This window comes from Oryctolagus cuniculus, chromosome 4 (genome assembly GCF_051225735.1).
Source record: "Oryctolagus cuniculus isolate XC-2025 breed Fujian yellow rabbit chromosome 4, ASM5122573v1, whole genome shotgun sequence".
Lineage (NCBI taxonomy): Eukaryota > Metazoa > Chordata > Mammalia > Lagomorpha > Leporidae > Oryctolagus > Oryctolagus cuniculus.
Window position 1 is genome coordinate 5,468,915 of NC_142870.1, and position 571,297 is coordinate 6,040,211.

The window sequence follows — 571,297 nt, forward strand, 5'->3', positions numbered from 1 at the left end:
GAGGCTGGTCCCAAGTGGAGGATCTCGACCTGGAGCCAAGTAATCGATTGAGGGGTGTGCGCCTCCCAGGTAGCATGGGTGGGACAGCAGAGATGGTGGGATAGGTTCTTGTCTTCACACAAGGAAGAATTCACACACGAGAGCGAGCAGTGGAAAGCAAGGTTGAATGGGCCGGGCGTCATCAGAACAGATGGGACAGCTATGGGGGAAGGCAAGGCTGCATGATTTAATAGACAGAATACAGCTGGCAAGCCAGGCAGGTGGCTCAGGAGAGAGCTGAGAGCTGGGTCTGTATCTAGACTGGGGCTTACTAGGGAAAGGGGTCCAGTCTAACCACCACTTCTCCTTCCCCTCCTCCTCCTCCTCCTCCAGGACGAAGGGTTTGCTGCCTGTGAAGCAGGTGGAATTCCTCCCCAGGGGTCACACTCAGTGCTGGCAGACGGGGGAGCCCACCTGGAGCCCCGGGCAGAGGCACCCACCCTAGGGCCCTGCCTTGGGGGAAGGCTGTGAGGGTTGTATTGCTGTGTTACCAGGGCAGGTGACCCCTGTGGTGCTGGGGAGAGAGGACTGTCCTGGGAGCTTCCCTGGGGGGAGGCTGGGACCACCTGGAAGGTGATGAGGTAGGAGCAGGACTTTGGCTGCGCCCAGGGTGAGCTCCTGCAGATGCTGTATTTTCCTCAGGCCCCTCCCACACACGCGGGCTAACTTCTAACTCCCCAGCTAACCCCGTGATTGTATCAAAGTGTCGGTATCCATGTTCATCTTGATGGACATTCAGGTTGCTTCTAATTTGAGCTACGATCAAGAAAATCCCCTCCAACAATGACGTCCACGTCTGTGTGTGCAGATTGTGCTATTTATAAATTTGAGAACAGAATGAACTGATTAGGAGTTACTCACATCTAAGTGGGAATCCCACACAGAGCGTGCGTCTTGCCTAAGACTGAAACCCAAACCCCAAGGAGATGTTGCGTGTTTCTCTGAACATTCCCTGAAGTGCACTCAGAGCTCCCGTTCACACCACGCAGGGTGAGGCCACATCCACCCTGGGTGTAGATTACAGCAAGAGGAAATCCAGCATCAATGATTTCTAGGTGCGTGAAATAACAGGTTATTTGCCCAACAAGATGTTTCCTAGAAAGGCCCTGTGGTATTTATTTGAATAGCTGATTACACGCTTTTGTAATTGGCCTGGGGCTCTTAATCACTTAAGCATTGTCCCTGGGAGCTTGAACCACTGCTAATGAGCTGTGCACACACTTCCTGGAGTACAGCAGGAAACAGGCTAAACACAGGGAGGCATGACAAATCCCTGGTTAATGAGGCCCAATGAATCAACTGTTACGGAGGTGAGCAGACCCAGGGTTTCCGCTCTCAGCCCAAGCAAGCCACTGGCGCTGAGGAGGGTGGGGGTCCCGAGAGAGTCTGCCTTTAGCGACGGTGAGTGTGGGGCCCCTCTTAGATCAGGTGCTTCCCGCTCTGAGAATCCTTTATGAACCTCTGCAAATGGAAATGCTACGATAAATGATGACAGGCAGGGATAATTCATCTTCTTAAAATATTTATTTATTATTATTTATTTGAAAGGCAAAGAGAGAGAGAGAGGGTCTTCCATCCGCTGTTCACTCCCCAGATGACCACAATGGCTGGAGCTGCGCCACTCCGAAGCCAGGAGCCAGGAGCTTCTTCCGGGTCTCCTGTGTGGGTGCAGGGGCCCAAGGACTTGGGCCATCCTCCACTGCCTTCCCAGGCCACAGCAGAGAGCTGTATGGGAAGTGGAGCAGCCAGGACTGGCACCCATACAGGATGCTGGCTTTACCTGCTGCAACAGAGCGCTGGCCCCAGGAATAATCCCTCTTAGTGGTGACCCTATCAGCTCATCCTGGGATAGATGATCCAATGGACCTGATAGAAAAATGGGTTTATTCAATCCCCTTCTCCACCACCAAATAAACTGGAGGAGCATGTGTGGTGTGCACTCCTCGTTCCACAAGAGGAGGAAAAGGGAAAGCAGTGCAGCCTTGTGGAGACTTCCGGTCTCAAAGCAAAGGGGAGCCACTCGCACGGGGCCAGCGCGCTCAGCCTCCAGCTCTTCTCCTGGGGAGAGTCCACTCATCAAAGCCTCTCTCTGCAGTCTCGAGACGGACGCCTGCCCTTGGGGACACGGAGTCCAGAGGGTCGCTCCAGTCAAAACCAGTTATGCACATCACTCCCTGAGTCCTGTGACGTCTCTGTCAGAGTTGGAAACTGCCTTTGGAGGGAGAGTGCTCACACGGGAGGAACCAGCCCACGCACCCACCATGATGCCTGTGGCTGGCCCACCGTGGCACGCGCAGAGCTCAGCTGGTGCCAAGTGCTCGGAAATCACTTAATGAGTGCTGGGGGCTTCCAAGGGGGGCAAGGAAAATGGGCTACAAAATATTAAGTGAGTGCTAATGATCTATGGCTGTTAAGTGTGCATATTTGTTGCTAATGCACTTGAAAGGAGCCAAGAGCCACCATAAAAAAATGGGGCTCCTGAGACAAACCGTTCCAGAGACGGCCTTGGGAAATGGGGAGTAAACCGGTTCACAGAGAAAGCAGTCAGCTACTAACCAGAGATACACAGAACACCTGCCTTGTAGATAAGCCCCTTCCCTACGCTTGCTCAAGGTTAACAAAGAAAGCTGCAAGGCATGTAGCAACCTATTCCTCTCTCCTAGAGACCCCCTCCCCTAATGTATCCCTTTGACCTAGTACTTTTCCACCGACATTACCACTTTTAGACTGCCATACAAGGCCCGCTACTGAAAATTATCCAATGAACTTACGCCAGCCTATAATATGTTAATTTTGTGGTTTTGCCCTTTAAAAGCTGTGTGAGATAGCTGCTCGGGGCTCCTCTCACTTGCTTGCTGCTTGCAGCAGTAGGGGGCCCATTTGCGCAAATGAAATAAAATTACCTCCTGCTCTATTGCATCGTCTGGTCTGGAGTCTGTGTTTCTGGGGTCGTCACAAGAGGACACCGCTTTTGGGGTCCTACACGCTGACTTAACAAGGGCCAGGTTTACAAGTGTTTTCCCAGCTCTGCGGGAGAGGATGGTGATAAGAGGCAACTATTTTAGGCAAAAGCAAGTAAGGAAGTGTTTTTCCCTCACAGAACATGGATTTTGGAGGTGAGCAAGCCAAGGTCAGTGCAGTGGCTCACGACTATCTCCTGGCTTCCAGCTTTACCCCCATGGGCCTCTGAAGCTGCAGAGGATGCTGCTCCTCCAGCTGTCACGCCTGCATTCCAGGCAGATGGGAGAATTGAAGAGCAAGAGCCCTCCTGCCAAGGACTTACGACTATCTCATCAGCCGGAATTCGGCAGTCTTCCAGCTTCAAAAAGAACCTATAAAAAGCAAATACTTTTATCTTGTAGCCTCCAGAGTAAGGGGAAAAAAACCTTGGGGGGAAATGTGTGGGGTGAGTGGTCAGCACTGGTTCAAATCTCACTGCCGCCGAGACAGCTTCAGAACTGATTCTCCCATTTATGTAGTAGTCCCAGAACATCCTCACTGAACGTCTTTCTCCACTGGGTTCTTCATCTGAACCTCAGAATACTGGGGTCCCCTTTATCTGGAGTTGCATTTCCCACGATTTCAGTTCCCTGCAGTCAACTCCAGTCTGAAAATACTCCATAGAAAATTCTAGAAAGAAAAAATTTGTGTTACGCTGCAAACTTCTGAGTAGCAAGATGAAGTGTCCTGCGGTGCAGCTCTGTCCCACCCAGGACATGAGTCATGCCTTTGTTCAGTGTGCCCGTGCTAGCCACCTACCCACCATTAGTTATCAGCTGGCAATACTGCAGGGTTCCGCTAGCCCACGTGAGGCACTACTTCTCAATTCTCTCATGGAAGACATTTCACTAAGGCTTTCTAGAGTCATGGGATGGCAGTGGAGGGGCCCTGTGCACAGATCTCTCAATCCCATTGCAGTGTGAAACCATAGATGGATGCAGCCCAGGGCAGACTGTGTGTTTCACGGTATAAACAATGTGCTGTGTGTGTAGTTGGATAATCCAGGAACCCTTCCCAGAGATACGGGTATCTAGCTGGGTGTTGAAGATGAGGATTTCAAGCCGGCGCCGTGGCTCAATAGGCTAATCCTCCACCTTGCGGCGCCGGCACACCGGGTTCTAGTCCCGGTTGGGGCGCCGGATTCTGTCCCGGTTGCCCCTCTTCCAGGCCAGCTCTCTGCTATGGCCAGGGAGTGCAGTGGAGGATGGCCCAGGTGCTTGGGCCCTGCACCCCATGGGAGACCAGGAAAAGCACCTGGATCCTGGCTCCTGCCATCGGATCAGCGCGGTGCGCCGGTTGCAGCGGCGGCCATTGGAGGGTGAACCAACGGCAAAGGAAGACCTTTCTCTCTCTGTCTCTCTCTCTCTCACTGTCCACTCTGCCTGTCAAAAAATAAAAAAAAAAATAAAATAAAAATAAAATAAAAATAAAAAAGAAGATGAGGATTTCACAGACCCAGGAAAGCACAGGGCAAGTTGAAGGGTGGGGAGCAGCCCTGTGCTGTTACAGGTATGGGCACGTGGATGTGGCCAGGATCCATCTTTGGCCAGTTTTAAATGCCACAGTAAGTATTAGAGATTAAGAGAGTAACGGGACAGGACGGCGGACAAAGCAGGGAGAGGATGCAGTAGATGGGTCAATGGACGATTGCAACAAGGCCAGAGAGAGACGATGAGGGCAGGGGCCAGGGAGGATACGGCAGCCGTGGAGAGGAAACGGCTGCATCTGGAACTGAAGCTCTCAGAGCGGGCTGCAGGTGAGAGCCACCGGGAGCTTTCTATACCACGGACCCTCACACTCCACCATAGACCAGCGAACCAGAATCTCTCGGGTGGGATCTGGGTATCTGTGTTCTACATGGAAACCTGGAGGTGACTGCGCTCACGCTGAGATGAGAGGAGTAACCACAGACGATGGTGGCTGGTGGGAGGGGGAGAGGGAGATCGGAGCTACAAGTGCATCCCAGCGGTCAACACCATGGATCTCTTAGGATGCTCTGATTTGGGGGACCTGAGGACGGAGAGAAGCCACTGCTGGAGAAGAGGCCATGCAGCGTTTTGTGCAAATTAATATACCCAAGTGGAGATGGATGCTGGGAAGGAGCCTAGGAGGGTCAACTCCTCTTGGTCTTGTCTCCTGCCACGGTCTGAATGTTTGTGTCCCCATAAGATTCTTTCATCTGCTGATTCACTCCCCAAATAACCACAATGGCTGGGTCTGGGCCAAGCTGAAGCCAGGAGCCAGGAACTCCATCCGGGTCTCTCACTTGAGTGGCAGGGGCTCATGTACATAGGGCATTTTCTGCTGATTTCCCAGGTGCACTAGGCAGGAGCTGGATCAGAAGCAGAGCAGCTGGGACACAAACTGGCACTCCGATATGGATGCCAGGGTCACAGGCAGTGGCATAACCTTGTGGCACCACAGCCCTCGCTCCCCGCAGATAAGTTTAAGAGCAACAAACAGCACGCAATCACAGAAAGTCAACGATGAAGAATGATGAAGAATGACAGTTGGCTAAAACAGACCTGTGAGGCTTCAGATAACCTGATAGAGACCACAGAAGCTCTGTGCCTCCTAGGCTTAAATAATAAAAGGCAACCTGAAAATGTTGTCAGCAAAGCAAGAAGTCTGATGAGTCCCAGAAGGGGTGCATACAAACAAATTCACACCTATAGTGTAGTGGAATAAGAAGGCCATGCCAAGATGGCTGCTGGCAACAAAAACTGCCTGGCAATAGGCTGTGATTGGATGGCTTCAGAAACTGCCTGGCAACAGGCTGTGATTGGGTAGGGCATAGATCGCCCCTTGACCGGATTGGCTGCCTTGGCTATATAAGCTGCTGTACCAACTGAAATAAAGGAGTCTGCAGGCTGCTTGCCTCAGGCCTGCTTTCACCCGGCTCCTGGGGTCTATGTGGTGACTCTGCGCCTCTTGCCCCCACCACGTTTTTCCTCCCAGAAACGAATCCACAGCAATACTATAGTGACTCCGCAAGCCACAGGCAAGGAGGAGAATGGCAAGCCAGGAGAGAAGGATTCCGCTGGCCTCTGATTTCCCACAGCAGCGATGGAAGCCAGAGGGTTGTTGGGGGGAAATCCTCCACACACGCAAAGACACCTGCTAAGCTCAGAGTCTGTATTAGCTGCTCTGTTTACTTTGGGCAGCTGGAAACTACTCCCAGGTGGGAGGTCTGAGACAGGTTAAGGTAAGTAAATAGTGATGATACATAAATAACAACTAGTGGAGCTGAAGTGAGGGAATTGAAATCTACAACATTGACACATGTCAAGAGGACGGTAACTGTGATTAAGAGGTTTAAGTGCTGCCAAATATTTAAGAGTAAAGCTATTAACTCTAGATTTTAATTAAAGAAGTGTCTGTGTGTGGTTGTTAAGGTTACCTCTGAAGTGTGATATAATAAGAGTTCATAACTTTCAAACTATTAGATGAAAATTAACTAGTTCTTAAAAAAAGAAGACAAAAAGAAGCAAATAGGTGGTACAAAGAGAAGACTAAAAATAAACGGGAAAACCAAGATTTTCAGTAATTGTATCAACTGTACACAAATTTTTTTAACTTTTATTTAATAAATATAAATTTCCAAAGTACAACTTTTGGATTATAGTGGCTCTCCCCCCCCACAACCACCCTCCCACCCACAACCATCTCATCTCCCACTCCCTCTCCCATCCCATTCTTCATCAAGATTCATTTTCAATTTTCTTTATATTCAGAAAATCAATTTAGTATATATTAAGTAAAGATTTCAACAGTTTGCACCCACACAGACACACAAAGTATAAAGTACTGTTTGAGTACTAGTTATAGCATTAGTTCACATTGTACAACACATTAAGGACAGAGATCCTACATGAGGAGTAAGTGCACAGTGACTCCCGTTGTTGATTTAACAATTGACCCTCTTCTTTATGACATCAGTAATTACCCGAGGCTCTTGTCATGAGTTGCCAAGGCTATGGAAGCCTTTTGAGTTCACCAACTCTGACCATATTCAGACAGGGTCATAGTCAAAGTGGAAGTTCTCTCCTCTCTTCAGAGAAAGAAAGGTACCTCCTTCTCTGATGGCCTGTTCTTTCTGCTGGGATCTCACTCACAGAGATCTTTCATTCAGTTTTTTTTTTTCCCCAGAGTGTCTTGGCTTTCCATGCCTGAGAAACTCCCATGGGCTTTTCAGCCAGATTCAAATGCCTTAAGGGCTGATTCTGAGGCCAGAGTGCTGTTTAGGACATCTGTCATTCTATGAGTCTGCTGTGTATCCCGCTTCCCATGTTGGATCGTTCTCTCCTTTTTAACTCTATCAGTTAGTATTAGCAGACACTACTCTTGTTTATGTGATTCCTTTGACACTTAATCTTATCATTATGATCAATTATGAACTGAAACTGATCACTTTGACTAGTGAGGTGGCACTGGTACATGCCACCTTGATGGGATTGAATTGGAATCCCCTGACATGTTTCTAACTCTACCATTAGGGGTAAGTCCCATTGAACATGTGCTGAACTGTACATCTCCTCACTCTCTTATTCCCACTCTTATATTTAGCAGGGGTCACTTTTCAGTTAAATTTAAACACCTAAGAATAATTGGTACACAAATTTTATGCTTCAGTTAAAAGGCATGGAAACTACCTCATTAAAAAATCTAACTGTATTCTCTTTTCAAAAGATACATGTGAAATACAAGACACACTAGGACTGAATATTGAAAGATAGGAAACACACACATTGTGTAAAAAATAAGCCAAATAAATAAGTTTAACTACATTAAAAGCAACAAAACAAGAGTCAGCCTTGGTAAGGCAGCAGGTTAAGCCACTGCCTGTGATGCCGGCATCCCATAGGAACTCCCGTTCTCATCCTGACTGCTCCATTTCCGGTCCATCTCCACACTGGTGTGCCTGGGGAGGCAGTCAAAGACGTCCCAAGTGCTTGTGTCCCTGCCACCGTGCGGGAGACCAAGATGGACTTCCAGGCCCTGGCTTCAGCCTGGCCCAGCCTTGGCTGTTGTGGCCAAATGGGGAGCAAACCAGCAGATGGAACAGCTTCCCTTCTCTGTCTCTCCCTCTCTCTGCAGCTCTGCCTTTCAAATAAATAAATCTTAAAAAAAATAAATAAATATAATCAGCAAAAGAATATAAGGCAAATCAACAAAAGAATGTCAAGCAAAAAGCATTAGTGGAGTTAAAATGAGTCTCTCACAATGCAACAAAACTCAGCAGACCAGGGTGATGCAGCAGCTTTTAAATAATTCATGTCTAATAACTTAGCCTCAAATATACGAAGCAAAATCCACAGTGATGGTGGGGGAATTTAAACATTCATCTGTCAGTAACCAATAGAATAGAAAGACAAAACATGGTAGGAAAGATTATTGTGAATAATGAATGTGATCTAATGAACATATCTGGAAAATCCTCACAAACTGCTGAATTCATGAATTCAGTAATATCCTGAACTGGAAGTTCATGAAAATACTACAGATCAACACTTAGAGCAGGCACCTGGTGCAGAGATTAAGACACTGCCTGGGAGACCTGCAGCCCATACCGGAGTCCCCGGATTTGAGTCTCAGCTCTGCTTCCAACCCAGCCTCCTGCTAATGCGTACCCTGGGAGGCCGCAGCTGCACCTCGAGTACATGAGTCCCTGCCACCTGCCTGGGAGACCTGGCCTGAGCTACCAGCTCCTGGCTTCTGCCTGGCCCAAACCTGGATGTGGCCGGGATTTGGGGAGAAAATCAGCAGACAGAAGACTGATACCTCTCTCTCACGCTCTCTCCCTTTCAAATAAATAAATTTTGTTTTATTTATTTTAAAACTCTAGTGGGCTACAGCACCTAAACCTGTGTAGGGGATGAAACATATAGCCTTGTGTACACATCTGCAAAGGAAGAAAGGTGAAAATTAATAAGAGAATAATCCATCCAGGGAATACGAAAAGGAACACCAAATAAAACCCAAAGAAATAACGGTGATCAAGGGGATGTAACCCAGGTCAACAGAAGCACCTGCTACACATTCTCAGCCTTTTTATTAATTGAGGAAACTCAAGGAAACACTATTACCCTCCCTCAACCCAGGGCAGCACTACAGATCTGGGCACAACCAAGTGCTGTGGGGGCTAGGAGGCTTCACACACAGCCTGAGGACCACGTTAGTACAAACATCTGAAAGTCAATTTGATACTTTCTGTGAATGTTGAAAGTATGCATAAGCCAGCAATCCCACACTCGGAACAGATGCCCTAAAGTGTTTAAGAGCACTGGAGGACACAACCCAGAGAACACGTGCACGTTGTCCGTACCGTCAAAGGATCAAACAATTGACACGCTCATCATCTGTAGAGAGCTCCCACTGTGGTGATCCACAAGAGGGACACACACCACACGGCAATGACCATGATCAGGCTGCAGCTAAGCGCTAACAAAGAGCTTTAAAAAGGCAAACTCAACTGCCCTGTTTAGGAATACACACATAGGTGCAACTACAGAGAAGGGCAAGAAGCTGATCATCAAAAGAATTGAGTTAGTTTTCAGGTGGGGTATGAAACAAATGTCTAGGCTGATGGTCAGTAGGGTTGTAACTGTTGGTGATACTTAATTATGGGTTATAATTATTCCTTCAACTGCATGTAAGTCTCAAGTTCATGTATATGTCCATTTTTTGGTTAATGTGGAAAGTAGAAGAAAGACGAAGAACATACACCAAAAACTCAACAATAATTAAGTCTGGAAGAATTTAGAACGCATTACTTGTGTGAGTAGAAATAAAACCCAACAAGCATTGGCTAATCAACAGTGAACACTTCTGTCTCCCCCATTGGAGTGGCCTAAATCCAGAATACTGACCGACCCAGTACTGAGGGCTTGGGGGTGCCAGTGTAGAGCAGGGAGTCTCTCACCCATTGCTGATGGGGATGCAAAACGCAACAGCCACTTTGGAAGAGAGTTTGACAGTTTCTTACAGAGCTAAATCTACTCTTCATGTGATCCAGCAATTGCGCTCCTTGCTAATTAATCATCCAAAGGAGCTGAAAACCTATGGTCACACAAAATCCTACAGCTTTCTTCGTTAACTGTCAAAACTTGGAAGCAACCAACATGATTTTCAGTAGGTGAAGGAGAAATGAACTGGTACAGCCAGACAACAGGATATTAACCAGCATTAACAAGAATAAATGAGCTAACAAGCTACACACACACACACACACACACACACACGCACGCACGCAGAGGGAACTTAGATGCATGTTACTGAGAGAGAGAACCAGGCTGCAAAGCCTACACGCTAAATGATTCTATGACATTCTGGAAAAGGCAAAGCTACCGAGCCAGTGAAAAGGCCCGGGAGAAGGGAAGGATGAACAACTGGAGCACAGAGTACTTGCAGGGCTGTGAAACGCCTTTGTATGGATTGTAGCAGGGACACGTGTCACGAGATGTTTGGCAAGAACTCGTAGAACAGACACAAGCAAGCATGAACTGCCGTGTAAATCGTGGCCCCGGGGGATAATGATGGGTCCATGTAGGTTCATTCATTGCGGCAAAGGGACCACTGGGTGGGCGCGGGGGTGGGGGTTGTTGACAGTGGGGAGGGCCGTGTGGAGGCAGGACATGCGATGGAGAGGCTGTCACAGGGTACGGAAGTCTCGGTGCTTTCTGCTCTGTTTTGCTGTGAACCTAAAACTACTCTAAAATAAGTCTATCAAGTGCAAACCATGAAAGATCTGTGTTTCTGGATAAATACAGCATAGGAAGACAATCTTGTCTGAAGTGGTAAACCAATGGTCCATGGGAGACCAACAGTGACCTTTCACTTTTCGCCTCTAGAGGGCAGTGTGCTCCCTGGAGCCATGGTTCTCTGCTGGGCTGTATATTAAAATCACCTGGGAGCTCTTCAAACCACAATGATATGGTGTAGCCAGACCAACTTCATCACAGTTTCTTGGGAGGTCAGACCACTGCTATTTGTAAAGGCCCCTAGATGATGACACCAGGACCACGATGAGGACATGAGGACCACAGAGATGACACAGAGCCACGATGATGACATGAAAACCACTCTAGATTAAGTGCAATCCTGTGAACTTACTTTCGGTCAACACTTTAAACCACGTTGTGTCTATATGTGTGTGTGCACCAGAGGTTCCTCACTGGCCAACTTTTTCACAGTTATTGAGAAGAGTAGGAAAGATTAACAAAGAACATCCACATAATTAAAAACGCTTTCATGCCTAAGCACAGGTTGAGAACTTTTTATAAGCAAAAGCACCACAGGGGTGGGAGTTTGGAGACACCAGGACTGGGCCAGGCAGCAGCTACGAGCCCAGAATTCCGTCTGGCTCTCCCACAGTACTTAAGCCATCGTTTGCGGCTCCCAAGTTGTGCATTAGCAGGAAACCGGCGTCAGAAGCAGAGCAAACACTTGAACAGGCACTCTGACGTGGGATGCCGGTGTCCGAGCAACGTCCAGCCACACACCAAACACTCGGGGCCTTGTGAAGCCCCACACAGTGAGCCCTTCACTGAGGCCCTCTTTCACGTTTAGCTCTGGCCTTCGAAGGGCTTGGTCTTTGCACAACTCCTGTTCTGTTGAACTGTGAAAGTCAAGCAAAGCACACTAAAAGTAAACCAGATCATGTGAAAATGGCTTAGGGTGTGTTAGGGATGGTTCTCATAGAGAGTAGGTATTTAGTCTATGGTGTGTGTTTAAAATCAATTTACCAAAATTTGGTTTCAATGTCTCCTTTTCCTTAAAATGTCCAGTTCTTCAGTTTTTTATGAATTCTGAGGTAAGAGTATAGATTTCCATTAGATCATGCAATATGACCAATCCATTTAGTATTATGTCAGACCACAATTTATAGAAAACATTTGTCTTTTTTTTTAAGAATTATTTTATTTATTTGAAAGAGAGAGTTACAGAGAGAGGTAGAGCCAGAGAGAGAGAGAGAGAGGTCTTCCATTCTGCTGGTTCACTCCCCAAATAACCGCAATAGCCAGAGCTGAGCTGATCCAAAGCCAGGAGCAGGGAGCTTCTTCCAGGTCTCCTAAAGGGATGCAGGGGACCAAGGAGTTGGGGCATCTCCCACTGCTTTTCCGGGCTGTAGCAGAAAGCTGGATTGGAAGAGGACCAGCCAGGACTGGAACCGGCACCTATATGGGATGTCAGTGCCGCAGGCTGGGGCTTTAACCCGATATGCCTTAGCACCGGCCCATAGAAAACCTTTTTCATGTTAAAAATATTATATGGTCTTTCTCTCTGTCTCTCTCTCACTCACTGTCCACTCTGCCTGTCAAAAAAATATTATACTGTTTAGATGTCTGAGACAATGTTAAATATTATGTAGTATGTGATAAATTTGGGAGTAATTTAAGCTCTTCATATTTGCCATATTTTTTATTTTCAATGTTTTTTATAAAGCCTTATAAAGTACTATTTACAAATTATTTTTAAAAATCAAAAATTCAAAAAGTGTGCCAGGTGTCATGGTTTGAGTGTCCCCCAGAGGACCCACTCTGAGCGGCTGCCCTCTATCCTTAAACCGAGTTCCGCCCGTCTCCTCTCTCTGCTTCCTGGCTTCCTGTGTGTCTGACGTTCCCCATATCCACCACTCACGGCTCTCGTAAGACCCTGGACTGATGGGGCACCGGATATTGGACTGTGAGTCTCCAAAACTGTGAGCCAAAATCAGGCCCCCGCCTGCGTAAGCAGCTCCTCTTGTGTATGTGAGTCAAGTAACAAAGAGCCGAGGCGTTCACCAGGCGCTTCCAAACCTTCAAGGGAAATGGAATTGAAAGATACACTTATGTGGTTGGTTGCAAAAAAGTGTAGTGCATACTGTTTGCACAGCACGTCTTTTCCTTAGACTATTTAAAGTAAGCTCACCTCGTGAGCAGTGGCTCTCTGCCCCTCACTAAGCCCAGTTTTTCTCCTCAAGGAATAGTTCCCAGAGATTACTTCTGGTGATGGCCTGGAAAGAAAATGACATTCAGCTCCATCTCCAAGTCCAATCAAATTCTCAGCAGCGATATGCCAAACTAGGGATTTTCCCATGAGCAGGAGATCAAAAACTTCTCACGCACCTTTCCTCTGGCGGCAAAGGAGGGTGTGCTCCATCCAGACGGAAACGCAAACCGAGGAGAAAGACGACAGAAGCCAGGAAATGGGATTTCGGATGGTGGAGGTGGGGGAGCGGGGAGTCCTGCCAAGAAAATGAAGAGCCCCATGAAAGCGCTCCAGCGAAAGTTAATTTAGAAAACTTACAACCATTGACCACATGAAAGCCAGATAAAAAAAATAAATAAATACTAGCTCCAGTGGGACTAGAAGAAGGTTTCACACACACAAAAACCTGACGTGGTGTCCATCAATATCAATGGGTAAAGAACACATGTGTTAAGTATACACAATTGACTATTAGTCAGTCATGAAAAAGAATCAGATCCTGTCATGTGTGACAGCGTGGATGAAACTGAAAGATGTTATGTTCAGCAAAATAAGCCAGGCACAGAAAGACAAGCACCACAAGTTCTCACTTCAGAGAACTTCAGGTTCACATTTGTGATCTCAGAGGTGGGGCTGCCAGAGGCAGACGGGTGGGGGAGGATGAACAGAGGACAGAGAACAGGTGCAGCAGGGCAGTGGGACAGCAGGAGTGACACAGAGGGGTGACTGTGCCGAACAACAGCTGATTCCTTATTTCAAAAGAACCAGTAGAGGGGCCAGCACTGTGGCTGAGCAGGTGAGGCTGCCCCCTGCAGCACCGGCGTCCCATATGGCCACCAGGTCCAGGGAGTCCCAGCTGCTCCACTTCCAATCCAGCTCCCTGCTGTGGCCTGGGAAAGCAGTAGAAGATGCCCAAGTGCTTGGGCCCCTGCACCCATGTGGGAGACCCGGAAGAAACTCCTGGCTCCTGGCTTCAGATGGGTCCAGCTCCAGCCGTTGCAGTCATCTGAGGGGTGAACCAACGGATGGAAGACCTCTGTCTCCCTCTCTCTTTCTCTCTCTGCCTCTCCTCTCTGTGTGTAACTCTACCTTTCAAATACATAAATAAAGCTTTAAAAAAAAAGAACTAGTATGGAGGATTCTGAATTTAGCCAATATTAAAAAAGACCAAGTTCGAGGTGGTGGATATGGCAATCAGATTACTTGCTCATTACACACTGCATACTTGTGTTGAAATGTCAGACTCTACCACCTAAAAATATGTGCAAACACAATGTCAACAAATTGTTTAAAATAAAAGAAAATTAGAAATGTTTTTAAATGTCTATGCATACAAGTAATTCTAGGGGTCAGCATTGTGCTGTAGCAGGTAAGGCCACTGCCTGGGATGCCAGCATTCCATATGTTTCCTGGTTCTCTGTGTCTGGGCCTCCACACGCACCACCACTCACGGCCCTCATATGACACTGGACTGGTAGCCCAATTATGTGGGAGACCCAGATGAAACCCCTGGCTCCTGGCTTTGGCCTGGCCCAGCCCTGGCCATTTTAGTCTTTTGGGGAGTAAACCAGCAGATGGAAGATATATCTCTCTCTCTCTTTCTCTCTCTCTCTCTCTCTCTCTTTCTCTGTCTCTCCCTCTCTTTCTATAACTCTGACTTTCAAATAAATAAATAAATAAAATCTTTTAAAAATAAATAAACTATAGATTGTGATTTAATATACTCATACAGACCTTTTTTAAATATTTGATTTATTTGAGAAGTAGAATTACAGACAGAGAGAGGGAAAGAGAGAGAGGTCTTCCATCTACTGATTCACTTCCCAATTGGCCACAACGGCTGGAGCTGGGCTGATCCAAAGTGGGGAACTTCTCTGAGTCTCACACGCAGGTGCAGGGGCCCAAGCACTCAGGCCATCTTCTGCTGCTTTCCCAGGCCACAGCAGAGCTGGATCAGAAGTGGAGCAGCCGGGACATGAACAGCCACCCATATGGGATGCCGGCACTGCAGGCAGAGGCTTGGCCCACTATGCCACAGCGCTGGCCACAGACATTTTTTAATAAGTCACCATAGGGCACCACTTGTCCTAGCAATATTTACATTGCCATGAGTAATAGACAGTGAGTTCAGCTTTAACCAGAACTATGATAGGGTGAGAAGATGGGGAGGTGACGACGGGGACTGAGCCTCAGCCGTGGTCGTGGAAATCAGCAGAGAGGTCTGAAGCAGTGAGGGAAGACCCAGTGGTGTGAGCAGAAACATTTTGATTTTAAAAATGATCTGTTTAATTCAAAAACAACTCTGCCCGTAGGAAAATTCGTGTGAATGCAAAAGCACAAATGACCCCAATATCCTGCAGCACGGTGGTCCCAGCTTCGGAGCCGGCGACCGGCAGGGATTCTCCGGCTAACGTCTCTGCGTGCTGCCCTCGGGAAGGCTGCAGCACACGGGACGTGTCTTCCTCAGGGTGGCGTACACTGGGAGTAAACAGTAAGCCCAGGACGTCTCCCTCCGTGGCGCCTCGTGGTCAAGGTTCTGTCCCACTCACGATGCAGCCAGTGGAGATTGTGGGCCACCACGGGAATGTGTGGCCAACAAGGTCACCTTGGCCAAGGGAGGGACAAGGCTCACTCGTTCCTGTCTTCCGTGTCCGGTCCCTGGCCAGAGGATCTGGATGCTAACAGCACAGTCACGGGTTACTAGGTGAGCGCTAGCACGCTCGGCTGCTGCACATCAACTCACGGCTGCACCATCCGTCAGCCATCAAACAAGGAGAGAGGGAGGCTCTGAGGAGAGCAGGGAGGGGACGTGTGGCCAGCCTCACCCACCCCCCGGAAGCACAAAGGAGAAAACGACTGGAAATCATTAACAGTTCCCAAACACCAGGCTTAGAGCAGCCAGAGGAAGAGGGGTGTGCGCTTTGCCAAGTCCAAGTTCCATAAACACGCTTATTGCCGGTATATCGCATTATTCCTGGAAGAAAACGTCCCTGCCGTCTCTTTTGTGTGCAAAGGTCTTACCCCAAGGGTTGTAAAATAAATGGCAGATTCAATCGGACATCCCTTAAGTGACACCGTTGGAGAGCTGGAGGCCACCTGCCTCTCCTGTGCCCTGCGGCCCCGAGCTGGCGGCAAGGCACAGCGCCAACACTGTCAGCACGGCTCTGCCCGCCGTCTCCACGACGCCGCCTGCCTCCCCTCGGCACCACTGCCAAGGGCGCCGCTGACGAGCCCCATCTCCACCAAACCTTCTCGTCGTGCCACTCCAGTTATATCATTACTTTGTCCCATCTGCACAGTTCTCAAAAGCTGCGAATGTGACTTAGCCTCCATTCATTTTAATCTGTGCCAAGCCACATTCTCTAATGGAGATTACAGGCTCCATGAAGAAAGAGACGCTGGTGCCAGACAGTTGCGAAGAAATGGGACACCCATGCCAGCTGCCGTGGAAGAACACACACTGTCTCACAGTCGGCTCTCATCACCGAGTCAACGTCTCTGATGCCAGCGTTACATTGTACTTCTGGGGTTCATGTCCAGCCTGGTGCTCCACCATGTGAACAGGTGGTCCCCGACTGTCCCCACCACGGTGAAGGAGAAGCACACAGCACTCACCCTTCAGCCCAGAGGCTCCGCCTGCCTCTTCTATTTCCAGGGAATTGATCAGAACCGGTCACATGGCCTCAGCCCGAGAGCAGAAGCAGCTGGGAGAGACCGTCTCCTGTTGTGCCAGATGAGGAAACCTAACTAGGGTTTGGAGACGCTGTTCCTATCTTTTCTTTTTGATATTTATATAATTCTTCATTTGAAAGGCAAAGTTACAGAGTCAGAGATCTTCCATCTGTTGGTTCACTCCCCAAGTGCCAGGAGCCTGGAACTCTTTCTAGGTCTCCCAAGCAGGTGCAGGGGCCCAAGTGCTTGGGCCGTCTTCTGCTGCTTTCTCAGAAGCGTTAACAGGGAGCTGGATCGGAAGTGGAACAGCTGGGGCTCGAACTGGCACTCATTCGGGATGCCAACTTTGCAGGCAGCGGCCACAGCACTGGCCTGAATTGTCTCTGCCTTAATTGTGAAATCCAGGGACCTCGCAGCCAGAGTTTATAGGCGGAAAAGAGGACTTTGGGTAAGAAATTCCAAAGCATGTGGCCCATCAACAGCCACCGTGGATCGTAGCCCTGAGGTCTCTAATGTCTACAGAGAGACTCGGTGTGGATTTGACATCTGTCTTTGTCATGCAGAGTCTGCCCCTGTAATGTAGCCTAGTTATGGTGGTCGCAAAGGCAGCCTGGTGCAATGCAATCAGAACTGTGCCTCACTCCCCATCTGCCAGTGAACTAGGAAAAGTGACGGCAGCCACAGCCTTCCTGAGTCTCCACTGACCTCAACAACCACAGAAGGGGAAAACGCAGTTGTTCTGCCTGACAAAGGCCACTGTGAAGCCAGCTAAGAACAGGCATTGAAGTGCTCGCCACGGTCAAGTGCTGTTTCATTGATTCTTTAAAAAATATTTATTTATTTATTTATTTGAAAGTCAGAGTTACACAGAGAGGAGAGGCACAGAGAGGAGAGGCAGAGAGAGAGAGAAAGAATCGTCCATCTGATGGTTCACTCCCCAGATGGCTGCAATGGCTGGAGTTGTGCCAATCCGAAGCCAGGAGCCAGGAGCTTCTTCCAGGTCTCCCATGCGGGTGCAGGTACCCAAGCACTTGGGCCATCTTCCACTGCTTTCCCAGGCCATAGCAGAGAGCTGGATTGGAAGTAGAGCAGCTGGGTGTCGAACCAGCGCCCATATGGGATGCCAGCACGGCAGGCGGCGGCTTTATTCACTATGCCACAGCACCGGCCCCTTTCATTAATTTTTTTTATGCTAGTTAGCTACTTCTCCAATCACACATCATCATGCTACACTTTTCCTTTGGAAAGAAAATAAATCAGGCTAACTACACGTTCCCTGCGGCACCTGCCTGTAGTGGCTCCTTGCTCTGTTCAGTGCTGTGGCTGCTGTCTACCAAGTGATGAGACAATATCTGTGTGTTCTCCGTGGTGCTGCTATACAGGAGGCAGAATTACCACCCTCACGTCCATGGGCCACGGGCAGCCCAAGGCTTTATTTCAGCTCTGAGCCTCGTGAGCTGTGCTGCCGACATACGAACAGGAAGAGGTATTTTTCCCTCGGATGTCTTTTTGGTGGCTGTTTTTTAAAAATTTTTCATTATGGAAAATGTCTTGTAGCTAATGTGGTAGGCAGAATAATGTTTCTCTCCCCTCTTCCGCCAATGAAGTCTACACCCTGATCTTGGGCCCTGTGAGCATGGTAGGCTGGGTGGCCAAGGAGAGCTAAGGGTGCCAATCAGCTGACCTCGGGATGAGGCAGTTATGCCGTGCTAAGCGCGGGTCCAGAGTAACCCCGGGAGTGTTTAACAGCAGAGAACGCCCGTGGCCTGGCTGGGGAGCACCAGAGATGGAAACACGGGAAGAGTCCACAGGCCCTGGAGGCTCCAGAGATGAGGGAAGGGGCTCTCTGCTGGAGTGCAGCCCTGCCGACTGCTCTGAACTGAATGTGTCCCCAGAAGCGACGTGTTGGCTGTGAGTCCCCAGCGCAGCCGCGTTGGAGGTGGGGCCGGATGGGAGACGTCAGGACATCAGGGCTGCACCCCCATGAACGAATGCAGCGATGATGAGCGGGCTGTGGGCTGTGCGCCTGATGCCCTGCTCTCTCTCTTCTTTCTTGCCCTCTGCCTTCTGCCCTGGGGTGATACAGCAAGGAGGCCCTCGATGTGGCACATCCCAGGCCCACAACTGTAAGGAATAAGTATGTGTCCAGTTTAAGTGATCCAACCTTGGGGATGCTGTTATAGCCACACAAACAGACTAGGACACTCAGTGCACCAAGACTGTAGCCCAGTGAGACTCCTGCCAGATTTCTGACCCACGGAGCTGTGAGATGAATTTATGTTGCTTTAAGTCACGAAGTGTGTGGCTATCTCTTGCAACACCCATGGAAAATGGATGTGTAGATGACAGCAGAGAAAACAGCCAAACATCCTGCAAGTAGTCGTTGGCCACCTCAGTACCCATTCACTCACTTGCCTCATGAACACAGCCACCCCCAATTATGTCAAATTACTGAGACGCGAATCTCGGACATCTTATCCTTTAATCCACCAATACTTCCGTTTGTAAAGATTCTCCTTTTAAGCAAAACCATAATACAACCATGGCAGCTGAAACCCAACAATAATTCCATGGAATTGTCAAATATTTACTACGAATTTAAATTTACTCAAGTATCTCATGTTCTATTCAGGTTCAAAAAAAGCCACAAACTGCAGTTGTTCAAAATGTGACTCTGTTTTCTCCTGATCTGTAGGATCCCCCACCACCACCACAGTTCACCTCCCTCCACGCTGGTTTCTCCTTTAAGGTAACTGTTGAAGACGCGCTTGTTTCTTTTCCAGTTCCCACCCTCTGAGCCTTGCTGATGGCCTGCCTGGGCAGCTAGCCAACAGGGTCTTCTGCACCCTGTATGTGATGGATCCTGAGGCTTGATTTTTCTTTTGTGAGAATATGTCAGAGGTGCTTATGGTGCAGCTCTGTAAGAGTCCCAGGGCAGAAGGCAGAGGGCAAGAAAGAAGAGAGAGAGCAGGGCATCAGGCGCACAGCCCACAGCCCGCTCATCATCGCTGCATTTGTTCATGGGGGTGCAGCCCTGATGCCCTGACGTCTCCCATCCGGCCCCACCTCCAACACGGCTGCGCTGGGGACTCGTAGCCAACACGTCGCTTCTGGGGGACACATTCAGTCTGCAACAGTCGGCAGGGCTGCACTTGACATCTCATTGTCTCACTGCTGTGATAGTAGTAGTCATTCATAGCTATTTCTTTGCTCCCTTGTTTGTACCAAGGTTTGAAAAATGGTGACGGTTGGCATCGGTCACTCTTTCCTTATTAGTTCAATACGGTGGATGAAAGACACCACCAGGGTGGGTGGTGGGCACAGAGGCTAAGATGCCACACGTGCTGCCTGCATTGGAGGGCCTAGGTCCGAGCTCCAGCTCTGCCTTTGATTCCAGCTTCCTGGTGCTGTGCACCCTGGGAGGCAGCCAGTGATACCTCAAGTTCTTGGGTCCCTGTCACCCACAAGAGAGACCTGGCTGGGGGCTGACGTTGTGTCATAGCAGGTAAAACCACTGCCTGCAATGCCAGCGTCCTCCAAGGGCACTGGTTCATGTCCTGGCTGCCCCACTTCTGATCCAGGGCCCTGAAAATGGCCTGGGAAAGCAGTGGAAGATGAGCCAAATACTGGGGCCCCTGCACCCACCCAGATGAAGCTCCTGGCTCTTGGCTTCAGCCTGGCCTTGCCGTGGCCATTATGGACATTTGGGGAGTGAACTAGTAGATGAAAGATCTCTCTCTCTCTCTGTCTCTGTGCCTCTCCCCCACCATAAATACGACTTTCAAATAGATTTTTAAAAGTCTTTAAAAAGAAAAAAAGAGAGAGAGAGACCTACATGGAATTCCTAGCTCTGGGCTTTAGTCTCACCCAGCCCAGGCCAGTGAACTAGCAAATGGAAGATCTCTCTCTCTCTCTCTCTCTCTCTCTCTCTCTCTCTTTGTGTATGCGTGTCTATCTGTCTTTTAAATAAAATGAAAATAAACATTTTTGGAAAGACACTCATCAAACATGTGGCTACCTAAGCAAAGCATCACGGGCCTTACGGCTGCGTGGTAAGCATCTTCGGCTTTGTGCATCGTGCGGTCTCTGTTGTGGCTACACTCACCTCTGCCACTCCAGAAGGGGAGCACCACAGCCAACCCCACGGGCAAGCGCACGCGGCTGTGCTCCTGCAAAACCTTATTTACAGAGACACCAGGGTGTGCCTGATGTCACCCGAGTCTGGTGCTCTAGCCCTTGCTGTAAGGAACGTCTTGTGTAGACAAAGAAGGATCAATATTATATCCTACTCTTTCCCTTTGTTGACTACTTCCAAAGGCAGAGACTTGGTCCCCCAACTTTTGCTGCATGTGACTAACGTGTGTGTGTGTGTGTGTGTTTCTGTCACTGTACAACACATGGATTTTCTTGGAGTTTCTATCCATTACAGCTTATTGCTGTTGGCACCTGACTCTTCCCCGTGTGATCCTGGTTTTATTTGTAGTTTGCATTTGTTTTTGTTGTTGTTGTTGTTGTTGTTGTTGTTGATAGGCAGAGTTAGACAGTGAGAGAGAGAGACAGAGAGAAAGGTCTTCCTTTTTCTGTTGGTTCACCCCCCAAATGGCCACTGCAGCCGACATTGCACCGATCCGAAGCCAGGAGCCAGGTGCTTCTCCTGGGCTCCCATGGGGTGCAGGGCCCAAGCACTTGGGCCATCCTCCACTGCACTCCCAGGCCACAGCAGAGAGCTGGACTGGAAGAGGAGCAATCGGGACAGAATCCAGTGCCCCAACCAGGACTAGAACCCGGGGTGCCGGCGCCGCAGGCGGAGCATTAGCCTAGTGAGCCGTGGTGCCAGCCTTCCATACGCTTTTTACATTCTCAGCAGACACAAGGGTCCATCCACTTGGATGTCACCAAATCATCACCCTCAAGGACAGACACTAAGAGAAAGGCTCCTTTTCGTCTTGTGACAAGTGGAGGAAGGTGTGGAGAAGGTGGAGTTTCCTATGGAGCCAACTCCCTGGGAAGCAGGTAGCCAAGGCATTTACAGCAAGAATTAGGGGGGTGCCCGGGGGGTACGAAAGGGGAAGGGGCCCTCCGTGCTCAAACAATGCACGTCGTACACACAGTCAGAACTCTGACTCAGACTGATCCTTGTTGTGGTGGCCCGGCCCTCTGAGTGCAACGGTGCAGATGAGTTTCCCGGAACAGCCCTGAAGATCAAGCCCTGGAGAGTGAACCATTTGCAGATTCCCCGCCTCTGCACCTGTGCCTGTTTTGCCTCAATCCTGCACTCGCGGCTCCACGACCAGCTGAAGAAAGCCTTGTTGCGATACCTGATGGAAATACGTTGAACGTGGACTTGAGCTTTACAGGAAGTGACGTTTTCCTGCCAGACTTTTCCAGTCATGACTATGACAGGCAGCTCCAAGTGTGTCTTATTTTCTTCTTCAGTTAAGATCCAAATTTCTCTTCAGAAAGATCTTGCGTGTTTTTGTTAAATTGCCCTTGAACAGCTGATGGGTTTTGTTGCCCTTGCTAAAGGAAGTTTTGAACTGTTATCTTTTTAAAGAACTTCCTATTTTGAAACAATTAATAGACTCACAGAGACGGCAAAAAAGCAGAGAAGTATTATTGCTTTTGAATTGGCACATAATTATACTTATGCATTGATAGAGTAAAATGTGATATTGCAAGAGCAATTGGCAAAGCCATCCCTTAAGCACTGATCACTTATTTGTAATGAGAACATTAGAAGTCTTCCTTCCAGCTCTTTTGAAATACGCGATCCTGTGAATTACAGTCAACCTCCTGTGCCACAGAGCGCTAGAACTTGCTTCTCCTGCTGTGGCAGGGACCCCTTGGAGCCCCTCCCCTCCAGGGAGGGATATACACTGGCTAAAGGCAAAAGTGCAGGTGCCATGCAGGAACAGGGGGTGGAGGGGGATTTCTGAGAAATACGGAACCACAGCGAGGTCATCTGCGCAATTCAGGTGCACAGGGGGTGACTGACCGCTGTGCGGGCCATGCTGTGGCACTAAAATATCCAGCCCAGGGCTGTATAACTGAACACGTCTTAGGAAACTCACAGTTGTCTGCGCTGGGAGCTGTCAGACAACACCCTGCTTTCTCCAGGGCCCAGAATCTGGAGCCCAAACTCAGCCCTGGGCCAGCTGGCAGGAGAGTAAAGCTGCTTGTTCCATTAAGAGCCTTGGCGTGGCCGCCTCCCTGTCCGAGGTGCACCACCCAGCCGCAGGGTCGCACCCACTGACCAGCCCAAGCTCACATACCCCGCCCTCTAGGAACAATCACCCCGTCCTCAGCTTCTCCAGGGTCACGCTATAGAGACCAGAAAGGAGTGCGATCACAAAGTGTTTGTCTTTCTGTGCCTGGTTTCTTTTTCCTCACATAATGATCTCGAGTTTCATCAGGTTGTCACAAGATCTCAACGGTTTTATGGCTGAATAGGACGCTATTATACACAGTCCACGTGCATTGTCTCAGGATTTCAACATTTTTATGACTGAATAATTTGCTACTCTATATACCAACATCATAACCATCCACCCTTGATGGGCACTTAGGCTGGGTCCCCAGATTGCCTACTGTGTATTGCACCACAGTAAACACGGGCGTGCCGATGTCTCTCACGAACAGCGTCTCGATGGCTTCGTTTCCTCTGAATGTAAATCCTGCAGTGGGTTGCTGCCTCATTGGGTGGCTCCGCTTTTTACTTTTCGAGAGTGTATAGACTTCATGCCGAGAGTTGGGGTAACATGAGACATGTACATGTGTCTTTAATAACACTAATTCACAAAATGAGCATGAAAAGGAAAAAAAAACTATAAGTAGTCCTTTATGTATTTTTAAAACTAACTTTATTTTCAAGTCTTCCCCCCAGTGTTAACTAAAGGCCTAAATAGTTTTGTTGTGGAGGTTGAGAGTAAGAAGGCACGGACCAGTTTCTTTTGAACCCCGTACAATGGACTGGACGAGGCTCTGACACACAGCAAGTGTTAGCAGTAAATGCTTATTGTAAGAAAGAAAGTACAACCCTTCAGAGCCAAGTAGCAGGCCGGGATAGGAGATCTGAATCCCTAATGCACTGGGAGCTGCGTCTTTTACAGGGGTGGTCAGGTACTGGGTGAGGGGCTGTAGGGTGCTTCTGAGATCATCTATTAGAGGTGCAGGTCATCTTGCAATTTTTTAATCTTTGTATTTTTCCCTCTACCTCCCATAGCTCTTCTCTGTCTCCTGCCTCAAGGTTGGAGAGGAGGACAAGGAAGCAGAGACAGAAAAAATGAGAAACAGACTGAGACCAAGAAAGTTTTGGATTTACCCATCTCAACTTCCCCAGTTAACCCTAAGCTGTCTCCCGCCTCAGTTTCAATGGTAAATTCTGTTAACATTTACAGAAAAATAATAGAACAATATTATGTTCTTTTAGAAGTTACGGGAGACTCAAAAGCTTCCCAACTTAAATAAGAGATCAACGTAACCCTGACATCAAAATCTAATGAGTACATTAAAAAATTACAGAACTATAGCTCTTCTTTTTAAGATTATTTTATTTGAAAATCAGAGTTACAGAGAGAGAGAGAGAAAGGGAGAGACAAAGACCTTCCATCCAGTAGTTCACTCCCCAAATGACCACCATGGCCAGAGCTGGGTCCATCCAAAGCCAGGAACCAAGAGCTTCTTCCATGTCTCCCATGTGGGTGCAGGGGCCCAGGTACTTGGACCATCTTCTGCTGCTTTCCCAGGCCATAGCAGAGATTGGATCAGAAGTGGAGCAGCCGGGACTAGAAGCAGCGCTCACATGGGAGGTCGGCACTGCAGGTGGTGGCTTAACCCACTCCACCCAAGTGACGGCCCCAGAACTGTAGTTCCAACTGACACAGGTGAAAAAACTCTTAATATACAGAAAACCAAATCCAGAAAAAAACGTGAAACTGAAATGTGAGTCCTTAAATCTTTCTTCTCGCTCTGTCTGGTGGATCTGGGTACCTTTCCATCGTTTCTGGTGTCAGAACCCCAGGCGTTTCCTGTAGGGCCCGTCTGGCAGTAATGAATTCCTGCAGCTTTCGTGTGTCGAGGCAGGTCTTTAGTTTGCCTCCATTTCTGAAGCATAGCTTTGCTGGGTTTGGTGTTTGGGGCTGGCAATTTTTTTTCAGGACTTTGAATATCTCATCCCATTCCCTCCTGGCCTGTAAGGTTGCAGCTGAGATTGCTGTTGACCTGGTGGGACTCTCCTTCAAAGTGACTTGACACTGTTCTCTTGGTGATTCTAGAATCTTCTGTCCTGTATTTTTGACAGTTCAGCACTAATATGCCTCAGAGATCTTTCATGGTCCAATCAGTTCAGAGTCCTGGGGCCAGCATTGTGGTGTGGAGGGTAAAGTTGCTACCTGAGACACAGGCATCCCATGTGGGTGCTGGTTCAAGTCCCGGCTGCTCCACTTCCCATCCAGTTCCCTGCTAATGGTCTCGGGAAAGCATGGAAAAGGCCCCTGCCTCCTGTGGGAGACCTGGATGAAGTTCACTTGGGGAGTGAACCAGTGGATGAATCTCTCTCTCTCTCTCTCTCTCTCTCTCTGTAACTCCTTCAAATAAATAAACATATCTTTAAAAAAAAAAAAAAGTCTATTAGGAGTCTTTGGGCGTCCTGAACCTGGATGTCCTTATCTTTCCCAAGACGAGGAGACTTTCTGGCAGTTATTCCGCCGAGCAGGTACTCCACACATTCTCACTTCTCTTGTCTGGAACTCCCAGGATGCTGACGTTGGCTTGCCTAACAGTGTCCCGTAAGTCTCAAAGGCGTTCTTCATTATTTTTAACTTTTTTAATCTAATGGAGTTATTTCAAAAGACCTACCTTCAAGTTCAGAAGTTCTTTCTTTGGCCTGCTCAGTTTTGCTGGTGAGGTTCTCAACTGTATTGTTCATTTCAGTCATGGAGTTCCTTAGTTCCAAACCATCTTGCTGGTTTTTCTGGGATCTCTGTCTTTTTGCTGAATTTCTCACTCCTATCACCAGCTGTCTGCCTAGTGTTAGTGCACTGTCTGTCCATATGCTCTTGTATCTCAGTATGTTTCCCTGAAATTATTCTTTCGAATTCTTTGTCAGACAATTTGTCAATTTCCATTTCTTTCTAGTCTGTTGCTGGAAGTTATTGCATTACTTGGAGGCTTGACGATACCTTGTTTTTCTTGCTTTTTGTGCCCCTCTGTTGGTTTTTATGCAGTCAGTGCCTCATTTGCTTCTACCAATTCATAGGATAGCTTCCATAGTAAAAGGCATTCTGTGGGCAACATTGCTAGGGTGTTTAGTGGACATGCTATGGGGACTTTGGTTCCAGCTGGGCACTTCAGTGTAGAGCCCAGGCGGCTTCCTCTGCTATAACCAACGTTGGCAATGTCTCGGCGGCCTGGTTGCGGGGTTGCACTTCAGCTCTGTGGGATGCACCTGGCTGCAGGTATGGAGCTGCCATCAGCTTCTGCAGACTGTGTGGGGACAGCGCCAGCCTCCCTCTGTGGGCTCGGCTAAGTATAGCACAACAAGCCTGTCACTGGATGAGGTGCTGCACAGAGGCTGGGCTGCATCAGCGTTTGGCTGCTTGTCAGTATTCCAGGGCTGCACAGCCAATTTCCTGAGGTTTTGGGGCAAACTCAAGAAGTTCTCCCAGTTTGCTTCCCAAGGCCTAGGGTGTGTGGACAAAGCCACATGTCTGCTTCTAAGCAGGGCAGCTCCACTGCTTCTTGGAGCCACTGGGGGACGGGCAGAGCTACCCAGTTGCTTCCCAGGGGCCCCAGCAGGCCAACCCCTCAGGAAAGGCTGCTCTGGGTTCTTAGATGGTGGACAGTGCTGCTCACCTGTGTCCCTGAGCCTCTGTTGGTCATGCATTTATGGCTGGTTGTCTAGTTGCTACCCAGGGATAAGGGTGCCGGAGAGAGTTTAACCTGCTGCTTCTGGGTCAGCAGGAGGATGTGCAGGCCACCAAGTTGGAGGGGCTGTAGAGGTTGAACCACTCAGGATGTGCTGCCCAAGGGTCCCTGTGGGTGATCCCCCTGTACTCTGTGCAGCCTGCAGTTGGGGGAGGTGCAGGAGGCAGTCCCTTGGATATCTGGCTGGTGCAGTTCCAGGGGCTCGGTCCCCAGTCACTGGCTGGGCGTGGGTGGGGCACTGCCCGGCACTGGCTTCACGTGATGGCCTGTACTGGAGCTAGGACTAAGGCCTGGGCGTAATTCTCTTTCCCACCGCCAAGCAGGAAGCATTTATCTCCACGCTGCGCCACTCGGATTGGGAGGTGGGGGTGACACAGGCGGCTCTTTCCTTCTGCCTTCTGCAGTGTGCCATTTCTTACTGTTACGCTAAATTCAGCACTGTAATCTCTCACTTGGCTGCTTTAAAGCTGCATAAGCAGTTTTTCAAATGGATGTCCCTGTGGGTTCATGGTGGATGGAGGATCTTACTCAGCCAGCACATTGCAGAATCTCCTCTAAGAATTGGTATTATTACTTTCTAAGTGGTCGTTGTTTGTATGTTATTGACTTATGTACATTGATCTTATATCCAAAAACCTTGATGAGCTATTTACAGTTTTAATGGTTTTTCTAAATATTATCTTAGGATGATCAACTACGTTATCTGTAAATAATAATAAACATCTTATTTTTTCCATCCTAGTCCTTACTTGTTCACTTCTTTCATTATGTTTCTAGGGCCTCCAACTGTGAGGCTGAACACACACGGTGACAGCAGGGCCCCCTGACTTTTTCTTACTTAGGGCAGGTTTCTTAATCTCAGCACCATTGACATTTTGGGCTGAACACTCGTGGCTGAGTGCAGGGACACTTCCCCGTGCACTGTGTTAGAAGGCGAGCGGTGGCCCCAGCCTCTGCTCTGTAGCACAATCCACTCCTCTGCTTGTGAAAACCAAAGCGATCTCCTGCAGAGCAAAGTCAGCCTTGGCTCACAGCGCAATGCTTCTAACATTTCACCGTTAGGTTTGATTTGTGTTGCAAGCTTTCTGCAGATACACACGAGGGTTTATGGTTACAACCAACAGACAGTGACTGAGGCTAAACCTACAACACATGCAACAAAAACAGAGCGAGGTCATATGGCTCCCAGAATCGATGAGAAGCCTCAGAGAGCAGACACGAAGCAAAGGAGGCCGCGACGGAACCCAGAGCACAGGGACCGGTGTGCGAACAGCCCCGTGAGGGTCCAGCCAGACGCGTCCGTCCTTGTCGTCCACTCATCAGCAGGATCAGGCTGGACCCTCTGGCTGGCTTCGCTCGGGTCTCACGGTGGCTGGGGGGAGTAGAGGAGGAGTTTCTCCGCTCCTGGAGGAGAGGTGGGACTAGGCTTCCACTGAGATGTCTGCAAGGTGGACTCTCCCAAAGAAGGAAGGGACTCAGAGGCCAGGCAGCCTAAAAACGTGTACAAACATTGAGATAAAGGGCATGGCCAGTATGCACAATATTGGCCTTTTATCAGGGTAAAGAAATACTTTGTTAAAAATTTATTTATTTCCATTTTACTTGAAAGGCAGAGAGACAGAGAGATCGTCCATCCACTGGTTCACTCCCCAGATGCCCACAACAGCCACGGCTGGATCCGGCTGAAGCTGGGAGCCCAGAGTTCAACCCGAGTCTCCCACACGGGTGGCAGGGACATGAGCACTTGAACTATCATCTGCCGCCTCCCAGAGGGCACATTAGCAGGGAGCCAGAGTCAGGCGCTGGAGCCAGGACTCAAACCAGGCGCTGGCATATGGAATGCGGGCATCCCCAGGAGTGACTTCTCCTCGGCACCAAGCACCCACCCCACTGTTCAGATCTCAGTTCATTTTATCAGCATGAAGGGTATGGAGCTCAATTTGTGTCACCTTAGCTGGAGTCCCTGGTTACCCAATCAACCACTGGCTGTTAGTGCTGCCTTGAAGTTGTTTTGAAGATGTGGTTCACATCCACGGTGTATTTTGGGTAAAGGATGTTACCTGTGCTCAATGTGAGTGGGCCTTATCCAATCAGCTAAGAGAAAAGCTGAGGTTTCCTGAGAAAGAAGGAATCCTGCCTGGACGATATCAGCTCTGGCCTTGGAGGTTGCACCCCACCCCCGCCCCCCAGCCTGCCCTGCAGTTTTCGGATTTGCTGGTCCCACGATTGCATAAGCAAAGTGCTCCTGGCAAATCCTGTGCATGCATGTGTATATAAACACACACACACACACACAGAGAAAAATGTCTACACTGCTCTCGTGCACACAGAGCAGGAATTCGGCTCCTCTGCACAACGCTGGGTGCTCAGCTTTCCTAAGCGTTTGGTTCACATTGCATGAGTCATGCATGTCTTCTCCACGAGGGCAGCATCAGTCAGTTGCCCCCTGCTGTTTTCCTTTTGTCAGGAGACACCTGCTGCAAGCGTCTGGACAGCGCTTTCTCACACATCCTCGCATGGTGGAAGGCGGAAGGGAAAGAAGATCCTCGCCAAACGCCTGTACCTGGATCTTGCAAGTCCCAGGCTCCAGAAGCTGAGACACAAATTCCCCTTCTTTATAAATGACCCAGTCTGGGGCTGGTGCTGTGGCGTAGTGGGTAAAGCCGCCGCCTGCAGTGCCAGCCTCCCATATGGGCGCTGGTTCGAGTCCCGGCTGCTCCACTTCCGATCCGGCTCTCTGCTATGACCTGGGAAAGCAGTACAACAAACATCTGAAGATGTGGTGACTGCCTTGGAACCAGGTGAGGGGTGGAGGCTGGACCAGCCTGAAGTGAATGCTGGGAAAACCTGGCAGTGAGCAGAGTGGAGGTGATTCCGTGGGCTCAGGAGAGAGGGCGGCGGGAAAGCCTCGTTCTTCCTGGACATGACGGGGAAGACCGCTCTGGTGAGGGCTCAGAAAGGCGTGGGGAGCACAGGACTGGACGCTGGAGGAAAGGCCACCCTTACTGAAACTGTTACCGGAGAAATGGCAGGGTTCCTGTCTTCGCGCAAGAAGGAATTCAGGCGCGAGACAGAGAGCAGTGGGAGGTAAAATAGCAAGGTTTATTAGGGAAGGGACATCCGTAAGGATGGATGGGCACCTCTCCAGACAGAGCCTGAGAGACTGGGGAGGGGGTGGGGGGGGAGCGAGGTTACATGGTTGAGTGCAGAGAGTACACCTGGCCAGACCAGGCGGGCGGCTCAGCAGGGAGGCAGAGGGCTGAGCTCGCAGTCCCCTTGAGGCCGGGGTTTTTAAGGAGATGGGTCTTGCTTCCCCACCTGTTCCTCTTGGAACAAAGGGCTTTTTGGATGCAAATGTTAAGAAACTTCTCCCTGAGTTTTGCAAATGTTAAGAAGCTTCCCCTGAGTTTTCTCCTGAATGTCTGAAACAAAGGACTTTATGGATGCAAATGTTGTCAGACAGGAGGAAGGGAGCAGGGTGTTTGAGATGCAGATACTGGGCTTCACCTGGGAGACTGTGGGAGATTTGTCAGGCAGAAGGGGTGGGGCCCCCCCACCTGGCAGGTTATCAGGTAGAAGGGGCAGGGCAGGGCAGGATGTGAATACCGGGCTGCCCCTGAAACACCATCGGGAGGACCTTGAGATGCAGCATATGCTGGACATAGATGTCTTCTCTTTAGGCCTTTATGTCGCACACACATAAGCTCATAACTGACTTCCTACCTAACAGAACGAGGCCCGGTGGCGGGCAGGGAACGTAGGGGCGATGAGCTAGGAGACTGGCGAGGAGTCCTCTAGGCGCATTGAGGACGCTGTCTGGCTTCTCTGATGTGTTTAGAGGACAACGTGAGAACAGAGAAACCACGTAAAGGCCGACTCTAAAAGGAGGCAAAATGTGAAAGACTTGGGAAATGCTCAAGTGAAGAAACACAGGCACACGTGAGAAAGGAAACCAAGAACATGGCCAGGCGGGCGTTTGATAACGAGATTAATGTGGACAGAAGAGAACCAGATGCTACTCATCAAGACAGTGGGAGGGGGCCTTGAAGGCCATCCGGAGCCGTTCAGGAGCCACCACGCCCACCACAGGCCCAGAGTGCCAGGGCTTGGAGGGCAGAAGAGCTCTGGGGAAAAGGGACCCAGCTATCCCACAATACCCCCCAGCAGTCCCAGCTGTGGTTCAAGTGGGCCCGGTGTGGCTTGGGCCCTGGTTCCAGAGGACACAACAGGGAGTCTTGGCAGTGTCCCCCTTGCTCTAACTCGGCAGGTGTGCAGAGAGCAGGAAGCGTGGGTGCGTGGCTTTCTGCACCTGCATCTCAGTGAGTGTGTCAGGCAGCCCAGGGTCCAGGGGAAAGCAGTCACGGGGTGATGCCACTACGGAGAGCCCACCAGTGAGTAGTGGAGCTGTTGGAGACAGAGCCACCTCTAAAACTGTAATCGCAGAAGCACCAGCTGACAACACCGGCCTGGGAGAGCTGCAGGTCCCCACTCCAACCCACAAGCCCCGTGGGGGCAGGGGTCTCTACCCCTAGGCCCGCCCCAGTGTATCTCAAGCCTTATGATCTAACGTTGGTGTCATCTGCTGGGCTTGGGGCTTCCTTGGAGCCTTCTTTCCTTTAGATCCCTTTTGGATGGGGACTGTCCATGTGCACCTGCCCTACCACGTGTCTTGGAAGCACACAGCTTGTCTGATGTCACAGACTCACAGCTGGGGAATAGGCACGGATCCGGGACAAACCACACCTGAGTCTCACTCATGAGATGCCTCAGTGAGACTTTGAACTTGGCCTTCTACATTGAAGAGGTACAACACGGGCTACGGGCTATGGGCAGAGGTGACTCTGTGCAGGACGAGAGTCTTGGTGGGTCAGGGATAAAATGCTGTTGTTTGAACATGTCTTTTCTCCCAAAATTCAGGCGTTTCCAACGGGATGGTGTCAGGGGATGGGATTTTGAGGAAGTGATTACGGCAAGAGGGCTCCTCCCTCATTCATTCAAAGAGGATCCACGCAGTGTGTGGCTTCCTACTCCTGCCTGCTGCTGCTCTTCAGCCCCAAGAGGACGCAACAAGGGGCCCTCGCCAGGGACGGGCACCTGCTCCTGCCTTTCTACGTCCCCAGGACTCTGAGAAACAAACTCCAGGTCCTCGCAGGTTGCCCAGCCTCGGGTATTCCGTCACAGCAGCATCGACGCCCAGTGCCTTCCTTGAAGCCCCGGCAGCTGCCCGCCACCCACAGCAGAGCCCGGGGTAATAGCTGTGACTTGAAAAAAGTGGAGGTGCAATTTCTGCATCCAGTCCCCCCCGAACCCCGGGGAGGGGCGTGCTCTCTGTTCAGCCACCCCAGCTTCCCCTGCTGGCGCATCCCAAGAGCAGGGACGGGGACCCTCCCACAACTTCCCCTCCCCCTCTCCACTGGAGTGCTCCCTCGTCTGTTCGTATTTCTAATTTCTAAGAAACCTGTTTTGTTCTCTAGTGGCTCTCTTTATTTTGTTTCTGCTCATATCTCTGGGAATATTAGTTACAGTTTAAAAAAAGGACTGATGTGTTGATTTGAAAGGTAGAGTGACAGAAAGAAATGGAGACACACAGAAAGAGAAATCTTCCATCTGCTGGTTCACTACCCAAATGGGTACAACGACCGACATTTGGCCAGGAGCCAGGAACTCCATCTGGGTCTCCCACGTGGGTGGCATAGGCCCAGGCGCTTGGGCCACCCTCTGCTGCTTTCCCAGGTGCAATAGTAGGGAGCTGGATAGGAAGTGGAGCAGCCGGGACTCGAACCAGCACCGATGTAGGATGCCAGCATTGCGGTTGGTGGTTTAGTCCACTGCATCTCAATGTCAGCCCCTAATTATTGTTATAACATTCCTTCTGCCCATTCTAAGTTCTTCTAAAGTAACTGTTAATAACAGACATATTTGAACTTTTAATAGTGTCTTCATCTATCTCAGATAAAGTCAAATTGTTTAAGTTTTCTTTTTATTTATTATTTGAAAGGCAGAGTGACAGAGAGAGGGAGAGACAGAGAGAGATCTTCTGTTCACTGGGTCACTCCCGAAATGCCCACAGCAGCCCTGGGCAGGGCCAGGCCGAAGCCAGGAGCCAGGAGCTGCATCCCAGCCTCCCACGTGGCTGACAGGGGCCCGAACACTAGGGCCATCATCCTCTGCCTTCCCAGGCGCATTAGCAGGGAGCTGACTCAGAATCGGAGCAGCCAGAACTTGAACGAGCGCTCAAACGGGGTGTCGGCATCACAGGCAGCGCCTTAACCCAGTGCACGCCAGTGCCGACTCCGTGTCTCTCCACCGAAGCACCGATTCCACCCGTGAGAGCCCCATCCTCATGACCAACAGCCTCCCGCAGCCCCGGATGCTCTCGTGTCGGGGTTTAGGGTCTCCACACATGGACTCCAGGACACCGACATCTGGCCCATCCCGGTCCCATCTCTCAGTCCTGCACTTGGACTCTGTGACCCTGCTGTGCCGAGCAACACTCCCTTACAGCCCACCGGACCCAGTCCACACCCAGCACTCCCCGCCTCCTGGGAGCCCTTCTGCTCCCACCGTGTGGCCAGGTCTTACGCAGGTGTGCAGCCAGATTGTACTTTCTCTGGGTTTTCCTTGTATCCCAAGAATACCATAGGCATCTTCTCTGTGTGCGCCAGGCACTGCAAAATCTCTCTGCCGATCATTTTCATGAGCAGAAAGTAAGTTGCATGAGGGCAGGAACCGCAGCACATGATAGCGTCCAACCCACAAAGATCCGTGCAGCAGTTTCCAGTCAGTCCACACGTGGAAATCTGGGCGAACAATCCCGCAAGGCGCGTCCCTTTGACTCCAACTTGAACTCCGGATTTGAATGCAGTAGAGCAGGGGCGGGAACTCCAGGCCTAATTTCCAGGTGTGTAACTTGGGCGAGATTTTTATATTTCCTGAGTCCCTGATAGGCTGGTTGCATGCTCCAGGTATTCTCCCACATATTGCCAGCATCGGCAACCAGCGCAGATGGGAGTCTGTTTTCAGCCCAATACCTTGAAGGCTATGACACAGCAAAGCACTCAGAGTCCCAAACCAGCTGCCATGAGACGAACGAGAGAAAAGACAGCCTCGTTTCTGGTGTTGTCCGTGAGACACAGCAGAGGCTCCGTTTCGCCCTGTGTGCAATGGGGACACTGGACCAGTGAATCCCAGGATCGCTCCCCACCTGGGGCTCCTGGCTGCTTACCTGAGATGAGCATGACGGAAGGCACTGCTAATCAAAACATGATCTAATTCCACACAGCCTGGAAGAAATCGAATTGCCGAGTTGCTGCCTGCGTCTGTGCTGACACAGGCCAGTGCCCAGGAAGCCCGCAGGGCCCAGCTTCTCCCCGACCAACCACGGCCTCCATAGCATCATCGTCACCCGGGGGCTGGCGGTGGCCAGCCTGACCCAACCTTCCGGGTCACAGACCAAGATGAAAAGGAAGCTTCTTCACAGCTCTGAGACCTGGGCCGTGAAGTCTGAACAGACCGGCTGGAACTCCCTAGGACTCTGTACTGCCAGGGATGGGTGTGTGGCCACCGTGGTCTTCTGCCTGAGCCGTTCTGTTCCATGCCCACCCCTGCTGCACCGAATAGCACCGCCGGGTGAGGATGAGCTGTCAACAGCAGGGCCTTCTGAGCCCAGACAGTACTGTGTCTGCAGAGCAAGTCGTCAGGCCGGGGCGGAGAGAAGTGCTGACATCACATTTATTCTCCCTTGAGGTTCTTAATAATCCGACACCAGCCACTGTTGTGAACGGGGGATGATTCTAGCAGTTGTCCAAATGGGCACTAGATGAAATAGTGACTGGAATCAGTGTCTGACACAGGCGAAATGCTAATGACCGGCCGGCCCTCTGGACAGCTCCCTGGGAGGTGTTCTCCGAGGGACGCCCAAGAGCCTCTGCTCTGTGCGGCTTCACGCCTGTAACTTCAGTCCCGTAGGTTTTGGGTCTTTGCCCAACACGCGATCCGTGTGAATGGCATCTGTCCCCTAGGATGAGAGACTCTCTCCCTCATTAATCCCAGTAGCTCTGATGAACTGTGTGGACCACAGCCCACACACTTCAAGACCACAGGGCTACAGCGTGGGCCACGACTCAGTGAGGGCAATCACAGGTGCCCCATGCCTCCGCAGAACCGATCCATCCCAGGCGTGGACCTGTGACATGGCTGGCCCAAGAGCTTCCTGGGGTCTGAGCCAGACACTGCAAGAAAGCCCACCCCCTCGGCAGGCACCCTGGGCCCATGATCTCTGGCCCCTGGAAGATTGCCACATTCGGGTAGAATGCAGGATGTGACACAAACTGGTGAGAACAAAGATGACTTCTTTTTTTAATGATTTATTTATTTCTTTGGAAGTGAGAGTTACAGGGAGAGAGAAGAGAAACAGACATCTTCCATCTGCTGGTTCCCTTCCCAGATGGCTTTATCCAGGTCTCCCACGGAAGTGGCAGGGGCTGAAACTTGGGCCATCTTCTGCTGCATTTCCCAGGCCATCAGCAGGGAGCTGGATTGGAAGTGGAGCAGCCGGGACACAAACCGTTACCCATATGGGATGCCAGAGTTGCAGGCAGTGGCTTTACCTGCTACAACATAACACTGGCTCCCAAAGATGAATTTCTGATGGGCTTATTAGAGAAACTAACACTGTAGCTGTCCTCTGCTGGTCCTCCAACATAGGGGAGCTTGGAGAGAGACCCTGTGGCCACCTGGTGTGTGAGGGCCTCTTCCTGCCCATCCAGGCTGCGGAGAGAGGAACAGAGGGTCTTGTTGCCTCTGAGGCAGCCACTCCCCCGGGGCTAAGGCAGAGACACGAAGGCAAGTTGCCCCGGGCCGGTCACACCACCCGTGGGTGCACATTCTGAGACAGGAGATAGGGGCCACTGCTCTCCCTCCTTGCACCCTCTCCTGATGGGAGGCCCTGGCTTGTGGAGTCACGGGCCCACCCTCCTGCTCATAAAATCAAGCGCTCCCTGGCTGAGTCCCCTCAAATACAGGCTCATTCCTTTGTGCGGAACAGTGGCTTCGGTGTTAGAAACACTGCCTGATCTAGGGAAGCAAAGAGGAAGACGACGTGATTGCTCGTGTACAGCTGTCAGTCCAAGGGCAGACACAACGGACAGATCGCTGTGCGCTGTGGCCTAAGGAAGAATGGGGCCGAGAGAAGAAACGCAGAGGGGGTGGGAGAGGGAGGCTTACAGAGCGGGGCACTGTTAAGGACTGAATTGGATCCCACCCAGAATTAGAACGCCAAGACCCCCTACCATCTCCAAGTGTGGCCACTTGTGGAGAGGGGGTGCTCAGAGGGGATTTAGGTAAAATGTGGTCACACGGAAGAAGACTGGTGTCCTCATAAGAGGAGACGAGGCAGACACACACAGAGGCACGGCCACATGAGAACACAGCCAGGGAGAGGGGGCTCAGCAGAACCGACCCTGCCCACACCTAAGCTTGGACTTCCGGCTCCAGGACGGACACAAACATGTGCTGTGTGGGCCACGTCTGCGTGTGGCCCTTTGTTACAGCAGCCCCGGAGAAACAAGAGGGACATTCAGGGAGACCTAAATGACACGGGAGGGAGCCATGGCAAGACCCCGAGGAGCGTTTGAGCTGATGGGGCAGGAAGAAGGGGTGTGGCTGGCTGGGCGAACACGGCCTGCATGGCTGTAGCCGGGTGGGTGTGGTGGGGAGCCAGAGGGGTCTTCGGGGGCCAGAAGGGTCACTGAAGGACCTTGTAGTCCACACAGAAGCTAACAGAAGTTTCTGGAACGAGGAGCGGCAGAGTCGCATGGGTGACCACTCTGTGCTACAGCCACGAGCCAGGGAGCCCCACACAAGCGCAGGTGACAGCGATGGTGGCACAGACACAGCCTGAGTCAGGCTATTCCACAGTCAGCCCGGGACTCCGGCGTTGGGGCAGGAAGGGCGTGGAGGATGCCCAGTCACAGCACCCCAGGCTGCACTTCCAAAACCTGCACGCCAGCCGGTGGTCCGAATACCCACCCAGGTCACCTGCCCACTCAGGACGCTCCAGGCTGCGAGAGCCACTGCTTTGTCCCGAAACCAAGGGAAATGAAAAGCCCCCGCCTCCCGCAAAGATGAGCAGGTCAAGGTTGTTCGCCATGTTTTCCTAAACATATAAAATCACAAATTTTTAAAATATTTTTCCAAACACAAAATAAGTATAGAAAAACATCAAAGTGAAAAAAAAAAAAAGATTGTCCACTGTGGACCACACGTGGCCAGCTTCTCAGGACTCCAGTCCCTCACATCCATCCACGACTCAGAAATAACCAAGGGAAGTGCATTACGCTATTTCAACAATTTAATCTTTATTAAATACCGTGATTAGCAAAATCATAAATAAATACATGGCTCCACTCCCAGAATATGATAGCGTTAGAGTCTAGTGCATCCCCAAGACACACAAGGAAACAACAGTTTCAAACACCATTCAGCGACTTAAAATTTAATCTCCAGTTTTTTAGGAAGAGCAAGAACTTTAACCCCACAGTGGCCTCGGTCGGTCAGCGCGAAGCGGCTCCCAGTCACGGTGCAGTTGTGGCCGTGGTCTTATCTGACCAGGTTCAAGGCCACCTTCAGACACCTCCCAGAGCACAAGGTAGCCGACTGCAGGACTGGAGCCCTGGGCCCGCGGGCCTCGTGTTGGCTCCCAGGAGCACCACGGCGGCAGCAGAGGCTCTGAGCCAGGCCGAGTGGGTGCCCACCAGCCACACCGCGCACACACCACACACTTGTTCCCATCGGACGAACAAGGGGGCAGAACGCGGGACCCAAACACCCCGTTCCGTGGAAACCACCCATTACTCATATTCAAGTATTCACCTGAGAAGTAGCAGGAAATCCTTCCTAACATTTTAATTACACACTCATTCTTGGCTTGGCCATCTTGCGGTGGGTGGGCGCTCGGCCATCTCGTGGGCTGGCCCAGGCCTTCCTGACCCCAGCTTCACCCTTCGGCTTCTCGGCCACCTCGGAGCACAGGGTCCCTTCCTGCTCGCCAGCCTTGCCAGGTCTCCCCGTGCCCACGAATCCTCCCCTCTGTTCCCGAAGGAACACGTGGGCGCCTCTCCCACCACAGAGATGCAGCTGACCCTTTGTTTCAGACCCCTCGGCCGCTGGTGGTTTCCCAACGTCACACACAGACACTGGAGTCCCGGCGGCCCCAACGGTGACAGCAGCGGCCTCGGAGGCCGGTGCTGGAAGGGACTCTGGGGTTCACTTCCCGTCTGCATCCGTTAACCCACTCCACGAGGCAGTGCTGGGAACCCCTCGCCCAATAGATAGAGAGGGGCTCCTCCCCCAGGCCCCGGGACAGCCACCGGGAAGGCCTCCCCGTCAGACCCCACACAACGGTGGAAAATCGGTTCTTCCCCAAGAGTTAGGAGAAAGCAAATATTTCCAAATGGGGGAGACATGGAGGAAATGGAAACACCGTCTCGTCGACTCTTTTTTTTTTTTTTTTTAAGATTTATTTGCTTGAAAGGCAGAGTTACAGAGAGAGAGAGATCATGATCTTCCATTTGTTGGTTCACTCCCCAAACGGCCAAAAAGCCAGGAGCCAGGAGCTTCCTCCCAGTCTCCCACATGCATGCAGGGCCCAAGGACGTGGGCCATCTTCCGATGCTTTCTCAGGTGCGTTAGCAGGGAGCTGGACTGGAAGTGGAGCAGCTGGGACTTGAACTAGTGCCTCTATGGGATGCTGGCACCTAAGGCACAGGTTTAATCCACTCACCTACTTTTAAATTGATACACATGGGCCATGCATGTCAGAAAGCAGCCGCCCCTGACGGTGGAGCCAGCGTGAGGCTTGGACACACTACTCACACACACACACACGCACATGCACACACACACACACCACACACACACTCACAGGCTGGCAGAGCCTGGTAGCAGAGTGCTGGGCCCACAGGCCGGCTGTGTAGGGGCTCTGGATAGAACAAGAAGGAACAGGGGCTGGACTGGGGGGCCTGTGTTCTCATTCAACACAACCTGAGTAAACTCAAGACTCAGGCAGCCAGGACAGAGCAGGGGGCCAGCGGAAGAGGAGGCCTGGGAGGCCACAGATGGCAAAGGACCAACCAGACCAGGAAGGAGCAGCAGAGGCACCTCCTGGGGCCACGCGGCCCTGAGCCTGGGGGAGAAGGGTGAGGCTGCTCACAGGACGCGGCATTTGAAGGGTGAGTGGCTGTGTCTCCACCCTCAGTGGGAACTCTGGTTCGAGTCCCAGCTGCTCCACTTCCAATCCAGCTCCCTGCTGATGCACCTGGGAAAGCAATGGAAGATGGCCCAAGTCCTTGGGTCCCTGCACCCACATGAGCGACCCAGATGGAGTCCCTGGCTCCCAGCTTCGACCTGGCCCAGCCCTGACTGTCCTGACCATTTGGGGAGTGGATGGAAGATTTCTTTCTTTCTGTTTCTCCCCCATCCCCATAACTGTCTTTCAAATAAATAAAACTTTAAAAAATAAATAAGTAAATAAACCTGGTTCTTGCTTTCTGTTCCAGTTGTCGCCTGCAGCAATGAGGGTGTGAACCCCCCAGGACCCAGAGGGTAGGGACAGGGGAGCTGGAAATCGGGGGTCCTGCTGCCCAGAGCCAATGCACTCGGGGTGCACACACACCCCTGAGAAATACACTGTGTTGTAGACAGGACAGGACAAGCGAAGCTTCCTACGCATTCAACGAGTGAGCTGGGGCCAGGACTGCAGAGGGCAAGGGAGTGACTTAGCTCTGGGGACAAAGTGGAGTCTCTAGGAAACAGCTATGACCCGAGGATCCCCTCCCAAGTCACCGAGAGCCCCTGGGGACCAGAGCAATTTTCAGCGATCGCGTACGCGACTCGGACTGCAGTGTGCAAAAGCAAAGCGCTTCTCTTGAGGGGTTTCTCCGACCGCGGTCCACAGGAGGGCACTGCCAAGTTCACGGGAAGTGCAAGCGAAGGGGCTCTCGTAGGAGCAATTTTCCTAGATCCGTGCGAAGTCTCCTCCGGCCCGGCACGGAGCGCCCCCTCTGCCAGGGCCGTCCTTTCCTGGGGCACTGTCAAGGCTCACTCCCCTACCTCCCGCAACTCTAGGGTCAGTGAGGCCTTCGGAAGACCTCACACGCACGGGTTCTGCCAGACGAACTCCAGTAAGCTTTCATTTTCATTGTTCGCACAGACCCCGAAGTCTACGCAACGGGCAGGTGTCCAAGGGAAGCTACGTCCTGCATCACGGCCCTTCACCGGATTTCAGATGGACGTGGCACTCCGGCTCCCAAGCCCAGGGATGCCCCTCCCGGTGAAGCTGCGCCCGTCCACCTTTCTCACACTTGGCCTGTGCGATGCAATTCTCCCAGCAACGTTCTGGAAAGGGACGGGCTCGAAGCCGCCAAGCCCTGTTTATAGCGCTTCTGGGTTTTCAGGTCACTCCGTCAATAAAAGCGCACCTGGGTCCCCACCGCTGACTCACGGGGCGTCACATCCTGGGCCGTGTTTCAGATCCTGCATGTTCGCGGTCCTGAGTCGCCTACTCCCTTCTAAAAGCCGCAGTGCACAACAGCCAATTCTGTTCCACCCAGCACATGTGCCGGGCACCACCCTAACAGCTCCAAGTGCGGCAACAAAGAAATTAGGAAGGGCTCCCCCACCCAAAGCTTACACTCGGGTTGGCTGAAACATTAACAATAAACAAAATAGACACAATAAGCAGGCCTTATACACGCTCCATGAACAACTGCTAAGTGCAATGGGAAAATCCTGAGGCAAGAAGACAGGGAGGTGGGCTGAGCTGTGATTTCACACGAGGAGGGCAGGGTCGGCCTCCCTGATCCAAGACTTGCAGGGCGCAAAGCAGTGAGCCTTGAGAATAAGGGGGAAAGGGCCCTCCTGGCAGAGGGAAGAGCCAGTGCAAAGGCCCTGGGGTGGACGTCCGAGAAACAGCACGGAGGCAGGAGTGAGCAAAAGGAGAGTGAGGGGCTGAGGACAGACAGATCTCAGGACAAAGGACGTGGCTGGCCACTCAAACAAGAGGCCCCTGGAGGGTTTGGGGCAGCGAGGGGAGATGCGATCTTAGTCCTCTCCGTGCTGCTCAACAGAATACCTGAGCCTGGTATAAACATGAAGACACAACATGTATTTGGTTCACAGCCCTGGGGCTGGGGCGTGCCCGAGTGTGGCGCCAGCATGCCACCACCCACGGCAGGCCACAGAAGGCAAGAGCGGGTGAGGGCCAGCAGCGAGAGGGGACAAGCGTGTTTTTAACAACTCACTCGTGAGCTGGCTAACGCGACAAGAATCCACTCAGGAAGGCAGGGCCCTCGCCAGCCATCAGTGCCCGCTGGGCCCCACCTCCCACGACAGTGGGCCTGGGCAGTAAGCCCCCCACAGGTGGGGCTGGGGCAATGCTTCAACCCACAGCAGGAGCTCTGGTGCGCACTTTCAAAGGACACTGTTGGAAACAGGTCACAGGGACACAGAGAGGGGCCGACAGAGTAGGTCGGATGCCGGTGCAGGCAGGCGAATGAGAGGCGATCAGCTTGGGCAAGGGTGGGGCGGTGGCGGTGGAGCCGGGCGGCTAGCTGCTGGGTAGACTCTGAAGGTAGAACCTGACAGAGGTCCCCGACCCAGCAGCTGAGAGAGGGAAGTCAACGCGGACAGCAGGGTCTCTGCCTGAGCCCAGAAGGATGAGAGCCAATAGCAGACAGCGCGAGGCCGGGAAGGAGCGATCGCAAGCGGAGTCCTAGGTCTGCTTGTTGTGCAAAATCAAGGACACAGTGTGCAGGCTACCGCAGAGAGAGAGTCCTGGGCTGGGGACGATGGGGCCATGGGCCTCGTAACAAAGGAGCCGTGAAGCCGGGGGTGCTCCCTGCACAACCTGGATCCCTGGAGAAGGCAGGGCCAAGGCAGAGCCCGGGCCCCCCAGTCCCCGACAGGAAAAGCACAGGAAAGCAAGAGGCAAAGGAGATGGAGAAGCAGCCACCAGCTGGGAGGGGGAACCCCAGCACGTGGGGGTACAGGAAGCTGGGGGGGGGACTTTGTCCAGGAAGCAGCTGCAGTACTTAGGGCTGTCCCAGGGCACCACCCCACCCGCGACCTCCAAAAGACCCCTGGGTCCGGCCAGACCAAGTGGAAGGAAGGGAGAAGACAGCAAGGAAGCAGAGCCCGCGTGTGAGGCGGACCACCACGGAGACAGAGCCCCCGCGCGAGGCACACCACCAGAGACAGAGCCCCCGCACGAGGCGCACCACCACGGAGACAGAGCCCCCACGCGAGGCACACCACCAGAGACAGAGCCCCCGCGCGAGGCACACCACCACAGAGACAGAGCCCCCGCGCGCGAGGCGCACCACCACGGAGACAGAGCCCCCCGCGCGAGGCACACCACCACGGAGACAGAAGTGGGGGCAGCTGGAGGGGCAGGGTCACTGGGAGGTGGGGGCTCACTGTGTTGCCGGGATATCAAAACGTGAGTGTGTGTGTGTGTGCGCGCGTGCGCACGTGTCTGTGGGCTGGGGGAGCAGCGTGTGCGTGAATGTGCGTGTATGTGTATACTGGGGCAGCAGCATGTATGTGTGTGTGTCTGTGTGTGTGTGCACGCACTAGGGCAGCAGCATGTATGTGTGTGTGTGTCTGTGTGTGTGTGCACGCACTACGGCAGCATCGTGTATGTGTGTGCGTGTGTGTGTGTGCTGGGGAAGCAGCGTGTGTGTGTGTGTTCCGGGGGAGGGACCAGTAGGGGCAGTGGACAGGGATGCGGGCAGCAAGGGTGAGGCCAGGGCCCAGAGCCGGGCTCTGGAGGAGGTAGGCGGAGCTGGCGACCCAGTCTCAGGGAGCAGGCGCTGGCGCAGCAGGAGTGGTTCCTCCCCACGGTCACCCAGGAAGGGGAGCAGCGGGGTTTACAGGCTGGGGGTGTGTGGTGTCGGGGTCAGCTGACGGCTTGGGAGACCCAGCGGCTTGCGAGCCGTGCAGCCTCTCGGGCTCCGTCTGCTCAGGTACACACCAAGGACTTCGGCGGTCACTCCCCGGAGAGCTGCTGGGAGCGTTCACAGAACGCTGTGCGGTCCGAGCTATAAAGTCTTTCGTTTGTACCTGGCAGACAGCAATGGCTTTCCAAACCAACCCTCTGGACGCCTGGTGGGGCCCGGGGACGCTGGGCTGGGCCCCCTGGGCCCCACACGGGGAAGCGCCGCCTAGCCTGCTGACTCACACTCCCACACCGTGACGAACAGAAGTGAGCAGAAGTGAGCTGGCCGGGACCTACACCACGTGCGGGTCCCTCCGAGCTGTGCTTACATCCCACAGAGGAAAGAAGACAGGACCAAACGACCTCTACGCTCCCTCAAATCCCAGAATCCCTCCTCCCTGGAGAAGGTAAAGAGAGGAAGTGCTAGAAACAGGGTCTCGTAGCAAATCCTTGAAGAACACACAGAGGCTGCAGGGGGGACCCACGCCTCCACTCACGTGTGCCCAAGGCCAAGGGCTGTGGGCTGATCTGTAGGAGGCGGCTGGCTCCCCTGGCCTCAGCCCACACTGGAGAAGGCGGTCAGCTCCACGCAGGCCCAGGCCTCTCGCCAGATGAGCCGCTTCGTCTCAAAGCCCACCACCGGCTTCAGCATCGGGGCACCCGGGCTACGGCGCCGAGGGCTACGGCTCTTGCAAAACCTGGGCTTCCACAAGGGAGCTCAGTCCCAGAATTTTCCACCTGAGAAAGGGGCTTTTCTGACCCGACCCTGCGCATTCAGGTTCCGAGCAGCCTGGATGGGGAAATGCATCGCGAGCGGCAGCTCAACCCGCACGCAAGAGAAACCCCGTGCGGAAGAGGGCTCTGGACCACCCCGTGCCCCTCCGCGCTGCCCCACGCACCCTGCGGCAGAGAGCTCCTCCCGCGCTCAGGCCGAGCCAGGCCTGCACCCCCCGCTGCGCAGCCTGGCCAGGAGGCCTCTCTCCACGTCCCCAGCAAAGTGCAATCATCCCCAGGCTTTGCAGCGAGATCACCTTGCACATCACACTTGGCAAAAGCCTTAGCCACGAACGGCCTCGTCTGCACACCAGCCTGCCGAACAGGCTCAGAGGAACCTCTGCAGCGGGGAGAGAAGGAAGGGCAAACTCCGTTTGCAAAACCTCCATTTTCACTTGGCCAGATGAGGTCAGTGAAGATGAGCTCGGGCCAGGCTGGAGCCCCCTGGACCAGGGTTCCCCTGGGTGTGTGGTGTCCGAGCTGGGGGACTTTGCAAACCCCCCTGACTTGGAGCCAGCTGCTTCCCAGGAAGGCTCGCAGCATTCTGGTCCCCATCAATAGAAGACAAATGGCACCCGGGGCGAAGAGACCAGAGGCCACAGACAGCTCAGGGGTGACATCACGCCTCCTCCAGGGAGGCCAGCGCCTGGTCAGTCGGCACGGCCAGCCCGATCCACAAATCCAGGAAAGCCGCTTTCTGTCTGAAGCTGGGCGTGAGCTGCAGCCAAGGCACGTTCAGTGCCGAGCCTGGGGGGCGGGCTCCACCCACGCCAGCAAGTGAGGGGAGCCTGAGTTAGGTCACCCCCGGTCTCAGCCCTGCAAAGCACAAGCATTGGGAGCTGACAGCAGGGGACTCTGGAAAGAGACTGGGGGACGCTGGGCTCCCCCCGAGCCACGGTCATCACCCCCTCTCCCGCGGGAGGCAGCACAGAGAGGGGGTTCTGAAGGCTGGATTTTCCTCCCCACCCACCATTAGTTGGCTGGGAGGCCTGGGACCCGTGCCTGCCCCTCCCTTAGCTGCTGTGTCCCTGTCTATGAAATGGGGACACAATGCCCCCCAACCCAACCCCTGCAAGCAGAAAACGCAGGTGTGTCTCAAACTCAGGCACGATGGCTCGGGGACCACGACTCGGCCGCAGCTGTCGCCGGGGGCACTGTCGGGGGCGAGCGGACCCCCCGCGCCCACATCCTCCTCTCCCTGCCCCCCTGTCTCTCCGCAGCCCGTCTGGGTGTGCCGCAGGGCTCCTCCGACACCCCTTAGCACTGTTCCTCCCGGGAGCTCTCCACGGCTTCCCAGAAGGTCAGCAGGTCGGCAGGCTTGACAAAGTGGCAGGCCACGATCTTCCGGAAGCGGCACACGGAGAAGCGCAGCCCCTCGGGGAAGAAGGTCCGCTTGGAGTGCAGCTCCTCCGGCCGGATCCCCAGCTTCGCCAGGCAGAGCCCCACGAACACGTCCTCCAGCTTGAGGAAGGGCACGCTGTCCGAGACGTTGTACACCTGACTGGCCACGTCGCCCGAGAACACGTAGGCGGTGCCCGAGCAGAAGGGCGGGTACTTGTCCCACGGGTACTCATACTTGCTCACAAACCACTTGTTGAACTTGTTCCTGATGGGGACATCATTCATCTTCAGGTGGCCCGTGAAGAGCCGCGTCGTCTTGTTCTTCCTGAGCAGGAGCTCGGTCAGGTAGTCCACATTGATGAACATGTCCGAGTCGGCCTTCATCACAAAGCCCGCCTGGGGGCAGTGGTGGTACACCCACTCCAGCCCCATCAGCGTCTTCAGGGTCAGGTTGAAGTAGACGTCCTCGAAGTCCTTCTGGATGATGTCGCGGTACTGCTGGCTCTCCCGGGCCACAGCTGCCATCTCGGCCTTGCTGGCCGACATCCCCAGGAGGAAGTACGCCTGCACCTGTCGCCCTCTCACCGTCCTCTCCCGGCCCCACGTCTCCCGGATGGCCATGCGCGCCTCCGCCTGATGGAGGGACGAGGTCACCAGCAGGACGAGGAAGGGGGGCTTCTGCCTGCAGTCGGCATCCGGGAGCTGCAGGAACTTCCCGAATTCCTTCTTGTAAACCAACGGCCCTTCCTTGAAGGCCACCAGAGTGTCCATGCTGAAGTACACGCAGAGCGCGCCCACAACCAGGAGGCAGGCGTACAGCACCCGCGTCTTCAGGAAAGCCATCTGAAAAGAGCGAAAGCCAGAGTCAGACCCAACAGCGCGCGGGCGGAACGGGCTCCCAAGCACGGTCACGGGGCCACTGAGGACCTGTGCTCCCAACACAAGGAAATCAGCAGTGGTCACGAAGGGGCAAATGCTAGCTCCCCTGGTTTGGTCATCACTCACGGTGTGCGTGGAGCAAATTATCACACCATGGGGCGGGCACCAGTGCATCCCATGTGGGTGCTGGTTCTAGTCCCAGCTGCTCCTCTTCTGATCCAGCTCTGCTATGGCTGGGAAGAGCAGAGGAAGATGACCCAAGTGCTTGGGCCCCTGCACCTGCACCATGGCTCAGCTCCGTCCGTTGCAGCCATTTGGAGAGTGAACCAGCAGATGGAAGACCTTTCTCTCTGCTCTCCCTCTCTCTGTAACTCTCTCAAATAAATACATAAATTTTCTTTAAAAAAATTATCATACTGCACCCCATAAATATATAAAAATATTTAAATAGTTTTTTTTAAAGCATGAGGAGGCCTGGGCTGAAGCTTGTGTGTACAGGAGTGGAGTGCTGTGCTTACGTACGGAGGCTGCCAGTGTCTCTCCACGCACCACAGTGTCAGACAAAGAGCACGAGGATTCTGGCACTGGTCCAGGCAGCCCCTTGGCCTCTGCGCCTTCTGGAATCCTTGTCCAAAAGGACATGGGGCCAGACCTGCACAAGGAGCTGCAGCTCCACGGCCTGGAGGACTCAAGCCACGCACTCTGGATCTCACGAGGGATTCCACACTATCAGGATCTCACAGGGGAGCCACACACTCTGGATCCCAGGGGGGAGCCACGCACTCTGGATCCCACGGGGGGCCCACACACTCTGGATCCCATGAAGGGGGGCCACACACTCTGGATCCCATGAAGGGGGAGCCACGCACTCTGGATCCCATGAAGGGGGAGCCACGCACTCTGGATCCCACGGGGGAGCCATGCACTCTGGATCCCACGGGGGGAGCCACACACTCTGGATCCCATGAAGGGGGGCCACACACTCTGGATCCCATGAAGGGGGGCCACACACTCTGGATCTCATGAAGGGGGGCCATGCACTCTGGATCCCATGAAGGGGGGCCATGCACTCTGGATCCCATGAAGGGGGGCCATGCACTCTGGATCCCATGAAGGGGGGCCATGCACTCTGGATCCCATGAAGGGGGGCCACACACTCTGGATCTCACAGGGGAGCCACACACTCTGGATCCCACGGGGGAGCCACGCACTCTGGATCTACACGGAAGGGAGCCTCCTGTTCTAGCTCTACATGGAGGGACCGTGTGCATTTCTCTGATCTAACGAAGTACATGCCAGAGAAGCAAGTCCAGTTCTGACCCGCAAGAACACCTTGGAACGCCATCCCCGCTGGCCGTCGTCATTTATTCTTCAGGCTCCATTTTGCAGTTTCCTCTCTGGTTCTTCCGTCTTTCCCCACCCATGCCTGCTGTTCCCAACAAGGCCCAGGTTACCCAGGTTGACAGTACAACATCCAGAAACCAAATATCTCAAAATACCTCGCTTCCTGCTAGAGGGAGTAAACTCCTTGAAAGCCAGGCCTCGGGTAAAGCCGAAAGACAATGAGCTCCCGAGAGCCGCCAGAGTGGACGTCCACACAGGCTGCAGGTCGGGTTTGTTTACCAAAAACGGTCGCTTCTCTCAGGAAGGACCAGGGAGGAAAAACATCAAATCACTCAAGTCCCGCACGTCTTCACAAGCCACTGTGCCTGACAGCCACTCTGCCAGCCCGATGTGACCCAGAGCCAGCATCTGGGCCCCACTGCCAGCCTCAGGGGCTGTGAAATAGGGCCCATCAAGACAAGGGAAGGCCTCAGGATTCACCTGTCCACCCACCAAGACAAGAGAAGGTCTCAGGATTCATCTGTCCACCCATCAAGACAAGGGAAGGCCTCAGGATTCACCTGTCCACCCACCAAGACAAGAGAAGGCCTCAGGATTCACCTGTCCACCCAGCAAGACAAGAGAAGGCCTCAGGATTCACCTGTCCATCCATCAAGACAAGGGAAGGCCTCAGGATTCACCTGTCCATCCATCAAGACAAGAGAAGGCCTCAGGATTCACCTGTCCGCCCATCAAGACAAGGGAAGGCCTCAGGATTCATCTGTCCGCCCATCAAGACAAGAGAAGGCCTCAGGATTCACCTGTCCGCCCATCAAGACAAGGGAAGGCCTCAGGACTCATCTGTCCACCCATCAAGACAAGAGAAGGCCTCAGGATTCACCTGTCCGCCCATCAAGACAACACGCAAACACCTGGGAATCCTCTGGGCCGAGGGGGTTGGGACAGCACCTCAGAGCTTTTTAAGGAAACTGGACCCATAAAATAGTGACGGTCCAAGTTCTCATCCAGATAATGACCACCTGCACAGCAGTCTGGGGCTGGTGCTTAAAGAATTCATAAGATTTACTTTATTTATTTAAAAATGGAGAGGCGCACAGAGAGAGAGAGAGAATCTTTCAGTTTCTGGTTCACTCCCCAAATGGCCACCATAGACAGAGCTGGTCAGGCTGAAGCCAGGAACCAAGAACTCCCTCCAAGTCTCCCGCGTGGGTGCAGGGACCCAAGCGCTTGGGCCGTCTTCTGCTGCTTTCCCAGGTGCACTAGCAGAGAGCTGGATCAGAAGTGGAGCAGCCAGGACTCAAACTGGTATTCCAATATGAGATGCCAGTATTGTGACAACCCACTGCACCACAACACCGGGCCTTGATGCTCATGGAATTTAGCACGAGGGAGACACCCATCAGTTTTTAACACCATAGCTGTGTCTTATAAACGTTAACCCTGGATGAGAGGACAGAGGGGCCAGCAAGAAGAGAAAACTGACACAGTGGCATTAAGGGGTGGTGACGCTGACGGCAAGAGTACCTCACTATTTCATGAAGTCAAAATTCTGGTCTAAACAGGTTCATCATTAAAAAAAAAAGAAGAAGAAGGAAAGAATCGTGGATCTTTCCAGAACCAGCTCCCTCTCATGGGCCCCTCTTCCTAGAGGCAGACTCAGCCACGCTTCTGTTCAGCTCAGAGCCCCTGTGGAGCTCCTGTCCTATAGCGGTCCCCAGGACTTCACAGAATACTTGCACACACGTAAGAAGACACTCCTGGGGGCTGGACCGGAGTGGAAACGCACAATTCATTCATGTGCCGAGAACATCACCAACACACGGCCTAAGACAGGTTTAGTGCAGTGATCTTGGTGGAGATAGGATCATCACCAAATTCCAGTGAAGGCATCAGGATGGCCCCAAACTCCGCATGTTTAAAAGGACACACACACACACACACACACACAGAATACAGCGTGAGGAACAAGGCAGAATGGCGCACAGTGTGTCTACAAGCCAGACTGCCAGCATCGGAAACAAGCAGAGAGGCCTGGAATGGCTTTGCCCTCGCAGCCCCACCGACACCTCGGCCTCACTTGGTTACAATGACGTCCTGAGTTTTCTGAGCTCCTCACTCAGATTGAGCACTTCCTGCCACCAGCAATGTGGGCACTTGTCCCAGGGCCGGCGGTGCAGCTCCAGCAGAATTCCACGGGCTGGGGAATCCACGGGGACAGAGGCTGGCACAGTGTGCAGAGTGCCGGAGGCTGGCACGTCCTCCATCAAGGGGCCCACACCGGGTGAGGAGCTCCCGTGGCGGCAGCCAGCAGGGAAGGTGGAAGGCTGAGGGCTGGCGGACAGGCCGAGGTGGGGCTGGCGTTTGTAGCAAACCCACTGGGGTGTGAGAGCACCCGTGCCTGGGTGTGGAGGGCAAACCTCCCAGCACACAGCAAGTGCTACACTGCCGGTGGCAGGAAGTGCCCCAATTCAGTGAGCAGCTCGGAAAACTCAGGGTGCCACTTTCTTCCCCCCACCCCCGGAGTCCTGGACCCCAAGGTCATCAGTCCTGCCCCAGGGCTCAGCACCTTCTAGCAGTGGTGGTGAGCCGGGGTGGACAGGGGCTCAGGCACCAGGCACCCCCACCCCTGCCCCCGCCCCCACCCAAGCCAGTTCAGGACAAGGCTGGGAGGGGTCACTGTAGCCACACAAGGCCCGGGACAGGATCGCCCGCCCATTTCTGGACACTCCCAGCAGGTTCTTCTGTTTGCGCTGCTCTGATTGGCCAGTGAGGGTCTGGGGGCCGAGGGGGGCAGGGAGCAGTTGACTGGGACATTGGTGGCCTGCACATTTTTGCCACATGTGTTGGCAAATGCCATCTTTCAACCGTGTGAAAAAGAAGGATGACGTGGTCAGACGCTTCTTCAATCTTTTCCTACTTAGCAAAGTTAGCCGCCAACTCCCCCACTTAAGAGATGCTTCCCATCTCGTCGGGGTCCCCACGGCAGCTCCGCAGCCCCTGGACACGAGACGTCCTGGGCCCACAGAGGTCTCAGGGGGCGCCTGTGGCCTCCTATTCAGGGAGAGGGGAATTCCGAGCGACCCAGCCCAGGCGCGGACGGTTTCCTTCTCTGCCTCTCCCAGGCCCTCGTGGCAGCCCAGCCAAGGACTGTGGACAGAGATCTCATTCACCCTTTGCTTCCCGCCCCCGGGAGGCCTCACCACAAAGCCAAGCCACGCCTTGATGAAAGGGCTGTCGGAGGAGCCCACAGCCCTGCAGAGGATGAGAGCCCAAGGAGGCCCTGTGGCTGTGAGACCCCGAAGGCCGCGGGCCACTGCTGCAGCTCCTCTGCCCCCTCTTCCCAGCTGGGCCTCGACCTCCATCCTCCCTCCTCCTCTCTGTCTTCGCAATCGGCCCAATTCTGGCAAGAATCCTGCTGGAAGGAGCAGCCATTAAACAGCCTCACCATGATATTAACAAGAATCACGCAAGAGCTACACTGATTGCATGAGATCTGCCCGGACTGGGTAAGAGCCACCCATGGCCCGCACACACCCTCCTCATCAGCCCTACGCCGGCCCCCAACAGTGTACATAAACCGCAGCCTGACCAGGCCCAGGGAGACTCTGAACAGACTCTCCTGGGAGCGGCAGGGTGAAAGCCCTGGGTCAGCCCACCACACTCAGACCTCCCCGAGAGTCCCCCGGCCAGCCCTGGGCCTGCCCGATGCCGAGGCTCTGAGCTCGCCCGACGATGAAAGCCTGCTCACCCTTCATTCTTCGGCTCAGAGGCACCACCCGTGCGGACGCTGTGAGAATCCCTCTCAGTGGCTAAGACACGTCCTGTGCAGCACTGGAGGTACTTGGGAACCTTGGGTGGTCGGTTTGCCTGGTGCACTGTGTGAATTGGAATGTGTGACTTCCCCACTGCACAATAAAATCCTTACTGGAACCACACAGCCTCGGTGCCATTACTACGCCCGTGACACCTGCTCACCGGGTTCAGCTGGGATCCCCAACCTCCACTGTTTGGGATTTCACCCCCTGGCCTGTCTTCAGCAAGAATCCCTGCCTCCCACCAGCCCCTCCTTGGTCACTCTGCACCCACGCCTCAGCTAAAACCACAAGCCCGCGCTGGCCACAGAAGGAGCCCACTTGTAACCAGGGAGCAGCTCCAATGAGATCCGCTCTCTCCACCCTCACAATCGCCCGCTCTGGCAACAGGGCAGGGAGAAAATGGAGGTCCCACTTGGGGATGCTCAGAGGGCCAATGCGCACTGGGGGGGGGGACCAGAAGGTCCTGGAAGGTTCCAGAAGCAGTGCAATGTGCGAGGACATGGCAGGGTCTGAGTTCCAACCAGGCTCCTGCAGGCTGGGAACATGGCGGGGTCTGAGTCCCAACCAGGCCCCTGCAGGCTGGGAACACGGCGGGGTCCGCGGACTTGAGCAGGCTCCTGCAGGCTGACGAGTCTGGGAACGGCTGGGGCCTCTCTCCCCACCACAGTGCAGCAGAGGAGTTGCCTCAGTGCTTGAACAGCTCCAGTGACAACTGAGGGGAAGGCCAGAGACTGACGCAAACGCGCGCTGGGCTCAGGACGGACGAATGCAGAGCTGGAAAATGCTGCAGGGCTCGTCTCAGCCTGGGCTGCCATCACCAGACGCTGGCACAAAATGCTTCCCCACCCCCCTCCCTCGCTGGGGACAAGGCATGACGGAAGCGTATTTTCTTGCAGCTCTGAGGCCAGAGTCTGACACTGGTGCCCGGGCTTGCAGAGGGCTGTCTTCTTGGATCGCCACATGCCAGAGACAGCGAGTTCTGGTCTCTTCCTTTTCTTATAAAGGCACAAATGCCACCATGAGGGCCCCACCCTCTCGGCCTCATTGACCCCTAACTCCCTCCAAAATTTCCTCTCGGGCACTGTGGCATAGCAGCTGAAGCCACCACTTGCAGCATCGGCATCCGATATGGCTGCCAGTAGAGTCCCGGCTGCTGCACTTGGACCCAGCTCCCTGCTGATGCACTTGGGAAGGCAGTGGGAGACGGCCCACGTCCTTGGGCCCTGCACCCACGTGGGAGACCCAGATGAAGCTCCTGGCTCCCGTCTGGGCCTGACCCAGCCCCAGCCACTGCAGCCATGTGGGGAGTGAACCAGCAGATGGAAGACCTCTCTCACTCTCCCTCCCCTCACCACCACTCTGCCTTTCAAATAAATAAGTAAATCTCTCCAAATAAGGCTTCAGCATGTGAATTAGAGGAGGCCAGATTCAGGGCACAGCAGGGACCAGCAGTCACTGGGCACCTACTGAACCAAAAACTCATGGAAAATGCACATTAAAAAAAAAGAACTACTCATGGATTTCCTTTTGGTTTTATTTTTGGTACCGCAATAAGCTTGCCTTTCTTTTTTTTTTTTTTTTTTTAAACAGGCAGAGTGGACAGTGAGCGAGAGAGACAGAGAGAAAGGTCTTCCTTTGCCATTGGTTCACCCTCCAATGGCCGCTGCGGCCAGCACACTGCGCTGATCCGATGGCAGGAGCCAGGTACTTCTCCTGGTCTCCCATGGGGTGCAGGGCCCAAGGACTTGGGCCATCCTCCACTGCACTCCCAGGCCACAGCAGAGCGCTGGCCTGGAAGAGGGGCAACCGGGACAGAATCCGGCGCCCCGACCGGGACTAGAACCCAGTGTGCCGGCGCCACAGGCGGAGGATTAGCCTAGTGAGCCGCGGCGCCGGCCAAGCTTGTCTTTCAATTCTGTTTTTCCTGGCATTTTCTGAAGCGCCCACAAAGGGGATGCTGCCGGTCGTGGAGGTCTTCTTGGAGCTCCCCCAGCTGCACACAGCCGGTCTGCCTCCCGCACTTGCTATAGGGGAGAGAACGGCTGCTTCCCAGGCCATCAGCCTGCCTCCTGCTGGGAAGCCACCTTTGGACCTTCAGGCTCCCTCTCTCTCCTGAACACGGAGGAGCTGGCTGGACACAGCCGCTGGACTCGGCGTGGGAGAGCCGTGAACACGCCAGGCGCAGTCGGTCCCTCTGCGGGGCTCGGCTCTCTCCCTGCATCTACGCCCTGCTTAAGCTTTCTCTCTTGCATTGTTTTTAAATTTTTTTAAAGATTTATTTTATTTATTTGAAAGAGTTACGGAGAGAGGTAGAGACAGAGAGAGAGGTTTTCCATTCACTGGTTCACTCCCCAGATGGCCCAGAATGGCCGGAGCTCGGCGGATCCGAAGCCAGGAGCCAGGAGCCTCTTCCGGGTCTGCCACGTGGGTGCAGGGGCCCAAGCACTTGGGCCATCTTCTGCTGCTTTCCCAGGCCATAGCAGAGAGCTGGATCGGAAGAGGAGCAGCCAGGGCTAGAACCGGCGCCCATATGGCATGCCGGTGCTTCAGGACAGGGCTTTAACCCGCTGCGCCACAGCGCCGCCCCCCTCTTTTGTGTTGTTTTTAAATTCCATATGGTGCCTTGAGGTACAGCGGCCAAGACCTAAGCAGCCAAGACACAACCACAACTCAACAGATTTTGCAACTTGATTCTTTGCTAAACAACAGCTCAAATAGCACTGAGCAATTTTACCCAACTTTATCCACTGCATCTAAAGGAACTAAAATACGGTGCCCGTAGGCAGAACAAAGTTTATCGAAAAATAAGCTTTTGATTATTCGATATGAGAAGCAAAGTGCTGGGGTCTGTCCTCTGCCCAGAAAATCAAACAAATTAATAACATGGCACAATGTTACTGGCAGAATGTCTCGGAGACAGCCTTTGTTCATCTGGCACAACCAACCGGCTCAGAGACTCCTGAAATTCTGTGGACACTCCCGGATCTCCTGGGGCTGGTGAAATGAAGCGGTCCTGCGGAACACACTGAAAATAAAGACAAGAAGCCCCGGAGCCGGCGCTGTGGCTCAGCGGGTTAACGTCCTGGCCTGAAGCGCCAGCATCCCATATGGGCACCGGTTCTAGTCCTGGCTGCTCCTCTTCCAATCCAGCTCTCTGCAATGACCTGGGATAGCACTGGAAGATGGCCCAAGTCCTTGGGCCCCTGCACCCATGTGGGAGACCTGGAGGAAGCTCCTGGCTCCTGGCTTCAGATCAGTACAGCTCCAGCCGTTGTGGCCATCTGGGGAGTGAAACAGCAGATGGAAGACCTCTCTCTCTCCCTCTCTCTCTCCCTCTCTCTCTGTTAACTCTGCCTGTCAAATAAATAAAATAAATCTTGAAAAAAAAAAAAAAAAAGAAGAAGAAGAAGAAGCCCCGTAAGGAGCGTCTTCTCCCAGATGACTCAGGATGTCTGTGGCCCTCTCGGGTGGGCCACAGCACCCAGGCTGCTTTGGGGGACATCCCTACAAAGAGCTGAACAGTGACAGGAATTCAGCGTGCAGGCCACAGGGGACTTAAAGCAAGGGACTAAGATCATTCTAGAAGCATCAGCGAAGAGGCAGCGGGAGTGACACCGCACGTGCTGTGAGGCCACCTGAAGCCGCCAGGCTCTGACACACGCCTGAGGCTCACGGGTCCTGCTCACCCCTCCAGGTGACCCCCGCCTTCCGCCCTCGGGCCACACCTGTCCCCTTTCTGCTCCCTGGCCAGGGCCATCTTCTCCCCACACCACACACAGGCTCAGTCCTGACCACCAACCCCTCAGCAAGGCCCTTCGGGGCTGAGCTGCAGTGCCTAAACTTGATTCCCAGGTGGTCTCTGATTAACGCTTTGTGCAAACCCTGGGACTAGTGGATTACATTTTTGTTCATTCTTGGTATCACCCGCCTTTCCACTAACCAGTAATTCCCTAAGGATGGCACGGATTGCTTTTGTATTTTTCTTTTTTGGCCAGTGTACAGGATTGGCACACGGGTGCCCAGTGGACAGTTGGGAAGGGAAGATGCCCATATCTCCAAAAGCCAAATTATGCTCCTGTAGGGCACGGATACATTTCCCTACGTGAAGACAAACGCCGGTGTACACGGCCTGGCCTCAGGCTGAAATGCTTCACAGAGCTTTTCAGACACTTGAAGCATTTTCCACCAAGTTTCCACTTCTGGGAAGGAAGGCAACCTGCCTTACCTCCGTGGACGAGGAAGCAAGAGCAGGGGTTTCGCCCCCTACTGTTCGCAGGGAGGAAATGCAGGCAACAGGAGGCAGCGTGTTGAGACAGAAGCAGGCTGGTTGCTGGGGCACCTGTGCAGGGCCTCCCCCCATAGCAGCTCGGCCTCCCACCCCCCACCCCCCACCCCCCACCCCCGGCAGCTCGGCCTCCCACCCCCACAGCAGCTCGGCCTCCCCCTCCCCCCACGGCAGCTCGGCCTCCCACCCCCCACGGCAGCTCGGCCTCCCCCCCCCACGGCAGCTCGGCCTCCCCCTCCCCCCACGGCAGCTCTCCACGGCAGCACCGGCCTCCCCCCATGGCAGCACCGGCCTCCCCCCACGGCAGCTCGGCCTCCCCCCCACACACAGCAGCTCGGCCTCCCCCCACAGGGCAGCTCGGCCTCCCCACAGGGCAGCTCGGCCTCCCCCCCCACACACAGCAGCTCGGCCTCCCCCCACGGCAGCTGGGCCTCCCCCCACGGCAGCTCGGCCTCCCCACACATGGCAGCTCGGCCTCCCCCCACGGCAGCTGGGCCTCCCCCCACGGCAGCTCGGCCTCCCCACACATGGCAGCTCGGCCTCCCCACAGGGCAGCTCGGCCTCCCCCCACACACACAGCAGCTCGGCCTCCCCCCACGGCAGCTTGGCCTCCCCCCACGGCAGCTGGGCCTCCCCCCACGGCAGCTCGGCCTCCCCCCACAGCAGCTCAGCCTCCCCCCTCCCACACAGCAGCTCGGCCTCCCCCCATGGCAGCTCGGCCTCCCCCCAGGGCAGCTCGGCCTCCCCCCACGGCAGCTCGGCCTCCCCCCCATGGCAGCTCGGCCTCCCCCCACGGCAGCTCAGCCTCCCCCCCCACAGCTCGGCCTCCCCCCACGGCAGCTCGGCCTCCCCCCCCCACAGCTCGGCCTCCCCCCCCCACAGCTCGGCCTCCCCCCAGGGCAGCACCGGCCTCCCCCCACGGCAGCTCAGCCTCCCCCCCCCCACAGCTCGGCCTCCCCCCCACACACAGCAGCTCGGCTTCCCCACAGGGCAGCTCGGCCTCCCCCCCCACAGCTCGGCCTCCCCCACGGCAGCTCGGCCTCCCCCCACATGTTTCAAAGGCAGCACATGGTTCTGTAAGCTATGGGAGAGCCACACCTTGGGTTTTGTTTTGGTTTCTGGCTTTTTTTTTCATATCCTGAACTGACTGCTCGATCAGCTACTCCTGTAGTGAGCCTGTGCCGTCTTGTCTCTCCCTCACAAGTAGATCGCTCCCCAGTCTTTAGGCTAAAAACAATTAAATGGCATAATTTCATCTTGCTTGATGTAATCAATTTTGTCATCAAAAAAATCGATTCAGGTCAGCCCTCACGGCTCTCACGTCCAGAATGCAAGCATATTTGAACAAGTTCATGGAAGGTGCAATTAAAAGACGCTGCTTTTGGTGCAAATTCCGAAATCCATGCACAGTGTTTAAAACACACACACACACACGTGTTCCATGAACTCTCTGAAGATCTGCCCCCCAACATGCATAGATTTCAAGGTTTTTTGCACCAAAACAAACTTACCTCTCAATTCCACCTTCCATGAACTCTTTCCCATGGCCTTATAGGCTTGGCAAATAATCGTTTAATTACTTCAGAATATATCTGAGAGTTTTTAAGGATGCAGCCAAATTCTGAAAACCTTGCAAACAGACTCCGACTGAGGTTTCCAGCATCGAGCCGGGCAGCTGTGGGAAAAGGGAGGGTGGTGACGGCTGGCTCAGCCGGGTGGAGGCAGAAGAAAGGGATCTGGGGGCAGGGCTGGGGGAACCGGGTGCCTCCGTCCCCACCTCGGAGGATGAGCCAACCCCGACAGGAGGGGTCGGCCAGGGACACTCGGCGTGGCATTGGCCACAACAGCCCTAGAGGGACCCTCCATGGTTTGGGGCACGTGGTACCCCCAGAGGGGTGGGGAGCCAGCTGACTAACGGTGGGATACCAGGCAGGTTATATAACATCTCAGGACTTCAGTTGCTGCCTCTGGCAAATGGGAACACGGTCAGTAACTCCGGCCCCCGGAGGCAGCGACCCAGGGGGCGTCAGCCGTCCCAAGCCACACCCCAGGCATGGAGCCCGATGGAAAGGAGCACCAGGCGTGCACCGGCACTTCGCTCTCTGCTCCTCGGAGACTCTGTCCCCACCTGCAGGAATGGCCTACGTCCTGCGTCCTGGAGGGAGCCTTGGCAGCAGGTACGGGGCACAGGGGCTTGGTCCTGGTTCGAGCCACTGCACTGGAAAATGCCAGTTGCCTGAAGCTGCTTTGGAGGGGAACAGAATCGCACCTCCGGAACATTCTTACAGTTTACTTTTTCCACTAAGGCCAAGCTGGGCAGCGGCTGGCACTTCACCTGGCCTGCTTTGCTTGTCTACAGGGAAGGTAACCGGGTTCCTTTTCATGAGGCTGTGGGAAAGAAGCCCTCGCCCCCTCACCTGCCTCTCTCTAGCTTGCTACCAAAAAGAGCAGAGGGCTGCCGCTGGCAGAGCCAGCATCGCCAGCATCCGATGCGGCCATCACCGCCACCACCCCCATGTCCACGGACGCACGAGCCAGAACCATGGCTCATCACCTGCAGGCAACAAGTGTAGTGGAAACACAAGGCTCTGAGCACCAGCTGCTCCGGGAACCGGCCGGCCACCCCTAACAGTGAACACACCCTCCTCTTCCACTACACCCCAAAGAGCACACTCACCCCGCGGCAGCACGAACGTGGGCCCACCATCCGCCCCTCTCACTCCGCGGGAGTCACTCTCCCTCCACCCAGCACCCTCGACCCAGCGCTCAAGGGAGGGCCAGGGCGGACGGATTCCCCGGCGGCCAGCTCGTGAGTCAATGGCCTTTAGTCACTGAGTTTTGTCTTGGACGAGAGCCTGAGCGGATGGCGCAGGGGACTGCGCGGTGTGTGGAGGAGGCAGGAGCAGGAAGGGTGTTGCCAGGAGAGCCCAGGGCAGCGAGGGGAGATGCACCCAGGCCTCGGCCCAGGGATCCTCACAGCATCAGGAACAAGGGAGCAAGAGAGGGCGAGGCCAGGGGTCTCCCCGCCTGGTGGCTCCCGCAGAGCGCAGGGAAGCAGGGGAGGTTTGTGAGCTGGAAGTCGACAGACTCCAGACGGCTGCTGACACAAGAACACGTTACACAACTATTTATGCCAGCAGGGCTTCACCAGGAAGTCACCCTGCTGTGCTCGTGCCCCTGCTGGGTCTGGGGGTGGGTGGGCTGGGGGTGGGAAGGCACTCCCAACAAGTTATAGAAAAAGGAATTAACAGATAAGCTGATTTTGGTACAAAAAATTTGAAAGTCCAAGCCTTCAAAAAGTTATGGAAAAACATGCACATGTTATAAAAACAAATATTTTTTGCAACAAAATAAATTGATCTTCTAATTCCATTTTCCCAGGAACCTTTGGAGCCGCCCGCATCCAGTCTCACCCTTTGGAGAGGCACTGAGCACACAACTCCTTCCCTTAGATTTCCCGTAACCCTCGTCAGACCGGCAGTGGCATTGCACAGGTCGCCTCCCCAGGGACACAGAAAGGCAATGTGGCATCGCGTAGCAGAAGGTGCATCCGCTACAAAGGCCACGAGTGACTCATGGCACTGCAGTTTTCGAAGCCGGGGCTCTGTCTCTGCCAGACCTTGAGACACCACAGACGACGTCCCAGCACTCCCTGGAAGCCCAGAGAGAGAGAGAGAGAGAGAGATCTTCCATCCATAGGTCCACTCCTCATATGCCCGAAACAGCCAGGGCTGGGCCAGGCCAAAGCCAGGAGACTGGAACTCCATGCAGGTCTCCTACGTGGGTGGCAGGGACTCAAGTACTCTAGCCATCGTCTACACTAACACTAACAGGAAGCTAGACTGGAAGCAGAGTAGCCAGAACTGAAACCAGGCACTCTGATACAGGACGCGGCACCCCAACTGGCAGCCCAGCCATGGCGCCCCATTGCCCACCCCAGCTGAGGAACCGAGCCGGGCAGGTGTGGAGCACCCTGCCCCCACCATCAACCCTGCACTGTTGGACTCCTGTGGCTCATGAGGGTCACGCCCACAGACAGGAATTTCCCAAGATGCCCTGTCAGCTTCACAGCAGAAAATGTCCCATTAGACTTGCCCAGAAGCCAAGAGGAAGCAGAAGACACAGTCCCAGCCCCAGAAAAACTCTACTCTTGGGTCAAAGGGAATAAAAGTCTACCCTGAGAACACAGCCATGGCATTCAAAACCAGAGGAGAACGAACGCAGCGAGCACCTGGCACGGAGTCGGCTGTCCCAGGACGTGGGCCTATGGCGATGCAAAGCAGGTTTCAAAACACTGTGCACACAATAACACGTCACAGCTGCCTGGACGGGGAACCCCAAGGTCACAGCTGCCTGGACGGGGAACCCCAAGGTCACAGCTGCTCGGATGGGGAACCCCAGAAGTGACGTTTCTGGAAGCAGCTGCGCCTGCACAGGATCATGTGAGCCAAAGACCTCCGCCTTCCATGGCACACGTCGACTGCCCTCAGCCTGCTACTTCTCCTAGCTACAGGAAAACTCTCTCTGCGGATCTCACTGCAACCCTACCAAATTCCAATACCAGCCCTCTCGCCCACGCAGCAGGCACTCTCTTGAGATGTGTTTGTTGACTGCAGTTAAGTCTTCTGCCCCAGGCTAGGCCGCCTTTGGGGCCCTCAGCTTTGGGAGCTGGTTCTGATTTCCCAGTGGCTTCTAGCCCCTGTAAAAGGTGGGCGAGTTCAATGTCAAGGCAACAGCACTTTCCCACGCCTGCATTTTCTCCTCCGAGAGCCTCCCCAGCCTCCAGCACTTGCTACTAATTGGTCTGTGGAAAAGTGAGAAGATTCTGTTGACCAGACTTGACCGGAGAATGAACCTGTGGTTGTTTTCCAAATGCAGACACAACTGCTATTCCTCAGGCTGAAAGTTATGCAGCCTGGCCCGAGGCAGAGCCCCAGGCCCACACCCTGGACAACACCTGGAGGCCAAGACACAGAGCCGAGAACCAGAGATCCCCGGACAGGGAAGGGGTGAGTTCCCCGGAGGAACTCAAACACAGCGCAGCACACTTGCCATGTGGTTTCACCAAACTTTCTGGACTACACACCTTGGTTCTCCATTTACAGTCATGAGCAATCAACAGGAAAACAGTGGACAGGTGTAAGGAACTGGCAGCTAACAGCGCCTGGGCAGACTGAGCCGGCTATCAATGCCAGGAACGGGAGGCCGGGCAGAGCGCCGTGCCCCCTCCATCCCAGCCTCCCAGCTCTCTCCCACCCTGCGACAGTGCGGCAGGGAGGTGCAGCGAAACCCGAGAAGCACACCATGAAAGAGCACGTCCCTCCCGGCCCATCCCAGATACACACACACAGCAGCGCGTTCCCACCACCCTCCACTTCCTCCACTTCTCAGGGAAGCGAGTGAGTATAACTTTTTCAAGTGTTGCATCACAGTCCACCAATGCACCATAAAGTTCATTTAATTAGAGCAAGCGCCGATAAGAAAGCAGAATGGAATAGGATGACATACTAGAAAGTGTGTGAACGGTAAAGGCAAACATTGGTGGGTCCTGGGTGTGCGCTGAGTCACCACGTAAAAGGAATTTACTGTGGCGCTAAAGAGACGAAAGACACGATGCAGATGCAGAGCCCTGAGCCGCATCATGCGCAGATAGAAAGCCCTACACGCACTGCCTCGGGCACCAGCACTCAGCCCATCCTAGACTTCTGACTCTGCCCAAGCTTCCTGAACTCCGGAGCCCCTCCCTGTGTATCCAAACAGAAAACAAGGGTGACAGCGAGCGACAGGGCGGACAGGAGGGCAGCACTAGACACACAGACCTGAAACCAATCTGTAAAACAGGGAGACCCTGGCAAGTGCCAGCAGCTCCCCGAAACCAACGCCTTTGCACGTGCGGAGCCTCCATTCTGGACTAAAGCTCTCCTCTCGGCGGGAGGACTCTCGGCGTCCAAAGGAGAAACCCCGGCCACCGCAGAGCCCCCGCTTCATCCACCAAAGACAAAGACCGCCGATAAGTTCAGAAGTAAAGATTCGAGGGGACATCTTTGTAGTCCATTTATGAAAGCAAATGAGGGGCCGGCGCTGTGGCGTAGCGGGTAAAGCCGCCGCCTGCAGTGCTGGCATCCCATATGGGTGCCAGTTCAAGTCCCGGCTGCTCCACTTCCGATCCAGCTCTCTGCTAGGGCCTGGGAAAGCAGTAGAAGATGCCCCAAGTGCTTGGGCCCTGCACCTGCGTGGAAGACCCAGAAGAAGCTCCTGGCTCCTTGCTTCAGATCGGCGTAGCTCTGGCTATTGTGGCCAGTTGGGGAGTGAACCAATGGATAGAAGACCTCTCTCTCCCTTTCTCTCTCTCTCTCTCTTTCTCTCTCTGCCTCTCCTTCTCTCTCTGTGTAACTCTTTCAAATAAATAAGAAAGCAAATGATAACGTAACCCCCTAGAGGTGAATTTCACCACTGCCGTCTGAGTACACATATTGTGCTGGCTACAGATCTTGTCAAGGTGCCTTGGGGGTAGCATGCTGCTATCCATCATGCCCTGCCAGGTCTCATGGGGAACGCCATTTGCTCCACTAGACTCGGGAAGGCCTTGTCCCAGGAGACAAGGATCTCCACGCACCCTACTCTTGTGATTCCCCCCCTACAAAGGGATCGTGGTCAAGATGAAAGCAGGCCCCGGGGGACCCCATGCAACGATGCAGCTTCCCTGCCGATCGCCGCCCCCCTCCAGGTGAACCAGGACAACCATCCCCTGCCCAGGTATTTGGAGATGCACAAATATTTGTGGAATAAATCACCTGAAATGCATAATCTGGGTAAAGTCTAGAACCATAAAAGAAAGGGTGCTGTGTCCCTGCATGACTGAGCTCTGCGGCTCTGCCCATCACTTCCTCCCGGGAGTGCCACGGTCAGACCTCCGTCCCGGCCAGCACTGCGTTCCAGAAAAAGCATCCACACTCCAGGCTCTGGGCGTCTGGCCGGGTGGGACTGCGAGTTATTTCCTCATCCGTCTATTAAAGTCATAAAGCTTGGCCCTAAGCAGCCTGAACTGCAAACAAATCTAAGAGCACACCTTGTGACCAAGCAATGAGTCTCCATCACTCCAACCAAGCAAACCAATCAGACCCCACCTATGGAAGGCAAAGGCCTTATCACACCCTGGCCCCATAGGGCAAACACAGACAGCTGTCAATCAGGCTGTTTCTGACAGCACCTCCACTCCTCTGGCTACAGAGAAGGAGCTTCGGGGGCAAACATGGCGGGCCAGCAGTTAGGCTGCTGTTTGCGATGCCTGCATCCTGGGTTTGAGTCCTGGCTCCGCTTCTAATCCCGTTTCCTGCTAATCTGCACGTGGGGAGGCAGCAGGGGATGGCTCAGCTGCTTGGATCCGGAGCCATATACGCCGGGATGCAGTTCTGAGCTCCCGGCTTCAGCCTGGCCCAGCCTGGGTGGTTGCAGCCATTTGGGGAGTGAATCAGCAGCTGGAAGATCTCTCTCTCTCTCTCTCTCTCTCTCTGTCATTTCACTTTTCACATAAACTGGAAGGGAGGGAGGGAGAGAGGGAGGGGCTTCAAAACATGGAAATAGTCACATGATCTTTCACTTTCATTTTCCATGATTTTTCTGAAGCCCCTCATCTTGCCTGCACATGTGGTGGGATGGGGCATTCCGAACCCAATTAGGTCTGGAATGCTGTCCGGTTCTAGAACTTTCTTCCTGCTCACATAAACTTGGTTACCTTTAACGGCTCTCAGACTTTTTAGAATAGTAACACGTATGAATAATAAGCTATGTAAATGGTACTGATGTGTCTACTACGGTGGGAGCCAGTTCCTATGTGAAGTTCTACTGTAAGTGTGACCCCAGAGCTGAAATTCACCGCGACACCTCTGGTCAGTCTCCAGTCTTCCTTGCCTCCCAAATCCAGCTTCTGGAATGGACAGGCTCTTCTCTCCGTCAGGGCTGCCTCACGCACCGAGTAACGTGCCCAACCCACCAAAACCTGGCCCCGACTCCCAGCTCTCAGCTGGAAGGTCACCAACAGGCTGCTTTGGCCAGGAAACAATTAACACAGGACTTCACGGAGCCAAGTCCTCGCCCTCCAACTACCTGAAATACTGCCTTCACGGCTCATCCCTCGCACGGAAACATGCCATGGATGACAGGTGAACTGCGATGTGCCAAAAAGCTGCCCACAGAACAGGTAGAACCTGGGCGATGGGGGAGCCTGGGGGACCAGGGGTCAGAGAGCTGGATCAGAGGGACTTCCCACAGACGGGGGCCGGGAACCAGGAGGTGCTGGAACAGAGACCCAGCCTGCCTGGAACACAGCCTTGGAACACTGTTGGGTGTGACGAACAGACTTATCTTTGGGTTCCTCTGAAAGGCTACCGTGAAGATCCTAATGACAGCTCCGAGAAGTATCAGATGAGGCGTGGCCAGGCGGGAGGGCAAGCCTGGGCCACGAGGCCCCTTGGCTCTGCGAGGATTTCACCTTCCACGCCTGTCTGTGATGTGGGTGGTCCCGCCCAGGGTTTCTTCCTGTAACTACCAAGGCCCTGGACTTCTGTAGTGCCCTCACTTCCGGGATGCCCCCACTGCCTCTGATGCTTCACCCCGAGGCTCCTCCATCAGCTCTTCTTCCTCCCGGGGTTCCCTCCGTCTCCCGTGGTGATACCCAGACGCTCCCCACATCCTCGCTTCCCCTCCCCACCTTCTGCCTAGGCGCCGCCTCCCCAGACCCAAATGCCAACCGGGCATCCCACGGGCGTCTCAAACTCCACTCCTGCCTGCAGGCCCCCAGGCCAGGGGATCTCGTAGCCCCTTGCCCATCTCCCTCCTCACCCCACAGCCCGCAGCCTCTGAAGAACTCTGTCAAATACCAAACCGGACCAAGTGGCTCCAGCACTCAGCCCCCACAGTGCACCCCACCCCCGATGCCCCTCCCCTACCTGGAGAACTCCTGCCGACCCCTCCCTCCACATCCGGCTCAAACTTTGCCCCTTCCTTGACTTTCCTAGGTGAGCACACTTGGCCGACTTCCCTCCTGGGTCCCCGCAGGGTCCCTGGCCCATACCTGCGCCTCACTCTGCCGTACTAAAGTTGCTGTTTGCTTCTGAGTCTTTCTACTTCTCACTGTAAGTGGCTCGAGCCCAGGAACCACTTTATCATATTAACTCAAATCTCAACACCCCACACAGTACAGTGCACATAAACAGATACTCAGCAAACATTCACCCGGTCAGTTAAGAAATATTTGGTGTCGCCGCCACCGCGGCTCACTAGGCTAATCCTCCACCTTGCGGCGCCGGCACACCAGATTCTAGTCCCGGTCGGGGTGCCGGATTCTGTCCCGGTTGCCCTTCTTCCAGGCCAGCTCTCTGCTGTGGCCCGGGAGTGCAGTGGAGGATGGCCCAAGTGCTTGGGCCCTGCACCCCATGGGAGACCAGGAGAAGCACCTGGCTCCTGCCATCGGGTGAACCAACGGCAAAGGAAAACCTTTCTCTCTGTCTCTCTCTCTCTCACTGTCCACTCTGCCTGTCAAAAAAAAAAAAAAAATTTAAAACTTAAGGAAATATTTGGTGTCATGAGTTGAGCTGCAAACTTATTGGAAACAAGATCCTTGCAGATGACTGGATTCATTAAGAGGAGGTCAGAGTGGACTAAGATGGGTCCCTGCTGCTGATTGATAATTACGGGAAATTTCAGGACACACACACAGACAACATCGTGTCATGATGACAGCGGGGACGGGGCATCCAGCACTGCCGGCAAACCACCAGACGCCAGGAGAGAAGCGCCAAACAGTCTCCCTCCTCGCAGCCCCCAGGCACCCGCGTGGCTCCCCTCTCACGTGCGGAGGCGCTGCACGCTGTACCCAGGCCCCTCACCCTGAGCAGCACCCGCAGGGGAGTGCAAGGACTCAGGGATGAACTTACGCGCAGCACTGGATACCTGAACATCCGCAAGCCGCCGACCACGCTAAGTAGCAGACACAACAGCACGTCCCCTTCAGCTCCGTCCTCGCACCGCCTCCTCTCTCTGGAATATTCCGAAAGGGGACACATGGTGCTGTCCATGTGATTTCTCCCCGGGCTGATCTGTTCGTTTCCGTCTAGAGAACGCTCCACAGGTAGAGACAGTTCTCAAAGAGTTGACAGGTGGGTTAAAGGCCGGGAAAGCTGTGTGCTCCGTGGAGCTGTGCAGCCCCTGCCCTTGGGACTTCCGCCTGGGCTCACGTCCCAGCGACCCTGCTCTCTCCTGGGTCACCTGCAGGCAGCCGCTGTAGCGAAGCTTTGGAAACCCCCTTCCCTGAAGTCAGATGAGTTCAGCCTAACTCGCCCAGGAAGCTTGAAGGGAAAGAAAAGCTACATCTACAACGTCATCTCCTCCCAGGATGGGGACAGTCCAGCCCATGGGCCACCGCAGGCCTGCGAAATCATGTGGCCCTGTCAAGACAGCCACCGGCGGGACTCGAAATTCCATACGTCTGCAGCAGGCTCATTTTTAAGTTGATGCCTGCGTGGCCTGCAGATGACGCTGCAAACATCCAACTGGCCCTTGGCAGAAAAAGTCCCCCTCTCCCGCAAATGCAAGACACCTCCCCCATTTCTCTCTAGAAAGCATCAACCCAGTACAGAAGCCAAGAACTGAGGGAGGAGGCTCGGAGAAGGGGGACGGGGCGACGGGGGGCAGGGGAGAGGGGAGAGGGAGGAAGGAGTGGCAGAGGGGACACAGGAGAGAGGAACAGGAAGGGGCTGGGGCGTGGGGAGGGGGAGTCCAGGCCCCCGAGTCACCGACTGGCAGGGGTTCTGAGTGCTTCCCTGCAATGGGAGAGCAGCTGAGATGGTCGAAGGGGGCAGCCCCAAGGGCTCCACACACACCCCGCTCCCTCCCGCTCCACTCACACTCCAAATCCAGCTGCAAGTTCAAGGCTGCTATTGAACACAGCTCCGGCAGGAAGAACACGGGCCTTAATGTGATATGATTCACAGGGCAAACATGAGACTTTTTAAAGGCTTGTGAACGTTGTTAAATATTGATAGACTTGCTAGAGATTTGTCCCATGAAACTTAAAGACGCCTCTTAATCTTCTCACAGGTATGGAGCTCTTAGTGCTGGGACTGTTTGCCCATAAACACCAAAACTATTTGCCCTGGGAGTCTCATTGGGAATCTATACTCCATCTGAACTCTACAAGTCAGTTGGAAAAATAAAAACTGCGGTTTATGTGAAAAATGAGGGATGCATAAGAACCATGTCCAGGGTACACCAGCACTGCTGTCATTACAACTATAGGGGAGTACTTCAAGAAGTTCTTGGAAAACGAAATAAAAGATGAGCTCATTTTGGGTGCAAAAAGCTTAAATCCTTGCATCTTAAGGATCTCCGGAAGGCGTTGGAGGCACAGACATCGGCCCAGCAGGTAAGGCAGTGGTCGCCCAGCAGGTAAGGCAGTGGTCGGCACACCTGCATCCCACAGAGGGGTGCCAGGGTTTGATTTCAGCTCCCTGCTGAGAGGCAGCAGTAATGGCCTAAGCAACTGGGTCTCTACCACCCACTCGGGGAAATCCAGATTGAGTTCCTGGCTCTGGCTCTGGCCTGGTCCAGCCCCAGTCATGACAGACATTTAGGGACAGAGTCAACAGGCAGAAGTCCCCTTTGTCTGCTTTCCTCTCTCTCTCTCTCTCTCTCTCCCCCTTCCCCCCTTCCCACCCTCCCTCCCTCCCAAATAAACAAATAACTTTTAAGTTCATGAAAATGCATGTTATGAAAAATTATGCATGTATTTCAAATTCTTCTTCATTAAAATAAATGTATTTTTAAGTTTGCCATAGATTTTTTTAAAATATCCACATATATACCTCTTTTATTAAGATTTATTCATTTATTTGAAAGGTAGAGCTACAGAGAGGCAGATGCAGAGAGAGAGGTCTTCCATCCACTGGTTCACTTCCCAGATGGCCACAACAGCCAGAGCTGCGCCAATCCGAAGCCAGGAGCCAGGAGCTTCTTCTGAGTCTCCCACGTGGGTGCAGGGGCTCAAGGACTTGGGCCATCTTCCACTGCCTCCCCAGGCCACAGCAGAGAGCTGGATCAGAAGTGGAGCAGCCGAGACTCCAACTGGCACCCATATGGGATGCCGGCACTGCAGGCATCGGCTTTACCCACTAAGCCACAGCACCAGTCAAATTCCTCCCCCTCTGCAGTGGCACGGACACGGCCGGGCAGGGGCCCGTGCAGGGATGCTGACGGGAGCGATGGACAAGAGCCCAGTGTCCGCACGGCGCAGTTCTGTGCTGCGAGAAGCTCCCAGGCTGGTTAGAATCTGCCTACATGGAAAGAGTTGCCAAACCAGTGAGGAGGAGGCCGAGAGCCAAGGCCAGAGTTCAGAAAATGGGAGTTAAGAGGGGGAAACGGAGGTGACGAGGGGTCAGCCAGGTACGAAAGAGAAAACAAGAGAAAACAGGAGCAGCAACGGCAACGCTGACAGCGCTTCTTGTCACCGGCCACCGGCCCATCCGGTCCTCACCGCACATCTGCAAGGCGGGTGCCAACGTCCTCCCTGAGAAACCCACAGGCTGAAGTTACCAGCCTGGACCCCAGAGTGCGCGCACGGGCAAAGACAGCACCCGCAGCCAGGTGGAGGCACCCCCGAGTCTGCGATCCTGACCCTACTGCACAGAGAGGAGTCCCAGGGACCACAGGAGCCTCCAGAGGGGATGGGAAAGTCAGGTCTACAGAAAACCCCAGAGCGGGAAGCCCTCAGACTTCCAAATGCGGCTTCAGAGAGTTTATGAGAAACACTCCCACACACCAAGGTGGGAATCAAACAGGTGGATAAAAGACTGACTGAGTAGGTCACCGCTGGGTCAAGACCGAAGGCAGGTGAATCAGGAGCTGCAGATCCACCAGGCCCCAACAGTCCAGGTGACGAGAGCCTGGGAAAATCACCTTTGTAACGACACAACTCTTCTCCAACATTGGGAGTCATCCATTGTTTACGGCCATAATAAAATATCGGAGGGCAGGCAGCTTTATAATGACAAGTTTTCTCTGACCCACAGCTTGGCAGGTACAAGATCCCAGGCCACCTGTGGTGACAGCCTTCTTGCTGACAGAGCCCAGAGGTGGTGAGGCACTGTGTGGTGAGAGAGGGAGTGTGTGTGTGTGCGTGTGCATGTCTGTGTGCATATGTGTGCATGCATGTGTGTGCATGTGCATGTGTGTGCATGTGCATGTATGTGCATACACGTGCATGGGTATTGCATGCATGTGTGTGTATACATGTGCATGTGTGTGCGTGTGTGTCTTTTGGTCTCTCTCCTTCTTCCTATGAAGCCGCCAGGACTGGACCATGGGGCTCCACTCTCACAACCTCATCCAATTCCGATTTCTCAAGGACCCCACCTCTGTAGGAGTCACATGAAGATTCTACCTTCTTAACACTTTATCCTGGATACCGTCAGTCACAATTCTCAAGCTACCTACAGACCACAGCACCACAGGATGTCGGGTATTCTTGGTTCTTATTAACCTTAAAAAGTTCTTTCTGTTGCCTGATGGGACAAGACATGCAAACCACTTTGCTGTTTCCTGCTCCAGGTTGCTACAGATGACCTAAGGCTCTCATTAAACACATGTAAATAGCGTGGAGAAAGAGGTGTCAGAGAGGAAACTGGAAAGGCCTTTGTAAGCTCAGCCGTGAGTGCTGTACTCTAGTCTACAACCAGAAGGGGAGATGGGTCCAGGCACAGCCCAGGGGAAGGGCCTGATTCTGCGTGGACTTAGCTGTGCTCCCTCATGGGAGGCAGTCTTAGAACAAAAGCAAACATCAGATTGTGAACAGAGCAAGAGTAGGGAGAGGAAAAACTCCAGCCCTGGCACAATGCATTTTATTTGCACAGTTTTGTGTTTTTACATAAACGGATTAGCTGACAACTAGCAAAGATGCTTTTTGGCCTTGAGAAGGTCACGTCAGAATGTTCCACAACAATCGAACTCCAGTCCTTTATGCGTCCTCCAGAAAACCCTGAGAGCTTGGGAACCCTCTTGAAGGCTGCGTCCAGAGAACGCCTACCACCTCCCATCCTGCCAAGGGAGGGCAGCCAGCTCTCTTGGCCTCATCCAAATTCCCCAGCTCCTGAATTCATGTCCAGTATGCATCTGTTTCTCCCCAAAGCTGCCCAACACCTGAACGCTATGCCAGACTTCACACTGCCCCCTACTGCTGATGGGCTGAGTACCACCCAACTCGTGTGGCTCAGCTGTGCAGTGGGGCATTGAAGCAACTGTTTACCTACTTTGTGCACGGTGAAACGAAAGAGTAAGGGCCAAAACCACACTCAAATGGAGGTACTCGACTCCCAGTGTAGTTCTTGAATGCAGTGACCAGGGGAGAAAAACACCGACACACCCGATTTTTACATTTAACTTTTTGGGGGAAGGAGAAAGCAGGGAAAAGGTGAGGAACTGAAATTCTGAGAAATCTAGAAATTGACTCCCTTCTCAGGTTGCAGAAACGTGAACAGAGGAGATAAATAGGAGAAAAAATATGAGGAGGGAGGCTGTGACTGCAGGGAGTCAGCATCTCTCCCCCAAGACAACCACCTCCAACAGCAACCAGGACTGAGGGGGGACAGCAGATGCAGCGGACAGTGACGAGGGCCAACTACCTCCTGAAGAAAGGAATCGAGGAAAAGCAGGAAAACGTGTGTGAAGAAAGACCAGCTGAGACGTTTCCAGAGTTGCAAGTATTAACCCCCAAGCCAGAACTTTCCCCTAACTACCCAGCGTGATAAAGACAAATATAAACCATGAAACTGTGCAACACCAAACATTAGGAGAAAATCTTTTCTTTTTAAAGATTTATTTATTTATTTGAAAAAGTTACAGAGAGAGAGAGAGAGAGAGAGAGAGAGAGAGGTCTTCCATCTGCTGGCTCACTCCCCAGTTGGCCACAATGACCAGAGCTGAGTGGATCTGAAGCTAGGAGCCAGGAGCTTCTTCCGGGTCTCCCACACTGGTGCAGGGGCCCAAGGACTTGGGCCATCTTCTACTGCTTTCCCAGGCCATAGCAGAGAGCTGATTGGAAAAGGAGAAGCTGGGACTTGAACAGGTGCCCATATGGGATGCCGGCACTGCAGGCAGCGGCTTTACCTGCTATCCCACAGAGCCGACTCCAGGAGAAAATCTTAAAGTTACTAGAGAGAATGGAAAATTATCTACAAAAGACTAACAACTAGAGTCACAGCAATACCCTATGATCTATAAGCCAGACAATGTCTACTAAACATTAGAGGGGAATAATTGCCAATCTAAAATTTTATGCCTAGCTAAACTAGCATATAGAAATAACTCCATAATTAATTAAGACATGTTAGAGCACACAAATAGTAAGGTACCACCTCTGTAGCCATGGTTGGACGTGGCATAGTGGGTTAAGCCTTCTTTGATACTGGCATCCTATATGGGCTCCAGTTGGGAGTCCCGGCTGCTCCACTGTGGGGAGCAACCCGGACTAGACTAAGTTACTGGAATTAAGACTTATTCTATGCATCTGCTCTCCCACAATATGGCGCTGGGAGAGGAGAAAACAGCTTCTACGCAGCTGCCTCCAGTTCAACCAATAAACTGTAGGACCTGCTCCTGATTGGAGGAGAGCAGCGTACTCGGCGTGTGGGTAGCAGAGTTGGGATTGGTGGAAGAGGACTATAAAGGAGGAGAGAGACAACATGCACCAGGAACATCTATCTGAAGGAACACCTGTGCAGCCCCCGAGAGAGCCGGCCGGCGGTGTGCCGCTCCCCCGCGGAAGTGGGGAATGTGGCAGGGGGAACCGCCCTTCCACGGAGGTGGAAGGGTCGGTAGCCAACCCGGGAAGAACCAGCAGCAAACCCGGGGAGGGCCGAGCAGACGAAAGAACAGCGCAGGGTCCTGTGTCGTTCCTCCACGAAGACGGGGAGCGACATAATGGTGCCGTGACTCGGATATGAAGCCTAGGCAGGGTTTAGTGTCGTTCCTCCACGAAGACGGGGAGCGACACTCCACTTCTGATCCAGCTCCCTGTTAATTTGCCTGAGAAAGCAGCGAAAGACGGCCCAAATGCTTGGCCCTTGCACCCACATGGGAAACCCAGATGGAGTTCCAGGGTCCTGGCTTCAGCCTAGCCTAGCTATGGCCATTGGAGCCACTGGGGAATGAAACAACATATGTGAGACTTCTGTGTGTGTGTGTGTGTGTGTGTGTGTGTGTCTCCCTCTCTCTGTGTAACTCTGCCTTTCAAATAAATAAAATAATTAAAAAAAGAATTACTGGTAGATACAAGCTTGTACAGGACACAAAAAGGAGCACAGAAATTGACCAAATATGTATTTAATTAATTTATGCCCATAAAATGAATTTTCAAACCTGACATTAGGCAACAGTTACAGGAAAGGGGAACAGGTTGTTTGATGATTACAGGCCCTAGTCATAATAAAGAAAATGACAGAAATAGTGAAAAATTGCATATGGTTAAAATATATGACTCAAGGGGCCAGCGATGTGACACAGTGGGTTAATCCTCTGCCTGCAGTGCTGGCATCTCGTATGGGTGCCGGTTCTAGTCCCGGCTGCTCCTCTTCCAATCCAGCTCTCTGCTGTGGCCTGGGAAGGCAGTGGAGGATGGCCTAGGTCCTTGGGCCCCTGCACCTGCATGGGAGACCAGGAGGAAGCACCTGGCTCCTGCCTTCGGATCGGTGCAGCTCCAGCCGTTGCAGCCATTTGGGGAGTGAACCAACGGAAGGAAGACCTTTCTCTCTGTCTCTCTCTCACTGTAACTCTACCTCTCAAATAAGTATATGATCTTTAAAAAATATGACTCAAAATTAAAAATAATTACTAAAGTTAAAAATAATCAGTAAAATAATTTATAGCCTATAGCATGAAAACCAGCAAAGGGAGAAAAGTGAAAAATAGAAAACTTGATTAACCTAATAGGAGACCAGAAAAAATAAAATAAAGAAAAGAAAGTTGGTAAAGACAATACACATAATTGATAATAAAATTAAGCCCAAGTGCCTTGGAAATCATAAGTACTGTAAATGAACTAAACTCACTTACTTAAAAACTGAATTACTGGATTGGAAAAAATCCAGCTATAGCTGAGTTAAATGTCGCAAAGCTAGAAATATAGGAGGAACATAGGAAAGTTACCTGCAAACAGCAGGAACAGGGCAAAGAAAAATAAATGAGTGTGTAGTACAAAAATTATTGAAGTCAAAGGTGTAAAAGCTGTTAGGTAGGAAGTCAGAAATGAGCTTCTGTGTGTGACAGAGGCCTAAGGAGCTGACATCCAGGTCCAGCATCACATCTCAAAGTCATCCTGATAACCTTCCAGGTGCAGCCCAGCATCTGCACTTCAAATGCCCTGCCCCTTCTACCCCACAACCATCCTTCCCCTAAGGCGGGGTGACACCAGCCAGGCTTCCCCCTGTCTGATAACTTCAGGGGAAAACTCAGAAAGGAATTTTTGGTATTTACATCCAAAAAGTCTTTTGTTCCAGGAGGAGCAGAGGTGGAGAAGCAAGACCCATCCCCTTAAAAACTCCTGGCCTCCACCAGACTGCACGCTCAGCTCTCTGCTCTCTGTTGAGCCACCCGCCTGCCTGCCCAGGAGTGTTCTCTCCACTCAGCCATGTAACCTCGCTCTCCCTCAGTCTGAGCGACTGGGCTCTCTCAGGTCCTGTCCGGAGAGGTGCCCATCCGTTCTTACGGATGTCCCTGCCCTAATAAACCTTGCTATTTGCTTTCCACTTAATCTCTTTCTCACGCCTGAATTCTTCCTTGCGTGAAGACAAGAACCCTTGCTTTCTCCAATAACAAAGCCACAGAGGAATTCACCACATAATATGATTATATAAATCCTTAGAAATTTGTAAGAATCTAGCAACAGAGTCTCAAAACATATAGCAAAATCTTGGCAGCCTCATAAGATAATGGACTTTTATATATTTCCAAGCAGACCAAAAATTATATTATATATTGGTCCAAGCAGACCAAAAATTAATAATAATCACTTGACAAAAATAATAAACTTCATTTAATCAGCATGTAGAGAATAGTAAGAATCCTCAGTTGCACACATACCATTTGTGGGGATTAAAACTCAACCACAGGGTGCATGTTGTGGGAGAGCAGGTTACGTCACACTCAGGACACCTGCACCCTGTAACAAAGTGCCTGGATTAAGTCCCACTCCTCTCAGCCTCAGCTTCCTGCTGCTGGGCCTGGGAGGCAGCAGATAATGGCCCGAGAACTTGGCTTCCTGTCACCACACGGGAGGTACAGATTGGTTTCTGGCTCCCGGCTTCAGCCTGGCCCAGCCATGGCTGTGGCAGGAATTTGGGGAGTGAACCAGAGGATGAAAGATCTCTCTCTCTCCTTCTCTCTGTCATTCTGCCTATGAGATACATTTTTTAAAAATCAACAATAAAAACATAATGGGGCCGGCGCCGCGACTCACTAGGCTAATCCTCCACCTAGCGGCGCCAGCACACCGGGTTCTAGTCCCGGTCGGGGCGCCGGATTCTGTCCCAGTTGCCCCTCTTCCAGGCCAGCTCTCTGCTGTGGCCAGGGAGTGCAGTGGAGGATGGCCCAGGTGCTTGGGCCCTGCACCCCATGGGAGACCAGGAGAAGCACCTGGCTCCTGCCATTGGATCAGCGCGGTGCGCCGGCCGCAGCGCGCCAGCCGCGGCGGCCATTGGAGGGTGAACCAACGGCAAAGGAAGACCTTTCTCTCTGTCTCTCTCTCTCACTGTCCACTCTGCCTGTCAAAAAATAAAAAAAATAAAATAAAATAAAAAAAACATAATGGGAGGGCAGACACCAGGCTAGCAGTTAAAACAGTGCTTGATATGTGCTCACGCCATATAGGTGTGCCTGGTTTCTAGCCCCGGCTCTGCTCTGGTTCCAGCTTCCTGCTGATGCACACCCTGGGAGGCAGCAGGTGTGGGCTCAAGTCCCCGTCACCCACATGAAAGACGCAGAATGGGTTCCAGATTCCCAGCTTCGGCCTGGCCCAGTCCCAGCTGCTCTAAGTGTTTGGGGCATGAACCAACAGGTATAAAGTCAATCTCTCTTTCTCTCTCTCTCTTTCCCTCTCTGTCTCTCTTTCTCGCTTTCTCTTAGCCTGAATCTCTCTGCCTTTCAAAAATAAGTAAAACAAAACAAAAAGTAATACAAATTTTTAAAAAACCATGATGGGGGAGAATATTTTGAAATTTTTTAAATATTTATTTATTTGAAAGGTGGAGAGACAGAGAGAAATCTTTCATCCACTGGTTCACTTCTCAAATGGCCAAAGGGCTGAGCCAGGCCAAAGCCAAGAGCTTGGAACTCCGTCTAGGTCTCCCATGTGGGTGCAGGGGCCCAAATACTTGAACCATCTTCCACAGCTTTCCCAGGCATATTGGCAGGAAGCTGGATCAGAACAGCCAGGACTCGACCAGTGCTCACAAGGGAAGCTGGGGCTGCGGGCGATGGCTTAGCCCACTGCAGCACAACGCCAGTCCCTAACCTTTCAAGTGTGTACCTACAATAACTTGACGACTTAGTGAGTAAATTGCAACACGAATTTTCAAACAAATAGCAGTGAAAGAACAATAAAGCAAAACCTATGGAATGCAACCAAAAAGTGCTTCGGAATAAGATTATAGGTCAAAAGAGAAAGATTTAAAATAAATTAATTTAGCATACAATTCTAGAAGCTACAAAAAAAGAAACAAGTAAGCATTAAAATAATAAGCAAAGGGAAACTATTGTATGAGTACCAAGTACTGAAACAGAGAATTAAGCAACCAAATAAAACATGAACATGTTCAGAAAGTGCTCTTTTAGAAAAGCTAATGGAATCAAGCTGTAGCTAGATTTGAGGAAAGGAGCACAAATAGCCCTTATTTTAAAATGAAAAGGTCCACAACCACAGGAAAATAAAAAGATTCCAAATCACCAGAGAACACCAGTTTTATGCTAATAAAATTTCAAAAATTAGTTGAAATAATTTTGCAGGAAATCATGAAGTAGCAAAGTTCACTGATGAACAGGAGAACCTAAACAAAGATCAGCTGAAGACAATGAATTTGTATTCAAAAGCTCCCCTGTCGGCCTGCGCTGCAGCTCACTAGGCTAATCCTCCGCCTGCGGCGCCGGCACCCTGGGTTCTAGTCCTGGTTGGGGCACCAGTTCTGTCCTGGTTGCCCCTCTTCCAGGCCAGCTCTCTGCTGTGGCCCAGGAGGGCAGTGGAGGATGGCCCACGTGCTTGGGCCCTGCACCCCATGGGAGACCAGGAGAAGCACCTGGCTCCTGGCTTCGGATCAGCGCAGTGCGCCTGTAGCGGCCATTTGGGGGGTGAACCATCAGAAGGAAGACCTTTCTCTCTGTCTCTCTCACTGTCTCATTCTGCTTGTTAAAAAAAAAAAAAAAACTCCCCTGTCTCCACAGACACATACAACTCAGGAAAATTTAGAAATGAGCTTCGCCAAACTTCAGAGAGAAGAAGTCTCTTTTCTCTCAAGCTATTTCAAGAAAACAGAGAAGAAATTCTCAGACAAGGACAGCAAAAGAAAAGAAAATTATAAATGATGTCTCTTTTGGCATAAATTGGAAATTCCTAATAATAAATCAGGAAGCAACAGACATATTAGTAAATTAAAGGAGGAAACTGCATGATCATATCAAAATTCAGAATTGAAAAGGAAACTTTCTTAATTAGCCAAAAGGTATACATGAAACATCTGAAATAAACATTGTACTTAACAATGAAACTTAAAAATACTCCCTTTAAGGTCAAAATCAAGACAAGAATACATATTATCACCGCTTTTTATTAAACACTGTACTCATGGTGCTAGCCAATGCAATAAGATCAGAAACAGAAATGAGAAACATAAGAATTAAAAGAGAATCAAGCTAGTCTCATTTACAGACAATATGATTATTGCTTCATACCAAATAGGTAACTTACGCCATAAACACTCCAAAAATCTCAGCGTCTTAACACTGCAAGGTTATTTTCACATAAGCCAAAGTCCACGCTGCTGCCGAAGGCACCTGTCCTTTACGTTGGTTTATCATTTCACGGCACTTGGATCCTATGGCGTGTTCACAACAACACACCTCACATATGCAGAGCAAAGGGTGCTGGGAGATGAAGCACCTGCTATTCAATGTCTCTGCACACGTCACTTCAGACCTCGTTCCATTGGCCTGAGAAGTCACCTGACCATGCCTACCTTCAAGAGGTTGGATAAGGACCTAGGTGTTAGAAAGACAAAGATAACCAAAATAGCTACTACAATGACCTACTAAAACATTCAGGACAATCTACACACAAACCATCAGAACCTGTATCAAAGCTATTAAATATCTGCATTATTACTAAAAATATGCATAACTTCACTCTAAGAAAGTGCCGGGGTGGCACTGTGGCGTAGGGGGTAAAGCTGCCACCCACAGTGCTGGCATCCCATATGGGCACTGGTTCGAGACCCAGCTGCTCCACTTCCAATCCAGCTCTCTGCTGTGGCCTGGGAAAGCAGTAGAAGATGGCCCAAATGCTTGGGCCCCTGCACCCGCGTGGGAGACTTGGAAGAAGCTCCTGGCTCCTGGCTTTGGATCAGTGCAGCTCCAGCCATTGCAGCCAATTGGGCAGTGAATCAGTGGATGAAAGACCCCTCTCTCTCTCTCTCTCTCTCTCTCTCTCTCTCTCTTTTTGCCTCTCCTTCTCTCTCTCTGTAACTCTAACTTTCAAATAAATAAATAAATATTTTAAAAAAAACAGCATTTATTTTAAAAAAGAATATTGTATCAATGCCAATTTCCCAGTCTCTATTGAACTATGTTATCATCTAAGATGTTATCATTAAGGAAGATGCATGAGAAGCAGGTATACAGGAACTGCACAATTTTTGCAACTTTTCTTTAAGTCTAGAATTATCTCCAAACAAAAAAAATTATTTCCAGACAAAAGCCACAAAACAATACACACGAGCATCCAAACCACGAGGAGAGGTAACGGGGCTGGATCTAACCCGCAGGCGAGCCTGCTTCACTTGAAAATGCTACCGGAAGCCGGCGCCGCGGCTCACTAGGCTAATCCTCCGCCTAGCAGCGCCGGCACACCGGGTTCTAGTCCCGGTCGGGGCACCGGATTCTGTCCCGGTTGCCCCTCTTCCAGGCCAGCTCTCTGCTGTGGCCAGGGAGTGCAGTGGAGGATGGCCCAAGTGCTTGGGCCCTGCACCCCATGGGAGACCAGGAGAAGCACCTGGCTCCTGGCTTCGGATCAGCGCGATGCGCCGGCCGTAGTGCACTGGCCGCGGCGGCCATTGGAGGGTGAACCAACGGCAAAGGAAGACCTTTCTCTCTGTCTCTCTCTCACTGTCCACTCTGCCTGTCAAAAATTAATTAATTAATTAATTAATTTAAAAAAAAAGAAAATGTTACCGGAAGACACTCAGCAATATGACAAATAGTACCGTAAACAGCAAGCACAACAAATGGAAGACAGAAACCACACAGACTCCTGCACTCACAGGAAGACAGCAGCATGAAGACGTCATGCTGGGGCCGGCGCTGTGGCGTAGCAGGCTAAGCTGCCACCCGCAGTGCCGGCATCCCATGTGGGCGCCGGTTTGAGTCCCCGCTGCCCTGCTTCTGATCCAGCTCCCTGCTAACGGCCTGGGACAGCAGCAAAGGATGACTTAAGTCCTTGGGCCCCCTGTACCCATGTGGGAGACCTGGAAGAAGCTCTTGGCTCCTGGCTTGGACTGGCCCAGCCCCGGCGGTTGCCACCATTTGGGGAATGAACCAGTGGATGGAAGATATCTCTCTCTCTCTCTGTCTCTCCTCTTTCTCTCTCTGTTTCTTTGCAACTCTGACTTTCCAATACATAAGTAAATCTTTAAAAAAAAAAAAGGTGTCATTTTTCTTCATACCTAAAAGACTTGGACAATAGCTAGAAAGGTGGTATCTTACCTCACCAGAGCAAGACACATTATAAAGACAGAATAATTTTTTTTAACGTGGTGTCTGGACAGAAGTAGGAAAAAAAATCATGACAAAACAGAATAGAGATCTCAGAAGTAGATCTACAACTTTTTGGACTGAACTTGGTAACTGAACCTAAAATTCATACGTAGACTGAAAGGCCCAAATAGCTAACTACGTTATATAAAGCAAAATTCAGGTAGAGAAATTGATCTACACATTAGTGACTCAAGTCTTGATACAATCATCAGTCAATGAGGTATTTGTGAAGTACAAACTTGGCAATTCCTGATATTTAGACTTACAAGTCTTAAAATACACTGTTCGAGTCAATGAGCTCTTTGTGAGGCACAGACAAATAAATGAACCGTGTCCCTCCCTCACCAGAACAATTCATGTGTTGAGTGAGATTACATTTGGACACACAGCTTTTAGGAAGCAATCAAGGTCAAAGTAAGGTCAGAGGCCGGGTCCTCAAAACTTCAGTCAGACCTGTGCCTTCGAAGAAGTAGAGAAATCTTGCTCTCCCATAAGGACCCAGAGAGGTGCGGCCTCACCCAAAGACGGCCCTCACCGAAACCCAACCACAACCTCAGGTTTCTAGAATGTTCGAAAATAAGCATCTGTTCGTTAAGTCATTTACTGTATGGTATTTTGTCCCCACAGCCCAGGTAGACCAAGAAAACCAATAAAACAGAATAAGCAGCCCAAAAACAGATCTACATATAGTTGACAGAATTGGGATCACAAGCCATCGGGGAGAACTACTCATGTATTAAATTAATGATATGAAACTTCTGACTGTGCACATGGAAAAATTAAATTTGAACGCCTAACTCACAACAGACAAAAAATAAATCCAAAGAAGCTTAAAGAAAATCTACCTGGGAACGGCAGAACGTGAGGACATTTAGAGAAAACACACAAGATCTTTAAAACCTGGCAGGGAAAAGAATCGTTTACAACAAAAAGCTGCTCCTTAAGAAAAAGTACAAGTCATAAATGAAAACTCGGTAAATTTAACCAGATTAAAAATGAAAAAATAGGAGCCAGCGCTGCGGGTCCTACCTTTTAGATTGGAAGCAAGATGCAGGCAGTTGGCACTCAACAAAGCTGGCGTGTGGACTCTCGCGAGGCTTGTCTGATTCCCAAATACTGCGGAATTTGAGATTATCTTTACTGATCAACCTGAAACCTGAGTACACTGTGAAAACAAATTTTAATAAAAAAAAAAAAAAAAAAAAAACGACTACATCCACCCAACGTGATCACTCACAATTCCCCTGTGGTGCCACCGAACCCAGCACAGCGCCCAGCTCCGGGGAGGGAATACAGCCCACGAGAGGCGGAAGCAGTCAAGGACAGTGCATCAGCCTGCAAGTGAGGGTGTGCTGAACCCTGCATGCGGCCTTGTTAACTGTGATTGACACGGGCGGAACCGCAGAGCAAACACAGGAGGAAGACAGGACGATGAAGAAGCCGCCCTGGAGGAAAACAGGGCACGGGAGAGTTTTCACAAAGGAATCGCTGTCCGCGGCAAGAAATGACCAACAGGGAGAGTGGGCACTGAGCCGAGGGGGTAAGACACCTACGCCCCCGGCGCCGCAGTCCCTGAGTTCAATTCTGGCCCCACTCCTGACTCCGGCTTCCTCCTAATGCAGACCCTGGGAGGCAGCAGGCGATGGCCCAGGGGACTGGATTGCTGCTACCTACATGGATCGCGTGCCATCGGGGTCTGGCCCTGGCCCTGCCGTCGTGTGCATCTGGAGAGGGAATTAGCAGATGGGAGCTAGCACACATTCTCTCTCTCTCTCCCTCCCTCTCTCTCTCTCTCTCAATTAATGGGGAAAGAAATCAAGAACATATTGGAAAAACATGAAAACTTACATAAAATGGGATTTAAAAGGGAACTTGCAAAATTCAGGAAACACATAGCCCAAACACTTCCACAGCACAAATACATAAATTAGAAATATAAATTAGAACAGACTTGTAAGCTTAAACAGTAATACTGAGAAATAGCATTAGATAACAGCTAATTAAGAATCAAAGAATAAATAAAAAAGACAAAGACCGAAATCTAGACAACAAACTCAATGCTGTTCTCCGGGTATCAGTTACCGTACTGCAATCCTTCTGCTGTTCGGAATATTTGCGCCACAAAAGTGGCCATCATCACTTTGGTCTATGCAGCACTTGTATGCTAGGCACTGCGGAAGGGTTCATGTCTAGGGAACCAGTCAGCTGCCACTACCACCCCTGTGAAATCAGTGCGACTGTTACCTCCGACTTCTAACAAGTAACCAGGCAGATCTGGGACTGGAACCCCCGCATCGCTCCAGAGCCAGGGTTCCCAAGTAAGCGAATGAACCCTCAGCCACTTGTCTGCCTAGCCCGTCTCCAAAGGGCTCCTGGCTCTTTGTCTTCGACTAAGGATGCTCTAAATGAGATAGCAAAGTTCTGGCTCAAGTGCAATTCAACAGAATCTCACTCTTTACTCTCTCACCTCCTGATCTACCCGTCAATGTCCTAACTCACAGGGCCCTGGCCTTTATGCTGCCTCTCTGGGCACAGACCCAAACAACTCCTCGCACAGGCCAAGATAAGGAAAAGAGTTTTGCAAACACAACAGGGGCCGAATTCCTAGCTTAACAGCACCCCCTCCTTAAGCCAAACTCAGAAGGGCCCACAGTCAGGGGGGTTTCCCGGGAGCAGGGAGGGGCAGCAGCCTGCAGCTCTGGGAAGCAAAGAAAGGCCAAGAGAACCACGTCCCACGGGAGGCTGCACACCCAGGCTCAGCCACCCGCCGGCTCTGGGGCAGGGCCAGGAGCAAGGCCGTGAGCTCCCAGCCAGCTCCCACAGCGGGCGGCCCAGCAGTTCCAGGAAAAGCCCCCTCCTGGTCAGCATCCCAGGTGCCTGGGGAGAGAGATGGCAAGAGCCAGGCCGCGTTTCAGAGCCAGTGGAGCCAGGACTCAGAACTACGACGTAGTCCTGGCAGAAAACCAAGGCGCAACTTGATCGAAGACCCTGTCAAATGGACAAGCGTGCACAGAGGCGAGGAGGGCTCCCCTGGGACACAGGGGTCTGGGCTCTGAGCCTAAGCAAGGCCAGGCCCCTGGAAGGAGTGGATGGAGCCCTGGACACGGCTCAGCATGAGCAGCGGCCCTGGGGAGGGAAGGCTGCCCCCTGGCGTCCGTTGCAGAAGGGATGGAGAGCAGCAGCCACACGGGGACACTTGGCCAGAGCAGGGATACAGAATCTCATAGCATCAAATATTAAAGGTGGACCTTGTTGCTTCGCAGTGAAAGGACACTCTGCACGGAAGGACCTTCGCAGAGACAGGACGAGCAGTCCCTGTCCACTGTCGGAGGCGGCAGCCCAGGGAAGTCCCCGCTTTCTGAGATGCACTTCCGGGACCAGTGGACCTCACAGGGCGCTCCTCCCTAAACACCACCGCGGGCTGAGTATCTGGAAACTGACCTTGATGAAAATCCTAGAGAAAATGAGCCCATGCGGAACGAGATGGGAAAAATGAAAGGTAGGAAACTGGCATTAACACAGATGCAGCCAGGTTCACAGATTACACGCACAAAAGGCGGGGCATCACCAAAACTGTGGAATTTAACTGAGATAATTCACTATGCATAAGGGACAGGGCAGAGTCAGCGAGGCTTACCCGCACATCTGACAAAGAATCGCCCACATCCACAAAACACCGGCCAGCAGCGCCCCCAGCCCAGCAGTCAGGGAACGGGACGTCTCCCGGGAGCCCCCCCTTTCTGATTTCCACTCCTCTGCCTCCTCCTTCAGCAAGAACGGGAACAGGGAATGACAGAGACGCAGACAGGAGAAAATGCTAATATTTGCGGGAGGTCGCCGTGTGCGTGAGGATACACATATGTTTGCCGTGGCAATATGCAAAGCCAGAGTGGAAAACGATCCTACAGCATCTGATTACCGCAGGCTTTCTGTTATCTGGGAGTTGGACTAAAAGCACCCAAAGTCAGAAACCTAAACAGACAAACAGGAACAGGAGGGGCTTGGGGCAGTCCTGCAAGTGGAAACACTTGCGTGCGGCTGCCCACGCACAGGTACAGCCGGAACAGGAGAAAAAAGGCTGAGTTTCTGAACCTTTGGGTACCTGGCCGCATCCAGCGCGGCCCCCGAGACGCCACCGCCGCGCAAAGCCCAGCTGTCACTCAGGGCCCTGCCCGCGGCCACCCCCGCTCTGCGGAGCGGCCCCGCGGCGGGCTGCGGCGGGGCTGCGGGAGGTTCCCGAGTGGGTTCGTTTCCTAACCGTGCGCTGTCCCCGCAGGATGTGAATGTCCTCCGAGGTCCGCCCTGCGCCCACCCAGGACCACAACTTCCTCGGGTTAAGGCTGTGCACGTGAGCGCACGATCCACCAAGTCGGATGAAATGTGGTCTTTTCCATAATTAAGAAGAAGAAGAAACCAGGAGTGCGCGCCCGCGCCCGCGCCCCCCGCGCGCCGGCCCACCCCGAGCCGCCCGCCGGCCCTTACCGTGCGCGCGGCATCCCCGCGGGCTCGGCGCCGCAGCCGGGGGCAGGGGCGCGCTGGCTCCAGGCCGCGGGCCGCAGGGCTCGCTCCGCATTTCGCGGGTGGGCGGAGCGGCGCGCGATGCGCACGGGGACTCTGATAGGTGAGGCGCCGGCGGAGGGCGGGGGCCGGGGCGCTGCGGCGCGCGGTGCGGGCGGCGCCCGCCTCCCCAAGGGGCGAGACCCCGGCGCTGGAGCCTGGGGAAGGCTCGGCCCGAGGCGCCTCGGTCCACGGGCTCCGGGGCCGATCCCCGAAGGCCTCTTCCCGGGGGACAGCCCCCGAGGGCGCCTCAGAGCGGAGCGGAGCAGGCCCCGGGGTCCTGCGGCCCCCGGAACTGACACCGCCCGCCCCGCGCCGCGGTGGGAAGAGGCGCTATTTCCCTAGCAGAGGCGTGAGCGAGCCGAGGTCGGGTAACGGCGCGGGGAGCTGCGGGGGCGGCTTGGACCCCGCCTGGGACAACTTCCATTCTGCAGACGCGAAAAGCGAGGCGCGCGGGGGCCAGGGGCCCGGAGCGGGGCTGGGCCGCGGGGCTGGGCACGACGCAGTGGAGCCCACTCTTCCCTGCCGAGCAAAACACTCCCATAATCGTACACCCCCACGCGCAAAAATATGCACCTGCGTTCTAAGGGCATCACGGCCGTGCCGTCCCATTCCGCGCCCCCCTCCCCCCGCCCTGAGTGCGGCTGGAACCCCTGCTCCCCGCCTTTGAATAAACCTGGCTTATTTTCGGCAGTCTCGGGTCTTGAATCGCTCAGAACAAATGCCACTGCCTGTTTCCCCAGGTTGACCTTTGTGGCCCCCCAAAGATGCAGGAGTGGGGCGAGGGCGTCCCCACCAATGAGGGGACTGTGGAGCCGACTTGGAGAAGAGGAGCGGCGGGGGGAGGCAGGGCGCAGGGGGGGGGGGGCTGCGGAGCGCCTCCCGCGCGCCGGAGCTCGGTACCGGTGGGGCACGGCCGCCAGCCCAGCACTAAACTCCCACGCGTTTCCGTGCCGTGCGGCGCTGCGCTCTGGGCCCGTTTCCTGGAGCAACCAAAGGGGCGTGGCCCCCGGCCAGGGAGGGCTGGAAGAGGCGGGGAGGGTGGTGGGGCCCAGCCCCCTGCCCTCTGTCTCCCAGACCTTCCCCGAGGCCCTACAAAGCAGCGCGTGGGTTCTGTGCAGGTCGTGGTCACCTTAGCTGGGGCAGTTCCCTGGACCCCATTTGGCCACCTGTGAGATTTTTGTAATAGGGGTACAGGGAAGGTGCAGGAACTCAAGAGGCCGGGGGCCGGTGCGGGGTGGAGCTTAGCCCGGCTGACGCCCCTGAGATGAGCTAGCCCTGCCCGGCCGTGGGCCTTGCACACACCTGTGAGCAAAGTGGAATGACCCTCGTGGTCCAGCGCTCTGACACTGGCCTCTGCTCAACTGAGAGAGGCCCAGGCTGCCATCTGCTGCCTCGCTGTCGGTGGGCGTGGGTGTTGGGCCATGCAAAACAGAGCCTCCCTTCCGGGACCACTTCTGCAGAAGCAGCAGCTGTGGCACTTCCTCCTGCGTCCCCGCGCTGCAGTGAGAGTCGGGTGGGCTCCTAGGCAGGGTGGTCCCCCTGGAAATCTGGGGTGCAGGCTTGTCTTCAGCAAGATCAGAAGTGCCTGCCTGCCCGCTCCGTGGAAGCTTCCGATCTTAGGAGACTAGCAAGGGAGTGGCGATGGGCATTGAACTTGGGGTTCATTGTAAAGTAAACTAGGTATCCCACCCTCCTGATGGCTCTTTGTTTTATGGTGAGAAAAGATGGCAAATCAGGCCTTTTGATGGGTTTTGTCCCTGCCTTGTAACTGAATGTCAATCTGAGTGTCAATTTTTTTTTTTTTTTTCAAAATTGTGCTTAAAAACTCCGCTGTGCCACCAGCCACTTCTGGTGTTTTCCTCCGTTGGAGCCCCTCCATGCCACTCTGCCTGGAGGCTCTGACTGATAAAGCTTCCTTTTAACTCCCCGCTTGTCCGCGTGGGAATTCTTCCATGTGAGACGAAGAAGCGAGGTCATAATATCTTCTCACCGGAACACCACCTCCTGGGGCCAGTGACTGCGGTCACAACTGCCTGCCAGTCAAAAGATCGAGGCTTCCCGTGGCCAGGGGACTCCAAACCGGGCTGGACAAGGCGGGGGCAGGGTTCCTTGTGGTGGAGCCTGCGCCCAGTAGGATGCTTCTTGGGGTTCCTGGCCTCTGCTGTAAGCCAGGCGCACGCACACACACACACACACACACACACACGTTGTGACAACCAAAAGCTTCCCCAGGCTTGCCGAGTGTCTGGTGGGGAGTGCCCCAGGGGAGAATGGCAGCTCCAGTGCCCCCCATAAAGGAGCACTTACTGAGAAGTAGACGGCCACGCCATCTGATAGGGCACCGGCCCTGCCTCCTGCCCCCTGGAACAGGCCTGGCTCATTCCTGTCTCAGGATCCCTGGGCTGCCTCTTCCCTCCAGCCTGGGAACCTGCTCTTCTGCCTGGTACTCCAGGAGCCTGGTGTCACCCAGACCTCGCTTTAGATCCCAACCCCTCCTCCCTGGCCTCATGCCTAATGCACCTGGTCACTCCCGGTCCCTTTATCCCCCAGCTGAGTGCTTCTCCCTGACATTGCCATGGACACCTGTGTGCGCCGTCTCCCCAGCACCGCACGTCCCAGCCGAGTCCTCAGGCTGGTGTTAGTGGAGATCCAGTGGGGTTCTTGTCTTGTGCAAGAAGAATGCAGGCATGAGACAGAGAGCAGTGGGCAGCAAGGTAGCAAGGTTTATTGGGGGTAGGGCATCCGTCAGAACAGAAAGAGTGCCCAGTCATTCAGAACGGGAAAGCAAGGTTACAGAGTTAAATGGAGAGAACACAGCTGGCCGGCCAGGAGAGCGGCGCAGGAGCGCTGAGAGCTGAGCGCACGCAGTCTGTGTGCAGACTGGGGCTTACTAGGGAAAGGGGTCCAGTCTAACCACCACTTCTCCTTCCCCTCCTCCTCCTCCTCCAGGATGAAGGGTTTGTCGCGAGTGAAGCAGGTGGAATTCCTCCCCAGGGGTCACCACTCAGTGCTGGCAGACGGGGGAGCCCACCTGGAGCCCCAGGCAGAGGCGCCCACCCTAGGGCCCTGCCTTGGGGGGAGGCTGTGATGGTTTTGTTGCTGTGTTACCAGGCCAGGTGACCCCTGTGGTGCTGGGGAGAGAGGACTGTCCTGGGAGCTTCCCTGGGGGGAGGCTGGGACCACCTGGAAGGTGACGGGGTCTGGGCAGGACTTTGCAGTGTGAAACCCTGGGCAGGAGGGGAGCTCCTGCAAATGGTATTTTCCTGGGCTAATTTCCTTAAGCTAATTTCTAGCTTCCTACCTTGCACAAGGTGGATGCTGGAGCCGCTGGCCGAGGGCATCAGGGCTGCAGCAGCGGGCACGGGGAGGAAGCGGGGCCTCTCTGCAGGCAACCAAGGCACAAGCTGCTCCTTCCCTCCGCCCTGGGCCTGGTCGGGTGCTCGCACTGTTGAGGGAGCCACCTGCTCTTCACTCATCTCAGAGAAGCGCCGCAGAAAACCCCTGTCTTGCCTATTCCAGAGCCCGAGTGGGTGGCAGGCGTTGGCCTAGCAGTGAAGTCACCTGGTAGGACATCGGCGTACATGGGGGTGACTCTCGGTTCCAGCTCCAGACTGCAGCGTCTTGCTACTGCAGAGCTGGGAGACAGCAGGTTCAAGTGACTGGGTCCCTGCCACCCATGTGGGAGACCTGGCTGAGTTCCTGGCCGGCTCCCTGGTTGGGCTGGTCCCAGTCCCCGCTACTGGGAGGTGAACCAGAGGATAAGAGCTTGCTCACACACTCCCCCCCCACCCCAATAAATTAATTGAAAGAAATTTAATGGAACCAACCAAATCCCATGGACCCTGGTACAAATTTAGGGAACTGAGCACTCTACTAATTAGCGTGACTGCCTGGAGCCCTTCCCAGGCCCACAGCAGTTTTCGAAATGTTCAACAAAGCTCCCCGGTAGAGCAGGTGCAAGGCCTGGGGACTGAGAAGCAGGGGAGGAAGTGGCTGCTCTATAGTCTTGGTGTGCGTGCAGGGAGTGGGGCCACCATCCTGGGGCCCCTGGAGACGCATCACTGCTCCACTGGGGACACTCTGCCCCCATGGGCTGGCCCCGCCTCCCAGGCAGGGTGGTGGGTCCTGCATCTGGTGTGTGCTGTCACAGGGCTGCCCGCACAGTCAGACCACAGCAGCTGTGAGTTACACTGAGACACAAGGTCATGGCCAGTCTGCCCCTCTGGGTTGCGATGAGGGGGCTCCTCTTGCCTGCGAGTGGATGGGACATGGGACAATAATGGGCCCAAGTATCTCCGTCTTCATTCCAGGTTCTCACCCCTCCCCCAGATGAGAATTCAAAGCAGAAGCACAAACACAGTGCACAAGTGAGAACAGGGTTTATTTAAGAGAGAGAAAGTGAGAGAGGTGTGTGTGTGTGGATATGCATTCTCGCGTGAGTGGGGGCCACCCCACAGGAGAGACCCCTGCCATGTGCGATCCAGAGGAGGGGGACAGAGGAGGCCAGAGGAGGAGCCATAAGCAAGGTCTAGAGAGACAGCAGGGCCCCTCCCACGTCATCAGTCTCTTTTATGCGATGGGGGTGGAGCCCTCGTTGAGTATACAAACAGGGTGGGGTCTAGCGTGGGTGAGGCTTTCTGGGGGCTTCATGGCGCCTCCACGGGGAATTTAACTTCCTCATGGCCATGATGGCATCTCCTCCTTCCTCGTCCGGGGTGAGACGCAGGTGAGTCACCGCGTACTGGACTGACAGGGAGTGGAGCAGAAATCCAGCTCATGGCTTCCTCCCTGATCTTCCTGCCCAGTTGCCCCGTATCAGGACTACACCTGCCCAGATAACAAAGATCCGTGTTCAGAGTGGAACCACAAAGGGAAGCCTGCGCTGGTTAACAGCCGGTCGGACTAATGGAGGGGCTGCCTCTGGGTGGCCCCCGGGCATCTCTAAAAACCAGCTCTGAGGTCCAAAGAAAAGCACAGCACTCAGTGTATAAACTTGCATCAGTACGGTGTTTTCAAAAGACTTATTGATTTATTTGAAAGGCAAAGAGAGAGGAAGGAAGGTGGGGGTGGAGAGAGGGAGGGAGGGAGAGACCTTCCCTCTGCTGGTTCATTCCCCAAATGGCTACAATGGCCAGGGCTGGGCCAGGCCGAAGCCAGGAGCCAGGCCTCCCACATGGGTGCAGGGCCCAAGCACTTGGGCCGTCTTCTGCTGCTTTCCCAGGGCATAGCAGGGAGCTGGATGGGAAGTGGAGCAGCCAGGACTTGAACTGGTGCTCACAGGGGATGCTGGCGCCGCAGGCAGCAGCTTAGTCCTCTGCAACACAAGGCTTGCCCCTTATTTTTAATTTAATTTTCACATATTTTTAAATTTGTGGATTATTCCAGAAAAAGGCCATTTCACAGAGTGTGAAAAACCCAAGTCCACTTGAAAGTACGCACTGGCTTTCAGCCGCAGGCAAGCTTTTCATTGTGTCTCCAGCCCCGGTGGAGTCCCCGTCACCTGGGGCTGACGTCTCCAGGAGCTCTGAGGGTCTCACCGGAAGCTGATTCTAAGGTCTGTGAAAACAAAGACCCTCCTGGAATTGTCAGGATGGAGGCTGCAAGCCAAGGTGGGAGTGGGGGTGCTGGGTAAGGAGCACTCCCACCCCCGCCTCAACCTGGTTCTGTCACCTCCTCACGCTAGGCTGGTACCACCCCTCGGTTTTCTCATCCACACAATGAGTGTGAACACAGGGGTGCTGTCCCGTGGTGGAGAAATGGGCTGTCCAAAGGCGGGGGAATTCCTGTGGCACCCTGAGCTTGCTGAATACTGAACAACTCGGGTTTTTCGTCCTTCGACGTCTGCCTTTCCCACTAATGGGTCCACAGGCAGGGACCGAGACTGTCTTACTGTAACCAAGCCCCTTCCCTGGGAGGGACACAGAGCTGGATCAGAAACAGAGCAGCCGGGACTCCACCCCTCAATCTTACGGGACGCTGGTGTTGCAGGTGTTGGTTTAAGACAATACACCACGATGCCAGCCCCCAAAAGTACCTTTAGAAATAAATAATAAAAAAAAAAAGTCCAGGGTCTACATAATTTTTAATGCGGACATTTTCAGAGCCTTCATCACGAATTGTGCGTGATCAGGAGAGGCATGTTGACCACGGCCTTTTCCAAACTTGCTTGAAATGGCGCCCATTTTTCTTTTCTTTTTCTTTTTCTTTTTCTTTTTCTTTTTTCTTTTTTTTTTTTTTTTTTTTTTGACAGGCAGAGTTAGACAGCTAGTTAGGCTATTCTGTTGGTTCACCCCCCAAATGGCCACTACAGCACGCTGTGCCGATCCAAAGCCAGAAGCCAGGAGCCTTCTCCTGGTCTCCCATGCGGGTGCTTGGGCCCAAGCACCTGGGCCATCCTCCACTGCCTTCCCGGGCCACAGCAGAGAGCTGGACTGGAAGAGGAGCAACCAGGACAGAATCTGGCACCCCAACCGGGACTAGAACCCGCGGTGCCAGCGCCGCAGGCGGAGGATTAGCAAAGTGAGCCGCGTCGCCGGCCTGGCGCCCATTTTTTCAAAGAAAGTGTCGTGGTACCTAAGTTTCAAGCCCCTTGCTTGGGTGAGCGTGTTTAAAGGAAGCGGAGTCCAGGAGACATAAAAAGATAACTCTGCTGCACCTGTCATTTCTGCCATTACCTGAGCCCCACTGGCAACCTGACCATCAAGTTCACAAACAGGGACAAGAGGAAGCTTGTGGGAGGCCCTTGGGACCCGCCAGGGGAGCCGTGTGCTCCTGATCTTAGTGGAGCTGCCATGCCACCCCCAGGCCCCCGAGGCTGGAAACAGCTGCTGTGCTTGGAAACAGAGGTGAGTGGCAGGAAGGAGACGCCAGCACCGGGAACTGAATCGCTCTCCCCTGAGCCAGAACCCTGCCGCACCCCCTGGGAGAGCCAGGGAAGAAAGCATCTTCCAAGCCCCGCCCGAGACAAAGCTAGAGGGACAGCTGTGCTGTGGGCCGCGCAGCCCCCTCTACGTTTAATCCCCACTGGGAGGTGCCGAGAAGTGGGGCCTTGAAGCGTTGAGTGACTCATGAGGTTCGACCACAGGTTGACGGGCTGATGGCTTAGTGGGTTAATGAGTGGTCTTCAGGGTGGGCACTTAGGAAAGCCAGTTTGCCTGTCTCCTGGATGCACCCCCTTCACCATGGGATGTGCTGTGACCCCCAGGGACTCTGCAGGGTCCCCACCAGCAGAAAGGCCCTCATCAGATACGGACCCCTAACCCTGGGCCTCCCAGGTGCCACAGCCAGGAGCTCAGTAAACCTTGATTCTTTGTCAATCACCCCGTTTGTGATGCTCAGTTATAGCAATGGAAAACGGACAAAGCAGGAAACTCAATCCATGCGTCTGCACGAGACCCCATCCCTTGGCCCTGGACCAGCCCCGTGTACAGGAGGCACAGATGTGGACACGCCGGCACCAACACTTCCCTGCCAGAAGGAACACATGGGCGGGCCATGCCAGGCCACACACCTCCTGCTGGCAGCTTGGACACACGGGGGGCCAAGTTCCTGTCCCTGAGAGACTGTCCAACGATGACCATGGCTCACAATACCCAGTCGAAGGCAGGACAAGGGATGAAACGCAGCAGATAGGTGTGTCTGGGGTCCTTCCCACCAGCTTCCCCCTGGCCAGCAGGACCTCCCACGATGGCCTGTCTGGTGCACGGAGTCACTGTCCATCCTGACAGCGGGAGCAGAAGCCCCCTGTCTGTCCTCTCCCCGATTCCGTCCCCAAACCGGCCAGTCCTCCCTAAGCAGGTGTCGTGAGTCCAGCTCCTGCTTCCACCCGGGTACAGTTCTCCCCATCAATGAAAAACACTCTGCTACCCTCTTCCTCCTCGGCCTTCCCACCGAGCTCTGCGGTCACTGGAATCTGACCCAGTCCCAGCAGGCCCGTGCATGCGTCTCTACTGCTCCTGTCCAAAGGGGTGCACGCGTGAAGGAGCGTGCAAGGTGCCCACTCCGCTTCACCCCGGCGCCAGGCACTGCCCAGCCGCTGTCACAAGCCGCACTGCCCAGCCTCGCTCAGCTCTGTGCTGCCCACTCTTCCCTTCCCCCGTCCCTAGAAAGCTCCTGTTGAGCCATCAAAGCCTGTGGCACACGCCCCCTCCTCTCCCTGGCTCAGTGAGTGACTTTGTCCCTCGCCACGTGACTCCCGGGGGCTGCCCCATCCGCTCACTGCCACCTCACTGCAGGAAAGAAAACTTCACGTCATGACTTGGGTCCCTGAGCCTCGCGGGGCGTCACGGCGTTTAAGGGCCAGGCAGTGCACGAGTGGCTGCTGAAGACATCCCGGCCTGCCCGCTGCTGTCCCCGCCAGACTGACCTCCCGCGTCTGCACACGTTTTGTGTTTTGGTTTCTTACGCCCATCGCTAGCTGGGCACAGCCGGCGCCACTGCCTCAGGCTCACCCGTGCAAAAGTTGTGCTGAACCAGAGTGCGGTTTGCGGAAGGCAGCATGGGAGACTGCGGACTAGGACACAGTAGATGCCTTTCAGTGGGGGGCAGCGGCTATGGCAGCCATAACCCTGCTGGAGACAGCCACGTCCAGCCCCATAAAGTAGGGTGAGGGGCAGCTGTCCTGGGAACCCCCAGGAAAGGATGCCAGGGACAGGGACGGGAGCCCCGGACAGGCAGCGAGCCCCTCGCCATGCCTCTGCACGTACACCCAGGATCTGATTCGTATTTGAGGGGTGCGCTTTTTCTTGATCGCGTCGCTGACTTCCGGCCCTGGTCACATGGGAGGACTTTTGGATATCATTTCGTCCCCAGAGCAGTTTCTTGCTCATCTGCTGCAAAGCAGCAGCGCTGGGCAGTGCGGCTCTGAGCACTGCGTCCTGTCGGGAGCCTCACTCGGTCAGGTCAGGAGCCCTGAGCTGGTGCAGGACGCCCGCTGGCATTCCGCTGGTTCGGACCATCACCAGCCGGTGAGGGGCTCCCTTGGTAAGGAAGCAGGGTTCCGAGAGCCGTCCCCAGCCGGCGAGGGGCTCCCTCGGTAAGGAAGCAGGGTTCCGAGAGCGGGACTGTCCAAGCACTGGAGCTCAAGCAATGGTTTTAGGGAACCGAGCCAACGAGAGGGCGGGGCGAACTTTGCCGTGGACAGAGAGACCAAAGCAATTCACTGAGATCCCCCAGCCAGGCCAGTAGCCAGCCTTGTCCACACCCACGGTGTTCATGTCAGAAAGGGGACCCTAACGTGACAGGGCATTTACCTTGCAGCAGGAGAAAATGGGTTAAGCGTTTAATGCCTACACTCTCCGACCTCTCAACGGAGCGCTCTGCGTCTCATAGCACCTGTCTCCTGTGCTAGAGGTGGCATCCTGAAGAGGCCCTGGCAGAAGCAGCAGCCGCCCAGTCGTGTGCTCAGCCCGGTCCTTTCTGGAGGGCTCTGCGGGCCCAGCGAGCGCACAGCCCCCATCTTGACAGCCCTTACACTTGACCTGCCTCAGGAGCTCAGGAATCCAGAAGGGCCAGAGGCCCCTCCTACCCTCAGGGAAGACAGCCCAAGACCCCCAGCGGATGCCTAAGACCACAGAGTACCAGACCCGAGTAGATCGTGTGTTTTCCCATACAGACACACCCGTGAGAAATCTTAACCCAGAAATTAGGCAAAGGAGGCTGGCGTCGTGGCACAGCAAGGTAAGCAACCACTTACGGGAATGTCAGTTCCAAGTCTTGGCTATTCCACTTCTGATCCAACTTCCTGCTAATGCACCTGGGAAGGCAACAGAGGACGGCCCAAGTGCTCGGGTCCTTGTCATCCATGTGGGAGACCCGGATGGAGCTTCTGGCTCCTGGCTTCAGCCTCACCCACATCTGGCTGTTGCTGATATTTGGGGAGTGAACCAGAGGATGGAAGACCTCTGTGTGTGTGTCCTTCTGTGTGTCTCTCCTTCCTGCCTCCTCCCAGCATGGGGACCCTGACTCCACTGTCTCGCTCTTAGGCATCTCCTCGTCTCTGGTCAACACTGGGCCTTGGCCTTGGGGCTCTGTGCACCAGCTCAGAGCCCAGCTGTGGTGCAGTGGAATAAACTGCCACGTGAGACGCCAACATCCTATTCCAGGGTGTGGGTTCGAGTCTCAGCTCTTCTGAGTCAGCTCCCTGCTTACCTGCCTGGGAAGGCAGCATACAATGACCCAAGCACCTGGGCTCCTGCACCCACGAGGGAGATTTGGATGGAGTTCAGAGCTCCTGGCTGCTGGTTTTGGTCTGGCTGTTAAGGTTATCTGGGGAGTGAACCAGCAGGTGCAACATCTCTTCCTCTCTCTCTTTCTCTCTCTCTCTCTCTCTCTCCCTGTTGCTCAGCCTCTGAAATAACTAATTAAATAACCATTTTTAAAGTTTGTAAAGGTGGAAATAAAAAAGTTTTTTTAAGGTTTTTTATCTATTTATTTAAAATCAGAGTTACACAGAGAGGAGAGGCAGAGAGAGAGAGAGAGAGAGAGAGAGAGAGAGGTCTTCCATCCGCTGGTTCACTCCCCAGATGGCCGCAACAGCCAGAGCTATGCTGATCCAAAGTCAGGAACCAGGAGCTTCTTCCGGGTCTCCCACATGGGTGCAGGGGCCCAAGGACTTGGGCCAAGAAGATAAGTTTAAAAGAAAAAAATAAACTAAAGCACAACAAAGCTTTAAAGTTTCTTCAAGCAAATCACACATCATGACTCAGACCAGACGGCATCAAAGCAGAAGGCACAAAGACAGAGACGGCACAAATGCGATTTTAATCTGCACTCGCCAATGTAAGTAAATATCCATGTTCAAGAAAGATGAAAGTTAAGGCTCACCAGTCATGGCCGCAAGCTAACTTAGAAAGCAAGGGACCGTCCCCAGGGATCTTTCAAATAAGTCGACCACACATCCCCTTTGCTCTGCTCCGGGGACTGCCCCTGGTGGGTCACGGGGATCGAATATCAGAATGAATGAGACATCAGCCATGATCGTGTGAATGCAGGTGCCGTGCAGAGGGGAGCTGGGAGAGGAGAGACGCAGCCCGGTTCTCAGGCCGCAGGACCGACTGCCCCACGGCCCTACCTGGAGCTTTCCTGGGCCCCTCGCCATCCCCGGGATGGGCCGCGGAGCAGGAAGAAGACGCAGGGTGTGTAGAGCAGACTGGTCCCGCTTCCTGGTTCCCGAGGGATGTTAGCTCACTGACTCAGCCTGGGTTTACGAGGCTTGGCCCGCAGCTGCGAGAGGAAGGCCCTCGCCTCCAGGGTGGCTCCGGTTGTTGGCAGAGCTCAGATGTGTGGGAAGGAGGTCCCTGTTCCTTGCTGGCTGGTGGCCGAGTTGTTCTCGGCCTCTAGGGCGCCAGCCCTCCCTGGCTGATGGCCTATCTCGTCTTCCAGCTGGGACGGCAGGCCACGTCCCTCTCGCCCTGCAACTCCCCTGCCTCTCCCACCTCTCAGGGCCCCTGTGATTAGACTGCACCTGCTCGCATAAGCCAGCATCACCTCCCACGTTCAGGTCCACAGCCCGACTTCTACCGGCAAAACGGTCTCCTGCACCAACAGTCACGTGGCTTCTGTTGACCCATAGCACACAGCCCGTGGTGTCCTTTCATCCCCCCGGGAGACAAAAATACAGGCTTCCTCAGCATGACCACCGCGAACTCCCCCCTTCCTGGTGGTCAAAGCCCCCGCATTTCCCACTCAGTGAAGCATTTGTACTATCCCGCGCCCTTGGGAGAAACAGAAGCGACAGGATGTGGAGAGAGTGAGAGAGCGAGATTCCAGGGAATTGGCTCCCCAGGTCTGGGGAGGTGGCAAGTCCATCACCTGCAGGGCGAGGTTGCCACTGAAGACAGCGGGAGGCAGAGCCGCTCTGTGCTCCAGGAGGCTCCCGGCCGCGTGGAGGGCACCGAACTCAGGACCCGGGCATTTCTGTGTTAATCACAGCCAAGGCTACCCCCGCAGCAACCCCCGGACCCGAGCTGCATCAGGCGGCTGCCAAGTCCCCGCCACGCTGCACCACCGGCTCCGCTCTCTCGTGCTCGCCCTTCTTTGTCAACACAGGACAGGCAACTCCATGTCACTTAGCACCGGTGGTCTTTGCTTCGTGGTTTTTTTTTTTTGTTTTTTGTTTTTTTTGTTTTTTTGACAGGCAGAGTGGACAGTGAGAGAGAGAGAGACAGAGAGAAAGGTCTTCCTTTGCTGTTGGTTCATCCTCCAATGGCCGCCGCGGCCGGCGCGCTGTGGCCGGCACACCGCACTGATCCAATGGCAGGAGCCAGGTACTTATCCTAGTCTCCCATGAGGTGCAGGGCCCAAGCACTTGGGCCATCCTCCACTGCACTCCCGGGCCACAGCAGAGAGCTGGCCTGGAAGAGGGGCAACCGGGACAGAATCCGGCGCCCCGACCGGGACTAGAACCTGGGGTGCCGGCGCCACAAGGCGGAGGATTAGCCTAGTGAGCCACGGCGCCGGCCTGCTTCGTTCTTTTACAGCTGGGAGAGTCCCCGGGGGGAGGGGCCCTGGATGAGTGAGGCAGAGGAGACTTCTCCAGGCCCTCCTGCCCTGACACCTGCTGCCTTGGAGAGCCCTGGGCGCTCTCTGCCCTTTTTTTAAAAAAAGATTTATTTATTTATTTGAAAGAGTTACACAGAGAGAGGAGAAGCAGAGAGAGAGAGAGAGAGAGAGAGAGAGAGAGGTCTTCCATCTGCTGGTTCACTCCCCAGTTGCCCGCAAAGGCCGGAGCTGTGCTGATCCGAAGCCAGGAGCTTCTTCCAGGTCTCCCATGTGGGTGCAGGGGCCCAAGGACTTGGACCATCTTCTACTGCTTTCCCAGGCCATAGCAGAGAGCTGGATTGGAAGTGGAGCAGCTGGGTCTCGAACCGGCGCCCATATGGGATGCCGGCGTTTCCAGTCAGGGCGTTAACCCATTGCGCCACAGTGCCAGCCCCTTCTCTGCCCTTTTTGTGTTGAAGCAAAGCTGCCCAAGTGACCGCAGCCCAGGAGTCGCCCGTGAGTCCCGTTGGCCGTCCTCTCACTCTGGCACTGTGCCCGCTGACATTCCAGTCTTGGTTGGCCGTGCTGGTCTGTGATGCATCAGCAGAAGTGCGGCACCTGCCCCCGTCCTGAACTTGGTCCGTCTTTCAGCCGTCAAGGCGATGCCCTCTGTGTCTTGTGGGTTCAGCATGGGGTGGGGAAGCTTGCGAGGTCCGTGCCCCCCGTGACCCCTTAATGAAGCGATTCCCTTTCTACAGTGAAGTATCTGCAGGCTCTAGGGACCTCTAGTCCCAGGAGGCAGAGGTCGCACTCAATAGGAGAAAACCGAGAAGTCAGATAGTAAAGTCTCTTGTGCTAATTGCCTTCTAGAGGTTTTTCAGCACTTATGAATTCAAAATAGCTTCCAACGGGGAAAACAGTTAACTCCTGGGGCTGGCGTCGTGGCGCAGAGTTAAGCTGCTACCTGCAGTGCTGCCATTCCATATCGCAGTGCCAATCTGAGGCCCGGCTGCTCCACTCCTGATGCAGCTTCCTGCCAATGCACCTGGAAAAGCAGCAGAGGATGGCCCAAGTGCTTGGGTCCCTGTCACTCACGTGGGACATTGGGATGGAGTTCCTGGCTCCTGGCTTCAGCCGCTTGGGAAGTGAAAGATTTCTCTATATCTCTTAGTCTTTCCCTCTCTTCCTCCACTTTGCCTTTAAAATAAATAAATAAATAAATAAATAAATATATCTTTTGATAATAATAATAATATGGGACCGGCAGGTTAAGCCCTGACCTGCAGCACACGCATCTCACATGAGCACCAGTTCAAGTCCCGGCTGTTCCACTTCTTTTTATTTATTTATTTTTTTTTATTTTTTATTTTTGACAGGCAGAGTGGACAGTGAGAGAGAGAGACAGAGAGAAAGGTCTTCCTTTGCCATTGGTTCACCCTCCAATGGCCGCCGTGGCCGGTGCACCGCGCTGATCCGATGGCAGGAGCCAGGAGGCAGGTGCTTTTCCTGGTCTCCCATGGTGTGCAGGGCCCAAGCACCTGGGCCATCCTCCACTGCACTCCCGGGCCACAGCAGAGAGCTGGCCTGGAAGAGGGGCAACCGGGACAGAATCCGGCGCCCCAACCGGGACTAGAACCCGGTGTGCCGGCGCCGCAAGGCGGAGGATTAGCCTAGTGAGCCACGGCGCCGGCCCCCGGCTGTTCCACTTCTGATCCAGCTCCCTGTTAATGCCCCTGTGATAGCAGTGGAAGATGGCCCAAGTGCCCATGTGGGAGACCCGGATGAAGCTCTTGGCTCCTGGCTCAGCTTGGCCCAGCCCCAGCTGTTGCAGCTATTTGGGGAGTGAATCAGCAGATGGAAAACCTCTCTCTCTCTCTCTCTCTCTCTCTCCTCCCCTCCGCCTCTCTAACTCTGCCTTTCAAATAAATAAAATAAATCTTTTTTTAAAAAATCATCATAATTTTAAAAGTTAACTGCTAAGCTCCACATGTTTTGGTTCGTCTGAGTAAAAGTTCTTCCTGAGATTGCCTTTCTGGAAGCAAGCGGAAAGCCTCAGCTGGAGCTGACTGAGCAGCGCGGCTAGTTGTGTTTGTGCTATGAGATAAGAAGGAATGCAGCTGACTCATTACGTTAGCAATTCAGAGGTACATACAGGGTGAGACCGAGAGATTTTTCAAGTAATATTTTTAATCAAGATGAAACATTAGAAATTAGATCATTCTGGCCGGCGCCGCGGCTCACTAGGCTAATCCTCCGCCTTGCGGCGCCGGCACACCGGGTTCTAGTCCCGGTTGGGGTGCCAGATTCTGTCCCGGTTGCCCCTCTTCCAGGCCAGCTCTCTGCTGTGGCCCGGGAGTGCAGTGGAGGATGGCCCAGGTGCTTGGGCCCTGCACCCCATGGGAGACCAGGAAAAGCACCTGGCTCCTGGCTCCTGCCATCGGATCAGCGCGGTGCACCGGCGACGGCGGCCATTGGAGGGTGAACCAGCGGCAAAGGAAGCCCTTTCTCTCTGTCTCTCTCACTGTCCACTCTGCCTGTCAAAAAAAAAAAAAAAATTAGATCATTCTGGTAATCTGCCTCTTGGTGAACGGTAGTGTGTTCCGATGTACAGACATCTCAGTAAACATTCGGCTGACCTGGGTTTGCCTACTCAGGAAGCTCCGTTAATTCGTCTGAGCCCCTTGCGTTTCCTGTGCTGGCTTCGCTGGTCTTGTGCCAGCATTGGCTCCATGCTTGTTAAGATCCTGAAGATGCATTCAGCTAACGTGAACCTGAACCCCCTGCACCTCTCGGGAAGGATGTCACCTCACACCTCACTTCCAGCTTGCATTCCCGCCAGCGGCATGGAAGTGATGCGGTGTCTTGCCATCACCGGCGTGTTGGCGCCGTTGTGCTTCGGCCCTTGTGATGGGCGGGAAGCAATCTCTTGCCGTTGTGTCCCAGCTACCTGTGCTCAGTACAGGAATGCGACACACAGGGGTGTAGCTTAGTGGTAGCAGGCTAGACCTTCCAGCCTAGGTGTGCAGTAGGCTATACCAGCCAGGTTTGTGCAAACGCACCCTCCGATGTTCCAATAGGGTGGAATCACCTAGTGATGCATTTCTCAGTCTCTCCCATCACTAAGTGGCGAAGGACTGTGCCCCAAACTTTGTATTTCTCTGCTGAGCATGTCTAAGTCTCCACTCATTTCAGGAACACTTCCTTTACTGCATGAAGTATCATTATAATAGCTGCGTTAGTGTCTCTGGTAACTCCAACATCTGGGGGCTCTCACAGTTGGCATCAGTTGACTGTGTTTTGCCTTGAGAATAGGTCACATTTCCCTGGCTCTCTGTGTGTGGAGCGAATCGCATCCCGTGTATTGTGTCTCGGATGCTGTGATGTGAGACTCTGGGTCGGATGAAACCCACCTGGAGCGTGTGGGTGGTTGTATTCCTGTAGCAGCCTGCGCACCTGCTCACACCCATGCAAACCCCAAGTTCTGTCTTGCTGGCCCTGGAGATTCAGTGTCAGCTCAGCTTTCAGGCAGAATCATCTCCGCATTCTCCACTTCTCTATGTCTTCCCCCGTTCCGATTCTTCTGTCCAGAAAAGCAAACTTCTGCCCCAGTTTGAGCTGCTCGTGCTGCTGCTGTGTGGTTCTGCGCAGATGGGGCTCTACACAGGGCAAGGTGGCGAGGGAAAGGAGAAGGAAAAAGCAGTCTTTGGGACACAGGGAAGCTTTTCCCACCTCCTGTTGGCCACAAAGACGTGGTTCCTCTCACCTGTGTAGCTGCCGTGCTGTGTCCGGGTGGTTTCCCACTGCAGCCACAGCTTGAGACACAGCCAGGACGGAAACTGCGGGGGGAAAGTGAATGGCTGATCCCCCAGGCCCAGGCTCGCGGCGCCCCCGTTCCTAGGCACTCTGTCCAGAAAACCGGGACTTCTCTTCCAGTGCGCACTACCTACATCTTCCCCCACCAGCCACGACGAGGACCACCCAGGCCACGGATCAGAAAAAAGGGCTCGTGTGGGCCACCTCCTCAGGCTCTGCGCCCTCTCCTGAATGTCCCTGCCACTTTTTTTCAGAGCCGTCAGATAATTGTTTCTTGTGTTCTGGCCAGATTTTCTAGATATAATCTGTGCTAGAAATAAGCTGCAGGGGGCAGCGTTGAGGATTAAGAGGCCACCTGTGGGGCCAGCGCCATGGCGCAAGCGCCGTGGCTCAGTAGGTTAACCCTCCGCTTGTGGCACCGGCATCCCATATGGGTGCCGGTTCTAGTCCCAGCTGCTCCTCTTCCAGTCCAGCTCTCTGCTGTGGCCTGGGAAAGCAGTAGAAGATGGCCTGAGTTCTTGGGCCCCTGCACCCACATGGGAGACCCAGAGGAAGCTCCTGGCTTCAGCCTGGTCCAGCCTCAGCTGTTGCAGCCATTTGGGGAGTGAACCAGCAAAGAGAAGATCTGTAATGTGTATGCCTATAACTCTGCCTATCAAATAAAAATAAATCTTTCTTGTGTATGTGTGTGACTTTTTTTAAAATTTATTTACTTATTTGAAAGGCAGAATTATGGGAGGGGGAGGGGTAGACAGAGTGAGAGAGAGGTTTTCCATCCACTGGCTCACTCCCCAAATGGCCACAATTGCTGGAGCTGGGCCAATCCAAAGCTAGGAGCCAGGAGTTTCTTCTGGGTCTCCCACATGGGTACAAGAGCCCAAGGACTTGAGCCATCTTCCGCTGCTGTCTGAGGCATGTTAGCAGGGAGGTAGATTGGAAGTGGAGCAGCCAGGACTTGAACAGGTGCCCATATGGGATGTTGGCATCACAGGTGGAGGTTTTACCCACTATGCCACAGTGCAGGCCCCCAGAGACTAGATATTTAAAAGGTAAGAAACTACCAGGCTGAACCCTTATTGGCCAGCACTGGAAGTATGTGTCTTAGGTATTTTAGATGAAACATGAGTATTCTTCCTTAGCAAGCACTAGCAATCTGAATTTTTATTGTGCTATTAATATGAATTATTATTGTGTTACTAATCTGAATTTTATTTTAGTGTTAATCTGAATTTTTATTGCTAATAATTTGAGTTTTGTTGCTACTAATCTGAATTTTATTGTATTACTAATCTGAATTATTACTGTGTTCCTAATCTGAATTTTTATTGTTATTCATCTGAATTTTTATTGTGCTACTAATCTGAATTATCCTGCTACTAATCCGAATTTTCATTGTGCTACTCATCTGCATTTTCATCGTGCTACTCATCTGAATTTTTATTGTTACTCCTCTGAATTTTTATTGTTACTCATCTGAATTCTTGCTGTTACTAATTTGAGTTATTTTTGTGCCCACCGTGTTCATTTTAAATGCTGAACGTTCACCCTGTGAGTGAGGACATCCAGCTAACACCTATTCCTTGTTCCCTGGCCAATCTGTCCTGAGAAATCACCTGAGTGCTGTTTTGCAAAATCAGGCTGCGAGTTTACAGTCACACATGGGAAGCTGCCCCCATGCCTAGAGTGTCTCTGGGGCTCCCTGGACGGTCATTAGGTAACGGGATACCGGCTCCTCCACGTCCTAGAGGAGGAGTGACGACAACTGAGCTGTTTCACACGCCCCAGGTTTTACTGCAGCAACAGCGGCACGTGTGCATGCTCTTCTGCTTATCAGAAACGGGGGTGGGGGCGAAAGTCCGACAAGTCGGAAGAGAACCCTGGCCCCGCTGGGCTGGCCCCACAGAAGCAAGCCCTGGGCACTATATAATGATTAAGGGATCAAATCAACAGGAAGATATAACGATTATCAATGTATATGCACCTAATTACAGGGCACCTGTTTATTTAAAAGATTTGTTAAGGGACTTAAAGGGAGACTTAGACCCCAATACAATAGTACTGGGGGACTTCAATACTCCACTCTCAGAAATAGACAGATCAACAGGACAGAAGATCAACAAGGAGACATTAGATTTAAATGACACTATAGTCCAAATGGGTCTAACAGATATATACAGAACTTTTCATCCTACACAGAAAGCATTTACATTCTTCTCAGCAGTACATGGAACCTTCTCTAGGATTGACCACATACTAGGCCATAAAGCAAGTCTCAGCAAATTCAAAAGAATTAGAATCATACCATGCAGCTTCTCAGACCATAAAGGAATGAAGTTGGAAATTAGCAACTCAGGAATCCCTAGAGCATACACAAACACATGGAGATTGAACAACATGCTCCTGAATGAACACTGGGTCATAGAAGAAATCAAAAGAGAAATCAAAAACTTTCTGGAAGTAAATGAGGATAACAGCACAACATACCAAAACTTATGGGATACAGCAAAAGCAGTGTTAAGAGGAAAGTTTATATCAATAGGTGCCTACATCAAGAAATTGGAAATGCACCAAATAAATGAGCTATCAGTGTATCTCAAGGATCTAGAAAATCTGCAGCAAATCAGACCCAAATCTAGTAGGAGAAGAGAAATAATTAAAATCGGAGAAGAAATTAACAGGATTGAATCCAAAAAAAAAAATTACAAAAAATCAGCCAAACAAGGAGCTGGTTTTTTGAAAAAATAAACAAAATTGACACCCCACTGGCCCAACTAACTAAAAAAAGAAGAGAAAAGACCCACATCAATAAAATCAGAGATGAAAAAGGAAACATAACAACAGACACTACAGAAATAAAAAGAATCATCAGAAATTACTACAAGGACTTGTATGCCAGCAAACAGGGAAATCTATCAGAAATGGATAGATTCCTGGACACATAACCTACCTAAATTGAACCAGGAAGACATAGAAAACCTAAACAGACCCATAACTGACACAGAAATTGAAACAATAATAAAGGACTTCCCAACAAAGAAAAGCCCAGGACCAGATGGATTCACTGCTGAATCCTACCAGACATTTAAAGAAGAACTAACTCCAATTCTTCTCAAACTATTCAGAACAATCAAAAAAGAGGGAATCCTCCCAAATTCTTTTTATGAAGCCAGCATCACCTTAATTTCTAAGCCGGAAAAAGTTGCAGCATTGAAAGAGAATTACAGACCAATATCCCTGATGAACATAGATGCAAAAATCCTCAATAAAATTCTGGCCAATAGAATGCAACAACACATCAGAAAGATCATCCAGAGCCGGCGCCGTGGCTCAATAGGCTAATCCTCCACCTTGCGGCGCCGGCACACCGGGTTCTAGTCCCGGTCGGGGCGCCGGATTCTGTCCCGGTTGCCCCTCTTCCAGGCCAGCTCTCTGCTATGGCCAGGGAGTGCAGTGGAGGATGGCCCAGGTGCTTGGGCCCTGCACCCCATGGGAGACCAGGAAAAGCACCTGACTCCTGGCTCCTGCCATCGGATCAGCGCGGTGCGCCGGCTGCAGCGGCGGCCATTGGAGGGTGAACCAACGGCAAAGGAAGACCTTTCTCTCTGTCTCTCTCTCACTGTCCACTCTGCCTGTCAAAAAAAAAAAAAAAAAAAAAAAAAAGAAAGATCATCCACCCAGACCAAGTGGGATTTATCCCTGGCATGCAGGGATGGTTCAATGTTCGCAAAACAATCAACGTGATACACCACATTAACAGACTGCAGAGGAAAAACCATATGATTATCTCAATAGATGCAGGGAAAGCATTTGATGAAATACAACACCCTTTCATGATGAAAACTCTAAGCAAACTGGGTATGGAAGGAACATTCCTCAATACAATCAAAGCAATTTATGAAAAACCCACGGCCAGCATCCTATTGAATGGGGAAAAGTTGGAAACATTTTCACTGAGATCTGGCACCAGACAGGGATGTCCACTCTATGTACCACTGCTATTTAACATAGTTCTGGAAGTTTTAGCCAGAGCCATCAGACAAGAAAAAGAAATTAAAGGAATACAAATTGAGAAGGAAGAAGTCAAACTATCCCTCTTTGCAAACGATATGATCCTTTACTTAGAGGATCCAAAGAACTCTACTAAGAGACTATTGGAACTCATAGAAGAGTTTGGCAAAGTAGCAGGACATACACAAAAATCAACAGCCTTTGTATACACAGGCAATGCCACGTCTGAGGAAGAACTTCTAAGATCAATCCCATTCACAATAGCTACAAAAACAATCAAATACCTTGGAATAAACTTAACTAAGGATGTTAAAGATCTCTACGATGAAAATTACAAAACCTTAAAGAAAGAAATAGAAGAGGATACCAAAAAATGGAAAAATCTTCCATGCTCATGGATTGGAAGAATCAATGCCATCAAAATGTTCATTCTCCCAAAAGCAATTTACAGATTCAATGCAATACCAATCAAAATACTGAAGACATTCTTCTCAGATCTGGAAAAAATGATGCTGAAATTCATATGGAGACACAGGAGACCTCAAATAGCTAAAGCAATCTTGTACAACAAAAACAAAGCCGGAGGCATCACAATACCAGATTTCAGGACATACTACAGGGCAGTTGTAATCAAAACAGCATGGTACTGGTACAGAAACAGATGGATAGACCAATGGAACAGAATAAAACACCACAAATCAATCCAAACATCTACAGCCAACTTATATTTGATCAAGGATCTAAAACCAAACCCTGGAGTAAGAACAGTCTATTCAATAAATGGTGCTGGGAAAATTGGATTTCCATGTGCAGAATCATGAAGCGGCCGGCGCCATGGCTCAATAGGCTAATCCTCCGCCTTGCGGCGCCGGCAGACCGGGTTCTAGTCCTGATCGGGGCACTGGATTCTGTCCCGGTTGCCCCTCTTCCAGGCCAGCTCTCTGCTGTGGCCAGGGAGGGCAGTGGAGGATGGCCCAAGTGCTTGGGCCCTGCACCCCATGGGAGACCAGGAGAAGCACCTGGCTCCTGCCATCAGATCAGCGCAGTGCGCCGGCCACGGCGGCCATTGGAGGGTGAACCAACGGCAAAGGAAGCCCTTTCTCTCTGTCTCTCTCTCACTGTCCACTCTGTCTGTCAAAAAAAAAAAAAAAAGAATCCTGAAACAAGACCCCTACCTTTCACCTTACACATTCACTCAACATGGATTAAAGACTTAAATCTATGACCTGACACCATCAAATTATTTGAGATCATTGGAGAAACCCTGCAAGATATAGGTACCAGCAAAGACTTCCTAGAAAAGACCCTGGAGGCACAGGCAGTCAAAACCAAAATTAACATTTGGGATTGCATCAAATTGAGAAGTTTCTGTACCTCAAAAGAAACAGTCAGGAGAGTGAAGAGGCAACTGATAGAATGGGAAAAAATATTTGCAAACTACGCAACAGATAAAGGGTTGATAACCAGAATCTACAAAGAGATCAAGAAACTCCACAACATCAAAACAAACAACCCACTTAAGAGATGGGCCAAGGACCTCAATAGACATTTTTCAAAAGAGGAAATCCAAAGGGCCAACAGACACATGAAAAAATGTTCAAGATCACTAGCAATCAGGGAAATGCAAATCAAAACCACAATGAGGTTTCACCTCACCCCAGTTAGAATGGCTCACAGTCAGAAATCTACCAACAATAGATGCTGGAGAGGATGTGGGGAAAAAGGGACACTAACCCACTGTTGGTGGGAATGCAAACTGGTCAAGCCACTATGGAAGTCAGTCTGGAGAATAAGATCAATGTCTTCGAACCCAACAGGCTTCCATAGCCTTGGCAACTCATATGACTAGAGCCTAGGGAGATTACTGACACCATAAACAAGAGTGTCAAATTGTTAAGTCAACAACAGGAGTCACTGTGTACTTACTTCTCATGTGGGATCTGTCCTTAATGTGTTGTCCAATGTGAAGTAATGCTATAACTAGTACTGAAACAGTATTTTACACTTTGTGTTTCTGTGTGGGTGCAAAGTGATGAAATCTTTACTTAATATATACTAAATCGATCTTCTGTATATAAAGATAATTGAAAATGAATCTTGATGTGAATGAAATGGGAGAGGGAGCGGGAGATGGGAGGGGTGCGAGTGGGAGGGAAAATATGGGGGAGGAAAGCCATTGTAATCCATAAACTGTACTTTGGAAATTTATATTTACTAAATAAAAGTTAAAAAAAAAAAAAGAAGCAAGCCCCAGGAACCCATTCTGCGTCAGTGGTTGTCTGTTTCAGGCTGAGAAGGAGGGTGTGCATGCGCCTGTACCAACCCGACAGTCGACAGTCGACTGTCTGCCAATCAGTTTGTTTTAGGAAAGACTGCTTCCATTTGAGGATGATCGCAGTACACTTCCTGATTTACAGCCGAGCACGGACGATCCGCAAGGCAGTTTGTGATGTTCCCACTCCAACAGCGACGCACACCTACACTCGTTCCGACGCTGTTGGCACCAGCGTTAGGGCGCGGCAGCTTAGGCATGCTTGCAATGCCATCATCCTCTGTTAGAGCGCCTGTTTGAGGCTCAGCTGCTCTGCTTCCGATCTGGCTCCCTGCTACAGCTCCGGGGGAGGCACTGGAAGATGGTCCAAGTGCCTGGGGTCCAGCCACCCACACGGGAGATGGAGTTCCTGGCTCCTGGCTTTGCTAGGACCAGTCCAGGTTATTTCTACCAACTGAGGGGTGAACCAGTGGATGGAAGAACTTTCTGTCTTTTCATTTTCTCTCTCTGTCTCCCTCTCTCTCTCTTTCAAATAATGAATAAATCTTTTTTGAACATAATAAATCTATATATGCATTTTGTTCACATCTCAATTTTTCTCCTTCATGACATTCTTTTTTTTTTAAGATTTATTTATTTGCAAGGTAGAGTTACAGAGAAAGAGGGAGAGGGAGAGAGAGAGAGAGAGGTCTTCCTTCCACAAATTCAGTGGCCAAATGGCTGCAACAGCCAGGGCTGGGCCAGGTCCCCCAGGGATGCAGGGCCCAAGCACGTGGGCATCTTACACTGCCTTCCCAGGCTCATTAGCGGGAACCTGGATCAGAAGTGGAGCAGCCAGGACTCAGGGGATGCCAGCGTCGCAGGCGGCAGCTTAACCTGTTATATCATAATGCCGTCCCAACAGCTCTACTTCTTACTTTTCTGGCCATCCTAATTCTGGAACAAACTGAGCCAAGAGGACAGTTGGAAGGACGGAATGTGCCTTCCTTTCCCAGGGTCACCCCGTGGCAGGGCGTGGAGGGACAGGAGGAAGGCTCGTAAAACACTGTAGCAGCACTAGCACATCGCTTGTCTGACACTTGGCTCTTGTTAGAAAGTTTTAAAGATTTATTTATTTATTTGAAAGGTAGAGTTAGAGAGAGAAAGAGGGGGGGGGAGAGAGAAGAGAGCTTCCATCTGCTGGTTCACTCCCCAAATGGCCACAACAGCTGGAGCTACGCTGATCCAAAGCCAGGAGCCAGGAGCTTCTTCCAGGTCTCCCATGTAATACAGGGGCCCGAGGACTTGGGTCATCTTCCACTGCCTTCCCAGGCCACAGCAGAGAGCTGGATGGGAAGTGGAGCAGCCAGGTCTTGAACCAGTGCCCATAAGGGATGCCGGCACTGCAGGCGATGGCTTTACCCACTACGCCACACCGCCAATTCCTGTCTGGAGTTTGGAAAGTGATGATTTCTTGCCCAGTGGCCAGCCAGTTGTCTTCTTTTGAGGAACCGTGCACACGATTGGTCTCATCCCTGCCTGCCGAGAGCACAGCTTTTTGTATTTGATTATCACTAACTTCTTACTGGCAGCTAAATAACGCTAACTTTCCCACTTGCAAGAAAATGTCACGCTCATTGGGACCTAGGAAAGGTTCTGGTTTTTTGTTTTTACCCAAGAATGGGCAGCTGGCTAAGACAAAAGCAAGGTGCACACCCAGATCTGCCTGAGTCTAAGCCCCATGCTCTCCCCCCATAGAAAAGTGTCATCCTTCCCCACGGCCACAGCGACAAATGACCACAAACCTAGTCCTGAAAACAACACAGGGACCGGCACTGCGGCTTAGGAGGTTAAGCCTCCACGTGCAGCGCCTGCATCCCAGATGGGTGCCACTTCAAGTTTCTGCTGCTCCACTTCCCACCCAGCTCCCTGCTAAAGCACCCGGGAAAGCCGTGGAGGATGGCTCAAGTGCTTGGGTCCCCCGCACCCATGTGGAGACCCGGATGGAGCTCCAGGCTCCTGGCTTCAGCCTGACTCAGCCCCAGCCATTGTGGCCATCTGAGGAGTGAACCAGCAGAGGGACACTCTCTCGCTCTCTCCCTCTGTAACTCTGCCTTGCAAATAAATAATAAGTAAATTGTTAAAAAACACAACACAAATGTGTTTTTTTGGGTTTTTTTTTTTTTTTTTTTTTTTTTTTTTGACAGGCAGAGTGGACAGTGAGAGAGAGACAGAGAGAAAGGTCTTCCTTTGCCGTTGGTTCACCCTCCAATGGCTGCCGCGGCCGGCACGCTGCGGCCGGTGCACCGCGCTGATCCGATGGCAGGAGCCAGGAGCCAGGTGCTTTTCCTGGTCTCCCATGGGGTGCAGGGCCCAAGCACCTGGGCCATCCTCCACTGCATTCCCTGGCCACAGCAGAGAGCTGGCCTGGAAGAGGGGCAACCGGGACAGAATCTGGCGCCCGGACCAGGACTAGAACCCGGTGTGCAGGCGCCGCTAGGCGGAGGATTAGCCTAGTGAGCCACGGCACCGGATAACACAAATGAGTTATAATACTTCCTGGGGTCAGACATCTCACAGGGTCTCACAGGGCTAACGTCGAGGTGCCAGCTGGGTGAGGGACCTTGGACTCCCGGAGGCTGAGCCACTTCCCTGCCTTTTCTAGCCTCCAGAGGTTGCCTGCATTCCTTGGCTCATGGCTCCTCCTGCATCCTCAAAGCCAGCACCGGCCGCTGTGTCCTCTCGTGCTGTCACCTCCCTTCAGCTCCCTGCTGCGCTTTTTAGATCCCTCGCGGCTCCACTGGCCCCACCAGGCTAACCCCGGCTCATCTCCCTAAGTCCCTACGAGCTGACCAGCTTGGGCAACTCCACCTGCAGCCCCAAGTTCCCTGTCGCCACGTCACTCGCTGTACTCACAGCCGTGGGGAGCACCGCAGGGCCATCTGTGAGGGCCACTGGTCCGCCAGCACTCTGAGGTGTGTGTGTGCTGTCTCACATCGAAGCACACAGGAGCTATACCGTGCTCCCGCACCAGGCTCCCCACTGGCGGAGCCTGCCGCGTCTTTAATGTCTGACTGCAAAGTGATCGGCTCAGTGCTGGCCTGAGGGGCAGCCTGGCAGGGGCACTGAGCACCTGCTGCTACAGGTGCACCTTGACCTAACCCCCCCTGCTCCGCTTCCCAGGGACCGCACCTGCTGGTACCATTGGGACTTCATTCCTTGTCATCAAGCTGGCCAGGACGCTGATCCACTGGCGGATACCTCAAGCAGTCAGCAGGGCCCAGCGTCTCCATTTTTGTCATCATTGAAGAGTGCCCAGGGGGGCTGGCATTGTGGTGCTACAAGATAAGCCTCTACTTGCAATACCAGCATCCAATATGGGCACTGGTTCAAGTCCTGACTGCCCCACTTCCGATCCAGCTCCCTGCTAATATGCCCGGGAAAGCAGCAGAAGATGGACCAAGTCCTTGGCCCCTGAACACAAGTTGGAGACCTGGATGAAGCTCCTGGCTCCTGGCTTCAGCCTGGCCCTGTCCATTTGGGGAGTGAACCAGCAAATGGAAGATTTCTCTGTATCTTCCTCTCTCTCTCTCTAATTCTGCCTTTCAAATAATAAAAATCTTTAGAAGGAAAGAGTGCCAGGAAAAAGAGGGCCAGCTTACTGCCAGTCGTCTCTCTGGTTCGACTCCGTGGTAAAGAGAACACAAATGCTCGGCAAGGCAGAACCAGGATACAACAGGCATCGGTGAAAGCTGAGCTGACCCCTGGCCAAGGGAGGGTCCGCGTGCTCGGAAGTCATTGCCCAGGGGCAGAGTCCAGATCTGAAGGTCAAATGCTCTGACTCCAATCTGTCTCCCAGCCTGCTTCCCTTGGACGGATGTGGACTTGGCTGAGCCTGCCACACTCCACACACCAGACCACGCCGTGAGCCGTGCCACAGCCTCCACCTTCGCTGCTGGCCCCCCACAGCTGCGGCCTTGTGAGGACAGAAGTCAGCCCGAACCGTCTGCTCAGTCAGCCACCTGCTCCGCGACCCACAACCCACGGCAGCGCTCAGCCAGAAGCCCAGCAGGTCAGACCGCCTGCGGGGCCAGAAGTCCCAGCAAAGCAAACACCGCACAGTGCACTTTGCAAAGCGCAGGCGGTTCTGCAACTTGTCAAGGAGAAAGAGGACACTGAGTAAAAACACGTGCCAGCAAAACAGGAGGACCGGTGAGACAAATCCACGGGCAAAGACCTGCCCAGGGCAGACGCATCACCTTGACTGAGCCATTTGCACAGCTGGGGTGGGGGGCTGGATTCAGGGTCGGTGAGGAATGGGTGAATGAATGAATGAGGCTGGGCTGAGACACAGAGCTGACCGTGTTAAAATGCAGATGGAGACTTCTTTAGATCCTTTGTTGCTAACTACAAATATTAAGATTAGCCACAGTGGCTGGGGAGGAGGGAGGGCGCTGTGGCCTCGCAGGCTAAGCCTCCGCCTGTGCTGCCTGCATCCCACACGGGTGCCAGTTCGGGTCCCGGCTGCTCTGCTTCTGATCTAGTTCTCACTTTTTAAAAATTTCTAGAAATTGAATGAAAAAGATGTTCACTTTATTGCCAAAATATTAAAAACTGTGCATGGTCTTTTTTCATAATGTGCATTTGTCTGAATGTTTTGAGACCCCTCATTTGCTCAGATTTCAATGTGGGGAGTGCCAAGATGAACTTGTCTTTCATTCCGTTTCTCACGAACTTTTGAAGTACATTCGGCTTTCTCTCGGGAAAGTGCTGAAGGTGAGGCTTGCCCTTCTGACAGTGCATCAGCCCCCTGCACAAAGCACCCATCACAGTGCAAATGCCCTGTGGTCACTGAGGGTCCTCGGCGAAAACTTCAGGGACTCCCACAGATTCCATGTAAGAAGAATTTGCTCCTTTTTTTAAAGATTTTTATTTATTTATTTGAGAGGTAGAGTTACAGACAGAGAGAGAGAGAGGCAGAGAGAAAGGTCTTCCTTCCGTTGGTTCACTCCCAAAATGGCCGCAACAGCCGGAGCTGCACCGATCCGAAGCCAGGAGCCAGGTGCTTCTCCTGCTCTCCCATGCGGGTGCATGGGCCCAAGCACTCGGGCCATCCTCCACTGCCCTCCCACGCCACAGCAGAGAGCTGGCCTGGAAGAGGAGCAACCGGGACTAGAACCGGTGCCCATATGGGATGCCGGCAGTGCATCTTTTTTTTTTTTAAGATTTATTTGTTTCTTTTGAAAGGCAGAGTTACAGAGAGGGAGAGAGAGAGGTCTTCCATCTGCTGGTTCACTCCCTGGAGGTTGCAACAACCAACACTGGGCCAGGCCAAAGCCAGAAGCCAAGAGCTTCTTCCAGGTCTCCCACGTGGGTGCAGGGGCCCAAGCACTTGGCATCTTCTGCTGCTTTCCCAGGTGCATTAGCAGGGAGCTGGATTGGAAGTGGAGCAGCCGGGACTTGAACCAGCACCTATATGGGATGCCAGCATCACAGGCAACAGCTTTACTTGCTATGCCCCAAAGCTGGCCCCATTGCTTTCCTTCCTTCCTTCCTTCCTTCCTTCCTTCCTTCCTTCCTTCCTTCCTTCCTTCCTTCCTTCCTTTTTAACATTTATTTATTTACTTGAAATGCAGTTCCAGAGAGAGAGGGAAAGGCAGAGAAAAAGATCTTCCATCCGTTGGTTCACTCCCCAAATGGCTGCAATGGCCAGGCCGAAGCCAGGAGCCAGGAACTCCATCCAAGTCTCCCACATGGGTTCAGGGGCCCAAGCACTTGGGCCATCGTCCACTGCTTTCCCAGGCGTGTGAGCAGGAAGCTGGGTCAGAAGTGGCACAGTCAGGACACGAACCGGCGCCCACGTGGGATGGGAACGTCTTGGGCAGTGGCTTAGCCGCCGCGCCACAACGCTAGCCCCTTGTCTGCTTCTTTACATGGAATAAGGGAGGGGCGGCGGAGGTCCCGGATCCCTCACACGGTAGCACCGGTTGCCTGAGAAGCTGAGGATGAACCCTGGGGAGAAGCCCCGGATTTTAAACAAATGTGTGCCCTGTGTTTCATAAGGGTCTCCCCAAAGAGCAAGACACACAGGCAAGGTTGTTGATCCGGCCACACTCGGGGCTGGCAGCTCTGCTCCTCGGGCGTTTGGCAACCTCCGTAAAGCAGAGATCCTCCGGGGTGCAGTCACAACAGTGGGCTTTGACGCTATTTCCTGCCCCGTAGAAGCTGGACGGTTGTGAGAGCTTACGCAACTCCCTGAGCCTGGCTTCTGGTCCCCTGGTGGGTGTGCTGAGCAGGCTAACTCCGCTAACATAAGCCAGACACATGGCACCCTCCCCCTGCACCTGAGACCCACACCCAATAATAAAAACCCAGGAGAAGAGATCATGGCAGCTTTGTTTTGTCAGAATGGGAATCAGGTAAACCAGGTTCCATCTGCGTCCTTTCGCCCCCTGGTCCGGTGTGAAAGTGATCCTTTTTCTTTCCGTTTCTTGGCTGGTTATCAATGAAATTCGATGAGGCCTCCGTGACTTTCACAGTCAATCAGGCTCTCTGGTCCCCCTGGGGGGTGCAGGTGTCACTGGCAGCTAGGGCCAGTGTCCCCAGGGTCCCGGGCCCTGTGATCCTGCACCGCATCGCACCTGTACCGCTATCACCCACAATCAGCCCTGGCTTTGTTGGTTATTTTACGTGATCCGTGCTTTTTATCAGTCGTCTTTCTCATTTCTGCAAATGTCTTGATTTGTGCTCACTCCTGCGGGGGTCCTAGCGGTCTGCTTTGACAGTCACTCTCTCCCCAAGATTTAGGGGTGCCCTGGGAGGACAACCCACAGGATCCCGTCCTGGCTTGGGCCATCATTAGCTGTGTGGCTGTGCCAAGTGCCTCCAAGTGCCTGGGCCTCAGCTCACGGAAACACTGGGAAAATGCCAGCCCGCGTCTTACAGAGTCACGGGAACAAAGGGCACGGGAACGCCGGGGTGAGCCCGGCTCTTCTCTCTACTGCAGCTTTTTTTTTTCCCCAAAGAAACCTTTTATTTAAGGAACACAGACTTCATGCATTCCATAAGTACAACTTTAGGAATATAGGGATTCTTCCCACTATACCCACCTTCCACCCACTCTCCTAACCCTCCTCCTCCCTCCTCTCCCAATCCCAGTCCCATTCTCCACTAAGATCCATTTTCTATTAACTTTATATACAGAAGACCAACTCTATACTAAGTAAAGAGTTCAACAATTTGCACAGTAAAAAAAAAACTGTTCTTCAACAGTCAAAAAAGGGCTGTTCAAAGTCATCGTATTTTAAAGTTAATTTCACTTCTATTTTTTTTTTTTAGAAACTAATTAACTTTTACAAAGCACCTAAGAATGATACATCTTTTGGGCGCACTTAGACATAATTATAATACAACTCTTTGAGGACAGAGGTCCCACATGGGAAGTTAGTGCACAGTGACTCTTGTTGATTTAACAATTAACACTCTTATGTATGATGTCAGTGATCACCCGAGGCTCTTGACATGAACTGCCAAGGCTATGGAAGCCTTTTGAATCCACAAACTCCATCAGTATTTAGACGGGGCTGTAAGCAAAGTGGAAGTTCTCTCCTCCCTTCAGAGAAAGGTACCTCCTTCTTTGATGAGCACTTCTTTCCACTGGTGTCTCAGAGATCCTTCACGTAGGACATTTTTTAGCTTCGGTGTCTTGTCTTTCCATCCCTGAAATGCTCTCATGGGCTTTGATTTCTTGTGCCTCTGGGGTCTTTTCTAAGAACTCTTCGCCTATGCCAATGTCTTGCAGGGTTTCTCCAAAGCTCTCTAATGATTTGATGGTGTCAGGTCATAGATTTAGATCTTGGTCCATGTTGAGTGGATTTTTGTGTAAGCTGTAAGGTAGGGGTCTTGCTTCATGCTTCTGCCTGTGGAAATCCAGTTTGTTGACGAGACTGTCCTTGATCCAGGGATTGATTTTAGCTCCTTTGTCAAATATAAGTTGGTTGTAGATGCCTGGATTGAATTCTGGTGTTTCTATTCTGTTCCATTGGTCTACCCATCTGTTTCTGTACCAGTACCAGGCTGTTTTAATTATAATTGCCCTGTAGTGGCTGGCACCGCAGCTCAATAGGCTAATCCTCCACCTAGCGGTGCCAGCACACCGGGTTCTAGTCCTGGTCAGGGCGCCGGATTCTGTCCCGGTTGCCCCTCTTCCAGGCCAGCTCTCTGCTGTGGCCCGGGAGTGCAGTGGAGGATGGCCCAAGTGCCTGGGCCCTGCACCCCATGGGAGACCAGGAGAAGCACCTGGCTCCTGCCTTCGGATTAGCACAGTGCACTGGCCACAGCATGCTGGCCACGGCGGCCATTGGAAGGTGAACCAACGACAAAGGAAGACCTTTCTCTCTGTCCCTCTCACTGTCCACTCTGCCTGTAAAAAAAAAAAAAAAAGAAAAAAATTATTGCCCTGTAGTATGTCTTGAAATCTGGTTATGATGCCTCCAGCTTTATTTTTGTTGTACAAGATTGCTTTAGCTATTCGGGGTCCCCTGTGTTTCCATATGAATTTCATCATCATTTTTTCTACATCTGAGAAGAATGTCCTTGGTATTTTGATTGATATTGCATTGAATCTGTAAATTGCTTTTGCAAGTGTGCACATTTTGATGATATTAATTCTTCCAATCCATGAACATGGAAGATTTTTCCATTTTTTTGGTATCTTCTTCTGTTTCTTTCTTTAAAGTTTTGTTATTCTCATCATAGAGATCTTTGACATCCTTGGTTAAATTTATTCCAAAGTATTTTATTTTTTTGTAGCTATTGTGAATGCAATTGATCTTAGAAGTTCTTTCTTAGCCATGGCATGGTCTGTGTATGCAAAGGCTGTTGATTTTTGTGTATTGATTTTATATCCTGTGACCTTACCAAACACTTCCATGAGTTCCAATAGTCTCTTAGTGGAGTCCTATATATAGAGTCATGTCATCTGCAAATAGGGATAATTTGACTTCCTCCTTCCCAATTTGCATCCCTTTGATTTCTTTTACTTGCCTAATAGCTCTGGCTAAAATGTCCAGGACTATATTGAATAGCAATGGTGACAGTAGGCAGCCTTGTCTGGTTCCGGATCTCAGCAAGAATGCTTCCAACTTTTCCCCATTCGATAGGACACTGGCCATAGGTTTGTCATAAATTGCCTTTATTATATTGAGGAATGTTCCTTCTATATCCAATTTGCTTAGAGTTTTCATCATGAAAGGGTGTTGTATTTTATCAAATGATTTTTTTCTGCATCTATTGAGATAATCATATGATTTCTGTTCTGCAGTTGTTAGTGTGATGTACCACATCGATTGATTAGTGAATGTTGAACCATCCCTGCATTCCAGGGATAAACCCCACTTGGTCTGGGTAGGTGAACTTTATGATGTGTTGTTGGATTCTTTTGGCTAGAATTTTGTTGAGGATTTTTGCATCATCAGGAAAATTGGTCTGCAGATCTCTTTCTCAGTTGCATATTATGTGGGTTTAGGAATTAAGGTGATGCTGACTTCATAGGAAGAATTGGGAGGATTCCCTCCCTTTCAATTGTTTTGAATAGCTAGAGAAAAAAATGGAGTTAGTTCTTCTTTAAACGTTTGGTAGAATTCAGCAGTGAAGCCATCCAGTCCTGGGCTTTTCTTTGTTGGGAAGGTCTTTATACAGATTCAATTTTGATGTTGGTTATGGTTTTTTGTATCTTCATGGCTCAATTTAGATGGGTTGTATGTGTCCAGGAATCTATCCATTTTTTCTAGGTTTCCCAGTTTGTTGGCATACATACAGCTCTTTGTAGTAATTTTTGATGATTCTTTATGTCTGTAGCGTCTGCTGTTGTATTTCCTTTTTCATCACTAATTTTATTGATTTGAATCTTCTCTCTCCTTTTTTTATTTAGCTGGGCTAATGCTGTGTCAATTTTGTTTATTTTTTTCAAAAAAACCAGATATGTGTTTTGCTGATCTTTTGTATTTTTTGTTTCAATTTTGTTTATTTCTTCTCTAATTTTAATTATTTCTGTTCTCCTACTAGTTTTGGGTTTGGTTTGCTGTTGTTTTACTAGATCCTTGAGATGCATTGATAGCTCATTTATTTGGTGCCTTTCCAATTTCTTGATGTGGGCACCTATTGCTATAAGCTTTCCTCTTAACACTGCTTTTGCTGTATCCCATAAGTTTTTGATATGTTGTGTTGTCATCTTCATTTGTTTCCAGAAATTGTTTAATTTCTCTTTTGATTTCTCCTATGACCCACTGTTCATTCAGGAGCATGTTGTTCAGCCTCCACGTGTCTGCGTATGTTCTGGAGATTCCTGAGTTGCTGATTTCCAGCTTCATTCCATTGTGTTCCAAGAAGAGGTATTGTGTGATTTTGGTTTTTTGAATTTTCTGAGACTTGCTTTATTGCCTAACATGTGGTCAACCCTAGAGAAAGCTCCATGCACTGCTGAGAATAATGTGTATTCTGCAACTGTAGGGTGGAAAGTTCTGTAGATATCTGTTAGGTCCATTTAGTCTACAGTGTCAATTAACTCTTGTCTCCTTGCTGATTTTCTGTCTGGTTGATCTATCCATTGCTGAAAGTGGGGTATCGAAGTCCCCCTTTGCTATTGTATTTGATTTTATGTCTCCCTTTAGATCCCTTAACAGTTCTTTTCAATAGCCAGATACCCTGTAGTTAGATGCATATACCTTTACAATAGTTACATCTTGCTGTTGAATTGATCCCTTAATCATTACATAGTGCCCCTCTTTGTCTCTTTTAAGAGTTTTTCTGCTAAAGTCTATTTTGTCTGATATCAGGATGGCCACACCAGCTCTTTTTTGGTTTCTGTTAGCATGGAATACCTTCCCATCCTTTCACTTTCAGAATGTGTGTGTCGTTGGTGGTGAGATGTGTTTCTTGTAGGCAGCAGATAGATGGGTTTCTTTTTTAATCCATTCGGCCAGTCTGTGTCTTTTAACTGGGGAGTTGAGACCATTTACATTCAAGGTGACTATTGCTAAGTAATGGACTTGCCATGCCATTTTTCTATAAATATTCCTATTTTTTACTTAGGATTTCCTTTGTACTTTTACTGGTGATTTATTCCTCTACCTTCTTTCATAGTGATGACCATGTGTCTGTGTTTAGCACATCTTTAACCATCTTTTGTAGGGCTGGACAGGTGGTGACAAATTCTTTCATTCTCTGTTTGTGATGGAAGGTCTTTATTTCACCTTCCTTCACAAATGAGATGTGTATGGGGTATAGTATTCTAGGCTGACAGTAGTTTTCTCTTCAGACTTGGAGTGTATCTCATCATTCTCTCAGCCTGTAGGGTTTCTGATGGGAAACGTGCCCCTCCTTTTTATTTCTCCTCTAGTTGGGAGGTACACTACCCCCACAGGGGTCCAAGCTGGATTCCCTCCAGGCTCTTCCTGCAGCTTCATCACCAGTGGCTTGGGCTGCTTCAGCCTGGTCTCACCTCACTCCAAAGCTGGTGGGCTTCCCAAGAAGAGTTATTTTTTAAAGCATTTCTATTTGTTTATTTTCATCTTATTTGAGAGGCAGAGATGCAGAGATATACAGAGAGGTCTTCCATCTTCAGGTTCACTCCCCAAATGTCTACAACAGCCAGGGCTGGACCAGGCCAACGCCAGGAGCCTGTAGATGGGGCCAGCTGAGCATTAATCTAGCACACTGTTCCGGCTCCAAGTTCATCCTAAATTTCTCTTTTCCATGGTTTAATGTTCCTCCTCCTTCTAACTGCTTCCACAATATGATGGTTTTCGACTTTAGGACTTGGTCCAGTCTTGGCAGCCCTTCTGAGAATGTCACACATACCAACGGACCGCACACGCTAGGTGTGGTCTGCGCATCACAGACCATGATGGAAATAAGCAGATACCATTTTCCACCAGTGCAAACTGAACTTCATCGCTTTGCCTCTTATCCCATCTTTAACCTACGTTTCAGTAAAGTCTCCAGTTCCTCCTCATGTGCATAGCACATGCAATTGGGGGGAAAAAAGAAATCAATTACAGAAATTTATACTCACTCTTTTTTAATCTGATCCTTGCTTCTGGCAAAGGTTCCAATATTAAGAGAAATGTGTTACTCTTGAGTATCAATGGGGATTTCCATTTGTCTTTGCCAAATTTGCAAATTTAATTCATGGGCACCCTGATTTGTCATTTATTCACTTAAATATTTGCTGATAAGCCACTAAGCACAAGCTATTAGCAAAGACCTCATGTAGCACATGAATTTCTACAAATTACAATGCCTGCTTGCAGGGATATCTGGCTTCTCATAAGCAAACCTACTAAGTCTCCCTCCGTATAAGTGACAGCAAACCAAGCCTGGGACAGAGACGTGTGGGTCAAGAGCTCAACCCCCTTAATCTTGACACCTTGTCCTTAACTAAGTGGGAACTTCCCAAAGTTCATGGAAAGTTCCGTTTATTTGGGTGCCAAAAAAAAAAATGAAGTCCATGTGTAATTTTTTCACAATATGCAATTTCCATGAACTTTTTGAAAACCTCTCATATTTAAAGAGAGTCTTTCCACAGTTGAGAATCCATCTTCTAGCATGTAGACTTACTTCCCCACTCCTCCACCTTATCCAAGAACACTCCGAAGAGAAACTTCAATTGTTTTATGAGCTGAAGACATGCATAAAGTATTCCTAAACTCACCACTTATGAACAAGAAGGAAGATAAAGCTGGTTGGTAGTGACTGTGTACACCAGGAACCTATGCCAGCACTCAGTGGTAAATGGTAGAAGCCATCTGTTTCCCACACCACTGCAGAAGCCACCAGGGACTGCCCTACCTAGACCACTGCTGACCCTCTCAAGGGCAAAACTCCCACAGGCTACTTCCTGGTCTGTGGAGCCCTTGGCTGTGTCCATGAACATCACAAGCACTTGTAGAAGCTCTGGGACACACTCAGGGATGTAACTTCCCTGCGACTGAAGGCTCAGCTTGCGAGGTAAATGCCCATTGCACGTTCTGACCTCCCGAGACCCCGTGTCCACCGTCCTTTATTGTCCTACTTTTTCCATCCAGAAGACCCTCTTTGAAAAAACAGAGATTGAGGGGCTGGTGCTGTGGCGCAGTGAGTTAACACCCTAACCTGAAGCACCGGCATCCCATATGGGTACCGGTTCTAGTCCTGGCTGCTCCACTTCCAATCCAGCTCTGGTATGGCCTCAGAAAGCAGTAGAAGATGGCCCAAGTCCTTGGGCCCCTGCACCCGCATGGGAGACCTGGAAGAAGCTCCTGGCTCCTGGCTCCTGGCTTCGGATTGGCACAGCTCCTGCCATTGCGGCCATCTAGGGAGCGAACCATCTGATGAAAGACCTCTCTCTCTCTCTCTCTCTCTCTCTCTCTCTGCCTCTCCTCTCTCTGTGTAACTCTGCCTTTCAAATAAATTAATCTGAGAAAAAGAAAAAATAGAGATTGAGTGGTTCTGTTTGCTCTGTTCGTCCTGTTGGGCCAGAGCATCTTCCTCCAAGACCTTGCACCTCCTGGTCGCTTGCCCCCTCAGCCTCTTGTGGCAGGAATGTGCTCCCCAGTTTGTATTACAGAATCTTCAAAGCAGAGACGTATGGAAAGTGTAGAATTTATTTAAAGTGAGAGTGGACATATACTCAGGCAGGAGTTGGGGCAACCCCAACAGGAGAGATACTTGGGGGGTGCTCCCACATCCAGTGGTCCCTTCTGTGGGGGTAGGGATGGTGCCCTAATTGAACATACAAGGGAAGGAGTTTGGGTGGGGCCTAGTGTGTGTGAGTTCCTCTAGGAAAATTTTATGGCATCTCTGGGTGGAGCTCTATGTACATGTAATCAACGAGGTGCCTTCTCCAATGTGGGAGACAGGTGCACCATGGGAAAGCAGGCGTACTGCACTGGCATCTAGGTGAGTGGAGTTAAGGGGCAGGGCTAGCAGAAATTCTGGAAAACTCTTCCAGCTCATTTTCCCCCATTCTGGGCCCCATGTCACCCCGACCCACTTCTCATCGGCCCCCTGCCTTATTTCACCTGGGTCAAACACCAGCTCCTTCCACTTTTTGCCTGTTATTCCTCAAATCTTGTCTTAAAAATATTCCTGTGGACTTCTAAACGTATCTAAACATTTTTCCCCTCAGTATAAACACAAGTTTTAAATAATTTTGTTTGTTCAAGTCTTCAATTCCTTGTGAGAAAATATCTCTTTCAAGAGTCTGCAGTCAGAGCAACTGAATTCTAGAATCTTTTAAGAATAAAGAGAATTTGCTGGTGCCACGGCTCACTTGGCTAATCCTCTGCCTGTGGCACCAGCACCCTGGGTTCTAGTCCTGGTCGAGGCACTGGATTCTGTCCCGGTTGCTCCTCTTCCAGTCCAGCTCTCTGCTGTGGCCCGGGAGTGCAGTGGAGGATGCCCAAGTGCTTGGGCCCTGCACCCACATGGGAGACCAGGAGAAGCACCTGGCTCCTGGCTTCGGATCAGCACAGCACGCCGGCCACAGCGGCCATTTGAGGGGGTGAATCAATGGAAGAAAGACCTTTCTGTCTGTCTCTTTCTCTCTGTCTAACTCTGCCTGTCAAAAATAAATAAATAAGAATAAAGAGAATAGAAAAATCAAGTAAGCAGGGAAAATTATGTCCAGACAGGAGACAATAATTTGGACAAAAAAATAATTTGGAGAGCCATGGCTGATGATAACAGACTACATTCAAAATGTCTAGGACAAGAGCTTCACAAGTAGGAAGCCACTCTGTCATCATCAGGAGGTAAAAGGGATTCTTGGGAGGAAAGCAGAGAAGTGCGTGGTTGTTCCCACACTTGCACCAAAGCACCCACTCCTGCTGTGAAGTCATCCAGACCTTCCACACCTGCCCCAAGTACTGCGAATGCCTCCTACCGCCACACAGAGACGAACCACAGCGAGGTGTGTGTGTGTGTGTGTGTGTCCCCTGAGATGGGAAGCTTTCTCCACTGCAGTCGTTAGTGTATCTAAAAAACTCCAATGTGGTTTTGGGACAGAGAGATCAGAAGCATCAGAGATGGCAAACAGAATGTTCTAGACCAACGCTGACAAAACTGTTGATAAGTAAGCTGTTCGGCCCACAGGACACCTACCCCGGGGGAGAGACTGAAGAAGCTCCTCATCGTATTGCTGCAGAAGCCACCTCCACGGAGCACAGGGGACGGCCGCTGAGCTCCCATCTGGTCATTTGCGGAGGGGCAGGTGCGTTCCCCCTGTTGAAAGGGCGAACAGAATCAGACTGTGTAAACGTGCATTTGTGCTGATGCAGCCACACACAGAGACTCCCTCTTCCTCGCCATCACTCGCATCGTGGACCATGAGTCTTTGTAAACAGCTCTGACGTTGTCAGTCATCCTGTGGAGTGGCCTAGAGCTGTCATAACAAAGTTCCCCCCATGGGGGCCTTAAGCAACAGGCTCTCGTTCACAGCCTTGTGTAGAGTGGTTCTGTTTGCTCTGTCCCAGATCCTCGCAGGTCCCGGATCCCCTCCAGGGTGGAGAGGGAGGACCTGTCCCAGGCCTCTCCCCTGGGGTGGGATGGATGGCTGCCTTCAGGTGTGCATGGTATGTCAGTCTGTCTCCAGATTCCCCTTTTTTTTGTAAGACCTCCAGGCACGTTGGATCCGAGGACACCCTGCATGCTGCATTTTAGCGTGGTAAAGCCCCTGACCCCAGAAGTGCTGAGACCAGGGCTTCTACATCCGAGCCTGGGGAGACCCACAGCACATCCCCACTTCCAAACCTCACCACAGGATCCCTGGCATCCAGAAGGAGGCTTCAAAGCCCCCTCGGTCGGACTCACGGTGGCTTCCCCTCGGGGAGATGGGCTTGTGCTTCGGACACCTCCAGCCCTGCTGAGTAGGCATGGATGGTGGATTTGGATAACGGCATTTTTCTCTGAAAGGTATTCGTGACTAAAAGCTTTGATACTCAATTCTGATAAAATCAGTGAACTCCTTTTGAAAACAACTTTGGCAATGGCAAAATCTGCAAGTAAGCACAGCACTTCCCAGCACAGGAAGGAGCAGACGACAGTGCCTTCCGCCCAAGGAGCACAGAGCAGACGACAGTGCCTTCCACCCAAGGAGCACAGAGCTGACCACAGTGCCTTCGGCCCAAGGAGCACAGAGCAGACCACAGTGCCTTCCACCCAAGGAGCACCGAGCAGACCACAGTGCCTTCCGCCCAAGGAGCACCGAGCAGACCACAGTGCCTTCCGCCCAAGGAGCACCGAGCAGACCACAGTGCCTTCTGCCCAAGCAGCACTGAACAGACCACAGTGCCTTTGGCCCAAGGAGCACAGAGCTGACCACAGTGCCTTCCGCCCAAGGAGCACTGAACAGGCCACAGTGCCTTCGGCCCAAGGAGCACTGAACAGGCCACAGTGCCTTCCGCCCAAGGAGCACCGAGCAGACAACAGTGCCTTCCGCCCAAGGAGCACCGAGCAGACCACAGTGCCTTCCGCCCAAGGAGCACCGAGCAGACAACAGTGCCTTCGGCCCAAGGAGCACAGAGCTGACCACAGTGCCTTCCGCCCAAGGAGCACCGAGCAGACAACAGTGCCTTCCGCCCAAGGAGCACCGAGCAGACCACAGTGCCTTCCGCCCAAGGAGCACCGAGCAGACCACAGTGCCTTCCGCCCAAGGAGCACAGAGCTGACCACAGTGCCTTCGGCCCAAGGAGCACCGAGCAGACCACAGTGCCTTCCGCCCAAGGAGCACCGAGCAGACGACAGTGCCTTTGGCCCAAGGAGCACCGAGCTGACCACAGTGCCTTCCGCCCAAGGAGCACCAAGCTGACCACAGTGCCTTCCGCCCAAGGAGCGCACAAGGAAGAGGTGGAAGGAGACGTGGAGGAGCATCTGTGGGAATCCTAAGAGACGTGAACTTGGTCTGGAATTCTCCAATTTCAAACCACAGTGGACGAGCAGCACAGAGAACGGGCGCCGCTGAGGTCCACCTTGCAGCGCAAGGAAACCAGAGAGGGAAACGCACCCACTGGGAAATCCCACACAGAGGAAGGGAAGCCAGGAGCGGACGGCAGGAGTCTGGCGTCGGACGTGGGAGGTCTCACGTGCCTCACGTGTGGGTGAGAGGGGCTCCAGAAAGAACAGAAGACCACACGGGAAGGGCAGGTGGGAGGAGGGGTGCCGGGGTCTCCCAGCTGAACTTGGGGCAGCTCCGCCTGCAGCCCTCATCTCGCGCCTGCGCAGGGAAACCTCCTCCTCCTTCCCCCCAGGCGCTGTGCTGCAGCTGCAGGAGGGGCCTGGCAGGCAGAGCCCTCTCGCCCCACCCCACGCTGCCCAGTGTCCTGGCAGGCTCAGCAGAGGTGGCCTGCCTGGGCAGAGCAGTGGACGTGGGCTGGCTGGGAGCAGAGCAGGCCCCAGGGAGCTGCCCTTACCCGAGAGGACGGGAGAGAAGGTCAGGCCTGGCGTCGCCTCCACCCTGTGCACATGGCACCCCTGGGAGCTGTGAGACCTGCGCATGCCCAGGCACAGCCGGGTCTCGGGGGTGGGGCGCAGGTGGACCCGTCGGCTGCCACTGCTGAGGAGCGGGTCTGGAAGGAAACGTGAGCGACAGTGAAGTCGGGTTGTCAACAGGCTCAGGAAGCTCAGAGGCTGTGAGAAGGGAAGTAAGCACGTGAAAACACTCCGAAGAGGGCGGGGGTTGTGGTAGCTGGTGAAACCGCCTGCAGCGCCGGCATCCCACATGGGCACTGGTTCGAGTCCCAGCTGCTCCACTTCCGTGATCCAGCTCCCTCCTAACGGCCTGGGAAAGCAGTGGAAGATGACCCAAGTGCTTGGGCCCCGGCACTCACAGGGAGACTGGGATGGCGCTCCTGGCTCCTGGCTCCTGGCTCCTGGCTTCAGCCCGGGCCAACGCTGGTCCTTGCGGCCATCTGGGAAGTGAACCAGCAGGTGAAAGATCTCTCTGTCTCTCCCTCCCCTCTGTAACTCTCTGCCTTTCAAATAAATAAATATATATATATATATATATAGTAAAAGATATATTTAATTCTTTATTTGAAAGGCAGAGCGTTACAGAGAGGCTGAGAGAGATAGAGAGAGAGAGAGGGAGGGAGAGAGAGAAACCTTCCATCCACTGGTTCACTCCCCAAATGGCTGCAATGGCTGGAGCTGTGCTGATCCAAAGCCAGGAACCAGAAGCTTCTTCCAGGTCTCCCATGTGAGTGCAAGAGCCCAAGGACTTAGGCTGTCCTCTGCTGCTTTCCCAGGCCACAGCAGAGAGCTGGATTGGAAGTGGAACAGCTGGGACTCGAACCGGCACCCATATGGGATGCTGGCACTGCAGGCAGTGACTTTACCCACAGTGCCGGACCCAATAAATCTTTTTTTTTTTTTTAAAGAAAGTGTTCCAAAGAACTGTGGCTTGTATTCTGGCCATGGTGAGCCGTGTTCTGGGGCCTGAGTGCTTTATGCAAATGTGCTTCAAAAAATGAGGAAAAATGGAAAAGATAAGCTTGTTTGGATGCAAAAACTGTTTTGAAATCTATGGAGTTTTTTTTCCATAATGTTCACTTTCCATTAGCTTTGTGAAGACCCCTTCATATTCCTCTCAACAAAGCTGGTTTTTCGTTTGTTTCTTTGTTTTTGTTTTTGCTTTTGTTTTTGTTTTTAACAAGTCATCAATTCTCTGGACTCGGAGTGTAGCTCATCTCTCAGGTCATTCTTTTCTGCTCAGCTGGGATGTGTCCCACAGATGTGTGGTTCAGGGGTCAGCCGGGAATTTGAAGTTCATGGCCAGACTGGGCTTATCCCTCCTTAGCTCTGTCTTCTCCAGGGCTTGCCATGTGGCCCCTCGTGGCTGTGATTTCCACCAAAATCTATCCTCTGATTCTTCAGGTGGGAAAGAATAAGGAACTTTCATTGGAGTTTTTGTCCTGCTCACACAGCTAGGCCAATTCTCATGCTAAGGGCCCTGGAAATGCAAAACTGATCCCGTGCCGTTCTCGTCGCCCATGTCAGATCTGACCGCAGCAGCTTGCGTCTGCCCCTCCTCGTTGTCCTTCAGATGTAGGTTACTGATTTGTTTTTGCTTTGTTTGTTTGCCTTGGGGTCCAGAGTTGATTGTTGCTATCTTTTGGAGGACTGGGTCCAGCAGGGGCTTACTTAGCCATATAGCAATGTGTGTATTATTTATAAGAGCACAATAAAACGAAAGAAAAATTGAAATAAAGCGATGGAAATGTATAAGACAAAGATGAACAAAAAGAAAGCTAGAGTGGCATGGTTAATAGTAGATAAACTGGGATTCAAGGTCAAAAGCATTAACAAGGCAAGAGAGAGGTCACGTTGCAATGTGGTAGAATCCATAGAGAAAATATAACCTTTATGCGTCCTACAGCATAGCACACAAATGCCTATTAAAAGCACACATTTTAGTACACCTGCACTGTGCTTACGACGCGCCAGGTGGTATTCTCAGTACACAACAAGTGTAACCGCCACACTCAACTTAAGAGATAGGTGTAGAAAGTACATATACACTAACCAACATGGACACAATGTAGATCCTTCTCTTGTTAAATAATTTTAAAGCACCCATGTTCATGCCATAAATAAAAGCTTTATAAAAAACTTTAAGGGGCGATTTTTATAAACAGCATCTTATATCACAAATATGGAATTAAAAATGTATGTGAAAAGTGTCATTTAAAATAGAAGAAATTAATAAACACCTTCCCAAATAACCCTATATCCAAGGTAAAAATGAAACTGAAAGCATAAAACATCTAGAAATAAACAAAAACAAGAATATTTCATAACAAAATTGTAATACGCAGGCAAAGAGTTCTTGAGAGTGCATGAAAAGCAAGACACATAAAAGAGAGGTAAATAGGACTGGCATTGCCAAAAGCAAGACAGCTGGGCAGCGAGCATTGCTCAGTGTACACAACCAAAACAAGTCAAGACAGATAAACAGAAGGCCAGAGGCAGCCACTACAGTAACAAGTCACAATCCTGCCCAGTTTCTCTACCTGGGCCACGTCACAATCCCTGCCCAGTTTCTCTACCTGGGCCACCTCACAATCCTGCCCAGTTTCTCTACCTGGGCCACCTCACAATCCTGCCCAGTTTCTCTACCTGGGCCATTCCCTGTGCCAGGACCCACTGACTAAAGGAGGGTAGAAGACCCACAAGGAAAGACCCTCCAACACCAAGGCGTATGTGCAACATGACTTCCCGGGTCCTTCTCCAAGTGGATCTGTGGTCATTTTCTCAAGTGAGCACACACTGGAGAAAGAAATTCCTGAGCATTTCAAGGCTAATGGATGCTGTCCGAGATGACATTGGCCCCCAGGGAACTGCCATGACCTCCCCAACTTAGAGTAGAAGCTTCTAGACATCAGGTTAAAAAAAAAAAAAAAAAAACACACACAGAGCCTTTGATTAGGACCAGGTCCCAGTGGATCCTCTGGATCCAAAGACCACCCAGGAATGTTCCCTCGCCCCCAAATACATCACTGCACCAGACACACTTGACAGCCAGCAGAACCCCCACGTTGGTTCACTCCTGTGGGCGAGCGCTCCGTGAGCTCGCGTTGTGGAGAAGGTCAGATGGAAGCTGCTATCGGCAAATGTCCCTGCATCTCTCCGTGACAGAGAATTAAAATAATATTGCCTCCCAAGCAAATGACAAAGAGCAAAGCAGGGAATTCAGAGTGGTTTAGCCAGTTGCTTAAGGGCCTGGGCGATGGGAGATGAGGAAGCTGGAGGAAGACACATGTGGTTGACAGAAGGGTACTCAAAGGACGGTGCCCTCTTAACCACGTCAGTGCCCCTGAGAGAGCATCCATCGGGGAAGAGGCGCTAAACCACCAGGTAGCAGCTAATGTCAGCCAGACTCTAACGCCATGGGCTCGTGAAGAAGTAGCCACATGGCAAAGACGGAGGTGATGCCTCTGTCAGCAATCTGTGCTGACAGCTACTTGATGTCCCGCCTTCCAGCAGCAGAGACCAGTCCTGCACCCCAAACACCATCATCCCTGGAGAAGATAGCCATCACTCTGACCTAAGGTCGTTACGTCGGACTCCTTTCTCCCTGGAGGAAACAGTAACACGGCTTAACAAGAAGGAACAGATGTCCTGGGTATGGTTTTGCATTTCTTGCCTAGAAGCTTAATGTCTGAGGGCTTATAGAATCTCTGACCCACCGACTAGGCATCCTACACAACGGCAAGTTGGGTTGAGTCCCGCTTTCCAGTTAAACAAGCGGCAATAGATACGTGAGCACACATCCTTTTACTACATCATGATACAGCACAGAGAAGTCGCTAACCGAATGGGGGTGGGGATCACCTTTGGAAAATAAATGAGGCATCAGTATGGCGGTGACGATCTTCAAGCTCGGGACGCCCATCCTTCCCGATGCGGCCGTAACCTTGGCCAAGGGCCAGCATAGGGTGCTTTGTCCCCAGTAGTCACGAGAACAAAGGCAGAAGGAGGAGTGACCCCACTGATCCACCTAGAACACCTGTGTTTCTCGGGCTCACTCTCTGGATTCTGCTGGGCCCAAGGTTCCAGATGACAGAAGAAGAGTACTGCTACCAGGGGACACCAGGAAGGTACAGCTACGACTTTTTCCCAGTTGCTTTAAGCTCCTTGTCAAGAGACCAGCAAACAGGAAAGCACTTCTCTGCTATCAAGGACCACCGACCTCAACCCTAGGAGTGGGTAAGGTTGCTGTTATGCCGTGGAGACAGGGAAGAAAGCACTGGGCACGCAGGTAATCTACTGATGCTGACAGCAAACATCAAGTCCAAGAGCCACGACCTGAGATCCTCCATCTCACAAGGGGTGGGAGATAAACCTGTCACTTCCTCTATCTCACAAGGGGCAGGAGATAAACCTGTCACTTCCTCTATCTCACAAGGGGCGGGAGATAAACCTGTCACTTCCTCCATCTCACAAGGGGCGGGAGATAAACCTGTCACTTCCTCCATCTCACAAGGGGCGGAACATAAACCTGTCACTTCCTCTATCTCACAAGGGGCAGGAGAGGGGGCAAAAGGAAGGGGCAAACCCTTGGATTAGGTTCAGGAAGACTGGAGTGCAAAAATGCAATGAACAGCTAGAAAATCAAGGTGACAGCGATGTGTGATCCAGGGTTCCAGCAGCTGGCAGGCTTCACACATGGAGGAAGGTGGGGATGCTGACTCCGTGATCAGATCAGTTCACACCATGCTCATGGCTGAAATATTTTTCTGTTCCTGACAAAGATTACACACGAGTCAAAAGTTTACTAAGGAGAGGGAGGGATGCCAACGAGAAGTTAGAACTCTTAGCTGATGATTCAACCGGGAATGCATGGATCCCTGTGAAGACAACTTTAAAAGTCGGGTCCAGGGCACATCAAGTCCTGTGCAGCCACTTGCTACACACCTACTCCGCGTCACGCCCCATTCTAGATTCTGAAGAGAGACCTGTTGCACACCTACTCCGCGTCATGCCCCATTCTAGATTCTGAAGAGAGACCTGTTGCACACCTACTCCGCGTCATGCCCCATTCTAGATTCTGAAGAGAGACCTGTTGCACACCTACTCCGTGTCACGCCCCATTCTAGATTCTGAAGAGAGACCTGTTGCACACAAGTAACAACAACCTCTGCTCTCAGGAAGCTGAAGTGCAGGTGGCAGAGAGAAACAAACTTATCGAAAATAAATCTTATAATTAAGTTCTATAGGATAGAATGAGAACATACATTCTATGGGACAAAACAGAGCAGGTTGAGGGAGGTGGGGGTGCATGGGAAGGGGTTTTCCGCTGAAAGGTTTGCCAGAGTGGACCTCAGGAAGGGAGTAATACCTGAGCAAAAGGTGAAAGCGGATAGGGAGCGGGGCCTGTGACTGTGCGGGGGAGAGTCCCAGGCAGTGGAAACAGCCGGGCAAAGGGCCTGAGGCGGAGACGTCCCCAGCGCACTGGGGCAGTGAGGAGGCCACAGGAGCAGGAGATGCAGGAGATGCGGGTGCAGGTCCTGGTCGTATGAAGGGGCCAGGGTGAGGCAGCCGGGGAGGGGGCTGGCCGGGTAGGGGGAGTTTCCAGGAGAAATGAGGGCACAGAGTCACCGACAAAGAATGGCACGTTCCGACGGGCAATTGCAAGGATCCACTGCTCCCTCTGGTGAGGCCAGAGCCCCGAGGAGGCAGGAAATCCTTGGGAGGCAACGAAATCGCCCAGGAGGAGCGAGGAGGCACGGGTGACCGAGGGTGCCCGAGAGACGGTACAACATGGTCAGCTGCTGGGCTCCTGACCGCTGAGCTGTGCACTGGGAGGGAAACAGAAGCAGGCAAGAGGCCGGAGCAACCCGGAGAATGAGGCTGGCGGGGGGCGGGGGGCAGGCCCGGGGCAAGGCTGCCAGCGGTCCTGTGGACCGGTCCCTTTGTGCACGAGCCATCCCCACGGGGAGCACAGGGAGCAGGTGGGACTCCGGGGTCTGGAGTTCTGGTGTGGAGGGAGTGGAGAAGAAGAAGGTGTGAGTTGTGTGCGTGTCACTCCCACGGAAAGCCAGGTGCGTGCAGGAGAGGGAGCGGGTGTAGACCAAGAGGAGAAGACCCTGGACCGAGACCCCCGGAGGGGAGGAGCAATCCATGAAGGGGCAGCTGGCGAGACAGACAGGAGAAACCCTGCAGGTGAGGGCCTGAAAGCCAAGGAGAGGCGCAGGAAGCCATGCTCAGCTGGGTCAGGTTCAACATAGACTGAGATGACCACTGCGACGTCTGTGTGACTCTAAGATTATCCCAAAACAAAATGTTGACCCACAAAATGGGATGAGAGGAAAGGAATTAGGCACTGGCAGTCGGGACAAGTGTTGGGGGTGGGGAGGCTCTGTTCTAAGAGGAAGGAAGGAAGCTGACGGCAGCCAGGGAGGAGCATGGGAGCCACTGGCATTGCTTTAAGAGACGGGAGAAGACATGGCACCGACCGAGACAGGACGGCAGAAGTGAGGGTGCAGAGGGAGGGAGGCAGACGCAGCCACGTGCCGGAGTCAGCAGCAAGGACGGCCCCAGACCCGGGCAGGTGCATTTGTCCACTCCAGGAGCACAGACAATGCGTCTCGGCAATGTTCCCTTTTGTGCTTTCTGGCGAGAAACAAGGGCATCGGCTAGGAACAGGCAACAAGGACCCCGAGAAGAGAGGAGACTCCCAGAAAGCGAACGGACCAGGCAGGCACAGCGTCACGGCCTGGCCGCAGGGCTGGACGGGCCGCCCGTGTCCATGGTCCTGAATTTAAGGGGCGCTGTGTGTTTTTCCCCAGCCCCATCTGTCCCAAGGGCGCAGGCAAGGAGTGTGTGACAGCCCACCTGTGCAGGGCACAGAGACAAAGTCGCACCCCGATTAAGCGCAGCCGGCTCTCCATCGCGGTGGCATCTTCAGCTCCATGTGGTTAAGACAATGGGGACCTGAACACAGTGTCGATGCCTGTGTCCCGTGTGCACCTCCCTAGAGTCCCACGTGTGTCCCATGTGCACCTCCTGGGTCGGGAGAGGGCAGTTCTGGTCCAGGGGTGGGCCAAAGCTGAGTCAGGCCAGCTCCAGCCGTCGCAGCCATTTGGGGAGTGAACTAATGGAAGGAAGACTTCTCTCTATTTCTCCCTCTGTCTGTAACTCTACCTCTCAAATAAATAAATAAAATCTTTTTTAAAAAAAGTGAATCTTAATGAAGAATGGGATGGGAGAGGGAGCAGGAGGAGGGACAGTTTGGGGGTGGGAGGGCGGGTGTGGGGGGAAGAACTGCTGTGTTCTGAAAGTTGTACCTATGAAATTTGTGTTTATTAAATAAAAGCTTTCTAAAAAACAATTTCCCTCTTTCCTGAGCTTTTTGAGGTATCTCATATGAATACATCAAAGAGAACAGGAGGCAGAGGAAGCCCTGACTCCCAGGGGGTTTGACGCGGAGAAAAGCAGTCAGAAGCCTCATCAGGGACAAGCAGTGGTTGGTAGACAGTGGGGGGGACCGTCAGCGGGTGAAGGCAATCGCAACTGCGTCCCACCTGTGCACCACTACGGTGGGTCCTGCTCGAACGCAGCGCCCGCTCGAGGAAGGGACGCTACGGAGTCAGCACAAGGAGACGGTAAAGAATTTCTCGGCCGGCGCCGCGGCTCACTAGGCTGATCCTCCACCTAGCGGTGCCGGCACACCGGGTTCTAGTCCCGGTGGGGGCGCTGGATTCTGTCCCGGTTGCCCCTCTTCCAGGCCAGCTCTCTGCTGTGGCCCGGGAGTGCAGTGGAGGATGGCCCAGGTGCTTGGGCCCTGCACCCCATGGGAGACCAGGAGAAGTAAGTACCTGGCTCCTGCCTTGGGATCAGTGTGGTGCACCGGCCGCAGCAGCCATTTGGGGGGTGAACCAACGGAAGGAAGACCTTTCCCCCTCTCTCTCTCTCTTACTGTCCACTCTGCCTGTCAAAAAAAAAATTCCTTTATGATTTACAAGGGCAGCAGGCTTCTTAAAACTTCAAGTGTACAAAAACATTAATAAATGTGACTTCCTTGAGATGCTCAGCAGACTCATAGAATGGCGGATGTCCTAAATAGCACTCTGGCCTCAGAATCAGCCCTGAAGGCACTCGGATCTGGCTGAAAAGCCCATGAGAGTATTTCAGGCATGGAAAGCCAAGACACTCTGGCAAAAGATCTCTGTGAGTGAGATCCCAGTGGAAAGAACAGGTCTTCAAAGAGGGAGGTGCCTTTCTCTGAAGGGAGGAGAGAACCTCCACTTTGACTATGACCGTGTCCAAACAAGATAAGAGTCGGAGAACTCAGGGGGCTTCCATAGCCTTGGAAACTCATAACTGGTGCATAGGGAGATTACTGATGCCATAAACAGGAGTGTCAATTTGTGAAGTCAACGGCAGGAGTCACTGTGCACTTACTCCTCATGTAGGATCTCTGTCCTTAACGTGCTGTACACTGAGGCTTAATGCTATAACGAGTACTCAAACAGTATATTTCACTTTGTGTTTCTATGGGGGTGCAAACGATTGAAATCTTTACTTAATGTACACTAAACTGATCTTCTGTAAAAAAAAAAAAAAAAAATTATCAATTCCCAACTTGACTCTCACTGGGATTAAACGTGACAATAGGTCTGATCTGATTTCATCATCATTTAAAAAAAATCATCTATTATTTTTCACTTAATGTTTCTGTGTGGGAGCAAACTGTTGAAATACTTACTTAAGGTATGCTAGGCTGATCTTCTGTATATTAAGATAATCGAAAATGAATCTTGACGTGAATGGAGGGGGAGAGGGAGTGGGAAGGGGGGGGGTTGTGGGTGGGAGGGACGGTATGGGGGGGAAGCCATTGTAACACATGAGTCGTACTTTGGAAATTTATATTCATTAAATAAAAGATAAAAAAAAAATAAATGTGACTTCCTGGAAATGAAGGACAAAGATACTACACAACAGACAAGGAGATTTTTCAATAAATAAAATCAACAGGGCATAAGAATGGAGAGCCAGGGACGGGACGTGTGGCCTAGTGGTGCAGACACGCACATCCCACATCAGAGTCCCTGGGTCCCACCACTGGCTGCAGCTCCTGACTCCAGCTTCCCCAGGGGCAGCAGTGATGCCTTAAGTCCCTGGGTTCCTTCCACCCACGTGGGAGACCCGGATTCAGCTCTCAGCTTCAGCCGAGTCCCAGCCATGATGGGCACTTGTGGGGCGAACCAGTGGATGGGAGATCCACTTCTCACATGCAGGAACAACAATCCTTTTTAAAAACTTAGAAGGGGACAACCCCTGCAGCCAACAGGAGAATCCCAGCAGTCCTACTGGTAAAACGAGAGAAAGAAGCAATTTATCGTGGAACAAGCTGGGAAAGGCGGCAGCACTGGGAGAAGCACTCAGAATCGTTAGCGGTCAGAGACACACAAATTAATACTGCAGAAAATCACTTCACACCTATATGACTGGCACGAATTCAAATGCCGGCTGACGCCAAGCGCTGGCAGGGATGTGGGGACCCTGGAACTGTGCCCACCGGTGGGAGGGAAGTGGGAGTCATTCTTGAACACAGGCTGGCCCGGCATGGACAAACCAGTCCCTGCAGCCCCAGGGCCCAGAGATGCGAGGCAGCTACAGAGACGCTGGCATGCCCCTTGTGGGGACACATCACAGAAGCGGCAGGCAGCTCCCTTGCAGGACAGGGAGCCGGGCCAGAGGATGGGGGACACGTCCCTCCTGGAATAGGGGAGTAGCGGGCTGAAGGGACGTGCACATTCGTGGAGATGAATCTTTGACAGGTCACTTGCTGGAGAAAATGAGAAACAGATTTACGGTGTGATAACCTGTGCTTGTTTTTAAATGACTACAAAAGAGTGAGACCCATTTTACAAGAACATATAACAATGTCACACACTCAATCACAGGCTTGGGGAGGGGAGGGGAGGGGAGGGGAGAGGGGATGGGGGAGGGGGGAGGGGAGGGGAGGGAAGCTTTGGTGATGGTTGCTGCTACTGCAAAAGGAAGTTAAAGGGGGTCCAGCCTTATGACACAACAGGTTAGGCCGCCACCTGCAGCACCGCATCCCACTCGAAGTGGGAGTACCACTTCGAGTCATGGCTGCTCCAGTTCAGATCACCCCTCTGCTGATGAGCCTGGCCCAGCCCCAGTTACTGCCACCATTCAGGGAGTGACCCAGTGGATGGAAGATCTCTTTCTCTGTCTCTCTCAAGTCTCTCTCAAGTCTCTCTCTCTCTCTCTCTCTCTGTCAAATAAATAAATCTAAAACAAGTAAAACAAAAGTGAATTGAGCCGGCGCCGCGGCTCACTAGGCTAATCCTCCACCTTGCGGTGCCGGCACACTGGGTTCTAGTCCCGGTCGGGGCGCCGGATTCTGTCCCGGTTGCCCCTCTTCCAGGCCAGCTCTCTGCTGTGGCCAGGAGTGCAGTGGAGGATGGCCCAAGTGCTTGGGCCCTGCACCCCATGGGAGACCAGGAGAAGCACCTGACTCCTGGCTCCTGCCATCGGATCAGCGCGGTGCACCGGCCGCAGCGGCCATTGGAGGGTGAACCAACGGCAAAGGAAGCCCTTTCTCTCTGTCTCTCTCTCTCACTGTCCACTCTGCCTGTCAAAAATAAAAATAAAAAAGTGAATTGAAACAGGGAAGACCCTTGCACACAGTGTGCTGAAAATGTGCCAAGAACCAAAGGTGTGACTGACTCAGCCCTCTGACCCTGGGGTTGAAGTAAGAATGAAAGTCACAGACGGGTGGGGGGAGGGGAGGAGAGGGGGCAGGCGGGGGCAGGGAGGAGGGAAAGGACAGAGAGGGGAGTCTGGATGGAGGGGAGAGCTGGGGGCGGGGGTCCTACAGAGGAGGGCGGGGCTGCAGGGAGCTGGATGGGCAGCTGTGCGGTGCGGAGCTGTGAGAACAGACTCCACTCCGTCCCAGGGTCCTCAGAGCCAGGAGCTCACACAGGAGCAGACGGCTGCTCCCCGGGAGGAGTCATCGGGGTCACATCCCCTTGGCAAGCGGCGACAGAAGCCCAGGGTTCCCAGGACAGGGAGAGCCCCGGCGAGCTGGCAGGGATGAGGACATGAGCAGCCATCCCACACCGCCACAGGGAGCCACCGTGGCCGCCACGTCCTCTCGCCCTCTGCCAATGCTGGCGAAGTTGGTAACACCCAGCGGGAGTCATGAGAATAAGATCCAGCCGACTCCTCTCTGTGTGGGGCCCTCGTCCATGTGTCGCCGACGCCTCCCACACCCTCGGGACCCCTGGACCTGCTGGAGCTGGACTCCGGCACGTGCCCACTCCTCACTGCTGCACTGTGCTGCACTCCCTCCTCCACGCGAAAACAGTCTCAGCCCGGCCTCCGCTGAGCGCTGACAACAGGCCAAACGCCGCACCAAACGCACAGCCCCAGTAAAGAGATCCCGACGCCATCACCACGTTTCAGATAAGGACTCCGGGACTCTCAGCCAAGGTCACACAAGCAATGAAGGATCCACTTGTCTATGGGGTGTGACCAAGGATCTGGGACCAAGAGCTCTAGTGAGCATGCGTTGCGTTTTAGGGGAGGTTCTGTTGGTGGTGAATTTCCTTTCGAGACAGCTCTGGGAGCGCGTGGCGCTGTTTCACATTCTCGTCTCAGCAGAGTAAGCTGTCTGCCCGCGACTCACGGCTGATGCTGTCAGAAGCATGGACAATTCGTCTACAGTTGACTGAGTATTTGAGATCATTTGCCACAGCTGGGGCAGTGGATTGAATGATGTCACCCCAAAATTCATGTCCCCCTTGGAACCTCAGAATGTGATGTAATGTAGAGACGAGGTCTTTGTGGGTGTGACTGGGTTAAGGATCGCGAGATGAGGCGTCCTTGTCTCAAGGAGGCCTGCAAAGCCCATGGCTGGTGCCCTTGCAGGAGGGGAGGATCTGTGGGGACAGGGAGAGACTGCACGGGGGCCCGCACGCCAGGGCCGCCTGAGCTGAGAAGCCGGAAGAGACAGGGCCCCTCCTGCCCGGAGATTCGGAGGGTGCGGCCGACCCTGCTCTCCAACACGGTGAGAAAACAAAACACAGTTTTGCTGTTGGAAGTCACCTGCTACCTAGGAACCAAACACAGTTGGATTAAATGACCTGGAGACATTAAGCTGATTTGAGCCGTCGTGGAAACCTGCTATAACCTGAAGCAAGCAATCAATCGGAAAGAATAACTCAAGGCCAGGCCAAGCTTGTCCAGCGCCCAGTGCACACCAGTGCAGTTCATTAACCCCATTCTGTGTCCCTCGAGAGCAAGTCCTGCGGAACCACCGAGGGGCCGAGCATCTCCTAAACACTTGTCCAGGTGCCCAAGGAGAGCGGAGGCATCCGAGAGGCTGCCCCGCTATACCTGCCCTTTGGGGTTTTCACCAGGCAGCCGGGTCACCTAGAATTTGCCCTGTAACCGGGACAAGGCCAGGCACAGCACTCAACACGTGGAGCGGACCGGCATTGCCAACGCCTGCAGCGACCTCGCCCACGCCTGGCGGAACTGACCGGAAGGGCGGAGAGATGCCTGCAAGACCTCCTGCCCTAAAGTAGATTGGCAGCCATAGTGGTCTAACACCCCAGCTCAGGCACCAAGGTCACGAAAGGTCAGCCTTGGGAAAGGGCTCTGCTCCCTTACAAGTTAAAGATTGTACTGTTCCCACAAAGTGTAAAAGGGGCTGATGGGCGGGCATTGGCTGGTGGTCGGGAAGCCCGTATCAGAGTGCCTGGGCTCCCTCCCCGATGAGTTTCCCACCGGTGTGCACCCTGAGAGGCCCTGGATGATGGCTCAAGTCCTCTGGTTGCTGCCACCCATGAGTTCCAGGCTCCAGGCTTTGGCCTGGCCCAGCCACAGCTGTGGTGGGCATTTGGAGGGAGAACCAGTGGATGGGAGATGCACTGTCTGTCTCTCTATCTGTCTGTATGTCTCTGCCTCTCAAATGAAGGGGAGAAAAAACAACCTTTAGAACTTCTGCATGAGAAGCAATAAACACAGCTGAACCAAGGCGTAAGACACACGCCAAGCAATTAAGCTATTTTCAGTACACATGGCCGGAAATAACCAAGGCTTATATCTTCACTGTAAAAGGAGCTCTTATGAATCAGCAAGGAGCTGCCCAAGGGGGGAAAACAGAAATTAAAAGAGGTAGTTCACAGAGAAGAAATTAAAATGGCCAACCAGCATAAGAAAGGATTTTCAAAGTGACACAGAAAGAAATTAAGACAAAAATAATAATAACAAATACTATTTACTTTCAACATTGAAAAAGATTTTAATTTAGTCATGGTCGATAGACCCTTGTACACTGTGGGTTGGGATCCAGCTACAGTGTTATCTAAGGAATGTACTAAAAATGTACAAACTGGGGCTGGAGAGTGACGTAGAGGGTAAGGCCTCTCTGCCTGCAGTGCCAGCATGCTGTACGAGCGCTGGTTCGAGTCCCAGCTGCTCCACTTCCTATCCAGCTCCCTGTAAATTTGCCTAGAAAAGCAGCAGGAGACAGCCCAAGTACTTGGGCCCCTGTACCCACGTGGGTGACTTGGAAGAAACTCCTGGCTCCTGGCTTCAGATTGGCACAGCCCCAGTTGTTGTGGCCATTTGGGGAGTAAACCAGTAAATGGAAGATCTCTCTCTCTCTCTCTCTCTCTGACCTCTGTCTTTCAAATAAATAAATATTTTAAAAATATTTACAGGGCCAGCGCTGTGGCTCACTTGGTTAATCCTCCACCTGCAGCACAGGCATCCCATATGGATGCTGGTTCTAGTCCCGGTCGCTCCTCTTCCAGTCCAGCTCTGCTGCGGCCCAGGAGGGTAGTGGAGGATGGCCCAAGTGCTTGGGCTCCTGCACCCGCAGGGGAGACCAGGAAGAAGCACCTGGCTCCTGGCTTCGGATCGGCACAGTGCCGGCCGTAGAGACCATTTGGGGAGTGAACCAACGGAAGGAAGACCTTTCTCTCTGTCTCTCTCTCTCATTGTCTATATCTCTACCTGTCAAGTAAAAAAAAAAAAATTTACAAACAGGGGCCGGCACTGTGGCACAATGGGTTAATGCGCTGGCCTGCAGTGCCAGCATCCCATGTGGGTACCAGTTCGAGACCTGACTGCTCCACTTCTGATCCAGCTCTCTGCTATGGCCTGGGAAAGCAGTAGAAGATGGCCCAAGTCCTTGGGCCCCTGCACCCACATGGGAGACCCAGAAGAAGCTCCTGGTTCCTGGCTTTGGATCAGCGCAGCTCCAGCTGTTGTGGTCAACCGGGGAGTTTGGCTTCTGGCTCCTGGCTCCGGATTGGCACAGCTTTGGCTGTTGAGGCCAATTGGGAAGTGAACCAGCGGATGGAAGACCTCTCTCTCTCTCTGTCTGTGCCTCTCTGTAACTCTGCCTTTCAAATAAATAAATAAATCTTTTAAAAAAAGAAACTATGTATAATCCCACATGTACACTATCATGCTATACTATATTCTTATATAGTCTATAACTCGCTTTTTCACTTATAGTAAGTACATATACTTGAATTCTAAAATAATATGCAAGAACTATATTAATAGCTGAATAATTTATTAAAAGTGAAATCTATTTGCATTACTGGTGTTAATTATCCTAATAATTTCTTAATAATTAAATATTTCTTCCCACGGTACCCGCCCTCCCACCCACTCTCCCACCCCTCTTCCTCTTCCCTCCCCTGTTTAGTCCAAGAAAGAAAAATAAAGAGAAAGAAAAAAAGTAAAATGGAAATTGGCTCTGGTTTCTAAAGTCACAAGAGCAGGGCCTGCCAGGGGCTTGTGGTTTCGTGTTTAGGGCTCCAGCGTCCGGGAGAAGGGGCGGGGCCTGCCTCCTGGCTCCTCTACCTTGCAGCTGCCTGATCTTGGGCACTAACCACTAGAGGAAAGACCAGAGAGAAGGGAATTTTGACATTTTGTTCTGTGTAGTTTTGTTATCCCAAGCATGTACCAAGTTTATATATAATTTCTGTTTCACTTGAGAAACAGAGAGACAGCTCCCGTCCACCGGGTCCCTCCCCAGACCTGGAGACAGCCTGGGCGGGGCCAGGCAACGTCGGGAACTGAGAACTCCGTCTGGGTCTGCCATGAGTGCAGGGACCCATGACCTGAGCCATCGCCCGCTGCCTCCCGGCATGCTTGTCAGCAGGGAGCTGGACCTGGAAGCAGAGCCGGGAACCCAATCAGGGACCCAGACAGGGATTGGCGTCCCCACTGGCGCCGCAGCCACCACGGCCCACGCCTGCTCGTGTGTGATGGTTTCAAAGGTGCCACTGCCACTGAAGCCTCACCTGGGAAGTCACGGTGGATGGGAAGTCACGGCGGATCTGGTCAGACTTACAGATTCTGCCCTTGGGAGCCTGGTTATGGACAACCCCACACGTCCGGGCCTTTACTTCTAGAACGTGCTTGACCTTCTCTGGATGGTCGTTACACTGGGATATGGTTAATTGATTGTTTTTGGAGTTTGGTTTCATGTGCCTGTGTCCTATGGCTTTGTTGCTACACCCCTGAGGGGCAGAAAGTGATAGACACAGAGTCACAGAGAGAGGAAATGAGAGAGAGAGAGAGAGAGAGACAGAATCTCACAACCCCCAGCCGCCTGCCCAGCCCACAGGGAGCTCACCTGAGTCAGGGCTACAGGCAGGAGCGGGGGCAGTCGGAGGCCCCCACCCACCACGAGGGACCACACGCCTACTTGCGGCCGTGCTAGGCACGTGCAGCGTGTTTTCAGAGAATTCGCACACCACACTGAGATGCGCCCTGGCTCCTTGGTGACACTGAGGTCACCCAGTGCCATCGCCCAAGGTCAGGCAGCTGCAAGGTAGAGGAGCCAGGAGGCAGGCCCCGCCCCTTCTCCCGGACGCTGGAGCCCTGAACACGAAACCACAAGCCCCTGGCAGGCCCTGCTCTTGTGACTTTAGAAACCAGAGCCAATTTCCATTTTATTTATTTATTTATTTTTCTCTTTATTTTTCTTTCTTGGACTAAACAGGGGAGGGAAGGGAAGAGGGGTGGGAGAGTGGGTGGGAGGGCGGGTACCGTGGGAAGAAATCCTAGGTTCCAAATGGTATTTATGAGCTACATATGAATAAATAAAAAAGAAAGAAAAAGAAACCAAAGCCCAAGCCGTCCACGGGAGACAAAGTCAGACGCTCGAATGCTTTCTGCCTTGAGTGACGAGCCCCGGGCCACCCTGCTGTCAGACATCGGCACCACGGTTCTAAGTCCCGGGGCCAGGCAGGGTGCGCCCGGGCCCCGTCTGCAACCCCTCGCCCTTGGCTCACTCTCCTGGGCAGGCCCCAGGCGGGCAGCTGCTCAGCCTGCTCACCTCAGGCAAGCACACGGAGGCGCGTGCGCTACCTGCCCCGCCTGGGAAAGGTGCACCTGTCTCCCCCACATCCCCCCCACTGCCCCAGAGGAGCAGGCTGCGTAGGAAGCAGAGTGGCCCACCAACCCCACAGCAAATCCCATCACGATCTTTAACATCCAGAAGTTTAGGGTGGGTGGGCTGCGGGCGCAGCGGTGGCGAAGCCGCTCGGGACACCTGCATCCTATTTGAAGTGTCTGGGTCAGGTCCTGGCTCCACTTGGCGAAGCCGCTCGGGACGCCTGCATCCTATTTGAAGTGTCTGGGTCAGGTCCTGACTCCACTTGGCGAAGCCGCTCGGGACGCCTGCATCCTATTTGAAGTGTCTGGGTCAGGTCCTGACTCCACTTGGCGAAGCCGCTCGGGACGCCTGCATCCTATTTGAAGTGTCTGGGTCAGGTCCTGGCTCCACTTGGCGAAGCCGCTCGGGACGCCTGCATCCTATTTGAAGTGTCTGGGTCAGGTCCTGACTCCACTTGGCGAAGCCGCTCGGGACGCCTGCATCCTATTTGAAGTGTCTGGGTCAGGTCCTGGCTCCACTTGGCGAAGCCGCTCGGGACGCCTGCATCCTATTTGAAGTGTCTGGGTCGGGTCCTGACTCCACTTGGCGAAGCTGCTCGGGACACCTGCATCCTATTTGAAGTGTCTGGGTCAGGTCCTGGCTCCACTTCTGATTCCAGCTCCCAGCAAACGCGAACCCTAGGAGGCAGCAGTGATGGCTCAACCAGCTGGGAAACGGCCACCTACATACGAGACCTGGATGGGGCTCCCAGTTCCTGACCTCAGCCCCAGCTGTTGTGGGCATAGATCTCTCTCTCTCTCTCTCTCTCTCTCTCTCTCTCTCTCTCTGCCTTTCAAATACATTTGTAAAAATTTTAAATTGGGAGGTTTCAGCTAATATCTTTAATATCTCCAGACCCACGCCAACACGGGCTAACTGTACCCCTCCAGCATCACATCCGTGTAGAACGATGCCTTCCAAAGACGGACACACACAGCGGAGCCCTACCTGAGCCGCTGAGTGGAGCACTCCGTCCAGAAAACCGTGCTGAGCGCGGAGCGGTCCCGGAGCTGAGTGTGTGACGTGAATCATCTCCTCTCACGGCGTTCCGAGCTCTGGAATGAGGGTTTTAGCTTCATCTTAGAACTAAGGAATCACCCACAAAAGAGGTTGGATTCTTCACCCAGAAAATAAGAACTGAGATCGAAGCGCCAGGCTTAGGACTTTGCCTTCGAAACCTCCAAGCAGCTGCTGTCACCGACCCAAAGGAAGCGGGATCCAGACCCCTTTCTCCCGGCACTAAGTTCTCCAAATGAACACTGGCTTTCTCTAGATCGCAGAGTGAAACCGGACTCAAGGCTGCCAGCCCCGGCCCTTCACTAAGGGGCTGTATTCTGTCCTGAGTGTGTCCACGCGGCTGGCCGACTCTAACCACCCTCAGGGAGCCCGGGAGCCAGAGACGTCTCAGGACTCGCCGTGGAGGGACAGACGACAGAGTCAACTCAGCCACTGCCTCCTGGAAGGGCAGCGTTCCCAGTCACTGCGGCGACTTCAAAGCAAACTCCTTTGAAACGATGGCTTCAACCCTCCCTCCCGGAGTCCCAGGCGTGCGTGCGACTGTTGCGGGAACATGCTCCACGCACCTGGTAGGCAGGTCCAGGAAGCCAGGTCAGAGTGCAGGCCAGGCGGCCTGGGCGGTGCGGGGACCCGCGTCAGCTTTGCCCTGGGCTTCCATCGCCCGCACTTAAGCAATGAAGCATGTGAAGGGGGAAGTGGCACGCTGGTGCCCCGTGGGTCCCCGGGCCGAAGGCTGGTCCCCCACCACATCACGGGCAGCAGCGTTCCCGTGCCCACTGGTGCACAGAAAAGCCCTTGTTGCCGGAATGAGCCTCTGGACCCCAGTGCCTTGGGTCGGTGGCAGTGTCGTTGCCATGGTTACCAGGCAGCGCCTCCAGAGCTGCAGGGACAAAGGGAGCGCGAGGCTGAGCCACCTCCTGCGTTACCCGTTGTCAGGGTCACGTGTTTGCAACGCGCACGGACGAGCACAGGATATGGGGAGTCCCTGTGACTGCCACACCGTGAGGGGCTTTGCCGTGAGCACCAGATCGCCAGGTCTCAGGCCCCATTCAGCACCCCGGCTTCCTGCGTTTCTGGTGGTTTTATTCTTGGGTTAGAAACCTTCGGGCCCCCTGGCCTCAGAGCAGCCGAGCCTCAGACCACACTCGAGTGCGCCAGGAACACCAGCGTGGATCTTCCCGGCCTGGGCTCCGGGTGTGGCCTGAGGACGTGGCATTTGCGCCTTTCCATAAACGTCCCTGTGTTGTGTCGATCCTGTGTCCTGGGGGAGCTTCCCACCAGGGAGTCCTGAAACAAGTTACTTCCATAGGGAAACATGCATCACTGATATACGTAACAGTAAAAAAATTACAGAATCTTTTCCTAAAGATCTATTTATTTATTTGAAAGGCAAAGCAACAGAGAGAAAGGGAGAGAGACAGAGGTCTTCCACCCACTGGTTCAGTCCCCAACTGGCTACAGTGGCTTGAAGCCAGCAGCCTGGAACTCCATCCGGGTCTCCCACTTGGGTCCTCTTCCTTTGCTTTCCCAGGCACGTTACAAGGAGCTGGATCAGAAGTGGGGCAGAACCAGAGGTCCCATGTTGGATGCCAGTGTCATAGGCGGCAGCTTAACCTGCTGTGCCACAGGGCAGCCCCCATTTTTAAAAATACTTTTGTTTTTGTAGACATCAATTCCTTGTCAGGCATTGCTGGAGTAGCCCCACCAGCAGTTAGGCTCAGAACCTGGGCCTCTGCGCAGCCACGCGGAGCACAGAGCGTGTGAGGGCCCACGCCTTGCTGGAGCTCGGGGGCTCAGCTGGCCCCATCCACGGGCATACAAATCCACCCACAGCAGGTGCGTTCCTGGGGTTTTGCAAACCTACAAAGCGGGGAATGGAGAGCTTTTTCTCTGCATAATGAACCCACTGGAAAAGTAAATAATGAGTTAGAAGCATGAGCTTCTGATTTTTAAATTTTCATTTTAGAATAGTTTGAAATTTACAAAACAAAAATTGTGAAACAGCACCATGTTCCCGCACCCGACTTCCCCTGTTATTAGCATCTCCAGTTAGTGTATTGGTCACAATCACACCCAGCTTCCCCCATTATTATTTTGTATGTCTGTGTGACAGGCAGAGTGGGCAGTGAGAGAGACAGAGAGAAAGGTCTTCCTTTGCCGTTGGTTCACCCTCCAATGGCCGCCGCAGCCAGCGCGCTACGGTGTACCGCGCTGATCCGAAGCCAGGAGCCAGGTGCTTTTCCTGGTCTCCCATGGGGTGCAGGGCCCAAGCACTTGGGCCATCCTCCACTGCACTCCCAGGCCATAGCAGAGAGCTGGCCTGGAAGAGGGGCAACCAGGACAGAATCCGGCACCCCGACTGGGACTAGAACCCAGTGTGCCGGCAGCGCAAGGTGGAAGATTAGCCTAGTGAGCCACGGCGCCGGCCGCTTCCCCCATTTTTAAAAAAAGGATTATTTATTTGAAAGGCAGAATGAGAGAGAGAGGGGGAGAGAGAAAGACAGAGAGAGAGAGAGAGAGAGGTCTTCCACCTGCTGTCTCACTGCCCCAAATGGCTGCACTCACCAGGGCTCAGCCAGGCCAAAGCCAAGCCCTTGGAGCCCCACCTGGGTCTCTCAGTCTTCCCCAGGTGCACTAGCGGGGAGCTGAATCAGAAGTGGAGCAGCCCTTGGCGATGCCAGCTTCGCATGCAGCGGCTCTTCCCTGCTGGGAGAGCTTCAGCCTATGTTTGCGTGTCAGTCTCCTGGTGGTGAAACAGGGCCAGCAATGCCGGTCGTGTGACTGAATGGGAGCCTGTGGAGAAAGCGCTGCACACAGCAGACACTCAGTAGGTGGTAGCTGGAAGGGAGGAGGGAGGGAAGGGGAAATGCAGGGGGAGGCGAGAGGGAGTAAGGCAGAGGAGGCAGCGGGAGGAAGAAGCAGCGACCAGGCAGGGGGAGCGCGCCCGCAGCAGCTGCGGCTCCCTGCTCTGCTCGCACACGGCTGGGGAAGGCGACTCGGGCGCTTCAGGCGTGGGCTGACCTGGGCGCAACCCTGACGGCCACACGGAGACGCTCACGACCCCCACAGAGCCCACCCCCACTCACCCCGGAATTCATCACCATCCTGCGGTTGGACTGAAAGAGGGAGTCCACCTGACCCCCTCCCGCTGCAGCCCAAATATCACCTGGGAAGCCAAACCAGGCTCTGGCTGGGGTGTCTTAGGCACTGCCCGTCACACCCTCCTGCTCTATCTCTACCGTACCGTCTCTGCACAGCAGATTGCTCCACGCCCACTCTCCAGCGCGCCGCCAACAGGAGGGCTGCCGAGACTGCTCCGTGGCTCACCGTCCTAGTGAAACCAGTGCAAGAGCCCTGAGCCTGAAGGCGGGGAGCAAAGGTTACCAAACAGTGCCTGCGGAAGCAACGCCGCCCTGATTTTTTAAATCTCTCACTGAGTCATTTCTCTAAAATATTTTATTTGTTATTCTTTGTCAGAGAGCCTGAACAGACAGGAGAACTCCCATCTGCTGGCTCATTTCCCCAAATGCCTGCAACAGCCAACGCGGGGTCAGGCTGGCACCCAGAGCCTGAAAACCAGTCCAGGTCTCCCAAGCGGGTGGTGTGGACCCAGGTACTGGAGCCATCGCCGACTGCCTCCCAGCTGGAGCCAGGAGTGAAATCAGGGTACTGGGATGTGGTGTGGGCGTCTCCACCAGTATCTTAACCACGAGGCCAAAGACACCAACTAAGAACCAAAGTTCCTTTCTTGACTGCAAGAGCAAGCTGGCTGTGCCGTTTCAGGATCTGGAATGGCAGACCCACCTGCGTGTGTCTGCACCCGTGTGTGTGTGTGTGTGACAGATCCAACCATGTGTGCCACACCTGCGTGTGTGGGTGTGTGTGTGGGTGTGTGACAGATCCAACCACGGGTGCCCGCACCTGCGTGTGTGTGTGACAGATCCAACCACGGGTGCCTGCACCTGTGTGTGTGTGTGTGACAGATCCAACCACGGGTGCCCGCACCTGCGTGTGTGTGTGACAGATCCAACCATGTGTGCCACACCTGCGTGTGTGGGTGTGTGTGTGTGTGTGTGACAGATCCAACCACGGGTGCCCGCACCTGCGTGTGTGTGTGACAGATCCAACCACGGGTGCCTGCACCTGTGTGTGTGTGTGTGACAGATCCAACCACGGGTGCCTGCACCTGTGTGTGTGTGTGACAGATCCAACCATGTGTGCCACACCTGCGTGTGTGTGTGACAGATCCAACCACGGGTGCCCGCACCTGCGTGTGTGTGTGTGACAGATCCAACCATGTGTGCCACACCTGTGTGTGTGTGTGTGACAGATCCAACCACGGGTACCTGCACCTGTGTGTGTGTGTGTGTGTGTGTGTGTGTGTGACAGAGAGAGAGACAGAGAGAAAGAGCGGGCACTTGAAGTACAACATAGAGACTGCTGCAAGTGGACCCTCACATCCGCACATATCAAACGCTTTCCCTAGTCAAGATTCCTGCTGGCCAGAATACCAAAGCCCAAGCACAGGCACTCACGGCCTCCGTCATTTCCGTCATGCCAGCCTGAGCAGGCCTGTGGAGACGAGCGCTTGGACGCCGGGGCCTGGACCCAAGCATCAAGGAAGAGTCCATAAGTGTGTTGACTGATTTCGCAGCACACCTGAAAGGAATAACACGGAGTCTCCGTGTACATTACAACCACATACGCTCAAGTCACCTTAGGACAAGGGTGCTTCAAAAAGTTTGTGGAAAATAGAACAAAAAACAAGTTTATTAGGGGGCAAACACATGTAGACAGCCATATGAATGAGGATTCTTCCAGAAGTTCTGAGAAAACGCACTCTGAAAAATCTATGCTTCGATTTCAAGACTTTTTGCACCCAAATAAATTTTCATTCCATTTGCCACAAACTTCTCAAAGTCCTCCCATTTTTTCAGTGTCTTCCTGGACACAAAGATCTTACAGAAGAATAAGTTCAAATTTTCCTTATAACTATTTTATTGAAATAGAATTCATAAAAATTCACCCTTTTTAAATAATGGAAATCAATTTTTTTTAGTATTTTTGAAAGAGAATTATTGGAACCATCCTCACTGTCTACCTCCAGGGCATTTTTTAAAGATTGATTTTATTGAGAGAGAGAGAGAGAGAGGTCTTCCATCCACTGATTCTCTCTCCAAATAGCCAAAACGGCCAGGGCTGGGCCAGGCCGAAGCCAGGAGCCAGGAACTTCCTCCAGGTCTCCCACGAGGGTGCAGGGTCCTCTTCCACTGCCTGCCCAGGCGCAGCGGCAGGGAGCTGCATCAGAAGTGGAGCAGCCAGGACAGGAACAGCACCCACACAGGATGCCGGCGCCACAGGTGGAAGCGCCAGCCCCAGGACACCCCCCCACCCCAACAAGAAAGCACCCGGCAGGCAGTCATTCTCGCTGCCTCCTCGCCCCCAGGCCCAGGCTGGCGTTCACTTGCTTGTCGTCTCTCTGCACTTGCTCACTGGGGACACTCCACGTCCCTGGGACCCCATGAGGGCCTCTCTCCATGAGCACCATATCACAGCACGCGTCAGCACTTCGTTCCCGCCCTGGCGGAATAGCAGCCCATTGTAAGCACAGCGCGTGTTCATTCGCGAACGGCGTTTGAGTTGTGTCCCGGCAGTGATGTCGGGGATTCCCGTGTGCATGGGGGCTCCTGCCTCTCTTGGGTGTAGACACGTAGGGGTGGTGCTAGCAGTAACCACACGGTACTCTAGCCTTGTAAGAGAATCCCATGGTAAACTGCGTGGCCCCGGGGTGGGGGGCTCTGTGACAAGAGGACACTGAGCAGACCCCTAAAGGAGGTGACCCAACAAGCCCCACGTGTCGGGGGCGGGGAGTGTGAGGCAGAGAGGGCACGGTCCGGAGGCAAGGGTGAGCCTGGGCGTCTGGAGCAGCGCGCCCGCTGCGCCACCTGCACAGGAAACCGCGGGCCCTGCACCCGCTTTTCCTGGTTGGCCTCCTGCCTGGCCCCTTCGTCTTTGTTCCAGCTGAGGCTGGTACCCTGGATTCTCACCCAGCTCTCGGAGACCGAGTCCCGTCTCATGCACACTAACACACCTCTGTTTCCCTCGTATTGTCTGCTTTGTGTCCCGGGAGTCCCTCTCAGAGGAGAATCGCAAGGTCTGGAAAACTCACCGTGTTCCTCCCCTACTCCAGGCAGTCTGCAGACTGTAACCAAATTGTCTCTGCTGGAAGCATGCGTTTGAGTTGGGAAGAGACAAAAACGACTTTGTTCATACTGACAGTGAGATAATACAAGAGTACTTCAAAAGCTGCGTGAAAAAGTCATTAAAATATGTTTATTTGGGTGCAAGACATGTTGAAGTTCACGCACATAAAGGGCCTTCGAAACGCTCAGGAAAACGTGCGTTATGAGAAAAGCATGCACGGATTTCAAATATTTTTGCACCAAAATAAACATCTTCCTGTTCCATTCTCCACAGAATTCTGGATTCTGGAATGGTCGAGCTGCCTGTACATTCCTGGTTTGCAGGTCACACTGAGACAGGAGCTTCATTCAGACCGAGCCACCAGTCTGGCCAACCGGTGGCCAAGGCCCTGGGCAGGTCCAGGAGGCCCCTGAGGAGATGCCTGCGTAACCCTTTGCCTGCTGGGTTCTGGGATGCTGGAGAGAACAGCGACCCTGCAGGGAAGCCAGGGCCACGTACTGTTTACCTACAAGACAGGTAGTTCAATATTGGGTTAATTCGCATGGACAAGCCAGCGTGTCCCAGCTGCGGCCAGCAGCTGTTCCCTGTGCACTCGGAGGGCGTGGATGGATGGAGTCTCCGAGAACACTGGCTCCCTTCAAAGCTCTTCTCGGGGGCCGGCGCCGTGGCTCACTTGGTTAATCCTCCACCTGCGGCACCGGTTCTAGTCCTGGTTGCTCCTCTTCCAGGCCAGCTCTCTGCTGTGGCCCGGGAGGGCAGTGAAGGATGGCCCAAGTGCTTGGGCCCTGCACCTGCATGGGAGACCAGGAGAGGCACCTGGCTCCTGGCTTCAGATCCAGCTGTAGCAGCCATTTGGGGGGTGAACCAACAGAAGGAAGACCTTTCTCTCTGTCGCTCTCTCTCACTGTTTAACCTGTCTAACTCTGTCAAATAAATAAATAAATAAGCTCTTCTCCTTGGAAAGATTCCAGGCTGCACACAGGCCCGGGCCCCACGGGAAGGCTCTTCTGCTTCAAGTCCGTGCGTGATGAGCCAGAGAATTCGCCAAAACTTCCACAAGAACCGCAGGCCAGTGTGTTTGGATTCCGATGATGCTATTTTGCATAGGAAGTGATCCAGCAAAGTGCCCCGGCCCGGCCCTGGAGCGAAAGACTGGCTTTCCGACCTCACCGCGGCAGAGTCTGGCCCTGCTTTGGGCGCAGCGGCTCAGCGGGCCCCAGCGAGGCGCCCGCGGAGCGGAAGGACTCAGCTGCCTGGCCAGGCAGCCACGAACGGTAGAAACAGGTGGACGTGGCCTGTGCAAGCCCGCTCTCTCTTTGACTCCCGGTTCTACCATCTCCTGGCTGCGCCCGCCAAGGCAGCCTACTTCCAGGAGTAAAATGTTGTCGAGATAACACTCAGGTCTTGCGGTTATTGGAAGGACTCAGCACACATGGCCCTTCCTTCGCATCTGTGGAGTCAAACCACCGTGGACCAAAAATATTCAAAACCAAAAAACTCCACCCATACTGAAGCTGGGCAGGCTTTTCCGCCTTGTCATCATTTCCCAGCAGAGTATGACAGCGGGTTACACAGCGCTCACGTTGCAGTGGGTACCAGAGGTAAAGCAGAGATGATTGAAAGCACGCAGGAGGCAGCCGGCACTGCGGCGTAGTGGGCTAAGCCTCCGCCCTCCCGCAGCGCCGGCATCCCATATGGGCGCCAGTTCAAGTCCCAGCTGCTCCTCTTCCGATCCCGCTCTCTGCTATGGCCTGGGAAAGCAGCAGAAGATGGCCCAAGTCCTTGGTCTCCTGCACCCACGTGGGAGACCCGGAAGAAGCTCCTGGCTCCTGGCTTCAGATAGGCCCAGCTCTAGCTGTTAAGGCCATTTGGGGGGTGAACTAGCAGATGGAAAATCTCTCTCGGTGTCTCTCTCTCTTTCTCTCGCTCTCTCCCTCTCTCTCTCTCTCTCTCTCTAACCCTGCCTCTCAAATAAATAAATAATCTTTTTTAAAAAAGTACACAGGAGGTCTCCAAGGTAGGGCTTAGAACCCTGCCACCTGCCAGCCACTCAACAACCTGTAAGTGACTCCTTCCAGAGCACCTGGCGCAGGGGAGATTCCGTGTGGATTCCTTCCCTTTGCTGACACTTGAGCCCAAGGCGCTGAGCTCTGGGTCACAAAAATGAGTGGGCTGGAGATTTCGCCCTCAGCAACCTACAACCTGGACTCCCCACTTGGTAACTGCTCAGGGGAAGTAAAAACATCCGCACACAGAAAGACTCTGTGCGGATGTCCCTGGAAGATTCCTTCAAACGCCTCCCAGACCGGACACTGTGAATGCACCCCTGAGCAGCGGGGTGAAGAGCGAGCCCACCCCAGCCGGGTGGCCACAGCCACAGGAAGGAGCAAGCTGCCAAAACCGCAATGGTGCCGCCACGGCTCAAAGATCCTGCGTTGGGGGAGGAAGCAGACACCACAGGAGCCCTTACTCGTTTATGCGACCCTCGAGAACAGGATAAGGCTAGGCGGGATGGTGCAGGGGCAGAGCACCGGGCGCCCGCCGGGGTGCAGGGCGAGGAAGGCCGCACAGCACCGCAAGAGGACCCCACCGGATGCGGGAGACGCCCCCGGCCCTAATACTGGTGAACACACACGCTTGTCAGAACCCAGCTAACTGCACGCTCAAAGTGGCTGCCTGCTGCCCCGGAAAGTGAATCTCAGTAGAACTGGTTTTTTGATCGCATAATTTAGCCCAAGGTTTTCAAAAGTGGGTCTTCTTGGGGTTCAAGGTCTCTGTAAACTGCACTTGGGGCAGCTCTGCCTCTGATCTTTATACTGCACTTCTATCTGGACAAGTTCTGTGGCTTAAAAAACAAATGAGGAAGGGCCCAGCACTGTGGCACAGCGGGTTAAGCCGCCTGCACTGCAGGCATCCCGTATGGCCACTGGCTTGAGTCCTGGCTGCTCCACTTCCGATCCAGCTCCCTGCTATGGCCTGGGAAAGCAGCAGAAGATGACCCAAGTGCTTGGGCCCCTGCACCCACGTGGGAGACCCAGAAGAAGCTTCTGGCCCTTGACTCCTGGTTTCCACCTGGCCCAGCCTTAGTCGTCGCAGCCATCTGGGGAGTGAACCAGTGGATGGAAGACCTCTCTCTCTTGCTCTCTCACTCTCGCTCTCACTCTCTAACTCTTTCAAATAAATACAACTTTAAAAATAAATATGCCATCAAATTATTTGTCAACAAAACTGTCTCTCCTCGTCTCTCTGTAACTCTGCCTTTTAAAGGAAGGAAGGAAGGAAATGTTTTTTAAAAAGAAAATCCATTTTTCCATGAACGCTGACACACTGTGTGTTGGGGGAAGGTGTGAGGTGTGGATTGTGTAGGATCTGTGTGTGTGTGGTGTGGGGTGTGTTTGTATCTTACTGGTCTGTTTCTCTGAAGAGCCCTAGCTAACACACAGGACATGCTGTGTAGATCTGGAAGAGGGGCTAAGGACAGTGGAAGAAAGTGTTAGAGAAAGAACAACAGGCAAAGAACATGGAAAGTCAGTTGCCACAGAAGGAAAACACCAAAAATATGCAATCAATACAGCTAAGACACGCAACCACTTTACTAATAAAGACATGCAAATTGAAAAAATAATGAAGTATCTTTTTCTCTCAAATTAACAAAGGAATTAAAAGAATAGTGAAGGGAAATTAAAATGAGTACCCGAGAAATTTACATGCCTTTTAATCTTGCAAATCATTTTACTTCTGCGAGTTCCTCCTAAGGAATTAATTATGAATACAAAGAAGGACCACACTGCAGAGACCTTCTCCACAGCGCTGTATTCGATCTCAAAAATTCAACCCAGCATTAGGAGATTTTTAGATCCTATGGTGCATTCACACAATAGACTGTTACATAGCAGTAAATAGGATATTGCTGAAGACGGTTTAATTACAGGAGTGTGGGGAGCAACCCGGACTGGACTGAGTTACTGGAATTAAGACTTATTCTATGCATCTGCTCTCCCACAATATGGCGCTGGGAGAGGAGAAAACAGCTTCTACGCAGCTGCCTCTTGCCAACTTGAGTGATGACCTCCAGGAGCTGATCCTGCTCCTGATTGGAGGAGAGCAGCGTACTCGGCGTGTGGGCAGCCGAGTTGGGATTGGCGGAGGAGGACTATAAAGGAGGAGAGAGACGGCATGTACCAGGAACATCTAAGAGGAACATCTAAGGGGAACACCTGTGCAGCCCCCGAGAGAGCCGGCCAGCGGTGTGCCGCTCCCCTGCGGAAGTGGGGAAAGTGGCCAGGGGGAACCGCCCTTCCACGGAGGTGGAAGGGACAGTAGCCAACCCGGGAAGAACCAGCAGCAAACCCGGGGAGGGCCGAGCAGACGAAAGAACAGCGCAGGGTCCTGTGTCGTTCCTCCGTGAAGAGGGGGAGCGACACAGGAGAAAACAGTCAGAGTCAGATAAAAATAAATTTGCAAAAGACAATTTCTAAACAGATGAACAAGTGTGCAGAAAAATAATGGCAAAATGCAATAAAAAGATATTAACGGTTGTTTCCAGGCAGAGAGATTTTAGATGATTTTATGCTTATCTTTTTACTTGTCTGTATTTTCTTTAAAAGTTTTATGAGCACATATTACTTTTTTAATAAGAAGAACATGTTTTTCAGACAGTGCCAAGGCTGAAAGTGCGATGGCTGGAAGATTGAGTTTAATCTCAACAGAAATAGCGCATCAAGGTTTGGCAACGGAGATGAGCTGGGTGTTTGGCTTCACTGAGCTCGCGGGACCCGAGGGACATCCAGGGGGAGGCGTGCAGTGGACACTCTGAATCATGGCTGCAGTAGACGCATTTGAGGGCCTCCTGAGTTCTGCGCTCTGAAGTCTGCCCTAGCCCCCCTCACCCCCCGCACACACACGCACACACACACACACACACACAGTAGGTCTTTGTAGCCTTGTTTGGTCTTTATGGTCATTATCACTGGAAGTCTTTTCATCCTGCAGAAACCCCACACTCCCTGCACAACAACGGCCCCTGCTGTCTGCTTTTGAGCGTGGCCGCTCTGGGGACCTGGGCTAAGCGGACCCACACGGGCGTCATCTTTGCGCTGGTTCACTGCACGCGGCACAGGGTCCTCCCGGCTCACCCAGGGGGTCTCCCTCCTCTGAAAGCTGCACAACCCGCCACCACGCCGTGACCTCCCTTGTCTAACGTGGGACCCTGGGGTTGCTGCCACTGTTTAGCGATTGCGACTTGTGCCGTTAAGAACCTAGACGCTCGAAGGCTTGTTCCACACCCTGCTGGCAGCACTGTTGGGTTAAAGCCCTGGACTGCAATCGCTGAGTCATGGTCATTCTCGTTTCAATTTTTTTCCGGAGCTCCACGCTGGGTTCCATAGCGAGGGTGCCACCAACAGCACACAGGGTTCACCGACACGGGTCACCTTCTGCTGTTGCAAGTGCCATCCGACCGTGTGTGACGGGGTAAGCGTCCTGCGGTAAAGGTGATCTGAGGGTGTCCCCTCCCTTGCCACTCGGAGTCTAACACACACGAGGACAAGAGAATCTTCAGCATTTATGGCAAAGCCACCAAAAGGAGGAAGTCGCCAAGTGGAGACGCACAGGTACAGAACAGAAAGTCCCAGACTGGCCCTTCGGAAACACGCTTATCTAAAGGCCGAGAAGAGAAAGACAAGGCCACGACGCCGCAGAGGGCCAGGCAGGAAAGGAGAAGTCCCACAGAGCCAGGTGTGCAGGTGTCCTGGGGCTGCTGTAACCACGTACCACAGGCTGGAGGGCTGAGGACCGCAGGAATGGACCCTGGGAGTCAAGTCAGCCAGCAGGGCGGCGCTCACTCCGAGACCCCATGAGACCCCGATGAGACCCCGGCCTGGCCTCTCCAGGAGCCAGGGCAGCGGCAACCCCTGGTCTTCTGGGCTTGCGGCTGCTGCCTCCCTGTGCGTCCTGCTTCCCTAAGTGACATTTTCCCCTCTGGATAAGGACATGGGGCCCACCCTAATGACCTCATCTTAACTTGATCACACCCACTGAGACCCTGCTGGGGCTCAGGAAACCCCAGGGGAAGGCCTCGGACACAGTTTCCCTCCGGCCTCCTGTCTCCACCCCCCCGATACCATGGGAACCCTGTGTTAACCCCTCTGACTGAGCCTGCAAGCTGCGTTTTGGTGGATTTGGCCTAATCCTATCTCAAGCTTTAGATGTCCTTTTTAATCAAGCAGAAGGCTGGAGAAGCTGCCTCTGCTCCTTGCAGAGAAAGAAAACCGGGATGCGTTTCTCGCCGCTTACTGGGGTTTTTGTTGCTTTTCAAAACGTTTGCATTTATTTGATTTCTGGAAGGCAGAGAGATGGAGGCACACAGAGTTCTCACATTCGCTGGTTCACTCCCCAAAGGCCCACCCGGCTGGGGCTGGACCAGGCTGAATCCAGGCGCCCAGACCTCAGTGAGGCTCAACCTGCACCATCACCTGCTGCCTCCAGGTCTGCATCAGCAGGGAGCTTCAGTCAAAGCAGGGCCAGGACTCAAACCCAAACACTCCACGGCGGGAGGCAGGACCCCCGAGCAGCACCACAACAACGGTGCCAAAGTCCTCCCCCCAGTTACTGATTCTAACAGCTTTTAAGACTTCGTGGGGCCAGTGCTGTGGCACAGCGGGTAAGGCTGCCACCTGCAGTGCCAGCATCCCATATGGGTGCCGGTTTGAGTCCCGGCTGCTCCACTTCCAATTGAGCTCTCTCCTACGGCCTGGGAAAGCAGTAGAAGATGGCCCAGATGTTTGGGCCCCTGCACCCGCGTGGGAGACCCAGAAGAGGCTCCTGGCTCCAGATCAGTGCAACTCAGGCTGTTGTGGCCAACTGGGGAGTGAACCAGCAGATGGAAGACTCTCTCTGTCTCTGCTTCTCTGTAACTGCATTTCAAATAAATAAATAAATCTTAAAAAAAAAAAAGACTTCGTATGTCGCCCAAAATAAATTACCTTATATGAGAGAATTATAAACCATACACTAATTAATTTGCCCACTGGAGCTCCTTCTCTGTCTCACTGACAAGTAACACGTGCTGCCTTCCAGTTTTAACTTACAGTGGCCGGGCTCTAGGACGTGGCCAGAGGGCCGCTGGAGGCAGCGACGCCACACGGAGAGGCTTGTCCTTTATCACCACCTGCTGGCCATTCTCTATTATTACCACACGCTAGAGACAGGACACCCGCACACCTGCACAGGTTGCAGGGTCAAACCGGTTTTCAAAGGAAAAGTTTGGAAATATTCCCCAAGAACCTCTGCTGTCAGTCTACTCCGGGGTCTTCCTGTGCCTCTGACCTGTAATCGAGGAGACAGCGCGAGCTCAAGGGGGAGCGCAAGCCATCCCCAACACGGAGGGGATGCAGGATTCCTGAACAGAGGAAGATGTGAGCCCACAGAGGAGGGAGAAGGGCTGTTAGGGCTCTGCGGCTGGAACACACAAAGGAATGTGTCGCTCTCTGAAATCAAAACAGCAGAAGAGACACCGCCCTCCACCCAAGCCCTTGAACCTCAACTTCCGATCAGCATCAGCTTCTTCCATGTCTCTTTTCTTCCTTTCTTTTCTGCAAAATTATGTTGCCTATTCGTGGGGCTTTCTCCTGAACGGTTGCTTCTCCCTGATTCCAATGCGGTTCACTTCTGGAAGTATCCCAGGTGGGTTTTCTAACCACACTGCATAACTACGTTCTAGCATCTCCGTCCCCACATTTCCACCGAGCACTGAGGCCGGGAGACTCTCAAAACCGAAACCAGACGAGGACGGAGACTATTTGCTCGGCATTATTGATCTAAGTGATTTTGCATTTCAATGATGCCCTAAAGAAAATGAAATGCAAATAAATATACTCTCCTAGGATGCTAATTTTCAACTACAGGAAAGCAGACAGTATGAGAAAAGATTCATTTGATTTAAATAAGTGGTCTGGTTTGTTATTTTTGCTTATTGTTAGCACAAATACTTGTTTTCACTTAAAAAAAATGAGCAATGGGAGGGAAATTGGCATCTAGCCAAATCCATCTCCATTCTCCTTCCCCACAAAAAGGCTCAAAATCAGCCCTAAGCCACAGCAAAAAGCTTAAGGCCTCTTTGTGTGTGGGATTTTTGTGATTTAAAAAAAAAATGCAGGCTTTTTAGATAAGACATAACTTGAAATAATGAAACAAAAATAGAAATTAATGTTTAATTATATGAACTTCTGCAGCCCTCTGCCTTATTTTCAGCAGGGGGAGGAATGTTTTTAAAGTAGACGACTTCAACATTGGGGAAAAGAGCACCTGAGATGTATTTTCCTGTTACTATGGTAACAAGACAAGGGCTGCCCGCAGAGTTCCCGAGGTCACTGGACTTGTGCGACCCTAGCCTGCATTCCCAGAAGACACAAACAGCTCAGCTGCCACACCAACAGGCGGACTCAGGAGGGGAAGAGTTCATGGCACCCCCTGTGGATTTCCATAACGGCCGGGAAAGAGGGAAAGGCACAGCCAAGAGACCGGGTTCCCCAGTGACGCAGAGCAGCCTTTGCTGCAAGGAGATCTGCAAGGCGAGGAGGGCCAGCCACAAACACTTCCCAGACAGAGACAACAGCTCCTGACCGGCAAGGCGGGGCAGGTGAGCACAGCGGCGCCGCCAAACCTACCTGGGGTGCCGTCGCGGGAGCTGGACGTGCGGATGCGGAGCACACAGTCCTGGCCATCGGAGGCAAAACTACAATCCCGGGCTCTGCATGCAGCAGCCATGACTGCAAGTCCGCAGTGGCGCCAGACACAGGCGGCGGCGGCTCCCTGCAGCTCAGAAGTATGCAAAGGCCCCAGGCTGCAAATGCCTCCCTCCCACCCCCACACACACCCAGCACCCCCTCCACGCGGACAAGGGGGCAGGGAGGCTACGAGGACAAAGTGGACGGCGGTGCGTCTGCGGCACAGCCTGATGGGACGAGCGATCGGAGCTGCCTGAAAGTGTGGACGGGTGAATCATCACGGCAGGCACAAACAGCCCTCCAGGGTGGGCAGGCAGGCGCCGCCGCAGGTGGATGGACGGAGAGCAAAGAAAGGACGCCCCCTGGGACGAGAGAGGTGCCATTCGTCTTTATTTAGCTGGCTGTGCTCTGGAAGGCGCATCCTTCTCACAAGCTAACTCTGAGACACGGAGCTTAAGGCAGGCATGAAGAAGTGCTTTGCCGGGGTCCCCCAGAGGTCTGCAGCCTCTGGGCAGGGTTTCAGAGCATGAACAAGAAAACCTAATCATGCAGAGGAAAAAAAATATTAAGCAATGAAGCCAAGAGTGACAGGCACATGAGGCCACGCGTCTGTCGCCGTCACACTGAGTTTCAGATTGACAGGAGTGCGTAGGTGGATTCAAGTGCATCTAGCACATGATGGGGGGGGGGGGGCACACGTCCTCAGCAAACCCCAAGTGCTGGCTTCCGGCCCAAGGATTTCACTGCGTGTGCTTTGAGGGGAGGCGTGTGAGGTGCTGCTTCGTGGCTTGGGGTTTCTGAAAGACAGGGGAAGGGTGAGGGAGAGGGTGTTAGAGACAGAAGACATGACCTCCAGGATTTAACACACGTCAAAGGCAAGGGCAGGCTGAGGAGCCCTGAGCTGAAGCGCCCAAATGCAAAATGCTGCGAATGAACCCAAGGCGTCCTTTTCCGATCTGGGGGCATTTGGGGTTTTCAGAAGAGGGATGCTCAACCGGTGAGGTCCGCGCAAATCACCCAGAATCGGAAACACTTCTGTTCTCAAGCATCCTGGACCCCCCCTCCCCATACCTTTAAACCAGTACTCATCCTCTGCTCCCCAGTGCAAGGCAGGAAAAACACATTTTTCCCCTGGAAAACTGAGCCAGGCTGGCATCCTTTCTCGGAGCTAACAGGCATCAAGCCAGCACCTGCAGCTGCAGCTTCCCTGCCGCATTTTCCTGGGAAAATCCAGACTGGCTTTATAGCTCCAGGCCGGAGAGGAAATTTCACAGGCTCGTAGCTGGAGGGGACAGGGGGATGCTGAACCTGTAACCGGCAGCCTCTGCAGAGACGGAATCCCAAGCCTTGTTCTCCAGGGACCCAAGCAGCAATTTCATTTCTGCCTCCAGTTCCTAACGAGGATTCTGCCCGCGTTTTTGGCTGCTGAGTTCTGCCGGAACCCATCTTTCCAAGTGAGACGCCAGCGCTGTCTATGGGCTGGGGCCGGGACACGGTTTTGCCTTCGGCAGTGGGCGGTTTGCAGAATGCCTGGCTGTGCAGGCAGCATTTTTAAAGGCTACTGAGTGTCTCCGGGCTCAGGGCCACCCAGCTCACTCGGGCGCTGTCCGGCATTCGGGCCTCACCACAGACGACCAGGGGCCCTGCGAGGAGCGGGTGCCTTGCCGACCTGCGCTGCCTCTGAAGCCAGCTGTCCACGAGGACGATGCTCTCAGCTGTGTCACACCCATTATTATTATTATTTTTTTCTACAATGTGACTCACAATGGCAGGACTTTTAAAGAGCCTCACAGCCAGGGGACAGCGGCCGATGTAAACATCACTTGGGGGTCTCCTCCCGTGAGTTTCGCTGGGTTCCGTTCCTGTTCCCAGCACGTTTCCACTTCCCCTCCTCTTCAGGAAGAATTTCTTAAAATAAGCTGCTAGTTTTTCTTTCCTTTTTTTATTTTTTTCAAAAATGGATCCCTTAGTAATGGGATCGAGACCCCACAGGACCATCAGCTGGCCCTAAAGGAGACAGCTGAGAGAATTCGGGGACACAGCCAGTCATAGGCTGATTTGCTCTGGGATTTTAACGAGTCATCAAAGCTTTATGGCCCAGTCCTAAAGGGGGACAGCCACCCTCACCAGCTCTGAGGCGCCCTAATAATACAGCGGGGCGTTTTGGGGGTATCCGCGTTTCACAGAAGGGCAGCCCCACCCCCAAGTCCGAGCGTCTCTGCAACACAAAGCGCTGCTGCCGGTAAGTCCACGCAGGGCCGAGCTCCACCACCGAGCCAGTGCTGGATGCCGGGGTGCCCCCACCCCCGCTGGCCCCTGCAGGCCAGCTGGCCCCTGCCCCGCTCTCACGTTCCTCACCAGAGGTCTGGGGCCCTCATGAAAGAGTCTAAAGCACCCTTTTAATGTCCCTGACCTCACTGTCCTCGAGTTCGCTCTAATGACAAGGCAACATTCCCATGGCTACCACGCACTCTGCCCGCGCGCCGCCCCCACTGTGCAAGCGCCCTGGGTCCCCAAGACCTGTCATGCTCGTCATTCGATACTATCACCCTCCTCCTCCTCCTCTCACTGACAGCAGCGCCCTCTGTGCCTGGTCAGAGAGGCCACGAGGAGGAGGAGGGAGCGAGCAGGAACAAGCCCGCCCTGGCCTCACAGCCTCTCCCCCAAAATCCCAGCCACCACAGCTCGATGGCTTTGGGAGGGAGTGCAGATGGGGTCTCGGAGGGACACGTGGCCTGAGACAAGCAGCCCCCCTACCCAGGAAGCTAACCCAGGGGCCGGGCCAAGCTGTTCACCCTGCAGTTACCTGGGAACGGTGAGTGAGTGCAGGCCTAGGAGTCTTCCTCTCCTTCGTCTCCCGGCTCCTCCTCTGCTTCCGCCTCTGCACCCTCCTCCTCCGCTACCTCCTCCGACTCCTTCCAAGAGAAAAGCACTGTCACCCACACACGCAGCGCCCGAGGCACAAGGACCAGAGAACACGCACCTCAGAGCAGAGAAGAGGGAGCCCCACCTGGCACCCAACACACACAACACATCTTATACACACACGTGCCATACACACAGCACATCCCATACACACACGTACCATCCACACCACAACCTATACACACATCCTATACACACACCACATCCCATACACACACCACAACCTATACACACACCACAACATATACACACACCACAACATATACACACACAACATATACACACACCACAACCTATACACACACCACAACCTATACACACACCACAACATATACACATATGTACCATACACACACACCACATCATCCTATACACACACCACATCCCATACACACACCACATCCCATACACACACCACATCCCATACACACACCACAACCTATACACACACCACAACATATACACACATGTACCATACACACACCACATCCCATACACACACCACATCCCATACACACACCACAACATATACACACACCACAACATATACACACATGTACCATACACACACCACATCCCATACACACACCACAACCTATACACACACCACAACATATACACACATGTACCATACACACACCACATCCTACACACATACCATATCCTATACACACACGTACCATACACGCAGCACATCCCATACACACACGTACCATCCACACCACAACCTATACACACATCCTATACACACACCACATCCCATACACACACCACATCCCATACACACACCACAACCTATACACACACCACAACATATACACATATGTACCATACACACACACCACATCCCATACACACACGTACCATATCCTATACACACACGTACCATACACACACCACATCCTACACACACATCCTATCCACACACCACATCCCATACACACACCACAACCTATACACACATCCTATACACACACCACATCCCATACACACACCACAACCTATACACACACCACAACATATACACATATGTACCATACACACCCACAACATATACACATATGTACCATACACACAGCACATCCCATACACACACATACTGTATGCACACCACAACCTATACGCACATGTACCATACACACACATCCTATCCACATACCATATCCTATATACACACCACATCCCATACACATATGTACCATACACACCCCACACACTATGCAGGGACCACATACCACACATATATGCACCACACACCCTACATGACATACATATACCATACACACACCACATCCTATACACATATGTACCATACACACCCCACACACTATGCAGGGACCACATACCACACATACACACACCACAACCTACATGCCACATGTATGTGCCATACACACACATCCTATACACACATGTACCAGATACACACCACACACTATGTACAGACCACATACCACACATACACACACCACACCCCACATGCCTCACACTTGTACCACACACACACCACATACTGTACACACATGTGCAGCACACACCATATACTATATATCCACACATATACTGTACATATATACCACACAACACACACTACAAACACATCACACACCCATATGTCATATATACTACACTCATACCACACACCACACACCATATATACCATACACCCTACACACCACACATGCACCATGCACACCATACACAGGACACACCATACACTCCACATACCCTACACACTACACACAGCTCACACCATACACATCACACAGTATACACACCATACAACATATCATACACACCATACAGACCACACACCACACATCATATATACACATACCATACACACATCCATGTACTGTACACATAATACCATACAACACAGACTACACTCATACCATACACCATACACCCACACAGCATATACACAACATGCATACCACATACCACACACCCTACACACCATACATGCCACACAACATACACATGCAACACACACCACATACTATACACACATCACACACATACGCACCACATATCACACATACATATCACACACACACCATACACATACCATATACATACCACACATGCCCTACATGCCATGCATGGCACACAACATAAACATGTAATATACACCACATACTATATAACATCATACCATATACACCATATACATGCCATATCACACATACATACCACACACACACCACACACACCAAACATGCACCACAAGCCACCTATACATACCACATACCATACACTCACACACCAGACACACTCACATACCACACACCACACATGCCATACACACTACATATCCTACATACCACACATATACCATACACACCACACTTGTTCACACCATACAGACCACACACCACACATGCCATACATACTACATACATACACACCACACATGTTCACACCATACAGACCACACACCACACATGCCATACACACTACATACATACACACCACACATGTTCACACCATACAGACCACACACCACACATGCCATACATACTACATACATACATACCACACTTGTTCACACCATACAGACCACACACCATATACACCACAAACCACCTACATACACCATACATGCACATACCACACACCACATAGCATACATACACACATCACACAACACACCCACTCACCATACAACACATGCCAAAAATCACACACTGTACATACCACACACACAGTGAGGGAAAAGAACACACAGAGTAGGGAAAGAACATTTTTTTCTATGTGGACTTAGTGGAATGCTTTAGGAAAACTCAACACATCTAAATCAACTTAAAAATCTGTCATCAGGGAGCCATTGTTGTGGCATTGTGGGATAAGCCACTGCCTGGGGCACCAGCATCCATCATATGGGCACGGATTCAAGTCCGGGCTGCTCCGCTGCTCCACTCCCCATCCAGCTCTCTGCTGTGGCCTGGGAAATCAGAGGAAGATGGCCCAGGTCCTTGGGCCCCTGCACCCATGTGGGAGACCTGGAGGAAGCTCCTGGCTCCTGGCTTCAGCCTGGCCCAGCCCTGGCTACTGTGGCCATTTGGGAGTGAACCAGTGGATGGAAGATCTCCCTCCCTCTCTCTCTCTCTCTTGCTCTCACTCTCGCTCTTACTCTCTCTATAACTCTTTCAGATAAATCTTTAACAATAAATTTGTCATCAAATTATGTGTCAACAAAACTGGAGTGTCAGAATTCACAAAGTCCAGACAGCTTATGTATCTAGATGACTTTATGATTGTCTTTAAAATTCTGCTCTGTTTTAAAGAAACCAAAACTGGAATTTCTAGACAGGCAAATGAGCCTATTTACGTTAGGAAAACAACAGGCGGGGACAGGCATTTGGCTCTGTGGGTATGACACCCGCATACCATATTGGAGCACCTGCACTCCCCAGTCCACTTCGGTCCAGCTTCCTGGGAAGCAGCAGGCGACACTCACTAGGGTCCCTGCCGCCCTCTTAGGAGACCCAGACTGGGCTTCCAGCTCCCAGTCTCAGCCTCAGCTGTTGTGGGCATTCGGGGAGGGAAGCAGCAGAGAGGAGAGCTCTCTCTCTCTCTGCACGTCTCTCTCCGTCACCCTGCCTTTCACACAAATACAAATAATTAAAGTTTTCAAATCAGAAAAGAATGGGACCGGTGTTGTGGCTCAGAGGGTAAAGCCACTGCCTATGATGCCAGCATCCCATATGGTCGTCGGTTCAAGTCCTGGATGCACCACTTCCAATCCAGTTCCTGCAAATAGCCGGGAAAGCAGCAGAAGATGACTCAAGTGTTTGGGCCCCTGACACCCACTTGGGAGACCTGGATGAAACTCCTAGCTTCTGCCCGGCCCAGCCCTGGCCATTGTAGCCACCTCAGGGGTGAACCAGTGGACGGAAGATCTCTTCCTCTGTCTCTGTCTCTCCCTCTCTGACGTTCAAATAAATCAATCAATCTTCAAAAAAAATAAGAGAAACAACAGATCATTCCAATCTCTGTTCTTGTATTTTAAGAAAACAGTCTTTGCCCTATACCTAAAAGAGTAAATAGACGTTTCAAGTTCAAATAAATTTTTTAGGCCTCTGCTTTTAAGATGTATCACTTTAATTCGTCAGCTGCTCAAGTAACCTCCAGTTCCAATACGGAACAGCAAGTCTTCAGCTGTACTTAGGGATGCTGGCTGTAACTTAAGTACAAACTCTGTAACATAAATAAGCATGTTAAATTGTAAGCACTGGAGAAAAAATGTATTCCTTTACATTTTACCCTTAATAAGCTTTTAAAATTCATTTATTTATTTCAGTTTTATTTATTTGGGAGGTGTAGACACAGAAAGAGAGAGAACTGAGGGAAATAGAGTTTAGAGCCACTGCCAACTCCCGACGAGGGCCAGAGCCAGTGGCCAGGAATTCATTCCAGGTCTTGCAAGCGGATGGCAGGAAGCCACGCACTTGAGTCGTCACCACTGCCTGCTGGGGTCTGCAGGAGCAGGGAGCTGCGTCAGGAGCCAGAGCCAGGCCCTCCCGTGTGGGACACGGATGTCCTGACCTGCATGCTGACTGCCAGGTCAGATCCCACCCACCCTTTGTAGCTTTTATACTGACCTCATTTCTGTTCTGTTTTCATTGTACTTCTAAGTCGTATCCTCCGCACTCCTAATTTTTTCATACTTATTTCCTGTTTTATACAATTCTTAATTTCTTATCTTTGTATAATTTTATTCTCTTGTATTTTAATTGCTCTTATTCTACCTTGATTCATGGTGAGACACCTCTTTCCTAAACTCTTTATATTACTGAATTTATAAGAGGAGCCTTTAAAAAGTTCATGGAAAAATACATATTATGAAAAAAGTATGCTTTATCTTTTGACTCCATCTCTCTGCGAACTTCCTGAAGTCCCCTCCTGTGCAGCTGGGGCGGGGGAGGGGGGGAGGCGCAGGTTCAAAATCCATCCCAGTCCATCCTGCTCTTCCTGGAGGGACCCCCACCAGAAGTCCTGCAGCCACTGGCCACATCCCAGCGGGACATGAGACTTCCAGGTGTCACGGGGCCAGCCGCACCCCCGACAGCAGGAGGCTCGGAGAGGGCCTCAGCCGAGCCCTTATATCTCCAGGCACCTCCCTCGCACAGATTCATCCCCAATGCGTTTCCCTCCTCTGCAGGTTGCAAGAGGATTTTCTGGGAGTGTGGTTCGCATCAGCCCCTCTGCTTAATGACGAGCAAGCGCACCGCCCCAGAAGCTTTAATCCAACTTGAGAAGATGTGTCCCTGAACTGATTAATCACAACGTCAAAGACAGACATACCTCTTCCGTGGCTTTCTCTCCCTCTTCCTCCTTAGGTCCAGAAGTCAAAAGGAAAGAAAATATATGAATTTAAGCAAGCTTTAAGTTGAATCTGAAAATTAAGCAAACTAATAGAAGCTCATCAGAATGAACACCACATTAAGGGACCCTACCATACGTAAACAGCAAAGATAGAACACTGAGTGACCCTAATTATTTCATGCATTACAAGTATCTCAAGCTCTCAGAGCATTATAGGAGTGAATTTTTTTCCTCACTCACCCACTGAGAGAGTGAAAATATCTATAGTTTTGTTTCTATATGCAAAGAATACCAAAGATGCTCAGAGCTATGGAGTGAAACCCATACTGCACAGGAAACCAAGTGCGAAATCCGAACAAAAATGCTTTCCTGCCTTTATGCCCTCCTGTGCATGACCTTCCTTTGGCTTTGAACCAGTTAATAAAAGCAGATCAAATACTACCCCTCTACTGAAAACTGTATCATTTATGAATTATGTGGTATTTAAACACTGATTTCTCGTAACAGAAAAAAATTCTGAGGTAGGAATGGGTGAAGTCTCCATTTTCCAAACCATCAGCCCACGGCCATTTCCATTTCCCTAGATCAAAGTGACAGAAGCAAGTTGTCTCTCCTGGAGACGCAACTCTAAGAAGGAAATAAAAAGTTGCCTTTTTTTTTTTATTACTTGACAGAGTTACAGACAGTGAGAGAGAGAGAGAGAGAGAGAGAGAGAGAGAGAGAGAAAGGTCTTCCTTCCGTTGATTCACCCCCCAAATGGCTGCCACAGCCAGCGCTGCACCGATCTGAAGCCAGGAGCCAGGTGCTTCCTCCTGGTCTCCCATGCGGGTGCAGGGCCCAAGCACTTGGGCCATCCTCCACTGCCTTCCCGGGCCACAGCAGAGAGCTGGACTGGAAGAGGAGCAGCTGGGACTAGAAGCTGGCGCCCATATGGGATGCCAGCGCCGCAGGTGGAGGATTAACCAAGTGAGCCACGGCGCCGGCCCCAATAAAAACTTTTCTGTCCCTTCCCCAAATGGCCCTACCTCAGAGCTCCCTGGGGCCACTGTGCTGCAACTACTTACAGAGGTAGGGTCCTCCGAACAGCTTCTAGAAACTCCTAAGGCCTTACAGCAAGGTCAGGGAGCTCCTGGGATCTTGGAGCCACTCGCACCCTCTCTCCCTGCCCCTTCTTTGGACAGCAGAGGACACTGGGACCACTGAGTTAACTCATCTGTCACAGGTCACAAGACAAGTAAACAACACAGCCAGGACTCGGGGAGTCTGCTGATCCTGACTCGGTGGCATCCCTACGTCACCAGGGTAAGAGAAGGCAAGAGGACGACGTCGTGGCACTGTGGGTTAAACCGCCACCTGCAACACTGGCATCCCAGATCAGAGCGCCAGTTTGAGTCCTGACTCCTCAGTTTCCTATCCTGGTTTCCTGTTAGCATCCTGCTAATGAGCCTGGGAGAGCAGCAGCAGATGAACCTCTGCCACCCACATGGGAGGTGCAGATGGAGATCCTGGCTCCTGGCTTTAGCCTACCCCAGCTGTGGCTGCTGCAACCACCTGGGGAGTAGACAAGCAAATGGAAGATATTCTCTCTCTCTCTCTCTCTCTCTCTCTCTTTCTCTGCATTTCAAATAAATTAGTCTTTCAGAAAAAAATAAAAAGAAGGCAAAAGCAGACAGGGCAAGTCATGGGGTAGGATCCAGCTCAGCTCTCATTCCTGGCCTAGCCCACGGCATGAGCCAGTGCAAGAACAACACCTGCAGATTTCTGAGACTGGACATGGGCACCTGACACAGCCAGGACATGAGGATCTTTCCAGCCATGGGACTCTCCAAAGTCATCTTTTCACGAGCTGCCCCTGCTGACGATGCACCGAGGGTTAGGGCTAAAATAATGTCCAGGGAAGCCAAGTCTGGCTCTGGTTACAAAATTCAGGTCCTGCCTTCACAGGGATTGGGCTGCACCTCTTGAAGACAGCCTGGCCCTGCCCATTCTTGTCCCACCCAGCACGCCACCATCAGTGCTGCCCTGCTGGCTGGAAGGCATCCCCACGTGATCACCAGCCCAGTCTGCCCTGGACACTGCACCAGAGGCACCGTGCGGCCCTCGCATCCAGAAACTCCCATCTTCTCAGGACGCAGGGTCAGCCGTCTGCTGACTCCTCTGGCCTTGCCCCTCCCCTTACTCTCTCAGCCATCCTAGATCACATACAATTTTCTTTCTTTCTTTCTTTAAGTTTTTTATTGTTTATTTGAAGGGCAGAATTAGAGAGAGACAGAGAGGGAGAAAGAAAGAGAGAGAGAGACACAGAGAGAGGTCTTCCATCCTCTAGTTCACCACCCAAATAGCCACAATGGCTGGACCTAATCCAAAGCCAGGAGCCAGGAGCTTCTTCCAGGTCTCCCCACTTGTGTGCAGGGGCCCAGGGACTTGAGCCATCTCCTGCTGCTTTCCCAGGCATTAGCAGGGAGCTGGATCAGAAGCAGAGCAGCCGGCACTCAAACCAACGCCATCTGCAGATGGAGGCTATACCCACCGCGCCACAGCGTCAGCCCCATGTGCAACTCTCTCAGGTTGGCAGTGCCTTGCAGGAGACTGCTCAGAATCCGGTTCCCAGAGAAGGCTGCGCTGAGCCATCAGGGTGAGTCAGGGGCCTCTGTATCCGTCCCTGTGCCTGATCTGCCTCCCCAGTCTGCATGTGCGCTCCCTGGGGGCAAGGCCTGTGTCTTTTCCATTTGGGGGCCTCCAGCACACAGCCACTGTCAGAAAAGAAGGTATAAGTGCGAGAAATATGCTGGTAACGACTGCAGGCACAAACCACGGACTCTGCTGATCACACTTTGGACCTCGAAGAACATTAACTTTCTTATCCACGTGGGATCAGAATAAAATTCACTGTTTGCAGCACAGAATCATTAATTGTGCAGAGTTTTATGTTCTTCCAGGTTCAATTATTTTTATTTGCATCCAGTTGAAGCAGAGGAATTCACAAGGTGCCGGCAGAAGTGGAATCAGGGAACGGGTACTGCGGCACATCGGGTTAAGCTGCTGCTTCGAATCCCACTCTCCACATCTGAGTGCCACTGGAGTCCCAGCTACTCCGCTTCTACCCAGCTTCCTGCTCAGGCACCTGAGAAAGCCGGGAAGACGGACTCCTGCCACCCACGTCGGAAACCCAGAGGGAGATCCGGCTCCTGGTTTCGCCTGACAGAGCCCCAGCCGTTGTGGCCATTTGGGGAGAGAACCAGCAGATGGAAGACCTCTCTCCCTCTCTCTCATTCCCTCTTTCTGTCACTCCACCTTTCAAATAAATATCTTCATTTAATATTTAAAGCATAGCTTTAAATAAATCAACAACGGTGTCATGGTTCTTACAGCCAGCCCAGAGGGCAGTGGGGTCCCCCAGGAATGACCACTCGTTCCCGCTCTCACAGAGCCGCTAACAGCAGTTCCAGAGGGACCTTGTCTCTAACAGTAGCTGAATGCAGTAACTTCTCAGGGATATGCTAACTAGAGAAAGGAACTGCTCTGTGAATTTCTAGAAATACTTCACCTCAAAAGGTCGAGGAGGCTGCGAAGCCCTGTGGGCATTACCCCTCCCAGAACACCTGCTCTGGGCCAGCAGAGCTGCTGCCCATCTCTCTGCTCCTCCCCAGCCCCTGGCACTCTGCCTGGCATGTGGCAGCACTCAATCTGTCACTAAGATACTGAGCGGAGGCATCTACGTAACCCTACCTCTGCCTCCAATCCCACTGGGCATAAGGTGAGCTATATTCATTTTTAAAAGCACTTAAACTGCCAAACTTAGCTCCCTGAATTACACAACCTCCGTCAGGCAGATCCTTAAATGCCGCTTATGTACAGTGACTTTTATGATTGGCAGGTAACTCTACCGACAGAGTGTTTTGTGCAAGGTCATTAGAACGGCCTGCGTGACTGGGCCCAGCTCTGGATTGCTCCTGGCACAAAGGGGAGCAAGCACGTGTTTCAGGATGCAGGCATCTTAGAGCCATGGCACCCCCTGTTCTGAGAAGGCGAGAAGGGGCAGCTCCGGGGGCGGGGCCCTTGGAAGCTTTCACAGCAGCTATTTTTGCTGGGAACCTGGCCAGGGAAGCGGGCTGCTGACACAGTGCATGGCCGGAGCGGAGGGCAGGTGTCAGCGGTGCTGAGTGGCGGGCAGTAGACGTGAGGGGATACCCAGGGCGGCCCACTGTGGCCTGAGCGGACAGCTGGCCTCAGGCAGGTGCAGGGGAGAGGCAGGAGCGAGGTTTCTCTCTATCCTTGGTCGCCCCAGGGACTCGGCCTTAGATCTGCAAGCTCCCCGGAGCTGCCTTTGAAAAAGCAAAGTTCAAGGCCAGTTTCGGAAGAAGTGGAACAGGATGAAACTACAACCAGGTTTCAGTGATTTTAGACGAAGAAAAGAATACAATTTGAGGGACAAGCGCTGTGACGTAGCGGGTAAAGCGGCCACCTGCGAGCTGGCATCCCATACGGCAGCTGGTTTGAGTCCCGGCTGCTCCACTTCCAACCTGGCTTCCTGCTAACAACCCTAGGAAAGCAGTGGAGGATGGCCCAAGTGCTTGGGCCCCTGCACCCATGTGGGAGACCTGGGTTAACTCCGGGTTCCTGGCTCCTGGCTTCAGCCTGGCCGTTGTGGCCACTTTGGGAGTGAACCAGTGGGCGGAAGATCTCAGTCTCTGTCTCTCCCTCACTCTGTGACTCTACCTTTCAAATAAATAAATAAATCTTCTAAAGGAATACAATTTGAAATAATTTTACCTTAATAAATGCCAGTCACCAACACGAACAATGTTGCAATGTTTCCAGCATTGATAAAGTGCTCCTGGTGTCCCCACTGAAATCGTCCTACAGGGAGCCCCAGTGGGGTGTGATGCCTGCGCTCCAGCTGCCTTCCAGGGCAGCCAGGGCCTCCCTCTCGCCTGGGCCCCAACCCCATTTCCTGAATTCCATGAACAAGTAGCCCCTCGGACCCCATTTAGCTCAGAGCTTCCTGATCCATCCCACCTCCTCCCCTCCTCCCCCACTCCACTTGCCATCCTGAGAACCCCCCAGAGTGAGAGCCCACGCCCTGGACTCGCTGGGACCCGCTTTTCCCCGATGGGCCTTGAGCTGAATGTCAGTTTCCCTCCACAAAGGCCCCTTTCATCCCCGGGTTCCCATCAGCATCTCCCCAATATGCCCAGTCCTCAGCTCTGTCTCCCAGCAGGCAGGGCTCCTGGGTGCTGGAGGGTAGCATCTGTCATGAAGCACAATCAGAACGTGAGGGCCTTTGTCTGACAGAGAACACAAACCTAACTAGACAGCGAGCTACGGAAGCCTTGATCAGAGCCCTTGTCCCAGCTTCCCCTTAGCACTGTGAGCACTGCACGACACTTACATTCTTCTCTGCAGGTTCGGGGGCGGTGCCCGCGTCTTCACTGCCCTCTTTCTCCGCCTCGGTTTCTCCACCTTCTTCGGTTTTCTCTGCCCCCTGGTCATAAAGGAAACCCAAGGTGTCACTAACACTGGGAAGCTCCCAAGGGAGGCCCAGCGACTCTGGCTGTGGACTTCTTCTTGAGAAACATGACGCAGAAGGGACGCAAACTCAGACCTCCTGTCTACCTACAAGGCCACTTTCGATGGCAGCAGTGGCCCAGCACATCCCAGGAGTGAGGAGTCGCCATCACTCATTAGGGCTTATGAAGAGAATTCAAAACAGTCGATACTTACAGGGTTTGTTGTCTCTGATTTGCACAGAGGGAGGCTAGGATTTGGATGGAGGGAGGCTATTTAAAAAGATAGAAGAAAGAGCAGCTAGGTGAAGTAGACAGACAGACATGGAAGGAAAGAAGGCAGACTGGCAGGCAGGCATATAGGTGGCTAGACAGACAGATGGGCAGGTAGAGAGACAGACGGGGACAGGTAGACAGACAGGCGCGGTGGCCGTCCCGAAGAGAGCTCCAGCTCGCGGCCCTTACCTCTGCAGAGCTCTCCGCCTCTCCTACCACGTCGCCATTGGGAAGGGAGGCGGCTTCCTCGGGAGCTTTCGTCACCTGCATCAAATAGAGAACATCTGGGTATTTTCGTGAGGCCAGGAGTGTGCATTTCAGTGTCTTTCACTATTAAATCTCATTTGTCTTCACCCCTCAAACACAGTGACCTCCATAGGTGGGCCACTCATCGGCACCACACATTAGAGAAGAGAAGTAGAAAACATCACAGTCCAATTAGGGCAGGACCACGTCTACGCTGCCTACCTTCTGCTCCTTTAACTTAGGGAGCTGCTGCTAATCTCTCAAATATCAGGTTATTTTTATTACAAAGGCACTTCAAGTTCATGGGAACAGAGCAAACCACACAGACACTCGCTAGGCCCACCCTTCCAGGATAACCAATATTGAAAGTTTGTCTGTACCCACCTCTATCTTAATATATACATAGAGACTTCTTGGGGAGGGAGGCTGTTTGTATGCCTTTTTAAGAAACACAAGTGGAGACACACCATACACAACTTGATTTCTCTACCACAGTACGTCATGGGCATTCCTCTGAGATAATTCACGCGGCTCTAACCATTTTTTTCATCAGCATACTATTAAATACATAATAACTAATTAAAACATTCTCCAAGTGATGGACATTCAGAATGTTCACACATTTATAAAGTGCCTAGAAACAACGCTAAGCACAGTTCAGAATGAAAAGCTGGGATTTTAAAAACGAGGTTTCTCCCCATTGCCCCAGAAAAAGGTCTGTGTTCCCTTATTCTCATGGCCAGTAAAGAGGGCTGTTCTTTTTCATCTTTGCCAATCTGTTGAGGGGAAATGGAATCTCATTTTTGTTTTCATGTACATTTTCCTAATTACCAGGAAGGAAAGTTAGGTTTCTAGGAGTTTCTAGCCACTGACACTTCCCATTTAGATACTTACCCTCACATGTCCTGCCATTCCTACTTGAGTTGTTTGCCTTTTACTATCAATTCTTTGAGATTCTTTATAAGTAGGAATATTATTAGCCCTTTAGCACATAGTTTAGGTACAACTGAAAGTGTCCTAAATTATAGATCAGCTGTCAGGAATTTTAACTACTTCATTTGTCTGTTCAAAGTATTTATACACACACAGCTACTTCAGAGAGTTCATGCAAAGTAGAATTAAAAGAAGTTTACTTTTGAACCCCATGCATAGTTTTTTTATAGCATTCATTTTCTAGAAATGTTTTGAAGATCCCTTATGTGTGTGTTTGTGTATGTGTATGTGTGTGTGTTGATATATACCTGAAGGCTCTCTAAAACATTTGTGGAAAATATGCATCATAACAAAACCGTGCTTGGGTTTCCAAAAAAAAGAAAGCTTGCAACAAAATAAACTTATCCTTAAATTCCATTTTCCCACACTTTTTTGAAGTAGCTTCTTGTGTGTATCTTGAATACATATAATTGATATGTACAAATGCGTTTAACATATATTTACATTTGTATATTAATTATATATATATTCAAAGGTATACACACACACATTGAGTATCTCTTATCTGAAATGTTTGGAACCAGAAGTTTTTCAGATTTTAAATATTTCTTAGATTTTGGAATATTTGCATAGACTTTACTGGTTGAGCATCCTTGACCTTAAAAGAAATCCAAAAATACTTCAAAATCTGAAATCTTTTGAACATCAAGTCAGCTGAATCTTTGTTAAAATCCAGTTTCACTAACAGCTCCAATCCCAGTGTGGCCAAGTAAGTCCCCGTTGGACAAAATCTTCCATGAAATATGGACAAAGCCAACAAGCAGAAGAAAGGGAAAATACAAGGCAAAATGATTCACAAAGGAGATAACACTTCAAATTACAGTTATTTACACACTGCATTCATGGAAGCATTATCCACAATAGCCAAGCGGTGGAAGCAACCCCAGCACCCGTCGATGGAAGAACAGATAAACCAAGCGTGTTCTGTACTCAGTGGAATATTATTCAACCTTAAACATGAAGGAAATCCCGTCACATGCTTCGACATGGATGAACCTTGAGAGTAATGAGACAAGTTACAGAAAGACAAGCATCATGTAAGTGCACTTCTATGAAATATCTAAGACAGGGAAATCCACAGAGGCAGAAATGGTGGTGACCAGGGCTGGGGGGAGGGAGAAGTGCAGAGTTATTGCTCAACATGGACGGGGTTTCAGTTTTGCAAATTAAACAGTTCTGGAGGAGTCATCACTGTGGTGCAGCAGGTTAAGCCACTGCCTATAACGCACTCCCACACGAGTGCTGGCTTGAGCCCCAGCTGCTCCACTTCTCATCCAGCTCCCTGCTATGCACCTGGGAAAGCAGCAGAAGACAGCCCACGTGCTCAGGCCCCTGCACCTATGTGAGACACCTGGATAAAGCTCCTGGCTCCTGGCTTCAGCCTGGCCAAGCTCCAGCTGTTGAGGCCATTTGGGGAGTCAATCAGTGGATGGAAAACCTCTCTGTCTCTCCCCTCTCTCTTTCTAACAGCCTTTCAAATAAATAAAATAAAATCTTTTAAAAAATACCTATTATAACTATGCTCAAATATGTAAAGGAAAATATGTCTTCAATGAATGAAACTGAAAATCCAGACAAAAATAGGAATTATAAAAATCAAACAAGCGCTGGCACTGTGGCGCAGAGGGTTAACGCCCTGGCCTGGGTGCCGGTTCAAGGTCTGGCTCCTCCACTTCCAATCCAGCTCTCTGCTACGGCCTGGGAAAGCAGTGGAAGATGGCCCAGGTCCTCGGGCCCCTGCACCTGCGTGGGAGATCCGGAAGAAACTCCTGGCTCCTGGCTTCAGATCAGTACAGCTCTGGCCGTTGCAGTCCATTGGGGAGTGAACCAGCGAATAGAAGACTCTCTCTCTCTCTCTCTCTCTGCCTCTCCTCTCTCTGTGTAACTCAAGTAAATAAATAAATCTGGCCAGGGCCGCAGCTCACTAGGCTAATCCTCCACCTGCGGCGCCGGCACACTGCGTTCTAGTCCCGGTCGGGGCACCGGATTCTGTCCCAGTTGCCCCTCTTCCAGGCCAGCTCTCTGCTGTGGCCCGGGAGTGCAGTGGAGGATGGCCCAAGTGCTTGGGCCCTGCACCCCATGGGAGACCAGGAGAAGCACCTGGCTCCTGCCATCGGATCAGCGCGGTGCACCAGCCGCAGCGGGCATTTGGGGGGTGAACCAACGGAAGGAAGACCTTTCCCTCTCTCTCTCTCTCTCTCTCTCTCTCTCTCTCTCACTGTCCATTCTGCCTGTCAAAAATAAAAAAATAAAATAAAATAAAATAAATAAATAAATCTTAAAAAAATCAGACAAATGGGGGACAGGCATTGGATGCAGCAGTTGGGTTGCCACTCAGGAAACATCCCACGTCACAGTGCCTAGGTGCAAGCCCTGGCTCTGCGCCCAGTCCCAGCTTCCTGCTAGCAAACACCCTGGGAGGCCGCAGTCAATGGCTCAAGTAGTTGGGTCCCTGTCATCCATACAGGAGAACCTGACTGAGTTCCAGCTTCTGGCTTCAGCCTGGCCCAGACCTAGCTGTTACAGGCACTTGGGGAGTGAATTAACAGGGATTTTGTATGTGTGAGTGTGTATGTGTCTGCCTTTAAAATAAATAAAAATTTAAAATCAAACAGAACATTCTAGAACTGAAAAATAATATTTTAAATAAAACTTCAATAAGCTGGATGCATGATGAAAATGTCAGCAGAAAAATGAAGCTAGGTTTAATAGAGAACTGGGCATTGTGCCACAGCAGGTTAAGCCACCACTTGAAATGCCAGCATCCCAATTCAGAGTGCCAGTTCAAATCCCATCCGCTCTGCTCCCAATCCAGCTTCCTGCTAATGCACCTAGAATGCCTAAGCACTTGGGTGCAGGAGTTCCAGGCTCCAGCCCAGTCCTGGTTCTTACAGGCATTTGGGGAGTGAGCCGATAGATAGACAGACAGACAGACGGATGGATCTCTCTCTCCTCTCCTTCTCTCTGAATTACTGTGCCTTTCAAATAAATGTCTTTAAAAAAAGACAGAAATTATGCAATTTGAAAACCAAAGAGAAATAAGATTTAAAAAATATTTTTAAATATTTAAAAATATGGAATCATAAGAAAAGATGAAGCCCATAGCAGTTAGCATCACAGAAGATAAACTATGCAAACAGCAAGCATGAAAACCTGGAGTTGCTTTATTATCATACACGAGGACAGGTTGAGGATCTGAAATGCCTGACACCAGGAATGTTCCGATTCGGGAGTTTTTCGGATTCCGGGGTGTTTGCATAGACTTTACTGCATGACCTATTCTCAAAGTCTGATATCCAAAACACTCCAAAATCCAAAACCTTTTGAGCACAGCCCTGATGCCCCAAACGTTTCAATTTTTGGAGCATTTCAGATTAGCGACGTCCAACCTGTAATACAGACATAAAGACCGGGAGTATGGCCAGAGGTAAACAGAGACAGCTCGATGATGACCAGCGGTCTGGCAGGCACAGCAGTCAGAAACATGAATGTCCTATCTGCAACTTTCAAGTGCAGGCGGCATGAACTGGCAGGGCCGGAGGGAGGAACGCACAGCCCCCGTCACAGTTAGACACCTAACAGCCCGTCCCGCCACCTGGAGAACAGCTGTGCAGAGATCCAAAGGATGAAGCTTTATTTCCCCAAGAAATTTCAGCCTCAAACGTACGGAGCAAGTTCAGCTCCCACCAGGGCTTGTCTGTCTTCTCTCTCCTGCTTTCCTTCCTTGCTTACTTATGCCAGCCTGCTTGTTTCCCTCCTGTTTCCCCAGCTCCGCCCCTTTAGGGGTGGGGAACCTCTGGCCTTGCCAAGGCAACTGCAGGCAGGACTCAAAATTCAGCAAATCTACAGCAGGCTAATAGTTAAGCTGATTATTTTGTATGGTCTGCAAATGATGTTATAAATATCCAAATCGCCTGAATGATATCCAAATATCCAAAGGCTGTTAGGAACATCCAAATGGCTTGTTCTCCGTGCCAATGCTTTTTTATTTCACTAATGTTTTTCTCCTTAAGAGAGAATGAGGCACCATGAGACTGACCGTTCTCTCCAGGGTGGTTTAGCTGCCTCCCCTCAGCTGACACGAATCTTTTCTCCAAGCATGTGGAAGTAGAGTCCCTATAAGACTTCTCACACAGATCTTCCATCACATACCCCGGATTCTTGGATTGCTGGGTTCCTGAGCCTGTTGACAACCCAACTTCACTGTCACTCACGTTTCCTTCCAGACCCGCTCCTCAGCAGTGGCAGCCGACGGGTCCACCTGCGTTCCACCCCCGAGACCCGGCTGTGCCTGGACATGCGCAGGTCTCACAGCTCCCAGGGGCGCCATGTGCACAGGGTGGAGGCGACGCCAGGCCCTGACCTTCTCTCCCGTCCTCTCGGGTAAGGGCAGCTCCCTGGGGCCTGCTCTGCTCCCAGCCAGCCCACGTCCACTGCTCTGCCCAGGCAGGCCACCTCTGCTGAGCCTGCCAGGACACTGGGCAGCGTGGGGTGGGGCGAGAGGGCTCTGCCTGCCAGGCCCCTCCTGCAGCTGGAGCGCAGCGCCTGGGGGGAAGGAGGAGGAGGACCCTCAGTGCCCTGCGACCTTTGGCGGGGGTGGGGCCTCCCCTTGCTTCCTCAGCCCAGCCCTGCTGCCGGCCATCTTCCAGGATGCCTTGTGGACAAGCCCCCTCTGGTCTCCCTGCGCAGGCGCGAGATGAGGGCTGCAGGCGGAGCTGCCCCAAGTTCAGCTGGGAGACCCCGGCACCCCTCCTCCCACCTGCCCTTCCCGTGTGGTCTTCTGTTCTTTCTGGAGCCCCTCTCACCCACACGTGAGGCACGTGAGACCTCCCACGTCCGACGCCAGACTCCTGCCGTCCGCTCCTGGCTTCCCTTCCTCTGTGTGGGATTTCCCAGTGGGTGCGTTTCCCTCTCTGGTTTCCTTGCGCTGCAAGGTGGACCTCAGCGGCGCCCGTTCTCTGTGCTGCTCGTCCACTGTGGTTTGAAATTGGAGAATTCCAGACCAAGTTCACGTCTCTTAGGATTCCCACAGATGCTCCTCCACGTCTCCTTCCACCTCTTCCTTGTGCACTCCTTGGGCGGAAGGCACTGTGGTCAGCTCTGTGCTCCTTGGGCGGAAGGCACTGTTGTCTGCTCGGTGCTCCTTGGGCCGAAGGCACTGTGGTCTGCTCGGTGCTCCTTGGGTGGAAGGCACTGTGGTCAGCTCGGTGCTCCTTGGGCGGAAGGCACTGTGGTCAGCTCTGTGCTCCTTGGGCGGAAGGCACTGTGGTCTGTTCGGTGCTCCTTGGGCCAAAGGCACTGTGGTCTGCTCTGTGCTCCTTGGGCCAAAGGCACTGTAATCTGTTCGGTGTGGCCTTCCTCCTTCTGGTTGCTGGGAAATACTGTCCTTATTTAAATATTTTGCCAATACTCAAAGCTGCCTTCAATCAGAGCTCACTAATCACACCAGAAAATGAGAACCAAAACTTTTCATTCCAAGTCTTGGAATGAATTAGATTGTCCAGATATAGAACCTGTGCGTATTCACCAGACAGAAAACCCATCTCCTGTAGCAGATGCTACTATGACTCTACGAGAGGGACGTGGAGCCTGTGTCCAGCCAGCTGTGAACGTTAGACCTTCCCGAGAAGGGAGCGCTCCTACGGCTTCCAACGCTGAGTGGGCAGACACAAGGAGACTCTAAGTGCCGCGCTTCAACAGTGTTATGGCTGCGCATCTCCACCGACTGCCGGAAGAGCCAACCACATGTGTCCATGGTTTGGATGCGGTCTGAGTGGTCCCCCAAGGCTCATGTGTTGGAAGCTTTGTCTCCAGTGTGGGGCGCTCGGGGAGGTGAGACCTCTACACGGTGGCCCTCGTGGGAGGGCCGTGCTGGGCCCTCCCCCTCTCTCTGACTTCCCATCTCCCCATGGCTCCTCCCCCTCTCCCACTCTCATGACTCCCTCTACCTGTGGTGACCCAACCAAGGTGGGCCCTCATGAGAAGCCCAACAGATGGGACCACCCAATCATGGACGGACAGCCTCCAAATCTGTGAGCTAAGTAAACCTCTTTCCTTACAAAGTACCCAACCTCAGGTATGTCATTCACTCATGAAAAACAGACTCATTCAATACTCAGCCACTTTTGTTAGCTTGCTTTACTTTGATGCTTCCCTGGAGGGCTTTTGCAACCAGCCAGAGGCCAGAGGCCTCTTCTCCCATGAGGAATGACTGTTCGGAGCCCATGGAAAAGGACTACGTGCCAGGCACTTTGGGGTACAGATTTCTGATGGGATTGTAAAAGAACTGGAATATCGATGAACTGACTCAAAATTTCCAAAGCTTTAGTCAAGAAACAAATGGACTGGGCCGGCGTTGTGGCGTAGCAGTTAAGCTGCCGCCTGTGTTAAGCTGGTGCCCTATAGGTGCCAGTTCATGTCCCAGCTGCTCCACTTCCAATCCAGCTCCCTGCTGATGGCCTGGGAAAGCAGTAGAAGACGCCCAAGTGTTGGAGCCCCTGCACTCATGTGGGAGACCTGGAAGAAGCTCCTGGCTCTTGGCTTCAGCCGGGTTCCACCCTGGCTATTTTGGCCACTTAGGGAGTGAACTCGCAGAAGGAAGATCTCCCTCTCTCTGTGTAACTCAGACTTTCAAATAAATAAATATTTTTAAAAGACAAAACAAATGGATTCAAGAGACTAATAACCCAATATACAGGGGAATAATAATGAATTATATGAGACTAAGGGAATTGGTGCAGAATGATATTAGATTTTGTTTGGAATATTGTTCAGATCATTTTAGTATCCTACAAATGGTTTTCAACAAGTTCCTGGATAATGCATATTACAAGAAAACTATGCATGGATTTCAATAACTTTTGCATCAAAATAAAGTTGCTTTTAATTCTGTTTTCCTATTAGTTTTTTTAAAGATTTATTTTTTATTTATTTGAAAGACAGAGTTACAGAGAGAGGTAGAGACAGAGAGAGAGAGGACTTCCATTCATTGGTTCACTCTCCAAGTGGCCACAACAGCCGGAGCTGTGCCAATCTGAAGCCAGGAGCCAGAGCTTCTCCCACGTGAGTGCAGGGGCCCAAGAACTTGGGCCATCTTCTACTGCTTTCCCAGGCCATAGCAGAGAGCTGGATTGGAAGAGGAGCAGCTGGGACTCGAACCAATGCCCATATGGGATGCCGGCACTTCAGGCCAGGGTTTTTTACCTGCTGCACCTCAGCACTGCCCCCTATTAACTTTTTATTTATTTATTTATTTATTTATTTCCCCTATTAACTTTTTAAAATTAATTAATCACTGGGGCCAGCACTGTGGTGCAGTGGGTTAAGCCTGCAGCGTCAGCATCCCATATGGGCACCGGTTCGAATCTCAGCTGCTCCACTTCCAATCCAGCTCTCTGCTATGGCCTGGGAAAGCAGTAGAAGATGGCCCAAGTCCTTGGGCCCCTGAACCCTCATGGGAGACCCAGAAGAAGCTCCTGGCTCCTGGCCTCAGATCAGCGCAGCTTCAGCTGTTGCAGTCGTCTGAGGAGCGAACCAGCAGATGGAAGACCTTTCTCTTTGTCTGGCTCTACCTCTCTCTGTAACTCTGTCTTCCAAATAAATAAAATGAATCTTTTTTAAAAATTAATTCGATGAAAAGCAGAGAGAGAGAGAGAGAGAGAGAGAGAGCTCCCACCCTCTGGCTCAATCCCCAAATGCCTGTAATGGCCAGAGGGCCAAAGACAGGAAGCATGAACTCAATCAAGGTCTCCCATGTGGCTGGCAGTGACCCAAATATCTGAGCCATTACCACTGCCTCCCAGGATCTGCATTAGCAAGAAACTGGAGTCAGAATCCAGAGCCAGGTGCTCTCATATGGGACACAGGCAACCTAACCAGCATCCCAACAGTTAGGTCAAATGCCCACCCTTCCATGACCTTCAAGAAATACTCTTGCATTCTGGATATATAAGGAAATCCTTTATCTTTCCTCTTAAGCTTTTTATAAATCATAACCATGTAGTGGACTCTGTTTCTGTAAACTGAAATGAAACATTTCTAAATGACATCTAATCTCCCTGCTTAACTCCTCCAGACCAAAAATTCTTATTAAACCTGCCTATTGAATAGGAATACATATGTGGCTTTTTATGGCAACATTGCTATTTGCATTGCTCCAATAAGACGCGGTCTTCCTTCTTGCCAGGGCATAAAGGAAACCCTGGTTATGCAACCAAGGCCTTGCCTGAATGCCACATTAAGAGTGGCTCTTGGTGCAAGTGTTTATCTACAAACCCTTCTTGGGGAAACCGGCCAGGTCCCGCCTGCCTAAGACAAGAGAAATTTTCTGAAAGCAATAACGCTACTTCTGATGCTTATTACCATTTTATAAGTGTATATTTTCTACATAATTGCCAAGGGTGGCTATTTTTAGCTTTAGTGAGATTAATTTTCCGTGCTGACACTTCTCCATGATGTTGTTCACAACAACATGACACTGCGACAAGTAATATCATTTCCATAAATCAAGTGCTGCATTTCCAAGTATACTTGAAGTACCTTCCCCCAGTGCACATGCATAAACACCTACAAACCTGAGCAAGGCTGGCCGCGCCAAAGACCTAGCAAGGGCCGTGCTGCTAATCGGTGGGGGATCTCTGTACAAATCACTTAAGCCCCTTAGGCTTCAGGTTTCCCCCCAGGAAAACCGAGGCTGGATGGCCCTCAGGCCTCTCTAGGCCACATTTATCATCCCACAACCATCTCTTGTTCCATGTAAGGAACATTTCATGTAACGTGGCAACACTTACGCACAAATCGGGACAGGGTCCAAAAGCTAAGACTGGGGACTTAAAGGAAATGAGATAAGATGAAATGTAGCAGAGTCTGAAATTGAGTCCCAGTTCTAGTTGGATATAATACTGGTTTAAAAAAAAAAAGAAGAAGAAGGCAACGGCAGTCAACCGCCCTGCTCTCTACAGTCAGTTGGAAGAATCGGAGTTGACATCACCTGAGTGTTCCACCCACTTTGGCTTATCCACTCACTACTGCCTCCCACTTCAGAATTAAACATCTACCACGAACTATGAACTATTTAACTGAGGATGTAAATTACTTGTTAAACTTCTTGTTCAGTCAAATATTAAGTCTTTTTGCTATAATGTAAATGTTAAACATGTTATCTCTCTCTCTCTTTTTTTTTTTTTTTTTTTTTTTTTTTTTGCCAGGCAGAGTTAGACAGTGAGAGAGAGAGAGAGAGAGACAGAGAGAAAGGTCTTCCTTTTCCGTTGGTTCACCCCTCAAATGGCCGCCACGGCCGGCGCACTGCACCGATCCAAAGCCAGGAGCCAGGTGCTTCCTCCTGGGCTCCCATGCGGGTGCAGGACCCAAGGACTTGGGCCATCCTCCACTGCCTTCCAGGCCACAGCAGAGAGCTGGACAGGAAGAGCTGGACAGAATCTGGCGCCCCAACCAGGACTAGAACCCAGAGTGCTGGCGCCGCAAGGCGGAGGATTAGCCTAGTGAGCCGTGGCACTGGCCTAAACATGTTATCTCAAAAACTAAAAAAATAGAAGGAAGGAAGGCGGTAGAGTGGAGGAGCAGGAATATCATTATGTTCTTAGACTTGTGTCTACAAATCATATTGAATCTGTTAAAATTCATTAAAAAAATTTTTTTTTTTTTTTTTGGACAGGCAGAGTGCACAGTGAGAGAGAGAGAGACAGAGAGAAAGGTCTTCCTTTTTTCCATTGGTTCACCCCCCAATGGCCGCTGCGACTGGTGCACCACACTGATCCAAAACCGAGAGCCAGGCACTTCTCCTGGTCTCCCATGCGGGTGCAAGGCCCAAGCACTTGGGCCATCCTCCACTGCACTCCCGGGCCACAGCAGAGAGCTGGACTGGAAGAGGGGCAACCAGGACAGAATCCAGTGCCCCGACTGGGACTAGAACCCAGGGTGTGGCGCCACAGGCGAAGGATTAGCCTATTGAGCCGCAGTGCTGGCCTAAAATAAATTTTTTTTAAAAAATGTATGTAACTTTAAACACAGGTAACATTGGACAGGGCCATTGGCTGTCTTGGCTCTTTCTGCCTTGAAATCAATCTCCATTTAGAGAAATCCACTCAAGTTTTGATTGAGACATATTTTGTTTGTTTTTTGTTTTTGTCTTTTTGGATGCTCAAGATATTTTTAAAGGATTTATTTATTTACTTACTTGGGAGGTAGAGTTATAGACAGAGAGGGAGAGACAGAGAGAGATGTCTTCCATCCACTGGTTCACTCCCTAAATGGCCACAATGGCTGGAGCTTAGCCAATCCAAAGTCAGAAGCCAAGAGCTTCTTCCAGGTCTCCCAGCCCAGGGGCAGGGATCCAAGCACTTGAGCTATCTTTTACTGTTTTCCCAGGCCATGGCAGAGAGCTGGATCAGAAGAGGAGCAGCCAGGACTCAAACCAGTGCCCACTTGGGATGCTGGGACCGCAGCCGGAGGCTTAGCCCACTATGCCACAGCGCTGCCCCCTGATTAGGACATTTTTAAGGCTCCTAACTACACGGAGCACCAGCAGTATTGCACCGGCATGCACTTATCACCAAATATTTTCCCAGGTCCTCATTATGAACTTCGTAAACACACAGCAAAGTGAAAAAATGAAACCACGTGGATCCAACATTTGCTAACATTTTTCATGTATCTCATGAAACTGCACCAGCATTGTCTCCCAAAAACTAGGGATTTGCTTATATAACCCAGTGGTTTATCATATCGATGACAACTAACAGCAAGTGCTGAAGGTCATCCATCGCCCCCCAACCCCACCCATCCTCTCCCCACTCACCCGCAGATTTCCTGAGCTGCCCATAATAAATGCTTTATGATTACGTTTTATGACCTAGATTTTCTTTTAAAGTTTATTCATTACATTTAATTCTCACATCTCTTTGGCCCATTTCCATCTAGAACAGTTCCACTTCCTTTAATCTGTTGACTTTTCTATGAAACTGGATGTTTGAGTCTGGGCTAGAAACCTTGTAGAGTGGCTCCAAAATTGTTTTGTCTGGGTGGGTTTTTTTCCTGAAATGGGTCTTGGAACTGAAGACTGGGTTAGATGCTGGCTACAATGTCTCGGCAAGAACACTTAACAAGTGAGACTGTGTGCTCCGTGTTCATCACACTGCTCGTGATGTTGGGTTTGGCTACTCTGCTAAGGTTGTGGCCAGTGGATCTCTTTGTTATAAATGTCCCCCTTTGAATCTAATAAACACTATTTGGGAAGATGGTAGTTTAGTATAAGAAGTTTATCCAGTTCTCCCCCTCCCCCAAAAAAATTTACCTAATGCATTTTACAAATAGTTTTATCACTGATCTGTGTGTGCTACAATGAGTTAGTACAGGTATAATTCACTAAAGGGTGATTTTTCTAATTCTATCAGTTCTCTGATATTTATTAAGCATCATTAATCTGTGAAAAGGAGTTTTCTCTCAACAACCAGGAACTCCTGTTTAAAGTGTATAAAAAATGCTTAAACCTTCATTTTTAAAAGATTTTTATTTATCTATTTTAAAGGTACAGAAACAGAGAGCTCTCATCTACTTGTCCACTCCCCAAATGCCCACAACAGCCAAGACTAGGCAAAGCCAAATCTGGGAGTCGGGAACTTAATCCAGGTCTCCCACATGGGAGACAGGAATCCAACCACATAAGTCATTACTGCTGCCCCCAGGTTCTGCACCAGCAAGAAGCTGGCATCAGGAGCCAGCTAGGTTTATGCTAGAGATATGGGCATCTTAACTGGCATCTTAACTGGCAGACTAAATACCCACTCGCAGATCTCTCTTTTAAATTTAATTTCGGGGCCAGCGCTGTATAGTAGGTAAGGCTGCCGCCTGCAGTGCCAGCATCCCATGTAGGCACCGGTTCGAGTCCCAATTGCTCCGCTTCCAATCCAGCTCTCTGCTACAGCCTGGGAAGGCAGTAGAAGATGGCCCAAGTGCTTGGGCCCCTGCACCCACGTGGGAAACCTGGAAGAAGCTCCTGACTCCCGGCTTCAGATCGGCCCAGCTCCAGCCATTGCAGCCATTTGGGAAGTGAGCCAGCGGATGGAAGACCTCTCCCTCTCTTTGCATCTACCTCTCTGTAACTCTGCCTTTCAAATAAGTAAAATAAAATCTTTTCCTTTTTTAAAGAATGTAAAGTATCTCTTTTTTTTTTAATTTTATGTATTTGAAAGACAGAGTTACAGAGAGAGTCAGAGAGAGAGAGAGGTCTTCCATCCACTGGTTCACTCCCCAGTTGGCCACAACGGCCAGAGCTGTGCCGATCTGAAGCCAGGAACCAGAAGCTTCTTCCAGGCCTCCCACCCGACATGGGGCAGGGACCCAAGGACTTGGGCCATCCTCTACTGCTTTCCCAGGCCATAGCAGAGAGCTGGATCGGAAGAGGAACAGCCGGGACTAGAACCGGAGCCCATATGGAATGCCGGCACTTCAGACCAGGGCTTAAACCCGCTGCACCACAGCACTGGCCCCAGTAAAATAAAATCTTTACAAATAAACAATAAAATTAATTTCAAGGTAAAATACTCACATGATACTTTCCTCTATATGTGACAAGTTAAGCTTTTGTTAAATTTACAGTATATGTAAGGGTAGATTGTTTATTTCTGTAAATGTACTACCCCAAACATGGGAAGTGAAGAAGGTATTGAATTAATGTATGTTACATGATTTCCATTTATACGAAACAGTAGACTCAAATTCTAGGCCTAGGACTTGATCTGGAGCAGGCTACTTCAACATTTTCAGCTTCATGACTTGTTTATTCATATGTTTTCTTTGGTATCTATTAAACGCTATTATAGGAGTTAAGTTTTTCTATGGCTAGAATTTTATTTGGAACCTCCCAGAACCCATTAACTTGTAGAGCCGTCTGGGAGTTTCTGCTTTTATTGCTGCCACTGCTTTGTTTTAAAAGACTAATAAAATTTCTATGATTTCCGAAAGAGCAAGCTGCAGAACATTCCATAAAATATGATAATAATTTGGCATTAAAAATGCAAAAATCATGATGCCTTGTTTGTAGGGATAGAGAGGGCAGAGAAAGAGAGAGGAGAAGGAATTAATGATGTTGGTGGCCTCCGGGGACGGAGGGAAACAGGAGCAGGTCAGGGAACACAGCAACCTTACAGCTCCTCTTGTTTGAGTTCTTCATCAAAAGCAAATCTGATAGGACGCTTGTTCTGGACAGGCACCGACATGAACAGCCGTCGAGTGGTTCTCCAGCAGAATGGTTGTCACATATCAACGCCAACAAAAGAGCTTTTGCTAAGTGCAGATCCCTGGGCCTCTCCCCTGAGAATTTGGGGACACAGGTTTGGAGAACTCAGCCACCATCATTTTTTAAAGCTGAGAGCTTCTGAAGCACAGCGCCCTATTATACAGCAATGGAAATGCTGAAAATAAAATTAAACAAGACACACACAGTCAAGGCGGAGTTATTTATAATAATCCATCCATTCAGCTGATGCATAATGGACATTAGTCAGCCCTAACAAAGCAAGGAGTCCTGACTCATCCTACAAGCTTAAAAAAAAAAAAAACTGTATTTATTTATTTGATAGGTAGAGTTACAGGCAGTGAGAGGGCAGACAGAGAAAAAGGTCTTCCATCCGTTGGTTCACTCCCCAAATGGCTGCAACGGCCAGAGCTGAGATGATCCAAAGCCAGAAGCCAGGTGCTTCTTCCTGGTCTCCCACGTGGGTGCAGGGGCCCAAGAACTTGGGTCATCTTCCACTGCTTTCCAAGGAAAGCTGGGTTGGAAGAGGAGCAGCTGGGACTAGAACCGGTGCCATATGGGATGCCGGTGCCGCAGGTGGAGGATTAATCTACTGAGCCATGCGCCAGCCCCCACGTACAAGCTTTAACAACGTTACGGATTTCTTTTCGGGATGATAAAAATGTTTTGAAAGTTGATAGTGGTGATGGTTGCACAACTACATGATCATACTCAAAGTCATTGAATTAAACACTTTAAATGGGTGAATTGTGTGGTATGTGGATTATACCTCAGCAAAGCTCTTGTTCCAGAAGAAACACACTTTAACCTCAGATATCATAACTAAAACTCATGGGACATTTCTTTCAGCCTCTTACCAGGACTACACTGACAGGATACTAAAGACATTTAAAAGCAGAAGGAAAGGGGGCGGTGCTGTGGCACGGTCGGTGAAGCCTCTGCCTGCAGCACTGACCGCAGATGGGCTCCAGTTCCAGTCCCAGCTGCTCCACTTCTGCTCCAGCTCCCTGCTAACAGCCCGGGAAGTCAGTGGAACTCAGTACTTGGGCCCCTGCACCCTCCCGAGAGACCTGGAAAAAGCTCCTGGCTCCTGATCAGCCCAGCTCTGGCTTTTGCAGGCATGTGGGGAGTGAACCTGTGGGTGGAAGACCTTTCTCTCTGTCCCTGTAACTCTGCCTCTCAAATAAATAAATAAATCTTAAAAGGTGGGGGGGAGATAAGCCTTTAAAGACAAAGGAAAAAGGCAAGAAGCCTATTGCATATTTTTTAAAAAGTCCACAAAATTTCAAAGACAGGAAAGGAAATAGTTGAATAAGAAATAATCAGAAAATAATCATAAACCTAATTGCGAACAAAAAAGGATATAGGGGGAAGAGCAGATTTAGACACCTTCCACAGCCCTGGATGGCAGGCAACTGACTGTCCCACCCTAAATAAGTGTTTTAGTCTGGAAAATAGTTGAGGAGCCGGTGCTGTAGCACAGCAGGTAAAGCCACTACCTGCAGTGCCCGCATCCCATATGGGTGCCGGTTTGAGTCCCAGCTGCTCCTCTTCCCATCAGCTCTCTGCTATGACCTGGGAAAGCAGTAGAAGATGGCCCAAGTCCTTGGGTCCCTGCACCCGCGTGGCAGACCTGGAAGAAGCTCCTGGCTCCTGGCTTCGGATCAGTGCAGCTCCAGCCATTGCAGCCAATTGGGGAGTGAACCAGTGTATGGAAGACCTCTCTCTTCCTCTCTGCCTCTCTTTCTCTCTCAATGTAACTCTTTCAAATAAATAAATAAATCTTCTTTAAAAAAAAAAAAAAGAAAGAAAGAAAGAAGTTGAACCAGAAGCAACCTCACCTCCTGGGCATAACATCAGCTGAAGTGTGAAACCACACAGAGAACAAAGATTCTGAACAAAAAGTACACACCCTGAAAGGGAAGAGACCTTGCTACTCCCTTCCCCATACTTGTTTCCAGAACACTGAGTCAGAATTCACTCTCCCCCACCCCACTTACCACCACCACCATCACCACCAGCACTGTCTACACCACCATCACTACCACCATCACCACCAGCACTGTCTACACCACCATCACCACCACCATCACCACCAGCACTGTCTACACCACCACCATCACCACCATCACCACCAGCACTGCCTACACCACCCTCATCACCACCATCACCACCAGCACTGTCTACACCACCATCACTACCACCATCACCACCAGCACTGTCTACACCACCATCACCACCACCATCACCACCAGCACTGCCTACACCACCCTCATCACCACCATCACCACCAGCACTGCCTACACCACCCTCATCACCACCATCACCACCAGCACTGTCTACACTACCATCATCACCACCATCACCACCAGCACTGTCTACACCACCCTCCTCACCACCACCACCACCAGCACTGTCTACACCACCCTCCTCACCACCATCACCACCATCACCACCAGCACTGTCTACACCACCCTCATCACCACCACCACCACCAGCACTGTCTACACCACCCTCATCACCATCACCACCAGCACTGTCTACACCACCAAAACCACCACCATCACCACCAGCACTGTCTACACCACCCTCATCACCACCACCACCACCAGCACTGTCTACACCACCCTCATCACCATCACCACCAGCACTGCCTACACCACCATCATCACCATCACCACCAGCACTGCCTACACCACCCTCATCACCACCATCACCACCAGCACTGTCTACACCACCATCATCACCACCATCACCACCATCACTGCCTACACCACCCTCATCACCACCATCACCACCAGCACTGCCTACACCACCCTCATCACCACCATCACCACCAGCACTGTCTACACCACCACCATCACCACCAGCACCACCAGCACTGTCTACACCACCATCACCACCATCACCACCAGCACTGTCTACACCACTCTCATCACCACCATCACCACCAGCACTGTCTACACCACCATCACCACCACCATCACCACCAGCACTGTCTACACCACCATCACCACCACCATCACCACCAGCACTGCCTACACCACCCTCATCACCACCATCACCACCAGCACTGTCTACACCACCACCATCACCACCAGCACTGTCTACACCACCATCACCACCACCATCACCACCAGCACTGTCTACACCACCATCACCACCACCATCACCACCAGCACTGTCTACACCACCATCACCACCACCATCACCACCATCACTGCCTACACCACCCTCATCACCACCATCACCACCAGCACTGCCTACACCACCCTCATCACCACCATCACCACCAGCACTGTCTACACCACCACCATCACCACCAGCACTGTCTACACCACCATCACCACCACCATCACCACCAGCACTGTCTACACCACCCTCATCACCACCAGCACTGTCTACACCACCCTCATCACCACCATCACCACCAGCACTGCCTACACCACCCTCATCACCACCATCACCACCAGCACTGTCTACACCACCCTCATCACCACCATCACCACCAGCACTGTCTACACCACCCTCATCACCACCATCACCACCAGCACTGTCTACACCACCACCATCACCACCAGCACTGTCTACACCACCCTCATCACCACCATCACCACCAGCACTGTCTACACCACCCTCATCACCACCATCACCACCAGCACTGTCTACACCACCCTCATCACCACCATCACCACCAGCACTGCCTACACCACCCTCATCACCACCATCACCACCAGCACTGTCTACACCACCCTCATCACCACCATCACCACCAGCACTGTCTACACCACCACCATCACCACCAGCACTGCCTACACCACCATCATTACCACATCACCACCAGCACTGTCTACACCACCCTCATCACCACCATCACCACCAGCACTGTCTACACCACCATCACCACCACCATCACCACCAGCACTGTCTACACCACCATCACCACCACCATCACCACCAGCACTGCCTACACCACCCTCATCACCACCATCACCACCAGCACTGTCTACACCACCACCATCACCACCAGCACTGTCTACACCACCATCACCACCACCATCACCACCAGCACTGTCTACACCACCCTCATCACCACCACCACCACCAGCACTGTCTACACCACCACCATCACCACCAGCACTGCCTACACCACCATCATTACCACATCACCACCAGCACTGTCTATACCACCCTCATCACCACCATCACCACCAGCACTGTCTACACCACCATCACCACCACCATCACCACCAGCACTGTCTACACCACCATCACCACCACCATCACCACCAGCACTGCCTACACCACCATCATTACCACATCACCACCAGCACTGTCTACACCACCAAAACCACCACCATCACTATCACCACCACCATCAGCAGCACCATAGCTACAACCATCCTCATCACCACCACCACCACTACCTCCACCACCACTGTCATCATCACCAGCTCAGAAGATGGAGGATTCCTCTCTTCGGAACCTCGCCTAAAGCAACAGAAAAATCCCACAGTCTAGGACCCCCTTAAAAAGCCTATATTTCATCTTGACATTTCCCTACAATGAAGCTACCACATACAGCTTGCCAACAACTTTAGCACCTTGTCTTAAATCCAAATAGTCAAGGGTCACCAGATATCTGAGAAAAAAATCTTACATAAAAATGAAGACAGGCTGGCACTGCAGCTCACTAGGCTAATCCTCCGCCTTTGGCGCTGGCACCCCAGGGTTCTAGTCCCGGTTGGGACACCAGATTCTGTCCCGGTTGCTCCTCTTCCAGTCCAGCTCTCTGCTGTGGCCCGGGAGGGCAGTGGAGGATGGCCCAAGTGCTTGGGCCCCTGCACCCGCATGGGAGACCAGGAGGAAGCACCTGGCTCCTGGCTTCGGATCGGCACAGCGCGCTGGCCAGAGCGGCCATTTGGGGGTGAACCAACAGAAGGAAGACCTTTCTCTCTGTCTCTCTGTCTCTCTCTCTCTCACTGTCTAACTCTACCTGTCAAAAAAAAAAAAATGAAGACAGAGAAAAGGGGTACTTAAACAGAGAACTAAAGAAAATGTTTTTAAACTATATTTAATAAACTGAGAGTCAAGAAAAATAATGAATGAATATAACAAGGACAGGAAACTATTTGCTAAGGGAACATCCAGAGAAAACAAATAAAAAAGAGCTCTTAAGAAATACAGACTGGGGGTCCGATGCTGTGGTGCAGAGGGTTAAAGCCCTGGCCTGAAGTGCCGGCATCCTATATGGGCGCTGGTTCTAGTCCTGGCTGCCCCTCTTCCGATCCAGCTCTTTGCTATGACCTGAGGAAGCAGTAGAAGATGGCCCAAGTCCTTGGGCCCCTGCACCCACGTGCAAGACCCAGAAGAAACTCCTGGCTTCAGATTGGCACAGCTCCGGCCGTTGTGGCCATCTCGTGGGTGAATCAATGGATGGAAGACCTTTCTCTCTATCTCTATCTCTCTCTGTAACTCTGTCTTTCAAATAAATAAATAAAATAAATCTTTAAAAAGTAAATAAATAAAATAAAATAAAGAAAGAAATACAGATAGGGGCCTGGCACTATGGCTACCTGTGGCGCCGGCACCCCATATGGGTGCTGGTTCATGTCCTAGCTGTTCCTCTTATGATCCAGCTCCCTACTTATGGCCTGGGGAAGCAGTAAAGGATGGCCCAGATACTTGGGCCCCTGTACCCACGTGGGAGACCGGGAGGAAGCTCCTGGCTCCTGGCTTCAGATCAGCTCAGTTGGCCATTGAGGCCATTTGGGGAGTGAACCAGTGGATGGAAGACTTTTCTGTCTCTCCTTCTCTCTCTCTCTCTCTCTCTCTCCCTCTCTCTGTAACTCTACCTCTCAAACAAATGAATAAATAAAAGGAAATATGGATATGATAGGAAAACAAGCAAATAAACACAAATAGCAACAGAAGGAAGACACAGTAGAAAGTTGAGGAAATATTCCAGAAAGTAGAAACAGGAAAAAAAATGGAAAATAGGAGAGAAAAGATAAGAAAACTAGAGAGTTAGTTCACAAGGTCCAACATTCAAACAATAAAAACTCCAAAAAGAAGTGATAATATACAATCTAAAGAAAAACGAATGCCCATACATGGCCCCAGAACACAACGCCCCAGGTTCTCAGGCCCACAAAAGCCCAGCACAAACAGGGAGGCGAAGGCCTGCTTTCCCAGTGCCCTTCTCCCACAGCTTGAAAACAAACAGGTGCTGGAATCCCCAGAGCACACCGAAAGGCTTGGAGACAGACCGCCATCGGCATCACCACAGCAACTCTGGCAGCCGGAGGGGTGAGAGCAGAGCACCTGAACCCGTATAGCGCAGTAACGTCCCACTGGGACCCCAGACTCATGCGCACTGTCAGAGGGAGCAGGGGAGACGAGGCCCTGTCTGACATGCCACATTGGTGCAGGGCCCACTGTTCTGTAGAATCCTTGTAAGATTATCTGAACCTTCCAATACTATATATACATTAATTTTATATAAATTAGATATCTAGATCTTGAGATAATCTTCATAGAGAAATGAGACTAGGCACTGTCAGATAGATAGGAGGGATAAGTTCAGGAGATGTATTATGCAACATGTGGGCATGGTAAATTACAATGCATTCCATTTTGACAATAAGATTTTAAGCATTCTCACCCCAAAAAAATGGCGCCAGTGTTGTGGCACAGAGGGTTAAGCTGCCCCCTGTGAGGCTGGCAGCCTATGTTGGAGTGCCAGTTCAAGTCCCAGCAGCTCTGCTTCTGAATCAGCTCCCTGCTGACGCACATTAGGTTACAAAGATACACTTAACACAAAAATTTATACCCCAAGCCGGTGCCGCGGCTCACTAGGCTAATCCTCCGCCTGTGGCGCCGGCACCCCGGGTTCTAGTCCCGGTTGGTGCGCCGGATTCTGTCCCAGTTGCTCCTCTTCCTGTCTAGCTCTCTGCTGTGGCCCGGGAGTGCAGTGGAGGATGGCCCAAGTGCTTGGGCCCTGCGCCCCATGGGAGACCAGGAGAAGCACCTGGCTCCTGACTTCAGATCGGCACAGCGCGCCAGCCGTGGCAGCCATTTGGGGGGTGAACCAACGGAAAAGGAAGACCTTTCTCTCTGTCTCTCTCTCTCACTATCTAACTCTGCCTGTCAAAAAAAAAAAAAAAAAAAAAAGAAATTCATATTCCAAAGTTTCCTAATCCATACTACAACAGAATGAGAAGCAAACACGTGAAATAGGATCTAATGATCCCAAGATCAAGGAGATTAAACGTGCTCACCTCTGGGAAACACAGTGCAGCCAGTCAGCGGTGCTACCGCAGGACAAACGTCACAAGCCTCTCGGACAGCAATTCGGTGCACATTTCAAACCCATCCAAATGTTTTTGCACTTTTTGTCTCACGGGGTGGACATTGAGCCTAGCAGTTAAGACACCTGCATCCCACACTGGAGTACTTGGTTCAGCACCTGACTCTAGCTCCTAACTCCAGCTTCCTGCTAATGCAGACTGTGAGAGGCAGCAGCTGACGGCTCAAGTGACTGGGTTCCTTCCTCCCAAACGGAAGACCCTAATTGAGCTCCCAGCTCCCAGCTCCGGCCCCAGGCCAGCCCCAGACCAGCCCCAGCCATTGCAGTCACTTGGGGAGTGAACTGCTCCCTCCGTCTACCTGTCCCATCTTTTTCTTTTTGTCTCTCAAATTAACTAATTAATTAATAATTTTAAAAGCTACTTGGAATTAATCCTAAAGAAATATTCCAAAAGAAAGAACACTATTTCCTGGTGATGATCACTGCAAGGTTAATTATAATTATAAAAAAAAAAAAAAAGTAACTCTGCTAAAACCAAATTCTGCCAAATTCCCAATGGCAGGGAAGAGGCGGGGCACATCTGAAACAAGGATGCGTGCAAGCTCCCTCCCCCTTCGTGGGACACTTGTGCTTGTCTGTGCACAGTCTCTGCTGCTTACTACCTGTCCTCCTCAGAGCGCTGTCCCCACCACCGCTCTGACACTTCCCTTGTCATGGTCATCGATGACCTCCACGTTGTCCAAGGCGACGGTCACTTTCTGACCCACCTGTCTCTGTGTCTCAGCAGCATTCGATGTGACCAACCTCACCCCGTTCCATGGGAAAATACAGCTCCGGGGATTCCTTAACTCCATATGCTTCTGGTCTCACAGATTCTTCCATCTCAGCCGTCTCTGCCTGCTTCTCTTCCTCTTCTACCCAACTTGAATCCTGAAGCTTGCACCCCACCCCTGCTGGCCTCCTCCCTTAGTTTCCTCTGCTTCTGACTTCCACTCCGTCCCCACTCATGCACATCAACATGCAGATGCCTACCTCGCGGTCGCGCTCACATGTCTCATTCAAACTTAATACCCCTGTCACATGGGCCTTCCTTGGAGCAAAGTGCCACACATTTCTAGAAGGATCCATTCTACCTCTCCCCTACATTCAACCCATTAGCACATCCATGGTGGAATGAGAAGTCCATGCCAAGATGGCTGCTGGCAACAGAAACTGCCTGGCAACAGGCTGTGATTGGATGTCTTCGGAAACTGCCTGGCAACAGGCTGTGATTGGTTAGGGCATAGACTGCCCCTTGACCAGATTGGCTGCCTTGGCTATATAAGCTGCTGTCGCAACTGAAATAAATGAGTCTGCTGGCTGCTTGCCTCTGGCTGGCTTTCACCTGACTCCTGGGGTCTGTGTGGTGACTCCGCGCCTCTTGCTCCCACCACAACACACATCTTAGCAATTCTTCCTCCAGAGTAGACCCTTGAGTCACCAGCTCCTCTCCTGTCCTATCCCACCACCCTGTCCAAGCTACTATGACGTCTTATCTGTATCACAATAGTTTTCATCCACTCATCTCACAGTAGCCATTTTCTTTAAGATTTATTTGTTTATTTGAAAGTAAGAACTACAGAGAGAGAAGGAGAGATGGAGAGAGAGAGAGATCTTCTATCTGCTGGTTCACTCCCCAGATGGTCCCAACAGGCAAGGCTGAGCCAGGACAAAGCCAGGAGTTTCATCCAAGTTTCCCACACAGGTGGCAGGGGCCCAAACATTCGGGCCATCTTCCACTACTTTTCCCAGACCATTAGCAGGGAGCTGGATCAGAAGTGGAGCAGCCAAGACATGACCCGGAGTCCATATGGGATGCCAGCATAGCAGGCAGTGGCTTAACCCACTATGCCACAATGCCAGACAGCATTTTCATTTTAAAGAAGGGAGAAAAAAAGACCACTCTTCTTCCTAAAACTCTTTCATTGTCTCCACTGCACCTAAATTAGAATCCACAGTACTGTCATGGCCCATGAGGTGCCCACCTTCCACAGTGCCTCTTGTCCTCACTCCAGCAACATGGACTTTGTGGGAGTCCTACAAACCTGCCCAGCCCCTTCCTGTCTCCGAAACCTTGTATTTTCTCTCCCCTCTGCCTGATCCTCCTTCTTCTCTCTGCATGTGGGTGAGTGAGGGTCCCCACCAGACTCTAAGGCACCATCTCTCAAACGTAATATCTAAGCTAATGTGACTCAGTTAACTACATCTTATAAGTGATATATAATAGCACTTAGCACATTTTAAACTGTTAATAATGTCATGTGGCATACTGCAGATAAGTTGACCATATCAGCAAGGCAATTCAATAAAAAGGGACAATTTTCCTCCCCTTATCCCAATGCAAATTCTACATATTGTTATTTGGAGAAGGAATTAGCTCAAAGATGTGTGTGTTTAATCATCTAATCACAAGAAATCTTAAATGTCTGCAAGTTCTAACCTATGAAAGTATATCCGCACTCCTCAACAGTTTCTATAAGGTGCAGAATTTGAAGCACTTCTCCTGTAGTGAGAATTAACTGGGACCCAGTCATGACAAATCTCTCTTGAAATGAATCTAAGTGCAAACAGACAAGTTAATTAAAAACTAAATGAATTTGGAGCCAGTGTTGTGGCACAGTGGGTTAAGTCGCTGCTTGTGATGCCAACATCCCATATGGGCACTGATTCAAGTCCCTGCTGCTCCACTTCCCATCCAGCTACCTCCTAATGCACCTGGCAACGCAGCAGAAGTTTTCCTGTACCCCTGCCACCCACGTGGGAGAGCCGGATGAAGCTCTGACTCCTGGCTTCAGCCTGACCCAGCCCCTGGCCACTGTGGCCATTCGGGGAGTGAATCAATGGACAGAAAATCTCTGGCTAATTCTTTCAAGTAAATAAACAAATCTTCTTTTAGTTAAAAAATAAATGAATTAAACAGTGTGTACTTGTCTGTGTCAACTGACAGTCATGCATGAGATTCTTGATCAAGGTAAGGAATGCATGGCCATTATAGAATGAAGCACGTGATCTGCATTCAACATCCAAATTCCTAATACTGGCTTTGTTAGCATCGTCCTCTATTTAATCAGACACAATCAAATGTGAGAAACACGGCGTGGAGAAGCTGGAGGAAATCTATCTTATTCTTGAGTCTAGATGCTTTTTCCCTTTTTATCAGACTAAAGAGCAAAGTTCAACTCATTTTAAATAAAATAATAAACATAATGGCATATCCCATTATGCACGAAAATAACCAACACAAAGTATATGAGAAGTCAATTCATAACGAAACAATTTTATAAACACAAACTGGGAGCTCATATTTTTACCTTTTTAATTGATGTATTTAAGATTATTGAAGGCAATGATATCTCATATGTCTTATAAAATTTACTATAAAAAGATGAAAACATAGCAACATTAGGAAAAACATAGTTTTTGGATTTTTTTGAATAAAAGGAAAAAAACTGCATTATGCCTGGGCATAAGAATGTTTCTGGTATAAGAAACCATGTCTGTGCTCACTTCAGCAGGACCCTACTAAAATCAGGCCAATAGAGTGAAGTTCTTACATAAGGATGGAATGCAAATTTGTGAAGCATCCCATAAATTTTGTTAAATCATGTTTATCCTTTTTTTAAAAAAAAAAAGTCAGAGATTCCAGTCACTGGTTCACTCCCCAAATTCCTGCAAAGGCTATAGCTGGGCCAGGCTGAAGCCGGGATCCAAGAACTCCATCTGGGTCTCCCATATGAGTGGCAGGGCCCAATTACTTGAGACACTTTCTGCTGCCTCCCACAGAGTGCATTCACAGGAAGCTGGAATTAGGAGGGAGCCGGGACTCCAAGCGAGGATCTCCAATACGGCTGCAGGCGTCCCAAGTGGTGTCTAAACTGCTAAACCCAACACCCACACAATGTTCGTCTGTAAGACTACCATTTACTGAGCAACCTTGCAGGCTGCTTTCTACCTTCATTTATTATAACCTGCATGATGATAAGGTGTGCAAGCTTACCTTTGAGCTTGGAGGGGGAGCCAAGCCAAGGAAGGAGTAAATAATATTCTCTTCTTTGGCAGAGAAGAAAGAGTCGAAATCCTGGAAGCAGAGAAAAAGAATGTTTAATGCACTATACACTTGTGAGCCCATAAAACTACTCAAGTTGATCTTATTTTATTAACTAGTCATTAGACTAGGAGCTAAAACAGAAGGTTATCCTAGTTTGTTTTGTCAGAGGTGATTAACCCTGAGTTAAGGCATCTAGCTGTGAACTTCACATTCGGTTTTACATATTTTCTTCGTGCCTGTGGAGTGAGAACACACAGACACACTCACACACACCCTTGCTGTTTGCTCAGGAATCCAGCAAGACCAGCACACACATACCCAAGACCCAACATACGAAAGCAAACGGCTTTTCCAGGAGCTCCACATCCTACAGATTTGGGCTCCGATGCCGAGACGGAGACCACCGGACTCTCCCTACCGTTAGCACGTAGCTGCTAAGGACTCGCGTTCATCTCAGGCCACAGGACCATGCAGGACCTAGAGCAGGGCTTATGTTGGCACAATGGAAACAACTGCAGAGCATGCTGGGACCTGGGAGCAAACTCACTGAAGCTCCCTCCCCACCCCACCCAGGTAAGGCCGGGCCTTCACCAGGTGGGTCCAGCCCTAACCAGCCCTCCAGGAGCATGGCAGTCAACAGCCCCCAAGGGCTTAACATTTTATAATTAAAACAAAGAAGATATTCCCCCAACCACATTATTACTGCCAATCTTTGTCATCAAGGCCATGATGCAATTTCAACAGTGTTCCAGAAAGACTCATTGTGGCACGGTGGGTTAAACCGCCACTTAAGACAGCAGCATCCGAAATCCAGTGTGGGTTCTAGACCCTTCTACTTGGCTTCCAATCTGCCTCCCTGCCAATGAGCCTGGAGTGATGTCTCAAGTGCCTGGGCCCCTGTCACCCAGTGGGAGACCCACATGGAATTCCAGGCTGTTGGCTTCAGTCTGGCATCGCTCCGGTTATGGCAGCCACTTGGGAAGTGAAACAGCAGATGGACGATCTCTTTCTCTCTGTCTCTCCTTCTCTGTCAGATAAATAAATCTTCAAAAATAAATAGATAAAATTAAGTGAAAAGACTCACTGAGTAACAGTTTGTCCCAGCTTGAAGAGGACAATACCCAAATCAACTTAGTCATGCCATTGCTTAGTTAAGAAGCATAAAACCACATAAAGGCCACAGGGAGTGGAGAGAAAACGTTACATATTCATATGCCCTAATCTTATCCAAAACTTTATTATTTTCCTACCCATCGCCTCAAGTCTCTCAGCAATTAATTTCATTCTTTTATGCTGAATGTATTTTTTTGGAAACTAGATCAAATCTTAGTTGAAGAGAATATTGCATCATGGGTAAACACAGAACTTTGATATCAGAAATATTCACTGAGAGGCCAGTGTTGTGGCATAGCAGGTTAAGCCTCTGCCTGCAGTGCCAGTCCCAGCTGCTCCACTTCCAATCCAGCTCTCTGCTAATGGCTTGGGAAAAGCAGCAGGGGATGGCCCAAGTGCTTGGCCCCCTACACCCAGATGGGAGACTTGGATGAAGCTCCCAACTTCTGCCTTCAGCCTGACCCAGTGCTGGCCCTTGCAGCCATCTGGGGAGTGAACCTGCAGATAGATCTCTCTCTCATTCTCTCTTGTTCTCTCTTTTCCTCCTTCTCTGTAAATAAATAAAGAAATAAAACCTTTAAAAAAAAAAAAAAGAAGAAATTCTCATTGATTCCAAGAACCCACACTTTCTTGGCCTTGTTAAAATATTACACAGGAGCTAAACACTCTTAACCTAGTGGTTAAGACATCAGCTAAGACACGCATACCCCACATCATGGTGCCTGGGTTTGATTCCCAGCTCCGGCTCCTGACTCCAGCTTCCTGCTAATGCAGACCCTGGGAGGCTCCAGTCGTTAGGTTCCTGCCACCACCATGAGACTTCCTGGCTCCCAGCTTTGGCCCAACCCTGTTCTGGACAACATCAGTCATTTGAGGAGTGAACCAGCAGATGAGAGCTCACTTGATGGCTCTCCGCTTCTCTGCCTCTCAAATAAAGAAGTTTTTTTAAAAAAATGTTTTAAATGACAAAAGCCATGTAAGAGGGGGCTAGCTGCCCTAATGGATGTGCAAGGTTTCCTCCACTCCACTCCCTCCCCACACTCCGAAAAAGGAAATCCAAACACTGCCACTCGCCATGCCCCCCACCACCCCATCTGTGTCCTCCCAGCCAGTGGGCGAGCATGGCGAGGCCACAGCGGTCAGGGCTGCTCTGGTCTCGGGGGTTCAGCGTTCCAGGCGAGGCGTTAGGATGATGGTCTGGTCGTCTGTGGACTTTCTCGTCAGTGAGTCTGTATTAAATGCTGTGACAACGGTCACAAAACTCACAGCTCTGTCTGGGAACACCGGAAGGGCGGCACTGGAAGGGGTTTGGCGATGTCGCCGTCGCGCCAGCGGCTGAGGACGGGACACTCAGCGCCGGCAGCGCCCGTTTCAGGAAGCTTCTCCAGAAGGCCAGGTCTGCAGCACAGGAAACACAGTGGCGATGTGGTGACGCCCAGGAAAAGGGGCCTGGACGACACGCGTGTCGCAGAGGTGCCCGCGGAAGACGTTCACCTAATGACGTCCCCAGGTCAGGCGCATGGTACCCGGTTTTTGGAAAAATTGTCCTCAGAGGGCCGGCGCTGCGGCTCACTAGGCTAATCCTCCGCCTCGCGGCGCCGGCACCCCGGGTTCTAGTCCCGGTTGGGGCGCCGGATTCTGTCCCGGTTGCCCCTCTTCCAGGCCAGCTCTCTGCTGTGGCCCGGGAGTGCAGTGGAGGATGGCCCAAGTCCTTGGGCCCTGCACCCCATGGGAGACCAGGAGAAGCACCTGGCTCCTGCCATCCGATCAGCGCGGTGTGCCAGCCGCGGCGGCCATTGGGGGGTGAACCAACGGCAAAGGAAGACCTTTCTCTCTGTCTCTCTCTCTGTCCACTCTGCCTGTCAAAAAATAAAAAAAAAATAAAAAAATTGTCCTCAGAAATATGATGAAAATGACAGTTACTTATAAACTGCTGCACGGGCGACGCTGCTGACACACGGGCCGTGGAATGATGATGTAGAAGCTACTGGAGACCAGGGTGATGGTCCTGACGGCACACACACACACACACGCACACACACACGCACGCACACACGCACACACACACGCACACACACTCACGCACACGCACGCACACACGCGCACGCACACACACACACGCACACACACACGCACACTCACACACTCACACACACGCACACACACTCTCACACACACGCACACACACGCACGCACGCACGCACACACGCACACACGCACGCACACGCACACCAGGGTCAGGGGACAGCAACAAGAGACTCAGGGAGCGATTCTGCCAGAGCTAGGGAGCGAGGAAGTTCAGGTGAGTTTCCGTGTCCAGGAAGGAGAACCCACAGAATCCCCAGGCCCCGCAAGCCCCAGGGTTCGTGACGGCATGAGTGAAGTGAAAGATGAGCAGTCGGTCAGCAGGTGGAACTAGGCGTGGGCTCTGTGGTCATGACTGGGAGCAGACAGCCCGGCCGGCACGCAACAGGACGCTTCCCCACAAAGGCAGACGGAGGGAGCGCGGGAGCCTCCAACGGCAGCCGGCCCTTCAGCGTGCGCAACGTGCACGGGCGATTTCACCTCCTGAGAACCCACGTGGGAGCTAAGCCTTGTGCTTTGAGGTGTGAGGAAAGCCAGTGGCTGACAGCCCAGAGCTGGGGAAGCGCAGCAAGGTCGCCAGGAATGTCACGTCCACCACCGTGTGACACGGACGGGAAAGCCTCGTGTGTGTGACTCCTGCCGGGGAGCGGCCGCCAAGCCTGCGGATCTAAACAGGCACAGAATGACAGGCACAGCTAAAGGGCACAGGTGACCCCACGCTGTCCAGAGCCGGCAGAACGGCTGCTGGCAGCAGTGACGGCCACCAAAGCAGAGCAGCCGTGGAAGACAACTGTCCACAAGCAGAGGGGACAGGACAGGTGCACCACCTGGCAAGTGGAGCCTGGGCTTATAATGATTAGAAAAAATGGCTTCAGAGGCGGTGTTGTAGCTAATGGGTTAAGCTGCCACCTGCAATGCTGGCAATCCCATATAGGCACTGGTTCGAGTCCCAGATGCTCCACTCCCTGCTAATGCGCCTGGGAAAGCAGCGGAAGGTGCCCCAGTGCTTGGGCCCCTGCCCCTCGTGGGAGACCTGGAAGAAGCTCTTGGTTCCTGGTTTTGGCCTGACCCAGCCCCAGCCATTGCAGCCTTTTAGGGAGTGAACCAGTGAATGGAAGCCCCCTCTCTGTCCCTTCTATCTCTTCTGCACACGCTCCTGGCACTGTGACTCCATCACATGCAACCGTCACCCGGGGCCCAGAGAGGCCAGCACCATGCTGCGGAATCTCCAGAACTATGTGCTAAATAAACCTCTTTTCTTTTTAAAGTGCCCAGTGTCGGGTATTTTATTGAAAGAATGGAACCCACATACGCAGCACAGTACTCACTGGACTTAGGGCAGTGCCTGCTTCTGTTAAATCTTCAAAGAAACAGTGCTCCTAAGTTCTGATCACTGCTCTGTCTGCTGTCTGGTATTTTAATTCAGGAGCAAAAGTGTCCAGTTTAGAGTGAGAGACTGGAGTGGGCATTTGGCACAGCAGCTAAGACACCACTTGGAACGCTCACACACCATAACAGAGTGCCTGAGTTCAAGGCTCGGCTCCGTTCTCAATTCCAGCTTCCTGCTGATGCACACGTAGAGGGCAACCGGTGATGGCTCACATGTTTGGGTCCCTGTCACCCACATGGGAGGCCTGGGCTTAGCTCCTAGCTCTTGGCTGCTGACTGGCCCAGCCTCAGAGCAGATGGGAGCTCTGTATGTGTGTGTGTGTGCATGTGTGTGTCTCTTTCTCTGTCTTCCAAATAAATATAAATTAAACATTGTTTAAAGATTTTTTTATTTATTTATTTGATAGGTAGAGTTACAGACAGTGAGAGGGAGAGACAGAGAGAAAGGTCTGCCTTCTGTTGGTTCACCCCCCAAATGGCCTCTATGGCCGGAGCTATGCCGATCCGAAGCCAGGAGCCAGGTGCTTCTTCCTGTTCTCCCACGCGGGTGCAGGCACCCAAGCACTTGGGCCATCCTCCACTGCCTTCCCGAACCACAGCAGAGAGCTGGACTGGAAGAGGAGCAACTGGGACTAGAACCTGGCGTCCATATGGGATTCTGGCGCCGAAGGCGGAGGATTAGCCAAGTGAGCCACGGTGCTGGCCCCTAAATTAAATACTTTTAAAAGAAGTGAGGAATTTACATTTTTAATTCCACTATACTCACTGTGCTGGTGAGTATACCGTCAGACCAATGGTTGAAGGAACTACTTTCCTAATCCTCACAACTTTGTGTGACTTATGGCCAAAAGAGCCATTTTCATAGCCTAATAAAAGGACTCATACAGATGCAGAAAATGCTGGTGGGTGATGGACCAAGAGCCCTGTACAAACATGAAACCAGGTTCTAGAGATGCAGAATGCATTAGATTTATGTTGGCGCTGTAGTTTTATATCACGGTTTCTGAGGACAAGTCATGGTTACTTTTTCTGAAGCACTTCTTCACTAGTTTGACTGCCACATTCCTACCCCAAAAGCTGTAGCTATAGTGCCGAAGCCAGCAACGCCGGCAGGGTGCTGTGGGCCTGGAGCCAAGTTCTTGGCCCCCTCCTTGGTGGGGTACTGCCACTCATCCCCAGCGGGGGTCTGCAGGTGGGCCAGTGGGGGGGGGGGAAGGCTCTCGGAGACAAGGTTTTCACGGGGGTGACAACTCCTAAGACTTCCTGATCAAATAATTCTTGACTGATTTCAAAACTGGATTTGTATTAGGATCAGAACGTGGACAAGAGCGCACACGTTTCCTCACACTCTGTGTAACAGAAGGCCAGCAGGCCGAGGGGCCCTAAGCAACACGCAATTTACTTAGTAAGCAGAGTAATCTCACAGTCTTCCAAGTGTGCCGGCAGGAGTGCTGCCCTTAAATATTTCAAGTAAAAACAGACAAATGAACTGTTTCTTGCACACTGGAGTAAAATAACTCATATCAGCAACAAACATCAGACTGTTTGTAACCAATACTAAAGATTGGCAGGGCAAGCACTTGGCCTAGTGGATAAGACACCAGGTAAAACAGCCACATCTGGGCCAGCGTTGAGGCACAGCAGGTTAAACCACCAACTGGACACCAGCATCCCATCAGAGCACCAGTTCAAGTCCCAGCTGCTCTGCTTCCCACCCACTGCCACCCCAGGAAGAGGCCCAGACGGAGTTCCAGTCTCCTGTCTTCGGCCCATATCCCAGTGTTGCAGCCATTTGGGAGTGAACCAGAAAGTGGAAGATCTTTCTCTCTTTCTGTCTCTCCTTATCTCTCTGCCACTGTGTCTTTCAAATAAATAAACAAATATTAGTCAAAAAAGATTAAGGAAAAGAAACAATGAGCCAAAAGAAAAAAAATACCGTCTATGACCAAGGTGAATCAAGGGGAAACAATAAGAGAAAACACAAAGGAAAAATATTAAGAACAAAGAGAGGACACCACTAAATATTTTAAACAAGAAATAATCATATATTATTAAAACCTTCCAGGGATTTGGTAGTGATGGAGGCTATGATATATGGGGTCAGGTGGTTAATGGGAAATTTCTGTACCTTCCTCTCAGTTTTGAAAAACAAACAACCTTTATGTTAAACTTAAAAACTGGAAAACAGAGGCAGGCATTGTGGCGCAACAGACTGAACCACCACTTGGGACACCTGTCTCATTGTGCTGTCAGAGTGCTGTCAGAGCGCTGGTTCAAGTCCTGGCGACTCCACTTCCAATCCAGCACACACACTCACACACACACACACACAGCAGAGGCAGAGTACCACAGGAGCACACACACACACACACAATGGAGGAGGACCACCCAGGAGCACACACACACACACACACAATGGAGGAGGACCACCCAGGAGCACACACACACACACACACACACAATGGAGGTGGACCACCACAGGAGCACACACACACACACAATAGAGGAGGACCACCCAGGAGCACACACACACACACACAATGGAGGAGGACCACCACAGGAGCACACACACACACACACACACACACAATAGAGGAGGACCACCCAGGAGCACACACACACACACAATGGAGGTGGACCACCACAGGAGCACACACACACACACACAATGGAGGAGGACCACCCAGGAGCACACACACACACACAATGGAGGAGGACCACCCAGGAGCACACACACACACACAGGAGGCAGAACACCACACTCACACACACAGTGGAGGTGGACCACCACAGGAGCACACACACACACACACAGGAGGCAAAACACCACACACACACACACACACACACACACAGGAGGCAGAGTACCACAGGATCACACACACACACATACACACAGTGGAGGCAGAATACCACAGAAGCACACACACATGCACACACACTCACACACACACGCACACACATCACTGCTGTCATCATGTGCCAGGTGGAAGCAGCAAAATACAAACACCGGAACCACCAGAAAGACCCTCCCTCCAGCCATGCCCCTCCATTGCCCTCTACTGGCCAAGCTTGGCACTGCACTTACTGCAAAGGAGAAAAGCTTAAGGATCCAGCACCCACCATCTCAGCACACACACACAGGTTATAGTGGCTGGGGTTGGAGGTCAGAGGCAACGAAGGGACAAAGGGACAGACAGACAGAAAAAGGAGGAGGATGGCCCCACCTGGTTTAACAAGGCCAGCCTGCCTACTGTGGATACCAGAATTAGAAACAGCCTTAGCCGGCGCCGCAGCTCACTAGGCTAATCCTCTGCCTAGCGGCGCCGGCACACCAGGTTCTAGTCCCGGTCGGGGCGCCGGATTCTGTCCCGGTTGCCCCTCTTCCAGGCCAGCTCTCTGCTGTGGCCAGGGAGTGCAGTGGAGGATGGCCCAGGTGCTTGGGCCCTGCACCCCATGGGAGACCAGGAGAAGCACCTGGCTCCTGCCATCGGATCAGCGCGGTGCGCCGGCCACAGCACACCAGCCGCGGAGGCCATTGGAGGGTGAACCAACGGCAAGGGAAGACCTTTCTCTCTGTCTCTCTCTCACTGTCCACTCTGCCTGTCAAAAAATAAAAAAAAAAAATTAAATTAAAAAAAAAAAAAGAAAGAAACAGCCAATATGACCCCTTTCTCTGTCTCATGCACAGGGATCCTAAATAACAACCTTAAATAAAACATCTACAGACCAAGCCCAGCAATATATAGGAACGCAATATGCTGCAACCACAAAACAGAATGGGCATTTAACAGAAAAATCTGCAGATGTAGTGTATTACATTTGGAGTTGAGGAAGCCAAACTATTTACAGCAGAAAACAAAACGTTCAGAAAAAGTGAACATCTTATTCATGATCTTTTAGTGCTTTAGAAAACAAGGAAGTGAACCTGATAAAGGGAAGTTTACACAAAACTTAAGCAACAATTATACTCTATGGGAAAACATTCTTTAAAATGAAAAACAAAGACACCTGTTATTACCATTTCTGACTGATACTATTCTAAAAGCCCTCATTAGCACATTAAGCCAAGAAAAGCAGACAGACAGGATCCAATATTGTGGTGCAGCAGGTTAAGCCACCACCACACTGGCATCCCATATCAGAGAGCCAGTTAGAATCCCAGAAGCTCTGCTTCCAATCCAGCTCCCTGCTGACGCACCTGGGAAAGTAGTGGAAGATGGCCCAAGTGCCTGGGACTCTGCCAGTCACTTGGGAGATCCAGATGGAGCCCCAAGTTCCTCACTTTGGCCTGTCCCAGCCCTGGCTAATGCAGCCATTTGGAGAAGGAACCATGAATGGAAGCTCGCTCGCTCGCTCTCGCTCTCTCTCTCTCTCCCCCTTCTTCCCTCCCTCCCTCCCTCCCTCCCTCCCTGCGTGTGTATACGTGTATGTGTGTCTGTCTCTCTCTCACTTTGCCTTTCAAATAAATAAATAACCCTTTTTTAAAAGACAGACACATTGTAAAGCAACAAATAAAACTGTCCTTAAGTAATAAGTACATCCCAAAGTAACCTACAGGTCAAATACTACAGTTAAGAGGAGTACAGCAAGGTTGCTGGATACTCATATTAACATGAAGTCTTATCTTTATATTAGCAACAGTCAGGAAGAAAAAATAAATTAGAAAAAGAGATGGCATGAAACATAGGAGATACCCCCACAAAACAGCAAGACATGTAGGAAGAACATTTAAACATTACATAAGACCTACATATGATGATTCGGAAATATCCTTGGGTTGGACATCTCTATAAAGAGGTTTCCTAAGGATGCCAATTCTTCCTAGACTGAGACATAGAGTCTCAAAATTCCTACAGAGATTTTTATAAAGCCAAACAAGGTCACTAATCTAAAAGGAAAAGGCCAAGGGCAGAGAAAAACCAAGAAGATGCACAAGACACAAGATTCATTATAAAACTACTAGTCACAAAGACAGGTGACACCAGAGCACAGAGATAGACATGACATCCAGAAATGGACCCCACAAGGCTCACAGAGCTGGTATTGCAGAGAGATGGAGAAAGGACGGATATAGGTACAATAATTGATTAGTCACGGGTTTTTAAAAGACTTATTTATTTATTTGAAAGGCAGAGTTACAGAGAAGCAGAAAGAGAGGTCTTCCATCCACTGGTTCACTCCCCAAATGGCTGCAACATCTGGAGCTGCGTTGATCTGAAGCCAGGAGCCAAGAGCCTCTTTTGGGTCTCCCACGCGGGTGCAGGGGCCCAAGGACTTGGGGCATCTTCTACTGCTTTTCCAGGACACAGAAGAGAGCTGGATCAGAAGTGGAGCAGCCAGGACTTGAACCAGCACCCATATGGGCTGCCTGCACCACAGGTGGTGGCTTTACATGCTTTGCCACAGCACTGGCCCCTATTCACGTTTCTAAAAACTGGAATAGTCTACCTCATACCATCCACTTAATTTTAGGTCCACAAAGGAAGTAGAAGCCAAAATTATCAACAAGAAGCCAAAATGAGAAGCCAAAATTGTAGAAGACAGCACAGGAGAATCAATTTTAGATTGCAGGTGAGAGAACACAAGGAGAAGCCAGGGGCCGAGAGAAGGTATCTGCAGTGTGTGATCGGAGGAGGGCTGTGTCTTCAGCAGGCAAAGCAGCCTTGCACATCACAAGGAAAAGACCAAAACAATAAACACGCCAAAAACCATGAGGAGTCACTCTCATTCGTAAACAAGGACACGCAAATGGAAGCCTCGTGGGGAGTTACCACTTCACACCCTCCAGCACCCAAACCCAGGTCCAAGGTGGATGATGGGAAAGCGCTCACCTGTCACTGGTAGGAGTCAAACTGGCAGGACTATTCCAGAAAGCACTGTATTATCCCCTGAAACTAAACACGCCGGAGCTATGACCCAGCACTTCCACTCCGTGCAGAACCGAGGGACACTGGCATGTCACCAGGACCCCTGCTGGGAACATTTGTGAACAGCCCAAGACCAGGAACCACACGACCGGCCTTTCTGCCGCAGTGAAAGCGAATAGACCATGAGTGACACCAGTGTGTGGATGTGTCTTTAAGAGGCATGGGTGAAAGAAACAAGACAAAGAGGAACACACAGAGTGAGTCCTCCTATATGAACCTTTTTAATAGGTAAAACAATACATTGTTAGGTGTACAGAATGTAGGTGGGAGATGAAAGAAAGGCCAGGGGAAACACAACATTGACCACAACACAATCTGTGGCTCAGAGAGGAGGGATATGATCAGTGAGAGGCACCCAGCAGGCGTCTGAGTTTGTGGTAACATGGCCAGCGTTGTGGCACAGAGAGTTAAGCAGCCACCTGCAAAGCCGACATCCCAAAATGACACACCAGTTTGAATCCCAGCCGCTCTGCTTCTGATCCAGATTCAAACGCACCTGGGAAGGCGGCAGAAGATGGCCCAAGTGCTTGGGCCCCTGCACCCACGTGGGAGCCCCAGCGGGAGGTCCAGGCTCCTAATGTTAGCCTGGCCCAGCCCTGGCTGTTGTCACTGTGAGTAACACCAATGAACATGGATGTGGGACTAAACAAGTGGGTGAGACGGAACAGTTATTTCTCTCTCTCTTCTCTCTCTCTCTCGCTTTCTCGCTCTCATGTTCTCGTTCTCCTCTTTCTACCACTCTGCCTTTCAAATAAATCATCTCCTACTAGGTGGTGAGTACATAGCTGCTGACTGCATTGCTCCTCTTTAAACCACAGGTTATTATCAGGTACAGCATATAAATTTTTAAGAACACAGAACAGCTTGTCAGTCACAATACTGCATTAGAAGCCCTCTCTCCACCCTGAGTTAGCAGTCTCTCACTCCTTACAGCCCTAAGTAGCCACAGACTACTGGCCTCGCTGCTGATTGCCAGGTCCCCTTTGGCCATGTGCAGGCCCAGGCTGCCCTGTCCCGCCCCAGCCCTCACCTGGACTAAGACGCCCAGATTCCCACTTGTCATCAACAGCGATTCTGCTCCCTCCGGCGGCATTTCTCTGCCAGGAGGGGTAACCCAGCCTCGGCTGTGCCTGGCTTCTCATAGGGTGTCTCCTTTCTCTAACAGTCATGTGCCATGGCTGCCGGGTAACATCTTCATCTGTTTTGCACGGACTGCACAAGTCCAAGCTGGCAGGGGTGAGATGGCAGGACTACCTCTGACACCTGACACCAAACCCCTCAGTGCCCCGGCAGAGACAGCTGCTGCCTGTCCCTGAGGTTTCCCACCACCTGCTCCAACGTTCAGACCCTCAGGAACCTCAGAGGACAGTAATGCACGGTGTAACCACGTGCAAAGATACACGGAACGTCCTTCGGAGCTGCCATGTCTCCTTGGACATGGAGCCTTACACTCCTGGTCTTGTGAAGGCACTCTTGTTAGAAGCATGAACAGGGCCAGCCTTGGGGCACCGTGGGTTAAGCCACTGCCTGCGAGGCAGGCATCCCATATGAGCAACAGTCCAAGTCCCGACTGCTCCACTTCTGATCCAGCTCCCTGCTGATGCACCTGGGAAGGCAACGGAAGATGGCCCAAGTACTTGGGCCCCTGTACCCATGTGGGAAACCTAGATGGAGTTCCAGCTCCTGGCTTCAGCCCAGCCATTTGGGGAGTAAACCAGTGGATAGAACATCTCTGTCTCTCCCTCTCTCTCTAACTCTGCCTTTCAAATAAATATTCTTTTTTTTTTTTTTTTTTTTTTTTTGGACTGGCAGAGTGGACAGTGAGAGAGAGAGAGACAGAGAGAAAGGTCTTCCTTTGCCGTTGGTTCACTCCCCAATGGCCACTGCGGTCGGTGCACCGCGCTGATCCAAAGCCAGGAGCCAGGTGCTTCTCCTGGTCTCCCATGGGGTGAAGGGCCCAAGCACTTGGGCCATCCTCCACTGCACTCCCGGGCCACAGCAGAGAGCTGGCCTGGAAGAGGGGCAACCGGGACAGAATTCAGCACTCCGACTGGGACTAGAACCCTGTGTGCTGGCGCCATAGGCAGAGGATTAGCCAAGTGAGCTGTGGCACCAGCTCAAATAAATAAATAAATCTTTTTTTATAAAAAAGCAAAGCATGGGGCCGGTGCCATGGCTCACTTGGTTAATCCTTCACCTGCGGGGCCAGCATCCCACATGGGCGCCAGGTTCTAGTCCTGGCTGCTCCTCTTCCAGTCCAGCTCACTGCTGTGGCCCAGGAGTGCAGTGGGGGATGGCCCAAGTGCTTGGGCCCTGCACCCTATGGGAGACCAGGAGAAGCACCTGGCTCCTGGCTTCAGATCGGTGCAGTGCTGGCAGTATCGGCCATTTGGGAAGTGAACCAACGAAAAAAAGACATTTCTCTCTGTCTCTCTCTCTCACTGTCTATAAATCTACCTGTCAAATAAATAAACAAACAAACAAAAAAGCAAAACATACATAGACTGCAGAAAAGCAAATTTAGTGAAGTTTTTCATGAAATAAACTAAAAATATCTTTTTCAAAGCAAAACTGAAAGAAATTAAAAACCATTTACTTAAATCGACTTGCATGCTCATTTCATTAGGCCACATTTGCAATAGGGCTATGTATCTTTAAAGCAGAAGTCATTCTTTGGGAAAACTTTTCTCTTCCACAATGAAAATGAAAAAAAAAATTAGGTTACAGCAAAGCAGAACAGATGACTTTGATGTTTTGTTTCAAGAGTAGAAATAACTTTTTTTTTTTTTTAAACTTTTTTTTTTTTTTTTTTTTTTTTTTTTTTTTTGACAGGCAGGAGTGAACAGTGAGAGAGAGAGACAGAGAGAAAGGTCTTCCTTTTGCCATTGGTTCACCCTCCAATGGCCGCCGTGGCCGGTGCACTGCAACCAGCGCACCGCGCCGATCCGATGGCAGGAGCCAGGTACTTATCCTGGTCTCCCATGGGGTGCAGGGCCCAAGCACTTGGGCCATCCTCCACTGCACTCCCTGGCCACAGCAGAGAGCTGGCTTGGAAGAGGGGCAACTGGGACAGAATCCGGTGCCCCGACCGGGACTAGAACCCGGTGTGCCGGCGCCGCAAGGCGGAGGATTAGCCTAGTGAGCCGCGGCGCCGGCCTTAAGAGTAGAAATAACTTTTACCCTAGAAGGTAACACAGGAGGAAGGCTACACACTTCAATATTACCTGCATTCTAACTGGCCTAAATTTATTTATTTTATTAAGGTTTATCTATTTATTTGAAATGCAGAGAAATAGTTTATCTATTTATTTATTTGCAGAGACAGAGAGACAGAGACAGAGAGAGGCTTTCCATCCACTGGTTCACTTCCCAGATAGCACGACGGCCCAGGCTAGGCCAGCCCAAAGCTGGAGCCAGGAGCCTGGAGCTTGCTTCTTCTGGGTCTCCCAAGTGGGTGCAGGGGCCCAAGCAGTTGGGCCATCTTCTACTGCTTTCCCAGGCCACAGCAGAGAGCTGGATTGGAAATGAAGCAGCCAGGACAGGAACCAGCACTCATAAGGATACTGGTGTTGCAGGTGGCAGCTTAACCTTCTATACCACCATGCCAGCCCCTGGCCTAATTTAAAAGGATGGTTTAAATTAAAGTAACAGGTTTAAAATCCTGTTTTCATTGCAAAAATACTAAGAGAAAGCATGAGGGTATTTTTATATAATTTTATGGTGCAGAACCCTTTTCTAAACAAGATTCAGAGTGAGGAACCAGAAAGAGAAAAGATTACTAATTTTTTCCACACAAAAACATTAAAAGTTTGAAGCTACAGAAAGAACATCCCTTCAAAAAATTCAAAATACACGAGACAGGTATCTCGCCTGGCAGTTTAGATGCCCACACCCCACACGGGAGCAGCCATGGTCAGGTCCTGGCCCCATCCCGGTCCGAGCTCCTGGCTAAGGCAGGGAGAAGCAGATAAAAGTTCAGCTGGGTCCCTGCTGCACACGTGGGGACCGGGGCTGAGTTCCCCTCTTCCGCTCGTGGCCCAGCCTGGTCCTGGCCGTTGCAGGCATCGGGGAGTAAACCGGTTAAAGGAGATTCCTCTCTCTCTCTCTCTCCCTCTCCCTCTCCCTCTCCCTCTCCCTCTCCCTCTCCCTCTCCCTCTCCCTCTCCCTCTCCCTCTCCCTCTCCCTCTCCCTCTCCACCCCCCACCTGCCTCTGCCTCTCAGGTAGTAATCTTTTCAGGTTGTATTAAAGTCCGGGTGGGTGTCTGGCCTAGGAGTTGAGCTGCCACTTGGCATGCCCACCTTCCACTAGAGAGAGCCTGGGTTTGAGGCCTGGCTCCACTCCCAGTCCCAGCTTCCTGCTCAAGTAGTAAAGGCTCAAGAACTTGAGTCCCTCCCAAGACCAGTCCTGAGTTCTGGCTCCTGACTTCACCTAGCCCAGACACCAGAAATCATGGGCATTTGGGGAAGGCGTCAGCATGTGGGAACTCCGTCTGTCTGCCTCCGCCTCTCCCTCTGCTACTCAAGTAAAATAATAATAATAATTGGAGCCGGCACTGTGGCGCAGCAGGTAAAGCCACCACCTGCAATGCCAGCATCCCATGTGACCGCCAGTTCGGGTCCTGGCTCCTCCACTTCCAATCCAGCTCTCTGCTGTGGCCTGGGAAAGCAGCAGAAGATGGCCCAAGTCCTTGGGCCCTGCACCCATGTGGGAGACTGGGAAGAAGCTCCTGGCTCCTGGCTCCTGGCTTCGGATTGGTGCAGCTCCAGCCATTGCAGCCAATTGGGGAGTGAACCAATGGATGGAAGACTCTCTCTCTCTCTCTCTCTCTCTCTCTCTCTCTCTGCCTCTCCTTCTCTGTGTAACTGTGATTTTCAAGTAAAATAAATAAATCTTTAAAATAATAATAATAATTTTTTAAAGTCAAAAGAAAATATAAATGTGGGGAAAGAAAATATTTACAACACCTTCCTATGTAAAGGTTCTTACAAACCAATCAACATTAGCTATAACCCAAGAGAAAAATGACAACGGCTATATACAGGCCAGTTACAGAGAAAAATACACGTGGCTGATAGTGGGAAAAGATGCTCAGCCTCACTCATAAAGAAATCCCAGTCAAAGCAGGGAGACCTATGTTTCACGTAACAGACTGGCAAAGACCCAGCAGGGTACAGCACATTGCATTGTCAGCATCACAGGGAACAAGGTGCTCTCAAATTCAGGCGGTGACAACGTAAACCGGGGCAGCCCAGCAGAGAACCATCTGCCAACAACTGTGAAAAGAACTGTGAGAAAAGTACGCACACTGTAACCCCGCACTCCTCCGGGAACACACCCACACACACACACACACACACACACACAGAGGCTTTTCAAAAGGTTCACGGAAAATGGAATTCAAGATGTTTATTTTGATGCAAAAAAATTTTTAAATCCCTGCAGATGAAATATCCTAAAAAAGTTCATGGGGGCCAGCACTGTGGTGTAGCAGGTAAAGCCACCGCCTGCAGGGCCAGCATCCCACCCACATGGGCGCCGGTTTGAGTTGGCTGTTCCACTTCCGATCCAACTCTCTGCTATGATCTGGGAAAGTCCTTGGGCCCCCTGGACTCATGAGGGAGACCCAGAAGAAGCTCCAGGCTCCTGGTTTCGGATCTGCCCAGCTCTGGCCACATAGGGAGTGAACCAGCAGATCTGCCTCTGCTTCTCTGTAACACTGTCTTTCAAATAAATAAATACATCTTTTTTAAAAAGTTCATGAAAAAATGCATATTATGAGAAAAAGAACTCTGCATGGACTTCTAACTTCCTTTGTGCCAAAATAAATGAATCTTCTGATTCCATTTTCCACTAACTTTTCAAAGCACCCTCAAGTATGTGCAGGTGGATGTTTTTATACGTCCATGCACGCGCACACGTGTGGTAGATACAAAGGGCTGTATGTGCAGAGATGATTCCCGCACCCCTGTGCATGTAACAAAAGGCTAAAAACAGCCTGCGTGCTTTCCACTCGAGGACTATGCCAAAGAACGGTGTCACGTACAATGGAAAAGTTTTGCAGCCATTCCAACAAGCAGCAGGTGCCACTATGCAGTGATTGCTGCGATGCGGTTATTAAGCGAACAAATGAAAGGGGATACAGGGCACACACACTTGTTTTTTCAGTGCTAGGGCACTGCGAATATACAGAGGAAATTTCTGGAAAAACAAGCAAGAAACTGCCAACATTGGCTGCCTGGGAGCAGGATTAGAGACGTAACTGTCAGGGACCAGCGCAGAATGAAGCTATGAGGCCCTTTGATCAAAGATTGCTAAGAATCTCAAGACACAGCAGCAGAGTATGTGCTAGGGCACAGGCCAGCGCCGCGGCTCACTAGGCTAATCCTCCACCTGCGGCACCGGCACCCTGGGTTCTAGTCCTGGTCAGGGTGCCGAATTTCTGTCCCGGTTGCTCCTCTTCCAGTCCAGCTCTCTGCTGTGGCCCGGGAAGGCAGTGGAGGATGGCCCAGGTCCTTGGGCCCTGCACCCACATGGGAGACCAGGAGAGGCACCTGGCTCCTGGCTTCGGATCAGTGCAGCACACCGGCCGCAACGCGCCAGCTGTAGTGGCCACTTGGGGGGTGAACCAACGTGAAAAAGAAGACCTTTCTTTCTATCTCTCTCTCTCTCACTAACTCTGCCTGTCAAAAAATAAAAATTTTAAAAAAAAAAAAAAAAAAAGAAAGAAACCTAGCACAGGCGTCTCCTGAGCTTGGTCCTGTGGCACGTCCCAGTCGCAGGCCCGTGGAACAGGCCTGGCAGGGGGAAGGGCCAGAGAGACAGGCGCCTGGGAGGGGAATAATGGTCACGGCAGACCCTTCACAGCCACTGTAATTTCTCCACGTGTGCATTAATTTATTTTTTAAAACCACATCAGAAGTCCTCCCTACCACCGCCATCATTCCGCGTTCTACTTTTCCTCATCCAGGAAGAGCCCCAGTTCTCACAAGTCTGTTAGGTAGAGGGAGGGAGGCTGGAGAGGGGGGATTCTTGCCTCCAGAGGAGAACCCTGTGGACACCGGGGAAGCCCCAGGAGAGCGGATGGGGCCGGATGTGCCCCTCACCAGTGCTGACCACAGGAAGATGTTAAAAACATTCCACAGCCATGGGGCTTCTGGCTACCCCCTGACGGTGCCAGTACAGCCCCCCGTGAGTTCACACAGCCTGGTGCTGGGGAGAACAGCGCCCGCTTCACACCCATGTCCACTTGGAGCCCCAGAAAGTGCCGTGATTTGGACACAGGACCTTGACAGACGCCACTGGTTGTAAGATCAGGTCACACTGGGTCCGGGTGGGCCCCACGGCACGACCGCTGTGCTTCTGAGCAGGCCAAGTGAACAGAGGGAGGCCGCGGTGTGACGACAGAGGCAGGGGCTGGAGTGACCACCAGCAAACCGCAGCGGCCAGGGGAGACACAGGACAGACTCTCCCTGTGAGCCTCCATAGCCAACCTGGGCCAGCACTGGGATGTGGCTGCCAGCACCCCGAGAAAGCACCCTCCTCTCGTTCTGATGGTCTGTGACAGCACCCCCTTCCACAAGCCGCGTCTGCTTCAGTTCAGAGGTGCGTGAGCCTTGCTGTGAAGAGCACGCTTGACTTTGCGAGTGCCCCGGTCTCCGTGGGGGCTGCTCAGCTGCCCTGCCCTGGAGTGAAGCCAGCCACAGGCGCCAGCTCAATGAATCAGCGTGGATGTGAGCCAGTGCCATTGAATTTGCTGAGACCAACAGGGGCAGGGATTGGGCCTCTGGCTAGAGTTGGATGACAGGTACTTTGGAAGTATGTATTAAAAAATTTAATAATAAGGAAAACCTTCCCTAGGGAACTGACTGTGCTGTGTAGCAAAAAGAGGGGAGGGGAGTTCAGGCCCCTGCACCTGGCTCCAGCTCTCAGCCGCAGCACACGTGGGCGATCCCCGGTGTGCCAGGGCCTCCTTGCTCATCAGAAACCACCTGGACAGCTTATGCAGCCCCGCGCGAGCGGAGCACAGCTCTCGTCTGCTCATGCCCTCTGGGTCTTTCATCCTCACTGCGTATATATCTGAGGTACAGTATGATAATCCAGTCCACGCATAAAACACACAACGATCAATCGGGGTAGGAAGCACTTCCGTCTCCATACACAGATTAAATGTTGGGACTAACGTGACAACTGTGTGCGCTCCTGGGGTTCAAGGTCAGGTTTGAACACATGCAGGCCGTGTGTGCCGATCCAGTCAGGGTAGTTATCATCCAGCTCCTTGCCGCTACTGCCGTGGAGCCTTGGAGCTCCTCTCTGTCTATTCATAAAACACATAACAGGGGATTCTGAATCGGAGTCGCCCCACCGTGGTGGGGGCCCAGGACGACACCTTCAGTGTTTTGGTGTCTGTCATCCACCCCCTCCATCTCCCTCACCCCGACTCGAGCCACCACGATTCTGCATTCAGGTCAGCATTTTGGTCCTCTGACTTAAGGTTTCATTTCAACAATTTGATCTATTAAGTATAATCTGTAAATTGAGAGGCAGAAGTGATTTTGTGCCCAGATAAACTATTAAATGTATGAAATAAAAGTGCTGTTGTGATCACAGTGTGCGGAACAGTTCTGTTTATACAAATGCATTTTGCATCGATGGTACAACTTTACCTGTGGGGCTGGCATCACGGCACCGTGGGTTAGGATGCCGTGACACTGCCATCCCATATGGGCTCTGGTTTGTGTCCCACTTCCTCCGCGTCGATCAGTTCCCTGCTAATGCACCTGGGAAAGCAGCAGAAGGTGGCCCATGATGCTTGGGCCCCTGTGTCCACAGGGGAGACCCGGAGGAAGCTCCTGGCTGTGGCCTGGCCCATCCCTGGTTGCGGCCAGCAGGGAAGTAAACAAGTGGGTGGAAGATCTCTCTCTCTCTCTCTCTCTCCCTCTCTCCCTCTCTCCCTCCCTCCTTCCCTTCCTCCTTCCCTCCCTCCAACTCTGCCTTTCAAACAACAAATACATCTTTAAAATTAAAAAAGACTGTACTTCTGCAAGTCAATGTTTATTAAAGTGAAACTTGCCTTGCCTCAGTGTGGGTGCCCATTCTCTCCAAAACTGAAGAGAATTCCCTTCTATTCTAACTAATGCTAACCTCAGTTCTCCAAAATACACTAAGGTGCCTAAAATCATCCAAAAAACTTCTGAATCATGTTCCCACAGTTCTCTGAATCCTAAATACTCATTAACCACCACGGACCGACCATCCAGGAATTAGGTGCAAGACATAGGTTAAGACTACAAATGCTGTCTCAAAATTAATCTGCTTTAAAGAGGGGAGGGGGGCTTGCAGGGCCTGCATTGTAGTGCAGCAGGTTAAGCAGAGCTGGCATCCCATGTGGGCGCCAGGCAAGTCTGGTCCAGCTCCCTGCTAATGTGCCTGGGAGAACAGCTGGAGATGGCCCAAGTGTTTGGGTCCCTGTACCCATGTGGGAGACCCAGATGAAGCTCCTGGCTCCTGGCTTCTGCCAGCTGCAGCCATCTGGGGAGTGAATCAGTGGAAAGAAGATCTCTCTGTGTCTCTCCCTCTCTCTCTCTCTCTGTAACTCTGCTTTTCAAATAAATAAATAAATTTTTAAAGAAAAAAGACTTCACACACACACACCCCAATACACACGCACGCACACGGGTTTCCTAGGACCAGAGACTCACCCCACAGTACTGCTCTTCATTGAAGATCTGGGGAGGCAAGGGGATCCCGTTCTGTGGTTTCTTCTCCCCGGGAACATTCTCTCGCATCCACTTCCTGTTGTCCTCATCTCCAGCTATATCCAGTTCCTTAAAGTCGATCTTATTCGCTTCCAAGAAGCCCACCACCTCCTGCTGCTTCTTCCTGATCTGCTCCAGAGGAGAGAAAGCAGTCACAGACTGTTTTCGCAAAGTGTCCTCCCATGTACGTGCGCCCAGCCCTTTCTCCAGGGCTTGCATACAACACCGATAGTTTTGTTAGGCATTCAGACAAGGAAAACATAAATCACACCTCTTTGTTATCAGTGATCAACAGAACAACCACTTAAATTCTGGCATTTACTATCAATGCTTAATGCATGGTAAAATCAACTGAGTCACTGTGACACAGCAGGTTGAGCTGCCAGCATCCCATAACAGAGTCTCCGTATTCTATTTCCAATCCAGCTTCCTGCTAATGTGTCTGGGAAAGCAGTGGAAGATGGCACACATGCTTGTGCCTCTGCTACCCATGCTACCCAGATGGAATTCCTGGCTCCTGGCTTCAACATAGCCCAGACTTGGCTGTTGCATTCATTTGGGGAGTGAACCAGCAATGGAAGATTCTCTCTCTCTCTCTCTTTTTTTTTTTTTTTTTTGACAGGCAGAGTTAGTGAAAGAGAGAGACAGAGAGAAAGGTCTTCCTTCTGTTGGTTCACCCCCGCAAATGGCCACTATGTCCAGCACTGCGCTGATCCGAAGCCAGGAGCCAGGAGCCAGGTGCTTCCTCCTGGTCTCCCATGCAGGTGCAGGGCACAAGCACTTGGGCCATCCTCCACTGCCTTCCCGGGCCACAGCAGAGAGCTGGACTGGAAGAGGAGCAACCAGGACAGAACCGGCGCCCCGACCAGGACTAGAACCCGGGGTGCCAGTGCCGCAGGTGGAGGATTAGCCTAGTGAGCCGCAGCGCTGGCCGGAAGATTCTCTTTCTCTCTCTCTCTCTCTCTCTCTCTCTCTCTCTCTATGGGGGGCCACTGTTGTGGCATAACAGGTAAAGTGGCCGCCTGCAACACTGGCATCCCATATGGGTGTTGGTTCCAGTCTTGCTTCTCCACTTCCCACCCAGCTCCCTGCTAATATGCCTGGGAAAGCAGTGGAAGATGGCCCAAGTGCTTGGGTCCCTACACCCAAGTGGGAGACTGGAAAAAGCTCCTGGCTCCTGGCTTCGGCCTAGTCCAGCCCTGGCCATTGTGACCGTTCGAGAGGTGAACAGGCAGATGGAAGATATCTCCCTCTCCCTCTCCCTCTACTTCTCCCTCTCCCTCTCCCTGTAACTCTCCCTCTCCCTCTCCCTGTAACTCTCCCTCTCCCTCTCCCTGTAACTCTGCCTCTCACTGTAACTCTGCCTTTCAAATAAAAACATCTTTTTCGGGGCCGACACTATGGCATAGCGGGTAAAGCCTCCGCCTGCAGTGCCGGCATCCCATATGGACGCTGGTTCGAGTCCCAGCTGCTCCACATCCAATCCAACTCTCTGCTGTGGCCTGGGAAGGCAGTGGAGGATGGCCCAAGTCCTTGGGCCCCTGCACCCACATGGAAAGACCTGGAGGAAGCTCCTGGCTCCTGGCTTCAGATGGCACAGCTCGGTCCATTGTGGCCAATTGGGGAGTGAATCAGCGGATGGAAGACCTCTCTCTCTCTATGCCTTTCCTTCTCTCTCTATGTAACTATTTCAAATAAATAAATAAATCTTTTTAAAAATAAAATAAAATAAAAATAAAAATAAAAACATCTTTTTCAAAAGTAATTAATTTTAATAAGTAAATTTTAATAAATAAACTAAAACAGGATAGAAGAGTTCTGATTAAGAAGAAAAACAATAATTTACCTTGAACTTAAAATACCAAGTATACCAGGCCGGCGCCGCGGCTCACTAGGCTAATCTTCCACCTAGCGGCGCCGGCACACCAGGTTCTAGTCCCGGTTGGGGCGCCGGATTCTGTCCCGGTTGCCCCTCTTCCAGGCCAGCCCTCTGCTGTGGCCAGGGAGTGCAGTGGAGGATGGCCCAAGTGCTTGGGCCCTGCACCCCATGGGAGACCAGGAAAAGCACCTGGCTCCTGGCTCCTGCCATCGGATCAGCGCGGTGCGCCGGCCGCAGCGCGCAGGCCGCGGCGGCCATTGGAGGGTGAACCAACGGCAAAGGAAGACCTTTCTCCCTGTCTCTCTCTCTTACTGTCCACTCTGCCTGTCAAAAAATAAAAATAAAAAAAAATAAATAAATAAAATACCAAGTATACCCATACTAAAAACACATTTCATTCAAAGTTATGAAAATCGGAGTGTGAGTCCCCAGCTCACGCCTGACGACTCTCCGTGCCAACTGCTGTTCCTCCTTCCCCAGAATCGATTGGAATCACGTCCTCTGTTTGTTCAAGGAAGCCACTCTCGGAACTGTGAGATGCCACCTCTTAGAAACACCGGTGGTCAAGTCACAGCACATCGCGGACCCTCCTTCAAGAATCCCCAGGGAGAAACTCCCCAAAGGTGTGATCAATAAGACAATCAATGAGCAGTTGTTTACAGGCTCTCCCAGCTGACCAGACACTGAGCCAAGAACTTGATGTGAGCAGGCTCTCAAACTGCTTAACTGGGTGAGAAAAAAATGAAAAGCAGCCCTTTGTGCGACACAGATCTAGAACGTGGCAGGGGTGATAAAGAAGCAAACACATGGCTACTTTCATGAGTAAGACAGAAGTTTTAAATGTTTTTACTCTGACACCAAACTATTGACATTTGAATGGTTTAAAGTCCTTTGAATAGAATATGGTCCAATAACAAGTCCTTGGAGATGATTTCCAGGGTGCAGGGCCCTGGTCACTTTCCTGTGGCCAGCTGGTAGTACATGAACTGGACTTGGGGCCCACAGTCAATGCTGTACAGGGACATGACAGTCCCAAAGCTCATGTCTAGATTCTATACTTTTTTTAAAGATTTATTTATTTTTATTTTTATTTATTTGAAAGGCAGAGAGAGTTAGAGAGAGGGGGAGAGACAGAGAAAAAAGAGAGATCTTCCATCCTCTGATTCACTCCCCAAATAATCAACACAGCCAGGGCTGAGCCAGATCAAAGTCAGGAGCCTGGAACACCATCCGGATCTCCCATGTGGGCACAGGGCCCCAAACACTTGGACCATCTTCCACTGCTTTCCCAGGTGCGTTAGCAGGGAGCTGGACCGGAAGTGGAACAGCTGGGACTTGAACCAGCACCCATATGGGATGCCAGCAACACAGGCAACATAGCACACTGCGTGGCGTGTGTCATCCTCATGCCTAGATTTAAACCCTCCTCTGATCAGATCCAACACACATTGGCCCCCACCCCACAAACAGCCACTGCCTCAGGGGCTATCGCCTCTCAGACCCCACAGCCGAGCAACCTTACTTTCCCCCGTCACACTGTCCCAGCTTCAGTAAAAGTCTTTCCTGCTTTTAAATAGCTGCCTCCTCACCTTCTTAGAACCCTAACAGAAGGACCCTCCCTGGTGACCCTCGGGGCCCCATGAACAAGAACCGTGCTTCCCCAGCGAGGCGCCCTCCTCTGTGGCTTGGCTGCAAGCGCTCCAGGCCCACCGCTCCTTTGCCCAGAGACTGGGCTCCAAATTCCACAGCTTCGCAGCTGGCTTTCTAAGCACCGGGAAATCTCATCAACCCTGATGACAGGACGCTGCACCAATCATTATTTCTAATGAATCGGGGTCTCTACACCCTCTTTCCAGCCTGCCCACGATTATGTGCGACATTTTAGCAATTCCTGATTCCCTAGGACATTTTCAGAGATCATCTTGCTGCTCCCAAGAGTCAACGCGTCCTCTTTGAAAGCAGGTTTGCTTTTGATGAGAAGTTCCCAAGGTAACCCCCTGTATTCTGCCCAAATCCCCATGTTTCCCTCCTCCAAAACCACTCTCAGAGCCACTGTCAGGAGCTCAGATCGGCCCAGGAGGAGCTGGCCCCAGTCCAGGCCACTTCCCCAACTTTGCTTCCATTTCCATTACCCACAACTTCTGAAGAGAGGAAAATTCTCTCCAAAAGTCCTGAGTGCATTCTTCCATCAGAAGGGACCATCAGTCCTGGTGCCTCATGACAGCAAAAGCACCCGGGACAGGGAAGGGGCTGTGGGATGCAGGGACGCTGTGTCACTGCCACTTCCCAGCCCCCACCCCAACACACACCCCGAAGAAAGGGAGAAGAAGAAAAAGGAAGGGTGGGAAGAGGCGGCAGGGAGCCCACGATCCTAACGCTCTGGAGTTGACTCGGGCTCTGCCTCCCGCAGCATGGGACCTGGGTGGGACCCTGATCAAGGAGCCCCTGCCCCTCACATGCTACAGTTCTTCTCCACGTGGCACGTGGCCTGCTGAGCTGACCCGAAGGGACACAGCCTCAGCTCTCCCTCTGCAACTTCAAGGCTGGGCTACGCAGTACCCACTCCCCCCTCTCTCTTCCCTGTGCCCCTTCTCCAGCCTTCCGAGTGCCCTGGGACCAGGCCAGCTCCAAGGCTGCACTGCCTGTGCTGGGTGGCGGCTCTGCAGGACCTGGGGGTGGCTGGGGTCAGTATCTCTGGAGCCTCTGGGACTTCAGCAGAGCTCCGTTTTCCTGTCCTGTCACGTTTGCTCATCAGCAATCACCAAGTGCCGTTCTCTGACCTCTGGTCACCCGGCCAGTGTGAGTGACTCCATCGTGTCGGTGTGATGTGACAGCGGTGCCTCTTGGTGCCACTCGCTTGTCATCTCCCATTCATTGTCTCGTACAGTTGGGAGCCTTTCCAACTGAGGTCACTGTACTGCAGGAGAAAGCACACTGGATTGGAGTCACAAACAACCTGTTTCCATCCTAGCCCAGAAGCAAGGCTCTGCTCTTCCGTTTCCCGATCTGCAACACAGACGTAGCAAAGCCCCTCTTGAGGGGTGACAACTCAGTAAGACTATACGTGGAGAAGCTTTCATACTCTGGGCCCAGAGCTGCCCCCCCTGGCTGCTCCACTTCCAATCCAGCTCCCTGCTAACGAACTTGGGAAAGCAGAGGACAATGGCCCAAGGTGCTTGGGCCCTGCCACCCATGTGGGACACCCAGATGGAACTCTGGACTAGCCCCAGCCACTGTGGCCATCGGAAATGAAACAATGGATGGAAGCTCTCTGCCGCTCTTTCAAATAAAGATTTTTTTTTTATGAACAGAAATTCTTCCATGGATGTGGTTTTGAACAGTTCTTATGATACCTAGTGGTTGTGGGCCCAGATCTATTAAATATTAGCTGGTAATTACAACAACTAATTCTAATCAATGTCAGTTAACACTAATAACTATAAAAATTACACTAGTGACACTAACTAGCAGTGGCCAGTAGTTGTAAGATTAACTAAGAATTCTAATACTTTCTGAGGGCTGGGTGAGCACCTGATGTGTGCTGGACACTGCAGCCTGGATGTCATAATTCCTCATGACAACGCCATGAGGCGGGTACTATTCTTATCCTCATTTTACAGACAAGGAAATTGAGGCTTAGCAAGGTGAAATACCTTTCCCAAGGTCGTGCAGCTACAGTGGCACTGGAACATGCACTTCGGCAACCAGAATTCACGTCGCCTTTCCAGGACCCTGGAATGAAGGGCATCCTTCCAGGTCCTCCGAGGCTCCCAGACTTTGAAAGTGTGGGCCATCCCATAAATGCAAGCAATCTGCACATGTGTTCACTGCCAGAGCCACAAGACACGGAGCCGACAGAGGATGGGCAGGTGAGGGGTAACGGTTTCGGCAATGAGCATGAACAACAGATTTAGAGTTCATCAATGCCATTTTCCTTTAATTTTTTTAATCTAGATAACTCACAGATGTATTCGCTACAGGTCAACTGAAAGATTTTGCAGTGGTCAAGAGTCATGGAAGATTTTTCAGAGTTGTTTTTTTGTTTTTTGTTTTTTTTGTTTGTTTGTTTTTTGACAGGCAGAGTGGACAGTGAGAGAGAGAGACAGAGAGAAAGGTCTTCCTTTGCCGTTGGTTCACCCTCCAATGGCCACCGCGGCCGGCGCACCGCGCTGATCCGATGGCAGGAGCCAGGTGCTTCTCCTGGTCTCCCATGGGGTGCAGGGCCCAAGCACCTGGGCCATCCTCCACTGCACTCCCTGGCCATAGCAGAGAGCTGGCCTGGAAGAGGGGCAACCGGGACAGAATCCGGCGCCCCGACTGGGACTAGAACCCAGTGTGCCGGCACCGCAAGGTGGAGGATTAGCCTAGTGAGCCGCGGTGCCAGCCTAGATTCAGAGTTTTGCATCTGGGATTTTTGTCTTTTTCTGTTAACCTGTTCCCGGGATCACTAAGACAATCGTGGGTGGCGAGTGCTCCAGGGGACCCCAGAGCTCTTTTCCCTGTCTCCCTCCCGGCCTCTGAGAACCACGTGAACTTTCAGGCTGGGAGAGGCGGCTCTCAGCAGCCAGGGGTACTCCAGCCAGCATCTTGCCTTGGGAGCCCACTTAAAGGCAACGGCGATTCTCAGGAACTCGACATAAAAGGAAACAGCCCCCTTGCCCGTCTCTGGCTCTCAGGATTAGTACAAGTGTTAGCAGCCTTGCTAACTTCTGCCAAATGCTGGCAGAAATGTCAGTCCCAGGTGGACACCACAGGAGCAAAGCTAAAGCCAAAGTCCAAGTCACTTCCTAGGAGGAACGGCCCTCTGATCTCCCCTGTGACCCAGCACAGGTCTGTGCTGAACAAAAGGCGGCCCAGCATCACAAGACGGGTGGTCTCAGACCAGACCACCCAATGTGATGGAGGCTGGCTTTAAATTCCTATTTTGGGGCTGCCTGAATTCCCAGAGTGCTTAAAAATGTGCTCTGATGGCTGTGACATCATCTTCCTCAAATAATAGAATTACACACGTTAACTTCATACTTTCTGTACAGTCATATCGCATATACAAGTAATTACACCCAGGAATCATCTTAGCAATCTGGTTCATCACGCGTTCTAAACCGCCTTCAGAGTCATTTATTCACAATTTTAAATTAGTCTAAGTCTTGTAAAATGAATGGCAGAAACCCTCTCCCGAAAAAAAAAAAAAAATTCTGTGATTCCATCACATGCAACAACAACAAATCACACGTTAAAAACTCCAGCGTCAACAAACACGCCTCCTGCCCCCAGCCCCCCTGCACGCCAGCTGTCCGGGTCACACGCTTCACACGCTCTCTCAGCACCACGAAAACAAAGCGAGGGGTGCCCACGCTCACTGCAGGGTGCAGCTGACTGATGGGCGAAAGAGAAACTAAGGCCGAAGCTGCGCTGCGCTGCGCCCGCTCCTTCTGCTCCCAGCCCTGGGTCACCCAGAAAGTAGACCAGGAGGGAAGCCCCACGGACACCACCAGACACCTACCGCTATGGACCCAGAAGATGTGGCCACAAACACTTTGATAACCATGTCGATAGCCGGGCGGGAGGCCTGCCCCCAACACACCCCTGTGAGGAAAACGCGTCGCCAGACAAATCCTGATGGGGACAGGCACAGGCCAGTGCCAGGTGCGGGCTGGCGGCTGCCCAGGGCTGCACTGAGGGCCCACCCCTCCCTCCACGACTTAAGAGGCGCTGCCTCCCCGAGGAGCCCAGAGTACCTCAGGCTTCCCCCTCCATTGGCCCCGGGAATATTTTGGGATCTGTCAGGAAAATATTTGATTGGTTGATAAAAGCAGCCTCTGGACCCTTTTCCTTATCACTCCACATGCCCAACAACACTCCCTAAAAGGCCAGGCTGCGCGGCGCGCCAATCAGAGGCCGGGAGCAAAGGGAAACAGGACCAGAAAGGCAGTGGGGGAGGAGCCCCTGGGGGCTGGACGAGCCCAGAGGACAGCCCCTCCGCTGGCCAGGAGTTGGCTGCAGCCACCGTGCTTCAGGCAAGCAAACCAGAAGGGTCGCAACAACCTCCGAAGCCTGTCAGTAACAAGCAGATTCCTTGTTTCAAAATCTACCGGCAATTTTTTTTTTAATTCCGTAAGCACTCATACAATACAAGTCGCCTTAGCAGTGGCCTGTGTCCAGTTTTCACCCTCTGCCACCTGTTGCTGTTAAAGCCCAGAAACTGATACCCCAGTCGAGGCGGGGACCAGCCACCGGCTTGTCAGCCCGGATGACAGCGGCGAGCAATGGCCCCGACTGCATGAAGGACGAAGGACGGCGATGGGAGACAGAATCAGTGAGGTGTTTGTACCGGGCTCTTCCCTGTCTTGTTTATGTAGATCATCAGAACTGTGCTAAAGTGAGAGGAAGATCAATCTGCTGAAGAAGCCCAAATGCCAGCTGCCCAAACTCCTGGGAAGTTTCAGACTCAAGATCCAGGGCATCAGCCACAGTGTGGGTTACACCAAACCCTGGGAGCCGCGCAGTCTTCTTCAGTAACTGAGTGTCCCGGCCACTCATCATGAAGGCGGTGGCACTGCTATCCCGGAGTAGGGAGGAGTACTGACATTTAACGTTCAGCTTCAAGATGCAAAGTTAACTTCCCCAAACTTGGGTCCTTGGTGAAGATGGTTAATGGTTCTCTAAATTTAAGTCACTAGAATTGCAAATTTTATTTTAAACCCCAAAGATTATACATTATTTTTTACTTTCATTTTCTCATGTATTTTCAAACCTTCTATTTTTTCATATGGAAATTGTGTATCTTCCACCTTAAAGAAAGCCTGTCACGGCCGGTGCCGCGGCTCACTAGGCTAATCCTCCACCTTGCGGCGCCGGCACACTGGGTTCTAGTCCCGGTCAGGGCGCCGGATTCTGTCCCGGTTGCCCCTCTTCCAGGCCAGCTCTCTGCTGTGGCCCGGGAGTGCAGTGGAGGATGGCCCAAGTGCTTGGGCCCTGCACCCCTCGGGAGACCAGGAGAAGCACCTGGCTCCTGCCTTCGGATAAGCACGGTGCACCGGCCGCGGCAGCCATTGGAGAGTGAACCAACGGCAAAAGGAAGACCTTTCTCTCTGTCTCTGACTGTCCACTCTGCCTGTAAAAAAAAAAAAAAAAAAAAAAAAGCCTGTCACATGAGCATGCCTTTTATTCTGCAAATCTCCAGAAAGCAATAAGTTAGGCAATTTCTCAATGATGTTGCAAGTCAGCAACACAACCACAGCTGGATCCTCGTGAGCTCTCCCTGGTCGTACAGGTAGGAGCTGCCTCCAGCGCCGACACCTGCAAAGCCAGGGAGAAACACGTTGCCCTCCTGCTGAGACGCCAGCTGTGCTTCTTGGCCATTACCCACTCGCCAGTCTGCTTGGGAGCTTTGCGCAAACCACCCCAAACCTGGGCTCCAACATGACCCCCGCTCACCCCCGTTCACCTGAAGGTGAACAGGAAGTCACACCCATCACTTGACCCCTTCTCTGTTCCCTCCACACCACATCACACCACTCCACCTCCTGGGCACTGCCCACAAACTGCTAGTGCTTCCTTTTATGTCACTATGAAGTCTTCGTAAGAGTTTACTCTGTTGGAAACAGTTTTGAAAATGTTCACATGTGGAAGGTGGACTCTTGCTGGAAGAGCCTTTTATTACAATAAAAGGGTTGTTACACTGAACCTTCAGGTCACTGCGACGGCAAACCTTCCAAATGAGCCTTAGAGTAACGTCTAGGGAGTCTCTGACATATAAAACCCACTTCAGGCAGGAGCAGCAGAACCCAGTGAAGAAGCAGGCAGTCACTGAACAGCTGTTTGATGTGTTTAAGTCAAACAGCGGCACTTGTTCGCTTGGCCTCCCTTTGATTACAAAAGTAAGAGGTCCTGGCTTCACACTTTGCCAAGATTCTCAGATGATCTCCCCATAAATGATAGATACTAGCTGTTACAGTTTGGTTTACGTAATTTCGTGGGTAACCTACAAAGACAGGCAAGAGGACATGTTTGTTATGTGGAATGCCCCAAGTAATCACCATATGACTACACTGGGTTTCATGAGGGCACTAAATAGGGAGGGAGGGAGGTATAAATGAAGCTGGAAGAACTTTTTCATAATTTCTGTGTAGCGCTGCATGGTAACTTCACCTGGCCACTGTGGCTATTTATGGGGTAAACCAGCGGATAGAAGACCAATTCTCTCTCTCTCTCTCTCTCTCTAAGACTTACATATTTATTTGAAAGAATTACAGAGAGAGAAGCTGAGACAGGGGAAAGACCTCTTTTTGCTCCTGACCACACTTGGAGGTACTGCTCAGACTCCTCCCTCTCCCCTTATCCTCTCCTTCCCCTTCCCCTCCCCCTCTCAGGCAACCCTTGGGCCCACTCATGGTGAGTATTTCTCCTTGTGGGGCAGCCCACACTCGCATGTGAATGTACGTTCACTCTCACTTTGAAATAAATCTTGTTCTCGCTCACTTATCCGCTGTATCATGCCTCCACCTTGAATTCTTACGCCTGTTGGGGGCAAGGAAGGGGAGTGACGGTTCCGGTACACAGGCCCAGATCAGTTCCACCCCACATGTAAAGCTGACTTCCCGTCCTTACACAGCAGGGGCGCATTCTCACTGGAAAACCACCCTTGGTCCACCACATCCTGGACGCTGCGGCAGAGCTTTCTCTGTTCTTTCACCTCCTTTCCCCATCCCTATTATACATAAAGTAACTGATGTGTGTGCACAAGGGTATTGCGGGTTTTTTTTTTTCTAACTAAATGACAAATGGTATATTTTCACTAACATCAAATGGAGAAGGAATGGGTAAAAACACTGGTTCTGTGAAAATATCCCCTTCCTCCATGAGAGGCATGCTCATTCAACCCTCCATATACAAGTTAGTTATTTTACTCTGTTTTAACAACAACCAAAACACACACACACACACACACACACACACACACAAATCCTTGCAGACTTTGTTTGATTGGAGAATTTGTTTTTTCATTTATTATTGTAAAAACATGAGCAATTTTTTGCACGTAGCTGTTACATGTACAGCAATCTGTAAATTCTCAAAAAAAAAAGAATCCTAGACAAATTTCCCTTCAGGTTAAGAGTCTTGTTGTTGAAATAAATTTCTTGTTTAAAAAAAAAAAGAATTTTTCCCTTTGCCATCTTTCCTCTTCCCTTCCCCACTCCAGCACCACCTCCCTCCTACTGTGAAGGTTGAACTGTGTTGTGCAAGTGGGTGCAAGACCCACCCTGGACACACGAGGTGCCACGCCAGGCCCCACAGGATGGTTTTCGAACTTCTTAACACAAAATGTGAGATGGCGTTTCTTACGGAGAGGAATCCTCGGCCGATAAACTGGACTGCTCTCTCCAGGGGAAAGCACAAAAAGGGGTGACGGGGGACCCTCCGAAGAAAAGCACCCGCCGTGCAAAGCCAGAGGCCATCACCGACGTGTCAGGCTGATATGACGGCCAGCACAGATCAGAAACCTGGAACTGGAGAGGCTCTGCAAGAACAAGCCATCAGGGCTGCCAGGGAGGGGAAACGGCTGGCAAGCGCCCAGGAAGGCAGCAGTGGCTGCCGCCGAGGCTCCTAAGCGCAAGGCCTTAAAGCCTGTTTCTGCTGAGTCGGTGGGAAATATGAATGGGCACATCAGAGTTGAAAATTAAGATCTGACGATTTAGAAAAAGAATAAGGGGGCCGGCACCGCGGCTCACTAGGCTAATCCTCCACCTAGCGGCGCTGGCACGCCGGGTTCTAGTCCCGGTCGGGATGCCGGATTCTGTCCCGGTTGCCCCCCTTCCAAGCCAGCTCTCTGCTGTGGCCAGGGAGTGCAGTGGAGGATGGCCCAAGTGCTTGGGCCCTGCACCCCATGGGAGACCAGGAGAAGTACCTGGCTCCTGCCATCGGAGCAGCGCGGTGCACCGGCTGCAGCGCACTGGCCGCGGCGGCCATTGGAGGGTAAACCAACGGCAAAAGGAAGACCTTTCTCTCTCTCTCACTGTCCACTCTGCCTGTAAAAAAAAAAAAAAAAGAATAAGGGAGCCAGCACGAGGCTCAGTGGGTTAAGCTGCCACCAGCAATGCCTGCATCCCATGGGGGCGCCAGTTCATGTCCTGGCTGCTCCACTTCCAATCCAGCTCCCTATTAATCCACCAGAGAAGAGCAGTGGGAGATAACCCAAGTGTTTGGGCCGGGCCTAGCCTTGGCTGTTGCAGCCATCTGGGGAGTGAACCAACGGATGGAAGAATCAGCACTCCAGTATGGGATTCTGGCATGTCAAGCAGTGGCTTAACCCACTGTACCACCATGCCAGGCCCTCTCCCAAGACATTTAAACTGGTGATCATATTTTGCTCTAAGTCACTCTCATTTTGCTAACAATCAATTGTTATATCAGTTCACATATTGAAGCAGGATCTCTTCCTATCATTTTAATTCTGTTAAATCTTTGGCTATAACATCCCCCAAAACAGCTGGGGCATTTTTAAATCCTCATGGTAGCAGAGTCCAGCGATATTGCTGATTCATATGAGATTCCGGGTAGGTCCATTCAAAGGCAAATTGTTCTGGAGATCCTGGGCTCAGAGGCATAAAATACAAGGTATCCTTTACATTTTTTTTAAAGATTTATTTATTTTATTTGAAAGTCAGAGTTACAAAGAGGGAAAGGCAGAGGCATAGGCAGAGAGAGAGAGCTTCCATCCGCTGCCTCACTCCCCAGATGGCCTTGATAACCAGGGCTGGGCCAGGCAGAATCCAGGAGCCAGGAGTTTCATCTGGGTCTCCCATGTGGGTGCAGAGGCCCAAGGACAGGTGCAGAGGCAACATTCCCGACTCCTGTTAATACTGAGGCCAGGCCTCATTCCAAAGGAAAATCGCCCGCTCTGGCTTCCTGGGCCCACAGCCAAACACACTCTGATTCTGTAGAAAAGGCAGCCTACAGCGCCAGCAGGGACTGAGGCAGCGTTCCCTAGGCCTCCGGTGACCAGGGAAACGGGAGCGCATCAGGTCCGGGAATATCGTGCCTCCAACCTCAGGTGGGTTTTCTCCTCTGCCAGGCTTCTGTCACTCAGAAACACCCTAAGAGGGCCAGAGGGATCAATGACTCTGATCTGCAGAGTCCAAGCCTTCATCTGCTATGCCTGCATCCCATACTGGAGTGTGGGTTTGAGTCCTGGTTGTTCCACTTCTGTGACAGTGTCCTGCTAATGCGACTGGGGACGCAGCCGATGATGGTCCAAGTACTTGCGTCCCTGCCACCCACATGGAAGACCTGGTAAGAGTTTTAGGCTCTTTTTTCAGTCATTTGGTGAAGGAACCAGTGGATGTAAGATCTCTCTCTCTCTCTCTCTCTCTTTCTCTCTCTTTTTCCTCTCTGTAACTCTGCCTTTCAAATAAATAAATCTTTAAAAAATTTTTTTTCTTTTAAAATCTGTTGTTTTGGCAAGTTCACCAAAGAATTGAACTTTGCTTAGTTAATTAATCAACAGCAATTAACAGAAGCTAATAAAGAACAATAACAGCAGCACACTAGGCAGGGCAGACACACACATAAACATGCACATTCGAGTGTTCACATTTAACCCATTTGACCAGAAGTGCACTTCTCCAGGCATGACTCTCCCGCCAAGAATCAAGGCCTTTGTTATCCAGTCCCTCAGCACGTGGAGACGAATGTCCCCCCTGAACAGGATTCTCTTCCCTCAGGGATCAAGCCAGGCTCCCTTGCATGACTCAAAGCAGAGGGACATTTAGAAGGGCGGCTGTGTATAATGGAGGATCATTACAGAGACGTCCTTGTGCCCAGAAGTTTTCAGATGCAAAAGAACTTATGCCAAGGGTTCCGGAAGACCCATGGCTCCCTGTGAGTCACGTCCCTGAGAGAAAACTCCTTAGAGAGCTGTAGGCCTCCGCTCCTGTGGTCAGTCTCCTGCTGCCAGGAAGCAGAGGCCCAGGAGAGCTGCCCAACAGGCAGCCCTATCTCGGGTGCCAAATTGTTGTGGGACTAGCACAATGAGCCCGTCACCTGATGCCTTCTGTAGCCAAACTTGGAGACACCAGCTTTCTGCAGGAGAGAGTCTGTTATTTGCATGGCAAGCAAAGGAGGTAAGAGCTCTCACTCCTAATTACCTTGGCCTGGACCCCAAAGAGAGGCTTTCATGGATACAGAGGCAGAAGCCAGGGACATTCGAGATGAGGGCCTGCACTTTAGGTGACGTCCTTGGTACTTCCTTGTCTTAGCTGTACAGACCCCGGTAGGGTCCAACCTTATGAGTGTTATGAAAAGCTCAGCCCCTGTCCCCAGTACCAAATACAAACAATGAGGAAAAGATTTTGGGGCGAAGGAAAGCAAACGTTTAATCTGCAGACTACTGGTACAGAGGAAATACGGCCGCAACCAGAGACAAACTAAGGAAAGTGGACCCCCGACACTAACCCAGAAAAGTGGCTGCTGCCAACTATCTGGTGAAGCAGCGGTGCATGGTTACCTTGTCTAGGGAGGGAAGATGTCCTAAACTCTGCTTCTGTAACTCCCGTCAGAAATCTGTCCCATAAATTTGCCCAGGTACCACTTTTATAAACATACTGGATCCACTGACCATTGGAAGTGTGGTCCTAAGTCACATAGGCTGCAATGTAAGCCCACCAACACTGTAACGGCTAAGGTATGGTGCTGGTGGACCTATAAATATTGTAAGAAACTCAGGATTGATGCTCAGTTCTCAGGGACTGATTCCCACGGAGCTCACTGGCGTTAATAAACTGCTCTGGATCCTCCACTGTCTCCGGTGCCTGTTTGAATGAAAGGAGTTTTCCCACCCCAGGTTTTTGTAACACCAGGTCTCAAAGACTACCACTCTGCTGGATGAGGGTTCTGGGGGGCATATTAAGGGGCTACAAGGAAGGGAGTGCAGGCACAGCAAAATCACAAAAGAGCAGCAGGCCTATGGTATCAGGCACCAAGGCTTGGTGTCATGGTGGCCCTTGAGGGGCACAGGCAAAGAGATTGGATCTACCCTTGCCAGGTCCTCCCGCTCAGCAAAAGAAGATGAGATAAGAAACAAGGCGATGTGTGCCTGAGGACATGGGCACGCTGGAAGCCAGCAGTCCAGCCCTGAAGCATCAGCTTCCCAGCTTTGCATGTAAGTAATAAAATTGTCTGCTTGTGTTATTGGATAGCTGATTACATGATCATCATAGGATGTACACTTAATAACATATCCTATGTCAGGCAGATAATTACACGAGTGGCTGGGGAAAGGCCAAAGATCTTCCCCCAGGGGCCAGCGCCGCGGCTCACTTGGTTAATCCTCCACCTGCGTTGTGCGCATCCCATATGGGCGCCAGGTTCTAGTCCCAGTTGCTCCTCTTCCAGGCCAGCTCTCTGCTGTGGCCCAGGAGGGCAGTGGAGGATGGCCCAGGTGCTTGGGCTCCTGCACCCACATGGGAGACCAGGAGAAGCACCTGGGTCCTTGTCGCTCCCCCTCTTCGTGGAGGAACGACACAGGACCCTGCGCTGTTCTTTCGTCTGCTCGGCCCTCCCCGGGTTTGCTGCTGGTTCTTCCCGGGTTGGCTACTATCCCTTCCACCTCCGTGGAAGGGCAGTTCCCCCTGCCACATTCCCCACTTCCGCAGGGGAGCGGCACACCGCCGGCCGGCTCTCTCGGGGACTGCACAGGTGTTCGCCCTAGATGTTCCCCTTAGATGTTCCCGGTGCATGCCGTCTCTCTCCTCCTTTATAGTCCTCCTCCGCCAATCCTAACTCGGCTGCCCACACGCCGAGTACGCTGCTCTCCAATCAGGAGCAAGTCCTACAGTTTATTGGTTGAACTGGAGGCAGCTGTGTAAAAGCTGTTTTCTTCTCTCCCAGCGCCATATTGTGGGAGAGCAGATGCATAGAATAAGTCTTAATTCCAGTAACTTAGTCCAGTCCGAACTGCTCCCCACAGGTCCTGGCTTCGGATCAGCGCAGAGCCGGCCATAGTGGCCATTTGGAGGGTGAACTAACGGAAGGAAGACCTTTCTCTCTGTCTCTCTCTCTCTCTCACTATCTATGTCTCTACCTGTCAAATAAAAAACAAACAAAAGCTTCCTCCAAGAGTGAAACCAAGGATCCTGCTCTTGGCCAGGACCCACCCAAGGCCTCCCACTTTGCAATTTAACTTGTGGTTAAAATGTTCTGATAAAATGGGAGCTCAGTCACACCCAAAAAGTCTAATTTATAGCCACATGTGCAGAGAGAACAAAAGTATGCAGCTCCCAGATGTCAATCACAGGTGCCAATCATGAGCACCACAGCCATATCACCAGTGAACACCTGAAGCTTTAGGGATAAAATCCCTGAACCATGAAGAAAGTGTGCCACCCCTCCTGCCAATGGGCCCCTTCCTCTCTTGGAATGTACTTTAATAAACGTTGTTTTATTAACCCTACTTCCAACTCCCTATCAACGAAAAAGAATAGAGGTAAGCCATCAGCCAGAGGTGACACTTCACTGGCAGCCTTGGTGATTTATGTATGCTCTGTCCAGAGTAATGATTTCCTTCTTTAAAGAATTTTTCTCTGAAAACAAAACAAAACAAAACAAAAAACAAACAAACAAACAAAAAAACTTGTGGATCGACCCTAACATGGCTGAAGGATTTCACAGAGGAAGGAAAGGGGGAGGGGAGGTGCCCAAGGGGAGAAAAACAAGTTGCAGGTGGTAACAAGGCTGAGGCATTTGTTTTCCCGTTAGCAGGGGAAGCAAAAGCAGGCCTTGGGGGAGAAGCTGGGCCTTCTCCTTCTGTGGGTTGCTGTTACCTGAACACCAGAAGGGAAATGTTCTCTTAACAACAAACTCACTCTCAATACTGCCCTGGAAGCACCACCTGCCACCAGACTGGCAGGTCTAGGGTGACTTGTCTAAAATCTGGCTACCTGGAGATGCTGTCAGCCTACCACCACCACCAAACACCAGCACCACCCAGCACCCACCTTATACAGATAACTCACCACCTTCTAGAAAAGTATCAGATACCCTCAGTTTTAGGATACTCAGTCAGCAGATGGAGAAAGGGATGGGGAGGGAAGGCTTTGTTCTAACCCATCCCTACCAGAAGTAGATTAAACAGTCTGCCTTAAAAGAAAGTGCCTGTTCCTCTTCCATAAAAACTGAATGCAGAAACTATAAAGGGAAATGTGATAAACCTAACTATACAGAAATACCAAAATGCATTGTAAACAACAATCTGGAGGAAACATTCCCAGCATAAGAGGGTACTTCAAACAGCTGGTGGAAAATGGAATTAAAAGATAAGTTTATGGGTGCAAGAAAAAATTTGAAATCCATGCATACAGGGGGTCTTCCAAAAGTCCATGGAAAACACGTATCATGAAGAAACTACACATAGATCTCAAAATCACAAAATAAGGAGGAGCGGTTGTAGAGAAATAACACTGCAACCAGAGACAAAGGAAGGAAAGCGGGCCCCCGACACTAACCCAGAAAAGTGGCTGCTCCCAGTTACCTGGGGAAGCGGCTGTGCGCAGTCATCTCACCTAGGGAGGGAAGATGTCCTCCTAAGCTCTGCTTCTGTAACTCTGTCCTATAAATCCGCCCCAGGTAGACCCACCGACCATCGGAAGTATGGTCCTAAGTCATGCAGGCTGCAACTTAAACCCACCAATTAAGGTTTGATGCTGACGAACCTATAAACATTGTAATAACCCCAGGGTGTCAGCTATGTCTCAGGAAATGCCTCCCACTGGGCCCACTGGTGTTCATAGACTGCTCTGGCTCCTCCACTGTCTCTGGCATCTGTTCAAACAAGGCAGATTTCCCACTCCGGGGTTCTGTAACATGACCACTAAAGTTGTGAAATCAATCTCAATCATTCTTATAATCAAGTGAATACAGCTAAAGATGCCAATTTTTGACAATAAAACGTGCACAAAAAAGTTAAAGGAAGAAGAAAATCCCCAGCGTGGGAAAGGATTCGAAACATTTGCCCAAAGTCAATTCCCATCCCAATTCAGAAAGCCTCAAGGTGGACACACGCTTCAATCCTGCAACTGCACGTGTTGGCATTTGTTCTGCGGAAACAGGGTGACGTCAAAGATCAGCCTACAAGGATTCCAACATGGCATAGATACAATGGCGGGGAAAACCAAGGAAGTGGAGAAATGGAACCGACACCCTGTGTTTGTCAACTTCCATTTTAAATCTTTGGAGGTCAGCATTGTAGCATGACAGATCAAGCCACCGCCCACAACACCAGCATCCTGAATGGACCCCTGGACCCCCATGGGAGACCCGGATGAAGCTCCTGCCTCCTGGCTTCAGCCTGGTCCGGCCCTGGCCATTGCGGCCATTTGGGAAGTGAACTAATGGATGGAAGACCTCTCCAAAACTCTTCCTTTTAAAAACTGTCAAATGAATAGGAATTACAGATTACTACAGCTTCAATGGTTTAGAATTTACATGAGTGAAGTTGGACATCTTTTTATTTGATCATTGTTTAGATTTATTTATTTGAAACTCAGAGTTACACGAGAGAGAAGGGGAGGGCTCTTCCTTCTGCTGGTTCACTCCCCAAGTGGCCACAATGGTCAGAGCTGCGTCGATGGGAGCCAGGAGCTTCATCAGGGCCTCGCACGTGGGTGCAGGGCCCAGGGACTCGGCCATCTTCCACTGCCTTCCCAGGTGCATTAGCGGGGAGCTGGATCAGACATGGCGCAGCCGGGACTCGAACCAGTGCCCATATGGGATGCCGGCCCATTTTGTTTATCTAGGTAGCCCTTGCCTGTGGAGTCTAGACTTTGCATTTGCTGAGTGCTTTATTTAGTAGAGCCATTAAGCCGTTGCCTATCATGTAAACTCAACACGTTCCCTGGCCCGTGCTCGCGGTCCACCCGCTTCCCACGCACCGCCCCGGCGTCTACACCCGCTGTCGGCCCCGGCTCCTGAGCGCCCACAGGCGCGGTCACCACAGCCTCACGGGACCGCCCGCACGACGCACTCGCGGCCCCGCGCTCGCGCCCCGCACGACGCACGCGCGCCGCCACGCCCTGCCCGCGAGTGCGCATGCGCCGCATCCCAGGAGGCCCCGCGCGCGCGTTTCCGGGGCGACGCTCGGGATCCCCGAGGCTGCGGGGCTGGCGCTGCTGCGGGAGACGCGCGGAGCAGGTAACCGCCGCCGCCCGCAGCCCGTTGGCCGGCGCAGCCCGGCGCTGGGTCCTGCTCAGTTCCGTCCGCGGTCGCCGGGCCCCCAGCGCCGGCCCTGCCCGGCGTGGGCCTCGCCAGCCGGCCGCGCCGGGGTCGGTGACATGGGCCCCGGAGCGGATTCCAGAATGGTCTCTCCCAGCCCCTGCGAAAGGGGTTATGTGGATTTTACCTTCCCAGGTGCATGTTTTTAGCACACGCGTGGAGAACGGCAGCTCTTAGGTGGAGTAGGCAAGCTTGTGTTAAGCTCCAAGTCGAACGGTGCCGCCGGTGTCCGTGCCAACCGCCTTGAGACCGCGCGGAACAAAGAATCCAGAACCTTCCCCCGGCTGGGGGAGAGAGGGGGGCAGTAGTGCAGGAAGTCGCGCTCTGCGCCCCCCCCCCCGCGCTTTCTCCTTTTTAGAGAAGCACCAGAGGGGGCAGTTGAAATGGGCACAGATGGCCAGGCCTGCGCCGAGGTCCTTGGTCCCCCCACCTTTGTTTGCAGTCTGAGCCCGCATCCCTCTGAGAGGCGGACTTGTCAGGGATCCCAGACTCCCCGTCTCCTTCTGCACCCCACTGCGGCCTGGCGTCCACCCTCATCTCTGGAACAAAACGCCGGTGATCGGACGTCCGCGGGCCGCGCCCGCTTGGGCTCTCGGCAGCACTGGGCGCTGCTGTCCCCATCTCTCTTGCACACCGGCTTGCTTTGGCTTCTGCCAGCAGCAGCAGCACCGCCCTCGCCTGCTTTCCAAGTGCCCTCCCGAGTCGCCTTCCTCTTCAGGCCTCCCTGATGGGGGCACTTCCAGGGCTGGGTGTCTGTTCTCGGTCGGCTGTCCCCTGGGCCCCTCTATTCTGACACGAGGCACAAAGCCGCGCCCACAGCTCCCAGTGCCGGGTGTCTGCCCCTGACTCTCAGTTCTCCCACCTGGTCTCCTCTCCTGACCCCGCGTCCAGCTAGCGAGCGAGCGGCGTCACTCCTGACGTCACTCAGATACCTCCAAATCAGCGTGCACGAGGCAAGCCATGCCCACCACCCAGCCCCAGCTGGGACATCTCTCACCTAAGGCTAGGATTTCTCCTTGACCGTCTCCCTCACCCCAGCATGCAGTGGATCACCAAGCCCTGGTGCTGTCTCCTGGGCACCTGGCGCATCTCCATGGTCCCTGGTCCCTGTCCCTGTCCCTGGTCCCTGGTCCAAGCCGCTGCCCTCGCTCAGCCTCCAGCACAGCTGCACTGGCTTCCCTGCTTCACCCTCGGCCTTCCTCCTCTGCAGCCGGAACAACCCCGCCAGAAGGCAGAGCGAACTCTGCCCGGCTTCCCCAGCCCTGTCTCTTGCTTCCTGCCAGCTTCCCATTGCCCTTGGGTTAACGATGGAAATAAGTATGCTCCAAGTCCACCCCCACATACCTCCCTACACCCATCTGGGAGCTGGCCTCTGTCACTGGGCCTCCCCTGCCCACCAGGCCGCGGCACTCTTCTCTCTGCCTGCAGTGTTCTCCCTCTTCTCATGTCTAGTCAGTTCCCTCTGACCCTTTCCATCTCAGCTCATCCTTTTATTAAGAAAGGATGAAAATTCTAGTTAAAAAAAAGATGAGATAAACACTGGATATTAACAAGAAATGTGGCACAGGGGAGCTAAATGTTGGCAGTCCTGAAGTGACCTGGGGCCTTCCCGGGACTGGCACAGCCGCACGTGGCCTTAGCCACCACTTGGTGGAAGCAGAGAGACACAGCTGCTTAGCCTGAAGGAGCATCTGTCCAGGGTCAGTCAAATAAATTCAAGCTTTTCATCAAAAATAAATACCCACATAAAAATTATTAAATGGTCAAAACCTACATAGCTAGTCTATGGCCATCCTAATTTTGAACATGACATATTTTCTTATTCTCAAATCTTGAAGTTTCTGGCATACAGAGGAATATTTCAGTTATGAATTTTGATGGCTCAACCAAGGCTTAGAAATCATTGCAAATCAACTAATTTCTTACTTTAATCAATTAAGGCCAAACAGCTTATTGGATTGGCAGAGCTGGGAATATAACTCTCATATCTTATCTCACAGTCCTTTTCCTTCCTTGGCGTACTGCTACTCTTTTTTTTTTTTTTTTTTTTTAAGATTATTTATTTGAAAGAGTTACAGAGAGGCAGAGGAAAAAAGAGAGGTTTTCCATCCTCTGGTTCACTCCCCCAAATAGCTGCAATGGCTGGAACTTGGCCAATCTGAAGCCAGGAGCCAGGAGCTTCTTCTGAGTCTCCCACACAAGTACAGGGGCCCAAGGACTTAGACCATCTTCCACTGCTTTGCCAGGCCATAACAGAGCTGGCTTGGAAGTGGAGCAGCCGGGACTCAAACCCGTGCCCATGTGGGATGCTGGCACTACAGGCAATGGCTTTACCTGCTGTGCCACAGTGCTGACCCCCTGCTACTCTTAATATTTTTCCTCCATCAATATTTAGACTATCCAAACTTCTGAAGCAAAAAATTGGGACACACAGTCTTAAAGGTAGATAAAATGTTTGAAATGGTATTCTTGACAGCTCTAGGAGTTGCTCGTCTTACCTGTAGAAAACCTTGTTACTAAGCAAGGGCAGATCATTTCTATTCATTTAACATTCTGTTTAACCTTGGGTCAAAGAGTTTGTGTTAATGAGCTCAGGCCTTTCATTCTATAGGAAGACACTGAGCTTAGGTCTGGCTGATGTTTCCTCCTGACAGACTTCGGCTGAGCTGCTGGCAAGGTCACAACAATGACACTGCCTTTCTCAGTGCCCAGGGCCACGCGTGAGGGCCACCTGTCCCACCCCCAGCTAACGTGATCTTTGATCACCTGTTCAAGTCGCCTGTTTTCCTGTGTATTTGGTTTGTATTTTGGGAAGTGATGTTCTGATACCACTGCAAATCAATCTCCTTATCAACTCACGTTCACTGACCTTTAGCATCCAGTGGCAACTCTCACCTGTTTGAACCACCTCGATGTAGTTTTTAAACAGGAATTAGCTATTTCTGCCACTCCTGTACATTTATTTTCAGTAGTTGTTTCTATCATAAGAAAGTGCTTTCTCTTCCTTTGTCTTTTATTGATTCATTTATATTAGTATGGGCTCATGGATTCCTGTTTTATTCAGTGGGTTGTAATTCTAAATCCTCATTTATTTGCGAGCTCAAGATATCTTAGATTTGACCAGTGAGTGCTTCCTCAAGCCGACTCCTTGACAGCACCAGGCTTATCTTGTGCTTTGCTCCCTCTATCTGATACACCTCTCATTTCTTTGTTGTGTCTAATGGCATTGACTGGTACCTCCAGGACCATGTTAACAGCTGTGATAATAGGCATCCTTTTCTTAGTCCTTATAGCAGTGTAAATTAATGTTTCACCATTAAGCATAAGGCAAGTGTTTAGTGTAAGATATGTTTTTATAAATAATACTGGGAAAGCATTCATTAAGAGCATTAAGAACACTTGGAGTTGGGTTGACAAGAGTGAGAAGTGGTATGGAGACAAAGCAGTGGATTTGGAGACAGGAATTAACAAAGCACAGAAGCGCCCTGAAAACTGATCAGTATTTATTGAACACTCCTAGGCACTGGAGATTCTGCAGTCGACGATGCAGTCAGAAGTACATACAATTTATTAATTAAATGTGTATTGTTAGATGATGAAATGTGCTAAAGACAAAAAGTAGGGAAGGGAATAGTTGCGTTATCAGCCTTTTGTCATAATCAGATAGTTGAGATATCTAGTTTTGTGACGGAAGATGTTTATTTAACTCATAGTTTTGGAGGTTCAAGTGCAAGATCAGTAGCTCCACTGGTTTGGCTGTGGTGAGAGCAGCAGATGGCAATCACAGAGCACATGGCGGGGAGGCCTCATGTGGTGAGCCAAAAGCAGAGAGAAAGGGTAGGCCCAACTCAGGGTCTCCTAACAAGCCTCTTGTGAAACTCCAGAGATTACATAAGAACTGCCTTCCAAGGGCAGGCCCCCAGGAACCTAAAGCCCCCCTTGTAAAGGTTCTACCACCTCCCAGCAATGGCGCCCTGGGAAACGCGCCTTTAACGTGGGCCTTGAGGGCCACTCACGTTCAGACCGTAGCAGGAATGTAGAGAAAGTTTAAGAAAAAGAGGGAAATTTTGCATGTCATGTTCTTGATTTATCCACAGAATAATTTGGATTGGGAAAGACAGTTGCTACCATTTGAGCTAGATTGTCCTTATGAATTTATTATAACTTCACTAAAGAATGTACACCTTTAAGAATCAGGATTTTTCTGGTTGTAATAATAGCCAAGAATCTGATGATTCATAAGACTGATTGTTCAGCCAAAGGAATACATTTCAGCATTTAATACTAAGTCGGTTGATGTCAGTGCTTCTAAAAATAAGATCCAGTGCCCACCAGTAAGTACCTACCAAAGTCTTCTGTTACTTTTGTCTACAAGCAAGAAACACAAAATCCAAAAACTCCTAATTATTTGTGTTCAACTTTGCACTGGAAAGAAAGAGGAGGCAGGTGAGTCCAGGGTTTTTTGTTCTGCCTAAAAAAGTGTGAAAGGCACTGCTGTGTATGACTCTTCACAGTTTGCTTCAGCATAATTACAACCAAGAACTCCCTAATCAAGAGAGAAAAAGCCTTAATGTGTGACGTATAGAGCAATCTATGACAAAAATGAATGTATAAAAATTAATATTGCTTCAAAACATTCTTATATGTATGAATATGTTTCTTTGTGAGACTGTAACATTTTCCTTTTGTGATATCGTTTTAGGTTTTTTGAGATATTTTCTTTACCAAGCCATGTCCAAAAGTACTACTCTGAAAACCTCATAAATACTTCAGTGTGAAGAACCCTCCGCTTAGAACAAACATTTTGTCTTCAGACATCTTAGGGAAGTTTGGTAAAGAACAGCAGGTACGCAGTTATTCGTGTTCAAACAGTTTAGCGCATGTTTATCTTTTGTCTGCCTGTGGCAAAAGCAAGATGGAAGACAACTGAACGTAGTATTCGAAATGATTCATATGCGCGCTTGATCTTCAACATTCTTACTCCTGATTCTGTAATAACATTAACACAATTTAAAGGTTTCTTGTTCTTACGAGCAGCCATCCCCCTCACCATGGTGCGTTCCGACACAGCATAACATGAACCTGGTTCCATCTTCCCCCTAGAACAGTGTTTGTGATTGTGGGCCGCGTTTCTGGGTCATAACAGCAAAGAAACAGCCATAAAATCTTTGGTGATAGGGACACAAAATTATGCTTCAAGTGAGGTAAGATAGGCTTTCTATTGTAAACCCTGGTTGTTCAAAATGTAGACGCTGCCAGAGGAGCCTGATCTGTACACTGCCAGAGCCAGCGGGCTTATAGCGCTTCAATTACATGCCCAACACCTCGATCAAGAACCTGCGAGAGGCAGACGTGGCCATCTTCACTACTCCAGTGCCTGGGAGACAGAGTGGACACTGATTAATTAATCAAGCACATTGGGCGGTTGGCCTAAGAACTGGATTTTTTAGTAATGCACCACATAGTCAGAAATCCATATTTGTGGAACCCGCATGCTTTTTTATTGATAATAGTGAAGCATGGCCCGTTAACACAGGATTACTCTAAAAGTTTCATCAGCTTGATAGTGCAATTACAGGCCTGACACTCATCGCCAATCAGTGTTTAACAGGTAAGTGACAAAACTGGTATTTAACAAGATAAATGCTGCAGAGAGCCACTTGATGTATGCATTCAGGACCCCTCTCATGGCTGGCTGCAGTGGTAGCCAAGAATTATACTTGGTTTTACTTTGGTTTACATTGCTGATAATGCCTCTCAAACTCAGGTTCATGAAAAAGAATGGAGGGGCGGGCATTTGGCACAGCAGTTGGGACACCACTTGGGACCCACATCCTATGCTGCAGTACCTGGCTTCTCTGCTTCCCATCCAGATTCCTAGTAATCCTCACCCAGTTAATGACTCAAGTACTTGGAACCCTGCCATCCACATGTGGGATCTGGATTGAGTTCTGGGATCCTGACTTTGGCCTGGCCTAGCCCTGGGTGTTCGGGCACTTGGGAGTGGACCAACAGATGGAAGATCTCTCTCAGAAGTGAGAATCTTCTAGTTACCTAGTCTTTGAAGTGACACCTGAATCGCACTGCAGTGCAGGGGATTAGACAAGCACTGGAGAACTAGGAAGTGGGGAGCCCTCAGAGCCCTCTTAGAAGCCTCCTCTTAAAGGACTATATTTGCCTCAGAAAGATGAGGCCAGTGTCACTTCCATTGTAATTGTCTTCACCGCCACTGGGGCTCAGTGCTCCGGGGAGGGAGGAGTGATGGGAGGAACCGCTTGGTTCCCCCAGCTGAGTGACTGTCTACAGGTAGCTGATCCTCACCACCCACCAATCAGGAGGACGCTACTTAGGCCTCCTGTTAGAGAATCCAATAGGAAGCCACTGGAGTGAAGAGACTAATGCTCTTGGTCTGTATCTGTGGAAACTGAAACCTAAGTCAGATGCATTTCTTACAAGTTTAGCCAATGAATAACCAACAACTAATCTCTAGTTACATACCTAGGAATTTTTGCCAGAATTGTTAAACTACAGCAACTGCAAAACTAACCAACCAGTTATTTCTTGGCTTCCTCAGTTCCCTTACAAAATCCCTTTCTTGAAACCCCTCTGGCAGAACCCCAAACCTCAAAGCATAGTTGGGTATTAGTGTCACCTGATCCATGAACTGATGTTTGTGCAAACTAATTTTTAATATGCCTTACTTTAATTGTTAAAAATCTCTGATAACCAGCTAGGAGATGAATTTTAGTCTTCAAGGCAGTGCCTGACCACCCTTTCCTAAACTCAGATCTGAGTGGTTCTTAGGGGAAGATTCAGAAGTAGAACTGATTGGGGATGGTTAAGCATTATTTGTCTACTCTAGTATGTGGTCCCTGCTCATACTGTTCAATGGGATGTCTGCTCCTCAGCCTGGGTAGAGAAAGGGTGTTCCAAGTAGACGTTCCTTGGACTTTTTTTTTTTAACATTTATTTTTATTTATTTGAAAGAGTTACAGAGAGGTAGAGACAGAGGGAGAGAGGTCTTCCATCTGCTGGTTCACTTTCCAGATGGCCACAAGGGACGAAGCTGCGTCAATCCAAAGCCAGAAGCCAGGAGCTTCCTCTGGGTCTCCCACACGGGTGCAGGGGCCCAAGGACTTGGGCCATCTTCTACTGCTTTCCCAGGCCATAGCAGAGAGCTGGATCAGAAGAGGAGCAGCCGGGACTACAACCGGTGCCCACATGGGATGCCAGCACTTCAGGCCAGGGCGTTAACCCACTGCGCCACAGTGCTGGCCCCTCCCTAGGACTTTAGTAGATGCCCCAAATGACTTCCCTCATTCTCTCTCACTCTCTCTGTCCCTCCCTCCTCCTTTCTAACTCCTCTTCCTCTCCATTCCCTTTTCCTTTCCCTCTCGCTCTCCCCTCTTTCTTGTCTCCTCTCTTCTCACTGGCCCCAGGACTCACTTCCCTGGGTAGCTGATGGATAGAGGGGAACTTCCTCAAATGATAAAGGGCATCTGTGGCAAAGCTATAGCTGGCATCATACTTAGCAGCACAGACTGGATTCTTTCTTCTCAAGATCCAGACAAGGAGGGATGTTGGCTCCCACTACCACTTCTGTCATTGTGCTGGAGATTCTGGCCCCAACAATCAGACAAGAAAAGGAGTAAGAGGCTCTGAATCAGGAAGAAAAGAAAAGTTAAACTCTTTATCCACAGGAGACATGATAACCTGATAGACTCTACAGAAAAATCTAGAACTAATGAGTTTAGCAGAGTTGCAGGAAAGGTCATCATTGCAATATTAGTTGTATTTCTATCTTGGCAGCAAACAATTAGAAATAGTAATTAAAAGACATTACCATTAAAAAATATGACATGAGGCAGGCATTTTAGCCTAGCAGTTAAAATGCCTGTGTCCCATCTGAATACCTAGGTTTGATTGTTGGGGTCTTAGCAGTTCTTGGCTGCTAATGTGGACCTGGGAGGCAGTGGGAATGGCTCAAGTAATTGAGTTTTGTCACCCACATGGAAGACGTGGGTTAGTTCCTGGCTCCTGGCTTTAGCCGCCAGCTGTTGGGGGCATTTGTAGAATGAACCAGCAGATGGAAACACACACACACACACACACACTCTCTCTCTCTCTCTCTCTCTCAGTGTACATGTACGTGTGCCTGTCTGTGTCTCTGCCTCTCAAATTAAAACAAAACAAAACAAAAAAAAATGTTTAATAACATTCTTAGGAAAAAAATCTTAGAAAAGTTGTAGAACACTTATATACTGAAAACCAAGGAACACATTAGAGAGCACAGAAATAAACCCACACGTGGAATCTGAGTTTTTACAGCGGTATATAGGCGATTCAGTGAAAAAAGTAGTCTTCTCAACTAATAATGCTGGAAGAATTGGATATCCATATACCAAAAAAAGATACTGTAATCCATAAAATTAACTGGAAATGTATAGTAGATTTCAAGTAGAATTTAAAACTTCTAGTGGAAAACAAGGAGAAGATCTTTGTGACTTCAGGTTATGCAAAACTTATTTTTAAAGCAACTTTTTGACTACTATTAGTTTTTCAATTCTTTTTTTGTTTGTTTGTTTTAAAGGCAGATTAACACACAGAGGTTTTCCATCTTCTGGTTCATTTTCCAAATACTTGTAACAGCCAGAAATGGACCAGGCCAAAGCCAGGAGCCCAGAACTCAATCCAGATCTCTGACGTGGGTGGAAGGGGGGACGCAAGCACTAGAGCCATCATCTACTGCCTCCCAGGTGCACTTTAGCAGGAAGTCAGCTTGGAAGCAGAGGAGCCCAGACTTGAACCAGGCACTCGTACATGGCACATGGGCACCCCAAGTTGCTTCTTAACCACTGTGCCAAACACCTATTCTGGAAAAATTTCTTATATATAACCAATAGGATGATCCTTTTTTTTTTGACAGGCAGAGTGGACAGTGAGAGAGAAACTGAGAAAGGTCTTCCTTTTACCATTGGTTCACCCTCCAGTGGCCACTGCAGCCAGTGCACTGCGCTGATCTGAAGCCAGGAGCCAGGTACTTCTCCTGGTCTCCCATGCGGGTGCAGGGCCCAAGCACTTGGGCCATCCTCCACTGCACTCCCTGGACACAGCAGAGAGCTGGCCTGGAAGAGGGGCAACCAGGACAGAACCGGCACCCCGACCAGGACTAGAACCCAGTGTGCCGGCGCCACAGGCAGAGGATTAGCCTATTGAGCTTCGGCACTGGCCAGGATCATCCTTAAAAGAACAAATTAATGGGGCCGACACTGTGGTGTAGTAGGCTAAGCCTCTACCTGCAGCGCCAGCATCCCCTATGGGCACCAGGTCATGCCCTGGCAGCTCCACTTCTGATCCAGCTCTCTGCTATGGCCTAGGAAAGCAATGGAAGATGGCCCAAGTGGTCAGTAACCTGCACCTGCGTGGGACACCCAGAAGAAGCTCTTGGCTCCTGGCTTCAGATCAGCCCAGCTCCATTGTGGCCATTTGGGGAGTGAACTAGCAGATGGAAGACCTTTCTGTCTCTCCCTCTGTCTGTAACTCTGCTCCTCAATTAAATAAATAAAATCTTTTTAAAAAATTTGATAATTGGGCTTCACCAAAATTAAAAATGCCTGTTCTTCAAAAGAATTTTAGAGAATGAAGATACAGGCTGCAGATGGGGAGAAAATATTTGCAAAACATTTATCTGATAAAGAACTTATAATCAGAATATATGAAGAATACTGAAAACCCAACAGTAAGAAAACAAAGCAACGAGCAGGAATTGTGATACAGTAGTAAAGCCACCACTTGGATGCCCACGTCCCATCTTGGAGTGCCTAGGTTCAGGTCCTCGCTGCTCCTGACTTCAGCTCCCTGCCAGTGAGCACCCTAGGAGGCAGCAGGTGACAGCTCAAGTGCTTTGACACCATGGGGTTCCACACTTCTGGCCCCGCCTTGTCTGTTGCAGGCATTTGGAGAGTGAACCAGTAAGTGGAAAATACCTCTCTCTCCTTCCTTCCCTCTTTTTCTGTCTTCTTCTGTTGCCTATCAAATGACTAAAACTGAAAAAAGAAAACATGCAGTCTTACTTATTTTAAGATTTTTTTATTTGGGGCAGGCACTGTGGCATAGAGTGTTAAGCCTCCACTTGTGATGTCGGCATCCCACATAGGTGCCGGTTCAAGTCCCAGCTGCTCCACTTCCAATCCAGCTCCCTGCTGATGAGCCTGTGAAAGCAGCAGAAGGTGGCCCAGTGCTTGGGTCCCTGCACCCACTTGGGAGCTGCAGGAGAGGCTCCTGGTTCCTGGCTTCTGCCTGGCCCAGCCCCAGCTGTTGCAGCCATTTGGGGAGAGAACCAGCAGACAGAAGATCTGTCTTTCTTGCTCCTTCTTTCTCTGTATCTCTGCCTTTCAAGTAAAATCAGAGCAACAGAGAGAGAGAGAGAGAAACGGAATCTTCCATCTGCCGGTTCACTCCCAGATGGCCACAGTGCCAAAGCAGGTCTTCCACCCGGGTAGCAGGAGCCCAAGGACTTGGACCATCATCCACTGCCTTCCCAGGTGCATCACAGAGCTGCATTGGAGACAGCAGAATGAAACTGGCATTCTCATATGGGATGACAGCAGCTTAACCCGCTGCACCACAACAGCTGAACCTAATTTTCAGAAAATAGGCCGGGGCCGGGGTTGTGGCATCGCTGGTGAAGCCACCACCTGTGGCCCCAGCAGTTTGTGTCCTGGCTGCTCCACTTCTGATCCAGCTCCCTGCTGATGTGCCTGGGAAGGCAGTAGAGGACGGCCCAGGTGCTTACACCTCTGCACCCACATGGGAAACCTGAAGGAAGCTCCTGGCTCCTGGCTCCAGACAGGCCCTGCTCCGGCCATTGCAGCCATTTGGGGAATGAGCCAGAGGGTGGGAAATTCTGTTTCTCTCTCTCAATCTATTCTCTCTATTCTCTCTCTCTCTCTCTCTCTCTCTCTCTCTGTCTCTCTGTCTCTCTGTAACACTGCCTTTCAAATAAATCTTTTTTAAAAAAAGAATTCTGTCTCTCCCTCTCTCACTGTGTAAAATATTACTACTATTACTAATAAAATAGGCCAAAGTCTTTAACAGAAATTTCACCAGGGGCTGTTCTTGTGACACAGAAGGTTAAGCCGCCACACAATGGTGCCACCCCTAGAGGAGCACTGTTGCCTATCCTAGCTGCTCTGTTTCCAATCCAGCTTCCTGCCAATGTTCCTAGGAAGGCAGCAGAAGATGGCCAAGTACTTGGGGCCCTACTATCCATGTGGGAGACCAGGATGGAGTTCCACCCTCCTGGCATTGTGGCCATTTGGGGAGTGAACCAGTGGTTTGAAGATCTCTGTGTCCCTCCCTATCACTCTGCCTTTCAAATAAATAAATCTTTAAAAAAAAATTTTTCCAGGCCGGCGCCGTGGCTCACTAGGCTAATCCTCTGCCTTGCAGCGCTGGCACACCAGGTTCTAGTCCCAGTCGGGGTGCCAGATTCTGTCCTGGTTGCCCCTCTTCCAGGCCAGCTCTCTGCTATGGCCCGGGAGGGCAGTGGAGGATGGCCGAGGTCCTTGGGCCCTGCACCCCACGGGAGACCAGGAGAAGTACCTGGCTCCTGCCATCAGATCAGCGCGGTACGCCAGCCGCAGCGGCCATTGGAAGGTGAACCAATGGCAAAGGAAGACCTTTCTCTCTGTCTCTCTCTCTCTCTCATTGTCCACTCTGCTTGTCAAAAAAAAAAAATTATGGCTTTTGCATACAGATGCTACTAAGCAATATTTTTAAATGAATGATCCACTGATACACATCATAACATGTGTGAATCTCAAAATAATTACACTGAGTTCAAGAAGCTAAACCAAATAAAAGTACATATAGTATAATTTACATAAAACTCTGGAAAATGCACACAAACCTTTAGTGACAAAAAAAGCATTGGTCACCTGGGAAGAGAGAGGTGCAGGAAGGCAGGATTCAGAGAGGCTGGGGAAGCTCTGAGGGGCACAGGTGTTTGCTCTCTTCCTGTGATGCTATCACACGTATGTGCATATATCTAACTTTAAATATGTGTAGCTTATTAAATCGCATTTATACTTCAATAAAAGGAGTTCTAAAAAACAGAATGGCATCCAAAAGCCTTAGGAATTAGTTTTCTTGTGAAATATATACCTTCAGTAAGCCAAATAAATTTACACATTGGCTATACTAAAAATGACCATTTAAATTTTGGTGAATTACCTACTAAATTCATGTAAGTGTTGATATGATTGTTGCTGGACTGCTTTTTATGAAACCAGTTGGTCCTAGTTTTTGTTAGGACCGTTTGTCAAAGACTATGCTATTTTTATTAAGAACAATTGTCTTTCTATTTGTTAAGACAAAAGCACCTAAAGTTTACCTAAAACTGATTTTTAGTGACATAGTAATTTCTGGCAACTCACTGATCCAGCCTTCCTAGTTGTAAATACATTATTTCCAAATGATATAGTCTCTATGCCAAATAAACTTCTAAATTTAGTAAACAACTAAACAACTTCTAAGTTTAGTAGGTTCACAAAAATTCAGTGTCTTAAGCTAGGGATCGCAATGCTAGTTAGGATTTCTAGGTATTTGTGTTTCTTTAGTGATAGGGTAGATGAATGAAAGCAGCACATGACCTCAAGTTGCTTGTAGGTTTTTTCCTGTGACAGATGAGGTTATTGTGATCAATAACAGAATAACTGCCTCTTACCATATGTTTTAGAAATAGATAAAAGCAAACTGACAGATATCTACTAGCAAATCGATGGCACGCATGAAAACAAACATGCTTACAGTAAGATCACATTTTGCTAGATCCTGAGAAGACGCTCTGTAGCATTCGGTAATATGAATTACCGAGCAGGCTTTCCTGTTGTGCACAGTTTTTCTAATAAGGCACACACTTATTGGAACATTTTTTTAAAGATTTATTTATTTATTTATTTATTTGACAGATAGACTTACAGACAGTGAGAGAGAAAGACAGAGAGAAAGGTGTTCCTTCCGTTGGTTCACTCCCCAAATGGCCACTACGGCCGGTGCGCTGCGCCCATCCGAAGCCAAGAGCCAGGTGCTTCCTCCTGGTCTCCCATGCGGGTGCAGGGCCAAAGCACTTGGGCCTTCCTGGGCCACAGCAGAGAGCTGGACTGGAAGAGGAGTAACCAGGACTAGAACCCGGCGCCCATATGGGAAGCTGGCACCACAGGCGGAGGATTAACCTAGTGCGCCATGGCGCCAGCCCCGGAACATTTTAAATTTTATGTGATTTCAGAATTTTAAAGGAACACAGTTACTAACTCCAACTTTTTTTTTATATTTATTTATTTATTTGAAAGTCAGAGTTACACAGAGAGAGGAGAGGCAGAGAGAGAGAGAGAGAGAGGTCTTCCATCTGATGGTTTACTCCCCAATTGGCCACAACAGCTGGAACTGCGCCGATCAGGAGCCAGGAGCTTCTTCCGGGTCTCCACACGGGTGCAGGGTCCCAAGGACTTAGGCCATTTTCTAGTGCTTTCCCAGGCCATAGCAGAGAGCTGGATTGGAAGTGGAGTAGCCGGGTCTCGAACCAGCGCCCATATGTGATGCCGGCGCTTTAGGCCAGGGTGTTAACCTGCTGCACCACAGCGCTGGCCCCAACTCCAGCTTTAAAAATCTGCAAGTGACAGGTTGTGGTGCAGCAGGTTAGGCTCCTTTATCAAAGTGTCTGGGGTCCCTCCTGCCTCTGCTTCCAGTCCACCTTCCTGCTAATGCACACCCTGCAATGGCTCAAGTGCTTGGGTTCCTGTCACCAGTGTGGGAGACCTGGATGGAGTGCCTGGCTCCTGGCTTCTGCCTGAGCCAGCTATGGCTATTAAGAGCACTTGGGGAATTAACCAGCAGATGGAAGACTGCTCGCTCACTCGCTCTTTCTCTCCCACCCACCTCTTTCTAGGTGGCTCTGCCTTTCAAATAAATAAATTTTTTTTTAATTCTGTAATTTACAGAGACCCACAGGAAATGGTACTTAAGGGGACAGTTCAGCCATCATAGAGGCTTATGGCTCTTGCAAATCCACAGAGCAGGGAGCAATAATACCTTCAAATCCACCACCTTCCTTATAGCTTACGCCATGAGGCCTTCCATTAGGGTGCATTTTCATCTGATTTGGGAGTGAGGTGATTTAGAGAGTCTTGTTTATTAAGTCTTATGTGTCTCTAATGGCTTTCCACTTGAATTGTTTGCTTTTTTCCCCATTTCATAAATTTTTATTAAACTCTGAGACGAGGATGGCTAGCTCTCTAACAAACATGAGCAACTAAAGCTCATTTTAGAAAGGAAAAAAAAAGCTCATGTTAGCCTTTTGTGAGCATATGATTCAGAGGGAATCCTTTAGAAAAAAACGGAATCATAGGTGGAGGCAGTCACTTTCTGAGCACTCAGCATTCTAACCTGGGAAGCGGAGAGCACCGCTCTGCCACAGCTTTCCTGGTCCTCATATCCCCCTTGTTTCTGTGGTGTCACGTACCGAGGGTAGACAGTAACCTGAAAGATTAAGGGATAAGTAGAGCCTAGGATAGAAATAAAACATTGAAAAGCCAAATAGCAAGGAATTCTCTTAGGCTTAATCCAGGTTTTAACAATATTTTAATGTTACCATCATTAGTGGGTTGGGTCAAGTTATCTTTATTTTGGGTCAAGCAGTGTGGGGTAGTGAAAAGAACTTTAAAGGCAAACTGACCAAGAAACTCATTTCTCCCACTCACTGGCTGTGTGACCTTAGACAACTTACTTAACCTTTCTGAGCCTTAGATCACTCACCTGTAGAACAGTTAATAACACCTGTTTCACAGTAAGGTTGTCATGCCTAAGCAAGCTAATGAAAGTGGAGCTGCTGCTTTGCTTGGCGAACAGATGATGATGGTGAGGGTCGTGGTCATCCATGGCAGCAGTGTGCTAGGCCTGAAGTTACACAGGGACAAGACATTGTCTCTGCATCTGGAGTTTTCAGTCTGTCAGGATTATTCAGACAGTTGTCCCTGATAAAGCAGTTGATGGGGAAACCATGAATCTTGGTTGCATCTCTCACATGAAGACACCAGCAGTGCCCATGACAGTCCTTATGTTTGTCCCAGAAATGCTTTTCTTTTTTTATTTATTTATTTTTTGACAGGCAGAGTGGACAGTGAGAGAGAGAGACAGAGAGAAAGGTCTTCCTTTTTTTTTTTTTTTTTTTTCCATTGGTTCACCCTTCAATGGCCGTAAGGCTGGCACGCTGCAGCCAGCGCACCTTGCTGATCCAATGGCAGGAGCCAGGTGCTTATCCTGGTCTCCCATGGGGTGCAGGGCCCAAGCACTTGGGCATCCTCCACTGCACTCCCTGGCCACAGCAGAGAGCTGGCCTGGAAGAGGGGCAACCGGGACAGACTCCAGCGCCCCGACCGGGACTAGAACGTGGTGTGCCGGCGCTGCAGGCGGAGGATTAGCCTAGTGAGCCGTGGCGCTGGCCCCCAGAAATACTTTTCCAAGAGGGCATACTAGTATTGGTTGAGGCCCCACCATGTGACAGGTATTTTCACAAACACTACCTCATTTCCACTTTTAATTACCCTACAGAATCAATGCTGCTACTCACATTTTACAGATGGCCGAGAGCAGTTAAGTGACACACAGATCTAGATGCAAACCCAAGCCTGCCAACATTCAAACTGCCTGTCACCTTCTACTCCTTTGCACTCTTCCACTATTATAGCTGTTGGCTAATTTGTGGATGCAATGTGAAAAGAAAAAGCTCTCAAATTGAGCCTCTATCTAAAAATGGTGGTGTAGGCCTTCTCCAAGGAGTGTTCTAAGGTGGGAAACAGGAAATGAAGAGGAAATTTTTATAGGGCTTGAGGAGGAGAGATCACTGAAATCTAGCTTGTGTCAGCAGCAGCTGGCCAACAACCAAATTCCTGCACATTATCGACCATTGTTTGGGCAGTTTGTATTTATAATAATGGATGAAGAAGGAGTCGGGCGCTGAATTCATGGGCAAGAGTGGTGGGCACAAGGACCAGCAAAGCTCTGAAGACTGTCATGGGCCTGTCAGTCTCTTGCATCAACATCTGGGATGCTTCTTAGTCCAGATGCAAAGGGTCACAAATAAGGATCCTTGTCTCTGCTACATTGTAGATTGTGTCTGGAAAGAGAAATCCTGATTAAGACTGTGTGCTGTGTGATTATGCTAACAGAGGTCATCATACTCTCCCTTCTGCTAAAAAGAGATCTACCACTTCCAACTTGGGTGTTACCCTAGTAACTTGCCCCACCCTGGAGCCATGACCAGAGCTCCCTGGCCACACCAAACACAGATCTCTGAGTATTCACTGAAAGAGCAGACACCGCACTAAGCCACAGAGGTCTCGTTCAGAGAGAAAAGCCATCAGAGGAAAAAGTGAATAAATATTATCACAAATGCTTAAAAATAAACACAAAAATTCAAGAAGCAAGAACAAGGAAGACAACACAACTCCATCAGAGGAACACAAAAACACTTCAATATTAGAATGTGAAGATGAGGAGATTGACGAAATGCCTGAAACAGAATTCAAAAGGTTCATCATAGGATTATTCAGAAGGAATAAGAAGCAAATTCATGAATTAAAGAAATCCATACATGAATTAAAAATTCTCCCATGAAATTGAGATTTTTGAAGAGAAAAATGAATTATTTAAATGAAGACTTCAATATGTCAAATAAAAAACACAGTGGAAAATCTGAACAACAGACTTGGTGAGGCAAAAGAAAGAATACCCAGACTAAAAAGAGATACTATCAAACAACACAACATACAGGTCACAGGACTTCCTGAAGGTATAGAAAGAGAGAATGGATTAGAAGGCCTATCCAGTGAAATAATTATAGAAAACATCCCCAATTTGGAGAAAGTACATGAAGCACACAGAACTCCTTATAGACATAACCAGAAAACAACTTCAACACAACACATTATAGTCAAACTTTCAATAGTAAAACATAAAGAAAAGATTCTAAAATGTGCATAAGAGAAATGCTGGATTACTTTCAGAGGATCACCAATTAGACTCACGGCAGACTTCTCATCAGAAACACTACAGGCTAGGAAAGAATGGAGAGGCATAGTCCAAGTCTTAAGGGAAAAAAACTGTTAGAATACTGTACCCTGCAAAGCTCTCCTTTGTGAACAAAGGTGAAATAAAGACATTCCATAACAAAAAAATTGAAAAAATTTGTCACCACTTGTCTAGCCTTACAAAAGATTCTTAAGGATTTGCTACACACAGAAGCACAAACATTGTCATCATTATGAAAGAATGTGAAGACAGAAAAACTTCCAGTGAAAGTACAAAGGAAATCCAAAGCAAACAATAGAAATATTTATGGGAAAATGGCATGGACAAGTCATTACTTATCAACCTTGAATGTAAATGGCCTAAACTCTAATTAAAAGATAAAGGTTGAGGCCGGCGCTGTGGCATAGTGGGTAAAGCTGCCACCTGCAGTGCCAGCATCCCATATGGGCGCCAGTTCAAGTCCTGGATGCTCCACTTCTGATCCAGCTCTCTGCTATGGCCTGGGAAAGCAGTGGAAGATGGCCCAAGTCCTTCAGCCCCTGCACCCACATGGGAGAAGAGGAAGCGCCAGGCTCCTGATGTGAGATCAGCGCTGCTCTGGCCAAGAACCAGCAGATGGAAAACCTTTCTTTCTCTCTCTCTGCCTCTTCTCTCTTTTTTTTAAAGATTTATTTTATTTATTTGAAAGACGGAGTTACAGAGGGAGGTAGAGACAGAGAGAGGCCTTCCATCCGCTGGTTCACTCCCTAGATGGCCACAACAGCAGAGCTGATTTGTAGTCAGGAGCCAGGAGCTTCTTCTGAGTCTCCCACTTAGGTGCAGGGGCCCAAGGACCTAGGCCATCTTCCACTGCTTTCCCATGCGATAGCAGAGAGCTGTATCAGAAGAGGAGCAGCCGGAATAGAACCAGTGCCCATATGGATTGCAGGCACTTGAGGCCGGGGCTTTAACCCACTGCACCACAGTGCTGGCCCCTCTCTGCCTCTCCTCTCTGTGAGTAACTCTGACTTTCAAATAAATAAATCCTTAAAAAAGTTTTTTAGGCCGGTGCCGCGGCTCATTAGGCTAATCCTCCGCCTTGTGGCGCCGGCACACCGGGTTCTAGTCCTGGTCAGGGCGCTGGATTCTGTCCCGGTTGCCCCTCTTCCAGGCCAGCTCTCTGCTGTGGCCAGGGAGTGCAGTGGAGGGTGGCCCAAGTGCTTGGGCCCTGCACCCCATGGGAGACCAGGATAAGTACCTGGCTCCTGCCATTGGATCAGCAAGGTGCGCCGGCCGCCGCATGCTGGCCGCGGTGGCCATTGGAGGGTGAACCAACGGCAAAAGGAAGACCTTTCTCAGTCTCTCTCTCTCTCACTGTCCACTCTGCCTGTCAAAAAAAAAAGTTTTTTTATTTTGTTATTTTTTAAGTAATTTATTAATACATTAGATTCTCAGGGTCACAGCAAATGCATGATAATGACTCCAACACAGTTCTCATGATTTCTCATGTTAATGTGGTAATACAAAGAGGGCAGATTCAATGTAATTCATAGGTAGAATTCTAAGAAAATAGTGATATTAAATCATCTTTAAAAATCTATCTTATAGGACTATACAAATAAAGGATATAAATTACAAGATTTTTCATATAGTACTTGTCATATAGTCTTGCTCACAAATAGTGGCAAAATTCTGTCATTATCTATTTATATTGTATAAAAACTGGAAATTTTGCATTGTGTATATCTTTTATTTACAGCATGTGTTTCACATCCTGGGCTTGTAGGATTCTTTAATCAGTGTACACCATACTGTGAAGCAAAGAATATAAGTTCTTGCTGACAAATACTCGTTTGAATACTACTCTGTTATTATTTTCTTACACTCCTTAACTACATTACTTATGAAGATGTTTCCATCAAAAAAAAGCACTTCCTTTAATGATAGTAAATGCATTTTGTTGGGCAATGGCCATCTTGTCAAATAAATATGTAAAAATAAACAAAATACTTATTCTTAATGCTTCCTTAAATAAGGTAATGGTGACTGTTAGTAAACTATATCAGTAATAACTTCATTGAATATTCAACAAGTGTTATGTATCACTCCTTTTACAGTTGAAGCAGTTATCACCTGTCATATTCTAAATATTAATTATAGTAACAAATTATAAAACAACTGGATTCACTAAAAACAAAAGTGTTACTATAAGTTCTAGTCTAAGAGACTGCTATAAAGCTATTATGTTTTAATAGATGAGATCCTCGGCCGGCGCCACGGCTCACTAGGCTAATCCTCCACCTGCAGCGCCGGCACAATGGTTCTAGTCCCAATCGGGGCGCCGGATTCTGTCCCGGTTGCCCCTCTTCCAGTCCATCTCTCTGCTGTGGCCAGGGAGTGCAGTGGAGGATGGCCCAAGTACTTGGGCCCTGCACCCCAGGGGAGACCAGGATAAGTACCTGGCTCCTGCCATCAGATCAGTGTGGTACGCCGGCCGCAGCGCGCTGGCCGCGGCGGCCATTGGAGGGTGAACCAACACAAAAAGGAGGACCTTTCTCTCTGTCTCTCTCTCACTGTCCACTCTGCCTGTCAAAAAAAAAAAAAGGCTGTGCATAAATAATCAATAAAGTGATATGTGTAGCTATGAAAAATGGTAATTTTCCTGTTCTAGAAGCTTTGACAATGCCCTTAAGTAAACAGAGTAGCATTTTGAAAAGTAGATGTGTGAAAACAAGACTATCTTGAAAATGTTCATTCTTCCTCTAGCTTTTCTTCCTTGTACCATTTGAGATTTTGTCTTTTGATAATTTTGATCACACATTCTTCTATTGTACTTCCTTCTGCATTTGACACAAGACAACCCTAACTGGAAAAGACACTGAAGGTACTAAATTTGGAGTTTTTGAGCATGGACTATTTGCATGTGAAAAAGAAAAACACCCATAAAAAGCAAAATTTATGAAATTTTCATAGTGATATTTTAATTATATAATGAGCCATTTTTATACTTATGAAAAGTTTTAAGGCTAGACCAATGGTAAAGATCGATCACTTCCTTTTTGATTATCAAAATTTTGCTGTATTTGCGTCATGTATCTTTTTTGGATTTTTAACTATGTTTTTTAACAAATTCCAGACATGGTTTCACTTTGCACCTACATACTTCAACATTATCTTAGTCATTTTGAAAGTTTTAGACCAGGAATCGGTAAATTACCTTCATGCCATGCCATAACTTTTTATTTGTGGTAATAAAACCAAAAGGAATCTGTGCCCAGGCTTGAACTGCTTCTAAAAGATGTGTTCCTTGAAGTTGGTGGCCACCTTTGTCCACTAATGGATCTGAAAGTTGACATCCTGAGTGTAAACCTCCTCATAGTGTACCCACAACATAACTGTCAACTTCTCCATTTATCTGTCATGAATAAAGTTTATTAGAAGGATGACCCTAATATTGGATGTGAGCTTTAAAAGCCAATTTGCAAGCATTAGAGTTCATTAACAAATGGACAAATTATTCACCATGCATCCTGCGACAACCAGTGGTAACACCCTTGTGGGTGGAGCACTTCAGTTGAGAGCTATAGCTACAAGAGACAACTTGTACTGTCTGGTGACAGCAAGTGGGAAAGTGAAGCAGTGAGCTCCAGGATCAGTGTACTCCAGAAAAAAGAGATCAGAAAGGCATTCTTGGAAATCAGATCAGTGAGGATCAGGAGTTTTTTATCTTTTTAAAATGAGGCTGGGAATTTTCTAAGATGAAAAATCAATAATTTGCATTATTCTTCCTCAGTGTATGATGTTCAAAATCATGTGACTGTTTCTTAAAAATATGCAATGTCCCTCGACCTATGAAATCAAAATATCTAGCATTGTGACCTGATATTCAGCTCCCAACTGATTGCCAGTTGTAGGCAGCCAATTAGTAGTTCCTGTATTTCTCTCTGTAGTGTAAAGTTAGGTTGGCTGCTTTGGAATTGAGGGAAACTTCATAAAGTACAAATTCTTAAACCTCATCTTCAGAAATTCTGAATACTAAAGTCTGGATGAGGTTGAACAATTTCCCAAGTAATCTGATGTCCAGCCAGGTCTGGAAATCCTAAAATTAAATGAGCAATCTCTAAGGGCTTTTTCTAATAGTCAATGATTCTTTGCACTGCAACTGAAAAAGTAGTTTTGCTTTCACCGTGATGTTGTCCTTGATTTGAACTCATTATAGCAGATCTGAAACTACACAGTGATTGCATCTTCCATAAAAGCAGAAGTTAGTAATTGATTACAAGAAGAATCATTTAAATATACCAAGAAATCTAACTGGTATTAAAGAGACTTGGTAGAAAAAAAAATTATCAAATTATATATTTATTTGAGAAGCAGAATTACAGAGAGAGGGAGAGACAGAGAAGTCTTACATCTGCTGGTTCACTCCCTAGATGGCTGCAATGGGGCAGCTGGACTGATCTGAAGCCAGGAGCCAGGAGCTTCTTAAGGTCTCCCATGTGGGTGCAGTGGCCCAAGGACCTGGGCCATCTCACATGCTTTCCTAGGCCTTTAGCAGGGAGCTGGATCAGAAGTGGAGCAGCTGGGACTCAAATTAGCACAATATGGGATGCTAGCACTATAAGTGGAGGCTTAACCTACTACACCATAGCACCGGCCCTACAATACCAGATTTCAAGACATACTACAGGGCAGTTATAATCAAACCAGCCTGGTACTGGCAAAATAAGACATATAGACCAGAATAGAAACTCCAGAATCAATCCACACATATGCAACCAACTTTTATCTGTGTCTTTGACAAAGGAGCTAAAATCAGTCCTGGGAGCAAGGACAGTGTCTTCAACAAATGGTGCTGGAAAACTGGATCTCTACATGCAGAAATATGAAACAAGACCCATAGATCTCACCTTACACAAAAAATCCACCCAAAATGGATCAAGGACCTAAATCTATAACCTGATAACCATCAAATTACTAGAGAACACTGGGGAAACTCTACAAGACATTGGCATAGACAGACTTCTTGGAAAAGACCCCAGAAGCACAGGCAATCAAAGCCAAAATTGACGAACAGGATGACATCAAATTGAGATGCTTCTGTACTGCAAAAGAAACACTCAGCAAAATGAAGAGGCAACCGACAGAATGAGAGAAATTATTTGCAAACTACACAACTGATAAAGGATTAATAACCAGAATATGTAAAGAGATCAAGAAACAGTGACAACAAAACAGCCCAGTTAAGAAATGGGCAAGGGACTTAAACAGGTATTTTTCAAAAGAGGAAATCCGAACAGCCAACAGACACATGAAAAAAATGCTCAGGATCACTAGCCCTCCGGGAAATGCAAATCAAAACCATAATGAGGTTTAGCCCTTGTTAGAATGTCTTTCATACAGAAATCAACAAACAACAAACGCTGGTGAGGATGTGAGGAAAAGGGTCCCCTAATCCACTGTTGGTGGGAATGTAAACTGGGGCAGCCATTGTGGAAGATACCTCAGGAATCTGAAAATAGATCTACTGTATGACCCATCAATCTCACTCCTGGGAATTTACCCAAACAAAATAAAATCAGCATATGAAAGAGTTGACTATGCCATGTTTATTGCAGCTTAATTCACAATAGCTAAGATATAGAATCAACCCAGATGTCCATCAACTGATGACTGGCTAAAGAAAGTATGGTATATATACACTATGGAGCACTACTCAGCGATTAAAAAAAATGAAATCCTGTCTTATGCAACAAAATGGACACAACTGAAAATCATTATACCTAGTGGAAAAAGCCAGTCCCAAAAAGACGGATACCATTTGTTTTCCCTGATCTGTGGTAAGCAATAGAGTACCTGAAATGTAATGTATTGGAGTAAAATTAACATTTTGAGATCTGATGATTGTTTAAGCCCTTGTCTCTACTGTTGAAAAACAGTGTTTTTTTCTTCATACTATTTGTTAAACTCTTTACGTAGTGTAGGGTGAATCTTATGAGTATAAAGTAAACTGAAAATAGATCTTTGTAAAAATTAGAGTGGGAATAGGAGAGAGAGGAGGAAGAAGGATGGGAATGTGGGCAGGAGGGAGAGTAGGGTGTGAAGTATCATTCTGTTCCTAAAACTTCATATATGAAATACATGGAATTTATGTAAATGAAATAAAATGTTTTTAAATTGTGTGCTGTCCTCACCCTTGTGTTGTTTGCAGTTGTGGAGCTTAGTAAGAAAGCATTGTCCCTGGATCTGGAAGGTCACTTAAGCTGCCACCTGAGCCTGTTCCCTCCATGTGGCGAGGAGCAGGTGACATGAAAGCAGTTTGAACAAAGTAAAAGCACTGGTTAAATAATGAGCACAGGCTAATATTACTCATAAGATAATTTGGGCTAAGATTTCTTGTCACGGAGAGATTACAGACTGCCCAGTGTACTTCAGAGAAGACTAGCACATCACACAGCACAGCAAAAAGCAGAAACTGTGCAAAGAAACCTCTCAGGAGAGAGAACATTAGATCCCTGTGGAGAAGGATGTGCTGCTAGCTCGTTTCTCTTTTTGCTTTCTTGATAAAGCAGGGACCTTGAGACTTTAAGACCCTGAGCATAGTTTGTTTTTGTTTTTGTTTTTTTTGACAGGCAGAGTGGACAGAGAGACAGAGAGAAAGGTCTTCCTTTTCCGGTGGTTCACCCCCCAGTGGCTGGCGCGCCACGCTGATCCGAAGCCAAGAACCAGGTGCCTCTCCTGGTCTCCCATGCGGGTGCAGGGCCCAAGGACTTGGGCCTTCCTCCACTGCACTCCCGGGCCACAGCAGAGAGCTGGACTGGAAGAGGAGCAACCACGACAGAATCTGGCACCCCGACTGGGACTAGAACCCAGGGTGCTGGCGCCGCAGGCAGAGGATTAGCCTATTGAGCCGCAGCGCCAGCCATAGGGTTTGTTTTGACCTGATGCTGAGGTAGGCTGCTGTGAAAGAGATTCTAGTGATGTTATGCCTTTGTGCAGTAGCTTTATAAAGAAGTGAGGAAGGGGCCGGCACCGCGGCTCACTAGGCTAATCCTCCGCCTTGCGGCGCCGGCACACCGGGTTCTAGTCCCGGTTGGGGTGCCGGATTCTGTCCCGGTTGCCCCTCTTCCAGGCCAGCTCTCTGCTGTGGCCAGGGAGTGCAGTGGAGGATGGCCCAAGTGCTTGGGCCCTGCACCCCATGGGAGACCAGGATAAGCACCTGGCTCCTGCCATCGGATCAGCATGGTGCGCCGGCTGCAGCGCGCCGGCCACTGCGGCCATTGGAGGATGAACCAATGGCAAAAGGAAGACCTTTCTCTCTGTTTCTCTCTCTCACTGTCCACTCTGCCTGTCAAAAATAAAAAAAAATAAAAAAAATAAAGTGAAGAAGGGCCAGCACTGGGGCTTAGCAGGTAAAGCCACCCTCTGCAGTGCTGGCATCCCATATGGTCGCCGGTTCTAGTCCTGGCTGCTCCACTTCCAATCCAGCTCTCTGCTATGGCCTGGGAAAGCAGTAGAAGATGGCCCAAGTCCTTGGGCCCCTGCATCCACGTGGGAGACCTGGAAGAAGCTCCTGGCTCCTGGGTTCGGATTGGTCCAGTTCTGGCCATTGCAGTCATTTGGGGAGTGAACCAGGGGATGGAAGACCTCTCTCTCTGTCTCTCCCTTTCTCTGCCTGTAACTCACCACCCATATGGGATGCCAGTGCCACAGGCAGAGGCTTAACCTATTATGCCACAGCACTGGCCCCAGAATCCAGCATTTCTAAATTCCACAGCTGTCTGGAACTACCTTGGAGCTAGACACATGGTGTGGAACGTTTGGGTTCTGGGGCAGAGTGCGTGCTGTCAGCCTGCATCAGAGGGTGGTCCCAGCTCCCGATGAGAAGCTTCAGCTGGAACCGCAGAGCTCGTGGGGCACAGGTGGGAGTGTGGGTGTGAAGCCAACGGGAAAGTCCCGTCATCCAGCCTGCTGGCACACGGGTTACCTGGTTCAGTCAGTAGTTCAATATGCTGCCTATGCCCAATACCGGGAAATAATCGAAAATAAATAAAATTAAAAACTTGATTTTTTCCCACTGACTGTTAAGATTCTGGGACTAAAAAGCTGAGGAGTCACCTTAGCTCCGTGGACCCCTGAAGCAGCCTCTGAGAGCTGCTCTGGGGGCTCAAACATTCCTGATGTACAAGTGAAAACTGGGCTTAAGTTACTCTAAGTTGCACTTAATTTTTTTTAAATTTGTTTATGTGAAAGAGTTGCACAGAGAGGAGACAGAGAGAGAGATCTTTCATCCGCTGGTTCACTGGCCAAATGGCCGCTACAGCTCGTGTTGGGCCAAGCCGAAGCCAGGATCCTGGAGCTTCCTCTGGGTCTTCTCTGTGGGTGCAGGGGTCCAAGGACTTGGGCCATCCTCCACAGCTTTTCTCAGGCCATTTCTATTCAGCTAGATCAGAAGGGGAGCAGCCGGGAGTCAAACTGGCGCCCACATGGGATGCCAGCATCGCAGGTGGCGGCTGAACCCACTACACCACAGCCCCGGCCTCTCAGTTGTACTTAATTTAATCAAACCTACCCTAAGTGAAAAAAAAAAAAAACGGCTCCATGTGGGTCTTGAATTACTTTTTGAGTCAAGGACTTTGTTTACAAGGACTTCCTACTGTGCAATGTCACATGCCCGTGATTAGGAAGTAGGATCACACCATCAGATTTTTCATTTTTAGGTTGTAAACACACATTTCTGTGAAGTCTAACTATAATTATTCAATTCCCAAATAAAGTTTTGATTTTTCAGATTGAATAAGTATATAATAATTAGACAAAAACTTCAATTTGATTCTTCCAAACTGATTATTTATAGAAGTTCGTTTTCAGTGTAGCTGAAAATATGGTCAGTTCCTCTAAGGAAATGTAAATTTTTCATTTGGTGGATTTTCTTCAAATCTCCAATCCCTGGAAGATTTCCCCACGAAGACTGGTTTTTCTGAATCGCTTCTTTTGTCACCAGAGTATATAATCATGGAAGTCAGATTCATACTAAAATAGTTGAAAGTAGGGCTGGTGCTGTGGCAGGTGAAGCCACTGCCTACAGTACCAGCATCCCATATGGGCGCCAGTTCAAGTCCCAGCTGTTCCACTTCCGATGCAGCTCTCTGCTGTGTCCTGGGAAAGCAGTAGAAGATGGCCCAAGTCCTTGGGCCCCTACATCCACGTGAGAGACCCAGAAGAAGCTCCTGGCTCCTGGCTTTAGCCTGGCCCGGCTCCAGCCATTGCAGCCATTTGAGGAGTGAACCAGCAGATGGAAAACCTCTCTCTCTCTCTCTGCCTCTGCCTCTAACTTTTCTGTAACTCTGCCTTTCAAGTAAATATAGATCTTTAAAAAAAAAAAAAAAAAACAGCAACCACACTAAAAAAAAATAGTTGAAAGCATAGAAAGGAAGTTCCCTGAATTAAAACTTAAGAACCTTATAATCAGTGGATCAAATTACATCACCGGGACCCACTATCACTTTTAATGTTAGAACAGATATTAGCTCTAGGGAGCCAGTTTTGATACTCAGCTTTCTACTGACTCTGAAGTGTGTGATCTAATCTTTAGCAGGTGTGCCTCTCCACATGTACCTCTGCATTTCACACAGCGGCCACACTGCCCAAGTGCTCTCATTGTCTTCAGTGCTAATCGGGGCCAAAGAACCCAGCAAATAGCCAGCCTTTAAAAATGAGATTGTGGGGCCAGTGCTGTGGCGTAGCCAGTAAAGCCACCACCTCCAGTGCAGGCATCCCACATGGGTGCCAGTTTGAGTCTCGGCTGCTCCACTTCCGATCCAGCTCTCTGCTGTGGCCTGGGAAAGCAGTGGAAGATGGCCCAAGTCCTTGGGCCCCTGCACCCACATGGGAGACCTCGAAGAAGCTCCTGGCTCCTGGCTTCGGATCGGCGCAGCTCCAGCCATTGCATCCAATTGAGGAGTGAACCAGCAGATGGAAGACCTCTCTCTCTCTTTCTTTCTCTCTCTGTGTAACTCTGATTTTCAAATAAATAAATAAATCTTTAAAAATAAAAATGAGATTGTGAGACAGCACTGTGCATTGTGATGTACCAGGTTAAGGCGCCTCCTGAGATGCTGCCATTCCACATGGGCACTGGTTCTTCTCCCAGCTGCTCCTCTTCCGATCCAGCTTCCTGCTGATGTGACTGGGAAAGCAGTTGAAAATGGCCCAAGTGCTTTGAGCCCCTGCCACCCACTTGGGAGACCTGGAAGAAGCTCCTGGCTCCTGGTTTCTGCCTGTCCCAGCCTTGGCTGTTGCAGCATCTGGGGGGTGAACCAGTGGATGGAAGATATCTCTCTCTCCCTCTCCCTCCCTCTCTCTCTCTCTCTCACCTCTGCCTCTACTTCTCTGTAACTCTTTCAAATAAAAAAATCTTTTTTAAAAAGATTTATTTATTTATTTGAAAGTCAGAGTTACACAGAGAGAAGGAGAGGCAGAGAGAGAGAGGTCTTCCATCTGCTGGGTCACTCCCCAGTTGGCTGCAACAGCTGGAGCTGTGCTGATCCAAAGCCAGGAGCCAGGAGCTTCTTCTGGGTCTCCCAAGCGGATGCAGGGGCCCAAAGACTTGGGCCATCTTCTACTGCTTTCCCAGGCCGTAGCAGAGAGCTGGATCAGAAGAGGAGCAGTCGGGACTAGAAGCAACACCTATATGGGATGCTGGCACTGCAGATGGCGGCTTTACCCACAACACCACAGCACCAGCCCCAAAATAAATATTTTTTTTTAACTTGTGACTTATTCCCCCTGCACCCATGTGGGAGACCTGGAAGAAGCTACTGACTCCTGGCTTCAGATAGGCCCAGCTCCAGCCGTTGTGGCCATTTGGGGAGTCAACCAGTGGATGGAAAATCTTTCTCGGTCTCTCTATAACTCTACTTCTCAAATAAATAAATAAAATATTTTTTAAAAAGTTGTAACTAATTTCCCCTGTACCCATGTAGATGACCTGGAAGAAGCTTCTGGCTTCTGCCTGGCCCAGCTCTAGCTGTTGTGGTCATTTGGGGAGTGAACCAGCAGGTGGAAGATCTCTCTCTAACTCTGCCTTTCAAATAAATAATTTTTTTTTAAAAATGAGATTGTAATTCACTAATAGATTGTTGTTGTTATCTCATATGGACTTGATCTTAAATTACCTGTGAATATTATGTCACCAAAGTTGGTCTCTGATGTCTTATGTTTTATGCAGAAATAATATAAAAACAAATTCTTCTAGAAAATATTTCAAAATAATGTGTTTTTCTCACACTCCTAGTTAGCCATTTATAGCTAAAGAGAATACAGTAAAGCAGGGGTTATTTTAACGTCAATAGTGATACCTTCAAAACATCCCTTCTTTATCAGGATGTCTGCTGTGTCTCTGGCTGACCCCACAAAGCCAGCTGTCGATGACCACTTCCGCGGCGTGGTGCTGGAGCCCAGCGGGGCCCCTGCGGAGCGCGCGGGCAGCCCTGGCGCCGCGTCGGACCGGAGCGTGGACTACAGCAGGTCGCAGTGCTCCTGCGGCAGCCTGGGCTCCCACTGCGACTACTCCGAGGACTTCCTCTCCGAGTGCTTCCTCTCCGAGTGCTCCGAGGCAGCCAAGAAGAGAAACCATTTAGAGCAGCCTGCGGCCAAAGGAAAGAAGGAGAAGAAGAAGTGCAACGCCTGCAAAAGCTCCCAGCCTCGAGGTAAGCAGCAGGCTTTCCCGTCGAGCCGGCGCGGCCATTCAACGCACTAGTGACGGAGGCGACCGGTTCTGTCTCACTGTCTTTTTCATAACGTGAATGTGCATTCCAGGCCAGCTTTGAGAGGAGGAAGTAGGAAGCAGAAATTAAGGACAATTACAAAATAACAGAGATGCTTAAACGGGCTGCCTACCCCTCCTCCCACAGCTGGCTGTGCCGGAGCCTGCTGGTGAGGTTCGTTCCGTTTGCAGGTGACAGGTGGCCTTGTTACAGAGCACAGCAGTACCTGGATTTCACTGGCTTCTTGCCTTTCATCGCCACTGAAGAATCCAGGTTTGAACCGGCAATGAAAAGTAAATGCGTGGCTCAGCACCCCAAGAGGATGTCCCCCAAGTGCGGTGAGGCATACTGGCAAAGACGGGCTTTTGAAACAGAGGTGTTCAAGAGGCTGTCAATAATGTCATCTCCCTGTGGGTGCTAACACTGCCCGACTCCATCAACTCCCGTCTGTGCAGACTGGAATGTGCCTTGCGCTACCATCCATCTCCCTGCTGTGCAGACCGTAGTCCCTTCCTCCTACGTGAGGCCATCTTGATCTGACAGCACTTCTGGTGTAGAAACAGCTGTGCTGTTCTCCACGCTGACCATCACAGCATCCCGGGTCAACTGTTGGAAGTGCTTGCGAGCCTACTGTTTGTGGTCCACCCCTGCCACGGTCACAGTTGCGAGCCTACTGTTTGTGGTCCACGCCTGCCACGGTCACAGTTGCGAGCCTACTGTTTGTGGTCCATGTCTGCCACGGTCACAGTCACTCGCATATGTCTCCCCCAGCCCGGGATAACCAGGTGTGTCTGGGGCCCTTTGTGCCACTTCTGGAAAATCTAGAATCTTCAGTTACCCTTTCGTCTAGCGGTAGACTCATGTGAGACCAGTGTCTGTGAACCTCCTCAAGCTCTATGCATTTTTTGTGTCCACTGAAATTAGGGATTTTGTAGCAGGAAGGAGCCATAGATTTCACCTGGGCCTCCTCCACCCACTGGTGAGGCCCAGGGCAGAGAAGATGAAAAGCCCAGTTCCTTCTCTAACACTGAGACTCCACCAATAAAGAAAGTCTACTCATGGCATTAGGAGGAGGTTATCTCGATGGAACATCATCATGGTTAGGTCCTACAGTTTCCACCATTCCTTACCCACATATGAAATTTATGAGGCTCTGGAAACCAACCGTTGGCTCCAAAACTGATTTGGCAACAAAAACCTGATTTGATCTGTTAGGAGGCTGGACTATATTTTGCCTAGTGTGAATAGTCATATTTTAATTATAAAATATTGTTTGACTAAAGGGTGCTGCCCCAGATCTTACTAGGAGAACTACATGAATCACTACAGATGCATTGACCTAAAAAAAATAAAACCCAAAAAAACTGAACAATTCTGGTCCCAGGAGTTTATGACCTGGGATCATGACTCTATATAGTACACTCTACATTGATCTAAGCTTCTATGGGACGATGGGAGAGGGCAGTTAGCATCCATAAAGGTATTCCTACAAGGAACAAGCTGCTTTTGAGTTCCAAATGTCTTATAATTTTGCTTTTTAAAAGTGATTCCTTATTTATTCTTCAAATATCTACTGAGTCCTTTATGTAACATACCTAATCATAAATTAGGATCAACCAGCCGGCGCCGTGGCTCACTAGGCTAATCCTCCACCTTGCGGTGCCGGCACACCAGGTTCTAGTCCTGGTTGGGGTGCTGGATTCTGTCCCAGTTGCCCCTCTTCCAGACCAGCTCTCTGCTGTGGCCAGGGAGTGCAGTGGAGGATGGCCCAGGTGCTTGGGCCCTGCACCCCATGGGAGACCAGGAGAAGTACCTGGCTCCTGCCATCGGATCAGCGCGGTGCACCGGCCGCGTTGGCCATTGGAGGTGAACCAACGGCAAAGGAAGACCTTTCTCTCTGTCTCTCTCTCTCACTGTCCACTCTGCCTGTATAAAAAAAAAAAAAAAAAAAAAAAAGATTAGGATCAACCTAAATTGATTCACTCACCTCACGGGAGACTATAATTCTGAATTCCATTATCCAGAAGAGTGAAGAATTTCATCTTCAAAGTCCTTTTGTGTATCAATACTCTGAAATTATTTTAAATAATTTTATGCATCTTTAATTAAAATTTTATATCTATGAGGACCTTTCCCAGTGTATGATAAACTTGAAACAATAATTGTAACTTTAAGCTTTGTCACAGGATGATGAAATATTTTTCCTTGTTTTGTTTTCTTGTTTCTTTTGTTTTCATACAGCTCATGTTTTGCAAGTGTTTGCTGAGGTGATTTAAGCAGCAAGTAATTTGCTCCACCCTAGGGTAATACAATTCTGACCCAAAGCAAAGAGGCTTAATGGTTAGCCAGTGCAGCTCCTTCACAGTGAATGTTCAGTCTCCCGTCAGTGTATCTCTGACGCCCAGGGGCTGGTAACATTGGATTAGGGCTACCCGTGGAGATCCAGCATTCACGAAGGAATAGGAACATCAGAGACTATTTTCAATTCCTCTCTTCAAGGCAGATTTTATGGCAGGAAGTAGTTGCATAGAGCAAGATGGTAAGGATGAAGTGAGGACTTCCGTTGGGTAGGACCTTTGCTCTGATCAACACTGGAGACGTACTTAAGTCATTGTAAACAGCAAGCATAGTTCTACAGTTTGCTTTTCAAAAATTGTTTCCTTTTGTAGAAAATGTACATTTGGAATTCTTTCAGTTATGCAGCCTGTTAATTAGAAAATTGTTTCCTTGATATATTTTGTCAATATAATACCAGAATGTGTAGAAATCATTCAAAATCTTGGTATGCAAAAAAAGTTAATCAAATGCTTGGACAACTTTTGTGCTGTAGTCCTTGGTCAGGTATAAGTGGAAAACCTAAGACAGTGTTGAAGAAACACCTCTGTCAGACAAACCTTGGATGCTACTGAGAACAAACAAGGCAATACCCCTCCTTTGAACCCCTACTTTCCCCTGGGTCCTGATGGAAGCAGGTTCATCTCTTTGAAGGTGAAATCGCTGTAGACCCAGCAGAGAAAGAGAAGAGCCTGGTAGAAGGCCACGTAAATAAGAATGTGGCTCAGGACTTGCAGAACCAGAGTGAAGGCGTGGGGACCACAGGACGGAGTGGGACCATGAGACAAAAGCAGACAGTGACCAGGAGTGGGAACTGGGGTGAAGCCAGCAGGGGAGAAGGAAACAGCATAGGGCAGAGAGGTGAGGGGAGAACAGGCCTTCCCAAAGGACGGCTGGGGTGGGATGAATCCCCGGAAGGGCCTGGGAGGGAACAGGGCCCAAGCAGGGTGAGTTCAGTGGTTGCATGGTTAAATGCAGGCCCACTCTCAGGGATATGGGGTCAAGGACACGATTTAGTCTTAGTAATATGATGTGCGCCTTTTGACTAACCACGGACTTAACCGTATATGTTTTTGGTGAATTGATTTTAACTGAGAGTGTTTTATCTCAGTAGTATAAAATTTAGGTATCTTAACAGAGGTTTAATTATTCAGCTGAATCTTATTGTGTGAAATGGAAATCAAATAGTATATCATTCAATTATAAATTATAGCATTCTTAGCATGCATAGGTTAGGATAATGAGATATTAAAGTCATTAAGGATTAAACTCAATTTCAGTTTTCTGTAACTTTTCTAGTTGCACACGTATGTATGATGTATATAGTATGAATCTGTTGTAAGCCACTCAAATGCAAGTGCTATGTTTACCTTTCTGAAGCAAATAACCCGGGCTCATCCTTTCCCACCAACGCCCACGTAAGTAGACAGGAAATCCCATCGCAGGCCTGCCTGGGGAGTAGAATGCGCCCCGGAGGGGTAGTTCACACAGACAAGAACACTTGGGGAAGACCCACTGCTCCTACATCTTCATCACTTTTGTGCACCTTGTCGAAACAAGGGGAGAGTGACAGAGAAAAGGGAGAGAAAGAGAAAGAGATCTCCCATCTGCTGGTTCACTCCCCAAATGGATGCAGCGGCCAGGGTTGGTACAGACCAAAGCCAAGAGCCCAGGGCTCCAATTGGGTCTACCACGTGGGTGGCAGGGGTCCAAGTGCTTAGGCCGCCCTCCGCTGCTTTCCAGGCTCATTAGAGGGAGCTGAGCCAGCCAGGACTCAAACGGGGCTCTGGCTCGGAATGCCAGCGTTGCCGGCAGCAGCTTCGCTTGCTGCACCCCGTGCCTGACTGAGAGCATCGGCGCTTTCTGTGCATATCTTGAGTCCTGGGAGCTTGGCCGGAGCCCCCCCCAGCCGTGGCGTTCAGTCCTGAGGGACCCTTTCATGATGCTCCTGCGTGGCATGGAGTGGAACACAAACCCCCACTGCCCATGGAACCTGCCACCTCTCAACCTTCCAGCCCCAGGGAGAGCCCCTCACCTCCAGGGTCAGACCGCCCAAGAGCTGGAAAACAGTACACATTGGGGTTCAAGTTCAGTTATGCTGGCCGTGGTGTGGAACACAGCCCCATTCAGCCCTTTACAAACCAGCCTGACCACCCTGCTCCAGGGAGGGTTTCCCTAGCCAGTGGTCAGAGCGTCCAGCATCTGACCGTGCCACAGCTGACACCTGCTCACCAGCCTCCGGTAGGTGGCCCGGGAGCAGCCTACTGAGCTTCCCATGTGTTCCTGCTCCGGAAAATCTATTCTCAGATACTCAGATGTTCAAGCATAGGTCCTGCTAAATTGTTCCCAGTGGGAAAATGAGTATCTTTGAAGGGCATAGTTGCCAAGATACTCCACCGGTCATTGTTGGGAATACCGATGCTGTGACTGCTATAAATTCTGCATGGCCTATCACAGTCATGATTCAAATATTCCTCCTCAAAGCATGCTTCTTTTTAATGGGCTCGTAGTTTCCATCACAAGTAGAACTGCCTTTCCCACTACTTAGACAAAATATATGGCCAGCGCCGCGGCTCACTAGGCTAATCCTCCGCCTAGCGGCGCCGGCACACCGGGTTCTAGTCCCGGTTGGGGCGCCGGATTCTGTCCCGGTTGCCCCTCTTCCAGGCCAGCTCTCTGCTGTGGCCAGGGAGTGCAGTGGAGGATGGCCCAGGTGCTTGGGCCCTGCACCCCATGGGAGACCAGGAAAAGCACCTGGCTCCTGGCTCCTGCTATCGGATCAGCGCGGTGTGCCATTGGTGAACCAACGGCAAAAGGAAGACCTTTCTCTCTGTCTCTCTCTCTCACTGTCCACTCTGCCTGTCAAAAAAAAAAAAAAGAGAGAAAATATATGTGTCCACATTTGAGCCAAAAGCTCAAGGCCAGGACTCCAGTAACAATGGCCTCTAACACCCTCCTCGCTCCAGAATGAGGACCAGAGTTCTTCATTCTTTAGAATCCAGTTCCAGTGTCTTTTTCTCAGAATAGAGATGTACTGCTATGTGCATATGCACACACATACGCATGCATATACATAGCTCAAATGCACACGCCTACCGGGCAGTAGCATGGGCACACAGACAGCGGGTTCTGCCTCACCAAGACTAGCCGCCGGCGCCCACTGACAGTTAACTTCCCAAAGCATCAGTTTGCCCACCTTGAAAACAGGGTAACGGTACAGTACTATTACACAGACACTGATTATACCCCGATTCAATTATAAAAGCCCAGTGATTTTTTTTAGATAATCTTTGATTAAAATGGACCCTTGAGCACATGCCAAGTACTGCACTGTGTGGCCAGCCAAGGAGGAGGAAGCAGGTGCCTGCATTGGATTTGTTGAGGTGGAATATCCGCGTCGATTCCAGTTATGTTCTGAGCAGTTTAATGGCTTTTTCAGTGTCATTCTGAATATGTGACATCTCACATTCGCTCTCACATTACACTCAGATTACCTCATGACATATTGCCGAGAGGATTAGGTCACAACATCTATATATAGCATTTAGTTCAAAGTCTGACACACGACAAGCACTTAGCAAATGTTAGCTAGTGCAGTATTGTGAGTTTTACCATAGCTTTTATATAGAAATATTGATACAGCTTTTAGAGTCAAAGCTTGGCTTTCAGTGCCTTCAGTGTACCTCATAGCTGTACAACCTTGGGTAAATGACTAAAATGCTTCAGCTATAAAGTAGAATAAAAATTGTATTAAATTAACTATCCATATATAAAGTACAAAGCCTCAATCATAGGTGTTCATGAAATGCTAGTTCTTTCTTGTTCTGGTTACTCTTATGTTTGTATATATGTGTGCAGGATGGGGCGAGGGCTACGCATATGGGCGTATTTTTGCATTTGTGATATATTGGTAATAAACTGGATTATCTGCTTACACAGGCCAGAAGGAAATCTCAATTGAAAAAAAGCACACCTGGAATGCTTCATTTTTAAATTCTCAAATCAATATGATTACCCAGAGAAGGGATGCTATGGTTCATCGCATATTCTCAGCAAGGATTCATAAGTTCAAGGAACTAAAAAATGAATTAGCTGATGTACATCGTAAATTGGAAGCCATCGTCATAGAGAACCAATTTTTGAAACAACTGCAGCTTAGGCACTTGAAGGCTCTAGGAAAGTACGAGAATTCACAGATCAACCTGCCTCAAATCATGCTTAAACACCAGAATGAAGTGAGGACCTTACGGCGGCTGCTTAGGAAATCCCAGGAAAAGGAGAGAGCCGTGTCTAGGAAGCTGCGAGAGACCGACAGCGAGCTACTGAAGGTGAAGGATGCCCTGCAGGCGCTGCAGAGGCTCAACGAAGACAGAAACCTGGCCGAGAGGGAAGAACTCACGCAGAGGCTGTCGGTTCTCACATCGAAAATGGAGGCCAATGACAAAAAAATACAGGTCTGTATGTCAGAGGCCAGCCGAGACATTGTAAGATCCCAGAGTGAACACAGGGAGGGTGCACCTTGTGCACAGGCACCCCTCCACAGCGGAGCGCTGCACACGGCCCGGAGTGGCATGCCACACGGAGCGCTCCTGCTGGCGCCCAGGCGGGGCGGGCAGGGAGAGGCCGGAGGCAAACCCCAGGTTCAGAGCTGCAAATGTTCTTTCTGTTCTAGGGACAGCAACCGTTCACCCTAGTGAGCTCGTCTCTCTGCAAATGAGGGGGCTATGTTAAGGAAGTTTGTGCAGGCCCGCAAACTTGCATTGTGTTGTGTGAAACCTTAGAATCCAGCCCTCTGCTCTAAACTGCTTCTTTGAAGGCCATTTCCCTAAACACCTGACCAGTGTCGCCGTCAGTCTGTCTCCTGTCTGGTAGTCTCCTTCAGCAATCTGGCCAGTCACTGCCACAGGCACTTTTAGTTATTTAAGAAATGGGAATTTTGCCAGATAACAATCCTGAAAACAAGGAAGGAAAAGGAACTAAAACAACTAAGAGGTAAATGACAACAGTACGTGGTTGTCCAAAGCCAGGGGATTATACCAGGGATGGTTGCAGGGAAGGCCCTCATCTTGCTGAGAATTCTCCTGCCTGTTGTACATTGCAGATAGTTTTGGTCTCTGTGGACATAAACATAAACGGGATTCACTTACTGTTTAATTCTTTAATATTTTCTGGTAACAGGCAAATATTTCCTATGATCTTGAAATAAGATCAAGTTCATGTTATCCACATCTCAATTATTTCTTCTATAGATGGATATGTAAGAGCCAGAAAATAACAAGCAATGCGATTTGGTCTTTTAATTCATATTAGATCCATCTAGGCGAACGTCTGTATGTAAAACTACATATGTTTTACCTTATCTACATATTTTACATATAAATATTTAGGTAGTTCATGTTTCTGGACCTACAGACAAAACCAAAGTTAACTAATGAACTAGTCAGTGATTCCTGGCCATCAGAGTAGTGGTAGCATGGGAGATTTCTGTTTGGTCATAGTGCTTTTGGTGGAGAGATGTTTTCAGGCCAAAACATGTAGTTTGTTTTAGCTCTAGTATTTTGTGAAGTGGTATTTTTAGTGATTATTTCATCCTTTTAGTGTTTGCCTTCCCCTTTGCCTTACTGGGGAATTATCAATATTAAAGGGAAGGCCCTATTTTATATTAAAAAAAAATTAAGTCCTTCAGGCGAAGCCTTCTGTCAAAATCCAGACCGCAGGGTTCTCAGCTGAGAGAGCAGTTGAGTGTGTGTGTCCAGGGCCGCAGAGTGCAATGGGTGTGGCCGTGGCCGTGGGAGTCCCTGTTGTATCTTTCAGTCCCTGTCGCCTGGGGAATCAGGGTCCCTGATGGCCTGCACAGATGCAGAGCCTTTGGTGGAGGGAGACTTGGGCGGCTTTTAGAGTATCCTATGCAAGGACAGCAAATCAGTTCCATGGGGCAGAACTCATTAGGATCTGTCTTAAAGTATGATGTCGCTTGTATTGATTGATTTTCAGGATCTATTCAAAATTTTTTAGCAAATTCCACAGTACATTAAAAAAATCATGCTTGAAACATGTGGTGTTGAGCAAGGATCTGGGTTCTTTGACTTTTGTAGGGGGCTGTCCTTAGTTCTAACAAATGTCCCCGTTACAAGCCATTCACTAAAACCATATTGAAAATATACACAACTTAATTCGTAATTACTTTGTGTTATAGTTCTTGTTAACACCAAATTGTTACCAAGTAGTTGAACGATATATGCCATTTTCAGAGCTTGGAGAAACAGCTGAGGTTGAACAACAGAGCCTTTAGTCGGCAGTTAGCCACTGAAAACCGGAAGACCTTAACGGCCCAGACAGCCACCAAGAGTCTGGAGATGGAAGTAAAGCGCCTTCAACAAAAGCTCAAGGTATCAGACTGGAGGGAAAGCTGTGAAAGTCTGCATCCCGAAAGATCAGAACTACTTATGCCTACTACATCTTTAAATTACTAACTTAGGGGCCTGCACTGTGGTGCAGCTGGCAAAGGCACTACCTCCAACGCCAGCCTCCCATTTGAGTGCCAGTTTGTGTCCCAGCTGCTCCACTCTGGAGCCAGCTCCCTGCCAAGGGCCTGGGAACAGCAGCAGAGGTGGTGACCCAAGTGTTTGGGCCCCTGCACCAAGTGGAGACCGGGATAGAGTCCCAGGCTCCTAGTTTCTGCCCGGCCCGGCCCTGGCCATTCCTGCTGTTGGAGGAGTGTACCAACAGATGGAGACCTTTCTCTTCTCTCACCCTCTCCCCTTGCAACTCTGACTTTCAAATAAATAAATAACTTTAAGAAATTATTTAACTTGATGAATATGTTTTTCAAATTGGGTTTCTTCCCAACAATCATATGAACAGACAGAGGATGTGCAATTATTAGAATGAGTTAACAGCCTGTGTGTATTTACTATAATTGGAAAAGTAGTGTTTCTGTTATCATTTGTATTTCATAACATTAAGTAATATTACTGCATTTTGTTAGCATTTAACCCATTAAGTCTCAAGTGTTTAATTCTGTGAATATTTCAGTGATATAATATTTATTTCAAAGTCACCATAAATGGTAGATTCATTGCTCAATTAAGACTTTGTAGATGTCCTAGATACAGGATGATGAGACATAAGGGATTCATATAATTCAAAATAAGCTGTGGTTTTTTTTTAAGACTTATTCTATTTATTTGAAAGACAGAGTTACAGAGAGAGGTAGAAACAGAGAGCGGTGTTCTATTCGATGGTTCACTCCCAGTTGGTTGCGCCAATCTGGAGCTGTGCCGATCCTAAGCCAGGAGCCAGGAGCTTCTTCCAGGTCTCCCACGTGGGTACAGGGGCCCAAGAACTTGAGCTATCTTCTACTGCTTTCCCAGGCCATAGCAGAGAGCTGGATCGGAAGTGGAGCAGCTGGGACTAGAACTGGCGCCCACATGGTTTGCCGGCACTGCAGGTCAGGGCTTTAACCCGCCGTACCACAGTGCCGGCCCCTCAGAATAAGGTCTTAAATTTCAAAATTAACTTCTTATAACATACATAATATTTAAGGTAAAATATAATGGCGCATAAATGTTTTAAAGATGTATTCATTTGGAAAGGTAGAGTGACGGAGGAAGACAGAGAGATTTTCCATCTGCTGGTTAACTCCCTAAATGGCCACAGCAGCCAGATCTGGGCCAGGCTGAAGCCAGGAGCCTGGAGCTCCATCCTGTTCTCCCACATGGGTGGCAGAGGCCCAGGTCCTTGGGCAGCTGCTGTGTTCTCAGATGCATTAGCAAGCAGCTGGATTGGAAGTGGAGCAGCTGAGGCCTGCATCAGCATTCCAGTGTGGAATGGCGCTGACACAGCAGGACAACCCACTGCATGCCAGTGGCAGCCCCTGGCCCATAAATTTATTTTAAAGTTTCACTTGCAAATATGTCTGCAAAACTGTCTTTTATAGTGTGTGCACTGCTTTAAAAATAAGAATTTGTTAATAGTTATCTTTTTAGACTGCTTTTTGCCATCAAGATTTCTAAAATTTCCGACAGTTTGGAGAAACTAGATAAGACCTATTTTAAAGATTTACTTATTTATTTGAAAATCAGAGTTACACTGAGAGAAGGAAAGACAGACAAAGACAGAGACAGGTGTTCCATCCTTCTGGTTCACTCCCCAAATGGCCATAAACACCAGGGCTGGGCCAGGCCAAAGCCAGGAGCTTCTTCCAGGTCTCCCGTGTGGGTGCAAAGGCCCAGGGACTCAGGCCATCTTCCACTGCTTTCCCAGGCACATTAGCAGGGAGCTGGATCTGAAGTAGAGCAGCAGGGACTTGAACTGGTGCCCATATGGGATGCTGGCACTGCAGACAGAGGTTTAACCCGCTGTGCCACAGTGCCAGCCCCTATTCGTATTTGTTTGAAAGGTGGAGTTAGAGAGAGAGACAAAAGAGAGAGAGATCTTCCATCTGCTGCTGCACCCTCCAGATGGCTGCAACATAAAAGATAAAATTTTCCAGGTAATCAAATGTGCCCCTCTAGCAATTTGGTGCAGCAGTTACGTCTGCATCTCCTACCAGAGCTCCTAGGTTCAAGTCCCAGCTCAGCTCTCCATTCCATCTCTTGTTAGCAAGCACCCTGGGGGCAGCAGGCGACAGCTCGGGCAGTTTACTCGAGTCCCTGCCACCCATATGCGCGATCCAGATTGAGTTCCTGACTCCTGGCTTCTGCTGAGTCCAGCCCTGGTTGCTGCTGGCATTTGGGGAGTGGACCAGCAAGTGGGAGATCTGTCTCTTTCAAATAAATGAAAATTACTTTCTAAAAAAACTAAAAGACAATATGCCCCTCTAATATCAAAATCTTTGTCTTAACCCACATAGATGACAAATAATTCTTCAATGCTTTGTACAATAACCTTCTTCTTAAACATTCCATCCAGATTATATGAGGCTGCTTTTAAAAGTTCATGGATAAAAGGAATTAGAAGTTATATTTATTCTGGAGCAAAAAATCTGAAATTCATCCATATGTGGGGCCTTTAGAAGGTTAACAAATATGCATATTATGAAAAAAACTGATTTCCAAAATTTTAGGCCCCAAATAAATTTATCTTTTAATTCCATTATCCATGCACTTTTTAAAGTGCTGTCATACTTGATCCACTTTTGCTGGTGATGAGTTGTCAGCAAGATTCTTGTTCAGGCTACACATTACCACAATGAGAAGGAAAGGGAGACACGTGGCTTCATCCCCACTTCGGGAACCTGAACTCTGGAGAAGAGGAAGGAACGTCCTGTGGAGCCCGAGTCTGTGCCTCTGTAACAGGCCAACGTCATGCCTGCACGGCGCTCAGAGCCTGCACTGTACAATCAGATCTGCAGAAACCCGCTCTCCTCTCCATCTTCCCTACCCGAACCTCTTCCTGCGAGCCCAGGTGGGGCTGCAGTTGCACAGAGAATGGGCGATGTCTTAGTCTAGGTTTTCTGCACCCTCCACTCATCTAAATGCAGCCCCAGCAGCAGTGTCCATGGTGATGGGAATGTCTGTCTGCACTGTCCAATACTGGGGCCACTGGTCACACGCAGGTATCGGGCACTTCATATGCAAGCAGTGGGACCGAGGATGGATTTGAACTGTTGCATCCGCATTCAACTTGCAACGTGGAGCTGGTGGCGACTGCAGTGGCCAGTGCAAAGGAACAGTGAACGTCAGGCCAGGCCCAGGGACAGGAAGGGCGCAGTGAAAGCAGCGTGCTTGCAAGGCTCTTCGCAAGTATTGTCCTCAAGTCAGCCCTGCGGTGCAATGGGCCAAGCCACTGCTCACGACACCAGCATCCCAGATCAGAGCCGAGCCCCAGCTACTTTGCTTGTGCCTGGAAAGACAGTGGAAGATGGCCCAAGTGCTCGGGCCCCTGTCACCACACTGGAGACCAGGATGAGGTTCCTGGCTTCTGGCTTCAGCCTGGCCCAGACTTAGCCTTTGTGGCCATCTGTGGAGTGAACCAGCAGGTAGAAGATCTTTCTATCATTCTGCCTTTCAAATAGCTGCATGAATGAATGAATGAAATCTTTCTAAAAACAGAAATGCTGTCATCACAATAATGTGCCACTGTTAAAAAGGCAGGATTTTCTGATGTCAAGAGTGGTATGCAGTGATACAACCTATTCCTGTTTTTCTAGAATCTAGATTTTATTCACAGGATACTGAGTGCACTTAAACTGTTTGTTTTTTTTTTTTTTTTAAGAAATCAATGTCCATGAAAGCAAACATTCATAGAAAAGTTGGTATTGTGTTTCTTTTTAGGAGAAGGATCGTGAGCTTGAAATTAGAAACATCTATACTAATCGAATTCTTAAAAATCTGCTTGATAAAGATGAGTATCCAAAAGGTAGGTTTTAATTACTTTTGCTCAAATTCTGTTTTTAAGTATCTAGTCAGATCTCCCTAATTAGCCAAAACAATGGATCGCTTTTAAAAATCACTTCATTAGAGCCGGCGCCACGGCTCACTAGGCTAATCCTCCACCGTGCAGCACCGGCACACCAGGTTCTAGTCCCGGTCGGGGCGCTGGATTCTGTCCCGGTTGCCCCCCTTCCAGGCCAGCTCTCTGCTGTGGCCAGGGAGTGCAGTGGAGGATGGCCCAGGTGCTTGGGCCCTGCACCCCATGGGAGACCAGGAGAAGCACCTGGCTCCTGCCATTGGATCAACACGGTGCGCCGGCCGCGGCGGCCATTGGAGGGTGAACCAACGGCAAAAGGAAGACCTTTCTCTCTGTCTCTCTCTCTCACTGTCCACTCTGCCTGGCAAAAAAAAAAAAAATCACTTCATTAGGTGCTAAAATATATTTTGCAATTCTACAAGATAAAATAATTAAACTGTGATATGACAGAAATATCCAGAAAAGCATGGAAATGCCTTATTTCCCCATTTTCGCATATTCCCGTATGTCCTTCTCCTGATGGAACAAAGCATAATGTTTCTGCTTGGAACAAAATGCCTGACAAAAATTGAACTTTCCTTTTTCTTTAACCTTCCCAACCCTGCAAAAATTGAGCTAAGTATAAATATTAGCCGATGTATGAAAATGAACTTCATGGCGGTATACTTTATCTCAATAAAACGCACCCACTTTCAGTGTGCAGTTCAGTGGGTTTTGACGAGTGTTATGCCCATAAAACCATCACCTCAATCAAGATAGCGCACACTTCCGCCTCCTGTGGGGAGCAACCCGGACTAGACTAAGTTACTGGAATTAAGACTTACTCTATGCATCTGCTCTCCCACAATATGGCGCTGGGAGAGAAGAAAACAGCTTCTGCACAGCTGCCTCCAGTTCAGCCAATAAACTGTAGGACTTGCTCCTGATTGGAGGAGAGCAGCATACTCGGCGTGTGGGCAGCCGAGTTAGGATTGGCAGAGGAGGACTATAAAGGAGGAGACGGCATGCACCGGGAACATCTAAGGGGAACATCTAAGGGGAACACCTGTGCAGCCCCCGAGAGAGCCGGCCGGCGGTGTGCCGCTCCCCTGCGGAAGTGGGGAATGTGGCCAGGGGGAACCGCCCTTCCACGGAGGTGGAAGGGACGGTAGCCAACCCGGGAAGAACCAGCAGCAAACCTGGGGAGGGCCGAGCAGACAAAAGAACAGCGCAGGGTCCTGTGTCGTTCCTCCACGAAGAGGGGGAGCGACATAATGGTGCCATGACTCGGATAGGAAACCTAGGACGGATATGAAACTTAGGAGGGAAGAAACGGGAAGAAGTGGAAAATATCGGAGAGAGAGACTAGCAAACAGCCTAGGGAAAAGCTGGACGAAAGAGGTGCCGGAAGAAGCTATTGAAAGCCTAGGCATAGATTCAGATACGGACTACAGGGGGAAGCTGGGAGAAATCGCTAAGGTCGAAAGTGAAAGTGAAAGCTAGAACAAACTCGGATGCGGACTGTGGGGAGAGGCCAGGAGAAATGAGGGAGGAGTATTGTTGGAGGAAAGCTTGGGGAAACATACCGGGTAGAGAAAAATGTTAGGGAAATTGAAGCCGCGGGGGGCAGGCCAAGGCGGAGACGAAAGCCATTTTGGGATTCTCAAGTTAGCCCGGGAATAGGGGGCGAAAAGTTGAAACCAGAAGCAGAAACGTAAGCCGGATTGGGATCCGTCTGATTAGCCCGGGGAGCAAAGGACGGGAAGCCAGATCGTGGGGCGGAGACGTGAGCTGGGTTGAATTCGCCAGGCTAGCCCGGGGAACTTGGATTGAATGCTAATGGCGGAGACGCAAGCTACGCTGTGTGACTCGCGGAGGCTGCCGCGCGCAGACAGAGCGTGCGGGGCTCAAGTAGATAGGGAACGCGGGGCTAGTGCGTAACCGCGGAGTGTGCGCGCAAAGCCGAGCCGCGCAGATGAGAGAGGCGCGGGCTGAAGCGGCTCAGAGCCGGCGAAGCGCCGAGAAGCAGCCTCGGGGCGGGCGCCGGCAGGGCGAGGCGCCGGGAAGCCGCGGGGATAAGAGAAACAGAAGTTTAGAAGTAAAATGAGAGAAATAGGAATGCTGGAAGATAGAAGTAAAATGGAAGAAATAGGAATGCCCAGAGATAGAGAAATAGAAAGGCCTCCCCTCAACATGGCAATAAGAAAGCTTGGATTCGGTCTGCCTGATTAGGGAGGCGGTGAGCACCTGCGGGCGGCTAGCAGCTTATGCGCCGCAGGTCACCGAAGATAGGCACGAACCAACACTAATAAGTCTCCCCCACAATATGGCAATGAGAAAGCTTGGATTTGGTCTGCCTGATTAAGGCGGTAAGCACCAGCAGGCGGCTCAACCAGAGTATGAGGCGCAGGTCACCGAACACAGGCACGCATCAGCGCCTAAAAACCTCCTCACAACATGGCGAAGAGAGGACCCGGATTCGGTTTGCCTGATTGATAGGACTTGTAAGAACCTGTGGCAACTCTAGCAAGTAGAGCAGAGTGTGTGCCGCGGGACACCGAAGACAGGCGCGTATCAACGCCAAAAAATAAAAAGAAAGGGGGATCTGTGGGGAGCAACCCGGACTAGACTAAGTTACTGGAATTAAGACTTACTCTATGCATCTGCTCTCCCACAATATGGCGCTGGGAGAGAAGAAAACAGCTTCTGCACAGCTGCCTCCAGTTCAGCCAATAAACTGTAGGACTTGCTCCTGATTGGAGGAGAGCAGCATACTCGGCGTGTGGGCAGCCGAGTTAGGATTGGCAGAGGAGGACTATAAAGGAGGAGAGAGATGGCATGCACCGGGAACATCTAAGGGGAACATCTAAGGCGAACACCTGTGCAGCCCCCGAGAGAGCCGGCCGGCGGTGTGCCGCTCCCCTGCGGAAGTGGGGAATGTGGCCAGGGGGAACCGCCCTTCCACGGAGGTGGAAGGGACGGTAGCCAACCCGGGAAGAACCAGCAGCAAACCCGGGGAGGGCCGAGCAGACAAAAGAACAGCGCAGGGTCCTGTGTCGTTCCTCCACGAAGAGGGGGAGCGACAGCCTCCCCAGGGCTCTCATGCCCCATCCCAGCCCCCGGCCGAGGCAACCCCTGATTTCCCTTGTCACGTTCACTTCGTGTGCCCACTGCGAAACTCCCTTCCGGCAGATTCACACCACGTCTACTCTTCTGTGTCTGGCTTCTTTGCCGTAGTGTTTTCAGATTCGCCCGTGTTGATGCTGATGTCATGAGTTTGGATCTTTCTATTGCAAAACGGTGTTTTTCCCTTCAAGACAGTGTGTCCTTGTTTCCCCCCAAGATCTCCTGGAATTGGATCCTGCTCAGCCGAGGCCCAATAGGAACACTCACCTCCATTTTGGTCAGAGAAGTAACTGCATGTTTACTTCCAAAGGCAGCAACCTCCAGTGTCCTTGCCTTCCATTGCTTCCGGCTTATAATGCCGGGTAGCAGCCACCAGAACAAAAGTGAGCCAGCCAAGGGAGGGTTAAGTGACAGAATATTTAAGGAATGTGAAGTCTAGATTCCATGGTCAGGCAGCTGAGCGTGGACAACCTGGCCTCGCACAGGTGCACGTCTAGTTTTGAATCCCATCTGCGAGCGACAGCCTGTCCTCCGACAGCACTCTTACCTCCCCCCATCTGTTCTGTATACGAATGCTGTGATCCCAGGAATAACCCTTTGGCTCAAAAGAAGACAACTCTGTTTGGCGTAGACCCAACCTAGCTTCTAGACTTCTCTTTCTCCCCGAAATAGAGCCCTCACTCTCCTGCGCATTTCTCTCACTGAATAAAATCCTTAAAACTTAAAAAAAAAAAAAAAAAAAAAAGACAAAGCAGGAGCAATGGCAGGTCTGAAAAGAAAACTGGAAAATGTTGTACACATACTGAATATTTATGAAATACCTAGGATGCTGTTTTATTACTACATTGCATACTTTAGTGTTGTTACTCTATATTGCTTTCAACTGTAAAACATGTCTCTTACATACAATCCACCTGTTCTGTAGTTTCTTCAACAAAATCAGTACAAGCAGACAAAAAAAGTTTGCCATCTACTAGTGTGAGACACCAGGAAACCCAAAAATCAGCAGATGTCCCATCCCTAACAACCAAGGTATGGCTACTCGGGCAGTGTTTAATTAAATGTCTTAACAAAAATAAGTTAGGCTACGTCACCTATTCTGTATAAAAAGTATTTGTGTCCGTTAGAACAAAATACAGTTTAAAAGTATCTAGACCAGAGCGGGCAGTTGGCCTAGCGGTAAGGCATTCACTTCCCCCATCAGACTAACTGGGCTCCCTTCCAAGTGCCAGCGCTGGACTCCGGCTCCCTGCCAGTGCAGACTGGGGGAGGCAGCAGCGGCAGCTTAAGTAGCTGGGTCCTGTTCCTTGCTCCCAGTTTCAACCTGGCCCAGCCCCAACCATTGCATCCATTTTGGGAGTGAACTAGCAGATGGGAGGGAGCACACTTGTGTGTGTCCTCCCCCCCACCCCCTCCTCTCCCTCCCTCCCCCTTCCCCCCCTCATTCCCTCCCTCCCTCCCTTGTTTCCTCCCTCCCCCTCTCCCCCCTCCTCTTGTTCCCTCCCTCCCTCCTTCCCTCTTCCTCCCTCCCTCTCTCCCTCTCTCTTCCCCTGTTCCCTCCCTCTCTCCCCCTCCTCTCTCTTCCTGCCTCCCCCCTCCCTCTCAAACAATTTTAAAAATTATCTAGACCCTAAAAATGTTTTTGCTGCTTTTCTAAATTATAGGATAAAAAGACAACAAGAAACATTGGCCATAAAGAAAAAACAACTGTAATAAATTATGAAATTTCACACAGTATCAGTAAACTCCTAAACCAAGAAGATTCTAAGAGAAAATACGAAGGTAATATTAAGTCTGCTTTTCTCTTTTGATTAAGTTGTGTCAGTATGTATGAATGTAAAAGCACACATAAAACACAGATTTTCTAAAACAATAACAGGGGCGCGATGTCCCCGGTGTGTCGCTTAGGAGACAGCACATCAGCGCTCGTTAGAACACCCGCAGTCCCTTCCGCCGGCTGCTCGCCCTGCCCTGCGCGCAGGAGCCGCGGCCATCTAGAGCTTCATGGCCTCATTCCCTGGTTTGCCCACCGCGCCCTGTGCTCCCGGAGCTGCACTGGTCTGCCTGAGCTGCCACCACAAACCACCAGCAGACACTGATCTCTCAGCCCTGGGCGCCAGGGAGGCCAGGCCCAGGCCTCGCCACTTGGCTTCCGCTGAGCTCTGTTCTGGCTTGCAGCTGGCCACCTTCCCTCTGTCTTCAAGGCCTTCCGGGCGCATGTGGTGGGAAGAGCACCACCACTCTGCTATTCCTTTTTTTAGAAAGCATTTATTTAATAAATCTACATTTCACAGGTACTGATTTAGGACTACAGTGGTTCCTCCTCCCCACATCTGCCCTCCCACCCCACCCCAGTCCGTCCCACCTCCGCTCCCTCCCCCATCCCATTCTTCATTAAGATGTGCGGTGACTGTTCCTCGCCGGAGAATTAGCCAGGCTGCCCGCAGCTTGCCTTGACTGAGGAGAGGAAGTGCGCCACCCGCCACTCAGCCCTCCCCAAACCCGGGGACTGTCAGGCGCGGTGTGGAGCCCAGTGGAAGCAGGTCTCACTGTACTGTAAAAGGGAGGTGTATATACAGCTGAGGTACAGAGCGGATGAGCGGATGCGGGCAAGGGGTGGGGTGTTGTGATGCAAAAGGCTCTTAGCCACTCCTGTAGTACCACCTTGATGATCCCTAGGCAGAAGCGCCCTGGGGCTGGGGTGTTTGCCACCAGGGATTTGAAACTTAAAGACGGGTTTTCAAATTCCAGGCAAGTTTCAAATTCAGGAAGTTCCCTCTGGGCCTCTCCGGATTCAGCCTCCCCCACAAAGATTCATTTTTAATTATCTTTATATACAGAAGATCAAGTCTATATCGAGTGAAGATTTCAGCAGTTTGCACGCACACGCACACACAAAGCATAAAGCACCGTCTGAAGACGAGTTCTGCCGTTCATTCTCCTAGGGCACCTTCCAGAGGGTCCCCAGTAGGACCTCACGTAACCTGAACCACTTCCTTAAAGCCCCATCTCAGGTACAGGTCAGGTACGGTACCGGTCAGGACCTCAGCATTTGCAATCGGGGAGGAGAGGACACCAGATCTGAAGTCCCTCGCAGTGGATTCAGACCTGAACAGCTGACCAGCAAGTTCAAACCCGCTGAGCAAAGACCAGCATCCCTGTGAATGCAGACCTCAGGAAGTGCGCTAAGGGCGACTCCAGCTTCCTTGAGTGTGCCAGGGCCCAGGGGCGAAGTCCTGAATTGTCCTGGGACTCAGAGAAGCCATCAGACCCACAACCTGGCAGAGCTCCGCTGAGCGGATCCAGGAGCCGTGGGGGCTGGGGGAGTGGGCGCGACAGAGCGTGCCTCGGGCTCTCGGCTCTCGGCAGCAGGTCCGAGCAGTGTCTCTGCAGGGGAGTGTCCTCCGCCGGCCCAGGCCGCAGGTCTGATGGGGACTTCAATGCCCAATCAGCCCACGGCCAAGCAGGCCAAGGTTGGCTCACTGGGCACCAGGCAGCCAGAGGTCAAAGGAGCACGGCTCTCGGTCCGTCTCGGTCCAGCGCGCTGCCTCCCTGGGAGCTCCATCGTTTCCTGCAGGGTCCCACAGCGCCCCCTTCTGTTTGCTGAACCATTTCCTCCTCGGCAAATTCCATCCGTCTAGCAGCCATGCCCTCTGCCAGCCTCCTGGGAATGGTGCTTGTAAGCCCTCCACCCGGGAATGCCACCTGACTGCCGCTTTCCTGGACAGAAGATTCGAGGAGGGAGACGATTTTCTTCCAGGCACCTGACGACACCACCCTGTTGTTTTCGCGTTCAGTACTGCTGCGGGAGAGCTGGGCGAGGCCCCGAGGCCCGCAGCGCTCAGGGGCCGCGCATCCCCGGCGCTCCCTCGGCGGGGAAGCCCCAGCCCGACTCCGCGCGGACACAGCGCCCCGAGCCGACGGACGGACGGACGCCCACCACCAGCTGCAGGCTCTCTGCTCACTTCAACTTTCCCACTTAGTTTTTAATTCATTCTGACAGTTCACGTTGTTCCAGAAAGCTTATTCTTTCATTTAAGAAAAGCAGCATTTAAGCGGCAGGCACTGTTCTGGGCGGTGAACAAATCCATGCTGAGGGCTTGCACTCTGGCGTGAGCACGCATTCCGGCATTTCACACTCACCACCCTATTCTGCGTGATGGCCCAGAATCCCACAGGCTGCACCTGCAGCCCTTCAACCATTATTCTGCTCTGACAGATACTTAGGACATTTGCTGTCCCTAAACCATGCAGCAGCAAGCATCCCTGTCTCTGTAGGTTTTTTTCCTTGAAATGAAGTTGTTGGGTCTACGAGTATGTTCACTTAAAATGTTGATAGAACTGCCAGACTGCCGTCCAAAAAAGCTGTCTCGACTCACACCCCTACCAAGGGGAATCAGGACTTGCCACGCTCTGGGGGACTGTGTGGTGAAGCCAGGGAAGCCCCTGCCCAGGATACGCACATCCTACGTCAGAACCCCTGCTTCAAACCCTGGCATCCCGGTCCAGTCCAGCTGCCTGCTGACACTGCCCGGGAAGCAGCAGATGACCTATACACATGGTTCCTGCCACCCCAGGGAACACTGGACCAGGTTCCTGCTCTTGTGGGCAGCGGGGGAGTGAACCAGCACATGGGCGCTCTGTCACTCTGCCTTTCAAATAAATCAGTCTTTTTTTATAATTCTAATTTCCCCACATGCTCACCAACTCTGGAAATCATTTGCAAATCGGATGGGTGACATGCGTTTTCACTGTTTTCACTGACACCCCATCCAGCCAATGCGGTTGAACACCTGTTAATAACCTCATTGGCCTGGCTTCATAATTCCTGTCTACTTGGGGTGTTCTAGGAGAGGGCAGTTTTCAGGCTGGCCTGTATTCTAGTGTGGAATGCATTCTCTTCTCAGTCATTTTATGTGCTTTTCATAAGGTACGAATAAGTGCTCCTGACATGCCATCTTGGTCAGAAATCCATTCACTTTAAAGACACAGAACTGTTTTTCTATCGTAGATCTACCAAAGAAAGAGGGACATTTGGAACTACAAGCAGCTCTGGAGAATTCTGGAAGACAGAAAAAGGAGGATCAAGACAAGGAGATCATTTTAATGAAAGACAAGCAAGAACTATCACCCCAAAGAATTCAGATAATTCATCCCGAAACAGAAGGCAGCCCGGGAGACGCCGCAGTAAAGGAAAACTGTAAACGCAGCGTGCAGGTGCACGACGTGGACGAGGTGCCCGGGGGACACGCGGCCCCCAACGCCAAGGTGCCCTTGAGACACAGAAAGCGTTACTCATTCACCGAAGCGACTGAAAACCTGCATCATGGCCTTCCTACCACGGGCGGGGTGGCCAACTCGGGCGGCACGAGGCGCCACCTCGGCGCGAGCCGATGGCGCAGCCACACGGAGGAGATGAGGCTGGAGCACCCTGGGGGGGGGTATGAGCCCTCCTTCGGCAAGGCTTCCAGAACAAAGGCCAGAGACGCGGCTTTCAGGGACAAGAAAAGCAGTCTCATGGAAGAACTCTTTGGATCGGGCTACATCTTTAAAAGTGACCAGGCGGGCGCTGTTGTCCCGAGCGCAGCTGAGGAGACCCCGAAGAGCAAGAAGATGCCCCAGCCCCCTCCCAGCCAGGCCTCCGCCAACAATGCTTTTGGAGATTCTAGAGTAACGGTGGCGACTTCTGTGACGACTTCTGTGACGTCATCTTCACCTGCAGAGGAGAAAAGAAAGATAATCATTTAAATAGAATCACTATGCTAATACACCCGGTTTGATACACTACTCACGTGCCTCTACGCTTGTGATTTTCAGTGGGAGACGGGGTTGTGTGTGGATGTGCTAGCACTTAAACTGACTTCGGAGAATCAAGGTCTTATTGCTAATCTAGTTCTCAAACCCACTGTAGGTTGCTCACTGGTATTTTACTTTATTGTTTTGGAGAAAGCTGTGGGGCCATCGCCGGGCTCACCCTCAACTTCCGAAGCGCCAGTTCCTGCTGATGGACGTCAGGGCAGGCCCTGGTCTGCACCTGCCCCTCTCCGGCCTCCTACCTCCAGTGGGCGGTTTTCTCCTCGAGGCCGCTCACTGCTGGGCTGCTGGCAACCACGGCCCGGCTGGCGGCAAAGCCTCGGGTGATGGTTTTCTCTCCAGATGCGGATCCTGACCTCACCCGCTCTCTCACATCTCACTCTGCTGAGCCTCGGCCAGGGCAGAGAATCCAGTGGTCGCATTTCAAATACGAATGTACATCTTTTTTTTCCTGCAAGTAAGACTGCTTTATTAGTTGGCACTAGTACTCTGGATTCCATGGCCAGTACTCAGGTCAGCCCAGACATACACGTCCCGGGACAGGCTTCTGGCCTCTCAGTTAGGACGCCAGTCAGTATGCCCAGCTCCGACACAGAGCACCCGGGTTCAATTCCAAGCTGCAGGTCCTGATCCCAGCCGTGGCTGTGCGGGCGACACACGTGGGAGGTCTGGACTGAGTGCCCAGCCCTGGTGGGCATCAGGGGAACGAACTAGCAGATGGGAGTCGGTGTGCTCTCATTCTCAGTTTTAACATTTTTATCAGCAGCAGTTTGCTGTGCCTTGAAAACATTCCCTTGGAAAGATCAGTCACTACCTGGAGCCAAGTGCAGCGACTTCCAAGCTTGGTTTTAGGAACATCATTCCTGGGTATCCTCTAACTTAGCTAAACCCGCTTCTGTTGGTGACACCTTCCTCATGTACACCCAAGATTTGGTATTTTTTAAACTGGGATTTATTGCATACTTGTTCCTCGACCGTTTTTCTGTTAATCTTGTTGTGAAAAAAAATAAAAGCGTATCAGTGTAGTTAATGTTCACTCGGACTAGCTGCTCAGTCCTAATTAGAGTGTTTACTCCATTCGGGATATTTGACATCAGGACCTCAGAAAGGCCGCTGTACTCCCAAACCATCCCCTTTGAGTTTACCTTCATTGAGTTATCAAGGGCAACTTCTTTACAACCCAGACTCTCAGACAATTCGTCAGAAATGCATGCAGGTTGTATGTAATATTAACACACTTTTTAAAATTAAAAGAGCAAAAGTCATGATGCAAAAAGCATTGTATGTAAAACTATGCATAGGATAAGTACTACAGTTGGCTTAAGCATTGATCTCACGGAGTCAAGGTGGAAAAAGACAAAGGAAGGAAGTCCTAAGGGAAAAGACACAAAAGTTCAGTGACCGAAACCATGTTTTCTCATCAGATATTCTAACACAGAACAAAAACTTGATCCCAGTCTACCGAAAATCAAGAAGAAGTGAGTAAATCTGTACAATAACGTGCTAAAGCTGACTCAAGAACAAATATAAAACCCGAGTACGGGGCCAGCACTGTAGCTTAGTGGGCACCCAGATGAGTGCTAGTGAGTCCCAGCTGCTCCACTTCTGATCCAGCTCCCTGCTAATGCACCCAGGAAAACACTGAAAAATGGCCCGAGAGCTTGGGCCCCTGCCACTCATGTGGGAGACACATCCAGCCCCTGGCTTTGGTGTGGTTCAGTCCTGGCTACTGCAGCCATTTGGGGAATGAACCAGCAGGTGGAAGATCTCTGTCTCTCCCTCTCTCTATAACTCTGCCTTTCAAATAAATAAATCTTTAAAAAGAAAAATCCTCAGCAAACCTAAGATTTGTAAGGAAACTGAAATCAGACATTCAAATTCTTACAACAAAAATAAGAGACAAACCAAGCTCACTTTTACCAGCAAGATCATCAGACATTCAAAGAATAAAAATTCATATTTTGGTCTTTTAGAATTTAAATTCCTTTGTAAAAAATTCTTTTTTAAAAACATTTTCACTGGCCGGCACCGCGGCTCACTAGGCTAATCCTCTGCCAGCGGCACTGGCACACCAGGTTCTAGTCCGGGTTGGGGCACCGGTTCTGTCCCGGTTGCTCCTCTCCCAGTCCAGCTCTCTGCTGTGGCCCGGGAGTGCAGTGGAGGATGGCACAAGTGCTTGGGCCCTGCACCCCATGGGAGACCAGGAGGAAGCTCCTGGCTGCTGCCTTCGGATCAGCGCAGCACCAGCCATAGCACCCATTTGGGGGTGAACCAACGGAAGGAAGACCTTTCTGTCTGTCTAACTATGCCTGTCAAAAAAAATTTTTTTACTTTTTATTTTTAAAAGAATTTACCATAAAGTTGTGCATATTTACAAGGTACTATGTAATGTTTCATTACAAGTGTATGCTGTATAATGTCTAATCATAATTCACATTTCAACCAGCCTGGTCCAGTATGGGAAGGAACACTCTCCAACTTCCTTTTATGAGGCTTGCATAACTTTGATCCCCAAACCAGATGAGAAAAAAGGCGATTGTGTCCACTACCACTTTCATTCAACATTGTACTGAAGGCTTAGAGCAACTAGGCAAAAATGGAAACAGAAGTCACCCAGAATGGTACAAACTAAAACTATATTAACATGACATAATCTTACATTTAAAAAAATCCTAGGAAATCCACGGAAAAACTACTAGAACCGATAAACGAGCTCATCAAGGCTGCAAAATATAAAATCGCTATGCAAAATCAACTGTATTTCTATATACTTAACTGAAATGAAGCTTTTAAAAACCCACTTAAAACAGCAATAAAATATGTTCAAATAAACAACAAAAGAAATATAAAATTTATACTCTGAAAACTACTTGACACTGTTGAAATAAATTACAGAAGATCTTACCAGAAAGACATCCCATGTTTATGGATTGGAAGATTCAATATTAAGATGGCAGCACTGCACCAGTCAGCCTACAGAGTCATCACGGTCCTCACCAGAATGCCACCTAAATCCTTTGTAGACATGGACAAGCTAGTTCTAAAATTACGTGGACACGCGAGGAACTAGGACGAGGCATGTGCTGCTCCCGCAACTGAGAAGCAAGACTGGGGCTGCATGAGAAAGCTCCTGGAGAATGTACAGGTTCACGAGGCAGCTCGTGTCCAGGAATCCCGACAGGCGGTGACCCGGCACCCAACACTAGAGCTGGGCTCTAGGGAGGCCAAGAGGGGACCTTCAGCACCTTCGCAAACCACAGGGAGCTGGGGCTGGAACTCTGGTTCAATGTTCCTTTGCTGCCCCTTAGGAGCTAGCCCTGGGGCATTATGCTGCTTTCTCAGCCTTATCAGAAAGCGTGTGATGGTACTTACTTTAGGGCTGGAGAGGTGGGGTCGGCATCCTTGGGGAGAAAAAGTAAAGGGGGGGGGGGCTCAAGACAGCGTGAGGATGTCCTGCTGCCACGCAGACAAAACGACCTCTGAACAGAACAGTTCCCAATTTCAGAACCTCCCCAAGAGCGATGCTGTGGTCCTGGCACAGGACACACATATAGGTCAATGAAACAGAATTAAGAAATTTTAGAAAAATCTAGAAATAAACTGGTATGTCTATGGTCGATTCATTTTTGGTAAATTTCCAACACCTTTCAATAAGGAACCATTTTTAACAGATAGTGCTTGGGTAACTAGATTTCCACATACAAAAGAATAATGTTGAAGCAGTACTTAGCAAGTGGTTAGGTTGCCCAAGTCTGGGGCCGGCGCTGTGGCGTCGCCAGTAAAGTCACCACCTGCAGTACCACCATCCCATATGGGCGCTGGTTCACTGGGGAGTGAACCAGCAGATGGAAGATCTGTCTCTCTCTTTATAACTCTATCAAGTAAGGAAATCTTTTTTAAAAAAAAAACCTACTTATTTTACATGTATGAGTGATCACCTGTGCCTCAGATTAAATCTGGTCTATGCATCTGATTAAAACACCCTGATTAAATGGGTATATAAAAAAAACTTTACCCCTTACCTCATTCTATATACAAAAATCAATGCAAAATAGATCAAAGATCTATGTGTAAGAGTTAACAATAGGCCGGCGCCACGGCTCACTAGGCTAATCCTCCGCCTGCGGCGCTGGCACTCCAGGTTCTAGTCCTGGTCAGGGCGCTGGATTCTGTCCCGGTTGCCCCTCTTCCAGACCAGCTCTCTGCTGTGGCCAGGGAGTGCAGTGGAGGATGGCCCAAGTGCTTGGGCCCTGCACCCACATGGGAGACCAGAAGCACCTGGCTCCTGCCATCGGATCAGCACGATGCGCCAGCCGCAGCACACCGACCGCGGCAGCCATTGGAGGGTGAACCAACGGCAAAGGAAGACCTTTCTCTCTCTGTCTGTCCACTCTGTCAAAAAAAAAAAAAAAAAAAAAGAGTTAACAAAGAGTTAACAATATAAAACTCTTAGAAGAAAGGTAATGGGGCCAGCGCTGTTGCACAGTAGGCGAAGCCAATGCCTGCAGTGCCAGCATCCCATATGGGCAGCCAGTTCGAGTCCCAGCTGTTCTACTTCCAATCCGGCTCTCTGCTATGGGCTGGGAAAGCAGAGGATTATGGCCCAACTCCATGGGCCACTGCACCCACGCGGGAGACCCAGAGGAAGCTCCTGGCTTCGAATCAGCACAGCTTCAGATTGGTGCAGCTCCGGCCACTGTGGCCAGTTGGGGAGGGACCCATGGATGGCAGACTTCTCTCTGCCTCTCCTTCTCTCTCTGTGTAACTCTGGCTTTACCCGCTACACCACAGCACCAGCTACCACCACCCCTTTTTTTAAAAAAGATGAACTCTTTTTTTTTTTCTGCCTCCCATATCTGAGTGCCAGGGTTTTTTTTTTTTAAGTTTTTTTTTTTTTTTTTTTTTAATTTGACAGGTAGAGTGTCGCTCCCCCTCTTCGCGGAGGAACGACACAGGACCCTGCGCTGTTCTTTTGTCTGCTCGGCCCTTCCCGGGTTTGCTGCTGGTTCTTCCCGGGTTGGCTACCGTCCCTCCACCTCCGTGGAGGGGCGGGCCCCCCTGCCACTTTCCCCACTTCCGCGGGGGAGCAGCACACCACCGGCCGGCTCTCTCGGGGGCTGCTCAGATGTTCCTCAGGTGTTCCTGGTGCATGTTGTCTCTCTCCTCCTTTATAGTCCTCTTCCACCAATCCCAACTCTGCTACCCACACGCCAAGCACGCTGCTCTCCTCCAATCAGGAGCAGGATCAGCTCCTGCAGCTTGTAAAGTTGGTGAGAGGCAGCTGCGTAGAAGCTGTTTACTCCTCTCCCAGCGCCATATTGTGGGAGAGCAGATGCATAGAATAAGTCTTAATTCCAGTAACTTAGTCTAGTCCGGGTTGCTCCCCACAGTAGAGTTATAGACAGTGAGAGAGAGAGAGAGAGAGAGAGAGAGAGAGAGAGAGAGAGAGAGGGAGGGAAAGGTCTTCCTTCCATTGGTGCTGCACCGATCCAAAGCCAGGAGCCAGGTGCTTCCTCTCGGTCTCCCATGCGGGTGCAGGGCCCAAGCACCTGGGCCATCCTCCACTGCCTTCCTAGGCCACAGCAGAGAGCTGGACTGGAAGAAGAGCAATTGGGACTAGAACCCAGTGCCCATATAGGATGCCGGCACCGCAGGTGGAGGATTAACCAAATGAGCCATGCACTGGCCCCAAAAGATGAACTCTTATAACTGAAAAACAACCCAATCTAAAACTGGGGAAATAGGCCGGCGCCGCAGCTCACTAGGCTAATCCTCTGCCTGCGGTGCCGGCACCCCGGGTTCTAGTCCCGGTTGGGGCTCCGGATTCTGTCCCGGTTGCTCCTCTTCCAGGCCAGCTCTCTGCTGTGGCCGGGGAAGGCAGTGGAGGATGGCCCAAGTGCTTGGACCCTGCACCCCATGGGAGACCAGGAGAAGCACCTGGCTCCTGGCTTCAGATCAGCGTGGTGCACTGGCCGCGGCGGCCATTGGAGGGTGAACCAACAGCAAAGGAAGGCCTTCTCTCTGTCTCTCTCTCTGTCCACTCTGCCTGTCAAAAAATTAAAAAATAAAATAAATAAAAATGGGGAAATAATCAAAACAGTATTTCTCAAGCACATAAACAAATGGCCAGGAAGCACTTAAAAATCTTCAAAATCATCAGTCGCCAGGGAAGTCCAAATCAAAACCACAGTTAGGTACTGCTTCACACTCGTGTGGACAACCACAACCAGAAAGTCAGGTAACGGAAGTGTTCTCGACAATGGGAGGAGTCAGAACCCTCAGACACTCAAGAACCAGAGTACTTCAAACAATCAGCCAAGATAATACTGAACGACTCATCAGATGAGCAGGGCACACGAGGATGCAGCCCCGCGGCAGGGTTCAGCTCCCCAGGCCGTGGTTACTCGTTTGGCTAAGTGTTAAAACCACGCGCCACCTACGAATTGCTCCTAGCAAGTACGTGGCTGTGAGGAAGACGTCAGACAAGCACTTGAAGAGTTTAATTTGCACAAGTGTTTTACAAAGTAGACGTAGCGGAATCCCACTTTGAGCCGGACGGCGCCCACGTTAAGGTAACCAGGCTTCCTGGCAGGTTTTGTGACTATTAGACCATTCTTCAGAGCGTAAGTATTAAATGCTCATAAAACACACTTCACCTGAAACGTTTTCAATACAAACACAATCTGAACACCAAACACATTATGGTCTCATGAATACATTTATAAAACAGTGTAATGAACAAAATCAACAGCTTCAAGAAGAAAACACAAACACCTGGCCAACCAGTGACATGTTAAATGGAAGAAGGAAAAGCAATGTCAGTTAGTGTCATCTTTAAGTTGTACGACATGAGATTAAAAACCAAATTTTCAAGTAGAGACATTAAATTATTTTCTAAATTGAGTTTAAAATACCCCTAAGTCTTCCAAGGTACTCAGGTTGCCAGGAACTTCTGACAACCAGAGTGTGCCAAGAGTACACACCACAAGGAACAGTGTGCAGATGCCCACAGCCTCTCCCATTTCTCACGCGAGTGGGACCGTGTGCGCTGCCTGGGACACACGTCATAAACAGCCTCTCTGGCTCAATGACAAATGTAGAAAAATCGGGATTCTTATAAGAATCTCAAATAAAGTCCAAGAACAAACATAGTCACAAAGGAAACTGAACTGTGCGTCTTTGTCCCTTAAAAAGGAAAGTGTGGATCAGGTATCCAGCCCGACGCGAGGAGAGCCGGCCTGCCGCGTTCATCTTGCTCAGCTGAGAGGGTGAAGCACAATAGCCACCACTTTGTTACAGACCAAAATCCAACAGGTGATTCCAACACCACCTAAAACAAAGAAATTCAGCGTCAGAAAGCATACCACACTCCCTTCCACTCACAGGAGATAAAGTCCTTCACCATGAGACTAAGTGTGTGTCTCCCAGGTTCAAGTTCATAAGGCTCTCTACAGAGTCCAGGGCTGGGCTCCTCGCTAAGCAGAAAGGCCACTGACCCAGACGCTGGGTGAACTCCCCATTCCCTCTCGAGACGCCTGTTCCTGTTCAGACTGTAAGGCTGGTGCAGCAGCTCACTAGGCTAATCCTCCGCCTGCGGCGCCGGCACACCAGGTTCTAGTCCCAATCGGGGCGCCGGATTCTGTTCCGGTTGCCCCTCTTCCAGGCCAGCTGCTGTGGCACAGCGGGTTAACACCCTGGCCTGAGGCACTGCAATCCCATATGGGCACCGCTGCTCCCTTCCCATCCAGTGCTCTGCTGTGGCCTGGGAAAGCAGAAGATGGCCCCTGCACCCACGTGGGGGACCTGGACCTGCCTTCGGATCAGTGCAGCTCCAGCCATTGCAGCCAACTGGGGAGGGAGCCAGTGGATAGAAGACCTCTCTCTATCTCTCACTCTCTCTCTCTCTACCTCTCCTCTCTCTGTGTAACTCTGACTTTCAAATAAACAAATAAATCTTAAAAAAAAAAAAATCCTAACCTTCACAGTGACATATGGGGGTGGGGCCTTCTGGGAGGTGACCGACAGGTCTTAAAGGCAAAGCAGCCATGAATGGGTGTGGTGCTCTCAAAAAAGAGGTCCAGGGGCCGGCGCTGTGGTACAGCAGGTTAATGCCATGACCTGAAGCGCCAGCATCCCATATGGGCGCCGGTTCTAGTCCCAGCTGCTCCACTTCCAATCCAGCTCCCTGCTGTGGCCTGGGAAAGCAGTAGAAGCCCACATGGAAGACCTGGAAGAAGCTCCTGGCTCTGGATCAGCGCAGTTCTGGCCATTGCGGCCCTCTGGGGAGTGAACCAGCAGATGAAAGACCTCTCTCTCTGTCTCTACCTCTCTCTGTGTAACTCTGTCTTTCAAATAAATAAATAAACTCAAAAAAAAAAAAAAAAAAAGGCCCAAAGGATGTGTGTTCTCGCCTTCATTCACCATGTGAGGACACAACAAGACACCCTCGAGAAGCCAGAAAATCTGGTGTCATCGGACGCCAAGTCCCCTCGCACCCTGATCCAGCACTTCCCAGACGCTAGGACCGTGAGAAATGAATCTCTGTCGTTTGTAAGCCAACAGCTTTGGTATTTTGTTATATCCCAAACAGAAGCACATGGGAACAGACTCACAATATAAATTAATCAGGGGCATGAAATGGTATGCACCAGATGACCTTAACTATATAAAAATAAATGGAGGCCGGCGCCATGGCTCAATAAGCTAATCCTCTGCCTTGCGGTGCCGGCACACCAGGTTCTAGTCCCGGTCGGGGTGCCAGATTCTGTCCTGGTTGCCCCTCTTCCAGGCCAGCCCTCTGCTGTGGCCAGGGAGTGCAGTGGAGGATGGCCCAAGTGCTTGGGCCCTGCACCCCATGGGAGACCAGGAGAAGCACCTGGCTCCTGCCTTCAGATCAGCGCAGTGCACCGGCTGCAGCGCGCCGGCCGTGGCGGCCATTGGAGGGTGAACCAACGGCAAAGGAAGACCTTTCTCTCTGTCTCTCTCTCTCACTGTCCACTCTGCCTGTCAAAAAATAAATAAATAAATAAAAATAAATGGAGAGTGCTTGAAAAAAAAATCACATTAAGGGATTAGTCCCAGTAACGGGGTTTTTACAAAAATGTGCCTGCATTTCTAATCATTCTACAGAGACATGTACTCCAGTGAGAACTGTCTTCCCAATTAAAGCAGGCCGGCAGCAGCTGCTGCAGAGGCCCTGTAACCCGACCAGGACGTGAGAGAAATAACCTGGGGCCAGCGGGGATGTTTGGAGAAACAGCACAGCAGACTCCAAGCGCAAGCACACCTGGGGCCTCACGCTGACCCTGGACGAGGCAAGTGAGTCCACCAGGCCTCAGCGTCTTCACAGCAAGCCTCAGGAGGCCGGGACTCAGGCCCGCAGCACTGGAGGAGGGGGAGGATGACGTCAGGCCCCCAGCCCTTCACCGCACGCCTCCACGGAGGCCCACCCATGCTCCTCCTCGCTGTTTCCAGAGCAGTCTTACCTGCGACTCTGGAAGGGAAAGCCACCAGGCGGTCTAGCGGGGTGATCCACTTCCTGGGCACAACAGCCACAGGCACAGAGTAATACTTCCAGATGAGCGAGATCATCAGGGCCGCCTGCAAAGACACGTCTGGTGAGGGAGCCGACCTGCCACATCGCAGCAGATACCACAGACAGAAGGGGGAACACAAACAAGGGCTAAAGAAACTGCAGACTGATGACCTCTCATGCTATCAGGGCGGCCCTCGCGGCCCACGGGCACAGCCTCGGCTTCCAGTGCTGAAACCACGTAGAGGAGGACGCAGGCACACACTGCCCACGAGGGGCAGCCCTCACGCCAGCCGGCACCTTCCTGCTTCCCCAAGTGCGACTTCAATGGAAAATGGCATTGAATGGGAAGCTTAGGGGGCCAGCACTGTGGCCTAGAGGGTAAAGCTGCAGCCTGCAGTGCCGGCATCCCGTATGGGCACCAGTTCATGTCCTGGCTGCTCCACTTCCAATCCAGCTCCTGGCTTTTCCTTGTGCCTAGGAAAAGCAGCAGCAGATGGGCCAAGCGTTTGGGCCTCTACCACCTACGTGGGAAACCCAGGTGAAGCTGCTGGCTCCTGGCTTCACCCTGGCCCAGCCCTGGCCACTGCAGCCATCTGGGGAGTGGACCACTGGATGGAAGGTCTAACTCTGACTTGCAAAATAAATAAATCTTTATGTAAATTTACCTTTTATATATGTATGTAAATTTATTTTGGCACCAAAGAATTCCATGCACAGTGTTTTCATAATACATATTTTTATTAACTTTTTGAAGAATCCTCATTTATATGAAGTTCACATCTTTTTTAAAGATTTATTTTATTTATTTGAAAGAGTTACAGAAAGAGGTAGAGACATACAGAGAAAGAGGTCTTCCATCCATGGGTTTACTCCCAAAATGGCTGCAACAGCTAAGCTGATCCAAAGCCAGGAGCCAGGAGCTTCATTTGGGCCTCCCACATGGGTGCAGGGGCCAGCACTTGGGCCATCCTCCACTGCTTTCCCAGGCCATAACAGAGAGCTGGATCAGAAGAGGAGCAGCCAGGACATAAACGGGCACCCATATGGGATGCCGGCACTGCAGGCGGAGGCTTAGCCTACTAAGCCACAGCCCCTCTCCTATATACTCTTTAAATGAGCTGATAAATTAACCAGTCTCCCACTGAAGACCTCCTTAGAGTAGCCACACCACACGTTAAATTCACTGTATTCTCAGCAGGCTCCTTGAGAAACAGTGAATTCTCCCTGCACGTGTGCATGTCAGCATGCAGAGGTGGGTCCTCCGTAAGTTTGGGGGGGGAGGGGTGCACATGTGTCTGCCTTTTCATCCCTTCCCCAGAAGCATGCCTTCGGTGGCTTTGGATACGCCACTCAAACAGCGACCCTAAAATGAAGGCCACTGTATGTAATCGCTACATCACATCACATGACAGTGCCTCTGGATCAGATAATTAAATGCACCCAAAAGAGGTGGGCATTAGGTGCAGTGGTTAAGATGCTATTGGGACTCCCACATCCCCTATCAGAGTGCCTGGTTTAAGTCCCGGCTCCTCCACTTCCAACCTAGCTCCCTACTAACGCGCACACTGGGAGGTAGCAGGTGATCGCTTGGGTCCCCACATGGGAAAACTGAATTCAGTTTTGGATTCCTGGCTTTGGCCTGCCCAGCCCTGGCCGTTGCAGGCATTTGGGGAATGAATTGGCGGATGGCATCTCTCTCTTTCAAACAAATAAATAAAAATTTTAAACATATACCTAAAAATCAGGACTTCGGCAAGATTGGCGTAAATCCTTTACCTCAGGAAAGATCACACATGGTACTGAAACTCTGGGGTCACCGAGAACAGCCGCTAAACAGTGGCCGCGGCAGCACCCCCAGCACCTCCAACAGCTCCCCCAGCAACTCCAACAGCACCCCCAGCGCCTCCAACAGCTCACCCAGCGCCTCCAACAGCTCACCCAGCGCCTCCAACAGCACCCCCAGCGCCTCCAACAGCTCACCCAGCGCCTCCAACAGCACCCCCAGCGCCTCCAACAGCACCCCCAGCGCCTCCAACAGCTCCCCCAGCGCCTCCAACAGCTCACCCAGCACCTCCAACAGCTCCCCCAGCACCTCCAACAGCACCCCCAGCACCTCCAACAGCACCCCCAGCACCTCCAACAGCTCACCCAGCACCTACAACAGCACCCCCAGCACCTACAACAGCACCCCCAGCACCTGCAACAGCTCCCCCAGCACCTCCAACAGCTCCCCCAGCACCTCCAACAGCACCCCCAGCACCTCCAACAGCTCCCCCAGCACCTCCAACAGCACCCCCAGCACCTCCAACAGCTCCCCCAGCACCTGCAACAGCACCCCCAGCACCTACAACAGCTCACCCAGCACCTACAACAGCTCACCCAGCACCTACAACAGCACCCCCAGCACCTACAACAGCTCACCCAGCACCTACAACAGCACCCCCAGCACCTACAACAGCACCCCCAGCACCTGCAACAGCACCCCCAGCACCTCCAACAGCTCCCCCAGCACCTCCAACAGCACCCCTAGCACCTCCAACAGCACCCCCAGCACCTGCAACAGCTCACCCAGCACCTCCAACAGCACCCCCAGCACCTACAACAGCTCACCCAGCACCTCCAACAGCACCCCCAGCACCTACAACAGCACCCCCAGCACCTGCAACAGCTCCCCCAGCACCTCCAACAGCTCCCCCAGCACCTCCAACAGCACCCTCAGCACCTCCAACAGCACCCCCAGCACCTACAACAGCTCACCCAGCACCTACAACAGCACCCCCAGCACCTCCAACAGCACCCCCAGCACCTGCAACAGCTCCCCCAGCACCTCCAACAGCTCCCCCAGCACCTCCAACAGCTCCCCCAGCACCTCCAACAGCACCCCCAGCACCTCCAACAGCACCCCCAGCACCTCCAACAGCTCACCCAGCACCTCCAACAGCACCCCCAGCACCTCCAACAGCACCCCCAGCACCTACAACAGCACCCCCAGCACCTCCAACAGCTCACCCAGCACCTCCAACAGCTCCCCCAGCACCTCCAACAGCACCCCCAGCACCTCCAACAGCTCCCCCAGCACCTACAACAGCACCCCCAGCACCTCCAACAGCACCCCCAGCACCTACAACAGCTCCCCCAGCACCTCCAACAGCTCCCCCAGCACCTACAACAGCTCACCCAGCACCTCCAACAGCACCCCCAGCACCTACAACAGCACCCCCAGCACCTCCAACAGCTCCCCCAGCACCTCCAACAGCTCCCCCAGCACCTCCAACAGCTCCCCCAGCACCTCCAACAGCACCCCCAGCACCTACAACAGCACCCCCAGCACCTACAACAGCTCCCCCAGCACCTCCAACAGCACCCCCAGCACCTCCAACAGCACCCCCAGCACCTCCAACAGCTCCCCCAGCACCTACAACAGCACCCCCAGCACCTCCAACAGCTCCCCCAGCACCTGCAACAGCACCCCCAGCACCTACAACAGCTCCCCCAGCACCTCCAACAGCACCCCCAGCACCTCCAACAGCACCCCCAGCACCTCCAACAGCTCACCCAGCACCTCCAACAGCACCCCCAGCACCTCCAACAGCTCCCCCAGCACCTCCAACAGCTCCCCCAGCACCTCCAACAGCTCCCCCAGCACCTCCAACAGCACCCCCAGCACCTACAACAGCTCCCCCAGCACCTCCAACAGCACCCCCAGCACCTCCAACAGCTCCCCCAGCACCTACAACAGCACCCCCAGCACCTCCAACAGCTCACCCAGCACCTACAACAACACCCCCAGCACCTACAACAGCTCACCCAGCACCTACAACACCTCACCCAGCACCTCCAACAGCACCCCCAGCACCTACAACAGCTCACCCAGCACCTACAACAGCACCCCCAGCACCTACAACAGCACCCCCAGCACCTCCAACAGCTCCCCCAGCACCTCCAACAGCTCCCCCAGCACCTACAACAGCACCCCCAGCACCTCCAACAGCACCCCCAGCACCTCCAACAGCTCCCCCAGCACCTCCAACAGCTCCCCCAGCACCTCCAACAGCTCCCCCAGCACCTCCAACAGCACCCCCAGCACCTCCAACAGCTCCCCCAGCACCTACAACAGCACCCCCAGCACCTCCAACAGCACCCCCAGCACCTCCAACAGCTCCCCCAGCACCTCCAACAGCTCCCCCAGCACCTCCAACAGCTCACCCAGCACCTCCAACAGCACCCCCAGCACCTCCAACAGCTCCCCCAGCACCTCCAACAGCACCCCCAGCACCTCCAACAGCTCACCCAGCACCTACAACAACACCCCCAGCACCTACAACAGCTCACCCAGCACCTACAACACCTCACCCAGCACCTCCAACAGCACCCCCAGCACCTACAACAGCTCACCCAGCACCTACAACAGCACCCCCAGCACCTACAACAGCACCCCCAGCACCTACAACAGCACCCCCAGCACCTCCAACAGCTCCCCCAGCACCTCCAACAGCTCCCCCAGCACCTACAACAGCACCCCCAGCACCTCCAACAGCACCCCCAGCACCTCCAACAGCTCCCCCAGCACCTCCAACAGCTCCCCCAGCACCTACAACAGCTCCCCCAGCACCTCCAACAGCACCCCCAGCACCTCCAACAGCTCACCCAGCACCTACAACAGCTCACCCAGCACCTATAACAGCTCACCCAGCACCTCCAACAGCACCCCCAGCACCTCCAACAGCTCCCCCAGCACCTCCAACAGCACCCCCAGCACCTCCAACAGCTCACCCAGCACCTCCAACAGCACGTGGCGGCAGAAATAGGAAGAGTCCCCGAGAAGAAGCAAAGCAAGCAGAAATCCCCAGGCAAGGGAGCTGGGAGCCAACTCCAAGGAGAAAGCCGGCTTCCCTCCCTGGAGGTAGAATCCTAAGTTTACCAGGGAACAGCGGCCACAGCTACTGACAATCTGAGGAAACACCAGACCCCCTAAGCTCCTCACCGCACGCCCCCAGGCCCATAAGGCTACAATAAAACAAGGGCAATGCGAAAGCCTTCCCAAAAAGTCCTTTAGGCTTCATCGGCCAAAAGGTCCCAATCTTTCTCAACTCCAATCAAGAGAAAGGCGTTCTTTTAGTCTTAAGTCACTAACTCAAAGGGTGTTCAGAGCTGCATGCTGCCCAGGCCACATGACCCAGCGGCTCAAAGTGGAAAAGCCTGAATTCCCAGCCCCAGATTCCCGCCTTTGGAGGCCACAATGGCGGCCACCGCCAGCTCTAACGGCCTGGGGTGACACCATAGCACACTTACTTGCAAAACGTAGAAAGCAACACTTATAACCCATTTTATCTTGGCTAATTGAGCTGTCCGTGCTTTCACTGAAAAGAAAAACAGAACAAAACAATTACATAAGCTCTGAAAAATCAAGAAGACACTCAAGTACACAGAAATATTATTTTCCCTTATAAAGTATTTTCTGACTGTAAGTGCAACAGTCGCTCAACACATTTAAGGAACGGGCACTGGTACAGCAGTTAAGATGCTGCTTGGAGCTTGGACTGGGACCCACATCTGTTACCAGCACGCCTGGGTGTGAGCCCCAGCTCCGCTTCCAACCCAGCTTCCTCCTAATGCACACGCGGGGAGGCAGCAGACGACGGTCCTCCAAGCACTTGGGCCCCTGCCACCCACATGGGAAACCCACTTCAGCCTGGTCCCGTCCCAGCTGTTGCAGGCATGTGAACAATGAAACATAGATGGAAGATCTGTCTTGTCTTTGTCTCTCTCTCCCCTTCCCTCTCTCCTTCTTCCTTTTAAATTTAAGTTTTCAGGGCTGGCGCCACGGCGCACTAGGTTCATCCTCCACCTGCGGCGCCGGCATCCCATATGGGCACCAGTTCTAGTCCCGGTTGCTCCTCTTCTAGTCCGGCTCTCTGCTGGGGCCCGGGAGAGCACTGTAGGATGGCCCAAGTGCTTGGGCCTCTGCACCCACGTGGGAGACCAGGATGAGGCACCTGGCTCCTGGCTTCGGATCAGCGTAGCTCTGGCTGTTGCAGTCATTTGGGGAGTGAACCAACGGAAGGAAGACCTTTCTGTCTCTCTCTCTCTCTCTTTCTCTCACTGTCTAACTCTACCTGTCAAATAAAAATTTAAAAAAATAAGCTTTCAAAAATAAAATATAGGGGCCGGCGCTGTGGTGCAGTAGGTTAATCCTCCACCTGTAGCACAGGCATCCATATGGGCACCAGTTCTAGTCCCAACCGCTCCACTTCCGATCCAGCTCTCTGCTGTGGCCTCGAAGAGCAGAAGATGGCCCAAGTCCTTGGGTCCCTGCACCCACATGGGAGACCGGGAAGAAGCGCCTGGCTCCTGGATTCAGACTGGCGCAATTCAGGCCATTGCAGTCATTTGGGGAGTGAACTAATGAAAGGAAGACCTTTCTCTTTGTCTCTCCCTCTCACTGTCTGTAACTCTACCTCTCAAATAAAATAAATAAAATCTTAAAAAAATAATAAAATATAAAATAGAATTTTTAAAAGATTTGGGGCTGGTACTGTGGCTTAGCAGGTAAAGCCACCGCCTACAGTGCCGGCATTCCATATGTGCACCGGTTCGAGTCCCAGCTGCTCTTCTGATCCAGCTCTCTGCTATGGCCTGGGAAAACAGTAGAAAATGGCTCAAGTCCTTGGGCCCTAAGAAGCTCCTGGCTCCTGGCTTTGGATCAACCCAGCTCCAGCAGTAGCAGCCATTTAGGGAGTGAACCAACAAATGGAAGAGTTCTCGTTCTTTCTCTCTCTCTCTTTCTCTCTTCCTCCCTCCCTGCCTCTCTGCAACTCTGCCTTTGAAATAAATAATTCTTCTTAAAAAAAAAAATAAGACACTCATCATTTTGCTACATTATTCAAAACAGAATCCAATTCAGATTGCGCAATGCTTTAATTTTCAAAATGCTTAATATCATTCACCTAAATTGGAGAATATTTTTAGGTTGAATGTTCTACTGGCCAACAGGACTAAATTTTCTTCCATTTTTGGTCTACACAGCCCGCAGATCCCTCCGTGACAGCTCAGCCCCTCTGTGAGTTTTACTCCAACCTCCCTGTGCACACACAGCAGGCTCTGGGCACGCCCTGCCCTGCAAACCTGGTTCACCTCAGCGCACTGTAAAGTTCATGTTCACGTGCGGACAGCACTGGTCACTTCCTAGGGTGGACACAACAGCCCCCGGGAGCCTCCTCTCAGAAAGGAGCTGAATGTGAGCCCCCGTAGCAAGCTGGCTCTGAGGAAACCTAAGAGCACACACGAGGCCGGCGCCGCGGCTCACTAGGCTAATCCTCCACCTTGCGGTGCCGGCACACCGGGTTCTAGTCCCAGTCGGGGCGCCGGATTCTGTCCCGGTTGCCCCTCTTCCAGGCCAGCTCTCTGCTGTGGCCAGGGAGTGCAGTGAGGATGGCCTGAGTACTTGGGCCCTGCACCCCATGGGAGACCAGGAGAAGCACCTGGCTCCTGCCATCGGATCAGCACGGTGCGCTGGCCGCAGCGCACCGGCCACAGCAGCCATTGGAGGGTGAACCAACGGCAAAGGAAGACCTTTCTCTCTGTCTCTCTCTCTCACTGTCCACTGTCACTGAGTTCCTCCCAGACAACTTCACACAGCAAGAAGCACGCATCCCACCATCTCTCCAGAAACCATCTCTGCTCATCAGTGCGTGGGAGGGTCTCAGGCTACGCCTGGCGCAGTACCGTGCGTCTTGAGTTTATCCGTCATCTTGTTGATCTTCCTCTCCAGCCGGGCGTACCGGGCAAACTCGTCCATCATGTTGACCGTGGACAGCTCCTGCTTCATGTCCTGGATCTCCGCCCTCATCTGCGACTCCTGCTCGGCATCCTTCTGCAGCGCCCTCGACAGCTGGCGGGACGGACAGCGGGGTCAGCTCTCCCCACGGCACAGAGCACCCCGCGGCCCCAACCCAGAAACACAGTCTTGGCACTCCACCCTGGCCAGCTGTGAGCCTGCCCTGCAGGCCTGAGCATTCCCAGACACTCAGAAAGCTACCTAGGTCCTTGCTCAAACACAGGGAGACTACCCTACTGCCACACGCACAGAATCCAGCCCCAGTCCTGAGCCCCAGTCCTTAACACCCGTGTAAGCTCCACAAGCCCCACGCGTGGCGGACGGACCTGGGGAAACCGTCCCCTGCTCGCGCTGTCGTGAGAGCGCGGAGCGTTCTCACCTTCTCTACACCCCCAGTAAGTGCTCTGGACTGAGGCCCTGGCCTTTAGTGGGGAATCACAGGCAGTTCCACGAGGGAACGCATCTGGCACTGTAAGCGGAAACTGCAATTAAAAAATGAAAACCAAGCCGATCACCTGTCAGTCAACTGACAGGAAACACGCATTCTCCTCCCTGAATTTCTCAAGAATCAGTCCTAGGTTAGATGGGGCCGAGCAAGGTGGGAGTGCAGGACACCAGCCATAACCCGCGGCCCAGTGCCAGGGCCTTCCCGCAGAGAGGGAGGCTACGGTTATACAAGCCGAGTCACACAGTCCCCAAGAAAGGGCAGCCTGGCACAGGGCCGGAATCTGAGCAGGACGAGCGCGCAGGAGGTGCAGACAGGAGGACGGAACCCAGCCGGGGTGGGCCTGTGCACAGCACGTCCATGTGGGGCCCACGTTCTAGATCAGAGTGCTGCTTCTGCTCCAGCCCCCTAATGACGACTCAAGCACGTGGGTGCCCGCTGCCCCATGGGGGCCCAAATGGAGTTCCAGCCTCTTTGGCTTTGGTTACAGGCATTTGGAGAGTAAACCAAAAGATGAAAGATCTCTCTCTCTCTGTGTCACTCTGCCTTTCAAGCAGATGAAAATAAATAAGTAAACATTAAGTGGGAGAGGGGGACCCAGCCAAACAGTGTCAGAGCCCACGTGGGGGTGAAGCAGGCGTCCACCCCAGGGAAGGGGCTGGCAGGGAGGACGAGAGAACAGGTAAGAGGACTGATGACAAAGGGTAACTCTGAGGAAGGAACCTTGTGGTGTTGGCCCAGAAATGGAACGTGTGAACTCTTGGTGGTCTCAGATGGAGACACGCATAGAGACGTAAATGTATGTAAAGAGGCGCCCGCAGGCCTGCAGAGAGGAACCGTGTGTGCTGGAAGCTTGCCTGCCACACAGTGCCCACCCCCCGTCTCCTGCACACCTGGCGCGTCCGCCTCACACCTGGCGCGTCCGCCTCACACCTGCCAGGTCCGCCTCACACCTGCCAGATCCTTCCTGCAGCCCCGGCAGGCTGCGAGCGCAGGGGACGCGATGCCAGAGGCCGCCAAGCGGCACCTGTGCCAGGGTCCACGCGGTCTGGAGGAGGCTGGCACTGGAAGACTAAAAATCCTCAGAGCATGCCTTGGAGACCTGCCCCAGGTGATCGGCAAACAGCCCCTCATCCTGCAAAAGATGCGATGGGGACAAGCAGGACACCTGAGCGGACCTGACGGCCCGATCCCCACCGACTCGACAGCCACACTGTACACGGAGCCGCGTGTACACATCAGCGTGCCGTGCGCAGGGGCTCAGGCTGACGGCTTCCTCTCAGTAAAGCGGGTTTCTACACTGTATGAAAAGCTCTTCTGCAGGCTTGTGTTTGTTTTGAGACTTTAACAATATCCGTAAGATGGAACAGTGTATCTAAAACACACCGTACACAACAAGTGCACAATAAGTGAGTTCACCTCCCCAGCCACAGGTTCCCTCTGCCTGCCGACAGTCAGGCAGTTCCACCCAAGGCCCAGGAAGCTGAGCCGGCCCGGTCTGCCTGGGCACCGCGGAGGCCACCGCCAGCCCCTGTGCACGGCCTCTACGCAGGGCCGTGGGGAGGCCACCCAGAATGCCTGCACAGCGTCTCGGCTGACGCACAGCTTGTGAGGGCTCCGAGTCAGGAACAGGTTGCCTTTTCTAAGACTGATTTCTTTCTGAAAGGACGAAGTGACAGAATGTGAGAGGGAGAGATGGAGATCTTCTCCCGCGGATTCACTCCCCAAATTTGCCACCACAAGCTGGCTGGGCCAGGTGGAAGCCAGGAGCTAGGAACTCCATCCTAACCTCCCACATGGGTGCAGGGGCCCAGGCACGTGAGCCATCATCTCCTCCTTCTCAGGCACACAGCAGGGGGCCGAATCGGGAGAGGAACAACCAGAACTCACACGAGCAATCTAAAATGGGATGCTGCCAAAACAGGCGGCGGCTTAACCCGCTGAGCCACAGCACTGGCCCAGCAGTGGGGTCTTCAAGCCCAGCTCTCTGAGGCAAACTCTGCCCTGGCCTGACTACCACCCAACACTCCCACTAAAGGAGACATACCCCTGCCTGACCCACCCTGGAGAAGAAGCAGGAGCGGACCAAAGCCTCTTTAAAAATAGCAGAATCAGCTTTCAAGAGCAGGAAACCCACAGATGGAGTTTAGAATTTGAGCCAAGGAACAGGTACAGAGTGGTGGAAAGGATTGAGAGAATAATTTTACCACATGCAAATTTACCTCAATAAATATTACTTTAAAATTATTTTAGGGGTCAGTGCTGTGGAGTAGTGGGTAAAGGCGCCGCCTGCAGTGCTGGCATACCATATGGGTGCTGGTTCGAGTCCCGGCTGCTCCGCTTCTGATCCAGCTCTCTGCTATGGCCTGGGAAATCAGTGGAAGATGGCCCGAGTCTGTGGGCCCCTGTACCCGTGTGGGAGACCTGGAAGAAGCTCCCGACTCCTGGCTTCAGACTGGCCCAGTTCCGGCTACTGCTGGGGAGTGAACCAGCAAAAGGAAGACCTTTCTCTTTCTCCTGTGTAACTCTACCTCTCAAATAAATTAATTTAATTTAATCTTAAAAAAAATGTGCAGAAGGCCGGCGCCGCGGCTCACTAGGCTAATCCTCCGCCCTGCGGCGCCGGCACACCGGGTTCTAGTCCCGGTCGGGGCGCCGGATTCTGTCCCGGTTGCCCCTCTTCCAGGCCAGCTCTCTGCTGTGGCCAGGGAGTGCAGTGGAGGATGGCCCAAGTGCTTGGGCCCTGCACCCCATGGGAGACCAGGAAAAAGCACCTGGCTCCTGGCTCCTGCCATCGGATCAGTGCGGTGCGGTGCGCCGGCCGCAGCACGCAGGCCGCGGCGGCCATTGGAGGGTGAACCAACGGCAAAGGAAGACCTTTCTCTCTGTCTCTCTCTCTCACTGTCCACTCTGCTTGTCAAAAAATAAAAAAAATAAAAATAAAAATAAAAATAAAATGTGCACGGCCGGCGCCGCGGCTCACTAGGCTAATCCTCCACCTAGCAGCGCCGGCACAACGGGTTCTAGTCCCGGTCGGGGCGCCGGATTCTGTCCCGGTTGCCCCTCTTCCAGGCCAGCTCTCTGCTGTGGCCCGGGAGTGCAGTGGAGGATGGCCCAGGTGCTTGGGCCCTGCACCCCATGGGAGACCAGGAAAAAGCACCTGGCTCCTGGCTCCTGCCATCGGATCAGCGCAGTGCGCCGGCCGCAGCGCGGTGGCCATTGGAGGGTGAACCAACGGCAAAGGAAGACCTTTCTCTCTGTCTCTCTCTCTCACTGTCCACTCTGCCTGTCAAAAAAATAAAATAAAATAAAATAAAATAAAATGTGCAGAAATATCGTTTAGCATTATGAAAATGCACCAATTAATAACTGAAAAGGCAAAAATGGATATTCAGGTGACAAACATCAACATCCAAGAGCCACATGTGACTATCAAAATGTTCTATTAAGAACTGAATTGTAAGGTTTGAATTTAAATATAGCAATGCAGGGCCAGCGCTGTGGCATAGCGGTAAGGCTGCCGCCTGCAGTGTCAGCATCCCAAATGGGTGCCAGTTCAAGTCCCAGCTGCTCCACTTCTGATCCAGCTCTCTGCTGTGACCTGGGAAAGCAGTGGAAGATGGCCTAAGAGCTTGGGCTCCCACACTCATGTAGGAGACCCGGAGGAAGTTCCTGGCTCCTGGCTTCGGATCAGCCCAGCTACGGCCGTTGCTGTCATCTGGGGAGTGAACCAGCAGATGGATGGCCAACTTCTCTCTCTCCCTCTCTCTCTGCCTCTCTGTAACTCTGCCTTTCAAATAAATAATTTTTAAAAAAAATTAAATATAGCACTGCAGATACCTTTTTAGAACAATAATCTCTTGAGTCTTTTTATGTACCCAGAAACTACCTTCCAGGCCATGAAAACCCAGAACTGACAGCCATGGACAGCCTGAGACAGGTCTACCAAAACTCCAAAGCAGCAAAGTTCACGCAGGTCTGCCAGGATGGCTCCAAACGTGGAGCACAGGACAGCATCACCCACCCTTGTCTACACCCAGGCCACCTGTGCTTATCACATCCTCACTCCGGGGCCACGCAGACACTCACTGCCCTGGCCAACCTCGGGGGCCAGACCCATTCAATCATGAATCGGCGGCATACACTGTCCCCCACGGACCGACTCCACCACCTGGGCAGTGAAGCTCCAGGCCAAGAAAGCCCCAAATGCCATTCTGCCCGGAATGCCCGGCCAGGGCACCCCTGGGACCGGGACGCGGGCACCACAGACACAGGCCCCGGCAGGGCACGCACACTCTTCCTGCTCGGAGGTCTCCCTGCAACAGGATGCCGGACTCTAGGGAGACCCGCAGTGGCAGGTCCTTCCTGTCCACCTTGGGCCTCAGTATCATACAGGGTAAGGGGAGTGGTCACATTTTAGAGCACAAAATGAAGAATAACCTTTTAAATCAAATCTAACAATGGTGGTCGGCCCCAAAAACCAAGCTGCAGGGCAGATCCCAGGCCAAGCCCTGGAGCGTCCAAGGGGGTTCGGGAGCAAGGGGCGGCTGGCACCTGTGCAGTGGGTGTAGCTCGCCGGCCGGGCACTGGTGCCTGCGCACTGCGGCCCCCAGCTCCGTGCTGCTACGCCTCCCACCGTAAGGAAACGCCCTGGGTCACTACAAAGTCGAGTGGGCTCCCTCGTCCGTGTGCCCCACGGCCAGTCAGATAAAAGGGAGGGACTTTAGAACAACTCCAACCCACCAACACCAGGGACCCGTGTCCGCACGCAGCCTCCCGACCCCAAAGTGTGCTGGACCAGGGGCTTTGGACAGCTTGGACTTCCTAGGCCCCGCGGCAGAGGACGCTGGAACGGGCAACCGCAAGTGGAGGGGCTCGGCCCCACGTCCGCAGGCCTGCACTCCCAGCCCGCCTGCCGCTGGCCCTGGGTCTGTCCCTGTGCACCTAGTGACTGCAAGGGGGCAGCACTCAGCCTGCCAGGGCCAGAGTCGCACGCACCACAAACCCAGCCAGCAGGCAAAGCGCATCTACTTAACCCTTTTCCCTGGCTGAACGACTATGGCGGCTGTACCTGCTGGAACAACTGTATGCTGCCCCTTTGAACAGTGTTCTAACTGGGGAAATGGGCTTTACAGGCATGACTGGTTCAAGGGTAGAGAGGCTGTGCTACCCGCAGACACACTTGGACACGGGTCCAAGGACGAGCCCACTGTTCCCACCCCCAAATGATCAACTGCCAGCCTTGAGGACAAAGCTTCAGGCAGGTCTACACTGCCGCAGTGAGCCCGGTGAAAACAGACTTGTGCAGAGCACGGAGTCCAGGATGCTGAGAGCTGTCAGTGTAGCCACTGCCATATCCCAAACGCACTCCCCACCCCGTCAGCTGACAAAACGATGGAAGAATCCAAAGGAGGCGGTACCACACACCCTCTCCGGGCAGCTGAGGTTACTCTCAGGCTCCAGCATCAGGTGAACCGGGGTGCAGATGCACAGAAGAATGGAGGGGATGTGACAAGATGCACAGGAGCCTGCACGTGGAAGGGTATTTAGACTTCACACAGAGTTAGTATCCCGGGGCCAGCACGTAGCACAGCAAGTTAGACCACTGCCTGAGGTGCTGACATCCCACGTGAGTGCCAGTTCACGCCCCAGCTGCTCCACTGCCAATCCAGCTGCCAGCTGATGTGCCTGGAGAAGCAGAAGACGGCCCACGTCCTTGGGCCCCTGCACCCATGTGGGAGACCCGGATGCAGTTCCTGGCTCCTGACTTCAGCCTGGCCCTGACCATTGTGGCCATTTGGGGAATGAATCAGCTGGTGGAAACAGATACCCACCTACCCACCCCCAACACTTTCAAATAAATAAATCTTTAAAAAAAAAAAGTATTTGTGGGGCTGGTACTATGGCTGAGTTAAGCCTCCCATGAAGTGCTGGAATCCCATATGGGCACTGGTTCAAGTCCCGGCTGGAATCCAGCTCCTTGCTAATGTGTCTGGGAAAGCAGTGGAAGATGGCCCAAATGCCTGGTCACTGAACCCACATGGGAGACCCGGAAGAAGATCCTGGATCCTGGCTTCGGATCAGCCCAGCTAAGGCAACTGCAGCCATTTGGGAAGTGAACCAGTGAATGGAAGTCTCTGTCCCTCCCTCTCTCCATAACTGGCTCTCAAATAAGTAAATAAATTTTTTTTTTTAATTATTTGCTAAAGCAGCTCACAGAACTCAAGGCAACACAGAGGTTCACTGGTTTACTACGAAGTACACACACAGCTAGAGGTAGAAGGGCAAGGTCTGCAAGCGCCCTGGGCCTGTCTGTCCAGGTTCCTCCTGGCCTCTCCACGCAGCACGCCGTCCTCTGCAGCGTGGCGCAGGACTCCTGAAACGAGGACCCTGCGATCTGCTAGCGGACAACAGCAGCCAGGGAGCTTCTTCACGGCCAGCTCCAAGGCAGCGACGGGGGAAGCTGGGAGTGTACTGTAGTTCCTACGACGCACCTTAGGGAAGAGAGATTCTAGTTTCCACGCCTGCCTTGAGGAGAAGCAGCAGGCGAAAGGCAGGCAGGAGAGGATGAGAGAGACTGCCTCCTGACGCTGTTCTTGAGCTCCACAGTGGCCCAACATACAACAAAACAGTCTTTCCCCTTCACTGACCTGAGGCCTTCCTGAAACAGCAGAGGCTACGGGAGTTACGTGCTGGGAACTGCAGACAAAACCAAAATGGGCTGGCGCAGCGGCTCACTAGGCTAATCCTCCGCCTTGCGGCGCCAGCACACCAGGTTCTAGTCCCGGTCGGGGCGCTGGATTCTGTCCCGGTTGCCCCTCTTCCAGGCCAGCTCTCTGCTGTGGCCCGGGAGTGCAGTGGAGGATGGCCCAGGTGCTTGGGCCCTGCACCCCATGGGAGACCAGGAGAAGCACCTGGCTCCTGGCTCCTGCCATCGGATCAGCGCGGTGCGCTGGCCACAGCGCGCCAGCCGTGGCGGCCATTGGAGGGTGAACCAACGGCAAAGGAAGACCTTTCTCTCTGTCTCTCTCTCTCACTGTCCAAAGTACGTGAAATACAGCCAGCATGGCTAATTAGCGTGGAAATGCAAACCGAAACTTCGGCCAGAGCACTTGGCATCCATTAGGATGGCGATCATGGGGAGGGGACGGGGCACGTTAGCATAGCAGTTAGGATGCCACTTGGGATGCCCACATCCCATAGCATAGTGCCTGGTTTCGGGTCCTGGTTCTGGCTCTCAATTCCAGCTTCCTGCTAATGTGAACCCTGGAAGCAGCAATGACGGCTCAAGCAGTTGGGTTCCTTCCACCCAGGTGGGAGATCTGGGTGGGGTTTCTGGCACCTGGCTTGGCTGGACCAGCCCCCACTATTGCTAGCAGTTGGTAAGTGAACCAGAGGAGGTCGGTCATTCTCTTTCTCTCTCTCTGCATCTCAAATAAATTAAAAAAAAAAAAAAGATTTATTTATTTATTTGAAAGTCAGATTTAGAGAGAGAGAGAGGAGAATGGTGGTCGCCAGAGGCCAGGGGAGGGAGGAAGGGGGAGTTAACATTTAATGGGTGCGGAGTTTCAGCTGTGGAAGGAGAAAACGTTCCAGATGGTGACGGCGCCACCGCACTGAGTGGTTATGACGGTGATGTACATTTTACAACAAAGGAAGAAGCGGAAAGACAGCCAGAGGCCAGCTCCACGAGGGCATCTAAAGCAATGCTAAGGACCTGGGTCGTCACCTTTAGGAATGGGCACGGGCAGACACTGTGGCACAGGGTTAAGCCGTGCTTGAGAGACCCACATCCAGTAAACACTTTCGGAGTCCTGGCTAGTCCACACTTCCCATGCAGCTTCCTACGGATGCACCCGGGAGGCAGCAGGTGGTGGTCCAAGTGCCCGGGCTCCCACCACCCACCGGGGATTCCTGATCAAGTTCCTGGCTTCAGACAGGGCCGGTTCTGGCTACTGCAGGCCATTTGGTGAGTGAAACAATGGATGGAATCAATCTCTTTCTCTCTCTTCCTGTCATTCTGCCTCTCAAGTACACAATCAGATAAATAAATAAATGGCAGCATCAGGAAAGATTCTAAGGAGGCACCAGTGTTAACAGAATTCACGGAGCCGGCGCTGTGGCGTAGCATGTAAAGCCGCCACCTGCAGTGCTGGCATCTCATATGGGCACTGGTTCTAGTCCCGGCTGCTCCATTTCCGATCCAGCTCTCTGCTGTGGCCTGGGAAAGCAGTGGAAGATAGCCCAAGCCTTTGGGCCCCCTGCACCCACGTGGGAGACCCAGAAGAAGCTCCTGGCTCCTGGCACAGCTCTGGCCATTGCGGCCACTTGGGGGGTGAACCAGCAGATAGAAGACCTCTCTCTCTCTGCCTCTCCTTTTCTCTCTCTCTCTAACTCTGACTTTCAAATAAACAAATCTTTAAAGAGAGAGAGAGAATGAATTCATGGAGCCAGCACTGTGGCACAGCAGGTAAAGCTGCTGCCTGCAGTGCCAGCATCCCATATGGGCGCCAGTTCAAGTCCCGGCTGCTCCACTTCTGATCCAGCTCTCTGCTGTGGCCTGGGAAAGCAGTGGAAGATGGCCTGAGTCCTTGGGCCCTGCACCTTTGTGGGAGTCCCAGAAGATGCTCCAGGCTTCAGGCTCCTGGCTTTGTACTGACCCAGCTCCCGCCATTGCAGCCATTTGGGGAGTGAACCAGTAGATGCACAACCTCTCTCTTTCTCTCTCTACCTTTCTGTAACTCTGCATTTCAAATAAATAAATCGTTAAAAAACAACAACAACAAAACTAGTCTTATTTAAGAGTCCTGGCTGCTGGCCGGCGCTGCAGCTCAGTAGGCTAATCCTCCACCTTGCGGCGCCGGCACACCGGGTTCTAGTCCTGGTCTGGGCGTCGGATTCTGTCCCAGTTGCCCCTCTTCCAGGCCAGCTCTCTGCTGTGGCCAGGGAGTGCAGTGGAGGATGGCCCAAGTGCTTGGGCCCTGCACCCCATGGGAGACCAGGAGAAGCACCTGGCTCCTGCCATCGGATCAGCGCGGTGCGCCGGCCGCAGCGGCCATTGGAGGGTGAACCAACGGCAAAGGAAGACCTTTCTCTCTGTCTCTCTCTCTCACTGTCCACTCTGCCTGCTCTGCTTCTGATCCAGGTCCCTGCCAATCCACCTGGGGGAGCAGCAGCAGACGGCCTGAGCACTTGGGCCCTGCCACCCACAGGAGACACCTGGATGGAGTTATTGGCTTTAGCCTGACCCACCCCAACTACTGTGGCCATTTGGGGAGTAAACCACCCAGGAAGATCTCTGTCTCTCCCTGTCACTCTGTCTTCACTGTCACTCATTATTTATTTCAAATAAATAACCTTTTCAAAAAATAAAAGAGAATTCGCTGCATCACAAGACAACGGTGACAGCAGGGCCCCGGAATACAATTTTGTAGGAAGCACGGGTTCAAACGAGCAGTGGTGGAATAATAAAAGCAGCAGCAAGCCCACCTAGTCTTGACACACCACGGCCACCAGGCATGCGCAGAAAACAGGCCCTGCGTCCAGCACAGCGCTGGAACCCAGGCACCCAGGCTCCGAGCGCCCGGCCGCGGCCAGGCCGCCCCAGCGCCCTGCGGTCACACGGAGGGCGCCCCTCGCCGCCCCGCAGCCCCACGGGCGCCCTGAGGAGGAGCCCAGCAAGGATGCCATCACCACCTCGCGGTCTCCGGGAGCCAGACTCCAAGCACAGACCCAATTCTGCAGGCCAGGGGGCGGCGACCTCACCCGGCGCAGGCAGCGACTCCCGGGCCCGTGGACAGCAGTCATCGCCCAGCCCGGCGGGGGACGTGCTCCCCGCCCTGGAGGGGTCGCTGCACGCCCGCCGCCCACCCGGGGCTCCCGGGGTCCGGCGAGGCCCCGCCCCGCCCCGGGGACCCCGAGCGCCGGACCTGAGGGAAAACCCCGCAGCTCGTCCGCGGGAACGACACGCAGCATCTCGCCGTGAGCCCGGCCTCGAGGCGGCCCGGGGAGACCCCCGCTACGCCACCCCTGCGCCGCCGGGCCCGGAGCCGGCGTCTACACCTGCCGCCCACCCGGGGCTCCCGGGGTCCGGCGAGGCCCCGCCCCGCCCCGGGGACCCCGAGCGCCGGACCTGAGGGAAAACCCCGCAGCATCTCGCCGTGAACCCGGCCTCGAGGCGGCCCGGGGAGACCCCCGCTACGCCCCCCCTGCGCCGCCGGGCACGGAGCCGGCGTCTACACCTGCCGCCCACCCAGGGGCTCCCGGGGTCCGGCGAGGCACCGCCCCGCCCCTGCCCCGGGGACCCCGAGCGCCGGACCTGAGGGAAAACCCCGCAGCTCGTCCGCGGGAACGACACGCAGCATCTCGCGGGTGACCCGGCCTCGAGGCGGCCCGGGGAGACCCCCGCTACGTCCCCCCTGCGCCGCCGGGCCCGGAGCCGGCGTCCACGCCGGCCGCTGGAAGGCCAGGCAGCCACTTACGAAGGAGGAGAAGGACGGGAGGAGGATCCGAAGGACATTGCACCCGAACACGAAGCTGAGCACCAGCAGCCACGCCCAACGGTCGGCCTCCGCCGCGCTCATGCCTGGCGCTCGCCGCCGCCACAGCCCAGCCGGCACCACGCCGGCGGCCGCGCCTGCGCGCTAAGGCCCGCGGCGGCGCGCGTGCGCACTGCGCCGAGGCGAGCCATTTTTCGCGGTACGCCCGAGTGCGGAGAGCGGTAGATACGGTCCCACCGCTCCCTTGGCCTTCCGGGCTTCCGTAGGCACCTCGTGCCCGCAGACCGCTCGCGCTGACGCAGTGTAGACCTGTTGGTTGTCGTTGTCTGGGAGCCAGTTATGTCATTGAATTAATACTTTCCCCAAGTTGACTCACGTTGATTCCTAAATGTAAACTTTAAGTGGAAGACCTCGTAGTAGCAGGTGACTGGAAAAGGCCCTGGCATAGCCAACTTCGCCACAGCGCTGGTCCCGGAAAAGAAGTTTATTGATGGGAAGGCGCTGGTTATCATCTGCCTGTAGTATAATTTTGGACATCAGGCTTTGCAGTTTAAGCATCTCCACTCACATTCACGCACCGGGGATCAACTGAAAGACGTTTAGCCACGGTTGCATTGTGGGAACTAGTTCCTGCCCAAAATGGTGCACGAAGTCGTGGGTCCACAACTTTGTTGCGAGGGAACCTGACGTGCAGGCATTTAATAACAGCGGGACGGATTCTTTCCACGAAAGGGAAAGAGGTGACCGATGAACCAACCAGAATAAAGCGAAGGACGGGAGCCCGCCTCTGCTCCGGGCCTTCTCCTGCCGCTGCAGACGAGACGGGGTCAAGGGCAGCTGCTCCCGTCCTCCCCCCTTGCCCCAGTCCCTGAGGAAAGCCCCCACCAAGTCCCGCCCACAGACCCCAGGAGGACAGGCCACCTCACTCCGGTTGGTCGGTTGGTTTCTAACTTATTAACTTGAAAGGGAGAGTTACAGAGAGACAGAGAGAGAGAGAGAGAGAGAGAGAGAGCGCTTCCACCTGCAGGTTCACTACAGAGACAGAGACAGAGAGAGAGAGAGCGCTTCCACCTTCTGGTTCACTACAGAGAGAGAGAGAGAGAGAGAGAGAGAGGGAGCTTCCACCTGCTGGTTCACTCCCCTAATGGCTGCAGTGACCGAGTCTGTGCCAGGCCAGAGGCAGGAGCCTGGAATTCCACACGGGAATCAGGCGCATTAGCAGGGAAACGTGTTGGAAGTGGAGCAGCCAGGACTCGAACCGTGCTCACGTGGAATGCTGGTGTCAGGCAACTGGCCCAGGCCCCACCGCGCCGGCCCCAGTGCGAGATTCTGACACTGGTGTGGGGAGCAATCCGGACTGGACTGAGTTACTGGAATTAAGACTTATTCTATGCATCTGCTCTCCCACAATATGGCGCTGGGAGAGAAGTAAACAGCTTCCGCACAGCTGCCTCCAGTTCAACCAATAAACTGTAGGACTTGCTCCTGATTGGAGAGCAGCGTACTCGGCGTGTGGGCAGCCGAGTTAGGATTGGCGGAGGAGGACTATAAAGGAGGAGAGAGACGGCATGCACCGGGAACATCTAAGGGGAACATCTAGCTGAAGGAACACCTGTGCAGCCCCCGAGAGAACCGGCCGGCAGTGTGCCGCTCCCCTGCGGAAGTGGGGAATGTGGCCAGGGGGAACTGCCCTTCCACGGAGGTGGAAGGGATAGTAGCCAACCCGGGAAGAACCAGCAGCAAACCCGGGGAGGGCCGAGCAGACAGAAAGAACAGCGCAGGGTCCTGTGTCGTTCCTCCACGAAGAGGGGGAGCGACATAATGGTGCCGTGACTCGGATAGGAAACCTAGCTCGGATAGGAAACTTAGGACGGATATGAAACTTAGGAGGGAAGAAACGGGAAGAGCTGGGAAAATACCGGAGAGAGAGACTAGCAAACAGCCTAGGGAAAAGCCGGACGAAAAAGGGTGCCAGAAGAAGCTATTGAAAGCCTAGGCATAGATTCAGATACGGACTACGGGGGGGAAGCTGGGAGAAATCTCTAAGGTCGAAAGCGAAAGTGAAAGCTAGAACAAACAGACTCGGATGCGGACTGTGGGGAGAGGCCAGGAGAAATGAGGGAGGAGTATTGTTGGAAGAAAACTTAGGGAAACATACCGGGTAGAGAAAAGTGTTAGGGAAATTGAAGCCGTGGGGGGCAGGCCGAGGCGGATACGAAAGCCACTTTGGGATTCTCAAGTTAGCCCGGGAATGGGGGGCGAAAAGTTGAAACCAGAAGCTGAAACGTAAGCCAGATTGGGATCCGTCTGATTAGCCCGGGGAGCAAAGGACAGGAAGCCAAATCGTGGGGCGGAGACGTATGCTGGGTTGAATTCGCCAGGCTAGCCCGGGGAACTTAGATTGAATGCTAGTGGCGGACACGTAAGCTACGCTGTGTTACTCGCGGAAGCCGCCGCGTGCAGAGAGAGCACGGGGCGTGAATAGATAGGGAACGGGGCTGGCGTGAGGCCCGTGGTGCAGACGCGAAGGGCGTGGAGACCGCGGAGCGCGCGAAGCCAAGCCGCGCAAAGCCGAGCCACGCAGATGAGAGAGGCTGAAGCGGCTCAGAGCCGGCGAGGCGCCGAGAAGCAGCCTCGGGGCGGGGCGAGGCGCCGGGAAGCTGCAGGGATAAGAGAAACAGAAGTTTAGAAGTAAAAGAGAAATAGGAATGCTGGAAGATAGAAGTAAAATGGGAGAAATAGGAATGCCCGGAGATAGAGAAATAGAGAAATAGAAAGGCCTCCCTACAACACTGCAATGTGAGAGCTTGGATTCGGTCTGCCCGATTAGTGAGGCGATGAGCACCTGGGCGGCTAGCAGCTTATGCGCCGCAGGTCACCGAAGACAGGCACGAATTAACATCAGTAAGGCTTCCCCCACAATACAACAATTAGGAGGCTTGGATTCGGTCTGCCTAATTAAGGTGGTAAGCGCCAGCAGGCGGCTCGACCAGAGTGTGAGCCGCAGGTCACCGAACACAGGCACGCATCAGCGCCTAAAAACCTCCTCACAACATGGCGAAGAGAGGACCCGGATTCGGTTTGCCTGATTGATAGGACTTGTAAGAGCCTGTGGCAACTCTAGCAAGTAGAGCAGAGTGTGTGCCACGGGGCACCGAAGACAGGCGCGTATCAACGCCAAAAATAAAAAGAAAGGGGGATCTGTGGGGAGCAATCCGGACTGGACTGAGTTACTGGAATTAAGACTTATTCTATGCATCTGCTCTCCCACAATATGGCGCTGGGAGAGAAGTAAACAGCTTCCGCACAGCTGCCTCCAGTTCAACCAATAAACTGTAGGACTTGCTCCTGATTGGAGAGCAGCGTACTCGGCGTGTGGGCAGCCGAGTTAGGATTGGCGGAGGAGGACTATAAAGGAGGAGAGAGACGGCATGCACCGGGAACATCTAAGGGGAACATCTAGCTGAAGGAACACCTGTGCAGCCCCCGAGAGAACCGGCCGGCAGTGTGCCGCTCCCCTGCGGAAGTGGGGAATGTGGCCAGGGGGAACTGCCCTTCCACGGAGGTGGAAGGGATAGTAGCCAACCCGGGAAGAACCAGCAGCAAACCCGGGGAGGGCCGAGCAGACAGAAAGAACAGCACAGGGTCCTGTGTCGTTCCTCCACGAAGAGGGGGAGTGACAACTGGAGCGTGTCCAAGACTTCTTAGCAGAGGTGGGAGAGGACCTTGGGGGCCGGGCCTGCAGACACAGCCCGATTTGAGTAACTCCGCTCCTCTGTTGCTTCCTTGGGGCAGCCCTCAAAATGAGCACCAGCGCTTGAAGGCGGAATTCTTCTACTGACATCGCAGTGTGAGTCAGTCCAGTTGTAGTACAGCCTGAGCTAGCAAATGAAGCTCATAACAAACTGTTCATTTCTTCATGTTGCTAGAATCCACTGCCACAGACTTGATGGCCGAACATTACAGAAATGTGTTGTCATACAGGTCTAGAGGTCATGAATCTGAATTGCAACTCAGGAGGCTAAAAGTGAATGTGTGGGGCAGGCTGTGGCTTAATGGGCTGAGCCTCCGCCTGCAGCACCAGAATCCCATATGGGTAACGGTTCGAGTCCCGGTTGCTCCTCTTCCCATCCAGCTCTGTGCTATGGCCTCAGAGAGCAATAGAGGATGACCCAAGTGTTCATGCCCCTGCACCTGTGTGGAAAACCCAGAAGAAACTCTTGGCTCCTGGCTTCAGATTGGCCCAGCTCTGACCACTGCAGCCATCTGGGGAGTCAACCATCAGATAAATGGAAGACCTCTTTCTCTGTCTCTCCCTCCCTCTCTCTTTCAAATGTTTAAAATGTTCATAATGAAGACCTGGGAAAATATTTGATGATAAGCATGTGCCAGTGCTATACTGTTGGTGCTCCATGTAGTTAGGATCGTCCTAATTGGGCTGGCGCTGTGGCATAGTGGGTTAAGCCTCTGGCTGCAGTGCTAGCATCCCATGTGGGCGCTGGTTTGGGTCCTGGCTGCTCCTTTCCTATACAGCTCTCTGCCATGGCCTAGGAAAGCAGTGGAGAATGGACCAAGTGTTTGGGACCCTGCAGCCACATGGGAAGACCAAGAGGAAGCTCCTGGCTCCTGGCTTCGGATCGGCACAGCACTGGCCATTGCAGCCACCTGGGGAGTGAACCAGCAGATGGAAGACCTCTGTATGTCTTTCCCTTTTTGTAATTCTGCCTCTCAAGTAAATAAATAAATCTGACAAAAACATGTGCCTAGCCCTTCCATCCCCGATCTTTTTTTTAATATTTATTTATTTATTTATTTATTTGAAAAAGTTGCACAGAGAGAAGTCTTCCATCCGATGGTTCACTCCCCAATTGGCTGCAAGGCTGGAGCTGCACTGATCCGAAGCCAGGAGCCAGGAGCCAGGAGCCAGGAGCTTCTTCTGGGTCTCCCACGCAGGTGCAGGGGCCCAAGGACTTGGGCCATCTTCCAATGCTTTCCCAGGCCACAGCAGAGAGCTGGATTGGAAGTGGAGCAACCGGGTCTCAAACCGGTGCCCATGTGGGATGCTGGCACTTCAGGCCAGGGCGTTAACCCACTGCACCACAGCACCGACCCCATCCTTGATCTTTTAAGACTGTAGCATTGGGGCCAGCACTGTGGTTTAGCAGGTAAAGCGCTACCTGCAACGCTGGCATCCCATGTGGACACCAGTTCAATACCCGGCTACTGCATTTCAGATCCAGCTCCCTGCTAACGTGCCTGGGAAAGCAATGGAAGATAGCCCATGTGTTTGAGCTCCTGCCACCCATATGGGAGACCCAGAAGAAGATCCTGGCTCCTAGCTTCAGTTTGGCCCAGCTCCAGCCATTGCAGCCATTTGGGGAGTGAACCAGCAAATGGAAGACCTCTCTCTCTGTCTGCCCCTCTGTCTCAATAACTTGACTTTCAAATAAAAATAAATTTTAAAAAAAGATTGTAACATCAACAAATGTTCATAAAGTAAAAGTTGGGAAAAACAGTATAGCCATTCCTCAAAAAATCAAAAACAGAATTATCCTATGACCCAACAACCCCACCTCCAGGGATACACTATATGCAAAAGAATTGGAAAAGCAATAATTGAAAGTAGAAATCTAGAGTGTTGCACACCTGTGTTTGTAACAGCATTACTCACCCAGTGCTCAGTGACAGGAGAATGGATGAACAAAATGTGGTCTACCTATTCAGTCTGACAAAGGAAGGAAATTCGAACATATGCTATTGTATGAATGAACCTGGAGGTAAGTAAAATAAACCAGGTACAAATTCACAAATACTGTAGGGTGAGCATTATGGCACAGCAGGTCAAGCCACTACATACATGTTCTGCCAGCATCCCATATGGGAGTGCCATTTGGAGTCTCTGCTGCTCCACTTCCCATCCAGCTTCCCTTCTACCACCTGGAAGGCAGCAGAAGACGGCCCAAGTGCTTGGACCCTGCTACCCAAGTGGGAGACCCGGATGAAGCTCCTGGCTCCTGGTTTTGGCCTGGCCCAGCCCGACCTATTATGAACATCTGGGGAGTGAACCAGTAGAGGAAAGATCTCTCTCTCTCCCTCCATCCTCCCCACATCCCCCTACACACTCTTCCTTTATTTAAAGGGGGGGGGGGGCAAATACTATATGATTCTGGTTATGTGAGGTATCTAAAAGAGTCAAACGCGTAGAAACAGAAAGTGGAATTGTGGTTATCAGGAACTGAGGGGCCAGGGGAAAGGGAAGGTGTTTAATTGGTATGGAGCTTCAGTTTTGAAAACACTTGTGCCATCTTCTGTCACTTTCCCAGGCACATTAGCAGGGAGCTGGATCTGAAGTGGAGCAGCCGGGAATTGAACTGGTGTCCACCTGGGATGCTGGCATTGCAGGTAGCGCTTTACCTTCTAAATCACAGCGCCAGCCCCAATGCTACAGTCTTAAAAGATCGAGGAGGGGGCAGGGCTAGGCAATTTTTTATCAGATTTATTATTTGAAAGCTGAAAGAGTTCTGGAAATTAATTGCATAACAATATGAACACACCTAACAACACTGAAATGCACATTTAAAAATAGTATGATGATAAGTTTTATGTGGTTTCTTACCAGGATCAAATTATTTATTATTTAAATTTATTTATTGAAGAGGCAGAGAGAGAGAGAGGGAGAGAGAGATTTCCCATCTGCTGGTTCACTCCCCAGAGCCCCCCGGTGGCCAGTATTGGGCTAGGCCAAAGCTGGAAGCTAAGAATTCAACCCAGCTGTCACCTCCCAGGATGCACAGTAACAAAAGCTGGAATCAGGAGTGGAACCAAAACTTGAACCCAGGCTCTCTGATGTGGCATGCAGTGTACCACCTGCCATCTTTTATATATATATATATACATACATACATATATATACATGCATATATATACATAATTTTTAAAGATATATTTATTTACTTGAGAGGTAGTTACAGAGAGAAGAGACAGAGAGAAAGGTCTTCTATCCACTGCTTCACTTTCCTAACTTTTGGAAAAAAGAGGACTCAAAGCCTTCTAAGTGTTAGATACTTTACTAACTGCCGCATCAAGTATGTGGTGAGCCAAGTACCCCCAGTCCTTGTTCTCCTTGGGCTTAACTAAACAAATAACCACAGGTACTATAAATAATTACAGTAGCACAAAGTATTTTTAAATGACACAGGATTTTGTGTAGGTGACTGTGAAGAGGGCTGATGGCGTGGCATAGTGAGTAAAGCCAGTCTGCAACACTGGCGTCCCATCTGGGTGCTAGTTTGAATCCTGGCCAACCTACCTTTTTTTTTTTTTTTTTTTTTTTTTTTTTTTGTGACAGGCAGAGTGGACAGTGAGAGAGAGAGAGAGAGAGAGAGAGAGAAAGGGCTTCCTTTGCCATTGGTTCACCCTCCAATGGCCACCGCAGCCAGTGCGCTGCAGCCGGCGCACCGCGCTGATCCGATGGCAAGAGCCAGGTGCTTACCCTGATCCGATGGCAGGAGCCAGATGCTTACCCTGGTCTCCCATGGAGTGCAGGGCCCAAGGACTTGGGCTATCCTCCACTGCACTCCTGGGCCACAGCAGAGAGCTGGCCTGGAAGAGGGGCAACCGGGACAGAATCCGGCGCCCCGACCAGGACTAGAACCCGGTGTGCCGGCGCCGCTAGGCGGAGGATTAGCCTAGTGAGCCGCGGCGCCGGCCCAATCCACTTTTGATCCCTGTTAATGTGCCTGGGAAAGCAGTGGGAGATGACCCAAGTCCTTGGGCCCTTGCATCCACGTGAGAGACCCAGAAGACGCTCCTGGCTCCTGGCTTCAGGTTGGCCCCACCCTGACCATTTTGGCTGTCTGGGGACTGAATCGAAGATCTAGCTCTGTGTCTCTCCCTGTCTTTCTCTGTAATTCTGCCTTTCAAATAAATAAAGTAAATCTTTTTAAAGATAACATAAAACAAAGGAGGGATGTGCATGAAACAGGATTGTATGTGGATCATGTATGACTTTTTTCAAAAGTGCAGACTGGGACACCATTAAGTACAGAGGGCCTGACCCAATGTGGAGGCTGAGCATGTGAAAGTTAGTAGAGATTTCAGATACTTCACTTTTCATCTCACTCCCATCAAAAACACACTAGATTGTTTAGGGGTCTGTGTTAGAAAATTGTAAAAGAAAAATGCAACCTCTGATCTCTTTGCTCCTAGTAGCACTGGATTCAATAGTGACACCCCAAGGAGGCAAATCCCTTTTCCTTTTAGTTGGCTCAGAGACGAGAGAGCATGCTGCAATGTTCCACACAAGTTTCACCAAGACTCTGAAAGTACTCCAAACAAACACAGAAGCAAAATACACTAACCTGCAAGTCTAAGATCTGTCATCCCACTGAGCCCTATGAAAGGAAAGAGTAACTGGGCTCAGGCAACAAGACAGGTGCGACCTGATCATGAGACGCCCTCACAGATCCTCACATACACAGTTCAGAGTGACGAGCTACTCACTCAGCCGGATCCACTGCAAGGTCATTCTGCAACATGCAAATGTGAGCAATACACTCAGCGGGAAGAGGACGCAAGCTCTTGTGGTGAGAGACCAAGTCACAGAATAAAACTAGGCTGTACCTATGTTCCATGAGCAGAGAAAACATGACTCAACTGTTTTTTCAATTAAACTATGATCTCTCTGAAAGGAGAGGAAAATTAAGTCATTTCACATTTTATATATCACTTAGCCATAACGAAAGGGCACATATTATGGTCCTTCTTTTCCTTAAAGAAGGTAACACAGGGGCTGGAGCCATGGCAAAGTGGGGAAAGCCACCACCTGTGGCACCAGAAAACCAAGTCCTGGCTGCACCACATGGGAGACCCAGAAGAAGCTCCTGGCTCCTAGCTTCAGATTGGCCCAGCTCCAGCCATTCTGGCCAACTGGGGATTAAACTACCAGATAGAAGATATTCTCTCTCTCTCTCTCTCTCTCTCTCTCTCTCTCTCTCTCTCTCAACTCTTCCTTTCAAATAAATAAATAAATCTTAAAAAAAAAAGTTACACAAAAATGAATTCTTCATCAATCATGATGCTCCAGAAGAGGATTCAGAGAGCAATCTCTTTAACTTGAAAAATGTAGTAGTAGCATTAAGACAAAATTTAGCCAGGCCAGTAATATGGCACAGTGGGTTAGAGCACAGGCCTGCAGTGCCAGCGTCCCATATGGGCACCAGTTCAGGTCCCAAGTGCTCCACTTCTGATCCATCTCTCTATTATAGCTTGGGAAAGCAGTAGAAGATGGCCTAAGTCCTTGGATCCCACCCACATGGGAGACCTGAAAGAAACTCCTGACTCCTGGCTTCAGATCAGCTCAGCTCTGGCCATTGTGGTCATTTGGGGAGTGAACCAGCAGATGGAAGGCCTTTCTCTCTGGCTCTACCTCTGTCTGTAACTCTGTTTTTCAAATAAGTAAAAAATAAATCTTTTTTTTAAAAAAGACATATTTCTGTGCTTTAAGTTGTTGTCTTGGCCAACACTGCCAGCCACAGATATGGAGCAACATCTAATCACACTTAAGACAACTTCCTCCTCTGGGTGTACACATAGTTTTTTCCCCCAAAGAAACCTTTTTTTTTTTTTTTTTTTTTTACAGGCAGAGTGGACAGTGAGAGAGAGAGACAGAGAGAAAGGTCTTCCTTTGCCGTTGGTTCACCCTCCAATGGCCGCCGCGGCCGGCCGGCGTGCTGCGGCCGGCGCACCGCGCTGATCCGATGGCAGGAGCCAGGTGCTTTTCCTGGTCTCCCATGGGGTGCAGGGCCCAAGCACCTGGGCCATCCTCCACTGCACTCCCTGGCCACAGCAGAGAGCTGGCCTGGAAGAGAGGCAACCAGGACTAGAACCCAACACCCATGTGGGATGCCGGAGCGTGGAGGATTAGCCTATTGAGCCACGGCGCCAGCCCTACTTTAACATTTAAGATGGTATTTTTACCACCCAGCTTAAGGGGATTTGGGATCTCATGGCAAGTTTTTAAACTGTACCCTTAGAAGTAAGTCCATAGGAATGGATGCAGAACTATACAGCGTTAGTTACAGACTTCATACACTTCATACTTACAACTCTAGGGACTTACACATAGAGTGTTGCAATGGTTTGGATGTGATTTGAACTCCAAAGATAAAAGTGTCAGAACAGGGAGTCCCTGGGCAGGCATTTGGCACAGTGATTAACAGAACCTCATCCAATATGAGTGATTCGAGTTCCAGGTCCTCTGCTTCCAATCTAGTTTCTTACTAATGTGCACCCTGGGAAGCAGCAGGTGATGGCTCAACTACCTGGGTCCCTGATACCCATATAGGAGACCCAGATTGGGTTCCATGCTCTGTCTTCAGCCAGGCTCAGCCCTGGCTGTTGTGGGCATGTGGGGAGTGAACCAGCAGGCAGAAAATCTCTTGTAGGTTCACAGTGTGGCAATGTTAAGAAAAAAAAGTATGGGGCCGGCGCCATGGCTCACTAGGCTAATCCTCCGCCTAGCGGTGCCGGCACACCGGGTTCTAGTCCCGGTTGGGGCGCCGGATTCTGTCCCGGTTGCCCCTCTTCCAGGCCAGCTCTCTGCTGTGGCCAGGGAGTGCAGTGGAGGATGGCCCAGGTCCTTGGGCCCTGCACCCCATGGGAGACCAGGAAAAGCACCTGGCTCCTGGCTCTTGCCATCGGATCAGCGCGGTGCGCCGGCTGCAGCAGCGGCCATTGGAGGGTGAACCAACGGCAAAAGGAAGACCTTTCTCTCTCTGTCCTTCTCTCTCACTGTCCACTCTGCCTGTCAAAAATAAAATAAAAAAAAAAGAAAAAGAAAAAAAAGTATGCCTTTTAAGAGGTGGGGCTAGAAGGAAGTAATTAGGTTATTGGGGTCACTGCCTGTCCATTGCCTCTGGGAGGAATGATCTAGACCCTGATAGATCTTTGCGAGAGGGTTGTTACCAAAAAGTGAGTGGGGTCCTCCCTGCATTCCAGTTTCCTGACCCCCCCTTCTCAAAGGCACTCTGCCATGATGCTGGCTACCAGGCTGTCACGCAGCCACAGAGCACTCTCAAGACTGTGCTGTCTTGAGTATTAAGTGGCTGGTCTTGGAGGGAGTGAGTCTTCTCTGCAGCTTCAGAAGAGGAGTGATCTGGGAGAAAAGAATCCTTCATGTTCAAATTTGGAAATCCAGACTTGACTTGTGGGGAGAGAAGGATGTGACCAAATTCTTTCCAAAATAACAATCAGAACTATGGACAGCAAGAAGAGAACTCTTGTAAAGATAGAAATCCCAATCATCTTATCTAGTAATAATTAGTTACACAGTCATGCTCCCATAAAGTCAGCAAGCAGGCTAGAAACATACCCCATGTGCTGACTTCTTTGTTGGTCATGTTTGGACTCATGCCTTGTGTTCTGGTGTTTCTGGCCCACTCATCCATCATGGTGATTGCAGACAGCTCCTATGTCAGGCCCTATATTATCACTTCCATTTGCAGCTCCTGCTTCTCATTCTCCTGCAGCAGCCTAGATGTCCACCAGAGTGGTAGACACTAGGCTTTCCTTGCCAATGTTCTCACCATCACCTCCTGTCTTACCTCCCCTTTCAGTCACAGGCTGGTCTCACACCCACCCATGTTTCCATCTTCCATCTTCGCCATGAGGACAAACTGGCTCAGAGACCAGGTTTCTTGGGACGTACTATGGTTCAGCACAGCACAGTGGGGTCGGGAGCTGCACCCATTTCTCTCCTTCCCTTGCACTGTAACTTCAGTCTACCTTCTGTCCTGGAATTCACTGACACTGCTCCATCAGTCCATGTTGTAGGTGCTTTATAAGTCTTATTTCATCCATACACAAGCTCACATCTCTTCTTCAAACAAATGCCCTTCTGGGATATGCATTTGGTGCAGTAGGTAAGCCACCTGGGATGGCTGCATCTCATATCAGAGTGCCTAGTATCAAGTCCCGGCTCAACTCCCAATTCCAGTTTCCTGCCAATTTGCAGGAGCTGATGACTCAAGTAACTGGGTCCCTGCTACCCATGTGGGGGACCCAGACTGAGTTCCTGGCTCCTAGCTTTGGCCTGGCCTGGCCTCAGTTGTGGGCATTTGAGGAGTGAATCAGCAGATGGGAGATCCATCTCTCTACCTTTTAAACAACTAAATAAAAAAGGAATGTCCTTCCCCTGAGCTCAGGGCCTGTAGATTTAACTCCCTGCTGGATGTTCCCCCAAGTACTACAAACCCAATGTACCCACACCAAACCCACCTGCTTTCTCTTGAGTGCCTGTACCTCTCTGACTGGCAAACGGTTCCTCCTCCTCGGGTCCTGGTGAACATTGGTGAACATAGCCACATTGATTATCCTCCTTGTCTTTTCCGGAGGAGCCCTCCTTTAGTCCAGGCCTGTGTTTCCTCTACCCCTGGCTCAATTCCAGACATAGGGCTGATTTGATCAAACAATTCCCCTTGAATGTGACCAAATTCTGGCTGAGTAAAAACAATTGCCTGAAGCACTAGGAAAAGGAAATTTTTTTTGTTTAAATGTTGTAATCAGGATATGATGCCAAGAATTTCACTTCCAGGCTAAGAATGAAGCAAATTTAGGAAAAGGTACAATAGTGACAGATCTTGGGAAACCTGCAATCCATATTGGAACGCATAGGTTCAAATCCTGGCTTCACTCCTGATTGCAGCTTCCCGACAATGTGCACCATGGGAGGCAATAGGTGATGGTTCAAGTAGTTGGGTCCCTGCTACCCATGTGAGAAACTTGGAGTTCTGTTAAAAAGAAGCCAGAACTGTGATAATACTTTAAACTGCTGAATCCAACTATCTGGACCATTCTATTGTGGGAGATGATCCATTTCTTTTTTTTTTTTTTTTGAGATTTATTTATTTGAAGGCAGAGTTACAGAGAGACAGAGGGAGGGAGGGAGAGAGAGAGAGAGAGAGAGAGAGAGAGAGAGAGGTTTTCCATCCACTGGTTCACTTCCCAGATGGCCACAATGGCCAGAGATGAACTGGAAGCCTGGAGCTTCTTCCAGGTCTCCTATGCAGGTGCAGGGGCCCAAGGACTTGGGCCATCTTCTGCTGCTTTCCCAGGTCATAGCAGAGAGCTGGATCAGAAGTGGAGCAGCCAGGACTCAAACTGGTACCCATATAGGATGTTGGCACTGCAGGTGGCAGCTTTATCAGCTATGCGACATTGCCAGCTCCAAGAGATGATCCATTTTCTTGTTCTTTATGATAATTTGGATGTTTGTTACTCCTACTAACTCTTTTCTCCCTCACATCTGATCCACTGACAAGTCCTGTTAGTTCCCCCCACCACCAAAATATAGTGCCAGTCGCACCCCTACCACTCATTTCCATCCCCATGGCCAACATGCTCATCATTCATTGCCTACACTGCCTTAACAGGACCATCTAGTCTCCCAGGCCTCCTCCAATGGGCCAACCTCATGGTTCAACCTCTCAGGTGGACCTCTACTTAGAGTTTACTTCAATGACATCACTTCCTTCTTTTTCAGCCATTCATTGCTTCTTCATTGCCTTCCACGTGCCAGTCACTGCTCCCTTAGTCATAACACAAGCTGCCCTCGGCCATATTTCAATTCTTCAAACACCAAGGTGGAGCCTAACCTTTGTACCAGCTGCTTCCTCCATCAAGAAGGCTCCTCTTCCTCCTCCTCCTCATCCAAGATCATCTTATCTTTCACTTCTCACCTCTGGGGGTCTGCCCCACTTCCCCCTACTAAGGCAGTCCCTTTCTTTGTGCCTCCAGCACACTCCATAATGTGACATATTTTTTTCCTTCAAGGCACCACTATGTGAAAGGGTCTTGTTTACTTGTTTATCATCACACTACTACATAAACCTCATGAGGACGGGCATCTCACTCTTTTTTTAAAAATTATTGAAATATATGATTAGCATATAAAAAGCTGTACATATTTAGTGTAAACATCGCATTGAGTTTGGGGATAATTATGTAATCATGAAACCATTACCACCATCAAGGCCGTAAACATACCCCTCAGCTTCTACAGGGGCATTACCTCCTCTTCATTGTTGTTTTGTTGTAAGAACACTTAACATACTAAGTTCCACTCTTCCTAACAAATGTTTAAAAAATATGTTTTTACTTATTTTCATCCACATGAAAGACAGAGTGAGAGAGAGAGAGAGAGAGAAAGAAGTCTTCCACTGGCTCACTCCCCAGATGGTTGCAACAGCCAGGGCCTGGGCCAAGTCAAAACCAGGAACCTGGAACTCCATCTGGATCTCCCACATGGGTGGCAGGGGCCCACGCCCTTGAACCACCATCTGGGATGCATTGGCTGGAAGCTAGATCTGAAGTGCAGAGTAGCCAGGACTCAAAACAACACTCCCATGTGGCATGCAGCTAACCCAAGCAGTGGTTTAATCTGCTGAGTCACAGTGCCTGCCCCTCTTAGTACACTTTAAATTTACAAAAGAGCTGTGCTAGCTATGCTATGCTGTGCTATACAGTAGATCTCCAGAATGTGTTTATCTTTTATAACTGAAACTTTATACTTTTCAATTATAACCTTCCAATTTTCTCCATTTCATAGCTCCTGGTAACCAGCACTCTACTCTCTGCCTCTATGAGTTTGACTATTTTAAACTCCATGTGTAAATGAAATCAGACAATATTTGTCTTTCTATACGTGGATTATTTCACTTAGCATACTGTCCTCTCGGGGCTAGCACTGTGGCACAAGGAGCTAAACTTCCACCTACAATGCCAGCATGTCATATCAGAGTGCCTGTTTGAGTCTCAGCTGCTCTGCTTCTGATCCAGCTCCCTGCTGGTGCACGTGGGATGCAGCAGATGATGGCCCAAGTAATCAGGTCCCTCTCACCCACATGGGAGACCTGGATGGAGTTCCAGACCTGGCTGTTACAGCCATACAGGGAGTGAAACAGCAGGTGAAAGATCTCTTTCTCTCTGCCTTTCAAAAAATTAAATTGAATTTAAAAAACCCAAACATGCTGTCCTCTGGGTCCATCCATAGTCTCACAAATAGCATGGTTTCCTTATTTTTATGGCTGAACAATATATACACATCTCATAATCTCTTTATCTTTTGGTGGAATTTAAGTTCTCCATATATTTTGGCTATTGTGAATAATGCTTCAGTAAACACAGGAGGGCAAGCTTCTCTTGCAGACCCTGATTTCAGTTCCTTTTGACACAACCCAGAAGCGGCGCTGCTGGATCAGAACCAAGAATGTGGAACATTTATCTTTTTCCACACCCTCCACAACACTTCCTATTTTTTGTATTTCTGGTATTAGCCATCCTAACTGAGGTAAGGTGGTGTTTCGCTGTAGTTTGCTAGCACTTTATTGAGGAGTTTTGCTCTATGTTCATCAGGGATACTGGGGAACTGGTTTTTTTCTTGTAGTGGCCATGTCTTGATTTAGTATCAGTATAGTTCTGGCCTCACAAAACGAGCTGGAAAGTGCACCCTCCTTGTCAATTTTTAGGAAAGTTTTGAGTAAAATTGGCATTAATTCTCCATTAAATGCTTTATAGAATTAGTCAGTGAATCTATCTGGTCCTGAGCTTTTCTTTGATGGGATTTTTAAAAATTCCTTTATTTATTTTACTGGAGGCAGACAGAGCTAGAGAGACATAGGTGTTCCATCCTCTGGTTCACTCCCTAAATGCCCACAATAGCAAGAGCAGGGACAGGCTAAAGCCAGGAGCCTAGAACTCTGAGTCGCTCCTATGAGACCCGCGTATTGGAACCATCACCTGCTACTTCCCAGGGTGCACATTAGCAGAATCTGCATCAGAAGCAGAGTTGGGACTTGAATCAGGGATGCTGGGATGTGAGCATACCAGGCAGTGAATTAATGGCTATCCCAAATGGCCATCTCTGGAAAGTTTATTACTCTGTCAATCTCCTTACTCATATTGGCCTGTTTAGATTCTCTGTTTATGTTTTGGTGCTAGCTGGTTCAACATGTATTAATTTATCCATTTCTTCCAGGTTATCTGATTTGTTGGTATATAATTGTTCATACTAGTCTCTTATGACCCTTTATATTTACCAGGCATTTGTGATGTCTCCTTTCATTTATGATTTTATTTATCTGAGTCTATTGCCTTTTTCTTAGTCAATTAGCTGGTCTTGTCAATTTTGTTTATATTTCACAAACCAACTTTTAAACAATCTTTTGTATTAGTTTTCTATTTTGTTTATTTCAGCTCTGATCTTTATTTCCTTTCCTTTGCTAATGTGCTCTTAATTTGTTCTCCCTTTTTCTGCTTCCTGAGGCATAAATTTATGTTGTTTATTTAAGGTCTTAATTTTCAATTCCTTAATGTAGGCTTTATGACCATAAATATTCCTTTTTTCAACTTTTATTTAATAAATATAAATTTCCAAAATACAACTTTTAGATTATAGCAGCTTTTCCCCCCATAACCTCCCTCCCACCCACAATCATCCCATCTCCCACTCTCTCTCCCATCCTATTCTTTATCAAGATTTATTTTCAATTATCTTTATATACAGAACATCAACTTAGTATATACTAAGTATCGCTTCTAGGCCTTTTGGCTAAGATCAAGTGTAGTATCTGTTCTTATCAGTATATACTAAGTAAAGATTTCAACAGACTGCACCCACACAGACACACAAAGTATAAAGTACTGTTTGAGTAGTAGTTTTACCATTAATTCGCGTAGTACAACACATTAGGGACAGAGATCCTACATGGGGAGTAGGTGCACAGTGACTCTCGTTGTTGATTTAACAATTGACACTCTTGTTTATGGCGTCAGTAATCACTCGAGGCTCTTGTCATGAGCTGCCAAGGCTACAGAAGCCTCTTGAGTTCACAAACTCCGATCTTGTTTAGACAAGGCCATAATCAGAGTGGAAGTTCTCTCCTCCCTTCAGAGAAAGGTACCTCCTTCTTTGATGGCCCATTCTTCCCGCTGGGATCTCACTCACAGAGATCTTTCATTTAGGTCATTTTTCTTGCCACAGTGTCTTGGCTTTCCATGCCTGAGAAACTTTCATGGGCTTTTTAGCCAGATCAAAATACCTTAAGGGCTGACTCTGAGGCCAGAGTGCTGTTTAGGACATCTGCCATTCTATGAGTCTGCTGAGTATCCCACTTCTATAAGTATTCCTTTAGAACTGCTATGTACTGCATTCCAAAAGTTTTGGTATGTTGTGTTTTCATTTTCATTTATCTTTTTTTCAATTGAACTTTTGGTTTCTTTTTGGGCCAGTCTGTTCAATGTGTTTCTTAATTTTTAGATATTTGCAAATTTCCCAATTTTGCCTCTAGTTACTGATTTCTAGTTTCATGCCACTGTGTTCATAAAAGACACTTGGAATGATTTCAGTCTTATTAAAGTGGCTTGTTTGGTGGCCCAGTATATGATGCATCCTGGAGAATGTTCCATTTACACTTGAGAAGAATGTAAAGGGGACCTCAAAAAGTTAACGGAAAATGCATATTATGAAGAAACTTCATGGCTTTCTTTTTTTTCTTTTTTTTTTTTTTTTGCACCAAAATACACTCATACTCACTTGTTAGGTCAGAGCAAGATCAATTCTGAGGTGCTACAAAGGATATCAGTCTGAAAATACTCCCCATTAAGGCAACATGAATTCTGCTAAAATTAAAGCTACAGCAAGTGCCAAATTTATTGTGAAGTTTCCTCTGAACAAAGGTGAAATCACTGATATTTATGAAAAGTTTATGAAAACAATGCCCCAAAGAAAAGATCAATTTACAAGTGAATAACTCGTTTTAAGAAGAAACGAGGTGGTGTTGAAGATGAAGCCTGCAGCAGCAGACCATCCACATCGACTTGCAAGGAAAAAAATCATCTCATCCGTGTTAGGGCTAATTGATGTTCCAGCAGAGAAACTAGCCAACATGGTAGGTACCTCAGTTGTTCAGCTTACACAATTCTGACTGAAAAATTAAAATGAAGCAAACTCTGATCGGAGACTGCCAAAATGCTTATGCCCACATCAGAGCTTTCTTTTCTAATTTTATGTACTGATTTGGGAGGCGGGGGGGAGGGGCAGAGGGAAAGAGGGAGAGAGGAGGAGAGAGAGAGGGAGAGGAGAAAGAGAGAGAGAAGGAGGAGGAGGAGGAGAGAGGGAGAGGGAGAGAGAGAGAGAGAGAGAGAGAGTGAGTTTCCATCAACGGGTTCATTTCCCAGGTGCCCACAATAGCCAAGGTTGGGCTGGAGCCAGAGACAGGAGAGCTGGGCATATAATCCAGTTCTACCACGTGTGTGTGTGGCAGGAGCCGTTACCTGAGCTATTGCCACTGCCTCCTACAGTCTGCATTAGCAAGACCCTGGAGTCAGGAGCCAGAGTTGGAAATGGAGCCCAGGTGCTCCGAGGTGAGACATGGGCATCTTGGCCACTCGACTAACTGCCTGCTAAAAGAGAACTTTCTGTGGGAACTTGAAGCAAGCTGGGCCAAGATCCTGAAGCATTCGTTCCAAGAACTGTAACCAGAGATGAACAACCCTTTCAGTACAGTCTTGAACACAAAGCACAATAAGAACAACGGCAGGAAGAGTGGAAAGGGACCAGTCAAGAGCCAAGGTCAAGGCAACAGTTTTTGGGGTGCTCAGTGTATGTTGCTTGTTGACTTTGTGGCGGGTCTAAGAAGGATAACATCTTACTAGCACAGCATTTTCAGTTAGCCAAAGAAGTACGGGAAAACGCCTGAAACTCTTCACCCCAGCAGTAGTCCTGCTCATTTCCATCAACCAAAGGCGATTTTGTTGAGAGTTTCGATGTGAAATCCTCAAGTTTCCACCTTAGGGTTCCTGATCCAGCTGCTTCAGACTTTTTTGTTTCCTGCTCTTAAAACTGCTCACTTCAGCAGCACATCTACTAAAAAATCTTGAAAGAACACCCATTTTTCTTCAGTTAATAACATAAAAGGCTGTTGAGGTGGATGCATTTCCAAGACCTTTAGTTCTTTAGGAATCGACTGAGTGGCAGGTCTCTTCATTTACAAAAGTGTCTTGAACTTGATAGAGTTCATGTTTTTTCTCATTTAATTTCATGTTCCATGAACTTCTTATTCTTTCCATCCTCCCACAAACATTTTGGATGGAATTTCGTGTATGTCTGTTAGGTCACTGGGTCTACAGTGCTGTACTGTTTGAGGGTGCTGTTTCCTTTACTGATTCTTTGTCTGGATGATCTACTCATTGTTGAAAGTGGGATACCAAAACCCTCTTCTGTGACTGTATTGTGGCCTCTTCCTCCCTTTGGTTAAGATTTCCTTCATGTACTTAGGTGCTCTGATGCTGGGTGCCAAGTTTTTTTTGTTTTTGTTTTTTAAGATTTGCTTACTTATTTGAAAGAGATGGAGAGACAGAGACAGAGAGAGATACAGAGATACTCCATATGCTGGTTTACTCCCCAAGTAGCTGCAATGGCCAGTGCTGAGCCAGACTGAAGCTAGCAACCAGGAACTCCATCAGGGTCTCCCATGTGGATGGCAGAGGTCCAAGAGTGGCAGCTTCACCCACCACCACAACACTGGGCCTGGTGCTCAGTTTTTTTTTTTAAAGATTTATTTTATTTATTTAAGACAGAGTTACAGAGGGTAGAGACAGAGAGAGAGAGGTCTTCCATCCACTGGTTCATTCCACAGATGGCTGCAATGGCCAGAGCTGTGTTGATCCGAAGCCAGGAGCGTCTTCCAGGTCTCCCACACAAGTGCAGGGGCCTGAGGACTTGAACCATCTTCTACTGCTATCCCAGGCCATAGCAGAGAGCTGGATTGGAAGAGGAGCAGCTGGGACTAGAACCAGTGCCCATACGGGATGCCGGTGCTGCAGGCCAGAGCCTTAACCTGCTGTGCCACAGCGCAGGCCCCATGGTGCTCAGTTCTTATATCCTCTTGATTCATTGACGTCTTTGTCATAGAATGACCTTTCTTTCTTAACAGTCTTTGCCTTAAAGTCTATGTTGCCTGACACAAGTATAGCCTTGCTATCTTTTGGTTACTTTTGCATGGAATATCCCTTTCTATCCCTTTACTTTTTGCCTATATTTGCTCTTAAGTCAAAAGAAAGTTTATGGTAGGCAGCATAAGTTGGATCTGTTTTTTCCCGATCTATTCAGTCACTATGTTTTCAGAAAATTTTAAATTTTATTTATTTATTGGAAAGGAAGACAGGTAATCTTTTTTTAAAGATTTATTTATTTATTTGAAAGGCAGGAGAGAGAGACAGAGAGAGAGAGAGAGGAGACAGAGAGAGAGATCTTCCATCCACTGGTTCACTCTCCAAATGGCTTCAATAACCAAAGCTAGGCCAGGATGAAGCCAGGAGCCAGGAGTTTCTTCTGGGTCTCCCATGTCAGTGTAGGGGCCCAAGGATTTGGGCCATTTCCACTGCTTTCTGATCCAAGGGAGCTGGATCAGAAGAGGAGCAGCCAGAACACAAACTGGTGCCCATATGGGATGCCGGCACTGCAGATGTGGTCTAACCCTCTGTGCCACAGCACCAGCCTGATAGAGAAATCTTACATCTGTTGTTTCACTGCCCAAATGCCACAACAGCTGAGGCTTATTTTGAACAAATTTAATCTATTTATATTTAGAGTCACTTTTTGATTCTGTTTTGTAATTCCTTTTTTCCTTTGTTCCTCTCTTGATACTTTGTGACGTTGCAATCTTTGCAGTAATATGCTTTAATGCCTTTATCTTTTGTGCATCTACTGCAGGTTTTTTCTTTGTGATTACTATGAGGTTCACATAACACATCTTACAAGAGGCTAATTCCAAAAGTTCATAGAACAATGGAATTAAAACCCAGGTTTATTTAGGTGCAAAACAATTTTGAAATCCATGCAGTTTTTTTCATAATATGCATTTTCCATGAAGTTTTTGAAGACCCCCCTCATGGTTATATAAGTCTAGGCTTCTCTGTGACAAAAAAATATCTGACACGGAGGATCTCTGTGAGACCTCAGAGGAAAGAAAGGGTCTTCAAAGAAGGAGACACTCTTCTCTGAAGAGAGAACATCCACTTTGCTTATGGCCGTGTCCAAATACCAATGGAGTCTGTAGTCACAAAAGGCTTCCATAGCCTTGGCGGCCCACGGCAAGAGCCTCGGATGATCACTGACGTCATAAAAAAGAGTGTTAATTGTTAAAAGTGACTACAACAGTAGTCACTGTGCACTTGTTCCCCATGTAGGACCTCTGTCCCTAATGAATTGTAATAAGAGAATCGAATGCAAATTCTCTCCTCAAACTGTACTCTAAATGTGTGTGTGGGGGGGTGCAAATTGTTGAAGTCTGTACTTAGCATGGAGTTGGTCCTCTGTATATAAAGTCATACTAAAAATGAACCATAATGAAGGAGATGGGAGAGGGAGAGGGAGGTGGGATGGGGGCTGGGGGGAGGGGGGCTTAGGGGAAAGAACCACTATATTCCTAAAGTTGTAACTATGTAAAAATGCATTCATTAAATAAAAATTTTAAAAAATGCATACAAAAATAAAAAAGTCTAGGTTTATAGAACTATTTCAATTGCATAAAAACTCTTGTACTTCTCTCTCACATACTTAATTACTGATATCACAATTTACATCTTTATGTTATATAATCACTAACACACTTTGTAATTAATACTTTAAAAAAAGATTTATGGGGCCAGTGCTGTGGCACAGTGGCTTAAAGCCCTGGCCTGCAGTGCTGGCATCCCATATGGATGCTGGTTCGAGTCTGCTCCACTTCCAATCCAGCTCCCTGCTGATGCACCTGGGAAATCAGTGGAGGATGGCCCAAGCCCTTAGGCTCCTGTACCCACAAGGGAGACCCAGAGGAGGGTCCTGGCTCCTAGCTTCAGGTCAGCCCAGCTGTGGCCACTGTGGCCATCTGGGGAGTGAACCAGCAGATGGAAGACCTCTCTCTCTCTCTCTCTCTCTCTCTCTGGAACTCTTTCAAATAAATAACAAATCTAAAAAAAAAAAATTATTTGAAAGACAGAGTGACACAGAGAGGGAGAAATCTTCCATCCACTGGTTTACTCCCCAAATGGCCACAATGGCCAGGGCTGAACCAGACCAATGCCAGGAACCTGGAAATCCACCCAGATCTCCTACTTGGGTGGCAGGTGCCCAAGTTCAAGGCCATCTTCCACCACCTTCTCAGACACATTAGCATAGATCAAAAGCACAGATCAGAAAAAAGCTGCAGGGACTCTGCAGGTACGCTGACATTGCAAGCAAAATCTCAACCCACTGCAGCACACCTTCAGCCCCTATTTTTAATACCTTCGTCTTTAAATGTTCATATACTAAAGTTAAAAGTGATTTTCACACCACCATTATAGTCAGAGTATTTGGAATTTGAGTATATACTTAACTTTACCATTGAGGTTTTTTTTTTTTTTTTTTTTAATATTTATTTGAAATGCAGTTACAGTGGAGGTGCGGGTGGGGAGCTTCCATTTGCTGGTTCTCACCTCAAGTGGCCAAAATGGCCAGAGTTGGGCAGGCTGAAGCCAGGAGCCCGAAGTCCCTTTCGGGTATCCCATATGGGGTGTCAGGGACCCAAGTACTCGGGTCATCTCCTGCTGCCCTCCCAGGCGCATGAGCAGAAAGCTGGATGGGAAGTGGAACAGCCAAGATTGGAACTGGAGCTCACATGAGATGTCAGTGCCGCAGCCTGTGACTCAACCTGCTGTGTGATGATGCCAGTCCACCAGTGACTTTTATAATCTCATGTTTTCACGTTGCTAGTAATTGTTCTTTCATTTTAACTTGAGGAACTCCCTTGAGCATTATTATAAACCAGGCCTAGTAGTGATGAACTCCTTCAGCTTTTATCTAAGTTTCTCTCCCTCCTTTCTGGAGGACAGCTTTGCCAGGTACAGTGTTCATGGTTGGCAGTTACTTTCATTCTGCACTTTGACTATACCACCTCATTCTTTTCTCATCTGTAAGGTTTCTGCTGAGAAATCTAGTTTTATGGCAATTCTCTTGTAATTATCTTGTTTCTTTTCTCTTGTTGCTTTCAAAACTTTCGACAATTTGATTGTGACATATCTCAGTGCGTAGAACTCTTTTATGTTTAACCATTCTGAGTTCTTTAGGATTCATGGATCTGAGTGTTTTATTTTCCTCTTCAGATTGGGAAAACTTTCTGCCATCATTTAGTTAAACAAAGTTTCTTCCCTTTCTCCTTCTCTGTGCCTCCTGGGACTCCCAGAATGTGCATACTGGTTTGCTGATTGCTATTCCCTAAGTTCTATATTCTTTCTTCCTTCTTTTGATCCTTTTTTCTGACACTAAAGATGTTCCAGATAGAAAACTGTATGTGCATATATATAATGGAAGAATTCAGTGATTAAAAAAAAATCTTTCAAAGGTAGGGAACAATCCCTTTTAAGTGAAAAATCCAAGAGTGACAGGACCTGACACCCAGCTGTTGCAGGCATGTGGTGGGGGGGAGTTTACCAGCAGATGGGGTTACTGTTGTCTGTCTTCCTTTCCTGCCTCTAGAAATGTCAGGGGGAAGAAAGAAAAGCACATAACCAACATTGAGGCGTTGTGGCCCAGTGGGTAAAGCTGCTACCTGCTAATGCCAGCATCCCATATGGGTGCCAGTTCATGTCCCAGCTGCTACACCTCCAATCTAGCTCCCTGGTAATGGCCTGGGAACAGCAACAGAAGATGGTCCAAGTGTTTCGGCCCCTGCCACCCACATGGGAGACCTGGATGAAGCTCCTGGCTTCAGCCTGGCCCAGCCCCGGCCACTGCAGTCAACTAGGGAGTGAACCAGTAAACGGAAAACAGATTTCTCTCTCTCTGACCCTCCATCTCTAAAATCCAAATAAATTAAAAAAAAAAAAAAAAGAAGAAGAAAGAAAGAAAGAAAGAAAACAAACCTGACTGGATCCCTGAAGTTCTCTATTCCTCTCTCTTCCAATCACTAGTTCCTTATCCCACCTCAAACCAGAGCTATTATCCTTTTTAAAAAATATTTATTAAATTGAAAGGCAGGGTTGAGCAGGCGCCGCGGCTCACTAGGTTAATCCTCCACCTTGTGGCGCCGGCACACCGGGTTCTAGTCCCGGTTGGGGCGCCAGATTCTGTCCCGGTTGCCCCTCTTCCAGGCCAGCTCTCTGCTGTGGCCAGGGAGTGCAGTGGAGGATGGCCCAAGTACTTGGGCCCTGCACCCCATGGGAAACCAGGAGAAGCACCTGGCTCCTGCCATCGGATCAGCACGGTGCGCCAGCCACAGCACGCCGGCTACGGCGGCCATTGGAGGGTGAACCAACGGCAAAGGAAGACCTTTCTGTCTCTCTCTCTCTCTCACTGTCCACTCTGCCTGTCCAAAAAAAAAAAAAAAAAAAAAAGGCAGGGTTAGACAGAGAGGATCTTCTATCCGTGGTTCACTCCCCAAATGACCACAACAGCCACAGCTGACCCAGGAGCCAGGAGCTTCTTCCAGGTCTCCCATGTGGATGCAGGGGCCCAGGCGTTTGGGTCATCCTCTGCTGCTTTCCCAGGCCCATCAGCAGGGAGCTGGATCAGACAGAAGTGGAGCAACCTGAGCTAGAACCACCGCCCTCTTGGGATGCTGGTGCCGTGGGCGGCAGCTTTATCAGCTTTGACACAGCACAGGCCCCAACTGCTATCCTTTCAACAGCACACGTTTTCCCGCTTTTGTACATCAAAGAGCAGATCCACACAGAAGTCTTTGGAGCCTAGCATCTTTCTCCTCACACTGTGTCTGTGGTATTCACTCATGCTGCTGCTTACGCTGCAGCTGGCTGTTCTCATGACGGACGGTCTTGCCTTTCTTCATCATTCTCCTGCTGAGGGCCTTGAGGTCGCTCCCAGCTTGGGCCCGTAACAAGCAGTTCAGTTATGAACATTCCCACTTCACGTTTCCAGTGTGGAAGCGTTTTGTTGGGTGTGTTTCCAGGAATGGAATTACTGAGTCATGAATGTCTGTGCAGCTTTAAAGGATACTGGCTGCACCATGTGTTGTGTCGGCAGCTTAAAAAGAAGGGCCAAAGAAAATATCTGTGGGCCACCTCTTGCTTAATGCACCCCAATTCTCAAGGGAGATTTTTATGAAGTCAGCTCACAGCGTTGCATGTCATTTTCTTAAGATCTTGCAACACCCCCCATTCTCGGGATAATGATCGAATGCCTCTCAGTTCACTCATCCTCCTTTTTCTACCTCCCCTCCCCTCCCCTCCCCTCCCCAGTTCTGGGACCCTGCACCCCCGTAGGAGACTCAGAGGAATCTCCTGGCTCCTGGCTTTGGCCCTGGCACAGCCCTGGCCATTTGGGGAGTGAACCAGCGGACGGAAAATCTCTAACTCTGCCTTTCAAATAAATAGATAAATATTTTTTTAATAGCAGATGATAAGGAGTTGCAATTTTAAACTGAGAAATCAGGAGACGCGCGCACCCTGGCACAGTGGGTCAGCCGCCACCTGTGACGGAAGCACCCCAGGGGCTCCGCCAGACACTCTACAGGAGAAAAATAAGACCCTTTTCCTGCGTTACCCCGACCCGAGGCGGCCTTTCACGGCTCCGGTAGACACAGCCGTGCGCTCCCGGGGGCGCCGGGGCTCCGCGACGGCCCCGGCCGCAGCCCTCCTCCACGCCAGGCAGGCGCTGCCTCAGCACCGGCCGCCGCGCGCGCGGGACCCTCCCCGCCACCGCCCCGCGCCGCGGCCCCGCAGGACGGCGAGCCGAGGCGCCGCAGCACCGGAAGTCCGCGCCGCAGGGAGACGGCCGCATCCACGCCCGCGCCGACCCGCACGAGCGCGCGCGCGTGCGCAGTCGCGCCCCGGGCGTCTGCTCTCCTTCCCACGACCTCCCCTCCGGCGCCTGCGCACTGAGTCCGTCCTCTCAGGCCCGGAAGGCTGCGGCGACTCACAGCCTCACGGGCCGACTGCCTCTCGCTCCGAGACCCGCCGCCGCTCTCCCGTCCCGGCCTGGCAGGCGCGCGCCCACCGCGGGGCGCCGGCGAGGCTTCCGGGGAGCTCGCGGGCGCCCAGGTAACCGGAGGGTTGTGGGCGGGGACGCCCGGGGCCACGTGGTGCGCTCCCGCCAATCAGCGCGCACACCGTACTTTGCGGCTCCGCTTCAAACAAACTACCGTGAGGCGCGCCGGCCTCTGCGCCCCGCCCCCCTCCGCGGGGTCTGGGGCCCCGGGAGATGGCGGGAAGGGGTGGGGGCGCCCAGGAGCGGGGGCGGGCCGGCGGGGTCGAGTGACGGCCGGCCTCACCTATTCCGGGCGCGGGCTGCGGCGCGCGCGCGCCGCCGGGTGGGCCCCGCAGCCAATGGGGGTCGGGGGGCGGCCCGGCCGGCGGGGAGGGGGAGCCCGCGGCCGGGGGACGCGGGGGGAGGAGGGGGCGGGCTCCCAATCCGGTTCCATCCGGTTCTCCCACCGCCCCCGCCGCGGGTCCCAGCAGCTCGGGCGGCGGGAGCGGCGGCAGCGGCCAGGCAGCCCAGCTCCGCGAAGGCTCTCGGCGCGCCGCGGCCCGCAGGCACCCGGCACGCGCCCTCCGCGCCGCCAGGATGCCCAAGAGGAAGGTAAGCCGCGCCCGCGCCCGCCGCGGCGCCGCCGGCCGGGCCCGCGTGAGGCCCGCGCCAGGCCCGCGCCGCGGCCGCCCGGTGCGCTCGGCGGCGCCGGGCCCGGGCGGCGCTCTGGGGGCCGGCCGGCCGGCGCGGGCGAGCGGGCGTTCTGGAACGTTCGGCGGCGCGGGGCGCGGAGGGGGCGGCCGGCGCGGGGCGGCGGGCTGACGTCACGCGGCCGGGCATTGTTCTCGCGGGGCGCGCGGCGGCGACTTTGTTCGCGGGCTGCGCCCACTCGCGGCTCTGCTTGTTCCCGCAGGTCAGCTCTGCCGAGGGGGCGGCCAAGGAGGAGGTGAGAGCCGGGGCCGGGGCGCGGGGGGCGCGGGGGCGGGGGGCGCGCGCGGGGCGCCCGGCTGACTGCTCTCTCTGCTCCCTCCCGCAGCCCAAGAGGCGGTCGGCGCGCTTGTCGGCGGTGAGTGGGGCGCCCGGGCGGGGTCGGGGGCCGGGCCGGGTCGGGGTCGTGGTCGTGCTCGGGGTCGTGGCCGGGGGCCGGGCCGGGGTCGTGGTCGTTGTCGTGGTCGGGGCCGAGGCCGGGCCGGGGCGGGGCGGGGGCCGGGCCGGGGTTGGGGTCGTGCCCGGGGTTGGGGCCGGGGTTGGGGTCGTGGTCGTGCCCGGGGGCGGGGTCGTGCTCGGGGCCGGAGGCGGGGTCGTGCCCGGGGCCGGGCCGGCGGCGAGCCTCCGCGCTGCTTTGCCTTGCAGAAGCCGGCCCCCGCGAAGGTGGAAGCGAAGCCCAAGAAGGCCGCCGGGAAGGTGGGTCTGGGGGCTCGGGCAGGGGTGGCTTCGGATGCCGGGGGGCGCTGGGCCCGGGGAGGGCCGCCGGCTTCTCCCTGCCCCGAGGGCGGTGCTCGCGGAGCCCGTGACGGCGCTGGGGGTCCGTGGGACGGCGTCGCGGGACCCACGTGTGCCGTCGGCCTTGGGGACCCTCGTAGAACGCAGGCGGCGGCTCGACACCTGTTGCTCAGGCTCGGGCCGGGACGCAGTTCCTGGGGTGATTGTTGCGTTGGAAAGCGAAACAGGCGTAAATCGCGGCAAACTCTGCGGAGCTCGGCCCTGCTCCACGCGCGGCGCTCCACGTGGTCTTGCAGGGTGATGCCTTTCTGCTCAGAGCCTGAGAGAATCCTACAAAAAACACCGAATTCCACGCGCCTTTGCTAAAAGCCTGGGGCAGGTCATCTAGGCAGCGGTGAGGGTCGTTTCTAAACACTGAGGCATTGTGGGTAGCAGGGAGATTTCTCCTTAAAGGCACAAATTGCAGCTGTTACAGGAACATTGAGGGGGAATGCTAAAGTTAGTGTTTGTTCAACAAAGAAACTCTGCTTTGGCGTTTTAAAAGTGTTCAAGGAGTTACAAGCAAAGTACAGCAACGTGGAGTTTCTAACATCAGAAACAAATGTATTGATTCTCTGTACACAAAGTCAGAATGCCATGAAAGCGTCCCATGAAGGCCCAAAAAACTGGCTGAAAGTGTTGGCTTCAGTGGTGTGTGGTACCTGTCTTGCTAAGTTCCATGCTGAAAGCTGTGGGGGGTCAGGTCTGACTCTGGTGAGTGAAACAGAAGTGACGCACTCCCTCCTCACTGGGAAGCCGGCAGGTAAGACTTGGCTTTTGTGGGTTTTTGTGGAACAGGCTGTCAGTTCAGCTTTCACAAAGGAACAATGGGGCAAGAAATGTTTCCTGTGGTACTTCGTATCCCTACCAAATTTTCGTCTTCATGACGGATCCAGCTTCAGTGAGCTTGCAGAGTGGACCTGCATGTCTTTCTGGTTGGTGTCTGTCAGGGAAGCTCTTACCCTGTTGGTGGACTTGACTTGATTTCATTACTGCTGCATTCCCTAGTTACAGAAAATCAGAGGTTCTGTTAAGCTTCTCCACTTCCTCGTTGATGGATGGACTCCAGAACGTTTCACGTTACTTTACAGTGGCTTAACTTTTGACCTTTAAGTTAGGCTAATACCTGTGCTTTCAGGTTCTTTACACACCTAGGCCGATAAATTCAGTTGATCCTTTAGCTACTCATGTGTTATCAAGGGGTTAACTAGCACAACCATCAACTAGACCATACAGCATGGTGCTTTTTTCAGTTGGGTGGTCTCAATGTGAGGGTAACAGCCTTGCCAGGTCAGTGGTTATTTGGCAGTTTGATTGTTGATGCTGATGAGAAATTGGGGGGCTGTGGAATTACATTGGGAGGAGACTTTCCTGACTCCTTCCTTCTGTGTGGTGCAGAACTGGTGGTGGAGGGGTGTGTAGCCCATGCTGAAGTTAGCATCATCGTGTCAATGAGGCTTGATACCAACCACTGTTAAGCGTTCTCCTTGTTTTCCTGGTCATTGGAGGTTGACCTTAAGTTGTCTCTTGTAAAAGGTGTATCAGGTGACTCAGGTTAACTCCTCAGTGTGTGACAGACATGACAACAGTTACAGATCCTGTCTTCAGCAAGACAGAGTGGAGGTGTAAAGTTTATGATCTTATTTTCTGTTGTAGGATAAGTCATCAGACAAGAAAGTGCAAGCAAAGGGCAAGAGAGGAGCAAAGGGAAAACAGGCCGAGGTGGCTAACCAAGAAGCTAAAGAAGACCTGCCTGCAGAAAACGGAGAAACGAAAAACGAGGAGGTCAGAAGCGTTTGCTTTGCATTTTGACAGTGGATGGTTACTGTTCTGTGTAGCAGTTAAGGCACGTTTGTTCTACTATTGAGCGGTTTTGTACAGTAACCCCAAGTGAATGGACAGACTCTTTGCTGTGAATTAGATCTTGAAAGTGTGTGTGTCGGGCTGGCACCACGCGCAGCTCACTTGGTTAATCCTCCACCTGTGGTGCCGGGTTCTGGTCCCGGTTGCTCCTCTTCCAGGCCAGCTCTCCGCTGTGGCCCAGGAGGGCAGTGGAGGATGGCCCTAGTGCTTGGGCCCCTGCACCTGTGTGGGAACTCTCAAATTTTTTAGAAAAAAGAAATGTATTTGTCAGTGGCATGTTTACTGGAAAAGCTGTCAGATGTGCTGAGTTTCACTGGTAATAGACCCTCTGCCTGTGGCTGTGTAGTCTGCAGTTTTTGGTGTCTTAGAAAAGGTTTACTCAGTGGCTGTAAGGGTTGTAAGGCTCATTTTTGTGTAACGTGACCTCGGGCTTTATTTAAATGAATGTTCTTCGAATTTCAATCTGTAGACTATTGCAGTGTGTCAGATGCTAATCCATTAGGATATGGGTGAAATTTCATTTTGATTTTATATTTGCATGGCTTTACTTTTTTAAGATTTTATTTTATTTGAGAATTAGAGTTACAGACAATGAGAAGGAGAGACAGAAGGGTCTTCCTTCCGTTGGTTCACTCCCCAAATGGACGGAGCTGCACTGATCAGGAGCCAGGCGCTTCTTCCTGGTCTCCCACGTGGATGCAGGGTCGCAAGCACTTGGGCCATCCTCCACTGCCCTCCCAGGCCACAGCAGAGAGCTGGACTGGAAGAGGAGCAAATGGGACTAGAACCCAGCGCCCATATGGGATGCTGACGCCACAGGCGGAGGATTAACCAAGTGAGCCACGGCACTGGCCCCGGCTTCACACTTTTTTAAAAACACATTCCACTTCATTTCCATTGCGCCTAGGCATGTTTTTCCCCCATTGTTGCTAATGAAGAAAGTGTTTTTGTTTTATTTTTCTTAAAAGTAGCCTCTTATTTAGGACTACATAGTGATCTAGAAGAAGCAAGTAAAAAAGACTGCTATTAATCCTTTTTATTTTAAGCTGTGACAAAAGGAACGGAAGCTTTTTCTTTTTAATTTGACAGAGTTATAGACAGTAAGAGAGACAGAGAAAGGTCTTCCTTCCATTGGTTCACTCCCCTGATTGCCACTGTGGCCAGCACTATGCCAATCCGAAGCCAGGAGCCAGGTGCTTCCTCCCGGTCTCCCATGCAGGTGCAGGACCCAAGCACCTGGGCCATCCTCCACTACCTTCCCAGGCCACAGCAGAGAGCTGAACTGAAAGAGGAGCAACTGGGACTAGAACCTGGTGCCCCAACCAGGGCTAGAGCCACAGCGCCAGCCGGAAGCTTTTTCTTAAAAAAAAAATATATAGAAGAATATACCAGTTTTGGTGAATAGCCTTTTTACAGTGAGTTTCCATTCACTAGTTTGTTTCCCAAATAGCCGCAATGGCTGGAGCTAGGCGAGCCTAAAGCCAGGAGCCATGAGGGTACAAGGGCCCAAGCACCTGGGCCATTTTCTACTGCTTTCCCAGGCCGGAGCAAGTTCTAACCACATCAAACACATGATACTAGGATCACATTACACAGTTCCAATTACAGAAGAACTTGACCTGGCAGATGCTATCAAGTTATTGTTGATTGTCCATATTCTCAGTAGTACTTACGGTAAGATTGCCATAAATACCTAACAACTGAACCTTCAAGACACAGGGTTAGGTTCATGTAAGCCTTGATCCCATTTTCATCAGCTGACAAGTGCTTAGCTTTTTTGTGTGTTTCTGTTTATAGACATGTTATTTAATGTTGTGAACACATGAATGTTGACCTCACAACCAGCAGCACATCTGAACATGCCTGCCCAGCACATGTATTTTCTCGGTACGGCATTTAGCAACAGTGGGGACATCACGCCTGCGGGCCAAAAGTCAAATCACAGCCAGAGCTGGAGGAGGACAGTGTGATCTCCGCTGGGAGTATGTGTGGAGCCGCACACAGGTCTGCTAGGTGCCTGTGCGTGAGCATGGGAAGTGCCACGAATATTCATTTGCAGGTTATGGGATCTAGAAATAACGAAGATTGTATTTTTGAGACCTGGTATTTGGGTACAAGTAAAAACTTAGATGTCAAAGATCAGCAATAACAAAGATGTTTGATCATACCATTTTTCCCTTGATTTGCAGAGTCCAGCCTCTGATGAAGCAGAAGAGAAAGAAGCCAAGTCCGATTAATACCATACACCATGTGTTAGCAGTGCTCCCTGTCTCCCTTCTTGTACAATCCAGAGGAATATTTTTATCAACTATTTTGTAAATGCAAGTTTTTTAGTAGCTCTAGAAACATTTTTAAGAAGGAGGGAAGCCCACCTCATCCCATTTTTTAAGTGTAAATGATTTTTTTTAAGAGGTGAAATCATTTGCTGGTTGTTTATTTTTTGGTACAACCAGAAAATAGTGGCATATTGAATTCTGGGAGGCTTTGACTGTCTTGGGTGTCAGCTTAACATTCCATAGGTGGGGGTGGTTTTTATATCCTACAGTACAGCGCATACTAAATGGCAATTTGGAGTCTCAATTGTGCATTTAATCTGTCTTGAATATTTTGAGTTACTTCTCCCGTGTTTTGTAGAATTGTTTTCTACAGAAAACCACTCCTTGTTCTGTCAGAACCATGTGCACTCTGTAACATCTTCGGTTGTGGTAGTCCAGTTTTCCTAATGATTTTGTTAATGTGCCGTGAAAGACTGAAAATTTGAGTGTCGTGTATATGCTATTATATTGTGAATGGGTGGGATTTATGTAACAGCATCTGAAGATACTTGTACTTGATAGCCTCTTAAGGAAGAGTTGCCTCCAAATTTGAAGCTGGAAAGTCACTGGAATAACTTTTAAAAAAAAGAATGACAATTCATGGCTTTTTAGATTTTTGGTACGTATGTTAAGAATTGTGTACAAATTAAAATGTGTGTGCTGATTCTCAACACCAATAAAATCTCAATTATGGACAAATGCTTTGAAGCACATGGTTTAAAGACTACCTCAAGTTAGTTTCCATATTTGATCTTTCCAACGTGTTTTTAAAATTTAAAGAAAATGTTTTTAAGTTGTGGTTCTTGAAGAAGCATACTTTGAAAATGTGTGGTGCTCCTGGTTGAATAAGGGGAAAGCAATCTAGTGTCCTCTGAAGCGAAATAAGCCATTTTTCGTATAAGCAGTGAATACAGATTACAATAGGAGCAGATGTGAAGTATTTACATGTGACTGCACAGTCCTGTTCTTCAAGGGCTAACTTGTTTTTAAAGATTTATTTGAAAGAGTTACACAGGGAGTTAGAGGCAGAGGTCTTCCATCCACTGGTTCATTCCCCAGATGGCCGCAATGGCCGGAACTGTGCCCATCTGGAACCAGGAACCAGGAGCTGCTTCTGGGTCTCCCACGTGGGCGCAGGGGCCCAAGGACTTGGGGCATCCTTCGCTGCCCTCCTAGGCCATAGCAGAGAGCTGGATTGGAAGTGGAGCAGCCAGATCTCAACCTGACACCCATGTGGGATGTGAGCACTTCAGGTCAGGGTGTTAACCTGCTGACTGGACAAAGAGAGAAAGGTCTTCCTTTTGCGGTTGGCCACCGCGGCCGGCGCACCGCGCTGATCCAAAGGCAGGAGCCAGGTGCTTCTCCTGGTCTCCTATGGGGTGCAGGGCCCAAGCACTTGGGCCATCCTCTACTGCACTCCCTGGCCACAGCAGATAGCTGGCCTGGAAGAGAAGCAACCGGGACAGAATCCGGTGCCCCAACCGGGACTAGAACCTGATGTGCCAGTGCCGCAGGCAGAGGATTAGCCTAGTGAGCTATGGTGCTGGCCTACAGCACCATTTTCAAGGTTTATTTTCACATGTATTGGTGTAGGGCAGCTGCACTAATGGGGCAAATGTGGAAACTGGGCTGAAGAAAGACCTCGTCAAGATTACCCCTAAAGGGGACTGAAGCAGAATTTAGGACTGCATGCTTGGTGTGTAATTTGTGTGTTCATTGAGTACGAGGCAGGGTTGCTTTAAGGTCAGGAGTTTCAGGGCCAGTGCCTAGGACAGTGTGCCATGTGGGCACCAGTTCTGGTCCAAGCTGCTCCCTGCTACTGTTAGCACGCTGGGCCCCTGCACCCATGTGGAAGACCCAGAAGAAGCTCCGCTCTGGCCCTGCCCAGCACCAGATACTACAGGTATTTGGAGAGTGAACCAGCAGATGAAGATCTTGGAACTCAGCCTTTCAAATAAATAAATAGTATATACACACATAAACTCAGGACTTCTAGGCCATTGAGAGAATTCATAGGGCTAGTGAACCTATTGGAAAACAGTATGGTGACATAGGGTGAACTGGGACCTAGAAGCGTTGTCAAACTTAGAAGAAGTGGTTGTTGGTGGTTGTGACACTGGTAAGCACTCTTGGCTTTCAGTTTAAGAGTTTCATAGTGGGGTGTACACACACTGACTCCCTGTTGTAAATATCTCTTACGACTGCCAGAGTTTGTTGGCATGTGTCGTAGCAGTTAAAAAGGATGTCGAAAAGCTAAGGGAAGAAAAAGTTTTAATCCTAAACCCATCTGTCAACTACCAAGTCCTCAAAGCCTTAGAAATAGTAAATGCTTGGAAGTCACAGATTCTTGTCACAATATATTTCAAAGGAATGATTAGTTTTCCTCACATGTAGTAAGTAAGGTTTTTCAGTTTATGGATAGAACTTAAATATAGAAAATAAAAGTGGAAATACTTTTTAAGGTCTTGTGTCAACATATCAGTTACTCGGGTGTATCGTTCAGGCTACACGTTATCCCATTAGGGCAAAATGAATAGGATGGTCCTTCATTTGTGAAAGAACTTTTTTTTTTTTTAAGATTTGTTTATTTGAAAGAGTTACAGAGAGGAAGAGACAGAGAGAGGTCTTCCGTCCGCTGGTTCACTTCCCTGATGGCCGCAACTGCTGGAGCTGCGCCGATCCAAAGCCAGGAGCCAGAAGCTTCCGGGTCTCCCAACTTTGGGCACACCCCCAGCTGTTGGCATCTGGGGAGTGAACCAGCAGGTGGAAGACTGTCTCAGCTTTAAACCATTCCCAAGATAAGGTAAATGGAAGATAACTTTAAAAGGTTAATTTATTTGAAAGGCAGGGTTACAGAGACAGGCAGAGTCAGATCTTTGTCAGATGGTTCACTCCCTAAATGGCTGCAGTGGGCAGAGCTGGGACTCCCATTTTGGTCTCCCATGTGGGTATCAGGAGCCCAACTACTCAGGCCATTGGCTACTGCTTTCCCAAGTGAATCAGCAGGAAGGTGGATTGGAAGCGGAGCAGACAGTACTTGAACTGGTACTCATATGGGATGCCACTGTCCCAGGCTTCAGCTTACCCTGCTATGCCACATTGCCGGGGTTGGGCCAGACTAAAGCCAGCAACATCATCCAAGTCCACCACACAGGTGCAGTGCCCAAATGCATGGGTCATCTTCCACTGTTTCCCAGGTCATTAGCAGGGAACTGGATTGGAAGTGGAGCAGTCAGGACTCGAACCAGGGGTAGCTTAACCCACTATGCCACAATGCTCACTCAAAAGATAAGTTATTAGCAATGCAAACTAGTCAACCTTTAATTGGTTAACTAGACAAACTAGTTAACGAAAACCATGCATTCTTGACTTCTCAGGTCAAATTGGACCTGTGTCAAATGTGGGTTAGGGGCCAGCACTGTGGCCTAGCAGGTAAAGTCACTGCCTGCAGTGCTGGCATCCCATATGGGGACCAGTTCATGTCCTGGCTGCTCCACTTCCTATCCTGCTCTCTGCTGTGGCCTGGGAAAGCAGTAGAAGATGGCCCAGGTCCTTGGGCCCCTGCACCTGCATGGGAGACCCAGAAGAAGCTCCTGGCTCCTGGCTTCAGATCAGCACAGCTCTGGCCGTTGCAGCCATCTGGGGAGTGAACCATCAGACGGGAGACCTCTCTGTCTCTGCCTCTGCCTCTCTGTAACTCTGCCTTTCAAATAAATCTTTAAAAAAAATGGTACGGGTTAATATGTTAGGCACAGGCTCTGGAGCCCAGGGCCTGGGTTCATGATGATCACGGAGGCCCCAGCGGGAGACAGGGCCTGTTGTAGCAGTTTGAGGCCTGGCTGTGCAAGGATTCTGTGTGTGGGAATGGGAGCTCCAGGCATCCGGGCAGCTGCCAGGAGAGTGTGTGTAGTTGTGGCAGCCGACAATGCTCATTGGGAAAACCTCAGGAAATTCAGAACAGCTAAACACACCCATAATTAACTTCTCTAGACAGCTATCAAACAGGCAAGTATTTAGAGACGCGTTTTCCTCAGGCTCCTTTCTGTGCTCCGTGGTTACGTGACACAGTGGTTCTGCGGCCTGTTGTGACGTTTCTCATGCTGTGAAAGCCCATGTCCGTGAATTCAGCTCTAGACAGCGTTCGTAGTATTTTATTTCAGAAATGGAACTTGCCAGACATTCAGATGTTAGACTTTTCAATAAGTTTGAGATTAAAATGAGTAATCTCTTACTAATCCGTGCAGGTGGACCTAAGGCCACATCTGCTTATCATAACCCCCAGGTGTTCCATGAATTTGCAGTGAAAATAATTGAAAAACAACTGAATGTTTGTAGACATTAAGCTTAACTATATGGTGAGAGTTGGTTTTAAAAGTGGCAATTGGTTTTAAAAGATCATAAAAGTTAGGATTACTTTTTGTTAAAACTTGAGAAATAAAGCCGTTCAATCGCAGAAGCACAAAATAATTATTTTAGATGTGGAATTGTCTTCATACAGTTTGAATTTTTCTTTGCTTGTAAATGCCAAATTGCTTGCTTAATAGCTCATCATGTAGTCAAACCATAATTTAGCTATTGCAGGCTTTTTTTGTTTGTTTGTTTGTTTGTTTTTTGACAGGTAGAGTTAATAGACCGTGAGAGAGAGAGAGACAGAGAAAGGTCTTCCTTCCGTTGGTTCACTCCCCAAATGGCCACTACAGCCAGCCAAGCCAGTGCTGTGCCGATCTGAAGCCAGGAGCCAAGTGCTTCCTCCTGGTCTCCCATGGGGTGCAGGGCCCAAGGACTTGGGCCATCCTCCACTGCCCTCCCTGGCCACAGCAGAGAGCTGGACTGGAAGAGGAGCAACTGGGACAGAATCCAGTGCCCATGTGGGATGCCAGCGCTGCAGGCAGAGGATTAACAAAGTGAGTCATGGTGCCGGCCCCTGCAGGGTTTTTTAAAAAGATTTATTTTTATTTATTTGAAATACAGTTACAGAGAGAGGTAGAGAGAAAGAGGTCTTCCATCCACTAGTTCACTCCCTAAATGGCTGCAACAGCCAGAGCTGAGCTGATCCAAAGTCAGAAGACAGGAGCTTCTTCCAGGTCTCCCACATGGGTGCAGGTGCCCAAGGACTTGGGCCATCTTCTACTGCTTTCCCAGGCCACAGCAGAGAGCTGGATTCATAGTGGAGCAGCCAGGACATGAACTGGTGCCCATATGGGATGCCAGCACTGCAGGCAGTGACTTTACCTGCTAGGCCACAGTGCTGGCCCCTAACCCACATTTGACACAGGTCCAATTTAACCTGAGAAGTCAAGAATGCATGGTTCTCGTTAACTAGTTTGTCTAGTTAACCAATTAAAGGTTGACTAGTTTGCATCGCTAATAAGTGATAATAAGTGGAGCATCCAGGTCTTGAACCAGTGCCTTTATGGAGCGCTGGCGCTTCAGGCTGGGGCTTTAACCTGCTGTGCCACGGCACCAGCCCTCACTGCAGGGTTTTGAGAAAAATGATTCCTAAAGCAGCAGGATGTACTGAAGCCCTGTGTGCCAGTCAGCCAGTCCCAGCAGCCACCCACAGGTGTGCCCTGCCCCTTCCATATTTTTTTTTTAAGCAAATAAGGATGGATATATTTTAATTAAGTGGGAAATGAAAAGTGAATGAACAGGAACACAGGTAAGATGTGTCCGTTCACCATTGAAGCTGTGCACATTGGGTGCAGAGTCCATTTAATAAGAAGCTATTTTTCCAAAACCCAACGTGGCTGGCTTCACCTTTAGGGTCACATCTTACCACCCAGATGCTGAGTCCACAAAAGTTGTTTCCAAGAAGAAAAAGATAAATGGGTGCCGGCGAGTTTTCGAGAGCGTGGAAAGGTGAAGCCATCCAGGCACTGAAAGGGAAGAAGCGGGGGCAGGGGGAGAAGGCACTCGGGCCCCAGCGCCAATGCAGACGCTGCCCACCGCTCCCTTCCCCGCCTCTCAGCTGCAAGGGGCAGGTCTTGGGCTTGCCACAGGTTGGGGGACGGCGACACCGTTCTCAGAGGCCCAGACGCAGTGCCTGGCACGCAGGGCTCCATGCGTGCTGACTTCACTTCCCCAGAGGCTGTCGGGGCTGGCAACTGCTAGACTTCCGTGGGGTGTCCCCACCTCTACACATGGCTAAGCAAAGCCTTCGACAAGGCACGGGACTGTAACGACTTGAGGTTGAGCGTTATGATGGCGGCCTCTTGGCTGGTACAGTCTGGCTGAGCACGTGGCTTTGCCAAGTCCTGAAGTGTTTTCTGTCCTCAGCGGCAAAGGTTGCCATGGGGCTTCAGGTTGGATTTCACCACTGCAGATTCTGAACTATTAAATTTTTGCCCCTGAAAGCCCTTAATGCTAGTATTAGAACATGTTAGTTTAAAGACGTATGGAAACTAAATTCAAGTTACGAGAATGTTACAGGCCACTGAGCCGTTATGCATGATGCATAGAGAGGACAAGCTGAGAGTCTTGCATGCTTGGATGTGTTTCTGTGAGGATGTGGCTGCATAGGTAAATGTGCAAGACTGATTTCCACCGGCGCTGCGTTGGGCTTTCAAAAGCAATGCATTTAAAAACAGCCTTAACTGTCACTGCGTAATTTGTCACGTTATGCTTCACCTCTCCTTATCTCCTTTATTTCCCGAAAGGAGTGTGAACTAAATGTTAAATTCAGCGAAGCTCACGCGCACGGAGTGGACTCTTAGATACCAGGATAAGCACAGCCGGGAGCTGGGGCAGAGCCAGGCGTGCTCTCTCACAGGCCCGGAGGCACCACGCTTCCTCTTGGTCAGCATCAAAATGGAGCATTTTTCTCTATGAAGAAAACTAGAAATGGAGTCTTTGACATAAAAGAAGATCTGAAATAAGAAACACACGCTGTTCCTAACAGGAGTCCCTATTTAAGGGTACCGGTTCTTCCTGTCTTCAAGAGTCATCATATTGTAGCATTTGTCAAGATTCCCTTCAAGGCTGAATATTCTTGTTTATCCTTTCATCTGTGGATGCACCCTTGGGTTGCTTCCATCTTTTTTTAAATTAAAAAAAATTTTTTTTATTTATTTGACAGATAGAGTTGGACAGTGAGAGAGACAAGAGAGAAAGGTCTCCCTTCCGTTGGTTCACCCCCCAAAATGGCCACTACGGCTGGCGCTGCGCCAATCTGAAGCCAGGAGCCAGGTACTTCTCCTGGTCTCCCATGCGGGTGCAGGGGCCCAAGCACCTGGGCCATCCTCCACTGCCCTCCCGGGCCACAGCAGAGAGCTGGACTGGAAGAGGAGCAGCCAGGACCAGAACCCGGCACCCATCTGGGATGCCAGCACCGCAGGTGGAGGATTAACCTAGTGAGCCACGGCGCCGGCCCCATCTTTTGTCTACTCTGAATAATGCTACTATGAACATGGGTGCACAAATATTTACGGTGTCTTTGCTTTCGTTTCACTGAGACTTCTGTCCAGAAGTGGAATTAAGGGATCACGTGGTAAGTGTGTGTTTAATTTTTGAGGAGTTGCCACACCATGTCTCACCCTCACCAGCAACACACAAGGATTCCTTCACATCTCCATCAACACTTGCATTCTCTAAAAATATGTTCATGCAGGAGGGGTACATGGAAATTAGACCAACATGGATACCATTTGTGCCTGTCGGTTGGTAAGGGACAGAATGACACTGGCCTCCCTTGAGCACGCGGGCTCTCGGCAGCAGGTGGCCTTTGGACTTGAGCTGAGACATCGGCTGTTTCCTGGATCCCTGACCCGACAGCCTTTGGACTCCAGCTGCAGATTCCAGCCTCCATAACTGCAGGAGCAACTGCTTAGAACAAATCCCTCCGTGTACAGAGGCACTGCACACTGGTTCTGCTTCCCCAGAGAGCCTTCTATGCTTTGACCTAATAGTTTATTTGTAAGGATCTACACATTGCATAGGGATATATGTACGAGACCATTCAAGGCAAAGCAGTTTATAATAGTATAACAGATTCTGGTGCATCCTCATCGACTCCGTGTTATCAATAGCATGTGGCTAAACAGAAGACGACAGAAGCGTATGTGTTGGCAGGGTATGGGATCCAGAATGCATGGTTAGAAGGAAATGCCAGTCGCAAAGCAATATTCAGAGTTTAATTCCGCTGCACAGACATATTTTTAGGAGCATAAATCGATGCCAGCTGTGTGCATGTTGTGTAAAAGCAGCTCTGGACGCCATGACCAAATTGGTGACAAGTCCATTCCCAGGGAGGATTTAGGGAAGGGGGGAGTGTCGCTCCCCCTCTTCGTGGAGGAACGACACAGGACCCTGCGCTGTTCTTTCTGTCTGCTCGGCCCTCCCCGGGTTTGCTGCTGGTTCTTCCCGGGTTGGCTACCGACCCTCCACCTCCGTGGAAGGGCGGTTCCCCCTGCCACTTTCCCCACTTCCGCGGGGGAGCGGCGGCCGGCTCTCTCGGGGGCTGCACAGGTGTTCCTTCAGATAGATGTTCCTGGTGCATGTTGTCTCTCTCCTCCTTTATAGTCCTCTTCCGCCAATCCCAACTCGGCTGCCCACATACCGAGCACGCTGCTCTCCTTCAATCAGGAGCAGCTCCCGCAGTTTATCGGTCGAACTGGAGGCAGCTGCGTAGAAGTTGTTTACTCCCTTCTCAGCGCCATATTATGGGAGAGCAGATGCATAGAATAAGTCTTAATTCCAGTAACTTAGTCTAGTCTGAGTTGCTCCCCACAGGGGAGGGGCAATGGGTAGGAAAGGAGAGTAGACTTTTTTTTTGACAGACCACGTAGGCCCCACTCAATTGGTTAAGATCCTTCTGTCATAATGCAGACATGGGGTGCGTGTCCCCTCCCCCCCAAAACAGCTTTGCACAAAGTGCTCCAAAGTAAAAAAAAGCCCATAAACCCCCCCAAGATGAGGAAGCAGAGTCCTGACTGGGTGCGGCCCTGGGTGCAGGCCTCGGGGAGCCTGGGTGCTGCTCACTGGCGGTACTCCAACTCGTCCACACTGATGACCTTGGCAGGCATGGAGGGCAGGGGCTGCTGGAGCACATCTGACCCAAACCATTTGGCGAGGCCCATTTGGCGAGAGACAGAGAGAAAGGTCTTCCTTTGCCGTTGGTTCACCCTCCAATGGCCGCCGCGGCCGGCGTGCTGCGGCTGGCGCACCGCGCTGATCCGATGGCAGGAGCCAGGTGCTTCTTCTGGTCTCCCACGGGGTGCAGGGCCCAAGCACTTGGGCCATCCTCCACTGCACTCCCGGGCCACAGCAGAGAGCTGGCCTGGAAGAGGGGCAACCGGGACAGAATCCAGCGCCCCGACTGGGACTAGAACCTGGTGTGCCAGCGCCGCAGGCGGAGGATGAGCCTAGTGTGCCACGGCGCCAGCCAGCCAGGAGGGTAGACTTTTCAATGTATTCATGCTTATATTATTTGGATTTTTTAAAAAAGACTTATTTATTTGAAGGGAGACAGGCAGAGATCTTCCATCTACGGTTTACTCCTAACAGCCTTCAACAGCTGGGACTGGGTCAGGAACCAGAAACTCCATCCAGGTCTCCCACATGCGTGGCAGGAGCTAAGTACTTGGGCCGTCATTGGCTGCATCCCAGGTGCACTGGCAGGGAGCTGGATCAGAAGTGCGGAGCAGCTGGGAGTCGAACCCGGGGCCCCCACATGGGATGCTCTGTGCCCCGACACCTGCCTCGTGCAGCTTACCTTCTGTGGAGGCAGGCAAGAAGAAAATGGAAAAACATCATGTGCCACAGCCTCAAGAGATATTGTTAGAAGAAACCTGGAGGCGGGAAGGAGGTAGACAGAGTTATGTTGGGTGTTCAGGGAATGCTGCTGGGGGCAATGTTTGCTCGGTAGAGGCACAAACAGGATGGGAGCCTTGTGAAGGTCTGGGGGTGGGGGAGGCATCCTGGTCAGCGGCAACAGCAAGTGCAAAGGCCCTGAGGCAGAGCTGAGCTGGGTGTATGTAGTGCAGGAAGTAAAGGAAGGCTGATCAGGAGGCAGTGAGCACTGGAGGGAACTAGAGCTGGGATTTACTCTGGGCTTGGGGGAGGGCCCTGGAGCGATTTGAATGCGGAATCCGTGCGCTCTGGCGTAATCACACTGTCAAAGCTGACTCTGGCTGCTGCAGCCGCGTGCTAGCGCCTTGCAGAAGCGGCACAGGTCCTGTATGTCACAGTGCTGGAGGCTGCCGGTCTGAGATGGTCTCATTACACCCAAGTCCAGGGATCCGCAGGGCTGTGCAGTTTATAATAGTATAAAGGGCTCCTTGCCCTTCCAGTACCCTGCGGACCTGGGCTCGTGTCTCCATCTAAGGTGGCACCATTCTGTCCATCGCTTCTCTGCCTCTGAGCCTCCCACCTCCCTCTCTGCCATAGACACTGGATCCCCCGACCATCCCGGGGTGATTTCCCATCCTGAACTCCCTGCTTTGATCACATTGGCAAGATCCATTTTGCCATGGGAGGCAGCCTCTTCCCAGTCCCCAGGGATCAGCATGCCCACTCCCCACTTCCCGGGGCAGGAACAGCAGGAGGCCGGGTGGTGGTCACTAGGAAGAAGAGGTGGCGCAGGGGAAGTAGAAAGAGTTGCTCAGATTGGAGCTCTGCTTTGAGGCCTGCCTTCCCCTCCCCCATGCCACCCCCCCACCCAGAGCTCGGGCCTCTTGGAGGTCTCTAATCCTCACCTGTAGGGAGGGGCTTGCCCCAGCAGAGAGCTTCCTTCCTGCGCGCTCCAATCCATCCGCACACGTCTCGGCAAAGAGCAGAAACAGAACCAGGGGCCGGGGCCGGGGCTCACTTGGTTAATCCTCCACCTGCGGCGCTGGCATCCCATATGGGCGCCGGGTTCTAGTCCCGGTTGCTCCTCTTCCAGTCCAGCTCTCTGCTGTGGCCCAGAGAGGCAGTAGAGGGCTTGGGCTCCTACACCTGCATGGGAGACCCGGAGGAAGCACCTGGCTCCTGGTGTCGGATTGGCGCAGTGTGCCGGCCGTAGGGGCCATTTGGGGGGTGAACCAACGAAAGGAAGACCTTTCTCTCTGTCTCTCTCTCACTGTCTAACTCTATCAAATAAATTAGGGAAAAAAAAAAAAAACAGGTTTTACTCCAAGAAAGCTGTAAAGCAGTGGATAGACAAATTCTACTCTCCGTCAACTTGCCTTGGCTTTAAAGACCCTGATCCTAAAATGGACACACCGGGGGCATGCCTAAGGGTTCAGGGATTCATAACACACAGATGCTTTTATTTCCTCTTGAAAAAAACTAAATGGAGGGTCCCCTCCCTTCACCAAGCTGGCTGGTATGTACTCGTTACATTGTGTAACAGACCATGCACTTGGATTGGGCTTGCCCTGGGCCCAACAGGCTAAAGCAACAAGAGCTAGGGTCGGTTGCAGGGGCTCTGTAACCAATTATCTCAGCTGTAACCAACTGACTCCTTGACTAAGCTTTAGCCAATTAAGTTGTTTTCTATGCCTCACTTCCATTTTTCTATAAATGCTGTCAGACCACATTGCCGCTGGAGTTCTCAGAACCTGCTCTGCTGCTGCGAGCTGCCCAGTTCGCAAGCCATTTCTTTGTTTTTGTTCTTGTTTGTTGAAATAAACTCTACTTGACATAATTGGCCTATGGAATTTTCCCTTTTAACATCATTTTTGTTCCTAGACTTTTCCTCGGGCTATTTCTCCCACTACAAATGTCCTTGATTTGTTCTAAATCCGACTTTTTAAAAAATAATCATACTTTGGCCTGCGCCGCGGCTCACTAGGCTAATCCTCTGCCTAGCAGCGCCAGCACAACGGGTTCTAGTCCCGGTCGGGGCGCCAGATTCTGTCCCAGTTGCCCCTCTTCCAGGCCAGCTCTCTGCTGTGGCCAGGGAGTGCAGTGGAGGATGGCCCAAGTGCTTGGGCCCTGCACCCCATGGGAGACCAGGAGAAGCACCTGGCTCCTGCCATTGGATCAGCATGGTGCACCGGCCGCAGCGCACTGGCCGTGGTAGCCATTGGAGGGTGAACCAATGGCAAACGGAAGACCTTTCTCTATCTCTCTCACTATCCACTCTGCCTGTCAAAAAATAAAATAAAATAAAATAAAATAATCATACTTCAGGAAGCCGCCTTAGGTTTTCCTAATCCACATTCATGTCAATCATCTTTGAACCTCTACATCATAATCACTAGTGATATATGTATACACACATTTCTGTTGTTCACCCACTGTGTGCGCTGAAGGACACAGGCACTTGAGTGCATCAATTTGATCTCACAAAACCCTGCAAGATAAAATAACTTCCATTTTGTATATGAGAACACGACAGTGGACACAGATTAAGTGACCAGCCAGAAAGCTGACTGGCTAGAATTTGAACCCAGCTTTATTTGGCTACATTTTAACTTCAAATGAAAGATTATTGAACTTTGTCCAATTTGTAAATCAGTTCTTGTCCCAGCATCTTATTATGAAAACTTGAAATATACATAAGTTGAAAAATTTCACAGAGAATACTGAGTATCCATCAGCTAAAGTCTACAATTTGTTTTATTGCTTTATTTAATACCTTTCTAAGCATCTACTAGTTCCTCCATCCATCAACCCATTGCTTTTCATTTGAAAGGAAGAGTGACACAGAGAGAGCGAACTTCCATCTGCTGCTTCACTCCCCAAATGCTCACAACAGCCAGGGTTAGGCCAGGAGTTGGGAACTCCATTTGGGTTTCCCACGTGGGTAGCAGGGACTCACATACTTGAGCCATTGTCTGCTGCTTCCGGGCCGTGCATCAGCAAGAAGCCAAGGTCGGGAGCCGGGGGGTGGGGGACTTGATCCCAGGCACCCCGATATTCACAATGCCTGCCCCCATTAATCCTTTCTATTTTTTACATTTAGTTTGCAGTACGTTGCAGGCATCAGCACACTCGCCCCTCCATACTTCAGCATGCAAATTGGTCATTAGAGTTCAATATTTGTTTATGATTCTATTTTTTTCCTTTGCAGGTAATATTTGCATTTGATGGAATGTGGAAATCACATGCGTCCTGTTTCATGAGATGCACCTGTGTGCCCCAACCCCCCCCACTTCAAGATGTAGAAGGGCGCAGTCTCCCCAGAGGTCCCCAACACTCCTGCCCTTGACACCCCCTCCCCCAACCCTGGGCTCTGTTTCCACCAGAGATTGGTTGTACCTGAACTAGAACTTCATGTAAATGGAAGAATTCACTGAGAACTCCCTGTCACTCAGAACAACTTTTCCGAGCTTTATCCATGCCATCCAAGTCCAGGTATCGGTTGTTCCCTGTTGTTGCTGATGGAGTCCAATGGGAATCCAGCGAGCGGACTATACGGCACGTAGTCACCCCTCTCTTTCAAGGGACATCCAGGCTCTTTCCATGGTTGTTTCTGGCTCATAGGAATCAAGCTGCTTTGACCATTCTGTACAAAGGGTTTTTGGTAGATATGATTTCATTTGTCTTAGATAAACATGTACACTTCTGAACACCTGAATTTCTATAACTATGCAATAAATTGGAGATGGCATGTTTTTAGAAAGGTAAACATTTGGCTGTTAATTTTGGGGAAACTATTTGTTACAACTGGTAAACCCAAAAAGACCGTCTGGTTCAAAACAAGGCCAGTGGGCACACGGGAGCTGCCATCCTCCTCAGGTGAGCCCACTCCAGGACAGCCTGAGCTAACAAGGCCAAGCACACGCCTCCTCATCCTCAGAGCTTGGGGCAGCACCAGGCTAGCACAGATGTTCAACAAACACTTGCTGAGTGAGCTGAAAGATTTGTGAACCAGTTACTCAAAGGAGTCCTGGGAGGCACAGGACCTAATGACAACTTTTAGGGCCACCTGTCCAAACTTCTGGGTTCTGATCTAAGGTTTTAAGAACTGACAGGGGGATTTGGTTACAGTCTGAGTATGGTTTGTCCCTTTTGAAACTCATCTTAAATTTTTTTTAAGGTTTATTGTTTATTTGAAAGGCAGCGTAAGAAAGAGGGAGAGATCTCTCATCTGCTGGTCCACTCCTCAAATGGCTACAAAGGCCAAGGCTGGGCCACACTGAAACCAGCAGCCTGGAACTCCATTTAGGGGGACCCACAAGGGTAACAGGGGCCCAAGCACTTGAGCCATCTTCCACTGCTTTCCCAGAACATTAGCAGGGAGCTGGATCAAAAGCAGAGCTACCGAGACTTGAATCGGCGCTCAAGTGAAATGCCAGCTTCTCAGGTGGTGGCTTAGCCTGCTGCCCCACGACGTCAGAGACTCACGCTGAAATTTAATCTGCATTATCAGAGTAGAGGTGGGACCAAGCGGGACCTTCAAGAGGTTTAAGACTGCCCTCATGACTGGAGTAATGGGTCAGCTTCAGAGTGGGTCTCCCATAAAAGCTAGGTCTGTTGTGTATGCTCTTAAAAATATTTTGGGGGGGCTAGTGTTGTGGTGTAGCTAGCTGGTAAAAGTCTCCACCTGCAGTGCCAGAATACCATATGGGCTCTGGTTCGAGTCCCAGCTGCTCCACTTCCAATCCAGCTCTCTGCTATGGCCTGGGAAAGCAGTGGAGGACGGCCCAAGTCCTTGGGCCCCTGCATCCGTGTGGTATTCCTGGAAGAAGCTCCTGGCTCATGACTTCGGAATGGCTCAGCTCTGGCCATTGTGGCCATTTGGGAAGTGAACCAACAGATGGAAGATTCTCTCTCTCTCTCTCCCTGTGCCTCTTCCTCTCTGTAACTGCCTTCCAAATAAATAAATCTTTAAAAAATTGTTTAAAATTATTTTTCATTTTATGTGAAAGGCAGGGAAAGAGAGAGAGAGAGTGGGAGGGGGTATCTTCCATTCCCTGTTTCATTCCCCAAATGCTGACAACAGCCAGGGGAGGCCAGGAGCCCAGAACTCAGTCCACGTCTCCCACGTGAGTAGCAGGGACCCAATTACTTGAGCCATCACTGCTGGCTCCCAGGGTGCACACTAGTAGAAGGCCAGGATTGTGAACAGGGCCAGGACTCAAGCCCAGGCACACAAGATATGGGAGGCAGGTGTCCCGAGCGGCATCTTAACCACTGTGCCCAACACCTGCCCCTCTTGGAAGTCATTCTTGCCATGTGATGCCCAGATGCTCTGCTTGCAAGAAGGCCATCACCAGACACTACCCCTTAACCTTGGATCACGACCTTGAGCTAAAATAAACCTCTTTCCTTAATTTACTCAGCCACCTGTCGGAACCTTAAGGAAATCCAGGTAAGCAGGTTGCCTAATGGTGTTGACTGATGCTGCTATGCCTTCTTATCTATGCCTCCATGGCAACCAGGCACTGACACTGGTCTACGGGCCCAGTAGGGCTGACACATTTTCTGCAGAGTAGCTCCTTGGCTAATGGCCACTGTTGTGTAAAAACCCTGTATTGAAGGAGCCAGCCCTTGTGGGCTGTTGCTGCTGTGTTCCGGTCACTTTGCTGCTGGTGCCTAAATAAAGAAGTGACCCATCTGCCTACCGTGTCACAGTATCCTTCCAGTTCCAGGCCCTGCTTGCCTCAACGTCCCTGACAACCAAGCACAGGTCCAACACCTATTAAATTAAAATACCAAGGCCGGAACTGTGGTGTAGAGGATAAAGCCACCGCCTGCAGTGCTGGCATCCCTTATGGGTGCCAGTTCGAGTCTTGGCTGCTCCACTTCCAATCCAGCTCTCTGCTATGGGCTGGGAAAGCAGTAGAAGATGGTCCAAGTGCTTGGGCCCCTGCACCCACATGGGAGACCTGGAAGAAGCTCCTGGTTCCTGGCTTTGGATCGGCACAGCTCTGACTGTTGAAACCAACTGAGGAGTGAACCAGCGGATGGAAAACCTCTCTCTCTCTCTCTCTCTCTCAGCCTCTCCTCTCTCTATGTAACTCCGACTTTAAAATAAATAAATAAATCTTTAAAAAAATTTAAAGTATATTATTTTCCATGTCCCAGCAAAGACAAAGCTCAAGGAAGCGCAGGCAAAGACATGAATGGCAGGGGTTGGTGTTGTGGTGCAGAGGGTTAAGTCCCTGCCTGTGATGCCTGCGTGCCACAGGAGTCCCAGCTGCTCCACTTCTAATCCAGCTCCCGGCTAATGTGCCTGGGAAGGCGGTGGAGGGTGCCACCCACGTGGGAGACGCAGATGGAGTTCCAGGCTCCTGACTTCAGTCTGGCCGTCATGGCCATCTGAGGAGTGAACCAGTGGATGGAAGAATGCTCTGTGTCTCTCCCTCTCTCTCTTTCAAATAAATGATTTTCAATTTCAAATAAATAACTAAATAAATAAACCAGAAGTTAAGGGGGGAATGGCTTGCAGTGGTGGAACCCTAGAAGAGCCAGTGTCTCAGAAGAGGCTGGATGCAATCCATCTCATCAGCTCCACGAAAATAAATACTTGGACGATATTCTCAAGTAAGTCCCACCAAGAACAATGAACAGTGCCTTTCTCAAAAATAAATGAGGGGATTATAACAAGATGGAACATATTGTATCTATAGAATTTGCAGGAGAAATCTTTGTTTAAAAAGTATTCCAGCTGGCTGCTCATCTTTTTGCTAAAAAGAAAGATGTCCCGAGAACGTACTTAATGCCACTGAATTAGGCACTAGAAAGTGCTAAACTGGTACATTTAAAAAATAAAATAAATACTACCAAGATGCTTCAGTTCTTTGCTGACGTGTTTTTTTTTTTTTTCATTTTTAAAGATTTTTATTTATTTATAGAGGCAGAGCTACAAGCAGAGAGGGGGGATCTTCCATCTGCTGGTTCACTCCCCAGATGTCCCCAGGAGCTTCATCTGGGTCTCCCTCACAGGTGCAGGGGCCCACACAAAGAGCCAGCTAGGAAGAGGAGCAGCTGGGACACAAACTGGTGCCCATATGGGCTGCTGGTGCTGCAGCAGGTGTTTAACCTGTTACGCCGTAGCGCCGCTCAGGGTTCTGTTCTGTGTTGATTTGATTGAGCATGAGAGCGAGTGAGCTCCCATTTACTCCCCAGGTGCCCATAATGACGAGGGCTGGGCTAGATCTGGGACTCAGAACAGGTGTCCCATGTGAGCGGCAGGGACACAGTCACCTAAGCTACCCCTACTGCCCCCCAGGATCTGCAGGAGCAAGAAGCTGAGTTAGCAGCAGAGCTGGGAACTGAACCCAGGCACTCTGATGCTGACGTGGGCATTGCAACCGGCATCCTAACTGCTCACTTAAGCTCCCGCCCTGAAATAGTCACTCTTATGTTGTTTATATTTTACAAGAAGAAAGCAAAATGAGTTGCCCTGCCAGTTAATCCCACCTGGCACAAGAGATCTTCACTTTTTATTATTATTATTATTTTATTTGCAAGGCACAGTGATGGAATGAGAGGGAGAGACAGAGAGATCTTCTACCCACTGGTTCACTCTCCACAAATGGCTGCAACAGCCGGGGCTGGGCCAGGCCAAGGCTAGGTGCATCCTGGCCTCCCACGTGGGTGCAGGTCATCTTCCGCTGCTTTTCCAGGTGCATTAGCAGGGAGCTGGATTGGAAGTGGAACAGCCAAGGCTCGAACTGGGGCTCATGTGGGATGCCAGCATTGCAGGCTGAGGCTTAACCTGCTGCATCACAGCGCCAGCCCCTGAGGGCTCCCACCCTCGATGAGGCTCTTGGTTGGTTGCAGGCAAAGCCCTCTTTACATGATCTCAAAACTCTGCTTTGTAGCATTTGTTCTTTATTAAAAACCTAGAGGAGCCGGCGCTGTGGCGCAGCGGGTTAAAGCCCCAGCCTGCAGTGCTGGCATCCCATACAGGCACCGGTTCAAGTCCCAGCTGCTCCTCTTCCGATCCAGCTCTCTGCTATGGCCTGGGAAAGCAGTAGAAGATGGCCCAAGTCCTTGGGCCCCTGCACCCGTGTGGAAGCTCCTGGCTCCTGGTTTCAGATCAGTTCAGCTCTGGCCATTGTGGTCACTTGGGGAGTGAACCAGCAGATGGAAGATTTCCCTCTGGCTCTACCTCTCTCTGTAACTCTGTCTTTCAAATAAATTAAAAAAAAAAAAAAAAACTAGAAATGACCAAGACATCCATCCAGAAGAAAATGGATTAATAAATTGTGGTGTATCTTCCCAGGGGTGTACTAAACAGTGCTTAACAATGAGTGCCCCGCAGCCACACACACACACACACACACAGCAGGGACGAGCCTATGAAACAGTTGTGTGCTGAGTGAAAACATGTTGATGGTAGATCCTTCCACCCTCCTCTCAGATTGCTCCCTGTCCTGTCTCTGTGCTCTGTCTCGGAAAGCTTCCAGCCAGAACCCCACGTGGGAGAGGCCAGCAGGACATCAGGAGGCGAAAGGAAGAAGTGGAGGTGCTTCTTCACGCCCACCCTTGCTCTGCACCTGTGTTTCCTCTGCAGCCACGGCTCCTCAACTGGAGACCCCGCTGTCACCCGCACCTGTTACAAGAGTCCCTTGGGGCCCCAACGGCTCCTGCTGGGTCCCTCACCACTGGCCTCCACTGGCAGCTCCATCAGTAAGAAGCTCTTCATCGTGGCCTTTGGTTTCTGGAGATCCTGGCTGACACAATCTACCTAGAGTACCACCTCAGTTATACAGAACTCCAGGCCAAGGAGATGAAACACTATGTTCTGTAGGAATCCAGCTTACCTGGTAAAACTACAGAAATCAAAGCAAGGGTCTGATAAGCATGAAACTCAGGGCAGTGGGCGCCTCTGGGGACCAGCCCGGAACTCAGACTGGGAGGCAGGGACGCCTTCAGCAACTCTGAAGTTGGGTAATGGGTTCAAGGGAGTTCATGCTAAAATTGAGCTCCTTAACTTACAGCCGCATTACCTACATTCTTGTATATGAATGAAATTTAGAGGTTAAAAAACTGTGAGGACGTAGAGCTACTAAAACATAAGACAAAGAAACAGCTGACAAGCGAGGACTGACACAGGTGTCACAGCAGTGTTACACAACAAGGGATTTGGTAAAGCCCAGAGGCAGGAGAAAAATCCTTTGAAAAATCTCGAGGTTATTTGGTTTCCTGAAATTTCTAACCTACTGATACATTTTTCTTTAAAGTCAGATGGAGGGGCCGGCATGGTGGCCCCGCAGGTTTAGCTGCCGCCTGCAGCAGCCGGCATCCCGTATCAGCAGCACCAGTTCCAGGCCCGCTGCTCTTCTTGCGATCCAGCTCCCTGATAGTGCTCCTGGGAAGGCAGCAGAGGAAGGCCAAATGCGTGGGCCCCTGCCATCCACGTGGGAGACCCGGACGGAGCTCCTGGCTTCAGCCTGGCCCAGGCCCTGCTGTTGTGCCGCCGTTCGGGAAATGAACCAGCAGATAAAGATCCGTTTCTCTCTCTCTCTCTCTCTCTCTCTCTCTCTCTCCTTTTGACTTCCAAATGAATAACAATAAATGTTAAAAAAGAAAGATGCAAGAGGCTGGCACTGTGGCGTAGAGGGCTAAACCTCTGTCTGCAGTGCTGGCATCCCATATGGGCACCAGTTCGTGTCCCAGCTGCTCCTCTTCTGATCCAGCTCTCTGCTGTGGCCTGGGAAAGCAGTGGAGGATGGCCCGGGGGGTTGGGACCCTGAACCTGCGGGGAAACCCTGGAGAAGTTCCTGGCTCCCGGCTTCAGATTGGCCCAGCTCTGGCCATTGTAGCCATTTGGGAGTGAACCCAGAAGATGGAAGAACCTCTCTCTCTCTCCCTCTCTCTGTCTCTAACTCTACCTCTCAAATACATAAATAAAAATCTTTTTTTTAAAAAAAAGCAAAACAAATTAGGAATAAAATAAAAAGTCAGACGTATCCACCCCTTTTTGAAGAAGAGTTCAATGGATTTTGACAAGTGCATACAGCCGTGTCACCACAATCATCACACAGAATGTTTCAATCACCCCCAAAGTGTCCTGATGCCACTTTGTAGTCAACCCTTCCTGCCCCCAGACTCTGGGAGCCACCCATCTGTTCTGTGTTATCTATTTAGTTCTGTAAAAATATCCTTTACGTGGAATCCCTAAGCATGGAGCCCCTTGGGCATGGCTCTTTGCCTTTACCACATAGCTTAAGATTTGTCCAGGCTGTTGTGTGCATCACTAGTTCATTGCCTTTTATTATTGAGCATTACCAGGGAACTTCAAAATGTTCGTAGAAAAGTGGAATTAAAAGATGTTTATTCTTGGCCGGCGCCGTGGCTCAATAGGCTAATCCTCCACCTTGCGGCGCCGGCACACCGGGTTCTAGTCCCGGTCGGGGCGCCGGATTCTATCCCAGTTGCCCCTCTTCCAGGCCAGCTCTCTGCTATGGCCAGGGAGTGCAGTGGAGGATGGCCCAAGTGCTTGGGCCCTGCACCCCATGGGAGACCAGGAAAAGCACCTGGATCCTGGCTCCTGCCATAGGATCAGCGCGGTGCGCCGGCTGCAGCGGCGGCCATTGGAGAGTGAACCAACGGCAAAGGAAGACCTTTCTCTCTCTGTCTCTCTCTCTCACTGTCCACTCTGTCTGTCAAAAAAAAAAAAAAAAAAAAAAAAAAAAAAGATGTTTATTCTTGTGCAAAACTTTTGAAACCCATGCATGTATTGTCTCTTCAAAATCCACATTTCCATGAGCTCTTTAAAGACCCCTCATGTTACATTATTGTGCCATGGTTTGAATGTTCCCACCAAAACTCATGCTCAAATTTCATCCTCCTTGTGAGGTTTTAGGAGGTGGGACCAGGCAGGAGCTTGGCCAGACGTTAGGCCATGAGGGGCTGCCTCAGGAATGGATTGCTCTACTCAGGGCCTGGTGGGCGGGCTCGGCAGAGCATCTGCCATAAAGGCCAGTTTGGCTCTGTCTCTTGGGTGTGGTGTCCTGGGCCACCCTGGGACTCTGCAGAGAGACCCCACCAGCAAGAAGGCCTCCACCAGATGCGGTCCCTCCGCTTTGGGTGTGACACCATCCCAAGCATAAGCTGAATAAACCTTTCTTCTTGATAGAGTGCCTAGTGTGTGGAAATCAGTTACAGCAGCAGAAAACGGTCTAGGCCAATGTGGCTATGCCACAAACTATTCACAAATGAAGACACTTTGGTCGTTTCTAAATTTTGATGATAGCATGACTAAGACCCATATAAATATTCAAAAATAGGCTTTTAAACGATACATTTTCAGGGCCAGCACTGTGGCATAGTGGGCTAGACCTCCCCCTGCAGTGCCAGCATCCCATAGGGGCGCCGGTTCGAGTCCTGGCTGCTCCACTTCCTATCCAGCTCTCTGCTATGGCCTGGGAAAGCAGTAGAAGATGGCCCAAGTGCTGGGGCCCCTGCACCCACGTGGGAGACCCAGAGAAGCTCCTGGCTCCTGGCTTCGGATTGGTGCAGCTCTGGCCGTTGTGGCCAACTGGGGCGTGAACTAGCGGATGGAAGACTCTTCTCTCTCTCTCTCTCTCTGCCTCTCCTCTTTCTGTAACTTTGATCTTCAAATAAATAAATAAATCTTAAAGAAAGATACATTTTCATATTTTCCCACCTTGGAGTGAACTATGGGTGCCCTTTCATCCAGGAGATAGGGACCCACTGTATGTGTGAATTAGAGGTGCCCCCAAGGCAATCTTCAGGCCTGATTATGTGCTGCCAGGACTCAGAAAAGCTATTGAGTAACTCAGGATCACGGTTTACTACAGTGAAAGGATACAGATTAAAATTGGTTAAGGGAGGGGGCAAGCATTTAGCTTAGCTTACAGGTTAAGATACCTGCGTCCCACCTTGGAGGACCTGGGTCTGACTGCTGTCGCTGGCTCCAGACTCCAGCTTCCTGCTACTGCAGACCTGGGAGTGAGGGCTTCAGCGGCTGAGTTCCTGCCACCCATCTGGGAGAACCGGACTGGATTCTTAGCTCCCAGATTTAGTCTAGCCCCACCCTGGCCATTGTGGGCATTCGGGAAGTGAACCAGTAGACAGGAGCTGCCTCTCTCTTTCTCCGTCTCTCACTGCGGTTCAAATAGATCAGTAACCCAGCAAAGGGAAAATGCTCACAGGGTGGAATCCGGACGCAACCAGTTCCCAGCTGTGCTATCCCAGGGGACCCTCACAGGCACCCCTTAATTCTGTTGTGTTGCCAACCAGGGGAGCCCACCTGAGCCTTGATGTCTTAATTTTGATTGGGGGTCAGTCCTGTAGGTAAGTGGCCTTGCGTCACTGACCCTGTTAGGTAGGAAGTCAGTTATGAGCTTATGTGTGTGTGACATGAAGGCCTAAAGAGAAGACATCTATGTCCAGCATATGCTGCATCTCAAGGTCCTCCGATGGTGTTTCAGGGGCAGCCCGGTATTCACATCCTGCCCTGCCCCCCCCCCTCTACCTGATAACCTGCCAGGTGGAGGTCCCCGCCCCTTCTGCCTGACAAATCTTCCACACTCTCCCAGATGCAGCCCAGTATCTGCATTTCAAACACCCTGCTCTGGATCCCCATTCTCTAGGGGGTCCTGCTCACCCTTCCTCTGAACCCAGGATGGCCGCCAGCTAGGCTTCCTCCTGTCTGATACCTTCAAGGGAAAACTCAGATAGGAGCTTCTTAGTATTTACAGCCATAAAATCCTTAGTTTCAGGAGGAAATGTGTGAAGACAGAGACCCATCTCCCTAAAAACCCCCAGCCTCAACAGGGCAGCGCGCTCAGCCCTCTGCCTCTCCGCTGAGCCGCCCGCCTGGTCTGGCCAGGTGTACTCCACTCAACCATGTAACCTCGCTCCTTCCCCACCCCCCCGCCCCCAGTCTCTCAGGCTCCGTCTGGAGAGGTGCCCATCCATCCTTACGGATGTCCCTTCCCTAATAAACCTTGCTATTTTACCTCCCACTACTCTCTGTCTCACGCCTGAATTCTTTCTTGCACGAAGATAAGAACCCTGCAATTTCTCCGGTAACAACCCCAGTGGCTCACATCACAGCCCCTAGGAACACTCAGACTGGATCTCAGAGGTCGTTTCTCGAAACTGGGCCAAAGGTCAGCCCTGCACACTTTGGAAATATGTGAGATTAGAGCAACCCAGGCCTGTAGACTTAACCCTTTCCTGCATCTAAGTGTATGTTTAACTTAATAAGAAGTGATCAAACTAATTTTTGAATCGGCTTTACCATTCTGGATTCTTACCAAAAATACCTGAAAGCTCGTGTTGCTTTATAACCTTGCCAGCACTTGCTATGATTAGCTTTTGTTGTTTTTTTAAATTTCAGCCATACTAACAAGAGTGTCCTTACAGCCCACTGCGGTTTTAGTTTGTATGTTCCTGATGCTTAGTGATGTTGAGCATCTTCTTATATACTTCGTCATTCACGGTGAAGTATCAATCCACCCTTCTATCCATCGAAAGGTTTTTATGTATTTCCAGGGAGAGAGAGAGAGGGAGAGAGAGAGAGAGTGCATCCTCTGATTCATTCCCCAAATGCCCTTAAAGCAGAGCTGGGCAAGGCCAAAGCCAGAAACAGGGAACTAGAAACTCAGCCCAGGTCTTCCATGTGGGTGGTAGGGGCATCATCCAATGCCTACCAGTGCACTGGAATCAGGAGTGGAGCTGCGACCTAAACCCAGGCACTCCTATATGGGATGCGAACTTCCCAACCGGATGTCTCAACTGATGGCCAAACATTCACTCCCTATTATACTTCATATATAGAGAGTATATATAATATATAATATATATTATACTATATATATATACAGGATACAAATCCTATATCAGACATGTTTCACAAATATTTATTCTTGGTCTATGGCTTGTCCTTTCATCTGCTATCAGGGTCTTTCAAAGACATAGTTTTTTTTAACTTTGAAAGAGCCTGAAGCAGACAACGTTACAATGGCCTCCAGTGACCCCAGCGTCTTGGTCTTCATGCCCTTCTTAACCCTTTCCTTGAGTGTGGGCAGGGTCTGTGACTTGCTTCTAACCAACAGAATACAGCAAGGCTAATGGGATATGTGTGATATGTCACGTAAGATTGTACCTTCCATTTTCCTCTCTTGCCTTCTTGGCTTGCGCGGTTTGATAAAGCTGGGGCTGTGCAGGAGAGACCCAAGTGTTGAGAAACTCAAAACTGCTCCTGGCCATCAGCTAACGAGGAACGGAGGCCCTCAGGCCACATGCCCTTCAGGAATGGCATTCGGCCAGTCACCTGGGCCTGGAATGGTGTCCTCCCCAGTGGGACTTCAGATGAAGCCTTGGCCAACACTTTGCAGCCCCGAGAGGCCCTGAGACAAAGGATGCCCCTAAATCAGACTTGTGCTTCTTTTTTATTTGTAAATAGATTTCTAAAAAGATTTTATTTATTTATTTGAGAGGTAGAGCTACAGACAGTGAGAGGGAGAGACAGAGAGAGAGGTCTTCCTTCCTTTGGTTCACCCCCCAGATGGCCGCAACAGCTGGAGCTGCGCCAATCCGAGCCAGGAGCCACGTGCTTCTTCCGGTTCTCCCATGCGGGTGCAGGCCCCAAGGACATGGGCTATCCTCCACTGCTTTCCCTGGCCACAGCAAGAGCTGGACTGGAAGAGGAGCAACTGGGACTAGAACTGGCGCCTATATGGGATGCCAGCACCTCAGGCGGAAGATTAACATACTGCGCCATGGGGCCGGCCCCTGTAAATAGAATTTTTTAAGATTTATTTGTATTGGCCGGCGCCGTGGCTCACTAGGCTAATCCTCCACCTTGTGTCGCCGGCACACCAGGTTCTAGTCCCGGTCGGGGCGCCGGATTCTGTCCCAGTTGCCCCTCTTCCAGGCCAGCTCTCTGCTATGGCCCGGGAGTGCAGTGGAGGATGGCCCAAGAACTTGGGCCCTGCACCCCATGGGAGACCAGGATAAGTACCTGGCTCCTGGCTTCGGATCAGCGCGGTGCGCCGGCCTCAGCAGCCATTGGAGGGTGAACCAACGGCAGAGGAAGACCTTTCTCTCTCTCTCTCTCTCTCTCTCTCACTGTCCACTCTGCCTGTCAAAAAAAAAAAAAAAAAAAGGATTTATTTATATTTATTTGAAATGCAGAGAGACAGAGAAAGAGAGAGAAAGAGATATTCTGTCCTCTGCTTCATTTCCCAGATGGCTGCAACAGCCAGAGCTGGGCCAGGTGGAAGCCAGGAACCTGGAACTCTATGCCAGTCTCCCACATGGGTGGCAGGGATCCAGGTATGCAGGCCATTTCACCATGCTTTCCCACGTACTTTAGCAGGGAGCTGGATTGGGTGTAGAGCAGCCAGGACTTGAACAGGCGGTCAGACTGAGATGCCAACATTGTATGCGGTGGCTTACCCCACTGTGCCACAATGTCTACCCCAGACCTATATTTCTGATCCACAGATACTGCAAGATAATGAGTGTAGGTTGTTTTAAAGCCTCTAAATTTTGGCACAATTTGTTATGTAATGATAAATAACTTTTTAAAAAAGATTTGCTTGTTTATTTGAAAGGCAGTTACAGAGAGATAAATGCACAGAGAGAGAGAGAGATCTTGCATCCACTGGTTCACTCCCCAGTTAGCCTCAATGGCTGGAGCTGAGCTGATCTGAAGCCAGGAGTTTCTTCTGGGTCTCCCATGTGGGTGCAGGGGCCCAAAGACTTGGGCCATCTTCCACTGCGTTCCCAGGCCACAGCAGAGAGCTGGATCGGAAGTGGAGCAGCCGGGTCTCGAACTGATGCCCATATGGGATGCTGGTGCTTCAGGCCAGGGTGTTAACCCACTTCGCCGCAGTGCTGGCCCCTCCTATAAATTTTTATTTACTTTTAAAAAACTTTTATTTATTTTCAGTTTATTTGAAAGATGGGGGTTGGCAGAGAGAGAGAAAAGAAGAAGAAGAAGAAGAAAGAAGAAGGAAGGAGGAAGAGGAGGAGGAGGAGGAAGAGGAAAAGGAGGAGGAGAAGAAGGAGAAATTTTTCCATCTGCTGGTTTATTCTCCAAATGGCCACAACAGCCAGGGCTGGATCAGGCCAAAGCCAGGAGCCCAAAACACAACCTGCATCTCCTCTATGGATGGAGGTGACTCAAGCACTTGTGTCAGCACCTGCTGTCCCCATGGGTGCTCGCTAACAGGAAGCTGGATGGGAAGTGGAGTGACTGGGGCTCAAATCAGTCACCTTGATGTGGGATGTTACAGTCTCAAGCAGTGACAACCACTGAGCCCTTTGCCTGCCCACACACACAATAATTTAGAACCAATTTGTCAATATCTATAAAAATCACACCAGGATTTTTATTAAGAAAATTTGGGCCTTGCTGGGATTTATCCTAGATTTTGAGAAGTGTTCAGCATACCACCATATGGAATATGAAGTGACAATTTAAAAATGAAAAACATGGGCCGGCGCCGCGGCTCACTAGGCTAATCCTCCGCCTAGCGGCGCCGGCACACCGGGTTCTAGTCCCGGTCGGGGCGCCGGATTCTGTCCCAGTTGCCCCTCTTCCAGGCCAGCCCTCTGCTATGGCCAGGGAGTGCAGTGGAGGATGGCCCAGGTGCTTGGGCCCTGCACCCCATGGGAGACCAGGAAAAGCACCTGGCTCCTGGCTCCTGCCATCGGATCAGCGCGGTGCGCCGGCCGCAGCGCGCCAGCCGCGGCGGCCATTGGAGGGTGAACCAACGGCAAAGGAAGACCTTTCTCTCTGTCTCTCTCTCTCACTGTCCACTCTGCCTGTCAAAAAAATAAAAAAAAAAAAAAAAAAAAAAAAAAAAAAAAAATGGTTGACTGACTAAAACCAAAAGCTTTCCAAAGCATATTGTTTATAGAAACAAGCAAATTACGTTTAATTATGTTTAATTTATGCTAAAAGCCAAGCAATCAAAATTGACCTCAGTCAAAATTGCCTCATCTAATGCCCCATGCCCTCTGATGGGAAGCAGTGAAAGCTAAATGCCCTCACCTCTAAGGAGTGAGTAAGACTTACGCCTGTGCTTTGCTATTGCTAAACCTGGTGGTGCACTGCTAAACCTGGTGGTGCATTTATTTGAACTCTTGAAATAAATATTTTTAAAACGGTGATACTTTTGCTGAGGTATCTAAATTTAGATTACAGGGTAGCCACAGAGAAATATTTGCCCCCTAAATCAGACGTTGCAAAATCAGAGTTTGTTTTGGCAGAGTGTACCTGCATTTCTGGCGGGGAGAAAATGTTCCCCTATGCTAATCATATTTGAATCCTACAGAAGGACGATTCAGAAGATGTTTACGTAACAGTTAGGAATTAGGACAGAAGTTGTCACTCTTTTGGAATGGAGGTGTGAGAGAAGGCCAACAATGTGGGATGATGAGAGAACGATACAGACTGCGTGAGAGGCGAGTTGTCTTGGGAAGACACACAGGATGTGATTCTTAACTGTTCATGCTCATGTGGAGGAGCAGAAGGTAGAATGGGGAGTGGATCAATGGAGCCGAAATACAGGGCTTGTGGGAAAGACGAAGAGTTTTCGCTGGTGCCACGGCTCACGAGGCTAATCCTCTGCCTGAGGTGCCGGTACCCCGGGTTCTTGTCCTGGTTGGGGGGCCAGATTCTGTCCCTGTTGCTCCTCTTCCAATCTGGCTCTCTGCTGTGGCCCAGAAAGGCAGTGGAGGATGGCCCAAGTGCTTGGGCCCTGCACCCGCATGGGAGACCAGGAGGAAGCACCTGGCTCCTGGCTTCGGACTGGTGCAGCGCTGGCCGTAGCGTCTATTTGGGGGGGTGAACCAACAGAAGGAAGAGCTTTCTCTCTGTCTCTCTCTCACTGTCTAACTCTGCCTGTCGAAAAAAAAAAAAAAAAAGAAGACAAAGAGTTTTACCTGGGGGGAGGTTGTTTCCAAATGATGTGTACATTTATTGTAGATGATTTTTTACAAGTCATTTTTATTTATTTGAAAGGCCATGTAGCACACACACACACACACACACACACACAGATCCTCCATTCGTCCATCTGTTGGTTCACTCCCCAAACATCCACAATAGCTAGGGCTGGGCAAGTCAAAATCAGGAGCCAGGAACTCCACTGGGGTCTCCCACGTGCGTGGTAACGGAGGACCCAAGTACTTGAGCCGGCACCTGCCACCTTCCAGAGTGTGCATTTGCGGGAAGCTGGATTGGAAGTGGAGGTAGAACTCTATACCCAGGCACTCTGATAGGGGATGTGACTGTCCCAAGCGGTGGTTTATCCACTAGGCCATAACACCTGCCTCTGTTGTAGATGATTTTGAATAGGAAAGTGCAAGGAAGAAAACAAACCCACGTGGCCGCTGCCACCCAGGCCAGCACTGTCCTTCAAGCACCCAGGCTGTCTCCAGTGCTGTTATTCACAAGAAGGCTGATGACGATGAGCTCTCCCTGCATGGCTGCCACTATCTGAAACGGTCACCCTCATTTTCTCAGCTGGTCCTCATGACGACGAGGTAGGAACTGTTGCTCTCCCTTCTTAGTAAAACAAAGTCCGCCTGTTCCCCTGTGAGACCCACATAATTATTATGAACTGCAGCCCAAAGTCAATGCCAGGTGTCTGAACACAGAGACATTTTGTTAAAAAATATTTCTGCTTGAGGCCAGTGCTGTGGCGTAGCGGGTAAAGCCACAGCCTGCAGTGCTGGCATCCCAGATGGGCGCCAGTTCGAGTCCTGGCTGCTCCTCTTCTGATCCAGCTCTCTGCTATGGCCTGGGAAAGCAGGAGAAGATGGCCAAGACCTTGGGCCCCTGCACCTGTGTAGGAGACCTGGAAGAAGCCCCTGGCTCCTGGCTTTGCATCGACACAGCTCTGCCTATTGTGGCCATCTGGGGACTGAACCAGCAGATGGAAGACCTCTCTCTCTCTCTTTGCCTTTCTGTAACTCTGCCTTTCAAATAAAATAAATAAATCTCTTTTTTTAAAAAAAATTGAAACCATAGGGGTTGGTGCTGTGGTGTACTGGCAGCAACAGCCAGAGCTGGGCCAGTCTGAAGCCAGGAGCCAGAAGACAGGAGTTTCTTCTGGGTCTCCTTCGTGGGTGCAGGGGCCCAAGGATTTGGGCCATCTTCTACTGCTTTCCCAGGCATAGCAGAGAGCTGGATCGGAAGTGGGGCAGCCAGGACTTGAACCCATGCCCATATGGGATGCTGGCACTGGCTTTAACCCGCTGTGCCATATATACTCTTTCATTTAATTCCTTTTTAAAAAGTATTTTAATTTAAAAGGCAGAGTGACAGAGAGAGTGAGAGAGGGAAAAACAGACAGAAAAATATCTTCGATTTGATGACTTATTCCCCAAATGGCTGCAACAGTGAGGATTCAGTCAAGCCAAAGCCAGGATCCTAAAGCTCCATCTGGGTCTCCCATGTGGATGCGGGGCCCCAAGCACTTGGGTCATCTGCTGCTGCTTTTTCCAGAAGCCTTTGCAGGGAGTTGGACTGGAAGTGGAGTGGCTGGGTCTCAAATCGACACTGATACGGGATGCTGGCCTCATAGGCAGCTGCGCCACAACACTGGCCCCTGTTTCATTTCATTCTTTTGAAAATCTGTGGGAAATTATTATTGTTTACATTTTTCAGACTAAATGAAGAAAGGCAACACAGCCAACAGAGGTCTAGAAACTTCCGTCATGTGCCAGCTCGGTAAGCTAGCCTGCATTCCCCAGAGCTCTCTTCCATCCACGTTGCAATGAGGGTGGACTAGGAAGAAGTTCTGTAGCAGACTGGGGAGGCGGAAGTGGATGAGAGTCACATAATTTTCAGCCCCAGGCCAGTGCAGAGGGTCCAGGTGCTGGTGGAGGACAGGGCCACTGTGGTCTGTCTGCTGGCTCACATCTGGCATGGGCCAGCTGCCGGCCTGAAGCTTCTCCCCGGTGACTCAACCTCCCCCAGGCTCGCCAACTGCCTGACCCGTGAACTGCAGACTACAGGCTCAGGAAGGACGACATCAGCCCCACAGAGTGTTGGACTGGCTTCACAGCTGCATGAGATCAAATCCCCGTCACACACTTAGTGGCGCACTTTCGGTGGCTCACCCCTGATTTTTTTTTTTTTTTTTTTTTTTTTTTGGTGCCGATACCTGGGATTGAATCACCCCTGATTATTACTATGAACTTTCACTTAAACATTTTTGAAGGGCTCAAGTTGTGGTGTAGTGAGTAAAGCTGCCACCTGTGACACCACAACCCCATGTTGGGGCTGCTCCACTTAGGATCCAGCTCCCTGTAACGTCCTGGAAAAAGCAACAGAAGATGCCCAAGTGCATGGGCCCCTGCACCCATGTAAGACCAGGATGAAACTCCTGGCTCCTGGCTTCAGCCTGGCTCAGCTATGGCCGTTGTAGCCATCTGAGGAGTGAACCAGCAGTTGGAAGATCTCTCTCTCTCTCTTTCTCTCTCTCTCTCCCTTCCTCTCCTCTATAACTCTGCTTTTCAAATAAATAAGTAAATATATAAATCTTTTTAATAAAGATTTATTTATTTATTCAAAAGTCAGAGTTACACAGAGAGAGGAGAGGCAGAGAGAGGTCTTCCATTCAATGGTTCACTCCCCAATTGGTTGCAACAGTTGGAGCTGTGTCAATCCGAAGCCAGGAGCCAGGAGCTTCTTCCCGGTCTCCCACTCGGGTGCAGGGGCCCAAGGACTTGGCCCATCTTCTACTGCTTTCCCAGAGAGCTGGATTGGAAATGGAGCAGCTGAGTCTCGAACTGGTGCCCATATGTGATGCCTGCACTTCAGGCCAGGGTGTTAACCCACTGCACCACAGCGCTGGCCCCGTAAATATAGAAATCTTTAAGCAAAAGTGGGAGAAGGGTGGCGTTGGGTGCAGCAGTTAAGACCCTGCTTGGGACAGCCACACCCACACAGCCTTGCACTCGACTCCCAGCTCTCCTTTGGTCCCTGCTTCCTGTTCACATTTCTGCTGAGTTCCAAGCTCCTGGCTTCAGTCTGGCCCATCCCAGCTGTTGTGGACACTGGGACATGAACCAGCAGAGGCAAGATCTCTCTCTTTCTCTCTCTGTGTCTTTCAAATAATAAAACTAAGAACATTTTTTGATGAAGAACCTTAAAAATCAAACCAAGATGGAGTGACCTAAGCTAATACCATTAAAAACAAGAAGTCACCTTTGCCCCAAATAAAAATTAAAGTTTAAAATTACAGCCCTAAACTTTTTCCCCAGAGCTAAAATTAGGTGCAGCTATAAAATAAGGGGCCCTATGCTTAGCTAGCTGCGACACTTGTGCCTGGCTGTGCTAAGACCTAACCCAGTTTGTATACCTCCTAATACTCAAATAACAGTGTGGGAAGTGGGACGCTGCTCTCCCTCCAGGGGAACGAAGGTAGCGAGACGTCGTCCCCCTCAGGGTGAACAAGATGGCGCTGACAGGGGAAGGAACTGCTGAAGAAGTAAACAACAAAATGGCGACGAGGTGCATGCCTCCCATGTGATCCCGTAGCTGACTGGATAGAGGACGCATGCCTTTCACATGATCAGCTCACTGATTGGATGGAGGACGCATGCCTTTCACATGATCAGCTCGCGGATTGGACTGCTGTGTGCATGCTTCCCATGTGATCCCGTAGCTGATTGGAGAGAGGACGCATGCCTTTCACATGATCAGCTCACGGATTGGACTGCCATGTGCATGGACACTATAGAGCTTTTGATTGGTCGCTGCGGGTATATAAACTGTGTGGCTCTGTGCTGGGGGCGCTCTCTGGACTCCCGAGTTCAGGAGGCCCATCTGCGCAGACGCCGAATAAATCCTCTTGCTTTTGCATCAGCTGGTCTGGAGTCTGAGTCTTTGGGGTGTGCCTCTCAACGTGTTAGCATCCTCACTCAGAGGGTCTAACACTGAAATGCTTCTTAGCTGGCCAGAAGGAAATAACCGGTTGTTCCTGTTAAAATACTTGGGGTCGCATCTGAATCCATTTTAGAGATTTACCTAAGCCCAGAGGGAAGAGACAGGTAACTTTTCCAGAGTTTTTTTTTGGGGGGAGGGATTTTTTTTTTTTCATGTAACTTGGAAATTATTAAATTCTTTAGATTATTAGGTTCTTACAAGTTGCTTCTGGTACTGTTGCAGTTTCCTATTGCTTCTGTAAGAAATTACTAGAAAATTAGTGACTGAAGAACCACGAAAACTTACGATTCTATAGTTGTGCAGGTGGGAGTCCAAAACTGGCTTCCTGGGCCCAAAGCCACAGCCTTGGCAGGGCTGTGCCCCCGGGGCTCTGGGGCAGGGCTGTGCCCTCGGAGCTCTGGGGCAGGACAGGCCTCCCTGTCTTTTTCAGCCTCTGAAGTAGGGCTGGGAGCTTCCACGGCCCAGGACCATTTGGATATTTACAGCCTCACTCATGGGCCAGACAAAATTATCAATGGCTATAGTCATTGGATTTCGAGTCCGGCCGCTAGTTGCCTTGGCAAGGTCAGCCTGAGTGGTTGGCTTCCTGGGCCTTATGAGCAGGCTGGACACTCCCCACCCCTCTGAAGGCTGCCTGCTTTCCTTGGTTTGTGGCCCCTCTGTCAACTTCAAAGCCCACCACTCTGGCCTTTGTGTCCCCCAGCACACCCCTCTGTCTCTTTCCTGCCTCCCTCTTTGAAGGACCCATTTGATTATATTTGGGCCATCCGGATAATACACACAAGTCTCCTGGTGGCATCTCTGTGGTGGATCCAGCAGAGAACGGAAGTGCTGGCCACAGAGTAGGCACAAGCAGGGGTTACCCACGATGACCCTGTGACCCAGTGAAAACAAAGGAACCCCTGAATCCAGGCCAATATAAGCAAGCAAGTGAATACATGGGGGAGCAGAGAAACTCTTCCTTACAGCACACAGTCCACTGGTAAATGGAGAAGAAAGGACGACAGTCCAGATGCGGCAGAATTTTGGACAGTAGGGGAAAAAGGGAAAAGGGTACTTGGAAGTTCTTTCTGTTCTTCTTTTTTTTTTTTTTTTTAAGGAAATTTATTTTTATTTGAAAGGCAGGGAGAGAGCTATTACTTCTGCTCATCCAATCCCCAATGCCCGCGGCATCCAGGCCTGAGCCAGCCTGAAGCCAAGAGCCCAGAACTCAATCCGGGTCTCCCGTGTGGTTGACAGAGACCCAAGTACGTGAGCCATCATCTGCTGCCGCCCAGGATGTGCACTGGCAGGAAGCTGTCCTGGAAGCAGAAGAGCCAGAACTCCACCCAGACACCCTGGAATGGGACGTGGGCGTCCAGAGTGGCGTCCTCACTGCTGTGACAAATGCCTGCCCTTCTGCTATTCTTAGATAAACTCCTGGGTAAACTTCACGTTATCTGAAAAGTTAGAAAACAGCACAACGACACAACTTTAAAAGAGAAAGCCGCTGTGGCTCAATAGGCTAATCCTCCGCCTTGCGGCGCCGGCACACTGGGTTCTAGTCCCGGTTGGGGCGCCGGATTCTGTCCCGGTTGCTCCTCTTCCAGGCCAGCCCTCTGCTGTGGCCAGGGAGTGCAGTGGAGGATGGCCCAGGTGCTTGGGCCCTGCACCCCATGCGAGACCAGGAAAAAGCACCTGGATCCTGGCTCCTGCCATCGGATCAGCGCGGTGCGCCGGCTGCAGTGGCGGCCATTGGAGGGTGAACCAACGGCAAAGGAAGACCTTTCTCTCTCTGTCTCTCTCTCTCACTGTCCACTCTGCCTGTCAAAAAAAAAAAAAAAAAAAAAAAAAAAAAAGAGAGAGAGAAAGCAGGCCGGCGCCGCGGCTCACTAGGCTAATCCTCCGCCTTGCGGCGCCGGCACACTGGGTTCTAGTCCCAGTTGGGGCGCCGGATTCTGTCCCGGTTGCTCCTCTTCCAGGCCAGCCCTCTGCTGTGGCCGGGGAGTGCAGTGGAGGATGGCCCAGGTGCTTGGGCCCTGCACCCCATGGGAGACCAGGAAAAGCACCTGGCTCCTGGCTCCTGCCATCGGATCAGCGTGGTGCGCCGGCCGCAGCGCGCCGGCCGCAGCGGCCATTGGAGGGTGAACCAACAGCAAAGGAAGACCTTTCTCTCTGTCTCTCTCTCTCACTATCCACTCTGCCTGTCAAAAAAAAAAAAAAAAAAAAAAAAAAAGAGAGAGAGAGAGAGAAAGCACAGGTTTCTGGGAGTCTGACCACTCAAGGACAAAGGCTTTCAAGAAAAGCACACTCAGCTTTCCGTGCAAAGGGGCAAATACACGTCTTCCGTTTTACCAGGCTTGTTGCCGTGTGCACACATCCCATGCTAGGAAACGGAAACGGGGCTGGCACTGGGGCAGCGTCAGGACGATGCCTGGGACACCGACATCCCAGGTTGGAGAGCCTGGGTTGAGTCCTGGCTCCGACCCTGATTCCAGCTCCCTGGAAGGTGGCCGTGACGGCTCAAGTAGTTGGGTCCCTGCCACCCATGTGGGAGACCTGGATTGAATTTCCAGCTCTCAGTTTTGGCCTGTGGCTAGAGGCATTTGGGGGCTGAACAAACGAATGGGAGTTCTCTCTCTGTGTCTCTCTTTCAAATACATAAAATACATAATTAAAAAAAAGAACAGAAGCAGAACTTGAAAGCCCGGTTCCACCCTCACCCCAGGTGGCCACCGTCCTGCTGCACTGGCATCCTACCATTCCTGAGCCCCCCTAGGCTGGCTTCCGGTCTTGTTACCTCCCACCCCACTCCCACCCCAGGAATTGGCATGGGGTGAGGTTCAGTACTGGAATGAGGCTCAAGGATCAGATGAATCTGTCTACTTCAAATGACGAAACTGAAGTGCTCTATCTTGTTTTAGGCTGTGATGTGTCCCTTGGGTCATGTCCGAGTGGCAGTACCAGCAGCGAGTGAATCCAGAAAACTGGGAACTTTGTGTTTGGTGACAGCGTGATAAAGCCTCTGTGTCAGGTAGGAAAGAGTGTCTGGAAGGTTGGAAAAGGCAGAAACAAGTCTTCCGCCTGATAAAATCCTTGTGGGGTGTGAATGACACACTCCCAGCCTCCAGCTCTTTAGGGAATCTACGACGCTCTGGAAAGCCGTGTGACTGGGTGAAAGTCGGTGGCTTATACATTTCTCATTTGATGGAACTGTCAAAGTTTACAGGGCCAGCATCGTGGCATAGCGGATTAAGCACCCACCTGCAATGCTGGCATCTCCTGAGAGTGCCAGTTCAATTCCTGGCTGCTCCACTTCCAATCCAGCTCCCTGCTAATGCTCCTGGGAAAGCAGTGGAAGATGGCCCACGTGCTTGGGCCCCTGCCACCCATGTGGGAGACCCGGATGGAGCTCCAGGCTTCTGGCTTTGGCCTGGTCCAGCCTCTTCCATTGTGGCCATTTGGGGAGTGACCCAGTGGATGGAAGATCTCTTGCTGTCTCTCCTCCTCTCTCTGTAACTCTGACTTTCATACAAATAAATTTTTTTAAAGTTTACTTTCTTGTTCTTTGCAATTGAAGAATGACGCTTACATGCTAATCCTTCCCCATCTTGTTGAGACAGCCATGCAAGGAGAACACTTTAAACATGTAAGGTTATAGGTAATTCATAGCAGAGGGCTGGTCCCTACTTTGTTACAAAGAGAAAGGAGCTGAGGGTCACACTGAGCGGCTAGCTGCTTCAGGGGCATCGTCAGGTGTCAGCACCAAGGCAGAAGGCATCAAGACCAAAATCAAGAACTACAAGACCGCTCTGTTTGACAGCCGCTTCCCCAACCAGAACCAGACCAGGAACTGCTGGCAGAACTACCTGGACTTCCACCTCTGCGAGAAGGTGATGACCGCAAAAGGGGGTGATGTCTCTGTGTGCGAGTGGTACCGGCGTGTGTACAAGTCTCTCTGCCCCATCTCCTGGGTCTCCGCCTGGGACGAACGCCGAGCCAAAGGCACGTTTCCTGGGAAGATCTGAACTGGCCCCACCCACTCCTGTACCTCCGCCCCGCTCCCAGGGTGGGAAAGGGGGACCTGCCCTGGGACCCTGAATCATGACTGAGCTAATAATAAAAACTCACTAGCGACCTGGAAAAAAAAAAGAAAAAAAAAAAAAAAAAAGAGAAAGGAGACAGCTGAAGGACTTCTTGGTCATTTCAAAGAGTTAATTAGCATCAGCCAAGTGGGACCAGGGCCTGGTTGAGAGTAAATCTCTACAGCTTCTATATTTTCCACGTGCACTTGAGTTTCTGAACTGCTGATCGACGGTGGAGAACGCGCTCTCCTGTTATACCTCGCTTTCTGATGAGATTGCATATGCAGTTTAGTTCTGTGGTCTGTGCAACCTTCCAGGGCTTAGGCTCTGGCAAAGCCTGTCTTGGAGGAAATCTTACCCTTTAGTTGTTATGAAAATTAATCTGCTCAAAAATTTATAATGAGCACATCCATTCTGTGACAATTCTCAAGATAGCTGTGAGTTGCATGAATTTTTTGTCATCTTTGCTTGACATGAATACACTGACTGCTCAAATTGCTGACCTCAGCCATCATGAAGGCCTCTGGGGACAAACCAGCGCACAGCTAGGCGAATGCAAAGCCATGGTGCCCTGTGGCACGAGGGCTTCGTTAAATCTTCTGCCAGAAAGAGCCGCCACAGTCTGCAGGAGAGCACGACCCCGGAAGCACCTGCCGTGGTGGGCATGGCCTCGCCGAGGCGTGGGTGCACACCCCGGCTGCTGGGACCCTGGGCTCCGCTCGACTTCACCACAGCTGGGTGGCTTTGGCCCTAGTCTCTGGAGAACGCCTGGCCTAAACAAACAGCACTCGGGCCACAGTCAGTCAAGTATCCCTTGCACTCAGCTGAAGTCTTCCATATATGTACTCTCCTTCGAGAACTCAGGGAGCTGGTTGCTGGCTAAGAATAGACATGAGAGGGGCCGGCGCCATGGCTCACTTGGTTAATCCTCTGCCTGTGGCGCTGGCATCCCTTATGGGCGCTGGCATCCCATATGGGCGCCGGTTCTAGTCCCGGCTGCTCATCTTCCAGTCCAGCTCTCTGCTGTGGCCCGGGAAGGCAGTGGAGGATGGCCCAAGTGCTTGGGCCCTGCACCCCATGGGAGACCAGGAGAAGCACCTGGCTCCTGATTGGTGCAGTGCCTGCCGTAGTGGCCATTTGGGGAGTGAACCAGCAGAAGGAAGACCTTTCTCTCTGTCTCTCTCTCTTTCTGTCTATAACTCTACCTGAAAAAATAAAAATTAAAAACAAAAAAGGCCGGCGCCACGGCTCACTAGGCTAATCCTCTGCCTTGCGGTGCCGGCACACCGGGTTCTAGTTCTGGTTGGGGCGCCGGATTCTGTCCCGGTTGCCCCTCTTCCAGGCCAGCCCTCTGCTGTGGCCAGGGAGTGCAGTGGAGGATGGCCCAAGTGCTTGGGCCCTGCACCCCATGGGAGACCAGGAGAAGCACCTGGCTCCTGCCTTCAGATCAGCGTGGTACGCCAGCCGCGGCAGCCATTGGAGGGTGAACCAACGGCAGAGGAAGACCTTTCTCTCTGTCTCTCTCTCTCACTGTCCACTCTGTCAAAAAAAAAAAAATAAAATAAAAAAAAAAATAAGGCCGGCACCGTGGCTCAATAGGCTAATCCTCCACCTTGCGGCGCCGGCACACCGGGTTCTAGTCCCGGTCAGGGCGCCGGATTCTGTCCCGGTTGCCCCTCTTCCAGGCCAGCTCTCTGCTATGGCCAGGGAGTGCAGTGGAGGATGGCCCAGGTGCTTGGGCCCTGCACCCCATGGGAGACCAGGAAAAGCACCTGGCTCCTGGCTCCTGCCATCGGATCAGCGCGGTGCGCCGGCTGCAGCGGCGGCCATTGGAGGGTGAACCAACGGCAAAGGAAGACCTTTCTTTCTGTCTCTCTCTCTCACTGTCCACTCTGCCTGTCAAAAATAAAAAAAAAAAAATAAAATAAAATAAAAAAATAAAAAAATAAAAAAATAAAGAACAGCCATGAGACTTTCGATTTTGAAGCCCAAAAACACCTCACCTCATCTCGATAGTCTTACCTTAAACATTTGGGGGCTTTCATCTATAAAAATATTAAGACGGTTTCGTGTTAGACAGTGGGCGTCTTTACCCTGTTCTCGGCCAGACTTGCTCCTTAGTGAGAGATACCGGGAAGCTTCCTCCGGCTTGTCCACGGGGGACGGTACTTCTGCAACTGCGTGGCAAACATCACCACTGGGATATGACTGTCCCCGGCTCAGGTTCCCAGCTCTGCTTCACCCATTGCCTAAATCAGTCATGAGAGAGCACCGGCCAGGGGGTGAACCGGGCACCTTGGAACTCTCCTTTCTTCCCCAACCTCTCCACTTGGAGTTTCTCTCCATTCTTACCTTTCCCTCTTCAGAACTCCCTTTGGGCCCTGATGGGATTTCCCCTCCCTCACCACTGTTCCAAAGACTCACCTGTGCAAAGGCAAAGCAAGACCAATTTCACTTGTCTCTTCATCTTTGGGATCAACGAGACCCGGAGAAATCAGGGCTTGGAGGGCGAGGCCCAGGCTGGGGTGAGGCTGCGGTGTGGAGGCTGGGGGAGACGGAGGCCTGAGAGAGAGGATGGGGCAGTGAGGGGTGATGCAGGCTGGCCAGGAGGGCATAGGGCTGCCCTGTGGTCACACCATGGCCCTGGGAAAGGCACTGACAGATGCCCTCTCCCCAGAGCGCTGGGCCCCTCCCCACAGCAGCCTCCCCTACTACTCCTGAATTGCTCATTGTTTTCATTTTTTTTTTAAGATTATTTATTTATTTATTTGAGAGGTAGAGTTACAGACAGTGAGATAGAGAGACAGTGAGAAAGGTCTTCCTTCCGTTGGTTCACCCCCTAAATGGCCGCTATGACTGGGGTGCTGCTCCGATCCGAAGGCAGGAGCCAGGTGCTTCCTCCTGGTCTCCCATGTGGGTGCAGGACCCAAGGACCTGGGCCATCCTCCATTGCTCTCCTGGGCCACAGCAGAGAGCTGGACTGGAAGAGGAGCAGCCGGGACTAGAACCGGCGCCCATATGGGATGCCGGTGCTGCAGGTGGAGGATTAACTTAGTGCACCACGGTGCTGGCCCCTCATTGTTTTCATGACAAGAGAGCCAACAGGTTTGTGTGAGATGCGAAAGCTTCAAGAGTGAATGGTTGGGAGCATAATCATCTCATATTTGGGGGCCCTCAGGCTGAGCAGTTTCTCATCAAACATCTGTGAGTGAACATAGGTTTTGTAATAGCGCTAGGGCTGTCACTGAGCAAGACACACAATCTCTGCCTGTCTTCAAAGAATGGGAGGAGCCAGACAAGAAACAAAGTGGGCGCACACCTTTTGTGGTGGAGCGTGCTGTGGGTGAGCAGCAGGAAAGAGAAGGTGGGAAGGTCTCACTGCGAATAGGACACTCGAGCCAAGGCTGGGAGGGGGGAGGGACCGCGTGACGCGCTTGCTCCAGGAGCAGGCATTCCTGCAGGAGGAACACAGGTGCAAAGGTCCCGGGGCAGCAGCGCGTGTGGCACGTCTTGGGATGTGCGGCTCCACGGAAGGGCAGGGAGAGAGAGGCCAGAGGACTCGGGCTTCCCTTCTGGGCCCCTGGAGGATCTGACCTTAGGTTTTTAGCAGGGTTCCTCTAGATGTCTGTTGAGAAAAGACGGTAATGGGATGAAGGCAGAAGCAGACAGACAAGTAGGAGGTGTCTGCTCACGCAGGAGAGAGGGGCTCGGGCTCTGATACATCTGAGGCTCAGCTCCTTAGCTAGCTTGACAGCTGCACATGTGAGAGGAGAGAGGACTCGGGGATTTTAAACAGAGTAACCAGGGCCTAAAGTTCTCAGGAAAGGTCTTGTGAAGGAAGCAGAGAGAGAGAGAGAGAGAGAGAGAGAGAGAGAGAGGAGAGAGCCTAAATACTCATAATGGCTGGAGCAGGGAAGTCAATCCTGGTCTCCCACATGGGTGGCAGGGACCCCACTACTTGGAGCCATCACCTGCTGCCTTGCAGGGTGCACATTAGAGAAACTGCTAATGCTAAAGGAATTGGGAGCAGAACTAGGACTTGAACCTAGGTGCTCGTGGGATGTGGGATGTCTGCCCCTAGGTGGATTCTTTCAAGCTGGAGGATGAGACAGACACAGACAAGGGTGAAATCTGAAGACTGGGGACTGAGAACTGAACAACTGGGATTCTGGACAGCCACAGGGGGTGGAGTTCGAGAAAGCAGTCGCTATGTACGCAGAGCTTGGTACCTGTTAGAGTTCTGAAAGAAAACAGAAGGCCGAAATCAGCTAAGATAGAGAGTGAGTGATGGTGCCATTTACAAGGATGTAAGCAGAGACGAATCGGCCACGGCTGGGGAAGCCCCCCGCCCCGCTTCCCTCCGATACCTCCTGTTCGACTTGGAAGAGAAGCCCGAACCCTCGAGGGCCAGGAGAGGTTGTGGAATTGACCCTCCGAGGGGTTTGCCCACTGTGGCCTCTGGTACAGGAACGGCAGTGTCTACCAGCACATCCTGGCAGTCAGGGAGCCAAGAAAACGGAAACCCTGACCTCACTGCCTTTTCAGCCTGCAGGCTCCTGTTGGGTGATTTTGGAACTGAGGGCGAGTGAGCCAGGGGCTCAGATGTATGGTAAGCCTTCAGGGGCTCGGAGCAAGGGGGAGGACACAAAGCAGAACACCCCATGCAGCTTCAAGAGTGAAGCTGGCTGGCGCCGCGGCTCACTAGGCTAATCCTCCACCTAGCAGCGCCGGCACATGGGGTTCTAGTCCTGGTCGGGGCGCCAGATTCTGTCCCGGTTGCCCCTCTTCCAGGCCAGCTCTCTGCTGTGGCCCAGGAAGGCAGTGGAGGATGTGCTTGGGCCCTGCACCCCATGGGAGACCAAGAGAAGCACCTGGCTCCTGCTTTTGGATCAGTGCAGTGCGCCAGCCCTGGCGGCCATTGGAGGGTGAACCAACGGCAAAGGAAGACCTTTCTCTCTGTCTCTCTCTCTCTCTCACTGTCCACTCTGCCTGTCAAAAAAAAAAAAAAAAAAAAAAAAAAGAGTGAAGCCAGTGAGTTGAGTCTGAGGGGGTAGGGAACGAGAAAGGCCTGACAGAGGATGTGTTAAACTTTACTCAAGGAAATCTAAAAGTAGTGATAGGATTGAGTGAAGAAGGGCGGGTGCTGTGGTGCAGCAGGTTAACACCCTGGCCTGAAGTGCTGGCATCCCATGTGGGTGCCGGTTCTAGTCCCAGCTGCTCCACTTCTGATCCAGCTCTCTGCTATGGCCTGGGATAGCAGAGGAAGATGGCCCAAGTTCTTGGGCTCCTGCACCCACGTGGGAGACCCAGAAGCAGCTCCTGGCTCCTGGCTTCAGATCAGCACAGCTCTGGCTGTTGCGGCCATCTGGAGAGTGAACCAGCAGATGGAAGACCTCTCTCTGTCTCTGTCTCTACCTCTCTCTTTAACTCCTTCAAATAAATAAAATAAATCTTAAAAAAAAAAAAAAGGATTGAGTGAAGAGTCAGGGAGACCTTGATGACTGAGGGCCTAAACTAAGTGGGGATGGAGAGAAAAATAATCATTTTTATCTCATGTAACAGGCATTGTTCAAGGAGCTCTATAGACATTTAAAATAACTTGGGTATTCTGGCTATCTTCTGAGCACTAAGTAAGAGCAGTTAATGGTTTATCACACTGGCCATGATGGAAAAATATGCCATATATATTATTCTAGCTGTTATTCTCACATTAAAGATTATTAAACAGAAAAAACAAAAAGCTACTGAGCCAGAGAGGTTTCTCAACTTGGACATCCAAGTGCAGACACATTCCGATTCCATCTCCCGCATTCCCAAGGTCTTGTCCAGCCACTCTCTGCTCTTGCAATGCTGCAAGAAACGTATCAAAGCAAGAACTGGTAATACGTGGTGACAGACATGGGCCAAGCCTGCAAGTAGGGAACAGGGACCGAAGCCAATGACAAGGGAGAGGCAGAAGCTGGAGAGGGAAGAGATAAATGTGGAAACAATGTGCTGAGAGCAGCAGGGACAAGTAACATTAAGAGGACAACTGGCTGGGTCAAAGGGAAGAGAGGGCTTTGGGGGAAACACGAGACCACCAGCAGGTGAAGGAGGGGACCCAGGAGTCAGACGGGAGGTCTACGTGTGACTGAGTTATGAAAGGATCAATGATTTCTTTCATTCTTTCAAAGTCCTCTGAAAATCTATCAAGATGTAAACAACTCCTATATATATATATTTTTTTTTTTTGTATTTTTTTTTGACAGGCAGAGTGGACAGTGAGAGAGAGAGAGAGACAGAGAGAAAGGTCTTCCTTTGCCGTTGGTTCACCCTCCAATGGTGGCCGCGGCTGGCGCACTGCGGCCGGCACACCGTGCTGATCCGATGGCAGGAGCCAGGTGCTTCTCCTGGTCTCCCATGGGGTGCAGGGCCCAAGCACTTGGGCCATCCTCCACTGCACTCCCTGGCCACAGCAGAGAGCTGGCCTGGAAGAGGGGCAACTGGGACAGAATCCGGCACCCCGACAGGGACTAGAACCCGGTGTGCCGGCGCCACAAGGCAGAGGATTAGCCTAGTGAGCCGCGGCACCGGCCATCTATATTTCTAGGGGATTTAACCAATGGAAGCTGGAGCCAGTCTTTAGCACAGGGTGCCCGCCTTACAGAAGGCCTTCAATCCAGCTGTTGTTGATGGAAAATGACACAGGTGTTGTCGCACATGGACTGATTTAGTTGTGTGCTGTCAACTGTTCTGCAGGTCCAGTGCCACCTACTTCATCAATGGTGTGCATCAATGGTTGCTGCGTTCAATTAACACGTTTACACTGACACACTACTAGGATTTGAATCATGTATCTAATTTCCTATGCACTATCTCCACTGCTCATATATTTTATCTCTTTTCAAAATCTTTCAGAACTGACCCTATTCTTTCATCTTCACTTTTTTTCAAAAAGATTTATTTATTTATTTGAAAGGCAGAGTTATACACAGAGAGAAGCAGAGAGAGACAGAGAGAGAGAAGTCTTCCATCTGCTGGTTCACTCCCCAATTGGCCGCAATGGCTGGAGCTGGGCTGATCCGAAGCCAGGAGCTTCTTCCTGTCCCTCCATGCTGGTGCAGGGGCCCAAGGACTTGGGCCATCTTCTACTGCTTTCCTAGGCCATAGCAGAGAGCTGGATTGGAAGTTGAGCAGCCGGGATGCGAACCGGCGCCCATAGGGGATGCCGGCACTGCAGGCGGAGTCTTCACCCACAAGGCCACAGCACAGCCCCTCATCTTCACTTCTGACTTCTCTTGTGGGTAAATTGTTGGAACCAGACTGGTTTCACTTCCATTTTCCAGTTTTTCACACTGAATGCTTGTGGGTTTCCTAAGTGGTGAGTTGCAAGGTCCTACTGAATTCTGCTATTTTCCTTAAGAGGCTTTCCATGCTTAGTCAAATTCTTAAAACTTCCAAGACTCAGGTTTACCCTCTCTTTTTTATTTGAAAGAATGATAGACAGACACACCTTCTATCCTCTGCTTCACTCCCTAAATGCCCACAACAACCAGGGCTGGGCCAGGCCACATCCAGGAGTCTGAAACTCCACCCAGGTCTCCCACACGGATAGCAGGGGCCCAAGTACTTAAGCCATCACCTGCCGCCTTCCAGGTTGAAGAACAGCAGAGCCCTGGGTCAGATGCAGCGGTGAGACTCTATCCCAGGGACTCTGACGGGATATGGGCATCCCAGGTGGTGACGTAAGTGCGGTGCCACCATGCCTGCCTGTTTCCTCATCTTTACGATGGGAATGGGGGCCAGTGCTGTGGTGTAGCAGGTTAAGCCACTGCCTGTGAGGCCAGCATCACGTTTAGGTGCAGGTTCCAGTCTCTGCTGATGGCCTGGGAAAGCAGCAGCAGATGGTCCAAGTCCTTGGGCCCCTACACCCATGTGGGAGACCCAGAAGAAGCTCCTGGCTCCCTGCTTCGGTTTGGCCCAGACCTGGCTGTTGTGGCCATTTGGGCAGTGAACCATTGGATAGACAATCTTACTCTTCCCCTCTTGCTGTGGCTCTGCCTTTCAAATAAATAAAATAAATTAAAAACAAACAAACAAACATGAGAATAAACAGAGTGGCCTGTGGTAGATCAGACTGCACATGTACTTATCACACAGGTTTTCAAATCGCAGCTCTGTTGCATGGCAGCGGCCCTATCACCCGCCAGTCTCTCTCAGGCTCTGTTGTCCTCCTTTGTGAAGGGTGACAAGGGAGACATAATTCTGCAGAGCTCACACTCACGCTAAGGTCTCAGCTGGTAGGACCGTCCTTCCAGCCCAGCTGTTACTTACTGCCTATGTGCCCTCGGGCCATTATCAATCTCCATGGACTCCCACTTTCTCATTGTAAAATGGGCCTATTAATGGCCCCAAGAGCTGTCTGGAGAATCAGCAAGTTTATCCAGGAGGGGCTGCCTGCCAAGGCTAAACCTCTGTAATTCTCTTGCAAATGCATCCCTAGAGTGGAGACTGGTGACGTTACAGCCTGTCAACGTTGCAGCTTAAGATCTCCCAACCCTTGCTTACCAAGCAACTTGTTAACTTAGCTCCCCACATGGCTTTTTTGAGAAATTCAAGTGATTTCCATTTACCCACCCTGAGTGTAGGTACTTGGAATGGCTTGGATTCAGACGTGTGTGACATGCATGCACGATTCTCACCTCCTCTGGAGACCACTCCTGAGGCACGTTGGGTATTAAGTGGCAGATACGTAGTATATTCCCTTCTCCTTTCCCCTGGTCGGTATGACTCACATCTAGGAAAGGAACGGGGAAGACATTCTGCTTCTTGTCTCTATTTAAAATCTAGGAGGGGCCAGCACTGTTGGGTAGTGGGTAAAGCTGCTGTCTGCAGAGCCAGCACACCATCTACCATATGGATGCCGGCTGCTCCCCTTCGTACCCAGCTCCCTGCCAATGGCCTGGGAAGGCAGTGGAGGATGGACCAAGCACTTGGGCTCCTCCTGCACCCATGTGGGAGACCTGGAGGAAGCTCCTGGCTCCTGGCTTCAGACAGGCCCAGCTGTTGCTGCCAGTTGGGAAGTGAACCAGTGGATGGAAGCTCTCTTTCTGTAACTCTGCCTTTCAAATAAATAAATCTTTAAAAAATACCCAATTGCTAATTGTTTTTTAAAAAATAAAATCTAGGAGGAGTATTTCTGATGGATGTACCAGGGAAAGAAAGATTCAGGTCATGCTTCTGGTCTGTTGCAACACTTACCATGCTGCTTGCTCCACCTTATAGTTTCAGACAATGGCCACTGTCTGGGATACAAACTCTTGTAATATCTTTTGGGGGCCTTTACTTTGTGGTATTGGTTACAAATGAAATACACAGCTCTCTGGTCAATGTTGCAAAGCTTCATTTCTCCCCCGTCATTTGCTAACTCCGCTGTCTCATAGCTTCAGATCACTGTCCTGCAAGAGCAGGCTGTAACTTCAACTCCTGCAGTTACCCATGCAACAGTTTAGCCACAGCCATTCAGCCCCAGCTCAGCTGAGGGCGGAACCCTGCCCCACTAAGCCCCAAGCCCGAGACTTCTGTGGTTCTTATTTTGCCTGTTTATGTTGCTAAAGTCCTATGCATTTCTGGTCTCTTCCTCTCCACCCTTTTAGCTATTGACCGAATGCACCTTCATTTCTTTTGTATGCAAGGTTCTATAAAGCGGTTTTTCTGCTCCTTGGTCTTAATCCTTTCTGAAATCCATCCTAAAATGGAAAATAGATCCTTGCTAGCTAAGAGCCCTTTAATTCCTCCCAATTCCAACGTCTCGCTGCTCTTACTCAGCCCAGAGTCACCCTCAGCGAGTTCCTTCATCTTGAAATGAAATTCCTGACTCCTCTTTGTTGTTCCTATGCCTGGGGTCCCCCCCCCCCCAAGCACTGCTGCTGGGCCACTCCCTAACACCTCCCCTTCCGCAGGCAAGCTATGTCCCAAATCTTGTCGCTGTTCGTTTCCATGTGTTTTCCCTAAAAGACACCAAGTCCTCTGATGGCAACACTGCGGTCACTCCTTCGTCTGTTATCGCCACCACTTGCAGAGTTTGCTAACAGATGCTGAGAACACTCGTGTACTTGCCCGAACATGTGGTACCTTACGCACATCTGCCTCCCTCCCTATACAAGCGTTTTTGCTGTTTGGTGTAAATAGGCGCTAGCTAGTACATGGTGCTTATCGTTTGCTGAAAACACACTTTAACCCTCACAATCTACAAGGTAGACACAAACTTCAGTGGACAGATAAGACCTAGAGGGGAAATGACTTAACAGTCCCCCAGCTAACGACTGGCAGACGGAGGCCCCGGACCCGGGGTGCGCGCGCCGCCGCCGCCGCCGAGGGCACCGGGCCGAGACGGTGCAGGTGCGCTGCACGCCCCGGGGGCACTCGTGCGGCTCCCCGCGGGGCGCACCGGGCGGCCAGGTGAGACGCCTAAGCTGGGCCCGTGCGAGCCCGGAATCCGTGCCTGGCCCCCACGCGATGCCTAAGCACACACACCCCCAACCGCCGGACGCCGGCTTCCCGCTCCGCAGGGGCGGCTGCGGGCGCTGACCACCCGCCCAGGTCCCCTTCCCCGCCGCGCTCCCTCGAGCTCCGCTCGGCCGCCAGCTGCGGGCCGCGCCCTCGGCCCCTGACCGCCGGGCTCGGGGCCTCCCGAACGCCTTCTCCCGGCCAGCGTCCACTCCTCGCCGCTCAGCCTCGGCGGCCGCCCCGGGGGACAGTCCCCGGGCGCGGGGGTGCGGCGGCGCCTCCGTTTCGAGCCTCGTGCGTCCTCCAGCGCCAGCGAGCGGACCGGCTCTCGCGGAGGGCGCGCACCCTGGCCCCCCGATGACCGGCCGTGAAGCGTCCCTGTCCAGGCGGCCCCGGGGCGGGTGACCGCGGCCGGCCCGCTGCCCGGCGGCTCCGCGTCGGGGCCTCGGCTCCCGCAGGGGACAGCAGTGACCCGCCCTCGGCCAGCCGCCGGCCGGACCTCCGCCCCCACCGCCCGCCCCCTCACAAAGCCGGCGGCGCCTCACCGCGCGCAGGGATCCGGGGCCACGCGCGCTCCCCTCCCCCCGCCGCCGCCGCCGCCGCCGCCGCCGCCCGGGCCGGGGCCTCGGCCCACCCCCACGCCCTCCTCCCTGCCGCCCCGGAGGCCGCAGCGAAGCGGCGCGGCGGGCTCCCCGCGGCGGGGCGGGGTCGCCTCACGCCGCCCGCCCCCCGCCGCGGAGGGACTACTTTTCCGCTCGGCGGAGGGACTACTTCCTCCCCCGCGGAGGGGTCGGGAGCTGGCGGCGCGCACGGCATGGCGGCAGCGGAGGCGCGCGCCTGAGGAGAGGGACGCCGGCCCCGGCAGGCCTCGGCGCGGCCTACACGCTCCTGTCGCCTGCTCCCGCCTCCCTGCCCGCGCCCGGCCATGGCGGAGCCCTCGCCCGCCCGACGCCCGGTGCCCCTCATCGAGTCGGGTAAGACGCGGGGCCGCTCCCGCCGCGGCGCCCCGGCCCCGGCGCGGCCGGTGCTGACCCGCTCCCCCGTCTCCCCGCAGAGCTGTACTTCCTCATCGCGCGGTACCTATCGGCCGGCCCGTGTCGGAGAGCGGCCCAGGTGAGTGCGGCCCGCGGTTGGCGGCGGCGGCGGCGGCCACCCCGGGGTCCCCGCCGCCGCCGCCGCCGCGCGGGGTCGCGGGGTCGCGGGGTCGCGGGTGGGGCGCGGGGCTGCAGCCGGGCGCGCGTCGAGCCCGTGCCCGCGCTGACCGCGCGTCTCTGCCGCAGGTGCTGGTGCAGGAGCTGGAGCAGTACCAGGTCTGTGCGCCCCCGCCCGCCCCCGCCCTGCCCCCCCCGCCCCGTCCCCGCGCGGGCCGGGGCGCGGGGCTCACTCGGGGCGCCCTCGCTGTCTTTGCAGCTGTTGCCGAAGCGGCTGGACTGGGAGGGGAACGAGCACAGCAGGAGCTACGAGGAATTGGTGAGCGCGGGACGCGGCCCCCGCGGGGGCTCCGGGGCGGCGGGGGAGGGGCGCGGCCCCCGGCCCGGCCCCCTCCCCCGCCGCCGACCCCGCGCGCTGGTGTGGGGTTGGACGCGGCGGGGCTTGTTTTGGCAGGAAGCAGCGCGGGGGGCGGCGCCGGGGGCGACTCCGGCGCGGAGGTCCTGCGGCCGCGGTGGCTTTCCAGGTGTGACCGCCTACGGGGAGTGCGGCCAGCGCCCGCCGGCCAGTCAGCCGGACGCTCTCATCGCTGGCCCGGCCGGCCGCACTTGTAACTGGAGCTCTGATTGGCCGCCTCTCTCTCTGGCCCCGCCCACGCCTGCCGACCACTTGTTCCCTAGGAATGGAATGGTTGGTGTCTGAAGGTGGAGCGTGCTGCCGTGTTTAGCTTGCTTGCTTTCTTTATTTTTATTTTTCCCTTCCCTTCGGCAGCTTCGTAAGGACGTGGCCGCTGCCCGGGTGTGCCGGTCCGGCCCCTTTGCTTCTCCAGGCCGTACTGTGCGTGTTGACTGCCGTACAAAGTTGATTTGTGTTGGTGGGCTTTACGCGGATCTTGCTGCTGTGTGAACTTAATACGGGCATTATGTAGGCAGGGTTTTTTCTTTTTTCTTTTGAGTGCTGTTAACGTGGATTACACTTCTCCCTATTTTTTTAGGATTTATTTATTTAGAGAGGTAGAATTACAGACAGTGACAGGGAGAGACAGAGAGAAAGGTCTTCCGTCCATTAGTTCATTCCCCAAATGGCTGCAGCGGCGGGGACTGGCCGATCCAGAGCCAGGAACTTCCCGGTCTCCCACGCGGGTGCAGGGGCCCAAGGACTTGGGCCATCTACTGCTTTCCCAGGCCTGTAGCAGAGAGCGGGATCGGAAGAGGGGCAGCCGGGACTCAAACCAGCCTGTATGGGATGCGGCGCCGCGGGGCGGGAGGAGTAACCCACTGCACCACAGCGCCAGACTGACTGCACTTCTCTCTGCCTTGTACTTCGGGAAGCTGCTTAGTTGCTCTCCCAGTCTGTAAGTGACGCTTATTTAAAACAGTAGCAGTTGCAGACATTCATTTGGAGGAAAACGTTTTTCAGGACCATTTGCCCTTTTCTGTATTGGGCTGAAGGATGTCTGCAGTTGCCAGGACATAGTCACCGTTTTGTATAAGGAAAACAGTTGCAGGAGAAGCGCTTCTGCGTGGTCTTTTTTTTTTTTTTTTTTTTTGAAGGGCCAGAGTTAGAGTGAGAAAGAAGCAGAGAGATGGAAAGTGCCCACATGTATATATATATATATATATGTATTTTTGGATTTATTTTATCTTATTTGAATGCGTTACAAAGAAGTAGGGAAACAGAGAGGTCTTCCATCCACTGGTTCACTCCCCAAATGGCTGCAACAGCCGAATCTGAGCCTTTCTGAAGTCAGGAGCTTCTTCCGGGTCTCCCACCTGGGTACAAGGTCCCAAGGATTTGGGCCATCCTCCACTGCTTTCCCAGGTGCACTAGCAGGGAACTGGATTGGAAGAGGAGCAGCTGGGCTCGAATCAGCCCCCGTATGGGACGCCAGCACTGCAGGCTGGGGCTGTAACCCATTGTGCCTCAGTCCTGGCCCCTGGATGGTCTGAGACTTGCAAATGGAGGGTGAGAGGATGTCCTTCCTTAGATTTCCTGAATTACGCAGATAAGCCAGGGGGTGTGTCATCTATGTACACAGCTAGGAGTGAACACTGAAAGTTGGGTGAAGGTGCCAAAGAATTAGAATTTAAAGAGTGAATGCTTGAACGTGGACGTTTTGCAGAGTGAGTTCTAAAATCTCTGCATAATGGCTGGATTTCTTGTGTTTGGTATCTTCAGATTTTTTTTTTTTAAAGGACTGCTGTTTCACTAGTTTACTTACGTTGGTGATATAAAGTAGCCTTCCTGGTGAAGCAGAAAATCATGATTGACAACACAAACTGCAGTTACGCTGCTGGAGGGAAAATTCAGTTTCTGAAGCAAATACAGTGCTGTAACTGCTGGAAAAGTCACAACATTTATGGAAGCCTTTATTTTTGTTTATTTGACAGAGTTAGAGAGAGAGAGGTCTTCCTTTTGTTGGTTCACCCCCCCATGGAAGCCTTTTGTTTTTTGTCACTGGGATTGCTTAAAACCCTACTGGAAAATGTTAATTTTGTTTCAAATCACTGCAGTTCTCTGAACTGACAGCTTGCTGTGGCAAGACAGCTGTTGTCTCATTGCTGGCTGATGTGGTCTGTCTGGTGGATATCCTCTTCCTCCTCCCTTTTCCTGCTGCACCCCCCTGCACACAATGGAAGACAGTGAATCTTCTGTGCAAAGAGTTTTTGTGGAGGAGGTATGTGTGGTTTCTAGACTTCCATCCAAAGTCTCCATTTTTCAGCTGAGCATAATATAATGATCTATGTACCACATCAACAGGTTTGACTCTGTAACCAACTTGCTCTGTTTACTTTGGTTTCTATGAGGGATTTTTTTTAAATTTTATTTTATCAGAAATCTTCAAATACAGAAAAATAGATTAGTGAATCACCCGCCAGGTACCTATTCAGCTTTACTGATGATCATCAAAGAGTGTCGGCTCTGTTATCTCTGCTCCACTGTATTTAGGCAAATTCTTGTGGCCATTTATTTCATTGGTTAACATGCTGGGTATTTGACAGCGAATTTCAGATGTCACATTCATCTCAGATCTTCAGAGTGCACCTCTAAAAAGGACTGGTTTTTATGTTTTAAGTGCCAGTATGAGAGTCCTTATTCAGATTTTCTCTTTGTTCTTAGAGTGTCTTTTTATATTTAGTTGAAATTAATCTTGGGAAAATGTTTATGCATTGCATTGATTGTTTCTATCTCTTTTGAATAGTTTTCTTCTTGAGTCATTGATTTACTGAAGAGACTGAGGCAGTTTGTCAGATTTTAGATTTTGTTTGGGTGTTTCCTCAGGATGTTGCCTTACTCCTTTTTCCTAGTGGGGCTCATTTGATTAGAATCATCTGAGATTTATAAACTCTAAATGCCCATGGTGTGTCCTAAACCTGTTAAGTCAGAACCTCTGTTATGGAACTAGGCATCAGTATTTTTTTGTTTTGTTTTGTTTTTTAAAGCTTTTTCAGTGATTCTAATAGCAGTATTTAGAAAGCTGCAGTTTATCTTAGATTTATGGCCATGCTGTTGCTCTACCCTGCATTTGGGAGCAAGGGTGGTTTTTGTATGTTGGCTTTTTGAGAGTAATTATTTCTCAAATCCTAACCCTGCTGTAAGAGCTGGGTCTGTGAGTTTACAAAATTCAGTTGGAATCTATATGACATATAGGTGGTGAGGACAGAAGAAGGCAGAAATTGGAATATAGAGTTGGGCATTTGCCTTCTGGTTCAGACGCTGCTTGGGAAACCCACAGCGTCCCATACTGAAGTGCCTGGGTTTGAATCCTGTTCACTTTTTTTTTTTTTAAGATTTATTTATTTATTTGAAAGAGAGAAGGAGAGGCAGAGAGAGAGGGGTCTTCCATTCGCTGGTTCATCCCCAATTGGCTGCAACAGCTGGAGCTGCGCCGATCCCAAAGCCAGGAACCAGGAGCTTCTTCTCGGTCTCCCATCTAGGTGCAGGGGCCCAAGGACTTGGACCATCTTCTGCTTTCCCAGGCCATAGCGGAGAGCCAGATCAGAAGTGGAGCAGCCAGGATTTGAACCAGCAACCGTATGGGATGCCACCAATGGCAGGCGGTGGCTTTACCTGCTAAGCCACATGTGCTTGCCCCTCTTGTTTTATTTTCCAAATGCCTCCAGTGTCTGATCCTAACTAGCACCTCAATTCTGGTTTCCTACACAGGTGGCAGGAACTCAGTTATTAGCTATTAATGCAGCTTGCCAGGGTCTGTATTTTCAGGAAGCTGGAGTTAGGAGCTGAGGCTGGGAATCCAACCCAGACACTTTCTTTTTTTTTAAATTTATTTTACTTATTTTGAAAGTCAAGAGTTGGAGAGGTGAGACAGATATTCTGTCTGCTGCTACAATCCCTAAGGGGCCACAATGGCCAGGGCTGGGCCAGACTGAAACCAGGAGGCTGGAACTCCATCTGGGTCTCCCACGTGAGTGGCAGAGCCCAAGTACTTGGGCCATCCTCTGCTTTCCCAGGCACATTAGCAGGGAGCTGGATTGGAAGTGGAACAGCCAGGACTCAAATCAGTGCTCATATGGAATTCCGGCATTGCAGTTAGTAGCTTAGTCTGCTACTATCACAATGCTGGCCTCAAACCCAGGGACTCTGATATGGGATGTGGGCATCTTCACTATTAGGCTAAATGCTGGCTCTGAGGCATTTTAATATTCCTGATGGCATTGGTGAATTAAATCTGGATATGAACATTTAATTGCTTAGGAGAAATTAATAGACTTAAATGAATTGGCATATATTTGATTTTTTTTAAAGGTTATTTATTTGAAAGTCAGGGTTTCACACGGAGGAAGAAAGGCAGAGAGAAAGAGAGATCTTCCATCCACTGGTTCACTCCCCAATTGGCCGCAGTGGAGGGAGTTGCGCTGGTCCGAAGCCAGGAGCCAAGAGCTTCTTCTGGGTCTCCTACATGGGTGTAGGGACCCAAGGACTTGGTCCATCTTCCACTGCTTCCCCAGGTCATAGCAGAGAGCTGGATCAGAAGTGGAGCAGCTGGAACTCGAACTGGTGCCCATGTGGGTTGCCAGCACTACAGGAAGCGGCTTCACCTGCTACGTCACAGCGCCAGCCCCACGTATATTTGATTTTAAAAGTTGGAGGCGGGCCTGGCGCTGTGGCTCACTTCGCTAATCCTCCGCCTGCAGCACCGGCATCCCATATGGGCACCAGTTCTAGTCCCAGTTGCTCCTCTTCCAGTCCAGCTCTCTGCTGTGGCCCAGGAGGGCAGTGGAGGATGGCTCAAGCGCTTGGGCCCCTGTACCTGCATGGGAGACCAGGAGGAAGCGCCTGGCTCCTGGCTTCAGATTGACGCAGCACCAGCCGTAGTGGCCATTTGGGGAGTGAACCAATGGAAGGAAGACCTTTCTCTCTCTCTCTCACTGTCTGTAACTCTACCTGTCAAAGAGAAAAAAGTTGGAGGCTACCTTAACTTCGAGATTATCTTTTAAATTGTTTTATTAAGCTGCAGTGTCCTGATGACAGTGCTCAATGGGTGATGGAGAGTTGCAGAACTGGACAGCTGGGCTTATATTTTTGGTTCTGTATTTTTTTAAAGATTTATGTATTTGGAAGTGAGAATTATACACAGAGAAGGAGAAGCAGAGCGAGAGAGAGAGCGAGCGAGGTCTTCCATCCACTGGTTCACTCCCCAATTGGCCACAATGGCTGGAGCTGAGCCAGTCTGAAGCCAGGAGCTTCCTCCAGGTCTCCTGTGTGGGTGCAGGGGCCCAAGGATTTGGGCCATCTTCTACTGCTTTCCCAGGCCATAGCGGAGAGCTGGACAGGAAGTGGAGCAGCTGGGTCTTTAACCAGCGTCCATATGGGATGGGGCGCTGGTGCTTCAGGCCAGGGCATTATTAACCCACTGCGCCACAGCGCCGGCCCCAAGACCTTGCTGTTTGAGATAAGATTTGAGTCTCTCTGGACGTTAGTGTCCTTGAGGGTCCTGGAATCTCGTGCACTGGGAATACTGAGAGATGACGGTGATTGTGATCTCCTTCATTTCACAGGAAAACCTCTTGTTGCTTTCGGAAATTTCTGGTTTCTGGTTTCCTATTAGTGATTCTGTGAATATGTAAGTTATGTCTGTGTCTGTGCATTTATTTGGGTTTGTAATTGTTACTTGTAGTAAGTTTCCAGAAACTTAATCATTGAGTAAAATGGCTTCCATGTTTTAGATGTTTATTATATATTTTGCTGTTCTAAAACGCTTTACCAATTTATATTCTTGATTATGGTATATGAGAGTATACTTATTCAGCCTTTTAATTTTAGCTAGTCTAATGGGTAAAATGTTACTATTAGCCAATATTTGAGTCATTTTTTTCCAAGTGCTGTACATAGTTAAGAGCCTGAATCTGTACTGATCGTTTGATTCTTCCTGTGACTCTGTTACCTTATATGAGTGGGAAAATAGAATTACAAGATAGTGTTGAGGAGCTTGCCTTGGGGCACAGTGGGTTAAGCTGCTGCTTGTGATGTTGCCACCCCATATGAGCGAGTTCAAGTCCTGGCTGCTCTGCTTCTGGTGCAGCTCCTGCTCATGTGCTTGGAAAGAATGACCCATGTGGGAGACCTGACTCCTGGCTTGGCCTAGCTCTGCCCAGCTCCAGCTGTTGCTGCCATTTGCGGAGTGAACCAGCAGATGAAAGATATCTCTCTTTCTCATAAAACAAATTAAAGAAAAAAAAAAAAGATAATAGCGTGGGCGCCATGGCGTAGTAGGTTAAGCCTCCTCTTGTGCTGGCACCCATATGGGTGCCAGTTTGTGTCCTGGCTGCTCCTTTAGTCATTCAGCTCTCCGCTAATGGCCTGGGACAGCAGTGCAAGGTGGCCCAAGGCCTTGGACTCCTGCGCTGGCTCCTCTATACTATTTTAATGATTGAACTTAAAAAGTATTTAGTTCTGAGCTATAGCCTTTCGAAGGGTAGCTGTGGTATATGTTCTGGCTTCTTGTTCTGTATCCATTTGGAAGGTAAATTGCGCTCTGAATGATTTAATCACATTTACTGAAGAATTAGTGCTGACCTTTCGGTACTCAGCAGCTACACTTAGAACTTGCTTCAAGTACAGCGCTTCTGTTTGACCTTTCTGAAACTTTAAGATCTGTTTCTTGAAGAACACTTTTGTAAACTGTTCGGTTTCTATTGAGTTTTAATGAAATTTTTTTATTTTTTTTTATTTTTTATTTTTTTTCGACAGGCAGAGTGGACAGTGAGAGAGACAGAGAGAAAGGTCTTCCTTTGCCGTTGGTTCACCCTCCAATGGCCGCCGCGGCCGGCGCGCTGCGCTGATCCGATGGCAGGAGCCAGGAGCCAGGTGCTTTTCCTGGTTTCCCATGGGGTGCAGGGCCCAAGCACCTGGGCCATCCTCCACTGCACTCCCTGGCCACAGCAGAGAGCTGGCCTGGAAGAGGGGCAACCGGGACAGAATCCGGCGCTCCAACCGGGACTAGAACCCGGTGTGCCGGCGCCACTAGGCGGAGGATTAGCCTAGTGAGCCGCGGCGCCGGCCATGAATTTGTTTTAAAGATGAAGCTAATTTGAGTAGTATCTTAAGCACTGTACCATACGCCCACCCCCAAATGCTTTTAAATGCAGTCTCTTCGCTCCAAAATCAGTATTTATTTACGTAGGTCCTTTTGTATAAATGAAGTGCTAAGCTTTCTTTCTGCTTATTTTTCATTGGATATCTGTTCTGCCATTGAATATTCAACTTATTTGTAAAGTTTAGAAATGAAACAGTGTTTCTCTTCAGATACTGAAGAGAATTAAGAAGCAAGATAATAAAGTTTTAATTTTGTGTTGCAGAAAATGTTACTTCTTGTTTCATTGTTGTGCTACACTATTGTTCATTGTGTAGGAACTGTTAGGTGATATGGTAATTGTAAGTTTTCCCTTTTCATGGTTTCTAGGTGACATTTAAAATAATTTGATGGAAAGTGAAAGGTCAGAAACATATGAAAGATACTGAATATTCATTCTAGATCTTTGTTAGGTCATAGCATCTCGAACTTTACAGAAAAGGCCACATTCTCATAATTTTCTGATTGCTCAGGCTGTTGAGACCCTTCTACCACTTCTTGTAACAGCTACGCTGGGATTGAGGAGGCTCACTCATGGTTACAAAAACGTTCTGGAAGGCTGTGATAGTGATACCTGTGAGTAAGGAATGTGGAACTGAGATGGGTTATGCTGATGCAGAGCAAGCTGAGAGTGGTCATTGACTGAAGTCTCAGATGGAACTGTGCCGATCCGAAGCCAGGAGCCAGGAGCTTCTCCCAGGTCTCTGACATGGATGCAGGGACCCAAGGACTTGGGCCATCATCTGCTGCTTTCTCAGGCCATAGCAGAGAGCTAGATTGGAAGTGGAGCTGGAACTCGAACTGTTGTCCATATGAGATGCCAACACTGCAGGCGGTGGCTTTATCTGCTATGCCACAGTGCTGGCCCCTAAATGTTACTTTTATTAACATTCATGTCTAAGCCTTTAAAATACTGAACATTATTTTACTGATTTGCTCATACTGTTATTTTTAATAATTCAAAACCATTTTTTAAAAGATTTATTTATTTGAAAGGCAAAGAGTTATAGAGAGGCAGAGGTAGAGAGAGAAGTCTTCTATCCATTGTTCACTCCCCAAATGGCTGCAGTGGCTGGAGCTGGGCAAATCTGAAGCCAGGAGCCCAGAACTTCTTCCAGATCTCCCATGTGGGTGTAGGGTCACAAGGACCTGGGCCATCTTCCACTGCTTTCCCAGGCCACAGCAGAGAGCTGGATCAGAAGTGGAGCATCCAGGTCTCTAACCAGTGCCCATATAGGATGCTTGGTGCTGCAGGAGGCGGCTTTACCTGCTACACCACAGTGCTGGACCCCACCTCCATTATTTTAATGGATCAGGTTTTTTTTTGCTTTTTGAGTCTGGAAAATTAGTATAACCTGCTTGTTTGAAAAGTAATTTGAATAATTTATTTTTTAAAATTTAATTAATTTATTTGAAAGGCACAATTACAGGGAGAGAGGAAGAGAGAGAGATTTCCATCTGCTGGTTCACTCCCCAAGTGCATGCAGTGGCTGAAGCTAGGAGGATCCGATGCCAGAAGTTAGTAGCTTCCTCTGGCTCTCCCATGTGGGTGCAGGGACCCAAACACTTAGGCCATCTTCTGCTACTTTCCCAGATGCATTAACAGAAAGCTGGATTGGAAGTGGAGCAGTTGCGACTTGAAGCATTGCACATTTGGGATACTGGAACAGCAGGTGACAGCCTTACCTGCTACGCCACAGTGATGGCCCCATGATCATTTAAGAGATCAAATAATATAATTTCTTTTTTTTTTTTTTTTTTTTTTTTTTGACAGGCAGAGTGGACAGAGAGACAGAGAGAAAGGTCTTCCTTTGCCGTTGGTTCACCCTCCAATGGCCGCCGCGGTCGGCGCGCTGCGGCCGGCGCACCGCGCTGATCCGATGGCAGGAGGCAGGAGCCAGTGCTTTTCCTGGTCTCCCATGGGGTGCAGGGCCCAAGCACCTGGGCCATCCTCCACTGCACTCCCTGGCCACAGCAGAGGGCTGGCCTGGAAGAGGGGCAACCGGGACAGAATCCGGCGCCCTGACCAGGACTAGAACCCAGTGTGCCGGCGCCGCTAGGCGGAGGATTAGCCTAGTGAGCCGCGGCGCCGGCCCCAAATAATATAATTTCTACACTGGGAAACAATCTAATTTTTTTAAAGCTTTATTTATTTATTAGAAAGAGAGAGACATAAGCAAGTACTGATTTGCTCCCCAAATGGCTGCAATGCCAGGCCAAACCCAGGAGCCAGAGCTGCTTTTGGATTTCCCAGTTGGGTGCAGAGGCCCAGTCACTCTGTCTGCTGCTGCTTTCCCAGGCACATTAGTAGGGAGTTGGATTGGGAATGGAGCAGCGAAGAATCAAATTGGCACCCGTATGGCAGGTTGTGCCTTTGATCTGCTGTGCTATAACGCGGGTCCCCCTGAGAGACAATCTTTAGACTTTGCATCTAGAGAATTCTTTTTTTTTATTCTATTTGCTATTCAAAATGAAGTCGCCATTGTTTGATAGGCTTGGAAGTCAATTATGTTACTTTGAAATTCTCTACCAGAGTATTAGGCCTCCTAATGGACTCTGTCAGGGTAGAGAAAGGTGATTTTCCCCTATCCAAAAGCCATATTGTCTTTCCCTTAAGTTGTTTTATCTTAAATATTTAAAGCTTTCAGATATGTTGTTTAGGTCTGTTAGTGTAGTTAATTTATTGGTGATTTTTATTTTCAGATTATTTATTTATTTATTTTTGACAGGCAGAGTGGGCAGTGAGAGACAGAGAAAGGTCTTCCTTTTTGCTGTTGGTTCACCCTCCAATGGTGGCCGCGGCCGGCGCATCGCGCTGATCCAATGGCAGGAGCCAGGTACTTACCCTGGTCTCCCGTGGGGTGCAGGGCCCAAGCACTTGGGCCATCCTCCACTGCACTCCCTGGCCACAGCAGAGAGCTGGCCTGGAAGAGGGGCAACCGGGACAGAATCTGGCGCCCCGACCGGGACTAGAACCTGGTGTGCCGGCGCCACAAGGCGGAGGATTAGCCTAGTGAGCCGCGGCGCTGGCTTATTTTCAGATTATATTACAAATAGGTATATGATTTTTATTGGGACTATAGGACTTTTCCTGCTTACTCTCTGTGTGCTGGGCTGATTATCTACAACTTTTGGACTTCGACAGGTTGACACTCTCAAGTACAGCATACTCATTAACACTGAGGAGCTTTTGCGAGCCACCTCAGTTTTGATATACGGAGCCTTCAAAAAGTTTATAGACAGTGTGTATCATGAAAAAGCTGGATAGATTTCAAAACCTTAATGCACCAAATAAACTTACCTTTTCCATTTCTTTATGACCATTTCAAAAATTTTATTTGCCAGAGAATTATCTTCGTTCTGCTGGTTCCCTTACAAAATGGCTCCAGCAGCTAGGACTGAATCCGGCTAAAACCAGGGGCCAGGAATTCCATCCAGGTCTCTCATGTACTTAGGCCATCTTCTGTTGCTGCTTTCCCAGGCACATTAGCTGGGAGCAGGGTTAGAAGCAGAAGAGCCAGGGCTTTTTATCTGGCATGGTAGCATCGTGAGTGGTGGTTGAATCTGCTGCGCCACACTCCAGCCCTCTGTGTGAATGATTTTTGGGGTACTCTTATGCATCTTTTGAGATTGGTGTGATATGTTTACCAGAGGTTGGGAAACATAAGTCAGGTTGAAAAGTTGCAGATAACCTTATTCAGCCGTTAACATTTTATTTATTTATTTGAGAGACAGCAAGACAGATACACACAACAACTCTCATTTGCTGGTTACTCCCTACATGTATGTAACAAGCTGGTTGTGGGCAAGGCTGAAGTCTGGAGCTAGAAACCCAATCTTGTTTTTTATTTATTTATTTTTATTTATTTATTTTTTTGACAGGCAGAGTGGACAGTGAGAGAGAGAGAGAGAGAGAGAAAGGTCTTCCTTTGCCGTTGGTTCACCCTCCAATGGCTGCTGCAGCTGGCGCGCTGCGGCCGGCGCACCGCGCTGATCCAATGGCAGGAGCCAGGTGCTTCTCCTGGTCTCCCATGGGGTGCAGGGCCCAAGCACTTGGGCCATCCTCCACAGCACTCCCTGGCCACAGCAGAGAGCTGGCCTGGAAGAGGGGCAACCGGGACAGAATCTGGTGCCCCGACCGGGACTAGAACCCGGTGTGCTGGCGCCGCAAGGCGGAGGATTAGCCTAGTTAGCCGCGGCGCCAGCCCCCCAGTCTTGTTTTTTTTATGTTGGTGGCAGGGACCCAAATACTTGAGCCATTATGTGCTGCCACCCAGGGTGTGCATTAGCAGGAGTTAGAATTGGGGCAGAGCTGGAGCTGGAACACAGGCACTCTGATAAGGCGTGCAGAGCTCCCAGGTGATAGCTGGACTCCAGGAAAAACACCTGACCCTTACCCAGGCTTTATTGTGCACCAGGCTTATGAACAAAAACCTTATATTAGATCTAAGTTTACTTTACATTTGATTTCTTGTTAACAGTCTATAGATCAGTATGAATCTGTGTTGCAGATTATCTGTGGAGCAGTGTTTCTTAGGGAATTTGAAACATGGAGGCTTTGGTGGTGTCGTGGTGTTTCGGGGAATATCGCTGGCATTAGTGGATGGAAGCCAGGGATACTATGTATCCTGAATGTGTGGGATAGTCCTGTAGAGTGATGTTTTTCATTCCTTAAATGCTGGTGGCATTATAATGGATTGAGATAGCCTGTGAATACAGCATTGAAGTTTTTTTTTTTTTTTTTTTTTTTTTTTTTTTTTTTTTTTATTTTTGACAGGCAGAGTGGACAGTGAGAGAGAGAGACAGAGAGAAAGGTCTTCCTTTGCCGTTGGTTCACCCTCCAATGGCCTCCGCGGCCGGCGCGCTGCGGCCGGCGCACCGCGCTGATCCGATGGCAGGAGCCAGGAGCCAGGTGCTTTTCCTGGTCTCCCATGGGGTGCAGGGCCCAGGCACCTGGGCCATCCTCCACTGCACTCCCTGGCCACAGCAGAGAGCTGGCCTGGAAGAGGGGCAACCGGGACAGAATCCGGTGCCCCGACCGGGACTAGAACCCGGTGTGCCGGCGCCGCTAGGCGGAGGATTAGCCTAGTGAGCCGCGGCGCCGGCCTTTTTTTTTTTTTTAAGATTTATTTATTTATTTATTTGAAAGTTGGAGTTAAACAGAGAGAAGGAGAGGCAGAGAGAGGTCTTCCATCCGCTGGTTCACTCCCCAATTGGCTGCAACGGCCGGAGCTGCGCCCATCTGAAGCCAGGAGCCAGGAGCTTCTGGGTCTCCTACATGGGTGAAGAGGCCCAAGGACTTGGGCCATTAACTACTGCTTTTCCAGGCCATAACAGAGAGCTGGGTAGGAAGTGGAGCAGCTGGGACCCAAACCGGCGCCCATATGGGATGCCAGGACTGCTAGGCAGCGGCCTTACCCGCTATGCCACAGCACCAGCCCTGAAGTTTTTTTTTTTTTTTTTTTTTTTTTTTTTAAGATTTATTTATTTATTTGAAAGTCAGAGTTAACACAGAGAGAGGGGAGGCAGAGAGAGAATCTTCCATCCTCGGGTTCACTCCCCAGTTGGCCGCAACTGCTGGAGCTACGCTGATCTGAAACCAGGAGCTTCTTTCGGGTCTCCCACGTGGGTTCAGGGGCCCAAGGACTTGGGCCATCTTCCACCACTTTCCCAGGCCATAGCAGAGAGCTGGATGGGAAGTGGAGCAGCCGGGGCTAGAACTGGTGCCCATATGGATTCCGGCGCTTCAGGCCAGGGCATTAACCCACTGTGCCACATCACCGTCCCCAGCATTGAAGTTTATACCAGATATATTCCTGTCAGGTAGTTCTGGGCATATTCATGAATTAAATATACACAGTAACCTTTATGTTTTTATTTTTTGGTAATTTATCTGACATTTAATACGTACGAACATGGAACTAACTCCTCAACACCAGCATCATTAAGTCCACTGAAGTTACTGTCATTTAAAATAAAGCAGTTAAAAAAGTCTTTCCTATTGTCAGCTTAGTCTTCAGTTCCAGAGATAAACTTCTGAATGTGTATGAGGATATATTTCTTCTTCTGTAATCGTATTTTTCTTAGGTTTGTCACCAGAAGTCTCTCGGGTCTCAGATAAGCAAGTGCTGATAAGTGTTTTTGTTATTTTTGTTAAGGTATAATTGAAGCACACTAAAGTGTTCAAGTTGATAAATGTTGATGTATGTTATACCCTTAAACATGTTAGTAATATAAAAATAGTGAAAATGTCCATTACTCTGAAAAATTTCCTCTTGCCCCCTTTGAAATTCTTTCTTACCACTGCCACCTCCCCAAAACAACTACTGATCTATGATTTTATTATTTTAAATTTCTAGGATTTAATATAAATAGTACAGTATATACTTTATTTTCTGGCTTCTTGTAGCATACTTTGTATTATGTGTTACCAACATTGCATTTCTTTGTATTGCTAAATGATAGCATGGTATATTCATTCACCTGTTACTGGAAATTTTGGGTTATAACCACTTTTGGGCTATTACAAAGGAAACTGCTAAGAACATTCATGTTGAAATATTTATTTGGACACACGTTTTCCTTTTTCATGGATAAGTACTTAGAAATGGAATAGATGGGCCGGCGCCGCGGCTCACTAGGCTAATCCTCCGCCTAGCGGCGCCGGCACACCAGGTTCTAGTCCCGGTCGGGGCACCGGATTCTGTCCCGGTTGCCCCTCTTCCAGGCCAGCTCTCTGCTGTGTCCAGGGAGTGCAGTGGAGGATGGCCCAGGTGCTTGGGCCCTGCACCCCATGGGAGACCAGGAAAAGCACCTGGCTCCTGACATTGGATCAGCGCGGTGCGCCGGCCGCAGCGCGCCGGCCGCGGCGGCCATTGGAGGGTGAACCAACGGCAAAGGAAGACCTTTATCTCTGTCTCTCTCTCTCACTGTCCACTCTGCCTGTTAAAAAAAAAAAAAAAAAGAAAGAAAGAAATGGAATAGATGGATTATTTGATAGATATAAAGTGAACTCAAACCACTTAGCTGTTTTTGAAATTGGTCAAATTATATTCCCACCATCAGTTTCTCCACATTTTTGTTAACTTTGGTCAGTCTTTAAATTTTTTTAATTATTGAGAGAAAAAGAGGGAGAGAGATCCTATTCATTAGTTTTGGTTCCTAGATGCCCACACTGGGAACTTACAAGATTGGGCCAGTTTTCTTGTGTGTGTGGCAGGGATCCAAGTGCTTGAACCATCACCTGTTGTTTCCCAGGGTATGCATATCTAAGAATGCTGGAATTGGTAGTGGAGCTAGGACTTGAACCCAGGTGCTCTGACATGGGATGCGAGCTTTCCAACCTGTGTCTTAACTACTGGGCCAAATGCCTACCCTGTCAGCCTTTTTAACTTCAGCCATATTGATAGGAGTAAGGTAATATTGCATTATGGTTTTATTTTGTATTTCACTGAATACTAATGAGGTTGAACATGTTTTCACAAGTTTATTTGCCATCTGTATTATCTTCTTTGGTAATGTGTGGATCTTTTGCTCTTTTAAAAAACTCAGCTTGTTGAATTTTTTTTTTTGGTAGTTTGTGAATTTGCTTTAAAAGATTTATTTATTTATTTGAAGTCAGTTATATAGAGGAAAGAGAGAGAGAGAATCTTCCATTTGCTGATTCACTTCCCAGACTGTTGTAACAGCCAAGTCTGGGCCATGAGCTAGGAGCTTCTTCTAGGTCTCTCATCAAGTGGCAGGGGCCCAAGCACTTGGGCCATTCTCCACTATTTTCCCAGGTCATTGGCAGGGAACTGGATCAGAAGTGTAGAAACTGGGACATGAACTTGTGCCCAGATGGGACGCTGGTATTGCAGTTTGCAGCTTTGCCTGCTATGCCACAACACCAGTCATGGCTTGTTGAATTTTGAGAGTTCTTTACATATTCTGGATACATTTCCTTAATCAGATATACGCATTGTGATTATTTTTTCTTGCCCTGTAGCTATCTTTTCATTTTCTTTGCACTGCCCTTTGAAGAACAGAAATTGTTACCAATTTATTTTGTGGATTGTCCTTTTGGTGTATTAGAAATCTTTGCTTAATCCTACATCGTAAAGATTTTCTTTGATGTTTTATTTTAGGAGTTACATGGTTTTAGGTTATACATAATCATTTTGGGATGATTTTTTGTTTGTAATGTGAAACATGGATCAAGTCCTGTTTTTATTTTTTGCAAATGAATATCCAGTTCTTCTAGCACCATTTGTTGAAGTAACTGCCTTCAAAATGTTCATGGGGAATTCTCGTATTTTAATTGTATGTTTAAAAGTATTTATTTATTTATTTGAGGGGCAGAATTATATAGAGAGGGATAGACCCAGAGAGAGGTCTTCCATCTACTGGTTTATTCTTCAAATGGCCGTAGTGGTTAGAGCTGGACTGATCTGAAGCCAGGAGCTTCTTCTGGGTCTTCCACGTGAGTGCAGGGACCAAAACACTTGGGCCATCTACTGGTTTCCCAGGCCATCATCAGGGAATTGAATTGGAAGTGGAATGGCTTGGACTCGAACCTGTGCCCATATGGGATTTGGGTGCTGCAGGTGGATGCTTAACCTACTATGCCAGGGTGCTGGCCCCATTAAATCATTTTCTCTGCAAACTTTCTGAAGTCCTGCTGTGTGTGTAGGTATCCTTCTGGATACTTTGTTCCATTGATCTCTTTGTCTTATTTTATACTTGCTTTTTTTTTTTTTTAAATTTTTTTATTTGAAAGGCAAAGTTACAGAGAGAGGGAGATACAGCAAGAGAGAAGGATCTTAGATTCACTGTTTCCTTCCCAAATGGCCACTATAGCAAGGACTGGGCCAAGCTTTAGCCAGGAGCCAGGAACTCCATCTGGGTCTTCCATGTGGATGGCAGAGCCCCAAGTGCTTGGGCCATCTTCTGCTGCTTTCCCAGCCACACAAGCAGGGAGCTGGATTGGAAGTGGAGTGGTTGGGACTCTTCCCATTGCTCATACAAGGTGGTGGCATCACAGTCTGGGGCTTAACCTGCTGGGTCACAATGCCAGCCCCTATACCATGCTATTTTGATTATGATAACTTTATAACAAGGTGATGCTAACTATTGTTAACCATGTAGCTTTGTTCCTTTTAAAGGTTGCTTTGGGTTTTCCAGGTCATTTTCATGTAAATTTTAGAAAACAAAATATCAATATCTGCAAAGAACTCTTGCTGGAATTTTGATTGGGTTGGGTTTGAATTGATTGATATACTGTGTAAGTTGTCTTTAATTTCTCTCAGCATGTTTTGTAGTTTCCACCATATTTTTTTTTTTAAGATTTATTTATTTATTTGAAAGAGTTACACGGAGAGAGAGAGAGAGAATCTTCCATCTGTTGGTTCACTTCCCCAATTGGCCACAATGGCCGGAGCTGCACCTATCCTGCTTTCCCAGGCCATAGCAGAGAGCTGGATCGGAAGTGGAGCAGCTGGATCTTGAACTGGCGCCCATATGGGATGCCGGCACTGCAAGCGGCTGCTTTACCCGCTTCGCCACAGTGCTGGCCTCAACATATGTATTTTCATGTTTTCTTATATGTATCTATGCCTATATATTTACTATTTTTGATATTATTGTAAACAGTGTTGTTATTAAAACTTTTCAACCAGGTCTTATCCAATAAACATGTGGCTCCTGATCATCTGTTGCAAATCTGCCAGCGCATCGGTCCTATGTTGGATAAAGAAATTCCGCCCAGTATTTCAAGAGTCACTTCTTTACTTGGTGCAGGAAGGCAGTCTTTGCTACGTACAGCAAAAGGTACCTTAATTTGAAGACGTGTTCTGCTTTGTATTAATAGCTTAATAATTATTATAATTGTGGAGTAATGTAAGCATTGTGGAAGAAAGGTGATATGTAACTATAAATCATGCTGTGGACTATAAAATTCTGCATTTAGCATAGAACTTTGAATTTTATTACATAAGTGTCTAATGGGTCCTTTTGCATTTAAAATATTGATAAAGATACAGTTGTTAAGCTAAGAAGCTTGAATTCATTCTGAGATGTGTTTGAGGTTTTATCAATGTGAGTTCTTCCCATTTTGTAGCTCACTCATAACTTCATTGAATGTAATTGTATGTGTCTAAATAAACTCTTAAATGCTAGAAGTACTTCTTTGGATATTTAGATTCTGAAAGCCCTTTGTTATGAGGGGAGGTAATTTTCTAAATTGGGTAGCAGTTTGCAATCAAGCACCAAAAATGTAAAATTGCATGGTTCTTTTTTCACTAATTAACTTTTTTGCAAAGTTATGTGATAGCAAAATGTTTGGAATTGCTATTCTTTTTCTGTTAGATTGGTATAATTGACTTAGACTAAGTATATGTATGTGATATAATCTATGTATACACGTGGCTAAACTGCTAATGGGAAAGATCGTTGGTTCCTCTGATCCTGAGCGTATGTCAAATTCATCTTGTGGTTATTTTTGTCAAGAGTGGTTGCTGATGTGTTGCACTTTTTAGATGCATCACCAGTGTAAAGCTTGACTGAGAAAGAACAACCCTATCTCTTGGTTCTGTGCCTGACTGGTTTGTCAGCTTAGTTGTTTCGTAGTAGAGAGACTACAGTCGTGCCACACAGTGGCTCTAGTCAGGAAACTGCTCATATTCTCCCCTTTTCTGTGTCCCTATTCACTTTGTAATTATTAGGTTGTTATATAGTAGTCATTTGGGTAGCCTGTTGGCCTTTGTTCACTTGTGTCAAGCTCAGTGCTTTGTGCTGAGCCTTGCTTCAGAACTGGAAGATCTTAGAAGAGACCTCAGTAAGCTGCCCTGGGGTAGGACCATGTTTCTCCATTCGCTTTGTACTAGTGCCACGGGAGGATGCCTTGTAACTGCTCTTTGGTCCTGACAACGGGACTGAATCCATTCATGTCAGACGTATCATGCCTGTTAGTTTGAGGCACCCGAGGCTCAGTAGAGGTTGTTAGGATGCCTTCCCTCTCCTTTCTGTTGTCAAGAAGCTAATTTCTAGCTCAGCGTTACTGTTGGACGTAACCTGTGTGCTGCTGCTGTCTCCTGGAGAGGAGGGCAGGCATTTTTTCTTAGTGCATTTGCTGGTAGGTCAGGGAGGGATGGGCTTTAGAATTAGTGTTCAGACTCACAGATCCTCACTGTATGCTCTTCTGTAAAGGACTGTCTGTGTTCTAAAACACGGGGAAAGGTAATTTTGTGTGTTCATTTTTTAGGAGACTAAAGTCATGACAGTATTGGCCAGATTAATTTTAAAAATGAGATAAGTTAATTAAGATTTTATCAAAGAAATTAAATTTTTCCTTTTAAAGTTTCCATTTTTGAAAAGTTGGATCAATTGTTACTAAGACCTTTTCTCTTTCATATTGTATCTTACAATTCTGCTTTGAAAAATAAACACTTATTTGATGTTAAATGGGACTTGGAGTCCAAAAATCTGGCTCTGTGGCCCGTCTTCACTCTGCAGCGGATCTCTTAAAGTCCTGGAACCTTTGAGCCTCAGTTACCTCACTTGTACATTGGCAAAAACACCTACCTCACAGGGTTGTTGTGAGGATTCAATGAGATAATGTATGTGGAAAGCACTTTGTGAATTGTAAAGTGCTGCACAAATGTTAGTCGTCGTTGCTGCTGTATCTGAGATGTCGTGAAGTTCTTTTTCCTTCAGAAATAGTCTAATAAACCTCCAGGGCTTTTCTGTTTAAGTATATTAGTTGGTAAAACTTTGAATAAACAGTTTATTACAATATACGTAAGTATTCTATAAAATCTTTCTTGGGGTTAACTTTCAAGATTTTATGTGTATCTAAAATTCATTTTAAAGACTGCAGGCACACAGTTTGGAAGGGCTCTGCCTTTGCTGCTCTTCATAGAGGAAGACCACCTGAAATGCCGGTGAATTATGGTTCCCCACCAAATCTTGGTAAGTGAGGTTGGCTTTGAAGTAACTGAAACCATTCTTTAATTTCTTAACAAGGTTTATAAATGCTGTAATAAAAACATTTAAAAATACTGGTAATGTTATTTCAGTAGTATTGATCAAATTTCAAATTATTTTTTAAATATTAAAAATAAGATTAATTAAAAATCATCATAGTAGTCTGTATTAATGATGATAGTACAATAAAATTAGGAAGACATTTGTATCACTAGGATTTCTCAAGAATAGAGTTTGCGATCTTATTGAAATTGTTTGGGATTTTTCTTAGCATTTTATATAATGTTCCCCCTTAACCATTTTCATTGTTGTTATTTTATTTCCTAGTGGAGATACATCGAGGAAAGCAGCTCACAGGGTGTTCCACGTTTAGCACAGCATTTCCAGGAACTATGTATCAGCACATAAAAATGCACAGAAGGATTCTTGGGCATCTGTCTGCTGTTTACTGTGTAGCGTTTGATAGGACAGGACATAGAATCTTCACAGTGAGTTGACATCTTAAACTCAGTTTGGTATCATCTTGAGCACTTAAATGTGCTTCAGAGCCATCTAGGATATCTTGTAAAACATAGACTGTTGTTTCCCATTCTCAGAGATTTTGACTAAATTGGTCTGGTATGGGGCCTGTGAAATTTGTCTATTTTAAATTTATTTTTAATGTATGTGAAAAGCAGAGAGTAGGAGGGAGCGCCTGTCTGCCAGTTCATTCCCCGAATGTCGACAGCTGCCAGGGAGCTGGAAATTTAATCCAGGTCTCCCACATGGGTGGCAGGAACCCAGTTACTTCAGCCATCACTGTTGCCTCCCAGAATGAGTCAGGAGCTCGGCTGGGTATTGAACCCGCAGGGACGTTGATATGGATGTGGATGTCTTTATTTTTAAAGATTTATTTATTTGAAAAAGTTACAGATTTATTAATTTAAGATTTATTTATTTATGTGAAAGGATGAGGGTGAGACAGATGTCTTCATCTGCTGGTTTACTCCCCAGATGGCCGCAGTGACCAGGTGGAAGCCAGGAGCCAGTGGCTTCATCTGGGTCTCCCATTTGGATAGCAGGGGCTGAAGCACTTGGGCCATCTTCTGCTACTTCTCCCAGGCCCGTTAGCAGGGAGGTGGATTGGAAATGGGGCAGCCAGAACACAAATGGGTGCCCATATGATATGCTGGCATTGCAGGCAGTGGCTTTACCTGCTGTGCCACAACTCCTGCCCTGGACCTGGGTATCTTAACTTGTGTCTTAACTGTTAAGCTAAATTTTGACCCCAAGTTTGTATCATTAATAAATACCTCAATGGATATAACTGCAGGTAGTCAAGTCTATGTGTTATTTTTAGATATATTGATGTAGCGTAGTGGTTCTTTTCTCTTTTTTTTCCTTTAAGATTTATTTATTTATTTGAAAGGCAGTTACAGAGAGAGAGGGAGAGATCTTCCATCCACTGACTCACTCTCCAGATGGCCACAACAACTGGGCCTGGGCCAGGCCAAAATCAGAGCCTGAAACTCTATTCTGATCTCCCTCCTGGCTGCAGGGACCCAAGAACATGGGCCATCTTCCATTACTTTCTCAAGAGTATCAGCAGGGGCCAGCGTTCTGGCTCACATGGTTAATCCTCTGCCTGCGGCATCGGCATCCCATATGGGTGCCGAGTTCTAGTTCTGGTTGCTCCTCTTCCAGTCCAGCTCTCTGCTGTGGCCTAGGAAGGTAGTGGAGGATGGTGCAAGTGCTTGGGTACCTGCACCCGTGTGGGAGACCAGGAAAAGCACCTGGCTCCTGGGTTTGGATCAGCGTAGCTCTGTCTGTAGTGGCCATTTTGGGGGTGAACCAACAGAAGGAAGACCTTTCTCTCTCTCTCACTGTCTAACTCAGTCAAATAAATTAAAAAAAAGCATCTGCAGGAAGCTGGGTTGGAAGTGGAACAGCTGGGACTTGAAACGATGCACATACGGAAAGCTGGTGCTAATAACGTGTTGCAGGCTTTGGCTTAACCTGCTCCACCAGCCACAGCTGCAGGCTCCTGAAAAAAATTTTTTTAAAAATGATTTATTTATTTAAATGAAAAGAGTGTCTCCCACGTGGGTGCGGGGGCCCAAGGACTTGGGCCATCTTCTACTGCTTTCCCAGGCTGTAGCAGAGAGCTGGATCAGAAGTGGAGCAGCTGGGACTTGAACTGGTGCCGATATGGGATGCCGGCGATTCAGGCCAGGGCTTTAACCCACTGCACCACAGCGCCAACCTCTCTTTCTGGTTCTACCTCTCTCTGTAACTCCATTTTTCAAATGAATAAAGTAAATCTAAAAAAAAAAAAAAGAAGGCCGGCGCCGCGGCTCAATAGGCTAATCCTCCGCCTGCGGCGCCAGCACACCGGGTTCTAGTCCCGGTCGGGGCGCCAGATTCTGTCCCGGTTGCTTCTCTTCCAGTCCAGCTCTCTGCTGTGGCCCGGGAGTGCAGTGGAGGATGGCCCAAGTGCTTGGGCCCTGCACCCCATGGGAGACCAGGAAAAGCACCTGGCTCCTGGTTTTGGATCAGTGTGGTGTGCCGGCCGCAGAGCGCCGGCTGCAGCAGCCATTGCGGGGTGAACCAATGGAAAAAAGGAAGACCTTTCTCTCTCTCTCACTGTCCACTCTGCCTGCCAAAAAAAATTTTTTTTCAGAGAGCACGAGCGAATTACCTTCTGTTTGATAGTTCACTTCCCACAGCTGGCATTTGTCTGGGCCAAAGCCAGGATCCAGGTGACAGGAACTAGTACTTGGACCATCATCTGCTGCCTCCTAGGCATATTAACAGAAAGCTGGGTCTGAAGCAGAGGCAGTGCTCAGTCCCAGGCACTTTAATATAGGATATGGACATCCCAAATGGAGCTTAAGCTGGTTTGCCACAGCATCCTCCCCAAAGAGTTCTTCAGCATACATATTAAGGATGCTTGGGGCTGGCACCATGACGAAGTAGGTTAATCCTCTGACTTCAGTGCTGGCATCCCATATGGGCGTTGGTTAAAGTCCCTGCTGTTCCTTTTCTTTTTTCTTTTTTTTTTTTTTTTTTGACAGGCAGAGTGGACAGTGAGAGAGACAGAGAAAGGTCTTCCTTTGCCGTTGGTTCACCCTCCAATGGCCGCCGCGGCCGGCGCGCTGCGGCTGGCGCACCACGCTGATCCGATGGCAGGAGCCAGGTACTTCTCCTGGTCTCCCATGTGGGTGCAGGGCCCAAGGACTTGGGACATCCTCCACTGCACTCCCTGGCCACAGCAGAGAGCTGGCCTGGAAGAGGGGCAACTGGGACAGAATCCGGAGCCCCGACCGGGACTAGAACCTGGTGTGCCGGCGCCGCTAGGCGGAGGATTAGCCTAGTGAGCCGCGGCGCCGGCCCTGCTGTTCCTTTTCTGATTGATCTTTCTGCTGTGGCCTGTGAAAGCAGTGGAAGATGGTCCAAGTGCTTGAGCCCCTGCACCCGCAATAGGGGTCTTGGAAGAATCTCCCGGCTCCTGGCTTTGGTTCGGTTCAGCTCTGGCTGTTGTGGCCATTTGGGGAGTGTACCAGTGGTTAGAGGATCTCTATCTCTCCCTCTCTCTCTACAACTCTGCCTTTCAAATTAAAAAAATAAATCTTTAAAAATAATAGCTTTTAAAAATGGAATTTAATTAAATATTTTAGGGGAAAACCAGGTGATGATCAGTTTATCATTTTGAAACTGATATTCAGAATAGATGAAATGTTTACTGAATGAGTGCTAGCTGGTACTGTAAATTTGAGACAGATTGGTTATTTCAAGTGAGTATAGTACTCTCACCATCTGTTTTTGGGGTAATCCCTTAGTTTTATTTTCAGGCTTTGAAATACATATTTGTCCTAACATTCATCAGATTATTTAGTTGGTATGAACTGGACTTAACAACATTTGAGTGTTGTTAATTGATATAGGTGAGCATGAACTTTTAATTGGGACTTACTACTTGGAAGAGAAATTTGGATAAAACATAATGTGCTCTGATCTATGGAAATGATAACTTCATAGTATATTTATGTAGAATTTCCTTTGAAGAAAATACTTGTTCCATACATAAGTAGTCTGACCAGATGGATTATAATTTACAGAACATTCTACCTTTGGAAAGAGGGGAGGCATTCTGGATACTTAGTTTGGGTGACATCCGAAGGTGTTCTTTTAGATGGTTTTAAAGACTTGCTGAACTAACATTTATTCTTGGATGTATTTTTTCTTAGGGTTCAGATGATTGTTTGGTAAAGATTTGGTCAACACATAATGGCCGCTTGCTATCCACATTAAGAGGTCATTCTGCAGAGATTTCAGATATGGCAGTAAACTATGAGAATACATTGATTGCTGCAGGGAGCTGCGATAAAATAATTAGAGTGTGGTGCTTGAGAACTTGTGCCCCAGTTGCTGTGCTCCAAGGACACACGGGATCAATTACATCTCTACAGGTAAACTTCAGCTTAGTGAGTCCTTTTTTTTTTTTTTTTTTTCTCCCCAAGAAACCTTATATTTAAGGAGTACAAACTTCATGCATATTTTGTAAGTACAACTTGAGGAATGTAGTGATTCTTCCCAATGTACCTGCCCTCTCTCCCTGCTTCTTCCTTCCTCTCCTATTCCCATTCTAATTTTTTACTAAAATCTATTTTTAATTAACCTTGTAACACATATGATTAACTCCACTAAGTAAGAGTTCAACAAATAGTATGAAAAAAAATGTTTCTCAGCAGCTGGGACAAAGGCAGTTCAGTCACTGCGTCTCAAAGCTCCAGTTTCACCATGGGTTACCTTTCAGGTGCTCTGTTATCACAGATGAGGGAGAATATACGGTATTTGTCCTTTTGGCTTAATTCACTAAGTGGGATATTTTCCAGTTTCATCCATTTTGTTGCAAATGACAAGAATTCATTTTTTTTCACTGCTGTGTAGTATTCCATGGTATATGTATCCCATAATTTCTTTATCCAGTCTTCAGTTGATGGACATGGGTTGATTCTGTTTCTTAGCTATTGTAAATTGAGCTGCAATAAACAATGGGTACAGATAACTCTTTCATATGCTGATTTCATTTCCATTGGGTGAATTCCCAGCAGTAGAATGGCTGGGTCATTTGGAAGGTCTATATTCAGATTTATGAATTATCTCCATACTGTCTTCCATAGTGGCTTTACTGGTTTACACCCCCACCAACAGTGAATTAGGGTACCCTTTTCCCCACATCCTCACCAGCATTTGTTGTTTGTTGATTTTTGCATGAAAGCCATTCTGATAAGGGTGAGATGAAACCTCATTGTGGTTTTGATTTGCATTTCTCTGAGGGCTAGTGATCCTGAGCATTTTTTCATGTGTCTGTTGCCCATTTGGATTTCCTCTGCCTGTTTAAGTCCTATGTGCATTTCTTAACTGGGTTGGTTGTTTTGTTATTGAGTTTCTTGACCTCTTTATATATTTTGGATATTAATCCTTTATCAGTTGCATAGTCTACAAATAATTTCTCCCATTCTGTCAGTTGTCTCTTCATTTTGCTGAGTGTTTCTTTTGTAGTACAGAAGCATCTCAATTTGATGTAATCCCATTTGTCAATTTTGGCTTTGATTGCCTATGTCTCTGGGGTCTTCTCCAAGAAATCTGTGCCTATGCCAATGTCTTGGAGGGTTTCCCTAATGTTTTCTAATAATTTGATGGTATTAGGTCATAGATTTAGGTTTTTAATCCTTTTTGAGTATAAGGCGTAAAGTAGAGGGCTTGCTTCATACTTCTGCACATGGAAATCCAGTTTTCCCAAAACCATTTGTTGAAGAGCTTATTCTTGCTCAGGGATTGATTTTAGCTTCTTTGTCAAAGATCAGTTGGTTTTAGATGCATAGGTTGATCTCTGGCGTTTCTGTTCTGTTCCATTTTTTCTATCCATCTGTTTTTGTACCAGTACCAGCCTGTTTTGATGATAACTACCCAATAGTATGTCTTGAAATCTGGTATTGTGATGCCTCTGGCTTTGTTTTTGTTGTTTCAAGATTGCTTGAGCTATTTGGGGTCTCCTGTGTTTCCATATGAATTTCAGCATTTTTTCTATATCTGAGGAGAATTTTCTTGGTATTTTGAATGGTATCTCATTGAATCTGAAATTTGCTTTGGAAATACTGATTATTCCAATCCATGAACGTGGAAGATATTTCCATTTTTTTGTGTCGTCTTTCTTTAATGTTTTGTAATTCTCACTGTAGAGATCTTTGACATCCTTGGTTAAATTTATTCAAAGGTATTTGATTTTTTCTGTAGCTATTGTGAATGGGATTGATCTTAGAAGTTCTTTCTCAGTCATGGCATTGTCTGTGTCTACAAAAGCTATTGATTTTTGTGTATTGATTTTATATACTGCCACTTTACCAAACTTCTGTGAGTTCCAATAGTCTCTTAGTGGAATACCCTATATATAGAATCATGTCATCTGCAAATAGGGTTTACTTTGACTTCCTCCTTCCCAATTTGTAACTTTGATTTCTTTTGCCTAATGGCTCTGGGTAAAACTTCTAGGACTATATTGAATAGCAGTGGGTGAGAGTGGGCATCTTTGATTCTGAATATCAGTAGGAATGCTTCCAACTTTTCCTTATTCAATAGGACACTGGCCATGGGTTTGTTATAAATTGCCTTGATTGTATTGAGGAATGTTCCTTCTGTACCCAATTTGCTTACAGTTTTCATCATGAAAGGGTGTTGTATTTTATCAAATGCTTTCTCTGCATCTATTGAGAAAATCCTAGGGTTTTTGTTCTTGAATTTGTTAATGTGGTATATCAAATTGATGTGTGAATGTTGAACCATCCCTGCATACCAGGTATAAATCCCACTTGGCTTGGGTTAATGATTTTCTGATGTAGAGTTGGATTTGATTGGCTAGTATTTGGTTGAGGATTTTTTGTCTTTTCATCAGGGAAATTGATCTGTAGTTCTTTCTCTGTTGTAGGTTTTTCAGGTTTAGAAATTAAGGTGATGTTAGCTTCCTAGAACAAGTTTGGGAAAATTTCATCCTTTTGAATTGTTTTGAATAGCTTGAGAAGAATTAGAGTTCTTTAAATGTCTAGTAGAATTCAGCAGTGAAGCCATCTGGTTCCTGGGCTTTCCTTTGCTGGGAGGGTCTTTATTACTGATTGAATTTCTGTCTTGTAAATGAGTCTGTTTAGGTTTTCTGTGTCTTCATGGCTCAATTTAGGTAGGCTGTATGTCCAAGAATCTATCTCATTTCTTCCAGGTTTCCAGATTTGTTGGCATACAGCTCTTTATAGTAATTTCTGATAATTCTTTTTATTTCTGTGGTGTCATTACATTTCCCTTTTCTTCTCTAATTTTATTGATTTGGATCTTCGTTTTTTGGTTAGTGGACCAGTGATGTGATGTGTTAATTTTGTTTATTTTTTTCAAAAAACAGCTCTTAGTTTTACTGATCTTTTTTTATTGTTTTGGTTTTGATTTTGTTGATTTCTTCTCTAATTTTAGTTATTTTCTCCTACTAGTTTTCACTTTGGTTTGCAATTGTTTTTCTAGGTCGTTGAGAGGCATCAGTAGCTCATTTATTTGGTGCATGTCCAATTTCTTGATGTAGGCACCAGTTGCTATAAACTTTTAACACTGCTTTTTTGCATCCCATAAGTTTTGATATGTTGTATTGTCATCTTCATTCGTTTACAGAAATTGTTTGATTTCTCTTTTGATTTATTCAGTGATCCACTGTTCATTCAGGAGCATATTTTTCAGTCTCCATATGTTTACATATGTTCTAGAGATTCTTGAGTTGTAGATTTCCAGCTTCATTCCATTGTGGTCTGAGAAGATGCATGGCATGCTTTTTATTTTTTTGAATTTGCTGAGAGTCCCTATATGGCCTTGCTTGTGGTCAATCCTAGAGAAAGTTCCATGCACTGGTGAGAAGAATATGTGTTTTGCGACTGTAGGATATAAAGTTCTGTAGATATCTGTTAGGTCCATTTGTTCTATAGTGTCGATTAACTCTGCTGTTTCATCGCTGATTTTCTGTCTGGTTGTTCTGTCTGTTGCTGAAAGTTGGGTATTGAAATCCCCCACTACTATTGTATTTGAGTCTATGTCTCCCTTTAGATCTCTTAACATTTCTTTTAAATAGCCAGGTGCCCTGTAATTAGGTGCACATACATTTATAATAGGTACACCTTCCTGTTGAATTGATCCTTAATCATTACATAGTGCCCTTGGTCTCTTTTAACCGTTTTTGTGTTAAAGTCTATTTTGTCTGATATTAGGATGGCTACACCAGCTCAGTTTTGTTTTTTTTAGCATGGAATATCTTTTTCCTTCCTTTTACTTTCAGTATGTGTGTATGTTTGTTGGTAAGATGTGTTTCTTGTAGGCAGCAAATAGATGGGCTTTGTTTTTTAATCCATTTAACAGTCTGTGTCATTTAACTGGAGAGTTGAGGCCTTTGACATTCAAGGTGACTATTGATGAGTAATGAGTTTTCCCTGCCATTTTTCCATAAATATTCCTATTGTTCACCTTGTATTTCCTTTGTACTTTTACTGGGAAATTTTCTGCCTTTTACCTGCTTTTATACTGATGACCATGTTTTCTGTGAGCAGTGCATCATTAAGCATCTTTTGTAAGGTTGGGCAAGTGGTGACATTGAATTTCTGCTTGTTATGGAAGGTCTTTATTTCACCTTCGTTCATAGATGAGACCTTTGCAAGGTATAGTATTCTGGGCTGGCAGTTCTTTTTCTCTTCAGACTTGGAATATATCTTGCCATTCTCTCCTAGTCTGTAGGGTTTCTGATGAGAAGTCAGCTGTGAATCTTAATTGGAGATCCTCTGAAATAATCTGGTGTTTCTCTCATGTACATTTTAGAATCTTTTCTTTATGTTTTACTGTGGAGAGTTTGACTAAAATGTGCTATGGTGAGGATTGTTTCGGTTATGTCTGTTACGAGTTCTATGTGCTTCCTGTAATTGGATGTCCCTTTCTTTCTCCAAATTAGAGAAGTTTTCTGTAATTCTTTCACTAAAAAGGTCTTCTAATCCATTCTCTGTTTCCACACCTTCAGGAACTCCTAGAAACCATAAATCTCTGAAACTGTAAACTGTATTTTATTTTTCTAATTTTTTTTTTTTTTTGGTCTGACTGTCAACTTTCCAGGGATTTGTCATCTAACTTGGATATTCTTTCTTTTGCCTCACTGAGTCTGTTGTTAAGGCTTTCCACCAAATTTTTATTTGTTGTATTGAATTCTTCATTTCCAGTATGTTGTTTTGTCTTTTTTTTTTTTTTTTTTTTTGACAGGCAGAGTGGACAGTGAGAGAGAGAGACAGAGAGAAAGGTCTTCCTTTGCCGTTGGTTCACCCTCCAATGGCCGCCGCAGCCGGTGCACCACACTGATCCGATGGCAGGAGCCAGGTGCTTCTCCTGGTCTCCCATGGGGTGCAGGGCCCAAGGACTTGGGCCATCCTCCACTGCACTCCCTGGCCACAGCAGAGAGCTGGCCTGGAAGAGGGGCAACCGGGACAGAATCCGGTGCCCCAACAGGGCCAGTGCTGGTATAGCGGGTAAAGCCAACCGCCTACAGTGCCAGCACTGCCGATTTCAGCCCTGGCTGCTGTACTTCCTCTACTTCTGATCCAGCTCTCTGCTGTGGCCTGGGAAAAGCGGTAGAAGATGGCCCAAGTCCTTGGGCCCCTGTACCCGCTTGGGAGACCCGGAAGAAGCTCCTGGCTCCTGCTTTGGATCGGCTCTGCTTCAGTGGTTGCGACCACTGGGGAGTGAACCAGTGGATGGAAGAATTCCCTCTCTCTCTGCCTCTTCCTCTGCCTCTCTGTAGCTCTGCCTTTTAATTAAATAAATAAATCTTAAAAAAAAAAAAAAAAAAAGGAAGTACAGAGAGAAGAAGTTTGTATTAGGATGTGTTTGCCAATTTCAGAGAAGTTGGATCAGATGCTTGTGGGTCAGGGGAAGATAAAAGTTGTAGGTCAGGGCCTATTGGGTTAAGAAATCTTGGTGCTTGAAGTGAAAATAGTTGACAATTTTTGCAGAATACGCTAAAGATATAAACCCACAGTTTTGAGAAAACACAAAGATTTCTTTGAATATATACATGAAAATTATACAGCTATTAAAACACCACAAACTTTTAAGAACAAATATAAAGAGTCATCTATACCAGAGGGCAAACATAAAGGAGCAATTAGACTGACTGCTATCTTCTCAATAGAGGCAATGGAAACAGTACACAGTGAGGTAATATTTTTAATGTGTAAATAGAAAAATGGCTGCCAATAAGAATTCTGAACCTGTTGAAAGTGCTTTTGAAGAATAAAAGTATAATAAATGCATTTTTAAATTTTTTTAAAAGATTTATTTATTTTTTACTTGAGAGTCAGAGTTACACAGAGAGAGGAGAGGCAGAGAGAGAGAGAGGTCTTCATCTGATGGTTCACTCCCCAGTTGGGTGCAACAGTTGGAGCTGCACTGATCCAGAACCAGGAGCTGCTTCTGGGTCTCCCACGCAGGCGCAGGGGCCCAAGGACTTGGGTCATCTTCTGCTTGCCTAGGCCATATCAGAGAGCTGAATTGGAAGTGAAGCAGCTGGGACTTGAACTGGCGCCGAAATGGGATGCTGGCACTGCAGGCGGTGGCTACAATGCCAGACCCAGCACTTGTAAATTCTTAAGTGATCCAAATAGGAGAGAGAGATTTCAGACTTAGTTAAATAATGAAACCCAACTCTATACCTTACTTTCCATATAAGGATACAGGCAAGTTGAAAGCATATGATGGGAAAAAAATTATCATACATATATTTATATTAACCAGATTAATGTAGTTATACTAATATCAGATAGTTTTTTTTATGAAAGTGGAAATCACAGAGTCCAACCAGGCCCCTGAGGTCAGTTTTTTTTTTTTTTTTTTTAAAGATTTTATTTATTTATTTGAGAAGTAGAGTTATAGAGGGAGAGACAGAAGGGTCTTCCATCCACTGGTTTACTCCCCAAATGGCCTCAATGGGTAGAGCTGGGCCCATCCGAAGCCAAGAGCCTCTTCTGGGTCTCCCGTGGTGGTGCAGGGATCCAAGCACTGGGGCCATCCTCCCCTGCTTTTCCAGGCCATTAACTGGGAACTTTATGGGAAGTGGAGCATCCAGGACTGGAACCAGTGCCCGTGTGGGATGCCGGTGCCACAGGCGGAGGCTTAACCCAGCTCCTGGGTAGTGATTGTGAATGTACTAAATGCCTCTGATTTGTTGACTTTAAAGTGGTTAATATGGTGAGTTTTATGTTTTGTGAATTTCTTTCCCAACCCATAGTATAATAGTACTGTCTAGAGTGTGCATGTTGAACACATAGGAAAGATTTGCTGCTTAACATTTTAACAGGACAGCTCACTACCTTTGAATAATAGGATCTTTGATTGTGAGCCAGAGGATCAGCATAAGTCAGTCATTCTTATTTTGCCATTGCACACTTTATAGAAGTAGAAGCTATTAAGTTCTTGGGTGTGTGTTAAGTATCAGATAGTTACTAAAAATATATAGATTTTCAGAAAACTTTTGACATTGAAGTAGATAAACACAAGGTTGTAGCACAAAATCAGCAGAAGGGACTTTGAGAAATTGTTTTCTTACTGCTTTAGGTGTGAGCTAACCCATTTTAAAGTGATTTTTATTAAAAAAATTTTTTTAAAAAAGATACTTATTTAACTGACAGGAAGGAGGACTGAGGGAGGAGGGGGGAGGGAGGGACGGACAGATGGACGGAGAGAGGGAGATCGGTCGAGAGAGATCAGTTGATGTTCCATTTGCTGGTGTGCTTGCCAAATTGCTAGAACAGCCAGGATTGAGCCAGGCTGAAGCCAGGAGCTGGACCTCCATCTGGAGTGGGCAGCATGGAAGGGAGCCCTGGCTAGGTAGCTCCTCCAGTCTGGAGGAGGCTGGGGCAGCTGTGGCTTACTGGACACCTGTTCAGGGTGGACACCTATCGGCTTGTCAGTAAAAGTTTGTAGGACGTGGTCACTAGCTGGGCCGCAGAGCACTTTCTCGCGTCAGACTGGCCATGTAGGCCTACAGCTGGCGGTCAGAGGCCCCTTCAAAGGTGCAGACAGCAAGAAGGGCCAGGGTGCTGGACTATCTGCAGGCCAGTGGAGGCAGGGCAGAACCTCTGCTGGCCTCTTCCCTCCTCTGGGCTGGCAGTGCCCACCCCATCTGCAAGGCCAGGCTGCAGGGCCCTGGTTCTGGGTACTATAGGGATAGCATTATCAGCCCTCACCCTGTGTGGTTCAGCTGTTCTGGGTCCTCTGTCTCTTCCTAGGCTGTGCCACAGATCTAGGGTCAGGACTTGGCTGCTGTCCTCAGCACTCTGGATGGCAACATACTCGACATTTTAAATACAGCTATTATAAAGAAAAAAAACCTGTCAATTCAAGAATAGATAGTGATAGGGCTGGCACTGTGGCTCACTTGGCTGGCTAATCCTCTGCCTGTGGTGCAGGCATCCCATACGGGCGCCGGGTTCTAGTCCCGGTTGCCCCTCTTCTGATCCAGCTCTCTGCTGTGGCCTGGGAGGGCAGTGGAGGATGGCCCAAGTGCTTGGACCCCTGCACCCGCATGGGAGACCAGGAGGAAGCACCTGGCTCCTGGCTTCCTATCGGCGCAGCACCTGCTGTGGCGGCCATTTGGGGAGTGAACCAATAGAAGGAAGACCTTTCTCTGTCTCTCTCTCACTGTCTATGACTCTACCTGTCAAATAAATTTAAAAAAAAGGGGGGGATAAAGATAATAAAGTACTTATGTATCTGGGAATTTGACTTAGAATGCAGGTGACTTAAAGTAAAAATGTTCTTCTGTAAATATTAAGTTATAAAAGTAGTCTGGGGGCTCTGTTTTACTATGGTGGTTTAATTTTCGTTAACAAACAGGTCCACTATTAATATAGCTTTACTTAGTTATTTCTGTTATTTTTGACAAGATTTGCTACAAAACTCATTATTCAGAATATATCTACTTAGAAATATGTGAACAGATTCAAAATTTTACAGACCAATCCTTCATTTCCCAGTTTTTTCTGTTAATGGTACTACTGGTTTCTGTGGGTATTTAATGTTTATTTTCATTTGCTTGAAAGATACAGTGACAGAGAGACATATCTTCTATCTACTGATTCACTCTCCAAATTCTTACAGAAGCTGGGGCTGGGCCAGGCTTGAGCCAAAAGCCCTGAACTCCATCTTTGTTTCCCATGTGGGTGGCACTTGAGGCATCATATGCTGCTTTACAGGGTGAATGAACAGGAAGCTGGGTCAGGTGGAGAGCTGATCCAGTGTGCTGATGCAGGATGTGCCTGTCCATCCGTCTGTCCCCTTCCCCCGCCATCTTTAAAGCTCCTTCTTTGTCTTGAATGTTTAATGAGTGAGTTTTGTTGCTGCTGCTTTTTTTCCCCTCCTCTTTCTGTGGGGGGGGGGGAGTGGGTACCTTTCTAATTAAGATTCTTGCTTCTTGTGTAATGGGATTGCTTTTGGGTGTTCATCACATTCTGTCTGTTCACTTTGAGTCAGTGTTGCGTGATGCTGCCAGACAAATCTTTTCATTGATTTTAGTGTACTGCTTGACAGTCACAGTTATCCTTGTGTCAATGAGCTTGTCGTTACCACAGCAAAGTACCTGAAAGTTGACTTCATAAGGAGAGAAGGTTTATTTTTGGTTAATTGCTTTGAGGTTCACTCTCCAAGATCTGCGACCCAGCTGGTTTGGCATCTGGGAATGGTGTTCTTGCTGGTCAAGTCCTCGGGTGGCACAGAGGAGCCAGGTGTTTGTGTCTTTGGTCTCAGAAAGCCTCCAGGACTTAATCATCGGAGCTCTCTCCAGATGCTCCGGTCTAATCTAGTCATTTCCCAAAGAACCATTTGTAGACACCACAGCTGTGTTGTGTTAGGTTCCCAGCCTCTTTGTGCCATTAACTAAGAGACCAGCCTGTAAAGCACATGGATCTTTGGGGGACGTTGAACATCCAGACCAGTATCCAAACATAGCATCCCTGAGCTTGTTAGTAAGTCCACACTCTACCCAGTTACTCATTTTCTGACTTCAGAAGACAAACACTTCACTCGGATTGCTCTTTCCTGTCACCTATCATTTTCCTTCTCACTTTGGAACTTGTGCTCATATTATTCTGTTACATACTGTTTTTCCTCTCTTCTCTCTCTTTTTAAAAAAGATTTGTTTGTTTATTTGAAAGGGCCAGAAAAGAGAAATTGTCCATCTGTTGGCTCACTCCTTGGGTGGCCCCAATGGCCAGGGCCAGGCCAGGCTGAAGCCAGGAGCTTCATCCCGGATCTCCTTTGTGAGTTGTAGGGCCCCAAGCACTTGGGTCATCTGCTGCTGCTTTTCCCAGGCCATTAGCATAGAGCTGGATTGGGAGTGTAGCAGCCAGGACTCAAACCTGCGCCTGTATGGGACGCTGGTGTTGTGTATTGCAGGTAGCAGCTTTATCCACTATGACACAGCCCTGGGCCGTATTCCTCTTTCTCAATTCATCCTGATTGGCTGTCTGGATCAAATTGATCTTCGTTTTTCCAGCTTGCTTGTATAGCAGAAATGGTACTTTATTTATTTGAGAGGCAGAATGACAGAGTCCTGTTGGTGGTTCACTGCTTAGATGCTTGAATCAACTGGCACTGGACTGGGCTGAAGCCAGGAAGTCAGTCCAGGTCTCCCGTGTGTTACTTGGGCCACCACCACTGCCTCCCAGCACCTGCATTAGCAGGAAGCTGGAGTCAGGAGCTGGAGCTGGTTGTTGAACCCAGAATCTTCCATGTGGGATGTGTCTACCCTCCGTTCTTGGTACTTTTAGTGTAAATATCAACCCTATTCTGAGGTTATAGTATGATTTTCTTGTAATACTGTTAGGAGTTTATCCTGACGTGCATTCTGAAGAATGAACCTAGCTTTATTTTTTTCGCCAGATTGTTGCACAGTTGTTACAGTTCCATTTATGCAGAAATCCGTTGTTTCCCTAGGTCTGAGATGTCACCTTTACTGACTTAAGTCTTACTTGACGGTTCATCTTTGGACACCTTTTCTGTTGGTCATTCATATGGTTGTACCCATTGTACTTAATAGTTTTTATTGAGATTCTGCAATATTCCTCTAATATCTGATATGTTTTGATCCTCACATTTTAAATTTTATCTGAGTAATTTTGTTTTGAAAATAGTCTTTTTATTTTTAAAATATTTCTTTATTTGAAATAGTTATAGGGAGAGACAAAGAGCTTCCATCTGCTGGTTCACTCCCCAGAGGTCAGGGCTTGAACAGGCTGGACCCAGGAGCCCGGAGCTTCATCCAGGTTTCCCACGTGGGTGGCAGGAACCCAAGCACTTTTGCTATCTTGTGCTGCTTTCCCAGACCATTAACAGGGAGCTGAATTGGCAGTTGAGCAGCCAGGAAAAAAGTTCTTATTGAGATCACATCTCAGATAATATAGAGAGATTACAAGTTTTCATGCTAAAGTAGAAATGGGGAACTTTTTTTTTTTTAATGGCAAAAGACCATTGGGCTATTTATAGCATCATGCTTGGGCCATACAGAATTACCAACTCAAAAATCAGCCTGCTGTAAATTTATTGGATTTCAAGGTATTTTTTATTTTGTTTTATTTTATTTTTTTTGGACAGGCAGAGTGGACAGTGAGAGAGAGAGAGAAAGGTCTTCCTTTTCTGGTGGTTCACCCCCTAATGGCCATTGCAGCCAGCGCGATGCGACTGGCGCATTGCGCTGATCCGAAGCCAGGAGCCAGGTGCTTCTCCTGGTCTCCCATGTGGGTGCAGGGCCCAAGCACTTGGGCCATCCTCCACTGCACTCCCTGGCCACAGCAGAGAGCTGGCCTGGAAGAGGGGCAACCGGGACAGACTCTGGCGCCCCGACTGGGACTAGAACCCGGTGTGCCGTTGCCACAGGCGGAGGATTAGCCTAGTGAGCTGCGGCGCCGGCCTTATTTTATTTTTTTAAAAGTTTGTTTATTTATCTGAGAGACAGGTGACAGAGAGAAAGGTCTTTCATCCTCTGGTTCACTCTCCAGATGGCCACAACAGCCAGAACTGGGCAGATCTGAAGCCAGGAGCCTCTTCCAGGTCTCCCATGAGGGTGCAGGAGCCGGGCACTTGGGCCATCTGCTAGTGCTTTCCCTGGCCATAGCAGAGAACTAGATTGGAAGAGGAGCAGCCGGGTTCAGCTAGGACACAAACTGGCGCCCATATGGGATGTCAGCACCTGGATTTCAAGTTTTTCTTCCAGTTACCTTGGCAAGGCCATACCAAATGGTTTCATGGGCCTTATGTGTGCTGCAGACCAGGTGTTTTCCACCCCTGCTGTAAAGTATCGTTTACATTGTGGATTTCTCCAATTTTACTTCTGTAGGATGTCAGTAAGTACATGCTTTAGCTTGTGGCTTAGTGGGTTAAATCTCTTCCTGTGGTGCCTGCATCCCAGTGGGTGCCAGTTCGTGTCCTGGCTGTTCCTCTTCCAATCCAGCTCTCTGCTTGTGGCCTAGGAAAACAGCAGAGGATGGGCCGGGTGCCTGGGCCCCTGCATCCTCATGGGGGACTTGGAAGAAGCTCTTGGCTTGTGTCAGCCCAGACCCAGTTGTTGTGGCCATTTGGGGAGTGAACTAGCTAGTGGAAGACCTTTAACTCTCTCTCCATATCACTTTTAAAAAATTTTAAAAAATATTTTTTAGACGCTGAGCAGTATGTATTGTTGTCTTTCAGTTTAGTCCAATGGCCAAAGGCTCTCAAAGATACATGGTTTCTACTGGTGCTGATGGGACAGTTTGCTTTTGGCAGTGGGATTTGGAATCCCTGAAATTCAGGTGAGTGACTTTAATTGTGTAACAAGTTTTCTTTCATGTATTTTTGATTTCTTCTAATGGAATGAAGTCGGTAAAGAGAAATTATGTGTTGTGGTTGCCTTTTTGAACTTTATTATTTACAGCAGGTGTGTCATTAACTAGTTACTGTTTACAATTCATTAGTTAGATATGTAAAAGGAGCATAGCTTTTTTAGTACATTTTTCTGAAAAAGCAAGATTATGTGACTTTTTTTAAGTGTTGGAAGTGTTCAGTTTACTTTGTAATAAAAAATTCAAATAGGACATTCATAATCTAAGTAGAACTTAGATTATATACTTGTGCTGTTTGATACAGTAGTAGGTGCTAGCTACAAATGACCGTTGATGACTTCAGATGTGACTAGTGTAATTGAGGAACTGAATTATTAAATTAGGAAACTTTACTCAGTTATTTAGAAAACTTTTAAAGCATGTTTGGAATAGTTTGAGTCTAAATTACAGATCAAGTATTTTTGATAAAAATTCAGTTTAAAATGAGGTAAATTTTTAGTGACAAGTGCACACTAGATTTCAAACATTAAATCTGAAAGTAAGAATCCAAAGTATCTCCTTAAAATTTTATCAGTATGTGATACATGATATATTTTGCATATATTGAGTTAAATAATGGAAACTGTATATACTTTTTAAAAATGCAGCTATTGGGAAATTTAAAGTTACATATGTAGGTCATATTCTCTGTTGGACAGCATTATACCCTTGTGCTTCCATGTACTTCTGTGCATTTTTGATGATGGGTTTGCCTAGACTTTCTGGATGTTTGTCATCTAACTTAAAAAAAAAGGGGATTAGGAGGCTGTTTCTTTCTGTATAGTGGGATTGTCATGAAGCTTGGAATTGGACAGGGTCTTTGAAAGTCCACCTAGATTTAACAACATATACGGAAATGCTTGGTACATAATAGATTATAATATTTAAATATGCTAGCATAAAACGACTATTTTAAATACGTTAATTTTTGAAACTAATGTATTTTTAATCAATCTTCTTTTAAAGTCCACGTCCCCTGAAGTTCACTGAAAAGCCTAGGCCAGGCGTTCAGATGCTTTGTTCTTCTTTTAGTGTTGGTAAGGTAACTTGTTCAGTCTTTTTTTTTTTATCTTAGTTTTATTTCAGCATTTATTAAATGACCTACATTATTCATAAGACCTTTAATCAGGTGGTAAACGATTTCCTATGTTTAGGTTTAATGTATGATATTTATTTAATAAACTTTTTTCCCCCCATTCTGCTTTTCTCTGATTTCTATAATCATTAGTAATAAGAGAGAGTTGGCAAAAATGAGGCTTAGGATGTTCATATGAGCTGTTTCTGTGGCATGGGCCAGAGTTGCATTTCTGAGATAGGTTGTTCATATGATAGACCAAAATTATGATTTTCTTTTATTATCCTAAACTGCATATTTTTGGCAGTTTAATTTTGTTTTTCACACATATATCTTGGTGAAATTATTCCCCATTTTTTTCTTGTACAGAGTTGGACTTCTGTGGTAGGTTTTTTTTGGTAGATCAAAGATTTTCATAAACATTTGAGAACTTTAATTCCATTGCTAATTTTAAATGTGTAAAGTTTTTAGAAAATATTCCCTTTTGTTCAAGTATTAATAGAGCAGTGACACACAAGAGCAGCACTTACTATTGACACTTTTTTTTTTTTTTTTAAAGATTTCTTTCTTTATTTGAAAGGCAGAGTTACAGAGAGGCAGAGGCAGAGAGAGAGAGGTCTTCCATCCACTGGTTCACTCCCCAGATGGCCGCAGTGGCTGGGGCTGGGCCAGTCCAAAGCCAGGGGCTCCTTTGGATCTCCCCGCTCCTTTGGATCTCCTGAACACTTGGGCCATCTTCTGTTTCTTTCCCAGGCGGTAGCAGAGAGCTGAACTGGAAGTGGATCAGCCAGGATTCAAACTGGCACCCATATGGGATGCCAGCACTGCAGGTGGTGGCTTCATCCACTCTGCCATAGCGCTGGCCCCTGTCGTCACACTTTTGAAAGCAGAGAGAGATTATGAATATTTACAGGTTGAATTAACTTTGTTTATGAAAGTTGTGAATATAGTCTTGTAAACTCTCTATATATTAGAAAATGTATCTTGAGATAAATAGTTTGGAATAGGAAATCCTACTTTGTCTATATTTTAATGTAGAAATTTGACTTGTGCACATATTTGATATGAACTAGGTGTTTAAACCTTAACATTTGTATTTCAGGTGGTATGTTTTTAGCCACAGGTAGTACTGATCATGTAATCAGAATGTACTTTTTGGGTTTTGAAGAACCTGAAAAAATCGCAGAACTTGAAAGCCACACTGTAAGCATTCATATTTTAAAATTCTATAGATTTAATTGTTAATTATATTTCTAAGTTTGCTAAGGGGAATTGTTATTTGCAGTTTTTTTCTGTTGAGCATATGAATTTTATTTTAAAGGTTTTTAATGTGTTTATTTGATTTTAAAAATATTAAATCATGGATGCATTTCTGAGATAAGTTGTGATGTCTTTAGAAATTTTTCTGAATTACATTCAGCAGTTAAAATATTATAATTTAGAGACTTCTGTATATTAGTAAAAATGAAAACATCCAGGTACAATATGGTTTTTGTTTATTTTCTTCTAATAAATTTACGAATAGGAGGAGGTGGGATTTTAAATGGGAGGAATTTCACTGGCAGCTCAGCCTGGTGAGAGTGCTGATGTTCTACAATAGTTATTTTAGCCTTAAGTTCAAAGTCTTAATTAATCGAGATGGGTTAGTTTCAAATGGATCTTCTACTCCTAACCAAGCTCATGAAATCAAAATGCTATTTTGAGGGTACAGTAAATTAGATAATTGTCAGCATTGTGGAATATGCAGGTCATAGGTCAGGTCAACTTTTCTCCTATATGAAGGTTTTTTTAAAGTAAAGTAGGATTTATTTAGATTGGAAACCTCCTGCCCGAGCGGCAAAGAGGAGGGTTCCAAGAGAGGAAGACCCCTCCTACATGAAGTTTTAAGGAAGCCAACCTCTCTGCTGCGGTTATTTGATAAACTGATTTAAATCACTTTAAAAGACAAAAAATTGTTATATAATCAAAGTGAATACACTTTGTTTTCAACTGCTTTAAAGTTTTTATATTTTGATCAGTTTTGACACTTCATTTTCATGTAAATCATTTTAAAGAGATATAAATACAACTGTACTTTTAGAGGGGGAAAAAGCAAGACTCTTTTTTTCTCCTTGATGTGCCTGTCTTTGAAACAGAGCTTAGTAATTTTGTTAGATTTATTGTACTTTAAGGTACAATACATGTTCAGTGATAGGACTAAACAAGTGCATATCCCTTGCTTGTTAAACTAAAGATATATCTAGTACTAAAACTTCTTTTTGAAGTATTTATAAACTTTATAGGTGATCATTTTTGTATTTTTTTCCCTTTAGGACAAAGTAGATAGTATCCAGTTTTGTAACAGTGGTGATCGGTAAGTGTATGTATGTGTATGTATGTATTGTGTATTTTTTAGGCAAATAATATGGTAATACTAGTATAGCTAATAAATCACTATTTCTCCTTTTATATTATTTATATTTTATTTTAAACTGATAAATAATAGTAATTTTATGGGTACAATTGGATGTTTTATGGAATGATTATAGCTATTAACATGTCTTATCAGCTCACCTACTTATTGTTTTTCTTCTTGATAAGAGCATTTAAGATCTCAGCATTTAGAAGAATACATTAACACTATTTAGTATCATTTTCTAGATTGTGGGTACTTAATAGTAAATATTTTCATTGAAAAAATGTGGGGTAGCATGGGTGTCACATGAAACGTAAGTTCTTAGAGTTGTAATTTTTGTTGGCTTTTATGACTAGATATATGATTTTTATGGACATGGCTGATGAAATTTCTTCTGTTTGAGTCAAAAAAGAAAAATCTTTCTGGGCCTTTGACTAGCAGTTAAGATATCTGTCATTCACATCAGAGTGCCTAGGTTCAATTCCTAGCTCTGACTCCTGACTCCAGCTTCCTGCTAATGCAGACCCTGGGAGGCAGTGATAATGGCCCAAGTCACTGAGTTCCTGCTGCTTCTGTAGGGGATCTTAACCGCATTCTTGCCTCTGGCCCTGCCTTAGCTGTTGCTGACATGTAGGGAGTGTCTGTCTGTCTTTTCTCTGCCCCTGAAATGAATAGGAATTTTAAAAAGATCTTATCAACCATTGGGAAGAATTCTGCAAAGAAATCATTACTTCAATTATATTCTAATTTGTGGCTGGCTACCAGTGACACAAGGAGGGGTACCTTTCCTAAATTCAAATTAAAAAAAAAAATTATTTACATTTGAAAGGCAGACACACACACACACACAAAGTCATGCGTGTGTGTAGAGAGTGTGCTTCTATATGCTGATGAACTCCCCCAGTGTGCACAACAGCTGAGGCTGGGCCAAGCCAGTGCCAGTGCCAAGAACTGTATCCAGGTCTCCCATGTTGTTTGCAGGAACCTAGGCACATAGGCCGTCACCGTCTGTCTCCCAGGCACGTTAGCGGAAAGCTGGATTGGAAGTGTGGAGTAGCTAGGATTTGAATTGACACTGTGGTATGGTATCCCAAGCAGCAGTTTAACCTGCTGTGCTACTCCAGTTTTTAACTTCTTAATTTGTTAATAGGTTGGTTTATTTTTATAGTGACCAGAATGAATTAATTTGAACTTAGAATTCAGATACTTAAAATGGAGCTATTCTCTTAAAATTTTCCTGTATGTGTTTAATTTTTACTATTTTCCCCCTCTCCAAGTAATTCTTTTACATTTTCTTCTCAAAACTCAATCTTATTTGAAAAGCTGTTGATTGAGCTTGACATTTATCTTGTTTTCCTAGGACTAAACCGCTCATAACAAAGCTGGTTTTTCCCACCCATATATGCCCTAAATGCTGTTTTTTTTTAATTTACACCTATAGATTCCCCTTTCACCATGACAGCTACATTAAAATTTTTTTTTGCCTGTGATTTTAATTGTAGCCCTTGGTGGCAAGTATATGAGTAGAAGATCTTTTTCTGAATATTTTAAGGTTCCTAAGCGGTAGCCGAGATGGAACAGCACGGATTTGGAGATTTGAGCAGTTGGAATGGAGAAGCATTTTATTGGATATGGCTACCAGAATCTCAGGGTAAGTTGTAGTTGTTAAAAGTAAATACATCACAGGTACTTGGGATCCGACTTTGTCTTTGCCTTGATTATTTACTTCAGTATTAGTATTGCAAATTTTGGGTACATTGTTGTTTTGGTTTTGTTTGTTGAAAGGCAGTGTGGATTGTGAAAATAATATATAATTTTGGAGTTAAACCTTGGCTCAAATACCACTTACACGGTTTATAGCTGTATCATTCTCAGAACATTATTTGATGTTTGTTTCATCTGTCTCATGTGGGAAATAAGACTATCCTTTGTGCAGGCATTACTGAGAATTTTAAATGATACAATGAAAGGTGCTAGCTCACTGATTGAGTGGGCATATTCATGTTCATTCTTCTGTGGCACATAACATTATTCCTTTAGAAGTAATAGAAATGTAAGGTGATAAATTCTATGTTAGAATTTGTTTCCTGAATTTAACTTTATACTTTTCTTCTTTTTTTCTTAAGATTTACTTTTATTTATTTGAAAGGCAGAGTTATAGAGAGTGGAGGAGAGATAGACACACAAATACATACACACACAGAACTTCCATCTGCTGGTTTACTCCCTGAATGGCTACAATGGCTGGGGTTGGGTTAGGCCGAAGCCAGGAGTCTGGAGCTTTTTACAGGTCTCCCACATGGGGTGCGGGGCCCAAGCACTTGGGCCATCCTCCACTGCTTTTCCAGGTGCCTTTGCAGGGAGCTGGATGGGAAGTGGAGCAGCTGGAACTCTAATTGGCATCATATGGGATGCTGGCATTGAAGGTGGAGGCTTAACCTGCTATGCTGCAATGCCAGCCCCAACTTTATACTTTTTTATACCAATTTTTCTGAGAAGTGTCATTCTTCATTCTGTCCTTTGAAAATCAGCAGAAACTAACGTACATTCTCTGTTACAGCTCAAAGAATTATATTGTGTTTTCCAAATAAATTTGAACTCAAAATTTTGTTGAATTATCTGTGGTAGAGAATGGAAAAAATATCAAATGGAAAGCTGATAATTCTTTATAAACAGGTTAAAAAATCTTTACCAACATGTAATAATGTTACATCTGGATATTCAGAACATCTTCTGAAGGGGGATGCTAAGAGTTCTTTTTTAGTTGATACATTGAAGGAAAGTGAAGATAATTAGAAGTCAGATTCACTGATGAGGAGTTACGTTAGTAAGCCAAATAAGGATATCTCTTGAATAAAGATATAATAAGAATAAAACTTGAATAAGGGCCTGCATTGTGGAGTAGCAGGTCAAGTTGCCTGGTGTGGCTCCCATGCCATGTGGGTGCCAGTTCATATCCTGGCGTACCACTGCTTTCTTTTTAAAATTTATCTTATTTATTTGAAAGAGTTACAGAGAGAGGTCTTCTATCTGCTGATCCACTCCCCAGATAGTCACAACGGCTGGAGTTGAGCTGATCCGAAGCCAGAAGCTGCTTCCAGGTCTCCCATGTGGGTGTAGGGGCCTGAAGCCATTCTCTGATGCCTTCCCAGGTGTACCAGCAGGGAGCTAGATCAGAAGCAGAGCTTTCAGGACTTGAACCAGCCCCCATGTGGGATGCCAGCATTGCAGGCCGGGGCTTTAACCTGCTGTGCCACAGTGCCGGCCCCATGCACTGCTTCTGATCCAGTTCCTTGCTAATGTCCTGGGAAAAACAGCGGAAGATGGTCTGGTTGCTTGGGCCCCTGCCACCCTTGTGGAGACCTGGAAGAAGCTCTTGACTTTGGCCTGGCCCACCCCCAGCAGTTGGGGCTCTTTGGAGGAGCGAACCAGCAGATGGAAGATCTCTTTCTCTCTCTAATTTTCAAATAAACAAGTAAATCTTAAAAAAAGAGACTTGAATAAAAATTTTCTAATGAGACTGAAAACTGCATAGTTTTTCTGCTGCCATACTGCATTCATGGAGGGAAATTTCCCTATAATTCTTTTCATGATGGTAATATTTTTATTTGTTTCAAAGAGTTACAGGGAGAGAGTGTGAGCTTCCATTTACTGATTCACTCTCCAAATGACTTGCTGCAACAGCTGAGGCTAGACTAGGCTGAAGCCTGGAGCCTGAAACTCTGGCTGGGTTTCCCGTGTGGATGGCAGGGGTTCTGCTGCTGCCGTCCCAGGCTCATTAGCATGGAGCTGCGTTGCAAGTGGAGCAGCTGGGACTCTGCTCGTACTGGAGCCAGCGTCACAGTCAGTGGCTTAGCCTGCTGCGTGACAGCTCCGGCCCTGATAATTTGCTTTTCTTATTTAAAGTTTCACTGCTTTCAAGTCTTGAAAAATGTTGTCTTTGTAAGAATTGAACAACATTTATTTTAGTCTTTAACGTTGATCAGTTTGACGAAATGCAGGTTTTCTGTTAATAAATCCAAAGTTATTAATTAGAAAAATCTTTCAGGAAAAGTAAGTGTGGATTCTCTCTTGTATTTCTTTTCACCTGTTTTTTTTTTTTTTTAAAGATTTTATTTTATTTATTTATTTGAAAGGCAGAGTTACAGAGAGGCAGAGGCAGGGAGAGTGAGAGAGAGAAGTCTTCCTTCCACTGGTTCACTCCCCTGAGGTCGCAACGGCCGGAGCTATGCCAATCCAGAGCTAGGAGCCATGAGCTTCTTCAGGGTCTCCCACTCGGAGGCTTAGGCCTCTTCTTTCCCAGGCCATAGCAGAGCGCAGGATAAGAAGTGGAGCAGCTGGAACTTGAACTAGTGCCTGTATGGGATGCCAGCACTGCAGGTAGTGGCTTTACCCGCTACACCACAGTGCCAGTCCCTCACCTCTATTTTTTTCCCTGACCTAATCTAGCTATGCTTTGTGTCAGTCTGTGGGGCTTATGTAGGTAGCTGTTAATACTCCGTATTCTTTTGAGTTTTTAAATTGTCACATACTTTAGATGATTGTAACTTAATACATGTGTTCTATGATCTCATTTGCAGTTAGATCTTTTTCTGCCTACTGTACTTGACAGTGAAATTTTGTGTATTACATTGATAATTCAGAACATTGTAGAGTGTATTCAGGAGCATTCTTGCCAAGGGCCCATTGGAATAGTTTGTAGAAACAAAGAAATGAGTATCATCTCACTTACAGTTCAACAGTTTTAGTGTCTGTGCGTCATGTATTTTTCTAAATGTTGGGGATATGGAGATGAATTACCTTTTCTTTGCCTTCCTAAAATTTGTCTCTTCTCTGGAGAGAGAAATGTGAAAGTGTTAGCAAGAAATTGGCATCAGGACAAGGGAGTAACGGAAGAGTGGTTGGAAGAAAAAACTACTTTCATAAGAAATCATAGCGGAGTCCAGCGCTTTGGTGTAGTGGGTAAAGCTGCTGCCTGCACTGCCTGCATCCCATGTGGGCACTGGTTTGAGTCCTGGCTACTCTACTTTCCATCCAGCTCTCTGCTGTGGCCTGGGAAAGCGGAAGAAGATGGCCTGGGTCCTGGGGCCCCTGCACCCACGCAGGAGACCTGGAGGAAGCTCCTTGCTTCTGGCTTCAGATTGGCGCAGCTCCAGCTGTTACGGCCATCTGGAGAGTGAACCAGTGGATAGAAGACCTCTCTCTCTCTCTGCCTCTCTTTCTCTGTGTAACTTTGACTTTGAAATAAATAAATAAATCTTAAAAAAAAAAAAAAAAAGAAGCAATAGTATTCTAAAGCCTTCTTCTGAATTACCCTATTTTTTTTTTTTTTTGCCTTTATCTATCTTTATGGGTCAGATGTGATGAGCTGTTATAAGTATTCATAAAATAGGCACATATGATTATAATTTCTTCAGCTATTTTTTGTTGATGAGGGATTGTATGCATTGTATGGAATACCATCCAAATGAATGTATACATTCTATATTTTTTTCTTAGGGACTTGTCTTCGGAAGAAGAAAGATTTATGAAACCTAAAGTAACAATGATAGCTTGGAATCAAAATGATAGCATTGTTGTCACTGCCGTGAATGATCATGTCCTCAAAGTATGGAATTCTTACACTGGACAACTGCTTCATAACTTACTGGTGGGTAGTTTTTATACAGTATGGCAGATCGGGATTTTGAAACTATAATGATTTTTTAAGATTTATTTATTTATTTGAAAGAGTTACACACAGAGAGAAGGAGAGGCAGAGAAAGAGGTCACCCTTCTGCTGGTTCCCTCTCCAGATGTCTGCAACGTCTGGAGCTGTGCTGATCCGAAGCCAGGAGCTTCTTCTGGTCTCCCATGTGGGTGCAGGGGCCCAAGGATTTAGGCCATCTTCTACTGCTTTCCCAGGCCATAGCAGAGAGCTGGATTGCAAGTGCAGCAGCCGGGTCTTGAACCAGCACCCATATGGGATGCTGGCACTGCAGGCGGCAGTTTTACCCGCTGCGCCACAGCGTCAGCCCCTATAATATTACTTTTTATACTATAAAGCATACTAAACAAGTTTTTTTCCCATTTAAATTATCAAATGATTGTGAGTTTTTATATGTACAGTGTATGACTTGCTCTCATTAATACATTTGTAAAAACTCTTACACACTAGGACACTATGTGTTTTTGTTGTTTTTTTAAGTTTCAACTTGTAAATGGTAAACTCTCCTTAATGTTTTGGCTTTGTTGAATAAAGGGTCATGCTGATGAAGTCTTTGTTTTGGAGACACATCCCTTTGATCCCAGAATTATGTTATCTGCAGGACATGATGGCAGCATATTTATATGGGATCTTACAAAAGGCACCAAGATGAAACATTATTTTAATATGGTAAGTGAAGTAAGATGCATCTTTATGTATGCTTCCATTTGTTTAGCTCATTCGCATTACACAGTTTAACCAGAAATTGATCTGTATGCTTTGACTTTTGGTTTATGTTTCTAGAAATCAGAGTATGTTACGCTTATTAAATATCTGACAGCCATATGTGCAGGGGTCTCCCAAAAGTTGAAAAATTCATAGTTTGTAAAAGCTGCAAATGAATTTCAAAATTTTTATAGTAAAATACACTTCTAATTCTATTGTCTAGACTTTTTGAAATGCCTTAGTATATTTCTTTCCAATATGATATATACAGATTATGTAGTTTTATTTAGTAATGCCCTAAATATTCCAATAAGTTTGATTTCTCTGCATATTATAATTGGCACCTTTCATGTGCATTTCCACAACAGTGAAGGTATCAACTTTCTTTCTTTCTTTTTTTTTTTTTTTTTGTTTAAAGATTTATCTTTATTTATTTGAAAGAGTTACAGAGAGAGGTAGAGACAGAGAAAGTCTTCCACTCACTGGTTCACTCCCCAATTGACCGCAACGGCTGGAGCTGCACCGATCCCGAAGCCAGGAGCCAAGAGCTCCATCCAGGTCTCCTATGTGGGTTCAGGGGCCCAAGGACTGTGGGCCATCTTCCACTGCTTTCCCAAGCCATAGCAGAGAGCTGGATCAGAAGTGGAGCAGCCGGGACTAGAACTGGCGCCCATATGGGATGCTGGCACTGCAGGCCAGAGCTTTAGCCCGCTGTGCCACAGTGCTGGCTCCCAGCATATCACTTTCTATGCAGTGACTTCCTTGGACATGGATGTCAGTTTGTTAGAGCAATTAGTGGGTGAATGACTGTTTTTCCAGCACTGAACACACATGTCTTGAAGTCTTGTTATTAGAAAGTTTGATAGGCCCAGACAACTACCAATCATAGCTCTACACTGTAGTGTTAAACAATTAACTATAAATGGATGATGCCAAAGCAATATAACTTAAAACTAACAAGAGGGAGTAAAACAGTTTACAGTTTTAACCATCTCGGATGCTTGTAGAGCATCTGTGGTGGCTTGAGGTTAAGGAGCTACAGTGGCAGTCGTTGATCCTGTGTATCCTTGAGACTGCAGCAGTGTACGAGTGTGCGTGGTAGTCAGGTTATCTTAGTTTTGAGTTAAAGATCCTTCCATAAATTTCAAAAGTGTTGATTTTAGTTCAGAAATACAAAATTTTATTACTCGTTACTCATTTGCCTACTAGGTGTTTACCTTTTCATTATATACTAAAACCAAGTCTTACGCATTGCTTGTCATTTACTTGTAAATAGTATGGGAAAGCCTTTCCTGTATGAGCCTTCATTCAATTATTTGGAGAACTCATGCTCAGAACTTGAAAGTTTTTTTCCTAGGATAGTGGTATCCAAAATGAGTTTCATATTAATTGATGTATGGTTTAAATGCAAAGCTTGTTTTAATTTTTTTTTTTGCAGAATGGATATATTGTAAGATACTATTTATATTAGAAAAGTTTATATATTAGAAGTAGTTGCGTAGAATTATTGCTAATATTTCCCCCCGGGTTTCCCAGATTGAAGGACAAGGACATGGAGCTGTGTTTGACTGTAAATTTTCACAGGATGGACAGCATTTTGCTTGCACAGATTCTCATGGACACCTTCTGATATTTGGTTTTGGATGCAGCAAACCATATGAAAAGGTCATTTTTACTTTCTTATAGCATGTAAAATAAATATACTTTGAAAATAGTTTATGCCGATTTGATTGGTCTCATTTTAACTTTTGTTTAATATCTGTTTTTTTCCACATATATAAACCTGAAAACGTCATCCTGTGAACTTTACTTTTCTAGATTCCTGATCAAATGTTCTTCCACACTGACTATCGACCACTCATCAGAGATTCTAATAATTACGTCTTAGATGAGCAAACTCAGCAGGCTCCTCATCTCATGCCTCCACCCTTCTTAGTAGATGTAGATGGAAACCCTCACCCAACTAAGTACCAGAGGTTGGTGCCAGGCCGAGAAAACTCTGCGGATGAACATTTGGTTCCACAACTAGGCTATGTGGCAACAAGTAAGCATAAAGTCCTTTTTTCTTTTTTTAACTTTTTATTTGAAATATTTAAAGGTTGGTTGAAAGAATTCCCATACCTGTAGATTCACTAGATGTTACTGTTTGGGATGTTTGCTGTTCTCGCTCTGCATTGTTTTCATTGTTCGAGATAAAGAGTTCAGGACCTCATGCTCCTTTCCCCCTAAGTTCTTTAAAATATATTTCTTAAACCAATATTCTGTCCTATAACTAGATAATTATTAAAATCAGGACATTCAACACTCAAATAATGGTATTGTCAAATCTATATTTTATAATCAAACCTTATCAGTGTTCTAATAATGTCTTATTAGCTTTGTTCTCCTCTGGTTTCCATTTGGGACTAATCATGGTATTTAGGTTTCATATTTCCATAGTCTTTTTAAAGTAATAGTAAAATTACTATTTTACTTTCATGACAATGATATATTTATATTTGAAGAGAATAGGTCAGGAATTTTGTTTGAATGTAAATATATATATATTTAAAAAGTAGAAAATCTGAATTAGACCTTTTAGATTTTATTTATTTCAGAGGTAGAGTTACAGACAGAGAGAGAGGTCTTCCATCCACTGGTTCACTCTCCAAGTGGCCTCAATGGCCGGAGCTGGGCTGATCAGGAGCCAGGAGCTTCTTCTGATCTCTCACACGGGTGCAGGGGCCCAAGGACTTGGGCCATCTTCTACTGTTTTCCCAGGCCATTAGCAGGGAGCTGGATCAGAAGTGGAACAGCCGGGACTCAAACTGGTGCCCATGTGGGATGCCGGCACTGCAGGTGGAAGCTTATCCTACTAGGCCACAATGTTGGCCCCTGTAGACCAGGAATTTTGTAGAGTGTCTCAACGTGGATTTATCTACTTGTTCTTGATAGGTCTGGTTATGCATTTTATCTTTTTTATTTGAAAGGCAAGAGAGAAAGTGACAGCAAGAATGAGTTCCTCAGTTTGCTGGTTCACTCTCCAAATGCCTGCAACAGCCAGGATTGAGCAGTCTGAAGCCGGGGCCCCGAAACTCAGACCTGGTCTCCCGCGTGACTTGCAGAGACCAGCGACCTAAGCCATCACTGCTGCCTCTCAGGGTGTGAGTTAGCAGGAAGTTGGAATTGGAAGTGGAGCCAGTGCATGAACCAGGCACTGGCACTGTGATAGCGGATGTGGGCTTCCTAACTGACGGGACAGATGGCTTCCCCTGCTTTTGTATGGAAGGCATACTTTGATGGATATTAATATAGGCAGTCCTACCTGTTGATTATGTATTTTTTAAGGTTTTTTTTTTTTTTTTAAATGATTTATTTATTTGAAAGGCAGAGATAGAAGGAGGGAGAGAAGGAGAGAGATTTTCTAGCCACTGATTCATTCAATGGCTGCAATGACTGGGACTGGGCCAGGCCCAAGCCAGGAACAACCTCCAGGTCTCCCACATGGGTGCAGGGGCTCATGCACTTGTGCCATCCTCCACTGCTTCTCCCAGGCAAGCTGGATGGGAAGTGGCGCAGCTGCGACTTGAACCAGTGCCCACATGGGATGCTGGCACTGCGAGTGGAGACTTGACCTTGCATGCCACGTCGCTGGCCCTGGTCCTACCTTTTTTGATTAGTGTTGGCATGCATATACTATTTTTAGAAGATTCATTGATTTATTTGAAAGGCCGTATCACACACACACACACACACACACACACACAGAGACACATACACAGACACAGACACACACAGCGACAGAGAGATCTTCATCCGCTGGTTCACCCCCAAATGGCTGCTGCAGCCAGGAGCCAGGTCTCATGTGGGATGTCAGCATTGCAAGTGGCAGTTTACCCTGCCTCTGCTATGTGTTGTTAATATGTTGCTGATGTGTGATTTCCAGAGCTGTGGATGTATGTGTAACCCTTTAGAGAGTCTGCCAGATCACAGCTGCTTTCATAACAGTACTGAGATTGTATTACTTAGATTGAGAATATAGAAGCCCAGATGATAAAAATTCTTGTATTTTAGAACAGTCACTGTTGTGTTAACTAACTCCTAGTGACTACTGTATTCTTTACTGCCTTATACTTGATTATGACTCATTTTAATATACTGGTGTTAAAATGAGAAGTATGGGGCCGGCGCCGCGGCTCACTAGGCTAATCCTCCGCCTAGCGGCGCCGGCACACCAGGTTCTAGTCCCGGTCGGGGCGCCGGATTCTGTCCCGGTTGCCCCTCTTCCAGGCCAGCTCTCTGCTGTGGCCAGGGAGTACAGTGGAGGATGGCCCAAGTGCTTGGGCCCTGCACCCCATGGGAGAACAGGAAAAGCACCTGGCTCCTGGCTCCTGCCATCGGATCACCGTGGTGCGCCGGTCGCAGCGCGCCAGCCATGGCGGCCATTGGAGGGTGAACCAATGGCAAAAGGAAGACCTTTCTCTTTCTCTCTCTCTCTCGCTCTCTCTCTCTCTCACTATCCACTCTGCCTGTCAAAAAAAAAAAAAAAAAAAGTAAATCAACAGATGGCTAAATCAGTCAATCTTTTAAAAAAATACTTTGGACAACAAAACAGTTGGGAATGAATTAAATTGCTTTTTTCACTCTGGCCTCAGAATTAGCCCTTAAGGCATTCGGGTCTGGCTGAAGAGCCCATGAGAATATTTTAGGCATGGAAAGCCAAGACACTCTGGCAAAAAAAAAAAAGCCTAAATGAAAGATATCTGCGAGTGAGATCTCAGTGGAAAGAATGGGCCATCAAAGAAGGAGGTACTTTTCTCTGAAGGGAGGAGAGAACTTCCACTTTGACTATGACCTCGTTTAAGTAAGATCGGAGTGGGTGAAGGCTTCCATAGCCTTGGCAACTCAGGACAAGAGCCTAGGGAGCTTTCTGACGCCATAAACAAGAGTGTCAGTTTGCTAAGTCAACAACAGGAATCACTGTGCACTTGCTCCTCATGTGGGATCTCTGTCCTTAATGTGTTATACAATGTGAATTAATGCTATAACTAGTACTGAAACAGTATTTTATACTTTGTGTTTCTGTGTGGGAGCAAACTGTTGAAATCTTTACTTAATATATACTAAATTGATAATCTGTATATAAAGATAATTGAAAATGAATTGATGTGAATGGAATGGGAGAGGGAGCGGGAGATGGGAGGGTTGCGGGTGGGAGGAAAGTTATGGTGGGGAAAGCCATTGTAATCCATAAGCTGTACTTTGGAAATTTGTATATGCTAAATAAAAGTTAAAAAAGTATAAACATGATAAAAAAATAAAATTGCTTTTTTCTCTGTCAGAAATCACCTATAATTACCTGGTTGCAGTCAGAGGCTCTGGTTTGTAAAGTTTTAATGAAAATATATCTGGTATAAATGAAGGACATTAGTGTGAAAAGCATAATAAAGCTTTATAGAGATGATTTTCCATGCTTTCATTGCAGGGATTTAGAGCCTGTGTTGAGGTTTCTGTGGTACTTACTAAAGGAAGGGTTTTGTTGACTGTCAGTCTTTTCTCAGATTTAGTTGTGAATGTATAGGGTACCTTTTCTAATTCTTTATTTTTTGACTACTGATACTTTTTGTGTTCTTTAACCTTATATGTAATGTGTGTTCATTAACTGAATTTGTAGGTGATGGAGAGGTAATTGAACAAATTATAAGCCTCCAAACCAGTGATAATGGTGAGCGAAGCCCAGAGTCCAGTATTCTCGATGGAATGATAAGGCAGTTGCAGCAGCAGCAAGATGAGAGAATGGGGGCAGATCAGGATACTAACCCAAGTGGACTTCCGAGTGGGGAAGAAACACCTCGAAGAGGTGAGCAGTAGATGGGAAACATTTTTAATTTAATATGGCTGCATTGAAATTAGAGTAAATGAAGTGATTTTCAGGTGCATGCATTTTGGAAAACTTTTAAGTAACCATTGTATTTTTACAGCCTATGCAGTATTCTTAAGGTAGCTTTTTTAGGTATAAATGTGTAACAGATGGACGTTTTATTAAAACATTTTTTAAAGATTTATTTTATTTATTTGAAAGACAGAGTTACAGAGAGAGGTAGAGAGAGAGAGAGAGAGAAGTCTTCCACCCTCTGGTTCACTCTCCAGTTGGGTGCAATGGCTAGAGTTGCGCCGATTCGAAGCCAGGAGCCAGGAGCTTCTTCCGAGTCTCCCATGTGGGTGCAGGGGCCCAAGGACTTGGGGGCCATCTTCTACTGCTTTCCCAGGCCACAGCAGAGAGCTGGATCGGAAGAGGAGCAGCCGGGACTAGAACCAGTGCCCATGTGGGATGCCAGCACTTCAGGCCAGGGCTTTAACCCGCTGCGCCACATCGCCAGTCCCTAAAAATTTTTTTTAAAAATAAATCTGTTATTTGAGAGGCAGAGACAGAATTCTCATCCATTTGTTTACTCCCTAAGAGTGTTTAATTTTTAAGTAGAGTCACAGAGGCAACTGAAAAATTTTTTGTTCCAAAAATAATCTTTAGAAAATTGTGTTAGGGGTCCTGAGCTGTGGCATAGCAGGTTAAACCATTGCTGGCAGTGCCAGCATCCCATATTGTCAGGGGTTCAAATCCTGGCTTCACTTCCCATCCAGCTCCCTGCGAATTTGGGCTCCTCTTCCCACGTGGGAGATCCAGAAGTAGCTCCTGGATGCAGCCTGGCCCAGCTTCAGTCACTGTGGCCATTTGGAGAGTGAACCAGCGAATGGAAGAATCTCCCTGCCTCCCTCCCTCCCTCTCTCCAACTCTGCCTTTGAAATAAATAAAAATAAAAATAAAAATTAATATTAAAAAATTGCATTAAACAGGGGCAGATAATACAATGATAATTCTAGTTTTTGCTTGCTTGAATACATATAGTTTTTGAAAAGCTGCACTGCATAGACTACTGAATTTTCTTCTGAATCAGCCTTTGAGAGTGAATTGAAGACGTGTAACACGTTAACACTTCAATGATTCATCCTGTCTTCTCAGAATCAGCATCATTCTCTTACGGAACCAAAATACAGTGGTCATGCATCATTTGCAAACTTTGTTAATACAATCACTATCTAGTTAATACACTATCTAGTTATAGTCAGTAGTCACATTTCCATAATTGTCCTAGAATTGTCCTCCTCCACGTTTTTTTCCTTAATTTAGGTTTCAATCAAGTCATATTTGTTACGTTTAATTATTACGTTTTCGTTAAAATATTTATTAATTTATTTGAGAGGCAGAGAGAGACAGAGACAGACACAGGGAGAGAGCTCTTATCCTCTGGCGCACTCCCCAGATGCCCACAACAGCTAAGGTTGGGCCAGGCCACAACCAGGAGCTGGGAACTCAGTCTGATCTCCCATGTGGGTGGCAGGGAATCAAGTACTTGAAGTATCATCCACTGCCTCCCAAGTTGCTTGTTAGCTGGAAGATAGAATTGGAAATGGAACTCGGACTTGAACCCAGGCATTCCACTATGAGATAGTTGTCCCAGGTGGCATCTTAACTATGGTGTCAAACACGTGTCATTAGTGTGTATATATATATATTCAATTTTTTTTACAAACAGAGTGGGTAGTGAGAGAGAGAGACAAAGGTCTTCCTTTGCCGTTGGTTCACCCTCCAATGGCCGCCGTGGCCAGTGCACCGCGCTGATCCAAAGCCAGGAGCCAGGTGCTTCTCCTGGTCTCCCATGGGGTGCAGGGCCCAAGCACTTGGGCCATCCTCCACTGCACTCCTGGGCCACAGCAGACAGCTGGCCTGGAAGAGGGGCAACCGGGACAGAATCCAGCGCCCTGACCGGGACTAGAACCCAGTGTGCTGGCGCCGCTCGGCGGAGGATTAGTCTATTGAGCCGTGGCGCCGGCCATTAGTATATTTTTTAATCTAGAAAAGTTCCTTTTTGGTACCTTTGAAGGATTCCAGCCTATTTTACAAGTTTTTCCTCAATTTAGTTTTGCCTGATCATTTCCTCGTGATTAGATTTAGGTTAAGCCTTGCAGGTAGAGCTACTGAATGGTTGATACTGTGTCCTCAATTCATTCATAGCAGGAGGCACAAAATACACTTGTGTTTTGTACCTTGTTTTTTCCTTTAATGATGTGTTCTAGGGATCAGTCACTCCATATCACAGAGTTCTTCATCCGTTTTTATAGTTTTGTAGTCCTCTCCTTAGTGGAATAATTTCTGTTTGCGATCTGTGGGCATTTAAGTTATTTGTTAGACTTTGCTATTGTAATAATGTTGTGGTTAATAGTCTGTGTAAGTTTTATTCAAATTTTTGGAGAAGTTGAACAGTTAAAATTAGGATTTGTGTTTAATTCTCATTTCAACAGTTGTTTTTCAACATCATTTATTTCAATACATGTTAGAAGTATTACCAGGAATATTTAATGTCTTTTTAATGAAAGTTGTGTAGTGTATTCTGTAATACAGCTTGGTTCACATGTAGTTGGCAAGTAGAATGTAATGCATAGAAGAATGCAGAAATTGTGTTCATTCATGTGGATTTTTCTCTAGACAAGGAGACCTGGCATTGCTGGAGTAGGATTTGATAGCCTCCCACAGAAAAGATTCAGCATTCAGTTCCTCTGTTGCTTTAGTAGCAGGAACCTTTTCACTTGTAGTGTAAGAAAATACACACTTTGCTGTTCCCTCAGTAGAGGTTACTGTGTAGTTTTCTGTGTTCCCAGCTCACGGGATGTTGTTCTGCATCCTGTGCCCTCCTCAATGGCAGCCCCTCCAGCTCGGAGCTTCACCATCCTTCCTTGCAGTGTTTCCTCACCCGCTTACCAGCTCCAGGTCAAGTGCTGCCAGCATTTCCCTTCAACACTCTATTCCTGTGGCTTCTTAAGGTCTGCTTTTACAGCTGTCTGCCTGATTGTGCAGATTATCTCTTGAGTCACCTGGTTGTATAAGGCTCTTTGATTTGAGGAATCTGTTCAAAGACAACTTTCCCAAAAGGCGTGGAGTTTTTTTTTTTTTTTTTTTGTATGAAGGAGTCAAGATTTTTAGGAATGTTAGAAAGTACACTAGAAAATGCTTGTACATTTTAGAATTTCAGAAAGTCTAAAAAATTGAAATTGAGGTTTAATTGTTAATGTGAATAAGATTTTTCTTTGAAAGTTCTTTTGAGTGGGTCCTTTTATTTTTAATATGTATCTTGGAAGGCAGAACATATGCTTGTTTCATGTCAAATGCATATTAATATGAAATTGTGTTGGAATCACTCCTTGATGATTTTTCCCTAGGTTTTAGAAGACTAAGTTTAGACATCCAGTCTCCTCCCAACATCGGTCTACGTCGCAGTGGCCAGGTTGAAGGTGTCCGTCAGATGCATCAGAATGCTCCCCGGAGTCAGATTGCTACGGAACGTGACCTGCAGGCTTGGAAACGAAGAGTGGTTGTACCAGAGGTACCACTAGGCATATTTAGGTTTGTTTGAGGTTACCTATTTATACTGTTTCTATCTTTAAAGATATATTCATGCGGTTATTTACACATTGCTTATCCCTTTAGTTGTGTAAATAATCACATAAAAATATGTTTTAAAGATTTATTTATTTCCTTGTAAGGTAGAGTGACAGATCCATCTTTCATCCAGTGGTTCACTCCCCACGTGCTCAGAACAGCTGGGGCTAGGCCAGGGTGAAGCCAAGAACCAGGAACTCCATCTGGGTCTCACACATAATCAGGGACCCAAGCACTTAGGCCATCATCTGCTGCTTCCTAGATCCGTATTCAGGGAACTGGATATGATATGAGACGCAGACATCCTGAGTAGCAGCTTAACCTGCTGTGCCATAACACCTGCCCCTAATGTACTGATGTTTGAGTTCTCATTGAAGTAGAGGCAGGAGATACTTTTAGTGATATATAAAATGTTTCTGTATTCCATCTCATTTGTGTCTCATAATAACTAATAACCTTGAAGACAGTTTTGGTTGAAAGTGTTTATTTCATATGTTTAGACAGGAGAGTATCAGCTGTTGGTGGAGCAATGTTGGGTACTGCTTACAAATTATACAGCTAATATGAGAAGGTTTTATAAGTAGACATTAAAGTAGTGAAAGAAAAACCTAGAAATGTGATGAAAGCATCATTATTGCAGTATAGTATAATTAAGCCTTAAATTTGTGTCTGAGTTTCATTGTTTTCAGAATTTAAAGTGTCTTTTGGGATAACTTCTCATTATCAAAACCAGGGGAAGCAAAAGGATTTGAAGAGTAGTTCCTTAAACACACAGTCGTTAATTATTTTGCCTAGAAGGAATAGATTTTTTCAGTAAATCATGACGGAGGTTCCTGTGTTTTTCTATCTTCTATCTTAGCTTCCAACCGTAAGTTCACAGATCTAAAACAGCTGCTGAGGCTCTAGCCATCACATGTCCTTATATGAGATAGGTTGAGATTCAGGCCATCCGAAGGAAGATAGACATAAGATAACGAGGGCATTTCTAGTCAGTGGGGCTTCCTGAAAGGAGCCAACTGGCACTTATGCTGATGACTCGTTGATTCAAACATTGTCATTGGACCATTCTAAGCTAGTAAGGTGGCTAAGTAATAGTGTGTACTTGAGCCTGCAGACAATCTAGGTGAAAATTGGGATACTGTTTCTCAGGAAAGGAGAATAGATTTTGTGAATCAAGTAGCTATGTGCCAAAGTATAATTTTTACAAAGAGTAAAGTTCTATAATTTCTACACTCAAAAATAAAGTTAACATGGGTTTTTATGAAGGAGATGCTAAATGAAGTAGTAGGAACCAGTACCTTTGGTTACATCTGTGTAACTGTTTATTAAGGTGTTATTTGATAAAGGATGAAGAGAATTTTCAGAATTTTTTTTCCTGACTATTCCAGTGTTTTGTGTTCATTGTGAAAAATTTAGGTAAAAGTTTGAAGATAAGTGATCCTACTGTGTAGAGCTATGAATGCATAATGTTGCTTCCTGTATAAGTAAATTCTATTTTGGGCAAGAATTCAGGCAAATAATTTGTATTGATCCAGTAGTAGTGGAAATTCTGTTCATTCTGAAAGAATGAATGGATTGCATGTATGCTGTAAGATCTTTTGTAATTCCACTTTGCTTAGCTGCTCATTTCATTTGGTCATCTCATTAGGAATGGGATTGCATACAGTTGAAGATTCTACTCATGAGGGCCTGGAGTGCTCCTTTGCTTAATTGTTTGGTAATGAATTGTATACAGTGTTTCACTGCCACAGTAAAGGGAAACATGATATATCAGGAATTTCATTTGGTTACAGGTGAAAAACCTCATTATATATTTCCTCAAGCACAGTAAAAATGGTGGGGCTGACAACTTGGGACGAGTTGAGTCTGATTTAGAAAACCTCTGCGGATTGAGTAATGTTCATTGTAATCTGAGTGAGTGCAGCTAGCTGTGCCTTCAGTGAAAAGTGTTTTCCTTAGAAAGGATTCATTCATTTATTTGAAAGGCAGAGGAGGGGGAACAATAGGGTTGGGGGAAAGAGTGCTAGCGATAGACTGATGGATGTGTCTGCTGGTTCACTTCCCAAGTGTATCGGTAGATGATTTGTAGAATTGTTTGATCAGCTTTTTCTACTTGTATCCTTCAGTTATTCAAATAAGTTCGCTAACGAATGTCATTGGATATTTAAATTTGTAGGAAGTTGGAAGATTTTCGAATAGAGAAAGGTGAGGAGGAAAGAAATCTTTACATTATAGGAAGAAAAAGGAAGAGTCTCCAACTCTCACAAAAGGTAACCTAAATTCTGCCTTCTTAGGAATAAGAAAATTAGAGATTAAATTGAAATAAAGTTTTGTTTTTGATTTATAAAGGTATTTTTACTGAAGCAAAAATATTTCTTGCAAAGGTTTTATTCTGGTATGGGATGTGCATCTCTTAACCCACCACCTAGCCCATTAAAATAATTAAGAAATTAATTTTTACAGTGTTGGAGAAGTTTTGAAAGATTTTTGAAACTTTGATTATATTGCTATTATGTATTCATACATCTGTAACTTGTATATGTAACTTGATGTAACTTAAGTAATTATTTTAGAAGTTACTCTGCAGATGGCAATAAAATGAAATGTGAACAGCTTTACTGTTTCTACTTTTTTGTTTTTCAAGATTCATTTTATTTATTTGAAAGAGTTACAGAGAGAGGTTGAGACAGAGATCTTCCATCTGCTGGTTCACTCCTTCAATGGCCGCAGTGGCCAGGGCTGAGCCAATCAGAAGCCAGGAGCTTCTTCCAAGTCTCCCATGTGGGTTGCAGGGGCCCAAGGACTTGGGCCATCTTCCACTGCTTTTCCAGGCTCATCAGCAGGGAGCTGGCTGGGAAATGGAGTAGCTGAGACTGGAACTGGCACTCACATGGAGTGCTGGAGCTGTTGGCTGGGGCTTTAACTTGCTGCGCTACAGCACCAGCCCCTACTTTAAGTTTTAACTTGAAAGTTTTACCCAGTTTTACGACCTGTATTGAGCAGAAAGACTTAAACTGTTTAACACAGACCGTATACCTCGTATATATGGCTTTCAAAGTTTGTACCAAAATGATCTTATCCCTTTAACTCCATTTTCATAGACTGAAGTTTATACATGTATCGCACATAAATACATACCTATGTATTATCTGTGGGATTAAAATTTCGTGGAGGAGGCAGTTAAGAAAAGTCTGAATAGTTTGTAGTCCTGGTGATGTGAAGGAAAGGTTGGGAGACACTGATGCAAATGGAATCTTAGAGAATGTACTCTTTTGTGCCTGGCTTTGGTGAATTAACTTTGTGAGGTCAAAATGTGTTAATGAGTAGTTGTGTAATTCATTTGTCTTTATTATAAATATATGTTGGATTTTTTTTAGGATTCATTTATTTATTTGTAAGATAAAATTAGAAGGAGAGACAGAGATCTTTCATCTGCTGATTCACCCCCCAAATGGCTAAAACGGCCAAGACTGTGCCAGGTTGATGCCAGGAGCTTCTTCCTGGTCTCCCACATGGATGCAGGGGCCCAAGGACTTGGGCCATCTTCCATTGTTTTCCGAGGAGCATTAGCAGGAAACTGGATCAGAAGTGGAGCAATGGGGCTTTGAACTGGGACCCATATGGGATGCTGGCACTGCAGGCCACAGCTTAACCTGCGCCACAGCAATGGCCCCTTAATTGTCTATTCTTGAAGGACACTTCAGTTGTTTTTATATTTTAGCAATTAGGAATAATTTATTAACATTTTTGTACATCTTTTTATTTCTTTTGACTATATACCTTGGAATGAGATTGAGTTCTTTTTTTTTTTTTTTTGACAGGCATAGTGGACAGAGAGAGAGACAGAGAGAAAGGTCTTCCTTTGCCATCGGTTCACCCCCCAATGGCCGCTGTGGCCAGCGCACTGTGCTGATCCGAAGCCAGGAGCTAGGTGCTTCCTCCTGATCTCCCATGCAGGTGCAGGGTCCAAGCACTTGGACCATCTTCCACTGCACTCCCGGGCCACAGCAGAGAGCTGGACAGGAAGAGGAGCAACCGGGACAGAATCCAGCACCCTGACCAGGACTAGAACCTGGTATGCTGGCGCCACAGGCGGAGGATTAGCCTATTGAGCTGCAGCTCCGGCCGATATTGAGTTTTAAGATGTTTATTTTAAAAAAAAAATTGGTGTATTTTAAAAAATTGCACTGCTACCTAGATTGAGATTTGTTGAAACCTTTGTATAAATTTTTCCATTCTGTCTGGATCTCCCTTGCGGGTGGCAGGAACGCAACTACTTGAGCCATCACCAGCTGATGCCTTTACTTATGTATTCTACAGACCTTAAAAGGAAAAATACTAAGCTTGAGTTAGGAATATATGGCAGCCGGCGCCGTGGCTCAATAGGCTAATCCTCTGCCTTGCAGCGCCGGCACACCGGGTTCTAGTCCCGGTCAGGGCGCCAGATTCTGTCCCGGTTGCCCCTCTTCCAGGCCAACTCTCTGCTATGGCCCGTGAGTGCAGTGGAGGATGGCCCAAGTGCTTGGGCCCTGCACCCCATGGGAGACCAGGAGAAGCACCTGGCTCCTGCCATCGGATCAGCGCGGTGCGCCGGCCGCAGCACGCCGGCTGTGGCGGCCATTGGAGGGTGAACCAATGGCAAAAGGAAGACCTTTCTCTCTGTCTCTCTCACTGTCCACTCTGCCTGTCCAAATATATATATATATATATATATATATGGCAGGGGCTGGCGCTGTGGCTCAGTGGATTAAAGCCCTGGCCTGTAGCACTGGCTTCCCATATGGGTGCCGGTTCAAGTCCTGGCTGCTCCACTTTTGATCCAGCCCTCTGCTGTGGATGGCCTGGGAAAGCAGTAGAAGATGGCCCCAAGTCCTTGGGCCCCTGTACCCACATGGGGGACCCGGAAGAAGCTCCTGGCTTTGGATCAGCTCAGCTCTGGCCATTGCAGCCATTTGGAGAGGGAACCAGCAGATGGAAGACCTCTTTCTCTGTAACGTTGTCTTTCAAATAAAAAAAAAAAAAAAAAAAAAAAGAATATGTGGCAGTGGGGCTGGTGCTGTACCGTAACAGGTAAAGCTGCTGCCTGCAGTGTCAGCATCCCATATAGGGGCCAGTTCAAGACCTCGTTGCTCCAGTTCTGATCCAGCTCTCTGCTATGAACTGGTCAGGCAGTGGAAGATGGTCCAAGTCTTTGGGCCCCTGCACCCACATGGGAGACTCCGAGGAAACTCCTGGCTTCAGATATGCGCACCTCTGGCCATTGCAGCGAATTGGGGAGTGAACCCGAGGATGAAAGACCTCCCTCTTCTCTCTCTGCCTCTCCTTCTCTCTTTGTGTAACTCTGACTTGGAAATAATAAATAATTCTTTTAAAAACAGAACATATGTCAAAATATCATGTATTGAAAATATTTTTTTAAAAATTTATTTAATTTGAAAAGCAGAATTACTGAGAGAGATCTTGTATCTACTGTTTCACTCCCTAAATAGCCACAGCAGCTGGAGCTTGGTCAGATTGAATCCAGGAGACAGAAGAATTCCATCTGGGTTCTACTATGTGGGTGTAGGGTATCAATCACTTTAGCCATTCTCTGATGTTTTTCCAGGAACACTAATGGGGAACTGGATTGGAAGTGGAACAGCCAGGACTTGAATCTGGGGCTCATATTGGATGTGGTGGTTGAGTGGTGGCTTAACCTACCATGTCACAGTGCTGGCCCTGGAAATTTTCTTTCTTTCTTTAAGATTTATATATTTTTATTTGAAAGGCAGAGTTACATTCTCCAAATGCTTGTAACAAAGCCAGGCTGATGCCAGGAGCTTCATCTAGGTCTCCAGCGTGGGTGCTAGGGCTCAAGGAGTTGGGTCATTTTCTCGCTGCTTTCCCGGTACATTAGCAGGGAGCTGGATCAGAAATGGAGCAGCTGGAACTTTAACTGGCACCTGTATGGGATGCCAGTGCTGCAGGTGCCGGCTCAGCCTGCTACACTACAGCGCTGATCCCGAATATTTTTTCTTCCCTTCCTCTCCCCCTCCCCCTTCCCCTTTCCTTTAATTTATTTATTTGAGAGGCAGAGGCAGAGAGAGTGCTGGTTCACTCCCCAACTGGCTGCAGTGGCTGGAGCTGTGCCGATCTGAAGGCAGGAGCCAGGAGCTTCTTCTGGGTCTCTTGGTGGGTGTAGGGGCCCAAGGACTTGGGCCATCTACTACTACTGCTTTTCCCAGGCCATAGTAGAGAGCTGGATCAGAAGTGGAGCAGCCGGGACTCTAACCGACGCCCATATGGGATGCCAGCACTGCAGATGGTGGCTTTACCTGCTACACCACAGTGCCTACACCACAGCGCTGGCCCCAGATATTTCTTTTTTAATCCTGCATATTTTGACTGAAGTCCTTTCGGGAACTAATAGAAGAGCCATTTTTTTGACGCTGGCCTTACTTTGGTGTTGATTTTCATTCTCATGTTTATCTTTCAGACAGATTCAGTGGTGTTGGTGTCCCAGTCAAGACAGAGGACATGTAGGCGTAAATACCCCAATTATGGCAGAAGAAATGTTGGCCGGCGTGACTTGTCTTCTGAAAATGAATCTTCAGGCTCTGTAAGACATGTGAGTGTTGTAAATCTAAAATATGTATGAAAATTTTAAATGTATTTAAATTCTGTACTTTGAACTTACCCCATGTTTATATGAAATTATAGTATTCTGTAGAGATTACAGTGAAATTTCATGATGCAAATTTTTTAAAATAAAAGATAAGAGCTTTGTTGATTGTCACACCCTATATGTGTATACAGTCCACTAGTTTTGTTATAGGGACTGTTGTGTCATCATTACCATAATTCAGGTTTTTGAAAGAAATTTATTTTTAGGGGCTGACACTGTGGCATAGTAGTTAAGCCTCCCCAGCGGCATTGGCATCCCCTATAGGCTTCGGATCGACTCCTGTCTGTGGCACTTTTTTTTTTTTTTTAATTTAATTTTATTTATTTGACAGGTAAAGTTACAGAGAGAGAGAGAGAGAGAGAGGAGAGAGAGAAAGGTGTTCCTTCTGTTGGTTCCCTCCCTAAATGGCTGCAACAGCCGGAGCTGTGCCGATCCCAAGCCAGGAGCCAGGTGCCTCTTCCTGGTCTCCCATGGGGGTGCAGGGGCCCAAGCGCCTGGACCATCCTCTACTGCTTTCCCGGGCCACAGCAGAGAGCTGGACTGGAAGAAGAGCAACCGGGACTAGAACTGGTGCCCATATGGGATGCTGGCGCCACAGGTGGACGATTAACCTAGTGTGCCATGACGCCGGCCCCTGTGGCACTTCTGATCCAACTCTCCATTGGTGGCCTGGGAAAGCAGTGGAAGATGGCCCAAGCCCCTGGGCCCCTGTACCCACAGGGTAGCCCTAGAAGAAATTCCTCCTTGCTCCTGACTTCTGATTGGCTTAGTTCTGGCAATTGTGGAGTGAACCAAAGCATAGAAAACCTCTCTGTCTTCCTCTCTCTCTAGGTAATTCTGCCTCTCAATTGAATAAATATTTTTTTTAAAGATTTATTTATTTTGGAAGCCAGAGTTACAGAGAAATAGGGAGAGAGAGATCTTTCCATCTGCTGTCACTCCCCAGATGGTCACAGTGGTCAGCACTGGGCCAGGCGGAAGCCAGGAGATAGCAGTTCCATCAGTCTCATGTGGGTGGCAGGGGCCCAAGCAGTTGAGCCATCTTCTGCTTTTCCCAGGCTATTATCAAGGAGCTCATTTGGAAGTGGAGCAGCCAAGACATGAACTGGCTCCTGTTTGAGATGCCAGGATTGCTGGCCTTAGCTTTATCCTTGTGCCACAATGCTGGCCACTCAAAGAATATAAACTTTTGAGTGTTCTATAGCTTACAGTGTATGATTTAGGGAATTTGATAACTTATTTACTTATTTATAACTTGGAATAAAGGGTTACAGATTCTGGATTTGGGAGGAAGTAATACCCTCGTGAGTAAAGTATATAATTTGAAAACACTGAGTTTGCTATGCAACTCTGTTCTGACCACTGCCACTCAATGCCCTTGAGTTTGTCTAACATTGTGGACACTGTGGGATGCTTTCCTAAAGTCTTGCATAGGAGACCATTGTAGAGAGGCTAATGTAGTATAGGAGGATTAGTACTGTTCATGTGGAGGCACTGAAGTTAACGTTTAGTATTATTAGGAGTATACAAAGTCACAGGATAAGAATGATATGTAACAACTGCTTTAAAAAATAACCATTAATGCATTCTATTATGCCAGGCACACTGTTTGAAATGCCTTATACATTATCCAGTTTTCATTTTTTCAATAAGTAAGAGTTAAGGCAGTTGAGGAAACTGAGGTGCAGGTGTAGAGTTTCAGGAATTTCTGGAATTTGCATAAAAGGTTAGCATCATGACATCAAAGCACAGCCTCTGCCCTCCTGTTTACTTGAGGATTTGGAGAAATTACACTTTCCATTTTTATATAATTTTAGACAAGATTTCAAGAATAATAAATCCCTCTATAATCTTCACTGTGAATGCTGTCATTCTTCTGTGTGTATGAATTGTTTTTCTGATCATTTTCTGAGTTGCTTGTACATTTGCCCCTGTGTATTTCCAAAAAAACAAGGTTTATTCTCTGGTATTACCATCATTATCAAAATCAGGAAGTAAACGTCAATACATTTTTGAGAACTCTATAGATCTTATTCACGTTTCACCATTGGTCCAGTAGTCTTCATAGCAAAAAGGAAATCTTAGATCATATGTTGCATTCAGTTAGTTACCTTCAATCTAGTACAGATCCTCAGTTTTTTTTTTCCAGTATTATTGTCTGTGAAGATTTTGTACCAGGAATTTTGGTTAGTTTCACATTATACATGTTGACAGTGGGACTGTAGATAATAGTGTTGTTTCAGTGCATATTGTCAGAAGGGGGCTTTAATCAGGGTGCAGAACCAGGAATTCAACCCAGGGACTCTGCAATGGGATGTGGACTTCTGAATTGGTGTCTGACAACTAGGCCAGATGCCCATGTCTGGTGGTTGATTGGATGCTCACGTTGTCCAGGTTTCTGTTTAGAGAGTGTCTCTTCCCAGCTGCCCGTTTTCCCCTTTGCTTTCATTTTTCCTGTTAGTCACTGAACACTTGTATTCTGCCAGAAGAAATTGTGGACTCGGCTTGTAGTTTCTCTATCTTGCCACTGAAATTAGCCATTTCTCCAAAAAGTTTTACCGAGAGAATGTTACTTAACCAATATCTTGGCACTATGTTTGTTGCTACTGTGTTTCATTGCTTGAATTAATTTATTCTTTTTTAAGATTTATTTATTTATTTGAAAGACAGTTACAGAGAGAGAGGTCTTCCTTACACTGGTTCACTCTCCAGATAGCTGCAATAACTGGAGTTGTGCGAATCAGAAGCCAGGAGCCAGGAGCTTCTTCCAGGTCTCCCAGAAGGGTGCAGGGGCCCAAGGACTTGGGCCATCTTCTATTGCTTTCCCAGTCCATAGCAGAGAGCTGGATAGGAAGTGGAGTAGCAGAAATTTGAGGCAGTGCCCATATGGGATGCTGGCACTTTAGATGGCCGCTTTACCCGCTATGCCACAGTTCCGATCCTCATTGATTTTCAGTCCTTACAGCTGACTGACCAGGAAACATTCATGCTTTATGCAAAGACATGTCTTAATCTTTCTGTATCTCCATATCTGCTTTTGCTTATTCCAATTTTGATCTGATAACATGGTGTTTCAGCTGTTCCCCATAGTAAAGTCTGTTCTCTGGTTAGTTATTTATAATTTCTTTTTCTTTTTTTCTTTTCTTTCTTTTTTTGGACAGGCAGAGTGGACAGAGAGAGAGACAGAGAGAAAGGTCTTCCTTTGCCATTGGTTCACCCTCCAATGGCCGGCGCACTGCGCTGATCCGATGGCAGGAGCCAGGTATCCTGGTCTCCCATGGGGTGCATGGCCCAAGTACTTGGGCCATCCTCCACTGCACTCCCTGGCTACAGCAGAGAGCTGGCCTGGAAGAGGGGCAACCGGGATAGAATCCAGCGCCCCGACTGGGACTAGAACCCGGTGTGCCGGCACCACAAGGCGGAGGATTAGCCTAGTGAGCCGCGGCGCCGGCCAATTTCTTTTTCTTAATAGAATTTTATTAAAAGATTCATTTTATTTATTTGAAAGAGTTAGAGTTAGAGAGAAAGGTCTTCTATCTGCTGGTTCACTCCCCGGATGACCACAACGGCCAGAGTTGAGCTGATCAGGAGCCAGGAGCTTCTTTCAGGTCTCCCACTGAGGTGTAGGGGCCCAAGGACTTGAGCCATCTTCCACTGCTTTCCAAGGCCATAGCAGAGAGCTGGATTTTAAGTGGGGCAGCCGGGACTTGAACCAGAGTCCACATGGGTTGCCAGAGCTGCAGGCTGGGGCTTTAACTTTGTGCTACAGCGCCAGCCCCCTTAATAGAATTTTTAATGTTTTGTGTGGCTTAAGTTTTTAAAAATATTTGAGAGGCAGAGATAGCCAAGCAGAGAGGGGATAGAAAAGTAAAACAATGAGTACCTACACACCCTTTTTAGAGCAGCTAAAATCCAAAATATAACAACATTTACAGGGACTTAAATTTTTTTTACAGGATTGATTTATTTGTTTATTTGAAAGAATAACAGGCAGAGGTGGCAAGGTGGGGGTTGTCCATCTGCTGGTTTACTACCCAGATGTCTGCAATGGCTGGAGCTGGGCTGATCTGAATCCAGGAGCCAGGAGCTTCTTCCAGATCTCCCACGCGGGTGCAGAGGCCCAGGGACTTGGGCCATCACCATCTGCTTTCCCAAGCCATAGCAGAGAGCTGGATTGGAAGTGGAGCAGCCAGAACTTGATTGGCACCTATATGGGATGCAGGCACTGCAGGTGGCAGCTTTACTTGGTTTCCCACAGCATTGGCCCCAGTGACTTAATTTTTCTTTTAAAAAGATTGTTTATTTGAAAGGCAGAGTGAGAGAGATCTCTCCTCTGCTTCTCTCCTCAAATGCTTATAACAAGGGCCGGCACTTTGGTGCAATGTGACAGGGAGACCTCGAAGAAGTTCCTGGCTCCTGGCTTCAGATCAGCTCAGCTCTGGGTGTTGCAGTCATCTGGGGGAGTGAACCAGTGGATGGGAGACCTCTTTCTCTCTCTCTCTGTAACTCTGTAATTCAAATAAATAGAATAAATATATGGAAAAAAAAAAGGCAAATGCTTGTAACAGTGAGGTGAGGCTGGGCGAAGTGAGGAGCCAGGAACTCAAGTGTTTGAGCCGTCCTCTGCTTCCTAGGGCACGTTGCTTAGGAAGTGGGTTCAAAGAGCAGCCGCGATATGACTGGGCGCTTTGATGTGTGATGCTCGTGGCTGATGTAGGTGTCCCAAGCAGCAGCGTAACTACTGTGCCATAACAACTGTCCCTTACAAGGACTTTATTAAAATCCCATTCTGTCACCCTTCATTTGGTTTTGTTGTTTTGATGAATAGTGGATGGGTTAAAAATTCTCTTTTGCTTTATGCCTTGGTAAGAAAAAGGATGTAGTGAAGAGGGTTGCTTTTTAAGTGTATCTAATCATATGTTAACTGATAATCATACGTGTTTCCTAGATGGGATGACTGTGAAGATTTTTTGATGTGTTATTTAACTTCAGAGATCAAGCTTTTTTTCCCTCTCTTGCAAATTAGGAGACTTCCTGTGATCAGAGTGAAGGTTCTTGTTCTTCAGAAGAAGACGAATGGAAAAGTGATAGAAAAAGTGACAGTTTCAGTGAAAGTTCAAGGTATCTGTTTTTAATTTTTCTGACCTTTTAAGCATTTTAGTTATAACGGAACTGTACTTGAAATGGAATTCCAGAAGTGAGAGTTTCCACTTGACTCTTAGCACTGACATTTAAACCTTAGCACACTTAGCACTGAGATTCAAATTTATTTAAAAGAAGCAAACTGTATTAACTGCTATTAAGGAAATATTTTTTGGATTCTTAGTTGACTGTCAGTGTTTCAGTCAGCCATGTTGGTCTGCATTTAAAAGGAGTAATAACAAAGTTTGTATTGTAACACCATCCATGTATTATTTGTAACTATGCATAGAAAAATTCCTGTCCTAAATGTCACTTAGTCATCTGCTTTCATGTTAATTACTTTGCTCCAAACCATAGTCATGTAGTCATGTACTTCTTGTTTTCTTTCCTGTTGTCTTTTTTTTTTTTTTAAAGATTTATTCATTTATCTGAAAAGTAGAGTTACAGAGAGGCAGAGGCAGAGAGAGAGAGAGGTCTTCCATCTGCTGGTTCACACCCCCGTTGGCCGCAGTGGCTGGAGCTGCACTGATCCGAAGCCAGGAGCTTCCTGCAGGCCGTCCACCGTGGTGCAGAGGCCCAAGGACTGGGCCATCCTGCACTGCTTTCCCAGGTGCACTAGCAGAGAGCTGGATCAGAAGTGGAACAGTCAGGACTCGAACCAGCACCCATGTGAGATGTTGGCACTGCAGGCGACAGCTTTACCGCTGGCCCCTCCTGTTGTCTTTTACTTCATTATAATTAGGACCTGGCATGATTTTTGTATAACCTAATTTCATATTTTGGTTTTAAAAAGTTTAGTTGAAAGGCAAAGAGAGAAGGAAAGAGGGAGAAAGATCTTCTGTCTATTGGTTCCCTCCCCCGAATGGCCACACAGCTGGGACTGGGCCAGGCTGAAGCCAGGAGCTCCATGTGGATCTTCCACGTGGGGATCAGGAGCCCCATACTTGAGTCATCTGCTGCTGCCTTCCTAGGATCATTAGTGGGATGCTGGTTTAGAAGCAGAGTACCTGGGACTTGAAGTGGTGCTCTGATATGATGGTGGTGTCACAAGCATCAGTCCAACCTACTACAGCAGAATGTCAGCCCCTGTCTTAGCTTTTTAAGTTTAGTTTTATATTATGGTGATACACATAATGCAGAAACATTATCTTAACCATTTTAGAGTGTGTAGTTTAGCAGAGTTACATTCACTTTGTTGCGCAGTTTCTAGAACAATGTTCCTCTTGCAAAAGTGAAATCCTTTACCAGTTTCACAATAACCCCCCCAAGCTCTTGGCAACCACCCTTTGCTTTCTGATTTGATAATCATTATCTTTTAATTTGCCTTTTCTTGACTTCCACATATTTATTTATTTAGTAAATATAAATTTCCAAAGTATAGTTTATTGGCTTTCCCCCCATATTTTCCCTCCCACTTGCACCCCTCCCATCTCCCGCTCCCTCTCCCATTCTATTCACATCAAGATTCATTTTCAATTATCTTCATATACAGAAGATCGATATAAAGTAAAGATTTCATCAGTTTGCACCCACACAGAAACACAAAGTGTAAAATACTGTTTCAGTGCTAGTTATAGCATTACTTCACATTGGACAACACATTAAGGACAGATCCCACATGAGAATAAGTACACAGTGACTCATGTTGTTGACTTAACAATTTGACACTCTTGTTTATGGCGTTAGTAATCTCCCTAGGCTCTAGTCATGAGTTGCCAAGGCCATGGAAGCCTTTTGAGTTCGCTGACTTCGATCTTATTCTGACAGGGTCATAGTCAAAGTGGAAGTTCTTTCCTCCCTTCAGAGAAAGGTACCTCCTTTGATGGCCTGTTCTTTCCACTGGGATCTCACTCACAGAGATCTTTCATTTAGGCTTTTTTTTTTTTTTTTTTTTTTTTTTTGCCAGAGTGTCTTAGCTTTCCATGCCTAAAATACTCTCAAGGGGTCTTCAGCCAGATCTGAATGCCTTAAGGACCGATACAATCCCATCAAGGTGGCATGTACCAATGCCATCTCACTAGTTCAAGTGATCAATTTCAGTTCACAATTGATCACACTGATAGGTCTAAGAGTCAAAGGATCACACAAACAAGACTAGTGTCTGCTAATACTAACTGATAGGATCAAAAAGGGAGAGAACGATCCATCATGGGAAGCGGGATACACAGCAGACTCATAGAATGGCAGATGTCCTAAATAGCACTCTGGCCTCTTGACTTTATTTGTAAAGAGCAAAAGCTTCTGTAATTTTTAAAAAAAGATTTATTTATTTACTTCAGAAGCAGTTACAGAGGGAGAGACAGAGAGGTCTTCCACTTGCTGATTTACTTGTCAAATGGCTGCAGTGGTTGGAGCTGCACTGATTCAAAGCCTGGAGCCAGGAGCTTCCTTTGGGTCTTCCACATGTGTGCAGGGGCCCAAGCACTTGAGCCGTCTTACGCTGCTTTTCCAGGCCATCAACGGGGAGCTGGATTGGAAGTGGAAAAGCTAGGACTCTAACCGGCACCCATATGGGATACCAGTGCTTCAGGCGGATACTTAGCCCATTGTGATTGTTGAAAATATTTATTTATTTGAAAAACAGAATCACAGAGAGAGAGAGAGAGAGAGAGAGATGGTTCACTCCCCAGATGGCCGCAGTGGCTGGAGCTACAGCAATATGTAGCCAGGAGCCAGGAACTCTCTCTGGGTCTCCCACGTAAGTGGAGGGGCCCAGGGACTTGAGCCATTTTCCACTGCTTTCCCAGGCCACAGCAGAGAGCTGGATTGAAAGTGAGCAGCCAGGGCTGGCGCCGTGGCGTAGCGGGTAGAGTGATAAATAAATAAGTCTTTAAAAAAACAACAAAAAAATGAAGGAGCCGGGACTTGAACTGACACCCATGTGGGATGCCGCACTTCAGGTGGCGGCTTTTACCTGCTATGCCACAGCACCAGTCCAACCTACTGTAATATTTATATGCAGTTCTTTTTTACGTTTTAGAAATGAGTTTAAAAACATGGGTTTTTGTGTGTCTGATTTAAGTAGATTGAGAAGTGTATGGTTGAAACTTGGGCAGGAATAGGCCCAATAGAGAGACCTTTAACGTCTGTATCTCTGTTTGATGATGTTAATAATAGCTCAGGGGCTTGTTTTGTTTTCATTGCTTTCTTCTTTGGTGTTGTATATGCTCCAGGTGTGTCAATGATTAGCTCTTTTCTTGAATTTCTGTCATTAGGGAATTCCCTGCCTTGAAAAAAATATCACAATACAACTTTGTTTTTGAAGTCATGCTTCCCTTGGACTTCCCAGTGTATTTATTGATGGCTTCTGATTCCAATTAAAATGCCTCGTCTATACCTCAGCCTCCAGTAATGTGGTGGAGGGGGTCAGCTCTTGGTGTTTTGTGAGATCTCTTCTTATGCCTTTGGGCCTCATAATTTGAAGGAGGAGTTATTGGTTGGCTGCAGATGTTTTTTTCCGTTAGACCTCACCTGTAGTTTACTTGTGAAAAATTCTGAAACTTACATTTCTTTCTGGTTTCCAACATCAGTGGAGATTTCTCTTTTTTTTTTTTTTTTTTTTTATTTTTATTTTTTTGACAGGCAGAGTGGACAGTGAGAGAGAGAGAGAGACAGAGAGAAAGGTCTTCCTTTTGCCGTTGGTTCACCCTCCAATGGCCGCCGCGGCCGGCGCGCTGCTGCCGGCGCACCGCGCTGATCCGATGGCAGGAGCCAGGAGCCAGGTGCTTTTCCTGGTCTCCCATGGGGTGCAGGGCCCAAGCACCTGGGCCATCCTCCACTGCACTCCCGGGCCACAGCAGAGAGCTGGCCTGGAAGAGGGGCAACCGGGACAGAATCCGGCGCCCCGACCGGGACTAGAACCCGGTGTGCCGGCGCCGCTAGGCGGAGGATTAGCCTAGTGAGCCGCGGCGCCGGCCGGAGATTTCTCTTTTTTGCCATCTTTGTTGTGATCCTCTGTCGTTTCATTCTTCACTGTTAGTGTGGGGAGGGTGTTCCATGTACATCTGCCTAGGATCCTCCTTCCTGCTCTGTCCCTCCTCTTCTCTCCCCGTAAGGTGTTTCATTAGCTTGCTGTCAGTGCTTAGATTCCGATTCCATATTCCTTACGACATTCCCCTTCTCCAGTGACTCTTCATCCAGATATTCCGATTGGACAGCCGATGCAGGCATCAATTTACAGCCTCCTTTACGAATGTCCTGTCGTCGACGAATTACCAGGTTCTGTAGTAGTTCAGAAGATGAAATGTCTACTGAGAATTTATCACCTCCAAAAAGACGACGGAAGAGAAAGAAAGATAGTAAACCTAAAAAAGAGGTAAGAAAAGTTACACATCTTGTGATTTGGTAGTTGTTTTTAGCTGTTATTTATACTCCTGTGGAAGCGGTGTGTGGAAATGTCGCCTTTCTACTTTGTGCTTATTGACTAGTAGGGCTGGTGTTTTTTGCAAAAATGAAAGAAGTAGAAGGAAGGAGAGGGTTGAGGAAGAAGGGAAGTTAGTATTGTTATCTTAGAATTGTACCTATGAAATACATGAAATCTGTTCTCTTTATATTAATAAAAATTAAATAAAGTAGCATTGAGTAAGATACAAAGTAACATGTATATATGCTTTTTATAGAAGTGTTCTTTTTTACTTTTAGATCTATTTTGAAAGAGTTGGCAGCGAGAGAGGGAGAGATGTCCTTCATCTGTTGGTTCACTCCCCAAATGACCACAGCAGCCAGAGCTAGGCTAGGCCAAAACTAGCACCCAGGAGCTTCAGCTTGGATGGCAGGGGCCCAAACACTTGAGCCATCTTCTACTGCTTTCCCCAGGCCATTAGGAGAGAGCTGGATTGGAAGTGGAGCTGCTGGGATATGAACCGTTGCTCCATGTGGGAGACCAGTATTGCAGGTCTTACTTGCTGCACCACAATGCTGGCCCCAAAAGGCTACTTTATTACTGACACTTTTACATCAGTACTGTTTTGGATTTGACTGGTAAACCTTTTCATAAAAAAAATTTAAAGGGAAAGCTCTGTTTTACCCAGAATTGCACTTTAGCGCTTGTTTGTCTCCTTTTAATTTCAACACCACACATAGACTTCAAGACAATTTGAGATACTTTCTTATTTTGTCTGTTAATGCCATTTTTAGTTATTGTTTTAGATGTCATCGTCATACTCTTCTCTTGATTTTGCTTTTTTCTTCTGTTACACAAGGGTACTTCAAAATGTTTGCAGAAAATGGAAGTTAGTGCAAATAATTTTGAAGTCATTCATATAAGGCTATTCAGAAAGTTCATAGCCCGTGTGGATTTAAACAATATGCATAGATTCAAAATTTTTTCTTTTTGCCAAACTTACCCTTTTCTTTTTAAAAATATCTATTTATTTGAAAGTTACAGAGAGATAGATATCCACTATCCACTGGTTCACTCCCCAGATGGCTGCAGTGGTCAAGGCTGGGCCAGGCTGAAGCCAGGAGTCAGGAACTCCATCTGGTTCTCTCTTGTGGATAGCAGGGGCCCAAGTCCTTGGGCCACCTTCTGCTGCTTTACCAGGCACATTAACAGGGAACTGGACTGAAAGAGGAGCACCCAGGACTAAAAGGAGCACCACCCAGGTGTGGCAGACAGCACCTTAACCCTCTATACCACAATGCCAACCCCCAAACTTTTAATTTGATTTTTCCATGAACTTTCTGAAGTACCCTCATATGTATGTTGTATGGGATTATCTTGTGTGGGTAGTCACTTTTTTAATGGTGTTAAATTTTTGTATTTGTTGTCCATTGTGTAACAAATTACCCAGAATCTTCGGTTTACAAGAATAAACATTTACTATTCTTTGATCTGGTAGATTGTCTGGCCCTGGTGTGGTCAGCTGAGGGCATGAGTAGGCCTGAGTGATGGTCTTCCCTTGCTTATTCACATGCCAGTTGTCTGTGACCTCAGTTTGTTTTCATGTGTGTATCTCCTTGAGACTGGCCGCTTGAGTGTCCTCAGAGTGAGAGGTCCAGAATGAGCAAAGAAGTGCTCTGTTGATTTTCATGGCTCACTGTTAAAGTGGCACAGGGTGCTTCTGAGTCACTGAGTCCTGCTCATACCAGGAGGACGGGGCATAATGTCCACCTCTTGAAGGGGACTGGAGGACGATCAAGAAGTTGGTGGTCACGTTTTAGAATCACTAGTTTCAGAACCTCAGATCAAGAGGCACTTGTTGCAGAATAGAGTTTTTACCACAATAGGCTATATGTGGGAGAGGAGTTAGGTTGGTAATTAGCCCCCTACCATGGTGTGAAAAGTGGCATGAAGAACCTACCAGAAAATTTGGAGATGATGCTAGAAAAGTTCCAGGTAGGTCTGCAGTGCTTTTAGAAGTAATATCCTGGGGCCGGCGCTGTGGCTCACTTGGCTAATCCTCCGTCTGTGGCACCAGAATCCCATACGGGCTCCGGTTCTAGTCCCGGTTGCTCCTCTTCTAGTCCAGCTCTCTGCTGTGGCCCAGGAAGGCAGTGGAGGATGGCCCAAGTCCTTGGGCTCTGCACCCGCATGGGAGACCAGGAGGAAGCACCTGGCTCCTGGCTTCGGATCGTTGTAGCTCTGGCTGTGGCAGCCATTTGGGGGGTGAACCAGCGGAAGGGAGACCTTTCTCTCTGTCTCTCTCACTAACTGTCAAATAAAAAAAAAGTAATATCCTTGGGGCCAGCACTGTGGCTCAGCAGGTTAAATCACCACCCTGAAGTGCCAGCATCCCATATGGCCTTTGGAAATCCCACTGGGTCCATTTAGGGAATGAACCAGTGAATGAAAGATTTTTCTAATTCTCAAATAATTCTTTCAAAAAAAAAAAGTAATATATTCGAGTGTATGTTATGGAACCAAATGTCTTTGTTGGTTAAAAACTAATTATTGGAAACATAAACCTTAGAACGTACATGTGGAAAAATAGTCATTCTGGTGCTGGCATATTGGCTCAGTGGGCTAAGCTGCAGCTCACGCAAGCATCCTGTGTTGGAGCGCCGTTGCTAGTCCCAGCTACTCTGCTTCCAGTCCAGCTCACTGCTCATGTGTCTGGGAAGGAAGTGGAAGATGGCCCAAGTATTTGGGCCATTACCACTTGTGGGAGTGGGAGTGACCCTGATGGAGTTCCTGCTTCTGGTTTTGGCCTGGCTGAGCCCTGACTGTTGGAGCCATTTTGGCAGTGAACCAGCAGATGAAAGCTGTGTCTTTGATGTGCTGCCTTGCAAATTTAAATAAATAAATGTTAAAAAAAAAATAGGCATTCCGAATTGTAAAGATTTATTTTTTTTTCAGTTAAACACTGGCTGTTTTTCTTTCCTTTTCTTTTCTTTCTTTCTTTTTTTCTTTTCTTTTCTTTTTTTTTTTTTTGAGATTTATTTACTTACTTGAAAGGCAGAGTTATAAAGAAAGATGGAGAGATACACAAAGTGCTCTTCCATACGCTGGTTCACTCTTCGAATGGTTGTAGTGGCCTGGGTGGGGCCAGGCAAGCCGGAACCTGCAACTCTGTCTAGGCCTCCCAGGTGGGTGGCAGGGCCCGAGTACTGGGGCCCTTCTGCTGCTTTTCCAGGTGTGTTACGAGGAGCTGGATTAGAGGTGGAACAGCTTGCACTAGAACTGGTGCTCCTATCTAGATGCTGGCATGCTGGCGTTGCCAGAGACAGCTTAACCTGCTGGGCCGCAGTGCCAGCCCCAAGCGCTCTCTATACTAAACATTTTGTCTCTTTGCTTTGGCAGAATTTGCGTAGAATGACTCCAGCAGAGCTAGCAAATATGGAGCATTTATATGAATTTCATCCTCCAGTGTGGATAACTGACACAGCACTTCGAAAGTCTCCTTTTGTTCCTCAGATGGGTGATGAGGTGAGAATAATGAATGTTAAAAATATCAGTGTGGAACAAGAAACAAAATTTGTATTGCTGTTTAGGTTTCTATTAATTTTGGAACCTATACTTCCCTTTTCTAGGTAATATATTTTCGACAGGGTCATGAAGCTTATATTGAAGCAGTCAGAAGAAACAACATTTATGAACTAAACCCTAACAAGGAGCCATGGAGAAAAATGGATCTTCGGGTAGGATAATGGTGTAGAATCATTGAATCAGTAGCATATCAAGAGTATGATGATGGTAAACTATTAAACATCAACAGATTTGCAAAATGCTCATCTTGAACAATCTATGTCTGGATTTCAGGTTTTCTTCACAGCAAAATAAACTTATTTTTAAATTCCATCTTCCATGAATTTAAAAGAATTACTCTCGTATCTCAATAACTTAGTTATAAATCCATTTCAAAACATCTTAGAAACACACTTCTTTGGTTTTTACTTATTTAATTTGAGAGGCTGAGAGGCAGAGAGATAGTGCTTCCACTGAACCCTGATAACTCCCCTCTGGGATGCAGATTTTAAGATTTATTTATTTATTTGAATATCAGAGCTACAGAGAGGGAGAGACAGAGCTACCTTTCACCCACTGGTTCACTCCCTAATGGCTGCAGTGGCCAGGGCTGTGTCAAGCTAAAGCCAGGCACTACATCTCTATCTCCCATGTGGATATAGGGTTGGGCCATCTTCTGCTTTCCGCAGTCCATAAGCAGGGAGCTGGATTGGAAGCAGAGCAGCTGGGACACGAAACAGTGCCCATATGGATCCCTGCATTGCAGGCAGAGGCTTTTACCTGATAGGCTATGTTCTCTGGGATGCTGTCTTAGTCCCTAGAACTCCTTCCTGCCTCTGGGATCATGCTTAGTTTCTCTCTTTCCTACTTTTAAATAAAACAGTCCTGCTATAAGCTGCCAAGCCTTAAAATCCAGTGGGGGCTGGCGCCGCGGCTCAATAGGCTAATCCTCCACCTAGTGGTGCCGGCACACTGGGTTCTAGTCCTGGTTGCCCCTCTTCCAGGCCAGGTCTCTGCTCTGGCCCGGGACTGCAGTGGAGGATGGCCCAAGTGCTTGGGCCCTGCACCCCATGGGAGACCAGGAGAAGCACCTGGCTCCTGCCTTCGGATCAGCGCAGTGCGCCAGCCGCGGCAGCCATTGGAGGGTGAACCAACGGCAAAGGAAGACCTTTCTGTCTGTCTCTCTCACTGTCCACTCTGCTTGTCAAAACAAACAAACAAACAAACAAACCACCAAACAAACAAAAAGATCCAGTGGGATGGTGTATCTGTCGATGGGTATGCAATTTTTACGTTGCTGATTGATGTGTAAAAGGTTAAGTGTGGCAATATGGAGTCTCTCTGAGGAAGCCAGTGCGTGGCACTATATATGAGGCTAAGTCAGAAAGTTCATGGAAAACCATAATTAAAGATGTGGGTTTATTTTGGTGGACAAAAGTCTGTTGGTACAAAAAGCTTTTTTTTCCTTAGGTAGAAAATGATTGATGTACTATGAAAAAGCTCCGTGGATTAAAATTTTTTTTCTTGGCACCAGAATAATTCCAGATCTTAAAATTTCATTTTCTGTGAATTTTTAGAAGTACCTTCATAAATTTATTTGTTAATCTTTCTAAAAAGTTTATTTATTGTAAGTTTATTTTAAAGCTAGTCTGTCTCATATTTCCTTCCTTCGCTCCCTCCCCCTCACTTGTGCGTGCGTACACACACACACACAGAAAGTTGGAGGGATCTCCCATCCATTGGTTTGATCCTCAGATGCCTGTAACAGATAGCGTATTGCCAGCGCAGTCTAGGTTTTCTATCTGAGTGGTGGGGACCCGAGTAGTGGAGCCGTCACCACTGCCTCTCGGGCTGCACGTTAGCAGGAAGATGGCATTGGGAGTGGAGCCAGGAGTCAGATGCAGCGTTCTGGTTAGGGGTGCATGCAAGCTCCCCAAGTGGCTTTTTTTTTTTTATTTTTTTTATTTTTATTTTTTATTTTTTGACAGGCAGAGTGGACAGTGAGAGAGAGAGACAGAGAGAAAGGTCTTCCTTTGCCGTTGGTTCACCCTCCAATGGCCGCCGCGCTGCGGCCGGCGCACCGCGCTGATCTGATGGCAGGAGCCAGGAGCCAGGTGTTTCTCCTGGTCTCCCATGGGGTGCAGGGCCCAAGCACTTGGGCCATCCTCCACTGCACTCCCTGGCCACAGCAGAGAGCTGGCCTGGAAGAGGGGCAACCGGGACAGAATCCGGCGCCCTGACCGGCACTAGAACCCGGAGTGCCGGTGCCGCTAGGCAGAGGATTAGCCTAGTGAGCCGCGGCGCCGGCCCCCAAGTGGCTTCTTAACCACTGTGGCAAACACCTGCCTCTGTCGGTCTCAGAGATAGTTACAGCAAGACAGATTTCAGAAGAAGAGATGAAACCTTTCAGGAAAGAAAATAGGGAGTGTGGCTGAGCCGTGGAGAGGCTTGTGTTCCAAACAGGAGCGCCTGTGTGCGGTCCCACGTCTGGCTCCTGCTCCAGCGCTCTGCTATGCAGATCCTGTGGTGGTGCTCCTGCCACCATGTATGAGAGCTGGGTCAGGCTCCTGGTTTTGTCTCCTGGGCTTGGTCTGGAGCTGTGTGTGCCTGTCGGTAATGAAAAGTTGGATAGGAGCTTCTTATGTCTCTCAGCCTCTTTAAAAAATAAACAAAACAAAACATTAAAATTATAAAAAATTAGAATGAAGGTTTGACCTCAAGCATCATAAAATAAGGAAATAACTTTACCTTTCCAATATTTACTCAGTTTTTTACTTTTTAGTTTAAGAAAGAAAATACCACATATTAGTGAATAGCGAAGATTTTGTTTTGCCAGCAATTATTCAAATTGCTGATAAGCTGCATGAAGAGGTCCACACTTTGTATATATATGTATATATGTGTGTATATATATATGTATAATAATTGTTGAATGAGTGGTAGATACAGTTTCACAATGCATTACTAGGAAAGAAAGTGGGATGCAAATTGCTATTTGTTATAACAATTTTTAAATTAAAAAAAATTTATATAAGGGAGAGCTGGTGTTGTGATGTAATTGGTTAAGCCTTTGCCTGCAGTGCCAGCATCCCATATGGGCACTGGTTTGAGTCCCGTCTGCTTGGCTTCCAATCTAGCTCCTGCTTATGCATCTGGGAAAGCAGTGGAAAATCACCCAAGTCCTTAGGTCCTTACACTACATGGGAGACCTGGTAGAAGCGCCTGACTCCTGGTTTTGGCCTGGTCCAACCCAGGCTGTTAAAGTCATTTGGGGAGTGAACCAGCATGCAGAGGATCTCTCCCTCTCTTCCCTCTGTAACTCTGGCTTCAAATAAACAAAATAAAATCTTAAAAAAAATTTATAAAGAGAACAAACTTCATGTGTTTTGTATATACACTTTTAAGAATATAGTGATACTCCCCAACCTACCGTCCCTCCCACCCTCCTACTTTTTTTTTTTTAATTTTTATAATGATATGACATGCTTTGTTTCTTTTTTTAGAGATCTCTTTCTCTCTCTCTCTCTTCTTTTAAAAATGTGTTTCTTTTTTTATGTATTTATTTATTTGAAAGTTAGAGTTACAGAGAGAGAGAGAGAGAGAGAGAGAGAGAGGTCTTCCATGTGATGGTTCACTCCCCAGATGGCTGCAACGGCTGGAGCTGCGCTGATCTGAAGCCAGGAGCCAGGAGCTTCTTCCAGGTCTCCCACGCAGGTGCAGGGGCCCAAAGACTTGGGCAATCTGCTGCTGCTATCCCAGGCCACAGTGGAGAGCTGGATCAGAAGAGAATCAGCTGGGACTAGACCAGGTGCCCATATGGGATGCTGGCGCTTCAGGCCAAGGCGTTAACCTGCACCACAGCACTGGCCCCTTGTTTATTTCTTTTGGAAGTCAGTTACAGAGAGATAGGGAGAGATCTTCCATCTGCTGGTTCACTTCCCAAATGGCTGCAATGGCCAGGGGTGGGCCAATCCAGAGCCAGGAACCCTGAGCTGCTTCTGGGTCTCCCACCTGAATACAGGGGCCCAAGCCCTTGGGATGTCATCTGCTGTGTTCCCAGATACATTACCAGGGAGCTGGATGGGAAGTGGAGCAGCCGGAACTCTAACTGGCGCCCACATGGGGTACCAGCATTGCAGGCAGTGGCTTAACCTGTTACACCACAACACTGGCCTGTGAATGATAACCATTCTAGCTGGGGGGAGGTGAAATCTCATTGTGGTTTTTATTTGCATTTCCCTGATAGCTAGCGATCCTGAGCGTCGTCAGGTTTCTGTTGGCTATTTGTATTTCATCCTTTGAAAAATACCTGTTTGTATTGTTGCCCCATTTCTTAACAGGAATGCTTATTTTGTTGTTGAGTTTCTTGAGTTGTTTATATCCTGGATATTAATCCTTTATCAGCTATATAATTTGCGAATATTTTTTTCCCATTCTGTCTATTGCTTGTTGAGTATGTCCTTTGTCGTGCAGAAGCTTCTTAGCTTGATGTAATCCCTCTTGTCTATTTTTATCTTTATTGCCTGTGCATCTGGGGTCTTACCTGGAAAGTCTTTGCATATGTCAAAGTCTTAAAGAGTTTCCTTGATATTTTCCTCTAGTAATTTGATGGTTGCAGGTCTTAGATGTAGATTCCTGATCCATTGTGAGTTGATTTTTTTATAGGGTGTAAGGTAGGGGGTCTTGTTTCGTACTTCTACATGCATATATCCAATGTTCCCAACACTGTTTACTGAAGAGAGTATCCTTTCTCTTAAGGAGTGATTTTAGCTCTTTTGTAAAAGATTAGTTGGTGGATAAATTTCTAGGGTCTGTTCCATTGGTCGACATGTCAGTGGTTGTGCCATTATCAGGCTATTTTGATTATAAGTGTCCTGTAATACATCTTGCAACCTGGTATTATGATGCCTCCAGCTTTATTTTTATCATTTAGGATTGCTTTAGATAATCAAGGTCTCTTGTGATTCTGTATAAATTTTAGGGTCAATTTTTTCAGATCTGAGAGGAATGTCTTTGGTGTTTTGATTGAGATTGCATTGAATCTATAAATTGCCTTGAACATATTGATAATATTCATTCTTACAATCCATGAACCTGTAAGGTTTTCCCATTTTTTGTATCATCTCCTATATCTTTCCTTAATGTTTTATAATTTTTATTGTAGAGATCTTTCACATCCTTGGTTAAATTTACCCCAGGATATTAAAAATTTTTTGCAGCTACTGTGAATGGGACTGATACTAAAAATTCTTTCTTTTTTAAAAAATTTATTTATTTATTTATTTATTTGACAGCCAGAGTGGACAGTGAGAGAGACAGACAGAAAGGTCTTCCTTGCTGTTGGTTCACTTTCCAATGGCTGTCGCAGCCGGTGCATCGCGCTGATCCGAAGCCAGGAGCCAGGCCAGGTGCTTCTCCTGGTCTCCCATGTGGGTACAGGGCCCAAGCACTTGGGCCATCCTCCACTGCCTTCCCGGGCCACAGCAGAGAGCTGGACTGGAAGAGGGGCAACCAGGACAGAATCTGGTGCCCTGACTGGGACTAGAACCTGGTGTGCTGGTGCCGCAGGCGGCCGCGGCGCCGCCCAAAAAATTCTTTCTTAGCCATGGCATTGTTTATGTATACAAAGATACAAAGACTATTGATTTTTTGAGTGTTGATTTTATAGCAGAATTTTAAATGATATTTGTAGTCAAGAAAAAGAAAAGTATCAAAATGCTGGAGTTGATTCATCTGTGGGATAGCATTATCAGTGAATTTTATTTTATTTATACTTTAATACATTTTTGATACTTTCAGTAACTTAAATGAAAAATTGCAAATTATTTTATACAGTATAGCTGTATTCAGCTTAATGGCTGTGCTTCTGTAGGGTTGGCTTTACATATACGTTACATACATTTGTGTTTTATTTGTGTGTTTCATTTGTTACTGGGTTCCTAAGTAGTCAGTCCTCACATTCTGTTTGTGGATTGCGTACGTGGTGTGAGTTCCTTGGTATGCCCAAATATTCAGCAACTTTGTTCTGGGCTTGTGCAGAATGGCAGCTGACTTGTGTTGCCTGATGAGCATTTCTAAACGAGGCTGAGTAAGGTGACTCTGCCTTCTTGTTTCAGCTGTCGTTCTGCGAACAGTTGTCCTTCTTGTGATCTCTTTAGTACTGTGTTTTCCATTTTCCTGCCTTTTTAGGGGTGAATTTGCTTTTTAAGATGCCTCTCAAGCGTAGTGCAGACGTGTGGTGTCTGGTGTTCCTAAGCTCAAGGAGCCTGTGATGTACTGAAGGGGAAGACACGTGTGTTAGGCAGGCTTAGTTTGGGTCTCATTTACGGTGCTGTTGGATGTGAGTCATTATCAGTGAATCTGCAGCATACATTAAATGAGGTGCTTTTAAACAAAATGCATATAAACCAGGTTATGTATTCTTTGATTTATGATAATGTTGCGGCCGTGATCAGTCTGTTTTACTTAGTCTAATTTAGTAGTCTAGGCAACTTTATGGAGTGTTACTTCCATGAATAATGAGACTCAAGTGTACTTACTTGAGCATTTGGTACTTTTTGGTAAGAATAAAGTGCTTGTTTAATGAATACACGTATGAATAGTCTATTGCATTCCTAGTACTCTGAAAACAGACTGGGAGGAAGGTTGATTAGGGCAAAATCATTTAATGGATACTCCTTCCAAGAAGGGATTTTGTTTCGTTCACTATCCTTATCCCTGCTAGGTTATAGAATGTGGTGTATTATTCAGTAAGTATTTGTTATGGAATGAACTAGGCAGAAAATTAGTAATGAGATTTTGAATATAAAAATTCTTACCCATTTTGATTGCATAAAACAAATTTATATATAACTGAAAATGTATTATATGGCCGGCGCCACAGCCTCACTAGGCTAATCCTCTGTCTTGCGGCGCCGGCACACCAGGTTCTAGTCCCGGTCGGGGTGCCGGATTCTGTCCCGGTTGCCCCTCTTCAAGGCCAGCTCTCTGCTGTGGCCCGGGAGTGCAGTGGAGGATGGCCCAAGTGCTTGGGCCCTGCACCCCATGGGAGACCAGGAGAAGCACCTGGCTCCTGCCATCGGATCAGCGCGGTGCGCCGGCCGCAGCGTGCCGGCCGCGGCGGCCATTGGAGGGTGAACCAACAGCAAAGGAAGACCTTTCTCTCTCTCTCTCTCTCTCTCTCTCTCTCTCTCTGTCTCTCTGTCTCTCTGTCTCTGTCTCACTATCCACTCTGCCTGTCTTTTAAAAAAAAAAAAAAAAGTATTATATAAAGAGAAGAATGCCGGAGGACATTATGTCAGATTGTTACCAGTGGTTGTCTTTATAGATACTGAGGTGATCTGTGACTTGTGTCTTCATTCTTAGACTTTTGTGGTGTATTTTCTAAAAAAAGTAAACTGACTTTTTAAAGTGAGTATATTCCTTTTATTAGAATATTTAAAATATGTATTTTCACAAAAAGTAGAGATAAAAAGCATGATTTTACTTAATGGTAAATTGAACTTGTTGCTGGTCTGAAAGCTTAAATTGTGAGTTTGCTTAATATAGCAATATGTTGAAGATTTAATTATTGAAAAATTGCTTTGTTTTAACCATTTTTTAAAAATGTCTGAAAGGATCAAGAATTGGTCAAAATAGTTGGAATACGATATGAGGTTGGACCACCTACACTGTGTTGCCTCAAACTAGCTTTTATAGATCCAGCAAGTGGAAAACTTATGGACAAAGCTTTCTCTATTAGGTATGTATTACTGTTCTAGAGGTTACATCTTGCTGATAGGTACCTGTAGAGCCCTGTGGAGAGCCGCAGATGTGAGTGGAGCTTCTGGTGCAAGGGAACCTATAGGAAGCAACTCAGGTGTGGCACAGCATGTTGTGCTCCATGCCACCTTTGTGGAGAATTTTGACCTGTGTGAAATTGTTTTCAACCCTTGCTTTTGAGAGATTATTAGAGTAAATCATTTGTTAGACTTGTGCTGCGAGTTATGGTAACTATTGGCCATATGTGATTGTGAAACACTTAAAATGCGGCTGATTCAAATAGATTCTGTTTTCAATGCACTACGTTTTTGAAGGCTTGGCATAAAGAACATGTAAAATTTCTCATTTTATATTTATATATTGTAATGGTACTTAGGGAATATGGGGTTAAAATAATATTAACATTCATTTGTTTCTTTTTAAAATTGGTTAGTTGAAAATAAAAATCTACCTATATGGTTTCCTTTTTTTTTTTTCTATTGGACAGTGTTGCTATATACTGTAACTTGCTATGTAGGGAATTTAATGCTTTATTTTTGTTTAGATACCATGATATGCCAGATGTTATTGACTTTCTTGTATTGCGTCAATTTTATGATGAAGCAAGACAAAGGAATTGGCAGTCTTGTAAGTCTGTCCTTATTGAGTTTTACATAGCCTTAAAACTAATCTCATTGCTCTAAATTATTGGTTGTGAATTCTAGAGTATACAAACAGGTAAACCTCTTAAGTGAATATAAATCACTCAGGATGTGATATTCACTGATTCTTTTTTCTTCTAAAGATTTGTTTATATGAAAGGCAGAGTAACAGAGAGAGAGAGAGAGAGAGAGAGAAGTATCTTCCATTGGCTGGTTCACTTTCCAAATGGTCACAACAGCCAGGACTGGGCCAGGCCAAAGCCAGGAGCCTTGGACTCCCTCTGGGCTCCTCCCCGGAGTGGCAGGGGTACCAAGTAATCGAGTCACTGTTCTCTGCTGTCCACTGCTGCTTTCCCAGTGCATTTGCTGCAAGCTGGATCAGAAGTGAAGCAGCTGGGACTCGAACCGGTGCTGTCATCACAGGTGGAGCGTCACCAGCTGTGCCATAGAGCTGGCCCAGAGACTGTGTAGGCTTTCAGTCTGTCAGTTTTCTTCTATTAGGTTTTCTGTTGTTGAGGCTAGAAAAGATTTATTATTTCCTTTCATACATCCCCATATAATTATCTTCAATTTTTGCAATTATCCTAGGTTTTAAAATAATCAGAAGATTGATAAATTTCACACTTAAAAAGTCCCAATATACCAAAACATTTAACCTTGATATCGTAATGGGATGACTTGAGAAGAATTCTTTTAAGAAATAAGTTGGGGTGGGGCTGGCACCACGGCTCAATAGGCTAATCTTTTGCCTTGCAGCGCCAGCATACCGGGTTCTAGTCCCGGTCGGGGCACCGGATTCTGTCCCAGTTGCCCCTCTTCCAGGCCAGCTCTCTGCTGTGGCCCGGGAGTGCAGTGGAGGATGGCCCAGGTCCTTGGGCCCTGCACCCGCATGGGAGACCAGGAGAAGCACCTGGTTCCTGGCTTCGGATCAGCGCGGTGCGCCGGCCGCAGCACGCCGGCTGCGGTGGCCATTGGAGGGTGAACCAACGGCAAAAGGAAGACCTTTACATAATGTATGCAGCCAGTGAGGCCACTGTTTGTGACACCTGCTTCCAGTATTGATGCTGGTGTGGGTTCTTGCTGCTCTGCTTCCCTTCCAGCCTGCAGCTAATGAACCAGGGAAGGCAGCATATGATGGCCCTAGTATTTGGGTCCCTGACACCCATGTGGGAGACCTGGGTGGAAGATCATGCTCCTGGTTTTGACCTAGTCCAGCTCTGGCTGTCACAGCCATTTGGGGGAATGAACCAATGGATATATTGATAGATATTCTCAACGCTCATTTCTCTCTCTCTCCCTCTCCCTCTCTCTGCCTTCCTCCATGCCCCTCGCTCCCTTTTTTTTTGTCCATTCCTCCCTCTTTCCCTGTTACTCAGCCTTTCAACTGTGTGTGTGTGAGTGTGTGTGTATATGTATGTGTATGTGTGTATAAGGGATCTGTCTTGGAAATAAAATGTAGCTTTTGATTTATATTTCTGTGAAACTGCTTAAGAACTGTCAGTACTAAAAGAATATTGTTGAATAGGTGGCTTTTTCGTTTTAATTGGTTTTGTTTTGAAGTTGTAAGATGAAAGGGAAAGAAAAAATATATAGGTATTATAGCAGTCTTTTTTTTTTTTAAAGATTTGTTTATTTGAAAGAAATAGAGAAAAGGTTCATTCCTTCAAATAGCTACAACAGCTAGGGTTGGGCCAGGCCGATGCCAGGATCCTGGAACTCCATCCAGGTCTTCCAAATGAGTGCAAGAGTCTGAGGACCTGTGCCATACTCTGCTGCTTTCCCAGGTGCACTGGCAGGATATTGGATGGGAAGTGGAGCAGCTAAGACTTGAACTTGCACTCACGTGGGATGCCCGTGTTGTAGGCAGCAGCTTAATCTTCTGTGCTACACCACTGGTCCCTGTGCTTCTTTTTGTAATATATGTGACGTAGGGATCAAATGCACTTTACTCAAAGTATTGTATATAGCTTTAGAACACGTTTAGAAATCCGTAAAACCACTCAGTTTTCTGTTGGTCTTAAATCACTTGTAATATCTACTTGCATGATTTTATATTATGCTGAGACATTAGCATATATGATATTTAATTATATTAAATAATAAAACAAATGTTTTGTGGGTACATTGAGACTATGATCTTAAGAATTGGGAAACTTTTATGGAGGTAAGAGTATTTACATAGAACAACTTTAATCATAACTTTGTTAACTGCATTTTCTTTTTTTGGGAACGGTTATGTATTTTTTTTAAAGATTTACTTATATTATTTGAAAGGCAGACTTACAGAGAGGCAGAGAGAGAGAAAGGGAGAGAGAAAGAGAGAGAGGTGTCTTTCATCTGCTGGTTCACTCCTCAGATGGCTGCAATGGCCAGAGCTGTGCTTATCCAAAGCCAGGAGCTTCTTCTAGGCCTCCCACGTGGGTGCAGGGGCCCAAGGGCTTGGGCCATCTTCTACTACTTTCCCAGACCATAGCTGGATTGGAAGTGGAACAGCAGATCTCGAACCAGCGCCCATAAGGGATGCCGGCACTGCAGGTGGTGGCTTTACCCACTGCGCCACAGCGCCAGCCCCTGCTATGTATTTTTTATAAGTGTTTTATATATTATGCAGATGTATTGATAGGATAAGTTGTTTAAGACATTTTTGAATTTTTTAGAAACTTGGTTCTTCATGTTGTGAAATGTCATATGATTTATTTTGGAGTAGGGTTATGAATCCACTTAATGAAACCTAGTCAAAAACCATTTTGTTCCATTACAGTGCATGGCTTTTTGCTGTTAGTAAGCTGCTGAGTGCAGCATTTTATCTTTTCTACATCTATTTTTATCATCAAAGGATTTTGGGATATGTAGAATGATGACTCATTTTAAAATACAAATATATTTTGATTTCTGTTTTATCATATGGTATTCTGTAGATAAAAAATATTGAATGGTAGCAAATAGTGGAAACCTCATACTTGATCTTCTCTTACAGGTGACAGATTCCGTTCTATCATTGATGATGCTTGGTGGTTTGGAACGGTGTTAAGTCAAGAGCCATATCAACCACAGTATCCTGATAGTCATTTCCAGTGTTACATTGTTAGGTTGGTAACAGATAAAAACTCATCATCTTTAAGTAGCTCAGTTGTGGTGAAATACTGATGTATTTCGGTTTAAATATTTACACTTTTGTCTATGAGTCATGTCAGTCTAACCTATGAAATATCTCAGCTATGAACCTGTTTGTTTTCTATTCACCAGTATAGATTGAGTATCCTTTTTCTGAATTGCTTGGAATCAGAAATGTGTTTTAAATTTTATTTTTTTGGGGGGTTATGGGGGGAAGGGAAGAATTTTCATATATATATAAGGAGATGTTTTGGGGATGCTTCTCAGGTCTAAACACAAAATTCATTTGTATTTCACATAAACCTTACACAATTAAACTGAAGGTAATTTTATACAATATTAAGCTGAAGGGATTTTTTTAAGGTTTTTTTTTTTTTTTTTTTTTTTTTTAAAGATTTATTTTACTTATTAGGCAGAGTTAGAGGCAAGGGCAGAGAGAGAGAGGTCTTTAATTGGATCGTTCACTCCCCAGATGGCTACAATGGCTGGAACTGCGCAGATCTGAAGCCAGGAGTTTCCTCTGGATCTCCTACATGGGTACAGGGGCCCAAGGACTTGGGCCATCTTCCACTGCTTTTTCAGGCCATAGCAGAGAGCTGGATTGGAAGTGAAGCAGTGGGGTCTTGAACCGGTGCCCATATGGGATGCTAGCAGGCTGTGGCTTTACCTGCTATGCCACAGCTCTGGCCCCAAACTAAAGGGATTTTATTCGATATTTTTAGTGGGCTTTTGAAAAACTCAAGAGGCAGATACATAGACAGAACCCATAGTGTTGGTATCCATTGGTTCACTCTCCCAAATGCTAACAATGACAGGGGCTGGGCCACACCAAAGCTGGAATAGTGGAACTTAATCCCGACCCGACAGGGTTTCTGTATTATCAAGAAGCTGGAGGGACTGGTGCTGTAGCATAGCCAGTAAAGCCACTGCCTGCAATGCTGGCATCCCATATGTGCCCTGGTTTGTGTCCCGGCTGCTCCACTTCTGATTTAGCTCTCTGCTATGGGCCTGGGAAAACAATAGGAGATGGCCCAAGTCCTTGGGCTCCTGCACCTGTGTGGGAGACCCAGAGGAAGCTCCTGGCTCCTGGCTTTGGATCGGCCCAGCTCTGGCCATTGCGACCATTTGGGAAGTAAACCAGTGGATGGAAGATCTCTCTCTCTGACTCTGCCTTTCTGTAACTCTGCCTTTGAAATAAATAATAAATAAATCTTAAAAAAAAAAAAAAAAAAGAATTGGGATCAAGCTCTGAAAAAAAAAAAAGCTGGAGTCAGGAGCGATAGCTGAGTGTTGACTCTAGGTATTCTGATGGAGAATATGAGCATTTAAAAAACTTGGCTTAAATACTCACCCGCCCTGTACCGGACTTTTAGCTGTGATTTGTCACATGAGATCAGATGGGCAGTTTTCTGCTGTGTCATGTCAGTGCTCAGAAAGTTTCTGTTTTTGGATTTCAGATTTTCAGTTAGGGATTCTCAGTCTGTAGTTCCTCTGGTTCAGGTTCTGCTTGCTTATCCGAGACTGTTTTTGTAGGCCTCCAATGTTTACTTTACCCAGTACTGTTGGAGTCATAGTTAGGAGTAGGCAGTAAATTTTCATGCTTTTCCATTGGCTGTGGTATAAATCCACTTTGTGAAGCATGGCATTCCAAGTCTTCGTACTTCGAGTTAGCTATTTACTTACTTGGTTACAGTCCACACACGATTCCTGGTTTTGTTCCAAGTCTTGATATGCATATTAACATTTCAGAAAGCATTTAGTGCTAGTATTTAAAATTTATTTGCTGCATTGAGGTGGTTTTCATGTTTTTTAATCCTTTTATTTTTATGATAAATTCCTAGCTAGTATTCTGAGTTTGTTTTCATGAAAGGCTAATTAGAATTTTGTTTTTGTTTTTTTGAATAGGTGGGACAATACTGAAATTGAAAAACTTAGCCCGTGGGATATGGAGCCAATTCCTGATAATGGTATATATTTGTTAACTAATGAAAATGTGTCAGGTTTATATTCTCAGCCTTTCATCTAGCCTGTGCACCTGGAGCATCTGTGTGTTCAGCTTACCAGAGCAGTGATGCGCTTTACCAGAGCAAGACAGCAGCACTCTGACGCCTAACCTCAGATTCTGGGTGGATTCTGCCTCCGTCTTAGTAGCTTACTATCACTGTTCATGTGGCCTGAAGTCTTACCTCCCTCATGTAGTCTCCACTTCCTTTTCCTCGTCCTTATTCTGTTAGCCTTATTCTTTGTTGAAGATACAGACCCGACTTGACTGGGATCTGTCTTCTCTGATTTACCCACCTGTCCTGCTGTGGCTTGTCTGTTTCCTGTGAGAAGTAGACGTCTGGTCTGTGGGCAGCCAGCTTGTCCTCCAGTGCTTGCTGGCCCACTCTGTTACCTTCTGCAGGGCTTGTTGCTTACACGTAGCTCATCACCTCCTTTTTCTCTTTATGTTAGAATTTCTCTCGTATCTTTTATTCAGTTTTATTGAACATTTTGTTATCTCCTCTGGTAAACTTTCTGAAAGGGCAGTTCATGTTTCTTGCCTCTAGTTCTTCATCACTAGTGTTTATTCATCTATAGAACTCTTGTCTTTCTGCAGTCTTTATTTTAAGATATATGAAGTGTTTACTCTGTGAGATTCTGCCATGTCCGTCCCAGGGACTGAGCTGGTTTTTTTTTTTAATGTTTTGTTTTTTGTATTCTATCTCCGTATATATGTCTAGCTTTGTTTTAGAAATAAGGATTTTTTTCAAATTTTTTATAACTGCACTTTATTTTCCAAATTTATTTTTCATTTGAAAGGTGGAGACATAAAGATCTTCCACCCACTGGTTCACTGCCTAAATATCTACAACAGTCAGTTCTCTGGAGTAGGGGGCATGGGCCCAACTACTTGAGCTTTTACTTTTTGTCCCCTTTCCCCCAGGGAATACAGTAGTGATAGTCTGGGCTGGGTCCTGAAACGCCATCCATGGATGGCAGAGACCTAACTCCTTGGGCCATCACCTGCTGCCTCCCAGGGTACACATTAATAGGAAGCTGAGTTGGGAAGCAGAGCCTGGACTTGAACTTAGGTACTCTGATACAGGATGTAGGCTTCCTAACCACTGAATCAAATGCTTGCCCCATAAAATACCTCCACCTTAGGATGATAGACTGTCTTCTTTCCTATTTCTTTTATGTCCAGGCAGAAAATAAATTTGAAAATCATTTTCTTTATAACAATATGAATTATAAGCTGTTAGGAATCATTTACTGTTTACGTTAAAAAAAATCCATTCCTCAGCTAGAAACAAGGCTGGATGAGAATTGTAGTAAATCCAAACCTTTGAACTTCATGAGCATTTGTAATGTAATTAAGCAGCTGAAACTATGTGGAGTCTTCACTGGTAAGTTGCTTTTGGGAAGGCACCCGTAGGCACTCCCTTTACCATTTAGTGTATAAGCTGCCATAATGATGTTTTCAATGTTCTAGCTCCTCCTTGCAAAAGTACTTTGAGTTAACATTTTGTTCTGTGTTAGAACTCATAATTAGATAAAATACTTTGAGCTAACTTGGATTTTCTTTTCTCTTTGGACTTATAAAAACTTGGGGATAGGCGTTTGGCCTGGCAGTTAAGACGACATTAAAGATGCCTGCATCCAATATTGAAGTGCCATGGTTTGATACCTGGCTTTGGTTCCTGACCCCAGCTTTGTGCTAATGCAGATAGATCCTGGGAAGCAGAAGTGATGGCTCAAATAACTGGGTTACTGCCATACGCAGGGAAGACCTGGAATGAGTTCCTGGCTTTCAGCTTTGGCCCAGGCACCACTCCCAACTTAACCCTGCTGTTGGGGGCGTGTGAGGAGTGAACCAGGAAATAGGAGCGTGTGTTCTCTTCTCTCTCAAATAAATAAGTAAATATTTAAGACAGAGACCTCTTTAAAAATAAAACTTTCTTGGGGCCGGTGCCATGGCTGACTTGTCTAATCCTCTGCCTGTGGTGCCAGAATCCCAAATGGGCGCTGGGTTCTAGTCCCGGTTGCTCCTCTTCCAGTCCAGCTCTCTGCTGTGGCCCGGGAGGGCAGTGGAGGATGGCCCAGGTGCTTGGGAGGCCAGGAGAAGCACCTGGGTCCTGGCTTCGGATCGGCGCAGCACACCGGTCGTAGCGGCCATTTGGGGGGTGAACCAACAGAAGGAAGACCTTTCTCTCTGTCTTTCTCTCTCACTGTCTAACTCAGCCTGTCAAATAAGTTAAAAAAAAAAAAAAAACAAACTTGCTTTTGTTTATGCTTTTTTAAAATTGAGAAAATTAGCTGCTTGTCAAATGTTGGGATTATTTTACCTATTTTGTCTGAACTTTACAGAAATTAATTTTGGTCATATGTAGATTTTAAAACTAATGCAGCCGTTCGGTTTGTTTTCAAATGCTTCTGGGTTAAGGTTTTCTTTTTGAAGAAATAGACTATCCTATGATGATGCTAATTTTATTAGAGTAGGTAAATTATGATTATACCTGAATTTAAGCAATTCGTAGATCTATAACTTTGAAAGAATTGCGCATTTGAACTGTTGTGTTTTTAACTGTGGAGATTCATTTTTGAGCTTTGAAAGTTGAGTCTCAATACAACATATATGTTTTTTGGATTGATTTCCCCTCCCCTCCTTTTTCTGTTCTTTTCAAATGGGATTCATAGTTGATCCACCTGAAGAGTTAGGAGCCAGTATTTCAGTTACATCAGATGAACTAGAGAAATTGCTCTATAAACCACAAGATGGTGAATGGGGTCAGAAATCAAGAGATGAAGAATGTGACCGAATTATCAGTGGTATAGATCAACTTTTGAATCTTGGTAAGTGTTTTTAGGGTGAGAAGTTTCGTTTTCAGATTTAAAATTCACTTTAAATAGCACAATTGAAACTGTGTTCCTTAATTCTTGCTTGTTAAATTTTGATTTAGCCTGTATTTTTTAAACGTAGTTCTGACTTATCAGTGATTTGTAGAGATGTAATGAATTTGTTGATAAACTTTTCTGTGCTCCCTAACAGATATAGCCGCAGCTTTTGCAGGCCCTGTTGATCTGTGCACATACCCGAAATACTGTACTGTGGTAGCTTATCCAACTGATCTTTACACAATTCGAATGAGGCTTGCTAATCGGTTTTACAGGTTAGTAGGAATTTTCTTTTAAAATAGTTACAGAGCTGTTGGGCCTTCCATGTAGGCAGACAGAGATGGTGGTCGTTGCGGGTGATGTTAGTGGAGCAGAGGACTGATGAGCACTTGGTTTCGTCTCTTTATTCATTACGACATTGTGTAGCTGCCGATGGGTCGGAGGGATTATTGCCAGGAATAACATTAAGTGCTGTATTTCAATTCTCAATCTTTAGTAAACAGATTGTTTAAAAAATTGCTTAAAGATTTATTTTATTTACTTGAAAGAGAAAGGGAGGGAGGGAGGGAAAGAGAGGGAGAGACAAAGATCTTCCATCCACTGGTTCACAGCCCAGATGGCCACAACAGCCAGAGCTGGGCTAGACTGAAGCCAGGAGCTTCTTCCAGCTCTCCCAAGTGTGTGGAAGGGTTCCAGTCACTTGGGCCATCTGTTGTTGCTTTCTCAGGCCCATCAGCAGGGAGCTAGAGCTGAAGTAGAGCTGCTGGGACTGTAGCTGGTGCCATTATGGGATGCTGGTGTCATACATGGCGACTTTACCCGCTGTGCCACAACACTGGCCCTTGATAATTTCTGTGTTAAAACTTGTATTTAGCTGTTTAATTAAAAATTAATTAGTTAATTGGAGTTTGATGAAGGATTGATACCCCAAAGGCATTATTATCTTCAGCTTTTAGAATGCTAGCAATATAAAATTTCCTATTCTTAATGGTGCTTATAATTGATACATTTTTGTAATTCAGCTACTTTGAGAAATTACCTTTACAAGAAAGTTTTTTTTTTTTTTGTTTTGTTTTTAAGATTTGTTTATTTGAAAGAGTGACAGGGAAAGGCATGAGAGAGGGTGAGAGAGATCTTTCATCCGCAGGTTCACACTCCAAATGGTTGTAACAGATCTGGGTTAGGCTGAAGTCAGGAGCTAAGAACTCCATCTTGATCTCCCACATAGGTAGCAGGGACCTAATTAAATCACTTGGTCCATCTTTCACTACCTTCCTAGGCACTTTAAGAAGGAAGTTGGGTCAGAAGTAGGTGATTGGGACTCCTACCCACTGCTCTGATATGGGATGTTGGTGTCAGCAGCTTAACTAGCTGTGCCGCAGTGCTGGCCCCAGGAAGGCTTCTTGTGTCCACAGTATCTTACTGCTGTAATCGGGATACCATGTTGGAATGAGAAAGCACCTTTTAGTTTACGGTGAGATTGACTCTTCTAGGGTTTGTGGCTTTTAACACATTTTCTTCACTGAGTATAGGTAGTATGAAAGAGGATTACTTTCTTGGTCTTCTGTATGTGATTAAATGATCTGTTAGGACTTTGGTCCTTAAATTATTTCCTGCAGTTCCATGTGCAGTGTGATTGCTAATGACTGTGATCAAGTCTATAGCATTGGATTATTTATTACAACTTCGCACTTAGGATTTGCTTTTATTATGTCATGCTGGTTTCAGTAATGTGCTGCTTTTGTAAACTTGGTTTCTGTCTTCATTTTCTAATCCCTGAATTACCTACTTTATTTTGAAGGAGACTGTCAGCATTAATTTGGGAAGTCAGATACATAGAACATAATGCCAGAACATTTAATGAACCTGAGAGTGTAATCGCAAGATCAGCTAAGAAGATAACTGATCAACTTTTAAAGTTTATCAAGTAAGTAAGCTCACAGATGTTGTATAAAAGTGACTGTGTGCGCTCTTATAAACATCTAGTTGTTTTTACACTGAATTTAACCTGTTTAATGTTTTACATTAGGTGACATTTCTTTACATATTTATTATGACTATAATTTCAGGAAAGGAATGGAAGATGATGAATTCATTTTTTGTGCTTTTTAAAGTAATTTCATACTACAAAGAGTTGCCATATACGCTTTATATAGTGTCCCCCTAGATCAACATGATGTAAATACTTAAAAATGTTAAAAACTTAGCCAGCCGAGTGGCTCACTAGGCTAATCCTCCGCCTGTGGTGGTGCCGGCATCCCGGGTTCTAGTCCCGGTCGGGGCACCGGATTCTATCCCGGTTGCTCCTCTTCCAGTCCAGCTCTCTGCTGTGGCCCAGGAGTGCAGTGGAGAATGGCCCAAGTGCTTGGGCCCTGCACCTGCATGGGAGACCAGGAGAAGCTCCTGGCTCCTGCCTTCGGATCAGTGCAGCGTGCTCGTCGTAGTAGCCACTTGGGGGGTGAACCAATGGGAGGAAGACCTTTCTCTCTCTCTCTTTCTGTCTAATTCTGCCTGTCAAAAAAAAAAGTTAAAAACTTCAGTCTTTGCATAAAACTGTTGACTGGAGCAAAGAATTTATTTGGATTTCACTGGTGTTTACAACAGGGTCTTCTGTGTTTCAGCATCTAATCCAGAATCCCCATTGCATTTATTGTTTTGTTTCCTTAGTCTTTTTCAGTCTGTTCCTTGGTCTTCACTTTTTTCATGACCCACAACCAAAAAATATGCATTTATTTGAGAAGCAAGGGAGACATAGGGTGCTAATTTACTGAATGCCTGTGATGGCTGGGGCTGGGCTAGGGCTAGAATTGGGAACTCAATTCACAGACTCCATCATTTTTAGGAATGTTGTTTGGTTGCTTGTAGAATATATTTCATGTTGGTTTATTTTTCATGATTAGATTGTGCTTTAATCTAGTTTGAATTATAGCCCATGAAAGTATTATACATGTATATGAATATTTCATATATTTTCTTGCAGTGAGAAATCAATTTGGAATAGAGTGAAAAGTGATCTTGAAATTGAAATCCAAGTATTAACCTAATTTGTCCTAGCAAGCATTTTTTCAAACATTAGGTGAATGACTCAGATTCAGTGTCCTTTAAATTTTTTTTTTAAAGATTTATTTTTATTTATTTGAAAGAGTTATAGAGAGAGGTAGAGAGAGAGAGAGGTCTTCCATCCCCGTTCACTCCCCAAGTGGCCACAACGGCCGGAGCTGCTGCACTGATCCAAAGCTAGGAGCCAGGAGCTTCTTCTGGGTTTCCCACATGGGTGCTACTGCTATCCCAAGCCACAGCAGAGATCTGGATTGGAAGAAGAGCAGCCAGGGCTAGAACTGGTGCCCATATGGGATGCTCGTGCTTCAGGCCAGGGCTTTAACCCGCTGAGCCACAGCGCCGGCCCCGAGTGTCCTTTAAAATTAATGAGTTTTGCTATATGTCCTTAAATGCCCTTTTTATATAGCCATAAAAATTCTTTGAAAGAATCTTACTGGAGAAAATTATTTATGAAACAGTACTGTCATATTCAGCTTGTCTAAAAACTGGAGGAAACTGATTACTGTCAACTTTTTTGGATTGATTTTTTTCCTAGGATTAAATTACTAAATTACCTCCAAATTCACCTTTTCTGCTTCAGAAAATCACATGCCTACTTTTATCTCCTTCATATGTAGATAATTCCTACTTGAGGAATTTCTGCTTCTATATGTATAGTGAAGTTTCTACTTAACTTTTTCTTATTTCTGTTATCTTGAATTAATCATTTTCCTGATACTTAGCTTATAAATATTGATAGTGATGATACTTGGTAAAATTTATCCATATATTCAGTTGAGGTAATACGTAAGTTATTTCTGGATTGCCAGCTGATTTCTGTACATACTTAACTGTAAAAAAGTATTCAAGATTTTGATTTAGGATTTAAGATTGCCAGTTTCTGTTTCAAAGGATTTATCATTTATTTAAAAGGCAGAGAGATAAAATATCTTCAGTCATTTGATTCACTCCCCAAATTGCCACAATAGCTGTTACAGTCTGTGCCAAAGCCGGGATTGTGGAACTCTATCCAGGTCTCCCATATGGGTGGGCCAAGATGGCCAGTTTTAACACAGAGGAGGTCTGGGTCAAAACTTGGTGTTTCTCTGTTTGAAATATGCATGCATGGGTTGTATACTTTTTTGTGTGTTAATGTGTGGTTTGAGTCCTTTGCAACTGTAAGTATATCTGCATACGATATACCATTAATGTGGCAATTTGTTCTTCTAGGAATCAAGACTGTACAAATATCTCAGAACTTTCTAACATGTCTGAAAGTGATGAGCAAAATGCTGAGGATTTGGTATGAAGTTTTGTCAATTTTATAATTTTTGTTAATTTCAACTGATAATTTAAAAATAATGACAAAAAATGTGGGTTACTTTGCCAGTTTTTGCTCTATTCCAATGAACTATGTAAATTTGAAATTTCATAACATGTATTTATTGAGTTACCTATATCAAATATGAGGAAATGTGTTCTGGTGATAATTGATACCAGTTAAACTATATCTAAATAACAGCTTTAGGTGTGGAATATGTTCTCTTTCCAGATTTTAGTGAGTGCAAGATTTATAAAAGTACCTTGGAAATATTTTTTATAAAACCGGCATTTGTTAATTTTAATCATTATTAGAAGTTAAGGAAATAGACCATGCTCAAAGTGCCAGACATCTTTAACTTGATGTAGTACTGAAGTTTAAGTACATGGGCAAATAACAGTAGTGTGTAATTTCACTTTATAGAGAACAAGGCTGTGGTATGTGATTGTAGGATGTTTTTCAAAAAGAATTTATGGTCAGTCTCCACATGCTCCTAATATATATTAGCAGGCTCAAAAAAAATTTTGGTGGAATAAAATCACATATACTAGTAAGTGAAATGGGGAGTAAGAAAATGTGTAGAACATCAAATTCAGGAACTATAGGAGACTGCGTGTTTCTGGGGTTTTATGGTTAAAGGTAAAACACAAAAGCTCCTTTTGCTTGTTGTATTAGGAAATGCACAAAGTGACTCTTTATAATAATAATTTTGAGTTTTGGTATTAGTGTGTTTTCTTAGTGGATGTGAAAAGGGTTTTTAAGAATCACAGTGTGTTTTGAAGCCTGGGTGTCACAAAGAGTATCTGATAGTCTTTTTGAGATTTTGTTAATGACATTCCAACATTGATAAGGCCAGATGTTTTCATCTACTTTTTAAATAAGATCACTTCAGTTCTGTTGAGAAGGCTGACACTGAATGTGCTCTGACTTTATTCCTAGGATGATAGTGATCTCCCTAAAACATCTTCTGGAAGAAGGAGAGTAAGTCACTGCATTGCTTGACTTCTGTGGTTTGCTTGTTCTTTGTTTTAAAATAAAGATTTTCATTTTTTTTTCTTAGAAAAGTAGTAGTTATGCAAATGCTGAATATTTTATGAGAAGTATCACTAAGAAGGGAGATATAGGAAAGATTTAGTGGAAAAGTAGAGATTTGAACTGTATTTTCTGAGATGAAATGAGAAAATTTTAAAAAATAGTGGCTATTAGAGCAAAGACAAAACTAAATTCGACATGTGTATTTAACTATGTCCTGTCATGGGTTAGTTAAGGGCAGTGGCCCAACTGGTGTTGAGGTTGAAGGTTGGAGTGAACATGTGGCTGTGTCTGGTGATTACATCAGGAACCCCAGGCTATTAGAGATGAGTTGAGGTTTAGTACAAGAATGTGGTTTGAATATTGGAAACCTAGTCAGGGATAGTGTTTGCCTGAAATTGAGAGGAAAGAAAAATGATGAGACCTTGTGAAGGAAAACTTAACCAGCATTTGGTGACTGAACCTAGTTTAAAATTGCAGATTTGTTGAGAAGATAAGATTGAGGGGTGAAAAGGGGCAGCATGTATAGGAATAAATTTAGGACATTGGGTGATTGTAAGTTTAACTCCTAAGTGCTAATGTAGTAGGTTAATTTAAAGTAAAGGCTATTCATACGAAAACACTTAAAACATTTAACACAGCTCATTTTAAATTTCATCCAAATACTCTTGACATTTAAGCTTTTTTATCAAATAGTAATTTTCACGATATGCTTAGTACAAATAACATTAGAAAGTTATACCTGAAATAATATCATCTGATTTGTCAGATTCATTTTTAAAGAAGCTTCCAAGTACTTATTATCTATATGTTTGCTTTGTTTGCTGTAGCAAAAGACACATTTAGTTGATTGCTTAAATATTTAAAATGTATTACTGTGCAGTTTTGTAGATTTGATACTTGACATGAATCTTACTGGGTCAAAATCATAATGTTGGCGTGGCCAGAACCTCTAGATGGGGGAGCGCTCCTTTTCTAGCATCTAGCTTTCTCAGGTCCTTGGCTGTAGGTCCTCTTCTTCCAACTTGAAGTGAGCCGTGTAGCATTTCCAGTTCTTCATTCTGATCCTTCTGCCCATGCAGTTAATCCAGGATAAACTTCCACCCCTAAGGCTGTAGGAACCCTTAACTAAATCTTCAAGGACCTCTTTCCCTGTAAGGTAACATAGTCTTGGGTTGTGATAATTGTGATGTGGACATCCTTGGTGGAACCATTAATCTTCTTTCACATCATCACATGTAATCCTTCATATATGTCACGATAAGCTTTATATACTTGGGAAAGAGTTGGTGGATAATGTGCCCCAAAAGAATACTATTCTTAGCTAATCTTAAGTTTTTTCTGGGACTGGCAGGTTATATTAAAACATATTAAATGACAAGCTTTAAAATTTTGATTCTGGAAAAATAGAGCAAAATCTGTGACATTATTGTGTGAAAAAACAGATTTTTCCAACTGCAAAGACAATCTAAAATAGCCATAATTCTTAGTACACAATACAGAAGAGAGAAGCTGAGTTACATTTTTACCAGTCTTGTCTTACAGTGTGAATTTCCTAAGACTGAAAACATTTTCAATATTATGGATGTATTTTTAGGTCCATGATTGGAAAAAAAGGAGCAGCAAAGCTACGAACTGTGTTGAAAGCAACTGGAAGAGACAGTGTAAGGAACTAGTGAACTTAATTTTTCAGTGTGAAGACTCTGAACCATTTAGACAACCTGTTGATTTGGTTGAATATCCAGTAAGTTTCCACTGCTGGGGGCTTTTCTTGCTATATGGTGAGGAGTTTGGGTTAGAATTATTTTAAACTTTTAAAAAATGTTTAGATTTTCTGTTAATTTTATCTCTATTTACTAATTTAGCTGTAGAAATAGTTTTATATAGTTTTCTGTAATTTAACATTGTTGTAACAAATCTAAGAACTTAGTGTTTTATGTAAAAATGGGAAGTTTCTACATCATTATTATCTTCGTAGGTGCACTACCAGAAAAACTATAAATTGGGTAAAAGTATCTGTTTTTACTCCTCAAATAAAGGACCTAAAAATAGTTTGATTATAGGAGCAGAGAATTATTGTAGGAAGCTTGGAAGTTTCTGAAGAGTATAAAGCAGAAAATCAAAAAAACTGTGCCATATCCCACTACTGAGAGATAGGCGTTAATATTTTGGTATATTTGTTTCTTTTTGTCTTTTGTGTTTGGGCTTCTTTTTAAACATTATCAATGAATCTTAAGACCTACATGCTCTCTTTTCTTCCTCATTTCATATATTTTTAGAGAGCAGATACATTTGCATTTCTAAGAGTGGAAAATAAATCTATGAACTAATTATTATTCTTAAAACCTAGGACTACCGAGATATTATAGATACTCCAATGGATTTTGGAACAGTAAGGGAAACTCTAGAAGCGGGAAATTATGACAGCCCTTTGGAATTTTGCAAAGATATCCGATTGATATTTAGCAATGCAAAAGCATATACGCCAAACAAAAGATCGAAGGTAATTTTTAAGTGGTTCATAAAAAAAAAAAGTCTGTATGATCTGTGTGAATTTTGTATTGCTGGTACAGGTTGAGATATTAACAAGGACTGAATAAAGCAATACTGATAGAAAGAACAGAGCATCTGTCACTGTCCAAGTACCTACAGGTTTTGCCTTTATAACAGTTGATGTTTATCATAATCTCTTACAGTTTTTTGAGCATATGAGGATTGGTAGAAGGAGAATATTAGTAGAAAGCAATAGTTTAATACACAAAATGAAAAGAGTTCCTGTTTCTTGTATGGAGGAAGATTGCAAAAAGTGGATTAGAAATCCTGGTGCAGGTGGGAAGAATACTAAAGTGACCGGAGGGAAATCTGGAGTGAGGGGTGGGAGCTGGCAGAGCAGTGAACCTCTGGTCTGAAGAAGCAACTCAAGAGCTGCCTGATTGTTAGTAGACAGAGCTTTCCTCAGCTTTTGCTGAAATGTTACACGTTGGACGTTACAGACCTTAGTGAGATGTGATATAAAGAAGCTTACGCATCACATCGTCCCAGGAATCTTCACAGACATTGCATACTTGAAGCCAGTGTGCTGGATAATTTAAAAACAATAAAAAGATTTAAAATAAAGCACTTTTTTGATACCTTAACATTTTTATGTGTACATTGTCACTACTGATTAACTAGTGGGCTTTATTTCCACTTCCACTTCCCCTTCTTTTCTTTTCTTTCTTTTTTTTTTTTTTTTTACGATTTATTTATTTATTTGAAAGTCAGAGTTAGAGTGAGGAGGAGATGCAGTGAGAGAGAGGTCTTCCATCCTTTGGTTCACTCCCCAATTGGCCGTATTGGCTGGAGCTGGGCCGATCTGGATCCAGGAGCTTCTTCCAGGTCTCCCACGTAGGTGCAGGAGCTGAAGGACTTGGGCTGTCTTCCACTGCTTTCCTACGCATATTAGTGAGGAGCTGGATTAGAAGTGGACTCAAACTGGCACCCATATGGGATGCTGGAATGCTAGGTGGCAGCTTAACTCACTGTGCACAATGTTGGCTGCTCTCAGGTGCATTAGGGCAAGAGGTATATTGGCTTTGTGTGTAAAAGTTTAATAGAGACAATTGGACGTGTGGACTCTGAATTGAAATATTTATCAAAGGTGTACTTGGAGAATGACATATCCGTAGGAATTAGTTGGCTCTGGGAGGGGCAGTCGATCAAGGATTAAGGTGTCAAATGCCACAGCTGTAGAGAAAGTAAGAAAATATAGTAATATGCTAATGTTGATCATGTTTTTGGCTATTTTGCATGTCATCTTTTGAAAAACGTTAACTTGAGTTCTTTACCTTTAAATTTGATCTTTTTTGTTGTGTTGGGGTTCTTGTAATAGACATTAAACTTTTACCAGATGATTTTCAGATATTTTACATCATTCTGTAAGTTGTACTTTCACTTTGGTAACGTCCTTTGATACCATTTTATATTTTGTTTCTCATGCTTTTGGTTTCATATCTTAAGAATCCGTTGCCGCTGCTGGCGCCGCGGCTCACTAGGCTAATCCTCCGCCTTGCGGCGCCGGCACACCGGGTTCTAGTCCCGGTCGGGGTGCTGGATTCTGTTCCGATTGCCCCTCTTCCAGGCCAGCTCTCTGCTGTGGCCAGGGAGTGCAGTGGAGGATGGCCCAAGTGCTTGGGCCCTGCACCTCATGGGAGACCAGGAGAAGCACCTGGCTCCTGCCATCGGATCAGCGTGGTGTACTGGCCACAGCGCGCCAGCCACGGTGGCCATTGGAGGGTGAACCAACGGTAAAGGAAGACCTTTCTCTCTCTCTCTCTCTCTCATTGTCCACTCTGCCTGTCCAAAAAAAAAAAAAAAAATTAAAAAGTCTTTTGCGGGCTGGCACCGCGGCTCACTAGGCTAATCCTCCGCCTGTGGCACCGGCACTTTGGGTTCTAGCCCCGGTTGGGGTGCTGGATTCTGTCCCTGTTGCTCCTCTTCTAGTCCAGCTCTCTGCTGTGGCCCGGGAGTGCAGTGGAGGATGGCCTAGGTGCTTGGGCCTTGCACCCACATGGGAGACAGGGAGGAAGCACCTGACTCCTGGCTTTGGATGGGTGCAGCTTGCCAGCTGTAGCAGCCACTTGGGGGGTGAACCAACGGAAAAAGGAAGACCTTTCTCTCTGTCTCTCTCTCTCTCACTATCTAACTCTGCCTATCAAAAAAAAAAAAAAAAAGAATCCATTGCCAAATCCATCATGATTATTTATTCCATCTATTCTGAGTTTTGTGATTTAACTCTTTTAAGTTGTTGATCCATTTTAGGTATTTGTATATAGTGTGAGTGGGAACCCAGCTCTTCTTTGACGTGCAGAATTTCATTTGTTTAACCACCATCTGTTAGAGAAATTCTTCTTTCCTCATTGGTACTTTTTTGTTGAAAATCAGCCATTTGGGTCTGTTTCTAAACTCTCAGTTCTGTTCCACCGGCATAAATGTCTACATGCCAGTAACATAATTTTCTGTGACTTTGGTGATTTTTGAAACTGTCAGGTGCTTTAAGTTTTTATTTTTTAGGTTCAGCTGCTCAGAACTTTTCTAATATATTATGAATTTGAGAATCGGCTTTTATTTCTGCAGAATTTCATAATTTTATTAGGGATTCTGATGAACATGTAGATTGCCTTGAGTTGGGTAGTATTGATGTTGACAATATTTAGTATCCTTGTCTGTGTACATGGGATATCTTTCCATTTATTTAGATCATCTTTAATTTCTTCTGGTACTGTTTTGTAGTTAAGTGTGTATTTTTTTTTAAGATTTATTTATTTATTTTAAAGAGTTACACAGAGAAGGAGAGGCAGAGAGAGAGAGGGAGGTCTTTCACCTGCTGGTTCACTCGCCAACTGGCCGCAGTGGCTGGAGCTGGGCCAATCCAAAGCCAGGAGCCAAGAGCTTCTGGGTCTCCCACGCGGGTGCAGGGGCCCAAGCACTTGGGCCATTTTCCACTGCTTTCTCAGGCCATAGCAGAGAGCTGGATCAGAAGAGGAGCAGTTAGTGGCTTTCCCCGCTACACCACAGCGCCGACCTCGTGTGTATGTGTCTTACAGCTCCTTGGTTGACTTTATTTCCAAGTATTTTGTTATGTTAGATGCTCTTGTAAGTGGAATTGCTTTCTAAATATCTTTTTATGATTGTTCATTAGTATTACGTAGAAATATAACTGGCGGGGGACGGCGCCATGGCTCACTAGATTAATCCTCTGCCTGCGGCGCCAGCATCCCATATGGGCTCCGGGTTCTAATCCCGGTTGCTCCTCTTCCAGTCCAGCTCTCTGCTGTGGCCTGGGAGGGCAGTGGAGGATGGCCCAGGTCCTTGGGCCCTGCACCCCATGGGAGACCAGGAGGAAGCACCTGGCTCCTGGCTTCGGATCGGCGCAGCACTGGCTGTAGCGGCCATTTGGGGAGTGAACCAACGGAAGGAAGACCTCTGTCTCTAACTCTGTCAAAAAAAAAAAAAAAAAGATATAATGGCATTTATGTGCTGTTCTTGTGCCCTATGATTTTGCTGAAGTTATTTATAATCCCTAATTAGCTTTCTTGGGCGTTCTTTGGAAGTTTCTGTCACTGTGAGATCATGTCATCTGTGATTAGAAATATCTCTGATAAAGCTTAATCTTCCAACATTTCATAATTTAATTAACTTGCAGTTTAATAACATAACGGTATGCTGTAATGAAAGTTATGTGAGTCTCATCTCAACTACCATGTGGTGCTGTAGCATTAATTAGACAAAGAGATGATTCTTGGCTTGGATTGGCTGGGAGGCACACATGGGATTTCATCATGTTACTCAGAATGTCACGTACTCTAAAACTATGCATAGTTTGTTCATGCAGTTTGCAGCTAATATTCAGACTGAGCAACTGAAACTATAGACAAAACAGGGTACTGTTATGTAAAGTTGAGTAGCAGTTGTAAAAGCAGGTATCTTGTTTTATTTCTCGTCTTGTAATTCTTTCACCATGTGTCTGATGTTAGCTGTCAGTTTCCATAAATGCTGTGTTGTTTAGGAGCTGGTTATCAGTTTTAGCAGTCATTTCTCCTAAATACTGTGTGTGTTCAACTTGGATGTAGTGTTTCCTTTTACATGAAAACAGTGATAGATCAGAGGTTGCAAACTTAAACTAATAATTTATCTTGTTAAAATTGTGGCTTAGACTCATTCATGTTTGAAAGAATAAAATTGGTAAAATAATGGAAATAATTGTCAAAGACTATTTTAAAGACCAGCTATGATAATTCTCACATTTGTGTCTCTGTATATATGCACATGAGGGTACTTCAAAATATTTATGGAAAAATAATATTTAAAAATGTTTGATACAAAAAGTTTTGAAATTGCATAGAGAAGTCTACAAAATTTTTTTTCACCAAAATATCTTTTAATTTCAGTTATGCAGTTCTCTGGTGGTCTGCCTCATCTAGTGCCATTTCATAAAACTGAGACTCAATTTTTAAGCATTAGAGTTTTGCCTTTAATACAGAAGAATATAGGGACCCAGTGATATTTGTATCATATTGCTGTTATTTTTTTTTAAAGATTTTATTTATTCATTTGAGAGGTAGAATTACAGAGAGAGGCAGAGAGAGAGAGAGAAGTCTTCATCCGCTGGTTCACTCTCCAGATGGCCTCAATGGCCAGAGCTGAGCTGATCTGAAGTCAGGACTCAGGAGCTTCTTCCGGTCTCCTACGTGGGTGCAGGGGCCCAAACACCCGGGCCATCTTCTGCTTTCCCAGGCCACAGCAGAGAGCTGGATCAGAAGAGGAGCAGTCGGGATAGGAACTGGAGCTCATGTGGGATTCCAGTGCCGCAGACGGAAGCTTAGCCCTCTATGCCACACTGCCGCCCCCCCCCCCCGTTAAAGACAGAGTAGTGGGGGTTCTTCCATCCAGTGGTTCACTCCCCAAATGGCTGCTGTGGGCAGAGCATGGCAGTTCTAAAGCTAGGAGTCAGGAGTTTCCTCTAGGTCTCCCATGTGGTTGCAGGGCCTCAAGCACTTCGGCCATCCTCCACTGTTTTCCCAGGCCATCAGCAGGTAGCTGGATCATAAGTGGAGCATCAGGGACCTGAACTGATGCCTGTATGGGATGCTGGCGCTGCAGGTGGTGGCTTTACCCACTGTGCCACAGCACTGGCCCTCATCACATTGCTGTTCTTTTAAAGATTAGATGTTACTTAGTTTTAGAAATTATTTATGTTAAAAGTCTAGGATTATTTTCTTCTACTGGATGTAAGATTCCTTTTGTTTGTAATTTGTGTTGTCTAATTTATATTTAGAGCAAGATGGCATCAAAAGCAGGCAGACTGCAAGTTCAAACTTGTATAAAAGTGCTTCTTTTTCTTTGCCTCCAAGAGACACTGCTCACTTGTTGCCTAAATAGTAGCTTTAGTACCAACTTCTCATTTGACTTATGGGGTGCATTTTGTGATAGAAAACACCAGATGAGATCCACTGGCATACAGAGTCTACATCCTAGTGTCTAGATCCTAGAATGCTGCTCGATTTAAACGTATTTTTCCATGAGAGTGTCTGAGAAGTAGATGTTTGATATTTCCTGTTTTTCTTGTAGATGTCATTGAAAGTAGAGGGGTAGAAATACATGAACTAATGACAGCTAGTATCAAAAAGCAGTGATAAAATCATTGTAAATATTCTCAATGATTGTAATTGTTTTGTAAAAATAGTTTCAAAGATATTTTGTAATGGTAGTTTTGTTTTCATTTCTTTGCAGATTTACAGTATGACCTTGAGATTGTCTGCCTTATTTGAAGAAAAAATGAAGAAAATATCTTCTGATTTTAAAATTGGTCAAAAATTTAGTGAAAAACTTCGAAGAAGCCAGAGATTTAAGCAACAGCAAAATTGTCACAGTGTTAGTCAGGCTAACAAAATTATCAGGTGAATTGTTTATGGCAAGCTTTGCTTTTTGGATTTAAGGTTTTTAAATTTTTTATACAATGAAGAAATTATCCTAATCTTTTGATTTTGTATTTTTATCTTTGATTACATAGATTACATCATTATCAGCTTTAAAGGTGCTTTAAAATATTGTATTATAAAATCAAGTTTTGCAGTATTTATCTACTATATAATAGGTATAATATTCTCAAGGTCAGCTAGTGATAAGTAGGTAAAATAGACCTCTTAAATGTGTGCATCCTTCTAGATCCCAAATAATATGGAGCTTTTAAAAGACTTTTCTGTTTCATTCCCTACATTTCCCTTTTAAATATTGGCTGAACTCTACCTTGCTTCCTTGGCCCTAGGCAGCTGTGTAGTTCTGGATTGCTGGTAGTCACCAGAGTTGACAGTGCCTTGGGACATGCAGCTTTTCTGTAGAGCTCCCAAATCAGGCCAGTCCCCTCTACCTCACAGCTGTCATGCCCAGAGAGGGGTGGGTGTGTGTGTGTGGGTGTGTGTGTGTGAAGAGACAGAGACAGAGAATGGTTGGGAGCTGTCCCAAGTTAATAGACCTGGTTCAGTAGTTTTCCTCTTCTCTCCTCCCCTTTTCCTTCCCTTCCCCTCCCCTCCCTTTCTTCCTTCCCTTTGTTTTGATTGATTGATTGAGTTGCAAAGCAGAATTAGAAGGAAAGAGAGAAAAGAGGGAGAGCGGTATCTTCCATCTGCTGGTTCACTCCCCAAATGGCTGCAAGGGCCAGGGAGGGCTGGGCCAGACCAGAGCTAAGAGCCTGAAACTCCATCCGGGTCTCGCTTGTGGAGTGCAGAGGCCCAAGCACTTGGTCCATCTTTTGCTGCTTTGCCAAGTACCTCATCAGGAAGTTCTGTAGGGAAGTGGAGCAGTTGGGACTGCAGCCATTGCCCATGTGGAATGTCTGTTCTGCATACAGCAGTATACCAGCTGTGCCACAGAACTGGCCACTCAGGAGTTTCTCTTAAATAAGCACTTTCTAATCCTAACTATAGAGTTCTGACATTTGTTGTATTTAATAATTTTGCCATTTTAACTTCCATTTGGGTGAGGGAATTAGTTGAATTATTCCATCCATTTACCCCAAGAGCCACATTAAGACAGAAGAACATACTCACTAGGTAAATGAGTGAGTTTGCATCATGAAATTCAAATGCATGCATTCTGTGTGAAGTACCAGGGTTCCTCACAAAGTTCATGGGAGATGAGTACTGTATGGTTGTAAAATATAAAAACATGGGTTTAAAGTTTTTTGTACCAAAATTAATTTTAAATTCCATTTTTTTCATGAGTTTTTGAAGTATTTATGCACTGTCTTCTATAATTTACTTTTGTTGAAAGGAAAATGCTATTTTATTAAACACTCTAATAAAAGTACCTTTTAAAATTTTATTTTAAAATAAATTCAAAGTTACAAAAATTTTGCCAGAATTAATTCAGAGGACTCCCATATACTCTTTACTCACATTTGCCAGTCTTCATATCATGTTACCTTTGCGTTAAGGTTGCTTTAATACAGTTGGGCATCAGTTAGAGACAGGGATATGCTTCGAGAAATGCCTTGTTAGGTGATTTCATCCTGTGTGAACATCACAAAGTATAGTTACACTAATACAGCTGCATTATCACTAAGAGATATAAATTGATGAAACCTATCTGTATATTGTGCACGCACACACACACACACACACACACAAATACTTTGTTGGTCTGTTGCTTATTCAAATAGTTACATGGTTGTGTTTTATTACATAGAGTTTTTCTTTTGAATCAGGGAGGTATTTTTGATATCATGCTCATTTACCTATACTTTGGATTTACTAAGAAGTACATTCAAATTCTAATCGAAAACCTTCTGTTTCTACACTTATCAGTAATGTCATTATAGCAAATTTTTTTTCTATTTTTTTGAGAAGATTTATTTATTTGAAAGAGTTAACAGAGAGAGGTAGAGACAGAGAGGTCTTCCATCCACTGATTCACTCCCTAGATGGCTGCAATGGCCGGAGCTGTGCCGGTCGGAAGCTAGGGGCCAGGAGCTTCTTCTGGGTCTCCCATGTGGGTGCAGTGGCCCAAGGACTTAGGCCATCTTCTACTGCTATCCCACGCCATAGCAGAGAATAGAGCAAATTTTCTTTGTAATCCAGTTCCAAGATAATGCATTGTATTTATCTGTATGTTTTTCTGGTCTCTTTCAATCTAGAATAGTTTTTGAATCATTTCTTTGTCTTCCTTGACTGACATTCTTAAACAGTCATTTACTTCTAAAATTATTCTCAGTTTAGGTTTGGCTATCCATCTGCTGTTAAAAATCAAATCTACAATAAGTATGCATTTTTTCTTTTTGTATTTACTTTTGTATTGCCCTCCCTTGATATTAATGGCAGTTAAAGGTTTTGATACTTGTAAAACATGCTTGATTTTTCTTTATAATTATATAAACATTACTGTTTTAAAGAATTGTGATATTGTTGTTAAGCTTGAATGTCTAGATACCCCTGAAAAGGCTTGTTCACTTTTTTTTTTGAAGGGAAATAGGAGTATCTGGACATAAATGTTCACCAGATTTGTAACGGTGTAAATTTCCATTCCCTTCTGCATAATCCATGGCTTAATGGGTGTTTAAGTGTAGAACAGCCTGGTTTTGGAAAAAAAGTTTGTTTTTAAATCTTTCTTCTCCCTTCAAGTTTTGTAGGTCTCTCTCTGTCTCTCTCTCTCTCTTTTAAAAACGTTCATTTATTTGAAAGGCAGAATTAGAGACAGAGAGAGGGATATGTGTGTCTTCCATGTGCTGGTGCACTCCCCAAATGGCCACAATAGCCAGAGCAAGGCCAGGCTGAAGCCAGGAGCTAGTGCTCCATTTGGACCTCCTACATGGGTGGCAGGGGCCCATGCTCTAAGGCCAGCTTCTGCTGCTTTCTCAGGTGCACTATCCGGGAGCTGGATTGGAAGTGGAACAGCCAGGATTTGGAACTGGTGTCCATATGGGATGCTGGTATTGCAGGCATGGCCACAACAGTGGGCCCCTCCTTTTAATTTCCTACTATGTTGAACATATACATAGGCGACTACAAGGAGAGTTGTATCCTGTTGAGGCTTGAATGCACAGCATAAATGAATACCTGCAATGCAACACTTGGTTTCCTAATTTAATCTGAGGTATTCAGTAACTCTTACTGGGTTCATCACTACAGATTTGAATCAAAGTGTGCCAGATTTGGCGTCAGGAAATATTAGTAGTAATTCATGCCTCAAATAAGATGTTAATAGTGAATATTTTAATGTTTTGTTCATGAAATATCCTCAGATTAAGAAAAAGTACTCTCTTATTTAGGTTATTGTTTGTAAACCAGTTGCTTTTGTTGAATATTATTTCCATTGTTCATATTTTTGACTAGAAATACCAAGCAGAAGCGTGTGAAATCTCAGACACAAGTGATTCCTGAGTTGGTAGGTTCTCCTACCCAGTCTACCTCAAGTAGGGTGGCGTATTCTGCAACCCTCAAGACAAGTGCTGATATCTCTTCAGGTGTTACTTCAGATGACTCTTCAGATTCAGCACGCTCATCAGAAAGGATCAGAAGAAACAGACCTACAACTCTAAGAAATGGTTCTTCATTTTCTGGTAAGAGGTAAAATACTGTTATTCATTGTTGAGCACCCAAGTGTGCAACACTGGCAGTTACTATGGGTTTAGAGGAAAACCTAACTATATGGCCTTGGCACTGAATGAACTTATTAAAATGTAACGGAAGAGACAAAAGTAGTAAACATGGAACTATTAGAATGTGTTTGAGAATTCCTGTGCTTTGCAGATGATGCAATCACATCTTATGCAAGTTGGAATCTTCTAGACTTTAAGTATGTTACAAATATTCAGCACAACTTGTGTAAAATTGGGTATTTTTTTATTTCTTCAAGTAAAATTTTGATAAGCCAGTCCAAGGCTGATAACTTGGTAAATTCTAACTGTTCGTGCTATAGCCATTTGGTAGTGCGGCAGTAGCAGATGGTAACCCTTTGATAGCATTGTAAATGAGGCTGTGGCATTTGTGTATTATCTCTGGATTGTAGAATGATATTAAAATACTTTTATAGTACTTTTACTCTTAAAATGTGTTTTGTATATCATATTATCCAATATTTCATTAAGTATTAAATAGTATTGAAAAATACACCTTTGGTAACATTTTGGAATGGAAGTGAGAGAAAATGCTGTGGGGGTCAGACAAACAAGCTGATGTGTGCTATGTTAGAATTATACGGTGTCTTAAGGAATGCATTTATAGGATAAAATTTCCTGTCAGAGTATACTGGAGTAATTGAAAACAGGACAAGGGGTAAGAGAATACCTCTCTAACTAGAGCAATTTTAAGAGAAAACATTGAAGGAAAGTAGAATGTACTTTGTGCAATTGAAATACTTTATTTTGAGGAATGATAAATAGAATTAGATCAAACTTGTAGAAAGCATCTAAATTTTAGAGACTGCCAAGCCCTACAGAAGAGTTTGGGTTACTTAACTGGGTCTCTCGTTGAGTGAACTTGTCACATGATGAATTCTGTTTCAAGATGTACAAGGGTTGGTCAGGAGTCTAGGGACAGGGAGTCAAGGTGATTGATTGTTGGTGGAGTTGAGTGGGAACAGTTGAGAAGGGCAAATAGGTGAGCTGTTTTGAAGAACAGTTTGGTGTCTGTTTTTTCCAACATAGCCTCTTCTCTTTCATGCATTTGGGTTGATGACAGATTAAAAATTTTTTTTAAAAAGTAGTTTTTATTTACTTCTTTTTATTTATTTTAAAGGCAGAGAGACAGAGACAGAGCTTCAGTCCGCTGGCTCACTCCCCAAATGCCTACAAGAGCTAGGGCTGGGCCAGACCAAAGTAGGAGCTGGGAACTTAGTAGGTCTCCCATATTGGTGGCAGGGAACCAAGGACTTGAGCCATCATCTGTTGTTTCACATGGTACACATTTGCAGGAAGCTAGAATGGAAGTGGAAGTGTAGCTTGGACTTGAACCATGAACTTCACTATGGGATGCAGGTTTCTTACTCACTGCACCAAACACTTGTCTCCCAGATTTTATCTTTTTTTATTTATTTAAATTTTTTTTTATTTTTTGACAGAAACATGTTCCCGTTCATTTCAGGAAAGGTTTATTGATCATAATAGTTGATAGGCATGGGTCTGGATAAAGGAACAGGAAATTTGGATTTCTTGCCTTGACTCTGACATGGGGCATACACTGTTGTGTTTTTTTTTTTTTTTAAGACAGGCAGAGTTAGTGAGAGAGAAAGGTCTTCCTTTTCCGTTGGTTCATCCCCTAAATGGCCGCTAAGGCTGGTGCGCTGTGCCATTCTGAAGCCAGGAGCCAGGTGCTTCCTCCTGTTCACCCATGCGGGTGCAGGGCCCAAGCACTTGGGCCATCTTCCACTGCCTTCCCAGGCCACAGCAGAGAGCTGGACTGGAAGAGGAGCAACTGGGACTAGAACCCAGGGTGCCGGCGCCGCAGGCTAGGATTAGTCTAGTGAGCTGCAGCACCGGCCATGGGGGCATACACTCTTAAAATGGGAGAAAAAAAATACCTGCACTATTTAAATTATTTATTTCACTTTTTTTCCCTCTCCCTCTTTGTGTATGGGTGTGTACAGCACATAGAGATAGATTTCCTTGAGCTGAATATGGTACAGCTATGCTGTTAGGATGAATTCCACTAATGAGAGCTAAACATATATCCTCTGAAGTGAATGAACTGGAAATGACTGTCTTTTCTATCTGAAATGCGTGAGTAGTATCACAGAAGGAGGTAGATGGTGGGGCTAAGTTAGTTTTTAAATGGAAGTTTGTTTACAAAATAACTGTTTTCTAAAGTATTTCTGAATCTAGTCCAAGATTAATTAATATTCTTAGAAATACAAGTACAAACTTGATTATGTGCCTTTGAAACAGTTTTTTTAGAAATACACTCTTAACCTGCTTTTAGTATAATGTTATGAAATAAATTCTTATTTGTTTGTATAGATACATTGTGTATAACTATTTACATATAATTATTTGCACTTTATTTTTCTTAGAAAGTGAAATAGAAGATTCCTTAGCTACCTCTTCATCCTCTTCAGCTTCAAATAGTTCAGAGGAAAGCAAAGGAGAGCGTTCAAGAGCTTGTGAGTCTTCTTTACGCAGTGGGCTGTCCAGAAGCAGCAATCTCAGAGTGACCAGAACTAGGGCTGCCCAGAGAAAAACTGGTAAAGAGTCTGGCATTTTGGGAGAATATATGTTATGAGAACCCAAAGTTAAACACTTAATGAATTGTTGATTTAATGTATCTACATATTATTAAGTGTCCTTTAAGCACTTAATTTTGGCATTCAAAAATAAGGAAACCCACTAAAATGATAGTCATTGAAATGCTAAAATAAGATTTCTTTTAATTTCTAGGTCCCGTTTCTGTAGAAAATGGATACAATAGAAAAGCCACTCGAAAGAGAGTCTATCTAAGTGATTCTGATAACAATTCATTGGATACTGGTGAAATTCTAAAAGCAAGAGCTGGAAATAACCGAAAAATCCTACGGAAGTGTGCTGCTGTGGCTGCCAATAAAATAAAGCTAATGAGTGACGTGGAAGAGAATTCTAGCTCTGAAAGTGTGTGCTCTGCTAGGAAGCTGCCACATCGCAATGCTTCTGCTGTAGCGAGAAAGAAGTTACTGCATAATTCTGAAGATGATCAGAGCTTAAAGTCAGAACTTGAAGAAGAGGAAGTGAGAGATCAAAATCAGCCATTGCCAATGTCCACTTCTCATGTTGTCCAGAATCCTGCCAACGAATCTGAAAACGGGGATTCAGAGTCAGAAAGTGATTTGCGGGTAGCCCGGAAAAATTGGCATGCTAATGGTTACAAGTCTCATGCTCCAGCAACTTCTAAAACAAAATTGCTCAAAATTGAGTCTTCTGATGAAGATTCTAAAAATCATTATTCAGATAATGGTTACAATGGAGCTGCTGGCCCATCAACATCGGGGAAGAGACTTCAGGCAGAGAGCGTCTCAGAGGAAGCAGATTCTGAGCCAGGACGGCATGGTGGTAGGAAATATAATATAGCTCACAGGAATGTGAATTTCTTTAAGAAAGCCAAGATCTTGAGTGATTCGGAAGAGTCTGAATCTGGAGATCAAGGTGGAGAAGACAGTAGATGTCATGAAGTGGAAATGAGCCCAGTTTCAAGAAGTTTGCAGGGTGAACCTATTGCCGTGTCCCAGTGTTGTTTAGATCATGTGTCTGAATCCGATTTAGATTCAGATGATGAAGCAGAAGAAAAACTAAGCAATTTCATGAAAGGTAACTCAGAACATTTACCTGGGTTTGCTGATTTAATCATCATTTCTCTATTGCATGTGGTTATCCCCCCCCCACCCCCCATTTGAAATTTCTCCTTGCTAGCTGTTTCTGTCTTCCCATGTATTCTGTTATGTTTGCATAACTGTTTAGCGAGTACACTTAGTTTTATTTGCCTAACAGGCAATCTTAGCTGTAACAACTATTTCCATCAAAGATTTTACTTTTTGTTTTGGTGACGGGAATGTTTTGTTGGATTTAGGCTTGAGGAAGGTAGAGGCAGGCACATTTGTGAGCTGTGGTATGCTTGAGAAGAGCAGAGAAAGGGGTGTGACTACAAGCAGTGTGGCAGGAGCCCAACAGAACAGGCACTTAGCTCTTTCTGTGTAATCAGGAACTTTTTCTAAATACTTTATATTTTAATAATGTATAGTCTTCATATCTTTTCTAAGGTAGGAACCGTAATTAACAATGTCCAGGAGTACAGAGTGATGAGATAACTTAGTTAAAATCATACTCTTGGGAAATGTGAAAACCTTAAAGGAGCAGAAAACAGCTAAAGCTAAGGTTAAAAGTAGCTGAGTGATTGGGAATTTGTGGCATTAGGAAAAATTGCATGGAGACAAAGTTAGTTGTTACTTTGCATACCCTAGTGTGGTATTAAACAGTCTCATCATTAAGAGGTGTGGTCATCCTAGTCACTGCAGCCCCACTTCCAAGGTAATGAGGATTCTGGGCTTAAGCTGCTTCAGATGTTGAGCATGTAATTCTTTTTTTGACAGGCAGAGTGGACAGTGAGAGAGAGAGACAGAGAGAAAGGTCTTCCTTTTGCCGTTGGTTCACCCTCCAATGGCTGCCATGGCTGGCGCGCTGCGACTGGCGCACCGCGCTGATCTGAAGGCAGGAGCCAGGTGCTTCTCCTGATCTCCCATGGGGTCAGGACCCAAGCACTTGGGCCATCCTCCACTGCCTTCCCGGGCCACAGCAGAGAGCTGGCCTGGAAGAGGGGCAACCAGGACAGAATCCAGTGCCCCGACTGGGAATAGAACCCGGTGTGCCGGCGCCACTAGGTGGAGGATTAGCCTAGTGAGCCGCGGCGCTGGCTGAGCATGTAATTCTGTTCGACATATTCTTTTATAAAAGATTAAAAGAATGTTCTTAATTTTTAGATTCTACATCCCAAGACAATGGACAAAGCAGAACAAGTTCCAGGAAAAGGGTCTGTTCCAGTGACTCAGAGAAAAATTCAAAGGTGGCTAAGAAATCATTAAAAGCCAAAACGGGTCTTCTAAGGATCACTCGAAGTGCATCTGTGGCTGCCAATAAGATGAAGCTCATGAGCGATGGAGAAGATGTCAGTTTGGAAAATAAGTGCACTCGAAGCAAAAACGGGAGGAAAAAGCCCCTCCGTTTTCATTGTACCTCAGCTAATAAGATACTGAGTGATTGTGAGGGCGATGCAATCTGTGAAGTGCCGAGTGAGCAGTATGCCTGTGAAGGTAAGCCACTTGAATCTGACCCAGAAGGTAATGCAAAAAGAATTGGGCAGACTTCAAATGGAGACTCTGACTCCGAAGGCATTTTGAATTCAGAATGCAAGAACAGACACACCAGTAATTATAATTCAAATGTACTTTCTAAAACAAAAAATTCCTCTGTTGGATCTTCAGACGAAGATTCAACGAGCCGTGTTCTAAGAAGTGAAACTGGTAGAAAATTGTCTTCTGAGTCAACTTTGGCACAAAAAACTATTGCAGAGAATAACTTTGAAGAGGAACTGAATTATGGGCTGCGCAGGTGGAATGGAAGACGACTCAGGACCTACGGAAAGGCTCCTTTCAGTAAGACAAAAGTGACTGATGATTCGCAGGCATCAGCAGAGACGGAATTAAAAAGGAAGAGACTGCATCCTGAACTAGAAAATGTGAAAATATCTGACACAACAGGGAGTTCAAAGTTTGGACCTGACACTAGTCCCAAATCGTCAGATTTGGGATCCATGACTGAATCAGATATTGACTGTACTGAAAATACAAAAACCAAAAGGAGGAAAACAAAAGGAAAAGCAAAAGTAGTTAGAAAAGGTAAAACTTTTACAACTAGTGTATCTAAAACTGTGAGACGTCAAAGACAAAGCAAACGACCTAGGTTAAGTGTGGATGATAATGACTGGGAGGATTTGGACTATGCAAAATCTAAAAGAGTTCTTCGACGTTCAAAAATAAAAACGAGGAATCAGGGTAGAAGGACTGTGAGATACCATGATGGGGATGATGATAGAAGTTTAGAAAATGTGTTAGATTTCAGTGATTGCACCTTATGACCTTGAGGGAAAGCCAGTTCATTTAAAGAGGAAAATGGACTGGAATTTATGGTGAAAGCTGGCTGTTGAAATTATTTTTTGTCTTACAATTCAGGGAATATATTTATATTTTTCTATGAAAAGTTATGAATGTGACTAAATCATGACTGTTATTTTTATTTGCACTTGCTGGTCTTTGTAGCAGCATTCAGCACAGGTGCCAAAATGCTTCATTTTAGGGGCAGATCCACTTTGACAGTATTTGACTACACAGAGCATGAGTTTAAAGGATGATAAACACTAGACATCTGGTTATCAGAAACCAATGAGCATTACTTTCATGGTAGCAAGTGTCAAGCAGTCATTTTCTGAGTTTGCCCAGAGGTGGTAGTTTCTAACCCCTGTCCTGTAGTAGTATAACAGTTTCACATGACCTATGTTTACAGATTTTTCATAAATATTATGTGCATACTGACATTACAATCATAGGAGGTGTAACCATGATTAGTAGGCAAGGTACCTACCACTCCCCCCCACCCCCCCTTCCTTGGCTACTTGAGTAGAATGCATTATGCCAGATTTGGTCATTTTCATTGAAATGGTTTCTAATTTTCTTTCCAAATGCTGTTAGATCTTATTTTTTCTTTTTAAGGAAAACATCACTTTTATTTTATAAACTTGAATTTATTAAGTGCTGGCAAATTATTTTAATGTGTTGAGTGAATATTTTAAATTTCTAAGGCCAGAGTAGTCATAGCATTTTCTTTCCAACCATGCACTAAGAAAATGTTACATAATTTGTCCTCTGTCCAAGATCTCCTAATTTCCATTGTAAAGGACTTAACCAAAATCTTTGCTCTTCCATAATTTTACTCTGAATAGAGGAGTTTGTGTGCCTTAGATTTAGGGAAGATGTATTCTTTTAATAGAGTGTACAGGGCTAAAAGAGTATTTAAGTTATATGTAGATTTCCCCAACTATATTGAAATGGTAGAGTTGAGTTTTGTCGAGTGCAATTGCAGATCTTATCTATATAGGAAAACAGTCGATGTCATCCTCCATCTCTGTTTCAGCTTACTGCTGTCATGTGCAATCCTAAGCACGCTGTGCTGGGGCAACTAAGTGTATCTTTCCATGACCTCTTATCTAAATATCAGAGACTGCTGTGTTCTGTGGGGAAATAATTTTGGAATCCATTTAAAGTAAAACCTTATCACACCATCAAATATCAACAGTACATTTACTTGTGAGCCAAATACTTTTACTTGATAGGTTATGCTTCTCCAGTGTAGGTGGCCATTCCTCAGCTTGTTTGTGCCTGAAGATGGACTTGATTCAAATGGTTTACATGTTTAGTAGCTAAGGGGTATATTGTGGTATGCCCATATTTATTTATTGGCCCTAATTGTTTGGTTTCAGACAGAATTAACCCTTTTCTCCTTGGTATCCTGAGGTGGCAGGAAAGCAAAAGCATCTGACTCTGGTTTCAGTGTTAGAGAATGTTCTTAAGTGTTCTACTTTGAGTTATCAATTCCATTTGACATTGTAGGAGTACTTTGTCTTTCTGCTCTGTTAGGAGAGGGACATTTTTGAACATTACCAACTGAGATAGGTGGGATACCTACCTGTCACTGGTGGCTTTACTTCAAAACTAGAATGTTTCTCTCCTCAGAGCTCAAGTTTAAGATTCAGGATGACTGTCTTTGTTGACCTGAAAAAAATAATAGTCTGCCTTTTACCTCTCTGATTTCTAAGTACTGGTAATAGATGTCAGATTCATTGACTTAAATTCTTAAGCTTCTCTGTTTCACATCTATTCTCAGGGTTGTAACTCCATGTTTATCATCATCTGCAAAGAGGTACCAGAAACCCATAAGTAAATACAAAATAACATTCATAAGTACATAAATTCTTTTGGTAAAATAATTTAGGCTGCATGAAGAGAATTGTTCCCATTCTCTGGACTGAATTAACCAGTCTTTGATTGCTTAGGTAACCAGAGCTACTCAGTTTTCTTTATGTCCAAAATGTTTTGATCCTTGTTACAGAAGCAATATTTTGATTTAATCTGATTTGTTTTCATCAAAAAAGTAAAAAGTGGGCAAAGTGACTAGAAGTATGGTTGACGATGGTGGCTTCTCATCTTCTGAACTAAACTAAGGGGGCTATGGAGAAAATAATTTTTATGGATTTGAGGGGGGGTTATGGTGCTATTCCTAAGATTAACTTTGAATATTGACACACTCCTAAGTATCTTTAAGGAAAAGTAATAATTAATAGTTAAAATGTTTACATTGAGCACTAGAACATGTTTGAATTTTTTTCTACTTTATGCAGAATGCGCAGGGATTGAATGCACAGATGTACTTTAATGTTTAGGATCAGTCTGTATTTTCTTGAAAAAAGCAAAGGATAACAAAGTGAATGTGAACTGATCCTGAAATAAGTGCTATAGCTCTCCATTGCACTTGAAGTAATTTAATGGTATAAAATTTTTTTTTTTTTACTGTGGTTGTGTATGTCCAGAGTCCTATGATTTTATTCATTTATGTTTTTTTAAAAGGTTTTGAAATATTTAGATTTGAACTTTACTTCTTTCAAAGGATTAATTTTACTAATAAGCATATTAAGAAAAAATGATTTCACACATTGAAAAGATAGGTGAGATTTAAAAAGTGTTTTCCCTGTGTCCTTATTTAAAAAGGGTGTACTGAAAATGTATAGTATCTCATGAATAAAAGGAAAAATCTATCCCACTTTCAGATAATTCGTAGGGTGGTCATTTTTTTCTCGTTGGAAAATCTGATTCAATAATTTTTCAATTTGATGATCCTTGGAAAGAATGCTATAGCAGTTATGTACAGCTTCTAGGTTATAACACAGAAGTTTCCTCCACATGCTAGAGGCTTACACCTATAAAAGAAATTGGCTTTATAATCAGAAATGGAAGGAAGAATTGAAGTTTTAGAAAAAGGCACTTCAAAAACTGGAAGTACAAATCGAAAGAGACCAACACCACCTGAGGGTATCACTGTCTGAAGACCATGCATCACTGAGTCCTGGGCACTTGCTGGGATCCTCTCAGTAAAAATTCTTACTTTGAGTAACACTGGCTCTTAGCCTTTTTTTTCCCCTCAGAATAATCAAAACACAGAATTTATGAACTTCATTCTATGGTATTAAAAACTAAACTGGGAGGATTTGGTATCTTTTGTCAGTACACGTTGAATTTGTGCCAGCTGAAAAAAATCAGGTTTGTATGTCCATAGAATGCAAGAACACATAAGGGGCGTGCAGTTTTCCTCCATTGTATTGCTTTTTTGAGAAAGTTTTAAGTGGCTAGCAAATGGTCTTTTTGCTTTGCAGTTTTATGGCTGAAATAACAAGCCCCATTCTTTTCATCAGTAGTAAATCCATATATTTACTCGATCATGTATGTGGCAGTTGTCACAAATACTTTTTGTTATGTGGAAATTAGAGGGCAGTTGTTCCCTTGGGAGGGAGTGCAACAAAGCATTGTAGAAAGAACATTTTGCTTGTTAATTTTCAGTAAATTAATACCTTTCCACTTCTGTGAATATCAGAATAATAAAACCAGAAACCCTAAGAAATTTGCAGTTTCACAGTTCAAGACAGTCTCTTGTCCTAGTATTTGAGAACATAAGGACCAAACCAAATAAATTTTTTCAAAGCTAGAGAGAAAATGGGGCAATATAAAAAATTAGATTAATTAATATTAGTCTTTCCTGTAGCTGAAATTGTGAGTTAACGAAATGGACTCAAGGGTAAAGACTGTTGATAGTTCTATTGTCATTTCTTAGATTTTAGGAAAAAATTGTGAAGCTCTTTAAGTTACAGCTATTGCTTAAGGATACATAGTGATTTTCAAAATTAAGATATTTTCCCCAGTCTGTTTCATCATCTGCCAAGATAGTTCCTAATGTATTGTCAGATTAGTAGAAAAATATCAAACTCTAAATTGGTGCCTTCTCAAGGACTGCTTTTTCAGGATTTGATGGAGGGATTGGGGTGGGGCAAATAACTGTAGAAGACTTCTTTAGTCTGGCAAGATGATAGTTTCACTGAATTTGTCAGTGCTACAGTCTATTTTTTGATATTTAAGTTTTTAAGTCCGTTTTAAGGTATGTTTTTATCATTTATTAAAGCCTTAAGGGGCAATTCGGACTGCCAAAGAGAAGAGGTAATCTAACTGACCTAAGAAATGAGATGACCAGGTAGACTGTGAAATATAACAGCCCTACCCTTTGGCTCCGTTAGGTAAGTAATTTAGTATTAATCAGTGGCTAACAGATAAAGGAGCCTGTAAAAATGGCATATATTTAACTTTCCATTTCCACATAAGATCTTTAATGTTCTAAATTAAGTCATTAATGTAGGAGTCAGGTTTTAGATTTACTAAAGCAGTAAAGTACAGTAAATTTAGCTCCACTATCCTAACAAGCAAAGGGCTTTTTAAAGGAACTACTCCAAGCCAAATGCATTCTAGGTGGTAATTCCCTAAGGTCTGCATTTTTGCAGTCAGTTTCCCTCCAACTCATCTTTAGCTCTTGCTGAAGAGTAGTTTCCCCAGCCCCCATCCATTGGCTACTACTTCCTCACCCAGACACAGGCTCGCGAGTGGTAGGTATGAAGCAAGGAGGAACTGAAGCAAGTTAGGAGCCATGCTAGAAAAGGGGTTGTCTGTGACTGTTGCTTTCTATTAGTAAAGGTAAGACAGATGAAAACCTGTGTTTACTTGCTACCTTATCCTGCCTATGTTTAATGTGAAATGTTTTGTGATATATCTTCTAAAAAACTACCTTAAGTAGATGAAGTTCTGTAAGTTTATATTTCATAGAATTGTTGATAAAGTAATTATAATAGTTATCATGTATCTTTGAGAAGTGTAAGGATCACTGATATTACCAATTAACTCTTTCTGCAGGATGAGGGGAAACTGATGAACTAGGTTAGCTAAGGTCCCAAAACAAAAGAATGCAGCATTGTGTGATGCCCATCATTGAGTAACCTGAAACCTGACCATGACTATACTAGAAAAGAACGATTCTAGGCTACTAAATTTTGGAAAATCTCTTTTGGACATTGCCATACAACACGAGAGTACAGTGTCAGCTCCCCCCTAGAAAATACAGAAGTGTTTGCAGACCTAGTGAGTTACTGAAAATTACTGTGTAGTCTACGTTCATTCTCTAAGTAACAAGATTGGAATTTATGGGCGTTTTTGGAAACTTGCGCTTTGCAAAGGATGAAGCCCACTGATAAATGTTGCTTGCTTTCTGAGTTTGGGGTCACTCCATTGCTTATTGGTGAAGGCTATAGAACAAACAAAATCTCAAACCAGTTCTGATGAAAGGCTTGTTTCAGGGAGGGTATAAATAGCAATTGAAGGATTTACCCACTATGTGGATCCTATTTATACACCAGTAACAGCGACCAAGAGTGTCAGTATTATTATAAGTATATGAGGTAGTATAGCATATTTTCATTTCTAGTAATTGTTTTCTCATTCTCAAATAAATTTTTAAGTGTTCTTAAAAAGCTAGATTAAAAAGTTTGATGCTTCTGTAGTAATGATGTTTACTTTGGACTGGGAAAACAACTTTGTGTCATTAAGAACTGTAACTGGAATAAGGCTTTACAGTGTGGAAACTGAAGATCAGTGTTCTAAATTAGATGGTCATGTCTAGATCCAAGTTTCTGTTCACCACAGACCATCTTAAAACACAGACCTGAGAGTCGTAATTTAAAAGTGGTTATCCAGATACACACCATAACGGGATGCTACTACAGATGTAAATTTTGCACTGCTGGTGTGTGTGCAACACGCACAGAAAGGGAGTCACAGGAAAGCAGTGATGCCTCACACACTCAGAAATGTCCCAAACACGTGCACCTGGGACAGTAGGCCTTGTGGACTGAACCACTTGGTAGTATCAAATGACACTATCAGTAGAGTATTGGAGCAGCATCCTCCAAGTTCTTAAGCTTGTACCCTGACAGAATTTGGACTTCTCTCTAACCCTGAATTATTCTGTATGTTTCTAAAACTACTTGTTTTCTCAAAGAGAATAAAGCACTTTAACATTGACAGAGTTTTCAGTAATAACATTGACTATCACATTTTAAAATCTTTTTTTCTGTAAAAATCCCATTTTGTCACCCATGATTTTAGACATACATCTTTATCAAGTTGTAGTTACTAAGTACAGTGTAATTGAAAGTTCCCTTTAAAATATGACGGAATTTTTCACTTTTTTTTCTCCAGACCCTTTCTCTTTTTCTACAGTAGAAATGAGCATTTGTTAAAATGTCATAGTGTGAGTATCAGGTTCCTAAATTGTCAGTACAGTTTACACATGAAAAAATTGCTACAACTTCCATCATGTTATAAAGACATTTTTTAGTTGTTAATGGGATTTCATCTGTATTACTCAATTGGGTGTGTTGTTGGGAACCAAGCAGTTATTTTATCCAGCATGCAGGAGGGTGCAGTCAGTTGATCAATAACAATATATCATGTCCTCCCATAAAGTGCACATTTTGTCTAAATTTTGCCATGCATATTTTAAAACTTTTTCACTCACCTTTTGAAACATTTTATATTCTAGCATTTGCCTATCACTGATTTAATATGTTAAGATTCATTTCATATAGTGTTGATCTGTTGGAGATACTAGTTTATAATCAAACAGTTCCTGAGAAAGCTGTTCTTTGAAGGGGAGGAAACACTGCACTTTAAGCCACTCTCCCACAGAGCCCAGCTAACAGAGGTGAAAGGGCACGCTGCATGGATGTAGTGCCATGGTCATCTGTGCCTGCTGAGACGCCATTTGCAATGCCTGGCGACTTAAACTGAACAAAATCATCTGTAGGAATAAATTCCATCACGTGAAATCACGTAATTGGCAAAAGGGATGGATATGTGTGACGGGGCTGCTTTGAAGTATTACTTCACCTATCTTGGGAGAACAGCTTTGCATTTGTTTCATGTTTAAGGTAAAAAAAAAAAAAAGGCCATCATGAGGGCAGACACCGTTTGTAATAATTCTGACTACACGAATATGTCAGTCCACAGAGGCATTTCACCTGTACTCAATTTGCCTAGTAATCAGCTTGGTGACAGAAGAGCAAATGGCTCCATAAGAGGAAAACAGGTTGGTGGTTGCTGGTTTCACTGCTATAGAATAAGAGTGTTACCCCATAATACCTGACCAAAAAGCCCTTATTTTTCAGTAGGGGAAGGAGAATTTGCAGAGTCCTCCAGAAGTCTAGTGTGGCTGCAAGATACCAAATGTGGTTTTCTGGAAATCTCCCTTCCAGACGACTGTACCATGAAGGCAGTTTTAGGTGGTTTCACTCTTCATTGGCTGCAAGACTAGCTTGCCAACAAATAATGGCCTAAAATTTTGGGGCTTGGGGGGACTTTGAGATGCATTAAGGAAATGTCAAGGAAGTACCGCTCTGCCTTAAGATCTGGCTTTGAGACAGTGGCAATAGTTTAATTATAAAAAGATGTGTGCCCATCTCAATTTGGTAAACAGTGGTGACTGCACAGTACTTGTGTGACCTCAGGTCACCTTCCGGAAACCACTTCCCTGTGAAGCACTTGCCTTTCGTCCTGCCTTCTGTCTGGAAAATCCTACACGGTTTTTAACTCTGCTGAAATGAAGCCCTCCTTGACCCCTTAGACTAGGTTAGGTTTCACAGCACCCTGCACTTCTTAGTTCCTCAAAGCAGCTATGATATATGGACATAATTATTTTCAGCATTTTTATCCTAATCATATCTGTGTCTGGCATATACCTAGCTTAAAAAACACATGAGTAACAAATGAAGACTTAAATTCCAGTTATATGAAATGGTCAAATATTTGAAAAAACATTAAAGCCACATTTCAGTCAAATAAAATTGGTGTACTTTATTTTTGATTGACTAGTTAACTAATTTAACAGTTTTTTGAACACAGGAAATACTGGTCTTGGAATTAAAACCTTAAGGATCATCTTGAAGCCAGGGCGGATGCTGTGTCTGCAGAGATAGGGTCACATTTTTTTGGATCTAGGGAAATTAATTCAGAACTATTGAATATTTTAAAGTACTTTAGCATAGAAGATTAGGATTGATACCAAAAATTTAAAACACAAGGTTCTACTTTTAAAATTTCAATCTTGAATGTGTTTTCAGATTATCAGCTTTGTGATGCTCAAAATATTTCAAACTCATTCTTTCAAGTCTGTTACTAAGTGACAGTTCTGTTTATGGAATGTAGATAAAATGTATAGTTACCTACATCACAGCGTTTAGTATTATGCTTTTTAATTTAAGCATTGTGAGCTGTAAAATCTAGGAATGTGAGTACTGTTGAGGAATGTTTAGTACAATCTTGTGTTACAAGATTTTTGCATTTACATGAACTTTCACTCATTTTTCAGAGTCTGTTCCTAGAGACAGAGAACCCAATACAAAAGTGAGAACATGTGTGCATAATCAGAAGGATGCAGTGCACATGCCTAGTGAAACTCTGAAAACAAAAATGGTACCCGAGAAAGTTCCCCGCAGATGTGCTGCTGTTGCTGCAAATAAAATAAAGATAATGAGTAACCTAAAAGAAACGATTTCAGGACCAGAAAATGTCTGGATTAGGAAGAGCAGCAGAAAACTGCCCCATCGAAATGCTTCTGCTGCGGCTAAGAAAAAGTTACTGAATGTTTATGAGGAGGATGACCCAACCATAAATTCTGAAAGTGAAAAGAGTTAGAAGATGTTAATAGCAAACTGGTTTTTTTTTAGGTGGTTCAGATCCAGGAAAGAAAAAGCACAATAGTGACTGTAAGAATGTAGAAGTGGTGTCTGAAAACAGAGGCCACAAGTACCTTTTGCTTCTAGCTCTAAAGTCAATCCCTTATTGGTGTCTTGAGTTTTCTAAAAGCCATACAGCCAGAGGGTCCAAGTGGGAGGAATGCGTCCTCTGGTCAGCCCGGGTGCAAATCACTATGGGAACTACGGGAAACTGAGGAGGCTGGGGCTGTGGGGAGGGGGAAGGAGAGTTGCAAGCGCTGCCCTAGGATCGCTATACCTTTGCAGGACACAGGGCCACAGAGAAATCTGATTCCTTAGAGGAAGAATGTAAAGGGAGGTGTAGCAGGTTATGTGGGGAAAGTTTTAATTTCAAAATCTCAACCTTATGTCAAGGGTTCACTATTAGGATATAAAAACTGAGACCACCATGAGCAGGTGACATTAATGAAGCCACAGAGAAGAGGCACAGTTTCAAAGGACCTGCCAAGGAGGTGATTTTTGACTTCTGAGTGAAGCAAGACTTAACACTGAGATATCCATGCTTTTTAATTCACTTTCCCAAAGGTCAACAACCTGAAGGCCCAGGGCTTCAGTGCTGGGGATGTCGATCGCTGAGTTCTGAGCGTCGAAAATAAGAGAAAACCCATTGTCTTATTTTGTTTATAGTACTGGAATTCATACCTAACAGTGACCACTTGATATGATTAATTCAGGGAATATATATTTTTCTATGAAAGTTAGGAATATGATTCTCATAGCTTTTGCTCATTTCTACTTTTCACGTAGTAGCATTTACAGAAATGCCAAAATGTACCTCATTAAGAGGCAAGTCTTAGTTTTAATCAGAACATCTCTTTAGATGACAGAGTGAAATCTTTCATGCTTATTACATCACATTAAAAGAACTTGAACACTGAGCAAATTTACTACAATCTCATCACACACTTTATAGCAGCATGTCTGGCCTGTTTTGTTGTGGTCTTTGATAGGATTAGAAAAGCTGGCCATGGCACTACAAAGAATTTACTTGCAATGAGGTTTAATTTGTTGTTAACAGACATTTGTTGAAATTAAGATCACCAGATTAAATGAATGTACTGTCAAATCTTAATAGAAAGATGTTAAATAGTCCTAAGCAAGTTGTTTTCCCGTTGGAAAAAAAAATCTGTGAATCTATGATTTGCATGTGTAAACCTAAACCTGAAAAAGTAAAATACAGAAATCTAGGAGTTTATTTTTAAGACTAATGCATATTTTTTGGTTACCAGGTGGATGGACCAAGTGTTCAGATTATTTGAGAAATTTGTGGTTGCATGTTTGTTTTAAAAAAAAAGGCTATTTTTTTAAAAAGTACAAGTCAGAATATTCTAAGCGACAGTGTGTGTCCTTTGCTCTTTCATGCGGTTCACTTTAATCTGAAATACTGATCCCCAGCATCCTGTTGCTAGCACAGGCGGGACAAGGAGGCGTTCCTAATAAACTGCTGCCATTTTCAGGTGCATGGGGTTTGCTTTCTGAGCGCTAATGAAACGCGGAAATGCATTTCCAGTCCCAAACTTACACTCGTTCACTGCAGTTTCTTACAGGGCGTATTATAGCCTCAAGAAATACCATCACATATTTAAGTCTCAGTGAAGGCTTTTACGTACAATTTTTTTTTTAATAATTTCGGTGTAATGAAAACTTAAGCTTTGAGTCAATAGCTGGCGGGGTTAATTCCTGTCAGTATTTGAGACTGTACGGGCCTTTCATAACAGAATCCTCCTTGCTGGTTTAGTATTTAATTTGAACACAGATTCGCCTTTAAACAAAAGCCGCTTGGCCTGAATACACGTTAAGTGCATGAAGTAAGTGTGTTTCAGGAAGTCCGCATTCTTGTCAAGCTGTTCTCTCCGGGACGGGCAGTCCGGCGGTGGCCACCGCTGACGTCACCCTGCTTAACAGGGCAGTGGGCAGTGCAGGGGCGAGGTGGTGGGCCCCAGGCGGGGCCGGGGGCCGGCGATGCCTGTCCGGGGCGCCCCGCTCACGCTGGAGTCCCGCGCCCACGGGCGCAGCTTTTGCCCCCGGACGTCTCATTCTGCCGCGAACCCCCAGCTCTGAGTACGATGGCTGAGTAGCAGGTTCTCCCGCCTCTGGCCGGACGGCGTTCCTAGCACGGCTGAGGCGCTCGGTGGCCCCGGGCTCGCGCGCCCCGCTCACCGCCCCCGGCCGCCCCCACGGGTTCCGTGCAATCGCGAGTGGCCAAGCTTAAAGAAACAAACCTCCGTGCGCGTCCTCGAGCTTCCCGGCAGCTGCGGGGCTGGGCAGAGGCCTCGCTTCCCGCCGCGGCGTCTTCCTCACGCCCGCCCGCCCGGGGCCCGCGGCCGCCACCACCTGGCGCGCTCGAGGTCCGGAGCAGGTGTGCACACACCAAAGTCCAGCCCTGTCGCTCCTAACGGAAAACGAGAAGGGGCCCGAGGGAAAGGAAACGCGTGAGGGGCGCACGCTCTGCTAAGCGCCGCGCCCTGGGTCCAGGTCCGTCACCTGCCCGGGCCGGACACGCCTCCCGGCCTCCGCGCGCCCCGCCCACCGGGTCACGTGCTCGCCCCTCTAGCCCACAGTCCTCCAGTCTCGGTGTCCTCGCCCGCCTCACGCGGCGGAAGAACAGGCTCCGGACTTCCGGGGCCGCCCCGTCACTGAGGGGCGCCAGGGGGCGTGGCCCTCCGCGCGCGGGTGCGCCTGGGGGCGTGGCCCCGCGCCGTGGCGCGTGCGCCGTCTCGCGCCGCCGCAGTTGTGCCCGACCGGCCCCGGGAGACCATGGCGGCCACGTTCTTCGGAGAGGTGGTGAGGGCGCCGTGTCGGGCGGGGACCGAGGAGGAGGAGGAGGAGGAGGAGGAGGGCCGGAGGGAGACGCCCGAGGACCGGGAGGTGCGGCTGCAGCTGGCGCGGAAGAGGTGAGGCCCTGCGGGGAGGCCGGGGAAGCGCCTCAGCCCCGCCGCCGGGCAGGTGCGCGCGGCCCGGGAGGCCTCGGGCGCCCGCTGCCGTGGGCCTGAAGCGGGGGAGGGAGGCGTGCGTTCAGGCTGGTCCTTGCCGGTGTGCGGAGCGGCCTCCGTGCCCTGCCCGCGTCCGTCCTGGGCTTCTCGGGCCCCGACCGGGGCCGCAGCGGCTGGGTGAGCGGGACGCGCCCGCCAGGTCCGGGGGAGGGAGGAGAGTGACCACGGGTCCGCATCAGGGTCAGCAGCGGCTGGATGTGCGGGACGTGCCCGCCCAGGTCGGGGAGGGAGGAGAGTGACCACGGGTCCGCAGCGGCTGGAGGTGCCAGAGGCGCCTGCCCAGGTCCGGGGACGGGGGAGGAGACCCCCGGTCCGCATCAGGGTCCGCAGCGGCTGGAGGTGCGGGACCCGTCCGCCCGCAGAGTGACGGAGGGAGAGACAGAATCTCGCGTCCATTGGGTCACTCCCCACTTGGCCGCAACAGCCGGGATTGGGCCAGGAGCTCCATCCGGGTCTCCCACGTGGGTGGCAGGGGCCCCACTACACTTCCGGAGGTGAATTATCACGGAGCTGGGTTCGCAGTGGAGCAGCTGGGACTTGAGTGGGTGCTTCGGCACTGGGTGCCAGCATCGCAAGTGACGCTTAAGCCCCGCCCCACAGTCAAATTTACTAGTTTCCTCAAGCATACAGGGAGTTGTGCAAGTCAGAATCCTGATAAAGGTGCACACATGATGTTTATATAACCACTTATTTGAGAGACGAAGAGAGCACCCGTGGGAACTCTTGGTTCATTCCCCAAATGCGTGGAACAGTGGGGTGGGCTGCAAGCCAGGAACTCAATCCGAGACCCTCGGGTGGGTGACAGGTGCCCAGTTACTTGAGCCAGCCCAGGGCCTGCATTGACAGGAAGCTGGAATTGGGAGCAGAGTCCAACTGGGACTAAGGCTTTTTTTTTTTTAAGATTTATTTTCTATTTGAAAGAGTTATGTAGAGAGAGAAAGAGAGAGAGAGAGCGCGCACTACCATCAGCTGGTGCACTTCCCAGATGACCACAGTGGCTGGGGCTGGAAGCTCGGGGCTTCACCTGGGTCTCACATGGGTGGCAGGGGTCCAAGCACCCAGGCCGCCACACAGGAGCTGCATAAGAAGTGGAGCAGCTGGGACACAAACTGGCGCCCACATGGGGCGTTGGTGTCCCAGGTGGCGGCTTTACCTGCCAGTGTTCTAACTGCTACCCACCCGCCCCCAGCATACTGTGCTTAGACATTTCATCTGAGGTAGAGCTCGCCCTCTCCCCAGATGTGTGCTTTCTCCCCTGCTGAGAACCTGGCTGTCCTGTCTAACGTCCCACAGTATGGATTTGTGAGCGCCGCCACACGGTGTCAGTTAACATTAACATTTCCTGGAAATGTCAGATTCACTTTTTCTTTCGAAAAATTTGTTTCTTTTTTTTAAAAGATTTATTTATTTTTTACTTGAGAGTCAGAGTTACACAGAGAGAGAAGGAGAGGCAGAGAGAGAGAGAAGGAGGGGAGGGAGGGAGAGAGGTCTTCCATCTGCTGGTTCACTCCCCAGTTGGCCACAACAGCTGGAGCTGTGCCGATCTGAAGCCAGGAGCCAGGAGCTTCTTCCAGGTCTCCCATGTGGATGCAGGGGCCCAAGGACTTGGGCCATCTTCTACTGCTTTCCCAGGCCACAGCAGAGAGCGGGACTAGAACCGGCGCCCATATGGGATGCCAGGGCTTCAGGCCAGGGCATTAACCCACTGCACCACAGCGCTGGCCCCAAATTTATTTGTTTCTTTGCAAGTCAGTGTTACAGAGACAGAAGGAAAAAGAGATAGATCTTCGACCTGCTGGTTCAGTCCCCAGATGGCCACAGTGGCCACGGTTGAGCCAGGCTGAATCCAGGAGCCTCATCAGGGTCTCTCAGGTGGGTGGCAGGGGCCCAGGCACTTGGGCCATCGTCTGCTGCTTTTCCCGGGCACATTAGTGGGGAGCTGGGTCAGAAGTAGAACAGCTGGGACATGGACTGAGTGGACTGAGGCCCATGTGGGCTGCCAGCATTCCGGCGGCAGCTTCGCCACAACTCCGGCCCCCAGATTCACAGGCAGCATTTGGTTTGAAGGCTGCTTTGCAGTGGTGCTGTTTCCTGTTGCTCGTTCTACCTGCGGTCTCACTGCTGGGGAGCAAAGGCTGATGAGAGGGTCAGGCGGTGGCCTGGTCTGCGCTTGTCCTGGTTTTCTCTGTTGGTTACCATTGCCTGAGTCCATTGTTTTCTTGGGGTTGTTCTTCACAGGTGTGTTTTACCTATTGCAACGTAGCATGCAGTGGGCTCTTGTTCACAGTATTCTGATTAAGCTGAGGTTGTTTTAGTTTCATCTTATTTCTTGTGTTAGGGAGGTACGGCTTCTTCGAAGACAAACGAAAACGTGTTTGGAATTTTCCCTGCTGGAAAAGCATCCTTGCTCCAGGTTTATCATTGCCATAGGCAGCAATGCAGTAGGTGAGTGCAACGGGGACCGCTGAGTCTCCCGACAGCCGAAGCTGCTCGTTTGCTTCTGTTATGAAAGGTTGCAAGTGCTTGTTAATTAAAAAAAAAGCCATAATGTTATTTCTGAGTAAAACTTATATCCTGCTCATGTACCATCTTTCTAATAAACCTAAAAAATTTAAAGGAAGTGTTATTGAACTTAAGGCGCAAGGAAATGTTTCTAGTGTGTTGAACTATCCAAGTTTGTGTAAATTTTTAAAAATTTTTATTTTTTATTTTAAATGTAAAGTGCCAGAGAGACAGACGCACAGAGAGAGAGAGACATCGGTCTTCCATTTGCTGTTTCACGTCCCAAATGCCTGCAGCTGGGGCTGGACCGGGTCAAAGCCAGGAGCTCCGTCCTCGTCTCCCATGTAGACGGCAGAGACCCAAAAGCTTGAGGCATTGTCTTCTGCCTTCCAGGGTGTGCATTAGTAGGATGGGAAGCAGAGATGGGACTTGAACCCAGGCACTCCGATATGGCTATGAGCATTCCAAGTGGCGACTTCATCTGCTTTGCCACAGTGCCTGCCCCATACTTAAATATTTGTGAGTTAACAGAGTCCTTTGAGAACACGATGAGAACTCTAACAAGTGCTGGCATTTTTGACCACTCAAGTCCAAGGTCTTTGCACTTCCTGATGTACTTGTTGGACTAAAACGAGCAGTGTTGATGTACCCAGAAGGGCCCTGTAGTTTCAGGAGGCTCACACGCTCTGAGGGGAGCCTTCAGGGCTTTGGTTGGATCCTTGCCCCTCAAAGGCACCCCGGTGCTGGCTGAACACAGTGACTTGCTGGCGCTGGGGCGCAGTGGGTCAAGCTGCCACTTGTGACGCCAGTGTCCCGTATCAAAGTGCTGGTTTGAGTTCTGGTTACTCCCTTTCTAGTTCAGCTCCCTGCTAATGGACCTGCAAAGGCAGTGGAAGATGGTGCAAGTCCTTGGGCTCCTACCACTTGGGACAGAGTTCCTGGCTCTTGGCTTGCCCGGGCTCAGCCCTAGCTATTGTGGCCATCTGGGGAGTAAATTTGTGGATAGAACATCTTTCTCTCTCTGTCTCTGTCTCTCTCTCTCTCTTTTTCTCTCTCTGTTGGACTGCCTTTCAAATAAACTAGCAAACAGAAATGAATAAGTAAATCTTAGAAAACAAGAACGTAGTAACTCGGGTAGATAACTGTTGTCATTTATGTAAAGTTCTGCTGGTCTAGGATTTTTCCAGGGGAGTGTTCCCCGTGAGTATCGTACAGACTCGCTGTCCTACTCAGGGGTGGCCTTTGAGTTCCCGAGGGCTTGATCTTCTTTCCTACAGAGTGGTGACATTGGGTAGACGCTATTCAGTGGCCCTTTCCTCTTGAATATTGACTATAAAATGCAGCTTACAGAGCCCACCACTAACTTCTGTGAATTGCTTTCCACAGCGTTTCTGTCATCATTTGTTATGAATTCAGGAGTCTGGGAAGAAATCGGTTGTGCTAAACTCTGGAATGAATGGTGTAGAACAGCAGACTCGACCCTCTTGTCCCCCTCGGAGGCTTTTTGTGTGTTTTATCAACTGAAAGCTCATCACTCGGTATGTGGGACTTGCCTTGGGTGTCCAGGAAGTGCAGTCGAGCATCACTGGGGGTTCCTCTTGGGCGCGCCCTTGGCGTCCCGTCTGCCGGGTCCCGGCCGCCTGTCAGGGTGTGCTTCTGGCGCTGACTGCCAGCAGTGGCTGGATTCTTCAGTTTTACAGAAACAGGTCGCTGCAGAGTCAGGGCGGTGAGCGCTCTCAGGGGTGTGTCGATGGCGGCAGTTCTGGGAGTGAGCGCACGCACTTGACTGATGGATGTCAGGGGTGTGTCGATGGCGGCAGTTCTGGGAGTGAGCGCACGCACTTGACTGATGGATGTCAGGGGTGTGTCGATGGCGGCAGTTCTGGGAGTGAGCGCACGCACTTGACTGATGGATGTCAGGGGTGTGTCGATGGCGGCAGTTCTGGGAGTGCGCGCACGCACTTGACTGATGGATGTCAGGGGCGTGTCGATGGCGGCAGTTCTGGGAGTGAGCGCACGCACTTGACTGATGGCTCTCAGGGGCGTGTCGATGGCGGCAGTTCTGGGAGTGCGCGCACGCACTTGACTGATGGATGTCAGGGGCGTGTCGATGGCGGCAGTTCTGGGAGTGAATGCACGCACTTGACTGATGGATGTCAGGGGTGTGTCGATGGCGGCAGTTCTGGGAGTGCGCGCACGCACTTGACTGATGGATTCTTGGGTTCCGATTTTCCAGGTGATCCTTTGTCAGTGCAGCTGCTACGTTGCTGAAGATCAGCAGTATCAGTGGCTGGAAAAGGTGAGAGAAGCGAGCTGTGAGTGGGGACTGCGCGTTGCCATTTGAAAACCACAAAAAACATCATTTATCTGACAGACGGCATGTCAGAGAGGGGAGAGTCCGTCAGCTGGTGCACTCCTCATAGTGCCCACCACAGCCGGGGGTGGGTCAGGCTGAAGCCAGGAGACTCGAACTCCAGCCAGGTCACCCACGTGCGTGCAGGAGCCCATGCTGGAGTCAGCGCCTGCTGCCTCCCGGGTGTGTTCGCAGGAAGCAGGAAGCGGGTGGGAAGGCAGAGGCAGGACTTGACTGCAGGCGCTCCGGGGGATGTGGCCATCCCAAGTGGCAGCCTACCCTGCTGCGCCGTAACGTCTGCCCCGACTGCTGCTTTTAAAGGGTTCAGTCTCTTCACTTAACCCACTGTAGCAAAGTAGTGATGTGGGAAAGGAATTTGTTTTTTTCTTAAAAATATTATGGGAGTTTGGGCCTGGCATTGTGGTGTAGTGGGTAAAGCTGCCTCCTGCAATGCTGGCACCCCACATGGATGCTGGCTTGTGTCCTGGCTGCTCCACTTTGCATTCAGCTCCCTGGTAATGGCCTGGGAAAAGCAGCAGAAGATGGCCCAAGTGCTTGGGCCCCTGTACCTACGTTGGAGACTCAGAAGAAGATCCTGGCTCCTGGCTTCAGCCTGGCCCAACCCCAGCTGGTGTGGCCTTCTGGGGCGTGAACCAGCAGATGGAAGACCTCTTTCTTTCTCTCTGTCTCTGAGTTTCAAATAAATATCTAAAAAAATACATTGGGAATTTGTAGCAGAATATAAAGAATAAGGTAACTTTTATTTAGTGTGACCAACCTGACAGATAAGAGGGTCTTCAGAGAGTCCCTGGGAAATGCTTGTCATGGAGAGATTCTGGGGAAATGATGGGTGTTTCAAACATTTTCTGTACCAAAATTAACGTACCTCACATTCCCTCTCATGAACTTCCTAAAGTGCCTTGTGAAATGTTAACTATTTTGCCTTTATTCATAAAGCTGTGATGATGAGATTTGTCTTAACAAATCATTTTTGGTGCTTAAAATGAACTCTTCAGTTGCATTGTTAGAAGTAGCTGTTTTCTTATCTTCAGAAAATAATTTGAAACTAAGTATACAGTAAACTGAAATCTGTGCCCTTTAAGATGCAGCTGCTGTTTTGTTTATATCGTCATAGATCGTATTAAAGGTGGGGTCGTCCCTGGAAATCTAAAATCCAGTTCCTCAGGTTGCAGAGGACCCTGGGGTTCCAGCGGCTGAAACTCACCTCTGAGAGGAATAACTCAGGGGGAAGTGAGGGCGGGCGTCTGGCCTCACTACCAGGTGCTGGTTAGGGTGTCTGTGTCCCACATCGGAGCGCCTGGGTTTCACAGTGGCCCTGGCTCCCAACTCCAGCTTCCTGCCAGTGCAGACCCTAGTAGGCCAGCAGCCCAGCAGCGATGGCTCCAGTGCCTGGGTCCTGCCACCAGTGTGGGTCACCTAATTTGAGTTCCCAGTGCCTGGCTTGACGTCAGCCCAGCCCTGGCCATGGTGGACATCTGGGGAACGAACCAGCTGATGGGAGTTCTCCCTCTCTTGTCTGCCTCTGACGTGGGAAAAAAAAATGAATTGAATGAGAGTCACTTTTCTGCTGTCATGAGCGTAGGGTGTGTATTTGTGACTTTTTTTTTTAAAGATTTATTTATTTGAAAGACACAGTTACAGAGAGAGGTAGAGACACAGAGAGAGGTCTTCCATCTGCTGATTCACTCCCCAGATGGCCACAATGGCCTGAGCTGTGCTGATCAGGAGCCAGGAGCTTCTTCCGGGTCTCCCACGTGGGTACAAGGCCCCAAGGACTTGGGCCACCCTCTACTGCTTTCCCAGACCATAGAAGAAAGCTGGATCGGAAGAGGAGCAGCTGGGACTAGAACTGGCACCCATATGGGATGCTGGCGCTTTAGGCCAGGGCTTTAACCCGCTGCGCCACGGCACCTGCCCCATGACTCACTGACTCTGGACACAGTCCCGCAGTCATTTACTCCCCGTTACAGCTCTCTTCAGTAGGCTCACAGACGAGGAAGGGACTTGGAAGTAGAACCAAGATCAAGCCCAGGTCGGGGACAGTTAAGGGTGTGCCGTCCACTGCTGCCAGAGGTGCTGTTTCCTGGCCGTGGTGCTGAGTGAGTGACCCCAGGACTGTTTCCATCCAGTAACAGTTATATGCTGCTTTAATTTGAACTCCATTTTCTGCCAGGTGTTTGGCTCTCGTCCAAGGAAGAACATGCAGGTAACCATTCTCACCTGTCGACACGTTACGGACTATAAAACCTCAGAATCTACTTGCAGCCTACCTTCTCCTTTCTTGAAAGCTCTGAAAACCGAGAATTTCAGAGACCAAACGTGCTGTTCGCTGCTGGAGCAGCCAAACATCGTCCATGACCTGCCCGCCGCAGGTGAGTTTAAAATCCCAAATGTTTGGGTGACGTCTTACTGTTTTGTTCATTCTTTCACGATTAGAGATCTTTGTGAAGCGGTCTCTTCATGACGGTTGGTACCAGTAGTTGCTGTTACTCCCATGTTGTCTGTGTTGGGAGTAGCTGAGATTCCTTAGAAACTGTTAGGGTTCAAGGCTGCTCTGGTTCTTTTGGATCTGTGGTAACTCAGCACGCAGGCCAGCACTAACCGTGCAGTGCTGGCGTATGAAGTCTGTTAAGCACATTTAATTAGCAGAATAGAAAAGTTTGGATATGGAAGCTTGCTAGTTGCTTTAATATTTTACTTATTTATTTGAGCTTTTTTTTTTTTTTTTTTTTTTTTTTGAAAGAGTTACAGGGAGAGCTCTTCCATCTGCGGGCTCACTCCCCAGGTGGCTGCCATGCCAAAGTCTGGGCCAGACCAAAGCTAGGAGCCAGGAGCTTTATCCTGGTCTCCCACAGGGCTAGCAGGGGCCCAAGTACTCAGGCCATCAGTGTGGAGCTGGGTAGAAGGTACAAACCAGTACCTGCGTGGCATACCGGCTTCCCAGGCAGCGGCTTCGCCTGCTGTGCCACAACACAAGCCCCTATGGTTTTTGTTTAAATACTTTTTATTTATTTATTTGACAGGTAGAGTTATAGACAGTGAGAGACAGAGACAGAAAGGTCTTCCTTCTGTTGGTTCACTCCCCAAATGGCTGCTACAGCCGGTGCTGTGCCGATCCGGAGCCAGGTGCCAGGTACTTATGCTGGTCCCCCATGTGGGTGCAGGAGCCCAAGCACCTGGGCCATCCTCCACTGCCCTCCCGGGCCACAGCAGAGAGCTGGCCTGGAAGAGGAGCAGCCGGGACTAGAACCGGTGCCCATATGGGATGTTACTCCGCTGCAGGCGGAGTATTAACCAAGTGAGCCACGGCGCCGGCCCCCAGCCCCTATGATTTTCATGTGCTGTCACTAAACCCTCCTATCATGTCAGAAATAGATTGCCATTTATTTTCTGTAAGTAGATTGTGATATATATTTGCTATTTTTAAAATGAATTTTATTAAACTAAAATGAGTTTTTTTCCTTTAATGTGAACTTTACTAGAAAGTGGCCAAATATTTTACATTATGCATTATTTACTTATTTACATATAATCCTTGCATCAGTAAAATTTTAATCTTTCAGCTACTTAAAATTGTCTCAGTATGTTTAGGCAATGAGACATAAAGATAGTATTTGCAGAAACGAGATTATTAGGAAAATAAGTTGGTTTTGAAAGAAAATAACGTGTTTGAAGTCAGAATGGCAGTAAGTGACTTGATTAAAAGAGGAAAGAGAGGTGACTGTTTCACAAAGCCAGCTTTATGATTCAAAGCAGTCTAATTTGAACGTATGCTAGACTTACTGGTTTTCCTCCGCATTCATAGTTCTGAGTTACTGTCAGGTGTGGAGCCTCTCTGCGGTTCTGTACTTGTGCTACACTGATGTGATGAAACTGGACCTGATCACAGTCGACGCGTTTAAGCCTGTGCTTTCTTCCAGAAGCTTCAAAGGTTTGGTTAAGGTAAGGTTTTCACTCACGTGAATTAAGACCCACGTTACAGTAATGAACTTGATAACAAATACCAACATGCGATGTCAACTTAAATCCCAACCGCACGTGGAGATCCTTTGACCTCGGAGCAAAGCTCCCAGCCTGACAGCTGAATTTGGTAGTCAGCGGCTCTTCCAGATACACTGTGCTCCTTGCAGAATCGTTCTGTGTGACGGACGATGCAGTGCTGTTAAAGCCCAGAGCTCTGTGTGGCGTGATGGTTTTATTTTCTAAGTGTCTCTCACTGCTTTGGGATGTTAATTTTGCTAAGGTATTTCTGAGTATCTTATGAATCAAGTTATTATAAAATGTATTCCCATGATTGTGCCGAGAACGGGATATGTGGAGATATGAGAATCATACTTGGGGGATGAACCTGTTTCCTGCCCTCAGTTTGTATCTGTGGGCTCATTTCCTAGAGGGATCAGCAACAGAACACATCGTGGATGTCTGCGAGCTGTGCCGTGTCGGGCGGTGTGTGGACTCCCCTGCGTCCTCTGACACGTTGGCCCTGGCTTAGGGACTGCAGTGTCCCACAGCCCTGTTTGTTTCCGGAACGGCCACTGAGGTTAAGATTTCGTGGCAGGTTCTGTTGGAGGTCGCTCATTTCACAGATCTCAAATCAGTCTCACTCACTCGTCAGCTCCTTGCCGCAGCAGCTGGTGCTTTTCATTTTGGTGTCCTTATCGCACCGTGTCCCCGGCATGGAGGGAAGGCGCTCAGTTACCACCTGTGGAATCAATGGAGAGCGAAACTGTGGAACTCTGATTTAGTATACTTCCAGCTTATCTTTCAAGTTAGCAGAGTCAGGGATAGTCGGATTGAGTTATCGGGATCCCTTTCAAAGTTGGTACTAAGGACTGGTTTTGTTTGCCTATGTAGTTAGCTGACTGAGCCATCCACTTATTTTTTAGATTTATTTTTATTTATTTGAAAGGCAGAGAGCGCTCTTCTGTCTGCTGATTCACTCCCCCAGATGCCTACAACAAGCTAGGGCTGGGCCAGGCTGGGGCCAGGAGTCTGGATCTCAGCCTAGGCCTTCCGCACGGTTGGCAGGGACCCGAGCACTAAGCTGTGGCCTGCTGTCTCCCAGGATGTGCGAAAGTAGGAAGCTACAGTCAGAAACGGAGCGGGGACTTCAACACTTGTGCTCCAATACAGAACGCAGGGGCCCCAGCCAGAGTCTTTGACTGCTGATTCACCTGCTGTGGACACCCCACACCCCATCTTAACTTAGCATTGATTCCCTGAGCGTAGGGGCTGGCATCTGCTCACAGGTGCTGTGTGAACATTGGGGTCCATATTGAAAATTGTAAGTCACCTGCCACGTAGGGTTCAAGTGAACTGTCAGCTATTAAAAGATCTCTCTGAAGAGGAAATTCAACAACGTTCATTTCTTGCTTTGAAGATAATGATTTGTACACGGGTCTGATGGTTGCTCTGAAGAGTGCTGCTGTTTTCATGACATGAGTCACCTTGGTTCATCGTTGCTGTCTGCTGGCTGCGGTGTGTGTTCTGTGAGGTGGCTGGCTTGAGTACCCACCACGAGGTGCCTGCCGCAGGGCCTCCTGAGCCACTGAGGTGCTGGGCTGGTGATGCCCCGTGTTGTGTGCCAGCCAGGGAGCAAGATGGTGAACTGAGGCTGGGCTCCTTGGAGGTGGTGCAGCTGGCTTAGTGGGCAGAGAGGTGTGAGAGGAGCAGCCTGAGCACCGTGTGAGGAGATGGGCGCGGTGTGGGGGTGTGGAGGGGAGGCAGGCTGGGGCCGTGCCATCGCGTGATGCCCGGGAGGCCGAGGGGCACCTGTAGACGTGGCAAGGGAGGGACGCCCTGCGGCGCTGTCCCACGCGCCTTTCCTCGGAAGGGCAGCAGCACCTGTTCCCTTTGGGTGCCCTTCTCCGTGTGAATCTCGGGTGTGGGGGATGGGAGTGTGTGTTGCTTCTCACCCAGCTCCTCTTCTCGCTGTGTTCTTAATTGTTCCCTTCCAGAATATTCCTCAGAGCACAGAGATACTGAAGAAATTGACGACAACAAACCAGATTCAGAGTAATATTTATACATGACCTCAGAGACTGTAATGCGTTTCCCTTCCATTCCTTTAAGGGGAGCAGTGTGCCCTGTTTTGTAAGTTACTTTTTTTTTTGATGGGTGGAATATATTTTGAAGGAGACAAAAAATAAACTGTAAGAAAATTAATTACAGTTTCACATGTTTATTTATGGTGATATTATTCACAGCTGCAATAAGCCAGAAATCTGTCTTTTATCCACTAGGTGGGAGTATTATTTCACTTAAATGTTTTAGCATAATACAGTAAAATTTTTGAAGCTGTAGATATCAGCAGGTAGTATTAATATGGCAAAGTATATTTAATCTGATGTAAAAATTTGAGATACATGAAAGTTGACAGCCTGTTGGTGATACATGCAAAGTTTCCAAGTTCTATAGTTTTTTGGGTGTTTTTTTCTGGCAAAAAAATTGATTATAAGGTTACACAGCTAAATATTTAGTCAAAATGAAACAAATGTCTACATCCTCGCTTTTCAGTGAATCAGGTTCTCTCTTCACCCAGACTTTGCCAGGGCTTTTAAGGAGGTTACTTGTCTTGGAAAAGTTCCTGAAAAATGGAATTTTGGAATCCGTGCATAGGAGTATCACATCACACGCGTGGTGCAAAGCCGCCGTGTGGAGCGCTGACCTGAGGTGGTGCCGAGACGCAGAGGGACAGAAAGCGACCAAGAGCCAAGACTGTACGACATCCACAGAGTGAAGATCTGTCTGGAGTGGTGGGCGAGGTGCATGAGAGAAGTGGCCTCGTGAGCCCAGGAGGCGAAGCCCCGCCGCGGGCCCTCTCCTGCCTGTGGGCCCTGGGTTGCTGGCAGCGTGGCTCAGTCCGCGTCTGAAGCCTCGGAGCCTGGGAAGCTGAGGGGATGATTCCTGGCGGTCTGCTGCAGGCTCAGCCAGGGTGCAGGGAGGGGCAAGTCGCAGGCTGCAAAGGCTGGGGAGCCGCGAGTTCCCACATCGAGGGCAGAGGGGTCCCACTTCCAGGAGAGAGAGAGTGCAGCTGGCTCTGCTTGTATGTTCTGTCCAGGCCCCCCGTTGATGGGCAGTCGCCTGCCCACGTTGAGGAAGGGTCCTCCTGCACAGGCCACTGATCAGCGTGGCACCGGCTCTCCAGGCACGCCTAGACTCAACCATTGCAAGCTCACCCTTGTCAGCCTGGCACCCGTACACGTCTCTCTGAGCCAGACGTAGTCCTGCCTGACGGGATGCAGCTCTGTCCCATGTGCACCCAGAAATGCAGTCTCTCCCCCAGAGTGGGGCGATGGTGTCTCTCCTGGTGGTCGCCGCTAAAATGCTGTGCTGTGACGTGAACACAAAGAGGTGGCCCATGCTGCGGCTCACTAGGCTAATCCTCCGCCTGCGGTGCCGGCACCCCGGGTTCTAGTCCAGGTTGGGGTGTCGGATTCTGTCCCGGTTGCCCCTCTTCAAGGCCAGCTCTCTGCTGTGGCCAGGGAGTGCAGTTGAGGATGGCCCAAGTGCTTGGGCCCTGCACCCGCATGGGAGATCAGGAGAAGCACCTGGCTCCTGGCTTCAGATCAGCGCGGTGCGCAGGCCGCAGTGCGGTGGCTGCAGCGGCCATTGGAGGGTGAACCAACGGCAAAAGGAAGACCTTTCTCTCTGTCTCTCTCTCACTGTCCACTCTGCCTGTCAAAACACACACACACAAAGAGGAACAGAGAGATACCTGCTTAATGTAGGTATGTATACACAGGAGTGCCTTCCTCACACAGTGGAGAGTGCATGGTGAAGGGCAGTTCTTTCTGGTCCCAGCTGAGTGGCGGCAGATCTGCCTTCCGCCCGGTTTCCTTTGCCATCAGCCAGTGAGCACCTTAGCCACTCGCAGGTTTTCACCTGGCACGGTGACCCAAGCTTTTCTTTGAAAAGCAAAGCATCTGCTGGTTCACTTCCCAAGTGGCCTCAGCGGCCAGGGTTGGGCCAGCCCCAGGCCAGGAGCCAGGAACTCCGAGGCCGTCTCCCACACAGGTAGCAGGGACCTCACCCCCCGGGCCGTCACCTGCTGCCTTCCCAGGTGCATTGGCAGGGAGGTGGGCTTGAACGGGCACTGCTGTAGGAGACGCCGCATCCTGAGTGGCAGCTCGCCCCGCTGCTCTGCAGTCCTGGCCTGACTCAGAGCTGCCTGAGGGGTCTGGGCGTTGCCGCCTGGCTTGGCTTGGCTTGCTAGTTTCCCGTGACAGGGCACTGTGGCGTGAAGAGAGGCCCTCAGGAATCTGTTCCAGGCACACGTCCCTGGCTGCACTGTGGAGCAGCCCAGTGTCTCCCTGGCAGTCTGGTGGCAGTCTGGTCGAATGGTTCAGCGCAGTGCGGGTGTGTCCTGGTGGGAACACTCCTTCCCCTCTAACAGGCCTCTAGGCCAGCAGAGCGGGAAGCTGTGGGGCGGGAAGCAAACATTGGCCAGTGGTCACCAGGGTAAACGGGAAGGGGAGTCTCCCTTCCCCAGGGGCACCTCCTGTGCCTGTCTGCCCCGACTCCCAGCGCCACGGGGCCTGCTGGGTCACGTGGCCCCGCAGCACACAGCCTGCACACAGCCTGGGCCTGCCGCAGAGCCTGCTGATCCGGGCTCAGCTCACTCGGTAGGTGGGCCGGCGCGCCCACCCAGCCTGCAGGTGACTTGGCTTTCATGGAGAAGGGACTGGGTCAGAAGTGCAAGTTAGCAACAGAGGAGAAAGTCCCCTCGCAGGAAGATGAGTCTGTAGCGAAAACAGCGTATCAGGGGCTGGCGCTGGGGCGCAGCGGGTTAACGCCCTGTCCTGAAGCGCCAGCATCCCGTATGGGCGCCGGTTCGAGAGCCGGCTGCTCCTCTTCTGTTCCAGCTCTCTGCTGTGGCCTGAGACAGCAGTGGAAGATGCCCAAGTCCTTGGGCCCCTGCACCCACGTGGGAGACCTGGAAGAAGCTCCTGGCTTTGGCTGTTGAAACCAGTTGGGGAGTAAACCATCAGATGGAAGACCTCTCTCTCTCTCTGCCTCTCCTTCTCTCTCTGTGTAACTCTGACTTTAAAATAAATAAATAAATCTTGGGGAAAAAAAAAAAGGAAACAGCATATCAGATGTTGAACAGTGACTGAAAAAGCTAGAAGTATTGGGATTCTAAGGCAGAAGAAATCTGTATAAGTCTCCAGGCAGACAACGATGACCTGTCTTGTCCATTAGCTATGCCTGCCCACTACACTGAAGCATGGAGGGTTTAGAATGGCCTCTGTGTGTTGGTTGGATGAATGCTACTGCTGGTCAGGCCGTGCACAGCTGGCCGTGACTCATGCTTCAGTGTCCGTGCGGCTGAGTGGGCCTGGCTGCTCTACGATGGCCGTGCAGGGCAGTGGGGCCATCGTCCAGGTGTCACCGTTGTTCCTAGCAGGTGACCTGCCCGGCATTAATCATGGTGATTGCAGAGGAACAGGGAACAGAAACAGGCGACTGCTTTTTCAAGCCTCTGCATCAAGTTTGCCCTGGTCCAGTGGCCATGGCGAGCCACATGGCTATGTCCAGAGGCATTGTGGGTGTGAGGGCCTTGATACATGGGGGCTGTTACTGCAGTCAATCTGCCAGTTTGCTCGCGGAATACAGTCACCCCCGCCACTCCCACGTGCACAATACGCTCGCTCCAGACCTGGGCTAGCTGGTGTCGTGCGGCCGTGAAGCCAGATTTGAAGTCCAGTGCCATCTCACTTAGATGAGGCCCAGATGTGGCTTCTCTTGATACAGAAACCTGCAAACTAAAGGGACAAGCTGTGCTCTCCATACCTACTAAGCACTGGTGAGATGGTGAGGTGGGGACAGACAGGGCGCTGGAGTAGTCCGTTTCCTGTGACTAACGAGATACTTGAGGTAGGTGACTTAGAGACAGGAGTTCTGTTCTCACGCCTCTAGAGGCTGAAAGTCCAAACAGGGTGGAGCTGACTCAACTGATACACTGGGTAGAACAGAGAGCGGCAACTGTGGAAAAGTAATTAAAATACAAGAGGAGAAGGAAAATGCCTCGGTCGCTTTCTGATGCTGCAGCAGAAACCCACAGCCTGGGGAGTTTTATAAAGAAATGCATTCCTCACAGGTGCGTAGCAGAGAAACCCAAGATCAAGGCACGGTCTGGCCAGAGCCTTGCTGCTCGGAACACGGGGGGACATGGGGACACTGAGCAGGTGTGCGAGCCGGGCTCTCTGCTCCTCCTCTTAGCTACTAAGATGGAGCCGGTGAGCTGTCGCGGTGGTGTAGTGGGTAAAGTCGCCGCCTGCGATGACAGCATCCCACATGGGTACCGGTTCGAGGCTAGGCTACTCGTATTTCCTGTCTAGCTCCATACTAATGGCCTTAGGAAAGCAGTAGAACATGGCCCAAGGGCCTGGACCCCTCCCTGCCACTCATGTGGGAGTCCTGGATGAAGCTCCTGGCTCCTGGCTTTGGCCTGGCCCAACCCTGGCTATTGTGGCCATCTAGGGAGTGAAAATCTCTGATTTTAAATAAATAAAATAATTAAAAATGAAGAAGATCACTAACACCATCCTAGGGCTCCTCCCTCATGCTTTTATCCAAGTCACCCCCCCCTAAAGGCCCCCTCTAAAATCCATTGTGCTAATCGGGTTAATTTCCAACACCCGAGCTTTGGGGGGACATACTCAAACCACAGCAGAAGGCTGCGTGGAATTCCTGGGGCCTTGGCTCTGTCTCTGGTGTTAAGGTTTATTTCCGGGGCCGGCGCCATGGCTCACTTGGTTAATCCACCTGCGGCGCTGGCATCCCATATGGGCCCCAGTTTTTGTCCCGGTTACTCCTCTTCCAGTTCAGCTCTCTGCTGTGGCCCGGGAGTGCAGTGGAGGATGGCCCAAGTGCTTGGGGCCTGCAGCCGCATGGGAAACCAGGAGGAAGTACCTGACTCCTGGCTTCGGATCGGCGCAGCGCTGGCTGTAGCAGCCATTTGGGGAGTGAACCAACAGAAGGAAGACCTTTCTCTCTGTCTCTCTCTCTCTCTGTGTATAACTCTACCTGTCAAATTAAAAAAAAAAAAGGTTTTTTTTTCCTCTGGGTGTGGGGAGAGCATCTTTCACACAGGAGTTTTTGCTCCTGCCTTTAGGAAAGAAAATGGAGAGTGGGTGGGTGGAGGAGAGGTCAGCGATTCTCTCTCTTGCTGCCCTTGTCCACCCGCAACACCCCCACCTCCCGGTGTCCTCAGCTCAGTAATCCTGATGCAAGGTGATGTGCTCTGGGCGGCGTCTTCCATCGTCCCTCAACAACATCATTGTATAAATGAGGACCCCAGAGCTCATGGACGTGCAGGGTACCAGCATCAGACTGCGGTATAGAAGTGGGTTCAGACTCAGTGCAGTGTGGCCGACTTTGCTTTCCTGCGAGCTGGTAGGCTGGCTGGCTGGTTTGACCTTGCCGCAGGCCAGCGTGACCCGGAGCGGGCAAAGGTAGGCACAGAAGGCCACTTCTGCTGGGGCCCTGGTGTCCTAAGCATTGCCCTGGTTCTGGGGCCCTCACAGCTGCAATCATCCAGGGAGAACGGAAACCCTGCGGCCCCTGGAGGCTGGATGCAGCCTTGCACGGGGGAAGTGGCCCCCAAGAGTCTTTGGCAGGTCTGCACATCTGAGGGCCAGGCTGGGACCAGAGCAGCCTGAGCCGGCCCAGCCAGGCTATCCTGGAACTAGGGCCTCCCCGGCGCAGCTGTGCATCGTGGTCGTGGGTCTGTGAGTTTCTGGTGGCAGCCGTGTGCCTAGGTCTCTGGATTCTCATCCCCTCGTCTGAATTCAAGTCCTTGTTCCCAGCCTGGTGCCTGCTCCGCCAGTTTCTTTTTCAGATATTGATTGATTTGAAACGCAGAGTAACAGAGAGGAAGGAGAGGGAGATCCTCACTCCCCAAATGACCACAACAGCCAGAGTAGGGCCAGGCCAAAGCCAGAAGCCTGCAGTTGCATCTGGGTCTCCCACATGGGTGCAGGGGCCCAAGCACTCGCGTCATATCCTGCTGCTCTCCCAGGTGCATTTGCAGGGGGCTGGATGGGAAGCAGAGCAGTGGAGACTTGAACTCGTGCTCTGATACGGGACGCTGGCATTAGAGGTGGAGGCTTAAGCCGCTGCGCAAGGCAGGCCCCTGCTGGACAGCTGGTTCCGGAGTGCGGACTGGAGTCGGGCACTGGTCACGCTGCATAGGAAACTCGGGGTCTTAGTGGCTCAGAAGATGTCAGGTGGAGACATCGTAAGCGCTGTTTGCTTAGGAGGGAGATAGGGCGTAAGCCGGAAGTCAGAGAGCAAGCAGCAGTGTGTGCTTTGGCTGCCAGAAAGGGGCCCGGGCAGGAGTCGCTGCAGAGCCAGGGCCGCGGCAAGCACCTGTGCCAGGCCGTCCGTCCAGCCGGGACAATCCCCTGCCCCAGGCAGGCTGGCCAGGCTGGCTCCTGGGCTCACCGCGTCCAGCAGGGTTGGGTTTCTGTCTGGTCCCATCGGGCCTGGGCTGAGGCCCCAGAAGGAGCAGACTCCTCGGCCCGCCCTGTCTGCTGGGTGCAAGCCCCGGGGCAGGGCCAGCGCTGGCCCACGACAGCGCGCCCGAGCCAGGCCGGCTGCAGCCCACAACCAGGGTCTCTCTCGGTTCTGCTGCTGCTGTCCTGTAAGCTCCCCCACTTTGCAAATGCCCTGAACAGGGTGTCTCCCTTGGGTCCATGTGGGGCTTTGATGTTTGTAGCAAACAACTGGCTTCCTAGGTTGCCATGTGGCTGCCAGACCGCTGGGCCCAGCTGGCGGTTACCCAGGGATCCCAGTGCACATTCTCCGGCGGCCAGAGCCCTGGATTTAAACCACGGGTTGATGACTTGGCTGTCCGTTCAACCTCCTCATATTATACGGTGAGATCGCTACATGTTTATGTCTGTACATTCTGAAAGCCATATTACATGTGATTGATACCAGCATAGCTCAAAGCAGATTTATTTCAAAGGAAATATGGAAATTTATTTCCAAATGCTTGTAGCTGCTGTATCAAGTATCCTGAGAAAGGATGAAATGATTATTGCAAGTTCACAGAAATATCTGGACTTTTAGGGGCTGAAATCTTTTTAACTTGAAAAATAGTATGTGTTGTTTATAACCCAAAAAGCAACTCTACTTAAAAAAAAATTATTTATGGGGCTGGTGCTGTGGTGTAGTAGGTTAAGCCTCTGTCTACAGTATGCATCCATGTGGGCACTGGTTCACGTCCTCCAAATTCAAGTACTCCACTTCCAGTTGAGCTCCCTGCTAATGTGCCTGGGAAAGCAGCCGAGGGTGGCCCAAGTCCTTGGGCCCCTGCACCCATGTGTGAGACCTGGAAGAAGCTCCTGGCTTTGACGTGACCCAACCCTGACCATTGCGGGCATTTGGGGAGTGACCCAGCAGATGGAAGACCTCTCTGTCTCTCCCCTTTTCTCTCTGTTTCTGCCTTTCAAATAAGTATTTTTAAAATTTAATTATTTATTTGTTTGTTTGAGCAGCAGCAGCAGAGAGAGAGTAAGAGACTTAACTCTAATCTCTGGCCCAAACACCTGCAATGGCCAGGCCTGGACCAGGCTTAACCTGGGAGCTGGGGGCTCAATGTGGGTCTCCCGTGTGGGTATCAGGGACCCAACCTGTTGAGCCATCATCTGCTGCCCCCCAGGAAGCTGTAGCCAGGAGCCAGAGCCAGGAATTGAACCCAGGCACTCTGACATGGGGCATGGGATGGGCATCTTTTTTTTTTTTTTTTTTAAGATTGGTTGATTTGAAAGGCAGAGTTACAGAGAGGCAGAGGGAGAGAGAGGGAGAGAGAGGTCCTCCATCCAATGTTTCACTCTCCAATGGCCACAACAGCTGGAGTTGGGCCAATCTGAAGCCAGGAGTCAAGAGCTTCATCCAGGTCTCCCATATGAGTGGCAGGGGCCCAAGCACTTGGGCTATCCTCCACTGCTTTCCCAGGCCATTAGCAGGGAGCTGGATGGGCAGTGGAGCAACTGGGACTGGAACCGGTGCCACAGCATGAGTCCCGGGGCATGGGCATCTTAACTGTTGGGCTCACCCCATTTCTGCTTTTTGATTCATGTCCTATTCAGATTGTATATAAATATTTATTTTATTTATTTTAAAGGCAGAGTTACACAGAGAGGACACACACACACACACACACACACACACAGAGACTCGAACTGGTGCCCACGTGGAATGCAGTGCTTCACCCGCTATGCCACAGCACCAGCCCCTCACCCTCTCTTACGAAGCCACCTGCATTCAGTCCCAGGGACTTCTCCCTGATGACGTCACATCGCCTCCCCCAGCCCCACCTCCACGCCACAGCTGGATTAGGTTTCCACTCTGGGGCTGGGGTTGTGGCACAGCGGGTTAGGCAGAGGCTCGCGACACTTGCATCCTGGGTGAGCACTGGTTCAAGTCCTGGCTGCTCCACTTCCAATCCAGCTCCCTGCTAATGTGCCTGGGATAGCAGCAGAAGATGGCCCAGGTGCTTGGGGCTCTGCACCCATGTGGGAGACCTGGATGGAGCTCCTGACTCCTGGCTTCTGCCTGGCCCAGCCCGGGCTGTCGCAGCCATCTGGGGAGTGAAGCAGTAGATGGAAGGTATCCCTCTCTCTCTTTCTCTCTAACTCTAGCTTTCAAACAAAGAAAAATAGGGGCCGGCACTGTGGCGCAGTGGGTTAATCTGCCATCTGCAGTACTGGCATCCCCTGTGGGCACCGGTTCAAGTCCCAGCTGCTCCACTTCTAATCCAGCTCCCTGCTGAAGTGCCCAGGAAAGCAGTGGAAGATGGCCAAAGTGCTTGGTCCCCTGGACCCACGTGAGAGACCTGGAGGAAGCTCCTGGTTCCTGGCTCCGGATCAGCCCAGCTCCGGCTGTTGCGGTCATTTGGGGAGTGAACCAGTGGATGGAAGATACTTATTTCTCTTTGTCTCCTTCTCTGTAACTGTGCCTTTCAAATAAATACAATAAAATCTCAAAAAATTTTTTTTATAGTTTCTACCCTTTCAGTACCACACATGGGGTTAAATAGCTGAGGGGTGGGTGTGTAAGCCTAGCACTGAAGACGTGGGATGAGGTGCGTGGCCCCAGTCCCCGGCTCTGGCTCCGGACCCCACTCCCTGCCCATGCGGATCCCAGCAGGCAGGGCTGATGGCTCACGTGATCCAGTCCCTGCCATCCACGTGGGAGACCTGGAGGGAGTTCAGGCCCAGCCCTGGCCGTAATGAGTGAGTATTGGGGTTCTTTCTCTTAAGTAAATAAATAAACAATGTCCACTCATGAGCCCTTGGGAGACACTCAGAGCAAGTCAAACCGCGGCGTCCCTCTTGGTGTTGTCTCCGAGGCCTGCACTCCCCCCTCCCCTAGAAAGCGTGGGCATCCCACGGTGCCTCCCGTCTTCAGCTTTGTCACCATCACAGTGGAGTCGCTTAGGCCAAACCCTGACTGCGGAGTTGGGAGTCCACGGCGAGCAGCTCTTGCATTTCCGCCTGCGCCGAAAGCCGTCAGCCATCTCTGGAAAACCAGAGCTGTGCAGGAGGGTCTCTGCAGCCGTGCCCGCAGCAGCCACGGGCGCCACTACGCTTATACTGATCCCTGTAGCCCAGGGGAAGGGTCGCGAAACACCGGGCGTAGCCCTCCTCCCCTGCCTTTAGAACCCTCCACTTCCTCTGCCTCCCCCCCACACCATGCTTGCATCCCTCAGCACACCCCTTCCAAATCGCCATCTTTGTCTCGTTCCCCAGTAAATTCTTTTTTTAAAAGATTTATTTTATTTATTTGAAAGAGTTACAGAGAGAGAGGTAGAGAGGTCTTCTATCCGATGGTTCACTCCCCAGTTGGCCGCAATGGCCGGGGCTGAGCAGATTCGAAGTCAGGAGCCAGGAGCTTCTTCCAGGTCTCCCACGCGGGTGCAGGGGCCCAAGGACTTGGGCCATCTTCCACTGCTTTCCCAGGCCACAGCAGAGAGATGGATTGGAAGTGGAGCAGCCGGGACTAGAACCGGTGCCCATATGGGATGCCGGCGCTTCAGGCTAGGGCATTAACCCGCTGCACCACAGCGCTGGCTCCAATAAATTCATTTTTTAAGAGAGCCACTCTAGGTTGACCCTGTGAGCTGCTGAAGCCATTCGGCTCCCCCGTGGCCCTCATGTAATTTATCTTTCCCACCTTAGCTCCCACCCTGGCTTCAAAATTCGGCTTCCTCCTCCTGCCTTTTGCAGAAGCCGGGCAGCCTCATGCCGCCCCGTGTCGGCGTCCAAGCTGAGAGGCCTGTGCCGACTTCGGTGATGTGCACAGGCAGGCTGACCTGCGGGGGTGCAGTCTGGATTTTGGAGACCTCCCTGGGCGGCAGCAAAGATGTCTGCAGATGTCGGAGAGTTCCAACGCCTTCCAGAACAGGCGTATGGCATAGCGGCTAAGACGCTGGTTGGGGGCGGGGGAGGGCTGGCGTTGTGGCACAGCTGGGTAAGCTGCAGCCTGCGACGCTGGCATCCCACACGAGCACTGGGTGAAGTCCTGGCTGTTCCACTTCCGGTCTAGCGCCCTGCTAATGGCCTGGGAAAAGCAGGGGAAGATGGCCCACGTGCTTGGGCCCCTGCACTCACGTGGAAGACGCAGATGGAGTTTCAGGCTCCTGACTTCAGCCTGGCCCAGTGCTGCCATCTGGGGAGTGAACCAGCAGATGAAAGATCTCTCTCTCTCTCTCTCTCTCTCTCTCTGCGACTCTGCCTTTCAGATAAATAAAGGAATATTTTTGGGGGGAAACAAGGCCCTGGGTCTGAGTCCTTTTCTTCCAGCTTGGGGAAGAACTTGTACTTCCGGGAGCCTGAAGTAGGGCGTGCCAGAGGGTGTTTGGGGTGCAGGGCCCTACAAGTCGCCGCTGTGAGAGCCGTGGGCCAGGAAACACTGGGAAGACGCAGGCTTCACTTAGCCTTGTTGTGTTTTCTGGTGGGATAGTAGGGTACTCACTGTAAAAAGCAGATTAAAACACTCCTGGAGGGGCCGGTGCTGGGGCGTGGCGTGTGAGGCCACCGCCTGCAGTGCCAGCATCCCGTATGGGCGCTAGTTTGAGTCCTGGCTGCTCTACTTCTGATCCAGCTCTCTGCTATGGCCTGGGAAAGCAGTGGAGGATGGCCTAAGACCTTGGGCCCCTGCACCCATGTGGGAGACCTGGAAGAAGCTCCTGGCTCCTGGCTTCAGATCGGTGCAGCTCCTGCTGTTGCGACCCAGTGGAGAGTGAACCATTGGATGGAAGAACCCTCTCTCTCTCTCTCTGCCTCTCCTCCTCTCTCTGTGTAACTCTGACTTTCAAATAAAAATAAAATCTTTTAAAAAATAAAATAAAAAAATATAGTAAATATCAAGATTATTATTAAAAAATTCCGGGAGGTTTTTGCTTTTTTAAGTTTTCAACATGGAGCATGAATTACTTTTATAATTAGGGAAAAAATGCCAAACCTGTGAATTCTAAAGTAGATTCATTTTTTAAAGATTTCTTTATTAGAGAGGTAGAACTACAGACCGTGGGTGGGAGAGACGGAAAAATGTCTTCTATCTGCTGGCTCACTCTCCAAATGGCTGCAACGGCAGGAGCTGGGCTGATCTGAAGCCGGGAGCCAGGAGCTTCTTCCGGATGGCCCATGCAGGTACAGGGGCTCAAGCACTTGGACCATCTTCCACTGCTTTCCCAGGCTGTCTGCAGAGAACTGGATCAGAAGTGGAGCAGCCAGGACTTGAACCAGCGCCTATGTGGGATGCCGGCACTGCAGGCGGTAGCTTTACCTGCTATGGCACAGCGCCGGCTCCTGTTTCATTCTTAAATGTATCTGTTTGGATCTCATTTCAGAGTGTGCGCTCATCAAATCTTTTTGTTCGATCTTCATAAAGGCCCAAGTTGAAAGTGTGGGCATTTAGCCCTCTGGTTGACTCCTGCATCGCACATGGGGGTACCCAGGTGTGATTCCTAGCTCCAGCTCCTGACTCCAGCTTCCTGCTAATGCACACTCCAGGAGGTAGCAAATGGTGGCTTGAGTAACTGGGTTCCTGCCACCCACATGGAGACCTGGATGGAGTTCCTGGCTCCTGGCTTCCGCTTCAGCCTAGTCCTGAGATTGTGGGCATTCGGAGAGTGAACCGACTGATGGGAGCTCTGTCTAACCGTGTCTGTCTGTCTCCTGGCCTCTCAAGTAAATGAAATAAAATAAAAGATATGGGTTAAAGAGCTGATTCCTAGATGGATCCCTCTTGTCCATCCTTCTGAGTACCAGGATGCACTTGGGCAAGGTGGGCTGGCTCTGTCCACAGAACGCCTGCGTCCACCCCAGACCCGGTTCTGGTGGAGCACACGTGGGAGGGCTAAGGCGGCCCCTCCTCAGCGACTGACTCGGTGCAGGCTGTCACGTGGTAGCAGAACAACACCCACCCTCGTTATTTGCAGAGTCCGTATTCGCAGACTGCCTATCGGCTAACATTTGTTTATATCTCCAAGTCAACTCTTGGGGACACTTTGTGGTCCTTTGGGTGGATATATGCAAAGTGGCAAAAAATTGGAGGCCCCCAGCCGAGGGTGACCAAGGCCACGCTGTACCCAGAGGGGGCCAGGAGGGCTTGAGGGGGGGCCACAGGGTTTTCAGTAACCATTTTCCCCTTGACTTATGGATGCCTGGGTCGTGGCTGCCGCGTTTGCGTCACAGCTGCCAACCACCCCAACCCCCATTCTCCGGGGGATCAGTCTGGGCAGAGTCGGGTGTTTAGTAACCACTGGCCTTTCCGGCTCTCCCCACCCCCTGACCAGGGTGGGCTGGGAGGCCACTGCCGCACTCCTGGGCTGTGTTCAGTGTCCCGCCTGAAGTTCCTACAGCTCTGTGGGCTGTGGCTGGGGCAGCAGGTGGCAGTGGAAGCCTTGTCCCTTGTCTGTGCACCTCCCCCACCCATTCATATGCTGAGGCCCTAACCCCCATGGGACTGGAGCTGAGGACAGGGCCTGGGGGGCAGGGGTGGGTCCCTAGTCCAGCAGGTACCAGGGTGGGCTCTCTGGCCCCATGCAGGGAGAAGGCGGCCTTGCCGGAAACCAGCCCTGCGGTGTTGGACAGGCAGCCTCCAGGGCTCCGAGGGTGGCTTTCTGCCGTCTGGTGAGGGCGATGACACGTCTGAGGATGGGGGGATGGGGCCACCCTCACCCTTCTCACCAGGTCCCAGGTGTTCCCAGGTCGGGGCGAATCCCACCCGGGCAATCGGAGCCATCTGCAGGTGGACTTCTGTCCAGGAGTCCAGGAGCTGCCGTGGCTTTGGTTCTCGGCGTTGGGGAAGGAGCTGATCCCTCTCCCTGGGTTCCAGTGAGGATGCTGGGGCCTGGGGGTTACTGACGGGGCTGAAAGACAAAGACAGCCCTGGGACAGACCCCGGGTCTCAGCGCTGTGGTTCTGAAGGCAGCATGGACACCTGCCTACATCGCATAATCCTTTTAGTCTTTATTTATTTATTTTTGACAGGCAGTTAGACAGTGAGAGAGAGAGACAGGGAGAAAGGTCTTCCTTCCGTTGGTTCACCCCCCAAATGGCCACCATGGCCAGTGCTGCGCCGATCTGAAGCCAGGAGCCAAGTGCTCCTCCTGGTCTCCCATGGGGTGCAGGGCCCAAGCACCTGGGCCATCCTCCACTGCCCTCCCGGGCCACAGCAGAGAGCTGGCCTGGAAGAGGGGCAACCGGGACAGAATCCGGCTCCCTAACCGGGACTAGAACCCGGGGTGCCGGTGCTGCAGGTGGAGGATTAGCCTAGTGAGCCGCGGCGCTGGCCTATCCTTTTAGTCTCAGACAGCGGATTCCTGTCACTGCTGCAGCTAACTCTGCTGTGTCTCCTGTGACTGGGGCCAACAGCATCCTGACAGTAACTGTCTCCCCCACCTGCCTGCCCGCCCTACAGCAGGAAGACACGGCTGTGCCATAAAACCTGGGGCTCTTCTGCGGGTGCTGGGGGTGGAGGGAGCCAGGTGGTTTCCCGCCACACAACACTGACACGTGTGTTAGACATCCATTCAGCCCGCTGGACGGCGACCAAGGAGAAGACCACAGCTTAGGCTGCCGAGGCCGGTGAAGCCTCTGCCTGAGCCGCCAGCATCCCAGCTCAGAGCGCGGGTTCCCGCCCAGCTCCCCGTGAACGCCAGTGGGGAGGCAGCAGATGATGGCCAAAGCGCCTGGGCCCCTGCCACCCACATGGGAGACGCTGATTGGCTTCGGCCTGGTGCACACCTGGCTGTCGCTGCCATCTGGGGAGTGAGCCAGCAGACGGAAGATCTCTCTCCTCTCTCAGTGTCACTCTGCTTTTCAAGGAAATAAATCTTTTTTTTTGTTAAAGGAAGCAGGGATCTGAAAGTTTCAGACGAAAACCCGCTCCTTCGAAGGGTTTGCGGCTTTCCGGCCTGGCAGTGTTCTGTGACGTCGGATAGGGTAGGAAACAAACGTTTGGTCTTCAGCCCTGGCTTCTTGACCCAAACCTCCCAAAACCCGGTCATCTCCTGACTCCCAGGGGAGCTTCGTCCTGACGCCCAGGGGAGCTTCGTCCTGCTGCGACTCCTGCAAGCAGCACACACGCGGATTCTGAAATGTTGCGTCTTTCCCCTTTAAGTGAGGCATTTAGCCCGTTTACATGTATCGTAACTGTTACTATGAGTTAATTTCTACCACCTTATTCTGTGCTCTCAATAGTTTTTTTTTAAGATTTATTTATTTATTTGCAAGTCAGAGTTACACAGAGAGAGGTAGAGGCAGAGAGACAGAGAGAGAGAGAGAGAGAGAGAGAGAGAGGTCTTCCATCCGATGGTTCATTCCCCAGTTGGCCACAATGGCCGGGGCTGAGCAGATTCGAAGCCAGGAGCCAGGAGCTTCTTCCAGGTCTCCCACATGGGTGCAGGGGTCCAAGGACTTGGGCCATCTTCTACTGCTTTCCCAGGCCATAGCAGAGAGCTGGATCAGAAGTGGAACAACCAGACTAGAACCGGCGCCCATATGGGATGCTGGCACTGCAGGTGGCAGCTTTACCGGCTACACCGCAGCTCTGGCCCCAGCATGGTGTATATTTCTAAGAATTCCCATTAATGAGACCATATGGTGGGCGTGGTGGTGGGGGGTAGGAGAGGTTGGACCTGGTTTATTCTGCTTTATTCCTGATGTGAAGGTGAGGAGGACTCCCTGCGTCTCCCCAGCCCTCTGACTTTCTGGGTTTTTGCTTTTAACCATCCTTTGCTTCCATTTCGACAGGTTCCTGGAAGGGAGAAAACGAGCTCACGTCAGTCTCACACTTGCCTGCTGCAGAGCTTTCTGTGTCTATTTACCCCAAGTGCATCTTCCTCTTATCCAGAACCTTCTATATTGTCCCGTAAGTACGCGGGATGTTACCTCCATGAAGACATTCCTGCAGACATTTCTAAAGCGGACGGCGGTGGTGTGCACATACCAGCTGACAAGCCTCGTTGAGTGGGAGTTAATGAAGCAGTCTCTCGGGCAGCCTTTGGCAAGCACCTGCCCATCCAACAATTTCACAAAGAGCCTTTCTGAAGGCTAAGCATGTGTTAGATAATTCCCCTTGGCTTTGGTTAACAGCTACGAACCAGCCCTGTTCCGTGCTGGTGCCTGTCTTCCTTGCGTGCCCTCTGCATAGCAGGAAACATTTTATTGGTGCTGTTTGTCGCTGTGTCTTCACGGTGGTTTCCGTGTGCTTCCCGCAGCAGCCCGGGGAGGTAGCAACGAGTCATTAAGCAGAATTTGGGAGAGACCAGGGCACGGGATCAGCAGTGCCCCGACGCCAAGCCTCCCATGGTGCTTTTGGTCCAGGTGCCCCAAGCCCCAGTGCGGTGGCCTCAGCTTTTGGCTTTAGAGGATTCGGGGGGTTTGTCCTTGTTGTCTCTCTTGCCTGCTGTAGGAGCTACCGTTCCCATCTACGTGTTTGTTCCAAGGTTCTTGGTTGGGAAAACAAACCTTTGCCACCATGCCTAGTTCCAGCAGGAAGTCTGCGTTGATCCAGGGGGTGGGGGGCTTCCCGAGGACACCCCGCTCAACCTGCGTGCCCCCGTCCTCCGCTGAGCATGCGTGCTTGGCTCGCTGAGACACCTCTGCCACCAGAGACGGTGCAGAGCACAACTTTCTGGTCTTTGGAAACCAGACATTCGGGGCCATGGCTTTACACCCACCGGCTCTGTGAAACAGACAAGGCTCTTCCACACATGGCTCCCCCCACCCCCCGGGCGTCCCGCCTACCTGCCTCCGCTGACCTCCCCGGGCCTTCTCTGAACATCCCAGAAACCTGGCTGAACCCATCCCGCCACGGGATCACACCATGTGCTCAACAACCACGCATCTGGCCCAGTCATTTCAACCCTCGGCTCAGTGTTTCCAAACCTCCCTGGACGTCGGAGTTCCCCGGGGAGTCTTCTAACCCCAGGCTCCACGCCCTACTGTTGCAATCCCCACTTCTGGAGAGGGACCCTGGGACCAAGGCGACCCCAGAGCAGCGGCACCTGCGTCACCTGGCTACACCCACATGGGGCCAGGACCAGGCCAGCAGGTCCCCTCCAAGAGAGACCAAGAGTCACCGCAGGGCTCGGCCGGCTGCCCCTGTGCAGACCTACTGGGTGAGGGGTGGGGCTGGCACGTTGCCCCTCTGCCAAGCCTTGGGTGCTGGTGCCAATGCTGCTGGTGGTGGTGGGGCGCCAGGGGAGCCAAGATCTGGAGTAAGGGCCAGGAAGAAGTCCCTGCCCATCAGGTGCCTATGCGGTGGAGATGCAGAGGGAGAGGAGGAAGACGCCCGGTGAAATTCGCTTCTTGCACAGTCGCGCAGGCGCTGCCGACAGAAGTGTCTCGTTCCTGCGACGCACCCAGCCGGCGAGTGCCGCGGGCGGGGAGGAATTCACACGTGCTCCCGGGGAGAAGATGCGATGGATGGAGGCTGTCTCCGCCTGCGCCGCAGCCCCGCCGTGGGCGCCGTCGTGAATATTCGATGACAGTGCTCTTAAATCAGATCTCTCCTCCCTTGGAAGCGGGCTTGCCTGTGCACGCTCCCCGCAGGAAGTCCGGAGTGTTAAAAGCGGTGCAAGCCACGCACGTGGTACATTACCGCAGCCTGTGCAGCCGGCCAGCTGCCCCGGGGCTGGACTCACAGCAGCAGCGTCCCCAGAGCCGGCCACGAGGGGGCGGTGTCGCTCAGCGAAAGTTTACAACCTGCCTTCCTCCCCGCAGCCTGGGCGGAACACCTGTGGCCTTCTGCGAAGATCTTTAGCTCCATTAAAAAGATACCGAATCAATCAATCAATCAATATGCAGAGGCCTCTAAAGATGCTTGCTGACTTTTTGAATGTGCTTTTTTTTTTTATTTTTTTTTATTTTTATTTTTTGACAGGCAGAGTGGACAGTGAGAGAGAGAGAGAGACAGAGAGAAAGGTCTTCCTTTGCCGTTGGTTCACCCGCCAATGGCCGCCTGAGGCCGGCGCACCGCGCTGATCCGATGGCAGAAGCCAGGAGCCAGGTGCTTTTCCTGGTCTCCCATGGAGTGCAGGGCCCAAGCACCTGGGCCATCCTCCACTGCACTTCCGGGCCACAGCAGAGAGCTGGCCTGGAAGAGGGGCAACCGGGACAGAATCCGACGCCCCGACCGGGACTAGAACCCGGTGTGCCGGCGCCGCTAGGCGGAGGATTAGCCTAGTGAGCCGCGGCGCCGGCTTGAATGTGCTTTTTAACAAGTATTTTTATTTATTTGAAAGACAGAGAGAGAGAGAGAGAGAGAGCGAGCGAGTGAGCCATTTGGTTCACCATTCACTTGGCTGCAGTGGGCCAGGCTGGGCCAGGCAGAAGCCAGGAGCCTGAAGCTCCATCTGGGTCTCCCACGTGGGTGCAGAGACCCAAGCCCCCGGCCCTCCTCTGCTGCCTGCCCAGGCCCATTGGCAGGGAGCTGGATGGGAAGAGGAGCTTGGACTTGGGATGCCAGCCTTGCACTTGGTAGCTGGCTCACTGCGGCCCCGCTGGCCTCTGGCGGCGATTTCTAGAGTGTGTTCTGTCCGCAGCCGCTCATGTGGTGTGCCCTGGGGAGCAGGGACGCACTGCCCACTGCAGGAGGCGGAAGACGCTGGCATCTCCGGGATCCCCAACAGTGTGGCCTCTGCGAGCGGTGAGTGGAAGGGAGTGGATCCCCTGGGCTCAGCCGGCTCCCGTTCGGAAGGGAGCCATCAGCATCGGAGCGACCTGTGTGTGTGAGCCCCGGAGGTCGCCCGCAGTCGGCCCCTCTGACAAAGGGCAGCGAGAACCGAACAAGCGGTGTCGCTGGCCGTGTGTGAATGGTGCTGATTTTGTACTGAAAAACAGCTCCCGTGAAATTGGATTGGTTATCTTGGAGTCTTGCTAAGCATTGCATATTAAAGGGTGAGAATAATTTGCTGAAATCTCACTTCTTCCCTGTAAAAAGTTCCTGATTAGCAAAACTGGGGACAGACAGCTTTCAAGCACGCCAGCAGCCAAGTGATTCATACAAACAAATCACCCAGTGGGTGAAGAGCGCGCTTGGGAAGACGCAGCGCTTGGCCGTGATAATGAAGTCGTCTGGAGACAGCGCGGCGGGGTCTTCTATGATCTTGGGGTGCAGGGGTCTTCCATAAAATACGGTGGATTTTAATAAAACTCAGAAGCCGTAAAAGAAAATATTGATAAGCTTGACTTCACACGCGTGGAGAGCTCTGTGTGCTGAATACAGCCACGAGCAAATTTAAAATACCGACCACGAAATAACCACCAAATCCAAATCAAGTCCGTCTCCAGCCTAGCGACCTTCCACTAAGAAAAATACGGCACCGTGTGGAGTGGAGGTGCCGGCTGGCCTGGGCAAGCTGCCGGCTTTCTCTAATCTCATGGATTCTCCGGCGGCCAGGCAGGACCCCCCGGGTGGCCCCGCACCCCTGGCCGCCGACGCCCGGCCTCTGCACTGCCTCCTTCCCTGAGAGGGTGGAGCGCGCTCCGTGTGACTGCGTGGCTGGGGTTTCTCTGGCCCCTGTGGGCTTTGAGGAGACCCCGTGTGGCGAGGAGAGGCCAGCCAGACGCTGGAGGCTGCGTTCCCAGCACGCGCGAGACAAACTGGAAGTGACGAGTGTGGGTGAGGAACCCGGAACCCTGGTGCCCTGTGGTGGGAGTGTGAGATGGTGCAGGTGCTACATAGCGATTCCACAGGAATCTAAACATAGGATTGCCAGAGACTCCAGCAAGTTCACTTCTGGGAGCAAACACCAAGGGACTGAAGCCGGGTCTTGAAGAGGTGGGGGACACCTGCATCCATCACTGTGCTGTTGTGCACGGCAGCTAAAAGGTGGACGCAGCCCAAGAAGCCACTGACGGACGAGAGGGAGAGCACGTGAGGGCTGCGCTCAGATCACCGCGGACTGTCACCTGCCTCTAAGAAAGAGAGCGACGCCTGCTGCCTTGTGCGTGCACCTCAAAGGCGCTGTGCTAAGTCTCAGAGCAGCCAGTCACAAGAAGACGAATTCCGTGTGAGGGCGGAGCAGCCCTGGCTGCTGGCGGAAGTGCCGGAGGTACAGAGGAGACCCCGAGGTGCGGGAGCCCACGCTTGGCCGACGCCTCCCATGGCTTGGTCCTTGTCAACGCAGGGCGAGTGCACCTGCACTGGAACAGAGTTCTCTAACGGAGCCTCTTATTCTACACCTTTAGCCACAACGCCCAATTACTTACACACAATCGTAACGTTCCACGGTTGAGTGCTCAGGGCAGAATTCCTCAGCCTCACCGCTGTCGGCATTTTTGCACCTTCACTGTGGGGGGGCGGGGGGCCCAGGTCCTGGGAGGGTGCGGAGCTGCATCCCTGGCCTCCGCCCACCAGGGGCTGGGCCGGGAACGCTGTTCCCCAGCTGTACTGACCCCAGACGGCCCTTGCCAGATGTCCCCAGGGGGCCAGTGTCATCCCTGGCTGAGAAGTCAGCGCTGGTTAGAGACAAGGTGGAGGGAGGGCAGGGAGGGGCTCTCCACACCTGCAGTGCCACCAGGCCCGGGGTACCTGGGCTCCTGGGTCTGCTCTGCAGGGGTGAAGAGCCCGGGGTAGGGGCCGAGGTCCTCAAGAAGCCCCTAACCAAGCTGGCTGGGCTGGGCAGGGGTCTTTTTAAAGTTTTTTTTTTCTTTTTAACTTATGTATTTGTAATCAGAAAGGCAGAGCAACAGAGAGTGAGAGCGAGCAAGCGAGCGAGAGAGAGAGAGAGAGAGAGAGAGTGATATCTCCCATGGTTCACTCCCCAAATGGCCACCATCTCCAGGACAGGACCCCGTTCCCTGGGCGGGGGTCTTCAAGTGTGCAAGTGTGGTGGGTGTATCCCACGTGGGCGGCCATGCCCAGGTCTCTGATGCTTGAAGAGACATCGCCAAACGCCTCTGAAGCGATGGACTGACGGCGTCTCCACCAGGAGAGGGTGCGAGTGCCTGCGCCGCGGTCTCGCCAGGACTCCATGCAGCTGGCGCTGAGGTTCAGGGCAGCGTGTGGGTTTGTTACAGTTCTGATGGCTGATGAGGTTTAGCAGCTTCTGAAGTGCTTTACTTTATTTATTTATTTGACAGGTAGAGTTATAGACATTGAGAGAGAGACAGAGAGACAGAGAGAAAGGTCTTCCTTCCGTTGGTTCACTCCCCAAATGGCCGCTACGGCCGGTGCTGCGCTGATCCGAAGCCAGGAGCCAGGTGCCTCCTCCTGGTCTCCCATGCGGGTGCAGGGCCCAAGCACTTGGGCCATCCTCCACTGCCTTCCTGGGCCACAGCAGAGAGCTGGCCTGGAAGAGGAGTGACCAGGACTAGAACCCCGTGCCCATATGGGATGCCGGTGCCACAGGTGGAGGATTAACCAAGTGAGCCATGGTGCTGGCCCTGAAATGCTTTACTTTAATGACCAGAAGAAAATCAGATCTATGTACCTATGTTGTATGTGTACAGGTGTGGGCTGCAGGGGGCACTGAGCACGTCCAGCTGCCTGGGGACTGCCAAGTCTCACAGGGCACCACAGGGCCCTGGCCTCCCTCATCCACACCCTTGGCACTGCCGCTTGCCGGGCTTTCCCTTTTGAGAAGCAGTGCCTCGGAGGGCCCTCTAGGTGGTGCTGAATCCTGCACTTGAAACGACTCGGGCTGCTCCAGTCCCCACGGTGGCTCTCGTGGCCCACTGAGCCCTGGTGAGCTGAGCTCAGCACCACACTTGGGCTCAGGAATGCTATGGGGTGTCTGAAGGGTCCGGGGCGGGGGCGAGAGATGCTTTCGTGACAAATGCACGTGTGTGCCTGCACATGTGTGTATGTTGTATGTTCGGTGTGCATGCGGTGTGTTTGCCACGTATATGCTATGCGTTGTGTGAATATGTGCTTTGTGTATGTTGTATGTGGTGTACATGAGTAGATGTTGCACGCACATGTATGCGTTGTGCAGTGTTGCATGTATATAAGGTGCATGTGTATGTTGTGTTATGTGTGCATATGTTGTGTGCATTGCTGAGTGTATGTATGTATGTATGTGTTGTGTTGTATGTATGCATTGTGTGTTGTCATCACCTCTGATATGATTGACGAGTGACTTTGGGACATTGCATTGCTTGTATAGGGACGCTAGGGCCTCACACACCGCTCGAACCCAGCCAAGCCCGGGGACCCGGCTCTGGGCGGGACGGCAGTCGTCGTGGAGGCCAGAGCTGGGCTCTCAGCCCCGAGCTCCTCTGTTAGGAGCTTGCCGTCCTGCAGCATCCGGAGGATGTGCACCCAGGCTGCTCTGCGACACCTGCTGCGATGGCTCAGTGCTGCCTGCCCTGGGAGTGCCTGAAGGGGGGTGGCAGGATGCCGTGACGTCACAGGTGCCGGGGCCACAGTCCTCAGCTCCACTCTCCTGCTGCCGGCTCAGACGACAGCCCTGCAGAGCCCAGCACAGCTGGGGGACAGGGCAGCTTCTGCAGAGCCGAGTCAGCCCCCAGCGTTTGGGAGGAGCCCTTCTGATGGGCGAACTGCGCTCCTCGCCCAGTGTTCTGTGCTGACGTGGAGCTGAGAACGGGCCGAGGGTGGGCTGGCGGCCAGGCCTGCGTGGGGGTGCTCCTCCGACAGGAACACAAGCCCGGAAGTTGCTGGAAAGTTGGGGCATTTCCACCCGGCCCCTGGGCTCTAGGTCTGCAAAAGGAGGTGCACTCAGCCACTTGGTAACACTCAATCATCACCGGCTGGCACACCGTGCCTTCCCCAAACGGCCCTTCAACTTCGGCATCTCTTCTGGCTTCAGCCTAAATTTTCTTCTTTAGCCCTGCCTTATTTACAGCTCACATTTCCAGACAGTTTTGTTTCCACACAGCGGCACCGTCCCCTCAGGGCCCCCTTGTTCGGTCAATGGAGTGGTGGGCAGAACTCACACTTGGAGCCAGGATGCCTGATCCGAGTGCCCTGGGCCTGCAGGGGCCCTGCGGGGCCCTCTCCTCCCATTGCTGCGGCTCCTTTGTGAGCGCTGGGTGATAACCCCACTTTTAGGGGGCTTTGCAGTCACAAATGAAATGAGGACGCATGAGATCACAAAACGATGCCTGGGGTATTCTGCAAGGTGGCGTCACCATCGTCCTAGTAGAGCCCTCATCATTTCCCATGAGGTTCCCGGGCTGTTTCTAGGTGGTCACAGTGATGATCACTGCAGCTTAGAAAACTGAAAAACTACCCTTTTTATATGTCCACATTGCTGGGCCATAAAATGATTAATAGACTATTTGTAGGGGCCAGCACTGTGGCGTAGTGGGTAGAGCAGCCGCCTACGGTTCTGGCATCCCATGTGGGCGCCAGTTCGAGTCCTGGCTGCTCCACTTCCAATCCAGCTCTCTGCTATGGCCTGGGAAAGCAGTAGAAGACAGCCCAAGTCCTTGGGCCCCTGCATCCACATGGGAGACCTGGAAGAAGCTCCTGGTTCCTGGCTTTGGATCGCGCAGCTCTGGCCATTGTCGTCATTTGGGGAGTGAACCAGTGGATGGTGTGGGGAGCAACTGGGAGCAACTCGGACTAGACTAAGTTACTGGAATTAAGACTTATTCTATGCATCTGCTTTCCCACAATATGGCGCTGAGAAGGGAAACAGCTTCTACACAGCTGCCTCCAGTTCAACCAATAAACTGTGGGACCTGCTCCTGATTGGAGGAGAGCAGCGTACTCGGCGTGTGGGCAGCAGAGTTGGGATTGGTGGAAGAGGACTATAAAGGAGGAGAGAGACGGCATGCACCAGGAACATCTAAGGGGAACATCTATGAGGAACACCTGTGCAGCCCCCGAGAGAGCCGGCCAGTGGTATGCCGCTCCCCCGCAGAAGTGGGGAAAGTGGCCAGGGGGAACTGCCCTTCCACGGAGGTGGAAGGGATGGTAGCCAACCCGGGAAGAACCAGCAGCAAACCCGGGGAGGGCCGAGCAGACAAAAGAACAGCGCAGGGTCCTGTGTCATTCCTCCACAAAGAGGGGGAGCGACATAATGGTGCCGTGACTCGGATATGAAGCCTAGGCAGGGCTTAGTGTCGTTCCTCCACGAAGAGGGGGAGCGACATAATGGTGCCGTGACTCGGATAGGAAACCTAGGACGGATAGGAAACTTAAGAGGGAAGAAACGGGAAGAAATGGGAAAATATCGGAGAGAGAGACTAGCAAACAGCCTAGGGAAAAGCCGGACGAAAAAGGTGCCGGAAGAAGCTATTGAAAGCCTAGGCATAGACTCAGATACGGACTACAGGGGGAAGCTGGGAGAAATCTCTGAGGTCGAAAGCGAAAGTGAAAGCTAGAACAAACAGACTCGGATGCGGACTGTGGGGAGAGGCCAGGAGAAATGAGGGAGGAGTATTGTTGGAGGAAAGCTTGGGGAAACATACCGGGTAGAGAAAAATGTTAGGGAAATTGAAGCCGCGGGGGGCAGGCCGAGGCGGAGACGAAAGCCACTTTGGGATTCTCAAGTTAGCCCGGGAATAGGGGGCGAAAAGTTGAAACCAGAAGCGGAAACGTAAGCCAGATTGGGATCCGTCTGATTAGCCCGGGGAGCAAAGGACAGGAAGCCAAATCGTGGGGCGGAGACGTGAGCTGGGTTGAATTCGCCAGGTTAGCCCGGGGAACTTAGATTGAATACTAGTGGCGGAGACGTAAGCTACGCTGTGTGACTCGCGGAGGCTGCCGCGCGCAGAGAGATCGTGCGGGGCACAAGTAGATAGGGAACGCGGGGCTAGCGCAGAGACCGCGGAGTGTGCGCGCAAAGCCGAGCCGCGCAGATGAGAGAGGCGCGGGCTGAAGCGGCTCAGAGCCGGAAAGCCGCCGAGAAGCAGCCTCGGGGCGGGCGCCGGGAAGCCGCGGGGATAAGAGAAACAGAAGTTTAGAAGTAAAATGAGAGAAATAAGAATGTTGGCAGACAGAAGTAAAATGGGAGAAATAGGAATGCCCGGAGATAGAGAAATAGAGAAATAGAAAGGCCTCCCCACAACATGGCAATGAGAAGGCTTGGATTCGGTCTGCCTGATTAGGAAGGCGGTGAGCACCTGCGGGCGGCTAGCAGCTTATGCGCCGCAGGTCACCGAAGACAGGCACGAATTAACATCAATAAGGCCTCCCCATAATACCGCAATGAGAAGGCTTGGATTCGGTCTGCCTGATTAGTAAGGCGGTAAGCACCAACAGGCGGCTCGACCAGAGTATGAGCTGCAGGTCACCGAAGATAGGCACGAATCAACACCAATAAGTCTCCCCACAATATGGTGCTGAGAAGGCTTGGATTCGGTTTGCCTGATTGCTAGGTTTTGTAAGCACCTGCAGGCAGAGCAGAGCATGCGCTGCAGGGCACCGAACACAGGCACGCATCAGCGCCTAAAAACCTCCTCACAACATGGCGAAGAGAGGACCCGGATTCGGTTTGCCTGATTGATAGGACTTGTAAGAACCTGTGGCAACTCTAGCAACTAGAGCAGAGTGTGTGCCGCGGGACACCGAAGACAGGCGCGTATCAACGCCAAAAAATAAAAAGAAAGGGGGATCTGTGGGGAGCAACTCGGACTAGACTAAGTTACTGGAATTAAGACTTATTCTATGCATCTGCTCTCCCACAATATGGCGCTGGGAGAGAAGAAAACAGCTTCTACACAGCTGCCTCCAGTTCAACCAATAAACTGTAGGACTTGCTCCTGATTGGAGGAGAGCAGCGTACTCGGCGTGTGGGCAGCCGAGTTGGGATTGGCGGAGGAGGACTATAAAGGAGGAGAGAGACGGCATGCACCAGGAACATCTAAGGGGAACATCTAAGGGGAACACCTGTGCAGCCCCCGAGAGAGCCGGCCGGCGGTGTGCCGCTCCCCCGCGGAAGTGGGGAACGTGGCAGGGGGAACTGCCCTTCCACGGAGGTGGAAGGGACAGTAGCCAACCCGGGAAGAACCAGCAGCAAACCCGGGGAGGGCCGAGCAGACGAAAGAACAGCGCAGGGTCCTGTGTCGTTCCTCCACGAAGAGGGGGAGCGACATAATGGTGCCGTGACTCGGATATGAAGCCTAGGCAGGGCTTAGTGTCGTTCCTCCACGAAGAGGGGGAGCAACAGAAAAGGTGCCGGAAGAAGCTATCGAAAGCCTAGGCATAGACTCGGATATGGACTGTGGGAAAGAAGTTAGGATTTAAAGTGAAAGCAAGAAGAAACTTAGACTCAGATACGGACTGCAGGTTGAAAGTGAAAGTGAAACCTATAAGAAACTTAGACTTGGATACGGACTGTGGGGAGAGGCCAGGAGAAATGAGGGAGGAATATTGTTGGAAGAAAACTTAGGGAAACATACCGGGTAGAGAAAAATGTTAGGGAGGATGAAGCCGCGAGTGCAGGCCGAGGCGGAGACGTAAGCCATCTTGGAATTCTTCAAGTCAGCCCGGGGAGCAAGAGGCGAAGATCTGGAACCAGAGGCAGAGACGTGGGCCGCCAGGTTGGAATTCGCCAGGTTAGTCCGGGGAACTTGGATTGAATGCTAGTGGCGGAGACGTAAGCTACGCTGTGTGACTCGCGGAAGCCGCCGCGTGCAGAGAGAGCACGGGGCGTGAATAGATAGGGAACGCGGGGCTGGCTCGAGGCTGTGGTGCGGACGCGAAGGGGCGTGGAGACCGCGGAGTGTTCGCGCGAAGCCGAGCCGCGCAGAGCCGGGAGCCCGCCGGCGGGGCGAGGCGCCGGGAAGCCGCAGGGATAAGAGAAACAGAAGTTTAGAAGTAAAATGAGAGAAATAGGAATGCTGGAAGATAGAAGTAAAATGGGAGAAATAGGATAGGAATGCCCGGAGATAGAGAAATAGAGAAATAGAAAGGCCTCCCCACAACATGGCAATGAGAGAGCTTGGATTCAGTCTGCCTGATTAGTGAGGCGATGAGCACCTGCGGGTGGCTAGCAGCTTATGCGCTGCAGGTCACCAAAGACAGGCACGTTATCAACACCAATAAGTCTCCCCACAATACGGCAATGAGAAGGCTTGGATACGGTTTGCCTGATTGCTAGGGCTTGTAAGCACCTGCAGGCAGAGCAGAGCATGCGCTGCAGGGCACCGAACACAGGCACGCATCAGCGCCTAAAAACCTCCTCACAACATGGCGAAGAGAGGACCCGGATTTGGTTTGCCTGATTGATAGGACTTGTAAGAACCTGTGGGCAACTCTAGCAAGCAGAGCAGAGTGTGTGCCGTGGGGCACCGAAGACAGGCGCGTATCAACGCCAAAAATAAAAAGAAAGGGGGATCTGTGGGGAGCAACTGGGAGCAACTCGGACTAGACTAAGTTACTGGAATTAAGACTTATTCTATGCATCTGCTTTCCCACAATATGGCGCTGAGAAGGGAAACAGCTTCTACACAGCTGCCTCCAGTTCAACCAATAAACTGTGGGACCTGCTCCTGATTGGAGGAGAGCAGCGTACTCGGCGTGTGGGCAGCAGAGTTGGGATTGGTGGAAGAGGACTATAAAGGAGGAGAGAGACGGCATGCACCAGGAACATCTAAGGGGAACATCTATGAGGAACACCTGTGCAGCCCCCGAGAGAGCCGGCCAGTGGTATGCCGCTCCCCCGCAGAAGTGGGGAAAGTGGCCAGGAGGAACCGCCCTTCCACGGAGGTGGAAGGGATGGTAGCCAACCCGGGAAGAACCAGCAGCAAACCCGGGGAGGGCCGAGCAGACAAAAGAACAGCGCAGGGTCCTGTGTCGTTCCTCCACGAAGAGGGGGAGCGACAGATGGAAGACCTCTCTGTCTCTCTCTGCCTCTCCTTCTCTCTCTGTGTAACTGACTTTCAAATAAATAAATAAATCTTTTTTAAAAATAGGCTTTATTTGTAGCATAGTTTTAGAGTTGGCAAAAATGAGCAGAAAGTGCAGAGTCCCCATGTCTCCTTGCTCCTCCCCCCATCCACTTCTTACTATTGTTACTATCATGCATGAAGGTGGTCCAGTTCTTGTAATTGATGAATACAAACGGATACATTGTTATTAACTATAGCTTCTGGTTTACAACAGGGTTCACCCTTTGTGTGCACATTCTATGGGTTTTTTATAAAGATTTATTTATTTATTTTGAAAGAGTTGTAAGGACAGAGGGAGAGACACACAGAGAGATATCTTCCACCCACTGGTTCACAACAGCCAGTGCTGGGCCAGGTTGAAGCGAGGAGCCAGGAGCTTTGTCTGGGTCTCCTACGTGGGTGTCAGGGGCCTAAACACTGAGGCCATTTTCTGCTGCTTTTCCCGAGCCGTTGGTATGGAACTGCATCAGAAGTGGAGCAGCCGGGACTTGAACCAGAGCCCATATGGGATGCTGGCATTTCAGGCTGCGGCTTTACCTTCTAAGCCACAGTGCTGGCCCCAACAAGGTGCGTTTCTGTAGGGGCCTGAATGAAGCCAGGAGGAGCTGCTGGGCACTGGGGAGAGCCTTTGGGTAGAGGAAAGCCCCTGTAGAGCTCTGCCGGTGGGGGGCGCAGCCCAGGGCCGTGCAGTTGCGTGAGGAGAGCGGGGAGAAGAGACGAAATATCAGCCCTGCCTTCTGCTGCCCCCCTCGGAGCATCCTGCAACCTCTCGCCTGCCACTGGGGCTGCTGTCCACCCTGGCGACCCTCGCGGGTCTGGGGCTGGTTAGGTTCCGGCCGCTGGTGGGAAGAAGAAATGGCCAACTCCTCTCTGGCTGGGTGGTCCTCGGAGATCTCCCCTTCCTCTCTGCTAAACCACCTGCTGCCGGCTACTGCTCAGAGCTGCCAAACCGCTGGTGCACAATCTTCCCAGCCAACGGGAGAGGGAGGGAGGGAGGGAGGGACCAGTTCTGTCTCCATGTACAGGTGCCCACAAGCCTCCCCGGGCTGGTAGGAGGGGACATGGCTGGGCGCAAGCCAGGCTGGACAAGGGCAAGGCTGGTCCCAGTCTGTCCCCTGCCCTTGTGAGCTACCGTGATTGATATAAGCAAACTCGTGTTGTTGGAACACGTGCACTGGGTTCATTTCCATGTGCTAATCAGCGCTACGGAGGAATTCCATATGATTACATCTTTGAACGCCTCTCTGGTGGTTTCCTTAGAAGTTTCTGGAAGTGGGGTTGTTGCGACTCAGGGCCTGAATTCTTCAATGCTCCGGTTAAAACGTGGCCTACGTGTTTCCGTTTGTTGCGGCCAGCACAAAGCTGTGAGCAGATGGGGACGCCCGCGGGGACGCTGTGAGCGCCCGGGCTTTCTGCCTCTCTCTGGACCTTGCTTGTTTAGTGCCAGTGGCAGGGACCGGGCCTCCCACGCCAGCACCGGCCGTGGGGCTGGCTTATTCCCCACCGCGGGGCAGGCCCCAGGGGCTGGGGAGGTCACTCCTGGTTTCACGGCTTTGCCCTGAAAGCAGAGGTGGAGTGGGGGTTGCTGAGGAGTCTGGAAGCATCTGTGTGCAATGTTCCAGGAAGCAGCCGGGCTCGGGCTGCAGCCGATGGGGCTCGTGTGGAGCAGCGCGGGCCGTGTGAGGCCTGGGGCGTGCTGGGACTTCACCCCCTCCCCAGGCTTTCACACAGGTTAATTTTACAGCCGGGTCATCCCAGAGGGGCTGTGTTCCCTGCATGCAGTCCTCCCAGGCCTGGGTGACGTGCTGACCATGGAGGCCGAGCGCCGCCTGCCCACGGTGCCCCGAAGGTCTCTCCTGCTCAGAGCCTGCCCTTGCCGGCCGAAATGAGCACCAGGCTACAGTCCAGGATTCTGGAAGGTTCTGATTCTCTAACGGAGAGTGTGACACTTGTAACCTGCATAAGATGCCCAGGCCTTGTTCTCACTGAGTGAGACCTTGATTCTCCAATGGTGCCAGCTGGGCACCTGCCCTTGTGGGTCCCGGGTTGGTCGGGGGAACAATGGCTTCTCCTTGCAGCGTGTGCACTGGGGGACAGGGGCTTGGGGTGCAAACTCAAGGCTACTCAGGGCCAGGCTGCTCTGCCCTTCTTACCTTGCCCAGGTCTAGGTCGTGGGTGCTGCCCACTCAGTGTGCGTTTACTGAGGGGCCGCTCTGGCTGGCACTGCCAGGATCACCAAGGTCAAGGGCACCCAGTTTCTGCCTCTGTGGCTGACAGCCCAGAGAGCCCCTGGGGGGCCCCTGTGTCAGCCAACATGTGAGCAAGGGACCTCAAAAGAAACAGAACCAACAGGACTCCCCCATCCTTGCCCCCCTTCTCAGAACTAGATCTCTCAGTGTAACTCTGATTTTCAAATAAAAATAACGTCTTTAAAAAAATAAAATAAAAAAGCTGGTAAATATCAAGATTATTATTAAGAAAATTCTGGGAGGTTTTTGCTTTTTAAGTTTCCAAGTCCTTGGGCAGGTGGTGGCGGGGGCTCTGGGAAAGAGGCCAAGGGCCGTCCGGGGACGTGTTCTGGCTCCCGCTGGGGGCTCTGTCTCCTGGTGCACTGGATGATGCCATCTGCCACCCTCATCGGCTCTCCCTGGTCCACTGACTTGAATGCTCATCATGTCTTAAACATGTCCTCACAGTCTCATCAGCCCTGGTGGGACACCACCCCAGCCACGGTGACTGGCGCGGTGCGAGACCACCCCAGCCACGGTGACTGACGCGGTGCGAGACCACACCTGTGGCTGTGCTGTCCTTGCCAAGTTGACTCAAGAAATCAGCTGCCATGGGCAGCAGCCATGAAAACATCAAAGCTGGCAAAAGCCTGATTGCACTGGGAGCACCCAGGGGCCCCAGGACCCATGTCTCTGGGGGACGGGAAAGCTGCTTGGAAGAGGAGGTGGTATTTGGAGGATGAGGAGGATGAGGAGGAAGGGGAGGAGGAGGAGGAGAAAGAGAGTCCCACGGGGTCTAATGCAGGCGGCAGGAGGTTCCCCTGGTCTCTGCCCTCAGCCCCCACCCCTAACCCTGTCTCAGTGTGGGCCACTGAGGGAATTGGGACCCTGGGCTGGCAGTGGTGGGTGAAGGGCTCACAGGCCCTTGGGAAAAACTGTGTTGTCCACAGAAAACCCACCGTGGGCCCCAGTGCTGGGCGGGAACCTGCAGGCTAGGGTTCTGGAATGCAGAGCCCCTGCTCTGGTTTGAGCCCTGTTTATGCTCTGGGAGTCCAGGGTCCCCATGCTGCACTGTGGGGCGCCGAGGTCCTCACAAGGGAGCCGTGCGTTCTGCTCTCAGCCGTGACTCCAGGCGGCACCAGGCCCTCAGCAGCCGCTGTCCAGCTGCCCGGACTGGGAGCCGAGGTGAGCCGATTCTCGACAGCGCTCACCCAGCCTCAGCTGTTCCTTCGTAACCAAGGGCGGTCTGAGACGCTGGGTCAAGCTCACTGCTGGGCCCGAGATGCTCCCCAGGGCACGCAGGGCGCGCTCAGCTGGAGCACGGGTCTGGAGACTTCCCAGCAGGCCTTCCAGGGCTGGGGAGGGAGGCTTAGGAATAGCACTTATGGGGCTGACCAGCAGGACCCAGCGGAATCGTCTCCCAGGGCCCAGTGGAAAACTTTGTCCGGTGGCCAAGTGTGGCGTGGGTACCTGGTGTTCCCAGGAGCCGGCTGTGGGCTCACGCGATGCGTGCTTATGAAACAGCCCAGCCTGGAGGCCATGCTGGACCCCACTGTGGTCTGCAGAGGCCGATCGGTCCTGTCGCAGCCAGGGTCCTTTCCCACTCATAAAGGGCCCAGAGCTCCCTCAGCTGGCGGGCACCACCCCTGGCAACCTTCGCTAAAAATGGAACCCAGCGTGGAGACGGGACCCCACGCTGGCAGGGGTGGCAGGGCTGGCCCTGCACCGCGTGGCCCTAAGCAGCCCCAAGCAGGGCCTTTGGGGAGACAGCTCCCTGCCGGGGGCTGCATCCAGATAAGCCAGTGGGTGCCAGGAATGCCAACCCCTCCTGGAGATGGCCGAGCTGGCCCAGTGTGGCTCGAGGTCAAGTTCAGCTCAGCAGAGCATCCATCATAGCACAATGATCCCACCTGGGGCTGCCTTGGGGGCCTCGCCACCACCCGAAAGGCCCTCTTGCCTCCAGGCTGTCTGGTCTGCACCGGCAGCTCCCGCCTGGGAAGTGACAGTGACTCCTGAGAGCATGCAGGGGCTTGGGAGCCGCGCCTCCACTCTCCGCAGGCCCCAGGACGCGTGCGAACCGGGGCTGCAGCTGTGGGAGGGCTGTGATGCACAGCCTGGATGGAGCAGGTCCCCGAATCGGTGAGCATCCTCTAAGCTCCTCAGGGAAGGAACCGTGGCTTTTTGACCCATGTGACATGATTTTTGATTGAATCCTGTTTCCGTGTTTAGTGAACCGTGGCTCAGTGTGTTTATCAGGGGTGGGGTAAGTTTGTTTCAAGATATCTCTGATGTTTCTGTAGTAGGAGGGCCAAGGTCATCTAACGCCTACTGTTTTTGACTTTTTATTTGAGAGAGAGAGAGAGAGAGAGAGAGAGAGAGAGAGAGAGGTCTTCCATCTGCTGATTCACTCCCCAAATGGCCGCAATGGCTAGATTTGGGCCGATCCGAAGCCAGGAGCTTCCTCCAGGTCTCCCATGCGGCTGCAGGGGCCCAAGGACTTGGGCCATCTTCCACTGCTTTCCCAGGCCATAGAAGAGAGCTGGATCAGAAGAGGGACAGCTGGGACTCGAACTGGCGCCCCTATGGGATGCTGGCACTGCAGACGGAGGCTTAGCCTACTACACCACAGTGCTGGCCCCTAGAGCTGTGTTCTTGCAGGCCTTTCTGGAGTGCTTTCTCCCTTTTGTTCAACTCTGACATTCTCGACGCCAGAGTTCTCTATTTGCTGTCTTTCCTACTGGGAATTTGCCCACAGGCCTGGTAAAGTGGTGTACAAACGTGGGGTGAATAATGCGTGTTGAGGGCAATGGCCATCATTCTCTTCCAGACACGTGAGCTCAGCTGGCCCGTGCCCCTCCCTGCCCAGTAACCACTGTTCGGTGAGCAGGGGCTTTGCCAGGTCGCTGCTACACTACGGACCTTTGACATCGGCTGCGGCAGCAACGCTTACACCATGGAAATTGGCCAAAGCTACAAGGCGGGAGCTTGTTCGCTCTCGCACAGAGCGGGTCGGCCAGCCGTGTTCCGTTCCTGGAGAAAAAACGGGGGAGACACCGTGGTCTCCCCGCCCCCCGTTTCACAGGATAAAGCACACCCCTGCTTGTCTGGCTCCTGGGATGTGTTTCCTCAAGAGAGGTGCAAAGTCAGCGGCTGGAGACGGGCGCCTGGCACAAATCCTAGGGTCTCCAGGCACATGAGCGGTGGCCCAGAGACGGCCCACCCGCCCTCCTCCCTTTCCCGGGAAAGCCTGGGCTCCCCCAGCAGGCCTGGTGGAGAAAACAGAAACCTTCGCAGACGTGGTGCGGGGTTGTCAGCCACAGGTTTCGCCATCCTTGTTTCAGACGCTTATTTGCTTTCCGGAAACGGAGGGGCAGCAGCGTGAAATCCTGTTACCATCAAGCCTGGTTCTTGGAAAATAGTTTGCCGGCTGGGACGATGATAAAGGGCATTCATCTCAGCGGCTTGGCTGAATCTCCCCGTAGGGCTCTCGTAGCCGACCCCCGGCTGCGGGGCAGCGCTTCCCAAGGAGTCATTAGTTCTTGGAGCATTGCTCGGTTCTGGAATTCCACGTGCCAGCGCGGAACCACTCCTTGAGGGAGAACAATCCCCCCTTCAGAGTCTCCAGGGCCTGACGGGGCTGAGCTTGATGGACAGGCAAAATGCTGACAGCCTGGCTCTTTTCTTTTCAAAATATATTTAACTGCAGCAACCTTCAGCCAAGTGCCTTGCAGATGGCAGACAGCTTAATTGCTGTGGTAAACTTGTCTGACGTTTTATGGAAAACTTTGGGTGCTATAATAATCCTTCGGACCCAGAGAAAATAGATTTCCACCCACACCCGGGCATGCATGTGTCTCAGCCACTCCGTGTGGCTGCCCAAGCCTTGCCCACGGACGTCCTTCTCCTCTTCCCTCTCCAGGTCCTGGTGAACGGCCTGCCAGGCCAGCACGCATCATCTGGACAGCAGATCCACGGGTCGGCCTGACCGTGTCTGCCTCGGCCACAGCCGTCTTCCTGGATGGTTGCGGAACGGGGAGCAGTTGCCCGCCTTCAAAGCACCTTTATTTATTGAACAATCCTGCAGGTGCTCTGTGTCTTAGGATGGCGTGTTTGCTGTTTTCTGTTGCTGTAACAAAATGCCCGGGCTGAGGTCTTTCTAAAGGACCCACGGTTCAAAGTCCAAGATGGGGTGACCTCATCTGTCTGGCCTCCGGGGTGGCCTTGGGGCAGATGGCGTCTTCGTGGCGGGAGTGTGTGCTGGAGAGTTCACAGGGCCAGAAAGGAGGCCAGAGAGGGATTTAAGGGCCATGCTCCATCTTGGTAGGATCACCTTTCTCCCGGGAATGTCCTGGGGTCCCTGGAGAGCTACATCAGTCCCTTCCGAGGGTGGTACCACTAGGTCGGTCCCACCCCTGGAAGCCTCCACCAGCTGGACACCACCAGGTTCCGCACGTGAACTTTGGGGGGTGTGCTCACAGCACACCCAACCTCAGCAACTGTCCCTCGAGCGCCAGCATCAGGGGCCCGGCTGCATTTTCTTGGGCGCTGCCTTTTCCTTTTCTGTATCTCTGTGGATGATAAAGAGAAAAAAAAAATCTTGAAAGCTGCAATTGCTCCCCACAGTGAAACCACTGCGGCTTTCGTGGCCGAGTGAACAGCAAACCCAGTGGCGAGGATCGTTGGCTGGAGCGGCCCGGCCGCTCCGAGGTTTGATGACCCTTCCCTTGCCTGGGTTTATAAACACTAGCAAACACACTGACGCCTGGACGGTGGCCAAGAGATCCGCGTTGGGTCCCCCAGTGTGTTTATTTTCCCTAGTTCCCCACCCACGTGACCCTCTGCCCACAGATTAGTTCTCAGGTCAGGCCACAGCTCCTCAGCCTCCCGTGTCCCACAGCCTCTGGGAAGCTGGTGAGAACACACGTTCCTGGGCCCCCTCCCCGGAGACAGATGGAGCAGTAGCCATGGACCTGATGAGCTGCACCTGTAACACCCACCCCCCAGGATGCTGATGGGGGCACCCAGGGATGACGCCCTGGGAAACGCTGGCATCGGGACTCATAGCCCAAGATGACTTGTGCCATCGCCACTACCTCCCAGGGCCCACACAAGCAGGAAGCTGGGGTTGGGAGCTGAACAGGAAGTCTAATAATATGGGATGCGGGTGCCTCTACCAGTGTCTTAACTACTAGGCCGAGTGCCCACCCTGGAAGTGTAATTTGTCACACGTTAGTTGTGTGACCCTGAGCAGGTCACTCTCCCTCAAGAAGCTTTGCTTTCTAATTTTCAAAAATGCGACAATAACGTGTGGATTGGGTTGCTTTCAGCTGCACCTAACAAAGAGCTAAATGCATCTGGCTTCTACAAGAGTGGGAGGTAGGAGTCCTGGATTTAGGGGCAGGGTGGGTGACCGGGGTTGTGAGCACAAGAGCGTGGAGCCACCCCTTAACATGGACCCTCTGTGCCGCTGGGCATGGCTCCCCCTTCCTGGGGACCCAGGTTCCTGCCCTCATCTGTGGCCCACATCTCAACACGCAGCTACCGCGGGTGAGAGAGGGCAGGAGGTGTCCTGCCGGCCCTCCCCTGTCTTGGCCAGGAAGTGACACCTGAGGCCAGGCCTAGCCTGTAGCTTTGCTGTAACTTCCAGGCCACCTGGGAAACACAGGCCTTAGGGTCCCCAGTTCACGTGCTGAGTCCTAGCCCCAGTCCGTCAGAAAGGTGATTGTATGTGGGGACAGGCTCTATAAAGAGGCGATTAAATTAAAATGAGATCATGTGGGTGGGCCCTGATCCTGTCTCACTGTGTCCTTGTGAGAGGAAGAGACTGGGACACAGACAGACACAGAGGGACCACCGCGGGAGGACACAGCCAAGGACGGAGGCCCCCAGGTGTCCAGCCCTGCCGACACCTTGACCTTGGACTTGTAGCCTCCGGAGTGTGAGAGAATCCTCGTCTGATGTCGGAGCCGCGCGTCCGTGGCGCTTTGTGATGGAGCCCGGCTGACTCACGCACTGCGTGGAATGTCTGATGGACGCCAGCTGTGCCTGCCGCGTGGGGCCCGAGGCTTGCTTCATCGGCTCTGGTTCTCTGTGGTCTTCGGCTCTGCCTTGGGCTTCTCCATGAGCTGGCTTCATCCCAGGCTGCAAGATGCTGGCCAAGAGGACCCAGGCTTCCAACACTAAAGACTGGGGTGTCTGTGGAGAGGGTGGACACTCCCTGCCCACCGTGACCCGTCTCCTGAGCTCCCATCTGAGTGAATCGACTTGGGGTCAACCCCAGCCCAGGCACGGAACTGCCGCTCCTTGGGGAGCCGTGCGGTGGGCGGAGGGAGGCAGCCCTGTCTGCGTCCAGGCGGGGTGGGGCGGGGGAGGCTGTGCGACTCACTTGCTGTGGACGCGGCAGTGGCCAGCTCTGCCTTCCCAAGAACAAACCAGAGCCGCAAGTTCACGCGCTGATAGGCAGCAGGAGTGGCCACGAGGTGGCAGGGAAGACGGGACAGTCTGTACACGCTGGACAGCCACAGGGAGGTTTCCTGGGAGGTGGCCCAGCTGGGTGGGGGGAGAGAGGGGGTCTGCTGGCGGCCTTGGGCTCTGCACTCCAGCATCACCCCAGGCACCCGACTTCTGCGTTCAAGCCGGGCTGTGTGGGTCGTGCTAACAGCTGCGCTAAGGGACAGAGGTGGGGCGCCCTTTGCCGGCGAGCTACTCCATTGCTGCCGGGCTCTGCCGGGGAGGCCTGGTGCTTGTCCAGAGCCTCAGCCGTCTCAGGCCGGGCCTGGCCCCTGGGGCCTTCAGCCCTGAGTCAGCCGTTTCTATTTCTGTCGTCTCCTTCGACGGCGCTCACGTAACTTTCTCAGCACCACAGACTGGGCTTTGCTGCCATCCCCAGTGGACAGTGTGGAAGGCGCTGGGGCTGATATTGTGTGTAATTCAACCGTGTGGCTTGAGTTTCTTTTCTAGAAGAGAATAATGAAACCATGTCCACGTGGGTCCCTGGTGCCCTGAGGGCGGGGTTGTCCATGCCACAGACCTGGCCCTGCGTGTTCCCACAGTGGATGCATTCCTGAGTGGCCATTCTCTGTGTGCCTCCCGCCCACGGACCTTGTCTGATGCTTTTAAATAAAACGGGATTCAAAACCTGAGTCTAAAGTAAAGAGAAAAAGATTTGTCACACCTGCAGGTGCTGGCTGCTTGGCTAGAGAACCTCCACAGATCGCTGGGCCCTGCCTTGGTGCCTGGGGTGGTGCCAGGTTCCGCCAAAGACGGCAAACTGCACAGGGAGGCTCCTGCTCGCGGCGCGGCGGGTGCAGCCGCGGAGGTCACGGTGAGAAGGGCAGAGACGCAGAGCGAGAGCCCTGCCCGTGTTCCACTGTGCGAGGGGCGGGGCAGGGGCCGGCAAATGCTCTCTGTAAAGATTTATTTATTTATTTGAAAGGCAAAGTTACAGAGAGACAGAGGGGGGGTGGGGCGGAGTCTTCCAACGGCTGGTTCACTCCCCAAATGGCTGCAATGACCAGAGCTTGGCTGATCTGAAGCCAGGAGCTGGGAGTTTCTTCCAGGTCTCCCACGTGGGTGCAGGGCTCAAGGCTGTGGGCCATCTTCCACTGCTTCCCCAGACCATAGCAGAGAGCTGGATAGGAAGTGGAGCAGCCGGATTCCAACAGGTGCCCATATGGGATGCTGGCGCTGCAAGCAGCGGCTTTACGCGCTACGCCACAGCTCTGTATTTTTAAAAAGAGATATTTTGTTTATGTTAAAGGCAGAGTTACATGCTGGTTCACTCCTCAGATGGCTGCAACAGCTAGGGCTGGGCCAGGCTGAAGCGAGGAGCCTGGAAGTCAGTGCGGGTCTCCCGTGGGTGGCAGGGACCCAGCCCTCACCTGCTGCCTCCCATGGTCTGCATCAGCAGGAAGCTGGAGCCAGGAGCTGGAGCCGGGACTTGAGCCCCACGATTCTGATGTGGGAGGCAGGTGTCCCACGTGGCGGCTTAGCCACTAGACCAAATGCCTGCTCCAGATGGTAAGTATTTTAGGTTTCAGTGGCCACGAAGACTGTGTCACAGGTCATCCCTGCCGTGGTGGCCTGGCTGTAGCCGTGGGTGACACACACTGAGCGTGGTTCCACTGCGGGCCGACCGTTGGAGTCCCGCACAATCTGTGTGTGGAAGCCATGGTCCCCTGTATGACACTTGGGTTGGGGGGAGCTCTGGGAAGTCGTTGGGGTTAGACGAGGTCACAGGGTCGGCCCCCGTACAAGAGGCGAAGGGACAGGGCGGTCATGAGAGGGCCGGCCCCCGCTAGCTGGGACGCCCGCTGCTCCCAGGCTAAGTCGGCGTGGGCCACCAAGCCTTGACTGCGGGACAGAGAGGTTTGCATCTCAGACGACTCCACCTGTGAGGCACGGCTTTCCTTCTGAAGGGTTCCCACCTCTGACAGGTGGAACAGCGCCCTCACCCTGCTGGCCATACGGAAGCAGGTGGCGGCTGAACGGGGCCGGGCGCTGGAGCCGCTGGCCCCCGGTTTAGAGCTTTGTGAGCTATGAACGGGCGTTCAGAGAAAACAGGCCCGAGAGCCGCTGCACCCCGGTGTCCCTCAGACGGCCAGAGGAGGCATCGGCACTGAAGGTACAGAAACACGTTCACCGCGGCCACACTGCTCCGTGCCGATCCCCGAGCTTGGGCGCTAGAACCTCCCTCTCCTCCTTTTTTGTCTCCCCAAAGGGTTTATTTATTTATTTGAAATGCAGAGTTACAGAGAGGAGGAGAGACAGACAGAGATCTTCCATCTGTTGGCTCATTCCCCAAATGGCTGCACCGGTGGGGCTGGGCAAGGTTGAAGGCAGAAGCCTGGAACTTTACCTGGGTCTCCCATGCAGGTGCAGGAGCCCAAGCACTTGGGCCATCTTCTGCTGCTCTCCCAGGCCACCAGCAGGGGGCTGGATCAGAAGAGGAGCAGCTGGGACTTGAACCTGCACTCACACGGGCTGCCGGCGTTGCGGGTGGTGGTTTAACCTGCTGCGCCCCATCGCCGCCCTCCCTCCATCTCTGCCTCCTTCTTCCTCTTCTCCTTCTTCCTCCCTTCCTTCCTAGCCTTTCGCATTCCGAGGACTCCGGCGTGGGAAAGCTTGGTCCAGAGGCCCTGGAGCTGCCGAAGTGTGCAGTGGGCTGTGGGAGTGGGAGGAGTCCCAGAAAGGTTCTGGGAGCTTGGATTTCAGTTGGAGCTGTGAGGCCAGTGCTTTGGCCAGCCAGGTAAGCCGCCGTCTGCAATGCCGGCAGCCCATACGGGCGCTAGTTCAAATCCCAGCTGCTCCACATCTGATCCAGCTCCTTGCTAATGCACCTGGGAAAACAGCAGAGGTTGGCTCAAGTCCTTGGGCCCCTGCACCCATGTGGGAGACCCAGATGAAGCTCCTGGCTCCTGGCTTTGGCCTGGCCCAGCCCTAGACTTTAGGAGTGAACCAGTGGATGGAAGATTCTCTCTCTCTCTCTCTCTCCCCCTCCCTCCCTCCCTCCTTCCCTCCCTCCCTCTGTAATTCTGACTTTCAAATAAATAAATAAATCTTAAAAAGAAAAAAGCAACCTGGAGCTATGGGGAGGTCCCCTGACTGCCTCCCTTGACCAACAGTCCTGCTCTCTTGATGCTGTGTCCACGCTGTGTCCCTGGGGAACCCCAGCTCTGCAATGGAGGGGGCCTTGGGGGGGGGCAACTGCAGCCAACTTAGATTTCAGGGCCGAAATAGGCTCCTGGGGACAGTCGACTCTTGTCCCCCTGCCCAGCCTGGGCCTCCCGTTCAGCCACAGACACAGGATCCGGGTGACTGCTCTGTTTCCCGTATACCCTGTGGCAGACGGCTTCAGCTCTGCCTGCAACCACAGCCTGACTCCACCTGCGTCCATCACCTGCACCCCAGTCCACCTGCCCGGCAGTGGTTAGCACCAGCCCCCAGCTCTGCCTATTCGGGGCCCTAAACCTCCCCCCCTGCTTACCTTTCCCAGCCTTGTGTCTAAGCACGTGTACAGCATACGTGATAGGTTCTCTAAACACAACACCTTCACAGTTCATCAGGAATGTTAGCTTCCATTCTGAGTGTGTGTCTAGAGGGAGGGTGGGGATTTGGTTATTTTTGCAAGCAAGCTGCCACATGCATGTGGAAGAAAAGCTGTTGATAGAAATGAAGAAAATATTTAAACTATCTGAAGGCATCAGACAGTTAACAAGGCAGTGAGAAACTTTAGGCCCAGGATCTGGGACAGGAGCAGAGACCAACAAACCTCCCAGGTGAGCCAGCGTCTCATGACACTTCCTGTGGCTGCTTCTCTCCCGGGAGAGGAGGCTGGTGGGCCGCTGATGGGCTGCCATCATCCCCTGCCCTGACTCCTTCAGTGTTTGGACAGGGAAAGCCCCACAGGGCCCCAGCCTGACGTGAGGCATAAAGAGACAAGATAATGCAGTCAGAGAGAGGGAGAGGGGAGGAGAGGGAGAGAGAGAGAGAGAGAGAGAGAGAGAGAGAAGAGGCAAAAGAAACATATCAACAAAGAATCCAAATAGTGTATTTAAAATAACTATGCATATATAATATACTCAAAGAAATAAACACTAGTTGAGGCTCTTGGTAGATATATAGAAACTGTAGAAGAGAATCAAGGGCCCCAGTGGCGTAGTAGGTTAATCCTCCACCTGCGGCACTGACATCCCACACGGGCGCCAGTTTGAGCCCCGGCTGCTCCACTTCTGATCCATCTCTCAGCTATGGCCTAGGAAAACAGTAGAAGATGGCCCAAGTCCTTGGGCCCCTGCACTTGCATGGGAGACCTGGAGGAAGCTCCTGGCTCCTGGCGTCGGATCGGCTCAGCTCTGGCTGTTGCAGCCATTTGGGGAGTGAACCAGTGGGTGGAAGACCTTTCTCTCTGTCTTTCCCTCTCACTGTCTATAACTCTACCTCTGAGATAAATAAATAAAATCTTTAATTAAAAAAGAATCAAAAGGAAAATTTGGAAATACAATAATGTGGGGGCCGACACTGTGGCACAGTGGGTTAACACCCTGGCCTGAAGAGCCAGAATCCCATATGGGCGCCGGTTTGAGACCCGGCTGCTCCACTTCTGATCC

At 49.3% G+C, this 571,297-nt stretch overlaps 7 protein-coding genes, 2 long non-coding RNA genes and 2 pseudogenes across 52 annotated transcripts; 7 read left to right on the forward strand and 4 right to left on the reverse strand.

Moving 5' to 3' along the window:
- Positions 1-11,985: 11,985 nt before the first annotated feature.
- B3GALT5 (beta-1,3-galactosyltransferase 5) lies at positions 11,986-155,375 on the reverse strand. 11 transcript variants are annotated; one of them, XR_016232237.1, is made up of 5 exons: positions 82,580-83,590; positions 79,127-79,213; positions 13,146-13,264; positions 12,949-13,033; positions 11,986-12,836 (listed from the first exon to the last, which is right to left on the reverse strand). XR_016232237.1 is itself a non-coding variant. In XM_089330533.1 (3 exons), the coding sequence occupies exons 1-3, from the start codon at positions 155,127-155,129 to the stop codon at positions 44,630-44,632; spliced, it is 1,104 nt and encodes a 367-aa protein (XP_089186659.1). In that variant the 5' UTR covers positions 155,130-155,375; the 3' UTR covers positions 41,969-44,629. The 11 variants fall into 11 exon arrangements, 10 of the variants coding, with proteins under 10 accessions (XP_089186659.1, XP_069927904.1, XP_069927907.1 ...); XM_089330533.1 differs by lacking the exons at positions 11,986-12,836; positions 12,949-13,033; positions 13,146-13,264; positions 79,127-79,213; positions 82,580-83,590 and adding exons at positions 41,969-45,556; positions 120,351-120,470; positions 155,073-155,375; XM_070071803.2 differs by lacking the exons at positions 11,986-12,836; positions 12,949-13,033; positions 13,146-13,264 and adding an exon at positions 41,969-45,556 and having other exon boundaries at positions 82,580-83,514.
- Positions 56,106-61,463, forward strand: LOC149126880 (uncharacterized). The gene is made up of 2 exons (XR_016232238.1): positions 56,106-57,213; positions 58,418-61,463. It is a non-coding gene; the product is annotated as an uncharacterized LOC149126880 (long non-coding RNA).
- Positions 155,376-155,505: 130 nt separating the features above from the next.
- Positions 155,506-223,100, reverse strand: SH3BGR (SH3 domain binding glutamate rich protein). 2 transcript variants are annotated; one of them, XM_051833564.3, is made up of 8 exons: positions 222,735-223,100; positions 215,296-215,481; positions 195,029-195,109; positions 169,361-169,435; positions 168,781-168,873; positions 163,368-163,397; positions 157,939-158,047; positions 155,506-155,929 (listed from the first exon to the last, which is right to left on the reverse strand). In XM_051833564.3, the coding sequence occupies exons 1-7, from the start codon at positions 222,777-222,779 to the stop codon at positions 157,964-157,966; spliced, it is 594 nt and encodes a 197-aa protein (XP_051689524.1). In that variant the 5' UTR covers positions 222,780-223,100; the 3' UTR covers positions 155,506-155,929; positions 157,939-157,963. The 2 variants fall into 2 exon arrangements, with proteins under 2 accessions (XP_051689524.1, XP_089186662.1); XM_089330536.1 differs by lacking the exon at positions 163,368-163,397 and having other exon boundaries at positions 222,735-223,094.
- A 10,604-nt stretch (positions 223,101-233,704) lies between these two features.
- On the forward strand, positions 233,705-289,417 carry LCA5L (lebercilin LCA5 like). 5 transcript variants are annotated; one of them, XM_089330532.1, is made up of 11 exons: positions 233,705-234,415; positions 239,199-239,342; positions 239,746-240,107; positions 262,949-263,274; positions 263,523-263,669; positions 269,605-270,119; positions 271,917-272,054; positions 275,943-276,027; positions 280,109-280,215; positions 280,848-280,965; positions 284,195-289,417. In XM_089330532.1, exons 4-11 carry the CDS (start codon positions 262,950-262,952, stop codon positions 284,929-284,931), a joined length of 2,172 nt encoding a protein of 723 aa, XP_089186658.1. In that variant the 5' UTR covers positions 233,705-234,415; positions 239,199-239,342; positions 239,746-240,107; position 262,949; the 3' UTR covers positions 284,932-289,417. The 5 variants fall into 5 exon arrangements, 2 of the variants coding, with proteins under 2 accessions (XP_089186658.1, XP_051689517.3); XM_051833557.3 differs by lacking the exon at positions 239,746-240,107; XR_016232234.1 differs by lacking the exons at positions 262,949-263,274; positions 263,523-263,669; positions 269,605-270,119; ... (3 more) ...; positions 280,848-280,965; positions 284,195-289,417 and adding an exon at positions 256,370-257,745 and having other exon boundaries at positions 239,199-240,107.
- A 2,065-nt stretch (positions 289,418-291,482) lies between these two features.
- On the reverse strand, positions 291,483-313,508 carry GET1 (guided entry of tail-anchored proteins factor 1). 5 transcript variants are annotated; one of them, XM_070071670.2, is made up of 5 exons: positions 312,744-312,983; positions 302,314-302,423; positions 299,825-299,892; positions 294,483-294,597; positions 291,483-292,327 (listed from the first exon to the last, which is right to left on the reverse strand). In XM_070071670.2, exons 1-5 carry the CDS (start codon positions 312,966-312,968, stop codon positions 292,291-292,293), a joined length of 555 nt encoding a protein of 184 aa, XP_069927771.2. In that variant the 5' UTR covers positions 312,969-312,983; the 3' UTR covers positions 291,483-292,290.
- A 16,391-nt stretch (positions 313,509-329,899) lies between these two features.
- Positions 329,900-329,989, forward strand: LOC127487599 (U2 spliceosomal RNA; annotated as a pseudogene).
- An 8,702-nt stretch (positions 329,990-338,691) lies between these two features.
- On the forward strand, positions 338,692-358,521 carry HMGN1 (high mobility group nucleosome binding domain 1). 11 transcript variants are annotated; one of them, XR_016232239.1, is made up of 8 exons: positions 338,711-339,389; positions 339,804-339,927; positions 340,229-340,261; positions 340,352-340,381; positions 340,669-340,719; positions 342,454-342,582; positions 344,458-344,547; positions 344,850-345,674. XR_016232239.1 is itself a non-coding variant. In XM_089330539.1 (7 exons), exons 1-7 carry the CDS (start codon positions 338,746-338,748, stop codon positions 358,105-358,107), a joined length of 1,146 nt encoding a protein of 381 aa, XP_089186665.1. In that variant the 5' UTR covers positions 338,692-338,745; the 3' UTR covers positions 358,108-358,521. The 11 variants fall into 11 exon arrangements, 10 of the variants coding, with proteins under 10 accessions (XP_089186665.1, XP_089186667.1, XP_089186666.1 ...); XM_089330539.1 differs by lacking the exons at positions 344,458-344,547; positions 344,850-345,674 and adding an exon at positions 357,970-358,521 and having other exon boundaries at positions 338,692-339,389; positions 339,807-339,927; XM_089330537.1 differs by lacking the exons at positions 344,458-344,547; positions 344,850-345,674 and adding an exon at positions 357,970-358,520 and having other exon boundaries at positions 338,699-339,389.
- A 15,938-nt stretch (positions 358,522-374,459) lies between these two features.
- On the forward strand, positions 374,460-380,848 carry LOC100355422 (cytochrome c oxidase subunit 6B1 pseudogene; annotated as a pseudogene). Its single transcript, XR_016232156.1, has 2 exons — positions 374,460-374,517; positions 380,392-380,848. The product of XR_016232156.1 is annotated as a cytochrome c oxidase subunit 6B1 pseudogene (transcript).
- Positions 380,849-392,084: 11,236 nt separating this feature from the next.
- BRWD1 (bromodomain and WD repeat domain containing 1) lies at positions 392,085-518,223 on the forward strand. Of its 2 annotated transcripts, XM_051833556.3 has the most exons (42): positions 392,085-392,266; positions 392,347-392,405; positions 392,573-392,602; positions 392,703-392,762; positions 409,692-409,842; positions 411,883-411,981; positions 412,324-412,484; positions 416,223-416,444; positions 428,779-428,879; positions 429,915-429,985; positions 431,126-431,226; positions 432,336-432,376; positions 433,971-434,069; positions 437,918-438,068; positions 438,660-438,794; positions 440,367-440,495; positions 440,649-440,874; positions 444,484-444,669; positions 448,083-448,266; positions 450,479-450,572; positions 454,778-454,909; positions 459,993-460,087; positions 464,234-464,423; positions 467,850-467,975; positions 468,080-468,187; positions 475,631-475,755; positions 476,320-476,402; positions 479,394-479,505; positions 481,436-481,497; positions 484,211-484,366; positions 484,563-484,683; positions 486,210-486,335; positions 488,678-488,750; positions 489,708-489,749; positions 491,398-491,544; positions 492,151-492,303; positions 498,072-498,238; positions 501,668-501,894; positions 504,342-504,512; positions 504,706-505,605; positions 506,772-507,686; positions 516,358-518,223. In XM_051833556.3, the coding sequence occupies exons 1-42, from the start codon at positions 392,218-392,220 to the stop codon at positions 516,681-516,683; spliced, it is 6,906 nt and encodes a 2,301-aa protein (XP_051689516.3). In that variant the 5' UTR covers positions 392,085-392,217; the 3' UTR covers positions 516,684-518,223. The 2 variants fall into 2 exon arrangements, with proteins under 2 accessions (XP_051689516.3, XP_089186673.1); XM_089330547.1 differs by lacking the exon at positions 516,358-518,223 and having other exon boundaries at positions 506,772-510,671.
- Positions 490,413-519,299, reverse strand: LOC103346046 (uncharacterized). 12 transcript variants are annotated; one of them, XR_016232244.1, is made up of 7 exons: positions 518,986-519,275; positions 509,530-509,615; positions 504,370-504,494; positions 499,762-499,848; positions 499,388-499,480; positions 495,163-495,309; positions 492,745-492,879 (listed from the first exon to the last, which is right to left on the reverse strand). It is a non-coding gene; the product is annotated as an uncharacterized LOC103346046 (long non-coding RNA). The 12 variants fall into 12 exon arrangements; XR_016232243.1 differs by having other exon boundaries at positions 499,736-499,848; XR_016232245.1 differs by lacking the exon at positions 495,163-495,309 and having other exon boundaries at positions 490,413-492,879.
- Positions 519,300-519,490: 191 nt separating this feature from the next.
- Positions 519,491-530,797, forward strand: PSMG1 (proteasome assembly chaperone 1). Of its 2 annotated transcripts, NM_001171289.1 has the most exons (7): positions 519,521-519,657; positions 522,095-522,201; positions 523,645-523,796; positions 524,495-524,557; positions 526,806-527,004; positions 528,438-528,574; positions 530,590-530,664. In NM_001171289.1, the coding sequence occupies exons 1-7, from the start codon at positions 519,521-519,523 to the stop codon at positions 530,662-530,664; spliced, it is 870 nt and encodes a 289-aa protein (NP_001164760.1). The 2 variants fall into 2 exon arrangements, with proteins under 2 accessions (XP_051689505.1, NP_001164760.1); XM_051833545.3 differs by lacking the exon at positions 522,095-522,201 and having other exon boundaries at positions 519,491-519,657; positions 530,590-530,797.
- The last annotated feature ends 40,500 nt before the right edge of the window (positions 530,798-571,297 follow it).

Bases quoted from the DNA above. Each gene is read 5' to 3' on its own strand.
- B3GALT5 (XM_089330533.1), bottom strand. From the start codon at position 155,129: ATGGCCAGGACTGTGTGCTCCGCATCCGCACGTCCAGCTCCCGCGACG. The intron at 120,471-155,072 runs GTAGGTTTGGCG...CCCTTTCAACAG, and splicing joins CTCCCGCGACGGCACCCCAG to GGGGAACGCACCTGCCCCTC. The intron at 45,557-120,350 runs GTAGGTGTCCTG...CGCTCTTTTCAG, and splicing joins TCTTCAGTCTCTCCCCCGGG to ATGGCTTTCCTGAAGACGCG.
- SH3BGR (XM_051833564.3), bottom strand. From the start codon at position 222,779: ATGGTTATCAAAGTGTTTGTGGCCACATCTTCTGGGTCCATAGCG. The intron at 195,110-215,295 runs GTGAGTCTCTGG...CTCTGCTTCCAG, and splicing joins ATGAAGAGCAGTACTGTGGG to GATTTCGACTCTTTCTTCTC. The intron at 158,048-163,367 runs GTATGTCTGTCT...TTCTCTTGGAAG, and splicing joins GAGAGAAAGCCACGGAAGAG to GAGTCGGAGGAGGTAGCGGA.
- LCA5L (XM_089330532.1), top strand. From the start codon at position 262,950: ATGTCTGCTGTGTCTCTGGCTGACCCCACAAAGCCAGCTGTCGATGAC. The intron at 263,670-269,604 runs GTGAGGCATACT...CTGCTTACACAG, and splicing joins GAGGATGTCCCCCAAGTGCG to GCCAGAAGGAAATCTCAATT. The intron at 280,966-284,194 runs GTAATATTAAGT...TTTCTATCGTAG, and splicing joins TTCTAAGAGAAAATACGAAG to ATCTACCAAAGAAAGAGGGA.
- GET1 (XM_070071669.2), bottom strand. From the start codon at position 312,968: ATGCTGCGGGGTTTTCCCTCAGGTCCGGCGCTCGGGGTCCCCGGGGCG. The intron at 302,424-312,743 runs GTCCGGCGCTCG...CCGTCCCGCCAG, and splicing joins GCTGCGGGGTTTTCCCTCAG to CTGTCGAGGGCGCTGCAGAA. The intron at 292,328-294,482 runs GTAAGACTGCTC...TCTTTGTTTTAG, and splicing joins TTTCCCTTCCAGAGTCGCAG to GTGGTGTTGGAATCACCTGT.
- HMGN1 (XM_089330537.1), top strand. From the start codon at position 338,746: ATGATAAGGAGTTGCAATTTTAAACTGAGAAATCAGGAGACGCGCGCA. The intron at 340,262-340,351 runs GTGAGAGCCGGG...TCCCTCCCGCAG, and splicing joins AGGGGGCGGCCAAGGAGGAG to CCCAAGAGGCGGTCGGCGCG. The intron at 340,720-342,453 runs GTGGGTCTGGGG...TTTCTGTTGTAG, and splicing joins CCAAGAAGGCCGCCGGGAAG to GATAAGTCATCAGACAAGAA.
- BRWD1 (XM_051833556.3), top strand. From the start codon at position 392,218: ATGGCGGAGCCCTCGCCCGCCCGACGCCCGGTGCCCCTCATCGAGTCG. The intron at 392,603-392,702 runs GTCTGTGCGCCC...CTGTCTTTGCAG, and splicing joins AGGAGCTGGAGCAGTACCAG to CTGTTGCCGAAGCGGCTGGA. The intron at 412,485-416,222 runs GTGAGTTGACAT...ATTTTTTCTTAG, and splicing joins CAGGACATAGAATCTTCACA to GGTTCAGATGATTGTTTGGT.
- PSMG1 (NM_001171289.1), top strand. From the start codon at position 519,521: ATGGCGGCCACGTTCTTCGGAGAGGTGGTGAGGGCGCCGTGTCGGGCG. The intron at 527,005-528,437 runs GTGAGTTTAAAA...CCGCATTCATAG, and splicing joins CCATGACCTGCCCGCCGCAG to TTCTGAGTTACTGTCAGGTG. The intron at 528,575-530,589 runs GTAAGGTTTTCA...GTTCCCTTCCAG, and splicing joins GCTTCAAAGGTTTGGTTAAG to AATATTCCTCAGAGCACAGA.